This window comes from Bos indicus, chromosome 5 (assembly GCF_029378745.1).
Source record: "Bos indicus isolate NIAB-ARS_2022 breed Sahiwal x Tharparkar chromosome 5, NIAB-ARS_B.indTharparkar_mat_pri_1.0, whole genome shotgun sequence".
In the NCBI taxonomy this organism is placed as follows: Eukaryota; Metazoa; Chordata; class Mammalia; order Artiodactyla; family Bovidae; genus Bos; species Bos indicus.
The window spans coordinates 113,450,774-113,968,147 of NC_091764.1; the positions used below are offsets into that span (position 1 = coordinate 113,450,774).

The following is a 517,374-nucleotide window of genomic DNA, read 5'->3' on the forward strand; positions in this document are numbered from 1 at the left end:
AACCCACTCCAGTGTTCTTGCCTGGAGAACGGAGGAGCCTGGTGGGGACGGCGGGGCCTGGTGGGCTGCCGTCTATGGGGTCGCACAGAGTCGGACACGACTGAAGCGACTTAGCAGCAGCAGCCGATTAACAAACCATGTTGTGATAGTTTCAGGTGAGCAGAGAAGGGACTCAGCCATAGAAACACATGTATGCATTCCGCCCCACCCCCAAACCCTGCTCCCCTCCAGGCTGCCATGTAACATTGAGCAGAGTTCCACGTGCTAGACAGTAGCTCCTTTCTAAGGGGAAGTTTTCCACTGCTGGCCCTAGGCACCAAAGGTGCTGCCTTCGAGACAGGACTTTTATTTCACTCCTGGGAGAAAGACGGTATTCAGTGATTTGTTTACTCATTTTTCCTTCACTCGTGATCATTCCAGGTGCTCTTATTCAGTCACTCAGATCAGATCAGATCAGATCAGTGGCTCAGTCGTGTCCAACTCTTTGCGACCCCATGAATCGCAGTACGCCAGGCCTCCCTGTCTATCACCAACTCCCAGAGTTCACTCATACTCACGTCCATCGAGTCAGTGATGCCATCCAGCCGTCTCATCCTCTGTCGTCCCCTTCTCCTCCCACCCCCAATCCCTCCCAGCATCAGAGTCTTTTCCAATGAGTCAACTCTTCGCATGAGGTGGCCAAAGTACTGGAGTTTCAGCTTCAGCATCATTCCTTCCAAAGAAATCCCAGGGCTGATCTCCTTCAGAATGGACTGGTTGGATCTCCTTGCAGTCCAAGGGACTCTCAAGAGTCTTCTCCAACACCACAGTTCAAAAGCATCAATTCTTCGGCGCTCAGCTTTCTTCACAGTCCAACTCTCACATCCATACATGACCACTGGAAAAACCATAGCCTTGACTAGACGAACCTTTGTTGGCAAAGTAATGTCTCTGCTTTTGAATATGCTATCTAGGTTGGTCATAACTTTCCTTCCAAGGAGTAAGCGTCTTTTAATTTCATGGCTGCAGTCACCATCTGCAGTGATTTTGGAGCCAGAAAAAGAAAGTCTGACACTGTTTCCACTGTTTCCCCATCTATTTCCCATGAAGTGGTGGGACCGGATGCCATGATCTTCGTTTTCTGAATGTTGAGCTTTAAGCCAACTTTTTCACTCTCCACTTTCACTTTCATCAAGAGGCTTTTGAGTTCCTCTTCACTTTCTGCCATAAGGGTGGTGTCATCTGCATATCTGAGGTTATTGGTATCTCTCCCGGCAATCTTGATTCCAGCTTGTGTTTCTTCCAGTCCAGCGTTTCTCATGATGTACTCTGCATATAAGTTAAATAAACAGGGTGACAATATACAGCCTTGATGAACTCCTTTTCCTATTTGGAACCAGTCTGTTGTTCCATGTCCAGTTCTAACTGTTGCTTCCTGACCTGCATACAGATTTCTCAAGAGGCAGATCAGGTAGTCTGGTATTCCCATCTCTCTCAGAATTTTCCACAGTTTATTGTGATCCACACAGTCAAAGGCTTTGGCATAGTCAATAAAGCAGAAATAGATGTTTTTCTGGAACTCTCTTGCTTTTTCCATGATCCAGCGGATGTTGGCAATTTGATCTCTGGTTCCTCTGCTTTTTCGAAAACCAGCTTGAACATCAGGAAGTTTACAGTTCACATATTGCTGAAGCCTGGCTTGGAGAATTTTGAGCATTACTTTACTAGCGTGTGAGATGAGTGCAATTGTGCGGTAGTTTGAGCATTCTTTGGCATTGCCTTTCTTTGGGATTGGAATGAAAACTGACCTTTTCGAGTCCTGTGGCCACTGCTGAGTTTTCCAAATTTGCTGGCATATTGAGTGCAGCACTTTCACAGCATCATCTTTCAGGATTTGGAATAGCTCAACTGGAATTCCATCACCTCCACTAGCTTTGTTCGTAGTGATGCTTTCTAAGGCCCTCTTGACACATTCCAGGATGTTTGGCTCTAGGTCAGTGATCACACCATCGTGATTATCTGGGTCGTGAAGTTCTTTTTTGTACAGTTCTTCTGTGTATTCTTGCCATCTCTTCTTAATATCTTCTGCTTCTGTTAGGTCCATACCATTTCTGTCCTTTATCGAGCTCATCTTTGCATGAAATGTTCCTTTGGTATCTCTGATTTTCTTGAAGAGATCCCTAGTCTTTCCCATTCTGTTGTTGTCCTCTATTTCTTTGCACTCAGTCGTGTCCAATTCTTTGAGACCCCATGGACTGCAGCACGCCAGGCCTCTCTGTCCATCACTAACTCCCAGAGTTTACTCAAACTCATGTTTGTTGTGTGATGCCATCCAATCATCTCATTCTCTGTCGACCCCTTTTCCTCCCTCCTTCAATCTTTCCCAGCATCAGGGTCTTTTCAAATGAGTCAGTTCTTCACATCAGATGGCCAAAGAATTGGAGTTTCAGCTTCAGCATCAGTCCTTCCAATGAATATTCAGGACTGTTCAGTCGCTAAATCATTTTTAATTCTTTGCGACCCCATAGACGGCAGCATGCCAGGCTTGCCTGTCCTTCACAGTCTCTTGGAGCTTGCTCAAACTCATGTCCATTGAGTTGGTAATGCCATCCAACCATCTCATCCTCTGCTGCCTCCTTCTCCTCTTGCCCTCAATCTTTCCCAGCATCAGGGTCTTTTCCTATGAGGCAGCTCTTCACATCAGGTGGCCAAAGTATTGGAGCTTCAGCTTCAGCTTTAGTCTTTCCAATGAATATTCATGGTTGATTTCCTTTAGAATTGACAGGTTTGATCTCCTTGCTGTCCAAGGGACTCTCAAGAGTCTCCTCCAACGCCACAGTTCGAAAGCATTGATTCTTCGGCACGCAGCCTTTTTTATGGTTCCAACTCTAACATCCACATGTGACTACCAGAAAAACCATAACTTTGACCATATGGACCTTTCCTGACAAGTGATGTCTCTGCTTTTTAATATGCTAAATTTGTCTCCTCCAGCTCAGTTGACTCATTCCTTGCAGCTGCTCAGAACAAAATCTTGGGTCATTCTTGGCTCCTTTTCTCTGCACCTCACAGCCAATTTCTGGTTCTGTTCTTAAAATGCATCCAGAAGCTGACCATTTCTCACCACTTCCACCCCCCAATCAGGAGAAGACGCTGGCATCTCTCATTGGGTCTACTGTAATAGACTTCTCACAGGCTCCCTGTGTCCACACTGATCTCCAGGGCTACTGGCTATTCTCATACAGCAATCAGAGTCTTCCTTTTGAAAGAGAAATCCGAGCAGGCCACTTCTCTGGTCAAAACCCACTGGTAGTCCCCCTCTCACTCAAGAGAACATTGCAAATGCTTTACATGACCTTTGAGGCTCTGTGTGTTCTGGCCCTTGACAGATTCCCCAGCCTCATCTTATGCCTTTCTCTCTTTAACACCTGCTCCCGGAGGCTTCCCTGGTGGCTCAACTAGTAAAAAATCCACAATTTTTTGCACATTCTGCAATGTGGAAGACCTGGGTTCTATCCTTGGGTTGGGAAGATCCCCTGGAGAAGGGAAAGGCTACCCACTCCTGTATAGTCTAGTCAAGGCTATGGTTTTTCCAGTGGTCAGGTATGGATGTGAAAGTTGGACTTTGAAGAAAGCTGAGTGCCAAAGAATTGATGCTTTTGAACTGTGGTGTTGGAGAAGACTCTTGAGAGTCCCTTGGACTGCAAGGAGATCCAACAAGTCCATCCTAAAGGAGATCACTCCTGGGTGTTCATTGGAAGGATTGATGCTGAAGCTGAAAACTTCAATACTTTGGCCACCTCATGCAAAGAGTTGACTCATTGGAAAAGACCCTGATGTTGGGAAGGGTTGAAGGCAGGAGGAGAAGAGGATGACAGAGGATGAGATGGCTGGATGGCATCACCAACTCAATGGACATGAATTTGGGTGAACTCTGGGAGTTGGTGATGGACAGGGAGGCCTGGCATGCTGCGATTCATGGGGTCGCAAAGAGTTGGACTGAGTGACTTTCGCTTCATTCACCAGGACCTTTGCCCCTGTGGTTCTGGCTGAAACGCACTTCCAAATAGTCACTTGGCTTGTTTCCTCACTTTATTCATGTATCTGCATCAATGTCGCTTGAGCAGAGGAGGCTTTCTGAATGACGTCGTCTAAAATATCGAGCGTGGGACTTCCCTGGTGGTCCAGTGATGAAGACTGGGCTCCCAAAGCAGCGGGCCTGGGTTTGATCTCTAGTCAGGGAACTAGAGCCTGCATGCCGAGACTAAAGACTCTGCGTGCCTCAATGAAGATCCTGTGTTCTGCAACAGAGACCAGACACAAATAAGTAGAAAATAATAATAAAATAAGGTAGCAAGCCCTGGGATTTCCCTGGTGGTCCAGTGGTTAAGACCCCAATGCAGGGGTCCTGGCTTCCATCCCTGCTTGGTTAACTAAGATCCCACATGCTGTTCAGCTCAGAAAGAAAAAGAAAAAAAATATATATATATATAGCAAGCCCTCCTATAATTCCTCTCTCCTCTTTTCTGCTCAGTTTTCTCAAAAGCACTTCACATTGCTTACAAATGTACAGCATCTGAGATTTTGCAAACTAATAAACTGTTTCTATTCATTACGGTTTAGCAAAAGTCTTTTCATGGATGCTGCAGGAGACATGGAACTCCTGGGTAACGGACAAAGGCCATTATTATTACTCATGGAAAAAGCAGTCGCTGATCCTTTATTTTTGTGTCATTTTCCCCCATGTCCCCCAAGCCCTGCAAAGGACCCATTGTGTTTGTCTGTCTACCTTGTGCTTGGCATTATGGGAGAGGAGCACAGAAGTTAATACTGCTTTTATAGTGAGTGATAAGCATGCTTGTTCTTTTTCCAGGAGGAGATGTTACCTCATCCCTCAACATTGCTTGTTATAAACACAGCCCTGAGAAATGGCCTGGGTAGGCAGCTTTCAGGGCCTTGCTCTCTTGGCTTGCCCAGCAAGAACTTGCAGGGACTCAAAGCCCATGGCAGATTGCTTCTCCTAACAGTTATATAGTTACCGGCTCATTGTCTCTCCAACTAAAGTATAAAATACAGAGGACAAGGATTTTGTCCATTTGTACATCCAGCACTTTAGAGAGTGCTTGGTGGGGACTTCCAGTGGCTAAGACTCTATGTTCCCAGTGCAGGGGGCCCAAGCTGGATCCCTGGTCAGGGAGCCAGATCCCACATGCTGAAACTAAGGATCCTGCACTCCTCAGTGAAGACTGAAAATCCTGTGTGCAGCCAAGATCAATAAATAAATATTTTTAAAAGGAAAGCCTTTCTTATTCATATAATAAAAATACTTTTTAAAATAAATAACTAAGAAGTACCTACAACTACAGAGTAGTTGCTCAATAAATATTTGTCAAATGAGGCCCTTAGAGAGTCAAGGAAAGGCTTTGGACCCTGCTCATCATGTTCCAGGGAGGGCTGAGCTGAGACCCATTCAGTCCCACCTGTGCGGAGTGCCTGCCTGGGCTGGGCCTGGTGCTGGGCTGACCCGGGCACAGAGGTGTCCTTCCTGTCTCTGGAGTTTTCAGGGTGGACAGGCAGATAACCGCAATGAAAGGCAGCATAGGGGCTGAGAGTCACCCTGGCAAGCAGCTGGAGCCCCGATCAAGGTGCGTGAAAGCCCCCCTGGGAGAGCCCCCCCGGGGAGAGCCCCATTACACTTTGCTGACTGTTGGCTGAGGCATCAAAGCAAGTTGATGCTTGTCCCCCAGGTAGCGCCATAGAAAATGGTGTGTAAGATCCATCCTGTGATGAAGGGTAAAGATTGGCAGGAAACCCAGATCCAGGCCTGGAAGTTCTTGTATTAATATCATCAGAACCCAGAACTGGAATGGCCATCAGAGACCCTCTGGGCCAGTGTGTTTTGAACTGACTTTTGTGGAACCCTAGGAAGATGCTGCCTCGGTGTGGGTGGGGCACTGTGAGGGGCAGGGGGAAGCTGAGTGGGTGGGATCGGGCAGCCTCTTCCCACATTTAACAGAAGCAGCTCTGGCTTTATCTCTATTGCATGCTGAGCTTCCCACCAACTTTTGTGTGGGACTTCCCTTGTGACTCAGTGGTAAAGAATCTGCCTGCCAATGTAGCCAACAAGGGTTTGATCCCTGATCCGAGAAGATCCCAGAACTAAGCCCGTGTCCCACAACTGCTGAAGTCCGTGTCTTGGAGCCCATGCTCCACAACAAGAAAAGCCATCCCAATAAGAAGTTTGTGCACCGCAACTAGAGAGCAAGCTGGTGCAGCTACCAAGACCCAGCACTGCCAAAAATAAATGGATAAATTAAAATTATAAAAACCTTTTGTGTGAATAAAGAATCACATGACTGAAACAATATCCAAGGCCCATAGATCACTTTAAAAAAAAAACAGATTTATTAATGCGTCATCGACACATAATAAGCTACACATATTTAAAGTGCATGATTTAATAAGTTTTGACATAAAGATACACCCAGGAAGGCACCATCCCAATCATTTTATAATGAGCATATCCATTACCTCCAAAGTTTCTCTGTGCCCCTTTGTCATCCTCCAGCACCTCCTCTCTGCCCTCCCACTCTGAGATGAACAGCACTTTGGCAGCTTTGCTCATCAGAGTCCAACATTGGAAATGCCCCAAACATCCTTCCGCGGTGAACAGATAAACAAGCTGTGGGGCGCTGATACAGGCAGCAGCATCAGCGGACTGAGCATTGTGCTGAGCAACAGAAGTCAGACACAAAAGAGCGTGGACTGTGAGATCCCATTTATGTGAAGTGCAAGTCCAGGAAAAACTGATCTTTGGTGACATAAATCAGATCACTGAGTGCCTGTGGGAAGGTGGTGTTGACTGTCAAGAGGCAGGAGGGAACTGTCTGGGATGATGAAAACACCCTAGACATGATCTGGGTGCTGATTGCAAAAGTGTATACACAGGTAAAAATTCATCACTATATTTTACCGGCTTCAGTTGGGCTTCCCTGGTGGCTCAGATGGTAAAGAATCTGTGCAATGCAGGAGACCTGGGTTCGATCCCTGGGCCTGGAAGATCCCCTGGAGAAGGAAATGGTAACCCACTCCAGTATTCTTGTCTGGAGAATCCCATGTAAAGAATCCCATGTACAGAGGTTGCCTGGTGGGCTACAGTCCATTGGGTTGTAGAGTCAGACACGACTGAGCAACTAACACTTTCATACCTTATATCTTAATAAAACCCCTCTGGAGAACTTCCTTGGTGGTACAGTGGATAAAAATCTGCCAGCCAGTGCAGGGGATATGGGTTTGACCCCTGGTTCAGGAAGATTCCACATGCTGGGAGTAATTAAGCCTGTGTGCTGCAAGTACTGAAGCCTGTGTGCCTAGAGCCTGTGCTCTGCAACAAGAGATGCCACCGCAATGAGAAGCCTGCACGGCAAGGAAGAGTAGCTCCTGCTTGCTGCAACAAAGACCAAGCAGAACCAAAATAATAAACATTAAAAATTAATTTTAAAAGTCTTTGTAAAGATGTGAAAGTCGCTCAGTCGTGTCCGACTCTTTGCGACCCCATGGACTATCCAGATAAAAACGAAGATCATGGCATCCGGTCCCACCACTTCATGGGAAATAGATGGGGAAACAGTGGAAACAGTGTCAGACTTTATTTTTCTGGGCTCCAAAATCACTGCAGATGGTAACTGCAGCCATGAACTTAAAAGACGCTTACTCCTTGGAAAGAAAGTTATGACCAACCTAGATAGCATATTCAAAAGCAGAGACATTGTTTTGCCAATAAAGGTTCGTCTAGTCAAGGCTATGGTTTTTCCTGTGGTCATATATGGATGTGAGAGTTGGACTGTGAAGAAGGCTGAGCACCGAGAATTGATGCTTTTGAACTGTGGTGTTGGAGAAGACTCTTGAGAGTCCCTTGGACTGCAAGGAGATCCAACCAGTCCATTCTGAAGGAGATCAGCCCTGGGATTTCTTTGGAAGGACTGATGTTGAAGCTGAAACTCCAGTACTTTGGCCACCTCATGCGAAGAGTTGACTCATTGGAAAAGACTCTGATGCTGGGAGGGATTGGGGGCGGGAGGAGAAGGGGATGACAGAGGATGAGACGGCTGGATGGCATCACTGACTCGATGGACGTGAGTATGAGTGAACTCTGGGAGTTGGTGATGGACAGGGAGGCCTGGCGTGCTGCGATTCATGGGGTCGCAAAGAGTTGGACACGACTGAGCGACTGATCTGATCTGGACTATCCAGTCCATGGAATTCTCCAGACCAGAATACTGGAGTGGGAGCCTCTCCCTTCTCCAGGGGATCTTCCCAACCCAGGGATCAAACCCAGGTCTCTCGCATTGTGGGCAGATTCTTTACCAGCTGAGCCACAAGGGAAGCCCAAGAATGCTGGAATGGGTAGCTCATCCCTTCTACAGCAGATCTTCCCGACCCAGGATTCGAAGTGGGGTCTCCTGTATTGCAGGCAGATTCTTTACCACCTGAGCTATCAGGGAAGTCTGAAAAGATGTCAACATCATTAAAAATAAAATCCCTCTGGAAACTCAAACTCACTCCCCTTGGATATAGGGGAGAGGACAGTTGCAGGACTCCCAGGTGGTCTCAGAGCTGGCAGACTGTGTGTGGAATGGGGTGGGGGACCCAGAGACCCAAAGCCACCTTACCCATGGCCATTCCCACCTGCCTGTCCTCAGTTTCTGGGAGTGGACTCCCCAGGGAGACAGCTCCTCGGAGCCTCTTCCCCGCCCTGTGGGCTTCCGGGGCTGCTCTCTCCTCCTGAGACAGTAACCACTGCTGTTCATGGAACGCTCACCGGGCACATGAAACTCTGCACACACTCTGTCTATAGCACAGGCGGGAGGACCCAGGCATGGGCACGGGACCCCCTCCCACCCCTGGCCCCTCTGGCTTTGTCACTGAGAAGGAGAGGGTAAGCCGCTGCACCTCTCTGGGCCGAAGCTGTGTCATCCCCCAAATGGGCTTTAACACCCACCCAGATGGAGGAGCAAATGAAGTGATGTGGGGGCAAGGCCTTGGCATGGCCAGGGGGGGTTCGGTGCCTGAAAGCCATGACCACCTCAGGCTGCACCCCAGCCCGGGGGCTCTGGGGCTGGTGAGGAAGAACCCAGCCCCTGCGAGGGAGCCTGCAGCCCAGGCTAGGGCTCTGACCCTGGCATTGAGACTTTCTTGCCATGTGACCTTGGAGGACCAATAAATGAGTTAATATAAACAAAGCACTGAAGCAGTGCCTGGCATACGATAAATGCTACATTGGACCAGTGTGTCCAGACTCTCAGTCTTGGTTCTTCCCTCTTTAGCACATGACCCTCATTGGCTCTATTTGCTATTGCTTTGGTGTTCCGCCCCCATGCCAGGGACCCCAATCTCTCCGTACCCTCAGACGACAAGCCTCCCAACCGTCCTAGTTATGATGGTCGGGGCCGCTTCCTCTTGGGGCCCAGCAGCCTGCTGGGTGACTCCTGTCTGTCCCAAATTTATCCTGCCCTGCCTGTCATCTCTGCACCACGCGCACAGTGCAGGGGATCCAGAAGAGAAGGCTGGTTGCCAGGGCAACGGAGGATAAAGCCCTTGCTCTGCCAGGCTGCTGATTGGCTGAGGCGGGTCCCACCTCCTGCTATCCTGAGGGTGGGGGACAGAGGGAAGGGTCTCTGATGGGCGGGGAGAGGTACAGGCTGCCCAGCCCAGGACCGCCCCCCAGCCCAGGCAGAGCCCCTGGGCCTGAGAAACTGTCTCCCGTGGGGGGCGTTGGCCTCGCCCCTTTCTCTGCTTCCCACACCCAGGGCGGCTGCAGACGGCAGCATCTCTGGGGACAGCAGCTACGACTGAGTCCACGGGCTGACACTGAGCTGCTTGGGCTGAGGCGGCGCGCTCAGCCCAGAGCCCCCGCCCGGAACAGGCTTCTGCAGGGCTTGAGGTGGGTCTGCGGGCGCGGGGGTTGGGCTGCCAGGTGGAGAGGTGCCAGCGTCTTGAGAGGCAGGGAAAGGAGGTCTGCAACCCTTGCACTGTCCTGGATGGGACTTTCGCTGGAATGGGGGCTAGAAAATTCCTTATAGGTCATCTGGTAACCCCCATCCCTACCTCGTCATTGTGCACGGACATGCTGAAGTTCAGAGAGAGTGAGGAGTGACCCAAGGTCACACAGAAGGCCAGTGGAGGTTTTGCTTCAGCTGAGCCAGTCCTCTGAGATGCCAGGAAAAGGTCTGGGGTCCTCGGTTGCCCCAGAATGCCTGGGATTTTCTTTACAGGGCTGGAAAGGGTGGGAGGCCCAGACCACTGCTCCACGGGCCCACAGCACTGCGGCTGAAACGGCTCCTGCTCTGTCCAAGTCCCCCATCCTCTTGTTTAAGCTCAAAGGAGCCTGGGGTCCTGGGTGGGCCAGGGGAGGGGTCATGAACCTCTCGGCCTCGGTCAGGCTAGTTTGGAGCAGCCTTCCTGCTCGTGGGTCCCCTTCTCCACCTCCCCCAAACCCAGGCCACACCAGCAATTCAGAATCCTCTCTTTGGCTCTCCAGAAAGGCAGATGGTTAGGAGGACAGGCTCTAGCTCCGACTCTGGGCCGTTAGCACACTCTTCCTTTTATTCCCCGGTGGAGAGAATAGGGCACCTCGAGCCACTGCGGTTCGGAGCAGCCAGTGGGGACCCTGGAGGGCACGGGAAGGCTTCCAGGTGGACGCAGGACTGGGGAGCAGCACCCTTCCCTCCCCTGGGGTCACAGCCCTTCTCGGAGACCCACCTGGCAGTGGAGGGACAAGAGGGCTGGGGTCTGGAGCCCGAGGTCTGAGAACCTGGGGCTTCTCCTCAGCCAGCCCTGGAGGTCATTCTTCCCTCCCTAGAAGACAAGGTGGGCCTTCACTCATTTCATTCAGTTCAGGTGTCTTTCCCCATCAAACCTCAGGACATCGCTGGGGGACTGGAGTCCGACTCCGTGACTCGGGGCAAGTTAGCGAGCTTCTCCAGGTCTCAGTTTCTTCATCTATAAAATGTGGACAATGATACTTAGCCCAGAGACCTGCTGTAAGATCCGTGACTCCATTTTGACCGTGGCCTCCCTGCCCGGCAGGCAGAGGTGGGGCTCCTCACCCTACCCCTTTCTCACACCTCAGGAGCCATCCGAAGGTGGATGAAATGGGTCCTGATTTGTCCCATGTCTGGAGAAGATAGTCTGTGGTGTGGCTTTTGAAGTATGTATAGGAGTTTGCCAGATGAACATGAACACAAAGGACATTCCGGGAAAATGAAAGCACATGCAGAGATGGAGACTGCATAACATGCAGGCACACGCAGGTGACTGACAAGTGGTTCCCTCTGGTGGCGTGGCGTGCAGATGAGGCTGGCATGGTTGGCAGAGAGCAGGGGTGGGCCACTCTAAGGAGCTGGATACATGGAACACTTGTGAATCACCTTAAACCTGCCAGCTTCCATTTCCTGCTCCCCCTCTGGTGCCCTGGAAATAACATCAGCTAGTATTCATCGCCTGGAAAATCCCATGGATGGAGGAGCCTGGTGGGCTGCAGTCCATGGGGTTGCTGAGGGTTGGACACGACTGAGTGACTTCACTTTCACTTTTCACTTTCCTGCACTGGAGAAGGAACTGGCAACCCACTCCAATGTTCTTGCCTGGAGAATCTCAGGGACGGGGAAGCCTGGTGGGCTGCCGTCTATGGGGTCACACAGAGTCGGACACGACTGAAGTGACTTAGCAGCAGCAGCAGCAGTGTTCATCGAGTGCTGATTCTGCACCAGGCAGCATGATGCTAAAGGAACTTTAGGCACTGTCTTGTTAAACATTCACAGAGACCTTAAGAAGTGGGTCCTACTTCTATGCCCATTTTACAGATAAGAAAACTGAGGCTCAGAGAATAGGAACAAAGTACTATGTAGCACTCAGTAAGCATCAGGCACTGGTTCTTAGCACTTTATATAAATTATCTCTTTTAACAGTCACAACAGCCCTATAATTTCCCATTTTTATGGACATGGAAATCAAGGCCCGTCTTTGGGGGCTGCTGCCTGTGTCCACACTCTTATAATTATGACATGGGGCATGGGCCTGAATTCGGGAGCCTGTGCAGACCTTGTTGATATCAACCAGGTCCCCTGGGGATGGGTGGCTGTTCACCACACTTTTATCAGGCGACACCTGGCCAGGATGTGCGGGTGGCTGGGGACCCACTCATCTGTGAGGGGCCTGGCAAGTGGCAGCCTCTGCAGACGTCAGAGCCGGGAGAGGGGGCTCGGAGGACCGCCCGAGTCGTCCTTTAGTGAGAGCTCTGAGAGGTCAGTCACCTCACCCCGTCCCCTCAAGTCTCTGGTTGCTGTCCCCCCTTCTACCCGGGACAATGCTGAGGCCCGGAGTGGTTAGGCAACCCCGGCTGGCCTGGGGCCACACGTTCTACTGAGGGACTGAGGCATAGTGGGCCCTCCGCTATAGGCTTCCTTGTAGACGGGTGAGTAGGAGCTGGGTGGGCCCCTGGGTGTGCCTGCTCAGGGGCCGGGGTGCTGAGTCACTGCCCTCCACTCTCCGGGTGTTGGTCTGCCCACCTGCGAGGTGATGCTCTGGCCGCCTGGCTCAGTGAGGACCGCGGGTGCCCTCTCTGGGAGGGAAGGTGGGTGGGTCGGTGGGTGGGAGGATGGACAAGCCGCCCCTCTGCTGGTTCTCACCGACCGTGTCTCAGCAGCCAAGGCCGCCGCGATGCCGCACTTCCTGGACTGGTTCGTGCCTGTTTACCTGTTCATCTCTGTGCTCATCCTGGTGGGCTTCGGTGCCTGCATCTACTACTTCGAGCCCGGCTTGCAGGAGGCGCACAAGTGGCGCATGCAGCGCCCCCTGGTGGACCGCGACTTCCGCAAGACGCTGATGGTCCGAGACAACCTGGCTTTCGGGGGCCCCGAGGTCTGAGCTGTCCTGTGCTGGTGGCTGTGGGGGATGCCCTCTCCCTCGCCATCCAGCCTGGAGACCCTGGGGCAGAGGGAGGCCACCCCTGGTCCTCCGGGCGATCGTTCTGCAGCCTGGCTCCTCCCAGGAGGAGGTGCTCCGGGAGGACCCCAGCTGTGCAGGGATGGGGCACCTGGAGTGCCTTGAGATGTCGCTGCTGCTGATGGCCCTGGGCTTGCTCTCCAAGTCAAGCCGGCTCACCCCATGCCTGCCCTCCCCAGCTCCGGGGACACCATCCTGCTCCTCCCAGTGCCTTTGTGCTGCCCGGTGCTCCTGGCCCTCCACCCAGAGCCAGGCACTCTGCCTGTCATGAGCCTCCAGGTCTCCCATGTCCCTTCTGGATCCTGGGTGATATTCAGCTCCCCACTCCAGCTGATGGTCTCGACCCTGCAGCTCCACGGGCCAGGCTTCAAGGCTGCTGCAAGGAAAGGGCCCGCTTTGGAGGGAAGTCAGCTTAGGCCAGCCCAGCTCTACAACTCTGGACCCAAACTTAGCGTGGATGAGTGTGTGTGATGGGGTGTGCCAGGGGCAAGACCACAGAGGAAGGAGGTGTGTGTATGTGTGTGTGTGTGTGATGGAGAGAAAGTTTGGGAGGAGTGAGCAGCCTTGGAGACGGCAGGGTGGTGGGGAGAAGCATGTATGTGTGAGAGGGATGGGGGCCCCAGGCAGGGTGGGAAGTGGGGGATGGAGTGAGTTCCGTGGGCATTATGGGGGCCACCAGCAGCAGTTCCCGCCCCCTCCCTTGGCTGGACTCCCCCCTTTCTCTCCTTTCCCAAGACTGAGGCTGCCGGCAGGCGCCCTGCCTTCTCTCCTGGTCCTGTGCCGTTCCCCCCAAGCCCACCCTGGAACCCCCTCCTACGTGGAGCATCACCCTTTCTTTTTGGACATCTATTGGCCACCTGCCTCACTCCCCTCCTCTGGGGCTTCCACCTTAATTTATTGCAATAATAAAGACTCCATGACTATCTCAGCAGGACTGTCTCATTTCCTAAAAGTAGGGTCATGTCTATCATCTCACCGGGTCCTCATAAAAAACATAATAGTCAGGGACTTCCCTGGTGGTGCAGTGGATAAGAATCCTCCTGCCAATGCGGAGGACACGGGTTCAATCCCTGGTCCCGGAAGATCCCACATGCCATGGAGCAACTAAGCCCATGCACCACAAAGTCTGAGCCCACACTCTAGAGCCTGTGAGCCACAAATACTGAGCCTGAATGCTGCAACTACTGACACGTGCGTGCCCAGAGCCTGTGCCCTGAAACAAGAGAAGCCATCACAGTGAGGAGCCCAAGAACCACAACAAAGAGTAGCCCCCAGTCGCGGCAACTAGAGAAAGCTCGTGCCCAGCAATGAAGACCCGGTGCAACCAGAAACAAACACAAACAAAAAAACCCACGATCGTTCAGTATCCCCCATTTGGGGGATGGGAACTGAATCGCCAAAAGGAAAGAGCAGTTTCTCAGCGGGTGCACCGTTGGCTTTTTGGATGAGATCAGTCTTAGCTGTGGGAGGTTGTCCCACAGCTAGGGTGGGTGGTGAGCACCTCTGGGCTCCATGCACTAGAAACCAGTGGCCCTGTGCTCTCTCCTGACCTGGGACAACCGAAAATGCCGACTGGAATCCCTGGGGGTAGAGAGCCAGTGAGGATACAAACTCAGGCACAGAGATGCAAAACAGCACGGCCTGGCACCAAATAGAACGTCTTTTCTTTCTCCCAGTTCTTTCCTGTGGAGGTTATCCAGACTGGTCTGGGGGCTAGGCCCACGCAGTGTTCAGAGACCCGAGTTGCTCCTCTCTTGCTGAAGGGATGTTGTTGGTTGGTGCCCCCCACCCCCAGGGGGGTCTTCTGCATCCTGAGGAGCAGGGTGGACGGAGGGTGGAAGGCTTGAGGGACACTGTGGCTGGCTGGACCCTCGCTTCCCTTGACACCTCACTAGCCAATACTTAGTCACATGGGTACTCCTAGCTGCAAGGGAGGCTGGAAAGAGCTATATGTCCATTAAAAAAGCCACTCCTTTGGAATTTTGGTTCGACATGTACACACTGCTATGTTTAAAATGGATAACCAACAAGGTCCTACTGAACAGCACATGAAGCTCTGCTCAATGCTATGTGGCAGCCTGGATGGCAGGGGAGTTTGGGGGAAGAATGGATTCATGTATTAATATATGTATGGCTGAGTCCCTTCGCTGTCTACCTGAAACTATCAGAGCACTGTTAACTGGCTAAACTCCAATATAAACTAAAAAGATAAAATAAATCCTCCCTCTTTGAAAGGGGGAGAGCACATGGAGGCAGATGGCATTCCATCTTTTCTTTTAAATTTTTGGCTACACCCCACAGGATCAGGGATCCTGCAACCAGGGATCTTAGTTCCCTAACCAGGGATTGAACCCATGCCCCCCGCATTGGAAGGCAGAATCTTAACCACTGAACCATCAGGGAATCCCTGCCATTCTGTTTTCATAGGGATTTGCCAAGGGCACAGGGCAAGGGGCTGAGATTTGGACCGGATCTCCTCACCCCAGGCCCAGGCTTGCTCTTGAACAAGCCCCATCTTAGGAGTCAGCCAGGACAAAAGCTATCTTCTCTCAGCTTGAGGAGTGGGGCTACCCTCCTCCCTGGAGCAAACCCGGGAATTGCAGGGGCTGTCTTGCAGAACCAGGTTAGAGCTAAGCAAGAGAGGCACCAGTGCTGGGTACCTCTCTTGTCTCAACCCGGCCCGGCTCTGTTATTTCTGAGTCTCTCCGCCCTGACCTCCGTCTGACCCAGCAGAGCGTTCTGTAGCTTTCAGAGATTCTCCCACACTACCGCCCAAGACTCTTGCAGCCACAAGGCACCAAACTGAAAATAGCTGCAATAAGAGGGTTTGCTCCTGGACTCAGGCTTGGCTGGAACCCGGGGCTCAAGGATGTCACCAGAGCTCCATTGAGCCATCCTTCTCTCCCCCCGTCTTGCTCAGCCCTGCGGGCTTCATCCAGGTGGATTTTTCTTCTCCACGAGGTGCTAAGTTGCCCAGACAGTCCCAGGAGCACACATCGTGTTCAAGCAAAAAGTTCCCATCAGCCCCCAGGCTCTTGAGCTCAGCAGATGGGTGCGCTGATCACCAGGCAGCTCTGGCTCTAGCCACAGGGGACAGGGCTGGAGTGGCTCTGCTGATCTCGTGGTCTGAGGGGGTAGGTTGCAGCTGTTACCTAAGGGAAAGGGAGGGGAGGGGAGAGGAAAGGGAAGGGTTGTTGGGTGAAAACCAAGAGGGACTGAGACTGCTGCTTTACGGAGGCAGATACAAGGGTGGAGAGAAGTGAACCAGGGTGACCCAGGGGGTTGCCAGCGCCTGGGTTTGAGACTGGGAGTCTGGGATGGGCAGGATGGACAGAAACCCTCAGAGTTTGGTGGGTATGTGAGTCGGGGCTCTCTGTATGGACTTTCAGGGCATGCAGGGCATGGCGGAGGTAGGTGAGCAGGTGAGTGGGTTCTGTAGGGACCCACTGGAGGGCAGGGCCCTTCCAGTGTCTTCCATCACCCAACACCAGAATGCGGGGGAACCAACACCACCCACACCACCCACTCGGTAGCCAGTTCCATACGCCTCAGTGTCTCGGGCAGCGCCAGCCCCAATGAGTTTTGGGCTTTCTTCCCCTCGAGCGGGCAGGACGGGGCGGGTAATGAACTTCTTACTTTACAAGGCTGAGTGGGTAGAGGTGTGAGGCGTGGGGGAGGGGGCTGGGAGGCCAGAACTAGGAGCTGGGTGCTGCCCCTGTTTATCAGGAAAGTGGAAAGTGCCCTAGCAGAAGCCACGTGCATGAGTTAGGACCAATGATTGCCAGGGACAGAAAAATCCCAACTCACTAACTGACTTGGGTAAGAAGGGGAAAGTTATCACAAAGACAGTGGGGTGGTCCAGCCCTGTAGGACAGGATAGTGGCAGGGACTCAGGACAGTTAGACCAGGCATTCCCTCCTAGGACTCTCTTTCAAATCTCTCTCTTTTTTTTTTTTGGCTACATCACGTGGGATCCTAGTTCCCCAACCAAGAATCGAACTCATGCCCCCTGCAGTGGAAGTATGGAGTCTTAATCGCTGGGCCACCAGGGAAGTCCCCTCAAACCATTTTTTATTCCTGTTTCTGTATACCCATTTCACTAACCACCCCTGCTGCCCCCATCATGGAAAATGCAGTAGCCAACTGCTGGCAAATTTTATGTCTTACAGCTCCAGGCACTGGAGAGTTACCCATCCCTCGCTCTGGCTGCAGGGCTTCCCAGGTGGCGCTAGTGGTAAAGAACCCTCCTACCAAAGCAGGAGACACAAGAGATGCAGGTTCGATCCCTGGGTCAGGAAGATCCCCTGGCGAAGGAAATGGCAACCCACTCCAGTATGCTTGCCTGGAGAATCCCATGGACAGAGGAGCCTGGCGGGCTACAACGACTTTGCACGCACGCACATACTCTCTGGCTGCAAGCACAGATATCCCAGGGGAAGGATTCATGGCTCATCCTAGGTCAGACGCCCATTTTAAACTCACCACTCGAGGCTGGGGCAGGATCCTCCGTAAGGTCCAGCTTGGATCAAAGTCCTCTGGACCAGCCCACGTGATCTGGGCTCAGGTCCTCTCAGCACCCGCCTCTGACTCCTGCTGTCGGGTCTCTTGGGATGTTACGGAAGGAAGTCAGGGCTCAGAAGGAATGACGAAGATCTCTCCCTCACCCCCAGTCCAGACTCATCAGACAGTCCCTCTTGGACTATTAGGCTTAACTGGCCGAGTCAGGGAAGGCCTCAGACTAGATCTGGCCTGCAGCCAAGTTTGAACAAATGCAAATTAATTGGCAACCTTTTTAAGTCAGGAGATTTCGCATGAAAGTCTTTTTCTGACTCCTCTTTTTTTTTTTTTTTTTAAGCTGCATCACACTGCTTGCAGGATATTAGTTCCCTGACCAGGGATCGACCCCATGCCTCCTACGTGGGTGGAAGCATGGAGTCCCAACCACTGCACTGCCTGGAAAATCCCCTGATTCCTCTTTCAAAATAAAAATTCTGGCCATACTGGATCTAAAGTGTGAAGATGTTCAAAGTTACGAGCTTCACAGCCTCAGCGGGGTTGGGCGGGTAGTGAAATGGGTGTACAGAAACAGGGGGAGGTTGACTGTGACCCTACCCGAGGCCTGAGCAGTGGCCGGTCTTCTTCACAGTAAGGCTGGCTGTATCCAGGAGTCTTGGCAGAATCTACCATCCCAGGTTGCCAAGGAGACTGAGGCTGAGAGGGTAGGGGATTTACCCAAGCCTTCTGCTCTTAAGCCTGGATCCTTTCCCAGTGCTCTCTCCAGGCCTTATCATATTAATGTTTATTTATTTAGTCTTTTTTTTTTTTATTGGAGGACAATTGCTTTACAATGTGTTGGTTTTTGCCATACATCAATGAGAATCAGCCATAATTATGTGTGTGTGTATATATATCCCCTCCCTCTTTTTGTTGTCATTCAGTCATTAAGTTATGTCCAACTCTTTGTGACCCCATGAACTGCAACACACTAGGCTTCCCCGTCCTTCACTATCTCCCGAAGTGTGCTCAAATTCATGTCCATTGAGTCGATGATGCCATCCAAGCATCTCATCCTCTGCCGCCCCCTTCTCCCCTTGCTCTCAATCTTTCCCAGCATCAGGGTCTTTGCCAATGAGTCGGCTCTTTGCATCAGGTGGCCAAAGTATTGGCGCTTCGGCTTCAGTCCTCCCGATGATCATTCCACCCCTCTAGGTCATCACAGAGCGCCAGGCTGGGCTCCGCGTGCCAGACAGCAGCCTCCTGCCGGTTACTGATTTCGCACGTGGCAGTGCGCACGTCAATGCCACTTTCTCAATTTGTCCCACCCTCTCCTTCCCCTGCTGCGCCCATCAGTCCCCCCTCTACATCTGCATCTCCGTTTCTTCTCTGTAAGTAGCTTCATCAGTACTATTTTTCTAGATTCCATGTATATGCAAATGTTTATTTATATGTGCTCTTCCCATAAAGACCTAAGAAGTTTCAGAGGAAGGAGCCACGTACACGGTGGTGAGAAAGAAGGAAATATTCTGACTCTGACTCCTGCTATATTATTGCTGCTTGTCTCTGAGCTTCCTGGCAGCCAGAGGGAAAGGGGAAATACAAAGAGCTCATTTTATTCCCATTAGGTGATAGACGGGAGAGGTCGACCCTTAATGAAAGACAAGTTATCTGGCTCTAAATACTAAAAAGAAATGTCTCAAATGGGATGTTAAGAGCAAAACAGTAGACGGCGCCTTCAGCATCAATTTTAGGAGGTTGACCCAGATGGCAGAGGTGACAGAAACGGGACAGTGTCCATGGAGGCAGATTTTTCCACCTGCCAGGGCTTACCAGGGAGCAACTTGATGTCAGGGGCCGATAATAGCAAATCCTATAAAGCTGTTCATTTAAATTGTGTTTTTAGGGGGACTTCCCTGGTGGTCCAGGGGTTAAGAGTCCACCTGCCAATACGGGGGACACAGGCCCAATCCTTGGTCCCGGAAGATCCCACATACCAAGAGACAAATTAGCCTGAAAGCCACAACTACTGAGCCGGTGCTCTAGAGCCTGTGCTCTGCAACAAGAGAAACCGCTGCAGTGAGAAGCCTGGGCCCCGCAACGAAGAGCAGCCCCCGCTCACCGCGACTAGAGAAAACCCATGCACAGCATCAGAGACCCAGTGTGGCCAAAAAGAAAATAAATACAAATCAGTTGCAATTTGGGGGGCACGTTTCCTGTTCTCAGACACATGACTGAATTCACCAAGCATTTCTGTGTACCAGGCCCAGAGATTTCATAGATGATTAAAGCTCAGAGAAATGCCCCCTGCCAGTGCCTGGCATTGTGCTCAGCTCATGTCAGGTTCTTGTCGCACCCTGGTTGTTTGTATATCGCTTTTGCTTTGCCTGCCTTACTGGGTTGTGGCAAATGTCAAAGGAGATAGTTAGCAAGAAAGCAGTGTATGAATGGTATGCAGAACATAGTTCTTCTCCTGAACCCTGCAGAGGCATGTCACATACCTGCTCCATGCTAGCACCAGGACTGGCACCAAGAATTCAAAGACAAAGAAGACATAATCTCCCAATCAAAGGAACTTCCAGACTGAAGGGGCAGATGGATATGCAAATAAATAACAACACTGTAATTGTAGCAAGAGAAGGATGTGTGAGAAACTGAAAATAGAATGGAATCCCAGGGAAGGGGTTTATCAAGGAGGATATGACTGCATGTGGGTTTTGAAGGCTGAATAAGAGTTTTCCCTGTAAAGAGAAGAGGAGCGGGCAAGTGCAAAGCCGTGGAGGTTAGGGAGGACCCAGTCCTTTTTGAGGATTGTGAGGGGTGTCACGTGGTCCCAGCACAGACTACCAGTGCGTAAGTGGTGGGAGAGGAGCCTGAACAAGCCAAAAGTTGTGTTTCAAGTAAGGCTTAGGTCCAGGGAGAGAACCTGATCACTCTCTAGTTGCCACCTCCTCCAGGAAGCCTTCCCTGACCCCACCAGCAGCTTTCCCCTTTTTGGCCCCAATCTTGTGCTGTGATTTTGTGCGCATGTCTGTGGAGAGCCGGCATGGGGCATGCTTGTTGGGTGAATGGCACCTGTCTGTCTTGCCAGAGACAGCCCAGCTGCTGAGAGACAAAGATTTAGAGAGGCTTGGAGGCTTCTTGAAGGTCAGGTTATTATGCAGGTTTTAAAAGTACTTTGGGAGGTTTTGAAGAGCCCCGGGAGCTCTCCTTTCCCACCATCTGGTTGCTGTCGGGATACGGTGGGTGTGACTGGGCTGGGCCCAGGACAGGAGGCGGGAATGTGCAGGGTCCCTGCGTAGGCTTGGCTGCAATGTTCGGACTCTGGCCCCGGAGGATGGCATAGGCTGCTCATTGTTCTACCCCCTCGCTCTCCACTCGGACTGAGCAAGCCGGCCTTGGGAAGGCTTGAGGGATCAGCTTTGGGAGGAGGGTGGCAGCTACCCCCACCCCACAACAGACCATCACACGGTCAGCCAGCATCCTTACCGAGAACGCTGGGAACGCAAAGCCCCTTCTCCTACACCCCATCAAGTGAGGGATGCAGGGCTCAGAATTTGGAGCCCTGGGGACGGGTGTCCAGCTACTCTTTCATTGGGTAAAGCCTGGCAAGTCCACTACCCTCTCTGTATCTGCAGCTGTAAACAGCTGGAATTGATGCAGAGGCCCCTGGAAACCACAAGGGTAAATAAAAGAAGAAATCAGAATTACGAGGAATTATTTCCTTTTTTTTTTTTTTCGGAGAAGGCAATGGCAACCCACTCCAGTACTCTTGCCTTGAAAATCCCATGGACGGAGGAGCCTGGTAGGCTGCAGTCCATGGGGTCGCTAAGAGTTGAACACGACTGAGCGACTTCTCCTTCACTTTTCACTTTCATGTCTTGGAGAAGGAAATGGCAACCCACTCCAGTGTTCTTGCCTGGAGAATCCCAGGGACGGGGGAGCCTGGTGGGCTGCTGTCTATGGGGTTGCACAGAGTCAGACAGGACTGAAGCCACTTAGCGGCAGCAGCAGCAGCAGCAGCAGCATTTCCTTTTTTAAAGAGTTTTTTTTTTTTTTTTGATGTAAACTGTTTTGTGAAGTCTTTACTTTGTTACAATATTGTTTCTGTTTTATGTTTTGGTTTTTGGCCACAGGGCACATGGGATCTTAGCTCCTTAGTTGTGCATTAAACCCACACCCACTGCATGGCTAGGTCTTAATCATTAGGCCACCAGGCAAGTCCCCAAGACAGTAATTTCAGTGGCGAAGGACTGAATTCATTGTATGATGGTCAATGCGTTGGCACTTCTCACTGCATCCTCACAGCTGTGCATGTGGGCCAGTTCTGTTCAGCTCTTGCACATGGTAGGGTTAATCTCTTTGCTTCCTTGTAATGGCTGGGACCATTCGACTAGTTCTTGCCCGTGAGTTGTGATCGGAAAAGTCCAGGCCGATGCATTTCATAGCTAGTGCGTGCCTCACCACCGTCTCCTGCCTTCTGCCTCAATGACCAGCCCAGCTCCAGAAGGTGGCTGCTCCATCAGCCTGGGTCCCCGAGATGACATGGAACAGAGCCAAACCCCAGTGGACACGAGGCATGAATCAGAAACAAGCATTCCGTATTACAAGCCACTGAGATTTTGGAATTGTTTGTGACTACGACAGAATTTAACCCATCTTGACTGATACAGTTTCCAATTCACAGGTGAAGAAACAGGAGCCCACAGAGATGGACTTGTTCAAAATTGCACAGCTGTAACACCCAGGTTGGAGACTCTAGAGCTCGTGTCACTTGTCTGGGAGGCTACCACGAGGATCTTTTGCTTGGGTGGAGGTCTGTCCTTTGAGGCCACTTTCAGACCTGTCAATCTTTCTTTGGCCGCAAAGAAACTCGGGTACAGACACAAGAGGGGGTGGTCATTGCCACTTTGGGCCACTAGAGGGCAGCTGAACCCAAGCTTGCAATTACAGGGCAGGCAGTTTTCTCTGGCTCCCCCAGAATGGAAGAGAGAGCTGGGGAAGATGGGCAGTAGGAATAGGAAGATGAACAGGACTCATACCTTGTTTTCAAGGCCCTAACATTCTGGCATGGAGCAAGATGGAGGAGTTCTAGACCTTCAAGAGGCCACATGAAGGCATCTGGTCCCTATTTAAAAAGGCAACTTGAGGCCCAGATGGGCAAGAGATCTGATAGAAGCTGCACACCGAGTCTCTGGCTGAACAGAGAGAAGCTAAGGCCCCTGACTCCAGCTCAGGGTTTCTGCGTCTCAGAGATAATGCGATCCAGTGGGGTGGGTGGTAAAATCTCCCCCTCAACACAACCTATCCAGAAAGAGCTGTGCCAGCCCCTCCCCCAGCCTCCTCTGTTCTTCCAGGAACTAGGCTGGTCCTCAGGCCTCAAAGGCAGGGGAGAAAGGAAGAGAACTTCAGGCAGATCCCCTCCCCCACCCAACTTTCCAGCAGGTTGCCCTGGCAACCCCAGCACAGCCAAGTTTGAAAACCTAAAGATGGAGGGGGAGAGAATGGATAAGAAGAGGGACAGTTCCTAGGTCCACATATCCGCCATTCATTGAATCATTTTTTTTCCTTTCATTCATTCATCCTACAGAAACTTAAGAGACTAGTCCTTGCCAGGCCCTGGGGGAAGACTCAGAGAAGAATAAAATCCAGGTCCTTCAGAACTGTGCTGTCCAATGTGATGACCATAAATTAAAATGAAATAAACATTCAGTTCCGGGTCACTGTAGCCCCATGGTAAGTGCTCACTAGCCGCGTGTGGGCAGCAGCCATCACATTGGACAGCACAGATATAGAATGCTCCCATTATCGCAGAAAGTTCTATTGGCCAGTGCGGCCCCAGAAGCTCGCTGGCTAAGGAGAGCAACATGTGGGAAAATGGACCAGACCATACAGCATGGTGTGGGCCGCCATGACCTCATCAGGAGAAAGCAGGGGATGAGGCGAAGAGCGAAGGAGATGCCGGAAGAATGCTGAGTCTAGTTCCTGGCTCGGGTCAGTGCTCAGTGTCCGCCGTCACCACACTACAGTTCCTGTAAGGATTGTTTACATTATCTCTCTGAACAGGCTGCATGCTCCTCCCCAGCCCTGAGGTAGTGCCAGCACATAGTAAGTGTTCAGTAAACGGTAGCTATCATTCGCACCATAATTATTAAGACAATTCCTATGACTCATTGGAAAAGACCCTGATGCCGGGAAAGACTGAAGGCAGGAGGAGAACGGGACGACAGAGGGTGAGATGGTTGGGTGGAATCACCGACTTGATGGACAGGAGTTTGAGTAAGCTCTGGGAGTTGGTGATGGACAGGGAGGCCTGGCCTGCTGCAGTCCATGGGGTCGCAAAGAATCAGACATGACTGAGCGACGGAACTGAACTGATTCCTATGAAACAGACAGAAGAGGACACCCAGCCCAGCCCAAGGGCCAGGGTCTGCAGACAGCCCGCAATGCCAGTGCCGGGCTGGGAGGCCTTGTGGGTTTCCTCAACCCCATGGGAGGGTCATCTTCGCAGGCTCAGGGGCTCAGTACAGGGTCTGGCTGGAGTGAGCACAGGCTCGGGGGACAGTTGTTGAAGCAGACAGCCCCTGCTTTAGTCTCTAGCTTGCTCCATGAAAGACTTCAGGTGGGTGGGCAAGACGGTCTGAGGGTCAGAGAGCTGAACAGGGCGCGCGGCGATGCAGAGGGCAGGCGCAAGGGAGGTCAGCTCCGGGACACCAGAGTACGGCTGTGTTTGGAGTCTCCCTGTTCTTACTGCAGACATCTCTCCGAGGGTCAGAGTCTGGGGGAGACAGAGGAGATTTGGGGAGGGTAGACAGCAGGGCACCACCCCCCAGGTGCCCTTGAGTCCAGGGCGGCCCAGCTTGGCCGTTACAAGCCTCCCATGGCCCTTTGGGATTCCAGAGGCTCAGAGCAGCCATTCACTGACGCCCACTGCCGAGAAGCCAGCCCCTCCCTACCCTGGAGCCCAGCCCAGCTGGGGACATCGCTGGGACAGGTCAGGAGAGGGCCGGGCCCTGGGCCTAAGACCACAAGCCTGGATGCTGAGCGAAAGCCCATGAGGGGACCAGGGGGATGAGGCCCCTGAACCGGTCACCACCTGAGCTGGCCAGAATCTGGGTGTGGAGGCGGTGAGGGCCCTGCCCTGGAGTCCGCTTCCCGGACCGAGAACCTTCAGACCTTTCTTGTTCTCTGATCAAGGCGGGTGAGTCTTTGTGGCTGGGGGGCGGACAGGACCAAGTGATTGATGGGGCGTGGGGGAGGCTCAGTGAGGGGAAGGGATCTGGGGACGTTAGAACAGATTCAGAAATTCTGTCCTCCGGCCAGCTGTGTGTGTGCGTGTGTGTACACCGAGGGTAGATGTTTGTGGTTAAGTGCAGGGTAAGCGCACCTGTGCCCGGGTGCGTGTCGTTGTAAGGGCCCACAGGCAGGGCTGCGGGGACACGCCAAGTGGGGAGTTGATAAAGGCCGGGACAGCCTTGGGGACAAACATGCGACTGGAGGGGGATGAGGGGCTGGGGTGCCGCCATGAGGGGTGATGAAGACCCTTTGGTGTCCTGCCTGGTCCCTGCTCCAGACTTTAGGGCTTTAGCCACAGAGTCACACTCCCCCGTGAACCCTGCTACCAGCCCTGCACCCACCCCACCAGCATCACATCCCTGCCTGCTGTGTTGAAAGCAACAGAAACAACTTTGTTCCAGGAGGGCTCCATGGAGCCCAGCGTGTGCACCAGCTGGCCGTCTGGGCGCTGGGGAGCTCCCCTCGGGGGATGGCTCACCCATGCAGACCACCAGCCAGATTCCTAGACGCCCCCGCCTACCCCTGCCCTGACTCCCCGTGGCCAGGTGGTCCCTTTGCTTCTTCCTCTGTGCTGCTCAGCCTTCTCCAGCCCCACCCCAGCCCACAGAGTGGCGGCTCTCCTTGCCGCACAGCTTGCAGGATCTCAGTTCCCCCTGATCGGATTGAACTGGGGCCACAGCCGTGAAAGCACCATGTCCTAACCATCAGACATAAGGGGACTCCCTCTTTGCCTCCCCCTCTGTTCCCCTGGTCTCTCTGCCACACAGCTGCAGAGTGACCACCTGCAAGATCCCACCAGGTCCCCTCCCAGGGCCTGAGCATCATGGTGCCTGGCCTGAGTCCCAGCACACCTGCAGCCTGGTCTCCCCTCTCCCCCAGACACAGCCTGGAAGCCCCACAGAGGGTTTTCACAAAGACACCACGTCTCCTCGCCCTTGGGCCCTCCGTATGAATTCCCCCAGCCCCAGGTCAGCCTCCTTGAACCCCAAAGGCTGAGTTAACGCTTCCACCACAGGGCTCACCTCTGATGTAGCTCGACCTGCTTTGCTGCCCTACGACTCTGGGGACCACAGGTCCCCAGGGGCGGGGACAGAGGTGAGTTCACTGAACGAGTCCCCTGTGAACACTCGTTACTTCTGCACTTCCCAAGCCTCCCCTTGTCCAGGGCCTTCTTCAGCTCCAATTCCACTTCGGCTCCCACTTAGGCTCTAGCAGCAGGCAGCCCAGGGCTCTTCCCTGGTTCTGGGAGGAGCCCCAGATCTTACCCTGTTCCCAAGCCAAAGGGGTCGTCTCTCAGCCTCCTACCTGGATGCTGGCATTCCTATTTTGGGGGCTGTGGGTGGGAACCCAGAGTCCTCTGGCCCCTTATGGAAGAGGCAGACAGGCCTCCAAAAACCACTGTCTTCCTCTGGGGTCCTCAGACATATATATGTGAACTCCACGGAGTTGTCCACAGAGACAGGGGCCCAGGTAAAGAGAGAGGTTTCATCCATCATGCCAGGCAGCCTGCTTATTGGGTGCCACCTTCACCTGGCGTCCAGGTAGGTGTGTGTGTGTGTGACGTGTGCAGGCATGCAGTGGTGGGAGCTAGGAAGGGATGCGTGTAGCCCACTGAGGACCTGACCGCCCCCTCCAAACAAGGCCCCTTCAGAGGAGGGCTAGTGGCTCGTCAGGTTGGGGAGGGCCGGCACCTCCAGGCTCCATTGCCTCACCCCTGCTTGGTCTCTTTACTCTGTTGATCAGGGGAAGGTGGATGACCTGGATGGACCACGACTTTGAGATGCAGCCACATGGGGCCCCCGGCCCCAGAAACTCTTCCCGCAGCCACCCGCTGGGCCGCCCGACCTGCCCCTCGAAGCTCCCTGGTGGGGTGTCGCCTCTCATCCCTGTTCTCAGGAAGACCTTCCATCTGGATGCTTTCTCCCCAAGCCACATCCCACAGGCTTCCAGCCGGCCAGGCCTTGGAGCGAGGGCCTGGAGTGTGTCCTCCCAAGAAACTGGCAAGAGCCTGGCATCCAGGAAGTTCAGTTCCATCTCCTTAACAGTCCATCCGCACAGCCAAGCACGGCCCCTGGGCCCCCTGCCTTCTCACTGGGAAGAGCTGTCCAGCCCAGGCAGGGAGGCGGCCACCCACGGAGGAGGGAGGCTGCCCACAGTTGGCTTGTCATCGGTGACCCTAGTGCCAGGGGACAGGGTCCACTCCGAGGGCCCAGGGAACCCAGGTCTGGCCAAATCCAGCAGGATGCCCACAGCTGAGAAGCCCCTGGTGAGCTCGTACCTGACCCTACCGTTCCAGTCCCGCTTGGCTCCAAGTCCACCAGGTTCTGCGGGGCCGGGCTCAGTGGGTCCAAGGCACCCCGTCCCAGTGACTGCACACGTGCCTGCCAGAGCTTCTCCAGGAAGAGGCAAGCCCCGGTCCAGGGGTATCCCGAGACCACGGCTGCATCTCCAAAGGGCCTCCCCTACCACGGGGCCCGCGATGGCCATGGACTTGGCTGCTCTGGATACGAGGCCACGCACAGCCAGCCGTTTATCCACAAGGACTACCAACAAACCCGGCTTGACTGTCAACTTGGCTACACCAAATCCATCCAGACTGGACACAGGCATTGAGTCCCTTGATCTGGATACCAATCTGGGCTCTGCCGTGGACGTGGCTATAGTAGGCACAAACAAGCCTGGCAGGGGCATGGACTCAGTAACCCCAGACCCGGACAGGGTGGGCAAAGCCATAGCTACAGAGGGCAGGGCCAAACCAGAATTCACCACAGCGGGTGCAGTCCTGGAACGGGCAGCCCCAGATCCAGTCAAGCTGGGCACAGCCAGGCCGGACACAGTCATGCTGGTGAACACAGCCAAGCTGGGCGTGACTACGAATTCTCCAGCTCTGGACACAAGCAGGTTGGTCACAGCCATGGGTCCAGCTGTGCCAGTCACCCCAGACCCGGCTGCTGGTGAGAGCACACTGGACAGTGTCATTAACCTGACGACCTCAGATGTTGCCACCCAGCCATCAATGCTGAGCCAAAGCACAGACGCAGCCCTGGGCCACCCTGCAGCAGATGCTGCTACGGACTGGGCCACAGAGCTGGACCGGGCCAGAGAAACCAAAGGTAAATGCAAAGAGCTGGGCTGGCGAGGCACTGGACTGCTGAGGGTGGGCGGGCAGGGGTGCAAGAGCCTGGAGATAGATTATGCGTGGCTAGATCTGGAAAGGGAGGGAAGGTTTTTTTTTAAGGTGAGAATGCCATTTACTTTAATATCTATGCATTTGGTTTATTTATCTGGCTGTGCGGGGTCTTACTTGTGGCACATGCAACATGTGGGATCTTACTTCCTTGACCAGGGAGCCAACCCGCGTCCCCTGCATAGGAAGGTGGATTCTGAACCACTGGACCACCAGGGAAGTCCTGGGAGGGAAGATTTTAACTCTTAGTTGCAGCATGTGGGATCTAGTTCCTTGACAAGGGACCAAACCCAGAACCCTTGCATTGGGAGCTTGGAGTCTTAGCCACTGGGGGGAAGCCCTGATAGCTGTTGCTTAAAAGGTGTCTTACCTGGAATTCTTCCTTGGTTCCCTAGCCCCAGCACTGTAGTCCTAAAGGGTGACTTGGAGATTTGTATGTCAGAAGTCGGACACGAACTATAAACAGGTCAACACAAGGGCCAGAAGTTCATTTGGTCTTTGGAGGCTGTGACTTGCCTAAATCACATAGCTGACACGTCTAAAGTGGCAGTAGTGGTAGAGAACCCGCCTTCAGTGCAGGAGATGTATAGTAAGAGACTCGGGTTTGATCCCTGGGATGGGAAGATCCCCTGGAGAAGGGCATGGCAACCCACTCCATGGGCAGGGGAGCCTGGAGAATCCCATGGGCAGAGGAGCCTGGTGGGCTATAGTCCATAGATGTCTCAAAGAGACAGACTGAAGCGACTTAGCATGCATTCATGCAAGGTAACAGGGACCCAGCAATTGGAATTCTTCTGGCAGTCTCATTCCCAACCTTTCAAAGGCTCAGAGACTCTGGGTCTGGCAGATGCTCAGAAAGCATCTGGTCCTGTGGCTTACCTGGGGTTCGGGGCTGTCAGCCCCCTTCCCACTGCAGTCTGCACACTCAGTCTGTGGGAGCCCACTCAGGCTCTCGTCTTCCCTCCTCCAGGACCCCAGCTCTCTCTCCATCTTCAGCCCAGCCCTCTCTTCCAAAATGCAGGTGTGGACCGCCAGCGGCCTGCCGGACCCCTCCGCCCAGACAGCTCCCAGGCAGGTCCAGAGGCAGCCCTTTTCCTCCTGACTTCTGCCTTCCCTGATATCACTCCCATAGCTGCAGGTCCCACCCCACTAGAGACCCAGGCATCCTCCTCTTTCTTTTCCTTCATCCCAGTCAGTCTGATTCCAACTCTGTGACCCAACCTCCTCAGTCCTAGGCTCTGTGTCCCTTTCTCTCCATCCCTCTGCCCCTGCAAGGCCACTCTCCCCCTTCAACTAGCATGAGATGAGGGACTCATCTCATGGGAGCACTTTCTGTTTAACAGCTGTTGGTGACTCACCATTATCTTCTTTTAAAGTCCAGCTCCTTAGCTCGACTCCCAAGGCTGTGGACTTCTCCAGCCTCTTAGCTCTGTATCCGTCTGGAATTTTCCTTGCTTCCTTGCACGCAGGAGCTCTGTTGTCCGCAGCACCAGGCAGCTCTCACTTCTGGTCTCCTCACCACAGCCCTCCTCTCTCCATGGAACGATTTCCCTTCTTCCCGCCCACCTACATTTGCCTTTCCATCTTGGCCCGCACCCCCTCCAAGAAATCCTACAAAACCCCTCTTCTCAGGGTGCCCACCTCCCTGCACCCACAGTTTCCCTGTGCACACCCTACTCCCTGTGTTAGGACAGTCCAGCTTTCTGCCTTACCCCACCAGACCCAGAGCTCTTTGAGGGTAGAAACCACGGTCCTTATTCCTATGTCCACCTGGCCTAGCAATATGCTATCCATTCATGTGGATTAAATGCAAGAAAGATTTTTTTTTTTTTCTGACCCGTAAATTGAGGCCCAGGAAAGAAAGTTCCTGACCAGTTCAAGGTCATAGGGCTGGTCATCCCAGAGCCAGGCCTGGAACCCGGGCTCCTGAATCAGGCAGGGTTCTACCGGCACCCACGCCTGGGCAGAACCCCACGGAATCAGCCCAACATCCCAAACACCGCGTGACTCACGCTCGCGCACCGCATCCCGCAGCTGTCACCGGTCCCCCACGCCCCCGCCCCACCCCAGCCTTAAGAGAGTTAGAGGCCGGGAGCTGAATCCGGGCGGAGGTATGGGATCGGGGCGCCGCCCCCAGCCCGGCATCTCGAGCCTGCGAGGCCCAGCGCCCCCGCTCAGCCGGCGCTGGGTGCCCGCGCTCCCGCGTGCGGGCGGGCGGGCGGAGAGCCGGTGCGGGCGCCGACGCCGTGGGAGGGGGAGGGGCCCTCGGCGGGGCGGGCGGCGCGCGGGTCACGTGGTGCGGGTGGCAGCGGCAGCAGCGGCGGCGGCGGCGGCATCGGTGCGCGCGGGCAGGGGCAGCGCGGCGCCGAGCCACGGAGTCGAAGTCTCGGGCGGGCGCGGCGGCGCGGGGCGCTGGGGCGGCGCGGCCGGGCCGCGGGCCGGGCGGGTGGGCGGAGAGCGCCGAAGGGCGAGGCCCGGCTGCAGGGGCTGCTCGGCCCAGGAGGAGCCCGCGTCCCGCTCAGCCTTGCAGCCCCGCGCCCTTGAGCATCTTCCCGGAGGAAACCGAGACAAAGGAGGATTCATGTCCAAAGGTAAGGAGGCCGGCCGGGCCATCGGCGTGCGCCGGGAGGCGGAGGCTGCGGCCCCTACCAGCCCAGCTGGAGATGCTACCGGGGGAGGGTTGATGCGCGGAGGAGCCCACGCACGGTGACATATGTGCACGGTGGCACACTCCCCAAGATGTCCAAGCCCGGAGAAATGCACAGACGGGAAGGCGGAGAGACACGGAGACTCCCGAACACGCAAGCGGGCACCGCGATGCGCGCTGGAGCACACTGAGACGTGCACACACATGCACACCACGCACAGGTATCGGTACCACCTACAGCCGGGCTCAGAGACCTGTGCGCTGACACATAGACCCCTTCCCCCACACACAGGGGCGGGCGGGCGCACGCTGAGACAGGCACCAGCTGGTGGTCTCCAAGGGAACTCGTTGGCCTCCAGAGGACTGGGATGGAGGAAGGGGTATATATCTCAGGGCCCTTTGCTTCTGTGAATGGGAAAGTACTAAGGTATCTTTTGTGATTTCTCCGCTGAGAGCCAGGGGCTGGAGTTGGGGTGGACTGAAATTGCCTCTGCGGGTGGGGGTGGAGTCTTAAAGACTGCTGGGGTCTGGGGGTTGGGAATGATCTCCGGATCCGGAAGGAAGAGCCTCCCCATCCCCTGGATCCTCGCGAAGCCAGGAAGGCAGGTGCTATTCTGCTATTCTGGAAAGGTCCCCTCCCTTTGCGGCCACCTTCCCAGCAGAGGGGTGGGGTCCCTGGGCCGGACAAAGACAAAGCCCGTTCATTTCCCTGTAAAAGAAAGCACCAGGGCTCTTGCTTGGCAGGGAAGTGGGGGCGGGGCGGGGGGTAGCCGTTTCTGTGGGGACTAAGCCAAAGCTGAGCTGGGGATGGACAGGGTCTCTCCCAGGGGCACGGTTGGGGCAGGTGGCTCCCAGCAGGAGGTGCTGCAGGCAGGGCCCCGAGAAAGCTGGGCGCTCAGAGGGAGCCCCAGGAACCACATAGGCAGGATGGCATATTTGAGTTACATCCCGCTGTGAGCCCATCCGGAGCTCTTCCCCACCCCTGGGGAGCTCCTCCTCCAATCCCTGTTGTGTGGGGAGGTCTCATAACAGAGTCTGTCTCCGAGCCTGGGGCCCACCCAAGAGCCATTTGCTGGGTGGGAGGTCAGCTGCTCCACCAGGGGAGCAGCATCCGGAGGAGGAGAAAGGTGATGGCTCTGAGTAACATCAGCCTTGCAGTGAGGCTTGCATCCGTTCATTCATTCCTGAGTGAGGCTTGCGTTCATTCATGCATTGCTGAGTGCCGTGTTATACTGGGTACATTGGGGCACAGAAATCCATAAGACATGGCTCCTGCCCTGAAAAAGGGTGGCAACTGGCATATGTCCAGTGCCAGGTTTATGCCCACACTTTTGTGTAAGCATCAAAGCAACCCAGCGAGGTCGGGACTGTCCCTGTCTTCCTGAGGAGAACACTGAGGCTCCCGGAGGCCATCCGCCTGGGAGTCAAGGATGGGCCAGCTGCCCGTCTGGAGCTGGCATGGCCTGACCTGGAGGGGCTGCAGGGGCAGAGGAGGGAGCTACAGAATTTAACTTTGGAGCTGCCTACGCCCTGTGCTCTGGAGGTCTCCTCAGCAGACAGTATGAGGCAAGGACCTTGTCTGGGGTCTAGCAGTGTCCTTGGCGTTTAGTCTAGGGTTTGGCTGGAGTCAGCTCTCACTGGAGGGCCTATAGAATGGCCCGGATCGGATGGAGTGAGTGAGTGAATGAATGTAATGAGTACAGAGGTACTCAGGGGGCTGAGGCAGCACAGAAGGGAGGCATCCACGTGAGATGGGAAGGCGGAGGCTTTCCTGTATAGTGAAGGAAGGTCGACAGGGGCTGGAGTGGACAAAGGGTCTTCCAGCAAAGGCTGTGACACCGTGACCGGCCGCAGGTTTGCAATACTTGTGGCTGATGGGTGGTCGTCGTTAGCACGTGACTGGCATGTAGTGGCCATGTGGTTGGGAGGGGCATCTTGCCAGCAGGAGCTCTGTGGGTGCTGACAGGTGCTCGATGGAGGAATAAAAGTGGACTCTGCTTCCAGTCTGTTGGAGCCCCTAGAAGTTGCCCGGGAATCTGGTCAGCTGGCCTCTTCTCGAAACCAAGTTGTGCTGGGGAGTGGTCTTTGAGGCTGCTGCGGTTGATAGGCCAGGGCTGAGAAGGCCAGGGTGAGGATGCAGACTTTATAAAAATCCTTATAAAAACTCCCATAAATAAATACCAGACTCATTTTCCAGGTCTGTAGAGTAAGACCCTGCCCCTCCAAAACACACACGTGCACACAGATGGCTCCATCTCACAACAGTGGCTGTGGCGACCCAGTGGGCTGGCCGTGGAGGGACCCGGGGGATGGAGAGGACCGGCCTGGCAAGCAGCTGGATAGGGAAACCAGGGCATTGGCCCCAGTGCAGGTGTGCTGAGTCGGGCCCGGGAACCACGTGCAGAGTGGAGGCGCAGGCCAGGCTGCTGATAGTCAGCTGCTTCAGGCCCGAGCCAATCTGGGTGCCTTCTGGAGCCGCCTGGCTGGCAACAACTTCCTGGGAAGCAGGAGGGAACCACGCCAGGCCCTGGGGAGGTCCCGAGACTCCGTCAGATTTGGCTGTGCCCGCGGATGACAAGGAAAGAACGGTTTCCGGTGGAGAGACATGCCAGGACCAGGGAGAGGACCAGGTGGTGGGGGAACAAGAACAGACTCCTGGCTGGCTTTGAGGGTGGGGGAGGGAGGTGCTCCTGTGCCCTCTCTCTTTCCCATCTGCTGCTCCATCACTTCTCCCTGTGAGCCAGAGACCCTGCAGGGTGGTAACCAGGAGCCATAGGATTCTAGAATGGCCAGGCCGGAAGGGGGCCTCCAGAGAGCATGGAGTCCAGTGACTGCACTGGGTGATTAGTATCTTGGGCACCTCCCTTTAACAAGTGCTTTCTCATGCACCACTTCATTCCCCCTCCTGGCTGGGAACTGAGAAGGGGCAGGACCAAGAGGGTTTGCAGCAATGAGGCAGAGTGGGGGTGCATCTCACATGCGGGGCTCCCCACAGCCTTCGTCACTATCCTGAGAAGTTTACAGAAGAGGAAGCAGGTGCATGGGGGCAGGCGGTTCACCTGAGGCCACAGAGAAGGCAAGTCACAGAGGCAGGCCCTTCCCACGTCACCACACACACCGGTCTTATCGGGCGGGAAGTGGAGATGCCATGTCCCGAAACCCACCTTGGAGGGACAGTGCCCTGATGGGGGAACACAGATTTCTCATGTGTATGAACATGCCCATGATGCGCCAGACCCAGAAGGGTGTTTGCCTTTCTCCACTGGGGAAGGGCTGTGACCTCAGGCTCTCCTTTCTCCTGTTACCCACTACGCCAAGAACACAGCGTGTCATGTCATCTTAGGCCCATGACTGCCCCTACTTGGGCCTCATCCTGTCCTCATTGGTCAGCAGGGGAGACTTACTCCTCCTCAGATTTAAAACTAAGGCTTGGAGAGGACTTCCCTAGTGGTCCTGTGGTTAAGACTCCATACATCCACTGCAGGTGGCATGGGTTTGATGCCTGGTCAGGGAACTAAGGTCCTGAATGCTGTGCAGTGCAGCCAAACAAAAAATTTGAAAGCAATAAATGACTTAAAAAATAAGGCGTGGAGGCTGTCTGGGGAGCCTCAGGGCACAGAGACCCCTACTTTGCACCAGTGCTCATGGAATAGAGGGGACACAGACTGGGAGACACGATTGATGCTCACTCTGCTGAGTTGAGATAGCCCCATGTGCTTCTTTCTTTCTTTCTTTTTTTTTGCTTCTTTCTTTAAAAAGATTGTTTGGTTGCATCAGGTCTTAGTTGTGGCACGCTGGATCTGTCATTGTAGCTCACGGGCTGTTTGCAGTGTACGGGCTTAATCGTTCCTCAGCAGGTGGGATCTTAGTTCCCCTACCAGGTATTGAACCCGCACACTCTGCATTGCAAGGCAGATTCTTAACCACTGGACCACCAGGGAAGTCCCAGACCCATGGGTTTCTAAAAGACAAAGCAACTAGGGCAGGAACAGGCAGTCAATAGACATTAGGTCCAGAATCCTAAAAGGTCTTTGCTTTGCCCTTTATTTGGGTGAGGCAGGACTCAGGTTGGAATAACCCCAGACATCTCTTAGGTCAGTGGCTGTCAACTGTTGGTAGTGCCAGCCAACATCTGGCACGGTCTGAAAATGCTTTTGATCATTAAATTGGGAGCTACTACTGGCATAAGGAAATGACAACCCAGTCCAGTATTCTTGCCTGAAAAATCCCATGGACAGAAGAGCCTGGTGGGCTACAGTCCAAAGGGTCGCAAAGAGTCAGACACGACTGAGTGACTAAGCACTCACAGGCATTTAGTAGAGGCCAAGGATGTTACTAAATGGACTACAATGCCCAGGACAGCTCCCTGCTCTAATTATCTGACCTAGCATGTCAATAGTGCCAAGGCGAAGAAACCCCTGGGTTAGAGACACAGATGTGGTGCTTTGGAGCAGCGAGGTGCATTTGAAAGTACCCCAGCAACGGGAGGGTCTGGGTACTGGTCCAGATTTTCCATCTGACTTGTTCTATGTTCTCAGGCGAGCCCTTACCACTGCCTCCCACTCCACATCTATGAGATGGGAGACCTGTACTGGAGGACATCCACGGTCCCGTCCAGGCCTAATTCTGTATGATTGTGTATCCAGAGACTAATACTGTGGTGTCCATGTGACCTCAGCCTGCCCCTCCCACCTTGGCTTTGCAGGGCTCCCGGAGACCAGGACGGACGCAGCCATGTCAGAGCTGGTGCCCGAGCCCAGGCCTAAGCCGGCAGTGCCCATGAAGCCCATCGGCATCAATCCCAACCTGCTGGGCTACATCGGCATCGACACCATCATTGAGCAGATGCGCAAGAAGACCATGAAGACCGGTTTCGACTTCAACATCATGGTGGTCGGTATGGAAGCTGTGGGCTCCCTGGAGACCCTGGTGGCAGGCAGCACCCTTTAGAATCCCACTTCTTTCTTTAGGATGGCCTCAGCCCTGGCTTCTTTAGGATGAGCTCTTTCTCAGAGGAAAGATCTCAGCGTGCTGATCACAAAGGCCTGACTCCTTTCTTCCCACACGGCTGGCTGATCTGAGGGTGGGAGATGTGAATGGATGATGGTCAGCCTGGCCCCGGCACCCCCTCTCTGTACAGACAGCCTTGTAGCTGTGCTCAAGGCCTGGGAGCACCACCCTTGTTCTTCCCCACCTTCAAGAGTTGGGGGGGATCAGAGGAAGGGTGGTCTTCTTTCTGATCTTTGGTAGTGCTTTCAAGCTTGAAGAGAATTTTCAGGACATTGGTCACTAAGTAGGGTCACTGGACCACAGAATATAAGAGCAGGGAGGGACCTTTGCCTTTGATCGCAGTGACATATTTTCTCAGTTGCTGAAACTGGGATCTGGGAATCATCCTTCTTCCTCCTGCTTTATCCCCCAATCCAGTCGGTCATTAAATACTGTCAATTTTACCTCACAAATATCTCTTCCAGTCTGTCTACCCTCTCCCTCTCCACTGCCAGCACCCTGCACCTACCCTGGGTTACCACGTCTACCTGACTCAGAGCTGCTCATACATCTGGGCCAGAGTGTAAATCATCTGGAACATCTTGCTCTAAAAAACATTGGCTAAACTAGACAGCATGCATGATGACATTGCTTCTTTTTCTCCTGGTTCTCCGTCTTCTTCAATCCATTGTCTCCCAGTGACTGAATAATTTTTCTACCCTGCAAAACTCATCATCACCCATCCTACTTAATAATCTTTCTTAAGTTTAAGGGTTTGAATTCCTAGCGTGGTCTGGTAGTACTTCTCCACTCATCTCTTACCACTTCCCATGTAGCATCTCTGTTGTTATTCAGTTGCCAAGCCATGTCTTACTCTTTGCAACCCCATGGACTGCAGCACACCAGGTTCCCCTGTCCTTCACTGTCTCCCAGAGTTTGCTCAAATTCATGTCCATTGAGTCAGTTATGCTATCTAACCATCTCATCCTCTACCACTCCCTTCTTTTTTGCCTTCTTTCCCAGCATCGGGGTCTTTTCCAATGAGTCGGCTCTTTGCATCAGGTGGCCAAAGTATTGGAGTTTCAGCTTCAGCATCAGTCCTTCCAGTAAATATTCAAGGTTGATTTCCTTTGGGTTTGTTTGGTTTGATCTCCTTGCAGTCCAAGAGACTCTCAGGAGTCTTCCCCAGAAGCACAATTCAAAAGCATCGATTCTTCACTTAGCTTTCTTTATTATCCTCTGATTCTTGTGCATGTTTGAGAAACACTCTGCTCAGACCAGTGGTTTTCACCTATCTTTTAGTTATGGAGCTCTTCCTTGGAATGAAATCTTCTTCAGAAGCGCAGTGTCAGTATGCAAAGTGATTCCATCTTTAAGTGTGATTAAAGACTAAAAACTTAGGTCAAGCAAAAATGAAATGGAAAACCAGTATGCAAGTGCAGAGGTTGCCCCTTTCCCAGCGCTCCCAGGGCTCTGGAAGGAGAGAATGTGCAACTCGACTGACGTTTCCCCAGGTCCTTCACCAGCAAGTGGGAAAGCATTCCCATCCACTCACTCTCCCTGCTCAGCCTCTAGCCTCTCCAGTGAGTGGTCAGTGAAGGACTTGGATCACAGCTCTAGAATTCTGTAAGCTCAAGGGAGAGATGCTAGGCTTGGGAGCTGGGCCTGGGGTCTCCCTGCCTTCTCATCCTCTCCCTGTCTTGCTGCAGGTCAGAGTGGACTGGGCAAGTCAACATTGGTCAACACCCTCTTCAAGTCCCAAGTGAGCCGCAAGGCCTCCAGCTGGAACCGGGAGGAGAAGATTCCCAAGACAGTGGAGATCAAAGCTATTGGGCACGGTAAGGACCCAGCAGGGACCATGACGGGCGTTTTTCCAAGGGCCTCTGCCAGAAAGGGGGAAGAATGGGGCCTCTGGGGGGTGAGACAAATGACAGACAGCCTGAAGACAGAATAGAATTAAGCCCTTGAGCAAGACGGAGCCAACTCTTTTGACTGTAAGTCAGAAAAGGGGGTGTGGGAATTAGAAATGATGGAGGACTTGAGTGGGATGATAAAGCCTGGTGGATTTTTTTCTTTTCATTAAAAAAAAATACTTATTACTTTTTATTTGGCTTCACCAGGTCTTAGTTACAGCACGAGGGATCTTTAGTGAGGCACGAGAACTCTTCACAGCGTGCAAAGAGTTCACGTCTGCAATCCTAGTTCCCTGACCAAGAGTTGAACCTGGGCCTCCCTGCATTGGGAGCATGGAGTCTTAGCCACTGGCCCACCAGAGAAGTCCCAAGACTGGGTAGATTTAGACAGACAGAGGGGTAAAGAAGGCATTCCGGGTGCAGGGAACAGCATGAACAAAGGTGTTGAAGTGTTGAGGACCCTGAACTTGATTTTTCCAGTCATTGGTCCTGTAGAAGTAAGGAGCCCAGGTCTCCCCCAGCTGGTAGGCAGTGGGACACCTGGCGTCAGCTGGAGGAGTGACCCCCGGGTGCCTTCTCTGTTCACTCCCCAGTGATCGAGGAAGGTGGTGTCAAGATGAAGCTGACTGTCATTGACACCCCGGGCTTTGGAGACCAGATCAACAATGAAAACTGGTATGTCTGCCTGTGTGTGAGACCTCCATCCTAAAGACTGCAAGGCAGACACTGAATGTGGAGCAGATTCACTCAAACTGAGAACCATCTGTGCCCTCCATGCTGAGGGCTTAAGTGGCAAGACTTGCTGAAGAGGGGAGGGGGTTGTTAGGAAGCAAGCAGAGAGGACCAAATGGGGCCCAGGTGTGAGGATAGAGGGGGACAGAGCAGAGGGAATGTCAGCCGAGGCATTGCCTGGAGATGGGAGTGGGTCAGGAGCTGGAGCAATGGAGCAGGGGGAGCTGGGGTGCAAACCCAGGCGGACCTGGAGGTTGTGGCAGAGAGCTTGGCCTGAGGGCCAGGTGTTGGCCACCTAGACAAAGAGAGGGTGGGAGGAAAACATGGGGGAGGGCAGTTTCCATGAGGAGAGAGCCTCTGGGGATCCAGCGTCCAGCCAAAAGTGGGGAAGTACACTGCCCGGGTGAGGATGGAAGTGTCGGCCTTGAACAGAATGCACAGTGCCTGCCTCATGGTATGGCCAAAAAAAAAAGAAAGAGCACAGTGTAAGAGTTCTGAGTTGGGTCGTATTCACTCTCTTACTGAGGGCTCCCCAGGTGGCTCAGTGGTAAACAATCTGCCTGCCAATGCAGGAGACACAAGAGATGCAGGTTCATTCCTTGGGTCGGGAAGATCCCCTAGAGAAGAAAATGGCAGCCCACTCCAGTATTCTTGCCTGGAGAACCCCATGGACAGAGGAGCCTGGCGGGCTGCAGTCCCTGGAGTCACAAAGAGTCGGCACAACTTAGCAACTGAGCACGCACGCACACACTGAGAACTGTAGTCTGAGTCAGCCGCCCAGAAGGCGTGGAGGACCTGCTCTGAGAAGGTGGGCGGAGGCCAGTATGCGTGTGCTTTTTGACTGGGGATACGTGCAGCCAGGCATACATCTCAGCAGAAGGCTACTGCCAGTCAAGAGGAACAGAGATCTCTGTTAATGATTTTAGTGCTTGTCTAAGTCGGGGAAGGTGTAAGAATTTGGGTCCAAAATTTTTTTCCTGAAATACAACTATTGAAGGGCCTGTTTCCCCAAAGCACAGAGAGCCTTATCTTGTTCTTTGTCCCGAATTCCTTCCAGGATATATTGTAGGTCAGTGACTACGGTGGCTAATGACTTAATCCATGTAAAACCAGATGGCAAGTGACACTCCTTGCTTTACAGAAGGTTCTGGGCAGAAGTTTGCTCCCAGACAGGGGTGAAGACAGCTATGCCTCTGTGAGGGAGCCTGGGCTGCCCCAGACAGACAGGGCCTCTCAACAACATACCTTGGAATTGGCTGTGTTGATCTCAAAAAGTGGCTGGTCACTTCTTCTCTGGCTGTCCACACACTCCTAGAGAAGGAAAGGTCACTATCACAGCAACAGCATGATAAGGATGAATTATTGCGCTGGGATGATTATATGCTTGTGCTTACCCTGTGGATTATTATAGTGCCAGGGTTGAGAGCTTTCTCTGTGCCATTTCTCTGTTCAGACCAATGTTGTTGTTTAGTCCTCAGTCGTGTCCGACTCTTTGCAACCCCTTGGACTTGCAATAGCCCGTCAAATTCCTCTGTCCATGGGGTTTCCCAGGCAAGAATACTCGAACGGGTGGCCATTTCCTTCTCCAGGGGATCTTCCTGACCCAGGGATCGAACCTGCATCTCTTGCATTGCAGGTGGACTCTTTACCGCTGAGCCACCAGGGAAGCCCCGTTCAGTATTATACCTCTGTTCTAATTCTTACATGACTCCCTCCAGGCACCTGTTGTTACTCTCTTTTCACTTATGAGAAAAGAGCTTCAGAGAAGGGCAGAGACTTCCCCAGAGTGGCCCAGCTAGTAAGTGATGGATGTGGGGAAAGTGCACTGCTGTCAGGAGTAGGGTGGGTTTCTGCAGGTTCCCATAGGTCAATCAGGGGGCTTGGACCCCAGAGGAGTTCTGCCCTTGCTAACAGGGAAAGCCACCCATGGGGGCCGAGGGAGAATAGTCAACAGGTCACCGAGAGCCCTCGGGAGGCAGGGATTGAGATGGAGATGAGAGCCTGCCTCCTGACCCTGGTGAGAGGAGCTCCCGGGTCGTGTCCTTCTGAGACCTCCATCTGCTTTCTTCCCCCTCCTCCAGCTGGGAGCCCATTGAGAAGTACATCAACGAGCAGTACGAGAAGTTCCTGAAGGAGGAGGTGAACATCGCCAGGAAGAAACGCATCCCTGACACTCGTGTCCACTGCTGCCTCTACTTCATCTCCCCGACCGGACACTCGTATGTGCCAGGCCTGCCCCTGTCCCCCAGCCTGCCTCCTTTGCATCATTTGGTCCCAACCTATAGTGAATGAGTGATATCTAGACTCAGCTGGGGAGATCAGGTGGGCCCCCACATAGTCATGGCCCTGGGAGTCCCTCAGAGATCCTTGACAGGAGAGAGAAGCTCACCATCAGCCCTTATGCTGTCCATCGGTGTGTTAGCACCATAGCATCACTGTGCCAGCAGACAGAAGTTGGTTGCTGTGGACAAAGGGCTCCTCGTTTGTTCAATAGATACCTGCTATGCAGAGGCCTGGGGTCAGGGGCAGCAAGAAGGATGAGATGGGAAGGGCCCAGGCTACTGGATTGGGGCTGGTGTTCAGGTGGAGGTAGGGAGGGGTGACCCAGCTGTAGGCATTTGGAGGGTAGCCAGCCCAGCAAGAGGAGCCAGGTGTCCAGCGATGAAGGCTGACAACCATCGGGCATGCCGGGAACTCTGGTTGTGAGTATCAGGCAAGGCTGAACGATAGGGAGTGCGCTGGAGAATGGAGCCATCCAAATAGACAAGCAGGCCACCTTCCTGCTGGGGAGGTCTCCTAACTGTCACTGAGCCCAGCGGCTAGGCAAGAATTTCATTCTTGAGACGATGGCACAGTGCGGCAGGCCCCAGGTTTTGGAGGAGCCAGACGTTCAGCAGGTTTTCAACGGTGCAGCTCAGGAACTCGGCAGGGAAGTTCGCGTTTATCCCTCCCTAGAGCCTGGACCCAAGGTCAGAGCAGGCCAGCAGGCAACCTGACTTAAATGAGTCTGGTGGACTTCAAACTACAGCCAGATTGGGGCCCCAGAGTCCAGAGGCCCTCGGGTAGGGGAGGGGTCAGGCCCCAGCTGGACCCCTGCAGGACTACTGTAGGGGACCGGGGGGAGGCCTGTCCAAAAGTGCTGTCCCGTAGGCAGAATAGACACACATATGACCATGACACAAGGACGCATGGGTGGGGACAACAGTCCATGGCTGTTCCCAGGAGAAAGAGATCTCAGGTCAGAAAAGGTGTCATGAAGGAGTGGTTTGAGTGGGGCTTAAAGAAAGCCAGGATATGCCCCAGAGCCCAGGGAGAGAGAAAGGGAGTTGGTGGGCCACATGTGGGTAGAGAGTTGAGTTCTGTTCTGCAGACAGGTGATGGTGGCTGCCTCAGCCAATTCCCAGCCCAGTCCTCCTGTCCCAAGGGTGCCCCTGGAGTGGTGGCAGTGGCTGAGTGGGGGAGGGCATGGTGGCTCTGACACCCCACCTCCTTTGGGCCCCAGCTTGCGACCTCTTGACCTGGAGTTCATGAAACACCTCAGCAAAGTTGTGAACATCATCCCCGTCATTGCTAAGGCTGACACCATGACCCTGGAGGAGAAGTCTGAATTCAAGCAAAGGGTGAGAAGGCCCCTCCTCCTTTTCCTGTCCCCATGCTTGCCTCTCCCGTCTGGTCCAAGCCCTCTTCTATCCTTTATTACTATATCCACCTCCTACCCCACTTCCCACCTGGCTCCTTCTCAACTGTTAGAGAGGCAAGGCTGGTGGAGAAGAGAAGTTAGCGCGGCTCCAGCCTTCTCGCCCTCCAAATATCTGCAAATACCACTAAATGCATAAATCACCTCCAACGTGAGAAACCACTTCGCACTGTTAGGTTGCTTGAAGGACAAGACTAATTAATCAACCACCCACTGGTCTTTATCGTTATTTTCCATAAGCTCTGTCCTGTGCTGGACACACAGGGGACTGGGTTGGGGAAATGCCGGAGAAGTATAAAGATGGTTGCTGCCTTTGAGAAACTTCATCAAGGAGATTACGGAAAAGCACTGGGTGACTTCCTGGAGGAGGAGACTTAAGCTGAGCTTTGAAAGAGGACAAACAGGGAGAGGCTGGGGGTGGCGAGCTGGACCTCTCCTCCCTGCCAAGAGGAGAGAAACAAGTATGGCATGAGCACTGCCCACATGGCATCTGTTCTCAGTGGTCCTGCTTGTCTGGATCCTGATCTTACACCCTGAGAGGAATAGACCGCACCCCCGGATTCTTCCTTGTGGCAGGCTGGGGTGGGCAGTGGTAACTGTGGGGCTGGGGCTCCCATTCATTCAGGATCCTCCTGCTGCCCAGCGCCTCAGAGTTCAAAGATGACTGCCATTTACCCCTCCGGCTTCAGTATGCACACATTTGCACAAGCATGCACATGCACAGACAGCCCTCTCTCTATCCTGACACTTGGCCACCATGCTTCTCCCCACCTCTAGGTTCGAAAGGAGCTTGAAGTGAATGGCATTGAATTCTACCCCCAGAAGGAATTTGATGAGGATTTGGAGGACAAGACAGAGAATGACAAAATCCGGGTAGGTGCCTAGAAGTCTGTTCATCACATAGATGCCCACATTGGTCCCCCTGGGATATGTATCATGTCCCACTTCTGTTTTTCCTCCTGCTTTCCCCTTTCCACACTCCCTGCCCCACCTTGCCTGACCCAGACAATGGGAGAGGATGAGGACTGGGGGCCCTGACTGTGACTGTAAAGCCAAATTCTCCTGTCCATTCCCAGAGCCAACAAAAGCCTCTGGTTCCCCCACCAGGACAACCAAAACCAAAGTATGGGGTGATGGAAGGATACAGGCAGAAAAAGCTTCAGGCAGAGCTCCTCCTCAGTTTCTCCTTCCTTAAAATTCAGAGATCAGGCTAGATGAGTGGCTTATTGGCTCTTTTGCTCCCCTAGAAGGACCCTTTAAAAAAGCTAAGTGTCAGGCAGACTCCAGGATGTTGTTGTTCAGCCGCTCAGGTGTGTCCAACTCTTTGCGATCCCGTGGACCGCAGCACGCCAGACTTCCCTGTCCTTCACCATCTCCCGGAAGAATTTGCTCAAATTCACGCATTGAGTCGATGATGCCATCCAACCGTCTCATCCTCTGCTGCCCGCTTCTCCTCCTGCCTTCAATCTTTCCCAGCATCAGGGTCTTTTCAACCCTAACTCCTGAGCAGCCCCTGAAGTGTTTCCTGGGAATCTTAAGGCTTCATGAAACCTGGCTGGGAAACCCTTGACATTTATGATTTCCGAGATCCCTCTCAATTCTGAACTTCCACTGTTCTGTGATTTCTCATCAGAATCCTGGGTTCTAGTCTGAGCTTTCCCACTAATCGCTGTAACCTGGGACAAATCCCTTGCTTTGGCCTTGAGTCTCCTTCTCCATCAAGTGTGGTAACCTAGGAGAAGCCCCTCACCTGATGTAGTTGAGACAGGTAGTTCATTGAAAAAATCAGTTGAAGAAATCATTTTAAAAATGAAGATACAAATCTTAAATGTTTTAAAATAGATGTTTTACTGAATTATTAAATTATCAAAAACACATCATGTTCATTAAACATTCTTTTTATATAGAGACAAGGCCTCTTCTTTGGAGATAAGCCTACTCTTTTTTTTAATTCAGTGCTTTTTTAAAAAAATAATAATACATTTTTTACTACTTCTAGTCTTAGTTGTGGCATGCAGGCTTTTCATTGTAGCTTGCTGGCTTCTCTTTAGTTGGGGCCAGAGCACATGGGTTCTGTAATTTGCAGCATGCAGGCTCTCTAGTTGAGGAGCTTGGGCCTTGTGGCATGTGGGATCTGAGTTCCCTGACCAGGGATCAAACTCACGTCCCTTGCATTGGAAGGCAGATTCTTAACCATTGGACCACCAGGGAAGTCCTGCTAAATCCATTCTTAATGCAAAAGGAACTCACCTTTATCAAGTCTTTCTGAAACATTCCATTTTCAGAGAAACAGATCTCCACACTGATATGTCTGTCCTCAGCTTATATAGTAGTTAATTTATCCAAATGCAATAACAGTACACACCAGGCAGATCAACTTGGGAACAGACACCTGCTGGAGCAGAGGAGCCTGGGTACATCAGAAAGTGGCCTTTGAACTCTGGCAGGGCAGCAGGTATGGGCCTCTGCCAGTGCGGGAGACCATGTAAAACTTATTACTTTGGTTGTCCATTGGGTGGGTGTTGTCTAAGAGGTCTGTCTTTCTTGACTAGCTCACAGAGTTGTTCCAAATCAAACCAAACCCTGTTAAAAGTACAAACCCTGCTAAAGAGTACAAAGCATTCTCCAGTTGTGGGAAAGCTGATTTACTGAAGTTAACCAGCCAGGCAGGGGAGCAATCAGGTCTGGGACCCTGGGACTTCAGACTCCCAGTCCAGTGCTCTTTTTAAGAGACAAGAGCCTGGCCTCTGCCATCAGTGGGATCACTGAATGAGCTTCAGAAATGTGCAGTTCAAGGTTAGAGGCCCAGGACCGTATGCTGTCCGACCCTTGGAGGCGCAAAGAGTAGAAGGATGACATGCGCGTGTGTCTCCTCTGTCAGCAGGAGAGCATGCCTTTCGCTGTGGTGGGAAGTGACAAGGAGTACCAAGTGAATGGCAAGCGGGTCCTCGGCAGAAAGACTCCCTGGGGCATCATTGAAGGTAATTCAATGCATCTTCTTGAAGAACTGGTTGCCAGTCAATTATGGTTATTAATTAAGCATCTGTAGGTCAAGGCACAGTCCTAGGATGCAAGATATAAAATGAATGCCAGCCAGAGCCAGCCAGACCCTGCCGTAAGGGGCTTACAGTCTAATTGAGAAGCTGAGACTCCTGAGCAGGAAGCAATAAAAGATGGATTTAGCACCTGACCGGGAGGCACTAGCTCGAGGGTCAAAGGAGTTCAGAACATGGAGAGATTAATAAGGATCAGAAAAACCAGAGAAAGGTTTTCACATGAAAGGAGGCATGATCTGAAAAGCTGCTGAAGGGTTGTTCAGATGTTGCCATTTTTATTTTATTAGGAATGATGTGACCTTGAGAAGGTCACAGTGATTCTGAGAGCTCTCAGAGAATCACTTCGGTGATGAATTCATCATGATACCCTCTGAAGGGGGCAGGGTAGGGATGGAAGCCCTGTTCTCAGATCATCCTCGCTGAGGCACTTGGGTCTCAGGTTAAGTGTCCTGCCGAAGATCACATGACTTATTAGTGGTGAAACCTGGATTTTAGACCTGGATATTTTGAGTTCAAAATCAAGTTTATCCCATTATATCATGTTGTCTCTTATTTTTCTATCTTTTGTTGGGATTTTTTTAAAATAGCATTTTCTCATCAATTGCATTGAATGAAATTATAAGAATATCTGTCCTACCCATAGATTATGAGGAAGAGGGCTCATGACTTAATTCTCTTTGGCTTCCATCGTCTTTGTCAAGTGATTTGCAAATAGTAGGCACTTGATCTATGTTGAATTAGATTTATCAAGCCATCATGACCTTTTTAAGATGGCTCGATTATTCTCTCTGTGTGTTTACTGTCTTCCAATCAGATTATAAGCTCCTTAAACATGGAAATTGTGTCTTCGGCCTTAGGCAAGTTTCTTAGACTCCGTGTGTATTAGTTTCTTTTCCTATAAAATGGGGAATATAATACTACCTATGAGCTATTATTCCACAGAGTCTAGAATAGTTTTGTGCCCTTGTCGCTGCTTCATGAATCCTTGTTCAATGAGTAAAATCCAGTGCAGTCGAGTGCCAGGATGAGCACGCCTCTGGAAGGTGACAAATGCCCGGCCCATGGCTCAGTCCATGACCTGAACAGAAATTCACCTGCTGGTATCTGCGTCAGTGAAGTGACCACCTGTTTTTGTTGTCTGTTTGTTCACAGTGGAAAACCTCAACCACTGTGAGTTTGCCCTGCTTCGAGACTTTGTCATCAGGTAAGATGCACCCCTCCCATCCGATGGCAGGTTTAATTATTTGGGGTCCAGAGGCCACTTGTTCAGATCCACTTCCTCGGTCCCCACATCCCTCTGACAGAGCTTCTGCCGCAGTCCCAGCTCCCATCTTGAAGGACAAGGGGCTCAAGAGGTGTCATTGGCTCTCTGGTCCCAGTCACTGGGTCCAGACCCTGGAAGCGATGTGTTGACCTCAGACGTGGGTCCTCTCTCCCTCATCCTGGCCCTAATCACATCCCTCTTTCTCTTGCCCTTCAGGACCCACCTCCAGGACCTCAAGGAAGTAACACACAACATCCACTACGAGACCTACAGGGCCAAGCGTCTTAATGACAATGGAGGCCTCCCCCCGGTGAGCGTGGACACAGAGGAAAGCCACGACAGTAACCCATGACGACCCTTTCTCTGTATCATCACACATACCCACTTCCCCACACACACACATCCTCAGACCACCACCCACCACCTTCTTCCTTTCTACTCTGTCCCACAGGCCTGTCTGGTAATTGTGGAGCATCTTGTCTACAGTGTGTGTGTGTGTTGTGTGTGTACGAGAGATAGAGAGTGTGTATGTGTGTGTGCGCGCATGTGTGTGTATGTGTGTGCGCCTGTGCAGGGCTGAGGTATTTATACTGCCTCCCTGGAAAGTTCCTAGTAAGCTTGGTTCCTCCATGGCTGTCCATTATCTGTCTCCTTTCCTTGTGTCCCAGAACAAGGCCGTGTGCCTCACTCAAGAGGTCTGGGGGAGGCTTCATTTAAAAATGATGGGAGCAGGTGAGCCTCAGGTAATGCTTTCTTATCTCTGAACCCACCTGTGAGCAGGGACTGCAGAGATTCTCCAAAGACGGTCTGTGGAGCTCGACCTGGGATGGTGGGGTGGGGGGAGTTGAGGACTTAACCCTCCCTGTAAGCTCGGGGTGGTCTGTGGTGAGGCTAGGACTTTTTGGGAAAAGAAAGATCAGGGGAGAGCAGAGAAGTCGGCCAGTGCTGGGCTCCTGCAGAATTAGTGCCTACAAGTGGAGGAGAGCTCCACCCTTCGGTCTGTGTGGCATTCACTGTCCAGAAGCTACCACCTGTCTCTGTTGCAGACTGCTGCTTTCCACATGTCCCACCCCCAGCCCCCCGCCTCACTCTCCTCTGCTCCCCTCTTCTCTCTTTCTTCCCTTTCCCTCCTTCCTTTGTCCTGCCCGCTCTGACTTCTTTCATTTCCTTTCATTTCCTTTTAGCCTAATCCACTTGAGCTGCACTTCTATATTTAGGATTTATGTCCAGGTTTCTTCCCAAAGTGACTTTAGGCCACTTAACATCCCCAGTAAAATCACAGGACAGTACAAAAGGGGATTACAAGGGAAATCAGATCTGTAGAGAAGCATGGGAAACAGTTTCTGCAGTTGAGCGATGAAAACGGCCCTGAGCTTGTGGGCAGCCTTGCAAAGGACGGGACACAGCGAGTTATGTGGTTCCCAGTGTCTGGTTAAAGAAACACATGTGCTGGTCAAGTGAGACAACCTTTGTTTTAGGTGTCAGGTCCTAGCAGAACTGAGTCTAAAGAAGTATCAAGAACAATATACAGTGTTTGTCTTTCTTGGTCGTTTGGCTTCAGAGACAGTTTTGAACCTCATCTCCCTCCTGTCCATCAGGATTCTTCCTCCTTAAAGCTGGCTTCTCTTTCTCCTCCTTCTTGTATATACTTGACCTCCCTTTCCTTCTCTTCTATTCTTTTTCTCGTGTTGAAGCTACTTGCATTTTTGTCTGTCTTTCTCAGCTTTCTGCACTTCCTCTTCCTCACCCCTGTAGATATGCCCAGTGACACTCACAAGCCTACATGTAGCCTTTTCTTGCCTTCCCCTTCAGACCTATATTTATTAATGCATATATTTTCCATGTTGTTTGACACACAAGTTACTCTTTCTCCTTTAGTCTGTAAGGTGGCTGAAATTTCAAGCTGGGGAAACAATTTAGCCTCAGGCAAGGGGAAAAATTGATACAGTTTACAGTAACCTCTTACAACCTCCTGTTTCATCTCCTGGTCCAACCCGAGGTGTTTTACTAGTCCTCTACAAATCCCAGCATTTATAGGCCCTTATCACTCAGGTGCTAGGAAAACATATAGACTTAAGACCAAGATTCAGCAGACCAGGAGAAAGAGGTGGGTGATCAGATTGCTAGTGGCCCCCAACTCATGGTCTCCAATCTTTCCTGGAAGCTCATTACCATTCCAATCCCCATCTTCTCTCACCCACACAGTTATCCCAGGTTAGGCACGAGTCAGAGCAGAACAGCGCAGGGTTAGAGTCCAGAGGTTGCTACATTTCAACAGAAGAGGGACCCCTGGCTTATATGAAGACGTGGGACTAGACACCTTGGCCTCACAGGGGAGGTCTGGGGTGGGAGTTGGGGGGCCCTGGCGAGGCTGAGGAAGAGAATAGGAGAATGATGCCTGGGTCTCCTCAACCATGGTCTCAGCCTCCCTGGAGAACCTGTTCTGTATGTCTGCTGCCAGCTGCCGGTCTCCACACCCTCAACCGTTCTCAACCCCCTGCAGGGAGAAGGCCTCCTGGGCACTGTCCTTCCACCCGTGCCGGCCACCCCCTGCCCCACTGCAGAATGAAGGCCATTCCGAGTGCCGCTCCTCCCTCCATCCCGCTCAGCTCTTCTTGCTGCAGGGCCACGTGCTCTTTAGCGCTGTGTTTCGGGCCCACCACCACAGCCCCCTCAGCCCTCAGCAGATGGGGGGGGGCCAGCTGCCTCTTTAGGACAGTTGCTGCTTCCATTTATCCACACCACCCCTCTCCTCCCAGTGGAATGGAGTTCCCGCCAGCACTGCCCCCCTCTATCGTCTGTGTCAGCCGATCCTATCCCATTCATAGGGTGAAAGAACTCACCAAGAGCTTCTTCTACCCTTGCAAACCCATATCAGCTACTTGTAACCATCTCCAAGGGATATGGCGTTGCTCCCTGTCCATTCATCTGCATGAGCGCTCTTGACTTCCTTAAAGGGTCAAGAAAGCAACTTTTCTGCTTGTCGGATTTGTTGATGTCAGCTGTGTGAGCCCCAACGTGGGACAAGGGTGTCTCCTTCATTGCTTAAAGCTTATTTGTAAGGATGGGTCACTCCAGATGTGGGGGAGCAAGGGCTAGGATCACTTTTTTAAAAAAATCACCACTGGTGACTGGCCCACAGTGTAGCCCCACACCCTCCCTACCCCATATAACAGCCATTTAGGAATGGTGGTTTTCCTGAAGAGACATTCCTGGAGTTGACTTCCTTATCCTTAGATTTTAAATAAGAACTGAACACACACACCAAATTCTAGAAGCTCACGAGATGTTGAACTCTAGGAAGAAAAAAACACCCTTCTGTCCACTTAGCAATAAGAGGGAATCTCTTCCCACCTACCCTGGCTAGTCCTACACCCCACCCCTCCCCCACTCCATTAATGTGAGTAATGAATTAGCCTGGCCACAGTTGGTCACTGTAGGCTAGTGGAAAATCCCCAGTGGAGGGCAAAGCCCTCCCATCAGATGCATGAATGTTTGCGAATGTTGGCTGCCACTGCCCACCCCTGCACCGTGTCTTTATGGACTACCCCTTGCCCACTGCCCGACCACTTCCACCTGGACACAACTTGCTCAAAGGCTGGTGACTTGTGGGCCATTCATCTACAACCAAGTCCTGATGGAGCAAGAGGCCCAAGCCTAGGGGATGCAAGAACGACCCATTTCTTAAATGTTACCAGCCAATCTTTTGGTGACATTACGGTTAATTTTCCCAATTGAAAGTAAGCCAACAGACACTCAAACTGGTTGTGTAAATGTTGCTAGACTTTATGTGTTGTACAACTAAACATTGCTGTTTGAACAATAACTGTCTGAACTGTGTTTTATTTGTGCTCCTCAATCCTTGGCCAAGTTAGCTATTACATCATCTCACTTGTGGAGGGTGAGACAGGACTATGTCGGTAAGAAGCAGACATAGAAATTAGAGATGGAAAAATTTTGTTCATCTTCAGTTGGCAAGAAGTTGGTCGCCAGGCATTATTCCCTGGAGTTTTGTATCCAAAATAAGTTATAGATCTTTCACACGACCTTGAGGGATGTGGTACTCTATGTAGCCTGTCTCCTCCAATGGAAACAATGCTTATTTTCATTCAGTTAATTTCCGAGCTTTCCCTCCTCCTTTTTCCAAAGGCATAAAACCAAAACTGTGAGAGGAGTGGATCCATCTTGCTAGAAACCTATTTCGCACTGAAGACTTTTTAAGAGTTAAGAATTTAAAGCACTAGCTTTTCTCTTATCTTTTTTGAACTTAAGTCAGTCTTTCCTGTCTATGAGGTTTACACTGTCTTCTATAGCCAGCAAATAACACAACTCTACCTGCACATCATTTCTCTGAATTTGAATGTGACAACCATATGCAATTGTGTTTGGGTCCTCAACGTTCTGTATGATGATCTCAAGGTATAAATGAATGGTGGGGGTCAAGACTAGAGGAAGTGAGGTCAGTGGGCCCTTGGGGTCATTCAAATTAAATGATGAAGGCCAGAAATGGAGCCACAAGGAGAAGGAAGAAAGAGAAGATTTGAGAGACAGTTGGGCTTCCCTGGTGGCTCAGAAGGTAAAACATCTGCCTGCAATGCAGGAGACCTGGGTTCGATCCCTGGGTCAGGAAGATGCCCTGGAGAAGTAAATGGCAACCCACTCCACTACTCTTGCCTGGAAAATCCCATGGACAGAGAAGCCTGGTAGACTACAGTCCATGGGATCGCAAAGAGTCAGACACGAACGAGAGACTTCACTTTCTTTCTTTTCTTAGCAAACATAAAATATTACAGCTGAAAGAAACCTAAGAGTTCTTCTAGTTCTTTCTTCAAACAGATAAGGAAACAAGTCTAGGAAGCATGATCATCTTGCCCAAAGTTATACACTTAGTTAACAATGGGGGACAGGACCTAGAGAGCAATGTGTGATGTTTGTTCCACTGCTTCACACCATTCCTGTGGTAGTCATACTTAAAAATATATGTATACACATATATTGGAGAAGGAAATGGCAACCCACTCCAGTACTCTTGCCTGGAAAATCCCATGGACAGAGAAGCATGGTAGACTACAGTCCATGGGATCACAAAGAGTCGGACAGGACTGAGCGACTTCACTTCACTTATACACATATATATTTCTGAAATCAGGATACATCTTACAACAGATGTCAGTGGATTTAGCAGCTTTTCCCCCTTAGAGTTACACTTTAAAATGGTGCATTTTATAACTTGTTTAGTTGCTAAGTTGTATCTGACTCATCATGACCCCATGGACTGTAGCCCACCAGGCTCCTCTGTCCAGGAGATTTCCCAGGCAAGAGTACTCAAGTGGGTTGCCATTTCCTTCTCCAGGGGATCTTCCTGACCCAGCGATCAAACCAGTGTCTCCTGCTTGGTAGGCAGTCTTTACCTTTGAACCACCTGGGAAGCCCCTATTTTATAACTGACAACATCTTAAATTTGATGAAATACATGGTAGGTAATCCAGATGTTAACATCCTTTTGTTGGAAGACCTCTGGTGCTATTGGTGAAGTTCAAGGAAATAACAAACACACAACATTTTAGTCTTAAAAGCAACTCTGATAAAACGTATCACCTGATCCTCACAATCACCCTTTGGAGGAGGCAGGGCAGGTATGATGGGAGACACAGAGACAAAAGGCTCTCTCCATCTTGGAGCTGGAACGGACTCACTCCGGGCCGAAATCCCCCCTTGGATTTCCTCACCCAGCTCTTGCACCATTTCCTGGACGTTGCCTCATAAAAAATCGGCTCTGATTTCAGTCTTTCTCTGGGGGAAGAGAGTTCTGCTCTTCCTCAGAAGTGAGGAATCATTTCGAACTCTTTCTCCAAAGGGCAACAGTTTTCTGACCTGGGTCAGGAAGGGCGTATGAAAATCCCGCTTTTAATTTTGATTCCTGACAGGACAATTCAAGTCCATACTCGTGGGCAGCTGGGCAGCTAGGCAGGGGCGACAGAGCAGCGGCCAAGACTGCGTCTGGCTATGGCGATCACCGCCTCATCCCTTACTCCTCGGCGCTCTGGGGGCGGAGCCAACCCCCTGGACCCGCCTGCTTTCCCCTCAGGGCTGTCTCAACCTTGACTCTGCCGGGTCCTCTGACCGAGGCCCCCCACGTGACCAGCTGCCTCATTCACTCACTCCGGGTCCTTGCGCCATAATCTCTGCCCTCCCCTTCAGAACCGCACCCAACAGCTTGGCGCAGGCCCCGCCCCTTCCCATCTGCGGGGCGGCAGGAGGGGGCCTGGGCAGGATGGCAGTGAACCAGAGCCACACCGAGAGCCGTCGTGGGGCCCTCATCCCCTCTGGCGAAAGGTGCCTGGAAGGAAGCCTGTGGAGCTGTCGGAGGGAGGAGAGGCCAGGAGAATTGGCGGCGCACAAACTCTCAGCCAATCAGAGACTTTCCCGCCTTTTTTGAGCTCACGGCAAGCGTAGCTCTTCCCCGACCGTTAGGGCCGGCGCTGCCTCGCGGGTGTTCTGGATGTGAATGTGGTGGAGGCGGGAATAGGAGTGTGACGGGCACGTGCGCAGAGAGTGAGCCGTGTGCTGCCTCAGAAAAAAGTTGAAGTGCAGTGGCAGGAAAGGGAAGTCACACCGACCCTCGGGGTGGCATGCGGTGCCGTTAGGAGTGTGCTACCTTTGTAGAGTGAGGGCAACAAGGTCCCAGGCTTCTGGGAGGTAGAAAAGGCACGAGTGTGGCTCTTTCTAGAAAGATCCTGAACTGTCCAGGGCCTCTCTTCCCCCTCAGAACTTCAAAAAGCTCTCTCTCTTCTTCGCCCCCAACCAAGGAGATGGCTGGTCTTAACTTTTTTTGTAAAGATGGGGACCAAAAGAAGACACGTCTGGGAAGAGTGATGTTCTCTCACCTCCCATGGCGGCCCTGGGGTTTGCACCCATGGCTTTGTGGTGCTAGCAGTGCCTGCCGCTCACCCGTTTCCTCCAGCCTCTGTCAGGTTCGGCTCAGAGTTGCCCATTTTTACTTCCCTACCCAATACCTCGGCCCCTGCTTCACTCCCCTCCTCCATCCCCTGCCCAGGCTGTTAAGAGTCCTGTTCGAACTCCCCAGCAGTTCTTGAATATGCTCCTCTCTCTGCTCAGATTTGCCCTCATTTTCCTTTGCTCTCACCTAGCTGTGAGACTCTGAAGCCCAATGCAGTGCTCAGGTGAGGCAAAACACACCCAGATTGCTTTGAATGCATCTCTCAGGAAGATCCTTTAAGTACATCAGTACATCATGCTGATGTCCAGATCTGTTTTTTCTGTGCTTCCTTCTCCAGAATATTTTCTTGACAGATTTATACGCTCTGTCAAGGCTGTATGTCCTCCCTTGGTCCTAGAGGACTCTGCTCTTTTGTTCAGTTTTCCCAGTAGTGAGATGATTGCCCACCTTGCTGACGCCCTGCATGCTGGCCTGGAGAACTGAGACCTGTGTGCCTGTGGCTCTGTGCCTGGAAGCCACTTCTAATCTGGTGTTTGGGTGTCTTCTCAGCTGGGCTACAGGTTTGTCTCTCTGCTTTTCTGTTTGTGCCCTGGAGGCAAGGAATGAAGTGTGGTCTTAAAAAAATTATAGCAAATATTGATTTTATGTGAATTATCTTTGTGGAGTCCTTTCTGTGCTCTCCAATGGTTGGCCTTATTAGGGCACTGTTCTAAGGGCTTTACGTTTATAACTGCTCTATCTGCAATGAGGATCAGTACTATTTTCCTCATTTCACAGGTGGAAAAAGTGAAACAAAAAGTAATTTGCTTAAAATCATATGGTCAGGCATGTGGGACAGCTCTGAATTTTGGTAGTGTGTATTCATGTTTCTACGCTGGCTGCCCCTCGAAGAGGAGGAGGACTATGTCTCTTTTTTCTCCTCTGCAAGCAAAGCTCTGTCAGGACTCTACCTTTTGGGATAGAAACTGCTTTAGAGAAATAGCTTGAGAGGAAGAAGATTGGTTATATTTTGACTTCTCCTGACTATTCACAATACTCAGTTAAGAAATTCATCACAGCTTGGCTGTGTTGTGTGGAGATTTTTTCTGATCCCAGCTGAAAAGTCATAAATGTATGAGCCAGACTGTACTGGTAAAATGGACTGCAAGGAGATCCAACCAGTCCATCCTAATGGAGATCAGTTCTGGGCGTTCAGGACTGATGCTAAAGCTGAAACTCTAGTACTTTGGCCAACTCATGCGAAGAGTTGACTCATTGGAAAAGACTCTGATGCTGGGAGGGATTGGGGACAGAGGATGAGATGGCTGGATGGCATCAACGACTCGATGGATGTGAGTTTGAGTGAACTCCAGGAGTTTGTGATGGACAGGGAGGCCTGGCGTGCTGCAATTCATGGGGTCGCAAAGAGTCCGACATGACTGAATGACTGAACTGTACTGGTAAAAAGGAAGATACTGACTGAGTTTTGTTTTTTAAAAAAATTCATATTCTAAAATGTGCAGGTAATGCCATGTAGAAAAATTGGGAAACATTTAATTACTCCAAATTCTTACATTAAGTGCTTTTTATATTTTGATATGTATTCTTTTGCACGTCCCCCTGTAGAAATACACACACCTTCCCCTATCAGACTGCTTTGTAATTTTCCTCATTTCCCGATGTATTGAGAATGCTTTGCAGTATTGACATCTATTAATACATCATTATTTTCGATGTCTGGTACTCCCATATGCAGACATTTTTGCTCAAGCCACTATCTGGGATAAGTCTGGTTTTAATTTGTCATTGCTATAAACATTGCCACAGTGAATTTCTTAAAGATTTATTTTTGTTCACCTATCAAAATGTTTCTTTCAGACATATTCCTGAAAGTAAAATTGTGGGGTGAGAAGACATAAACTTTAAGAAAAATATTTATTTGTTATTTATTTAAATATTTATTTGCATTTATTTGGCTGTGCTGAGTCTTGATTTTGGCACACAAACCTTTGTTGTGGCCTGTGGGATCTTTAGTTCTGGTGTGCAGGATCTAGCTCCTGGACCAGGAATTGAACCCAGGCCTCCTGCATTGGGAGCTCGAAGTCTTAACTGCTGGATCACCAGGGAAGTCCCCAGAGGACATAGATTTAAAAAAAATTTTTATATATTTATAATATAAAAATAAAAATCCTAGTAAAAATATTTTAAAATATTACACATATTTTATATTTAACATATTTATAAATGGAAATATATTTATTGCAAAATCCCCCTACAGTTTCAGTTGCAGTTCAGTCACTCAGTTGTATCTGACTCTTTGCAATCCCATGAACCACAGCACGCCAGGCCTCCCTGTCCATCACCAACTCCCGGAGTTCACCCAGACCCATGTCCATTGAGTCGATGATGCCATCCAACCATCTCATCCTCTGTCATCCCCTTCTCCTCCTGCCCTCAATCTTTCCCAGCATCAGGGTCTTTTCAAATGAGTCAGCTCTTCGCATGAGGTGGCCAAAGTATTGGAGTTTCAGCTTCAGCATCAGTCCTTCCAATGAATATTCAGGACTGATCTCCTTTAGGATGGATTGGTTAGATCTCCTTGCAGTCCAAGGGACTCTCAACAGTCTTCTCCAACACCACAGTTGAAAAGCATCAATTCTTCGGTGCTCAGCTTTCTTTACAGTCCAATTTTCACATCCATACATGACCACTGGAAAAATCCCCCTACAGAATTGTATCAATTTACATTCTTTTTAATACTTTGTGTCCAATTTCACCTTGCCAACACTAAATGTTAACCTTTGATAGCTCTGCCAGCCTGATAGGAAAGGAAAGGAAAGTGAAGTCGCTCAGTCGTGTCCGACTCTTTGCGACTCCATGGACTGTAGCTTACCAGGCTCCTCCATCCATCGAATTTTCCAAGCAAGAGTACTGGAGTGGGTTTCCATTTCCTTCTCCACAAGATCTTCCTGACTCAGGGATCGAACCCAGGTCTCCCGAGTTGCAGGCAGACACTTTACCATCCGAGCCACCAGGGAAGCTAGTCTGATAATGGAATCCAAATAATGAAATCTTTTTTTAAAGTTTTATTTCTAATGAAATTATTTTTGTCTTACAGTTATCGACTATATATGTATTTGGTGAATTTTCTTGGTTCATAAATATCCTCCACTTTTTGGCTAATTTGTTCATCGTTTTTGTGTGGTAAAAACACATAACAAAATTTAATATCTTAGCCATTAAAAAATAAAAATTGTATATAATGTATATAACAATAATGTAATGTACACAGTGAAATGATTATTGCAGTCAAGTTAGTTAACATTTCATTTCCTCAAATAATTATATTTTTATTTTAGTGTGATGAAAGTACTTCAAATCTACTCTCTTAGCATATTTCCAGTGTTCAATACAGTATTATTAAATATAGTCTTCACGCCTGCATATTAGATCTCTAGACTTATTCATCTTCAGTTCATTTGAGTTCCTCAGTCGTTTCCGACTCTTTGCAGCCCCATGGACTGCAACACACCAGCCTTCCCTGACCATCAGCAATTCCCAGAGCTTGCTCAAACTCATGTCCATCGAGTTGGTGATGCCATCCAATCATCTCATCCTCTGTTGACCCCTTGTCATGCTGCCTTCAATCTTTCCCAGCATCAGGGTCTTTTCCAGTGAGTCAGTTCTTTGCATCAGGTGGCCAAATTATTGGAGCTTCAGCTTCAGCATCAGTCCTTCCAATGAATATGCAGGACTGATTTCCTTTAAGATTGACTAGTTTGATCTCCTTGCAGTCCAAGGGACTCTCAAGAGTCTTCTCCAACACCACAGTTCAAAAGCATCAATTCTTCTGCATTCAGCTTTCTTTATGGTCCAAGTCTCACATCCATACATGACTACTGGAAAAACCATAGCTTTGAATAGATGGACCTTTGTTGGCAAAGTAATGTCTCTGCTTTTCAATATGCTGTCTAGATTGGTCATAGCTTTTCTTCCAAGGAGCAAGCGTCTTTTAATTTCATGGCTGCAGTCACCATCTGCAGTGATTTTGGAGACCAAGAAAATAAAGTCTGTCACTGTTTCCATTGTTTCCCCATCTATTTGCCATGAAGTGATGGGACCGGATACCATGATCTTTGTTTTTTGAATGTTGAGTTTCAAGCCATCTTTTTCACTCTCCTCTTTCACTTTCATCAAGAGGCTGTTCAGTTCCTCTTCACTTTCTGCCATAAGGGTGTTGTCATCTGCATGTCTGAGGTTATTGATATTTTTCCCAGCAGTCTTGATTCCAGCTTGTGCTTCATCTAGCCCGGCATTTTGCATGATGTATTCTGCATATAAGTTAAATAAGTGGAGTGACAATGTACAGCCTTGACATACTCCTTTCCCAATTTGGAACCAGTCCGTTATTCCATGTCCGGTTCTAACTATTGCTTCTTGGCCTGCATACAGATTTCTCAAGAGGCAGGTCAGGTGGTCTGGTATTCCCATCTCTTTCAGAATTTTCCACAGTTTGTTGTGATCCACACAATCAAGGTTTTGGCATAGTCAATAAAGCAGAAGTAGATGGTTTTCTGGAACTCTCTTGCTTTTTCCATGATCCAGCAGATGTTGGCAATTTGATTTCTGGTTCCTCTGCCTTTTCTAAACCCAGCTTGAACATCTGGAAGTTCTTGGTTCAGGTACTGTTGAAGCTTCGCTTGGAGAATTTTGAGCATTACTTTGCTAGTGTGTGAGATGAGTGCAATTGTGCGGTAGTTTGAGCATTCTTTGGCATTGCCTTTCTTTGGGATTGGAATGAAAACTGACCTTTTCCAGTCCTGTGGCCACTGCTGAGTTTTCCAAACTTGCTGGCATATTGAGTGCAGCACTTTCACAGCATCATCTTTTAGGATTTGAAATAGCTGACCTGGAATTCCATCACCTCCACTAGCTTGTTCGTAGTGATGCTTCTTAAGGCCCATTGGATTTTGCACTCCAGGATGTCTGGCTCTACGTGACTGATCACACCATCGTGGTTATCTGGGTCATTCAGATCTTTTTTGTATAGTTCTCATGCGTATTCTTGCCACCTCCTCTTAATATCTTCTGCTTCTGTTAAGCCCATACCATTTCTGTCCTTTATTGTGCCCATTTTTGCATGAAATGTTCCCTTGGTTTCTTTGATTTTCTTGAAGAAATCTCTAGTCTTTCCCAGTCTATTGGTTTCATCTGTTTCTTTGCATTAATCACTTAGGAAAGTGTTCTTACTTCTCCTTGCTATTGTTTGGAACTCTGCATTCAGATGGGTGTATCTTTCCTTTTCTCCTTTACCTTTCTCTTCTCTTCTTTTCTCAGCTATTTGTAAGGCCCCCTCAGACAACCATTTTGCCTTTTTGCATTTCTTCTTCTTGGGGATAGTTTTGGTCACCGCCTCCTATACAATGTTACGAACTTCCATCCATAGTTCTTCAGGCACTCTATCAAGATTTAGTCCCTTGAATCTATTTGTCACTTCCACCATATAATCATAAGGGATTTGATTTAGGTCATACCTGAATGGTCTAGTAGTTTTCCCTACTTTCTTCAATTTACTCATCTTACATAACTTTAAATTTGTATCCTTGCCTAACATTTCCCCACTTCCCTCATCCCCTCAATCCCCAATAACTACTGTTATACTCTTTGCTTCTATGAATTTGATTTTGTTTTAGATTCCACATGTAGGTGAAATCATATAATTGTCTTTGTCTCTGCTATTGCACTTAGCATAATGCCCTCAAGGTTCACCCATGTTGTGGCATGTGACAATATTCCTTCCTTTTTAAGCCTGAATAATATTCCATTGTACGTATATACCACATTTTGTTTCTCCATTCACTGATAGACTTTTAGATTGCTTCCTCCTCTTGGCTATTATGAATATGAGTGCACAAATATCTTTTTGAGATCTTGTTTTCAGTTCTTTTTGATATATACCCAGAAGTGGGATTGCTGGATCATGGAGTAATTCTATTTTTAATTTTTGAGGCAACTCCATACTGTTCCATAGTGCCTGAACCACTTTACAGTCCCACCAAGAGTGCACAGAATCTTCAACCTGTCAATATTCTAGGCCACAAACACCTAGGATATCTTTTTCAATAGTAGTCATCCTAACAGGTGTGAGGTGAATCTCATTTGTGGTTTTGATTTGCATTTCTCTGATGATTAATAATGTTGAGCATCTTCTCATATTTTTTGCTATTTATATATTATTTTGGAGAAATGTCTATTTAAATCCTCTGTCCATTAAAAAAATTTTTTTTTCTTTTAAACTTTTTTATTTTGTATTGAGGTATAACTGATTAACAATGTGATAGTTTCAGGTGAACAGCAAAAAGACTCAGTCATGCATATACATGTATCCATTCTCCCCCAAACTCCCCTCCCATCCAGGCTACCACCTAACACTGAGCAGAGTTCCATGTACTATACAGTAGGTCCTTGTTGGTTATCCCTTTGTCCATTTTTAAATTACATTTGTTGTTGTTGAGTTGTAGGAGTTCTTTATATATCCTAGATGGGCTGTGTGTGTGTGTGTGTGTGTGTGTGTGTGTGAGCCAGTCTTTGTCACTCAGTCAGGCAGTGTAAAACTGTCTTAATTTTTACTTCCTGGTTGGGCAGAGCCTCATTGTCAACCAGAGGTAACAGTTCTAGAGCCTTCTCAGGTTTCTTCTGAGCATGAACCCAGCCCTGATATGTGAAAGCACCCAGTCTGTGATGCTTTCTAGATTCCCATGAACATGTCAGAGGTTTTCAAAGCCTTTATTCCTCAAAGCATCTCATTCTCCAGTCTTTTCTTCCTGTTTTTTAAGTTTTTTATTGTTTGCCCCCCCAAAATCATCTTTTGCCCCACTTAACTGCTCTCACACATTTTGAAATGTTGTTTAACAAATGTGCCCTGGGTAGCTGCCTTAATCCTGAGAGAATTCTGAGCTAGTCCTCCAGGGAACTGGACAGGTCAAAACAGAAAACCATAGTAAGGTCTGTTCTCCTCCCCTCACCCCAGTACTTTGTACTTATACTGAGAATGTGGGTTGTTGTTTTCAGAGCTGTGCCAAGCTAGGGAGTGGAGGAGTACTGGGGTAAGTTAAAGTGCACAAAGCTCTTATTGACGCTCTTATTTTTTTTCTTGATTAAACATTCCCCTAGTTGCTATAAGCTTTTGATTAGATTCTAGAGTTCTAGACTGGCTTTTAGAGTTCCCTATTCCACTATTGTTGCTGACATCCATTTTTTCATAGTCTCTTAAGAAGCGCTTTTTAGCCATATACTATCACCCTAATTCCAGTTCTTATTACCTCATGTCAGGACTATGTTAGTTCTTAAATGGATCCCTCTGACATATCACCATTTCCTTGATCATGTGACCTACCTGCTGAGACAGCGGCAGGTCACAGTTCTGCCTTGCCTGTTGAATGATGTGAATCAGATCAAATTTCAACTTTTCTATAAAATCATTCCTAATTACTTCTACCAAGAGCTGATCTCTACCTGCCATGATATTTTGTTCCACTTATGTGATGCATATCATGTTTTTCTTGCATTATTACTTATATTTATGTTTTCATTCATTCATTCTTTCAATAAATATTAATAGCATATGTATATGTATGTATGTATGTGTGTGTGTATATATATATATATATATATATAAAACTAAGAAAGGGAAAAAAGACCCAGGAGGATTCTGTAAGCGTAGGATGGGTCCAGGTTTTTTGGGTTAGGAGTGAAGGGAGAACATGGCAGACATGTCAGAGGATCCTGTAGCACACTTCATATGTCTCACCTTCTTTACCAGAGTCCAAGAAACAGTTTCATTAACACCATGCTTTATATAATATGCACAAGAAGTATAAGAATTAGTGGACTTTAAGAATAGAATTAGGTTTGCTAAGAAAGAAAAAAAAAAGAACCCAGTGATAAAGAGGAAGACGAGTAAGTGTGAGTTGTCAGAGAATAAGATCATTTCAATTCCTTTCTATTTTAATAAAATAGCAGCAGCACCAGTAGCAGCCAATAACCTCCCTCCAGGCTAGAAACTGCCCCGAGAGCTTTGTCTGTGTCTTTTTGCATGACTCCTGAGCTGTGTGCTGTCCGCCCTTTCTTGTCTGCAGTGTCTTGAAGCAGTGTGAGGATGTGGACCTCTGCTTCCTACAGAAACCCGTGGAATCCTATCTCTTTAATGGCACAAAGAAAGGAACGTTGTTTCTCACTTCATACCGGGTAATTTCTCTCTCTTTAATCTAATTTATTTCTCGTTTTTTTTCACTGTGCTGGGTCTTCACTGCTATGTCCGGGCTTTTTCTAGTTGTGGTGAGTGGGGGTTACTCTGTAGGTGCAGTGCTCGGGCTTCTCATTGCAGTGGCTTCTCTTGTTCAGGAGCGCAGGCTCTAGGGCATTCAGGCTCAGGAGTTGTGGCACACAGGCTTAGTTGCCCTGTGGCATGTGGAATCTTCTTGGACTAGGAATCGAACCCATGTCCCCTGCGTTGGCAGGCAGATTCCTAACCATTGAACCACCAGGAAAGTCCCATACCAGGTAATTTCTGCTTCTCCTTTGATCTAATTAACTTGACATTTATCTCCCTTAAAAGGGAGAGAGGTTAAACCTTGACTTTCAAAATGTTTTGAACCATTTCCACTTGGAGATTTTCCTTGTTGAAGAGTGATGGAAGAAAATCGGTGATGTTTCTCAATCAGGCCAGGATGCCAAAGCAGCCTTGACTTTAGAATTGTTCTTCTATGTCTCAACCCATGGACGAATTGCATTCCTTTCCCAAAGTTTCTTTCCTTTCTTAGGTGGTCTTCGTGACTTCACACTTAGTCAATGACCCCATGCTTTCTTTTATGATGCCGTTTGGCCTGATGAGTGACTGCACCATTGAACAACCAATTTTTGCCCCCAACTACATTAAAGGAACCATTCAGGCAGCTCCAGGTGGTAAGTGTCCCCCTCAGAAATGTATTTTTTCTCAAAAGCTTACAGAAAGTTTAAGAGTCAGACTTCAGTGGGTGGTGCCTCTCTCCATGTTTTCGGCAGTGCTTCTGTTACCAGCGTGCCAGCCTCTTAGTGAGTGTCTGCCATTTCTCCCTCCAGGTGGCTGGGAAGGACAAGCTGTTTTTAAGTTATCCTTCAGGAAAGGAGGTGCCATCGAATTTGCCCAACTGATGGTAAAAGCTGCCTCTGCTGGTGAGTGATGCTGATAAAGATATCAGGCGCTTTGGGGTTTGGGGACCTGTTTAATTGGAATAGGACGGTTAACTAGAGAAGGCTTCTGGCCTCTGTGGTCAGGACGTTGATATTTGCCCATATTGTTGTTGTTTAGTCGCTAAGCTGTGTCCGACTTTTTTCAGCCTCATGTACGGTGTAGCCTGCCAGGCTCCTCTATCCATGGGATTTCCCAGGCAAGAATACTAAAGCAGGTTGCCATTTCCTTCTCCAGATTTCACATGTATTCAGTGGGTATTTCCTGAGCCTACTGACTATGTACCAAGTACCCTACTACATGCTAGGAACATAAGATTTAGTCCTTCCTTAAACTGAAGGAGTTCACAATCTAGTGGGAATTTACAGTCAGACACCCGAATGATTTTACCTGATAGTCTCTTGTCCATTTAAGTGGCTGTATCATTGAGTACTCTTGTTTTTGGTAGAGTTACCATGGCTCTTATTCCTCTGGTGTACCTTCTTGTCTTCTCTCTGGCTATAGCTTTGCTCTTCTTGGGTTTAATTCTCATTTGTCATGGGACTAAAGCATGGGAAGAGATCATGTCAGGTCCTGCAGCACTGATCTAACAGGTGTACCAGAGAACTCTTTCAAACTTAGAATACAAGTAATCTTTTAATTCAATGTAGCTTCACTTTATATCCCTCACTCTCTCAGTTTTTGTATTCCAGTCCAACTGGACTTCTTTGCACCTTGCTCTCCCATCTCTGAGCCTTCAGGCTATTTGCTCTGTCTGGAATGCTCTTCCTCTTTCTCCCTTGCTTTCCACCACCAACTCCAATCTAGTTAAGATGCACATGGTCTAGTGGAAATAGACATATGCAAGAATAATACATTATCCTATCTTATGGTGGGGCTTCCCTAGTGGCTCAGAGGTAAAGAATCCGCTTGCAATGCAGGAAATACAGACGTGGATTTTATCCCAGGGCTGGGAAGATCCCCTGGAGAAGGAAATGGCAACCCACTCCAGTCTCTTGCCTTGGAAATCCCATGGACTGAGGAACTTGGAGGGCTACAGTCCATGGGGTCACAAAGAGTAGGACAGAACTGAGCACATCCCACCCAGTTAAGATAATGCTAGCTATTGGAACAGATAAACCCCAAATTATCAGTGACTTAAGATAATGGTGGAGAAGGAAATGACAACCCATTCCAGTATTCTTGCCTGGGAAATCCTATGGACAGAGGAGCCTGGCTGGCTACAGTCCACGGGGTGGCAAAAAATCAGACATAACTAAGCGACTAAACAAACAACAACAAGGTAATGGATGTTACTGCTTATATAAAGGCCAGTTGAGAACTTCTCTGACAGTTCAGTGGTTAAAATTTCCCCTTTCATCGCAGACAGTGTGAGTTCTATCCCTAGTCCGGAGCTCAGACCCCACATGCCTCAGGGCCAAAAAAGCAAAGCATAAAACAGAAGCAGTATTACAACAAATTCAATAAAGACTTTAAAAATGGCTCACATCAAAATAAATCTTAAAAGAGGCCAATCAGCAGGGGTTAAAGGCACCTCTATTCCACACAGCCCTTCAGGGACCCAGGGTAGTAGAGTCTCATCATTAACACATAGCTTCCACAGCCTCTTTGGGTGGTCAGCAGAGTGAGGAAGAGAGTAAAGATCTCACTTTGGATGTTTTCATGGGCCAGGCATGGAAGCTGTGTACATTGTTTCTGGTCATATGCCATAGGGCAGAAATTAGTGTGGCAGGTTGACAATGGCTCTGAAAATATAATCCTCAGAATCTTTGAATGTTACTTCGTAAAAAAAAAAAGTCTTTTCAGATATAATTAAGGATCTTGAGATGAGAGAAGTACTCTAGATTACTCAAATACCATCAAATACTAAATACCGTTAAAGAAGTGTCCTTATAAAAGAGATGCAGAGGAGACCAACAGAAGCTTTCTTTGGTAATGTCGTTGTTGTTGTTCAGTCGGTAAGTCATGTCCAACTCTTTGTGACCCCATGGACTGCAGCATGCCAAGCTTCCCTGTCCTTCACTATCTCCCAGAGTTTGTTCAAACTCATGTCCACTGAGTCAGTGATGCCATCCAAGCATGTCATCCTCTGTCATCCCCTTCTCCTCCTGCCCTCAACATTTCCCAGCATCAGGGTCATTTCCAATGAGTCGTCTCTTCACATCAGGTGGCCAAAGTATTGGAGTGTCAGCTTCAGTATCCGTCCTTCCAATGCATATTCAGGGTTGATTTCCTTTAGGATTGACGGGTTTGATCTCCTTGCTGTCCAAAGGACTCTCAGGAGTCTTCTCCAGCACCACAGTTCAAAAGCATCAATTCTTCAAGGGTGCTCAGCCTTCTTCATGGCCCAACTCTCACATCCATACATGACGACTGGAAAAACCATAGCTTTGACTATATGGACCTTTGTTGGCAAAGTGACGTCTCTGCTTTTTAATATGCTAGCTAGGTTGGCCATAAGCTTTCTTCCAAGGAGCAAATGTCTTAATCTCATGGCTGCAGTCACCACCTGCAGGGTACTTCCACTATGTTGGCCTTTAATGGAGTTATCTTGACAACTTGATAGAATCCTCACTTGAAATTTTTTCTGAATCCCTATTATGGTGGGTATTATGCTAGGCCTTCAATAAGCACAGGAAAATATACACAATCACTGTCTTCAGGAAGTATACAGTTGAGGACAAGGACAGAATATATTTTAAATCTTGTATTTTGGGAGCATTGCCAGACACTCGTGTAACATGTTGGTTAAAACTCTGTTAATTATTTGGTTGATAGTTGCTGTATATCTGTCTTAAAAGAATTAAAGAGCCCTTATTTTGCCAAATTTGTCTTCCCAGCTGCCAGAGGAATTCCACTTGGAAGTGTAAATTACTGGTTCGACACTTCAGGACTGTACATAATTACTGTCCCAGGGGCTGCAGTGTGCTCCTCACAGACACCTTGTCCAGGTAAGGTGTGGCAGGGAGGTTCTTCCTGGGAGGTGGAAAGGTGTGCCCAGGGCTCACAGACCTAATTGCGGATAGCTTGCCTCCAACTCTGCTGCAGGAGAAGCAGCAGAGTTTTGGGGATTGGAAAATAGTTGAGTCCATGATTTCATTTCCAGATTCAAACCCGGTGGCAAGTCAGTAAGTGACCGGCTTTCCATTTCAGACTTTGTTGTTGTTCAGTCACTCAGTTGTGTCCTACTCTTTGCAACCCCATGGACTGCAGCACGCCAGGCTTCCCTGTCCATCACCATCTCCCAGAGCTTGCTCAAGCTCATGTCCATCAAGTCAGTGATGCAATGCAACCATCTCGTTCTCTGTTGTCCTCTTCTCCTTCTGCCTTCAATTTTCCCAGCATCAGAGTATTTTCTAATGAGTTGGCTCTTCACATCAGGTGGCCAAAGTATTAGAGTTTCAGCTTCAGCAGCAGTCCTTCCAATGAATATTCAAGATTGATTTTCTTTAGTATTGACTGGTTTCCTTGCAGTCCTAGGGACTCTCAAGAGTCTTCTCCAACACCACAGTTCAAAAGCATCAATTTCAGGCTTACTTTGATGTACAAATATGGAGGATATTGGGCAACTGTCATCAGTAGGAAGTCACTTCTGCTTACAACCTGAGCAGAAATGTGTGCTCTTGCGTACCTCCCCCTTCTTCTCTCATACAAGCACAGCCGACATGCTTGTGCCACACCCTTCATCCTCACTGAAGACTCCAATCCTGGGCTTTGTGACCTGTACCCTCTCCTGTAGCAGTTGTGTCTGTCCACAGATGCTGAGCCATGCTCCCCAGAGATGTAGATCAGTACTCTCAAATGTGCTTCACAGTCTGTGGGTGGACCGTGAAAGGTCTCCTAACAGGCTGTCAACAGACCGCCAGATACAGGCCATTTCTTGGGTTTTCCTTAAAGCATGACATGCATGTCCATCAGCATTTAGTTTGTATACAGCTGATGGGTAGTTATTTCTGGCCTTTACAGTTACCTTAATCTTTAAGTGTTAATCAACTGACATTCAAAATTTTGAAGTATTGCTAAGGTTTTATAAAAATGTTTTTAAATTGAAATTTGTATAACATACAATTAATCATTTTAAAACGTGCAATTCAATGGTATTTAGTGTATCACAATGCTGTGCAGCCATCAGCTCTCTCCAGTTTCAAAACTCTTCCAAGACTTCGCTGGCAGTCCAGTGGTTGATCTGCCCTTTCACTTAGGGGGTGCAGGTTTGATCCGTGGTCGAGGAACTAAGATCCTGCATGCTGTGCTGCACAGTCAAAAAGCAAACAAACAAACAAAATGGAAAACTTTTCCATTACTCCATAAGAATACCCATACCCACGAAGTGGTCATCCCTCGTTGTCCCCTCTCCTTTGCCTCTTGGTTTCCTCTAATCTGCTTTTTGTCTTTTTGGATTTGCCTGTTCCGTATATATCACATAAAAGAAGCCAAGCAACATGTGGCTTTGTGTTCGGCTTATCTCACTTAACATGATGTTTTCAAGGCTCGTCCAAGATGTAGTATGTATCAATATTTCACTTTTTGTGTCTGACTAATGCTCCACTGTATATATTATAGTTTGTTCATTCATTCGTGCATTGATGCACATTTGGCTTGTTTCTACCTTATGATTATTATGAATAATAGCTGTTATAATCATTTGTATATAGGTTTCTCTGTAGACATAAGTTTTCATTTCTCTTGAGTACATACTTAGGTTTGGAAGTATTGGGTGATATGGTAAGTCAATGTTTAACTTTTTTGAGAAACCACCAAACTCTTTTTCCACAGCAACTGCACTGTTTTTTTACTCTCACCAGCAATGTACAAGTTCCTGTTTCTCCATATCATTGTCAATGCTTGTTATTTTCCTTTCTTTTTGCTAGTTGTTTATATTAAAGTCATCCTAGTGAGGTGAGGTGATATCTCATTATAATTTTAATTTGCATTTTCTTAATGACCAATGGTATTGAGTATCTTTTCATGCGCTTGTTGACCATTTGTGTATCTTCTTTGGAGGTGTATCTATTCAAGTCCTTTGCCCATTTTAAAATATTATTTATTCATTCATTTTTGGCCACACTATGTGTTTGTTGCTGCTCTTGGGCAGCAAGCAGGGGCTACTTTTTTTTGCATTGTGCTTCCTTGCAGGCTTCTCATTGCAGTGGCTTCTCTTGTTGCAGAGCACGGGCCCTAGAGAGTCTGGGCTTCAGTAGTTGTGGTGCACAGGCCTAGTTGCTCTGCAGCATGTGGGACCTTCCAGGACCAGAGATTGAACCCATGTCATCTGCATTGGCAGGTGGATTCTTAACTGCTAGACCACCAGGGAAGCCCAAGTGTGGTGTTTAATTTCCAGAAATTTGTGAATTTTCCAGTTTTACTTCTGTTGTTGATTTATAAATTAATCCCTTTGTGATGAGAGAAGCTACTTTGTATGACATCTATCTTTTAAAATCTATCCAGACTTAATTTGTTACCTAATATATGGTCTATTCTGAAAAATATCACGTGTGTCCTTGAGAGTGGTCCCAGGTGGCACTAGTGGTAAAGAATCGCCTGCCAATGCAGGAGACATAAGAGATGTAGGTTCGATCCTTGGGTCGGGAAGATCCCCTGGAGAAGGGAAAATTCTACGGGCAGAGGAGCCTGGTGGGCTATAGTCCATGGGGTCACAAAGAGTTGGACACGGCTGATCAACTGAGCATTTGAGAGTAATGTGTATTCTGTTGTTGGGTAGAGTGTCCTATGTTTGCTAGATCCAGTGGTCTTTTTCAGATCCTCTACTTTCTTATTTATCTTCTCTCTGGTTGTTCTATCCATCAGTGTGAGTGAGGGATATTGAAGTCTTCAACTATTACTGTAAAATTGCTTCTTCCTTCAGTTCTGTCAGTTTTTGCTTCATATATGTGATGGTCTGTTATCAGCTGTGCAAATGTTTATAATTGTTATATTCTTTTGCTGTACTGAACATTTTATTAATATGTAATTTTCTTCTTTATCTCTTAATGATGTAAAGTCTATTTTGTTGTAAAGTCTATTTTGTCTGATATTAGCATAGTTACTTTTGCTCTCTTTTGGTTACTATTTACATGGAATATCTTTTTTCATCCTTTACTTTTATTTATGTCTTTGTATCTAGAACAAGTCTCTTAAACACATAGCATGTAGTTGAATCATGAATTTTCATTCATTCTGCCAAGCTCTGTCTTTTGATTGGGGAATTTAATCCATTTGCATTTAAAGTAATTACTGATGATGGGAGCCTTACTTCTACTGTTTTACTATTTGGTTTTTATATGCCTTATAGCTTTTTTGTCCCTCATTTTCTGCATCACTGTCTTCTTTTGTGTTTAGCTGATTTTTTGATAGTGAAAAGTTTGAATTCCTTTCTCATTTCCTTTTGTTTATATTTTATAGCTTTTTTTTTTTGCGTTTGACTACTATGGGGGTTACATTTAACTTTAATCCTAAAGTTATAACACTGATTTGAATTTTACAATCTTAACTTCAATAACATACACATATTTTGTACCTTTACAAGCCCTCCATCTCACTCCTTTTAGTTGATATCACAAAATTTTATCTCTATACACTATGTTCCCAAACACACAATTTATTATTTCCTTTAAATGCATTAGTCTCTTATGTAGAAAACAAAAATGAAATTACAAACCTTTGTTATAATAATATTGACTTTTATAATTGCTCAGTGATTTACCTTTATTGAGATATTTATTTTTTCATATGGCTTCACATTATTATCTAGTGTCCTTTCATTTGACTCCCTTAAGCATTTCTTGCAGGACAAGTCTAGTTGTAATTAACTCCCTCAGGTTTTGTTTATCTGGAAACATCTTACTTTCTCTATCTGAAAGGAGTTTGGCCAGATATAGGATTCTTGTTGGATAGTTTATTTCTGGCCTCCAACATTCCTGAAGAGAAATCTGCTAATCTTCTTTTTTTTTTTTTTACAACAATGCAAATTTATTTTCTCACAATTTCTAGAGGATAAAAGTCCAAGATCAAGTTGTTGGTACAGTTAGTTTCTTCTGAGGCTCTGCTAATCTTCTTATTGAGGATCTCTTGTATGTGATTATTCACTTTTCTCTTGCTGCTGTCCCTTGGACTACAAGGAGATCCAACCAGTCCATCCTAAATGAGATCAGTCCTGGGTGTTCATTGGAAGGACTGATGCTGAAGCTGAAACTCCAATACTTTGGCCACCTGATGGGAAGAACTGAGTCATTGGAAAAGACCCTGATGCTGGGAAAGATTGAGGGCAGGAGGAGAAGGGGACGACAGAGGATGAGATGGTTGGATGGCATCACCAACTCAATGGACATGAGTTTGGGTGAACTCCTGGAGTTGGTGATGGACGGGGAGGCTTGGCATGCTGCGGTTCATGGGGTTGCAGAGAGTTGGACACAAACGAGCAACTGAACTGAACTGAACTTGCTGCTGTCAAGAGTCTCTATTTTGTAAGTTTGACTATAATGTGTTGGTGTTGAGTTTGTTGAGCTTCTTGGATGTTTATATTCATGTGTTTCATCAGGTTTGAGAAGTTTTCAGTCATTATTTCTTCACATACTTTCTCTACATCTTTCTCTCTTTCTTCTTTTTCTGAAACTTCTACAATGTATATGTTGGTCTCCTTGGTAGTGTCCCACTGGTCCCTTGGGCTCTGTTCACTTTCCTTCAATCTTTTTCTTTCTATTCCTCTCTATCTACGGCTTTTATTGTTCTGTATTCAGGTTTACTGGTTCTTTCTTTTGCCTATTCAAATATGAATTTGAATCCCTCTAGTGAATTTTTCATTTCAGTTATTGCGCTTTTCAGCTCCAGAACTTTGTTTGTTTTGGTTTCCTGTTATGTTTTCTATCTCTCTACTGCTGTTTCTATTTTGTTCGTATATCACTTTTCTTGACTTTATATACATTTTTCCTTTTGTTCTTTGAGCATCTTAATGATGATTCTTTTAATTTTTTTCTAGATAGCATAAATATTAATTATGGATTATAGAAAAATAACTTGACAGTTATCCATTCACGTTGACATAGTTAAATCATTTTGGGAATGTAGCCAAGGAAATAAATAAAACCCATGTTTATTATAAAATTAATTGGAAAGTCAGAAGCAACATAACTCTCTGACAATCAGGTAGCACTTCTCATAAATAGCATTTATCCATATGATAAAATATTGTCCAGATTTTAATCTGTGAAATACATTAATGATATAAAGAACTTTCTTGGCAGTCCAGTGGTTAGGACTTGGCATTTTCATTGCTGAGGGCCAGGTTCAATCCCTGGTTGGGAAACTAAGATCCCACAAACCATGCAGAGCAGCCAGGAAAAAAAGAAAAAATAATATAAAGAACATTCTCACAATATCAAGTAAAAAGAGCCAGATTTTTAAAAATTGTATGATTGTAATAATCATGACTGTATAAAAAATATTAACAGAGATCCTACCTATAAATATACCAAAATAATAAGTTTTTGTCTTTGATGATGGAATTATAGATGACTTTTAAAAATTTATCTCTTCTCTATTTCCCAAATACATATTCCTCATTGAGCATTTTTTTTATGATCAAAACAAACTTTACTGAGTTAAGTATGTATCTGTGTACAACTGTTAGTATGTAGAGATTTAACTATAGGTTATTTTCATGTTAATTTGAATTCCTCCACAACAGGAAATGTTAAAGCATCCAACTGGTGATGGCTGAAGGATAAGGCTTTTGCATTGTTCTGTCTGAATTCTCTTCCTGTGTCAGTCTGCTTCAGTATTTTTTTTATCTTCCATCTCCTTCTTACTCATTCTTTGTCTGCTCTAAAAAATGAGTAACTGATTTTTTTTTTCCTTCTCAGCATATCCAATTGTGATCTATGGACCCCCACCACCAGGATATACAGCCCAACCAGGGGAATATGGAACTCCACCAGAAGGATATGGAGCCCAACCAGGGGGATATGGAGCCCCACCTATGGGATATGGAGCCCCGCCTGTGGGATATGGAGCCCCGCCTGGGGGATATGGAGTCCCACCTGGGGGATATGGAGCCCCACCTGGGGGATATGGAGTCCCACCTGGGGGATATGGTGCCCCACCTGGGGGATATGGAGTCCCACCTGCAGGATATGGAGCCCCACCAGCTGGAAATGAAGCCCTACCCCCTGCATATGAAGCTCCATCTGCTGGAAATACAGCTGCCTCTCACAGATCTGTGACAGCTCAGCAGGAGACTTCTCTTCCCACTACCTCATCTTCTTAGGTCCATTTACCACCTTCTCAGAGTTAAACCTTGAAGACTCACCAAGCAAAGGGCACCCTAAAACTGAAGTCACAGTAAGAAGGAAGACTCAGGTAGGTGGCTGAAGCCCCATCCCAGGTAGTTGTTATACTCCTTGGAAGGGCAACCTTAGAGGGAAGATGATGCTTTACTTCCATGCCTAGATTTTAGAGGCCAAGTCAGTTCTTGATAGGGCTTCCCTGGTGGCTCAGTTGGTAAAGAATCTGCCTGCAATGCAAGAGATGCAGGTTTGATCCCTGGGTCAGGAAGATCCCCTGGGAGAAGGAAATGGCAACCCACTCCAGTATTCTTGTCTGGGAAATCCCATGGACAGAGGAGCCCGGCAGGCTACAGTCCATGGGGTTGCAAAGAGTCAGACACAACTTAGTGACTAATCCACCACCACCACCACCACCAATTCTTGATTAGATGGGCTAAAGGAGAAGTACGTTCATACAGCTAATTCTCCAACAATTTGGTTGACATTGGCTGCATTTTTTTAAATTACATTTTTTTAAACATGCCTTGAGTCAGTTTGGAAAAACTGTTCTGCATTTTCCCCTCTCCAATTCAAGAAACATCTATTATGCTAAGTTTGCTAGGAACTAAGATATATGTTAAAAATATCAAGTTGAGGGATTTTCCTAGAAATCCAGTAGTTAAGACTTCATGCTTCCAATGCAAAGGGCATGGGTTTGATCCCTGGTTGGGAAACTAAGATCCCACATGCCATGTGGCATGGCCAAAATTTTTTTAAAAATCAAGTTGAACACTTATTTTTCATAGCATTATTATATTAGTGAAAGGATATAACAACTTAAATTTTCAGTAGTAAGAGAAAATTTCACAAATTATACAATGAAATGTTGTATAGCCATTGAAAATGATATCTAAAAGTAGGGGAGGCCTTCTTTAAGAAGATCAAAAACAATGAAGCAATAGAGGAAAACAGTGATAAATTTGACTATATCAAAATTTAAAACTTCTGTATGACCAAAGTTAGAAGATAGGCAATAGACTGCTGCTGCTGCTAAGTTGCTTCAGTCGTGTCCGACTCTGTGCGATCCCATAGACGGCAGCCCACCAGGCTCCCCCGTCCCTGGGATTCTCCAGGCAAGAACACTGGAGTGGGTTGCCATTTCCTTCTCCAATGCAGGAAAGTGAAAAGTGAAAGTGAAGTCACTCAATCGTGTTCAACTCTTAGCGACCCCATGGGCTGCAGCCCACCAGGCTCCTCCATCCATGGGATTTTCCAGGCAAGAGTACTGGAGTGGGGTGCCATTGCCTTCTCCGACTAGACTAGGAGGAACTAACTGCCAACATATATATTAAACAAAAAAATTGTAGTCAAAATATAAGAAGAACTTTACAAATCAAAAGAAAATATGGACAAAAGAAGTGAATTCTCAATTAACTGAGGCAATAGCCTCAAGAAACATTTGAGGACTTCCTTGGTGGCACAGTGGATAGGAGTCCACCTTCGAATGCAGGGGACATGGGTTCAGTCCCTGGTTTGGGAAGATTCCACACGCCAAGGAGCATGAAAAGATGTTGAACTTGACTTGTGTTAGATAAATGAAACCTGAAATGAAAAACAATTTTTATCTCTAAAGATTCAGAAGCATTAAAAAGATTGAGACAGTCAATGAGGTGACTTCCACCTTGGGCCTTTTTCCATGCTCCTTGTTACAAACTGCTTGTGAGTGGCATCCATCTAAGTGAGAAACTGGTGTAGGCTGCCATGGAAATCACTGCACAAAGGTAGCCCCAGCTGGCAAGGGATGGTCTGGGTTTCTGGACTCTGTATTTTTCTAGTAAAGGAACTCAGCTCTTACAGATCTAAAACCACGGCCTATGGACCAATAATATTCAGGTATGTGGCCATAGAGTTCTTTCAGCATGAGTTGGAATTTCTCAACCCTGTTCAAAGTTGTACTGCAATGAGAACTATAGTAACTGGTCTCACTGGGCCATTCCATTTCTTTTTAAGATATTTATTTATTTGGCTGTACTGAGTCTTAGTTTTGGCATGTGGAATATAATTCCCTGACCAGGGCTTGAACCTGGGGCCTCTGCGTTGAGAGTGTGGAGTCTCAGCCACTGGAGCACCAGGGAAGCTTCCCCAAGTACCTTTTAAAAGTTAAAATATTTCTATCTTGATTTAGCAGCTTCACTCAATATCCATCCCAAAGAAAGGGAAAGATATACCCATTTGAATGCAGAGTTCCAAAGAATAGCAAGGAGAGATAAGAAAGCCTTCCTCAGTGATCAATGCAAAGAAATAGAGGAAAACAATGGAATGGGAAAGACTAGAGATCTCTTCAATAAAATTAGAGATACCAAGGGAATTCTGAAAGAGGTGGGAATACCAGACCATCTGACCTGCCTCCTGAGAAATCTGTATGCAGGTCAAGAAGCAACAGTTAGAATAGGACATAGATCAACAGATTGGTTCCAAATCAGGAAAGGAGTACATCAAGGCTGTATATTGTCACCTTGCTTATTTAATTTATATGCAGAGTACATCACAAGAAATGCCATGCTGGATGAAGCACAAGCTGAAATCAAGACTGCTGGGAGAAATATCAATAACCTCAGACATGCAGATGACAACACCCTTATGGAAGAAAGTGAAGAAGAACTAAAGAGCCTCTTGATGAAAGTGAAAGAGGAGAATGAAGAAGTTGGCTTAAAGCTCAACATTCAGAAAACTAAGATCATGGCACCCGGTCCCATCACTTCATGGCAAATAGATGGGGAAACAATGGAAACAGTGACAGACTTTATTTTTCTTGGTCTCCAAAATCACTGCAGATGGTGACTGCAGCCATGAAATTAAAAGACGCTTACTCCTTGAAAGAAAAGTTAGGACCAACCTAGACAGCATATTAAAAAGCAGAGACATCACTTTGCCAACAAAGGTCCATCTAGCCAAAGCTCTGGTTTTTCCAGTAGTCATGTATGGATGTGAGAGTTGAACTATAAAGAAAGCTGAGTGCCAAAGAATTGATGCTTTTGGACTGTGGTGTTGGTGAAGACTCTTGAGAGTCCCTTGGACCAAAAGGAGATCAAACTATTCAATCCTAAAGGAAATCAACCCTGAATACTCATTGGAAGCACTGATGCTGAAGCTGAAACTCCAATACTTTGGCCACCTAATGCGAAGAGCTGACTCCTTGGAAAAAACCCTGATGCTGGGAAAGATTGATGGTGGGAGGAGAAGGGGACGACAGAGGATGAGATGATTGGATGGCATCACTGACTTGATGGACATGAGTTTGAGTAAGCTCTGGGAGTTGGTGATGGACAGGGAAGCCCGGTGTGCTGCAGTCCATGGGGTCACAAAGAGTCAGACACGACTGAACAACTGAACTGAAGAAATACTTGCACATGTGCACAAAGTTGTATGTGGGAAGATTTCATTACATTCAGTGTTTCTAATGGCACCAAATTAAAAATATCCTATATGTCTGTTAATAGTAAATATTAAATAAACTATAGTATGTCCATGCTATGGCATGGACCAGTGGTTTCACTGCAGGGGGCATGGGTTTGATCCCTGGTCAGGGACATAAGCTCCTGCATGCCACTTGGCCAAAAAAATAAATAAATAATTTCTTGAACTGAATAAAAATGAAAATACAACATACCAAATTAAAGACCTACAAGACCTTTTAGAACTAACACCCAAAAAAGATGTCCTTTTCATTATAGGGGACTGGAATGCAAAAGTAGGAAGTCAAGAAACACCTGGAGTAACAGGCAAATTTGGCCTTGGAATACGGAATGAAGCAGGGCAAAGACTAATAGAGTTTTGCCAAGAAAATGCACTGGTCATAACAAACACCCTCTTCCAACAACACAAGAGAAGACTCAATACATGGACATCACCAGATGGTCAACACTGAAATCAGATTGATTTTATTCTTTGCAGCCAAAGATGGAGAAGCTCTATAAAGTCAGCAAAAACAAGACCAGGAGCTGACTGTGGCTCAGACCATGAACTCCTTATTGCCAAATTCAGACTTAAATTGAAGAAAGTAGGGAAAACCACTAGACCATTCAGGTATGACCTAAATCAAATCCCTTATGATTATACAGTGGAAGTGAGAAATAGATTTAAGGGCCTAGATCTGATAGATAGAGTGCCTGATGAACTATGGAATGAGGTTTGTGACATTGTACAGGAGACAGGGATCAAGACCATTCCCATAGAAAAGAAATGCAAAAAAGCAAAATGGCTGTCAAGTGAAAAGCAAAGGAGAAAAGGAAAGATATAAGCATCTGAATGCAGAGTTCCAAAGAATAGCAAGGAGAGATAAGAAAGACTTCCTCAGCGATCAATGCAAAGAAATAGAGGAAAACAACAGAATGCAAAAGACTAGGGATCTCTTCAAGAAAATCAGAGATACCAAAGGAATATTTCATGCAAAGATGAGCTCGATAAAGGACAGAAATGGTATGGACCTAACAGAAGCAGAAGATATTAAGAAGAGATGGCAAGAATACACAGAAGAACTGTACAAAAAAGATCTTCACGATCCAGATAATCACAATGGTGTGATCATTGACCTAGAGCCAGACATCCTGGAATGTGAAGTCAAGTGGGCCTTAGAAAGCATCACTACGAACAAAGCTAGTGGAGGTGATGGAATTCCAGTTGAGCTATTCCAAATCCTGAAAGATGATGCTGTGAAAGTGCTGCACTCAATATGCCAGCAAATTTGGAAAACTCAGCAGTGGCCACAGGACTGGAAAAGGTCAGTTTTCATTCCAATCCCAAAGAAAGGCAATGCCAAAGAATGCTCAAACTACCGCACAATTGCACTCATCTCACATGCTAGTAAAGTAATGCTCAAAATTCTCCAAGCCAGACTTCAGCAATATGTGAACCGTGAACTTCCTGATGTTCAAGCTGGTTTTAGAAAAAGCAGAGGAACCAGAGATCAAATTGCCAACATCCGCTGGATCATAGAAAAAGCAAGAGAGTTCCAGAAAAACGTCTATTTCTGCTTTATTGACTATGCCAAAGCCTTTGACTGTGTGGATCACAATAAACTGTGGAAAATTCTTCAAGAGATGGGAATACCAGACCACCTGATCTGCCTCTTGAGAAATCTGTATGCAGATCAGGAAGCAACACTTAGAACTGGACATGGAACAACAGACTGGTTCCAAATAAGAAAAGGAGTTCGTCAAGGCTGTATATTATCACCCTGTTTATTTAACTTATATTCAGAGTACATCATGAGAAATGCTGGGCTGGAAGAAGCACAAGCTGGAATCAAGATTGCCGGGAGAAATATCAATAACCTCAGATATGCAGATGACACCACCCTTATGGCAGAAAGTGAAGAGGAACTCAAAAGCCTCTTGATGAAAGTAAAAGTGGAGAGTGAAAAAGTTGGCTTAAAGCTCAATATTCAGAAAACGAAGATCATGGCATCTGGTCCCACCACTTCATGATGGGGAAACAGTGGAAACAGTGTCAGACTTTGTTTTTCTGGGCTCCAAAAATCACTACAGATGGTGACTGCAGCCATGAAATTTAAAAACGCTTACTCCTTGGAAGGAAAGTTATGACCAACCTAGATAGCATATTCAAAAGCAGAGACATTACTTTGCCAACAAAGATTCGTCTAGTCAAGGCTATGGTTTTTCCAGTGGTCACGTATGGATGTGAGAGTTGGACTGTGAAGAAGGCTGAGCACCGAAGAATTGATGCTTTTGAACTGTGGTGTTGGAGAAGACTCTTGAGAGTCCCTTGGACTGCAGGGAGATCCAACCAGTCCATTCTGAAGGAGATCAGCCCTGGGATTTCTTTGGAAGGAATGATGCTAAAGCTGAAACTCCAGTATTTTGGCCACCTCATGGGAAGAGTTGACTCACTGGAAAAGACTCTGATGCTGGGAGGGATTGGGGGCAGGAGGAGAAGGGGATGACAGAGGATGAGATGGCTGGATGGCATCACTGACTCGATGGACATGAGTGAGTGAACTCCGGGAGTTGGTGATGGACAGGGAGGCCTGGCGTGCTGCGATTCATGGGGTCGCAAAGAGTGGGACATGACTGAGCAACTGATCTGATCTGAAATTAAAAATTTATATGGGGAAAGTAATAACTTTTAAAAAATAAAAAATATATAGAGAGCAGCTGGCTGCTGCTCTTCCTCTTTAAGTTACCAGCATTGAGTCATGTACGAGTCTAGGAAACTGGAATGTCAGTAGCACAAGGGAATGTCAATCGAACTGCCAGTATGCCCAGACTGGCACATTATGCTCCTTCGTATTGAAGGCCCTGCACGATCTGGCCCTTCCAGTGACCTCTCCAGCCCAGTGATCCAGCAGAGCATGACCTTTGCCTCTTCCTTCCTCTCTGCATGTTCTACTCATCTTTCAAAAGAGCCCAGATGAGCTTTTTCTGAACTCCCCTTCTAGCATAATTGGGCTTCCTTGGTGGCTCCACGGTAAAGAATCCGCCTGCAGTGCAGGAGATACAAGAGACACAAGTTCAATCCATGGGTTGGGAATATCCCCTGGAGTAGGAAATGGTAGCCCACACCAATGTTCTGCCTGGGAAATCCCATGAACAGAGGAGCCTGGATGACTAGAGTCCATAGGGTCACAAAGAGTCGGGCACAACTGAGCGCATGCGTGCGTGCGTTTGCATGTGCATACACACACACACGCCCTCCAGGATAATTGCACTTCTGCTGAACTTGTAGTGTAACCCTGGAGTGTTTCTTGTGAAATACCATGCCAATCTTACTGGGATCGTTTGTGTGCTCATCTCCTCCATAACCTGTGAGCCCCTTGAACGCAGAGCCTGTATCTCATTGCAGGGGCCCCTAGCAGAAGGCACAGCACAGAGTGGGTGAATAAACCTTCCTAGAGCGAATAAAGACATGAATAAATTGTGTTTCTTGGTTTACAATATACACATACAACACATTCATACCTCCCTGACTTCTGGTCATCAACTGAAGATTATAATTTGCAGAATCAGTTTTGCTTGGCAGACAGAGGATTAGAAATTAAAATTTCAGGGACTTCCCTGGTGGTCCAATGCAGTGACTAAGACTCCAGGCACCCAACGCAGATGGCCCAGTTTCCATCCCTGGTTGGAGAACCAGATCCCACGTGCCGCAAATGAGTTCTCATGTCCCAACTAACAATCCTACATGACACAATGAAGATCAAAGATCTTGCATGCCTCAACTAAGACCTGGTGCAGCCAAATCAATACATATTTTCTAAAAAGAAATTAAAATTTCAGACTTTGTAACAAGTGTTGGTGAGGATGTGAAGAAAAGGGAACCTTCATAAACTATTCGTGGGGATATAAATTGGTGTAGCCACTGTATAAAACTGTATGGAGTGTCCTCAAAATACTAAAAGTCGAACTACTGTATGATCCAGCAATTTCACTCCCGGAATTTCATTAATCTGAAGAAAACGAAAACACTATTTCATAAAGATATATATATATGCCCGTGTTCATAGTAGCATTATTTACAATAGCCAAGATATGGAAGCAACCTAAGTGTCAATCAACAGATGAATGAATAAAAAGGATGTGATACACACACACACACACGCACGCACGCACGATGGACTACTACCCAACGTAATAAAGAATGAAATGTTGCCATTTGCAACAACATGAATGGACCTAGAGGATATTATACTAAGTGAATTAGGTCGGACAAAGACAAATACTGTATGATATCATTCATATGTGGAATCTAAAAGATAAAACAAAAATATAAAACAAAGTAGTGAATATAACGAAAAAAGAAACAGACTCACAGATATAGTGAACAGGCTAGTGGTTATCATTGGGGAGAGGGAAGGGGAGGGGGCAAGATAAGGGTAGGGTTCATACTATGTATAAAATAAGTTACAAGGGTATACTGTGCAGCACAGAGAATTTAGCCAATATTTTATCATAACTATAAATGGAGTGTAGTCTTCTTTTTTTCTTGGCTGTGCCGCATGTCTTGTGGGATCTTAATTCCCCGAGAAGGGATTGAACCAGGGCCCCGGCCTTGAAAGTGCCAAGTTCTAACTACGGGACAACCAGGGAATTCCCAAATGGAGTATAATCTTTAAAAATTGTGAATCACTATGTTGTACCCTGAGACATATAATATTGTAAATTAACTATACCCCAATTGCTATGCTATGCTAAGTCACTTCAGTCGTGTCCGACTCTGTGCGACCCCATGGACAGCAGCCCACCAGGCTTCCCCGTCCCTGGGATTCTCCAGGCAAGAACACTGGAGTGGGTTGCCATTTCCTTCTCCAATGTGTGTGAAAAGTGAAAGTGAAGTCACTCAGTCGTGTCTGACTCTTAGCGACCCCATGGCCAGCAGCCTACCAGGCTCCTCCGTCCATGGGATTTTCCAAGCAAGAGTACTGGAGTGGGGTGCCATTGCCTTCTCCAATTAGAAATTAGTAAATAAATTGACAAAAAAATTATTTTTTCAGATTTTGGAGAAAGCTGTTCCCTCTCTGGTCGACTGAGCTAAACAGTCCTGAAGGCATGATGCGTTTCCCTCCTTCCTATCTCACAGCCATAGTTTGTATGCTCCCTCTGGCCTAAACCACCACTGGTGAGGTGGTCCTATAGAACTCATCTGGTGTTTGAAGATGATGTAATGAGGTGCCAGGCACATGCTAAAGCACTTCAGAACTGTATCTCACCGTAACAATCCAGTGAGGTGTTACTGTCTTCATGTTACTGCTAAGCACAATGAAGTTTGGAGACCCTAGGAAACCAAAGAATCCCAACTGTTGAGCAGTGGAGGAAGGATATGGGACCTTAACCTCTGACTTGGGAACTGCTCTTTGAGCATCTCCTTTTCATCCCACAGGTGCCCAGTGGTAGGAGGTGTTCGTGTGCACGCAGTGGTCTGATCTTCTCCACACACCTGTGAGGTCCTGGTGAGCTGAGTCCCTTTCCCTGCTGCAGACTTGATCAGAGGGCTTAGAAAATCGAGTGTGTCAGAGGTGGTTTAGCAGGTCAAAGGAGGGCTCAGATTTCTCACGGGACCAGAAGCCTGGTTCTAGATCTGTGGCTGCCATGTAACTGAGAGCTGAGAGTCTGGGGTCAGCTGCCCGAGTCAGCTCAAGTAGCCCAGGAAAAAGAGAATCCCGTGATCTTTGGCTATTCATGGCCTCATGCCCTCCTGCCCTCATCACAGCCTCAGAGTTGAAGGCTCTGATGCATTAATTGCCTCTGTGATGGCCCTGAGTAACGGGTACTTATAACAGATGGAAGGTGAAGAGTTTGAGAGGCAGTGATTATATCAGTTGGCCAAAATGGTTATTACCTATCTCTCCATGCCTAGCATCCCGACAGGCACTTCACATGCATAATCCAGTGAGGTGGGTGCTTGGACTCCAATCTCATAAATGAAGAAACTGCGGTTGAGGGAGAAGCAAATTGCCAAAGGCATACAGCCGGCTAATAGCTGACAGGGCAGGATCTGAACTTGGATTTCCCTTTTCATTCACACGCTCGTTTGTTTGTTTGTTTGTTTTTCACACGCTCGTTTGTTGAATGCTTTTTGTGTGCCATTTCTGTGAGCTTTGGTGGTGGTGGTTTAGTCACTATGTCGTGTCTGACTCTTGCGACCCCATGGACTATAGCCCGCCAGGCTCCTCTGTCCATGGGATTTCCCAGACAAGAATACTGGAGTGGGTGGCCATTTCCTTCTTCAGGGGATCTTCCCAACCCAGGGATCTAACCCAAGTCTCCTATGTTGCAGGCAGATTCTTTACCACTGAGCCAACAGGGAAGCCCTCTGTGTGCTTTGTGTTCAACAAAATGAACGAAAATTCCTTCTCTTATGGAGCTAACATTCTAGTAATACTAAAACACTGTCTATATGTATATATACTATATATATTATATATTATATAATGTGATAATATAACTAGGCATATCATATTCAAACTGCAGAAAAAGCAAAGACAGAGAACTTATTGAGAACTGTGAAAAATATAGATCAAAGTAAGGGAGATTGGGAACCCTGGGGGTTGGCAGAGGGAGCAGATAGTATCTTTTTGAGAAGGTGACATTTCAGTAATGATCTGAAGGGTGAAGGAGATGAGGGAGGTGGCCATGCAGATATCTGGGGAAGAGTGCCCTAGGCAGAGGGAACAGCTATAAAGGCAGCTTAATTCCAGGTGCCTTCCCTTATACCTAGTGCCTCAAAACATAGATGAAGGTGAGAAGACGACTCCTGTTCTCAAGGAAGGAAGATGCTTGAAAACAGACTGCAAGCCAACTAGAGAGAGAGAGATGTGAAGTGGCACATAAAACAGCTTGGGGATGGAGACTGACTCTCTTTAGAAAACAGGCCTTCTTCCTGCCTCTGACCTGAGCAGAAAAAAGAAATCGCTGGAACCAAAGAGCTAGGGTCACCCTGCTTAGACACCCTCGATTAAAGCCTGCTTGCTGTTGCATACCTTGGCTGTGGCCCTGGCTCTCTCCGTTTCTGAGGGCATCTCTAACACGCATCTCCTGGTGCTGGTCCCTTGGGGCCTCCCAGGAGGGCAGCTTGGATGTACCCAGGCTCTCAGCTTCAGGGTGGGCACCGCACTTGTCTGGTTCCCAGAGAGTTGGGTCTTAGTGCTGAGGTCTCTGAATCCTCTTGATGGAGCACTTGTCCAAGTCAGGGAAGCCTATTCTCTGACTCTCCTTGGAGAGGAGGGCCAGAGTAAATTGACGTGAGAGCTTGTGGGGTGACCACTTGTTTGTCGTACTGCCACCTACTGTATTGCCGTGGGCTTCCTAAGGATCAGTTCAGGTTAAGTATGCACTGAGGCTGCTTTCTGCCAGTCCTGTGCTCTAAGGAATCTGACACGGCCTGATCTGGAGGACTGCACAGACTGCTCCAGAGATAGATAATTTCATTACATTTCCCAAGTGTCCACCTTATCCTGGACTCCACCCCCCCTAAAATGTAAGAGGGAAGCAGGTAGGTACTGCACCCTCTGTGTGGTCCCCCTGGGGAGATTGTCTAGACCTGCCCCTGTTGGCTTGCTCTGCTGGTCTCATTTTCCCTGGTCCTCACCTTATCATACCTCAGTATAGGAACTATTTTAGAAATATTTCTGCTCAAGCTTGGGTTTCTCCATTAGACCTAATTCTGGCATAGTCTCCTGGCTTTAACCTGGTGACCAGTAAGAGAGACACTTCTAATTCCAGACGAAAGTGCAGTTGATAGAGGGTCTGCACAGGGTTTGGAGGAGGAGTTCTGCCAGCTTGAGCTGGCTCTGTAGGCTTCCTGAGGAAGGGGATGCCTGCGTTGTTTTGTTTCTTAAAAATATTTATTTATTTCGATGCACTGAGTCTTAGTTGCTGCGTCCAAGATCTTCTAGTTGCAGCACACTAACTCTTAGTTGCAGCATGTGGGGTCTAGTTCCCTGACCAGAGATTGAACCCCGGCCCCTTGCTTTGGGAGCTCGGACTCTTAGCCACTGAACTCCCAGGGAAGCCTCCCCTGTGTTGTTTTGATGCCCCAACCAGGAAGGCCTTTATGGTCCAGTCTTAGTAAGGAAGCTAGTCCATGTACATGGATAGGAAAAATCAATGTTGTCAAGATGCCAGTTCTTCCTAAGTTGGTCTATTGATTCAACATAATCCTAATCAAAATTCTAGCAAGCTATCTTGTAGATATCAACCAACTGATCCTAGATTTTATATGAAGAAGCAAAAGACCAGTAATAGCCAACCCAATATCAAAGAACGGCAACAAAGTTGGAAAACTGTCTCTATCCAACTCCAAGACTTTATATAAAGCTACAATAATCAAGACAGTATGGTGTTGGTGAAAGAACAGACAAACATCAGTGAAACACAATAGAGAGCCTAGAAACAGACCACACAAATGTAATCAACTTATCTTTGAAAAAGAAAGACAATTCAGTGGGCAAAGGATAGTCTTTTCAACAAATGGCACTGGAAAAACTGGATATGCACATGTACAAAAAATCTAGACACAGATATTTTACAAAAATTAACTCACTGTGCATCAAAGACCTAATGTAAATGCTAAATTATAAAACTCCTGAAGATAACATAAGAGAACAACTAATGACCTTGGCTTTGTGATGAGTTTTTAGAAACAACACCAAAAATCACTATCCATGAAAGAAAAAATTGTTAAGTTGGACTTTATTAAAATTAAAAAATTCTGCTCTGTAATGGACACTGTTAAGAAAATGAAAAAAGCCACAGACTTGGAGAAAATATTTGCAAAAGACATCTGGTAAAGGACTAATACCCAAAATATATAAAGAATTCCTACAACTGAACAATAAAAAAAATGACCCAATTAAAAATGGGCAGAAGGAACTTTCCTGGTGGTCCAGTGGTTAAGAATCCACCTGCCAATGGAGAAGACACAGGTTAGATCCCTAGTCTGGGAAGATTCCACCTGCCACGGAATCTTGCGGAATCTTCCAAGTGCCATGCACCACAACTGCTGAAGCCCTACCACTCTAGAGCCTGTGCTCCGCAACAAGAGAGCAGCCCCCACTTGACACAACTAGAAAAAACCCATGCACAGCAACGAAGACCCAGCACAGCCCGAAAGAAAATGGGTACAAGATCTGAACAGCTATTTCACCAAAGAAGATATACGGATGGCAAATAAGCATATCAAAAGATGCTCAGTATCATATGTCATTCAGTTCAGTTCAGTCACTCAGTCGTGTCCAACTCTTTGCAACCCCATGAATCGCAGCATACCAGGCCTCCCTGTCCATCACCAACTCCCGGAGTCTACCCAAATTCATGTCCATTGAGTCGGTGATGCCATCCAGCCATCTCATCCTCTGTCGTCCCCTTCTCCTCCTGCCCCCAATCCCTCCCAGCATCAGAGTCTTTTCCAATGAGTCAACTCTTCACATGGGGTGGCCAAAGTATTGGAGTTTCAACTTTAGCATTAGTCCTTCCAATGAACACCCAGGACTGATCTCCTTTAGGATGGACTGGTTGGATCTCCTTGCAGTCCAAGGGACTCTCAAGAGTCTTCTCCAACACCACAGTTCAAAAGCATCAATTCTTTGGTGCTCAGCTTTCTTCACAGTCCAACTCTCACATCCATACATGACCACTGGAAAAACCATAGCCTTGACTAGACGGACCTTTGTTGGCAAAGTAATGTCTCTGCTTTTGAATATGCTATCTAGGTTGGTCATAACTTTCCTTCCAAGGAGTAAGTGTCTTTTAATTTCATGGCTGCAATCGCCATCTGCAGTGATTTTGGAGCCTAAAAAAATAAAGTCTGACACTGCTTCCACTGTTTCCCTATCTACTTCCCATGAAGTGATGGGACCGGGTGCCATGATCATAGTTTTCTGAATGTTGAGCTTTAAGCCAACCTTTTCACTCTCCTCTTTCACTTTCATCAAGAGGCTCTTTAGCTCCTCTTCACTTTCTGTCATAAGGGTGGTGTCATCTGCATATCTGAGGTTATTGATGTTTTTCCTGGCAATCTTGATTCCAGCTTGTGCCTGTTCCAGCCCAGTGTTTCTCATGATGTATTCTGCATATAAGTTAAATAAGCAGGATGACAATATACAGCCTTGACGTACTCCTTTTCCTATTTGGAACAGGCTGTTGTTCCATGTCCAGTTCTAACTGTTGCTTCCTGACCTGCATATAGGTTTCCCATTAGGGAACTGCAAATTAAAACAATGAGTTACAACTACACATCTATTAGAATGGCTAAAATTCAAAACACTGTCCATACTAAATGCTGGCAAGGATGTGAAGCATCCATTCATTTGCTGGTAGAAATATAAAATGCCATGCTGCTGCTAAGTCGCTTCAGTTGTGTCCAACTCTGTGCGACCCCACCATAGACGGCAGCCCACCAGGCTCCCCTGTCCCTGGGATTCTCCAGGCAAGAGTACTGGAGTGGGGTGCCATTGCCTTCTCACATAGCCACTTGGAATACAGTTTGGTAGTTTCTTATAAAACTAAACATACTTGGGACTTCCCTGGCAGTCCAGTGGTTAAGACTCCATGCTTCTACGCAGGGGGGTTGGGCTCAATCCCTGGTCGGGGAACTAAGATCTTGCATGCCACATGACTTGGCGGAAAAAAAAAAAAACCTTAAAAACAAACAAAAAACAACTAATCATACTTTTACCACATAATCCAGCAATTGAGCTCCTTGGTATCTATCCAAATGAGTTGAAAAACTATATCCTCACAAAACTCAACATAAATGTTTAGAGTAGCTTTATTCATAATTGCCAAGATACAGAGGCAACCAGATGGCTGTTGTTCAGTATTCGAGTGGATAAACAGTGGTACATCCATACAATGGAATCTTTTCAGCTATAAAAGAAAATGAGTTATCAAGTCATGAAAGCATACCTTGAAGCAAATTGCCAAGTGAGAGGAGCTAAAAGGCTACATACTGTATAATTCCAATTCTCTCTTTTTTTTTTCAAACAAACAAAAAATCCAACAGCATTGACTTTTATTCATTCATGTTGTCACCTGAAATGATATCTATTGCATTTAAATGCTCATTAATGTAAATGGCTGAGCAAATCCATTTTAATGGATATCCAATCCATTAAAAAAAATTCAATATCCGCATAGTTGCAGTCACTTCAATTCTCTACATTCTGGAAAAGGAAAAATTATGAAGACTGCCAAAATTATGGAGACAAAAAAATGGGTGGTTTGGGGGCTGAGATGGGGTAGGGAGGGATGAGTAAATGGAGCACAGAGGAGTTTAGGGCAGTGAAACTTTCATGCAGGACTGTAAAGGTGGCTACAGGTCAAGACCTACAGAATGTACAACACAAAAGGTGAATTCTAATGTAAATTATGGACTTTATTTTTACTTATTTTTAAAAATTTGTCCACACCATGCAGCTTTTGGGATCTTAGTTCCCCAGTCAGGTATTGAACTCTGGTCACATCAGTGAAAGCACCTGATGACTGAACCACCAGGGAATTCCCTTAAGGCCTTTAGCTAGTTGTATACATCAGTGTCATCATCAGTTACAACAAATGCACTGCACTAATGCAATATGCCAACAGTGAAGATACTGGAGGAGACCTGAGGGAGGAGAGGGTGTATGGAGACTCTCTTCCCGATTTTCAGTAAGCCTAAAATTGCTCTTTTGAAAAAGGGGATGGGGGGAGACAGGAGAACTGGGAAACCCATTACCAGCGAGAGCCTGTCACTTCCCAAGGCTTCCCACAGAGCTCTTCTGGGCTTAGTGGCAAAACCACAATGTGGAAACGTCAGGCCTAGATAATGACTTATTCAGGTGCCCTTCTAAAGTGCTTTACGTGAATGATCTCATTTTATCCTCTAGCACAACCCTATGAAGTAGGAACTATTAACAGCCGTGCTTCATAGAAGAGGAAGTGGAAGCACAGAGAAATTAAGTAACTTGTTTAAGATTGCTGTAAGTGGAGCCAAGATTTAGATCTAGAAACTAGAATATATAACTAAATCACCATATGCAATTTTTTTCTCATTCTATAAACTAGACGGTCCATTTTAGTGAGGGAAATCATCCTAGTTTATTATATTGCACATCCTGATTCAGTACTAATAACCTCTGTTCCAACCTGGGCAGTATAGGATCTCTTTCAGCTGGGAGGTCAGTCTTTGCAGGACCCCTTCCATATACAGCCTCTCCAGGGACTATGAGGAAATAGTTTCTGAAAATGGGCTGAGTTTCTTTAAACAGGAATCCAGTTTTATTGTTTTTATCAGGGGAGTCTAGAAATGTTAAACTGGTGCTAGAGGCAGTGTTATGAAATAGGTAATTTTCAACCACTCCCTAACATGTCTGTCTTTACTTAGCACCAGTGTCTCCTGCCCACTGCCACTCAGTCATGGGGGTCTGGCCAGTCCCTCTTTCTTCATCTTCACTACAATCACCCCTGTCCCTGTCTTCCTGTCTCTCACCTGGGTCTTTGAATGGCCAGTTCCAGGCTCCCAGGGTACCTGTGAAGGTCCAGCCAGGAATCAGAAACCACACCAGTTACTTGAAGAGAGATCATTCTGCTGGTCCACTGACACTCTCTATTGAATTTTTCATTTCATTCATTGTATTCTTCATGTCCAAAATTTCTATTGATTCTTTTTAGAAACGATTTCTATCTCTATTAAACTTCTCATTTTATTCATGTGTTGTTCTCTTGATCTTGCTGAATTGCTTTTCTGTTTCCTTGTCACTCATTGAACTTCCTTACAACAGCTATTGTGAATTCTCCATCAGGTAAACTGCAGATCTCCATGTCTTTGAGTTGTTATTGTTGTTGTTCAGTCACTCAATCATGTCTAGCTCTTTGCCACCCCATTGCCTGCATCATGCCAGGCTTCCTTGTCCTTCATTATCTTCCAGAGTTTGCTCAAACTCATGCCCATTGAATCAGTGATGCCATCTCATCCTTTGTCATCCCCTTCTCCTCCTGCTCTCAGTCTTCCCCAGAATCAGGATCTTTTCCACTGAAAAGATTTTTGCATCAGCTTTTTGTATCAGGTGACCAAAGTATTGGAGCTTCAGCTTCAGCATCATTCCTTCCAATGAATATTCAGAGTTGAATTCCTTTAGGACTGACTGGTTTGATCTTCTTGGTGTCCAAGGGACTCTCAAGAGTCTTCACCAACACCACAGTTTGAAAGCATCAGTTCTTCGGGGCTCAGTCTTCTTTATGGTCCAAGTCTCCCATCCATCCATGACTACTGGAAAAATCATAGCTTTGACTATACAGACCTTTGTGGCAAAGTGATGTCTCAGCTTTTTAATACAGTGTCTAGGTTTGTCATAGTTATTGTTCCAAGGAGCAAGTACCTTTTAATTTTGTGGCTGCAATCACTATCCACAGTGGTTTTGGAGCCTAAGGGAATAAAATCTGTCACTGTTTCCACTCTTCCCCCAGCTATTTGCCATGAAGTGATGGGACTGGATGCCATGATCCTAGTTTTTTGAATGCTGAGTTTTAAGCCAACTCTTTCACATTCCTCTTTCACTCTCAGCAAGAGGCTCTTTAGTTCCTCTTCAGTTCAGTTCAGTTCAGTCCAGTCGCTCAGTTGTGCCTGACTCTAGCGATCTCATGGACTGCAGCACGCCAGGCCTCCCTGTCCATCACCAACTCCCAGAGTTCACCCAAATTCATGTCCATTGAATTGGTGATGCCATCCAACCATCTCATCCTCTGTGGGCCCCTTCTCCCACCTTTAATCTTTCCCAGCCTCTTCACTTGCCACCAGTAGAGTGTTATCATCTGCATATCTGAGGTTATTGATATTTCTCCCAGCAATCTTGATTCCAGCTTGTGCTTCATCCGGTCTGGCATTTCACATGATGTACTCTGCATATAAGTTAAATAAGCAGTGTGACAATATACAACCTTGATGTACTCCTCGCAGTTTGGAACCAGTCTGCTGTTTCATGTTCAGTTCTAACTATTGCTTCTTGTATTGTTACAGGTTTCTCAGGAGGCAGGACGGGTGTTCTGGTATTCCTATCTCTAAGAATTTTTCACAGTTTGTTGTGAAGCAGAAGTAGATGTTCTTTTTGAATTTACTTTTTCTATGATCCAATGGATGTTGGCAATTTGATCTCTGGTCCCTCTGCCTTTTCTAAATCCAGCTTGTACATTTAGAAGTTCTCAGTTCATGTACTGTTGGAGCCTCGCTTGAAGGAGGTTTGAGCTGCCTTGAAGGAAGTCAGTTCCTAGAAGACAGTTGTGATCCTTTGGTCGTGTCGTGTTTCCTTGGTTTTCATGTTCCTTGAAGTCTCGAGTGGTTTTCTTCACACTTGCAGTAGCAGTCACCCCTCCAGATTTTTTACCAGCTGACTTTGGGAGAGAAATCCCTTTGGTCAGTGCTGCTAGAATCTGCGGCTTTCCCAGATCTCTATGGATACACCGCCACCATACTTGTTGCTCCCCCTTGTGGCAGAATTCTTAAGCTTGTTTGCCTTCCCTTGATCCTGAGATACACCAGGCCAGGAGCTGACAGCCTTCGCTTTGTTTGCCCAAGTTGAGTTAAAGCTCAAGTTTATGGTCTCTCCCTGGCCTGCAGACTCAGGCTGGCTTTCTACATGCACTCAAAAGCCATCTGCCAAAGGTCACACTCACCACCATCAGGAGTGTGCACAGAGAGCTGGCCACAGGGTAGCGGTGTGAGTGGGTGAGGTGCACGGAGCTCGGGGTGCTGGTGGGGGTGGGGGCACATTGAGGGGTCGGCGGCCTATGAGCCAGGTGGGGGGACCTGCAGGCAAGGAGTCCCCAGCAGCTCACGGCAGGCTCCGTGGATCTGCACGGCAGGTAGTGGGATCTGCATCCTTTAATGCCCTCCATGAGTCCTATCGGCCCCTCTCCCAGCCTTTTCCCACTCCTGCATCAGGCAGCCATGACCCTGGCCTCTGGGCGGAGTGAGAGAAGTGTGCCTCTTTGGCACAGCCAGGAAGTCAGGTGCGCGCTCGCACACTTCCCCTGTGGGAGAAATCAAGGGCCCAGAACGTCTCCCTGGGCGGAGCTGTGCTGCCTTCGGGGAGGGGTGATTGCTAAGTCTTCCTCTTTTCCTCTCCATTGTGTCCAAACCTCTATTTCCTTTCTGCAGCAGTGTGCTGAACTTCTCCACTGGAAACCTAGACTTCCACAAAGGCTCTCCCGTCTGTGGGTGATTGTCTAAGACAGCGTTCATTCTCCAGGGTCTCCCAGGCTGTGGCTGAGAGGGACTGGGGCCAGTTCAGTGGCCACTTTCTACAGTCAGGACGGGAGTCTATGCCTATTACCTGATGCATGGGTGGGTAAGGCTTCTGGGTCCCTACGGTTTTACACTCCTACCAGCAGCATATGAAGGTTCCAGTTTCTCCACATCCTTGCCAACACTTATTACTATCTGACTCTTTCTAGTCATCCTTTTGGGGTGAAGTGGTATCTCACTGTTGTTTTCCTTTACATTTAGTGAGTATTGGCTGTTTGCATATCTTCCTTGGACAAATGTCTATTCAGATCCTTTGCCCAGTTTGAAATTAGGTTGCCTTTTTATTGAGTTACAATTTCTTAACATATTTTAAATACAAGTCCCTTATTAGATACATGAATAGCAGGTATTTTCTCCCATTGTGTAGGTTGTCTTTCACTGATTTTAACATGGGCAAATTATGGCTATTAATTTCCCTCCGGTTATTACTTTGACTCCACATGCTTTAGTATGCTCTGTTTTAGTATTTTTGGTGTTTCATATTCATTCTCATTCGTCTCAAATTATATTCCCTTGTTTGTGATGAGTCACTTCTATCTGACTTTCAAAGTTTTCCCTTTATCTTCTGGTTATGACATGTGGTATGGTCTGTCGCTCAGTCATGTCTGACTCTTTGTAACCCTTTGGACTGTAGCTCTCCAGGCTCCTTTGTCCATGGGATTTTTTCCCAGGCAAGAATACTGGAGTGGGTTGCCATTCGCTCTTCAAGGGGATCTTCCCCACCCAGGGATTGAACCTGGGTCTCCTGCATTGCAGGTAAATTCTTTACTGCTGAGCCACCAGGCAAGACTTTGTCTTCTGAGTTTGATTATGACGTGTTGACACATGGATCTCTGACTTTATCCTACTGGTTGTTTGTTGAGCTCCTTGAGTGTAATTAGTATTTGTCACCAAATATGCAACCTTTTCATCCATTGTTTCTACATCTTTTCATCCTCTCTCCTCATGTCTGTGCTGCATGGTATCTCACAGGTCTCTGAGCCTATTAATTTTTCTTCATCTTCCTTTCTATCCCTTGGATAGGTTAGTTTCTATGGACCTATCTTCAAGTTTGTTGACTTTTTTCCTGTGTGGTTATGTCTGCTGAGCCCCTCTAGTGAAATTTTTATCTCAGTTATTATACATTTCAACTCTAGAATTTCTATTTGGTTCCCTTCTGTAAGTTCTGTCTCTTTACTGGTATTCTCTATTTGGTGAGACACTATTCTTTCCTCTAGTTCTTTGGACATGGTTTCCTTTAGTTCTTTGAACATACTTTAAATAGCCGACTTAAAATCTGGTACTGTTGTGGTTGTTCAGTTGCTTGCCAGCCCATGGACTGCAGCATGCCAGGCTTGCCTGTCCGTCACTATATCCCAGAGTTTATCAAACTTATGTCCATTGAGTCGATGATGCCATCCAACCATCTCATCCTCTGCCACTCTCTTCTCCTGCCCTCAATCTTTCCCAGCATCAAGGTCTTTTCCAGCGAGTCAGTTCTTTGCATAAGGTGGCCAAAGTATTGGAACTTCAGCTTCAGCATCAATCCTTCCAATGAATATTCAGGGTTGATCTCCTTTCAGATTGACTGGTTTGATCTCCTTGAAGTCCAAAGAGTCTTCTCTAGCACCACAGTTCGAAAGCATCATTTCTTCAGGGTTCAACTTTATGGTCCAACTCTCACATCTACCCATGACTACTGGAAAAACCATAGCTTTGACTATATGTACCTTTGTCAGCAGTGATCTCTCTGCTTTTTAATATGCTGTCTAGCCCCAAGACAATATCTGGTACTAGGGTAAATTAAAAGCTCTACAGAGCTTACTGTTCTTACCAACACTCTACTGTCTGTCTTGACTGAGCACTCTCTGGGTTACTGGAAGCCTTTGGTTAATTTCTAGAGTTTAAAGCTAATTCTGATTATATACGGCAGACTTTTCATTGCTTTTATAAGAATGACAAACTTTCAGTGGTTCTTACTGGACCACTTTTTTGACCCTTTGCTTGGATTTTGATCCAAATAAACTATAGAAAAATACTTTGGAGACAACCGGTGGGAGTTCCCTGGGGGCCTAGTGGTTAGGATTCCAGGCTACAAATGCCATAGCCTGGGTTCAATCTCTGGTCAGAGAACTGTGATCCTGCAAGCTGCACAGTGTGGCCAAAAACAAAACAGCAAAAAACCCCTAAAAAACATTTGGTAAAAACTGAACACAGATTAGATAGCATATTGAAAAGCAGAGACATTACTTTGCCAACAAAGGTTCGTCTAGTCAAGGCTATGGTTTTTCCAGCAGTCATGTATGGATGTGAGAGTTGGACTGTGAAGAAGGCTGAGCACTGAAGAATTGATGCTTTTGAACTGTGGTGTTGGAGAAGACTCTTAAGAGTCCCTTGGACTGCAAGGAGATCCAACCAGTCCATTCTGAAGGAGATCAGCCCTGGGTGTTCTTTGGAAGGAATGATGCTGAAGCTGAAACTCCAGTACTTTGGCCACCTCATGTGAAGAGTTGACTCATTGGAAAAGACTCTGATGCTGGGAGGGATTGGGGGCGGGAGGAAAAGGGGACGACAGAGGATGAGATGGCTGGATGGCATCACCGACTCAATGGACATGAGTCTGAGTGAACTCCGGGAGTTGGTGATGGACAGGGAGGCCTGGCGTGCTGCGATTCATGGGGTCGCAGAGTCGGACACGACTGAGCAACTACACTGAACTGAACTGAACACAGACTGGTAATCAGATTAAAATTTTTATTAAGGATATATATTCTTTTCAAGGCCCTATGATCAGTTAGAGCTACACAGTGGTGTTTAGAGTTTTCTTTGATTTGCTCTCAATACTCCGGCTCACATGCAAAAAAGTATGTGTGGGATGAGAGATATAAAACAATGGCATGGGGTTGATGGCTGTTGGATCTGGGTGATGGGTACATGAAGGTTTAATTACCAGTTTTTATTTTTAAAAATTTCCATAATAAAATGTTTTTTTTAAAAAAACAGAAGGGGTACTCTTGGGTCCAAACAAGGCTGAACTTGGGAAAAATAACTGAGTTCCAAACTGGCCTTTGGTGAAAGGCAGTAAAACAATGTCGTAGAAGACAGGCACGCCGTGTGTTAAGAGAATAAAGGCTAAAGCTGCAGTACCGATCAGGTACCTCAGGATAAAGTTATACAGCAAGTAAAAACTATCTCTGGGTCTGGAAGGGCACAGTAATCAACTGGTCACATCCAGGCTGATCCCTGGCCCCAAGTCCCAAGTCTGTTGTTCTCAACCACTAATAAATACCACATCCCAGGGTGGTGGAAAAGATTTCTTTCCTGGGACTGGCGAAAGAAGTGTTCCTGCCCAGACCGTTCCATTTGGCTCGAGCAGCACTATGACCAAGACCTGGAGCTGGAGCTGACAGACCTCAGAGGGCAGAGGCCTGGGCTAAGTAGGCGTGGGTCCTCCTGAGTGACCCACAGCCTTAAGACATCAACTGGGAAAAGGGAGCTTCCTCTGATGACCCTGGACTCCAGAGATCTTAAATTACCCTATAAAATGCACATTTGAGAGTTCTTTCCACCACACTCTAACATAAGGACCTTAGAACCCTGAGGAAGGGAACATGGGAGAGCCCCCAGAAGAGTTCCTACAGCGGGGACCACGAAAGCCTGGGGCCCGGGTGCTCCAATGTGTGCTCCAAAGCACAAGGAGAACCTACCTCACCTGCTCTGCTGCCCCTTTCCAAAGGGGAACAAGAGCCACCGTGGAAGACAGACGCCCTGAGGCCTTAGCTAAAGAGAGGGCTTGGGAACGAGGAACCGGAGTCAAGAACCAGCCATTCTTTGGATACCCCTTTCCCTAGGAGGAGGAGCAGGAAATATACTTCAGGTCACAGAGAGCCCCTGGACCTTCCTTTGGACACAGCTGAGGGGGCTGAAAGTGCTCTCACCCAGGTAGGAGAGGAGAAGCTCAGCAGGGAGCTGGGAGCACTGATGGGCAGAGGATAAGCTGTGTGGCCCCTGTGGGGGAAAGGCAGAGCTCACTGCCCTCAGCTGCTCCAACCAGGGGCGCCGTTGACTGAGGGCCTGTCAGAAAGGGGGAGGGCACCTGAAAGACAGCCCAGACAATGACACAGCATCCCTCAGCAGACCAGGGCCTTTCCCTGTGCAGCCGAGGGGCCGCTGGGCGTGGTCATGGCAGGCAGACCCTGTAACATGTGGACGGGGTAGGGGAGAGGGCCTGGGACATCACTAGCCAGCCGCTCTGTGTTGTCACCACCACGATGCTGGGCGGAGCAGGGATGGCCTGGGCGGGGAGGCAAGCCTGGCATGGTCAGAAGTGCGATCTGCCAGTCGTTGTGGAGTGAGGGGCCGGACGATGCCACATGTCTTCCCTGTGAGGCGAAATCTGAAACCGGCACCTCGTGTCATGCTCCCCAGAGTCCCTACCACCCATGGCCCCAGGCCCATGTTGCAACTGCTTGACAAAAGAACAGCTTTATTGGTGACCCGAAGGAGCCAAGGTCACTCCCAGGCCGTGTCAGCCTGCAAGGCCTTCTCCGGGCAGGAAAGTTAATCGCATAATTCATGGGGGTTCCTGACAAGAGATCAGAGCTCTACTCCTAATTATAAGAAAAATTCCCAAAATTCCTGATTTCAGAATCAACAAACAGAAGGTCCAAGGCTCGTGTCCTGACAGATATGCGTGTCCCTGCCTGTCCCCACAGGGGAAGCTGACCGAGCTGTTCAACAGTATCTGTGGGGCTGTGCAGACACGGTAGAGGCCCACAGAGCCACAGGAAGTCTCCCTGGGACAAGTTTCCTGGAGAGTTCATGCTCCGGCAGGGAGCGGGACCTGTCCCTCAGCTTGCACCCCGAGTCTGATGAGGTCGGATCGCCAACCGGGCCTGGAGAGCAGAGAACCCCACCGCACTGGCCCTCAGCACACGGACCCTCTGTGGTCCAGGCTCAGTGGTGCCGCCACAGCCTGTCACTGGCCCCAGCCCCTCACTGCTGGGGTATCTCCAGCTTCTTGATGGGGTACAGGTACCACATCACCACCCCTGAAGGGTTGATGATCACGGTGAAGTTGGTTTTATCCTGGAGGCCACTGATGATGTCACCCGTGTAGACGTCCTGGGCCTGCAGGGGGAGGACAGCACCAATGCCACCCTAAGGATGGCTGCACAGACCCCACCCCACCCCGCAGAGGATGTAAACGCCTGGACTTTGGCCTGTCTGTGTGGAGCCTCCAGTATGCCCTACAGAAATGGGAGCGTGAACCCCGCAGTCACGTCCCCTCTGGCCAAGCCAAGCGGTGCCCAAGCACAGGTGGGGGTGAGAACCTGAGAAACGTGCCACCAAGACCGGATAAGGGAACCCACGGCCTTGGGGGCTGGCAGGACTCGGTTACACACAGCAGTTCATCTGTGTAGCCTGAAAGCACCAGAGCAGAGAACCGCACCAGCCGGAGGACCCACGGCTTAGGGGGACGGGTGTGTGAGTGAGGACCCAGCAGCGCCCCCAGGAAAGCCCAAAGTCCTGAGACAGCAGAGCACTCACCTCATACACCACGGAGCTGCTGAAGTTCAGGCGGGCGAGGGACGAATGGTAGTGATAAGGCATGTCCATCCTGCGGCTGAAGAAGACGATGGCGCTGGCCTCACTGTCCAGGGGCCGCAAGTACACTTCAATGTGGGATTTCTCCTGGGCACAGAAGATGGCTAACTGGTTTGGGCCCCTGTTCAGCAGGCCCCGAAGCCCCCTTCCCAACCCTCCCTTGAGCTCTGGGTCCTGCCAGCCCACAGAAGCTTAGAGGAGGAAAAACAGCCTCCAGCTCCAACTCCTCTAACTCCACCTTCCTTCCTCCTTTCTCTTTCTTCCCTCTTCCTTCCTTCTTTCCTTTCCTTCCCTGACTCAACAGATGCTCCTGGACACTTCCTCTGTGCCAGGCCCCCTGTTTGGACGCAACAAATGCTGCCTGAGGTCCTAAGGTCAGAGAGCTCACAGGCTAACAGGAGGGACACCTGTGGACAGCCCCTGGCTCTAGACCGGAGGGCCCAGTCCAGTGGGAATGATGAGCTCTGCCCCGAGGAGCCAGGAGCAGGAAGCCCCGTCCTCCAGAAGGTCTCTGGGCTGGGCTCCGTCAGCCCCTCTGCAGGATCAGACGCCTCCTCTGGGCATCACTGGCTCAACGGGTGCCTTCTAGAGTGGTGGAGATTCCTTTTCACTAGGGGGCAAAGGTTCTGTGCAGAGAGCACAAGCTTTGAGGCGACGCTGCTGGCCGCAAGTCCTGTTGTGCCACTCACCAACTGTGTGGCCTTGGGACAAAGGCGCCGAGGTGCTTCAAGTTTAAGTTTCCTCGTTTGTAAAACCAGGAAGGAGCACTGCCTTCTGAGAAAATGTATCTAGAATGCCTAGCACACAGCAGGTGCTCAAAAACTAGTAAACGATGCTACCAGTACTTAGTTACAGTCCTTGGTTCAAGCAAGTTCTACACTCTAAGGCAAGCCCCAGTTCTCTGCCAGACATCACAGACTTGCGCAGACATCTTGTATTAATACTTCCAAACCAGGGGGCCACGCTGTTCCCACGTGCATTTGTGGTGATGTCTCCCTTCCCCCAGTCCCATGAGCTGTCCTGCTCTGGCCCTGCTATTAGCCGGGTAAGTAGGGGACAGTCAGGGCAGCTGCCAGTAGAGCCTCCGACTGAATGCAACCAGGAGGGACTGAGTGGATTTCAGACCCCGATCCCAACCCCTTAACCTCCGGCTTGCAGCCGTGTTTTCAGGGAAGCCAGTCTCAGCTTCCCCCCTTCCCTGCCCCCATACCCCAGTACCTTGAGAATCCTGCGTCCCTGGATGCCTAAGGGATCCTGGTTGATTTTGATCATGAGTGGATTCTGCAGGATGTCCATGTTCTGGGCGGAGATGGTACGCAGGTCTGTGGACATGAACAGGGGAGCTGCCAGCACCGTCCACAGGGCCATCTGGGCTCGGGCTTGCTCGAAGCTGAGGCCAAAGTTCCCGATGAGCAACTGGAGACAGGAGAGAGGAGCGCTCAGCTCTGGCCTCTACAGGGCGGTGGGCATGGGGACCAACCCTAAACTTGTAGCAAGACAAGATAGAGATGGGGAGGACGGCCAGGTATGGGCCCTAGTTCTGCCAATACTGTTCCCTGGCACTGTGGCTTTGGGGTGGGTCAAATCACTTTTCAGAGCCTCAGTGCTTTTTTTTTCCACCAAGAGTGTAGGGGTGATAATATGCTCTGACCATGTCACAGGATGTTGAAAGGATCCAACAAATCCTACTGCCGAAGGCATTTATAAACTGGAACATGGAAGGAATACAGCCAGGGTGGTAGGAAGTCAGACCTGAACAGTGTCTGCTCCTGCCACTAGCTGCCCACCTGCCCTAAAGAGAGTTGCACCAATGGGCACTCCTGTCGCCAGGGCAACCAGTACACTGACCGGACACACATGATGACTGCCAACTCAACACCGTTGTGTACTTAACGAGACCAATTTAGTTACACACTGCATATGTGCCAAATGGTACCAAGCATTTAAAGGATCATCCTTTTGGGGACTCCCCTGGTAGTCAGTGGTTAAGACTCCAAGCTTCCACTGCAGGGGGCACGGGTTCGATCCCTGGGCGGAGAACTAAGATTCTGCATGCCATGCGGCGGGACCAAAAAATGAAAGTACTTGGCCTTGGGCCTAGCACTTAGTAGGTCAGTGAAGGTCAGCTCCTCCCTAACCCCTGGGGAGTTGAGTCCTGTTTACAATAACAGATATGCACTGGCCTAGAAAAATTAAAGGGTCATCCTTTTAACCAAACTCAAAACAACCTTATTACAGGAGCTACTATTTCAATTTTCCAAATGACAAAGCTGAGGCACAGGAAAAATGAAGTCAAGTGCCCAAGGTAAGTGGCAGAGCTGGAGCTCGAACTCTATAGAGCAGGTCCATTTCTCACCCTTTCCACCTGGCCAAGTATTTGTAATTATTATAACTGTCACTGGGGGTAAATACTTGGTGACCAAGTGAAGAGACAGCTATAAAACTGTAGGAGAAACTGCAAGGCAATTTAAGTGGTCAGGGCTGTGAGTGAGGTAGGTATGAGGGGCCAGTTCTGCCTGTGGAGGGAACAGCACAGAGCGCTGAGAGGGGGCTCAGAGGCAGACCTGGCGAAGACAGTCTAGGGAGGGAATGACAGGAGAGAGGGGCTCATGGTGCGCTCCACCCTACAGAGGGGTGATGACCAGAGTCACTCCAGACCAAGTTCTCAAGCTTGAGGAAACATCAGAACCGTCTGGGAAGACTGTTAACAATGGGCATTCCCAGACCCTCCCTGAATATTCTCATCTAAGAGGTGGGGGTGGGGCCCTGGGAAAAGAACGGTACGCAAGCTCCCACAGCACATCCCACATGGTGGATGACACGCTTCAGAGGTGCTGAGCTGGAGCCTGGCAAAGAGCACCCAGGAAGACAGCACAGGGCCGTGGGCCTCGGGCCAGCCCCCTCCATGCTGGTACCATGTCTGGGTCGTTCCAGTGCCCTGGGCCGGCTATCGGCTGCAGCACATCCTGGTGGGTCACAAACCAGTCCAAGACGGACAGCACGCTCCTCCAGGAGTCCTGGATGTCATCGAAGTTGCGCCAGAGGTTGCAGATGTCTGCCAGCAGGGTGTAGTTCACCTGGATTTGGGGGCAGGCAGAGTCCCAGATCAGCGTCACACTGCGGCCCAGAGGCCTGTCCAGGGGCTGTGGAGCCTCGGCAGGGGACACAGAGGGTGGGAAGGGGTAAGAGATCACGCTTTGAGCGTGCTCAGGATGAGGAAGGGCCTCGGAGGGTGCGCCCCTCCTCTGGGGCTGCCCAGGCATCCCCTCCAGGTGTGCTGCTGGCCGGAAACTGACCCTTCCCTCTCATGCCAGTGGGGACCAAGCCCAGGGTACAGAAACCTGGGCTGGGGTACCCATAGCCTTCCTCCCACATGCCCACCCCTGTGTTCTCTCAGGGAGACTGCCACCCTCCACCAGGGTTCTCCCTCCAGTCTGCACATCTGATTCCACCCTTTCTAGCATCCCACATGCTGAAGGGCCCCGGCAAGGTGCCCACGAGGCCTTTTGGAGGCTAGACCCCACCTGCCTTGGCTTCACCAGTCTTCTGGCCCTCCAAGCCCATTCAGTACCACCCAGGATTCTGAGTGCTTGCAGGGGAGCCGTGTCAGCACCTGACACACGGCTCCCACACCCTTCAGCCCACCTGACAAGTGTCTCCTCTAAGACTCTGGGCTGGGTCAGGCCCCTCAGGTACTTACGACCCTCCTACAAATCAGCATGTGAGCAACTAAGATGACAGAAGCTCTGGCTTCACAGAAGGCGAAAAGGCCTGGGTACGGGTGGGCACTGCCAGATGGGTGCAGAAAATGGCTCACCTTTGGGGGGAGGCCCCCTTCGTAGGCTGGCCAACTGCAGGAGAAGGCAATGGGGCGGCCTGTGGCATTCAGGGCAGCGGCCATCTTGGGGTACCCTGGAGAAGTCCAACCACATTTTAGGATGAAGAGACCCAAGGTGATCTCGGGCCTCAGCTTAAACCTCCCCCCACACATGAGGAGACTAATGCTCAAAAGAGCAGGCACCTCCCCTGTACCCAGAGCTGCATACACACCCTGGGCGGAGCAAGGCACCAGAGCTCTGGGAGCCAAGATACCCCTAGGCCCTGGGGGAGAGGAATTGGGAAACACTACCCCCTAGGGGCCATACAGCCAGCCAATGGGGGGCCTTCCACGGCCACCCCTCCCTGTCTACCTAATGGCTCCCAGCCAGCTGCGGGACCCACCCTCAGCCCGCTCCTGGGGGGTTGAGTAGCAGCCATCCAGCTTCAGCATGTCCACCTTCCACTCGGCGAAGGTTTGCGCGTCCTGCACCACTTTGTCTAGCGTCGTGCCCGGGTAACCCATGCAGGTGAAGTTGCCCAAGTCCTCGTAGATGCCCAGCTTCAGGCCCAGGGAGTGAGCCTGGGGCAGGGAGGGGTTGAGAACACAGTGGATAGCTCAGGGAACCAGTCACAGGCACAGCTGACCAGGCCCCACTACAACCTTCAGAGGCTCCCGGAAGCCTGGAGGGAAGGGTCCCAGCTTTCTGGCCTGGCTTTGCCTCTGCCACCATGACCCTTCCCCTCCCTCCCACCTTGTGTGGACTGTCTCGGCCTCTAGGCGTTTCCTCCTGCCATCCTCTCTGCCTTGAATGCCCTCTCTGGGATCAGCCTCCTCCAGAGAACCTTCCTAAAATCCCAGGCTGAATAAGAGGTCCTTCATTGCTCTTGCTCACGACCGTGGCTCACAACTACCTGTTCACGTATCTATTTCCTCCACCAAACTGTTTGTTCTCAGGCAGGGACTATAGAAATGAGCCCTAAGTAGGATGGAGTGGAAAGAGTGGTCTGGCCCTCAGGGTGGGGGGCTCACATAGTCAGCCAGGAAGGCAATGCCGTGGGGGAAGCGCTTGCGATCCGGCACCAGGTTGCCCTTGGCATCACGTCCACCAATCCAGCAGTCATCGATGTTAAGGTATACGTAGCCCAGGTCCCGCCATCCATCCTGTGCCAGCCGGTCAGCCATCTCCATGAAGAGCTGCTCACTGGTGAGGGGCAGGGGAGAGGGCTGCTCAGTGGCCCAGCGTGGGCCTCGCCCTAACCCCACCCCACTTCCTCAGAGTGTTTCAAACTTCTTAGATACTCTGAGTGCGGATCCAGCCTGTAAGTACCATGGCCTTTGCTGTCAAGCTGGAGACTAAGCCAGGCGACCAAGGGTTATGTCCTGAGCCATAAGCAGGGTGGAGCGAATGGGGTGATTTGCCTTCCAGGCCAAGAAGCAGGACTGGGCCAGTGGGAAGCACGTGGGGTCAGGCCTGACCCTTAACCGTGATCTCCTTTCCCTTATCTCAGGGGCTGGGTCCCCTACAGGCCTGAGGTTACCACAGATGCCTCCCTCATGAGCCTGAATGTCAGATGTCTCAAAAGTTACCTCCGGTTGCTTCCTCTCTGGGATGGGGGGGCGGCCCTAACCCTGCCCTCTTTTCGAGCTGACCCCCACCCCCGCCTGCCCCCACTCTTGTCCGGTGGTGCAGACCCGACTCACCTGATGCAGTTCTTCGGGTCCTCACTGCAGTCGATGTTGCAGCGGAAGCGTTCCCAGGCCAGCCAGCCCATGGGTGGCTTCCGCAGGAGCCCGTTCTCCAGGACTAGCACCTGGGACGCCAAGGCCAGCAAGAGCACTGTGGGGGGCGGACTGTGAGTGGCTCCCACCGCCCCAGCCCTCTCCCCAGCCATCCGCATGCCGCCCAGCCCCGAGCATTAGGGGAACCAGACTCTCCAGCTTAAGGTGGAATGGGCTCTTCCTGCAACTGCTGGCTCCCACCAGGCTGTGAGTGGGTGGACAGTCCCAGGCATAGGGCGGTGTCTGAGGCCTGGATTCCCCCCTGCTGTCGCCACAGCAGTGCTGGGATCACCAAAATCTAACAGCTGGAGTCACAGCCTTTCTACACCCTGACCAGCTCGCCCTACTCCATTCACACAGAACTTGACAGGACACTGTAGCCAGGCCCCAGGTCTCCTGAGCCCCATCCAGGGCTCGGTGTTCTCTGTAGGCACCCAAGAGGCTTTGGAAGGGCTTAAGAGGTCAGCTGGTGGGAACAGCACCATAGGGCCTTAATTTGCTTATCTGTAAAATGGAATTTCTATACTGACATATATGGCTGTTATCAGCACACCTTGATGTTACAGAAGATAGGGCCTCTGGCTGTGAGGTAGAGGGGGTGAGCAAAGAAGAGAGGTCTCTTTGGAGGGGAACTGATTCTTGCCTGGGAAGGATCTCCTCCTTTTCTGGCCCACCTCCAAGAATAAGAGAGGAACATGTCTCCCCATATGCCCACATCAGAGAAGGAGGCCCAGAAATCACAGGACTGGAACTTCCTCCAGGCATCACCCGCCCCCCTCTCCCCCGCCCCCGCAAGTGGTCACTTACCCCTCCCAAAGCCACACACACCCCACCCGGTCCGTGTGGGTACCTGTCTTCAGCAACATTGCTCTAGACTCAGCGGTCTCAGGACCTGACCAGATCTGCTCTGCTTTTACCAGCCTCTGTATGTCGGGATTTGGAAGCTAAGAAACGTTAGAAAAGCACTGGAAAAAAGAAAGAAAGAAAGAAAAGCACTAGGGTCCCCACTGTTTGGCTAGCCCTGCCGCCCTTGGCTGTGGATCCCACACTGGGAGCCCAAGCCGCCCTCACAGCCCCTAGTCTCTCCCCCCAGCCATCACTTCCCCGAGCCTGGGTTCTTCCGTCGGAAATACTCAACAAGGTATCGTGGACGTTAGACCTCACCTCCTCTGCCCTGCTGGGAACCCCGAGTGGTCAAGGGCGACCCTCTGCCAGGCTAGGGTCAGAAAGAGGCAGCTACAGACTACAGGACGCCCAGGAAGATCGGAGGTGGCGGGCCGGGGGCCGGGCCTCCGCTCCCACCGGGGCTGGGTTGCCGCCCCGCCCCCAAAGGCCGCAGGCCCAGCGCCCCAGCCCTGGGAGCCCACCCACAGTCGCCCATCCTCGGCAGCTCACCGACTCTTCCGCTGCGATCTGAGCCGCCGCCTGGTTCTGTCTCCCGAGTAGACTACCGCCGCAGTCACCTGATTCGTCTACCGCGTTCCAGTGGGGCGGGGCCTGACGGACGCAAACCTTCCCGGCGGAACCTATCAGAATCCCCCTAGCAACGTCCCGCCCCTCCCTACACGGGCCCAGAAAGCCCTCGGAACCTCCCAAAGCCCCTCCTCCTTCGAGCTCCGGCTCTGCGCGCTCCCGAGGCAGGCACGCGCCCACCGCACAAGCTCCTCATCTTCGCCGAGCTAGTCCTTTCGCTTCTGCCCGGTCCCTTAAGGCGAGGATTCAGTTCAGTCGCTCAGTCGTGTCCGACTTTTTGAGACCCCATGGACTGCAGCATGCCAGGCCTCCCTGTCCATCACCAACTCCCGGAGCTTACTCAAACTCATGTCCATTGAGTCGGTGATGCCATCCAACCATCTCATCCTCTGTCGTCCCCTTCTCCCGCCTTCAATCTTTCCCAGCCTCAGGGTCTTTTCCAAGGAGTCAGTTCTTCGCATCAGGTGGCCAAAGTTTTGGAGTTTCAGCTTCAGCATCAGTCCTTCCAATGAATATTCAGGACTGATTTCCTTTAGGAAGGACTGGATCTCCTTGCAGTCCAAGGGACTCCCAAGAGTCTTCTGGATAGGGCACTGTAGATGCTCATTTAATAGCTGTGGCATGGATACTTGCTGAGGGCTTTTTTAAAGAAAAATGAGAGTATGCCCTGGAGTATGGCCCATAGTAAACCACTCAGAAACTGTAGTGGAAGATGAATAGGCGCTACGAACCACTTTTTAAAGCCAGGAGACTCTCCTACCTTGCCTGACACTTGGGCCACCTGTTATGCTTATCCAGACACTCTGCATTCTTTCTGTTTTCATTCATCACATTCCTACTGAGCAACGACTAGATACCAAACACTTTATTTTTGGCAACCTTCACTTGAATGGTCAAAGGCATCTCAAACAGAACTTGCTCCAAACACCGCCACTTTCATATCTCAGGTTAATGGCAACTTTCCTTCCAGATGCTCAGGCCAAAACATTAGAGTTCTCCTTGGCTCCTCTTCCCCTCACTCCCTACGTCCAGTCTCTGTGCAGACCTAGTACTCTCCACCTTCAAACCCCATGCTGAGGAATTTCCCTGCGGTCCAGTGGTTAAGACTCCCTACTTCTACCGCAGGGGGCGCTGGTTCCATACTTGGCTGGGGAAGGAAGATCGTGCATGCCCACGCAGTGCGTCCAAAAAAATAATCAAGCAAACAAACCCGAATTTGGCCATTTCTACTCTCCCAGCACCCATCACATCTTGCCTGGATTACTCCAGCATCCTCCTCACTGGTCTGCTTCCACTCATATTTTTTTCTTCCTAGCAGCCAGAGAAATCCTTTAAAACATAGCTCAAGACCTCACTCGAAGGCTTCCCTGGTGACTCAGTGGTAAAGAATCTCCCTGCCAATGCAGGAGACACGGGTTTGATCCGTGGTCCAGGAAGATTGGACATTACCAGGCGCCACAACTATTGAGCCTGTGCTCTGGAGCCTGGGAACTGAACTACTGAGCCCATAGGCCGCAACTACTGAAGCCTTTTCTCACCCTAGAGCCAGTGCTCAGCCACGAGAAGCCACGGCAATGAGAAGCCTGCACACTCCAACTAGAGAGCAGCCCCCGCTCCCTGCAACTAGAGAAAAGCCCCAGCAGCAATGAAGATAGAGCACAATAAATAATTACTAAAGAAAAACAAAAAACAACAACAACAAAAACCTCATTCAAGACCTGGGGATGGCCGTTCGTTTCAGTCTGGAGTAGCAACCCTCACAGATTTACAAAGCCCCACCCCACACATTCTAACCCCATATCCTGCTGCTCCTGCCACTCCCCAACACACACACACACACACATACACGGGTCTCCTTGCAGTTCCTCAAACACAGCAGGTCTCAGAGCCATTGCACTAGCTGTTCCTTCTGCCTGGAATGCTCTCCCTCCAGATTCTGGCATGAATGGCTCCCTGGTTTCCTTCAATTATTTCTTAAATGTCACATTCTAGGTGAGGCCTACTGTGACCATTCTGTTTAAAATCGCAACCTTCCTACCGCACCCCCGCCCCATTCCCAGGCCCCTTAACCCGTGCTGTATATTTTCCACAGAACTTATTGCCTCCTATCTCATTTATTATGGTGTCTATTAGTAACTGAATAAAAGTTAGTGGGGGAGACAGATAATAAACAGGAAATAAAACCATGAATGTAAGGAACTTTTTTTTTAGAAGTGGTTAGTGTTATCATGCAAATACAAACCAGGGATGTGATAGACCGGCAGGCAGGCTGCTTTCTCAGGGCTGGGGAGGGGACGGGAACTGAGGCCTAAATAATGTGAAGGACCTTGGAGGAGTTAAGAGCCTTGGGGTAGGGTTGGGAAGGAGGAGCGTTCTTGCAGGAACTGCCAGGGCCAGAACTCTTCGAGGTGACAACCAGCAAGTTCATGGGCAGATGTTCTGAGCTCACCAGGCTCCGGGGGCTGTCAGGAAAGCCTCCCCCATCTTCGGTTGTGCCCTCCTGTGTCTTTCACCGCAGGCCTAGCTGTCCACTGACCCCAGGCAGAGCCTGGGCGCTGAAGATGGGTTCCAGGCTGGCAGGAGTGAAGGGAGCAGAAATGAATAATCCCCTCCACTCCGGAAGCGAGATCCAGCCGACTCCAGGGGGCCGGGTTGGGTGACTGGGAAGCTGGGCTGGGCCTCGCGGACTGGATAGGAGCCCGCCCAGAGGAGGCGTCTGGGCCGAGCCCGTCCCAGACTTGGCTCTGTGCGAGAAGTGGGGCCGGGCGGGGAGAGGGGGGCTGGAGAGGGGAAAAGAGGTCTGGAAGTTCTTGGGAGGTGGCCTGGGTCTGAGGCCCCCGGATGGCCCGAGGTGGGACTCCGGGTTCGAGGCCGGCCACCGCCGACCAGCACTGGGCCTCACGCCGGGCACGGCCGGCCAGGCCTCAGTTTCCCCCGGCGTAGATCGCGGGGCCTAGTGAGTAGTGGGCGGGGAGGGGTGAGGGCGGTAATTCGAGCCGCCCAGGCGGGGTCTCTCGGCTCCCGCGGCCACGTTTAGCGGCCCGGACAGACGGTGGCGTGGGGTCCGGAGTCGAAATGGCCCCGGGCCACCCCGCGGGCCGCGCTCCTGGGCTTCGGGGGCGTGGAGGTGAGAGCGGGCCTGGCGGGCTCGGGAGGAGGCGGCCCCGGGAGGAGGCGGCCCCGGGAAGGCGTGGCCCGCGGGGACGTGGCGGGGCCGCTCCCCGCGCGATGGGGAAACCGAGGCGGCAGCCGCGCCCCGAGTCTGCGGTGCTGGCCGCGGAGCTCCCGGTGAGGCCACCCCGTTTCTGGGCGACAGCGGGTCAGATACCCCCACCCCCCCCCCCGCGGTGGCCATGGCCAGTGGGTCCCACGCCCCAGCCCGCCGCTCCTCTAACAAAAGAATCTAGAAAAATGCAGTGCAGCGGATTCCCGCCGGGGTTGAAATGCGGGCCTCGTTAACCCGGGAAGCGGGTGGGGAGGAGACGTCCTTCCCTGGGGAGCGGAGACAGTTAGGTCGGCGGATCTCCTCTCCGCGCCCCAGTGCTGGACGGCCGGGAGGTGAGGCCACTGCTCAAGGAACCAACCATCTGTGTTATTCTCTTCCTTCTCCTCCAACCACCATCGGAGACCGGCCCAGCCCCCATCTCAGGACCCTGCTTGCTTCTCTCCATAGCCCTTATCAAGACGGGTCTTCACGTTATTTAACTGATTTTAAAAGACACTAATTATTATTTATTTTTGTCCTTTTTTTTTTTTTTTTTACAGTGTGCCTCCCCCTCGGAAATGTAGGCTCCAGGAAGGAGGGGCTTTATTTTGTCCACGATTGTATTCAGTTATTTTAACAAATACTTTCTGAGGACCTCCCCAAGCCCTGCAAAGGGCTGGATATTGGGGAGGTTCTACCGGAACCAAGTCCAGTTGGTTGGTTCTAGACATTCTGGGGCTGGGGACAGCGCTATAAACACAAAGGAGATCATTGTGGGATGAAGGCTGCTGTTGGGTCACTTTAGATCAGACCACCTTCCTGATCAGGACCACCTTACATATAGTGATCAGGGCAGGCCTCTCAAATTAAAGACCACAGATAAACTATGTGGCAAGTACTAAAAGGGAAAAGCAACAAGCTATGTGGGCACTTAACTCTGACCTAGCCTTAGAGGGCAGGGCGCTGAGGTCCAAAGAGTGATGATCAGGATAATGGGACTCAGATCCTTAAATTGCTCGTAATTGCAGGGCCTGGGTGGACCTCTGTGTGTATGTGTATTTTGGGCAGGGCAGTAGATTATCAGGGGTCAGGGAAGGCTTCCTGGAGGAGGTGGTGGTTTCATTTGACCTGAGGCTGAATAGGAGGCTGAGTAGGAGTAAGTCCAGTCCTTTAGGATGGATTGACTATATTTGAGAATTCTTTTGCAGGTGTCCTGGAAACCACGTGGTCAAAGGGCTGAGCCGTGTGGCCAGACAAGAGAGACCCCCACCCCTGCCCAGGGAGCTCTGCGGGTAAGTGGGTCACTGCCAGGACTTGCCCCCCAAAGAGATGAGGGAATCAGGAGACCAAGCTCTGCTTCTCACTGGCCACGTGATCCTGGGAAGCTCACCTTCACTGTTCTGGTCTCAGTTTTCTGTGAGTCAGGAGAACAGTTGGATTATATGCCACTTGCGTGGGCTTCCCTGGTGGCTCAGATGGTAAAGAATCTGCCCGCAACATGGGAGACCTGGGTTCGATCCCTGGGTTGGGAAGATCCCCTGGAGAAGGAAATAGCAAGCCACTCCAGTATTCTTGCCTGGAGAATCCCATGGACGGAGGAGCCTGGCAGGCTACAGTCCATGGAGTCACAAAGAGTTGGACACAATCGAAGTGACTTAGCACACATGTATGGGGCACCAACACTCGGTAGTTGAGGTTGATCCTACTCCACCATGCCCTGTGTTTGTACTTGTTTCCTGAGAAGGTCCCTATCTGAACCCACACTGATCGAGGAATGAGGCAGGCCTGCCCCACCCCAGCCCTATCGGGCCCTGCCGGCAGCTAAAGGACTACTGTGCCATCAAATGGAGAGGCCAGCAGGGACCCACGGAGCCCACGGAAACCCCGGATGTTTAGCTTCAGGGTTGGAGCTAAGGGGCCCTCAGATTAGGGGGTGATGTAAGCACAGTGGCTTTTATGAGTTTGGGGTCCATTTCAGCCCAGCTGATGCCTTTTCCTTTGGGTTTTAAAAAGCTGTTCACAGCCCTGCCATACTTCCTGGTCTGACACAAATTACATTTTCCTTTTCTCTGAGTCCTCTGATAACCAGATTTTTTTTTTTTTTTTTTTTTGCATGATCCTCACAACCCTTTGAGAACAAAGGCAGGGAGACTAGCCCATTTCACAGATGGAGACACTGAGAACCTCAGGGCACAGAAAGTAAGAAGAGGCCACCGGGCTGGGGCCCAGGCCTCCTCCAGAGCCAGGACTCTTTTTCCCACGGGGTGCAAGCACCGCCTCCCTCTCTGATCGCTGTTCGCCTCTGTCATCTCACAGTTTTCATGGGAGCCATGAAGCTGAACGAGAGGAGTGTGGCCCACTACGCACTGAGCGACTCCCCGGCAGACCACACAGGCTTCCTGCGCACGTGGGGAGGCGCAGGGACGCCACCCACCCCCAGTGGCGCTGGCCGAAGGTGCTGGTTTGTCCTCAAGGGCAACCTGCTGTTCTCCTTTGAGAGTCGAGAGGGCCGGGCGCCTCTGAGCCTCGTGGTGCTAGAGGGCTGCACGGTGGAGCTGGCGGAGGCTCCCGTGCCTGAAGAGTTTGCCTTCGCCATCCGCTTCGACGCTCCTGGGGTGCGCCCACACCTGCTCGCGGCAGATGGGCCGGCGGCCCAGGAGGCTTGGGTGAAGGCGCTGTCTCGGGCAAGCTTTGGGTACATGCGCCTGGTGGTGCGCGAGCTGGAGAGCCAGTTGCGTGAAGCCCGCCACAGCCTGGACCTGCACCGCCGCTCATCCTGGAAGGCCGTTTCCAGCCGCTGCAAGCCCCAGGCTCCTGACCGCTGGTCCTCTGGCCTGGAGAACGGCAACTCCCTCTCTAGAGATTGCAGCCCAATGGGCTTGGTGGAAGAAGGGGGCAGCCGGCCAGCAGGGCGGGGCTTGGCCGAGTGGGAGCTGCAGGGCCCTGCCAGCCTCCTCCTAGGCAGGGGGCAGAGCCCCGTGTCCCCTGAGACCTCCTGCTTTTCTACCCTGCATGAGTGGTACGGCCGGGAGATTATGGAGCTGAGGCGGGCCTGGCTGCAGAGGGCCCAGGAGAACCAGCCAGAATGCAAGGACCAGGACAGACCCTGAGCCTGGGCCCTTCGGGTTCAGCCCTTGTCCTGCTGGTCAGGATGCCAGGGCCAGTGCTTTTTCAGGAGTTTAAGGTTTTATAGGTTCTTTTTTTTTTTTTTAAACTGGTTTCTGAAGTTGCTTTTGAGGTGAGCATTCTGCTTTCTGCTTTTTAGGTTTTTCCCCCAGGTTCCAAGTCCACCTTCATGCCTAGAGGGAACTGCAAAATCATTAACTTTCAACCCATTTATTTCCTGAGGCCCAGAGAGGAGAGGTGGCTTGCTCAGCAGTCACAAGGCAAGACTCAGGTCTGCTGACTCTGCGCTGGACTGCCCCTCTCTCAGGGGATATTAATATTAATGAAGTGGGTAATATCACATGACCACAGGTCACTCCACCTTCACCTATACGATTCTACAGTTTCCAACATGGGGAATCTTGTGTAAATACCCGAAGTTGCCTGCAGTGTTGGCTTGAGGGATTGACACTGTCAGAAAAAGTGGACTTACTGTGTCACAGGGGTTTCTGGGGCTTGGCTCCTCCTGAGTGGTGAGAAGATTGAACATGGGACCCCTATCCTGCAGTGAAGACAGGGCTCTTTGGTGAGACAGGGCCTTTAGTAAAGAGGGATTTATCCTGATCAGAAAGTGTTAGGGCCCCTCTTCTTTCTCTGACTGCCCTGTCAACAGATGGTGCTGGTCACTGCCCCAGGAGGGGCCAGTAGCTTTTCTGTTAGCAGAAACTCTGTCCTCAACTCCCTGGGAAAGTCAGTGACTTTGAATTTCAGTCCTGGGCATTTTAGGAGCTTGGACATAGGATTCCTGGCACCCTGTGATAAACTCTTCTCTCTTGACTGGGCCCCTAAAGGTATTCCCGATCCAGAAACCCCTAGGAACTCCTTCAGTCTTTCTTATTACCCAGAGTGTATCTGCCAAGATCCTCTGGTTTCTACTGTCACCAGCATGGTGCCAAGCATTTTTTTTACCAGTTGTTCTGAGAGGCAAAGTGACTGGGTGGACAGGGCCAGAGGCCAATCAGCCTGGCATCCTGATTCTGGTGGCAGCGGCTGGATGGAAGATTCAGAGCCTGGTCCAGTATACACAATCTCTCCCTTAGCCTCTTTCCCTCACTGGGGTCTTATGAGGCCTGACGAGGGGCCAACTAGGCCTAGAGTCTTCAGCTTAAGAGCCTTTTTCAGTCCAGGAGGCTGCAATGCTGCCCAGGGTCCAGGACCTGCTCCGGGGAAGCTGGGTTTGTTTCCTAAGAAGAGGGGCTACCTTTCTAGCCCTGTATGGGAGCCCCACAGCCTGTGTCTCTTGTTTTATACGCAGATATTATAGGGTTTTTGGTTATATTTATTGTTACAGTGCTTTTTATACGATTAAAACACCATGTTTATTACTCGTATTGGTTCCTTTTTAGCAGTTTGTGTGAAAGCCCCCATTCCCCCCCTTTTCAGATATATATTCCCCCTTTTCAGATATATTTTACATTTGGTTGTACATAACATATACCGTGGCATGAAATAAATTTCCAAAATCATTTCAGTAGCACAAGTAATAAATTTGAATTGTATTTTTAAAGTGTTTAAAAAATAGTTTGAAGTTCAATTAAAGTGGTCTTTCATTTCAGTAACTCCCTGCTCGGCCAAGCCCTGGCTGCCCTGGGTGCGGGAACAATACCAGAAATCTGCAAGTTTCACAAGAACAACCCCAGTCAGATGGTCCCACCCTCCAAGCCTGGAATGAGGCGTGTACCCGGGCCTTGGCGTCATCCTCGTGACGTCACCATGTGCCGCAGCAGGAACTAGGTACACTGCGCAAGTCTGTGAGCCGGACCTCTCGTTTGATCCCTACAGACTCGCGAGGCTTGGGCGGCGTTCTTCCTGAGGGTGTCACTGGGGCCGGGCAGTGGGGTCCTGGGGCCCGGACTAGGGGCGGAGCTGGGAGATGGCGTCTGGAGCGGCTCGGTGGCTGGCGTTGGTACGCGTCGGATCTGGGGCTTCCCGGAGCTGGCTGAGCCTGAGGAAAGGTGGTGATGTCTCCGCCGGACGGAGCTGCTCAGGTCAGAGTCTGGTACCGACGAGGTCGGTCATCGTTACTCGCAGCGGCGCCATTTTGCCCAAACCGGTGAAAGTGAGTGTCTGCCTGGAGGCGGGGCGAAGGGGCCGAGGCCAATCATTGTGGGGAGTGTGTGTGCAGGTTGACGCTGATTGACAGGAGCAAAGGCCAGTCGAACGACTGCCTTAGACCGGAAGCCGGATCAAGGACAAAGTTTTGCGCTGATGCATTGCTAGTTTTGACAAATGGGAGGAAGTGGCCGGTTGAGTTAAGTGGTCGTTGTTGAGCCGGGTACAGGGAGACAGAAGATGGGGGTCAAGAGCGGAGAAAGATGGCACTTTGCACTAGTTCATCCAGAGGAGCGCAATGCCCTGGCTCTTTGGAGCCAAAGGACTCGGCTTTATGCATACAGTATAGACAAGTCTTGTTACGTCTCTACTTCGTAGTTGATGGGATGAAAAACGAATTTGTAAATAAACGGTTCGTGGGACAGACTTTATCTTTTTGTGAGTTTGGACCTAGTATTTAATTCATGTGACTAGGTGTGCAGGAAATTATTACAATCTGTTTTTACAAATGAAAAATGAGGGGCCAGAGTAGGGAAGCCAGTGTGCAAAGCTAACAGCTGAGTTAGGTTCTGGAATTCAGACTTCCTGTTGGTACAGCCCCCACCAGATCCTGTTTTCCCATTACTGAGTGTTACTACATGCCCTCAGTACCCTTGGAGTTTTTTCAGTAAAATAAGAACAACCCCTTATACCGGGATTTTTTTTTTTTTTTAATTCCAGGGCTGTGTGAGAGTTACAAAACAAAAACAAATTCTTTTAAAGCTATTTTGGCCGTCGCAAGCTTACACAAAGTGAGTTCAAACCCGTCTCACAGCAAGAAACAGGGTCCAGCTGTTAGGGAAAAGCTGCCTTTAAAGAGGCACGATTGAAAAACATTTTTTTGCGGGCGAACCCCTGTAGGGAAATAATGAGAGGAAATGTTGAGATTTTATTGGAACTTCTCAAGTCTATTTAAATAGTCTTTTACTATAAAAAACATACTCAGTTTTCAAAATACACCTGTTTCTAAAATGTAATATAGTGAAGTCACATTTGTCAGGCACCAGGGAACCAGTTAGATAACTGTACAGAATCTCTCTTCAGTGTACATGTTCATAATTTTGTAATCCGTTTGCATGTATTTAGTGACTTACTAGGGAGAAGGCAATGGCACCCCACTCCAGTACTGTTGCCCGGAAAATCCCATGGATGGAGGAGCCTGGTGGGCTGCAGTCCATGGGGTCGCTAAGAGTCGGACACGACTGAGCGACTTCACTTTCAGTTGTCACTTTCATGCATTGGAGAAGGAAATGGCAACCCACTCCAGTGTTCTTGCCTGGAGAATCCCATGGACGGAGAAGCCTGGTGGGCTGCAGTCCATGGGGTCGCACAGAGTTGGACATGACTGAAGCGACTTAATAGTAGTAGTAGTAGTAGTAGTAGTAGTAGTAGTAGTAGTAGTGACTTACTCAAGCAGAACTGAACTATTATTTCCGTAGTCCACCTCCTAGTACTTTACCTGTTTAAAAGCATCTACAAGTAATTAATAGCTAGTGCCTTAATTTTTAGATGTCTGTAAGACTGCCTTGTATTTTTCTTTCTGGTGTACAGTTTGATGGCCATAGAATCACTTTATCTCTTCTTCTAATCATTTTTCTTGCTCCGAATTTTTGCAAGGACTTTAAAATCAAGTTGCTTAATGATGAATCTGAGATCCACAGGAGGGAATGCCCCTGAGAGGGACAGGCCTTCTGTGGTCTTGCTAGAGTGGGCACTGGAGCTCACAGCCACCACTCTGACCCTCTGCAGATGTCCTTCGGCCTTCTCCGCGTGTTCTCCATTGTGATCCCCTTTCTCTATGTTGGGACGCTCATTAGCAAGAACTTTGCTGCTCTACTTGAGGAACATGACATTTTTGTTCCAGAGGACGACGATGATGACGACTAACAGGTAAGATTTGCTTCTCCCCCACACATGGACCAGGAGCCGGAAGTAGGGTGGAGCATCGGAACTGTGATGTGGTTTGGAGACAAGCAGGAGCACAGACTTTTAATGAATTGACACACTTGCTGGCTAATATCTTTTAGGTCACCTTTTCTCTGTTGGATGAAGGAAACTATCTTACTGACTTACAAATTCACTGAGGTCTCTTCCAGCCAGGTTGAATCCCAACCACCCTTTTCTATTTGCCCTTTGAAAGTGTCTGATTTCTTTGTGACCCTGATGAACTGTAGCCCTCGAGGTTCCTCTGTCCATGGAATTCTCCAGGCAAGAATACTGAAGTGGGTAGCCATTCCCTTCTCCACGGGATCTTCCCTTCTGACCCAGGGATTGAACGCTGGTCTCCTGCATTGCAGGCAGATTCTTTGCAGTTTGAGCCACTAGGGAAGCCCATTTGGCCTTTATGTACCCTCAATTCTCTCAACCCACAAACTTTGTAGGTAATTTAATATGCCTTACACACCCATCACAGCTTCATTTCACCAGCTCCACAATGAAATTTAGAAACTACAGGCCCTTATCAGTGAGCTCCGGCTACCAGCAGTCTGTACATAGGCACTGCAGCCTGGCTCATACACTGCTCACAGACCTTTCCCCAGGGCCAGTTCCATTCAGCTTTCTTGTGTTGACTTCCGGTGCCCTAGTATGTGCTGACTGGCTGTATTACTGTTGTAAATAAGAACCCTCCTGACTCTCTGGTCTGGTTTTTAAGTCTTGCCATGATCTGGTTACACCTATTATTCCAGCCTTATCTCCCATATTATCTTCCACATACCTACCCCCAGTTATTCACTATTTCTTGAATTCTGCACTCTTAGCCACTCCCAGGCAGTAGTAGCCCATTATTCATCCCGACTGAAAGGCTATTTCCCACTGTGCTGTTTATACCAGTTCTTTATTATCTTTGATGAAGATATCTTTCCTCATCCCTCCACTTGAAAGTGACTGCTCTGCCCTCTTACTGACCAGTACCTCTTGTGGTATTCAGTATTATACGCTTAAGATATACCCTAAACTCTACTCGACTACATTTTGCTGCAGGAAACAAGTTTTTTGTTTTTTAAATATCTTTGGGGCCCCAGTGCCCGGTCTGGTGAATGTAAATATATGAATGAGTAACTGAGTGTACTCAAAGCTGCCTTTCTCCTGGCGTGTTTGGTAGAACCTCTGTGGAATTCTCTTTCAGTCTATGGTTAGAGGTCTGTTCTGTCAGCCAGCTCATTGCCGCTTTCCTTTTTTGCAGGGCCTGGAGGAAGGACAGAAAGGAGAAAGCCCTAACTTAAGAAATGGTGATGCTCGCAGCCTCTCCTCCTTTCCCATCCGTAGATGGGCCCGGGGACAGCCCTCAGCCTCCCAACCCCCGTGAAGACCCCTGCATGGTCTGTGACCACGGCCCAAATCCCCAGGCTCTGGGAGGTTCCCGGAGATGTGCTGTTCACTGAGCATAATCAGATCATGAAAAAACATAATAAACATCAGCTCTGTGTGACTGAATGATGGCTGGAGTCTCTGGAGTTGGCTGTAGCTGCAGTTTATTGTCCCTGCCGTCCTATCTCTACCTGCTGAACAAATAGGTCTTTGACTTACAACCCAGAGTCTTCAGGCCCCTGTCGATCAACAAAGGAATTTGGGGAACCTGGGACAAATTTTCATTATTTACAAAAGCCTAACAGCTGCACAGGCTACCTAAAGGCTGAAACTTTTGTGCTGAGTAACACTGGCTAGTTAGCACATACAATCAGAAGCAGCTTTGAGTGTTAAAATAAGTCCTTGAGAAATACCACTTTTTAGCAAAAGGTGGGTTCCTTAGCTGAAAAAATAATAAAGGGGTTGTTGGTACTGAAAAATTTGGGACTCCTCAGGGTTATTGTACCTACAGATACTGAAGCCCCTTCTCCAGCATTTAGACTGTCCAGGGATGGAAGAGACCGCCACCATCCAGAGCAAACAGTTCTTTCAGATCAGATCAGATCAGTCGCTCGGTGTGTTCGACTCTTTGCGACCCCATGAATCGCAATTCTTTAAGTGGGTCTCTTTAAGTGGGAATATTTCTGTTCTGTGTGTGCGCTGAACAGCTGTGTCTCTAGCAGAACGCCTGAGAAGGAAGTTAACTCCATTCTAAGGACCAGCACTGTTGTGAGTAGAGGGCTAGGCTGCTGAGCAGACATTTTCTTGAGAACCCAGAGAAAAATAGCCCAGCTTGTCAGCTCCACCTCTCAGCCTCTTAGTGCTGCTCTAACCTTTTCCAATAGTAAGAGCTGGTTAATTTTGGACAATCTGTGCCATTAAACCAAGCTATCCACTCCTGGTGGCTGTAGAAACAGCGAAGTTAACGAAGCCATCCAGCACCATACCCAGAATGACAGTTTCTGAGCAGATGGCCTCTTCCTTCTGTTTACCGACATGCAAGACTCGGAGAAAAGAGAATCTAATTTACTGGAAATACCACACTTCAGGAAAAGGGAAAGAACAGGTGGTGTGTACACCGGACCCAACTTGTTCAGACAAAACGTGAGAGACTGCAGAAGTACAGCTTCCCACTGGGGAACCAATGGAATATCATGAAATGACCGACATATATTGAGTTTATTTTTGCTTTAAAATATTTAAATATCAACATGCACCTTTTCCACTGAGTGATTTCACGGGTCGTGCCCAACATAGAACTTGGAGAGGAAATCCTTTGGCCTCGGTGCTTCTGTTTCATGGAAAAACCGCATAACATGTGTCCGCTGCTTCCACACTTTAATTGTTTCTTCCAGTTCCATCTTTCCCTGTACAAGTGAGGGGACAGGTCTCAGTCAAGAGTGGCTGGGTGGAAGGAGCACAACACTGAAGGCCAGGGTTAGATCATCTCTAGCACCGACTTTTTGAGTGACCTTGGGCAAGTAATATGCCCTACCCAGACCATAGTTTCTGCATCTGGAAAACGATAATAATCTCTGAGGCTTGTCAAATATATATATTTTAACCCTCTAGCTGACTGGTTCCAAGGGGATAACTTTTGGTCACCAGGCCTGTGCCCCATGACTGCCTACCCTGACTGGCTTAATATGTACCATTCTTTCCACATTACTTACTGGCCCATGCTGAAGTTGCCACTGATTCTAGTGAGACAGACCACAGGGACAGAGTCAAGCCCAGGATCTGACTCCACTTACTCAGCCAACTGGCCTCTTCTGGCTGTAAACTGGCAACGTGGTGAAGTGGTAACCTCCATGGATGAGGTTCAAGAAGAATTCAAACTTCCCTCTTTTTTTAGTTTTAAAATGCAAGCCAGTGAATTTTCCCTTGAATAATCTTATAATCTATTTACCCAGGTGAGAACCTCCAATCAACTGTTCCTTTGAAACACTAGGTAACAGTTGCTGACCCAGTTGTTGCTTTTAAACTTGGTGATAAAATATTCATCTGGAAAGCTCTGGACAAGTTGACTCCTCTTTTAAATCAGTCAGGGAGCGTCAGTTACCTTAATTACCAGAAGATCAACCACCCTGGGGTCTGTGATGTGCGCATTCTTCTTAAACATTTCCCGGACTTTATCCCGTCCCTGTTTCACAGAGATGTCTAGCTGGAATAAATGCACTAGAGAGAAAACATGATTCAGGGTAGAGATGGTTAAAATGTGTTTTTTAAAAATTGAGTCAGTGTCACTCACTGAAAACATAGGTTGCCCATTCACTCCATTCACCAAATATTAGGCTGACCCTAAGCAAGGTACTTGAAGACGTGAAGAAGCCTGAGATATAGTACTATCTCAAGAACTTATGTTTTGTTTGGGGAAACAAGCCCACTATATTTGAAGAGGCAGCATAGCACGGCTCAAGAATACGAATAAGCTGGGTTCAAATCCCAGCTTTGTTGTCTATCAGCTATATGATTCTGTATACATTAACTTCTCTATGCCTGAGGGTATTTATTTGCTGGTGAAATGAGGAGAGCAGCACATATTAACTCCAGAGCAGCTGTGAGGATTCTGAGAGAATGAAAGATGCTTAGGCCAGTGCCTGACATGGAATAAGCTCTCAATAAATGTCAGCATTATTATTACACAGAACAACTGGCAAGAAATGCAGGGCTGACATTAACATACAACCATATGGTGTAGGTTTGTGTACCATGGAAACAAGAGCCAAGGGAGACTGCTGCGTGTGCAGGTAGGGAAAGGTGTCGATCCAGCAGGCAGTTACTGCCATATTAGGTTCACCAGGGGGAAGCAGAGGGAAGTGCAAGATGTAACAGCTCCTGCTTTCTAGGTCTTAAATCCACCAGTGCAAATACTGCAAAAATCACAATATTCAGTAATCCCTGATTAAGTGCTAAAACAGTGGGACAGACTCAGTGACCTGAGAGTCCGACAAAGCATGTATGTCTTTGAAAATTAGGTTTTAGTCATTTTATTCTCATTTTCTGGCAGTTGGCCTTCAGTGGATTTGCTGATGACAAGGACATGAACGGAGCCTTGTATGGTAGGTAGATGGGATGAGGGGAGAAGGGCACGTGGGGCTAAGCGGACAGCATAACCAGGCTCACAGGCTAGCATGAGCACTGTGGTTGAGACCAGTGGGCTCACTGGTGAGAATACCCGCAGTATGGCCACTCCTGTGACGGGTCCACTCTAGTCTATGGAGCTACCACAGCCAGCTCTGAAAACCATGAGGGCCACCTCGTGACTGAATTAACCAACAACAAAGTGCGAATCTTTAATTATACAGGTGGCTTAGTGACAGCAATAGAAAAATAAAGCTTCTGCCGAGGCAAAGACCATGCCAGGCTGCCTCAACCAAAGAATAAGCAATAGCAGAATCTAACAGGAGAAACTGCATCCCAGCTTTACAGGACAGTGTTAACAGAGGATAGAAGATCACAAGAGAAAGAACTCAGTCTCCAGTGGAGTTCTGTAGCAGCCTGCCATGATGAGCCAATTATACACGGCTCTTCCCAAATGTGCCGTCAATGACTTCACTGAGAGCCTAAAATCAACCGTGCAGGGAGTACTCATGGCACTGAAAATGCCAGGGGCTTTCCTGGTGGTCCAGTGATTAAGAATCCGCCTGCCAATGAAGGGGACACAGGTTCGATGCCTGCTTCGGGAAGATCCACACACTGGAGCAATTAAGCCCCTGCACCACAACTATTGAGCCCACGCGCCTACAGCCCATGCTTCTGGGATAAGAGAAGCCCGCGCACCACAACAGAGTAGCCTCAGCTCTCTCACGGCAACCAGAGAAAGACTGTGAGCAGCCATGAAGACCCAGCATAGCCAAAAACACACCACAGTATCACATTAGGAATTTTAGAAAAGGGCCAACAAAGAGACAGGAAGACAGAGACACAAATGAATGCAAACTAACGTGGGTCCTGAACGTCGGAATCTTACCACTAGAGCACTGTGGGGACTTGCCTGACGTTGGACAACTGATCCCTGGCAAACACAGGCCAAGAGTCCAGGTTGCTGGTTCTTTAATTTACAATGTCCTGTTCTTTCCACTCCAGTACTCTTGCCTAGAAAATCCCGTAGACAGAGGAGCCTGGTAGGCTGCAGTCCATGGGGTCACAAGGAGTCGGACACGACTGAGCGACTTCACTTTCACTTTTCACTTTCGTGCATTGGAGAAGGAAATGGCAACCCACTCCAGTGTTCCTGCCTGGAGAATCCCAGGGATGGGGGAGCCTGGTGGGCTGCTGTCTATGGGGTCGCACAGAGTCAGACACGACTAAAGTGACTTAGCAGCAGCAAGGAAAGGAGTATGAGGAATCTTCCCCTGCTATCGGTGCTTACCTTTCCTACATTTTCATACTAGAATTCAGTTCAAAATAGGAGAGAAAACCAAGGTGCCTCTATGCACACGAGGGGAGCTGGTGTCCACCCAACTCCCATTCCCCAAGGTCTCCAGAACCACACACCAACGCACTGGGTGTGAGTCTTCTCAGGAAAATGTTCACAAACGCAAAGTTTTGCTTACAGTGTTGTTCAAGGACCCCGCAGTGCCCATCCTCTCAGGTTAAGAATCCTTGTTTCTAAAGAGACAAATTCCATAGCTTTGACCCAGCTGTCGTCCTCCTATTGCACCCCCTGAACACACCCCTTTGCCACTGAGAAAGGCTGTGGGAAGGTAAACAGGAACAGCTAAGCAACAGTCTGCTGAATTGTTCTTTGGTCTAAATCCGTGGTCATCAAACCTGTGATGACTCTGCCCGCCAGAACATCTGGCAACGTCTGGAGGCATTTTTGACGGTCACAGCGAGGGGGAAGAGCGCTGATGGCGCCACTGGGTGGAGGCCAGGCATGTTGCTAAGCATCTGACAAGGCACAGGGCGGTCTCCACAACAAGGAACCACCCAGCACAGATGCTGCTGCTGAGAAGCCCTGGTGTAAACCAATTCCAACTGCTCCTTCTCAACTCACAGATTCCTGGCTTACTCTTTGAGTCCTAAATGTTTTAATTTCAATTTTAAAAACATCTGTGAGGCTCAAAAGGAAGATATGAAAGTGCCCTTCTGGATGAAGGTGACTTCCACGGTGCGCGTCTTCCTCAAGTTACTGTTAAGGCTTTTCTGAGTCAGGAAGGCTCGACACATTAGGAAGGATGACAATGGGACAGTTCTCAGTCATTTGCTCCACTTCATTTGGGAGCATTTATACCAAGTGCCAGGAGACCCTTAGATGGGAAGGTAGCATGGTGTGATGAAAAAGAGCATGGGATCGGGGGTCAAGTGAGCTGGGTAAGGTCTCCACACCATCATGAACTATGACCTTGGCTGGGGTACAAGCACCTCAGTCTGTTTCCTCATCTAAAACATAGGAGCGAAAACAACCTCTGACCTCACTCCTTTACAGGAATGTGGCAAAAATCAAGTGACAACATCTTACCCACAGGAAAGTACTGATACAGTGTTAAGTGTTGAAAATTTCAGCACTTATTTCCCATACCTCTATTATGTTTGGGGTTTTAATGATCTGGTTATATGCCTACTTTCCTGACTAGACCATAAGACTCTTGAAGGCAGGGTTGTGTTTTAATCACTTTTCTATCTCTCTAGGTATCTAGTACTGACCCTGTAGTACAAGAAGTATCCAATAACATAGAAATTAAATGAATAGTTTCTATACAAAGTCCCCTGTTACACTGTAACCAGCAAGCAGCATGTATTATTTTTTTCAAAGGAGGGAATCTGGGGTGGTTTTGTTCTGTGCTTCCATGCAGAGGCAAGCACCCAGGCAAACGGCGGTCTGTTCCAAGTGCGCAGCATAACCGGGCCCTGTGAGATTCAGGGCAGACTACAGCAGGAGCTGAGCTGAGCATCACAGCTGACAATCGGGGTCTGCCGGTGTGATGTGAGACAAGCTTATGTGCCTCAGTTTTCTCATCTGTAAGCCAGGGAGACACCTGGAACCCACACTACAGCGAGGCCTTTGGCATAGTGCCGCGCCATGTGTTTGAAAATGTCGTGTTCGAATCTTTGCGACCCCAGACTGTAGCCCACCAGGATCCTCTGTCCATGGAATTCCCCGAGCAAAAATACTGGAGTGAGCTGCCATTTCCTCCTCTAGGGTATCTTTCCAACCCAGGGACTGAACCCAGGTTTCCTGCATCTCCTTCCATTGGCAGGCGGATTCTTTACCACTGAGCCACCCAGGAAGCCCCAGTGAATGTTGCTCAGGCCAGTGTGTACACTGGTGTCATGATATCCATCACTGGGGATTTCAGCTGAGGATCCAAACTAAGGATTGGGAATAAGTAAAAGTATAATATTGATAATAACTAACATAATAATTATTATGCAATTGTGCAGTCTCAAAAATGACAAAATGATCTTGGTTCGTTTCTAAGGCAAACCATTCAGTATCACAGCAATCCAAGTCTATGCCCCAACCACTAATGCCAAAGAAGCTGAAACTGAACGGTTCTATGAAGACCTACAAGACCTTCTAGAACTAACACCAAAAAAAGATTTCCTTTTCATCACAAGGACTGGAATGCAAAAGGAGGAAATCAAGAGATACCTGGAGTAACAGGCAAGTTTGGCCTTGGAGTACAAAATGGAGCAGGGCAAAGGCTAACAGAGTTTTGCCAAGAGAATGCACTGGCCATAGCAAACACCCTCTTCCAACAACACAAGAGACGACTCTACACATGAACATGACCATATGGTCAATACTGAAATCAGACCGATTCTATTCTTTGCAGCCAAAGACGGAGAAGCTCTACATAGCAAAACAAGACTGGGAGCTTACTGTGGCTTACATCATGAACTTCTTATTGCAAAATTCAGATTTAAACTGAAGAAAGTGGGGAAACCACTAGACCATTCAGGTATGACCTAAATCAAATCCCTTATGATTATACAGTGGAAGTGACAAATAGATTCAAGGGATTAGATCTGATAGACAGAGTGCCTGAAGAACTATGGATGGAGGTTCCTAACACTGTACAGGAGGCGGTATCAAAACCATCCCCAAGAAGAAGAAATGCAAAACGGCAAACCGGTTTTCTGAAGAGACCTTACAAATAGCTGAGAAAAGAGAAGCGAAACGCAAAAGAAGAAAAGGAAAGATATATCCATCTGAACGCACAGTTCCAAAGAATAGCAAGAAGTAAGAAAGCGTTCCTAAGTGATCAATGCAAAGAAATAGAGGAAAACAATAGAATGGGAAAGACTAGAGAGCTCTTCAAGAAAATTAGAGATACCAGGGGAACATTTCATGCAAAGATGAGCATAATAAAGGACAGAAATGGTAGGGACCTAACAGAAGCAGAAGATATTAAGAAGAGATGGCAAGAATACACAGAAGAACTGTACAAAAAAGATCTTCACAACCCAGAAAACCACAGTGGTGTGACCACTAACCTAGAGCCAGACATCCTGGAGTGTGAAGTCGAGTGAGCCTTAGGAAGCATCACTACGTACAAAGCTAGTGGAGGTGATGGAATTCCAATTGAGCTATTTCAAATCCTAAAAGATGCTGTGTCACATAATACAGCCACCTAGATAAAACCAACTGAATAGACTTACTTTTGTTAAGTTTTATACTTTTTGAGAATCTATATAAAATTGACACAGTATTTTGAACTTTTATATTCCATAGCAACTGAAGACATGAAGAACAACATGTAATGCTGCTGTATTTTTATTACTAATTGCACAATTCTGTGTCTAATGATGAAAGTTGAATTGTGTTAGAGAAATTGGCTATCCATTGGCCTCTAGAGAAACACAGTGTAGTTCTCCACGTATTTATGGATTCCTTTATCCCATGTCACATTTACTTTGGTCTTACATGTATTTAAATGTCTGAAGTGCCTTAGACTCTTGCCATATTTTCAAAATAAAATTTCATTAAGCTCTAAAAAAAAAAAAAAAAAAAGATGATGCTGTGAAAGTGCTGCACTCAATATGCCAGCAAATTTGGAAAACTCAGCAGTGGCCACAGGACTGGAAAAGGCCAGTTTTCATTCCAATCCCAAAGAAAGGCAATGCCAAAGAATGTTCAAATTACTGCACAATTGTACTCATCTCACATGCTAGCAAACTAATGCTCAAAATTCTCCAAGTGAGGCTTCAACAGTACATGAACTGAAAATTTCCAGGTATTCAAGCTGGATTTAGAAAAGTCAAAGGAACCAGACAGAGATCAAATTGCCAACATCTGTTTGATCATAGAAAAAGCAAGAGAATTTCAGAAAACCATCTCCTTCTGCTTCACTGACTGTGCCAAAGCCTTTGACTGTGCGGATCACAACAAACTGGAAAATTCTTAAAGAGACGGGAATACCAGACCACCTGACCTGTCTCCTGAGAAATCTGTATGCAGGTCAAGAAGCAACAGTTAGAACTGGACATGGAATAACGGACTGGTTCCAAATTGAGAAAGGAGTACATCAAGGCTGTATATTGCTTGCTTATTTAACCTATATGCAGACTATATCATGAGAAATGCCCGGCTGGATGAAGCACAAGCTGGAATCAAGACTGCAGGAAAAATATCAATAACCTCAGATATGCAGATGACACTACTCTTATGGCAGAAATTGAAGAACTTAACAGCCTCTTGATAAAAGTGAAAGAGGAGAGTGAAAAAGTTGGCTTAAAACTCAACATTCAGAAAACTAAGATCATAGCATCTGGTCCCATCACTTCATGGCAAATAGATGGGGAAACAATGGAAACAGTGACAGACTTTATTTTTGGGGGCTCCAAAATCACTACAGATGGTGACTGCAGCCATGAAATTAAGATGCTTGCTCCTTGGAAGGAAAGCTATGATCAACCTAGACAGCATATTAAAAAGCAGAGACATTACTTTGCCAACAAAGATCCATCTGGTCAAAGCTCTGGTTTTTATAGTAGTCATACATGGATGTGAGAGTTGGGACTATAAAGAAAGCTGAGCGCCGAAGAATTGATGCTTTTGAACTGTGGTGTTGGAGAAGACTCTTTAAAGTCCCTTGGACTGCAAAGAGATCCAACCAGTCTATCTTAAAGGAAATCAGTCCTGAATATTCACTGGACTGATGCTGAAGCTGAAACTCCAGTACTTTGGCCACGTGATGCGAAGAACTGACTCACGAGAAAAGACCCTGATGCTGGGAAAGATGAAGGCAGGAGGAGAAGGGAACGACAGAGGATGAGATGGTTGGATGGCATCACTGACTCAATGGACATGAGTTTGAGTAGGCTCCGGGAGTTGGTGATGGACAGGGAAGCCTGGCGTGCTGCAGTCCATGGGGTTGCAAAGAGTCCGACACCACTGAGCGACTGAACTGAACATAATAATTACAATGATGAATGTTAGATATGAATGAATGTTAGTTATTATCAATACTTTCACTTATTCCCAATCTTTAGTTTGGATCCTCAGCTGAAATCTTGTGATGGATATCATGACACCGGTTTACACAAGCCTGAGCAAACAACAAGCCACAGATCACTGACCCTCCCCACAAAGGTGCTGCCCCGCCTTGAGCCCCCCCTACATGGAATCTCCCCTGCTCTACAGGCTCCTATAATCCCCTGGTTTCTCCTCCTCTTCTCAGGACCCTCCTGACTCTGGGCTTATCTTCTCAAACAGTATTTGAGGGACAGTCTTGGAGGGTGTTGGTTCTGAATTAACTGAATACTGGGTTCCAGCCTCAGTTCAGCCACTGATGTTTTACCCTTTGCAAAGTATTCTTCCTGTCATCTGGGTCTTGTTCCCCACCTCCTGTCCTCCCTGCAACAAGAAAACATTCTTGGGCACCCATGAAGTGTTCTGCCAGGCAAACCTATTTTACCTGCATTTGAATACACACACCACCTCACATACTAGTGACTGCCACTGCCCTAAACTTATCCATCTGTTCTCTGGAGGTCTGTGAATTTGTAGTCCCTGAACCCCGGATCACTCAGGTTTCTCCCTTCCTTGTATCCTATGGGTTTCACGTTTAAATTCTGATCCTTGATAACCTCTTAAAAAGTCAACCTGAGGGCAGGGACACTGTGGAGCAGACACAGCTCTCATACAGTAAAGAGCTGGGTTCTGCATAGAAAGTAAGCCCTATAAATAATAGTAACAGTAACAAGACAAGAGGAGCAGCCAGCATTTAGTGAGTGTCTAAATGTCAGACCCTACGCCAAGCACTTTAGATTCATAAACTTATTTAATAGAGCAACTCTCTGAAGAAGGTACTCTTATCATTCTACAGATGAGGAAACTGAGGCACAGCGAAGTGAAATAGCTTGCTCATGGTAACACAGCTAGTAAGGGCCAGGGTTTGGAGGCAAGTCCACGTAACTACATTCTACTGCTTCTCACACACAGGCAAGGAAGTGGCAGCCCTGAGAGCTATGGTGCTCAGGTCACTTAACACGTCTCTTCTCAGACCACCGGTGGTGGCCTCCATTAAAACACACTTCTCCAGGGGGTCTTTCCAACCCAGGGATCGAACCCTGGTCTCCAGCATTGTAGGCAGATTCTTTACTGATAGAGCTAGCAGGGAAGCCCTAAAACACACTAAGTCAGATTAGACAATTACAGAATATCGACAGTGCCTGACATTTGTACTGCCCTTGACAGTTTGCCCAACTTTTCTTTGGTCAGGGACACTGGGCAGCAGCACTGATGGCGATGCCAAGACAAAATCTCTCTGAACCCAGGGAACTTATGTCATAGTCCTTCAGGAGGACAGACTGGTTCTCTGACATCTAAGTGAAGACAGGGGTTCTGCTGGGGGCAGGGAAAGGAGCTCCTAAGGAATATTAGGGGCCTGTGGAGCTGGGTAAAAAGACCTGGGAGACTGCAGAAGGCCACCTAAACAGGAGGGACTGGAAAAGGCACCACCATCTTTCTGGATGACCTTGGGAAACTCACTTCCCTTCTCCGGTACTGTTTCTTTGTGGTGGATGTGGGAACCAGGTGATCGCTGAAACCCCACAACCCCTTTGTTTATATCACCTAATGCTGCTGCTGCTAAGTCGCTTCAGTCGTGTCCGACTCTGTGCGACCCCACAGACGGCAGCCCACCAGGCTCCCCCGTCCCTGGGATTCTCCAGGCAAGAACACTGGAGTGGGTTGCCATTTCCTTCTCCAATGCAGGCAGTAAAAAGTGAAAGTGAAGTCGCTCAGTTGTGTCCAACTCTTAGCGACCCCATGGACTGCAGACCACCAGGCTCCTCCATCCATGGGATTTTCCAGGCCAAGAGTACTGGAGTGGGGTGCTATTGCCTTCTCTGCATTGTATCATTAAAAACTAGCGTTTCTGACGAATGAGATAAAAGGAGAAAATGGCTTGATGTAATTAGGTTAAAAATTAAATATAAAATTACAAATACATTATAACATTAAATGTGTTTTAAAAAATAAACACAGAAAAAAGACTGAAAATATACCAAAATATTAATATCACTTTTCTGTGAGACTAGGTGAGTTTAATTTTATTTTTCTATTTTATCTACTAGTTTTATAGTCAGAGAGAATGAAGAGGTTTCCCTCCCTGTCTTTTTAATACCTAATGGGAATCTGTACACACATTCAGGAACTCGAGTTGGGTTCCAGATCCACCACCAGAGGCGGGCCCTCAGGCTCTCGGCCCACAGATCACTTCGACTCTAAGTGCCTCGACTGCTTCATCTACAAAACGAAGTGTGTCACTCACAGTCCCTGCTCTCCCTCCCAAGGGTTCAGGAAGACTTAGGGGGCCCAACAGTGAGAGCGCCTAGAAGCGCGGTTCCGACGCACAGCACGGCTGGTCTGACCCCCGCGCCGCCGCCAGGTCAGGTCCACCAAGGCTCGTGTGACCCTACTCGCCTGAAGCGCTCGGAATCACCTCTGCTCAAGTTGGTGACCTCAGCTCGGCCCGGCAGAAACGGGAGGCCGGGACGGCTGCGACCTTGGGCGGCTGCCTCCCGGGCCCCGCGTGAGCCGCAGCCTCTCACCAGTGTTCGGCACCTCCCGATACCAGGCGCGGTAGAGTTCGCGCACCCTCCGCTTGGCCTCGTTCATGTCCCGACTGAAAATGGGCTTCACCGAGGTGCTGGCCGCAACGGCAGCCTGGCGGAGTCCGCTCGCCGCCATCTTGCTGAGACAATCACTTCCCAGCTCCACCCCGTTTCGACCTGTAAGTCCGGCCGAGGTACGAATCCTTTTTATCATTGGCTAGAACTTAAAGTCCCGCCCCCAAATGCCACTGGTGGGCGGGAGAACGGCTACAGAGTTCTCTGATTGGCGGAGAAACCCCTCTCTCTGGGTGGAGACAGGCAGGTGTAGGCTGCGCATGCTCACCTGCGGTATCGTACGGTCTACCGTTGGGCGTCCTAACTGTTGCCCGACCGCGCTGACAGGGGGCGCTCGGGCCCAGGCTGGCGGCAGTGCCCGAGCCTGCTGACGGGCGTCCAGTGCATCACGCCCGCGAGCCGCCCCGGGCGCTGGTGTGGTAACGTACATCGGCGCGCACTTCGTGGAGCTTCTATATCAGCTCGCCACGCCCGGGTCACGGGCCCTCCTGAGGTGGATAATGGCGCCAGGGCTGCTGTGTCGTCGGCCTGGCCCCTCTGCAGATTTTCTGCAACTGTTTTTCCCCACCTTTAAGCCAACTCTTTCGCAGCTCGGTATAGATGTGCACGCGCTCTCCTGGCCTTGGGCTTCTCTGTGCTTCTCCACAGCCCAGGGAGGTAGCTTAATCATCTGTTCCCATTTTAGACGGGGACGTTTTCATCCCAAACTCTGGATGAAACTCTGTGAAAAACAGCCCAGAATTTTGAGCTGGAAGGAAACTTAGGTCGTCCATTCTGGGTACCTCTCTTTTCCCTGGTATTTTTCTTTTATTTATTTAGTTAGTTAGTTTAAGCCACACCTGCGTGGCATGTGGGGTCTCAGTTCCCCCACCAAGGATTGAACCCATGGCCCCTATAGTGGAAGCTTAGAGTCTTAACCACTGGACTGCTGGGGAAGCCCCTTTCCTGACATTTGTCTACTGAGGCTATCTCTGAACATCAGAGAGGGAGCCTAGAAGAGTAAAAGGAAAAATAACAGCTAACAACATGTCAGGCGGTGGGTAGATATTGTTAATCTTCCTTCAACTCCTAGATCAGGTAGGTTCTGTTAGCACCCCCATGATAGAGGTGAGGAAGCTGAGATGGTGCAGGCTAGGTCACTTGCCATTTTAGGTTCTGCCCCAGACTGACTGCTGTCTGGAGTCTATCTGTCTCATCTGAAAATGCAGTTGACAAACACCTTATGAGTGTTAGGGAAGGAGAAGAAGTCAGGGCTGAACTTAGCTTTGAGACCTCAGCCAGCATAGGGGATGGACCTGCATCTAGCCTAGTCTTTCCCATTTTAAAGGATAAAAAACTGGATTTCTCCCCTTGTGCTATTTTTTTAGTGTACATTTAAATGAGTCGTGCGTTTAAAGAAAGCATGTAATGTGTAAGTTATAAGGGATAACAGAATGGGAACTTTTGAACTTCAGTACCCGCCTCAAGAAGTTGTAGTACAGTTAAGATTTATGTAAAGTGTTCAGTTCAGTCACTCAGTCACGTCCAACTCTTTGCAACCCCATGGACTGCAGCAGGCCAGGCCTCCCTGTCCATCACCAACTCCCAGAGCTTGCATTTAAAGTGTACGGTGCTCCTATTAACCACTGTTTTACATTCTTCAGGCACATTAACTAGTTGAAGCTTCCTGACACACCTGTGAGATAAATGCTGTTATACCCATTTTATAGATTAGAAAATTAAAACACAGTGGCCAAGTTACTTGACAATATTGGATTGAGACCCAGGTAGCTGACCTGGTTCATGCTCCTGCCTCCTCTAGGAGTAACCACTATCATGAACATAGTGTTTAATATTCTTATCCATTGAAAGAAAGTAAGGTCTGGACTTCCGTGGTGGCCCAGTGGTTAAGAATCTGCTTGCTGAATGGATTTGATCCCCGGTCCAGGAAGAGTCCACCTGCCTCCAGGCATCTGGGGCTTCCCTTGTGGCTCAGCTGGTAAAGAATCCACCTGCAATGCAGGAGACTTGGGTTCGATCCCTGGGTTTGGAAGATGCCCTGGAGAAGAGAACAGCTACCTACTCCAGTATTCTGGCCTGGAGAATTCCATGGACTGTATAGTCCATGAGGTCGCAAAGAGTTGGACACGACTGAGCGACTTTCACTTTTCTTTCTAGGCATCTAAGCTGCTGTGCCTTAGCACCTGGGAGCCACAATTGCTGAAGCCTGCACGGCTAGAGCCTGTGCTCTGCTGCAAGAGAAGCCGGTGCTATGAGAAGCCCATGTACCACAACGGGAGGAAAGCTCACATGCAGCAATGAAGACCCAACGTAGTCAGAAATAAATAAAGTCTGTGCGGAAAAAAAAAGTCTCTAAAACAGCTCACAACTAGAGGGAGAATATTTGCAAATCCTCTATTCCATAAGGGACTTCTATCTAAGGTCTATAAAAGACTTACAACTCAATTTTTTAAAAAGCCCTGTTTGAAAATAAGCAAAGGTGACACCACCAAATGCTAATGAGAATGCGGAGCTGCAGGGACTCGCGTTGTCGGTGAGGATACAGCCGGTGTAGAAAACAGCTTGGCAGTTTCTTACGAAACTAGCATACTCTGGACTTGCCAGTGGTCAGGGGTTAAGACTTCAGTCTTTCACTTCACGGGGCTCAGATTTGATCCCTGGTTGGAAAACATTAAGATCCCACATGCCACGAGGCACGGCCAAAACACAAAAACTAGCATACTCTTACCATATAAGCCAGTAATCACACACCTTGGTATTTACCCAAATGAGTTGAAAAATTATGTCCACACAAAAACCTGCACGTGGATATTTATAACAGCTTTATTTATAGTTGTCAAAATTTGGAAGCCACCAAGAAGTCCTCCAGGAGGTGAATGAATAAATAAGCTGTGATACATTCAGACAGTGGAATATTCTGGAGCAGTAGAAAGAAATGAGCCATGAAAAGATGTGGATATTTATGGATATTTATAAACTTTAATGGATATTACTAAGTGAAAGAAGTCAATCTGAAAAGGCTACCTTTATGATTCCAGCTACATGACACACTGGAAAAAGGCAAAACTATGGCGGCAAAAGATCATTCGTTGTCAGGGACTAGGGTGGAGGGAGAGAGGAATAAGTGCAGCACAGAGAGATTTTAGGGCAGTGAGCCCATTGTCAATGATACTGTGATGGTGAATACATGTCATTATATATTTGTCCAAATCCACAGATTGAACCCTAATGTAAACTATGGACTTTGAATGGCAATGATGCATCAATATAGCTTCTTCCATTTTAACAAATTGTACCACTCTGATGGGGGATGTTGATAGTGAGGGAAGCTGGAGAGTGGGCATGGCAAGGGGTATGTGGAAACTGTACTCCACTCAGTTTTTCTATGAACCTAAAACTGCTCTTTAAAAAGTCTTTTTGTTTTTTTAATGGGCAAAAGCTTTGAGTAGTTGTTTCTCCCAAGAAGTTATACAAATGAGCAGTAATACATGAAAAGACATTCAACATTATTAGTCATATATAACTGCATATTAAAAAAGCAGAGACATTACTTTTCCAACAAAGGTCCGTCTAGTCAAGGCTATGCTTTTTCCAGTGGTCATGTATGAGTGTGAGAGTTGGACTGTGAAGAAAACTGAGCACTGGAGAATTGATGCTTTTGAACTGTGGTGTTGGAGAAGACTCTTGAGAGTCCCTTGGACTGCAAGGAGATCCAATCAGTCCATCCTAAAGGAAATCAGTCCTGAATATTCACTGGAAGGACTGATACTGAAGCTGAAACTCCAATACTTTGGCCACCTGATGCAAAGAGCTGGCTCATTTGAAAAGAGCATGATATGCTGGGAAAGAGTGATGGCAGGAGGAGAAAGAGACAACAGAGGATGAGATGGTTGGATGGCATCACCGACTCAATGGGCATGAGTTTGAGTAGACTCCGGGAGTTGGTGATGACAGGGAGGCCTGGTGTGCTGCAGTCCATGAGATCTAAGAGTTGGACATGACTGAGTGACTGAACTGAACTGACTGAAATGCAAATCAAAACTATAAAAAGATACCATTTCTCACCCACTAGAATACATTATTTTGGTGGGGGATATTGATATAAGTTAAGGAATAACTGCTTTTCTGTGCCCCCTCTTGCCGCTGTCGGTGGTGCCCAGTGAATGTTAAATTGGGTTGAATTGAAGATTTCAGCATGTAAGAGACTTGTGCTGTTGGCAGTGGAGTGAGAACTAGATCCCAGAACTTTTCACCTGGACCTGATGTTTTTCTTCTACTCCATCCCTCCTCTCACCCTCCTCTCACCTCCTCTCACCTTTTGGCCTTGATTTGAAGCTCGTCTAAGATGGCTGTGTCCTTCTTCCTGAGACCACCTTACAATCAGAGATTCAAGCAGAGGGTCTTTTGGTTTCCAGTGGTATATGAGGTCATGGGGTCCCAAGATGGAAGCAAAAACAAAGGGGAGGTATCAGGAACTGATTCATGAGGGCTGAGATACACAGCCACATATTGCTGTATACCCTTTTCTGTCTGGCCTCTATTATTTTTCTGGCCTCTATAGGGACAGGGAAGCAGCTTTTATAATTTTCCCTGTGTTATATTTAGGGACTTCCCAGGTGGTGCTAGTAAAGAACCCACCTGGTAATGCAGGAGGCGTGAGAGACACAGGTTTGATCTCTGGGTCGGGAAGATCCCCTGGAGAAGGGCGTGGCAACCGACTTCAGTATTCTTGCCTGGAGAATTCCGTGGACAGAGGAGCCTAGTGGGCTATAGTCCATGGGGTCGAAAAGAGTTGAATGCCACTGAGCACGCATGCCTATAAGTAGTTGAATGTATTTTGTCCCCTTTTATATTTGTTTATTGTGGGAGGGTAAATCCAACATGAGCCACTCCCTCATGGTTGAAACTTTTAAGTCCTCAAAAAGTGTAAGTGTAAAGGGAAGCCACTATTTTACCAGCTTTATTTTTATTTCCACAATAGCTGTTTATTTTCCCCAATAGACAAGTCACTTTCTAGGGGTGCCACATTTTCTTTTCTTTTTGAGGATTTTAATAATGTTTAAAGTTTCTTGTGATTTTTCTCTATTCACTCTTTTCCTAGTCATTAGGGGTTTTTTTTGTTTGTTTATTTCTTTGTATAGTGTTGTGCCTCTCTTTTCTAGTGTTCGTTTTCTTAAACTATTTGGCAAGTTCTGCTCAAATGTTCAGGTCTGTCTTTGAGAGTCTCTGATGGATTCTTCTTGAATTTTTTTATTTACTGAGAAGTATCATTATTCTCTGTGGAGCCAGGATAAGACATTGCTAGGCAGGGTATACTTTGTGGTTAGTTTGGGGCACTGGGGCCCCTGTTCCCACTGGTGGTACCAACCATCCAGCACTTCTCTGGCCAAGGAGTCTCACAGTCACTGTTCTTACCTGGTGCTTGATACATCTATCTTGTCTGCTTGCCTGGGTAGAAAGAGAGGAAGTTGGTCATCTTTTTGCTTCACATGAATCCCCAAACCAATCATCCTGATAAATTTCCTCCCGCTCCCCAAATCTGTCACTTTGATGGACAGAGACACCCAGGGACCCTTCACCTCTCACAGTGATGTCCTCCTTCCTGTATTTTGTCCTTTGGTTTCCTCTGTCGACTTCATCCTGCCTGACTTCCATTTTTGAGAGATTCCTTATGGCTTCTGATTCAACAGGGTATTATTCTTTGCTTTCTGGAACTCTTATGAATTTATTTAAAGACTTGCTTTATTTTACCTCTGTTGTTTGAGGCAGGAGACAGGAGCAGTGTACACAGGGGGCAGTCTGACGTCTTGGACTTGGTGGCTCCTGAGAACCTTTCTGTTGTCCTAATGCCGAAAGCTGACTTGGCTCACCATAGAATTCTTGAGTCACAATCATTTTCCTTCAAAACTTTATAGAACAGTATCCCACTTAGTTCTTCTTGTGATAATTCTGATGTTCTGATTTCTGACTCTTATTCTTTTTAGGTAACCTGTGGTTTTTTCCCCCCATCGTAACGTTTTCTTGTTCTTTATATTAAAAAATCTTACCAGGATATGTATACATATGGAAACTTTTGTGTTACTTTTGCCTCATTAAGTTAACTTAAAATTATGTGATTTAAGAGTTAAGGCTTCCTTCGCTTCAAGGAAAAATTAATTAATTGTCAAAATCAATTAACAATACATGAGTCTACCTCCAATCTTTATTCTGTTCCATCTATCTTGACATCAGAAATCCTATACTGTATTGGTTATTGTCCAACTTTGTTTTTTAAAAATTCTAGGTTCTTGGTGCTTCCATATGAACTTTAGGAATAGCATATCCATTTCAACAACCAAGAAAGTTTGCTGAAATTTTTATTGCGATTACACTGAATCTATAGATCAATTTGAGGGTGGAATTCACATTTAAATAATTTTGACTCTTTTGATTCATGACCATGGTATATTGCTTCACTTGCTTAGGTCTTTAATTTCTTCTAACAGTGTTTTGTAGTTTTTAGTGTACAGATCTTCCACATATATTTTGTCAGAGTATTTTGCATTTTTGACACCATAATACACTTAAAAATTTTCTATTTCCAATTGTTCGTTGCTATTATATAGAAATATAATTGATTTTTAATACATTTTTAGAGCAATTTTAGGGTCACAGCAAATGCAGTTGACTTTTATATATTGATCATATATCCTTCACTTTGCTAAACTCTAGTAGCTTTTTGGATGACCCCAGAAGATTTTATATATGATCATGTTGTCTGCAAAATAAAGGTGGCGTTACTTCTTCCTTTCCCATGTAGTCACCTTTACTTCTCTCTTTTGTTTTATGTTATTTATTTGACCGCCCCGGCTCTCAGTCGCTGCGCACAGGGTCGTTAGTTGTGTCATGTGAACTCTTGGTTGCGGCATCTGGGATCTAGTTCCTTGTTCAGGGATTGAACTTGGGCACCTGCATTGGGAGCTTGGAGTCTTAGCTCATGGACCACCAGGGAAGTCCCTATTTTTTATTTTTAATCTTTGTAGTTCATTGAAAGAAGTGATCATTATTTAACGACTGAATCTGTCAAATTTGAAAAACATTAGTGTAATCAATAAGTAAACTTATGATATAGATACAAGTGAAAAGTTTTGTCTCATTTGCAGTTTGCAGCATAAATGGAGAAAGTGTTATAACTTATAAAACTAACACCAATAGTTCTGTAAATTATATATGTAAAGGGCTGAATCACTGCAATCATGAAGTTCTGTGTTTGTTTTGTTTTGTTTTGTTGGCCTCTCCATGGGGCATGTGAGATCTTAGTTCCTTGACCAGGGACTGACCTCTCACCTCTGCATTGGAAATGGGAAGTCATGACAACTAGACTGCCTGGGAAGTACCCCCCATATATATTTTTTTTAATTGTGGTTCTGACTCTAGAAATTTACTACTCAAAGTATACAGTTTGACTTCAGAAAAAAGATCAACAAATGATAATAAATCAGGTTTTCGAATGTTAGGTTGATTTCTGGACTAGACTAGGCATGGGAAGGGAAGTCACAGTTTTGTGAACTGTGAACTTCCAGATGTTCAAGCTGCATTTAGAAGAGGCTGAGTAACCAGAGATCAAATTACCAATGCGGATGGCATCACCTACTCAATGCACATGAGTTTGAATAAACTCCGGGAGCTGGTGATGGACAGGGAAGCCTGGCGTGCTGCAGTCCATGAGGTCGCAAGGAGTTGGACATGACTGAGCAACTGAACTGAACTGAACGTGAGGCATGGGAAGGGAAGTCTGGTGTGATGCTTCTTATTTGACATCATCGCCCCATTCAGGAGTGTGGTAGGTTTACTGATGGGGTAAAGGAAAATAACTTCTCTTTCTTGACTTAGTTTACGGTCCAAAACCTCCAGTACCATGTTGTGTAGAAGCAAAGAGGGCTGATATCCTTGCCTTTTTCCTGAATTTAAGGAAAAAACGTTTGGTATTTTACCATCAGGTATATTGGGAGCTCTGTTTTTCATATATGTCCTTTGTCAAGTTAAGGATGTTCCAACTAGTCCTAGTTTGCTGGGAGATTTTTTTGTTTCAGGAAGAGATGTTGACTTCGTCAAATGTTTTTTATGCATTTGTTGACATGTAGGATCCTCTCATGGAGAAGGCAATGGCACCCCACTCCAGTGTTCTTGCCTGGAGAATCCCAGGGACGGGGGAGCCTGGTGGGCTGCCGTCTATGGGGTCGCACAGAGTCGGACACGACTGAAGCGACTTAGTAGTAGCAGTAGTATCCTCCCAGACCAGGAATCCAACCTGTGTCTCCTGCATTGGCAGGTGGATTCTTTACCACTGAGCCACCAGGTAAGCTCCACCTTTATCATTCTTGATATTGATCATTTGCATTTTATTTTTTCCCCTGATCTGTTCTATCTAGAGAATTGTACATTCTGTTGATCTTCTGATTTTACTGATTTTAGTTGAGGCATGTGGGATCTAGTCCCCCGATCAGGGATTGAACCTGGGTCCCCTGCACTGCAAGTGCAGTGTCTTAGCCACTGGACCACCAGGGGAGTCCCTCTTTTTCTGTTTTCTGTTTCATTTCGTTTCACTCTGATCTTTTAAAATTTCTTGTGCTTACTTTGGTTTTTATTTGCTCTTCCATTTCTACTTTCTTAAAGTAGAAACAGGTCATTGATTTGAGACATTTCTTATTTTCTTTTGTAATTATTTATTGAAATACAGTTGATTCACAGTGTTGCGTTGGTTTCCGGTGCACAGCACAGTGACTCAGTTATACACACACATACACACACACATCTTTTTATATCCTTTCCCATTATCGTTTTCTATGGGATAGTGAACACAGTTCCCTGTGCTCTACAGTAGGACCTTGTTGATCTGTTATATGTATAGCAGTTTATATCTCCTAATCCTGAACTCCTAATTTATCCCTCACTCACTCTCTTTCGCCTTTAATAACTGTAAGTTGTTTTCTACAGACATTTATTATTTTCGAATATGGGTATTTAGTGCTGTAAATTTCCCTCTATGTACTGCTTTAGCTGCATCCCACAAATTTTGATATATTTAAAAAATATTTATTTATTTGGCTGTGTTGGGGCCTAATCGCAGCATGTGGGATCCTTGCGGTTGCACAGTCCCTCCAGTTGTGGCACATGGACTTTGTTGCTCCTCAGTATTCAGGATCTTAGCTCCGTGACCAGGAATTGAACCCACGTCCCCTGCACTGCATGGCAGACTTCCAACTACTGGACCATTAAGGAAGTCCCTGATATATATATATTTTAATTTTTTCTTTTCTTTTTGTTTAACATTCTTTCTTTTTTATCTTTTTATTTTATAAACGTACATGAATTTTTTTTTTTTTCTTTAAGGCTGCACTGCAAAGCTTCCAAGGATCGAACTTGGGCCCTTAACAGTGAAAGTGCAGAGTTCTAACCACTGGACAGCCAGGGAATTATCTATTTCACACACACACGCACACATATACATGTGTATTTATTTGTTTTTGTCTGCACTGGTTTTCAGTGCTTTGCTTGACTTTCTCTAGTTGCCATGAGTGAGGGCTACTCTTCACTGAGGTGCAGGGGCTTCTCCTGTTGCAGAGTACGGGCTCTCGGCGAGAGGGGTTCTATAGTTGCAGCATGAAGGCTTAGTAACTGCAACTGGAGGACTTAGTTGCTCCATGGCATATGGAATCTTCTCAGACCAGCGACTGAACCCATGTCCCCTGCATTGGCAGGCAGATCCTTATCCACTGCACCACCAGGGAAGTCTTATTGTTATTATTTTTACATTTATTTGGCTGCACTGGGTCTTAGCTGTGGCATGTGGGATCTAGTTCTCTGGCCAGGAATAGAAAATCTGCACTGGGAGCGTGGACCACTGGGTCTTAACCACTGGACCACCATGGAAGTCCCCACACATGTATTCTTTAAAGTGTGTTGTTTAGTTTCCAAATATTTGGGGACTTTTCAGGCATCTTTCTGTTACTGATTTATAATTTAATTCTATGTGGTCCAAGAACATGCTTGCAATTACTTAAAACTTTTAAGTGATAGAGGCTTGTTTTGTGGTTGAGAATATGGTGTTCCATGGTAAATATTTCATATATATGTGGAACTAAGGTATTCTTCTGTTTTAACCATTGTGGTTTTGTAATTACTATTTAGTTACAGCTGTAGTAACTTGGGGAGGGTGTAAAAGCTATTGTCTTGACTCTGAAGGTTTTGTTTGATCTCTCCAAGCTCCTCAAGGGCAGTCTCCATCTTGGTTCCCTTTCTGTGTGCTCAGTTGCTCAGTCGTGTCTGACTCTTTGCGACCTCATAGACTGTTGCCTGCCAGGCTCCTCTGTCCATGGGATTCTCCAGGCAAGAATACTGGAGTGGGTTGCCATTTCCTTCTCCAGGGGATCTTCCCGACCCAGGGGTCGAACCTGCATCTCCTATGTCTCCTGTATTGGCAGGCGGATTCTTTAGCACTGAGCCACCTGGGACCCTCACCGTATTCCTGAACCAAACTGAAAGCTCAGCAGACATTGGTTGAATAAATGGATGACACTTAGAAATGGTCCGGTTGTGTTCTGGCTCTTTACTTAAAAAACAAGATTATTGAGTCATGTGAGTGAGTCTTATGCACCTCTGTGTCCCTGCAGGACTTTGCGTGGAGCTTGGCACATCGTGGGTGCTCAAGCAGTATTGATGGCACTGAATGGACACGAAGAGATACCTATGAAGGTGCCGCCTCTGACTGATGGGGATTTACATCCACCCTGAGGCAGTGACAAGCTACTCTGGTCAAGGTTGGAGAGGTTGTCCTGTCACAAAGCCCCCAAAGACATGATGTCACACACAGACACTGCTTGTGAAAGGGAGGGGCTGGGCTGTGTGCTGGGCTCCCAGGCTTAGCTGTGCTCCAGTGCCCTTCTCAGTGTGTCCTGGAGCCTGAGGGGAGGTGAATAGGCTGCCTGCACACTGATACGGTCAAAGGATACTCTGCAGATCGCTAACATCCTCAAGGTTGGTAGATCTGGTAAGCAGTTTCAAAAGGCCGCCCTCGGTAAACCACCGAAGCAGGTGGTAATTGTCTTGACGACTCCTAGTCTAATTTTTCTACCTCCCTTCCTATGTGGTGTTCTCTCTTCCCTCCTCTTCTTCTCTCACTCAGGACTCATTTTCTCTCCTCCAAACCTTCGTTCAGAAAAAAAGCCTGATATCTTGCTTTTTGAAAGCTTACCGAAAGCTTACTGTTGAATATGTTGCTAGCAGTATTCTCAGAGAAGGTAGTTCAGTAGGAAGGGAGGTCTGGTAGTGCCCCAGAGAGAGATGAAATGAGCTGAGGCCCCAAAAAGGCCCCCTGGGTTTGGGGACTAGGAACTTATTGATGACTTTGGTGAGAGAGGTCTCAGAGGTTGATGGGAACAGAAAGAGTCTGTGAGTTGTGGAGTGAGGGAGCGGTAGGGAGGAGCAGAGACATGCACGGCAGAGTCTCTCAAGGAGATGGTGCAAAGGGAAGGGGACAATTAGGATGGCACCTGGAGAAAGGATGTGGGCTGAAGGGACAAGAACTGGGTGATATGATTATATACAGAGGGGAGGAGAAGGAAAGACAAGTGAGAGAGGGGGCCCCCAAACACCAGGTTGTGAGAAGAACAGAGGGATGGAGTACAGGAGGGGGTGAGCCCCAGACAAGGGGGCATGGTCTCCTCCCCTGAAGAGGAAATGACCTGCGAGAAGCAGAGAATGGACGAGTCTAGTGGCAGAAAATCTGGGAACACCCGTCTAATAGAGCCTGTGGGCCCGGCTGAGAGTGAGGAAGGCGGACAAGGGGCTGTAGGTTGAGAGAGAGACTCCCTAACAGTTCCTGTGGAGAATGGGGGACTCAAGGGGAGCAGAGGCTCCTCAGGCCACGCTGAGGTCCACCTCACCCTGGAGACCTTGACTTACCCTGGTGTCAGTTCATATGCAATTCAACGCTGAAGGTGGGATTCTAGACAGGGTGTTCGAAAGGCTAGGGAATCTCCCCCTGTCCTCCCAAGATTATTCCAAATCTGCTGCATAACATTTAAAATACTTTAACCTGGTGGTTGTTTTTAATCATTTTTATTTACTGTTATAATTAGCTGCCTACCCCCTGGGGTCATTTTACATCAGATGTTCAGTAGAGCTGTACCTTTTCCCTTAATCCTCTCCCAACCCGCCCTCCCCATCCTGACCACTACTTTTCCAGTGGGAGGTCTAAGGTCTTGGGAGAAGTTCCTGAGCATTTTCCAAGCTCCGAGTACTAACCCACTCCATTGTCCTGAGTTTAGCCTCAAGCTGCCACCAGCGGGCTCTCCCTTGGATGAACCCTGCTGGCGGGGGTCCTGCCATCCCCCCAGCTGCCTCTGGCCCATTGCAGTCCCTGCCAGCCACAGAGTAAAGGAATACCAGGCCTCTGGGGTGACGTGATGCACTGACTGATACCCATCTTCTTTCCTTAGACTGAAAATGGTGTTTGGTCTGTGCAGCCAGAGAGAGAGGTAAAGTTTACATGGGCCCTGTTATCATACCCTCGTCAACCAGGAAAGGGGACCCCCTCACTGGGTCCCATGAGGAAGGGGTTTTGTATGGCCCTTTTCCTGACTGTTTCAGTGTCTCTGGGATTCAGGGTCAGAGTGGAGAGCCTGGTACAAACAAGTGGGACATGCCTCTGTGTGTGTGCGCGTGCGCATGTGTGTGTATAGACAGGGTGCCAGCGTCCTGACAGTGCCAAGACGCTGTGTTCGAGGGGGTTCTCAGGTGGCCTAATGGTTAGGATTCAGCACTTTCACTGTGGAAGCTCGATCTCTGGTAGGGGAACATCCCACGTGCTATTCAGAATGGCCAGGAAAAGCTGTTTGTCCCAAGGGAGGTGTTCTAGAAGAGCAAGATGGACAATGGGATATTATTTCTAATCCAGGCTGGAGTCAGTCCAGAGGAGGGAGGGAGGGCTTTGGGGGGCTGTGGGCCAAAGAGCTAATACAACCCTTGAACGAACAGCTATGAATGCTGAGCCAAGGCTAAGCCCCTGCCTTCAGGCTGGAGAGGCAAGATGGACCTGTGCAAACAAGAAGGAAAGGAGAAGGGAGGGAGTCAGAGGGGCTGTGTGGGCTCCAGGGTCCAAGTCTGGCTTTCTGAATAAGCAGAGGCACAGAGTCATGATGGCCAGTCAGCAGGGAGCCTGGGCTGAGCCCTGTTACAGCTGCAGATTTATTCACCCACAAGTGTTGATTGGACGCATCCTGGTGGAACAGGTGCTAGGGCTTTGACGGGGGAGGAAACCGTGAGGGCACGAGACCGCAGCCACACACTCTGATCTGCTTTCCTTCCAGGCTCTATAGTCTCCTCTACACAATACAGATCTTCATTCTTACAGGTGAGGGCCTGGGTGCTGGGGTGGTCGGGGGACTGATGGCAGGACCCAGGGAATGGGTGCTCGTCTCCAAGCCACTTCAATCTCCAGCTACTCCCCAAGACTCCCAGAGGCCCCCTCCTGAGATCACCATATGCCTGGCTCCCCAGGGCTGGTCACACTGCTCAGAACCAAGGCTGGCCTTCTTTCTCCCTTTCCTTCCTCTGTATCTCCATGGAGAAGTGGGATTTGAACCTGTGTCTGACTCTAAAACCCATGCATCCTCCCAAAAAACTCTCAAACTACCCCCTCAAAACACAAAGAACCAAGTCATACCCTATAGCAGTGGCATCCTCCCCAAAATCTCTCAAACTACCCCCTCAAAACACGAAGAATCAAGTCATACCCTGTAGCAGTGATCTTCAAATATTTACTTATGCCTTTTGAATAACACCACTTCCCTGGTGGCTCAGATGATAAAAAGCACCTGCCTACAATGCAGGAGACCAGGGTTCGATCCCTGGGTTGGGAAGGTCCCCTAAAGTAGGAAATGGCAACCGACCCCAGTACTCTTGCCTGGAGAATCCCATTGATGGAGGAGCCTGGTAGGCTACTGTCCATGGGGGTTGCAAAGAGTCAGACACGACCGAGTGTCTTCACTTTCTTTTCTTTCACTTTTGAACAGCTGTCCCCTCACATATTTGTAAGTTAATGTGTAATGTCTTTCATCACATGTGGAAATAGTTTAAAAATATACCATTATTGCCATATTGTATGTACTGACTTTAAAAATAATTGTTACTTTTTAAATGTTTTAACTCGTCTTTCCTCATCTATCTGCAGGCGTGGTGTACTACTATTTTCAGGGGTCTTTGGGGAAAACAGCCCCTGCCCATGAGCTCGCTGTGGAGTCATCACAGGTGGGGACCTCTGTCAGGAGCTAAGGGGACTGCCTCATGTAGCACAAAGAGCGGTCACACTGCTTGATCAGAAATGGTCGACCAACTGTGCATGTGTGTGTGTGAGGACTCTGGAGAAATTCCCTGTGTTCTCGGCAATGTGTCAAACAAAGCCCCCCTCTACCACCCCCATGCCCGCCCCACCACGGGCAGGCTGTACGGTCACCTCAGGGCTCTGAGGCCATAAGCTCATGTCAGGGCTCCGTGGCAGGAACCTAGACAGACCAACAGGAACAGATGACCCCTACTGTGTGAGTAGTCTTGGAATATGGTTCCACATTCGTACGTGAAGGGGGTGGTGGTGAGCAGGACACCTGCCTGGGTCACACCCTCGTGGACATTGCAGGTCCAGGGACCTGTGACTGAAGCCCCCTCCCAGCCCTCCCTCAGGAAAACACACATGGAAGCTGGATGGCCACTGAGGGCCGCGTGCCAGATCAGGCGTGCCCATTGGTGAAACCTCGCAGCCCCCAGCAGCATTTTGTGCGTGTGTGTTGGAGTGTAGCCAGGAAACGAGACGGTTTCGGGTGAACGGTGAAGGGAAACTTCGTTTTGTATTGGGGTGTAGCCAATTAACACGTTGTGACAGTTTCAGGTGAGCAGTGAAGGGGCTCGGCCATACATGCACCCGTATCCATTCTCCCCGCCTCCCACCAGCAGCTCCCACTTTGTAGAGGAGGAAACTTAGGCTCCCAGAGGGACAGTGACTGGACCCAGGCTGCCCAAGGTGACACGTTAGAGTCACATGCCTGGTCTCTGGAGGCCCCCTGCTCTCCCTCTGGCGCTACTGGGAAGAGAGGAGTATCACGGGGACAAGCAGCTTCTCTGTGACCCAGCAGCATGGAGACATGTGGGCTACGTAGTTAGGGAGTGACTGTCAGAGGTTGGAGAGCCCCTAAGAGGCCCAGGTGGGCAGGTGCCTTAGGGCTTCCCTGATAGCTCAATGGGCAAAGAATTCACCTGTGGTGCAGAAGACCCCGGTTTGATTCCTGGGTCAGGAAGCTACCCTGGAGAAGGGATAGGCTACCCACTCCAGTATTCTTGGTCTTCCCTTTTGGCTCAGCTGGTAAGGAATCCACCCACAATGTGGGAGACGTCTGTTCGATCCCTTGGTTGGGAAGACCCCCTGGAGAAGGGAAGGGCTACCCACTCCAGTATTCTGGCCTGGAGAATTCCATGGACTGTATAAGTTTGCAAAGAGTTAGAAACGATTGAGCAAATTTCACTTTCAGAGACAGAATCCTATGTTGCTTCCTTCGTATTTTTTTTTTTAATTAACCAAACTTTAATTTAAAAAAAACTTTATTGTCATCAAAGACATGTGTATACATAGTTTGATGAGTCAAAGGTTTAAGACCTGGAAAAAGTCTGCTGTTTGTCACAATCCTCTTCACCCACAATTCCCGCAGCCCAGGGTGGAAATATTTCTAGCTTCCAACTTGCTAGCTGAAGCCGTTGATTTTGCCTCCACTGTTCTAAATAAAAAGCTTATCTTGCTTTGTCTTGATTGTTCACATCTAAACATGATCTAATGAATTATTACAACGAAAGGTGAGGATTTAGCTCTCATAACAACTGAACACTTAATACCACCTCCAACACACGTTTCACCTCTCTCTAGTCTTCCTCGTGATTATATCCTAGGTTTTGGCATTCTAAATGTTTTGAGTAATGACATCTTTAGTTCTTAAAAGTTTTTAAGTATCATTTTTGCTTTTATTGCTGACTTTTATATCATTTTGGCTTTTAAATTCCTCTCTGACACAGTGGGCTCTTTTTAATTCATTTCTTAAAAATTAAGGAGCTATTTAAATAGACTGAAATGCATTCTTTTGACCGTACGGATCTCTGAGTTTTGACACACATATACAACTGTGAAATTGCCACTACAGCCAAAACACAGAACAGCTCCAGTCAGTTCAGAAAATTCCCCCATACTCACTAATACTCAGCCCTTCCCCCGCTCCCAGCCCCTGGTATCCGGTGAATGGTTTTCTGGCCCCATAGTTTTGCCTTTGCAAGATGGTCATATCAATGGAAACATCCCAATACCTAGTCTTTATTTATCTGCCACGCAGCAGCTTGCGGGATCTCAGTTCCCCGAGCAGGCATCCAGCGCGGGCCCCCTGCAGTGGAAGCACAGAGTCCTGACCACTGGACCACAGGGCAGTGCCCAGGATGTGGTTTTGAGTCTCTCGCTGAGCACAGGGCACCTGGCTGTGTGTCGCGGTAGTGTGTTCCTTCTCATCGCCGAGCAGCTGTCCCGTGCACGGATGTACCGCGGTCTATCCGCCGACCGGATGAGAAGCATTTGGATTGTTTCTGGTTTTGGCAGTTTCGGATACGAGCACTGTTAATGTTCATGCACAAGTTTTGTGCGAACATAGGTTTTCCTTTTCCCTAGGTAAACACCTCACAGTGGGGTGGTGGGGTCACGTGCTAATGTGTCCTTAGTTTTCTAGGAAACTGTGAAACTTTCCAAAGTGCTGGTATCCACTTTGCATTCTCACCAGCAGAGAACGAGAGGATCCGTTTGATCCACATCACTTCCAGCATTTTCCTTTTTAAAGTCATTCTAGTGGGCTTGTGGCGTCATTTTGTTTAGCTCAAAAAGTATGCAAGCAGTATTCCTGAGTCATGTAGTATACGATCATCAGCCTTTGTCTATAATGTTGCTTTCTTCCTGTTTTTTAAACTTGAGTTTTCTCTGTACCTATAATCTAAAATGTCTATTAAGAACAATTAATCTCCTTGCTATACACTTAACACAAGTTAGGCGGTTTATCAATATGATCATTTCCCTGGGGACATATTTCATGGAGCCCTCCACCCTTTTCCCTCCTGGACGGACGTCCTTGAGGTCGGAGGCTCAGCTCTCCTGGGAACTCCCTCCACCGTCATCCTTCGGGGTACTCGTTCGCGTGTGGAGCCCGTGTTATCTCTTGTTTTGAGGGCAGCACAACCTGCAGTTGTGCTGAGGGGTAGTCCTGAGATACTCCCGATGGGTAGTCCCAGATACGACCTGTCCGCAAAGGTCTTACTGCTTATTTAACTCAGTGTGACTAGGTACAGGATTTTAGACTAGAAATAATTTTCTCACAGATTTTAAAGATCTTCATTTTCTTCTTGCTTCAAAGGTTGGTGGTGAAAAGTCTGATGAAACTTAATAGACTTCTTTCTTCATATCTCTAGGAGTTTTTCAGTTCTTCTTTTCATCCTAGGTATTTCAATATTTAGTAATGACATCATCTGGGGTGGGTCTCCTTCATCCATTTTCCTGGACACTGGCGATTCCTTCTCTTCCACAAACTCGGTCCTGCATCCTTGGAAAAATTCTCAATAACACATGAATGATATTTATTTGGGATCTTTCCTGCCACCCCAGTTTGTTGATTCTGTTCCTTCTTTCAGAAAGATCTATGATTTAGCTGTTGGACCTCCTGATCTCTCTATTCTGGGAGAAACTCTTTTTCAATTTTATCTTCTACACTCTGATTGGGCTTTTAATTCCCATGATCATATTTCTGTTTTTGAAGAATTAGAAGTTGTAGGGACTTCCTGGTGGTCCAGTGGTTAAGAATCCACCTTCCAATTCAGGGGATGCCGGTTCGATCCCTGGTCAGGGAACTAAGATCGCACATCCATGGGGCAACGAAGCCCATGGCCAGCAATTAGAGAGGACCCTGTGCACTGAGCTAGAGAGGAAAAAAAAGCCCAAGTGCCGAAATGAAGAGTCCATGCACCACAACAGACCCAATTCAGCCAAAATTAAATTAAAAAAAAAAAGAATTAGCGATTATTGTTGGAATATTTTTATCTCAGCACCGGTCCTCGTTTGTGAATGCAGCGTTTTGTGTCTAAAGACATCAATCATTCGTTAGTGTGAAGCTTCCTTAACCCCCCATAGTCTTCATGTCGGCAGCGTGCACTGACAGTGGCCCCGTGCATGACTGAGCCCTTGACGTGTCACCTCAGCCTTCTCTCTTTCTCCTGGTCATACAGCCCATCGGGGAGACCTTAAGGCCAGTGTGGGGGCCGATGGATAAGTGCTACCCTGTGACCGCTCAGGTGGGTAAGGGCTAGGGACTCCTCCTCCCCTGGAGTGGGGTGGCTGCCCTGGGCCTCCTTGGTGGGCACACACAGAAAGAGGATGGGCCAGGCAGGGAAGGACCCCCGGGCACTCTCAGCTGTATGTGACGGCCCCTGTTTCCCTCTGTAGAGACGCAGAGTCAGGAGTGGGAAGAAGCACGACTCTGAGGTAAGTGAGGCCTGGCCAGGAAGGGCCGGGGGCTGGGGGCTGTCCCCTGTCAGGGCTCCCTGAGACAGGAACCCTGTCCAGCGCAAGGTCAGGGCCCCAGGGATACCACGGGGGCTCCTTTAGGACACTTACAACCCGACCACACCTCGAGCTGAAAAGGGAGGGGCTTCCCTGGAAAAGCAAAGAACTACACACTGCAAGTGTGCACAGAAGCAGGGGAAACACACTGCAAGTGTGCACAGCAGGAGGGGAGGGGAGGGCATCAGAGGGCCTTTCTGCCCATACACCGCCCTCTTGCCCCTCCTTGCAGGCCATGACCCCCCAGGCAATGGGAGGACCAAACGATGCTGCCCCCAAGGAGGAGAGTGCTGTCTTGTCTAGGGAGGAGGGGCAGGTGGGGCCCCCGGGGGAGGAACCAGCCAGCCTCATTCCTGGTGCGAAGGGGATGACTGAGAAGGAAGAGGTAGCAAGGACCCCAGGATGGCAGGTAAGGAAGCCTGGGGTTCAGCTGGAACACCGTCCCCGTGTGGGTCCTCCTGGGAAGCCCCTAGGCTCTGCAGGGTGGAGTGCAGAGGCCAGGCCCATGCCACCATGGCAACGGTGCAGGGAGGCCGGGGCACCCCAAGACCACTGAGTCAAACTGCCATCCCGGTGGAAGAACAGCTCTGTGTGGAGCTGAGAGGTGCAGACACAGTCTGAGCGGTGAGTGGATCTGAACCCTGGCCTCCCCCGACTTCTCGTGGAGTGAGGCCCGTTTCCCCAGCTGCACAACGTAGAACCCGCCTCATCCCACCCCGTGCCCCTTCTCCCTTCCTAGGAGAACAACAAGGTCCGAAAGGAGATGGCCGTGTACGTTTCTGGTAAGACAGCAGACCCCAGCCTGTGCAGCGGACTGCCCTGCTCCCTTATCCCAGGGACCCTGCAGAGGTCACAAATAGCTGAGCTCCTCCCTGACCCTCCTGGCCCAGGGAGGGGGCAGGGATGAAGCCCAGGTAGCCCGATGCCCAGTCTTTCCTGAACGAGTCCCTGGGTCCTTCTTCCTTCTTGGTTTGGCAGGACTTGAGGCCACTCCCCTTGGCCTGGTGGAAGGTTTCCGCCCTTTTAGCAATGCTGACCTGTTCTCCTGGCAACAGAGGGTATCCTAGCGCTGGGCAAGGTTCCTTCCAGCAAGGTATCCACAGGGTGTGTCTGATTGTGCTTTTTAGAGGCTTCCGAGGAGGACGTCATGGAGGAAAGGCCCGGGGGCTGGGTCCCCCATCTCTTGAGGAAGCTCTGGCTGGGATGGTTCCCCGCCTCTGACATCCCCAAGGCTCAGAGCCACGAGTGACACCGCGTCCAATAAACCCACAGTTGTTGCTTCTGCAGGCCCCGTTTCCTCCTTTCAGGGCCCTCAAGTTTCTACAAACTCAGTGTGGCTTCGTCCACCGCCCCTGTCCCAACAAGCTGCAGGAACACCACCTCCTGCCATTAAGCGCTAGACGTGGGTATGCTGGAGACTCAAGGGGCCCTGGCTGGTTTTCTGAGTCAGTGCCAAGGGACAGACAGGGCTCCCTGAATGTCGAGAGCTGACTGTGGTGAAGGCACTACTGGCCTGATCAGGGGCTGGTGCTTCTGACCTGTCTGGGTGTCCCAGCTGTTAACCTCAATGTGCTGAGGAGTCTGCCTAAGACTCAGGTGAGCAGATAGTTGTTAGAGCCCTTGGATGGTGTCTGTGTGAGCTCAGTCCAGACCAGACTGGGGGCTGGAGGTGGAGGATGGGGGTCCCTGCCCTTGGCCAGGGCTCCAGGCTGAGAAGGTCACAGCCTCAGAGTCGGCGCAGGAAGACAGGACTCGGCCGCCATCAGAGGCAAACCTCCTGCTGGCTGAAGGGGAAACAGAAGCCCAAGGTCACATAGTGTCATAGCACAGCAAGGACGAGAGCCAGGGTGTCCTGCTCTGAGCTCTGCAGGGCTTCCTTCTGCTCTGCCATCCCACTGTCACAGGATCCAAAGTTAACCCTGCCCCAGGGCCCGCCCGCGGTCCACAGGGGCTCATTTCCGGCCCCTGCCTAGGCTCCTGAGAGCCTGGCCTCACCTGGCCACTCAGAGGATGGAGCTCCAGGTTGGAGCCAAGCTCTAGCGTGGCTGTGAGTGGCAACTCCTACTGGGCAGGGGCTGGGGGATGAGTGTTCTTAAGGGGCAGGGAAACGGGGACCATCCTATAAAGAGGCCCAGGGAGGTGGCTCCCTCCTGGGAAGAGCTCTTGCCTCAAGAGCTCTGAGCGCTGGGGGCTCACCGGGTATATCGCTTCCCAGTCCCGCCCCCATCTTCTGGAGCTGCAGACTTGAGATGCTGGCTGAGGCCTGTGGAGCCAGGTGGCTGTGGCTAGGCCTGAAATATGGGTTCTGAGCTGATGGGCCCCCTTATCCCATGGGGGCCTGAAATCTCTTCCCAGCCTATGTGAGCTCCTCCAAGCAGTTGCCAGGACCTGTTTATATAGGTTTGGTCCTACGCCCAGTAAGGGAGGTTGGGTCTCCCAGGGTGTCTGGGTGTAAGCCTCATTACACCCATCTCACAGTACGCCCCCGTACACTCTGAGCCTCAGTACACCCATCTGTTAAACGGGGTCAAATGCCAGGTAAGGATGAATCAGGCCGGGGGGTGGGGGCTGGTTTTGGGGAGACTGCTGAGGCCATATAACTGCCAGGGGCTGGTCAGGGGTCCCAGGTGGACTCAAGTCACGATGGAACCACCAGACCCCGGTTTATTGACCATCAGGCCTACGGCTGAGGAGCAGGTTGGGGGCTGGATGCCTGCCTCTAGCGGGGCACCGCACAGAGCTGGTAGGGGGCTGGGGTCACCAGGGCCACAAAGATACCGTGGTCGCTGGGGCGAGGCTGCCCGGCAGGCACCGAGAAGCTGAAATGCTGCAAGAGGCTGGTGAAGAAGAGGAAGAGCTCCATGCGGGCCAGGGGCTCCCCGAGGCACGCGCGGCGGCCTGTGGGTGGGCACGGGGGCTCTGTGAGCCTGGGTCTCCCCCTCCAAGACCCCCTCAGGGTGGGGAAGCAAACCGGGCACCCCCCCACCCACAAGGTACCTGCAGAGAAGGGTATGAAGGCCTCCTGCTTGACGAAGCGGCCCTGGGCATCCAGGAAGTGCTCCGGGTGGAAGCGGAAGGGCTTCTCCCAGACGGTCTCGTCCTTCAGCACTGACGACAGGTTGGTGATGAGTGTCGTCCCCTGGTGGCAAATGTCTGGCATGGGTGAGGTCTCGATTGGTGGGGGGGTGCCCAGACCCCTGCCACCAAACATACATGGGCACACACACTGCCTGGCACACACCCGGACTCTTCAAGTAACCCTCAGCCCAAGACGCTTCTCAGCACCGTCCCTGTGCCCATGGCAGGGTGCCCTTACTTCTCCTCAGTGCCCGGGCTCCTCCAACACTGTGACACGTTCTAGTTTGTCTTCCCTGCCCGACCAGGGGCTCTTGAGTGGACAGAGCCAGCCCTGCTCTGCCCTCCTGTCCGCGCCCACCCAGGCTGGGACACTCAGTACCTGTGGCCATGAGGACGGGGTGGCTTGGATTCCAGTCCTGGCCACACCTGGCGACACTCACTGCGGTACCAGGTGGCAGGTGGTGCGGAGCCGGGGTTGGGAGAGCCGCAGGCCTACCTTGGGGATGTGGAAGCCCTGCACCTCGATGTCACGGGATGTCATGTGGGGCAATCCCAGGGGGACGATGTCCGCAAAGCGTTGCACCTCATGGACCACGGCCACGGTGAAGGGCATGAGGGCCTGATCCCCCATCTCTGGTCGCCTCACCTGCCCTATCACCTCATCGATTTCCTGCTGGACCCGTCCTGCAAAACAAGTGTCCTCGTGGTGGTCAGACCCAAGGGCTGGGCTCCCGCCTCCTCCTGATGCCCGGGCAGCACTGCGTCCACTCGGAGGAGGCTTTGTGATATCTGAGCTGGGGCTCAGCCCCTGCACAGAGCTGCCGCTGGTGGCCAAACCAACCGAGCTCAGAGGCCTCGGGCTGTCCTCCTCCCACCACCCACCCCGGGCTAGACTCACGCTGCACGTCAGGGTGCAGGATCATGAGGAGGAGGGCCCAGGCCAGTGTGGTCGAGGTGGTGACCATCCCGGCGGAGAACAGGTCGGCCACCACCAGGCGCAGGTTCTCATCATTGAAGCTGCTCTCGGGGTTCCCCTTGGCCTGGGTCACACCGGGAAGGTAAGCTCAGGGACAGAGGTGAAGTCCCACATGGCCTCGCACCCTGCTCCAGTCAGCCCAGGTGTCTGATCCCTGGGTGATACAGAGGCCTGAGTTTGCCTCCTGGGCCCTCAACACACATCCCTGTCCCGATCACCTTACCTCCTTCACCTCATCCAGGAAGGCAGTCCCGATCACCTTACCTCCTTCACCTCATCCAGGAAGGCATCCGTCAGGTGTCGGGGTGGCTGGGTCGGGTCCCGGGTCATCTTCTGCTCAGCGATCAGCTCATCAACCAGGGTCATGAAGGCCTTCTGTCCCGGGACGACCTTGGCGGCCAGCCCTGGGATGCTCAGGAGCACTGGCACAGCTTCCACCACCTGTGCGGGTCACCGCCATGGGGCCCTGGGAACCTGGGACCTCCTGGTGCTCAGGTGCTTACCAGTCAGGTCCCAGCCTCCTCCAGGGTCTCCACCATTGACCTTGTTCCTCTCTAAGTTCAGACCCTGCCCCTCTCTCCTGGCCCTAGGCCCAGAAAGATAAACCAAAATGTACATATCATGGGTACCGGTCCCTTCCAGTGAAAGCGTACTCCCACCCCTAAGTGTGCTGACCCCGCCCGGCCTTTCCCATCTGGGCTGTCTGCCATCTCTCCCAACGTCCAAGTCTTTTCCTTGCAGGTGCCTTTCCGGGAAAGCCCTTTCCTGCGCTGGCCCTCTACACAAGTCCTCCTCCAGGGGGGGCCCGATGGAGGACCAAGGCCTCCTCCTCCTCCCGCACCTGGCGCATTATTTTCATCTCTTCCTTCAGCCCATCTTCCATCACGTCCAACAGCTTGACGATGCGAGGATCATTGTACTCGAAGCGGCACCCGAAGGTCAGGGAGGCGATCACGTTGCTCACTGCTTTATTCAGGAGGTCCATGGGGCTAAAGGGATGTCCTGGAAGGGGACGGTGCAAGGTAGGGCGTCGCCTCCATCTCTTTCCCAGACCTTTCCAAACCTCCCAGACCTCCGTGTCCCTCAGCCCCAGCACTCACTCACTCACCGGCCTGGTCGGCGAAGGCGGCACAGAGGCACGAGGCCTCCTCGGTCACCCACTGCTCCAGTGACTTCTTCCCCAGGCCGAAGTTGCGCAGGGTGGATAGGGAGAAACGCCGCTGCTCACGCCAGGCGTTGCCATAACGCGCCAGGATCACTCCTAGGGGCGGGGTGGGCTCGTAGGTGTGGCTAGGGTATGGCCCCGCCCCTCCCGGAGATCTGTTCACAGCCCCGCCTCCTTGGGGGAAAAGTCTCCGCCCTGCCCCGCCCACACAGGCCTCGCCCTCCTGTCCTAAATGCCTCCCACTTTCACACCCCCTTCAGTCTGGAGACTGCTCCCGTTCTCTGTGGGCCCGCACTGCTCCCGAGGCTCCCCTATAGGCGCCCGTCTTGGCTCCACTTTGTATTTTACTCACTGAGACCCTGTTTGCCACGTGGGGAAGGTCCTGGCCCGCCCCTGCCCTGCCCACCCCGACATTGTCCTCTTTCCTGCCCACACCGACGTCCCCTTCGGGATTGCAACGGTCTTAGTAAGGCCCCCGCCTTCTGCCTCATCCAATTTTTCCTCCCCAAATGCTTGGCACAGTCTCCTTTCTCCACCTGCCGCCCCCTCAAATTCGTTGGCTCTTTCCTGCACCGAAAATCCACGACCCTGCCTCCGCCTGCAGGGATGTGGCCTGCCCTCTCCACTTGCCTTCGGCGCGCGGCCCGAAACCCAAGTGCTTGTAGAGTGCCTGAGGTGGACGGTCGGCAGTGTCCTGACTGCGGTACACCAGCGCCTCGCGCACAGCCGCCAGCCCGTTGAGCACGACTACCGGTGTCCAGACCTGCTGCAGGCTGAACACGTTCCCGAAACGGCGCCGCAACTGCAGGCCAAAGGTCGAGGGTGTTTGGCAAGCCCAGGCCCCGCCAGGCTGTGGGCCCAGCCTCCTGGCATTAGCCTCTGGGCACCTCTGGGCCCCCTCCAGCAGCAAGCAACTGCAAGGACTTTATCTAGTCTTGTGAGCCCAGGGGTTACATCCACTGGTTTTGAGGCTCTCCAGTTGGATGAGACCATCATACTCACAGACCCAGCTATGGCTATGCAAGTGTCACTAAACAGTCAGCAGGGCAAGTTAGCATCCTATTTTACAGGTGGAGAAACTGAGGTTCATAGAGGGCAGCAGGGAGGCCCAAGGCCTCGTGGAGGCCAAAGATTTGAAGCAGATCACTGTGCCTCTCTCAACCACAACTCTCCTGATTTAAAAGGGCTCATAACCAGACATCTCCCCCATTCTCAAGACCTTTCCTCCTAACGTGACTCAGGCTCACACAATTTAAGAGCTGGCCGGCTGAATCCCCAGCCTGTTACCATGCTGTAAACCCCCCACCTGCTGGCCTTTGTCCTCTCTGACCTCTGTTTAGAAAATCCAAACTCTTCTTGGGCCCTGAACAGACGCCTTCCCTTAGGAAGCCTCTCGGATCCGCCTCCTCTTCTTGGCCCAGTTCCTCTTCCGGCCTGTGGCTTCACCCAGCGCCCACTGTCCGCTGCCTGGTCGGGCCCTAGGACCACCGCTGCGCACTCCCCACCCCTCCGTCCTCACCTGGTTAAAGCTGGGACGTGGGTCCTCGAAGTCCACCTGCAGCAGATTGCCCAGCACCGGCAGCGGCGTGGGGCCTGGTGGGTAGCGTGGGGCCCAACGTGAGCGCCGGTGCATCAGGTCCAGCAAGAGCAAGAAGATGAGCAGGGCCACGGCCAGGGGCCCCAGCGTGTCCCCAGACAGCAGCCCCATGGCTGCCTCTGCGAGCGCTGGGTTCCTCACCACGCCGGCACCCAGGACCAGGCCAGCAGGGCACTTTCACTCCACCTCCTGGGCTCCACCAGTCCGGGGCCTCTGTATAAAGGGAGCGGAGGACCGGCCTTTGGCCTCTGCCCTGAGCTGTCTTGTCGGGGAGATTGTGTTGCCTGAGAGTACAGAGAGGGGTCAAGGAGAGTGAGGCGCACGGGCGGCCACTGTCCCTCACGTGTGCTCTCCACGTGCTTCCGGAGGGTGGCTGGAGAGCACAAGAAGTCCCCCTCCCGCGGCCTGACTCCCCAGCTTGGCAGATTCGAGGACTAATCCAGGGTCTTGGGAATGGGTTCTGCTGCCACCTGTCGCCTGTCAGCCTCTAATGCGGCCACAGCCCCGTTCCCAGACCATGTCCCTGTCCTGCTGCTGAGGGGCCTTCGCCTCCCAAGCACGTTACTGCTCCTTGCCCCGTGCTGGCGGGAGGACCGCCTGCCCAGAGGGACCACAGATAGAGTTCTCGGTGCCCCTCACTTCCCACTGGTGCACTCAACACACGCTCAGAATCACCCACTCATAAACCACATTTACACACATTCGCATCCTGACTAGCCCACTCACGTGCATATCTACACACCCACACAACCACATCCACGAGTCCCGGGCTACCACTTTCCCCTCGGAGACCAGCCCCAAGGGCTCCAGTTCTCAGGGGCTGCCTGGACTCTGCCGACCTCCCTGGCCCTGGAGGCTGCTCTGGGCGCTGCCGGCACCTGCACCTGGCTGGCTGCTGCCTCAGTTTCCACCTGCTGTGGCTGAGGGAAGTTTGAATCTGGGGCTAGGGAGGCAGCAGGGTTGTTTTCTAAAACCCATGCATCCTCCCAAAACACATCCTCGCAGACTACCCCCTCAGAACACAGATAACCGAGTCGTAGCCTGCAGCAGTGGTCTTCTCATATTTGCTTATATCTTCTGAACAGCTGTCCCCTCACTCATTGTAAGCTAATGTCTAATGTGCATCACACATCAAAATACTTACAAATATGCCATTTCTGCCATATTGTAAACACCGACACTTAAAAATAATTGTTACTTTTTAAATGTTTTAACTCGTCTTTCCTCATCTACCTGCAGGCGTGGTGTACTACTATTTTCAGGGGTCTTTGGGGAAAACAGCCCCTGCCCATGAGCTTGCTGTGGAGTCATCACAGGTGGGGACCTGTGTCAGGGGCTAAGGGGACTGCTTCATGTAGCACAAAGAGCGGTCACACTGCTGGACTAGAAATGGTTGACCAACTGTGCATGTGTGTGTGTGAGGACTCTGGAGAAATTCCCTGTGTTCTCGGCAACGTGTCAAACAAAGCCGCCCTCTACACCCCCATGCCCGCCCCACCACGGGCTGGCTGTACGGTCACCTCAGGGCTCTGAGGCCATAAGCTCATCTCAAGGCTCCGTGGCAGGAACCTAGATGGGTGGACAGGAACAGATGACCCCTACTGTGTGAGTAGTCTTGGAATATGGTTCCACATTCGTATGTGAAGGGGGTGGTGGTGAGCAGGACACCTGCCTGGGTCCTGGTGGACATTGCAGGTCCAGGGACCTGTGACTGAAGCCCCCTCCCAGCCCTCTGTCAGGAAAACACACATGGAAGCTGGATGGCCACTGAGGGCCGTGTGCCAGATTAGGGGTGCCCATCTGGTGAAACCTCACAGCCCCCAGCAGCATTTTGTGTGTTTGTGTTGGAGTATAGCCAGGAAATGTGACAGATTCGGGTGAAAGGTGAAAGGAAACTTCGTTTTGTATTGGGGTGTAGCCAATTAACACGTTGTGACAGTTTCAGGTGAGCAGAGAATGGGCTCGGCCATACATGCATGCACCTGTATCCATTCTCCCAGCCTCCCACCAGCAGCTCCCACTTTGCAGAGGGACAGTGACTGGACCCAGGCAGCCCAAGGTGACACGTTAGAGTCACATGCCTGGTCTCTGGAGGCCCTCTGCTCTCCCTCTGGCGCTACTGGGAAGACAGGAGTTTCATGGGGACAAGCTTCTCTGTGACCCAGCAGCACGGAGATGTGTGGGCTACGTAGTCAGGGAGTGACTGTCAGAGGTTGGAGAGCCCCTAAGAAGGCCCAGGTGGGCAGGTGCCTTAGGGCTTCCCTGATAGCTCAATGGGCAAAGAATTCGCCTGCAGTGCAGAAGAATCCCGTTCGGTTCCTGGGTCAGGAAGATCCGCTGGAGAAGGGATAGCTACCCACTCCAGGATTCTTGGCCTTCCCTTTTGGCTCAGCTGGTAAGGAATCCACCTGCAATGTGGGAGACCTAGGTCGATCCCTGGGTTGGGAAGATCCCCTGGAGAAGGGAAGGGCTACCCACTCCAGTATTCTGGCCTGGAGAATTCGACGCATTGTGTAACTTTGCAAAGAGTTGGACACTACTGAGCAAATTTCACTTTCGGAGACAGAATCCTATGTTGCTTCCTTCGTGTTTTTTTTTTTTTTAATTAACCAAATTTTCATTTAAAAAAAATTTATTGTCATCAAAGACATGTGTATACATAGTTTGATGAGTCAAAGGTTTAAGACCTGGAAAAAGTCTGCTGTCTGTCACAATCCTCTTCACCCACAATTCCCGCAGCCCAGGGTGGAAATATTTCTAGCTTCCAACTTGCTAGCTGAAGCCGTTGATTTTGCCTCCACTGTTCTAAATAAAAAGCTTATCTTGCTTTGTCTTGATTGTTCACATCTAAACATGATCTAATGAATTATTACAACGAAAGGTGAGGATTTAGCTCTCATAACAACTGAACACTTAATACCACCTCCAACACACATTTCACCTCTCTCTAGTCTTCCTCGTGATTATATCCTAGGTTTTGGCATTCTAAATGTTTTGAGTAATGACATCTTTAGTTCTTAAAAGTTTTTAAGTTTCATTTTTGCTTTTTTTGCTGACTTTTATATCATTTTGGCTTTTAAATCCCTCTCCCATACAGTGGGCTCTTTTTAATTCATTTTTTTTTAATTAAGGAACTATTTAAATAGAGTGGAATCCATTCTTTTTAGCTACAGCTCTGTGAATTTTGACAGATGTATACAACTGTGAAATTGCCACTACAGCCAAGACACAGAATAGCTCCAGTCAGTTCAGAAAATTCCCCCATACTCACTAATACTCAACCCTTCCCCCGCTCCCAGCCCCTGGCATCCGGTGAATGGTTTTCTGGCCCCATAGTTTTGCCTTTGCAAGATGGTCATATCAGTGGAAACATCCCAGTACCTAGTCTTTATTTATCTGCCACGCAGCAGGCTTGCGGGATCTCAGTTCCCCGAGCAGGCATCCAGTGCGGGCCCCCTGCAGTGGAAGCACAGAGTCCTGACCACTGGACCACAGGGCAGTGCCCAGGATGTGGTTTTGAGTCTCTCGCTGAGCACAGGGCACCTGGCTGTGTGTCGCGGTAGTGTGTTCCTTCTCATCGCCGAGCAGCTGTCCCGTGCACGGATGTACCGCGGTCTATCCGCCGACCGGATGAGAAGCATTTGGATTGTTTCTGGTTTTGGCAGTTTCGGATACGAGCACTGTTAATGTTCATGCACAAGTTTTGTGCGAACATAGGTTTTCCTTTCCCTAGGTAAACACCTCGCGGGGGTGGTGGGGTCACGTGCTAATGTGTCCTTAGTTTTCTAGGAAACTGTGAAACTTTCCAAAGTGCTGGTATCCACTTTGCATTCTCACCAGCAGAGAACGAGAGGTTCCGTTTGATCCACATCACTTCCAGCATTTTCCTTTTTAAAGTCATTCTAGTGGGCTTGTGGCGTCATTTTGTTTAGCTCAATATTGAGGGTTTACATTTTAAAACTATGTAAACAGTATTCCTGAGTCATGTAGTATATGATCATCAGTCTTTGTGTATAATTTTGCTTTTTTTCCTCTTTTTTAAACTTTAGTTTTCTTTGTACCTATAATTAATCCATCTAAACTGTCTATTAAAAAGAATTAATCTCCTTTCTATACACTTAAGCAAGTTAGGTGGTTTATCAATATGATCATTTCCCTGGGGACATATGTCATGGGGCCCTCCACCCTTTTCCCTCCTGGATGGACGTCCTTGAGGTCGGAGGCTCAGCTCTCCTGGGAACTCCCTTCACCTTCATGCTGGTGAGTACGTCACTTTTTTCACGTGTGGGTGCCCACGTTATTTTATTTTGGAGGGAGCACAACCTCCAGTTGCTTCCTGAGGGGTAGTCCTGAGATATTATTCCTGTCTGAAAAGGTCTTACTGCTTATTTAACTCAGTGTGACTAGGTACAGAATTTTAGACTAGAAATAATTTTCTCACAGATTTTAAAGATCCTCATTTTCTTCTTGCTTCAAAGATTGGTGGTGAAAAGTCTGATGAAACTTAATAGACTTCTTTCTTCATGTCTCTGGGAGTTTTTCGGTTCTTCTTTTCATCCTAGGTGTTTCAATATTTACTGATGACATCATCTGGGGTGGGTCTCCTTCATTCACTTTCCTGGACACTTGGCGATTCCTTCTCTCTACAAACTCAGGTCCTGCATCTTTGGGAAAATTCTCAATAATGCATGAATGGTATTTATTTGGGATCTTTCCCTGCCACCCCAGTTTGTTGATTCTGTTCCTTCTTTCAGAAAGATCTATGATTTATCTGTTGGAGCTCCTGATCTATTCTGGGAAAACTCTTTTTCAATTTTATCTTCTACACTCTGATTGGATTTTTAATTCCCATGATCATATTTCTGTTTTTGAAGAATTAGAAGTTGTAGGGATTTCCTGGTGGTCCAGAGGTTAAAAATCCACCTTCTAATTCAGGGGATGCCGGTTCGATTCCTGGTCAGGGAAGTAAGATCCCACACGCCATGGAACAACTAAGCCCATGGAGAGCAACTACAGAGAAGCGTGTGCACTGAGATAGAGAGAAAAAAATAAAAAGCTCAAGCTCCGAAATGAAGAGTCCACGCACAACACACCCAATGTAATCAAAATGCAATTAAAAACAAAAGAATTAGCGATTATTGTTGGAACATTTTTATCTCAGCACCGGTCCTCGTTTGTGAATGCAGCGTTTTGTGTCTAAAGACATCAATCATTCGTTAGTGTGAAGCTTCCTTAACCCCCCGTAGTCTTCATGTCGGCAGCGTGCACTGACTGGACCAGGCATGACTGAGCCCTTGACGTGTCACCTCAGCCGTCTCTCTTTCTCCTGGTCATACAGCCCATCGGGGAGACCTTAAGGCCAGTGTGGGGGCCGATGGATAAGTGCTACCCCGTGACCGCTCAGGTGGGTAAGGGCTGGGGACTCCTCCTCCCCTGGAGTGGGGTGGCTGCCCTGGGCCTCCTTGGTGGGCACACACAGAAAGAGGATGGGCCAGGCAGGGAAGGACCCCCGGGCACTCTCAGCTGTATGTGACGGCCCCTGTTTCCCTCTGTAGAGACGCAGAGTCAGGAGTGGGAAGAAGCACGACTCTGAGGTAAGTGAGGCATGGCCAGGAAGGGCCGGGGGCTGGGGGCTGTCACCTGTCAGGGCTCCCTGAGACAGGAAGCCTGTCCAGCGCAAGGTCAGGGCCCCAGGGATACCACGGGGGCTCCTTTAGGACACTTACAACCCGACCACACCTCGAGCTGAAAAGGGAGGGGCTTCCCTGGAAAAGCAAAGAACTACACACTGCAAGTGTGCACAGAAGCAGGGGAAACACACTGCAAGTGTGCACAGCAGGAGGGGAGGGGAGGGCATCAGAGGGCCTTTCTGCCCATACCCTGCCCTCTTGCCCCTCCTTGCAGGCCATGACTCCCCAGGCAATGGGAGCACCAAACGATGCTGCCCCCAAGGAGGAGAGTGCTGTCTTGTCTAGGGAGGAGGGGCAGGTGGGGCCCCCGGGGGAGGAACCAGCCAGCCTCATTCCTGGTGCGAAGGGGGTGACTGAGAAGGAAGAGGTAGCAAGGACCCCAGGATGGCAGGTAAGGAAGCCTGGGGTTCAGCTGGAACACCGTCCCCGTGTGGGTCCTCCTGGGAAGCCCCTAGGCTCTGCAGGGTGGAGTGCAGAGGCCAGGCCCTTGCCACTGTGGCAACGGTGGGGTAAGGCTGGGGCACCCCAAGACCACTGAGTCAAAATGCCATCCTGGTGGAAGAACAGCTCTGTGTGGAGCTGAGAGGTGCAGAGCGGCAAGTGGATCTGAACCCTGGCCTCCCCCGACTTCTCGTGGAGTGAGGCCCATTTCCCCAGCTGCACAACGTAGAACCCGCCTCATCCCACCCCGTGCCCCTTCTCCCTTCCTAGGAGAACAACAAGGTCTGAAAGGAGATGGCCGTGTACGTTTCTGGTAAGACAGCAGACCCCAGCCTGTGCAGCGGACTGCCCTGCTCCCTTATCCCAGGGACCCTGCAGAGGTCACAGATAGCTGAGCTCCTCCCTGACCCTCCTGGCCCAGGGAGGGGGCAGGGATGAAGCCCAGGTAGCCCGATACCCAGTCTTTCCTGAACGAGCCCCTGGGTCCTTCTTCCTTCTTGGTTTGGCAGGACTTGAGGCCACTCCCCTTGGCCTGGTGGAAGGTTTCCGCCCTTTTAGCAATGCTGACCTGTTCTCCTGGCAACAGAGGGTATCCTAGCGCTGGGCAAGGTTCCTTCCAGCAAGGTATCCACAGGGTGTGTCTGATTGTGCTTTTTAGAGGCTTCCGAGGAGGACATCATGGAGGAAAGGCCCGGGGGCTGGGTCCCCCATCTCTTGAGGAAGCTCTGGCTGGGATGGTTCCCCGCCTCTGACATCCCCAAGGCTCAGAGCCACGAGTGACACCGCGTCCAATAAATCCACAGTTGTTGCTTCTGCAGGCCCCGTTTCCTCCTTTCAGGGCCCTCAAGTTTCTACAAACTCAGTGTGGCTTCGTCCACCGCCCCTGTCCCAACAAGCTGCAGGAACACCACCTCCTGCCATTAAGTGCTAGACGTGGGTATGCTGGAGACTCAAGGGGCCCTGGCTGGTTTTCTGAGTCAGTGCCAAGGGACAGACAGGGCTCCCTGAATGTCGAGAGCTGACTGTGGTGAAGGCACTACTGGCCTGATCAGGGGCTGGTGCTTCTGACCTGTCTGGGTGTCCCAGCTCTTAACCTCAATGTGCTGAGGAGTCTGCCTAAGACTCAGGTGAGCAGATAGTCATTAGAGGCCTTGGGTGGTGTCTGTGTGAGCTCAGTCCAGACCAGACTGGGGGCTGGAGGTGGAGGATGGGGATCCCTGCCCTTGGCCGGGGCTCCAGGGTAAAAAGATCACAGCATCAGAGTCGGCGCAGGAAGACAGGACTCGGCCGCCATCAGAGGCAAACCTCCTGCTGGCTGAAGGGGAAACAGAAGCCCAAGGTCACATAGTGTCATAGCACAGCAAGGACGAGAGCCAGGGTGTCCTGCTCTGAGCTCTGCAGGGCTTCCTTCTGCTCTGCCATCCCACTGTCACAGGATCCAAAGTTAACCCTGCCCCAGGGCCCGCCCGCGGTCCACAGGGGCTCATTTCCGACCCCTGCCTAGGCTCCTGAGAGCCCGGCCTCACCTGGCCACTCAGAGGATGGAGCCACGGGTTGGAGCCAAGCTCTAGTGCGGCCGTGAGTGGCAGCTCCTACTGGGCATGGGCTGGGGGGTGAGTGACCGTAAGGGGCAGGGAAAGGGGGACCATCCTATAAAGAGGCCCAGGGAGGTGGCTCCCTCCTGGGAAGAGCTCTTGCCTCAAGAGCTCTGAGCGCTGGGGGCTCACCGGGTATATCGCTTCCCAGTCCCGCCCCCATCTTCTGGAGCTGCAGACTTGAGATGCTGGCTGAGGCCTGTGGAGCCAGGTGGCTGTGGCTAGGCCTGAAATACGGGTTCTGAGCTGATGGGCCCCCTTATCCCATGGGGGCCTGAAATCTCTTCCCAGCCTATGTGAGCTCCTCCAAGCAGTTGCCAGGACCTGTTTATATAGGTTTGGTCCTACGCCCAGTAAGGGAGGTTGGGTCTCCCAGGGTGTCTGGGTGTAAGCCTCATTACACCCATCTCACAGTACGCCCCCGTATACTCTGAGCCTCAGTACACCCATCTGTTAAATGGGGTCAAATGCCAGGTAAGGATGAATCAGGCCGGGGGGTGGGGGCTGGTTTTGGGGAGACTGCTAAGGCCACTTGACTGCCAGGGGCTGGTCAGGGGTCCCAGGTAGGACTCAAGTCACAATGGAGCCACCAGACACTGGTTTATTGACCATCAGGCCTACGGCTGAGGAGCGGCTGGGGGCTGGATGCCTGCCTCTAGCGGGGCACCGCACAGAGCTGGTAGGGGGCTGGGGTCACCAGGAAGGCAAAGACACCGTGCTCGCTGGGGCGGGGCTGCCCGGCAGGCACCGAGAAGCTGAAATGCTGCAAGAGGCTGGTGAAGAAGAGGAAGAGCTCCATGCGGGCCAGGGGCTCCCCGAGGCACGCGCGGCGGCCTGTGGGTGGGCACGGGGGCTCTGTGAGCCTGGGTCTCCCCCTCCAAGACCCCCTCAGGGTGGGGAAGCAAACCGGGCACCCCCCCACCCACAAGGTACCTGCAGAGAAGGGTATGAAGGCCTCCTGCTTGACGAAGCGGCCCTGGGCATCCAGGAAGTGCTCCGGGTGGAAGCGGAAGGGCTTCTCCCAGACGGTCTCGTCCTTCAGCACTGACGACAGGTTGGTGATGAGTGTCGTCCCCTGGTGGCAAATGTCTGGCATGGGTGAGGTCTCGATTGGTGGGGGGGTGCCCAGACCCCTGCCACCAAACATACATGGGCACACACACTGCCTGGCACACACCCGGACTCTTCAAGTAACCCTCAGCCCAAGACGCTTCTCAGCACCGTCCCTGTGCCCATGGCAGGGTGCCCTTACTTCTCCTCAGTGCCCGGGCTCCTCCAACACTGTGACACGTTCTAGTTTGTCTTCCCTGCCCGACCAGGGGCTCTTGAGTGGACAGAGCCAGCCCTGCTCTGCCCTCCTGTCCGCGCCCACCCAGGCTGGGACACTCAGTACCTGTGGCCATGAGGACGGGGTGGCTTGGATTCCAGTCCTGGCCACACCTGGCGACACTCACTGCGGTACCAGGTGGCAGGTGGTGCGGAGCCGGGGTTGGGAGAGCCGCAGGCCTACCTTGGGGATGTGGAAGCCCTGCACCTCGATGTCACGGGATGTCATGTGGGGCAATCCCAGGGGGACGATGTCCGCAAAGCGTTGCACCTCATGGACCACGGCCACGGTGAAGGGCATGAGGGCCTGATCCCCCATCTCTGGTCGCCTCACCTGCCCTATCACCTCATCGATTTCCTGCTGGACCCGTCCTGCAAAACAAGTGTCCTCGTGGTGGTCAGACCCAAGGGCTGGGCTCCCGCCTCCTCCTGATGCCCGGGCAGCACTGCGTCCACTCGGAGGAGGCGCTGTGACATCTGAGCTGGGGCTCAGCCCCTGCACAGAGCTGCCGCTGGTGGCCAAACCAACCGAGCTCAGAGGCCTCGGGCTGTCCTCCTCCCACCACCCACCCCGGGCTAGACTCACGCTGCACGTCAGGGTGCAGGATCATGAGGAGGAGGGCCCAGGCCAGTGTGGTCGAGGTGGTGACCATCCCGGCGGAGAACAGGTCGGCCACCACCAGGCGCAGGTTCTCATCATTGAAGCTGCTCTCGGGGTTCCCCTTGGCCTGGGTCACACCGGGAAGGTAAGCTCAGGGACAGAGGTGAATTCCCACATGGCCTCGCACCCTGCTCCAGTCAGCCCAGGAGTCTGATCCCTGGGTGATACAGAGGCCTGAGTTTGCCTCCTGGGCCCTCAACACACATCCCTGTCCCGATCACCTTACCTCCTTCACCTCATCCAGGAAGGCAGTCCCGATCACCTTACCTCCTTCACCTCATCCAGGAAGGCATCCGTCAGGTGTCGGGGTGGCTGGGTCGGGTCCCGGGTCATCTTCTGCTCAGCGATCAGCTCATCAATCAGGGCCATGAAGGCCTTCTGCGCCGGGACGACCTTGGCGGCCAGCCCTGGGATGCGCAGGAGCACTGGCACAGCTTCCACCACCTGTGCGGGTCACCGCCATGGGGCCCTGGGAACCTGGGACCTCCTGGTGCCCAGGCGCTCACCAGTCAGGTCCCAGCTTCCTCCAGTGTCCCCATCATCAACCTTGTCCTCCCTAAGTTCAGACCTGCCTCTCTCTTGGCCCTGGGCCCAGAAAGATAAACCTAAAATGTACATCTCATGGTGACCGGTCCCTTGCAGTGAAGTACTCCCACCCGGAAGCGCACTGACCCCCGCCCAGCCTTTCCGATCTAGGTTGTCTGCCATCTCCCCACTTCCAAGCCTTTTCCTTGCAGGTACCTTTCCCGGAAAGCCCTTCCTCCTTCGGGAGGGGGGAGGGGTCGTTGGAGGACCGAGGCCGCCTCTACGGAGCTCTTTCCTCACCTTGCGCACTAAGTTAAACTCTTCCTTCAGCCCATCCTCCGTCAAGTCCAACAGCTTGATGATGCGAGGATCGTTGTACTCGAAGCGGCACCTGAAGGTCAGGGAGGCGATCACGTTGCTCACTGCTTTATTCAGGAGGTCCATGGGGCTAAAGGGACGTCCTGGAAGGGGACGGTGCAAAGTAGGGCGTCGCCTCCATCTCTTCTCTCCTAGGCCTCTCCAAACCTCCCAGACCTCCCTGTCCCTCAGCCCCAGCACTCACTCACTCACCGGCCTGGTCGGCGAAGGCGGCACAGAGGCACGAGGCCTCCTCGGTCACCCACTGCTCCAGTGACTTCTTCCCCAGGCCGAAGTTGCGCAGGGTGGTCAGGGAGAAGCGCCGCTGCTCGCGCCAGGCGTCCCCATATCGCGCCAGGATCACTCCTGGGGAAGTGGCGGGCACGTGGGCGTGGCTGAGGTCTGGCCCCGCCCCTCCCGGGGATCTGCTCACAGCCCCGCCCCCATGGGGGAAGTTCTCGGCGCTGCCCGCCCACACTGGCCTCGCCCTTCCGTCCTAAATGCCGCCCACTTTCACACCCCCTTCAGTCTGGAGACTGCCCCCATTCTCTGTCGGCCCACACTGCTCCCCGAGTCTCCCCTGCTAGGCGCCCGTCTTGGCTCCACTTTTTATTTTGCCCACGGAGACCCCGTTTGCCACGTGGGGAAAGTCCTGGCCCACACCTGCCCACCCCGACTTTGTCCTCTTTCCTGCCCACACCGACGTCCCCTTCGCGTTCGCAGTGGCCCTGGGCCGCCCTCTCTTAGTAAGGCCCCGCCCTCTGCCTCATCTAATTTCTCCTCCCCCAACGTTCGGCACAGTCTCCTTTCTCCACCTGCCCCGCCCTCAAATTCTTTGGCTCTTTCCTGCACCGAAAATCTGCGACCCTGCCCTCTCCGCTTGCCTTCGGCGCGCGGCCCGTAACCCAGGTGCTCGTAGACGGCCGGAGGTGGACGGTCGGCAGTGTCCTGGCTGTGGTACACCAGTGCCTCGCGCACAGCCGCCAGCCCGTTGAGCACGACTACCGGCGTCCAGACCTGCTGCAGGCTGAACACGTTCCCGAAGCGGCGCCGCAGCTGCAGGCCAAAGGTCGAGGGTGTTTGGCAAGCCCAGGCCCCGCCAGGCTGTGGGCCCAGCCTCCTGGCATTAGCCTCAGGGCACCTCTGGGTCCCCTCCAGCAGCAAGCAACTGCAAGGACTTTATCTAGTCTTGTGAGCCCGGGGGTTACGTCCACTGGTTTTGAGGCTCTCCAGTTGGATGAGACCATCGTACTCACAGACCCAGCTATGGCTGTACAAGTGTCACAAAATGGTCAGCAGGGCAAGTTAGCATCCTATTTTACAGGTGAAGAAACTGAGGTTCATAGAGGGCAGCAGGGAGGCCCAAGGCCTCATGGAGGCAAAAGATTTGAAGCAGATCACTGTGCCTCTCTCAACCTCGACTTGCCTGGTTTAAAAGGACTCATAACCAGACATCTCCCCCATTCTCAAAACCTTTCCTCCCAACGTGACCCTCAGGGACTCAGGTTCACATAATATAAGAGCTGGCCAGCTGAATCCTCAGTCTGTTTCCATGTTGTAAAAACCCCACCCCCTGGCCTTATCCTCTCTGACCTCTGTTTGGAAACTCCAATCTGTTCTCGGGCCCTTAACAGACGCCCTCCCTCAGGAAGCCTCTCGGATCCGCCTCCTCTTCTTGGCCCAGTTCCTCTTCCGGCCTGTGGCTTCACCCAGCGCCCACTGTCCGCTGCCTGGTCGGGCCCTAGGACCACCGCTGCGCACTCCCCACCCCTCCGTCCTCACCTGGTTAAAGCTGGGACGTGGGTCCTCGAAGTCCACCTGCAGCAGATTGCCCAGCACCGGCAGCGGCGTGGGGCCTGGTGGGTAGCGTGGGGCCCAACGTGAGCGCCGGTGCATCAGGTCCAGCAAGAGCAAGAAGATGAGCAGGGCCACGGCCAGGGGCCCCAGCGTGTCCCCAGACAGCAGCCCCATGGCTGCCTCTGCGAGCGCTGGGTTCCTCACCACGCCGGCACCCAGGACCAGGCCAGCAGGGGACTCTCACTCCACCTCCGGGGCTCCACCAGTCCGGGGCCTCTGTATAAAGGGAGCGGAGGACCGGCCTTTGGCCTCTGCCCTGAGCTGTCTTGTCGGGGAGATTGTGTTGCCTGAGAGTACAGAGAGGGGTCAAGGAGAGTGAGGCGCACGGGCGGCCACTGTCCCTCACGTGTGCTCTCCACGTGCTTCTGGAGGGTGGCTGGAGAGCACAAGAAGTCCCCCTCCCGCGGCCTGACTCCCCAGCTCGGCAGATTCCAGGAAGAATCTGGGATCTTGGGAATGGGTTCTGCTGCCACCTGTCGCCTGTCAGCCTCTAATGCGGCCACAGCCCCGTTCCCAGACCATGTCCCTGTCCTGCTGCTGAGGGGCCTTCGCCTCCCAAGCACGTTACTGCTCCTTGCCCCGTGCTGGCGGGAGGACCGCCTGCCCAGAGGGACCACAGATAGAGTTCTCGGTGCCCCTCACTTCCCACTGGTGCACTCAACACACGCTCGGAATCAGCCACTCATAAACCACATTTACACACATTCACATCCTGACTAGCCCACTCACGTGCATATCTACACACCCACACAACCGCATCCACGAGTCCCGGGCTGCCACTTTCCCCTCGGAGACCAGCCCCAAGGGCTCCAGTTCTCAGGGGCTGCCTGGACTCCGCCGACCTCCCTGGCCCTGGAGGCTGCTCTGGGCGCTGCCGGCACCTGCACCTGGCTGGCTGCTGCCTCAGTTTCCACCTGCTGTGGCTGAGGGAAGTCTGAATCTGGGGCTAGGGAGGCAGCAGGGTTGTTTTCAGAGTTCCCTAGTCACCCTCACCAGCCAGTTTGGTGGCCCAGAGGCCCTTTCCTAAGTTTGTTACAAATTGGTCCTTGGACTTTCCAGCTCTTGTGGCCTCAAGGTGATGAATCTCCTCACGTAGGTGTCCATTTCCTGACTTGGAAAGATGTAAGGTGGGCACTTTACTTTGTTGACTGCCAGTAAGCTCAAGGTATTAGGGTGGGTTAGCATAGGCTGTGACTGTCCTTAGAGAAGTGGGCCTGCTTCCTCATCGATTTGTCCTTTACTCCTGGAACCTGCTCAAACTCACGTCCATCAAGTCGGTGATGCCATCCAATCATCTCATCCTCTGTTGTCCCCTTCTCCTGCCTTCAGTCTTTCCCAGCATCAGGGTCTTTTCAAGTGAGTCAGTTCTTCCCATCAGGTGGCCAAAGTATGGGAGCTTCAGCTTTAGCATCAGTCCTTCCAATGAACAGTCAGGGTTGATCTCCTTTATAATTGACTGGTTTGATCTCCTTTCAGTCCAAGGGACTCGCAAGAGTTTTCTCCAACATTACAGTTCAAAAGCATCAATTTATTTGGCTCTCAGCCTTCTTCGTAGTCCAACTCTCACATCCGTGCATGACTACTGGAAAAACCATAGCTTTGACTAGACGGACCTTTGTCAGCAAAGGAACGTCTCTGCTTTTTAATATGCTGTATAGTTTGGTCATAGCTTTTCTTCCAAGGGGCAAGCATCTTTTAATTTCATGGCTGCAAAATCATCATCTGCAGTGATTTTAGAGCCCAAGAAAATAAAGTCTCTCACTGTTTCCACTGTTTCCCCATCTATTTGCCATGAAGTGACGGGACTGGATGCCATGATCTTAGCTTTTTGCATGTTGAGTTTTAAGCCAGCTTTTTCACTCTCCTCTTTCACTTTCATCAAGAGGCTCTTCAGTTCCTCTTTGCTTTTGTCCTTGAACATCAGCTGTTAAAACTTCAGAAGACAAGGGAATGGAAACCAGATGGGGAGGTAGTTTCTTGACCCTCTCACAGGCCTGCCGAGGACCTCAAGGAATGGATTCCTGGGCCTCCCTCCTCTCCATGGGTCCAGTCCACTCTGGCTCCAGCCCCATACCCTCCGACCCTGACTCTCTGGTTCCTTCCAGTCCTCCATCAGAGGTGCAAATGCAAACCTTGGTACCACCATGCACAAGTATGTGTCACCTCCAGACCGGAATTACGGCTACCAGGCACTCCCTCTTGGTCAGCCTTTTGCCTCTTCCAGGCAAGGGGTTGGTCACATTATGCCAGGGTTCTGCTAGCCTTAGAACCCTCCAACAACTCAAGGGGTAAGATTTGAGGTTGAGAAGCTGATGGGAACTCAGAGGCCCAAACCCATTCAAATGTAAAGGCATGGGAACTCAGAAGGTGGGGAAGGGGGCATTTCCAGGGCAGGCCTGGTCAAGGCCCCTGCCCCCCACCCATCCCCGGAGTATGTGAGGCAACCTTTCTTTCTGAACACAGCTGGAGTCGTTCAGGGTCCTGGAGGCTCTCCCCTAGCTTACTGAGAGCCTGGAGGAGGCGCTCTGCCCTCCTGTACCCCCTCTTACCCTGTTCCCTCCCTCGCACCCCACCCCCAACAGTGAGAGGACCGGTTCTTCCCAGGTTGCCTTCAATGGGACAGAGTGCTTGTGGTCTCCAGGTGGGGGTCATCAACATTTGCAATCCCTGCTTGGCTTGTGCAAGCAGCTCCTTCCCTTCCAAATTCCCACATCCCCACTCTCCTGCCAGGCCCGGGGCCAGTGGGTGGGGCTGGTTGGGGCTCAACTGGCCCTCTTCAGCTTATCCAGCCTTTCCTGCGTCTTGCCTTGGCCAAAGCTGGGGGGAGGGATGGCGAGGGTGGGCCCCTGCTTCAAAGTGCTCACAACCAAGAGGAGGCGGGGAGCCAGGTGACACCCCAGGCCAGTAGTTGGAGGGATGGCTTTGAGGGCTGTGGGGTCATTTCCCCAGGCTGGAGTAGACTTTCTGGGAAAACCTCCTGGAGGTCTTCGGGTGGCTTGGGACCGCAAACAGGTAACCTGACTGCGGGATTAAGGCACCGCTGCAAAGCAGCAGGACGGTGGCAGCTCCAGGTGGGGCTTTTGCTCTGGCAGAGGACTGGATTGTGGGAAACTCGGGTTCTTGGGCCTCAAGGAGGCAGGGAGACCAGCTCTGAGGCCACTGAAAAGCCCAAGAGGGGAAGACCTGGGGGGAGCCCTGGGGACTTCTCAGAGCCAGCCGGTGGTCTCCCATCGGCCTCAGTCAAATGTTTCTGTCCATTGGCAGCAATCTCCCACCCTGGACGGGCAGAGTCCGGTGGCACTGGCGGGGCTGGCAGGATGGTCGTCACAGCTTGTCACAGCGGCCCCGTTACACTGCCATCTACCCTTTGTGTCATGCCCTCTGCAGTCACTCTACTGGGCGTATGAAGGGCAGTGACAGGTAGCTTGTAATTCAGGCAGTGCCCTCCAAACACCGGGGATGGGGGCTCTAGTCCAGAACAGGGTGGCCTTGGGGAAGGCCTCAATCGTGAGGCCAACGCCCTGTTTCAATCCTTGTGCAATCATAGCCTTGGATTACCCTGCACTCACACACCAGGCACTGCTGTTCACGCCCCATGCTCCTCACCCTATGTAAGATCGGCAGCTTTATGGTTTCCAAGGCATGGAGTCTCAGGGGTCACAGCAGTGGGTCAAAGTCACAGAGCATCATTAGGGTCAATCTCAAAACTCAGGCTCTGGACCACTGCTCTACAGCGGAAATACACTTCTATGAGGCCCGAGGGCCAGCATTTAAGTTCCTGCAGGCTTACTATTTTAGAAACATGCTCAGGCGGCCCTTGCTGGCTTCTGCTTTGGTGAAGCAGCGGGTGTTTGAGAGATGGGCACCCCTCCCCCACCCCGCCCCGCACACCTCGGGGTCGCAGGTGTTGGCCCCGGCAGGGAAGGCGCCTCCGACCCCGAGACCGGGTCTGAGTCCCGAGTCCGGGAAGACGTCAGCAAGATGGCTGGCGAGCAGCGCCCGGGGCCCGAGCCCCCAGGCACCGAGTCCCGGCCCTGGGCCCCCAAGGCTACACGGAGCAAGCTCCCTGGAAAGCAGGTGGGCAGCTGCAGTGCCCAGCGAGGGCGCGGGGAAAGTTGGTGGCATTTCGCTCGCCCCCTGCCCTGCCCCCGGGGCAGACACCCCCCCCCCCTCAGTTTCCGCTGCTGCCTGGGGGGCAGGAGGAGTGGAAGCCGGCTCTGGCCGGTGTGGGGGTTCCCGTGGGCCCAGAGGTCTCACCTGACTCCGGTACTGCCCACTGGGGTCCAGGCTGCAACCGCGCTTGCAAGTCTGGCTGGCGGACAACGGGGGCGCGGGGCCGGGAGCCGCGGGGTGCAGGCAGATTCCTCCCGTGGTTTTCTGGGAACTGGGCTGGGCAAGACGGGAAAGTTCTGGAGCTTGCCCGCACAATGTGAACTTGCCTCAGGCTTCCCTGGTGGCTCAGAGGTTAAAGCATTCTGCCTGGAATGCGGGCGACCTGGGTTTGATCCCTGGCTCAGGAAGATCCCCTGGAGAAGGAAATCGCAACCCACTCCAGTACTCTTGCCTGGAGAATCCCATGGAGGGAGGAGCCTGGCAGGCTACAGTCCATGGGGTCGCAGAGTAGGACACGACTGAGCGATTAAACTTGTAAGTTAAGGCGGTCACCTAAACCTTGTGCTTTTGAACCGCGGTTTAAAAACTTAACTCTTACAAAATACACCAACACTGCACACCTATCATAGAATGATCAAAATCCAGAACGCTGACACCACCCAACGCCGACAAGGGTGAGCTCTCATTCCCTGCGGGTGGGTGGGAATGCAGACTGGGGCAGCCACTTTGGAAGACAGTCTGGCAGTTGATTATTAAAAAAAAAAAAACCCTGCACACTTGTGTTTATAGCAGTTTTATTCATAATTGCTGAAGAGTGGAACAACTGTCTTCCAGTAGGTGAATGGATAAACTGGGGTGCATCCCGGCAACAGAATATTCAAGAGAAGAGAAACTGAGCCTCTTAAAGCTGAGAGTGAAAAAGCTTAAAACTCAACATCCAGAACACTAAGCTCATGACATCTGGTCCCATCACTTCATGGTAAATAGATGGGGAAAAGAAACGGACACAGCGACACTTTATTTTCTTGGGCTCCAAAATCACTGCGGATGTGACTGCAGCCATGAAAGTAAAAGATGCTTGCTTCTTGGAAGAAAAGCTATTGCAAACCTGGACAGTGTATTCAAGCAGAGACATCACTTTGCCAACAAAGGTCCATATAATCGAAGCTATGGTTTTCCAAGTAGTCATGTATGGATGTGAGAGTTGGACCATAAAGAGGGCTGAGTGCCGAAAAACTGATGCTTTTTTAAACTGTGGTGCTGGAGAACAGTGTCTCTTGGACAGCAAGGGACCAGTCAGTCCTAAAGGAAATCAACCCTGAATATTCATTGGAAGGACTGATGGCTGAAGTTGAAGCTCCAATACTTTGGCCACTTGATGTGAAAAGCCAACTCATTGGAAAAGACTCTGATGCTGGGAAAGATTGAGAGGAGAAGGGGATGACAGAGGATGAGATAGTTTGATGGTATCACTGACTCAATGGACATGAATTTAAGCAAACTCCGGGAGACTGTGAGGGACAGGGAAGCCTGGGGTGCTATAGTCCATGGCATCACAGAGTCGGACCCTGAGCAACTGAACAACAAAAAAAAGAAATGAGCTATCATGCCATGAAAAGACATGGAGGAACCTTAAATGCCTATTACCAAATGAAAGAAACCAATGTAAAAAGGCTACACACTGTGTAACTCCAACCCTATGACATTCTGGAAAACACAAAAACTATGGACCCAGTAAAAGATCCGTGGTTGCCAGGGTAAGAGGAGGGAGGGATAAAGAGAGGCAGCACAGAGAATTCTTACAGCATGAAGCTGCTCTGTATACTGCCGGTATGTACATGTCATTATGGGCCTCCCTGGTGGCTCAGAGGTAAACAATCTGCCTGCCAATGCAGGAGATGTGGGTTTGAACCCTGGGGTCGAAAGATCCCCTGGAGAAGGAAATGGCAGCCCACTCCAGTATTCTTGTCTGAGAAATCCCATGGACAGGGGAGCCTGGCGGACTATAGTCCATGGGGTCGCAGAGCTGGACAGGACTTAATGATTAAACAACAGCAAACCCATGTCATTGTACGTTTGTCCAAACTCAGAGCGCACACCACCAAGATGAACCCCAACGTAAACTATGGGCTGTGGGTGACCATGTGTTGATGCAAGTTCACCAAAGACAAGGCACTGCCCTGGTGGGGAGCGCTGACACTGGGGGAGGCTGTGCGTGTGTGGGGGCAGAAGATGCATGGTGAATCTCCGTACCTTCTGCGCAACACTGTGATGAACCTAACACTGCTCTAGAAATAAAGTCTGTCCAAAAAACAGAGAACTCAAAAGAGTGGCAGGAGCTGAAATGCCCATGAACAGTTGAGGCTTCTTACAGAAGCCGGAAAGCTAGAGTTGGGAGTGAGGCGTGGAATAGGGCCACTCCCCAGTGAATGGTCATTTCAGGAGCCAGTTTGAGGAACCATCACCAGTGTTTTACTCAAAGTATCATCAGCCCAGTCAAAAGAATTTAAAAAAGGCAAAATGAAGAACCAACCATCTGCTGTCAGGAAAGTATTTTCCTGAAGATATGTTCAAGGTTTGTGGTTTAAGCCCAACACCTGCAATCTCCCAATCTCATCTGAACTGTGTTAATGCCAAGACCAGACAGGATGCCAAGGAAATAAAGAACCATAATTCCTATGCAGGTTCCGTGGCCCACACAGCATACCCACCCACACCTCCATCCTGGTGGAGCAAAATGAGAATTGGACCACACTGCTGGATGGAGCCATTGTAACAAAATTAATCTGCCATTTCTGCAGCCTCAAACTGATAAGCACACCAGAACTCATTTATAATTGCTTATTTCTACTTCACAGCATTCCTTCCAGTGTTTCTGTTCTTTAAAACAAAGTCCATTAACATTGCATTATTTTTTAATAAGCTTTAAAATTCACATTGATTGGAATTTTGTCCTCCTCTCAAGTAATCTGGCCATCTTCACACACGGCTGAGTTCGACCCACCAGGCTGAGCGGCTAGAACTGTCCTTGGTTGGGATCATTCCAGGGTCTGCTGCAAGGGCCCTGGGCCTGCGGGAGGCCTAGGTGGCTGGGCCAGTCTGATGGCAGCCACCTCCGCAGCAGAATCAGAGCCAGCCTGACGGCTGGAATGGGAGGAGAAAGAGACACGTTTGCTTCAAACAAAAAAGGAAACAAGGTTAAAATGAAGTTTATTATTTTTTTGATTTTTTTTGTTTTGTTTTTTAAATAAAACTGTTTGTGAAACAGCTATTTTATCCCCACGGCAGAGTGACCCCTGAAAGATGCACTAACCCCTTCTTAAGGCCTTAACAAGATTTTTTTTTTGTACTTTTTTCTTTTTTTAAAACTCAGATATTTAAAAATTATACAATTTACAAAACAAAACAAAACAACACAACATAGAGAATCATGTAGCGGGGGGCTGCTCAACTGGCAGGCTCCCTTATCCTTTATAAAAGTGAAAGCAAAGAAGAAAGGGTGGAGTGGGTGCTCCTGGTCAGCTTACCCCCCCCCACCCATGAGCACATGACACCGTCCTTCCCTGTGTCCACTCCTACGGCCTAGGTTTGTCCATCCGCCCTGGGGGTCAGGGCACAACAGCTGCCTGGAATGTGCCCAGGGGTAGCCATCCCTTGATCCTGCCGGCCAAGCCGCTTTGGTGGGACCCTCGGGGCTCTCACCGGCCAAGGACCCAGGACACAGTTGTGACCGTGGGGCCTCCGCCTTGGGGCATCCGCCAATGTCCCCTCCCCCGAAAAAAAAAAAAAAATTTTTTAATAATAAATAAATAGTGTTTCTGGAAATGAAAAAGATTTATTTTTGTGTTTAAACATCATTCTCCCATTCTTGAAAACACGGACCATCCCCCACTTCCCTCCCCCTTGACCTTCCCACTTTTGAGACAAATTACTGACAAAGACATGGTTTGGTGTGGTTCGTCTGTTCCTCTGACCCTGGGTCTAGAGTCTCTGAATTGTGTGAGCTGGGCCAAGGATCTAAGCCACCCCTGTCCTTGTGAGATCAGAGTTTGTTCAGTTCAATTTCACATTTAAATTTCACGTTATTGGAACAAATTTGGAGTTCTTTAACTAGATAATTTTAAAATAGAATCAAAAGGGATAGCGCACCTTTCATTTAAACAAAGTCTTTCCAGACTAAAAATAGATTTATATATATATATTTTTATCCCTCCCTTTTAATTCCCCCCACCCTTTCCCATCATCCCACCCCTCCCCCCTCCCCCCACACGGTCACTATGGAGATTGTGTCCATGGAAACAGCCATTCCAACGTCTTGGGTCTTTCTTTCCTGTGGTGTCACCGGTTTGAGAGTGATGTAAGAACTTAGGAAGGAAGTGCTGGCGCGGGCAGGCACGCGGGGTGGGGCGGGGTGGGGTGTGGCTGCACAGGAGGACCGTTTCCATTCCATCACGAGTATCCACCACCTTCTCATCTCCACAGTCTCACCTGCAAGACAAGCAGACACTGGGTGCTGGGAACCTCTTCATGGTGCTGCAGCCCACAGCCCCTGCTCTGTGGTGGCGCGACTCTGCAGGGACTGGCAGCCGGGACCGGAGACACCCAGGGCCCGTGGTAGAGCCGGCTGTGTGGCTCTGGGCCTGAAACAGGGTAAAGGCAGCAATGACCTGGCCAGCTGCACCGGGTATGGACTCGGAGTGCCCCTCCCCAGTGTGTGGAGGGAGCCGAGACCAGGAGAGACTCCCCTGACCCCCGAGGTGGGGCTGCCTGCAGTGGGGCAGCTCTTGGGGTGACCCTTGCTCAGGATGCTGCCCCCTGGGGCCTATAGCAGGACTCAGCACGTGGGCCTGGGAACCTGTCCTCACAGAGGTGGCTGAGCACCCAGCTGATGTGGAAAAACCGGCTCAGGACCACAGAACCATGCCCCGGTCCCCTCCAGCCGCAGGCGGCGCTCTCACAGCTAACAGAGAACACTCCCGGGAGCTCCAAGGGGAGGGCGGCTCTCAGGTCACCCTCTGGGGCTCCCCAGGCCCTGCCACTGGCGTCTGTCTCTCCTTCTGGCCCGGGCCCCAGGTTTAGGAAGACTCTCCTGGTGGCCACCGAGGGTACGCGGGCTTGTACCAAGGGCCTCCTCAGGATACTTCATGGGTCCTTACGTGTGCAAGGATCTCAGAGACACAGCAATTTCCGGGAATTCAGTCCAGAAAAATTAGGCCAAGAGCCACGTGTGGTGACACCCCGGTGTGTGTGTGTGTGTGTGTGTGTGTGCGCGGGGGCTCACCTGGCTTCTTCCTCAAACCCTTTCCAGTTCCCTCCACCAACCAATAGACCTCAGGAAAACCCAGGCATCACCAGTCCCTTTTCTGCTTCTGTAAAACTTACTAATACACAAACTAGTTAAGGCTAGCCTGTGTATACAAGCTAAGAACAGACATTCCCGCCAGCCCTTGCCAGAAAGAGATTCCTAGCTGCTTGGCAGAAAACATGAATAACAGTAAGGGGCTTGCAGGGCAGCAGGACAGCATCGCCGCCCTCAGGCAAAAGCAGACCCTGGGCCTCCAGCTGCTGGGGCCAGGAGCTGAGCCACCCTGCCATGGGCCACAGAGTGGCTTCCCCCGCACCCAGGGGGTCACCCCAGCACCCCCTCCCCCAGCACGGACTCTCTCCACTCTGGTTTCCTGATGCTAAGGCTGCCAGGAAAGGGGGAGAAGAAGCAGCCTTCTCTGGTGTCGCCCCAGGAACCAAAGGCCCTCTATCAAGGCGATGCCAGGGCAGGGCTGCCAGGGGGCCTCAAACAAGGACCAAAGGGGTCAAATCTTGCCGGGGATGTGGGCCATGGGCGGGAACAGAGGACAAGTGCCCGCACATCCTGCAAAGCTCAGCTCATGGACCGAGGGCCAGGAGCAGGGTCTGCCCTCTCCCCAGCACTTGGCAGTCTCCAGCCTGCACCCTCTAGAATGCAGGTGGTCTCGGCACCAGGGTCTGCCTGGCCGGAGGGCTCCGCAGGCCGCTGGCCTGGGCTCCTTCCCTTGGTGCCACTGGGGGGCCTGGGCATATCCGTCCATATCCGCTGCCAGTGCCCGGCCTTCCGGCGTTCCCCGCAGGGACCTCCCCAGGGTCTGATACCTGACTGACCCTGAATATAATGGAGCCTTAACTTCTCCATTATTCCGAAAACTATTCCTTTAGTAGGAAGAATGGGAAGAAAACTCTTGAAACATCTAGTAGGGGCCAGGCACTATGCCAGGAGCCCTACAGACACTTCTTCACTGGAACACTGCGAGGCCTGACACCGCCCCCCCCCCCCCTCCCCGCCACCCCCATCATCTTGGAGACAAAGCCCTGAGGGAGGGGACCTGTGCAGCCCAAAGCCCTGGGCTGGTTAGACTTGGGACTGGGGCTCACGGTCAGCAAAGCTCTTCTGACTGGGCCCCTGGGACTCTGCCTCGGAGCCTCCATTGCTCAGGTCTGTCCAAAGGCGTCGGAGGTGGCTGAGGAGACAGCACCAGGGCAGAGCCGTGGCCCGTGAGTGAGCGGGCGGCCCTCTGTGCTGAGGCCGCTCTCTTCTCTGTAGTAAGGCACCGGTGTGTTCGGCTGTTGGCGAACAATCGGGCCTTCATCCCAGGCCAAAGCATTCCCATCAGCCTCTTCCTGCTGCCCTTCAGCTTCACCTCGGCCGCCTGGACCTGGGGGGGACCTCCATCTGGCTGAGGCTGCCCTCGCCTTTGTAAGCTGAGACCTGAGCCTGATGGGGAGCACGTGAGGAGCCTGCACCCGCCCGACGCCATCAGGTCAGCGCCCTCCTCCCTGGGCCGCCCCATGAGGACAGGAACTACCCTGCACGCCCTCCTCCCCCCAAATCCTGGGCCAGTGCATGAAGAGGCCAAGACAGCCGCCCCGTCCTTGTGGGAGGACAATCTAGTGGAGATGCAGACGGTTTGTGAACATACCAGCGACTCGAAACCGTGGTGACGCCAGGGAGGTGGCAGAGTGGGGACAAGGGGACTGGGAAGGCTGCTCTGAGGACGTGCCCTGAAGCTGAGACCCAAAGCGGAGACAAGGCACAGCACCACGGCCCAGGGAGCCGAGTGTGGGCACAGGACCCCTGAGGGAGGCGGCCAGGCGCTGAGGAGTCAGAGGAGGTGACCCCAGGGCCCTCGGAGGTGAGCTGAGGAGCTGCACTTGGCCCTACAGGTGGCGGGAACCTCAAGTCGAGGAGAGACAGGAGCTGGTGCAGAGCGGCAGTGCGTGTGGGGCCGCGGGGTGGGCGGGAAGGAGGACCCGGGACATGACCCTGGGCACTAACCTTGCACCCAGGACAAGGCAGAGCTGGACGGAGGTCACGGCTTCCCGCCACTGGGTGGGCCGGGTGGGAATGGGGCCTCCATGTCTACAGCCAATGAGAACGAGGGACGGGCGAGGAGCCTCGTCCACTAGCTACCTCGAGCCGGGGAGAGGGCGGAAGTGGCTGGCCAAAGCTCCCGCACCTGCAGACCCGGGAGGGGGCCGCCCACTGACCTTTCCTCCTGGGCACAGCTGGCCTGGCCAGATACCTCACGTGGCAGTGCGAGATGAGAACTCGCATCTCCATGCCCTCAGCCCTGGCGTTTTCTGCCAGACACGGCTGCGCCGGGCACGGTGGAGACATTTCTTAACTGCATCCTCACAAGGCCGGCCACCGTTAGTCCTCTTTTCACAGAAGGAGGAACTGAAGCACAGAGATGCTAAGTGGGCTGACGCTGTCACACAGCACTCTCCACACCACAGGAATAATCACTGCCCCTTCCCCACCTTGTGATGGTGGACCTGCGCCCCCAGCACAGACCCCAAGGTGAATGCTCCCTGAAGGGAGGGGCTGCGTCCGCCCCTCACGCTGGGGCTTCCCACCACCTGCAGAGGGCGGGCGAACCCAGGAGAAGGGCCCTGCCTTGACAAGCACTTCAGGGGCACGAGACGGCGCTCTGTCCCTCCCTTCCCTCCAAGAGGGAAAGGTCTGACCTCAACAGACTTGAAACAACCCCAAACGGAGGGACAGGCCACTCGATCACTCAGCGCCTCGTTTCTTTGGTATAAACATGACAGCAACACCCACCCTGTGAGGATGAACCATGAGGCTTGTCGTCCTGTGAGAGCGGAGGGCTCTGGCAGCTGGCAGAGCCCAAGAATGGGCAGAGAGGAAGGCGAGGATGAACAAAATTAAAATTTCCAAGAGGAAACTGGGCCCAGACTTCCTATTTTTCTCAAACACAGCCTGGGATTCCAGGACAAGAACAAAAGGCCCCAAGTAACTCATGGTTCTTCCCCAACCGGCTCTTCCCAGACACTTCCGGGAACACTCCCCATGGCCTCCGTTCCAAGCGGCTCTAAACACCAGGGCTGGGAAGGTGGCAGAGCCGCTCAGAAACAGTGACACCATCAAGCCCAGGGACACGCGGAAGGGCCAACAGAAATGGGCCTGGAAATCCCCCAGACTGCTGCTGGCCTGAGGGTCACTGGACCCTGCAGGTTCTAGACTCGGAGAGCTCCTCGTGGTGGCCAGCTTTCTGCACCCACCCCCGTGCCCTCCATTCCCACCCCTACCCGTGGAAGAGCAGGAGAGAAAAGAGAGAGTGCGGAGTCCTCACTGGACACCTTCATGAGAGCACTGTAACCCCCACGGGCTCATCACCCAGCCGAGGGCCTTCTCTGGAGGCTGGTACTGGGACCCACCTAAGAAACAAGTGACTTGCCAGATGAAAATTGCCACGTCCCGGGATGAATTTTAGGCTGACTCCCACCCCTTGTAACACAGATGCTCAGTCGTGTCTGACTTTTTGCGACCCCATGGACTGTAGCCCTCTAGGCTCCTCTGTCCATGGGATTTTTCAGGTAAGAATACTGGAGTTGGGTAGCCATGCCCTCCTCCAGGGGATCTTCCTGACCCAGGGAACAAACCCAGGTCTCCTGTCTCCTGCACTGCACTGCAGGTGGATTCTTTACCTGCTGAGGCCCCGGGGAAGATTCGTAACAAGGGGGAGGGAACATTCCAGAGACTCAGGCACACAGTGCTGCCCCAGAGAGCCAGGCCTTGCACACCAGTGTGTGGGTCGCAGACGCCTGGAGTAAACACAGATGCTCTCACCTGAAGAGAAATAATCCCTTAATGAACATTTCTGAGACAACTGGCTGCCTGCCCCATCCTGTAGAAGCAAGTGCTCCAGGTTAGTTACATTTTGCTTCTTCTTCTCATAATCTGTTTTGCTTTTCCCTCAGTGACTCAGTACGGACGGGGAGGATGTGGAAGGCCGGGTGGAGGTGGGCACTGCGGGCCCATTGCTTCAAGAGACCCAAGTCATATAATCCTGCTCTCACAGGCACACGCTACCAGCCCCGACCACGAACCCACAGACACACTCATGGAAAGCACAACTCAATCTCCTGAGAATTTTAAAAGTAAAATTAAATGTGCTAAAGTCTGCTGAATCTTTGAGGGGATTTTCCTTCCCTTTGCACTTATATGAAAGGAATCTTTCATAGCACCGGGAGGCAGGGGAAGATTTCACATAACAAAACTTGGGGAATTTTTGTTTTTCAAAGGAGAACTCACTCAAAGGTTTAGAGCTGTGGTGGTGGTGTAGTCGTTAAGTCGTGACTCTTTGCGACCCCATGGACTGTAGCCCACCAGGCTCCTCCGTCCACGGGATTTCCTAGGCAAGAATACTGGAGTGGGTTGCCATTTCCTTCTCCAGGGGATGTTCCCGACCCAGGGATGGAACCTGCATTTCATACACTGCAGGCAGATTCTTTCTGTCTGAGCCACCAGGGAAGCCCAAGCTTTAGAGACATCAAGCAAACTAAAAAAGAAAAGATCTCTGGTGAGAAGCCTTTCTGAGACGGGGAAAGAGCGAGGGCTGCAGGCAAAAGCAGCCCCACCTTAGAGGCTCCATCCCGGAAGCCAGCTGCCCCCAGGAGCCCCACCCAAGGCCTGCCTTCAGGAACAGCCCCCTGATCCCTAGTGGACGATGGAACCATTTTAAAGCCCCACATTATCTTTCTACACGTATTCTGGGGGGCTAAGCAACAAACAGAGAAGTGCTTTATCCACCGGGTGTTGGCCTCATGCAATTAGATACCCAGGTGCCGCCTGGCCAGGGCGAGCAGGAGGCAGAGGCCACGACACCCCATCGCAGTCCGCAGGGGCGGTGGCCCCGACTCACCTGTGCTTGCTGTACTTTCCATTCCCACGAGCACACTGCCCCCCTCACCCCCGCTCCGACTGCTCTGTGCTGAGGCTGCCTTTCGCTGTCTTGTTCTGCAAGGGGGGGACAGGGCATGGGAGGGGAGGCTGACGCCGGCAAAGCCAAGGAGACGAGACAGGAGGGACAGAGAACGAGCGTGCGGGTCAGGGCGGGCGGAGGTGAGGCAAGGAATGCACATGGAAAAGGAAAGAAAAAGCAGAGAGTCAGTACTGCACGACATACAGGAGATACTCAAGACAGGGTTTGCTGACGCAAAATGTGACCCTTCAAAAAGGGAAGTTTAAAAAAAAGTACAAATGAAGTAAAAAATAAAGAGAAAATTCTAAGATCCAAGGATCCATCTTGGGAAATAATTTTTAAAGAAAAGCATCAGTAAGCATCCTTGAGAAGCAATTTGAGGGCAGACTGTCAAGATGACCTCTTTCTAGTACCTTCTGGCCCCACTGAGTGGAGACTGAAGACTGTGAGCACGAGTGGCCACCAGGGGTCAGTGTGACCTCAGCCGGAGGAGAGCCGCCGCTGCAGGAGCGCCAGGTGGAGGCCTCCACAGCCCAGCCCTTCCTGGGGGTCCCTTCTCCACACCCTCCCCTCCCCACACCCGTGAGTGGTGTTTTGGAAATAGGCCATTCACACACTCCGCCCGCATCTTCCTTCCCTTCCTAAATTTGAGAGGCGACCAAAAGACCAACTCTTGAACCAAATGCAGACACCATGGGCTGCACCTGTGGAAGCAGAACCTGGCGGGGATGGCGTTTCCCCGAGAGCCGGGCGTCAGCTCTCTCTAATCGGGGAAGACGCCTCTGCTCTGCATCCAGGCCTACAGCCAACCTCACCCCACGCCAGTCTGTGGTCTGGGGTTCCACTAAACTAAGGCGGAAACCAGGAGTTACGTGCATTTCTCTGAACAGACAAACACCTTCTCCCCAGCTCCGCCACCACATGGTGCTGACCCCACATCACAGGGCTCCCTCCTGTTTGCCCCTCCACCCACTAAGCCCTGGCCTGAGACTGAATATCAGGTCTCCAGGTCTTTCAGGAGGAGCCCCCGACCCCCTAGTCCTGCAGGGAGCACCGGCTCTGCAGGCTGACTCACCTTGTGCTTGGGGCACCTCACCGAGAAGTTCTCCTCGTGGAGCAAACAATCTGCAAGACAGAGGGGACAGTCAGGAGGAGCCTGGCGTGGGGCACAGCCTGAGGGGCGTGGGGTGGGGGTCACACATGGAGGTAGAGGACCGCGCACTGTGATTTTTAATAGCAGAACATGAGAGACACTCCCAAATAGCCTATGGCACCTCACCATGGTGGACTATCAGTCGGTTAGACAAGGTTTCAGAATAGGTAACAGCATGGGGAAACGCGATGCACACTGCTCGGATACACGCGTGTGCAAGTACAATCCCGTTTGTCACAACGTCTCTACGCATAAAGGACAAAGGAGATCTACCAAAATATGACAGTATCTGAAATCTTACTCTTTGGATAGTAAGATTATCAGATCAGATCAGATCAGTCGTCAGTCGTGTCCGACTCTTTGCGACCCCATGAATCGCAGCACGCCAGGCCTCCCTGTCCATCACCAACTCCCAGAGATCACTCAGACTCACGTCCATCGAGTCAGTGATGCCATCCAGCCATCTCATCCTCTGTCGTCCCCTTCTCCTCTTGCCCCCAATCCCTCCCAGCATCAGAGTCTTTTCCAATGAGTCCGCTCTTCGCATGAGGTGGCCAAAGTACTGGAGTTTCAGCTTTAGCATCATTCCTTCCAAAGAAATCCCAGGGCTGATCTCCTTTAGAATGGACTGGTTGGATCTCCCTGCAGTCCAAGGGACTCTCAAGAGTCTTCTCCAACACCACAGTTCAAAAGCATCAATTCTTCGGTGCTCAGCCTTCTTCACAGTCCAACTCTCACATTCATACATGACCACAGGAAAAACCATAGCCTTGACTAGACGAACCTTTGTTGGCAAAGTAGACACTAATTTTATTTTTTCTGTATTCCCATGATCATATCCTGTTGTTTTAACAATCTCCAGTAAATGTTCTTTTTAGAATTTCTTATCCTAGGCTAAGCCCACTCCACAGGCCCACGCCAAGGCTTCCTTGTGAAAACACTGAATCCGCAGGCCTCTTTTCTCCTGTCAAGTCACAGGTCAGAGGCAGAAAGGAGGCCAGGCCCAGCCCTGCTGCCGCCCTCTCCCCCGAACCATGGAGATGCTGGAGAAGCTCCTCAAGCCACGCTAAAGGCTGCAGGGGAAAGTGAAACCCCACGAGGGGCTGTGAATCCTCAGCCCCAGAGCCAGAGGTGGTGGCAGGATGTTAATACTGGTCACACGTTCTCAGAGAGCTCCCAGACACCATGGCAGGGGGCGGCATGGTACTTAGCCTTGTTAAATTTACAATTTAACTCAGCTTTAAAGCGAGGTCCAGATGAGTGGCCTGTGTAGCCACAGATTTCAAGTGAAATAATAATAAGCAAGGGGATACGCAAATGGAAACTTCTGAGACTCTCTACATTTTATACAAACCAACAGAGACCCTCTCACAATCTGGCTGAGCCACCTCCCCTCTGGAGTCCCAGGATCCTCGGACTGGGTTGATTTAGTCCTCTCAGCCCCAGGCAAGCCTGAGGGCTCGGGCAACAGCAAGTGCTGCTCATCTGTGCCTCACCTCACACCCTCAAGCAAACAGCACAGCAGTAAATGAAATGAGCTAATTTACAACCCACAAGTACACAGTGTGACCCAGGCTCCTGCCGCTCCAGTTAGCCGGAGAGCTCCCGGACAGCAGGGGTGGACAGCTGGAGCCTGAAGGAGGCGCCTTCGCCTCACCTGGGCAGTGGCCACAGCATGCCAGCAGAGATGGCACAGACCATGCGGGGCGAGGCCACCCTCCCACCCCAGGGGTTTACAGAAATGAGGAGGGGGTGCGTGAGTTGGAAAAGATACCATCAGGAAGGCAGAGGTCTGAGATGGCCCTCACACAGCCATGAAACAGTGACCAGCAGCGATGAACCATTAGTAAAATGTGCTTCTAGTTAGGAAACATGTTCCCTCGAAGTTAAAAAGCAGAAAAGAAATAAAACAATAGAAGTGAACGCTAAAGGCAATTTGGAACTAGTCCCTGGTACTTCTGGAAACGGAGTGTCCTTAACCAATCTACGAAACCTTCTCACAAGGCCTCCCACGCGGGCAAAGGCGCTCCTCATTCTGGTGAGGTCACAGGCCCGCAGGACATGCACTTCCCCCTCCTGGCAGGACGAGAAGCACAGCTGAAGAGCGCAGACACCTGCAGGGGCCGGGGAGCCTCTTCTAGACCGCCTCCCGCCAGCCTCCCCAGGGGAGAGTGAGGAGGGGCGGGAGGCTCGCAGCAGGCACGGCGGCTCGCTGGCTTCCGTGAGCCCCTGGCCTACCCAGTGCAGAGGGCCCGGTCAGCACTTTCCCACGGTGAAGTCAGAGCACCACACAGGCCAGCAGAGACTCACCAGGCTGCCGAGTCGGCAGGGTGGCTTCCAGACACAGACGCCAACAAGCGCTCCGCTTTGAGAGTCCTCTCTAGGCGTAGGGGTGGAGGACTCTGCTGAGCTTCTCGCCACAAGCTATGTGGAGCCTCAGATACCCACACGCACCCACATACGCTCCAGCTAGGGTGGTGAGCCCAGGGAGGGATAAAACAGAAGGCCATCTCGTGTCCTTGGGGTCTACTGAACCCCAGCAGCCTCCAGCTCAGCTACGGTCTCTCAGGGCTACACCGAGTGCTCACACTGGCAAAACCAGGCTGGGACTGGGGGGTCCGCCAGCCTCACCCCGCCTCACTGAGCAGCCTCACACCAAGCAGCAGTCTCCTGGGGCCGGAGGAAGTGGGAAGAGGGCAGAGGAAGGCCTTGAACTGGCTTCTGTGACGCAGACAGCTCCTTTCCAGGGAGTGGCCAGACCACCAGTCATTTTACAGAGCCCATCAGGGACTCTAAACCCCCTGCCAAGATCAAAGTCGGCAGAGAGAGCAGCTTTAAAATGCTGCAGGAAGGGGGGCCGCAGGTGAAATTCCCAGCTGTGTTTCCTCTTGAAGCCCCTTTAGGCAAGACCGCTAACGCACAGTGGGATTACTGCCGAGCCACCGCAGGCCTTCTGTCTCTGGCCTCTGTGTCGTGGCTCGCTGCAGTAAATACGTTTCATCTTTTTCTGTTTTAACTGGTGCTCATGCTCTTATTACTGCCTCTTCCTCTGGGAGATAAATCTCGTGTCTGTGACGTAACGAGCAGCACAAAAGAGTGAACCACGACGTCACGAGTGTGTGACCGCGGTTAGCTGGAGCCACAGATCCTCAGGTTTCCATGGAGACGTGCCCAGAAGTAAAAGTTTTCCTTTCACTACCAACGGCTCTCTAAGGTTTGGGCAGCTGGCAAGAAGGCAGAGATGAAAATGCTAAACTGTTCCTTAGTCTACACAGAGACGGGGGACTTGACTAGAGGACTTATTTTTATTATAATTAGAAAGAAAAGAAATCAATGAAGGCTTTTCCAGACACAAAAACTCACCACTTACAGAATTCCTGGGAGGACTGTGAATAAATCCAGGCATCAGTCCGCAGAGTGACACAGGCTCTGAGTCACTATGACTCAGGTCATCAGAGAGACCAACACGTGCCCCAGACATGGTCACCCTGCGAGGCTGCTGCTCTGGGGCCAGTCCCATGTTGAGGAGCAGTATGTGCAGCGGCTGGGGCAGCAAAGCCAGAGGGCCAGGGCCCCGACCCAGACGGCCCCCCTCTGCCTGGACACTCGGCCACCAACTTCTGCCAAACAGAGATGTTACCAGTTTACCTGGCAGGCCACACCAGACAGGCTCAAAGAGAGCGACGAGGAAGTCATTGACTTCCTAACCCTCAGCTGGCGAGGGAGCTCCCATCAGAGGGAGGAGAGCCCAGGGCCCTTCCCAAAGAACCCCCACCGCCCGTCTTGACCAAGGCGGCTGGGCCTGTGCTGCCAGCCACCAAGGGAAGTAAGACAAAATAAAACCTCAGTCTCTCCCTTCCACTAGCTATCTTCCAAGTGCTCACACATGGCTTGTGGCTGCTGCATTGGACAGTACAGGTCTAGAACATTCCCCCACCGCAGCAAGTTTATCGCGCAGCACTGCTCAATCCCTGGAGGCGCTGCCTGGAGGCAGGTGCCCGAGTGCACCGGGAGCATGCCTGCAGGGGTGAGGCGGCCCACCTGGTGCTCCTGCGCAGAGCCCTGTGCAGGGGACCTCCGGTCACTGGCCACTAACGGGAGAGGTAATTCCTGCTGCCTCTCCCCCATAAAACTTACAAACCACTGCCCAAAACCCGAGACTTAAAAATCTTCATTTAAAGACCACGAAGCTTAAACTGGAAAAAGAAACAAAACATTCTGACAGAACCCTGACTGCATCATGAAAATGAGCAAAGGCAGTGGTTGGCCCCGAGAGAGAAGGGTTTAGCCGCTGTTCTACAGAACACCCTAGACCATGGTCCAGGTGAATTACAGCTCAGATTCAACCTGGAAACATGCAGAGGAGGACAGGACGGAAGGGACGGACTGGAACCCAAACTCCCTGAGCTGACATTTCAAGGCTGTCTTCTCATGCCCACTTTCCCCTCTGGCCACACGGGGTCCTGGCCACCGGCTGCCCTTCAGCGTGTGCAAACACACTTTCACCAGAATCTAACTTCAGCATAAAGTTAGAGCATTATCTTTCTTGTTTTTTGGCTGTGCCATGTGGCTCGTGGGGTCTTAGCTCCCAACCAAGGACTGAACCTGGGCGCCCGGCAGTAAAAACCCAGACTCCTAACTCCTGGACTGCCAGGGAATTCCCTTTCTTATTCTTTTCAGCTGCAGCCCCTACAGAAACCTGGAAAGGAGAGAAAAGGGAGGGGGAAAGGAGGGACGATGAGAGGCAGGGGGGCGCGCTTCAGCAAGTATAGGTGAGCGGGGTGAAGGGTGGTCGAGAGGAACTTGGACTCCTTGCCTGCCAGATCCGACTCCAAGTGCTCTGCGCTCTGCATGGCTGTTACCTGCTCAGCCCCCAGGCTCCGTCAGCACTCTCATCTGTCTGCCCCTTTTCTCTTCCTCCATCCTGACTGCCGGCATTATGAGCAACCTGCCAGGTGAAGGTGTCAGACCCATCTAACACTCAAAAAGTAATTGGTGAAGACAATCAACAAAGAGCTATGAGTCAGGAGAAAGAAAGAGGATTCTCCCAGGCACTGAAGCTCTGAGTCAGACTCGAGTCTCCTGCACTGCTCACCGGATGGCACTTCTCAGACAGAAGGGATCCTTCTTCCAACACCTGTCACAGTGCAAAACACCACTCTGATTACCTCAGAGAACTGGAAAAATGTCTGACAAAATCCAACACCAGTTCATGATAAAAACACACATCAAACTAGGAGCAGAAGGGAACCTCCTCAGCCATATCAAGAACGTCTCTGAAAATCCCACCGCTATCATCATAAGGGGTCAGAAACAAGGCAAGCGTACCAGTTCTTGTCACTTCTACCCAATGTCATGTGGAAGATCCAGCCAGAGGACTAAGGCATCTATCTATCTGACCCGAAAAAAAGTAAAACGACCTATTTGCAGGTGACGTATCTTGTCTATAGAAATCCACTAAACCACTATTAGAACTAATCAATGAGTTGAGCAGAGTTCCAAGATCCATGATCAATACATATACCTCAATCAATTATACTTCTATACACTCACAGTGAACAACCTGAAAACTGACTTAAAAAAACAATTCTATTTATAATTGTACTAAAAATAATAAAAATACTTAGGAATAAATTTAACAAAGAAAGTGCAAAACGTCTACTCTGAAAATTATAAAACAGTATTGAAAGAAATTAAAAACTGAAATAAATGGAAAGACAGATACCTCATGATCATGGATTGGAGGATACATTATTACCAAGATGGCAGCACTCCCTAATTGATTTTCAGAATCAGTGTAATCACTATCCAAGTTTCAATGGCTGTTTCCTCTCTCACCCACAGGAATGGACAAGCTGATCCTAAAATTCATCACTGAACAGCAAAAGATCCAGAACAGCCAAAACAATCTTGAAAGAAAGGAACAAACTTGGAGGACTGACACTTTTCACTTTCAAAGTCTACTACAGCCACCATAGCCAAGACGTGAGGTGCTGGGGAGTCCAGAGAGAAGCCTATGCATCTACAGGCAACTGGTTTTCGACAAAGGTGACAAGGTCAGTGAATGAGCAAAGAGTAGCCTTTCCCACAAATGGTGCTGGGACAACTGGGATCCATGTGGAAAGGAAGGAATGAACTGGATACCATATACAAAAATAGCCAGAACGGATCAAAGACTCGAGTAAGGGCTAAAACGAAAACATAGATATAAGTCTTTGTGATTTTGGATTATGCAATGGTTCTCAAATGTAAGAAAAGCAACAAACAGCATAAGCAGGAAAAGAAAAATAGACTGGATTTGCTTAGCGTCATTAGCCACCAGGGATGTGCAAAGCCAAATCCCAAAATGAGATGCCACTTCATGCCCACGGGGATGGCCACGGTGAAAAAGAAGATAAAACAGGTGCTGGTGACGACGGAGGAACCGGAACCCTCACACACTGCTGGAGGGATGTAAAATGACTCAGCCACCTTGAAGAATGGTCTGATCAGTCCTCAGGTGGGTAAACAGAGTTACCACGTGACCCAAGCATTCCACCCCTAGGTGTATGCCCAAGAGAAACGGAAACACTAGGTATACACAAAGACTCGTCTGTGAAAGTTCACAGCACCACTGCTCACAGTAACACAACAGCGGAGAACCTAAATGCGCATCAATGGAGTGATGGAATATGGTGTAGCCTTACAATCAAATACTGTTTGAAAATAAAATGAAGTACTGACACATGCTGCCATGTGGATAAATCTGAGAATCATGAAGCGGAGTCACACAGAAGCCCGTCACGAAGACCACATACTGTGTGATTCCACGCACATGAAATGTCCACAACAGACAAGTCCACGGAGACAGAAAGTAGACTCGTGGTTGCCGGTGGGCAGAAGGTAAGAGAGACCGCCAGTGGGCAGGAGTTTAAGAGGTGAGGAAAATGCTCTAAAATTCACTGCGATTTGTGCCTGCACCACTATGTGAATGCGATGGTAAAAATCACTGAACTGTACACTTAAATAGTTGAATCTGTTACGAATTACAAAACCTATATATAAAAAAAAATCACCCCATTTAATTCATTTTTAGTACCTTCTCTGCGTTCCTTCAGCATTTACAAATAGAACAGGGTTAGATGAGACAAAACAAACAATAAAGAAGACAGAGAGTCACAGTGCATGTCCTACCCTTCAGATGTTCTGAACAAGGGTCCGTGGTCCCACCTTACCTGCATCAATGGCACACGGGTAATGGTATCGGAAGGAGCAGCCTTTGTTGTAGCAGCCCAAGGTGGCGCCTGCCTCCTGGCAGTGGGAACATTTCTGCAAGGGAGGAAGAAGTCAGGCGTGTCAGCATCCCAGACACCCTCTTTTCCAGGCCTGCCCCAGACCCCGTCGGTCAGACCTCAGCGCGTGTCTCTGCGGTTACTGGAGTCTGGCGGCAGGACGGGCTGTCAATTTCTAACCGCCACTCGCTGACCACATCGTGGACGCCATCCAGCAGCAGCGTTTCAGGCCAGGCCTCCCGAACGTCCACAAATAAATCAAACAGAATGCACAGGCCCCCAGCCCTGCCTCTGGTGTTCCTGCTGCCCGCCCGCCCATGAGTCTGCCTGCCCTCCCCTCCATCCTCACCGCTTCGGTGAGCTGCTTACAGATCCTGCCTGTCTATTTCTGCTGTGGAAGTCTGGGGTAGGAGGAGAGGGTGAGATAGTAGAGTTATATATAAGTCTTTTAGAATTAAAAGTGGAATTTGGTTTCTAGTTCCTATTTTTGTAAGAAGAATTTATTTTTATTCTGCTTATCCCAAATGCCCAATACAAGTATATTTCTCTTTTCAGAAAATGCGGGCTCCTGTGTGCACACGGTATTTTTATACCCAAATCCTATTTTAAAGGCACTAGGAAACCTGCCATGAATTTCTGGCTGAGACATGATCCTATAATTGAGACGTTCCTCCTCCTATGTTCAGGTTTTCATGAAGTGGGGCACACCTCTAGCGTGTGATGCAGCTGCCCGTGCGTGCTCGTTCTGTGTCAACAAGAATCACATTTGTGAAATGAGCCCCACTGGCCCCACTGAGCAAAGGCGCAGACTCTTCTGGTGGCTGAGGCCACATAGATGAGGCTACCTGAACAGGTGGACGCTTGTTCTTGATTCTAGGAAAAATAAAAGTGCTCCATAAGCAGTTACACTTGTGGAAAATGGCCCCCCCGCCCCAACACACACCGCACCCCTCCAGGGACAAAGGGGACCAGAGGGCACCCTTCCATCTTTGCTCTGTTGCCTGGGATGGCAGCCCGTCAGGGTCCACGTGGCTCACAGGCCTGCAGCAGTCGGGAACGCCTCACAGAGCGGGGCTCGTGAAGCCCGCCTGGACAGAGCCATGGGGTGGACGCCCCTAACCCACAGCGGCAGCAATAGGGTGACAGTGAGCTGGATCGAGCGCCCTGATGCTGATGCCGACGGAGAACTACACGGATGCAGCCACAGCGCGGCCCAAGTCGCCCTGCACCGTGCGGCGGCCATCGCTGGATGTGCCCCGTCTGGTCGTAGCCAGCCTGTGACAGCCCCGATCTCAGACGAGGTGCCTAGAGCCTCAGAAGGGGAGAAACCCTCGCCCAGTCAGAGCCAGTCCTGGCTGACCACACCTGGCCTCCTCCAGAGGCAACCGGGGCAGGAACAGGGTGCTGAGAGAGCCCTGGAAGAGCGACATCCTTCCGGGTGCTGACAACCACGTGCCCTCACTCCCTTGCCAAGAAATAAGACTTCCTGGCCCAGGGTAAACCAAGGGCGGTTGGCAGCGTCTCAGGCAGCCCTTGTCAGTGCCACAGGGTCCCTTCAGAACAGAGGTCTCAATCATCAGCCGGAGAGAAGGAACGTGGCTAACTCCTCCATGGCCACCCACAGGCCTTTCTGCCACACCCCTTCTCCTAAAGGAGCCCTGAGGAGTCAGCCACCCAGGGGGCTCACGCTCCGGGCCCTCCCTGCCCTGGTGGCCATTGAGGAATGGGTGTGTCAAACATTTCTGGCAGTAAAGTCTGAAGAGAACAATTTCTGAGCAAGTTTAGGCCTCTACCCAGGGACAGGAAGCAGGACAGTCAGTCGCCGTCTCACTCGGCCTCTGTGAGGAGGGGATGGTGAGATCTGTCACAACCATCTCGTTACCACAAGGAAACAGCCCGGGAGACAGAGCCCAGCGTGCTGAGCACCATAGCACAACAGAGCGGGCGGGGTCTGGATTTCTGGGACATAATTGAGCACAGGACCACCTTGTGTCCAGACCTGTTGAGGAGGAGGACACTTTTCTTAAAACACACACACACACACACACACACACACACACACACACACACTCTTTAGTTTAACTCTGTAACTTGCAGTCCAAATATCCTGACAAGCAGGAAGGGACCCAGTACTCGAGGTCTGGCTGTATTTGGCTACAGGTGTGGACTCTGGAATCCAAGTCATTCCTTAGTTAAGTGACTCCACTGCTGCCCATCTTTGTGCTGTTCTTGGTCAAAGTCTTAACCTTCGTCTCTTCAGTCTGCAGACGTGGACCTGCTGGTATGATCTCCCTCACAGAGATGTTGGGAAGGTTGAATGTGTTAATCCAGGCTTTTAACAGTGGCTGGATCAAAAGTGCTCAGCAAACCTGACCCAAGACACCCATGCGCCAGACATAGGCCGACAATGAGCCACCAGCGGAGGAGCCTTGTCATCCCCTTGGGTCTGAACACTGTCCATTTCCTTCCCACCTCAACACATGCCCCAGTGTCCCTGGCAGGGCTTCACAAAACTTCTTGCCCAGACAGAACCAGCCCACAGGCCCCATTTTTCTCATTTAAAAAAAAAAAAAGCAAACTCCCTCACCAGGAAATGACACCAGTAAAATGATGCTTCTTCTAATTAAAAAACAAAACAAACAAACAAACAAAAACATGCAATTAATTTACTGTATTACTTCCAGAGGAGAAAGATCCTGCAGGGCCTATTCGGGCCTTAGAGAAAGGACCTTATAGCATTTAGTTCAGGGCTTCTTAAAGTGTGGTCCCTGGACCAGCAGCGTTGGCATCACCTGGAAACGTGTTAAAAATGCAGATTTTGGGATTCTGGGCAGACTGTAGAGCAGGTAGCACCGGGAACCTGTCTCCACGCCCAGACAGTTACTGCACTGGTGGAATCTATCTGGCCTAACAGCTCCAGAGCCCTGGAGTCTGCTGAAGGCCTGCGACTCCCAGGGAGGCATGGACGGAAAATGGCAGTGGGTTCTGCCCACCTCCCGCTCCCAGCCAAGGGCAGGCAGCCTAACTTTATAGCTTTGTAAGTTAAGGAACCACAAAAAGAACACACTAAACCCAAAGCTAGCAGAAGGAAGAGGATAATAAGGATTGAAACAAAGATGAAAGAAACAGAGAAGAACAGACTATGAACAGAGAAAGACCAAACTGAGGATGTCACTACTGATTCTACAGAAATAAAAGGATTAAAGAGAGTACTGTGAGCAACTGTGCACCGGTAAGCTGGATAATACATGAAATGGACAAATTTCCAGAAACACAAAATCTACCAAGGCTAAATCACAAAACTCCCGAAAAAGAAACGCCCTGGACCTGATGATGGCTTCACTGGTAAATTTCACCCAGTGTTTAAGAAAGAACTAATACCTGTCCTTGTGAAACTTCTCCCAAAAACTAAAGGGAAGGGGATATTTTCAAAATCATTCTAATGAGGCCAGCACTAGCAGATACCAAAGCCAGAAAAAGACAAACACACACACAGAGTCACACAAACCCTACAGACGAATATCCTTTATAAACACGGATGCAAAAATCCTCAACAGAACACTAGCAAACAGAATTTAACAGCACATGGAAAGATTATATATCCTGACCAAGTGGGGCTCATTCCTGGACTGCAAGGATGGTCCGACAGACAGAAATGGATCAGTGTACACGCTACATGCCGTCTATGGGGTCGCACAGAGTTGGACATGACTGAAGTGACTTAGCAGCAGCAGCAGTATGATAAAAACACTCAACAAACTAGGAATAAAAGGATACAAAAGAAACATATGAAAAACCTACAAGGAACATCATATTCAATGGTGAACGACCAGTAGTGTTTCTTCTAAGATGAGGAGCAAAACAAGGACACTGGCTTTCACCACTTCTAATCAACATAGTAAGTTCTAGCCAGAACAATTAAGAAGGAGAAGGAAATAAAAGGGGTTCAAACTGGAAAGAAAAAGGTAAAATTATCTGCTTGAAGATATGAATATTATGTTTATAGAAAACTCTGGAGTTCACACACACACATAAACCCCTAGAACTAATAAATGAAATCAGCAGGATACTAAGTTAACACAGAAAAATCAGTTGCCTTTCTATACATGAACAATCTGAAAAGGAAATAACAAAAACAGTTTGATTCTTGATAGCATCAAAATAATAAAATACTTAAGTATTAACTATGAAAGTGAAAGACTTGTGCAATGAAAACTACAAAACATTGCCAAAAGGAATTAAAGAAGATACGAATGGAAACACAGCCTATGCTCATGGATTAGAAAATTCAGTATTATTAAAATATCTATAGAGTGACCCACAGAGTCAACACAATCAAAATTCCAACAAAGTTTTTTGCAAAAGTCAAAAAAGCTATCCTAAAATTCATGTGGAATCTTTTTTGTTGTTGCTGGGCCTCATATCTTGCAGGATCTTAGTTCTCTGACTAGGCATCGAACCTAGGCCCTCAGCACTGAAAGCATGGAGTCCTAACCACTGGACTGCCAGGAAATTCCCATGTAGAATCTTAAGGAAACCTGAATAGTCAAGACAATCTTGAAAGAAAAAGAACAAAACTGGAGGACTCATGCTTCTAACTTCAAAGCTACAGTAATCAACAGCATGGCACTGGCATTAAAAACAGAGATATTGCCCAACAGAAGAGAATAGAGAGCACAGAAATAAACCCTTCCATATATGATCAAACAATTTTTGACAAGGGTGCCAAGATCATCCAATGGGGAAAGGACAGTCTTTGCAACAAATGGTGCAAGGAAACCTGAATATTCACATGCCAAAGAATGAAGCTGGACCTTTTCCTAACAGCATATAAGGGATTAATATCCAGAATCTATAGAGAACTCCTAAAACTCCACCAAGTAATAACAACAAAACCCCCAAGCAAAGCAAAAAACCCCAACCTATTTCAACAATGGGCCAAGGACTTGAGAAGATACTTCTCCAAACAAGGTAGACAAATGGCCAAAAAACAGGAAAAAATGCTCAACATCACTCATCAGTAACGAAGTGCAAATCAAAACCAAAACGAGATACCACGTCACACTCATAACTACGATCAAACAGGAAACAACAGTGTCGGCAAGGCTGTGGAGAAACTGGAGCACGTGGGCACCGCCGGTGGGCATGTGAAATAGCACAAACACTGGGAGACTTACAGCAGATCCTCAGGAAATTAAACACAGCATCACCATGTGGTCCAGGAGTCCACTTTGGAGTGTATATCTCACCAAAATGAAAGCAAAGTCTAAAAAGTATCTGCACACCCTTGTTTGTAGAGCATTATTCACAACACCTAAATGTGGAAGTAACTCAAGTGTCCACTGATGAATGAACGGACAGTGAGTACAGTATACACATACAATGGGATATTATTTGGTCATAAAAAGGAAGGACATTCTGACACATGCTGCACCTTGCGCACATTGTGCCAAGCGAAGTAAGTCAGTCAGAAAAAATCAAGTAACACATGACTCAACTTATATGAGGTATTTAGAATAATCGTACTATACTGGTGGTTGCCACGGTCTAGAAGGAGGAGAAACTGTGGAGTCTTGTCTAATGGATACAGAGATTCAATTCTATAAGCTGAAAAGAGCTATGGGAATGTATGGTGGTGACCAGTGTGAAGGTATTTAACATGACTGAACTATGTACTTAAAAACAGTTAAACCAGGACTCCCTCGGCCATCCAGTGGTTAAGATTCTGTACTCCCAATGCAAGGGGTGTGGGTTCAATACCTGGTCGGGGAACTAAGAGATCTTGCACGATGTGTGGCACAGCCAAAAACAACAACAAAAAGTGGCTAAACCTACAGCTAACATCAGACTCAGTGATGAACAGCTGAAAACATTTCCTCTAAGATCAGGAACAAGACAACGACCCCCACTCTCTCCACTTTTATTTTAGTTTTGGAAGTCCTAGCCACAGCAATCAGAGAAGAAAAGGAATTCAGGTTGGAAAAGCAGTAAAACTGTCACTGTTTGCAGATGACAAACTAAACATAGAAAATTCTACAGATACTAATGGAAAATTACTAGAGCTCAGCAGTGAATTCAGTAAAGTTGCAGGATACAAAACAAAATTAAGACACAGAAATTTGTTGCATTGCTACAAATACACACTGACAACAAAAGATCAGAAAGAGAAATTAAGAAAATAATCCCACTTATCATCACATCAAAAGGAATAAAATCAGGAATTCCCTGGTGGTACAGTGGTTAGGACTCCATGCTTCCAATGCAGGGGGCATGGGTTTGATCCCTGGTCAGGGAAGATACCACATGCCTCGGGGCAACTAAGCCCAGCATCACAACTACTGAACCTGCACGTAGAGTCTGTAAGCACAACTACTGAAGGCAACTGCAGCGGGGCACAGCCACGAAAAAAAGAGTGAAATCAGAACATTATCTAACTATACACAAAAATAAACTCAAAGTAGATTAAAGACCTAAATGCAAGACTGGATACTATAACTCCTAGAGGAAAACATGGGCAGAACACTCTGTGACATAAATTGCAGCAATATCTTTTTGGATTCGCCTCCAAGAGTAACAGAAATAAACAAATGGGATCAAATTAAACTTAAAAGCTTTTGCACAGCAAAGGAGACCATAAACAAAATGAGAAGAGAACCTACAGAAGAGGAGAAAATATTTGAAAACGATGCAACTGACAAGGGATTAATTTCCAAAATATACAAACAGCTCATGCAGTTCAATATCAAAAAAATAAACCACCCAATCAAAAAATGGACAGAAGATCTAAATAGTCATTTCTCTAAAGAAGACATACAGACAGCCAATAGGCACATGAAAAAATGCTCAACATCGCTAATTACTAGAGACATGCAAATCAAAACTGCAATGAGGTACTAACTCACTCTGGCCAGAATAGCCATCATAAAAAAAAACAAAAAAAACACTGCAAATAGTAAGTGTTAGAGAGGATGTGGAGAAAAAGGAATCATCTGGTGGGAATATAAACGTATAGCACAGGGAATGATGCTTAATATTTTGTAACAATGTGTAAGGGGAAAAAATGTAAGAACATATATATAATGTACACACACACACACACACACACACAATATATAACTGAATCATTGTGCTGGACACCTGAAACTAACATGATATTGTAAATCAACTATACTTCAATAAAAAATAACAAAAATGGTTAGGATGGTAAATTTTATGTTGTCTATTTCACCACAAAACAACAAAAATTCAAATTCTCAAGCCCCGTGTCAAGCCTCCAGGCAATTCTGATGCTCCAATACAGTTTGAGAATCACTGGTCCAATTTCAACTCCCAAACTTTTTAGATGAGGGAAAACAAAGATGCTATGACTGGCTGAGGTAGAGTTCCAGGTTTCCTGGGTGCCAGTGAGTGCTTTTTCCATTATGCTTCTGCCCCTCGCAGACTCACGCAGACATGGGCCACAAGAGGTGGACCGGACGCCCACAGATGTCCGGCCTCATCCTCAGAAGCTCTGCCTCATGGCCACGGACCCTGCAGATGTGGTTCAGTCAAGGACCTCAGATGGGGAGTGTTTGGTGGATTATCCAGGTGGCCCCAATCTAATCACGTGGGTCCATAGATGGAAAGAACCTCTCCCAGAAGAATCAGCATCACAGGCGCCAGGGAGATGGCGGTGACGAGAGCAGGACCAGAGAGATGCAGCGCTGCTGGTTTTAACAGTGGAGGAAGGGGCCGTGAGCCAAGACGCGGCCGGCCTTCAGAAACTGGAAAAGACGAGAAAAACTCTGGAGCCTCCAGAAAGGAGCGCAACCCTGCCAACAGCTTCACACGAACCTAGTGAGAGCGTGTGGGACTCGTCACCTACGGAGCTGCAAGATAACACGTGTGTTCACCACTGCGGTTGTGGCAGTACACTGCAGGAGTGACGGAAACCAGTGAGGGGCTCTCCTGAGAAACTCACAGCAAGACAAGTGACTGCTGATTTTCCTCTTACGTTCCTCGATGGAACAAAGTTTCACTCACGTTTTCTTAGGCAAATTCTGGCGTCAGATCAGTGACACTGGAACTATAAGGGGCCCGGGTCTGTCTTCAATGACTTTTTTTTTTCCTGGTTCAAGAAACAGACTAGAAGCAAGATGACCTGCTGCGGATCACATAACTAGAAGTACCAGACTCAGAACTGAAGATTCTCTTCTTCTGAACTCCAAGTTCAACCACTCTTTACACCACACAGTCTGCCTTCTAGTCCCCTTCATTTACTCAACTACCTAGCATTTGAAAAGTGCTTCCTACATGCCAGGTGCTGAAGACAGAAGCTAAAAAATTTCTCTAACAGCTTCTATGTCTGATCACCCTTTCTATCCTAAAATCAATACCCAAGCCAATACTGCTTCCAACTGGATTTCTATTCTTCACTTTTTACCTGAAGAAGTTAGGATACCACTCTCCCATAGTGCAGATAGTGTGATAACATCAGTGCACAGCTGAATGTCCCTGTTTCTGCTGCCACCGTTGTTACAAGTTGGATAATATTCATTCCAGGAGAGTTAAGTCCACACAGTACCACTCCCCACGCAGGGCAGACACGCAGCGGGACTTTTCAGTCATGGTTGCTATTAATAACTCAAAGTACTTTTTCAAACAAGCCATGGTCCAATTATTTCAACAGTGAACCTTTCATTTATTTAGCGGGTAGAATAAAGGTTATTTTTTAAGCAATTCTGCATTTTGTGATACTGTAAATCTTGGGAAATAAACTATAAAATATGTCCTTAGCTTTAGGACATGTTAAGCAAGAGCAAGTGGCCAAACACCCTCCCTAACCCTTTCGCCAGCCCTTGTCACTGCCCAGAGGCAGGGCTCATTGACTGGAGGTGGCAAAATGCAGGGGCAGAATCTCAGAGGGAGAATTTTACATGCCTCTTCACTCACAGAAACGTCTTTCCTGTGAGATGTAGCAGTGACCTGAATAACTGCTTTGTTTTAATGAGCATCTCTGAGCAGCCTCTGTGCACCAAAGCATTTGGGTCAGGGTCTTATTAGTGCTGACGACAATCAGTTCTATTAGAGCTTCAAAGATCACATAGGTTGTCAGGGTCTTATTAGTGCTGACGACAATCGGCTCTACTAGAGCTTCAAAGATCACATAGGTTGCCACTACTGTGCCCAAATGGCTTCTACCCAGCACTGCACATACTTCTGCTCGTGCTTACAGCATTAACCTCTTCATATCCGCCCACCTCCCAGAAACTGCGAGACTCATTCTTGTATCCCCAGGGCCTGGCACACTGCAGGAACCGTGAATGCGGCCGGACGGAATGAACACGACGCCTGACACACTTGAGCATGGAGAAGACCAACGGGGCTACTCTTCAACGTGAACTAAAAAGCTGCTGCTGGTAGAGCTGGGGACATGTGGAACATGGTACATGTTAATTTCTGGCCACCAGTGAGAGCTTCCTTTCCTCTTAATTCCACCTTCTGTATCTAGGACAGACGTCTCTGCCCCCAGCGGTCAACTCCAGCCACGTGGCAGGACAGAGTCCACCTGCAAGGAGCTGCCCTCTGTGTTTTGGGTTCTTGCTTCTTCGGAGTTAGATAATCTCTTTATGTTCCCCGAAAGCCCATGAGACGAGCTGGGAAGTTCTGCGGCCACTCACCATTCTCACAGACATGGATGGAGGGCGCGGCACCAGCACCTGGAGCTCACCCCATGGCCCAGAGCGCCATCAAGGCTTCTGCCCGCCTCCGAGGGGAGAGACACTGGGTCTTTCCATGTGCACTTACTCCATGCTACGAAGAGGTGTATATTACAAAGTAGCATCTATGTCTCATGCGTGTTCCAGCAAAACCATTACATCCTGAAAAAATTATGGCAATACTAGTTTAAATGCCATCGTTCATGTCAGCAGCGTGCACTGGCTAAACAGCTAACTGTGTGCACTAAGACGAGAGCTTCAGGTCCGTCTGGCTTTTTAGAATAAACACAGATGGTCTGATGAAAACACTACCCACGTGTGAAGCAGCACAGGGGCCAAAGGTGTAAAAAGCCAAAAAAAGTTACCACCTCAATTTCATCATCTGCAAAGTGGGGATAACAACACCGCTGACCCTTGAACAAGTCAGGTTTGAACTGCTGGCGATTATATGTGGATGGTTTCGACAGTAAACACTACAGAACTACACGGGCCACGGCTGGTTGAATCTGCAGAAGTGAAGACACCAAGGATGTGGAGAACTGACCATCAGCTACACTGAGGTTAACCCCTGTGCTCCTCAAGGGTCTACTTGTCTTCCTTTTCATAAAGTTGTTCAAAGTAACTGTGAGAGTGTTTCATAAACTAGAAAGAGTTTATATAATTGTTAGGGCTTATAAAAACAAGTCGTCTCTAACGTGTCATGTTTTTGGTAGTTACATCAAAAATAGACATAACACAAACCAAGTAGATCCTATTAAATTAAGACAAATTAAGTTTAAAAACTGCTTTTTGGAACGAATTTTTTCCTTTAGAATACTGCCTGAAACATGCAGACCCTGGGTGGTCCTGAGTGTCTGCTGTCAGTCTTTCTGTAACTTGATTTGCTGTGTGTCTGTTTCCATAGTATTTCACCTCTGAGCGTGTGTATGAGCAGCTGTTGGCCAAATCTCTGAACACTGCATCTCTTAGCTACTGTTAGCTATTGGTGGAGGGTTAGTTGCTAAGTCGTGTCTGACTCTGTGTGATCCCATGGAGTTACCTACCAGGATCCTCTGTCCAGGGGATTTTCCAGGCAAAAATGCTGGAGTGGGTTGCCACGCCCTGCTCCAGGGGATCTTCCCGACCCAGGAATAGAACCCAGGTCTCCTGCATTGGCAGGCAGATTCTTTACCACCAGCAGGGACTCTCACTATCAGCTATTATTTTCATTTCATTTCTCTTTCTACTTCTATCCTTGAACAATACAGATTCTTGGGAATTTTAATGTTTTGTGAAGCACTTCTGCACTGGAAGGGAAGGTGTAAATAAACAAGGAATAAGGCAATCAAGTACAAATTAAACAGTAGCAGGAGGCCAGTGTCATAGCCGAGCACAAGCTCAGTGAGGCAAGGGCCCCTCAGGCTGGCCCGCTGCCTGTGCCAGTGTCACCGGCTAGCCCCCTGCCACGGTTCTCCAAGACTGTCCCCGCCCTTGCTATGCAACTCCCTCACTCACGTTAGAATAATCTCATTCCCGCCACTGCTTCTGGACCCCTCACTAGGATGGGCTGAGGCCCAGCGGGCAGTCCTGCTCCTCCTCAGGACGCACCTGGGCTGGCGGTTCACCCCCCACCCCCAGGACAGAGTCCTCTGCCTCGCCTGGAAACCAGGAGTGAAAACACACACGCACAACTCTCTCTAACCCGACTGTGATCCTTCAGATAGAAAAATCTGGACTGAAACTATTCATTCAGATTCCCATTCCCCTCCCATACAAATCCAAGTCAAAATGAATGGTTCTGCTGCTGCAAATAATAGTTTCTGAAAAATATGAGTTTCTCTGAGAAAGCTTTTTAAACCACATTATAAACCTATAAAACATGTGGCTGAACGGGGGTTGGAGGTGGGGTGACTGGCCTCAGAAGTGGAGCCCAACACAGACAGTGTGGCCACGGTCAAAAGCAAAGTGCGGCTGTTGAGGCAGCGTCTCCCAGGACCGCCTGGCCCCTGTTCCCTGGGTTCCCTTCCTGCTGTCTCTGCACTTGCAGATGGGTTTACCCCGAAGTTACGATGCTTTGGATCATGGCACGAGGTGTGAGATTTAAGGACTGTTTTTCTGTCCTTTCTTATTTTTTTGCACTTCATCTGCTGAACAGAAGAGGCCAGAATTTACCCTCAACCTTGAGCACATGAAAAATATTACAGTGCACACGCTTTTCTATGACGGATTTGTTCACTTTATCATTCAGCAAGCAAATAATGAAAACATTAGGGTGCAGCTGGGGAAGGATGTCTTTTCTCTAGAAGATTCTATCACACACCTATCTTTTCTCATGCTTGCTGTTTCACAAGTCCGAATCTCATGTGTCAGGTGTGTAGAAGTAAGGCACACCTGTTGTACTTCCATCAGATGCAAAGGTCAGTAACCACTGGCTGACAATAAAAACCCAGGCTGGTGCTTCTTTACAGAATCATGAAGTACAAGTCACTCTACTAAAAATGAAGAAAGGATTCTGACTTCCTAATGAGCTGCTCTTGGGACTTTTAATTTGCCTTATTAACATGTCAATTCTGCATCTACAGCGTAAAACTGCAAAGCCGAGAAACTGGAAACACGGGTTAGAAGAAAATTAGTAAGAACCCAATTAGTTTAGTCTTTACTGGCTCAAATGTTCTCTATTCCTTATCTTTCCCTCTAATATTCCAATTGCTCTACAGGTTGAAAGAGACTCTCAAGGTGCCTTTGATTATCAGTGGCCTTTGCTTTGATATTCTTCTTAAATGGTATGAGCTTCAGAAATATAATCATTTTTCCTTTCTATTCTTTCAACAAATTTTACCTGCCTGCGTGCCAGGGAAGGGGGCTGAACAGAATATCAAAAGCCTGCCCTCAGGGGGACTTACAGAAGGGCTTGCAGGTAAGACTCCAAAATTGTAATGTGTCAAGATATAAATAGTACTTTAGAGCTTAGAATTGGGGTCCCTGACTTAGTGAGGCAGGTCAGGAAAGCACTCAGATGTCAGGGCAGAAGGAACAAGCTGCCTTGTAGGAACAAGCACTTTCGTGTGTGGAGGGCTGACACAGTGGAGCAGGTTCTGAAGGGGTGGAGAGCTGATGAGCAGAAAGGTGGGATCAAAGATGGCCCACTGTTGAGTTAGGGGTGTCATGGAAGAGTCTGGGGATGGGGGATGGGGGTGGAAATGCATTCAAGAGGCTGCATTTGGAGATTTTGAGATAAAACCAATAGGATTTGGTGATAAGTGACAGCCATGGAGGTCTGAGACAGGGGTCTGAGATGTGTCTCGTGGGTCCTAGGTGTGTGTGGAGAAGTCGGGGGACTCTCCCTGGGCAGGCATGGTGGAAGGGGAGCCCTTCCAGCATCTGTGCAGCTAGATTCTAAGGAGGGGAGGACGCAAGGGGCCTTTGAAAAAGTCCATTTAAGAAGAGAATGCTTTGGACTTTGGAATGATGAGGAAAGGGTTTAATTCCACATGACATTTTCTGGGTAACTGAAGGTAAAACTAGAAACCTTTCTGGAACACATGGGTCTACATTATTTTGAATTAAACTGATTATTCTCTATTGCCCCAGTGACGATTTTATTATTAGGGACAGTCTTGTAAGGTATAAGGTAGAGACTAGGCTTTTTTTTTTTAATCAAAGTGACTCCCAGATATAACTTAAACCTTGCTTTTATAAATAAATCCCTGCTAGTAAGCTTTTTTCCTGATCATTTTCTTATTTATCCTAAAGTGGAAGGAAGAAAAAAAAAACCCAGTTAAAGACATGTTCTGGTTCGTTGCTGACATTTCCTGGATTTGCCTGCCTTACATTCAGCTGGCTCTTTCTCTCCATTCTTGCCTCAAATACAGGCAGCCTAAAGAGAGACAAGACACAAAAAGAGAAAAATGGAGAGACAGCGGGCGAGGAGAGGAAGCTCCGAGCTCCTTCCTGGGCCGAGCTGTGCAGGGAAGCCGCATGGTGGTGGGCTGGCAGGCAGCGAAGGACTCCGCAGGAGAGGAGACCAGGGCCGCCGGCCACCCCCATCCTCCGCAAGACCAGCCTGGGGCCAGGTAATTAGTTTAAGCCTCAATTCCCCACCCCACCCCCAACAGTAAACTGGGAACAATACCCAGATGGGGAAAAAAGGAGGAGGATGGAGAATCTTTCAAGAAAATTAACAAGAAAAACAAACCAGGAGTCTCCCCAATCAACCCAGAACATGGTTGACAATGAAGGGAAAAAAAAAAAAAGAGTTATCTGTTTAAATGACGTGGAGGGGATTTCTAAGACACTGTATAAAAACAGAAGGGAAAAAGAAGGCCCAGCAGCGTTCCTGGGACAGCCCCGAACAGGAGAGCCCTGTGGGCCGGCCGGGAAGGCTGGGCACTCGGCAGTGCAGACGCGGGAGGAGGAAGCCTGTGAAGCACGCGCTGCCAGCGCCTGCACCCGCACTGCTGCCGTGTTCGTGCACTGGTTTTGAACATTTATCTTTTCATTACAATAGCATTTTTTAAAAACCGGCCAGGCACATTCTTTTTCTTAACCACTTTTTTTTCCTCCATCAATAATGTTCTCTAAACATGTACTAGTATTAGTACAGGTCCGAGTAATTATTTCTACCAAGGTGCCCACAAAGTTGAAAGTTTTAATTACCACATGTGGTATGAACTTCAAATGTGGCTGTGGTGGGCACAGTACTGGCTGTTCACTGTGGGTTTTAAATGCTCTATAATTTCCTGTCTAACTCTAATTCTCTTGTGTTTATAGTCTCCAAGTTCAGCAATAACACATTTACAGAGGCAAAGTCAAAGCGATACAAAGCAGGTTTCCTAAGAAAATACATCCACTCACCACGATTTAAGTTAAAACCAGTCTTCATCCCCACCCCCTTCTAGAATATTAAAGTATATAAAAGGCTGGGTTCAACCATTTTTCTCCTGCTCTTGAATTGTATATTGTTACGTTAACATGTATTCTTCATAACTCCACTTAAGAGAAAGTCAATACTGGCCTCACTAATGAAGTTTCTTTGGTTTAACCAGACTTTGGTTTTTTCCTGAAACATAGTTGCATTTTTTCTACCCACAGGTACATATACTCCATTAAAATAATTCTAATCAGAGGCTTTCTTTGATACCTGGAGAAGAAAGCTGTAACTCTGTAGAGAACATTATATAGTTTGTCTAAGGGGAGTCTCCACATGGTAGGAAGAAAAGGGATGTGTGCCCTTTAAGAAGTTAGAAAGGAGGTTTGAGGCAGTAATTAGCACGTTTGCTCTGAACAGCAGCTGAGAACCTGAGAAAGGCCAGCCCAGCGGGAGGAGGAGCACTTGGCAGCCCAGTGAGAAGAAAGACGGGCTTTTCTCTAAGTGCACAGATAAATGCTTATACACAGAGTTTAAAAGAAGACTACATACTAGCTTATTTTTTACCCCTTGCTCAAAGAGTGGATTGGCTCGCAAGGAGAAATGACTGCTTTCTGAATCTAAAAAGACATCTTTTAAAAGAAATTACCTGTTAGGAAAATGACTCCCACTCCTTTCCAAGGCTCCTCCAACCCAGGAGTTGGGTCTATGCATCTAGAGAGGTGCTTGTGTTTAACTGTTTTATCATTTCAGTGCAGGAAAGATGGCTTCCTTTAACAACATCTCAAACCTGCCCAGCTTATCCTGGAACTTCTATCTTCGAAGACCTTCCAGACTCTGGGAGATCTTTCCCCTTATTCATGGCCTCTCTCCCTACTTGCATTTGTTTTATCCCTTCTTGACCAGATCTGCCTCTACCTCATCCATCCCCGACTCCCCAACGGAACAACGGAGTTCTTTCTGCAAGTCCAGATCTTGCCAGGCAAGGCCACCCTATTCCTGGAAGCAGCAGGTTCTTCAAGCAGAGGGCAGCTTGAACAGGCACAGAGGGCAGAGGCACTTGTACACAGGGACACAGTGCCAGCAGAAAGGAATTTTAAAAAATGGGGTCGTCTTGGCATATTTAAGCACATTAAGCCGGTACAATCATGCACAGGGTCACTGGTCTCCACATCCAAGAGCCAGATCCCACCAACCCTGTGAGTGAGCTGCACGGGGCCACTTAGTGAGACAGGGCCTGTTCTTCCCAGAAACCTCACACTGGAAGGGAAAACTTGGTCCACACCTAGCACGGAAACTTCGCGACTGAGTTAGCCGAGCAGCTGACGACCGAGCTTTAGTCAACTAGCTGAACGCTGAGTTTTCAGGGTCGATTCCAGTCTGCCGCCTGCCCTGGCATCACCACCACCCAGAAAGACTGAACGTGCAGCAGCCCCGTGTTTCTTCCACCCAAGGAAGTCCAACAGCTATTGGCTCAATCCACCTTCATGGATGTGGACACTTTTCTTCTGCAAGAGCAGGAAGATACTCAGCAAGAAGCCACTGGTCACTTCAGCAGATGGAAGAAATGGGAACTTGGAAATTATATGGCCAAGGTCACAATTAGTTAAATTCAACAACTACCTTCGCCACCACCATTTTGCCATTTTTTAATGTCAAGTGACTGCTGGACATATTTTATCCCTACAACAATCTGACAAGGTAGCTCAGTTTCTACCTCCACTTCATAGGTTAAGAAATTAGGCTTGGCAATGGGAATTTGCAGTATGGCTCAGGAAACTCTGTGTCAACCTAGTGGGGTGGGATGGGGAGGGAGACGGGAGGGAGGTTCAAAAGGGAAGGGATATATGTATACCTATGGCTGATTCATGTTGAGGTTTGACAGAAAAAACAAAATTCTGTAAAGCAATTATCCTTCAATTAAAAAATAAATAAATTTTAAAAAATGAAATGATGGGGGGAAAAGACTAGAAGAATAATTAGGCTGGGATAGGCTAAAGTGACTTGTGTTCTGTTATAATTTTCCAAGAACTCAATCCTTATCAATATTTGGATGAAGGAAAAAATGAGATCTACAAAATTCTGTAACCATTAATGCTCCCCAACAATCTCTTTCCGTGTTTTCAGAGGCATCAGTGGGGTAAATCCGAGAGCCTCTTCCATTCTCCACTGGTCCCTGTTCTCGGGGCAGCCTGTGAAGTGATGTGATGAACAGGGATGCAATGAAACGTGGTTCCACCACATATATGGGTTTTCTTCCATGAGTGAGATTACAAAAGACAACAGAAAATGGGGCTACGCAATTCCCAAGTCAAAGTAAGGAGCTAAAGGCAACAACTGGTATTCAATGCCTGTGTGTATGTGTGTCTCTCTCTCTCAGTGTGCGTTTCTGGATCATTTCCTGGGCTTCGGAGAGTTAAATGGGAAGGTTGTGAATGGAGTGTCTTCCAGAACTGAGCGATGAGATCTTGTTGGCATATTCACCTTAAAAGGAACTCTCTTTTTTCCAAAGTGGGGGTGGGGTAGGAGGAATTCCCCTGCTGGAGAGGCAGCGCGCGGAGGGGAGGGGCTTTCCTGAGGAAGAGGTCTGCAGCGCCGCAGGGCCTTGCCTGCCAGGAGGCAGCAGCAGCTCACAGGGACGCCACCTACTACCACACGGTGGCTTTGCGTACCGTTCCTCAGGGCTGCCTTTACAAGGCATTAATATGTTTTGATTCCTTCCAGAGAGAACTCTATCAAGAAACAAGCAAAGAGAACCATCTGGCAATTATCCTATTCCTTACCTTAATCAGTTTAAAGCAATTTTTGAATGAAAAAATGAAGTCACTCTCAAGTAAACCAAGGACCTACATCTGACACCCGTCTGAACCAAGATTTAAACTTCTTAGACTACTTTCCAAGTCTGGAACCACCTGGCATCTCCATGGAGCCAGTCACAGGGAATATGCCTGACAGTTGTTAAATGAACATACATTTTCCTAAAACTCTTCCACTAGCTGCTTAGTGAAACAGAGAAGAAATTAAATGCCTTCAAAGTTGATGTCACAGGAGAAAAGGTAACCCTCCTACACTGTCTGAAGGAATGTAAACTGGGGCTGCCACTTTGGAGAACAGGATGGAGGTTCCTTAAAAAACTAAAAACAGAGCGACCACATAATTCAGCAATCCCATCCCTGGGCACATACTCAGAGAAGACCGTAACTCGGAAAGATACACGCACCCCAATGTTGACAGCAGTGCGATTTATAACAGCCAAGACACAGAGACAACCAAAGTGTCTACAACAAGACGCCACACACACACACACACACACAGAGACAACCAAAGTGTCCATCAACAGATGAATGGATGGGAAAGACGACACACACACACACACACACAGTGAAATATGACTCAGCCACAAAAAGAACAAAGTAATGCCATTTGCGGCGACACTGATGGACCCAGAGACTGTCGTACTGACTGAAGGAAGTCAGAGAAAGATAAGTACCGTGTGATATCGCTTCTAAGTACAATCTAAAAAAGGGTACAAGTAGACTTCTCTACAAAACAGAAACAGAATTACAGACGTAGGAAAGCAAACTCATGGTTACCAGGGGTGAGCCAGGGAGACACACCAGAGACGGCGTTCGACATACACGCACTGCTATACATAAAACAGATACTAATGAGGACCTCCTGTGGTGGCAGAGGGAATTCTGTTCAGTGTTCCGTAATGACCTATATGGGAAAAGACTCTAAAAAAGTGACTACATATATACACACGTATATGTGTAACGGAGTCACGTGGCTGTACACCTGAAATGAACACAATGTCGTAAATCAACTATATCCCAAAAGAGAGAAAGGCTGGCGTCACTGCAGTCTCCCCTCAGAATGCACCAGCACTTCAGACTCGAAGTCTGTTACTTTGCTGACCCTGGCTCAGGCATCTGCTTCTGCGGCAGCTCCTTACTTCCGTTCCCACGAGGCGCATTGCTTGACAGCAGTGTGCTGTGGATATATTCACATCTAGTGTCAGCTGTAAGCATACACAGACTACCTGGCTTCCTGGGAATTTTCTCTTCAGGCTGACTTCTACCCAATAAGCTTAATGACAGGAACACGTCTTTACTAAAATGACATGGGGGGACACCTCCTAGGACTGACATCAGCCCACAGTACTTGTTTTGTCTAAAAACCACAACTCAAAAGCCTCTAGGAATAGTCTGGAACCCACCAAGGAAGCTACCTGATCTCCAGTGAAGTTAATTTCACCCCAACAGTCCTCTGTCATCTTCCTATTTATAGATGAGAAAACCATCTAAGAGCCCTCCTGATGCCTCACTCAGGTGGCGCTCCTGAAGAAAGGGCTTTCACACATCTGACATTTCCAGGTAACCAAAGTTATTCAGACTGGGAAAAAGATGCACAGAAAAAGGCACCACCCTGAGGAGAAACTTTAAAGTTCTAAATTAAAGATCATCAGGCATAAAGCTTTAAAGCAGGAAACAGCCATACCACCAATACAAGAAATAAAATTAAAAAGAATAAATTAAAAAAATTTAAATATCCAATGTCATGAGACTGCAGTGAAACACACACTCACATGGATGAGCGTAGTTTGGTATGATCCTCTTCAGTTAGACCACAAGATAATGCCTGTCAAAAACCATAAAATGGCCACTTTTTGATTCAGTAGTGGACATCTTAAAAATTTCCCCTAAACAAAACTCTATGAATAGAAATGTATACTCATCTGTTTGCAATAACAGAGGAGCCTGGCACGCTGCAGCCCATGGGGTCACAAAGAGACAGAGAGGACTGAGCGACTGAAGAATACAGACAGGAAACTAACCGGAACCTCCATGTCCAACAAGAACACCTGCAGAAATTACAGTGCATTAAAACAACAAACAGTAACACTGCTATTATTTACCTTTATGTAGATAAGTAGCGCCTTTATAAACGGTATTTCATATGTGCACAACGGGGGAGTAAGGCTGGGAACTTCGACCCCAGGGACCCTGCCAGGTGCCTCCTCCAGGCCCCGAGGCCAGTCTGCCCGGTTCTCTCTCCGGCTGCCCTCCTCCATGTCTCCTGTGAGTGCAGCTGCCTCAGACCCTCAAAAGGCAAGTGTCCGTCCACGGACACAACCTCGGAGCCCAGCGGACCATCTGGTAAAGTGCATGCACTCTGTCTAGTCTCAATTCAATACACAGAAGGCTTAAGCTACATCCTGGAACTCTGAGAATATGGGTGCCTCCGTGCACCACAGGGCCTTTTTCAGACCCACCTATCAACCAGCCCTTCCTCACCGTAACTATATGCAATTCGGTATTCCACTGTGCTGTCCATAATGTCAGTATCTTGGAAAAAATTATTCAAAAACCCAAACCAGCAAATTTCCCCTTCTGCCCCACCCCATCCCTCCACAATCATATTTTAGGCAATGATTACAATGATAAGCTTAATTTCTTTCTTTGACACCTTTTCAGGGTTCGCTACATGAGATTTTTAAAAAATGACACAGATCTCATGATTTCCTATTTCCCCTCCACTTTCTTGCAACTTAGATTTAAAAGTTTTCTAGTTTTCCTATTAACTCAAAAAGCTAAATACAATCAACAAGTCTTCATTAAAGAGGCCTGGAGTGCTGACTCCTGTGAACTGCTCTCGTATGAGCATCTTCGGTCTGCTACGCATCAGCCACAAAACGGGACATGGCCCTTCTCTTTCTCAGCCTCTCTGTGGTTGCTGCCCTGCTCACACTCACACGCCCACTGACCTCACTGGCTCTTACCTGCCAGGCTGGTCAGTTTCTAGATGCTATGAACTTTAAATTCTAAAACGTTGTTAGCATATGCCCACTCCTCTGATTCCTTCACCACCCCTTCTTCAGCCCTTACCATCTCCTGTATAAATTAAAGCCACAGCCTCTCACACCTGGTCAGCTTGCTCATCTCTCCCCACGTCCTTCCTGAATCTCTTTCATACACACACACCTGATCATATGATACACGCTTAGAAACTGTCAGTGGTTTTGCGTTGCCCATAAATTAAAGGCTATGACAGAGGCCTCTGCCATCCATACACAAGACACATATTGACTATTTTTGGTGGGAGACAGAGTGTGGCTGTCCCGAATCATTCCATGAATTATTTTGCGTCTCTGTTTATAGGGCTGACCCGTCAAAAATGCTTATTCAAAGAACCTTATTACTAGGTAGACTCTTTACTGTGGCCTTAGGTAATCACTATCAACACTGACCAACCCACAAGAATATTAATGCTTTTACTGAGTGTGCAGGCAGATTTTATTCTCTTCCTTCTGCTCCTCTCCTTTGAGGAGTCTAACTCCGGAGGGTGTTCATGTGGGCTAAAGCTATTTCATGAGACAGTAATTAATACTTCACCTTACATACCAGAATCCCTGCTCCCCTCAAACGAGAGCCTCCCACAAGAGTAATAAAAATGAGGAGAAACTGTTTGTTTTATGTGCGGGGCCACTTTGCTATCCAGGAGGATATGTTCTGGACACTGCCGGGACGAACCACCAATTGTGCTAGTATGAAACGATACAAACCAGCACTGAGTGAGTTCACAAAGGGATACATCTCCGCCAAAACAACACGCGAGAATGGCGCTCGAGGGCAGACGCCAGCCCACGGCACAGGCCGAGCCCTTCTCCAGGCGCTCTCCAAAGAGCACCTTGTTTCACGCTCAAACTGATTTACGGCAGGTGCCGTCTGCTTCCATACTTCACAGGTGAGGAAAGTCAAGTACAGAGGTCAGTGGCTTGAGCAAGTGACCAGCTAGGAAATTCCCCAGAAGCAACGTGATTCCAGGGCTGACCTAGCCCCCTCCACACAGCCCTCAACACACACGCGCATGCACGGTGGCTGAGCCACACAGCGAAGGCAGGAAGGGGAGGAGGGTCTTTGGGGGCAACCAGTAAGCTGACTGGATTTTCCCTTCTCAGACTTCTTTCCAATACATGGGAAGATGGGAAGAAACTGGCCTGCACCTGTGACCTTCAGGGTCCTGTGAAACTGGCCTTGGCGTAGGGAGGGCAGGGCTGGGGGGCGCGGACGCCGCACCTCCGTCGTGCAGGAGTTGTGTGGGGCGCCGCACTGCTTTCTGCAGGAAGCACGCAGGCCTCCCTGAGGCCAGGAGCCCCTGCACATGCTTCTGTTCGCACCCCAGCCCTGGGGCCGGGCCGAGACCCCCTCACCTGCGAGGGACAGAGGTCCTCAGCTCACCCTAACGTCAGATTCTTGGCTTTCTAACAAGGACTCGGACACCTGCTGAACTGAAATGAATACTTAACTTTTATGTGCTATTTGATCCTGTGAGCTCTTTAACATTAACAATATACCTAGTTTAACCTCTCAGGGATGAATTATTCGGCCTAATATACAGTGACCTGTCAGTATTCTTATTTACGGTCCTTTAGCATTTTCAAAGAATAGTCTGAGCCTTATAAGTTTTATTTAAAAATCAGGGGTAAAACTTCTCTCATCGTCCCTCCACCCCTAAAAGAAATAAAGAAACAGACCGTAGGAAAACTCTTCCAATGTGTAAGGTAATATAAGCAATAAGATTAAAAACTTCCAAGTTTCACAGGAGAGTCCCTAGAATTCAGAAAAGCCAAATTCTGAAAGAAAATTAACCCTTTCTCTGGAGGTTTGGTCTCAAGGCCATCATGTAGGAATAGAAAAAAAGATACCTATCACACGGATAAAATGTTAAGAAGAATAGGAAATAAGATAATTACACAACCTTCCGCTGCGTGATAACACGGCAACAGAGAGATGAACAAACCTTGGTGCCTTAATGTTACCACGGACAGGCTGTGCCAGCTGTGGTGACTGGGGGCTGGGGGTGGTGGTGTGTGAGGAAGACAGAAGAGGAGGAGGAGGACAGAGAGTAATGCAGGGACGAGGGGGATGGAGAGGAGCGTGCGGGGCAGGGCAGGGGCAACGGCAGGCACAGTCATAGGGGAGGCGGGAGGCTGGAGCCAAGGGCAGAGGCCAGGAGTCAAAGGACGGCTCAGGAGGACCCGCGCTGGCGGCCGTGCCCTCGCGAGGCTGCTAGCTTACAGAGCACACAGACGGGATTCAGGGAGAATGTCTTTATTTTAGGGATAACAGGAGAAACTAACCAACCCGTTTTTGACATTTTAACATGCAGTCAGTCACATGTTCAACGTAATCAATGCATTAGTACTTTTACACTTGTCAAATTATGTTTTTTGTCACAGTTTAAAGTAAATTAAGGGGGATGTTAGCCTGTTAGATGTAAGAGGGCAATTGTTACTGCCCCTTATTTAGTTACAGACACTCAGAAATGTAAAGAGAGCGAAAGCCCTTTGTACAGGAATGTTCTAGCTTTCAGCTATTTTCAGGTTAGTGTAACTGAGGCTTACAGGGAGAGGAACAAGTGTGTTTTGAAGACTTTGTATTATTTTGCGAAAATATCACACTTGTCAAAACACCTGATAAATACCTGGGCCAAAATGGGTCTTTAGTCAAACACACGTGGCCTCATCTCACATGGCGGGACTGAGGACACGCCGAGCAGACCGGAGCTGAAGGCGCCACTGAACCTGAGGGGAAACTGGGCCCAAAGTGACCCGACAGACTGAAACAGCGTCCATCAGACTAAAAAAAGGAAGTCAAGTCAGTGTCGCTTTAATTTGTTCTCAAGCACATTATGGAGCATAAAAGCTAGACAAATAAAACTGAAAAGGATCTCGCAGTCATAGTGGAACATCAGTTCCAAGAGCCAAGAAGCATAACTTTTTAAAACAGTTTAAAAACCAACGCATCACTCGGGGCAGCACTTCCCAGGCGTGTGTCACTAAAGCCCAGCCAGCCTGTGTTCTGATGTGACGGACTGGTCTTCTCTCTTCCAACCTAACACTTCCCAGGTGTGTGTCACTAAAGCCCAGCCAGCCTGCATTCTGACGTGATGGACTGTGTCTTCTCTCTTCCTACCTCACTGGGAGGCTCGTGAGAATAACACAGATGTGCAGTGTATTGAAAACCTAAATTCCATATACCAAGCTAGCATTCTGTTCTACAAGAGGGATGGAAAATATAGAATGGGGTCAAGGGAAGAGAAATGTAATATTCTTAAAGGGCACTGGTAGAGTGAGTGAGTACAATACAAGAAGATAAAGCGGCAGTATGAGATTTATTTAAGAGACTGGTCAAGAAAGCAACATAACCTTCAACATGTCAATTACATCTCAATTTTAAAAAACAAAAGTAGGCCAACTGTTATGAAACCTGTTACTAAAGGAGACAGCGGAACCTGCAGTCCTGATGGCGCCACCGTGGAACCTCAAGGTCCAAGTTGGGGTCTCTACTGTAAAGAGAAGTGTAGGGTCAAAAAAACCTGTTTTTGTGCCTTTTACCTTTAAGTGAAACATCCCAACTGAGACAATTAAGGCTGCAATTAATATTTTAAAAATAAAAGCTACTTTCAATGTTCTCTACCTAATGTGCTACGTGTCATTTAAACCATATGAGGGATGGGTTAAAGAAAGAGACTGCTTTCTTACATGCAGTGTATTTGTTTCAATTATAATGTTCCAGATTTTATTTTGGGATCAAAGCTGACAAGTAGAAGACTAAACTGTTCCTTTCCGAAGACAGGATTCCTGACTAGGAGTTCCTCACTCCTGAAGATGGAGGGGCTGTGATTTAGGGTGTAATTAGTACTTTCTTAAGTAGGAAAGGGTACTCTCGACCTTCTATGAATTAGGCTTGAATTGAGACAGAGGATCTAGTGATCTGCTGAGAAGGATTTAGCCTGCTGATTTAGGATTCAGGCCATCACTGGACAGGAACACACACCAAAAACTAACAACAAACCAGCCCACCAAATACTGTAAGCTTCAGAGGAAAGCTGGCCATCAACTGGGCAAGATGATGATTAAGAGGTCACGAAAAGCAAAGGAGAAAACGAAAGATATAAGCATTTGAATGCAGAGTTCCAAAGAATAGCAAGAAGAAATAAGAAAGCCTTCTTCAGCGATCAATGCAAAGAAATAGAGGAAAACAATAGAATGGGAAAGACAAGAGATCTCTTCAAGAAAATTAGAGATACCAAGGGAACATTTCATGCAAAGATGGGCTCAATAAAGGATAGAAATGGTATGAACCTAACAGAAGCAGAAGATATTAAGAAGAGATGGCAAGAATACACAGAAGAACTGTACAAAAAAGATCTTCATGACCAAGAAAATCACGATTCACACAGTCAAAGGCTTTGGCATAGTCAATAAAGCAGAAATAGATGTTTTTCTGGAACTCTCTTGCTTTTTCCATGATCCAGTGGATGTTGGCAATTTGATCTCTGGTTCCTCTGCCTTTTCTAAAACCAGCTTGAACATCAGGAAGTTCACGGTTCACATATTGCTGAAGCCTGGCTTGGAGAATTTTGAGCATTAAGAGACAGGAATACCAGACCACCTGACCTGCCTCTTGAGAAATTTGTATGTAGGTCAGGAAGCAACAGTTAGAACTGGACATGGAACAACAGACTGGTTCCAAATAGGAAAAGGAGTACGTCAAGGCTGTATATTGTCACCCTGCTTATTTAACTTCTATGCAGAGTACATCATGAGAAACGCTGGACTGGAAGAAACACAAGCTGGAATCAAGACTGCCGGGAGAAATATCAATAACCTCAGATATGCAGATGACACCACCCTTATGGCAGAAAGTGGAGGAACTAAAAAGCCTCTTGATGAAAGTGAAAGAGGAGAGTGAAAAAGTTGGCTTAAAGCTCAACATTCAGAAAACGAAGATCATGGCATCTGGTCCCATCACTTCATGGGAAATAGATGGGGAAACAGTGGAAACAGCATCAGACTTTATTTTTTGTGGGCTCCAAAATCACTGCAGATGGTGACTGCAGCCATGAAATTAAAAGATGCTTACTCCTTGGAAGGAAAGTTAGGACCAACCTAGATAGCATATTCAAAAGCAGAGACATTACTCTGCCAACAAAGGTCTGGCTAGTCAAGGCTATGGTTTTTCCTGTGGTCACGTATGGATGTGAGTGTTGGACTGTGAAGAAGGCTGAGTGCCGAAGAATTGATGCTTTTGAACTGTGGTGTTGGAGAAGACTCTTGAGAGTCCCTTGGACTGCAAGGAGATCCAACCAGTCCATTCTGAAGGAGATCAGCCCTGGGATTTCTTTGGAAGGAATGATGCTAAAGCTGAAACTCCAGTACTTTGGCCACCTCATGCGAAGAGTGGACTCATTGGAAAAGACTCTGATGCTGGGAAGGATTAGGGGCAGGAGGAGAAGGGGACAACAGAGGATGAGATGGCTGGATGGCATCACTGACTCAATGGACGTGAGTCTGGGTGAACTCCGGGAGTTGGTGATGACAGGGAGGCCTGGCGTGCTGCGATTCATGGGGTTGCAAAGAGTTGGACATGACTGAGCAACTGAACTGAACTGAACTGAGCTCTCAGAACCAACTAAAGAATTTTGTACTGACTTGGCCAAAAAATTTGTTACAAGAAAACCCATAAGAACTTTCTGGCAACCCAATACTTTAGGGTCTTAAACGTTATGTCCCTTCAGGACTGTCACAAATGCCACTGTGGGGGAGTTCCCTGGTGTCCCAGTGGTTAGGATTCTGGGCTTTCACTGCCAGGACCCACATTCAACCCCTGGTCAGGGAACTGAGATCCTGTAAGCCAAGCAGTGTGATCAGAAAAAAAAAAAAAAGCTGCGTGTCTAAGAAGCAAATCTACTTCAAACTTGGGGTTTAGGAATGACACTGATGGTGGAGAGGGGAAAGGGGAGGAAAAATTCCTGCAAGGAAGTAAGGGGATAGGGAAAAGGTCTAAGAGGGGAAGGCAAGATCCTTGTGAGGCAGAATTAGAATGTTCTCATCTAAAATATATGTAAATTTCACACTGATTACATCCTTGACTATAGTTTACGAGTACTTCCTTTTTCTCAGACACTGTTATAAATTCTGGGGATAATGCAGTGATTAAACAGAGCTTTGTGGGGAAGATGTAGTGGGGAGGGAGAGGACAGTATAAAGTGTCCAAGAATACTATGATCTTGGCTGATAAAACACTTACTAAGTATGACTGGAAGTCATCAGTACCTGTGTCAAGTATGTTTTAAATATAAATCAACACAAAAATCTCTCATCTGACTATACATCACAGACTAAACAAACATGTACACATCTGTTTCCTTTCCACACACACAAAAAAAGGAATAAACTTATCAATGGAATAGACAAATTAATGAGGACATGAAGAAAGGGCAGGGAAACAACGCACAGGAGATGTCCAAATTCTAAAAACCAGAACCAGAACAGACAGAACAAGCGCTTCAGCTGACGGAAAGCAAACAGAAAACGCGTGCAGGAGGGGAGCCGCTGAAAGCCAGTTGCCTCGCGGCCTGAGCCTGGGAACTGCAACGCTCAGAAAGTGGGGGTGGGAGACAGGGCTGGAAACCAGAGCATTCACTCCAAGTTTTTATGAGGAGCTAGGTCCCTGGCACCCGACTCCAGGACTCTTGCCTGGAAAATCCCATGGACGGCAGAGCCTGGTCGGCTGCAGTCCATGGGGTCGCTAAGAGTTGGACACGACAGAGCGACTTCCCTTTCACTTTTCACTTTCATGCATTGGAGGAGGAAATGGCAACCCACTCCAGTGTTCTTGCCTGGAGAATCCCAGACGGGGAAGCCTGGTGGGCTGCCATCTATGGGGTCGCCCAGAGTTGGACACGACTGAAGTAACTTAGCAGCAGCAGCAGCAGGTCCCTTACTTACCCCAATTTAACCAGGTAACTGTCCCCTCAGAGAAACAGTCAGAGAAGAAAAAAGTTGTTGAAAATATCAGAAATGACGATAAATAAAGGTTGATCAGATGAAGAAAGCATGGAGAAATCAGAACAAAAGGAGCTAGAACACAGAACGAGAAAGAAAAGATGAAGCCAGAAGGTTAAGCCAGGAGGTACATTCCTAATTAATAAGAATTTCAGCAGAAGGAGAGAATAGAGAAAACATAAATTATCAAAGAAATAACACCTGACAATCTTCCTGATCTAACAGCTATGAGTTACAGATGGCAAGATCTCATAGCAGCCACCCAGTACATGAAAAGGCCAACAAAGGCCTATCGTTTGAGATTTCAGAACTCTAGGGAAATGAGAAGATCCTCAGACTTTCAGAGGAGAAAGACTCAATGCAAAATTAAGGCCTGAAAATGAGAGCAGTTCCAGTCAACTGTAACACCTCCTCTAGGAACTAGAGAACAGGTCAGGAACCATGACTCTAAGACAGTGAGAGACAACTAGATTCTATACCCAAGCAACGTTCTGTTAAACAAGAAGATGGAAAAAAGACATCTGGATTCACGCAATCTCAACATACTGCCTCCCAGGCATCCTTTTTCTCATGAAAATGCTAAAGCATGATGCACACCATTAAATGTGGCCCAGATCAAGTAAGGTGAAGACATGGGTAAGAAAACAGCATTCAACAGAGGAAAGAAGTAGATGATGACGACGATAAAGAATGCCCCAGAAAAACAGACCTGAAGAACAAAAACCCCCTTGGAAAGTCTGCATCCGAAACGTGTGGTCCAAGAAAATAAAAAGCAAATAAAAACACAAATGAGTAATTCTAGGGAAGTAAAAAGTTTTAAAAGAAAGAAGTTATAACCACAGTATTAATTTCATCGATATTACAGAGACAGATGTTGAAAAATGAAAGAAAAGATCCACAGATAACTCAAACAGCAGTAAAAGCTTATTTTGCTCAGAAACAGAGGAATCTGGCAGAGGTCAGGTTTGAGAAGGGGCGTGAAACACTGACGTTTGTTTTAATGAGCCGGAGGAGACTAATATGACCCTGCATAACCTGTGAACACAAATTACTGATGAAAATAAAAGCTAAACAAATGTCTAAATTACTTCATTTTCTGTCCATCATTTAGGCCTAGGGGCTTTATTATTATTGATGTACTTACTGTATAAGTTACAGGTATACAACACAGTGACTCAGTTTTTAAAGGTTACACTCCATTCAGAGTTATTACAAAGCACTAGCTGTATTCCCTGTGCTGTCCATTAGTCTTGGGGCTTTACTGTGGAGGAATTACCGTGCAACGTGCAATTTGTAAGAATAAGAAGTACGGCTGAAACAAATGAAGGTGGAAGAAAAAGAACCCAAAGGAAGTAACCGAGAGCCGCGGCGGGGGGATTTCTCGTACTCACCATCTCTCTGGCTATTTCCAGCGCTTCCTGCAGGCCATAGAGCCGGCCACAGACCAGGTAGATTCCATTGGCCCAGAGAATACAACCCTCGTGGACCCAAAATTCATTGCTGTCGAGAGGTAGTTCAGGGATTTGTAACTCCAACTCGGGGCCACCTTCTGAAGTGGTGGGCACGGAGGGCTTTGAGTCCAAAACAGTCTTTTCGCTGCTGCCCTCGGTGGTGGCTTTTTTACAAGGGAGCCCCCTGGACAGGGACCGGGGGCCTCCGGCACAGTCTTCCGAGCGGTGTCGCCGCTTAAACCTGGGGTGCGCGGCCAGGCTCCTCTGCTCCTTCTGCTGCTGCTGCTCTTCCTCCTCCTCAGTGTCCGTCTTGGAGCCGTTCGAAGCGCTTTTGTGCCGGACCTTCACCTTGCTCTGCGTTTCCGCGGCCCTCTTGGGAGGTGGATTCTTGGGGAGAGTGGCTGCATAATCTTGGGGGTAAAAGGGTCCAAAGAGGTCGCCCATGTTCCGGTAACTGGCCCACTTGCCGCACAGACAGCAAACCAGGTGCCCCATCACAGAAGACTCTGTCACCACGGGGCCCTGCAGCACGAAGGACGAGGCTGGGAGAACCTTGCTCTCGGTGCTGCTGGGCGGAGGCGTCAGGGACCGCTGGCCCTTCCGCCCCCTCACCAATTTGGTCTGCTCCTCCTCCTCGGCGTTGATGATTGTACACACGGCTCCAAGTTCACACTTATTTACTACGTGGATATAAGGGAAAAAAGACTTGTTCTTGGCATCGGTTTTATCCAGGGGCTGGGTGGCGTACTTCAGCTTGATCTCCGGTTCTTGGGGTTCTACGATGGGAACGGCCTGTTTGGTTTTCCGCTTCCTGGGCTGCGCCCCAGGCTTCCTTCGCTCCCTCCGCTGCCTCTGCTTTTTTGGCTTTGGCTCTCCATCAGCAGAACCCTCTGGTATCTGAGGGGGTTGAGGGGGTGGCGGCGGGGGCTGCTGTTGTTTCTTCTGCTTATTTACACTACCAATGGGTCTCCCTTTCTTCTTTCCTGAGGGGAAGTAACCCTTCGGGGGGAAGCCCTCCTGTTTGGGGGAAATCGTCACGGCATCGCTCTCTTTCTCTTCAGCCTTGGGGTTTGCCTCGGGAGCCAACGTGCCCACTGGAGGTACATTCTTTGAGTCAGGAAAGATTAAAGGTGCTGTCCCGCCCAGGGACCCGTCTGGTCTCCCTTGGTTACTCCCAGGCTTCTGTGAGGTTGTGGATGCCATGGCACCAGGGGGCTCCTTCCCAGCGGCGACCGTGTCAGGGTGCGTCTCCGTCTTCACCTTGTCGTCCCCACCACCGCGCCACTCCTCCGAAGACCGGGCCAGAGGCTTTTCTCCGCTCAGCTCCTGGCCTGCGGGACAGGCCAGCTCAGCTATCACCTCGCCTTTTCTCTTCTCCAGCTCAGTGTCTGGAACGGCACCGCTCCCACCTTCCGGAGGGCCGCTTTTCAAAGACAGGATGTCGTCAAGAGTAACTGTGTCTCCCCCAGCCTCTGCGCTGTTCGAGGACGCGCTCCTCCTAATGTTTGGGGATGTGATCTTCTGGACGATAGCTTCCAGTTTCAACCCCCGGCCTTTCCTTGGGGGCAGGATTTTGGTCTTAGCAGGACTTGTAAGGGTGACCGCAGGGCAGTTCCTACTATCTGGACTTGGAAGGTCCTTGGAGGACTCCCTCTTAGGGATGGACTTGATCTCCTGACTGTGAGAAAGATGGGCATAGGAATTGTACGCTTTGTCAGTGCCTTCTTTTGACGGGTGAAGGAGGCGCCCTTTATCTTCAGTGTTACTGTTCTTCACATCCTGTGACTGTCTCTTACTGGGAATGGGAGAGATAAAAGAACGGACACGCCTCCTCATGATTAAGGGGTTTTGAGAAGAATGATCCTCTTGACCTGGAAGTCTCAGCATAACATTACTCGGTTTGGATGACTGCGTAGACTCTGCGAGCCCGTGTCCGTCGGTCTCATGGGGTGGTCCGTACCTTTTCTGATTGGACATTCCTGGGGGGCCGCTGCTTTTGGCTGGAGAAGTCTGCCGAGAGAGATCCCAACAAGATTCTTGCTGTAACTTCTGGGAGCCGTGCTTCAGTTCAATGCCTTTGTTAGAAAGACCATCACTAGACATGAGGCAGCGCCCACCGTCCTGACCGCTGGGGTCATGGTACGTCCCCATCGGTGGGCCATACATCATGCCATCTTTGTCATTCTTCAGGGGGCTCCGGACTCGGTCGAGAAACTGCTGCTGACGTGGACTCTTGCGGGGTCCCTCCTGCCTGTGCTGAGCCGCAGCGATCACTCCCTGAGCAGAACTGCCACCCCAGTCCTTATATTCCTCTTGCTGCTGTTGGTACATCTGTCTCTTGTAATGGAGCTGGGAATTCAAACCTGCACTGGGGTCCCCATAAGCATGAGCACGCGTGTTTGTGTGATAAGCAGAGGCCAGGCTTTCTGAATTGGGAGAAAAGGGAGCGTGCAAAGAACTCCTGTTGGCCCTCTCGGAGAAGGTCATGTGTGGGCTCATGTGATGAGGGTCGCCCCCTGGGCCTCTGCTCCTCCCAGGGGACATCTTCAACTTTTCTGAAAAGTCATGATACTGAGAAGGGGACCGACCCCTCATGCCCTCCCGACTGCCAACTCTGCCGGGGACTCGCCGCATTGGTGTGGGTCTGCTGTCCTGCGGGCCGTAGTCTGAGATGGAATCATGGGTCGCCGCTCCGGGGCTGGCATTGCCTCGGTAAGACTCGTGCTTGATGCTAGCAGGGTGGCAGTGGTCTCCCGATTTCTTGTTGTTGAAACTAGCTTGGGACTTGGACTGTTCAAAGTCTTCCTCTTTTATCTGCCCACTCTGGGATTTCAGCTTTGTTTCCATGGACACCAGCCCACCTGGAAGAATGACTGACTGACTTAAACTGGGATTGAGACGCTCATTCCTCCCAAGTCTGGTGTCGGCGCCCATGTGTCCTAGCGAGTGAGCCCCCGGGTCTCTGACAATCTGTCTTAGTGGAGAAATGTCACAGATGACTGATCTTCTCTCAGAGAGGGAACCCCCGGGCTCATGGGCTGACGATGGAGGCTCTATTTCAAACTTTCTGGGAATTGGGTAGTCGGCCAAATTGATCTGTTTCATCTCAGGAGCTGTGCCACTTGACTTTCTTTCCCAGGGGCCCCAGTGGGGGTTTTCTAACAGGGACCCAATGCTTTTGTTCAGAAGGCCCCTGCTAGCTAACTCATTGGTCTGACTCACTAAGACATTAGGCCTTGTGGCTCCTTCGAGGCTGCCAGCCATGGCCTGGTGCTCCTGAGAACTCCGGGAGTACCTCCTGTCGGGGTGGTGGTGGTAACCCTGAAGCACCTCCTGCAGGAGGCTGGGGAACTTCTCATTTCTACCCTTTCGCTCCCCGTGGCTGGTGAAGTCCCCTTTATCTTGTCCTGTAGGATACTGAGCAAAGCTGCTAATGTTTCTCGGCACAGCTGACCCAAAACTGTCTTTGTAACTATAGCGCAGGCTTCCAGGAGATTTGCTGGGCTCAGTCCTGCCTGTGAAACCAGAGCCCCCTGCAGGGTGCCCAGTCTGGCCATTCCCTTCCCCATTGTGGTTGGAGTTACTGTCTCCACTCTTGTTTCCTTTACTGCCTCCTCCCGGAGGCTCTGGCTGTGGAAGTGATGCGTGGCTGGCTTCCTTTGCCCCCCCGGTGCTGGGTGGCCTCTGTGTGGCTGCAGGATCCTCTTCCTGGGAGCCTTTGTCCTGCCCACCAGGCTTTTCCACCCGGCCTGCCATAGCTTCCCGGGAGACAATCACCCCGACTGTCTTCTCGTTGACTTTTGGGTTGCCCTCAGATGACAGTGGTGTGTCCTTGGCACCCGGCGAGGCGGTCTCTTCTCGGACTGCAGGACTGGTGCTGAGTCGGGGGGCTTCGTTCTGAGCACCCTGTGCTGGTGAGGAGCCTGCCTTTTCCGAGGCCCCGCCCTTGTAGGTGGTGTCCGAGCTTGTGCTCTGGCCACTCAGCTGCCTCACCCTCTCGCCTTGATCCTCAGAACTGCTGGAGCAGCCTCCATCCAGCGACTCTGCCATCGGGGACTTCAGTTGTTCTTCAGCCTGTGAAGAGCCTTCCGAGTTTGGGCAGCTGTCTGTTTTCTTGGATGACGAGGAAGGCCTCTTGGAGGTCTTCTTCTGAGGGGTCAGGGCGTCGGAAAGTAGCATGTGCTGAACCGTATTAGGAAGGTTGGCCACCTGCGTACTCAGGGCACTCAAACTACTCAAGCCGGGATCGGTCAGCCGCTTTTCAGGCACCCCTTCCAGCCCGAACCCTTTGAAGCCCGCAGTGTGAGAGTTGGGACTGGGCATCATCGACGGGGTTGGGCTGAGCTGAGGCATTAACTGCAGGATTCTGTTTCTGGAGCCCATTGGCACATTGCCTTGCCCACACTGGAGGTTCTCCCCGCTCTGTGTGAGAGGAGACGGGGTAGAGCTACAGCTTGGAGACTGAACCACGGAGGCAGCTGGGGAAGGGTTAGAGATGGGGCTGAAGTTCTGGTGAAACTGCATGGGGGACCTCACGGGAACCTCGGGCTGGCTGTACTGCCCGACCTGGCTTTGCAGGGGCAGCTTGGTGGCAGCGTTGGAATACTGCATCACGTGCTGAGGGGGGTGCTGCTGCTGCTGCTGCTGCTGCTGTTGTTGCTGCTGCTGCTGCTGCTGCCCCTGCTGGGTCCCTGGTGGAATCTTGGCCTGTTCGAAATTCTTCATAGATTGAGGCTGATAGCTGTAATTGGATTGTGTTCCATAAGCCTGTGCGTTGGAGCCCACGTTATGCCCTTCGTACTGTGATCCGGCGTTCACACTGTAACTGCCGTCATAGCTCTGCCCAGACTGGCTGAAACGCTGCGGTGATGGGAAGGAGGAGGAGGCGGCGGTGGCAGAAGACTGGTAGTGCTGGCCGAACTGCCCCACTCTCAGCTGGTAGCCGGCGGCCGAGGCCGGCAGAGTTGAGGGCCGCTGCATGGGCTGCAGGTGCGAGGCGCCAGACGCCGGCTGGCTGGCGGCCTGCGGCAGGGGCTGATGGGACTGGTAGAGCTGCTGCCGCAGCTGCTGCACTTGCTGCTGCTGCTGCTGCTGCTGGCTGGAAGGCTGCTGCTGGTACTGAGCGCTCCCCGGAGAGAACGGCCCCGTGTAATCCTGCGAGTAATGAGACACACCGCCAAGGGCAGAGTGCTGTGCTTGAAACTGGCCCACGTGACCCTCACTGCCATACTGATTGCCAAAGCTGCTCCCCTGGGGGGGTCCGTAGCTCTGCACCGGCCCGGAAGGCCTTCGCGGAGGAGGCTGCGGGGTTCCTGTGGCCACGGGGTCCTTGTTGCCTGCCATGTAGTAAAAGTCTCCAGCCTCCTTCCTGAAGCCCTGGTAGCCCTGATGGCCGGAGGTCTCGCTGGCCATCGCGGCCGCCGCCGCCGCCGCTGCTCGTCGTCCACCACCGCCGCCGCCGCCGCTGCCGCTGCTGCCACCACCAGCACCCCCAAAATTCTGGAACATCTGGGCCTGGCGAGGGCTGAACTCCTCTATCCGGGATGAGCCGTGCACCTCCTGGGGGTAGCTCTGCTGGTTCCCGTGGTAACTGCTTTGCTCCCGGAAGGACTGCATACTGCTCAGCAGCGCAGCAGCAGGCCAGCAGCCCTCCTAGAACCAGAAGGAGAAAAGAGAAGCATTAGACACACATCTCCCCAGGACAAACAAAGCCAAGTTTAGAGACGGAGAGGACACGGAAATTCAGATGCCCAGGTGAAGTTAATTATATCTCCTTTATTTCTTATCTGGGCTTCCCTTATGGCCTGAGACTGAACCACGGAGGCAGCTGGGGAAGGGTTAGAGATGCAACTGGTAAAGAATCTGCCTGCAATGTGGGAGACCTGGGTTCGATCCCTGGGTTGGGAAGATCCCCTGGAGAAGGGAAAGGCTACCCACTCCAGTATTCTGGCCTGGAGAATTCCATGGACCGTATAGTTCATGGGGTTGCAAAGAGTCTGACACGACTGAGCGACTTTCACTTTCCTATTTCTTATCCTATCCGTTTCTAAAGACGCAAATACACAGAGAAATGGCCATAAGTGCCAGGCCAAAGTCTGTGGTAGTAGGAAAAGAAAACACTCTGGGTAAACACAAACTACAGTACACTTCACTACAGTAAAGACTTCACTCTTAAACAAAGGAGCCCCATTCAACTGGGTTAAAATATGGGGCTATATTATTATTGTCAATAAAATATCCAGCTATTTTAGAATATGTCTTCCAGTTATGGTGGGGGAGAGGTGAGAAAAAAACACATTCATTTAGTTTGTTCCATATATTATTAGACTGATCACTGAACATCACGTGAGAGCCTCACATAATGACGAGGCAGTCACTCCCCTGGCCTATTCCCTCCCCAACTTAAAACAGAAGTCAGCTTCGTACATCCTAATGCATGATCTTGAAGGTTTACTATAACTACCAACAACCTGTGATGCTGGGTGACCCCAGGACACTCAACTCTTATCACCGCATGGGTGCCTTACTGCTTCAGCCAGACATAAAATCTTAGGGGGTTAACCTCTTCTTGACACTTAAATATGTCCAAGACCCGCCCCCCCACCCCACCCCGTGCCCCCATCCTCAATTCCCATGCAAATGGACTAAGCAGCATCAGCCAAAGTTTCAGTGATGATTCTTCTAGATTTTTCCGGAGGTGTGCAAGAAGTTTTAGCATCTCTGACCTCCATGTGGTTTCTGACTCGCTAATATAGTGTTCACAAAGTTACTACGGCCATTCCTATGAAGGAGGGGATTCAAATAAGTCACACAGGAGGGCAGCAAAAAGATACAGAGGAAAATTAGACTCCACCGAGCTTAGGACCTAGACTCTTCCCAAAGTCATCTGACTCGGTCAACACTGCCTTGCCTTAGTCAATGTAATTTTCATGTAATGTAATAGTCCTCTTACACAATTAATCAAGAGCTCATTTTATTTTGCTTTTCACCTGGGCCTGTCTCCTTCTCAGAGTCAGAGATGAAGAAGACAAGGCCAAACTGCTCCAAAGGATTTTAAAATCAATTATTCAAAACAGAAATTACAAAACACACATGGGTAGGTTAAGACAAAGTTTTCCTACCTTTTAAATTCCCTCTCAGGGGAGCTGAAAAAGGAGTTGCCAGCAGGAAAGGCCGTGGTGCTTTTTAAAGGTTAAGTAGATTCCTCATGTCCAAGCCCTGCGGTAGCTCCCCATCGCATCCCAAGTGGAGCTGGCCTGGGAGGGCTGCCGCCACCTCATAACCTCTCTGACCTCCTCCTCTGCCACTCTCTGCTCTAGTTCTGTTGTCGTCTCCTTGCTTCTGGGACAGGCCACCAGCCTTTCCACATGGAAACTTACTAGCTCTTCCTCCAGGCACCGGCTGGCCCCTTTACGTCCTCCCCAGCCTCTGGACAAACGTTCCCTACTGGTTCGGCCTTCCCCTGGCCAGCCTATTAAAGAACAGCTCCCTCCACACGCTCACCTGGGCCTGCCTAATTCCCATGCTAGTTTCTTAGCATGTTCATTCCCAACAAGCACAGACACACAGCCCCCACCCCAACAGAACGCAAACTTCCAAGGGCAGAGACGTGGCGCCTTGCTGTGGTCCTCCTGTCATGAAAACAGTAAGGAGCACATGGCAGGCGTTCTGTAAGCCTTAGAGAACCAGGCTACAGCTTCCGTACAGTGGCGGCAGAGTGCCACTGATTATGAGAGGAGGGCAGAAAGGGAAGGTAGAATATGATGGATCTGAAAGCTAGATGACGCTTAAGACTCTGCCTATAAAATTCTCCAGTTCCAGGGGGAAAAAACCCAACTCAAGTCCACATGAGGGCTGTGAGGAGAATGCAGAAAGCAAACAGGGATCAGAGCTGAAGACGGTCAGGTAACTCCAAACTCTGAAAAGCTTGAGCCACTTCTTCCTGAAATATCTTAAGTCTAAACAGCTAGACAAGAGTCTACTACTTGGATATTAAGTTTGATGATATGATCACATGACCCAAAGTCACCCTTAAACGTTCAAGTACAAATAATCTCAGCATCTAAAGGAAACTGCTTCTCAACCTCCTAGACTGCTATTCTCTGTGCTGCAGGATCTGCTGGGCACCAGGTAACTCCTACTGGAGAGTCTGCTGCAGTGCCTGACACTGTACCAGCACTTTACAAGCACCAACTCATCGAATCCTCACAAAACCAGTATCCTCATCTTCCAGGAGAGGAAACTGAAGCCCAGAGTTCACAAGTCTGGCCGAGCAGTCTGCCCTTCAGGCCACGTTCTCAGCACCTCAAACCAGAGGACGGAAGACGTGGTCAGTGACAACTGTACTGGTCCAGTCACAGGTCGGCCTGGAAAGGGGGGCCTCCACCTTCTCTGTTTCCCTCTCATAGGAAATAAGCCACCTGGGTAGAAGTTAAGATAATCAGGACCGCTTCTGTCCACACAGGTTATCTTTCCTGTTTGTGGTGTTCTTCTACCCTGGCTCTCAGAGCCAAAGGCCTTCTCTACATAATAAAAGGCAGCTGAAAGGCTGTGGACAGAGGAGCTGGCCAGCTACAGTCCATGGGGTCACAAAAGAGACAACGTCTGTCTGAGTATGCATGGCTTAAACAGAACAAAGAGACTAAATCTGGCAGTTTAATGGAAAGCTTCCTTGAGAGATAATCTCTCCATAAATAAACACCTTACAGGTAGTTTAATTAATCATTCTGCAAATAAAATCAGGCTTCTGAAAACTGAATATATAAACAATGTTGCCACTTGCTCCAAATTTTTCCTAAATAAGCACTGCTAGGAAGCAAAGAACCCTTAGCATCAGCACTCCCCACCCCTGGCTGCCAGGCTCCTTGGAAAATCCCATCTTCAGAGAGGGAGACAGGTGTGGGTGCGGTTCCTTCAGAGGTCTGCTCTTGGCCTTACTTGGAGGTCTCCTGTCCTGTATAACGATGTCATCCTCCCTACTATTATAATTGTGGTTTTTGGACTAGATGAGGGTGAAAAAAATCACTCCCCAGTGTACTAGCAATTGAAAATGTAAACCCAGAATATTTTAGTTTCAGCACTGGCATACAAATAAGCTACTAATTGCCAGTGATAAATGCAGAGACGCAAGAGATACGGGTTCAACCCCTGGGTGGGGAAGATCCCCTGGAGAAGGAAATGGCAACCCACTCCAGTACTCTTGCCTGGAGAATCCCATGGACAGAGGAGCCTGGCGGGCTACAGTCCATGGCATTGCAAAGAGTTGGACACAACTGAAGTGACTTAGCAGGCAGTGGGCAGGCAGGCAAGCTGCTAACACATTGATCCAATACTGTCCCACCATTTAAAAGAAGCAAAGCTGTCAGTGTAATCAGTTTTACGGCATCGTGATTAACAGTGATAAACATCTGAATCTCCTCGTTTGAATGAGTATACATGTGGTAAAGAAAATGAGATACTTTAAAAGGAAACAAGCCACACAACTGAAAAGTTTACTAACGCTACCTCCCCCCCCAGTTCTCCCCTTTCCTGGTTTTCTCCCATTTTCCTAACCTCCTGAATGGTTTCAGGAGGGCTATGGAGGCGCACTGGTGAGGTCCCGAATTAAGCCTTTTTTGTTTCAGGGGCCATGACCCAGAGTCCACGTGAGACCTCAGGACAAGCACTGCTTCCCGCCTGTGCCCACACTCCCCACCCTGCGCCTGCGCCAGCGACCTTGCTATCTAGTAGAAAACCGACACTAATCTCTGTCTTCCTTCCTGTGTCCAACACTGTCCCATTCCCCAAACCATTCTCTTCTCCACAGTTTTCCAAACTCTCTTCAGATAGTTTCCTTGAGGGATCTTTTCAAGTACCTGCTTCCTCTTTTATTTCGGGTTAACCCTTGATTTTCTGCTCATATCATTCCTTGCCTTGAAAAAAATGTTTTAACCCCAAGATGTTAACAACACATAAGGCTCTTGTCTGGTGGATTATTCTGCTTTCTCTCCAACCTTACTCCTCACCCACCTCCATCCTACTCTCTGTTCTGGGAGGGTCACCCACAGGGACTCAGGAGGCTCGACCATCCCTCTGGCTTCTGGTCCAGTTGTCTGGGAAGAGGCAGGAAGGGGTGAGAGGAGGAATTTACCATCCTGGTGCCCCCACTACAGTGGCTGAGATGCCTCCTCTCCAGCCTCCAGAACAGCTTCCTCTTCCTGCCTTCCAGGTGCAGGGGTAGCAAGCCTACTGGTGCCAGCCCAGGAGACGCCGCTTTCTCCACTGGTGTCCCCAGTCCCTGCTCACCCTTGGTAAACAGTCCCAGTCTGCACTGTGGACAACTCAGCAGCACTGTGAACACCCTCTTTCTAAGCTCGCTGCAGATCAGAAGCTGGAAGCTACCTTTCCAGAACCCTTTTCCAGCATAATCCAGACTGGAGTTTACAAAGAGAAGCACAAGAAAGATTTAAAGGCAGAAGAAAACGCAAGGTTTTACACTCCCAGAGGTGGTTGCAGTAGACACGGATTCATGGCAGCTTCCCCATGAGCTCCTGAGAACCACTCACTGGGAGGCTTCAGTTTGAATGGCCAGGAGAGGCTTCCCTGACCATCCCAGTCGTGGTTCTCCCAACAGCCGGGCAGATCCTAGTTCCTCTATCACAACTCTTCATATCTGGAACAGAAGCTTCCGGATGCCTGAAGGAAACAAACGCTCCTGAAATGATTCCGTTTCTGTGTGCCATCTGTTTCCTACCAGGACTCCGACTAGTACTGCTCCTCTCTCAATCCTAGGATTTCAGAGTAACAGTTTTATTTGGGGAGTGAGAGACTTCTATTTCATGCAGTATACCACAAGGTCTAAAAGTTCTCCCATAACAAAACACCTAGAAACGTCAGACACAATGCACAGCCAAGCTGTAAGGAAGAAAGAAATGCCCAGGATTCTAAACTCGTTGGAACCCTGACCACGAGGGATGGGTTGGGTCAGGTCTACAGGCCTTATTAATTGCCATGAACATGGTAATGCTTTTAATGATCACACAGAGACAGCAGACAAGGCCTCCAGCCCTCTTTTGGTGGTGGTGCTGGTGAAACAGAACAGTCCCTTTTGCACATACAGACTCGAGACAGTGCCACTTGTGGCTGGATTAATCTCTATAAAGATGACAAGATACATTTTTAGGCAGTCACCAACTCATTCTCAATGACAAAAATGTTCTTTCCTCAACTGACCCAACTTCCTATTCCCAAGGAGAACCACGAACATCTCTTAGATACTCTAAGGAAGATGCCCTAGAGTGACCCCAAACTCATTTTTTGCTTGAACTCTCTGTCATTAAGGTGTTATCTAATCCTGCAACTTCTCGGCCACCTGTGTTTGCCCTTTACCTCTCCAGCCTTGTCACTGCCGTTTTCGTCTTTCTTGGACTAGAATAACATCTCTCTTCCCCAGGACCAATCTCTTGGAACAGCTTTTCTTCACCAGCTGTTTGGGTAGCACTGTCTCTCCACATGCCTGTGGCCCTCCGGCATCTTCTCCTCCCAGTTTCTGCTCCTCTCTGCCCTTTCAAACAGACCTGCTCAGATCCCTCTGTGCCGTCGCCCTGCCCTCACCTTGAGGCCATCTCTGAAACATCCCTAGGTCCATAGTTCCTTCCTGCTAAGTCAGGTCACATGGTTCCCAGAAAGAGTGCTGGAAATGTGACCTTTTCCACAAGTCTTCCTTAAAGCAGATCATCTGTTGGCTTTTCTCTGTTAATAAAACAAACAGTGATGTGCATTTGCCTTTGTGCTTAGTCGCTCAGTCGTGTCCGACTCTGTGCGACCCTATGGACTGTAGCCCACCGGGCTTCTCTGTCTGTGGCGATTTTCCAGGCAAGAATGTTGCCTGGAGTGGGCTGCCATGCCCCCTCCAGGGATCTTCCCAACCCAGGGATCAAACCCAGGTCTCCTGCATCACAGGCAGATTCTGTACCATTTGAGCCACCAGGGAAGCCCTTTCACCATTTGGGAAGGATTTGCCTTTAACCACTATCTAAGGTATATGCTATTGATGATAATATCTACCATTTATTCTGTGTGTGAGGTGCTGATAGCTTTACATGTATTTCAACTTATGGGAAAAAAAATATATATAAATTATGTTATTTGCCAAAAGTCCCTCTTCTAGGGTAAACTGAAGCTGATAACCTATAGCTCAGGTTCTTTTGGTTCCAAAACCCACTTTCCCTTCTCTCACTGTACCATAAACTGAGCAGGGAGAACTTGTTCTAGGTTTTATAAGTTTCTAATACTTTGGGACTTCCCTGGCGGTCCAGTGGTTAAAACTCCGCACTTCCACTGCAGAAGGTATGTGTCTGCTCCCTGGTCAAGGAACTTAAGACTCCTCACGCCATACAGCATGGCCAAAAACAAAAATCCTAACAGACAATAACTATAGCGATTGCCTATTTTCTTCATGTCTAACACAAGTCACACACTGCACGAGGCACTTTATATAAATATTAATGTATTTAATCCTCACCATGCTCTAAACAAGTATTAGTGCTCCTTTTTGTAAAGTGAGGCTCAGAGAAGTTAGAACAAGCAAAACATTCATAGTAAACGTCCAGGTGGGATATGGAATCCCCACCCCAACGCAGTCTGTACTTCTGGCAGAAGCCTTCCGAGAAACAGCAGCAAGACTGGCACAGATTGGGAAGCATTTGATAAAGGAATCTGACATTTCCTAGAATTGAGTTTACTGTCTGTACCTGGATAGTTCTATGCTATTTGCTCTATGTATGTGCAAACATGGGATCTTAAGTAGATCAGGCAAAAAGATTTGCTTGAAGATTTGACTTGGTATTTCAAATTCTATGTTCTATTTGCCGATGAACAGAGCTTAGATCTTTCTCAGTGGCTTACAGGTGTCTCAGGACAATCAGGCCTTAAGAATAAGATAATGTGCTGATGGTGCTGGCTTGTCCCCTGGTTTGGGAGCCTAGAAAACAGCTTAAGGAACCAACTCAATCAAAATGTGCAAGTCAGTAGTCTAGAGGAAAAAACACTCACTAGAATGTCACAGGAGGTCCGTGACATTGTACAGGAGACAGGGATCAAGACCATCCCCATGGAAAAGAAATGCATAAAAGCAAAATGGCTGTCTGGGGAGGCCTTACAAATAGCTGTGAAAAGAAGAGAAGTGAAAAGCAAAGGACAAAAGGAAAGATATAAGCATCTGAATGCAGAGTTCCAAAGAATAGCAAGAAGACATAAGAAAGCCTTCCTCAGCGATCAATGCAAAGAAACAGAGGAAAACAACAGAATGGAAAAGACTAGAGATCTCTTCAAGAAAATTAGAGATACCAAGGGAACATTTCATGCAAAGATGAGCTCGATAAAGGACAGAAATGGTATGGACCTAACAGAAGCAGAACATATCAAGCAGAGGTGGCAAGAATACACAGAAGAACTGTACAAAAAAGATCTTCACGACCAAGATAATCACGATTGTGCTCACTCACCTAGAGCCAGACATCCTGGAATGTGAAGTCAAGTGGGCCTTAGAAAGCATCACTATGAACAAAGCTAGTGGAGATGAAGGAATTTCAGTTGAGCTATTTCAATTCCTGAAAGATGATGCTGTGAAAGTGCTGTACTCAATATGCAAGCAAATTTGGAAAACTCACCAGTGGCCATAGGCCTGGAAGAGGTCAGTTTTCATTCCGATCCCAAAGAAAGGCAACGCCAAAGAATGCTCAAACTACTGCACAACTGCACTCATCTCACACGCTAGTAAAGTAATGCTCAAAATTCTCCAAGCCAGGCTTCAGCAATATGTGAATCGTGAACTTCCAGAGGTTCAAGCTGGTTTTCGAAAAGGCAGAGGAACCAGAGATCAAATTGCCAACATCCACTGGATCACGGAAAAAGCAAGAGAGTTTCAGAAAAACATTTATTTCAGCTTTAATGACTATGCCAAAGCCTTTGACTGTGTGGATCACAATAAACTGTGGAAAATTCTGAAAGAGATGGGAATACCAGACCACCTGATTTGCCTCTTGAGAAACCTATATGCAGGTCAGGAAGCAACAGTGAGAACTGGACATGGAACAACAGACTGGTTCCAAATAGGAAAAGGAGTACGTCAAGGCTGTATATTGTCACCCTGCTCATTTAACTTCTATGCAGAGTACATCATGAGAAACATGAAGAAACACAAGCTGGAATCAAGACTGCCGGGAGAAATATCAATAACCTCAGATATGCAGATGACACCACCCTTATGGCAGAAAGTGAAGAGGAACTAAAAAGCCTCTTGATGAAAATGAAAGTGGAGAGTGAAAAAGTTGGCTTAAAGCTCACATTCAGAAAACGAAGATCATGGCATCCCGTCCCATCACTTCATGGGAAATAGATGGGGAAACAGTGGAAACAGTGTCAGACTTTCTTTTTCTGGGCTCCAAAATCACTGCAGATGGTGACTGCAGCCATGAAATTAAAAGACGCTTACTCTTTGGAAGGAAAGTTATGACCAACCTAGGTAGCATGTTCAAAAGCAGAGACATTACTTTGCCAACAAAGGTCCGGCTAGTCAAGGCTATGGTTTTTCCTGTGGTCACGTATGGATGTGAGAGTTGGACTGTGAAGAAGGCTGAGTGCCAAAGAATTGATGCTTTTGAACTGTGGTGTTGGAGAAGACTCTTGAGAGTCCCTTGGACTGCAGGGAGATCCAACCAGTCCATTCTGAAGGAGATTAGCCCTGGGATTTCTTTGGAAGGAATGATGCTAAAGCTGAAACTCCAGTACTTTGGCCACCTCATGCGAAGAGTTGACTCACTGGAAAAGAAAGACTCTGATGCTGGGAGGGATTGGGGGCAGGAGGAAAAGGGGACGCCAGAGGATGAGATGGCTGGATGGCATCACTGACTCGATGGACATGAGTCTGAGTGAACTCCGGGAGTTGGTGATGGACAGGGAGGCCTGGCGTGCTGCGATTCATGGGGTCGCAAAGAGTCGGACACGACTGAGTGACTGAACTGAACTGAACTGAGAATGTCACAGATCTAAAAAGTCTTCTCTAAGGGTGAAAACCTGGATTATATTAGCCATGCAAGCTACAAAAAACATCCACCTTCACCTGTGATCAAATACATGCTGGCAAAAAGTGGGGACACAAAACTACAGCTTTAAATTTTCAAAAGAAGAAATGATATGATACCTGATGAGGTTGGGGTGAAGCTGGTACAAATAATAACAAAAGCAGCATGAATTATTACAACCATTTGAAAAACCATTTGGTAATAAAAATATTAATATCTTTCAACCCAGTAATTCTATTCACTAGATTTTTATCCTAAAGAAATCTCTAAACAACCAAGTAAAAACCAAGGTACCAACATATTCACTCTAGTGATATCTACAAGCAGTAAAGACAGGCAAGAATCTAATTTTCTATCATCTGAAAATGATTAAATATATTATGGTATTTTCACTCAATGAAATGGTACATACTCATTGAAAACAACTGTGAAGATTCTAGCACCATGGGAAATGCTTATTTTATATACTAAGATGGAGGAAAATAACCTGTGCTATGGTCGCACCTATCTAGAAATCATTTGGTCCAGGGCCAATCAGCACGGAAAAATGAAAACCCTTCCATTATTCAAGGTGGCAGGATTGTGGATGCGTTTTTATCCTTTTCATTTCTATTGACATTAATTCTTGTGTAGAAAATAACCACTTTAAAATTTCATTAACCTTATTTTAAAAATACACCTCTCACACTATCTCAAAAATATCTTATCCAGGGGCAGGTGGGGGAGAGAGGCACTTGCAGAAATCCTGACTTCAGAAAACCCGGCACTAACACTGCACAGGCACTGAGGTGCCCAAGTCAGTGTGCACACACCAAACACCATCTCTGAGCTGCTTCTCAGAATTAGGCATAAAAACAACTGAATTCCACCCCAGAGTGGGCAGTCCTATTTTTAGACATAATCTCAAATAGCAAAGGGACTGCAGCATCCTAGCAGTGCTCGTTTCTGTAACAGCGTGGAGACGCCACACACCTGCTCCCGGGCAGGCCAAAGGGGTCCCAGCACCATCCACGAGACAGCTGCCTATCCATACCTGCAGTATCAGCTTAGATGACCCCCTCTGTGGGCAGGATGGCCAAAGCTGCTGGGAAAAGGGCAGGGCCACGGGCGTCTCTGGGGCCCGCGGAGCACAGGCTCCCTGTGGGTTTTTCCTAAGTTAAGCCTGAGGGGTTCTGAGATGTTATTAATTTTTTCCCCTCACTTAAAGGCTGTATGAGTACATAATTTCTAAACCTTCACAGACAAAAAGGGTCACAGAAAGCAATCCCTGTCACCACTTGTAGGCAAAAACAGCTCCATTTTATAATAGCAACAACAACAAATACCAAAGGACTAATTAAGTAGAAGAAGGCAAAAGCTACATGTATAGATAAACTACTGAAGGACCCCAAAGAAGAGCTCAAAAACAAACCACCCACCAGAGAGACACACAAATGTATCCACACGCAAAGACTCAGTATCACACACAGGTCAAGTCCCTACAGACTAGCTTATAAAACTAGTTAGTAACATGCCAGTCAGAATCTCAGTAGGGTCTCAGAATACAACTTATTCTGAAATAATTTCAAATGGTACAGAAAAGTGCAAGAATAGTACAGGGCTTACATAGCCCATTCAACAAGATTCCCCAACTGATAATATCACTTCATTGTTAATTTAATATTTTATATCATTCGCTCCATTACCTACACATACTCATTACCTATACAGTCAGCCCTCTGTTATCTATGGGGTCTGTATCTGTGGATTCAACCAACCACAGATCAAATGTATTAGGGGAGAAATTACGGAAAGTTATAAAAAGCACAACTTGAATCTGCCACATGGTTAGCAATTACTTATACAGTACTCACATTAGGTTTATAACTATTTCTGTAGCATTTACATTGTGTGAGATATTGTAAGTAATCTAGAGATGATGTGTGGAAAGATTTATACGCAACTACTATGCCATTTTATATAAGGAACCCGAGCACCCACAGTTTGGTGTCTGAGGGGGCCTTGGAACCATTCCCCTACAGATACTGAGCAAGACGATACACACCCTGTATAAACACCCATTAGCTTCTTCCTGATCTCTTTGAGAGCAGCCTGAAGACTGACGCCCAATCTCCCCCAACCCGTCCAGTGTACATTTCCAAAAACAGGAACATTCATCTACATAACCAGCATGAAACCCTCCACACCAGGAAATTAATATTCCTTTACCACTAAGCCTCCTGAGAAGATCCCCCGGAGAAGGAAACAGCAACCCACTCCGGTATTCTTGCCTAGAAAATCCCATGGACAGAGGAACCTGGTGGGCTACAGTCCATGGAGTCACAAGAGTCAGACATGACTGAGCGACTGAACAGCAGTGTTGCTGTGCCACCAGCCCAGAGCAGAGCCTGTTCCACTTTTGCGAACTGCCCCAGCAATATTTCCTTTCCCGTCTGGCCCAGGACCCCATCCAGGGGCACAAGCTGCCACGCCTCACCAGCGTCTCGCCAATGTGAAATGGCCCCCAGTGTTCTCCTGACTCTCGTGTCCCCGACAGAGCATGGTCCTCTCGTTCTGCAGGATGCATGTCCAGCCACATCCCCACTTTCTTGGCAACGATACCAGAGATGTGGTGCTGTGCTCTGCTCAGGGCACCACATCAGGGAGGGACGGCAAGTGCACACTCCACTGGCGATGCCAATCACATTCACCCAGTCAAGCTCATCCCTGCCAGGCTTCCCCACAGCAAACTTACCACTTTACCTTGGAAATCAATCAAGTATCTTGTGCCAATAGCTTGTTCTTTGTCAAACCTCCACTTATTGATGACTCCCCTGTCAGCCAAGCACCACTCTGATGGGTTGTTGTTGTTTAGCTGCTCAATCATGTTTGACTCTGTGACCCCATGAAATGTAACCCTGCCAGGCTCCACTGTCCACGGAATTCCCTAGGCAAGAATCCTGGAGTGGGTTGCCATTTCCTTTGCCAGGGGATCTTCCCAACCTAGGGATCGAACCTGCATGTTCTGCACAGACAGGAGGATTCTTCACCACTGAGCCATCTATGATGGATGCCAAATGGTGATTCTCTGTCCATCATTATCTGGCAGAATTTCCCCTCCTAACCCACATATCCACTCACCTACTTGATTCTCAAACTATCCAGCTGTGGCCAGTGGAGGCCTCTTCAAAGTGGCCCCTGTACCCTTTGGACATGTTCCCTCTCTTGAGCACGCCCTTGCTTCCTGGCACAGGTGTTTCAGGCTCATACTGCCACCCCCAGGAACAAGCCATATCTCCAAGGACACGATTCATTTTAGAGAAGAGTAACGTATAGAAACAAAGATCTGGACGCTAGGATTGTTCACTGCTGCTGGGGTGTCACTGCCTCCAGCTGAATACCATGTATGAACACCCACACCTGTAACTATCTCCATACCCACAGCTGTATATATGTTTACGAACCATGGGTTCATCTTGAGACCTCCAATTCCAACCCAACACCCTCTAGGATCTCTCCAACCTTTTCTCTCCATGTTTGCAATTTCCTCTTCAAACAGTTAAGGCACCTGGCTCCCATCAGCCTCAATATATACTTACATACTTGCTTACTCAATTTGCTTATCTTGCTCTTTAGTTCAGTAAAACTCATCTCCCAAGCTCTGCAGCCTCATCCTTCACGTCTCACCATCAGCTCCTCAACCAGAAGACTCTCCACTGCCTCTGTGAGGCTCTGATAAATGAATTATAAAGTTCGATTAAAGGAAATACATGAAGCTAGTCAAGAAAATTTGGGAAACTATGGAAAGTCAGAAGATACTTGCTCTACCATGGATTGTAATTTTTTCTAAATTATAAACAAAATAAACTAAAGGGTATTGGGATAACATGCTACCTTTCTGGTGTTTTTCAGGGAGAAAAATAATTGTGTTAGACCCATCTCATGATATCCATAAAAATAAACTTCAGGTGAACTAAAAAGCTAAACATCACACACACACACAGAGGCAGGGCAGTTCTAAAAGAAAACGTTAATAATTCAAGGGAAACAAGCAGACATTCAGTATTGAGTTTATAAATGCCATTCCTCACTAACTGGAACCCAGGCTAGAAAAATGTCTGATTCTCCAAGGCGCAGACAAGCACAAGGCATAAACCTATAATACCTGAACCATGCCAGAAAGCCAGGATACACTTTCAGCTGACTGCAGATACGTCAAGACGAGACTGAGGGGGTTCTCTTCATTTGGTGGGATCAAGCTTTTATTCCTTTTACTGGATTAGATGAATTAGCAATGGAAAACTTCCAAACTAGTTCTGTAGCTCTGTATGTATGGACATGGATACAATTTAGAAACAATATACACAAAGACAGTGAAGAGAGTCCGACACGACTTGGCGACTGAACAAATGCACGGAAAAGGCCTGGGGTTTGGAATACGGGTCTGAGAGGAGGGAGGGGGACACTCAGAAGGGTCCGGGGCGACACCGTTAGGCCTGGGTGATGGGCACACAAGTGCCTCTAGCCTCTGCGCTTTTCTGTGTCTGGCGTATTTTGTAAATAAACAGAATCCCTGGTTTCCCACTTAACCAGTTTGAGGAAACATCACCAGTTCATGGCATGCAATTTAAGATCCTTCAGCTTCTGACACGAACAGAATTTCTAGCTCCACATCTCATGACCTCATTTTGCACTTCCTACTCCAGTGGGCTTCCCTTGTGGCTCAGCTGGTAAAGAATCCACCTGCAATGTGGGAGACCTGGGTTCAATCCCTGAGTTGGGAAGATCCCCTGGAGAAGGGAACAGCTACCCACTCCAGTATTCTGGCCTGGAGAATCCCATGGACGAATTCATGGGGTTGCAAAGAGTCGGACACAACTGGGCGGCTTTCACTTTCAGTCCAGTGGACAGTGAACTTCTCTCCATTCCCCAAAGGTGCGTTGACCTCCAGGTCTTTGTCCAAGCTGTTACCTGTCCGGAAGGCTAGTTCTCTGCCCACTTTCACCATCCGATTAATTCAGATGCTTCTATGACGACCTGGTCAAACATCCTTTCTTCGAAGCCTCCTTCCAGTGAGTCAAGCACTCCAGTCTCTCTCCCCACAGCTCCTGGGAGCATGAAGTGGTGGAAGGGGCATGCCTGGACCTTGAACTCAGACACAGATAGATTCTGAACTGCGTTTTGCAGCTTAATGCTAGTGAGCTCTTGAGCAAAACTGCTCACTTCTTAAGCCCTGGTTTCCTCCACAGAAATGCCCTTGGCGTTTGCCTGTGGTGAGGTGAAACATACAGAGCGCTATTCCACTAAGACGACTTCTGATACTGGAAGCAAAGCAAGTCCCTCCCCTCTTGTCTTTTATTACTGACACATTTCAAAATAGCAAGTGGGGAAAATGGCTGGAAAGGATACATAGCAACATTAGGGGAGGAATGACTTTTTAATTGTTTTTATTTTTAGTAAGACTATAGTCATGTGTTATGCGAGAAGGAAATGGTAACCCACTCCAGTATTCTTTCCTGGAGAACCCCATGGACAGAGGAGTCTGGTGGGCTATGGTCCACAGGGTTGCAAAGAGTTGAACACGACTGAAGCGATTTAGCACGCACACATGTGTTCCTTACACAGAAGTACGGTTGTAAAACGCATAAGGTAATCGAAAGCCCCTAGCAGAGCGGCCTGGCAAACACCAGCTAACCATCACTGAGGACTGCTGCTCTGAGGGTGAGGCAGGCTGCGAGGCCTGGAGTGCGGATGCAGGCTAACCACCTGAAAACAGGAGTAAGGAGGCCCCTCCCTCCAGGGGCCCATGTCTAACACGGGGAACTTTACACACATGCACAGTCAACCTTCAGTACACATTCTGAGCAAATATCACATTCCAGGCACCGATTCTAGGTTCTGGAGATACAGCTATAACAAACAAGTCTCGAAAGTCCCGACCTACCACGAAACCAGCACATAAAGACCGAACAATTACAAATAGACTTGGGTTGGCCAGGAACTAAGCAATGCTTAGGGAAAACTACGGAGAAGGCAATGGCACCCCACTCCAGCACTCTTGCCTGGAAAATCCCATTGATGGAGGAGCCTGGTGGGCTGCAGTCCATGGGGTCGCTAAGAGTCGGATAGGACTGAGCGACTTCACTTTCACTTTTCACTTTCATGCACTGGAGAAGGAAATGGCACCCTATTCCAGTACTCTTGCCTGGAAAATCCCATGGATGGAGGAGCCTGGTGGGCTGCAGTCCATGGGGTCGCTAAGAGTCGGACACGACTGAGCGACTTCACTTTCACTTTCATGCATTGGAGAAGGAAATGGCAACCCACTCCAGTGTTCTTGCCTGGAGAATCCCAGGGACAGGGGAGCCTCGTGGGCTGCCATCTACGGGGTCGCACAGAGTTAGACACGACTGAAATGACTTAGCAGCAGCAGCAGGGAAAACTAAGGGAGGCTAACGGGACAGAGAAGCGTAGAGGGTAAGGGTGGGACTTGAAAAGGATGGTTTACACAGGACGACAACCCTCCTTAAGGAGGTGACAAGCGACTGGAAGGAGGGGTGGGGATGGGCTCTACAGAGGCCTGTGGAGAGGTGGGCAGAGAGGCCAGGCAGGGATGGGCTTTCCCGAGAGGATCAGCAAAGTGGCTGATGTGGCAGAGGCCAAGTGCAGGGAGGACAGAGGGGGTGCAGCCAGAGAACGGGACCCTGAGCACACAGGCCCTGCTCTCGAGGGGTCCACAGACCCGCGGCACGGCCGTCTGGGTTCTTTTTGGGGATGCAGAGTCTCGGGTCTTGGGGAGCGACTGAACCAGAAGCCGCGTGTTAACATGCTCACCAGTCAGTCACACACACCTGACAGTTTGAGTACAGATGAAGGGCCTTTTAAGCCATGTAAGAACATCGGATTTTATGAGGCGGCTTTGGAGGGTTTGAGCTAGAGAACAACACCCTCTGGTTTCAATTCTCAAATGGCCAACTCGGCTCTGGCTGTTTTGCGGAAAACAGGCTTTGGGAGGGGCGAGGGCAGAAGCAGGGAGTTAGTGAAGAAGCTATTTTGGTCGCCTGGGTAAGGGGTGTTGGCTGCAGAGACGAATGTGCTGTTGATGGAGGTGGTGATATGTGGTCAAAGAAAGGACACGTTTTGAAGTCAGAGCCAATGGGAATTGCTAATGGATCAGAAGTGGATGTGAGGGACTTGACAACGATGACAAGCTGCAGCAGCCATGTGACAGTCACCGCTCCGTGTCCTCTACAGGTAAAAATCTACTCAGGCTCCACAGCAGTCCCAGGAAAAGGTACAGCGGAAAACCCTGCTTTATTAAAATGAAGACAGTCGGGCAGAGGGAGGTTCAGTGACTGCCCAAGGCCCGTCAGACGGCAGCACCAGGCCCACGGAGTTTGCACTCAGCACTGTCCCGTACGGAGCGGCTGGGACCACGGCACCATCTGTGGAGCGGGGCGAGGCAGGGAGGGGAGGGGCTGAAGGAACCGAGGGTGCTTTTCTGGACACATTAACTCTGAGATTTCTGGTGACGTCCACGTGCAGACGTCAGGTAGACAGCTGGCGTGTCTGGACCTCAGGGGAAGGTGGGGATGGAGATACATATGGGAAAGTCATCAGCATAGAGATAGGACTTGAAGCCAGAAGAGTGGATGAGATCACCCAGAGCAGTTTTTCAAACTGGAGGTTGTGAAATCAATTTAGTGGGTCATGAACAGCATTAAAAAAACAAATGAAATAGAACGGAATGGAAAATAACACAGACGACGGCTCAGAGTAAGACGAAGCATGAGAACTTTATTGGGAAGCTTTTGTTTCAGGCTTGAGTTTAGCTGCAGAAGGAATGCAGTGAGCATGTACCAGGCTGGCGTGTAGTTTGGTCAAACAACGGTGAAAAGCCACTGGTCTAGGGACCGAGAGTAGGACTGGTCCCTGAACCCCACCAACATCTGGAGGCTGGGAAAGAGGAAAGGAGCCGACAAGGGACAGTGAAGGGAAGACACGGCTAGAGGAAGAAAGGCCATGCGGGTCCCCAGAGCTGCAGGGGGGGGGGCGGGGCGTGCTTGTGGGAGCCCACACGGGTGTACACTGATTATGGGATGGAGAGGTACGTGGGCGGTCAGGGGAGGGGGACCTGTTTGAGGCCTCACAGCTGAGGGCAGAATGAAAGGCGGAGAGAGATGACACTAGGCTTTTCAGACCTTGATTTGTGGGGACAACAGGGTATCCAGTCATAATTTCCATAAATAGCAAATACTCGGCTGTTCAGCCGGTTTTTTTTAAAGCATTTACTATGTACTGGGCCCTTTACCAGGCCTGGAAGCACAGGGATGACTAAAACTCTGCTGTCTTTTTTAAAAAGCTTACACTCTGGAAAAGGAGAACACTGCGGTACAGTGAGGTCAGGGCCACGGGGCAGAGCGTGAACAGGTTTGACGAAGGCACCAGTCACTCTGCTGGCCAGCTGAGGCCCACCACTCCACCCGGACCGACTGTCAATCCTGCTCTCCTACCTCTTGACTCATGCTTTGCCCCTCCCAAACACTTCCCAAATCAGAGTCACTCTTCAAGGCTTGGATCACACCAGCACTTCCTGTCCACACGCCACATCAGTGCCCAGTCCCTGCCTGGTCCGCACTTCCCTGCCTCAGGGAGCACCTCATTTCCCCAACGAGGATCACACAACGGTTGGAAGCGGGTAATAAACCTTTTCAACATCTGCCTAGCACTTGAACAGCCAAGCAAAAACTTGCTTCCCCACTACAAGCCGACTCATGTTATTATTCAGCATTATTACTGAAGCAGAGCTGATCACACACTTTGGCCACCTGATGTGAAGAGCTGACTCACTGGAAAAGACCCTGATGCTGGGAAAGACTGAAGGCGGGAGGAGAAGGGGACGACAGAGGATGAGATGGCTGGAGCGCCGACTCGATGGACATGAGCTTGAGCAAACTCCAGGAGTTGATGTCCAAGTGATGGACAGGCAGACCTGGCGTGCTGCAGTCCATGGGGTCACAAAGAGTCAGACACGATGGAGTGACTGAACTGAACTGAGAGCTGATCATGTCACCCCTGACTCTCAAACCTTTGCTGGCTCCTAATTATTAGCACAACACACAGTCAGCTAAGTCCTGTCTTCTAGAAACACTACACAGCCCTGCCCTTCCCTGCCTCCCAAACTCCCTAATGCTCCAACAGACACAAGCAAAACAAATATGAAAAAGATGTACCGAGCTGAAATTAGAAAGAAAACATTCCTCAAACTGTTGACAACAGCTGTCTTTGGAGTAAGACTGCAAGGGACCTTCTGGGAACTGATTTAATGAACATGTGAACTTTGAAACAAAAGTTAAAAAGCAAAGAAATTTACTGACTGCAGCTGGTAACTTATGGAGTGTTTACCCTAGGTACTAGACAATGTATTACAGTCTCACTTCATTTTAACAAGTCTGTGATATAGGTAATAGCCATTCTGCAGAGGGAGAGACGGAAGCACAGAAAGTTGGAAGTAACTCACACAAGGTTACACAGCTCGTCTGTGAAGAAGAAATGCTGGGATGTGAACCCAGGTCTAATTAAGAATGTGGCCTTAACCTCTCCTGTCCTTAGTCCTGCTCTGGGCATCACCCAGCACCCCTCATGCACCGTGCAGTCCTTCCCTTGTTCCAGCTGGCTCTTCTGCCTGAATAAGTGAGCTGTGCTGACAAGCCACTGGCCTTTAAGGTCCAGGGCAAATCCTGCCTTTCCCCGGACTCCTCCCCTCCCTAGAGGTGCTTACCAACACTGCTCAGTGATGTCCGACTCTTTGTGACCCCATGGACTGTAGCCCGCCAGGCTCCTCTGTCCACGGGATTTCCCAGGCAAGAATAGTGGAGTGGGTTGCCACTTCCTACTCCAGGGGTTCTTCTCCACCCAGGGATTGAACCAGCACCTCTTGTGCCTCCTGCATTGGCAGCTGAATTCTTTACCACTGAGCCACGTGGGAAGCCCTCACCAACATTCCCTGAGAGTAATTAAACCCTCTACTTCCCCAATAGAGGAAACATGCGAGCATTCAAATCCTGGGTGAATTAGGTTGACAATGTAATCTCTTTCTGACAGAAGCAAAGAAAACAGAGACCAAAAGTTCTCATCTGTGAGGGAAGTTAATCTTAAGAAGGGAGTTTCTGTGAGCCCTCCCTCACCCCTTCCCCCACTTTCAGCCTCAGCTTCCTGCACTTATTAAAGGAGCTGAGCATTTTAGATCGCCACTTCTGACGAATAAAAACCACTTACTATTTAAAAATGTAAACAGTGTAAATCAAAAGGTTTTCTTTTTAAACATCTCTTTAAAATTGGTTACCTTTTCCCAAAGGCTCTGACCTTTGAAAGAAAGTACTTTTTAAGTTCAGCACAAAGTGTGAAAATATTAAGATACTTTACATACACATAAACTTGGAGAGACGTGACCCCGTGAATCAGACATGCCTAAAAATGCAGAAAGCTCTTTTAACACATCTGACCACATCTGAATTTATGAGCAGAAGTAAGGCCAAACAAACAACACACAGTAAAACAAAAGCACTGCCCCAGCAATCTTAGAAAGGAAATACAGGATGGAATGAACAGATTCTAACGTGTCCTTGGCCTTCCTGGGCAGAGCGATGAGAAACGCAGTCAACCGAGCATTAAGACTTGATTTTACTGGAGGTACCAAGACCATAGGTCAGCCTGTCAAACGAAGCAGAGGCAGAGCCTGAGCGCTAAGGGTACAGTCCACTCCCGATAAAAGCCAATGGGCCTTTTCACAGTTTATGGGATCCTCTGCGTATGGCTGGGGAGGTAGGCATGGGAGGAATACTGCCTGGATTGGATGACTGCTTCCTGTGAAAGAGCACAGGTGTCAGGAGAAGCTGGGGTGAGCCAAGTGTCGACAACTTGGACCACTGCCTCAGACTCACAGCTGGAAAACACTGAGGAACAACGCGTTAGTTCTCGGTAAATGCATCTATAAGCCAAGTGTCCTAAAGATCACTGCGTTTTCCACTTAAAAACAGAGAAACGAAAAATAAAACAAAAAGCCCACAAAAGTCCCACACCTATAAATAGCTAAACGATTGTTCTGAACATGCCAGCAAACTTCTAAACTCGAACTCCAGACTAAAGAGAGTCACCTCTAAGCCTCCAAGAGCCTCAAGAATCAGCAAATTAATTTGGGGTTGGAGAACTTTAAAGAAACAAAAAGCAGATCATTTCGGCAGTATAGATATCTCAGAGAGCAGCTTTAGCTCTGCACTATTTTATGTTCTCGTTTCCAAAAGGAAGCAGGGGGAGGGTGCCAAGTGCACAGCGACAGTCACGACAGACAGAAGCAGCCACTCCCAGCAGCTGTGTGCTGGCTTTCTCCAGAGGTGCGCAAGGCAATGGCCATGAAACCCTCCCTGACGACCCCCACCCCACGAGCACAGCGTCCTCTCTCCCCTACGGGAGACTGCAGCACCAAGCATCACTCTCCCCTAACCAGAGGCAAGCCAGATGTCTTGAAGAAACCAAGAAAAACATGTTTAAAAAACCTTCTGGAAATAGAATTTTATTTTAGCAAGCAAGATGAGCAAAAATACAACTTTATTTTTGCAAGGTACAATTGCTTTCCCCATTAAACCTGTTTTCAATGGATTCTCCTGGGTGATGCATTGGAAAAAAATACTACATTCAGAATCAGGAAACCTATATTTAAATGCTGGTTTTGCCACTTGTTCTGTGACTTGGGCAACTTCCTTAACTTCAAAGTCCCACTTTCCTCATTTGCAGAAACGGAGTTACCTACCTTACTGCCTCACAGGAATGTGCAATAAAAAATATGTAAGCCGCTAAGCACCATAGAAATTCAAGCGATCATTATCAGTATTACCATCATCTCTTTCCCAGATAAAAGTCTGAACGAACAACAAAATAGGCAAAAGACAAACAATGAGGAAAAACAATGGGAGAAGTTACTTATCAATCAAACAAAATACAACCAAACAAACCCTAAAAAACAAAACAACTAATGACTGATGGAAAACCAATCGATGATGGTTAATTTCTGTGTCATTCTCTCCTGCAATGCGGGAGACCTGGGTGCAGTCCCTGGGCTGGAAAGATCCCCTGGAGAAGGGAGAGGCTACCCACTCCAGTATTCTGGCCTGGAGAATTCCATGGAGTTCATGGGGTTGCACAGAGTCAGACCCGTCTGAGCGACTTTCACTCCGCTTCACTTTACTTCTGTAATTAAGAAAGCTCCCATACTCTGGGGTCTATAGTCCATTCATAAAAATCGCATCACAGTTAATCAGTGCTCCTAATTCACAATCAAAAGGCCAATGGAGCGAATTCCTACTCTACAGGCAGGAGCCACCAGCCACAAGAAAAATCCCTTCCCTCCCCACCAAGAGGGGGACCCACTTGGAGGCAGTCAGTCTTTGACAGTAGTGGAGTGTCTCTTTCTTCCCTGACCACTGGCATGGAGTTAGCAAATACCAATCTCAGTTCTTCTGAAATAAGCCCAAAGAGAACAGGTGGCTAATAAACAGGCATCACCACTTGCAATTCCAAGTTTTAAAAATAAAAGTCAAAACAACAGAAACATTTTCTGAAAAATCAGCAATTTCCAAATTTTCTAGATGGTTATGCTGCTGCTGTTGCTAAGTCGCTTCAGTCGTGTCCGACTCTGTGCGACCCCATAGACGGCAGCCCACCAGGCTCCCCCGTCCCTGGGATTCTCCAGGCAAGAACACTGGAGTGGGTTGCCATTTCCTTCTCCAAAGCATGAAAGTGAAAAAGTAAAAGTGAAGTTGCTCAGTCCTGCCCGACTCTTAGCAACCCCATGGACTGCAGCCCACCAGGATCCTCCGTCCCTGGGATTTTCCGGCAAGAGTACTGGAGTGGGGTGCCATTGCCTTCTCCACTAGATGGTTATAACAGTAACTAAACTTTATCTGGTGATTACTATGAGTTAGGCAATATTCTAAAAGCTTGAGTTATTAACATATTTAATCAGAGCAACCACAGGTAAGCACATTCATGTCTTCATTTTTTAGACAAGAAAACAGAGGCACAGAACTTGCTTACAGTCACACTGCTAATAAGTGGCAGAGCTGGGATTCAAAAATCAGGTAACTGGCTTTGGAGACCATCTCCAGATGCTGATTGCTGGAGAATCCTCCAGCCAACAATGCCTGGTTTTCCTGATCAGCTGTGCTACCCTGTACTTGGTGTCACACTGAGTATGTAACCGAGACTACAGCATAGTGTCTCGCACCTTGTGGTCACTTGTGTCAAAGTGAACATTAGAATAACATGAGCCCATGAAAATAGGGTTTCCTTTTCTGCGTTCAAAAATGATGGATTCAACAATTTGGGGGAAAAAACTGGATGAAATACACGTACATCTTTTAAAAAGTAACAAAAAGCTACCAGGATAGTGAGGCATTACCTAGTTAATATCCTAGAAGGAATGGAAACCCAAAGATGTGACAGAGACTCGAGGGCACCTGCTGATCTGCCAGATGTGGCCAAGAGGCCCAAGGGGCATGTCTGCCCTTCCAGGCCCCGCAGAGGAGACGCTCAGTAACCTCGGCCTGGCCCCGAACCAGGGGACTGAGCAAACCAGAAGTAAACCAGTCTTCTCATGGACTCAGCATCCAATCAACTGGATAAAATCTCAAACTCTCAACCTGGATTAAAATAATCCTGGATTGCTAGTGCACTCAGGCACCTGAAAAAAAGTAAACAAAAATCTTCCCTGGAAAAAGACATCCAAGGCCTCTAATTATTTCTATAAATAATGTTTCAAATACTACATCCAGCGCACACACACATGAATAGAGAAAACACCATGAGTGAAAACCATCGGAAAAGACACAGGCAGGTAACAGAACCGAGAAAAGGAGATCATTAAAACAACTACTTTACTCTGTTTAGGAAATAAAAGCCAAGCTTGAAGAATTTAGCAGGGAACAGGAATCCATAAAAAGCAACACAGCAAATTGGAAAGGTCCCAAACGTCTCAGTTTTTGTTGTATTTTTTCAAACTTATCCATTGAGTGCTTATTTCAGTTAAACACAGATTAGACAGAAAGAACTGGTTAGATTGGAATACAGGTCAAAAGAAACCACCCAGAATGAAAAATGGAAAGAGCAAAAAATACAGGAGAAAGGAAGAGTGCTCAAAAGGAAACCCTGAGAAGGTCTAGCGTATCCACATAAGTGCAGCTGCAGAATGAGAAGAGAATGGGGCCAGAGCAGTGCGTGAAGAGCTCCGCTGGGAACCCTCTGGGACAGAGGAGAGGAGTCAGGCCACAGACTCAAGAAGCCTGCTGAATACAAAATCAACGATCTTTATTATCCTGGAAGGTCTTCTAAAAATAATACGGCCTGTGCTATAAGGTTAGTGCCACAGCTAACTGAGCATCCACTGCAGTCCTACAAGGGGCCAGACGTGGACAAGAGAAAGACATAAGGCTCCTAGCCTGTGAAGAACTCAAGTCAAGCCCTTAGAATCACAATCATCTAACACTCTCTCCACATCTGCATTACTGAAAATAAAGCGGGTGGGATGGGAAGAAAAGGAAAAGGCAGAAAAAAATGCTAGAGAGAAGCATTTAAAAAGAAAATGGGTTAAGCTTAAAAGCAATAAACTAAAAGGTGCTTGCAGGAGTGAAAGTAAGGACATGCCAACGAGCCAAGGCCCAGGCCTAGACGCTGCTTCTGTTCCGTTCACCACGCTAACAAGGAATCCTCACAAGCTAAACTCAAGTCCTTGGCATGAGAAAGTCAAAGAATCATTTCTTTATACCTCCTCCTCAATCTAAGTAAATTTTTTTTTAATGTTAAATCTAAACAGACAATTCTTACTGAGAAGACCCTGATGTTAGGAAAGATTGAACGCAGGAGAAGGGGACCACAGAGGATGAGATGGCTGGATGGCATCACCGACTCAATGGACATGAATTTGAGTGAACTCCGGGAGTTGGTGATGGACAGGGAGGCCTGGCGTGCTGTGGTTCATGGGGTCGCAAAGAGTCAGACACGACTGAGCGACTGAACTGGACTGAACTTGGCTCTATTAGTGGTGACATTGTAATTATAATGACCATCTTCTCCTCTATTACTTTTGAGACAACGTGGAGAAGCTGGCTCTGGAGGATCAGGCAAAGGAAGGAGTGTTCCACCAGGAGCTAGCTGAGTGAAGAGGAGAAACAAGCAAAAACGTAATACATGGAATCCTCAAGTTATAGGAAAATCAGATTTATGAAAAGCCGAAGGTCTCTGCCTTCTAGAAAGCTCTAAGTGCGCAGGGAACTCCCTCATCCAGCAAGAGGGGTCAGGGAGGGAAACAGCCTGCATTGTTGTCGTTCCCACAAGCTCCCATGGCACGTTCATCCCCACACAGGAAATCCAGTGGAAGAGGCACTGGCTGAAAGGTTAACACAGAAATCCTGCTCCCGAGTTGCAAAGCTGACATGCAAAGAAGCAGGTGATACAGTGACCAATGTGTTGATGAAATAAAACAAACCCTTCCTGAAGCCTAGCGCTACTGAAGTTTCAGGACAGGCTGTCCATCACTCGGTAGCACTCCTGTGTTTCTGTGTTGGAATATGACCTTCAGACTAAAACATAGAGACATGATTCAATACATAACTGTAAATGTCTGTCTCGGGAATAAAGTGGCTTAGAATAAATATCTTATGTATGCTAGGTCTGCCTCTCAAAGCATGGTCTCTCTAGATCTCATGAGTCTTGTGAGCTGTACAGACTTCCAAGAGATCAAGAAAGGATACAATGACTAAAATAAGTATACCGACATCAAACAAACTTCAAAATCCTTCAAAACTTCTTCTATTTCTGGGATGCAAGTACTGTTCAAATCTGCATACAGGCTTATTCATATCTAAACCAAAGTGTCTCAGGAATTCCCTGGTGGTTCAGTGGTGAGGACTCAGCGCTTTCATTGCCAGGGCACGGATTCAAACTCTGGTCAGGAGGACTAAAGCAACGTGTCCAAACTTGTTCAGATGATACTGGAAAAAAAGCATCCCATAATTCCCAGACAATGTAAATCACATATCTAATATCTGATAAGAGTAAACATATAAAGAACTCTTGCAACTCAACAATATAAAGACAACAACTCAATAAAAAAATCAGCAAAGGACTTGAATAGACATTTTTCCAAAGATACGAAAATGGCATACTACAGGACATGAAAAGACGCATAACGTGATTCAGTTCAGTGGCTCAGTCGTGTCCGACTCTTTGCGACCCCATGAATCGCAGCACACCAGGCCTCCCTGTCCATCACCAACTCCCGGAGTTCACTCAGACTCACATCCATCCAGTTGGTGATGCCATCCAGCCATCTAATCCTCTGTCGTCCCCTTCTCCTCCTGCCCCCAATCCCTCCCAGCATCAGAGTCTTTTCCAATGAGTCAACTCTTCACATCAGGTGGCCAAAGTACTGGAGTTTCAGCTTTAGCATCATTCCTTTCAAAGAAATCCCAGGGCTGATCTCCTTCAGAATGGACTGGTTGGATCTCCTTGCAGTCCAAGGGACTCGCAAGAGTCTTCTCCAACACCACAGTTCAAAAGCATCAATTCTTTGGCGCTCAGCTTTCTTCACAGTCCAACTCTCACATCCATACATGACCACTGGAAAAACTACAGCCTTGACTAGATGGACCTTTGTTGGCAAAGTAATGTCTCTGCTTTTGAACATGCTACCTAGGTTGGTCATAACTTTCCTTCCAAGGAGTAAGCATCTTTTAATTTCATGGCTGCAGTCACCATCTGCAGTGATTTTGGAGCCCCCAAAAATAAAGTCTGACACTGTTTCCACATCTATTTTCCATGAAGTGGGACCAGATGCCATGATCTTCGTTTTCTGAATGTGAGCTTTAAGCCAACTTTTTCACTCTCCTCTTTCACTTTTATCAAGAGACTTTTTAGTTCCTCTTCACTTTCTGCCATAAGGGTGGTGTCATCTGCATATCTGAGGTTATTGATATTTCTCCCGGCAGTCTTGATTCCAGCTTGTGCTTCTTCCAGCCCAGCCTTTCTCATGATGTACTCTGCATAGAAGTTAAATAAGCAGGGTGACAATATACAGCCTTGACATACTCCTTTTCCTATTTGGAACCAGTCTGTTATGCCATGTCCAGTTCTAACTGTTGCTTCCTGACCTGCATATAGGTTTCTCAAGAGGCAGGTCAAGTGGTCTGGTATTCCCATTTCTTCAGAATTTTCCACAGTTTATTGTGATCCACACAGTCAAAGGCTTTGGCATAGTCAATAAAGCTGAAATAGATGTTTTTTCTGAAACTCTCTTGCTTTTTCCGTGATCCAGCAAATATTGGCAATTTGATCTCTGGTTCCTCTGCCTTTTCGAAAACCAGCTTGAACCTCTGGAAGTTCACGGTTCACATATTGCTGAAGCCTGGCTTGGAGAATTTTGAGCATTACTTTACTAGCGTGTGAGATGAGTGCAGTTGTGCAGTAGTTTGAGCATTCTTTGGCGTTGCCTTTCTTTGGGATCGGAATGAAAACTGACCTCTTCCAGGCCTATGGCCACTGGTGAGTTTTCCAAATTTGCTTGCATATTGAGTACAGCACTTTCACAGCATCATCTTTCAGGAATTGAAATAGCTCAACTGGAATTCCTTCATCTCCACTAGCTTTGTTCATAGTGATGCTTTCTAAGGCCCACTTGACTTCACATTCCAGGATGTCTGGCTCTAGGTGAGTGAGCACACCATCATGATTATCTTGGTCATGAAGATCTGTTTTCTACAGTTCTTCTGTGTATTCTTGCCACCTCTTCTTGATATGTTCTGCTTCTGTTAGGTCCATACCATTTCTGTCCTTTATTGAGCCCATCTTTGCATGAAATGTTCCCTTGGTATCTCTAATTTTCTTGAAGAGATCTCTAGTCTTTCCCATTCTGTTGTTTTCCTCTATTTCTTTGCATTGATCGCTGAGGAAGGCTTTCTTATCTCTTCTTGCTATTCTTTGGAACTCTGCATTCAGATGCCTGTATTTTTCCTTTTCTCCTTTGCTTTTCACTTCTCTTTTCACAGCTATTTGTAAGGCCTCCTCAGACAGCCATTTTGCTTTTTTGCATTTCTTTTCCATGGGGATGGTCTTGATTCCTGTCTCCTATACAATGTCACGAACTTCCGTCCATAGTTCATCAGGCACTCTGTCTATCAGAAATGAGACACCACCTCATATCCACTTGGATGGCTATAATCAAGAAAAGGAAAATTACCAGTGTTGAGCAGGATGGAGAGAAACTGGAATCCTCATATATTGCTGGTGGGAACGGTATAGCCACTCTGGAAAACAAGCAGTTCCGCAAAAAATTATACACAGAATTACTATACGACCCAGAAATTCCACTCCTGTATACACCCACAAGAACTAAGAACAGACATACACACAGACACCTGTATGCCAATGTTCACTGCTGCTGCTGCTACGTCGCTTCAGTCGTAGCTGACTCTGTGCGACCCCACAGACGGCAGCCCACCAGGCTCCCCCATCCCCGGGATTATCCAGGCAAGAACACTGGAGTGGGTTGCCATTTCCTTCTCCAATGCATGAAAGTGAAAAGTGAAAGTGAAGTCGCTCAGTCTTGTCCGACTCTTAGCGACCCCATGAACTGCAGCCTACCAGGCTCCTCCATTCATGGGATTTTCCAGGCAAGAGTGCTGGAGTGGGTGCCATTGCCTTCTCTGAGTTGGAACACTAAGAGCTAACGTTTCACCATCAATGTTCTAAAATAGCTTTGAGATGCCCTCTGTGATGCTCATTTAATGGGACAAGACAATGGATGTCCTGACCCTAAGACTGCCTCCTGTTGTGTGATACCAACCTTTCTGTCCACCTGTCAGGACCACAATCTTGCTAAGACTGCTGGTTCTTACTGCTATCACTTCTCTAGAACCAACAACCATTTTCTAGCACCTTCCCTTCTCTGTGGCCAATTTTTTTACAATGTATAATCACTGATCTGCCTGTTTGCTTCCTCACTACACTACTGAACACCTTGAGGATAAGTGCTAAGACTCATCCCAGAGCCCTGAAAAACAACTGCTGATGCTCACCTGGTCATTTCTGGCTTTCTGTTGTACGCAATGTACGAGACCTGCTACACTTCATTCTTTACCTACCTCCATCCTGATTTCTTTTCCAAAAGGTTCCTAACCACCAAAACAATCTTTGGATAAGGACAAGACTTCCCTGTGCCCAAACCAAATACAGTTGGTTCTCTGTATCCACGAGTTCAGCCAACCATATGAGGGGAAAAAAGATTCCAGAAAGTTTCAAAAAGTAAATACTTAAGAAGTCTTCAGGAGATGAACCACCTGCAAACAGAAACCTCAGAATATTTTGTAGAACAGTACTAAGAACCACCTTCATTTGCAAAAAAAAAGACAGTTTTGCTACTGAGTGCTAAAAAGACATGAGCCATCAAGCCATGAAAAGACAAAGAAGAAATGTAAATACATATTACTAAGTGAAAGAAGCCAATCTGAAAAGACTATGTACTGTATGAATCCAACTATATCATGCTGTGAAAGTCAAAATTACAGAGACAATGAAAAGCCCATGGCTGCCAGGGATGACGGGGAGGGAGGGAGGAACAGGTGGAGCACAGAGGAGTTTCAGGGCAGTGAGACTACTCTGTAGGACCCTGTAATGATGGCTACAGTCATAGATTTCTCCCAAGCCACAGAAGAGACAATATAACACTAAGAGTAAAGTATAGTGTAAACTACGGACTTTGGTGAAAATGTGTCAAGGTACGTTCATCAATTGTAATAAAGGACCCACTGTGGTGGGAGACGTTAATAAACGGGGTAGGCTACACATGTGTGGGAGCAGAGGGTATATAGGAAATATTTGTATCTTCCTCTCAATTTTGCTGTGAATCTAAAACTGCTCTAAAAAAATAAAGCCTATTTTTTTTAAGTACTGGATATGCACTAAGCTATAAACAACAGCTATATCCAAAGAGCAGGATTATACACCTATGTACTGTTTGAATTTTATACCAAGAGCATGCACTAATTTTATAATAAAAACATACATTTCAAGAAAAAGAAAAAAAGTTGTTTCAACTAAAACACTATGCTAACATTCCTGACATTTTTCTTTAATATATATAATTATTTCCATGTACAACTATTTCAACAAAAGTAACTATTTTCATATGACTATTTTAACTCTAGAAGAAAAATACTGTTAAGAGTAGTACGGCTTTTTTTTTTTTCAAATTTTTAGTTTAGCAGATTCTAATCTTATTCTTAAAATACTATAAAGTGTATCTCAATAAAATGTTAATAAGCTGAATCAAGTCAACAAGAGAACAATGCACTGGCTTACAGAACCAAGTCTTTGCTCATCTCTAGATGGAAAGACAGAATTTCCCATTGTCCTGTTCTCAAATGATTTAATGTAGAATGAACTAAAGCAGAGGGAAAACATTAGTCTCTCCTCCCCAGAACTGGTATCACCTATGAATTTGCTAATGAAATCAGATACACGACTTCTACACAGTCAATGTTGTGACTTTACATTAGCGGAGACACCCCTTGAGCTGTATTATTACAGGCTTCCGAGAAGAGATTTCCTGATGAATTACTCACTGAGGAAAGATTCTTGAGCAGATACAGAAGGACTGGTATCAAATATTAAGAATACGGCAAAAAATAGGGAAGTACAGATAATGCTTGGTCTGTTGAGAAAAGATTCAATAAACATATAATCAACTACTATAATTAAAAGTCAATTTCAATTCTCTTTAACATTTTCAAGGTTTACATCTTAAACATAAGCAAAAAGCATCAACAAAAGAAATCTTTTCTATATAAAAAAATTTCTAATGAAATCTTAAAACCTAATATTTTGGTTTTGAAAACAAGCTGCTGATTTTTTTTTTTAATCCAGAGAACAGTAGACTGGGCTGGCATCCTTTGAAAGCTGAGCAAGATAAGTTCAAGCAAGTAATAAACGCATGGAACTCATTAATTCAGAAAGGGATCATGAACAGTAGGCCAAAGGGGAAAAAGAAACTGAAGCTCCTATGGCACATTCCTTTGAAAGCTGGCAGGAAAACTCTACTTCTTTTATTAATTCACACAGAAACTATTTGCTGAGCACTGCCTACTTGCCAAGCACATTCTAGATGCTGGGGATATGCTGGGGAACAGAAAGGCCCTGCCCTCACACAGATGATGTTCTAACAAGCTGGCCCCAAAATGGCACTTCTGGACCCCACTCCATTTTTTTCTAAATCCAAACCCGAACTCTTCCCTGCAAAGGTATCACAAGGCAGGGAGTTCTGTGGTGTATCTACCCAAGCCACTAGCACTCCCTCTGACCTCACCTGCTGTTTTCCTTGTCAGAGTAGAGGAACAGCAGGCCGTCACTGTTTAACATACCCTGAGACCCTCATCAACTCATTGCTGAGAATATTTTATCAGGCTATATTAACTCATTTCTTTAACTGATATTGTCTCTGAATTTTTCCTCCATTCTTCAACTATTTTAGTTACTCTTAGAGAAACTTTGCAAGTTTTTTTTTAAACAACAAATTCAAATTTAACATTATTTTAATACCTACTATGTGAAGGGGACATAAAGAAATAAAGATTAACAAAGTAAGGTGGCCATCTAAGAATACAATACTGTGGTGAAATAGACACATTCCATATTAACTGTAACACATGACATACATCCCTATAACACATGGACAGACACAGAGGAGAAAGAGAGGCCAGTCCAGGGAGAGGCTCAGAGGCACTCACTCCCATGCACTGACAGGCAGTGTGCCAGCTGCGGGGGCTATAACATAAAAACAGAACACAGCCCTGACCACAAGGACCTTAGAGCCTCATGCAGTAGTATCTGAAAATATTTTGCAGTTTTTCCAGCAAAAATCTTACAGGTACCCAAGATAAGGAGAGATGATGAGAGCTGCTTGAGCTGTGGAGCTGGGAAGATGATACACTTCTTCCACTACAGCCAGGCCACCTGGGTACCCAGGTCCGAGGGGATAAGAGTATCCCCCACCTTACCTGTGTTCACACAACACTGAGAACCCTGCCACCCACCTCACACAGGGAATGCATGTAAGCAGTGGTTAAGTCAAGTCTGAGAGCTCTGGGGTAATTTACAAGCCACTGGTCTAATAAACGGGAACAGCAGAAGCGTATGGGGACACAGGCAAGAGAAGCTGAGTCTAAATCACTGGAATCCAAATCTAGACAAACAACTGTCAAGGTCCGACCAGTTTCTCTAAAATCCCAAGAGGCAGCAAGCTCATCTTAACTGCTTTCTACTTTCCCCCTGCAGACCTTGTTTCCTCAGCCAGCTCTATGTGCCTATCACAGCAGTCTCTTCAAAGCTTCCCCTGTTCAAGCTTCCCGCTCTCCACCTTGCTCCTGCCCGCCAGCAGAGACCTTCACAGAGCTCACCGGAAAGCACTCTTGCCCGCTGCCCCCAGGCCCATGTGTATCCCACCCACACAACTTGCTTTTCCCCAGAAGAGGATATTCCTACAATTCAAAGCCAATCGCCTGGACCACACAGGGCCCTGAGATCTCCTGGAAGGTCCTCAACCCAGTGATCTTCTGCATCTTCAACTCAGCCCGGTGCTGGCTCCTTCCCACATCCGTTTACACGTGCTTAAGTTTTTCTTATGTCTAAAAAAACTCTTCGCTTAACCCCAGGTTCTCCCTATAGTTACTTTTTATTTTCCTCGGTGGCCAAATTTTACAAAGGCTTGACTCCAAACTTACTGTCTCCACTTCTTCACCCCACTTTCTCATCAATACACAACCACCTGGCTTTAGTCATCCCCTCTCCTTTCAAATGACATATTTCAGTAAGCTTAGCTACCGCCTCTGAGGCTCTTTCTTCATGCCAGGCTGTCTGGGTTTTCCTTCTCACCTGCTGGTTGCATCCTCTCTGCTCCTCTTTAAATGCTGCCCTGCTGCCTTAAATGTTCACATTCCTCAGAGTTCTGTCCTGACCCTTTGTGCACTTGTCATTATTAGCAGCAACAATGTAGCTGGGGCACAAGGTTGGAGGGGCGGGGCAGGCAGGAGTGTCAACTACAAGCCCCGCGAGGGGCTGAGTTCTGTGAAGTCCGTGTTACTGGTGGCAGACGCCCATCACTCAGGCAGGAAAGAGGAAGGACACTTTCCTACATACGGACATTCCCTGTTCACCCTGAGAACAGCCTCATCCACTCCCAGGCTGGAGCAGACACGCTCACCTCCACATCTCACCCTACAGCCCAGTCCCTTCCCCTAATGTCTGTTGTGTGCCTCAAACACCTGATGCGGTCCTTACAAGTATTCCCAATTTAAGTTCAAAATTAAACTGATCACTTTCCACCACACCCTAATCTGCTCATTCCCCACTGTTTTCTATCTCGGTGACTGGCACCGCCACGACCTGGCTTCCGAGCTAGAAGTCTGGACTCTCCTTGCTCCTCTCTCTCCCTCACAAATCTACCCCTCGTCGGCCTGTTCTCATCCCGTATCACCAGCATCATTACCTTCACTGAGTCAATACATAGGGCCTCGTTGTTTATTTAGTCACCAAGTCGTGTCTGACTCTCTCCCTCTTGCTCTCAATCTTTCCCAGCAGTGGGGCCTACTATGTGCCAAATCAACCCACTCCAGTATTCTCGCCTGGGAAATCCCATGGACAGAGGAGCCTGGTGCACTACAGTCCATGAAGACGCAAGAGTCGGACACGACTGAGTGACTTCACCACCACCACCACCTCTGTGGGCCAAACGCTGCTGCTGACATTGAGTGTACAATGGTGAACAAGCCAGGCTCCATCCTGGAGGAAGGGACGGGCAAACAAATAAAAGGATGAAATAACTTCAGGTGGTGATAAAAGTTACAAACAAAATAGAGCGGGTTGATGTGATGGAGCACTACTTCAGACAGTAAGGGCTGGAGAAAACGCACAGAGAAAGAAATATTTAAATGGAACCCGGGGACTTCCCTGGTGATTCACTGGTTAAGACTCCCAATGCAGGGGGTATAGGTTCCACCCCTGGTTGGGGACCTAAGATCTTGTATGTGGCTTGGTGTGGCCAAAAAACTAAGATAAACTGAACCTGAATGGCAAACTGAAACAAGTCTCACACAGGTTTGGGAAGCAGGATGCCCCAGGCAGAGGGAAGGCTGAGTGAACAGCTCCTAAGGTAGAAATGAGCCTGAGGTGTTCAAGAAACAGAGGGAAAGCCAAAGAGGCTGGAACTGAAGGGAGCAAGGAGGAGGCCAGGTCAGATGGGCTCAGAGCCCCTTGTCGGTCACCATGAAAGCAATGGAAGGCTACTGAAGGGCTGCAGGAAGACAACTGACAAGACCCAATGTGAATTTTTAAAGGTCATTTTAGCTGAAAAGCAGAAAAAATTATTTGGGAGGGCCAAAAATATTGGGGGCTGAAAATCCAGTCAGGAAACTAGTAGTACAGTAGCCTGGATAAGAGGAGATGGTGTGGGTGGCAGGGGGACAAATTCAGAATGTGTTTTGGACATAAAATGAACAGAATTTGCTGGGAGATTAAATATTGAGAGTGAAAGGGAAAAAGAAACCTAGGACAACTCTTAGGTTGTTTTTAAGTATAACCTACAGCAAAATTACAGACAGTGTATCACTCAGTAAGATTTGATGATTGCTTATCAAGGTGCAGAACATTTCCATCACTCCAGAAAGTTCTCTCATGTCCCCTTCCCAGTGAACCCCCATCTACCCAAGAGGTAACCACTGATGTAATTTTTGGTATCACAGACTTTTGCCTGTTTTAGAATCTCTTACAAATGAGATCATCCATCATGTGCTTTTTTGTGTCTGTATGAAATTCTTCCTTGTTACACATGTCAGTAGTTTCTTTTGGTTGCTGAGTGGTCTTCCACTGTAAGAATATACCATTCTGTTTACCCATTCTCCCAATGACGGACAACTGGACTGTTTTCAATTTTCAGCTATCATGAACAAAACTCCTACGAATATTCTCGTACAAGGCTTATCTGTGGCCGTAGGTTTTCACTTCTGTTGGGTAAATACCTACAAATGGAACTGCTGGGTCACAGGGCAGACTTATTTAAGCTTTTAAGAAACTTTCAAAACAGTTTTCCAGCCGGGTGGCATCATTTTAAAGTCACGTCAGCAGTACAGGGAGTTCTGGCTGCCTGACTCCTAGGTGTTTTGCTTGAATAACTCCACCTGCAACACAACCAAACTCACACTCTTTTAGCTCTTCCAACATTTCTCTTCTTTTTAAGACTTTGTGAAGCTCCAATGAAGCTCTGATACTTTGGCCACATGACAGAAGAGTCAACTCACTGGAAAAGACCCTGATGACAGGATAGATTGAAGGCAAAAAGGGAAGAGCACAGTAGAGGATGAGATGGTTGGATGGCATCACCGACTCAACAGATACAAATCTGAGCACACTCTGGGAAATAGTGGGGGACGGGGAAGCCTGGCATGCTGCAGTCCATGGGGTCGCAAAGAGTCAGACACGACTTAGTGACTGAACGACAGCAGATGCACTCTAAGGACACTTTCCTCCTTACCCTACCCCTTTACTGCTATGTGCTTTCATTCCACAAATGTCCTGAAGGATGAGAAGAGGCTGGGCTGGCCAGTGTTCTGAGCAGAGGACAGAGCGTATAAAGAAGTCCCTGAGACGAGAAAGAGTTTGGGGCCTTCTGGGACAGAGAGAAAGTCAATGTTGCTCAAAGATGGCAAGCAAAAGCAGCAGACAAGCAACCAGGGAGGTGGGCAAGGGCCAGGGTATTCAGAGCCTTGTGAGAAATGAGAAGTCTGGATTTTCTATTTAGTGCTATGAGAAACCACTGAATGATTTAAAGTGGAGGAAAGACAGGTGACTCTGGCTGCTCTGGGCAAGGCGGAGTAGTCAGATGGGCAGAAGTCAGGGGGCCATTTTAAGAGGCAATCACAATGTTCCAGGTAAGAGATGATGGTGGCTCAGAGACTGTAGCAAGAGAGTGGACAGATTCAAATCATATTACGGCAACCGCACTGACAGTAATGTGATAGATTAGATGTGGAGGGTGGCGAGAGAAAAGGAGGAATGGGATCTGAGAAGGTGGTTAGATGTTAAAACCACGTACGCAGGAGGGAACAAATGGAGGAGAGTTTAAGGAGTATGTGTTAGTTTTGGACTTACAAAGCTCAAGCTACTGATGAGCTATCCAAATTGCAGCATCAAGTAGGAGGAGTTGGAGGAGCTAGGAGTCTGGCTGAGATATTAACATGATGGTCATCAACTTATGGGCAATCATCAAAGCCTAGTGATATCTGAGAGCACCTGGAGAGCGAGTGCAATGAACCAAGAGGATCCAGAGAATGCCAACAGATAAGCAAAAGTGGAGGAACAAACCACGGAGGTGGAAGAGACTGTTGAGAGAACGACAAGTGTCAGGACAAAAAAGCCAATGGCCCTCCTTTGAGAAGCCTCGTATGACCATTTGAGTCAGAATAATATGTCTTGGTTCAGTTCCATGTATTTCCCCATTAGAGCACTTCCAATAGCCCTGTTTTAACTGCCCTTCTCTACTGAGCAGATGGCTTCCCTGGTGGCTCAGTGGTAAAGAATCTGGCTGCCAAAGCAGGAGACTCCGGTTTGATCTCTGGGTCGGGAAGATCCTCTGGGGTAGGAAATGGCTACCCACTCACTCCAGTATTCTTGCAGGGGAAAGTCCATAGACAGAGGTGGGCTACAGTCCATGGGGTTGCAAAGAGTCTGACACAACTGAGCATGAGCACTGAGCAGATCTTTGAGGATGTAAAATCAACAGGATTGGCAGGAATCAGTCAGTAAGTTCAGTCACTCAGTGGTGTCAACTCTTTGCAACCCCATGGACTGCAGCCCGCCAGGCTTCCCCATCCATCACCAACTCCTGGAGCTTACTCACACTCATGTCCATTGAGTTGGTGATGCCATCCAACCATCTCATCCTCTGTCATCCCCTTCTCCACCTGCCTTCAATCTTTCCCAGCATCAGGGCCTTTTCCAATGAGTCAGTTCTTTGAATCAGGTGGCCAATGTATTGGAATTTCAGCTTCAGCATCAGTCCTTCCAATGAATAGTCAGGGTTGATTTCCTTCAGCATGGACTGGTTGGATCTCCTTGCAGTCCAAGGGGCTCTCAAGAGTCTTCTCCAACACCACAGTTCAAAAGCATCAATTCTTTGGTACTCAGCTTTCTTTATTATAATCCAAAGTAATGTCTCTGCTTTTTAATATGCTGTCTAGGTTGGTCATACCTTTTCTTCCAAGGAACAAGAGTCTTTTGATTTCATGGCTGCAGTCACCATCTGCAGTGATTCTGGAGCCCCAAAAATAAAGTCTGTCACTGTTTCCATTGTTTCCCCATCTATTTGGCATGAAGCAATGGGACCGGATGCCATGATCTTAGTTTTCTGAATGTTGAGTTTTAAGCCAACTTTTTCACTCTCATCTTTCACTTTCATCAAGAGGATCATCATCTTCACTTTCTGCCATAAGGGTGGTATCATCGGCATATCTGAGGTTATTGATATTTCTCCCGGCAATCCTGATTCCAGCTTGGGCTTCCTCCAGCCCAGCATTTCTCATGATGTACTCTGCATATAAGTTAAATAATCAGGGTGACAATATATAGCCTTGACATACTCCTTTCCCGATTTGGAACCAGTCTGTTGTTTCATGTCCAGTTCTAACTGTTGCTTCTTGACCTGAATACAAGGTTTCTCAGGAGGCAGCTCAGGTGGTCTGGAATCAGCTCTGCTCTAAAGGAAATCAATTCTGAATATTCACTGGAAGGACTGATCCTGAAGCTCCAATACTTTGGCCACCTGATGCAAAGAGCCAACTCACTAGAAAAGACCCTGATGCTGAGAAAGACTGAAGGAAGGAGGAGAAAGGGACGACAGAAGATGAGATGGTTGGATGGCATCACCGACTCAATGGACTTGAGTTTGAGCGAGCTCTGGGAGATGGTGAAGGACAGGGAAGCCTGGCGTGTGGCAGTCCATGGGGTCACAGTTGGACATGACTGAACGACTGAACAACAAGCTCCGCTCCAGTCAGTGTCTTGGCACACAGCACGGTGTGGAATGCTTCAGTGGGCAACTACCATTCGCCTATAGCTGGTGCACTCCACTATATACTTTTCCTATTTTATTTCCTTTTCCCATCGGCCCTGAGGAAGATGTATCTCCATTTTACAGACAAGGAAACTGTAGCTCAAGCAAAGTGCCCACGCTCACTCATGCTAATAAGTGATGGAGCCAGATTGAGGCCACGCGCGCGTGTGTGTGTGTGTGTGTAAGCAAAAAAAGAGCAGCACAATTCTCTTTGTCCACACTCTGCTTCCCAGGTTGATGTGTGTCTTTTCCCTGACTTCTTAAGACTGGAACTACACAGGCTTTCCCCTAAATGAGTACATTACCAACCCAAGGCGGCCTTTCTTTTTCTACTCAGGAGCGAATGTTAACGACCAACCCTCTGTTCAGAGCATGGGCTACAGTGGAAAGAACACCAGCCTTGCTGGCAAAGAACAGGGTCCTAGCCTTGACTGTCAATGTAAAGCTACATTAACTATGGGCAGGTCACCACCTCCCTGGCCCCTTCCCTGAGCTGTAAAAAGGTTGTAAAGTGCTAGACGAGACGATTTCTTTCATCTCTCTAGATAACTACCAGAGAGCACAGAGAGGGTGGGTGCAGGTATCTGGGTGCCACTGGCTGGCTGGCAAAAGTGCGGAGGGCGGAGCCTCCCGGCCGTGGACAACAAAGCCTCTGACTGCGCTGTCTCCTCTCCCGCCAGTCCCCACTCTCGGATACCCCTGTTTCCTCCACCCCGCTATCCCACCCAAGGTCACTTGAGATCTTCTCTTTGAAGCAATATCTAGCAGAGTGTCCTGCATACAGATATCACTAATTTTTGCTAGCTTCAGTTGAACTTTTAACCAAGTACAATGACTGTTAACACCGCAATCCAACTTCTCAACAGAGAAACATAAACATAACTAAATGCTGTTTCTAATAATACCCAGCACTCATCAATGTAACAACACATCTCGGCGGTTTTGCTTTTTTCTTTTGCCGGGCTGGGGGCACCGTGCACGGCTTTTGCAGGATCTTCATTTGAACCCACACCCCCTGCAGTAGAGAGCAAAGCCCTAGCCGCTGGACCACCAGGGGAATTCCCTCCACATTTCTGGGTTTTACCAGAACAATTTCAATAAAGCACACACATTTCCCTTTCTTGCCCTTTATAAAGTACCACTAATAATCCCTCTCAAGTTCTCTTGACCCAAGTCCCCATTTACAAAGCAGAGATACAAACAGAGGGACGACTTCAACCCACCACTTCTATTCTTTGGATTAACTCCTCAGGATGTTCAGGACTAAAGCAAATCACCTACTTTGTTTAATGCCACTTTCACCCGTCCCACAGACCCAGTCTGACTGCCCTACTGGCAGACCATTCTCCTGAAGAGGGCACATCTTTATGACTACTCTGAGCAGCTTCCCTTGAGTCACTATCACATTGTCTTTTTATTCTCTTCATCACTATGGTCACTGCCAGACACACTTACTTACTGTCAACAGTCCGTCTCCAGAGCAGGCTCCTTCTCTATCTTGCCCACCACTGCACCTTCCATGTTTTAGAACAGTGCTTACAAATGCTTGTCAATGAAAATTAGAACATAGAGAACCTTAATGCATGTTTAGGGATGTGTTGGTCAAACACACAGAAAACAATCTTCCAATCAGGCTGATACTCAACTGTTGCAATAACTTCCACCCTTTCCCACAGAACAGCTTACATATGCAGACTGCAGTAAGGATATTTTCCCCTGTAGCTAATGTTTTCTCTTTCTTAACTTTCCCACAATGAAGCATCAGATAACAAGCCACAGATACACCAATAAGTCACTTTATGGTTCATCTTCCTGCTGGGCCATGCACATTACCTACAAAGTAAATACAACTCTAATGCAGAAAGTACTGATCATGTTTGTCAACATGAGAATCTCCCCACTCATACTGCATGTACCATAGGTATTAAGACGACCTTCAAACCTAATAATAAAAAAAAAAACCTATTCAATCTAAATGCAATGTGACCAAATTATGCTTTATGAAAGGCTTGATTTCATTATATTTCAAATGTATGACTTTTATGTGTACAGTTCTGCTCCGATATAAATAGCATTATGCTGTTTCCCTTTATTTTGTTACTTTTACCTCCACAAAATGGAAATGAAGGCACACAGTCAAAAGCCCCAGACAGATCTAACAATCACCAAGGTGTCTTGAACACAAGCCCCCATGAGGAAGAGAGCTGAAGGCATACTGGGGCAGGGCTGTCTTTTATAAATGTACATTGTGAATCCCATCTGGCCAAAATGAGAGCAGGCACCAGATAATGATTCCTGTACATTGTAAACCAGTAACACAGACAGGAAGGGAGACAGCCTCTTATATACTGTGTCACTCTTTGAGCTGACAGAAGTTTTCAGCTCAAGACAGAATGGCAGAACTGGGTATGAAAGAGAAACTTTTTTGATTAAATCTCAGGTGCACCGGCAAAACTGGTCAGGTATGAGGAAAGTGAGATTTTAGGAAACTCGCAGGGATCACTAAATCACAAGGCACAGCCTTCCTGAGTCCAGGTTTCAAATCATTGTAACTTTTAAATTAAAAAAAAAAAAAGGAAAAGATGAAGAAGGGAAACACAGCAGTAAATTTGGATTCCAAAGCCAATCCACTAGCTGATTTGTTTCTTGAGCTGGCAGTGAGCTATAACGGACCTAACAAAGGCTTTGGAGTCAGGGGGACAGTCACAACCAAACCCTGACCCTCATCAGCTCCTTGACCTCTCAGGAAAAGAAGAGGTGATATATCTCTCAGGTCTGCTGGGTGGATTTTGAAAGATAAGTTTAAAAGCCTTGGACAGAACATACTGGGGTATTTCTGGTTTTGTTTTTCAAAACAAATGCTCTAGCATCCTTTCTCTCCTTAGAAAGAGAAGGTTGAACTTAGAAGTCCAACTCTAATTTCTTGATCTACATTCCACTACACTTTATGAAGGTTAAAAAAAAAAAAAAAGGTTACAAAATCTAAAATCCTTATCTCCTGACATCTTACCGCCTTGGCAACCCTCTCTCACAAATGTATACACAAATAAACATTTCCTCCTTAAGTTTTATAACTTTTCCCTCTTAAGTTACAACAAAAATGTAAATTTATGTGAGTAGGTAACTGTTTACAATTTAAGTAACTGCAAGGTTTTTAAAAGCCCACACAAAGCAAGGTCATAATTCAAATACCAACATAAATTGTTTATTTTGGAAAACTCCAAATAGTCAATCTGCACAGCCATATAAAAGCATCTACCTATGGGACAGGCCTGATGTCAACACACAAGGAAAAGTCTACCAATCCGTCTCCAAGGTGAGCATTATGAGCATACCTCCCAAAGCTGTGACCCTTTTTGAAATGTGTGCACAGGAAGAATTAAAAAGTGGTCTAAGAAAGACATGTCACACATTAGGCACATGTTCTTCAAGAATCCCAATACTGGAAATTTAAGACAAACAAGACCAACCTCTGAGGTTGGTCCAGAAGGCCTAGCCAGTCAAAGGCATGGCCTAAGGCCCTCACACACCATAAAATCAGTGAAATTAATTGGGGTTCTTCAGCATCTGAGAGGAAGCATACAGCTACCATTAAGGAATAAACTGGGGATGCAAATAATTAGTGCACCCTGAGGTGATAGTTAATTCCACTAGCATGCCACTTCACAGGAGATGTTATAGAATTCCACTTTATTCCTTCTCTGAGAATACTAAAGCTGGAAATTTAGAAAGTTAGCCAAATATCCCTGGAAGGAACTTTAAATAAGATCCCTTCATAATACTCTGCATAGAAAGATCTTGGATCTCCTTGAAGCTAACCAACACACAGAGAATCAAATACACATTATCCACAACTCCAAGTAGTCAGATGATGACTGAAAAACCTTTTCCCTGATAACTCCTTCTTGCAAAGACAGAAAAAAATACAAGGCGCATTCAGCCCAGGCTAGAATATACTTTCTGTGAAGCACAGAACAGCATCTAGAATTTAAGGAAAAACTGCACCCTGACCAAGTCGTTCACTCTGTCGGAATACAGGCTGAAAACTAACAGATGAGACAGGCTTTTACAAGCCAAGTAAGGAACAGTCTGCATGCATCTCCCAGGAAGTCACCTACCACTAAACCAAAACCACAAGACAGGAGGGACTACCTAAAAGCCCTGTAACGTTTGACCTAGAAGGGAGCCTTTATTGAACCAGACAAAATTGAAGCGTTGGGGAGGTAGGTAACTTGGCCAGGGTTATAGTTTACTTGGTGGCAAAGCTGGAAGTAGATTCCTGGGTTTTCGTTCAGGGCAGTTTCCCAGTTCAGCCAGCTGCCACTCCCTTTAAGATCCTCATTGAGGGTCTTAACTGAGGATCCTCCCTTTAACTCCTCACTGAGGCTGTTAACCGAAAGGTCTGATTATCATTCAAAGATCTGCCTGTTAGATAACAGCTCGAAAATTCCATCCATTTTACAGAAGTTATCAGAGACATCTAATCTTCGCGAGGGGGGGGGGGGGGGGGCGGTATCCTAATTTTGATCTGTCCCCTAAGGGCAAACTAAAGGGATGCAGACAGGGCTAGTATCCACAACCACAAATACAGACAATAACCCCACCCACAGGCCCAGGAAGGCGGCCGCTCCTCTGCGCCGCCTCCCCACACCCCCGCCCCGCACCCCTCAACTCGCTAAATTCCACTCCCATCCCGGCGCACGGGAGACATTCCACCTCCATCCTCTGCCAGAGCGGGCTGGGCCGGACCGGCCGCTCTCCTTCCACCACCACTCCCCACCGTCCCCAAAAAGATCAGAAGCCTAGAGCGCCAGGCACACCCCCCCCAAAAAAAAAACACAAGCCGTCCGCTCGCACACTGGGGACCACCGGCTGCAACACCCACAGCCCTGCTCACCGCGGCGGGGGAGAAAAACCCCACGCAGGAAGGGTATCCCGCGCTCGGCCCTCCGCCCCCGGGGGGGCCTGGGACCTTGAGCCCGGCCAGCCGGTACCTGCCTCCGCCCCCAACAGGCGAGAAGCAGCCGCGTCCACATGGCTTCAGGTGTTCACATGGCAAGAAGCGGGCCCTCTGCCCTCCCCGCGGCGGGGGCGCGCGACGGCTCCCCAGCTACGCTCCCGCCCGCGGGAGCCCGGCCAGCCCCTCCCCAAGCCCGGCCCTCCGCCTGCCCGCCTGCCTCGCCCCCAGCAAAGCGGCGAGAGCTGCGGGATATACCCAGGGCTGCCAGGGGGCACCCCCCAACCCGGGACGGGCGGCGCTGACCCCGTCGACCCCCTGGGCGCCGCCCGCTCACATCCGCCGCCGGTGCACCCGAGGGCGCAACGAGCAGGTACCGTTCTCTAGGCAACCTCAGGCCAGGACCGGTGCCCAAGCCCGGTCAGACCGAGACCCCCACCCCCCACCCCCGCCTCAGCGCCCTGATGATGCCAGGCCGGGCCCTTTCCCCTCAGCGCCCCGAGGCCAAGGCAGGCCGCTCCTCTTTGCACTCCCGGGTCCGGTCGGGCCGGCCCCTGAGCACCCCGAGTCCTGGCCTCGGAGTCCGGGGGGCTCGGCGCACTCTCAGGTCGGGCCGGGCAAGGACCTCTGTCTGCCCCCAGCCCCGGAGGCCAAGACACCCGGCCTGGCCCTCCCCGCAAGCCCCTCAGCCCCTGACCCCGGCCCCTCCCCCTCAGGCGCAGGCGGCGGTTACCTGCGGGAGCCCCCCGCCCGGTCCCTCGGCCTCAGCCAGGGGCGGGAGGGGAAGGAGCGGCGGCGGCGGACGGCGCCGCGCGGGGTGGGGGTGGGGGAAGCCTCCGCTGCCTCCAGCTCGGGCGCCCGGGGCCGGCGGCGGGGCGGGCCGGGGGGCCGCGGCCCCTCGACGCTCGCTCCGGCCCGCGCGCTCGCGCGCGCTCGCTCGCTCCCCGGTCGGGCGCGCCTCAGGGCGGGCTCCCCCGGCGGAGGCCGCGGCCGCCTCGCAGGGGCCGAAAGCCGCTCGGCTCGGGGTTTTTTCTCTCCATTCTCCCAACACACAGGAAATAACAGAGCGTCAGGTGACGCCGGACGGCCAATCGCGGGGCTCGGAGCCGCGGCGCGCGCGGGCGGGCGGGAGTGGGGCGCGCGGCGGGGGCGGGGCGCGCGGCGGGGGCGGGGCGCCGGGGGCGGGGCCGGCGGGCGCGCGCGTGCCCACCCGCGTGCGGCCGCGCCGAGGCCTGCGCGCGCCTGGCCGGAGACCTCCCCGCGCCCCTCCGACGCCCGCCCGGCGGCCGGGGTCGCGCTGAGGCGGCGGCTGGTCCCCCTTGGCAGCTGCGGGGTGCGGCGCGCGTGTCTCGCCGCTCACCCAGTGCCATCTTGGCCCGCAGATCCCGGCCGTCCTGGGAGTGGCCGCGATCCAACTTTCTGGGGAGTTGGTGGCCCGGAATCTCTCCTTGCGATTTCTGGAGTTCCCTCGGAGCCGCCAAAACCAGGATCGCGCCTCTGGCCCCTAGTGGGGAGCCCCACCCGCGCGGGGCCAGGGGCCCTGCTCTCTCACCCTGTAACCTGGCTTAGGGGGGCCGGCTCCTGCCCGCCCTAGCGCCCTGCGGGCCCGCAGGCCTACTTCCCTAACCGCCCTCCACCCCTTGGCGCCGCGTGTCCTTGGATGAATGACTTGGGCCCTCTTGGGACTCAGTTTCCTCCGCAATAAAAGCAAGGATGAGGAGGCCCACCAACCTCGCCTGTAAAATAGATGCTCACCAAATGCCAGTTGCCTTTGCCTGAGGCAGCCTAAAAAAAAAAAAAAAAAGCTGCCACGCCTGACTGGCTGGACCCAGGGTCCAGAATTAATTTGGAGATGAGGTGGAGGATTTGTGGCGCCAAGGCCTCGGGCCGTTCCCAGCCTTCTTTTGCAAATCTCATGTACGTTTTATGGAGCAAAGGAATGGTTGACTTTTTTTTTTTTTTTTAAGAAAATTTCAGTTGGTAAAACAACAGGAGATGTTTCTGCTGTGTGACCCACTGTGATCACCAGTGAGATGACCAGTGAGGGTCGGTTGTGTTTGGAGTGCTTGTGACCCCCTCTCTCGCTCACGCAGAAACCTGGTCAAATTCTCTCCCCACTCTAGGCCTGTTTCTGGTTGGTACAGTGGGAAGGAGGAGCATGTGGACTAGATGTCCCTAACGTTGACTAAAAGTGCTAATTCTAAATTAGGCCCCCATCTGCCCTAGATGTTAAGGGAGTATATGTGGCTTCCTTTCCTGGAGCAACCTGACTTGAAAGTAAACTGGAATTGGAAGAAGTGGGCAGCACGTGGAGGCTGATAGGAAGCAGGTGTGGCCTGGGGTGCAGTTTCAGTGTATTTGAGGTCCACAGCTCCCCAGGGCCTGGCTGTGCTCTTTCACCTCTCACCCCACCTAGACAGAGGCATTAGCTTTGTCTTGCCCTGGGCCACCAGAAGAGGATTCTGGCTGTGGCAACACCTGCTGCCAGCAAAAGGATCCAAAGCAGGGCCTGAGTTGCTGCTGGCACCCCAGGAGGATGTGGCTGGGAGGGCCGTGATTTCTCCTGGCTTCTGTCCAATCATACAAAGTGGGGGCTGGCTCCAATGTGGGTCAGAGCTATTCTTGGACACTTGGTCCCCCAGCACCTCCTGCATGCCAGGTGGGGTGCCGGTCTCTTCCGGGGTAGAGATTAACAGGCCGCCAAGCCCTGCCCTCTGGCTGTTCCCATTGTTCTGTGAGTTTCATTTTCAAATTCTTTGGCACCAAGACTTAAAAGACCAGTGCTGGCTTTTGTTTGAGTCAGAGCTACAGAGGCAAAGAAGGAACTCTTAGCACAGACCCATGTTTTCTGGACAAACACAGAAAGATGTGAGAGAGCTCCCATTTGGTCTTGGGAGCTCCCTCAATTTCTTGAGGGAATTCGTGAAGAAAAGGGAAGCCCATTTCCTAAGTCTCCTGCCCTCATCCTTCTCCCCTTCCTGCCCCTTCTTCCTCCGCCCCTTTGGGTCTCAGACTGGGGGACCAGAACATGAAAGGGATGGCGACAAGCCATGCAAAGCCTCATTCAGAAGGGAAGGAATGCAGACAGGTAACTGAAGTCCAAGCTTTTGTTTGTTCCTGCCTCCTGTCCTGAGACTGACCCTACAGCCCCCTCCCCCGCCACTGTGGACCCTGCTGGAACAGGGCTAGCTAACCTCTGACCTGGAAACTTCCCCAGTCCTCAGGCCGGGCCAGCCTGGACATCTTCCCCTTAGTAGCCTATCACTTTTCCTTCCAGTATCATCTGGAAAGAGAACATGTGTGGGCATTATGACCAACAGACAGGCTTGGGCTGTGTGGCCTTGGACTACTCACTTCACCTCTCTGAACCTTGATAAAATGGGGATAATGTGACCTCACTCATAAGGTATTATGGGAATCTAAAGAGATGCATAAAGAATTCAGTACAGTACCAGGCACACATTAGCAATAACAACAGTTCTATGATGTGGACAGACAAGCAGACAGGTTCAGAGAGCCAGCCAGTATGGTCAAGACCCCATAGTAGCCGGAGCACAATTAACTGGGGGTGTCTTTGATCACATTAGCATCTTCCATTGTTCTCTCACTGTCTCATCTGTGAGAATCCGGTTTTTCCTACCACACTTGAAGAACAGTAGATTGGTTGGGGTTTTTTTTTTTCTTTTTCTCCCTCTCTCTCGTCTAACCCAGTCCCCTCGAAAAATACTTATTGAACTGAATCAGTGGTTTCAATTCCAGAAGCAAAATTAATCCTTTCCCTCCTCCTCCAGCTCCGAGATGGCTTTTGGAAACCCCGTGTCACTCCCTTTATTACAAACTCCTCTGCCCTCCTCCAGGCGCCTGAGCCACTCCGGGATTACAAATGGAGCCTTCTGCCTCTAGGTCAGTGATTCCGCTACCATCTGTCAGCACGGATTGATTGAGGAGACTGGCCCTGCCCGGCGTATCAGTGACTTGTGCGAAGTGAGCCGGGTGCGGCGCCTTCAGCGGCAGGCGGATGTCCTTCCTCTGGCTCCCTGGCTCGCTCTCGAGAGCACACGTACCGCCCGCCCGCACCTTTATCCTTCAGTGGGCCCCAGCTCTCCTTCCTCTTGGGAGGGGCCTCCTGCCAACTGGAGAGGAAGGCGGAGGCCTCCTGGAACTCCTGCTCGCAGGCCTCCAGGAGAGGACTTACCAAAAAAAACCTCCGCTTACCGGAAGTGGGGGAACCCCCCCCCCCACCGGCATCCTGCGGAGCCTGTCCCCAGCCAGGCACTTTCCCCACGCAGAGCGCAAACAGGAGGGGTGGCCAGAACCTCTGTGGGCACGCCTTCCTTCCACACAGAGCACCTGCTCTGTGTGTGAGGCTGCGGGCCCTGATGGAGGGAACGCAGACCTCAGACAGGTCTTTCCCAGGCAAGGGCAGGGCATGCAGGGAGGCCCAGGGGGTGGGGACAGTTCCAGATAGATAGTTGGGGGATCCCAAAACGGAGCCGCCTGTGGACAGCAGTTCCCAGAACTGTGTGCAGCGCAGGGCCATGGGAACCAGAGATGGGGGTGCAGAGGTGGGCAGGGGTGGGATCTACAGGGCCTTGTATCTGGGACACTTGGTTTCATGGGGTCTCCCAGTGACCTCTGACCCGGAGATCTGCCCCTCAATCCTGCCCTCGCCCTCATTCCCCCAGGGCCTAAGTGGTGGCCTCCTCCTTGGCCCTCGCTGGTTGCACTGGGCTGTCTGTGCTCACATGCATTCTCTTCCACAGGACTGTGAGCCCCCTCTGCTTCCCTGGGGTCTCCGGCATTCCAAGGCAGGGCCAGGCACCATCACCATAACAACGATCCCATTAGAAATGGATCCCCAGCCCAGAAGAATCCAGGCTCACTGGGAACAGGCACTGTGGGTTTGCAGCGACACGATGAGGTTGGTACTATTCCCATCTCCACTTTACAGATGGAACCATTGAGACACAGAGGGCTCTACGGCTCGTCCCAAGTCACACCGCTCAGAAGAGGCCAAGCCGGGATTGGAACCCAGGTCTTTAGAAGTTGCACTCTTAACCACCAGGTTTCCCAGCACTCGGTAAACACAGGAAAGATGGACAGACACAGACAGTTGGTGGGCCCCAAAGCGTGCAGGCAGACGGGGAAAGAGATGGGAGGGGACACAGCAGGGTGGGCACCAGCCTTTCCCCAAAGTAACACTGTAAATCCCTGGAGCCTGGGCAGTTTGCAGGTGTTGGACCCTCAGACCCACACCTGAAAGACCAAGGCCTGCCCACCAAGCGGCAGGAGCTGGGCATCAGTGTACTCAGAACACCGGAGGAGACACAGCTAAGCAGCGGCAGGCCCCTATCACAGGACAGATCACCCTTCAGCCCACTCCCCACTCCTGCCACCCGTGGCTTGAGTCTTCCTGGGAAGTCCCTGGCATGGTGGCCCAGCACAGGGCACTGAGCTGGGGGCCTAGCCTGGTGTTACTGACGTGTGTCCTTCAGCAAATTATCTGATGGCCCTGAGTCTCATTTCTTCAAATCAGAACGGGTGGGAAGAAGGGCCGAGTGGTCTGCCTGCCTCAGGTCCCTTACGGCAACCTCAGTCACTCCTCCCACCCCCAAACCTTATGAGGCAGGGATTGCCATCCTCACAGTGCAGAGCAGGAAATGGGACACACAGAGAGGTTAAGAAACTTGCCCGAGGTCACACAGCTAGCAAGCCGAAGAGCTAGTCTGAACTCAGCCTTCTGGCAAAGTGTTAAACTGAAGATGAAACAACTTAACAATAGTCTAAGTGACAAAGGCATGTTCTAAGCGCTTCACCTGCGTTAACTTGCTTAATCCTCACCAAAGCTCCATGAGGTGGATACTATTATTACCTCATTCCGAAGATAAGGAAACTGAGTCACAAGGCAGAGACGAAATCTGAACCCAGGCGGGTCTGGCTGCAGAGCCCCTGCATGGCTTTATCACAGGCGAACAATAGGGAGGTTCCTTTCCATCGGGATTATTTCTGCTTGAAAGCTCAAGACTTTTAGCCCCGTCCCTGTTGGGCTCCACGGGAAGGCAGTGCTGCATGCTGAGGCATGCTGGGAAAAGACTTTGTTCCGTCCTGTTCTGTTGACACGCTCTTCACTTTAAGCCTGAAACCCCAGCTTCCTGCGAAGATTTCAAACCGTGGAGAAAATCTTCAGCCATGATAACAGCCACGGCTTCCCGCGCCTCCCGTGTTCCCCGTGCCTGGGGCTCCGTGTATGTGTCCTCACCCTTGACCCGTCACAACACCCAAGTAGCCCCCCGCTTCACAGCTGAAGACACTGAAGCCCAGAATTGCTAACAAAATGCCCTCCCCCTCCCCCCCGGCCAAAGCACACAGCTGCCAAGTTGCGGCTCCGCGTCATTCTCGAGAATCCCGGATCTTTGGATCGCATTGGCCGCACCCCGCCGTGCAGGGCACGGAGGTGGCCCTGGTGTGCTGGGCTTCGATGGAGATGCTGCTGTTGCTCTTCAACCACACAGTGTCACAACTCCCGGGCCACAGGGAAAGCACGGGGACACAGGTGTGGGAAGCGTGGACATTAGCATCCGCTCCACTCCACCTCCCTCCCTCCAGGGACTCAGGCGTGGCTGCCCCAAGGTGAGAGCCTTCTGGAAGCAGTCCCGCCCTATGAGGCTCCACATCACTGTCTGCGTCTCCCCAGGAGCTCACAGGATAACTCCAAGGCACATGTGTGATGCCGGGGAAATAGAAAGCAGCCAAGTCAGTGGATTCTCCAACTCCCAGCTGGTCCTCTGGATGGCAGCCTCTCTTACCGGCCCACCCCTCCCTGCCGCAAACTCATTACATTTCCAGAAGCCAGCTTTGACCCTATCCTCCCCCAAACCTCGGGCTCAGAGGTTGTCGGTGGGTCCCAAGGAGATTTCAGAATTCAAGTAAATTCTCAAAGCCCTTGTCTGGCCCCTGCCACCTCTCCAGCCTTCTCTCACGTGTCCCATCCTGCTTCTTTGCCAAACCAAACGAGTCGTGTCCCCACCGTATGCCTGTCTGCCTATCCAAAGCAGGAAGCCCTTCCCTCTTCCCTACAGACTGAAAGCATACCCTCTTTCAAGTCTCACGCAAATGCTACCACCTCCATGAAGCCTTACCTTAACACTCATCATAAATTCATTCAACAAACAGTATTTGAGCCCTCACCATACATGAAGTCTTGAGCTCAAAGGTCTCTATTGTCATGGATCCCCCTGGGATAGTCCATGTATAGTCCCCTGGGATCATTAGAGCAAAAACCATCACATAATGAATCATTTAGTAATAGCCACGAAAGAGACACAGAAGATGCAGGTTTGATCCTAGGTCAGGAAGATCCCCTGGAGGAGGAAATGGTAACCCACTCCAGTATTCTTGCCTGGAGAATCCCATGGACAGAGGAGCCTGGTGGGCTGCAGTCCATGGGGTCGCAAAGAATCTGACATGACTGAACGGCTAAGCACGCACGCACGCACAATACACATCGATAAGAAAGCGGGCAGGCGCACAGAGGGTATGTAATAAGAGCCGGGTCTTGGGGGATCCAGGACATTTGAGCTGAGACCTGCAGGACAGATAGGAAGTTGCCAAGCAATGAGGTTGGAGGAGAGAGCTCCAGGCAGTGGGCACAGCACGGGCAAAAGCCCTCAGGCAGGAGGGAGCGAGCAGATTTCCAGGAAGGGAAAGGAGGCCAGTGCAATTCAAATGAAATGAGTAAGCTGGAGGTGCAGCTGGAGCAAAACAGTGCAAACCACGAAAGACTTGGGGACTTTATCCCAAAGGCAAAACGAGGAACTGCGGAAGGTTTCCTAGCAGAAAAAAGAGTCAATGTTCATTTATAAACAATCCCGCTAATTGCTCCATGGCTGAGTGTCTTCTGAAAAGCCCATGCTTTGCATCCAGCCACCCCTGACCCTTGGCTGTCTGGTCATTTAGGGGTGGAGTTTTCAATCCCTTCCTCCCGGACTGAGCTCTCAAGGGTAGAGCTGACCTCCAGTTCTCCAGCATCACCCCCGTGTGTGGAGCTGCTCCAAAACCGTTTGTGGAATGAGCTAACGGACATGACACTTAGCAGCTTTTCCCCTGGAAGGGGCCAGGCTGCCTGGGGGGCCTTCCACATTCTCTGGAAATCACAAAATTCAAGGGTTTCAGTGAGGTCACTCCTCAGGGAGCCCTTGCAAGTACAGTCGGCATCGCACTGAAGCGCACGTCCAGGGCCAGCACCCAGCAATGACACCACACAGGCGTCTGCCTGTGACCGTGTCCCGAACGACCAGAAATAGAACCGAAAGAGGTGCTGTCGAGCTTACAAAGCACATTTCACACGCACAGCCTCACACAGGGTCAACCCTCATGGGTGGATTCGGTTCCTGGCCTGTTTTACAGATGGGGAAACTGAGGCCCAGTCAGGGGAGGGTCTCTGAAAAGTCATCTCAAAGCCAAGACTGAAACCTGACAACCATTCAGGCTACGTATGGTCCCCATGAGGTTAAGAGAGCGTTCCGGAAACTTCTTTTGAAAAATGCTTTAAAGTGACATATTTCATCAGGATGTCTGTCACGCCAGCAGTGGGAGCCAACACACCAATTCTCGCAGGCCGTTCCCCCTGCATGTCAGATCTGTTGCACGCTCAGCCCCAGGCCCTGGAGGCTTAGCCCAGGGCGTGGGAGGGGCCTGAGTGATGGAGCCTCAGCTCCCTGGGCTGGGTGCTGGCACAAAGCAGGTGCCTGGGAGACTCTGAGAGTTCCCCAGGGCAACCCAGGCGGATTGGAGGACTAACAACAGAGAACATTCCTACAGCTCTCCTGTGTGCCAGGAGCCACGCTCAAGAGTTACCTGCATCAGCTCAGGTCTTCCTTACAACAAGCCTTAAGAGGTGAGTACCAGTTACCTCCACTTCTGTTGTTTAGGGCTTCCCTGGTGGCTCAGAGTCGGACACGACTGAGTGATTCACACTTTCTTTCACTTATGTTGTTTAGTCGCTCAGTCATGTCCAACTGTTTGTGAACGAACTGTGGACCATAGCCCACCAGGCTCTTCTGTCTGTGGGATTTTCCAGGCAAGAATACCGGCGTGGCTTGCCATTCCCTTCTCCAGGGGATCTTCCCAACTCAGGGATCGAACTCATGTCTCCAGCATTAGCAGGAGGATTCTTTACCACTGAGCCCACCAGGGAAACCCAATTATCCCCACTTACAGATGTGGAAACTGAGGCTCAGAGCAATAACTAATTAGTCTTCTGTCCCACAGCCAGCGATTGGCAGAGCTGGGATTTGAGCCCTTTAAGAAACCCCACGCCCTGGCTAAGTAAAAGAAGGCAGAGACATCCCTGGCAGAGGAAAGGACAACTATGCGTCCTCCAGGACTGGGACCACGTGGGGCATCCATCCCTCACACACCTGATGACCATTACTTTTTCCTTTCTTTTCTGTTTTTTGCTTTTTCTTTTTTATTTGATGATCATTATTTGGGGCTTCTCTGGTGACTTGAGGACTTCCCTGGTGGCTCAGATGGTAAAGCGTCTGCCTATGACACAGGAGACCCGGGTTCGATCCCTGGGTCAGGAAGATCCTCTGGAGAAGGAAATGGCAACCCACTCTAGTACTCTCGCCTGGAGAATCCCATGGACGGAGGAGCATGCTAGGCTACAGTCCATGGGGTTGCAAAGAGTTGGACACGACTGACCTACTTCACTTTCTTTCTTCCTGGTGGCTCAGTGGTAAAGAATCAGCCTTCCAATGAAGGAGATACATGTTCAATCCCTGGGTCTGAAAGACCCCCAGGAGAAGGAAATGGCAACCCACTCCAGTACTTTTGCTTGGGAAATCCCAAGGACATAGGAGCCTGGTGGGTTAGAGTCCATGGGGTCGCAAAAGAGTCGGACATGACTAAGCGGCTAAACCACAACATTCTTGCTCCAGTGGCTCGCTGGCGTAGTAACTACCTCATTGCAGGCTTTGTGTCTCCCCAGCCTCCTTCTTCTCCCACCTCTACCCCATGGTCTCTGGGCTCCCTTTACCTGTCCTGCTACCTGTGAGCTCCCAGCATTAGAATCTATCCCATCTCCTTTATGGTAGTTAGGTGGGGTGTACAACAGGCTTCCCAGGTCATTCAAGTGGTAAAGAACCTGCCTGCAAGTGCAGGAGACATGAGATTTGGGCTTGATCCCTGGCTCGGGAAGATCCCCTGGAGGAGGGCATGGCAGTCCACTCCAGTGTTCTTGCCTGGAGAATCCTATGGACAGAGGAGCCTGGCAGGCTACAGTCCATAGGGTCACAAAGAGTCGGACATGACTGAAGAGACTCAGCACGCACGCATGAGGTATACAAAAGAAAGGGAGGGCAGAGAGCGACGCTGCCTTGAGAAGCTTCCTAAGCTCTGGAGCTTCAGCTTTTTCATCTGAGAAATGGGGACATTAACATCGCCCACCACAGAGGGCTGCATCCACGCAAGTGCTTACTCTGCGACCTCGCACCTAAGCACTGGTTCTCTGTTTCTGACTTCAGGTGCCCTGAGGTGGGATCACTCATCCTGTGAGCAGGCAGGCTCACGTTCAGGCAGCATTGGTCACCCAGCACAACACAGTGGGACAAGGAGTGAGCAGTCTGTTCGACCCCAAAGTTCGAGAGAAGGGAGGCAGATGAACCATTTGGGTCTTCGAAGCAGCTCAGCGTCACCCTGCTGGGTGTGGCTGGACGTGGCTCCCAAGTCCTGTACCCGCCCACTCCCAGGACCGTCCCCAAACGAGTGGTGCACATTAAGTGGTGTGGGGGCAGCCCCGTGCCCTCCTGGGCGCCCCTGTCTCACTGGACCTGATCAGCCCCCTCCTCCAGCCCAGGTGAGGGACGCTGGTGGGGCAGGAGGAGCAGTGCGAAGGCTGGATGCCCACGTTGTTCAACTGTGGGCTGACTGCAGAATGAAAGGGAGGAAAGCATCCTTTCTGGAAAAATCAGTGGACAGAGGACACCCCCCTAAGTCACAACCTTCATGGAAGCCAGCCAAGAAAACCAAAGAGACCAGAGAAATGGGCGGCCGTTACAGCAGCTGAGAGGTGAACGAGCCCAAGCCCCCATCAGACAGACAGGAAGACTGAGACCTAGGGTGGGGCCACAACTGACTTGGGTCCAAGGCTCTGCCCTGTCTAAAGGGGTGTCTGTTCCCACATGGCCCATTCACAGTGGTGGGTGGGCCCTTGTGTTCCTCGTGCCGCACACTCCAGCCTTCCAAACCTTCTGGTCTGGCTCACAGTACCAAGGGTGCCAGCTTAGCCTTGCCCAGAAAACAGCAAGTCTCTGGGGCTTTTCCCTGTGTGCTTCTGGCTTCTGGGATCCCCTGCCCACCCCACCCCCACCCTCACATGTTAGTCAGTTACTATATTCAATAAGATACTACATAGTTATACAATAAGAACAGAGCCTGCCTGACTCACAGTAAGAGCTCATGTATGTGTGTGTGTGTGTGTGTGTGTGTGTGCGTGCTAAGTCGCTTCAGTTGTGTCCGACTCTGCGATCCCATGGACTGTAGCCTGCCAGGCTCCTCTGTCCATGGAATTCTCCAGGCAAGAATACTGGAGTGGGTTGCCATGCCCTCCTCCAGGGGATCTTCCCCACCCAGGGATCGAACCCGCGTCTCTTACATCTCCTGCATTGGCAGGCAAGTTCCTTACCACTAGCGCCACCTGGGAAACCCAAAAGCTCATAAATATTAGCCATTATTACCAGGCATGATTATCTTCCCCACTTTACAGCTAGGAAAACCAAGGTTCAGAAGGATTCAGTGACTGGCCCATAGACATGAGATGCTACACTCTCTTGGGCTGACTTTTTTTTGAGCTAACAGTTCTTGGGTGGCTTTTGGGGAGCCAGGCTCTGGGCTGACTCCTCTGTGAGAGTTATCTCCCCTAATCTTCACCACAGCCCTATGGCCAGGAAATCGAGGCTCAGAGAGGGCAGGTGATTTGCCTGGGGCAACCAGCTGGTAAATGGCAGAGCCCAGGTTGAAGCAGGCAGCCTGGCTCATTTTGTGAACTGGAGAGAATAATGGCCCTGGCCTCTTGCAGGAAGTTCCAGTCACGTCAGGGTCCCAGGCTAGAGAAGCTGCTCCAGGAACCCTCGCTCAAGTTGGAGACCAGGCGGCTACCCTGATTCCCCGACAATGTTGGCCCCGGTTCAGGGAGGGGACTGCACTGGCTCTGGGCGCCAGAGATGTCCTGAGACTGCAAATCAGGAGACCCAGGCTGGTCCTTAAACTCCCAGGCAGTCCGAGAATCCCAAGAGTACAAGGCCACCCTGCGAGGCTGACTTGGGAGGAGCTAGAATGGGCCAGCTTTGTGGGCAGCCTGCCCGCTCCCATCAAGTCAGTCTCTCCCGCCTCCAGAAATGGCTCCCGCTGTCGCTCCCCCTTCCCCTTCCTGGGCTTCAGCCACTTGAGGTGACTGGCCTTTCACACCTGCAGCTCTGCTGTTGCTCTTCCTTCCAGTGATACACCTTCCTCTGCCTTAGCCTGGCAAACTCCTACTCATTCTCCAAGACCTTCAAATGGCACCTCCTCTCTGAAGCCCATCTAGAGTGACCTGTCAGAATTCACAAGGGGAACTTTTTGTTGTGCCTCTAGGTTGCCGGCCCAGCCAGCTCCCTCACAGCGACAGCTGCCATTCGCTGAGCATCTGCTGTGTACAGGCACGGCGCCTGTAGTCTCCTTAACCCCATAACAAGCCTGCAGGAAGAGCTTACTACTGGTAAGTCACTGCATCTCTGAGAGATTAAATAACTTGCCTAAAATCATATAGCTAGAGAATGGCCAGGGAGAACTGTAACTCAGGTCTGCCTGCAAACTCCTGGGGTCCATCAAATGCGGGCATACAAAGGAGAGGGGCTTGGTGTGCATCTCCCCTCTCTGTAGGCCGGGGGGTGGGCACACAGCTCCAAGGGGGCAGGCTCTGTGAGCCTAGACTGGGTGAAATGAGCTGACTGGCCAGTTGGAACCTTGCCTGGTGCTCCCAGCACCTTTTGGCAGAAGGCTCTGGAGCCCAAGCCTGGAACGGACCCAGCACCTCAGCCTTGAGGAGAGTCTATCAACTGTTCTTTCCTTTTCCATCTGGCAAAGGAGCCTCCATAGGGCACCAGAGCCCTGCAAGGGAAGCCCAGGTGGGCAGCTGCCCCTCACACACAGCTCCTGGCTCCCCCACACAGGTTGCCTGTGGGCCTAGGACCTGAAGACAACTCTGGGGGAGATGAGCAAGCCCACCACCAATTTTCAAAGGGGACATTAGCCACAAGAGGCTCTCCAGTTCGGGGCAGATGTCCTGGCCACAGGCGTAGCCGTGGCTTGTCCCCACAGGTCAGGCTCCATGGGGAAAAAATCCCCTTCTGGCGGGTTTGTCCAAAGGAAGTGAGCCCGTGACCACTTCCGGGGTGCAAGGCGGGGCAAGTGTTCCATCTTGGTGGCCCACCTTCCTGGGATATAGGCAAGTCTGGACCTGCGCCCACCCCACCCCCCGCCCCTAGTTTCCTGGCACAAACCTCCTCTGTGCTCAGCTGTGGGCAGGTGCTGGGAACACTGAGGATGTCTTAAAATTCCTGTCACCCAGGACCTGACAGTGACTATGCTTCTCACAACACTGTGTATGTATGTGTGTGTGTGTGTGTGTGTGTGTGTGTGTGGAGGCGAGGATGGGCAGGCCCCCAGGTCATTCACACTGAAGGCAGCGAAGACTTCCTGGAGGAGGCTAACTGAGTTCAGAAGGACTTGACCAGGTGAGAAAGGCGGTGAGGAAGCAGCTCCTGAGGACGGAGACCCAGAATGAGGCCCACAGCCTGAGGCCTAGTGTGTGACAGGCCAGACCCAGAGGCTCACAGCCTTCCCCTCGACCCTCCATGTGAGGTGGGCTCCCACCTCGACTGCTCAGCTGGGGTCCTCCCATCCCTACTGGGGCCTGAGCTCTATGGCCCAGCCCTCTCTGTGTCCTCTGACCTGCTGTGTGCTTGCTTCTCCCTCTGCCTGAGCCCTGTTGGCAGCCACAGCTAAAGGGCTATGGCTGCCCTCAGCCGGGGTCAGGCTCATGCACTCTGCCCTCATGGCTCCATCAGAGGAGACAGGGGGTGCTGGGACGCTCTGCCATCACCCACCTAGCCACAGAACCCATGGCCTGCCTCCTGCAGCAGGGGCAGGCCCATCTCTGGCCTCTAGAAACCCCATCTGAGCCCCAGCCCCAGGCTGTCTGTCTCTGGTTACCTCGGGGAAGCAGCTTGGGTGGACGTAGCCTTCTGAGACCTCAGGCCGCCCCAGTCAAGCGCATGACAGGACGGCGACCCTGGCCTGGGGAGACAGCCAAGACGGGCAATGGCTGGGGGTCAGGAAAACCCCTGCCAGGGGCCTCCCGCAGAGTGAGGAGGGGGCTGGTGGGCCAGGGAGGAGGGGGAATCAGCTCCTCCCCGCCATGCTAGCCTGTCTGTCTCCAGCACTTCACTGTAAAAATAAATGGAAGAAGCACACGCCAGACAGGAAAAAAAAAAAGAGGAAAAAAAAGAAAAGCCCCAAACCACCCCACACGGGGCTCCCTTGGCGGGTTTGGGCCAAGGCCTTGGCCTGGGTTACTCACTGCCGCTTCCCCCGGGGAAGCTGCTGGAGCCAAATTTGCATTTACCACAAACAGAGACAACACAATGTCATAATCCTTCTCCTGTCATTCTCCCCTCTCTTCCTCCTCCCACCTCAGACACACACACACACACACACACGCACACGCACACGCTAACACAAAATGACGGCTCCCTCGACAGCCTGAATGAGCAAAGCCCTCGATCGGCCTCTTAATTGTTGGTGTTTCTCTCCGGCCCGGCGCTCAGTGCCCCTCGCCCAACTTGGAGGGGACCACCCACTGCCCCCTCCTTTGTCCCGAATCACCGCTGACAAATGGCCTGCTGGAGGGGAAGAATAAGCCTTGGAAATAACGGTGGTGCTGGTGGGGTTGGGTGGGGGGAGCAGCCAGCCCCCACCCCCTGCCGCCTCTGCACCCTCGAGGCTGGGGTCCCGGCCCTAGGATGCTGGGCCGACTGGAGGGGACCGGAGGCGGTGGGCAGCGAGAGTGACTCGGCCCCTGGGACTCTGACCCGGAGCCCTGGCCTTCACGCCCCTGCCCTGCCTCTGCTGCCCTGGGCTCCCAGAGCAGCGCCCCCGGCCCGCCTCTCTCGCCCCTCCTCTCCCGGCCACCCTCCAGGCCCTGCTCTGAACATCCCCCGCGCTCCCCTCCCGCTATCGCTCTTTATGGCAGTTTCAAAGCTGCAGCCGCCACTCGAGCAGCTGCGGCCTTTGATGGGGGACAAGGCAGTGAAGGCCGCCCGGGAGGCCCCTGCCCGCCCTGCCCTGGCCCGCCCCGCCCCGCCCCCGCCTGCCCCCCCCCCCCGCCTGCCCCCCCCCGGCCCCCACCCCCCCGGGAGCCTGGGCCAGGCAGCGCGGCGCGGCGGAGCGCCCAGCGGGCACGCCTCACACGCCAGAGCAAACTTTCGTGACCGGAGGGAGAGACACGGCACACACGCCGCCTTTACCTTTGCAGCAGCATCCTTCCGGCCACTTGCTCCAGACCTCTCCAACAGCTCCCCCGGCCCGGCGAGAGGCCGGGAGGAAAACAACTCCGATGCGAGGCTGGGGAGGAAGGGGGCGGGTTGGGGGGGAGGAGGAAAGGGAAACAAGGAGCAGAAAAAGGAAAGGGGGCAGTTTCTCTCGTCTATCAGCCTCCTCGCGGCGCCTCCTGCCCGAGCCGGCAAGTGAAGTCACAGGGCCGGGGCGGTGACATCAGCTGAGCCTCTGACATCACGGCCCCTGCCCGATCTCACCTCTGCAGGGTGGAGATGGAGGAGCAGCGGGGAGGAGGGATGGATGGAGGAGGGAGGGGAGCACCGATCCCTCTCCATCGCCCTCAAATGCGGAGAGCGTGCCAGCGTGGGGGGGGGGGGGGAGGGGCAGGCAGCTCATCTCTGAAGAATTATGTTTTATCTCTATAGATAGGGGAGATTATGTGTCTATTTATAATTGGCCCTTGAGGGAATGGCTTAAAAGGGGCAAACGCCCTTCAAGGCGAGAAGCACAGCTCACCCCACCGTTCTTGGTGCCCAGCAGGTAAAGGCCAGCGTATCATGAGCAGGTAAAGGTCAGCGGTCATGAGCACCTACTATGCGCGGGAACTCGCACTCAGCCTCTTGGGTGGCGATGGCAAAGACCTGGTGTGGCTCCAGGAGGGGAGGGCCTCCCTGAGGCAGCGCAGCAGGAAAATGAGCTGGGATTTGAGGTCAGGGGCACAGAGGGTGAGAAAGGTCCGGTTCACAGCCAGCACAGGGGCCCAGAGCTTGAGGAGGGGACAGCCAGGCAGCCCTGGGGCTTCCGGAAGCCTTTCCCCAGCTGCTGAAACGAGGCATTGAGTTTGATCACTCAGCCTAGGCTGCCTGTTCCCTCCACCCTCCCAGGAACGATGGGCTTCCCAGGGGCAGGCAGAGTGCCCCAGATCGCATCTCCAGGGGTGGCAGCAGCAGGCGGCCTGCCCTCGGTGTGTGGCCAGCGGCACCAGTTCAGTGGGCTGAGCACCCACTGCCACGTGCAGTCCTGCAGCAGGCGTTCACGCCCCCTCCTACTCCGTGGCTATGCCTAAGAGGGAGACACCAAAGCCCTATATCAAGACGGGGAAACTGAGGCCCAAGGCACGGTGGACAAAACAAAGACCCAGGCATTTAGTGCCTAGGCGCCAGACCATGGCCAGATTCTTGGCCCTGCAACGCCCTCTGCCCGAGCCGCCGCCTCCATGGCTGTGCAGACCATCCAGATGCCCACTTCCTTTAAGGAAACTCACCTGAGCCTCTGCCCTCAGGTGAGTGGCCGCACAATCCGCTCTGCTGTGTTCCCTTCAGCTCAAGACCCCAGCCCCACGGTCCCCCAAGGCAGCATCCTCCTCCTGGCACCACGGGGCGTCTGGGCTGCTGACCACTGGCTGCCCCGACTCAGCTCACAGCTTTGTCCGAGCTCCAGGGCCTGGCATTGGCTGAGGACCTACGAAGTGCCAGGCTCCAGTTATCTCACTTCATCCCTCCCATGTCCCAGATGTCAGGGGTAGAGGCCAGGAGGCCGGGCTGCTCCCACTGTCTGGAAAGTCATTCCCTTTCTCCCAGGCTTTCCTTGAAGCCCAGAGTGAATGGCTCCACCTGGGTTCTCAGGACTCCAGCCATGCTTTGCACTGGTCCTTTCCCCACCTGGTGGCTCAGCTGGTAAAGAATCTGCCCGCAATGAGGGAGACCTGGGTTCGATCCCTGGGTTGGGAAGATCCCCTGGAGAAGGGCAAGGCTACCCACTCCAGTATTCTGGCCTGGAGAATTCCATGTACTGTACAGTCCATGAGATGGCAAAGAGTCGGATATAACTGAGCGACTTTCACTTTCACTTTCCCCCCCGGCCAGGGCCTGACATGGTGCAGAATCTACACCAGGCACTCGGTGAATTGGCCCTATTCACAGAAAATGTGCACACAAGCGCAAACCCCAGTGAGCAGACCCAGAAGAAACAACTCCATTCAGTCCCCTAAACAAACCATGTTCCCTCTCACCTCCAGGCCTTGGCACCTGTGGTTCCTCTGCTTGGAACATCTCACCCCACCCTCCCCCAGTCCCTGGCCACAGGAGGGTCTCCACTGAGACATCGCTTCCTCTAGAAGCATTTCCTGAATTCCAAGTCCAAGTGAGATGTGACTTTCCATGTTTATCCCCCGTTGTAGCCCTTACTCTGTCCTGGGAGGCAGCAGGAAGTGATGAAAAGGGGTGGGGCTTCAAGGCAGCGGGCCAGGGTTCAAATCCCGGCTCCCCAGCTCCCTCACTGCGTGACCCTAGACAAGCACTTGACTCCTCTAAGTCTGTTTCCTCCTTTGTGAAGTGGGGCCAAGAACAGAAGCACAGTGCAGACCCTCAACAGACCCAGCAAAACCGTTCCTCCCTGTTCACCTGCCTGCCTCGCCAGCCAGGCTGCTACACCAGCCAAGGAGATGCTCTGTTTGGTTCTCTAACCCCTGGCGTGGTGCCTGCTCACAGTGGGCACTCAAGAAGTATGCACTGAGGAAACCAGGCAAGGTTGGTTGACACAATGGCTTTTCATTTTAATTCAGTTCAGCAGTGCCTGGTTTTAAATCTTGGTTCTACCACTTCCTTCCTGTGTGATCATGGGCAAGTTACTTAACTTCTCGGAGTCTCATATGTTCCACCTGTAAAATGGGTATAAGACTAGACCCTACCTTATAAGGTTGTTGAGATGACATGAGAGAAGGGATGCAAAATGCTTATTAGCCCAGGGTAAACTCGTAGCAGAAGCCAGATCTGTGTCGGCTACCATCGTTATTACTGGGCTCTAACACAACCTCCCAGTAATAATAATGGGAAAAAGCAGAAGCAGTGACAGATACCATTTTCCTGGGCTCCAAAATCACTGTGGACGGTGACTGCAGCCATGAAACTAAAAGGATGTTTGCTCCTTGGAAGGAAAGCTATGACAAACCTAGACGGTGTATTAAAAAGCAAAGATATCACTTTGCTGACAAAGGTCTGTCTAGTCAAAGCTATGGTTTTTCCAGTATTCGTGGACAGATGTTAGAGTTGGACCATAAACAAGGCTGAGCACCAAAGAACTGATGCTTTTGAGTTGTGGTGCTCGAGCAGACTCTTGGTCTTTCACTCCCTGGACTGAAAGGAGATCAAACCAGTCAATCCTAAAGGAAATCAACCCTGAATATTCATTGGAAGGACTGATTCTAAAGTTCGAATACTTTGGCCACCTGATACGAAGAACCAACCCATTGGAAAAGACCCTGTTGCTGGGAAGGACTGAGGGCAGAAGGAGAAGGGGGCGACAGAGGATGAGAAGGTTAGATAGCATCACTGACTCAATGGACATGAATTTAAGCAAACTCTGGGAGATAGTGAAGGACAGAGGAGCCTAGTGTGCTGCAGTCCATGGGGTTGCAAAGAGTCGGACATGACTAAACAGCAACAACACAACCTCAAAGAGCCTCACCTTCCCACTCTTGAAGGAATGTAACTAACACTCCTTACTTGGCTGAGTTTCTGAGTGGGTAACTGCAGACAAGGAGGATGAATGAGCCGAGCACAGAGTGGGCGCTTAGTAAATACGGAATAAATACAGGTTCCCTTCCATTTCCTCAAACTAGACACACACATGGACAGTTATTCAGTAACTTTTCACAAACATGAGTGAGGTGGGATCACAAGTCAGGAGCAACAGATGCAGAGACAAGGCTTAGGAGGGAAGGCAACTAGGAGAGGAACCAGGAAAGGCTTCATGGAGGAGGTGTGTGATCTGGGTCAGGAAGGTGCAGGGAAAGCAGGGAGGTGGGAGTGAATGTATGGACAGAAGAGTTGGGGCACCCACCCCTGCAAAAACAAAGGATTTCAAAGCAGCATCTCAGAGGGTAGGGGAGATGTTTCCATTGTCTCTCTTTGTGAACTTGGGGTTTGGTAGCACAATGGCTGAGCTGGAGGGCTCCATGGGCACGGAGCCTCTGTGCTGGGAATGTTGTCATGGATACAGGCCAACAACACAGACAGCAGAATAACTGAGCTGGGGCAGGGGGGACGTGCTGGAATCATCTGCCCCAATCATTCTTTAGATGTAGAAACTGAGGCCCAGAGAGAGGAAAGGACTTGATCAAGGTCACACAGCAGGTCAGCGGCAGAGCTGAGACCTATGCTCAGTCTCCTAATGGCTAGGTCAGAACTCTTTTACTGACAACGGCAATGACAAGTTCATGGTACTTGTGTAGCGCTTATTGTATGCACCTGTGTCTTAGTTTCTTAGGAAGATGAAGTCATTTGAGCCCCACAACTACCCTTGAGTCAGGGACTACCACTACTTCCATTTTGCAGATGAGCAAACTGAGGCCCAGGGAACTCAACTGAGTTGCCTGAAGTCACACTGCTAATAGAGAGCAGAGCCAGGATTCAACCCCAGGCTACAAAGCTGCAGAGTCTGGGTGCTTAACCAGTACACTCAGCTCTTCTCAGCATGCATCCATCCCATCATGCATGCGTGCACCCATCCATCCAGTCAAGCATGCCTGCCTTCATTCAAGCAGCATTTACTCTAGTGCCTACTGTTCCAGGCACTCAGGAATTGGCAGTGAATGAAAGCCAACCCCACAGAGCCCTGCCCGCCCCTCTGTGACCCCTGCCGCCTTCTACTGAGCCCAGCCATTTCAGCTCGCTAAAAACCGTCTGTCTACCTGTAAAGCCTGGTCTCAAATGTAGCTGCTCAAGACCACAGACTGCTGTACTGCTGGGAAACCACAAACCAGCCCCCCTTCAAAAGCCATTCTGTCACTTGCTTAGGAAAGGGCGAGTGAAGACGATTGATCCAGTATATACTTCTGGATAGAATGATGAGTTGCATGGAGGACCAAGGCCTCACTGGCAAAAGAAAAAAAATTCTTCAAATCAGATTTAGAAATAGTACACAGGGCTTGAAGTGACAGAGCGAAAAAGTGCAACGGTTGTGTTTTGCCACTACAAGAGCTTTCAACAAGTCCAGAGCCCTTGGCAGGGAGGAAGCAGGTCAGTCACATGCCCTGGACAGTCTATCAGGTAGCTGAGTACTCTTCCGGGGCTCCCAGAAGACCCAGACCTCCTCCTGCTTATAGTAGAACGCCTGCTTGGTTCCAGGCCACGACACTGTTCTGCCCTGAAAGGCTGGCATGACTGTCCCACTTCCCAGAGGACGAAACAGAAAAAGGAAGACTTTCCCAAAGTCAACACAGGCCTGGCTCTCCAAAGACTGCGGTCCCCCTCAACACTGCCACTTGAGTGCAGCCTTGGGCAGGCCTTGTGGCTTCTCTGATCCTCCAGTTTCTTCTTCCTTAAAGTGAAGACACTGAGACACAAGAGCAGAAAGCTCCCTGCCAGCCCTGGCATTTGGTGCTTTCATCTGATGAGGCTGCAAGATTGGGGCCAAGGACAGGAAGAAGGGCCAGGCAGATGTTTCCCCAACCCACATCACCTCCAACACCTTCATCCCACCTCCACTAGGACCCTGAGTCAGCTTGTAAACAGTACCAGAACAAGGGATCTTAAAACAGAGATCCAGTTCAGGGAAATGAGGTGTTTTATGCCCATCCTACAGATGGGACTACAGATTCAAATCTGTAAGAGAAGTACTCTCTCCCTGCCACTGCCTTCCCTCAACACGCTGAGAGGCTCTGAACCTCCTGTGCCGTTTGGCCATGTGAGAGGAACTGAGTGGCTACTGAACTCAGGTTATTAATAGAATTAAGTTGCTGACTTAATTGAGTTGCTGCTGTGTCTGACTCTTTGTGACCCTATGGACTGTAGCCCACCAATCTCCTCTATCCATGGGATTCTCCAGGTAAGGAGTGGGTTGCCGTTTCCTTCTGCAGGGGATCTTCCCAACCGAAGGATCAAACCCATGTCTCCTGCATCGACAGGCGGGTTCTTTACCACTAATGCCACCTGGGAAACACATGCATGCATGCATTACTAATAATCCCCAATATCTGCATAATCTCCACCTTTTGGCTGTGCCAATGCTCACAGACTCAGTTTCCTCTTCCACAAAGCGGGAACCCTCGTCATTATTCTTCCCCGAGATGGCAGGACAGGAATCACGCGTCCCATTTTGCAGATGAAGGAACTGAGGCTCAGAGAAGTGGCATTCAGTGCACTGAAGCCACAACTCGAACACAGGTCTGTGATGCTTAATGTAGGAGGCGAAAGGCGAGAAAAGATCTGGGGTGGGCTGAGATTGTGAACCGAGCACACTTTTATCTGCTGGCAGTCTGCCGATGGTCACAAATGCGGGGTGATTGGCCCGCCCGGGGGCCATCAGGGGCCTGCAGCCTGCCCCGGGCACAGCTGCCACCCTGGCAGACCCCCAAAGAGCCCCCCGAAGAATCTCTGCGCTCTCAAGCTTTTTTTCCCATTCCAAACATGCCAGAGCCCCACGGACCCCGGAGGCTGCTACTTAGCGCCAGATTAATCACACCGAATTCTCCATCCAGATATTGCGTGCAGGCCGAATTCCCACCGCTAATCGCCGTAATATTCTCCTCGGCGTGTGCAGGCGGCCGGGGCGATGTTCCAGGAATATTAATTCTCCACCGCTGGCTCACTCCCGCCACACGCATGCGCCCCCTGCACCGCCGGCTGATGTTCAGGGATCAGGGGGCTGGGCAGGGGGACAGGAGACCAGCAGGAGGCAGAGCCCAGGTGGGAAGCCCTTCCTGGGGCCAGGGCCCCCCTGGGTGGGAAGCACTGGCCCCAAGGCCTGGCTGACAGTTTAACCTGAGCCAGTGCAGGGCTAGAGGTGGCTCATGCCTGCGGCGGGGGTTGCCCCACTTACCCTGTCTCTCCTTCCAGTTTTGCCCCAGAGCCCCCCGTCCCTGGATCTGCAGTAGTCTCAGGGCTCCTGAGAAGTCACATGGTACGAGTCCTCTGATGTCCTCTCAACACAGCAGAGCTTTGAGGAAATGGGCAGCCAGGGACCAGCTAATCCCAGCCAAAAAAAAAGCACACACACAAAAAGGAGTGAAAATCTTTCATCTGCTCAAAATATAAAAATGTGGGCGGCAGAGGGGACTCGGGTGAAAGAAGTTAGGCTCTACTGTGGGCTGGTCCAGCCTGGAGGGGACAGGCCTCTGCTGCTGGCAACACGGACCCTTGCCTAGCACATGTAGGGGACCCCCTCTCCACACAGAGTGATCCTTAGCAGAGGAGCCCGAGAAAGGCTGGTGGGGACAGCGTCTAGCTTCTGGAGGGTCTCTAAGGAGAGCAAGCCCACTGGTTCTGGTTGAAGCATATGGGCATATGGACAAGACACTGACCTGTCCTCAGGGAGTGCCCGGCAATCCAAGAAAAACAACAGTCCTCCTGAGCACAGGCCCTGGGAGCACACCTCCTGCCCACCCCGACCCTGGGACCCCCAGAACAGCACTGGGAAGAGCCACATACTCAGGGGCTTCACAAAACACCCTTCTGACCTTTGTTGTTCAGTCGCTAAGTTGTGTCCGACTCTTTGCCACCCCATGGACTGCAACACGCCAGGCTTCCCTGTCCTTCACCATCTCCCAGAGATTGCTCAAACTCATGCCTGTTGAGTCAGTCATGTCATGCCTCTGATCTTATCCTGGTTCAAACTCAGTACCACCAGGGGAAGCAGTTTCACACGCAGTTCACCGATAAGGAGCCTGATGCGTGGCCAGGTGAAGTCAACAGCCCAGCCAGAGCGGTCCCCAGGCCGACAGAATCCAGAGCCAGTGCCCTCTCCTCTCCAAAGCACAGCCTCACCCCACACCCCAGGGCTCCTCTTCTCAGAAATGACTTTTAAGGTTCTTCCTGCTCCCACATCCTGACCAACAAACAAAAGCATTTATTGAGCACCTCCTGTGTGCCAGGCCCAAGGATCCAGAAATGCACGAGATTGTATTGTTCAAGGAGCTCACCGTCAGGTGGGAGGAGAGAAAAGTAAACCAGTGGCCACGCTCCAGCCCGAGCTCCACGGGAATGGGGCCTTCCCCTGTGGGCTTGGGGGTTAGGGCGGCCTTCCCGGGGGAGGAGGAGGAGGAGGAGGAGGAGACAATCCTAGAGGAGAAAGTGGGGGCGGGGGAGGGATCCCTACACTGGTGTTTCTGGACCAGAGCGGACCGACCGAGAAGGCTGAGAGTGATTTCTGCGAGTGGTTCAGTGAAGGCAGCCTCCGTGCGTGGGATCAGATAAGAGCAGGAAGGACGTGGCTGCCGGTCGGATGGTGTGCTGGGCTGGGCAGGGCAGGGTCCTAGGCCCAGTTTGGGTCCAGGTGAGCTGAGCCAGCCCCTGGCCAGGCAAGGGCAGGGCCCTGGGCTACAGAGGGCTGAGGAAGGGGCCTCTTGACCCCAGGTCTCCTGACTCCTGGTCCAGGGATCTGACTGGGAGGTGGGCCTCTAAGAACACCCCCAAAGATGAGTCCAGCCTAACAGAGTGAGCAAAAGGGGGTGGTGTGAGGGTTTGGGGCTCAACCCAATTCCTTTCTGGCACTAAGAGATTAATAAGAGAATGAAGGTTTAAACCACAGAGGTGGGAATTCCCTGGTGAATTCCAGAGGTTGGGACTCTGCGCCTTCACTGCTAAGGGCCTGGGTTCAATCCCTGGTCGGGGAGCTAGGATCCCACAGATCGTGAAGGGCAGCCAAAACAAAACCCACAGAGGTGAGGGATGGAGTTCAAGCCCCCAGCCTCTCCCACAGCAGCCAGCTCCTGTCCAGCCCAAGGGACACTAGTTGCCCCCCATCCCCCGTGGACCTGAGGGGCCTGCCCGGGCAGGGGCCCAGTGCCTCTCACGCTGCCTCTGGTATCAGCCTCATGCGCGAAAGAGAACCAAGGGGACTCTCGCTGGTTTCTCGATGCGGACACGCCACTGGGAGAAAAACCGCAGGTGGAAATAAACACGCGTGGGCCTCACACGTGCCATGCGCTCTGCCCGTGATCACAGGGTGGCATCCAAAGAGGGGGCTCACCCAGGTCCCGCTGGCAGCAGGAGGGAGCGTTTCATGGCTCTTACGTTTGGGCCTGGGTGTTCAGTGTCCTGTCCCTCAGGCCCCACTGTTCCCAATCAGAACAGGCGCACAGAGGCCAGGATGAAGCAAAAGGACAGCTTCTCACTCTGCTCCTGCCCTCACCGTTGCCAAGCACCAGTCCTGTGCCTTGGACTCACTTTTGAGAAATGCAAGGCAGGACGGGGACTTAGCTGAGACCCAGCAGATACTCTGAGAGACTTGGCGGGGGGAAGCCAGGGCCCAGCCCTGCCCCCAAGTAACATCCCAGCCTGTTAACTATAACCGAGGTGTGCCACAGGACCCCAGGAGGGTAGACAGAAAGTTACCCTTGGAAAATCCCTGAAGGCTTCCTGGAGAAGGGGGCATTTCACAGCAACCTAGAGGGCAAGGAAGCCTGTGTGAGCTGCAAAGCTCCAAACACATAAGACACGGGGCCTTGTAACTTCAAGGGAGACTGGGTCCAGTTTTAGTTATCAGCCCTGACCTCCCTCCCAACCCCATTCCAGGCCAGCCCCTTCCCATTCTCCGTACCCCTATCTTCCGCCTCCAGGTACCTTATGACTGTGGCTAGTCTCTGTGAAAGTAAAGTCCAGCTGAATGACTAATGTGACCATGGAGGCACAGACACGTACTTGGTGTGCCCTTGGGCTCCGGTCCCACACACCATCTCCCCTGTGGCACTGCCCACCAGGAGTGGCAGGGCCTGGGTGTCAGGTGCTGGGCCCTTGCAGGCAAGACAGATGGACTAGCGAGTCAGGCTCTGAGCTGTCTGTCCCTAGACCCAGCCCTGGAGCAAGGCAGAGGACAGGGCACGAAGGCTGGATGAGCCAGGAGCCCAGTCAGTCCCCCACATGAGGCCTCTTGGTCAGGTCCGGGCTCCTGGAGGAGGCTGACAAGTACCATTCCTGAGCCCCAACCCCCAAGAGAGCCAACAGCGTCAAGCATTGGCCCTAGCTCCTCCAACCAGGGGAAGACCGGGGTCTGGGCTCAGCCTCCCCACTCCTGACTGAGACAGCAAACCACCTCTCGGCTCCAAGGCTTAGTCTGTCCATCTGGAACATGGACTGGCCACACCTATCTTGCAAGTTTATTGTGAAGACTCTGATGAGTGAGTAACAAACAGGAGAGGTAAAATGCTGGCTCCTTCCTCAGGGCTGGGCATTTAAAGAGACCCAGGCAAATAAAAACAGGGCCTCTCCTGGTTAGGGGAATTCACACTGGCCTCCTTTATGGCTCATAACAGCCCAGAAAGGGAGAAACTACTCTTCTAATTGGACAGGTGGGAAACTCAGGGCAGGCAGGTGAGGGGCTCGCCCAAGGTCACAGAGCGCCAAGTTCCCAGGTGTTCCGTGCCTGACTCTCTTAAGTGGGCGCTTTCAGGCAAAGGGGTGGCAGAGAGGCCAGGGGCACCAAAAACCAGCCCACTAAACTCCAGCTAAGAGGCTTAGTTGGCCCCAAACCCTGAACCCTAGCTCAGGAAGAAGACCCCCACTGCCAGCCTCCCCAAGCCTGCAGCCCTCCTGGGCTCTGGCCTTGTGGGTGGGTGGGGGCTTGCCTTGAAAGCCAGGAGCTTTTCAGCCCTAGGATGGAAGCCAGGAAGGGGCTGGGAAGTGGGGAACAACCCCGCAGGATGAGCCTCCCGATGGGGAACCACCCCCTGCCAGCACCCTGCCCGCTGAGCCTGCAGTGCGGTGCATTAAGGGAGCTCAAGGCGCAGGCAGGCACCTGCCAATCTCAGCCCACGGCCCCCGCCCCGGCCCCCCTCTCCCGGAGGACAGATAATTCTCTCGCTCTCCCAGCCTGACAAAATAACTAATGCTAACTCAATAAAGTCCCCCTTGAAGGTTTTTAATTACCAGACTGTGCTGAAGACTAAAGACTCCGGAGCGGGAGGGAGGCCAGGGGGAGGAGGCCGATGGAGGTCGGAGGGGCGGAGGCAGGAAGCAACTCCCCTTCCAGCTCGGGGAAGAGGGCAGGGCCAGGCCCGCTGCTGTCCAGGGTGCTGGGCTGGGCAGTCACAAGGATTTTTAGGAGTCATATTCTCAACAGCGGCCACTGATGGAGACAAGGCTAGTTACCTACCAGGGACTTGATGGAGATCATTTGCTCTAAGCTCACAGCTGACCGCAAGGTAGCGTCTCATGTCCCCACTGTACAGATAAGGACAAGGAGGCTCAGGGGGGAGAGACGGGGGTGGGGGGCGGGCAGCGGTGTGCTGTGGTCACACAGCCAAGCCAGGATCGTCCAGCTATACTCAGAGACGGGCAGAGTGCCTGGCTGCTGGCAGAAGGAAACTCAACCCAGGGATTCGGTTGGAGGGCACAGGAATAACCCTCAGGGAAGGTCAAATGATGTGCCGTGGCTTCTATGCAATAAGATGGGCTGGGCCGAGGACCCAGACAGCAGAGCCAGGAGCTGGCTGGCTACAGGCTCTGCCCGAGGGGACCCAAGCCAAACCTAAAGATGGGGGCAGAACATGACGTCATGGGGCAAAGGGGGGCGGGGCTCAGACACTCCCATGATGAACCCCCATGGCCACCCAGGGAGATGATGAAGGAAGGGGAAGGCACCTCAGGAGAAGGGGTGGTACGTGAGCCATGCCCTCCACCCTTGGCCTGAGCACTTCCTCTCTGAAAGACAGTAACACCTGACTGGACCTGCATGGCTGCCTCTGTTCCAGAACACCCCCAAGCCCCTCCCTGCCCTGCCCTGAAGGCACCCACCCACCCACTCCTCTCTCCTAAGCCAGGGGCTTTCCTTTCCACTTGCCTGAGCCTGTTTCCACCTCACAGTTCCCTCCCTTGGCACGGTCTGCCCTGATATCTTTACCCCCAGGTCACAGCCCAAAGGATCCCTCCTTGGATAAGCCTTCCTTGGGACTCCCTACCTTGGCCTTCTCGCTCACAGGCCCCCCAGAAGCTGCCGGCAGAAATGCCGCGCAGCCTCCAAGGGTCCCGACCCCACACCCATCGCCTCCCCTAGGCAGCCTTCCCAGGTCCCAGGGCAGTGACCAGCTCCCCACTCGGTACAGGGTGCTTGGGCATCAGTGAGGTGGAGGGGCTGAAGCCGTCATGCTGGGTTCAAATTCTGCCTTAGCAGCTTATGAGGCATATGAACTTCTCTGAACCTCAGTTTCCTCCTCTATAAAATGAGGGTTAAGCCCCTTATTTGTAGAGGACTTAGTGCCTGGTGAGTGCGTGGTGTTGCTTAGAATTAACATCACCGTCAGCCCATCCTCCTGCAGCCAGGTCTCTCCTAACTGGACGCTGCACCCTTTGGCCTCGGCACAGGCCCTGGACACGTGTGTTTCAGAGGCACCGGTTCGACGTCTGCCCCTGGGAGACAGGCCACGGAGGTCCCACAGGCTCCTTTTCCCAGATGAGAACGTGGAGGCTGCGGGAGGCTTGCTGCTACGCCGTGGACCCACTGCCCGCCTCTGCTCTTTTCGCTGCTGCTTCTGAGAATTTGCTCTTCCCAGCTCTTCGGAGGCACCAACTTGGGGGGCGGTGCCGAGAGCCAGCGCAGCTGTGCCTGGCTCCAGAGGGCTGCGAGCGGGCAGCTGGAGGCCCCAACGCCCAGCCCTGCCTTGAGCCTCCTGGCTGGGATCACAGCCCTGCGGCGTTCGAGCTGCTGCCCACCAGCCGGCCCCCTGGCATCGGGCCCGGGATGCCAGCCAGCCGGGAGAGGAGGCAGCTTGGCTGGCAGCCAGCTCACGGTGCCTGAGCTGTCAGCCAGGAGGCAGGCTCGGCAGGGCCGAGACCCCCCACCTCTGAATGGGGCCCCTGGCCAGGCTACAGGACAGGGCCAATCTTCTCATCGCCACAGCTACAAGGGGGCCCTGCGGGCACCTGCTCCATGCTGGGCTCAGGGACGTAATGTTGCCAGGTGGGGACCCAGGAGGACTCGCTCCCATGTACTCAGCTCAGCTTTTCACTACCGTGGAAGGAGCACGTGGAGCCGAGGGAATTTTCAAGTCAAATAATAATAAAAACAGCAACCACCACAGCTGACATTTAGCAGCACTTACTCCGTGCCAGGTGTTCTATGTGTGACTGCACTGATTCCTCCCAGAGGGAGATGCTATTATTATCCCCTCTCTACAGACGTGGCAGCTGAGCTCAGAGAGGTGTAGCAACTCACCCGGAACCACACAGCAAGCTTGGGAGCACTCAGAATCTGAAGGCAGCCTTTATAACCTGTGCCACAACCTCTCCACCGCACTGGCTCAGGCAGAGCTAAGTGTCCACACTGGACAGTCCAGCTGGGTGGCCTTTGGCAAGGAAGCCACCCATCTGCAAAACGGGTATCCTCAGGAAAGACTGCACTGTAGAGCTGACTGGGGGCTGAAGACAGAATCGGGCTTGGCCGAGGACATGTTCCCTAAATACGGCTGGGGGGTTGGTCACATTCATGGAGTGGCTGAGTAAATAAGAGTGAGCCCCAGGATAAGGAGCCTGTCTCATCAGTCTCTGCCAGCCTGCCTCCTTCCCCACCCTCCACAGCTTCCTGGGCACCCCCTATGGGCATGACTGAGCTAGAAGGAGTCGATGCTGGGGAGGGGCAGTTCCTGGGGCCAACCATGAAAGCCCAGCAAGCCAAAACTTTGAGGACTGGCCCCAGAAGCTCCTCTTTGTACCTGCCTCTCCCCACCCCAGAAGGTAAACTCGGGAAAAACTGGCCAGAGAATAAAGGGCCACTGGATTGAAACAGATGTGTGCAGACACTCCTCTCGTGTGGTCTCTCTGCCCAGATTCTCTGTCCTCTCAGCAGCTGGGGACTATCAGGCAGGGCCCTCCATTCCTAGATCAGGGTCTCACAGGAAGGGCGCTGAGCAGTCATTGGTGAGCATGTGCCAGGCTCAGGGCTGCCCACTGAGGGGGTACAGGCTACTACTCAGCCCAGCTGCTCACATCTGTACAAAGTGCTGGGGCTTGTTCTTTTTTTAGCATCTCTCTTCTCGCTCAATTCAAAACAAGCCCAATGGAGAGACCATATTGCTATCGTCCCCATTTCCCACTTGCCCAGAGAGGGACACTGCCCTACCCAAGGCCACACAGCTGACCAGGCTGCAAACCTGGGACACCTGTTACTAGATGCCCTAACCCAGGGAGGGCCAAGCCCTGCGGTGGAGAGCCACTGTTTTGCTCCCAGAACAACTCCTTTGGGAGGTTGAGGGGAGCAGAGGAAGGACTGAGAAGGAGGACCCTCCGGATGGGCAGGGAGCACCATGAGGGAGGACCCTCTGGATGGTCAGGGAGCATTGTGAGGGATGACCCTCCAGATAGGCAGGGAGCACTGTGAGGGACGACCCTCTGTATGGGCAGGGAGCACTGTGAGGGAGGATCCTCAGGATAGGCAGGGAGCACTGTGAGGAACAACCCTCCAGATGGGCAGGGAGCACTGTGAGGGAGGATCCTCCAGATAGGCAGGGAGCACTGTGAGGGATGGCCCTCTGTATGGGCAGGGAGCACTGTGAGGGAGGACCCTCCAGATAGGCAGGGAGCACTCTAAGGGATGACACTCTGGATGCAAAGGGGTCTTCTGGAGACAGGGTAGGTAAGGACCCAGCTGACAGTGGCTGGGGATGTCCAGTGGGCACCCCAAGGCAGGAGTCAGCCCCAGTGTCACTGACTAAGGCCTCAAGGGAAACCACACAGTACCAGGAGCACTCCTGGTGACTCTACAGTTGGAGAGCTGGTGAGAAACGGTGGAAGTCCCTGTGGCATCACAGAAGCCCAACCTGTGCCCTCCTGCCAGACACCCGGGCAGCAGAAGGCACCCTGATCCGGGTGGGGGTGGGGGAGGCAGAGGAGGTTTGGGCTCCAGCTCAGCTGTGCGACTGTGTGAGTCTGGGCACCTCTCAGAGCCTGGGCTCCTCCCCCATGCACTGGTGGGGCAAGACGGATGACCCCCTTGCCGCCCTAGGACGCACCAGGCACGCAGTAGGCCTACTGGCCCGCTGGCACAATTACAGTCTTTGCTCTGATTCCTTCAGCTCGACAGTTGCCTGTCACGGACACACCTGCCAGGAGGACAGATTTAACCACAGAAAGTAGAGCAGGGACAGGCCAAAGCCTGGGGGCCAGCAGGTGGGTGTCCCTCCCCACCAGCACACATCGCCCTTCTCAGGCCAGCCTGGGACCGGCCAGCCTAGCACCTGGACTCGTCCCTGTGTCAGCCAGCCCAGAGGAGACCTCGACTGGCGTGTTCCTAGCCTCAGTGGCTGTGGACCAGGGCATGGGGTGGCGAAGAACCCAGGAGCAGGGGGTGGAATTGCAGACGCCAAGATTTCTACCCCACTCCCTGCCCACTATGGAAGGGGAGGAAAATGGAGGTTCTATGAGGCCACCAGGCAATTCTGGATATGGGCCCTGGGGACTCAGCCTTTAGAAGGCATGGGAGAGACAGGAAGGGGTGGTGGGCAGAGGGCAAGGGTCCCCAGGGCCACCAGCTGGGGGGTCCCAGGGAACATCTACTAGGCAGGAGGTGATGGAGGGTCCTTCCTAAACTCTCCCCTCCCCTCCCTTCAGCCCCCGCTGGGTGGTCACAGCCTCCCACCTGCACCTTCTTCGCTCTCTGCACTGCCCACCCCTACCTTCCTTGTCTTACTCCCCCACCACCAAATCCCTCCCTCCCAGTCCATTCTCTTCCCTCCCCCAATCCTGCCAGTGGGCTTCCAAAGTCCCAGACCCCAGTTTCCCCCGAGGACAAAAAAGGTTGCAGCCCCCCCCCGAACTGGGCAGCTTTGGCCTCGAGACCTCATGAATAAAGGATGCTGGCAGTGGCCGGTCACTCACTCAGGAGCAGGTAGGACTAGGGCAGGAGGCGGAGGGCAGGGGCGGGTGGGGGGGGTGGTCACTCCTCCACAGTGGCCACAACCCCCACTTGTCAGGGCTGCTTCTCCCTGTCCTCAGCCAGCAAGGTGCTAACCCATCTAACATCTCTCCCCACAGGCAGCCCCCTCCCCAAAACTAACCTCCCGTGGGGGTGACCTAGCCAGGCATGTAATGTCAGGAATGGAAAGCAATTAGTGGGCACCTGGAGGAGGAGGGGTGGGAAAGAGAGAACAGCAGAGGAGAGGAAGTGGAGGGGAAGGGGGAGGAGGGAGAAGGGAGGAAGAGGAGGAGAGAGAGGGGAGGAGGAAGTAAGGGAGGAGGGCGGAGGGGAGAAGAGAGAGGGGAGGAGGGAGGAGGGGAGAAGAGAGAAAGGGGGAGGCGGAAGGGAGGGGAGAAGGGGGAAGGGAGGGGGAAGGAGGAAGGGAGTGGAAGGGGGAGGGGAGGGGGAAGGAGGAAGGGAGGGGAAGGGGGAGGGGAGGAGAGAATGGAGGGGAAGTAGGGGGAGGGGACGGGGAAAGGGGGAGAGGAGGGGTAGGGGGGAGGGGGGAATGCAGGGGAAGGAGGGGGAGGGGCGGGGAAGGGAGGGGGAGGGGCATCTGAAATCCCGCAACATCAAAGCCTTCCCCGCCGCAGAGCTCAGTCACGTGCGCGGCCTCGTTCCTTCGCTGGGAGAAGCCGCTGGGCCCGGGGCTGCTGAAGGAATTTTAAAATGAGGCAGGCTGCTTGGAACATTGAGGGGGGGGCGGATGGGGGGGTGCAAGCTGAGAGCTTTGTCTGGAGGCAGGTTTTGAAACCTTTCTCTCCGAGGAGAGTGGCAGGGCGGATGGGGGCCTGTGGTCAGCCGCCGGGCAGGTGGCCAAGAGTCAGGACCACCCAGCGATGCCGAGGGGCCTGGCTGGTGGGAGGCTTGTGGCCGGGCCAGCCCAGTGATCCAGAGACGCCGGAAATCTGGACTTTTTACGTGAATGCTTCCTCTTTTTAATACTGGAGGTGGGGGGGAGGGAGAAAGAGAGAAGACCACATGGGCCAAAGAGAGCCTCTGCTCACCTGGTCCAGGACTCTAGAATGCTGGCCTCCAAACCCCGTTTATCACAGGGAGGACATGAGAGGGCAGATGCCTGCTCAAGGGCAGGCAGCCAGGCCCACCTGAGGGTCCCAGAGGGCTCCCCAAGGGCCCGGCATGACTGTGGCCGATGGGCAGGGGATGGGGTCATAACCCCGCCGCATTCAGCTGGGGGCCAGGGCACCCACCCCTTGTCTCACTGAGGCCTCTCCACCGCTGCGAGGCCTGCTCCCCATGCCCACTTCTCACATTCTGTCCTGACCTATCTGGTGACGTCCTGCAACTCCCTGAAGGCCCCAGGCTCAGCTGCGTTCTTATGAATTCACTCAGCTGTTTGCTGTGCTGTCCACTCCCCCCACAAATAGGGCCCGACCTGGGACTCTGGTTGGGACAGAAAGGCTGAGCCTCCGAGGAGGAGGCAGCAGCTTACCCAGCAGAGAAGTGAGCAGGGTCAGCCGGCGGGGGTGGGAGGTGCTCCCCAAAGGAAGGCCCAGGGCAGGGGACAGAGAATTCCAGGCAGAAGGTGTGCGTTGAGCATTGGTGTGTGTGTGTGTGTGTGTGTGTGTGTGTGTGTGAGTGGGTTGGTGTGTGTGTGTATGTGTGTAAGCGGGTTGGGGTATGTGTGTGTGTGTGTGTGTGTGTGTAAGCGGGTTGGTGTGTGTGTGTGTGTGTCTGTCTGTCTGTAACCAGCCACCAGTAGCCAGAGGGGAGGCAGGGTGGGAGGTGGATAGGCAGTCTGGGAAACCAGTCGCAGAGCTCAGAGGTCTCTCCTGGGGACACTGGGAGCCCCTAAGTTGTCTAAGCATCAGGGGGGCAGCTGAGACCTTCGCTCTGGGGTCTCAGGATGCCTCTCTGAAGTCCTCTGTCCCTCCCTGCATTCCCTGTACAAGGATTCACTGCACACTGATGCTGGGCCAAGGCCCCAGGGCAGGCAGATGGGTGCCGGCCCTCAGGTGGTGGGGGAGGCCGATGTGAACACCACAGGGTGAGAGGGGCCAGGACTGGGTGGGCCTGATCCCTTGGGAGTACCCCCTGCTGGGGGAAGGCCGAGGGAACAGCAGGGGCCCGGCCGCAGGGAGAAGCAAACTGAGGCTTTTCTGAGTAAGAAAAGTGGATCAGCAGACCCAGGTGTGGGCAGGAGCCCGGCCGAAGGGCATGGAGCTTCCTGACTTTATCCCAAGGGCGATGGGGGAAGCGAGGGCGGGAGCAAGATGACTGATGCCCATGGGGCTGCATGCCCGAGCCTTGGCTCTGGGAAGGCCATCCCTGGGTGGGTGGGAGGACTCCTATTCTATCTGCAGAACCCGGGCGGATGGGCAGCTGTTCCTGCGGAAGACTTCATTTCCAGCCAAGAAGGAACATCCAGGGCAGGGAGCCCTTTGGCTGGACAGACACACACAGGCCGGTGTGAGCAAGACTCAGACAGCCCCCTTCTCCCGCAACCCTCCCCAGACAGCTAGATGAGCTCCGGCAAGGCCCTCAACCTGAGCCCCCTGGAGAGGAGCTACTGGGGAACTCGACCTCGCAGGGTACTGACCCCTGAACCCTAACCCCGAAGCCAGCATCAGAGGAGCAGCTAAGGGGACAGTGGGGAAGGGGCCAGGCTTGGGAGAGGTGGAGAGTACCCCTCACTGAGCAGGCTTCCCTGAATCCACTTGCAACGCAGGAGACCAGAGTTCGATCCCTCAGTCAGGAAGATTTCCTGGAGGAGGGCATGGCAACCCACTCCAGTATTCTTGCCTGGAGAATCCCATGGACAGAGGAGCTTGGCAGGCTACAGTCCATGGGGTCACGAAGAGTCGGACACGACTGAGCGACTACCATTTTTTCCTCAATGAGCAGGAGCCTGATGCCATCAATAACAACACTATGAGGTGTTATGAGCCTTGCTCTCCAAATGAGGAAACTGCAGAGTTAGGACTGGACTGAGGCTGGCAGAGATCACAGTCAGGGTCTCCGAAAGGGACACGGACAGGGCAGATGGGTCCCAGCAGAGGGGCTGCTCTGGGACAAAGCCTAGGATCTCTGGGGAGAGTGTCCAGAGACGGGGCAGCTTTCTCCTCAATCCTGGACTGTCCACGGGCAGCGGAAGTAGGGGCAGAGAAGGTGGAGGGGAAACCACCCAGGCGGCTTGCCTTCACTCATACTTCCGTTCATCCACTATGTACCCAAGAGACCAATCTCTATCCTCAAAGAGCTCCCACCCCAATCTGCCAGCCACCAACGACCCCCCACCTTTTACAGATGAAGAAACCAAGGCGAGCAGAAGATACTTTACCAAGGTCACCAGCCAATGAGAGGCAGAGCCCAGTGCTGGCCCTCTGTTCCCTGCTGCTGCTACTGCTAAGTCGCGTCAGTCGTGTCTGACTCTGTGCGACCCCACAGACAGGTAGCCCACCAGGCTCCCCCGTCCCCGGGATTCTCCAGGCAAGAACACTGGAGTGGGTTGCCATTTCCTTCTCCAATGCATGAAAGTGAAACGTGAAAGTGAAGTCGCTCAGTCGTGTCCAACTCCTAGTGACCCCATGGACTGCAGCCTACCAGGCTCCTCCATCCATGGGATTTGTCAGGCAAGAGTACTGGAGTGGGGTGCCATTGCCTTCTCCAAAGGATGCTGTAATTCTACACAAAGTTCTAAAATAATACCTCAGATTAGAGGAGCATCTTAGTAACATAAAAAATTTTAAAAAATGGCTTGAGGGTCGCAATATTGATTTTAAAATTGTTTCCTGCACCAATTATCAATGAGGCATATTTGTTCCCTAGTCCTTCGTTAATGGGATTCTTGGATGTCTCGTGTTGGAGGTGGGGGCAGGAAGAAGGAGAGGAAAAAGGGAGAAAAGAAGCTGGCACTGTTGGTGACCCTGTCCTAGACAGGCTCTCTGGGGACACGTCCCCAGCATCGTCATCGTGCAGAGCACAGAGCCCCCTCCTGCCTGGCAACTCTGGAATGACTTCTTCACTGGTTGCCCCCCCCACTGGCCCGGGTTGGGGCCCCACCCAGCTGAACCCCAGCCTCCAGCCCTGCACACAGTAGGAGGTTCTGAAACACTGCAGTGCATTGTTCATGGAAACCACCATGTGCCAGGTCCCATCACACATTCTCTCTCTGTCCCCCAGACAGCTAGATGAGCTCCAGCAAGTCCCTCAACCTGAGCCCCTTGGAGAGAAGCTACTGGGGAACTTGACCTCGCAGGGCACTGACCCCTGACCCCTAACCCCAGAGCCAGCATCAGAGGAGCAGCCCATCCTAGGAGGTGGTGGGTAGGCAGTGTACAATTCATCCCATTGTACAGAGGAGGAAACGGAGGCCAGAGAGGTCCAGCCCCTCCCCTCGGTCATGGAGAAATGGTGACTTACTGGGCAGAGACCCAAGCACTCCGCATTTGTACTCACGTCACTTTCACCACAACCCCTTAGGCAGCCGTGACAGTGGCCCCGTTTTCCGGGCGAGGACCTGGATGCACAGAGGATTAAGGTAACTTGCCTGATACGCGGGAGGGACACTGGTTTCAGTCCCAGGCTGCCTGGCCCCTGTCCACACCACGAACTGCCTTCTCCCCATTCCCAGCCTCCTGGCGAGGAAGGAAGTGGGGGGTTTCAAACCCTGGCTAGTCTGTGCCCTTTCCAGATGTTCACAGAGGGGACCCTCAGGGATGGTGGGGTAGGGGGGTGGCCGGTGGATGGGAGTCTGGATGGCACAGCTTGGAACTGGCTCAGGCCAAAGGGAGGAGGAGGAAGAGGAGGGGAAGGGGGGCACATGGGGGAAAGAAGGGGGGTGGGGGAGAAAAGAGAAGCAAAAGGGGAAGGGAGGAGAGGAAGAAGACAAAGCGGGGCGGTGGGAAGGAAGGGAGAAGGTGAAGGGGGGCACTTTCAAGAGCCACATTCCAGCCTGCTGGGACCAAGGCCCCAGCCCTCTCTGTGCCAGGGAAAGTCTGCCCCATCCCCTGGCTGCAACATCAAAGCTGGGTCCCCAGCCAGCCCCGAGGTAGCGTCCTTTGAGGTTTGGCAGAGACGGGGCCATATTTCAGGCTGATACAAAGCAGGCTGCACCCACCCCCTCCTGCCCGAGATCCCCATCTGGGTTGTCTACTTAATACCCCATTACGGGAGAAAATCTAGAGTCAGCTCCCGCCGGCCTCAGCTGCCCCGCCCCTCCCTCCCTCGGAAAAGATCAAAGCTGCGCTAGATTCCCGCCCAGAAATTCCGTAACCGGGAACACAGGCTTGGGGAGACGCAGGTAGAGCCCAACGCAGGGGGTGACTCAGGAAGTGGGGAGGTAGACACAGGTGGAACCTGGCTTCCAGGTGGGCGCTGGGGTGGCTGGCTCAGGAGCTTGGCAGGGAGAGAGTGCCCTGGACTTGGGAGGGCGTAGCGTCACATCTCACCCTGGGTTCCGGGGTCTCCTTGGCCAGCACCACCCCACACTGCTCCACCCAGCCCCTCCATCGCACCATCCCCTTGGCTGACAAAGCCTGTTACCTTTATGGCCATGATGCCCTCTGAGATCTTCCCTGGTCCCACTGCAAAGCCCTGGGGACAAGTGACAGCTACAGGTCAATCTGTACCTACTGTAACCAGCACAGCACGGCCTGGGCCGGCCTCGGGCCAGGCCTGTGCCAGGTGGGCACTCGGACGAACACTTCGATCTCAGAGCCACACTATGAGGCAGCACCTCCTTTCATAGCTGGGAAAACTGAGGCACGGGACTTGGGTGACTGGCCCAGGCTCATCAGGTGACCAGGAGGGCAAGCTGCAGGTCTGGACTGCCCAGAGTCCACTCCTCTGTATCGAGGCACATGATTTCTCTTGGCCACCACACCCTCACTCCCGGGTGATCTTGATGGGACGCAAACAGTGTCGGGTTCCCACGACAGGGGAGCTGACAGCCACGTCCTATACAGTGGGGGCGGGCACCGGACCCTCTTCCAGGCTGAGTCCCTGCAGTCACCAGCTTACCCGATCCTAGCTCTACCAGCTGCCCCATGCCCTAGGCTTTGTCTCCGTGGCTGGTGCCTTTTCCAAACCAAGGAAGTAAGTTCAGAGAGGTTCAGAGACCTATGGAAGATGCACAGCTCCTGGGGCACTCTGGGCCACAATAAACCCTCTCTCCGGTCACCCCGTGGGAGGGAGGGCGGGACTGCTGGGGCACACCATCTGGGTCATGAAGCGCAGCTGCAGTCATGTCAGCCTGTCTGTTCCAGCGCTGTCTGCTGGGCCCGAAGGCTGGGGGTGAGATTTAGTTAATGAGTTGGGCCAGTTCCCTAACTCATGCTAGGTGGTAGCTGACTCCTTCCTCTTGATGAGGACTGCACCCCTCCTCCTGTATCTCCCTCCTCTCGTCTAGTTTTGGGGCACCCCACCCCCTCATCCCATGCACTCTTCCTGCTCTTCCTATGTCCCCCTCCAAGACACGCTCCACACTGGCCACCCCATCAGCCTCTCAAACTGCATCAAACTAGGCCCCTCTCAGCCCCCAAGGGAGACCCGACTCCTTGCCTTGGAGGGACACCCGATCTGCCCTTCAGTCCCTGCCATCATTTCCACAGTAGCTGTTTAACCGTCCTCTATGGCATGAATGGATGGATGAAGTCCTGTTCCCTTGGCACAGGTTGTTCCAGAACTGGGGGATCTGTCCCCCCCACCCCATCCATCCTTCCAGATCCTGGCCTCCCCATTCTCTGCTCTCCATCCCTTTGGTCTGACAATGACCCTTGGCCAGGTGTCAATGGTGTGTCGTCACGTCCCCATGGCTGGGGGCAGGGGTGTCTCTGAGGACCACATGGTGTCCGCCCTTCCTTTACCTGCCCGTGTCCCTCCCTGCACCGGGCCAGCCCTCAGAGGAGCTCAAAGAGCCTCTCGGGAGGGATGTGCGAGGCACAGGCCACCCCACGCTCACCCCATCAGCAATCAACCACAGAGACAACGGTGCCCCCGGGGGACCCCTGGCCCCTCACGGTCCGCCAGGAGGCCGGCCCTGGCGGGTCTCCACATCCACCTCCCTGCTTCACTGGCGGTGGAAACAGCAAGCACAGGGCGAACCAAGCCATTTTCCAGACTGAGTGGGGCTCAGCAAGCCGATCCGGACACGGAACACACCTCTGGCCTCTGTGAGGGAGCACGGCAGACTCAGTGAGCGAGAGTGGCTGCTGCGACCCTCACAGCCATCCCCCACCTCGAGCAGAGCGCGCGGTGGGCCAGGAGACGCGGTGCATTCGGCCGCCAGTTCCCCGGCTCAGCAGAAAGCCTCCATTTTGCAGGGAGAAATTAATGAAAGGGAGAAGCCTGGGAAATTACAAGTTGCCACCTGCAATTTCTCCTTCCAAGGAAAGTGGCGGGATGGCTGATTGAAGCAGCAGCCGCCCTGCCAGGCTGGGCCAGCAGCTGAGGACCTGCTCTGCCTGCAAGGAGGCAGGTGGGGAGCAATGTGGCGGGGCTGGGGGGACTGCTAGGGGACCTCCAGGGCTTATACATCCCCCACCCCCACCCCGGGAACCTCTGGAGCGGGGAAGCCTCCAGTTGATACAAACTTCCTGGCCCCTTTTATCAACAGGCAGTCTGTGGGCCTCCATGTGACCCATGAATTAAGAGGACCGCATCACCACCCGGTGCCTCCCCTGATGGCTCAGCAACTAAAGAATCCGCCTGCAAATCAGGAGACACGGGACACCCAGGTTCGATCCTTGGGTCAGGAAGATCCCCTGGAGGAGGAAATGGCAACTCACTCCTGTATTCTTGCCTCGAAAATCCCATGGACAGAGGAGCCTGGCGGGCTACAGTCCATGGGTTGCAAAGAGTCGGACACAACTGAGCAACTAACACTTTTTAACACATCACCACCCCAACCCCCACCTTGCTGGGTTCTTGTAGACCAGTGGGTGGTCTTGGGCTCCACCTGTGCTGTGCTGTGGAGCTGAGCTGGGTGCCTCCACCCAGTGAGTCCACAATGCCCTGGGATGCAGCCATTGTAGCCATTTCACAGATGGGGAAACGGAGGCTCAGGGAGCAACACTTGACGGAGGCCGAGGATGAGAGAGAGTCAGGGCTGGGTGCCAACCCAAGCCATTAGATGACAACAGTGGGACGCTGCTGACAGCAGAGGGCAGCTCCTAGGAGGAGCCAAGGGAGGACAGCTGGACAGGGCACCCACTACAGCAGCCACGACTTGCACCTGGCCAGGGGCACGGAACTGTGAAACCACAGTTGTCCTCTCTCCCTGCTTGGTCACCACTCTGAGCTTCTCCTTTCATAATCAAGCCTAGCTCCCTGATCCTGGCCTGCTTTCTGTATTCAGGGCTGGCGCGTGCGTGCTCAGTCGCTTCAGTCATGTCCGACTCTTTGCAACCCTATGGACTGTAGCCCACCTGGTTGCTTTGTCCCTGGAATTTTTTCAGGCAAGAATACTGGAGTGAGTTGCCACACCCTCCTCCAGGGGATCTTCCCAACCCAGGGATCAAACCTGAGTTTTCTGCATCTCCTGTACTGCAGGCAAATTCTTTACTCACTGAGCCACCTGGGAAGCATTCAGGGCTAGGGCAGTAGACAGCTCAGAAGAGTGACTTCAGAGCCACTGCTCTGAGTCTCACTGCCCCACCTAATCTGACAGGAGTCAGACCATTTCTCCCTTCCAGTAGCCCACAGAGCTCCCTTAGATCTCAGCCTTCATCAGGATATCAATTCAGACTAAGGTGTGAATGACTGATACCAGCTTTGTCTCTCCTCCTGTAGGGTTTATGTATTCAGAAGGACTAAACTCGGCTTCCTGTGAAGAGGGTGGTTCACAGTGGTGAAGGGCCCCCCTGGGATGAGAATCTGGAAGCTCCAGTCCTGGCACCAAGCATCGAACACAACAGAATGTAACCACCCCAGAGGAGTTCCAGGCCTCTGGTGCCAGCTCATCCTCTTTGGCTGTGCATCTCAGGGTCAGGCCCATGACCTCTCTGAGCCTCAATCTCCTCTCACGGCCCCCTCCCCAGGCAAGTCCCTCAGCCTCCCTGGGCTCCAGCTCTGAGAGCCTAGAGGCAGCCTGCCGTGATATCCTTCCGAAAGCAAACTTTGAAGCACCGCTATCTCCCAGCTGCACGGCCCTGGCCGTATATTATTATAATGGCCTTGGCCAATAGGGGCGCAGGCTATTAGAATGAGTTAAGACCAGATTAATCTGCTTAAAAAAATATGCCTGGTTTTTACGCTGTGCATTCCCTCCTAACAACTCAGGCTCCTTCCAGGCCATTATCTCGTTTTATCGTTAATTCAATTCCATAAACATGTATTAAGTGTCTATTATGTGCAAAGCCCTGGTCTGGTAGCTGGGGTGGGGTGAGGGGGCTATGGAGCAGACAGCCCCAGTCCCTGAGGTGTCTACAGTCAGGCAGGGGACCCACCTGACCCTCAGATCTCATCACTGGGACACGAAGCGAGTGAGCCGTAGCTCAAAGGAGAGCAATGCTCACCAACCGGGAGGACCTGGGGAACACTTCCTGGAGGAGGGGGCCCCTGAAAACTGGGACTGGAGACAGTAACACGACAGAGGGTCTACTATGTGCCAGCTCTTGTCCTCAGCACTTCACACACAAAAACTCAATCCTACCAACAACCCAAGGGGTAGACACTAATGTCACCCCCATTTCACAGATGAAGAAACTGAGGCTCAGGGAGGTGATTTATCCAGAGGTATCAAAGCTGGTAAGGGCAAAGCTATGAAATCTAACCACAGAGCCTGGGCTTCGACCTCTCTGTAGGATCCTCAATGCCCAGAAGGGTGTCTGGGGTGGAGGGCAGGCACGCAGTACCTGGGAATGAATGGAGGAGGAACACAGAGCCACAGGCCAGAACTGGGTTTGGTTCTTCGCAGCAAGGCCTTGAAGGATGGTCGGATTTGAGTGAGCAGAGATGAGGTGGGGCCCCAGGAGGACTCCCCTGGGCAGGGCCGCTGGGGAAGAAGCAGGACAGTAGAGCCAAGCAGGCTTAGGTCCAAACGCGGGCTTCAGCTCACTGGCTGGGTGATCACACTGTTCCTTAATCTCTCGGAGCTTCGGTTTCCATCTCAGTGAAAACGGGACAGGAACAGCTGCCTTGCTGGGCAGAGATGAGGATGAAATGGGCTGAGACTGCCCACTGTGAGCCCAGCGTGGACGCTAGTGCCTGCTGCCTGGTGCAGAGGACTGACAGGGCACGCTGGAGAGGCCAGCTGGCCCAGCCCACGGGCTTGGGAGCCCATGCCAGGAGCTTGGACCACAGGCCTCAGAAGGATGGCTCAAGGCTGGGTGTGGGGGAGCAGGCGGCACACACCCATGATGTAAATCAGAAGCCAGATAAAGAGGGACCCAGCAAATGCCGTGCGACACTCACAGGGTTCCTTCTCCTGTTCTCCCCCAGGAAGTATAGATGGCAAACAACCCCTAGGCTCCTACCTGCCCTGTCCGCCTGGACGGAACAGTGGAGACTGGATGAGATGCAACAAAGGACTGTGGAGCCTAGAAGCTGCCAGAAACCAGAGCCCACAGTGGCCACGTGCCAGGACCACAGCAACAGACCACATGCCAGGAGCTCCAATTCATCACCCAGCCCTCTGCAAGCATCCATATCCTGGGCCTCCCTGCCCGGCCGGCCCCCTTCCCCAGACTCCTTCCTTATCATCCCCTTTCTCCCTGCCCCCAGCAGCCCCCAGGCTCCTGAGCCACCCCTATTCAGGAATTTCCCCCTCTCCTACCCCTCCTGCACACCCCTAACCCACCCCTCCCCAGCTCCCAGTAGCAGCAGTGCCTTATTTGACTGGAAAAAAGTGTGCTCTTCCTTCCACACTCACCTTAGACATTTTTTCCCTCTGTAAAACTATCTGTGTGACCCCACCCTTGGCCCACAAACACTGGAGGAGGGGGCTCCTCTACATTCTTAGAGCCCTTCACGCTCCCCTTAGTGGAAGCAGAGCAGCAAGTGACAAGGAATGCAGGTTTGGGTTCAAGTTCAACTTTTCATGAATCGGTGGCAAGTTTTGTCACCTCTCTGAACCTTGTTGGAGAAGGAAATGGCAACCCACTCCAGTACTCTTGCCTGGAGAATCCCATGGATTGAGGAGCCTGGTAGGCTACAGTCCATGGGGTTTCAAAGAGTCAGACACGACTGAGCGACTTCACTTTCACTTTGAGCCTTGTTATCCTCGTCTGTAAAATGGGGTAACACTGGAACCTCACAGTGTGGTCGGTAAAGATGAAATGAGAAAAACATGGAAATTCCTTGGAATAGTGCCTGACTTTTGTCAACATCTTCCCCATCAGGATGCTCTGAGGCTGCGGTCCACAGGGCTGACTCCTCACTGATCTTAACCTCCATCCCTCCCAGTCCTGTCTCCCCAGTGCCCGGCACAGGATCTGATGCCCAGCCGCTGCTGCATCAAAGGGCTGCTGCAAACAACTCTCCCTGGAGGAGCCAGGAAGGCTTTATAGAAAGAGTAGTACCTATGGAGGTTTTGAAGGATGCATAGGAGTTCGCCAAGAAGAGCACAGACAAGGAAGAAACTCCAGACAGGGCAAATTGTTTCAGTTGGATCCCATAAGGCCTCAAATGCCACAATGAGGAGTGTGGCAATGGGAAATTAATTTCTTAATGAGAGCAATGGCAGTCGTCTGACATTCATTCATCAAACATTTGCTGAGGGCCTACTACGTACCAGGCACTAGGGATACATGGGGAAAACAAGACGAATGCGGTCCTGGGGCCACAAAGCTGACATTCCAGTGGGGGAAGACAAGACAGTAACAGAGATTCTCATAAATAATTCATTGATTCCAGCTGTCGGGAGAGTTCAGCTGGAGAGCTGAGTGGTGCTGAGAGACCACTGACAGCAACAAGAATCCAGCCTGGCGTGGGTGGGAGCTCCGAGGAGGTGGGGTTTCAGCCAGACCGTAACAGCCGGGCGATAGCAGAGACGGGAGGGGACAGGGCGCGAAGAGAAGCGCTCTAGGCAGAGTGAGTAGCATGGAAAAGGCCGTGGGGCGGGAAGGGGCGTGGCCTGAGTAGCTGGAAAGTGACACGGGGGCACCAGGTGGCGATGGGGTCCGCAGGGGCAGGGCCTGGGGGCTGAGGTGACCAGTTTGGAGTTTATCCCTCAGGCCATGAGCAGCCAGGCTGGGAGCCTGAGAATATGGAAGACTGCCAAGTCCTGGTCACCCTGCAAATTCCCGCACAGGGAGCAATGAATCAGACCCGGCAAAGGTAGATTTGTGGTTGAAGAAGACCACACGGCGAGCCCAGAACCCCCCACGGCCCGGCCCACATGCCCGCCCTCTCCTCCCCAGCAGAGTGGCTGCAGGCAGATTGATGAGGTGGGGACCCGATCCGTCTTGAGTTTAGCTCAGCTTCTGGCTGCGTCCTGGGTGACAGAGGCTCATCAATACTGGAGAAAATACAGCCTGGAGGGTGGACAATTAGGAGCTGCCTGGCTGACCCATGGCTGGCCAGAGCAGTGTCCTCAGACCGTTCCCCTTGGGAAGGCAGACACGTGAGCAAGAGAAGTGGCAGGGGGGGAGGGCGGGGTGGTCCCCAGAACCCACAGCTGGCGCCAAGCTGGAGGCCCCACAAGCCAGTAACTGGACCTGTGCTCAGGGAGGCAGAAGGGGGCTGTCTGAATGCCTCATGTCCTGGCACCAAGATCAGCCCTGAGACCCTCAAACTCCCTCAGTGCAGGGTTGGGGGGAGGCTCTGGGTGCTCTTCTGTAAGAATGGGTGCTCCGGCTCTCATACCCCCTCACTGGAGGGGCACACGTGAGGCCCCTGGACTCTCTGCGCCTGTTCCCTCATCAGAGAAATGGGAACATTTCTGCTTCAGAGGGTAGTTGCAAGGCTCAAACCAGATTCTGGAGTGACTGCCTTTCAAAAGGCTACCAGGATCGGGCCCTCCTGCTGCGGCTGGGAGCCCAGAGGAGCTGCTCTTGGTGGCCCCCCAAGGTCACACGACCACGTTCTGGGCAGGAGGAGGTACAGGAAAGAACGTGGATGGGTCAACCCAGACCCAAGTCCAGCTGAGAAACCTTCGGGGGGCTTTCTCAGCTGGACTGGGCTTCTCAAGCTTCACTTGCTCCCTGAAACGAACAAAAACACCTTCAGCCCAGGGCTGTGGGGTCAGATAAGAGTAAGAATGTGTAATCCTAGACAGCGTATTAAAAAGCAGAGACATCATTTTGCTGACAAAAGCCCGTATAGTCAAAGCTATGGTCTTTCCAGTAGTGATGTACGGATGTGAGAGTTGGAGCATAAAGAAGGCTGAGCACCAAAGAACTGATGTTTTTGAACCGTGGTGTGGAAGACTCTTGAGAGTCCCTTGGACAGCAAGGAGATCAAACCAGTCAATCCTAAAGGAAATCAACCCTGAATGTTCACTGGAGGGACTGACGCTGAAGCTGAAGCTCCAATACTTTGGCCACCTGATGTGAAGAGCCGACTCACTGGAAAAGACCCTGATGCTGGGAAAGACTGAGGGCAGGAGGAGAAGGGGGTGACAGAGGCTGAGATGGTTGGATGGCATCATCAACTCAATGAATATGAATCTGAGCAAACTCTGGGAGCTAGTGAAGGACAAGGAAGCCTGGAGTGCTGCAGTCCCTGGGGGTCACAAGGAGTCGGACGTGACTTAGAGACGAACAACAAGTATAATCCCAGGCCCCTTACAGGTGCACAGAACCCACCACCTGTCCTCCTGACTCTTTTCCCTGTTTCTCTTATAACCCCTTGGCCACAGTCCAGTAGGTTCAAGACAGTATCAGCTTCCTGGGAACATGGGTCATCCAGAAACTAGGACTCAAAAGGGTCTCCTCTTTGAAGAGAGCACTGAGACTCTAAAGGTTTGCATTTTAGAAAAGGAGCTTGGACAGGGCGGTGAGCTGCTGTGCATGTGTGTGCTGTGCGCGCTAAGACCTTTCAGTCGTGTCCGACTCTGCGCGACCCTATGAAGTGTAGCCCACCAGGGTCAGGGCAATAGTTATGCCAAAGGAATGAATCATTAATGGCAAAATTTCTGCCAGCTGGCACAGACATGGGAGGAAGACACTGAAGGCTGGGAATAGATCTTCCCAGGACTTTGAAATCATCTTGTAGAGATGGGCAGTATTCATGGGGTATGTACTATGTGGCTGGCAGTATACCGGGCACAGGGGCCATAGAGAAAGTGGAGAATCTCAGAGCCTAGGAGGTGCCCATCATGAATGAATGAATGAGCAAGTGACTGGGGATTAAAGCATCAGGGACTCTACCACCAGCTGTTTCTAGCTGATCAGTAGGCTGTCTGCCTGGCCCCGGGATAGAACACGCAGCCATGGCCCTGCCTGGTCTGGCCAAACTCTGCTGGGAATGGGATTCAAATGGACACAGCAGAAGAGCTGGATCCCTTGGTTGGATCTGACCTTATTAATGGGGGTCTGACAGAATCAGGCCAGGTGGGGGCCCCAGGCCATAGGGACATCCTTGAAGGGAGCTGTGAAGGTGGGCACAGGGGACAAGGGCGTGTGTGTGTGTTAGCCACTCAGCTGTGTCTGACTCTTTGCCACCCCATGGACTGTAGCCCGCCAGGCTCTTCTGTCCATGGGATTCTCCAGGCAAGAATAGTGCAGTGGGTTGCCATTCCCTCTCCAGGGGATCTCCCTGAGACAGGGATCGAACCTGGGTCTCCCACACTGTGGTAGATTCTTTACTATCTGAGCCACCAAGGAAGACTTCAATTCTGGAAGGTCCCTGCCCTGGCAAAACAAGGGTCAAGATCAAATCCCAAGAGGTCAGCCCGCCTTCACAGCCACCACCATCCTCATTATTGTCCTCTGGGCACCCTGTGGGGAGAGACAGCCGTGGCTGCGCTGGTTCAACCACGATGGCTGTGCCTCCCATTCCTATTCTGAGCCTTGGGCTCCTCATCTGAAACACGAGGTGGTCACCCTGGCCATGAAAAGCCAGAAAGCTGGAGACCCCCGGAAGCTGGTGGAGGGTCTCCTCCCACTCCCCACATCTGAGCCACAGGTGAAGGCAGGGGGTGCCCAGCTCCTGGCTGCCACCCTCCCCATGCCTGTGCCGCACAAGCCCATGCCCAAGCCTCCGAGCACACGTCCACAGCTCAGGGGTGGGTGTCAGGGATGGGCCATCATTCCCTGTCCAGAAATGTTCAGGAAAACCAAGTTCTTGCAAACTTCCCAGCTCAGGCTCCCCTGCCTGGCTCACACCACCACCAGTACACAGGCCTCCCTGCCTCTTCTCTGGGCCTAAGCTTGCCCACCTGGCAGTGCAGATGATAATGCCCACTTGCGGGTGGTGTCCAGCACATTTGTGGTGCCTGGCACTCGGTAGGCCTGTGATGAGTGGAGGTGGCATCTGGGATGTGGGTGGATGCCCGGGTGCTAGGCTGGACTTCGGCCCCCACGCTGCAGACCCCCTGTGCCCGATTGTATGCAGTCAACCAGGGGAGTTTACCAAAGGCTTGCTGGAGGTGGCCTGCACCCACCCAATCCAACAGGGCACCCTCTCCCCAAGTCAGAGAGGAGCCCACAGCTGCACGCACAGAGCCCCGTCCAGCAGGCTCTCTCCTGTTCACCGTCTAGGCCACATTCAGACTGCTCCTGCCTCCTGGAAGGCCCCTCCTCATATCTAACTCCACTGGGCAAAACCCTGCTGCTCTTCATGACTTATGCCCACCACCATCACCTCCTCCAGGGTTTCCTTGATCGTCAGCCAGAATTCTTCCTGCTTCCTCCCAGCACCCCCAGGGCTCTGAGAGGACCCTGGCTCTAACCCTGGACAACTCCTGAGGTTCACAGTGGTGTAGACAGGATGCTGCCCTGTGAACACAGCAAGCTTCAGGGCCTTCCCATGTGCTGTTCCCTCTTCCCCAAATGCTCAAGATTGAGGCATGGAAGTCTCCTTTGTGATTTTTCTTTTTTTTTCACCTCTTAGCTAAAACATCACCCTCCCAGGCCAGGGCAGGGGCTCTGTCTGTTGTGTTCAAAGCTGAACCCTTTGCAACTAGAACGGAGTCTGCAACAAGGTAGATACAGGGCCGCAGGGACGCTCCATTCCTGCAGGGTCCTGGGCTCCTGCTGGATCTGACCCTGCCAAGGGCCCCGAAGCACCTGGTGGTGGTGGTGGTTTAATTGCTAAGTCGTGTCTGACTCTTTGCAACCCCATGGATTGTAGCTCGCCAGGCTCCTCTGTCCATGGGATTTCCCAGGCTAGGATATTGGGAGTGGATTGCTGTTTCCTCCTCCGGGTGGGGGAGGTGGGGGCGTGTCTTCCTGATCCAGGAATCAAACCCGCCTCTCCTGCACTGCAGGTGGATTCTTTACCCCTGAGCCACCTGGGAAGCCCCAGGGCCCCACAGGGTCACCACAATACAGGGTGAGGGGGAGACACCTCCACGAACCCAAGGACCTAAAGACAGACTTGGAGGCGACGCGGTGCGCATGTGAAACCGGCCAGAACAATCTCTCCTGAATGTGTGCTCTGGGGCAGACGCCTAATGCGAATCGTTTCTGTCATCAGGACATGGAGGGGCTTGACACGGACCAGCTGCTGCTGCCGGGGACAGGCTGCTGGAGCGCCGAGGGGCTCTCAGTAAAATTGATGACCGCTGTCAGAAAGTGATTTCCCCACGGCGCGACGCAAGCCCTCGGAGGAGCTCAAATCCCAGGCAGCGATGCCTCTCTGGGCGGGCGGGCAGCCAGGCGCCTGCACCTGGCCCAGCTGTTCCCCAGGCCGGGCTGGCCCTCAACTCCCCGGCAGGAAGAGGAGCCAGCAGCGTCCACACCCAGGAGGCCCACACCCAGGGAGCCCTGCCTGCCCCCAGCTAAGAGTGGGAGCTCCTGCTCGTATCACTTATTCATTTCTGTATATCCAGGCACAGCGCAAATACCCAGTGAATGTATGCAAAATTAACAAACAAATAAATGACAATTCTAGACAGCTCACACCACACCACCCCAGCGTCTAGAGAAGAAATGTGCCAAATGGACAATGAGAACAGAGGGCGTGCGAGTCTGGCCACCCAGAGTCTGCCCAGCCACGCACCCACCCAGGGACGGAGGGAGAGACTGCTCGGCGGGAAAACGGCACAAGGAGACCCCCATCACGGTCCCACCTGGGCCCACCCTCCTCATCCCCCCGACAGAGAGCAGAAGCGGGCAGGCAGAGAAGGGAAGGGTGTCCAGGCAGAGGGAACCCACACCAGCAAAAATATGAAGATGAGAGATCATGTAAAGGAAAGGGCTCAGACTTCATCCTTTATCCGAGTACCAGGGGGCCCTGCCGGGCAGGGTCTGGGATGGGAGTGACCAAGTCCCCTCTGCATGACACAAAGGTCCCTGAGCAGAAACAGGACAGAGGCTGCCAAATGACACGCAGGCTTCTGGGGTCAGAGTGGTGATGAGGGGACGCCCGGTGGAGGTTCCCAAATGTTGACCCTGTGACATCCAGAAGTACATGAGTGTGTGGGGGTCTCACCTCAGCTGAAACCCCCGGACTCATGGGGGCTTTATTTCACCCATCCCAGCCAGGGACACTGCAGCCCCTCTGTAAACACAGACGGGCCCAGTGATGACCCTGTCAGTGCCAGGGCGATCAGAGGAGCCTGGCAGAGTGAGGGCGTCAGGGGCTCCCCACCTGCACCCCGGCACAGCCAAACCACCTCTGCTCCCACCTCGGTGCCTGTCATGGCCATTGCCCCCTGCCTGGAAAGCTGTCTCTTCCTGTCCGGTCAGCTCTTTCCTCAAGACACCCAGATAGATGTTCCCTTCTCTAGGAAGCCTCTCTTGACCCCAGGGCTATGTGCTGGCCTCTTCTGGCCCTTGGTGCTGACTGCACCCCTGCACTGACCCCCTCGGTGGGGTCACTTTGCATCTGTACACCTCGGGGCCCAGGGCCAAGCCCCTGAAGGGCAAGGCCACATCTGGCCACCAAAGGTGCCCATGGACCTGTCCAACCCTGACAACAAGTACGGGGTTCCGAAACTATGAGCAGAGAGGAAATGAGGTTTGAGGAGAGGGAGAGGTGACAAGCACAGGGACCCCCTTGGCCGGGGATCCTCACTGGCGGCCGGGAGCCCCCGGAGCAGCCAAGCAGAATTGCCTCCCTCCAAACACACAAAGCCGCGGCGCCAAGGCCAGAACACAACCCGTGAAAACCTGGGTCCTGGCGAGACATCAGCACCCCAGCCCATCTCTGCTGTCCCCTCCTCCCTAAATACCCGGGGCAGTGGCTTTTCCCTCCCACTGCTCCTGGGGCCCCGGAAAACACTCACATCCACTGTGCTAACAACACAGGCTCCATGGCCTGGTACTAACTGCCCTCATTGGTCAGATGAGGAAACCGAGGCCCAAAGACCTGTCCTGGTCCTTTGCCCATGGGAAGAGCAACTCTTGGTACAGGGGCTCCCAAAGGGACTGGGACCAACCATGAATATTTCCACCTCACACCCAGCCCTCTTGGGCCCATCTTTTCTTTCCAAAACCAGGATCTGATCATATCAGGACCCCCCCCTCAAGTGACATCGTGGCTCTGGGACCACACCCAAACTCCTGGTCTTCCAACCCCTCTGGGGCTGGCACGTGAACTTTCTGGTGTCATCTCCATCGCTTTACTCGTTACAGCCGAACATCTTCCTTCCCCCAAATGCTGGGTGTGCTTCCCTACCTCTGAGCCTCTGTGCCCACCTGCTTCCCTCCCTGGAGTGTTGCCCCCCATCCCGCCTCCACTGCCAAGAGGACTCTGACCCGGCCTTAAGGTATCAAAGACCCCCACGCCCTCGACAATCTTCCCAGACCCCCAAGTCCCAGGGAGCCCTGGTGACACTGTCTGCTTGCCCCCTCAGCCCACTGAGCTGAGCGCGCTTCACGCCTGGCCCGACCTGACTCACCCATCTCTGCCTAACCACCCCAGCCCTCACTCTGCACACCTTCGGCATTTGCTGAGTGAACACATTTTCTCATTTGGCCACAGAGAGCACGCCCAGCTAGAGCGCCGGCAGTTCAGCCCAGAGCCCTCGTGTGGAAATCGCCACAACGAAGTTGGTAGTATTTCACCTCGCCCGGAAGTTTACTGCAACTTCTCAAGTCTCACCAGAATGTGCGTGTGTGTGTGCCCGTGTGCGCATGTGTGTGTCTGTCTGTGTGTGTTAGGGGGCAGTGCTGGGTGACAGAGCCTTGATATAAACTGAGAGGACAGAAAATTTCCTCTTCCTCCAAACGTGTCTGGCCCATCGAGCTCACCCAGGCCCTTCCCCTCCCTGACTCCTGGTCACCTCATTGGCCCTTCATCACTCTGCGAGGTGGGTGGGCAGGGAAATGATGCCCCCATTTCATGGAGGTGGAAACTGAGGCTCGGGGAGGCCACGAGACTCATGGGGAATGTGTGAAGCCACGCTGTTGGAATGAAAGGCTCTGCTGTCTCCTCCCTGTCGGGCCCAGGCTGGAAAGGGGGTGCTGGATGCACCAGTGGAGCACTAGGCAAGGGGTTTCTGTGGGCCTTTCCCACCACCTGGAGGTGCAGGGGGAACCAAATGGGCACAGGGCGACCCATCCCTCCCAGACCTGAAGAGAAAAACGGCGGCAAGCCAGCCAGGGCCCAGTTAAGTGTCTGGCTCCAAAGACACCCAGAAGCCAAGAGGAGTCAGATCCCACTAGAGCCCGGGCATAGCGGTGCCCGCCCATCCCCTGGCAGCCCCGTTGGCCACGTTCCCAGAGCCCCACGGGGCAGGCAGGCCCAGGCAGCCTGGGCCCCACACTGGAAGCCCCTTCCAGCCCCAGCACAGGGCATGTGCCAGGGGAGGTTTGGGCCCTGACCTCCCCCACACCCCCCCACCAGCCCCAGCCCGCTTACCTGCCAGAGGCCCGGGCCATGGCCACAGGCCCTGCTGGGGCATCCCAGGCCCCACCCTGCTTACCAGGCCTGATTTGCATATGCTAATTAGCTGCACATCCCTTGCTCCCCTTGCCAGCTTGTTTGGGGAACGGCTGGATCCGGCTATACCTGTACCGTGCTGATGTCACGCTGAGCTATTTCCAGCCTGGTTGCCATGGAAACCACAAGGCCTCAGCTCCAGTTAGGAGTTCAATATATAATTTACTTACTCCCCCATCCCCCAGCCCCACCCCAAAGAGACTGGGGCGTACGCGGAACGATCGGCTAAAATATACAATAACACCCTCCACCTCCCTTGGCCTGTGAGGGGAGAAAAGAAGGGAAGGAGGAGGGGCAGTGTGGTACCATGGAATGGTAAATCCATTCGGGAAGAAGGGGGATGGCAGGGAAGAGAGAAGAGCTTGCCTCATTAAGAGGAAAAACAGAGGCTGGCATTTGGGGACGATTTTGGAGTGGGCTTGGCCTGGCAGATAGAGCCTCTGCCCAGTGGCCCCTGGCACTGCCAGGCCCGGCCTTCGTCAGGGGCCTCGGGTGAGGAATGACTCCCGGCTGAGCCACAGGCCTGCAGGTGACCAGCCTCACTCTGAGAACCCAAGGCTTTGGGGGGCACTGCTGTCTCGGGTGTTGCCAGGGGATGTTGCCAGGGGTGTTGCCAGGGGTGTTGCCTGCTGTTCAGGAGCTGTCCTGAGAAAGGGGCATCAGCCACCTCCAGGCCTGAATGTACAGGATAACCTGGAGCTATTGTGTGGCCAGCTGGGGCCATGAAATCAGCCAGGGGTGGCACTTACCCAACAAGATACAGGCCCCTGCCATTACCCTGGCCTGAGGTCCAGTCAGCTCTGTTCTGCAGGCATTCACTGACATCAGCTCCATGCCATGCCCTGTGAGGAACACTGCGGGCATGGGAAGGCTGGGACACAGTCCCACAAGCAGGGAGCCCCCAGACTGGGTGGAGGATGGATCACAGCACCAACAAGGTCCACACTGAGTGACATGAGCACAGGGCTATGGGGACAGCCAGTTGGTGTGTGATCTTTGGGGACTAAGTCGGGGAAGGCTTCCTGGAGGAGGTGCTGCCCTAAGCTGAGACTTAAAGGCTCAGGACTTGTCTAGTGGGGAGGGCATTCCAGGCAGCAAGCACAGCAGATAGGAAGACCATCACGGATGGTCCTTTGGCCCTGACCTTGTGTCCCACAGACAGGAAGACCTGAGAGCTAGGTCTACCTACCAGTGCTCCAAGCTCAAGTTACTCCAGCCCACTCCTGCCTGGGCAGACATGGAAGGCTAATGGGGGCCTCACTGTGTGTGTGTAGAGGACAGGGGCCCAATGCCAGGTCTCTTTCTCTCTCCTTTGCACTTTGGGTCTGGCCATATTAGGGCCCAGAGGAGCTCTGAGCAAGTCACTTCCCTTTCTGACCTTCAATCCCTTCCCTATAAAATGAGGAAACTTCCATGCACCCCAATGTTTATAGCAGCATCATTCCCAACAGCCAAGATAAGGATGCAACCTAAGTGACTGTCTACAGATGAGTAGATAAAGAAGATGTGGTGTGTGTATGTGCGTATGTGTGTGTGTGTATATATTATAATATATAATGGAATATTACTCAGCCATAAAAAAGAATGAAAATTTGCCATATGCAACAACACGGATGAACTTGGAGGGTACTGTGCTTAGTGAAGTAAGTTAGAGAAAGACAGATGCTGTACGGTATCACTTATATGTGGAATCTAAAAGATAAATTAGTGAATGTAACATTAAAGAGACAGGCTCACATACACACAAAACGGGGACATACTTTGAGCCCAGAGAATGGACTGAGACAGCAGGGGGTCAATAAGCAGAGTTCTAATTTTCCGCCAGCGTCAGAACATTAAAACCGTTGCATCTAGTTCTCATGAGTATCAGGATTCCCATTTTCTGGATGAAGAAACTGAGGCAGAGATGGACACCTGAACAGAGCATCAGGGCTGGGCTCTGAGCCCCTCCTCACACCTAGCAGAAGCAGACAAGGGAGTTGGCAGAGAAGTCCTGGTTTCCTGATGCCCAGAACAGGGCTGCAGTGCAGCTGAGCAACGGGGCTCCCCACGCAGAGCCTTTCCCAGGAAGCTTGCCTCTCCCCCCTACACCAGCCCTCCCAGGAATTTCCCTCCTGCTCATCTTGCCCCACAGGGACCCTGAGATCCTGCCCTACCGCAGGGTGCTGCCCTCTGTGGATTGCTATGCCCCCTCTGCCCTCCCTCACTGCTGCCTTGATTCAAGAATAAGACAAGGGAGCAGAGTGAGTCCCCAGTTTGTCCAGATCAAGCCCCTCAACTTCTCCACCCTCCCCTCTTCCACCCTCACCCTCAGCCACTCTGCTCCAGCCACACTGGCCCTCTGGCCGCCCCTCTCACTCACTAACCGTGTTCTGGCCCCTGGGCCTTTGCATGCTCTGTCCCACCCCTTTGAAATGTCCTTTTTCCCAGAATGCTGCGGCATAGAGCAGTGAGAGCACAGATGATGGAGCCAGAAAGCCTACAGTTGATGCTGGCCTTGCCACTCAGCAGCTGCTGACCTTGGACACCATCTGCAAAATGGGCACAATGACCCCCCCGGCCTTGTTGGGCAGGCTGGATGAGTTACCACGTGCAGAGCAGGGCCTTGGTCAGGCACGGTCAGCTACTGCTACTGCTCACCTCAGGGCCACTGTGCTGGTTCCCAACCTCCTTCCGGTCTCTTCCTTCCTCCCCAGCCCCAAGTGACCTCTCCCCACCTCAGGCCCTACTCCCACCTCCCCATCGGGTTTCCTTTGCTCTCAAGGCCATCTCAGTTCCCAGCACCATCTGTCTGTCAGGTCAATATCCATCACCCGGCAGACCACCTCGGGAAGACAGGACTGCCAGCTGTGTGTCTGCTGTGTCTCCAGGCCGGGTGTGCAACAGGTGCTCGGCATGTGTCAGGGGATGAAGGAGAGGATGGACACGCCTGGACATAAAGCGGGAGGGGCACGTGACCCACGGGCCTCACCCGGGCCCCAGAGCCACTTCTAACGGGAATCCTGAGTCCCCCAACCTCACGGCGCGATCTGCTCTTTTGGGGGGGCAGACTCCAGACGGTGAGCGCCTGGCTGGCAGAGCACCCTCTCATGGGGGCTCATGAGGCACCACTGTCAGGGCCCAGGACCAGCCACGCTCACAGCTGTGTTTGTTCACGTACACGGCCGTTCCCACTCCCCCACCACCCCAGGAAAGTACACACGGCCTCCCAGGAAACTGCAAAAAATGAGTTAATATAACGTGATGGCTGAGAATTTAAATACACAGGAGTCAGGCAACGCAGACTTACAGTTCCCCGAGCAACTGTAAAAACCGCACAAGCAATTCAGGAGCGAGGCCCAGAATGGATTTAAGGCCTTCTGGTTCACAGGCAGACCGGGGGCTGCTGCGCCCTGACCTGAAGGTGACGGACGGAGGCTTCGGACAGATGGTCCTTCAGGGCACAAAGGGGCACCGGGCGCCAGGGACACGCAGCTCAGGCCCACATGGCTCATCGGACATAGCCCCCTGGGGGATACACAGGAGGAATCAGCAGGGTCTGAGAGGAAGACCGCATGGCCCTGTGAGCTGGGCTCCCCGTCTCCCCCAGCTCTGATGCACCGCAGCTTCGAAGGCCAGAGCACCCTAAGGACTCAGGTCCCACATGTAGTCTGACACCCTCGTGCTCTCCGTTTGCAGAGGCAGGTCCCGCAGGGCAGCTCCCCTGGCCTCCTGTCCCCTCTTCAGCAAAACAGATCCCTGTCCATAACACTGGTTCAAAGAAACAGGCTTTGGGGCCCTGCCGCGTTTACAGCCCCGCCTCCCCACCCCCACTTCAGAACCTTGAGCCCAGGGCCGGCTCAGAGTGCCTGCTTCCTCGTGTGAACGAGGCCACTCACACCTGCCTCCTAGGACACGTGGATGAATTCACACACGTAAAACATTCACAATGCCCAGCACGTAGCAAGTGCTCGATAAATACAAGCAATTATTATTGCTATCATTATCGTTTCGCCTTCCAATTCAAAAAGGATCTGAGAGTGCGCTGCAGCTAGAGAAAGCCCGCACGTCGCAACGAAGACTCCGCGCAGCCAAAAAAAAATGTTTTTTAATTTAAAAAAAGAATCTGAGGAATTACAAAACACAGAGAATGGCACCTAAGTGAGGGAAATGGAGTAACGAACTCAGGCATCCACTTAGCAAAGGCTGACTGAGGGCGGCCACTGCGGAAAGCAGTGCGGAGCTTCCCCAGAAAACGAAGCGCAGGACTACCATAAGACCCGGCAACCCTACTCCTGGGCAGGTGCCCGGGCAAGCTGTAATCCCACAGGACATCCGCACCCGTGTTCACGACAGCACCACTGCTGCTGTTCAGTCGCTCAGTCGTGTCCGACTCTCTGCGACCCCATGGACGGCAGCTCGCCAGCCTCCCTGTCCTTCACCACCTCCAGAGCTTGCTCAAACTCCCGTCCATCGAGTCGGTGATGCCATCCAGCCATCTCATCCTCTGCCGTCCCCTTCCCCCCCTGCCCTCAATCTTTCCCAGCTGCACTGTTCACAACAGCCAAAACATGGGGACAACCTGGATGTCCAGTGATGGATGAATGGGCAGAGGAGAGGCAGGCACCACGGAGCATTACTCAGCCATAAAAAGGACGAAATAACGCTACCTGCAGCAATGTGGGTGCGACCAAGGGTCATCACACTAAGAAAGGAGGAGGAAGGCAAACACGTGTGATATCACTTACATGGAATCCAAAATATGCATAAATGAACCTATCTACAAAACAGAGACGCACAGAGACAGAGAACAGAGTTGTGGTTGCCAGGCGGGAGGGCCTGTGGAAGGGAAGGGCTGGGAGTTTGCGATTAGCAGATGCAAACTGTTGTCTGTGGGATGGATCAACAACACCCTACTATACAGCATGGGGAACTATATTCAATATCCTGTGATAAACCAAAATGGAAAAGGATATTAAAAAAAAGAAAGCATGTATGTGCATAACTGAGTCACTTTGCTGTTGGCACAGATGGGCACAGCACTGTAAATCAACTATCTGGTGTGCACGCTCAGTCATGTCCGGCTCTGCGACCCCCTGGACTATAGCCCGCCAGGCTCCTCTGTCCACATGATTCTCCAGGCAAGAATACTGGAGTGGGTTGCCCTTTCCCACACCAGGGGATCTTCCCGACCAAGGGATTGAACCCGTACCTCTTGCATTGCAGGAGGATTCTTTATCACTGGGCCACCTCATCAACTGTACTCCAATGAAAAAATATTGTGATTGAGGGCTTTGTGTGTGTCGGGCTGCATTCTGGGCACTGGGGCAGCTGTGAACTCTCAGATACACATGACGACCCTGGGGGAAGTGAGTCCCAACACACAACATGTGTCCTCTCGAGACTGGCTGCAGACCTGGCTGGCCGGGGCAGTGGGGGTGGTGGGGGGGGCAGCGGTCGTCACCCACAGAGGGAGGGAGAGGAGGTGTCAGAGCGACAGCAAGCCCTTTGCTTGATCCTGACATCAAACGTCCAGGGAGTGTCCAGGGTCTCCCTGGGGAGGAGGTAGGGAGGGACTTCCCACGGAAGACAGAGCCTAACCTGGGCCTGGAAATGCCGGGCAGAGGTAAAGACAGACACTCATTCCTTCCCTGGAGAAGTGCTGGTTCAGCACAGAGCGCGTGAGCAGCAGAAAGTTTCCTAATACGGCACCGTTGGGTGAATAAATGAATGAGGGAGTGAATAAACGAATGGGGGAATGAATGAATGAATGGGCGACAGAGTGAATGTGTTCTGGCAACGGCATTCTGAGTCTAGATTCGGATCACTCATCTGGCTGTTTTCAGAGGCTGAACTCTCCACTGGATGAGCCAACCAAGGACATTTGAGTTCCAGGACCCCAGTCCAGGAGCCTCATGGGAGGCTGGGGTGGCAGGAGAGGAGGGGCCAGCAAATGGGGGCCCCTCGGACCACAGCAGCTGGGTTCTGAGGATGCTCGGTCAGTCAGGGGTGATCTCTTGGAGGAGGTGACGGCTGAGCTGAAACCCGCACAAATCTGGAGTCAGAGCCTTCCCCCGGGGAGCCTGTGAGCGCAAAGGCCTGGAGGCAAGAACAAGCCCAACATGATGGAGGGACAGGAGAGGCAGGTGAGGTGAGCGAGGAGCAAGGTGCGCTGGGGGGTGAGACCAGACCAGGTCTCCTACTCCAGCCAACCGGTGCAGCCGTGTTTTCTTCATGGAGGCAGAAACACAGTGGGCACCATGGTTCAGAGCACAGAAACCTGGAACCAGGGCCTGGGTTTAAATCCAGCTCTGAGCCTCAGTTTCCTCATCTGTAAAATGGGGATGACAACTCTAGCAACGTCAGGAGGCTGATATGAGGATGAAATGAGTTGAGGTGCTTCTGAGCAGACAGCTGCAGGAAGTGCTCTCATTATTATTATTACGGGAAGGGGCAGGGACCAAGGAAAATGAGGAGGACATGGGAGGGAGGACAAATTAGCAACAGTAACAAGTAAACACTAATTAATTTCACCAGGCCTGATAAGGAGCTGAGAGAAATAGAAGTCAGGAGACAAAGTGTAGTGATAACAGAAAACAATCTACAACTGAGAAAATCACCATTTGTTCTGAATCACATGGTTTGCTAATGCCCTTTCACAGCCATTGGCTGGAGTGATCTCCCGGCCACTGGGAGAGGACTATTATCCCCATTTTCCAGGTGAGAACACCAAGGCCTAGAGAGGCCCAAAGGCTGGTTCAAGGTCCCCAGCATGTTCATGGATGAGGTGAGAACAGATTCCCAGCCTGGTCCTCTGTGTCCCAGGCTCTGCAAGGGCTGGGTTCAGGAACAACTGCTGAGTGAACGAATGAATGAATGCGAAGTGAACACGAGTCAGATCTACACTGGCAGCCCCTGCTCCAGGCACTTCCACCAGCTTCCAGGCCCCGCGGCCGAGCCTTCCTGACCAGCGTTCTCCTCCTCCCTGCCGGGCACATGGACATGAAGCCAATAGGTGTCCACTGCCCGCATTACTGGGCTCCCTTGGCTGCTGTAGGTACAGGACCGGGCAAAGGGATGTTCCCCACCCCTGGGGCCCAGGAGAGCAGCAGTCACTCCCGGGCTGGCCTCATGAGGGAAAACCTCCAGGAAAAAGGCCCCCAGGGTGTCCCCTCCTGCCTCTGGCCCCTTGTCAGACTCCATTCTCTCACTTCAAGCAGAGCCCCTGGGGCCAGCCCATCTGATGGCCCCAGCAACACCACTATTTCCTGCTGACCCTGGGCATCACCAAGAGACAGGGCCTGGCACCAATCCTAAACATTCGTGGCAAGTCACGCTGGTTGGGATGGGTGTGAAGGGGGTGCCAAAGTAGGGGGTGGAGGGCTGAAGGTTTCATTCAATTCTGCTGCTGTCTGAGCAGTGTCACAGGCCGGGGCATTGTGCCAGGAGTCTTGCGGGGTGGGGCAGGACACCACGATCCTGCCCTCAAGGAGCTCACACTCCAGATGGGAGGCAAAGCTGGGCACTGGTGACCTCAGCAAGGGGCTTGCACTGGAGAAGAGGGCCTCGAAGCTAGGAGAAAGAACGCTCACCTGCCAGGGCTTTGAGGAGAAGCTGTGGCAGAACCGAGATGACCCTGAACAGGGAAGAGGGCGATCCTGGCAGGAGGGACAGCAGGACCCAGGCCGAGGTCTGATGGCTTGTGGTGGGAAGTAGAGGCCGTTGGGTGCGGGGTGCCACATTCAGAGTCCCAGTCCTTTTTTCTAAAATTAATTTATTTGGCTGTGCGGGGTCTTAGTTTCGGCACACGGGGTCTTCGATCTTCGTTGTGGCATGTGGGATCTAGTTCCCTGACCAGGGATCGCCCCCGGGTCCCCTGCTTTGGGACCGTGTAGTCTTAGCCGCTGGACCACCAGGGAAGCCCCAGAGTCCCAAGGTTGCCACTTACCGCACGGGAGGCGGGGGGTGGGGCTTGTGAGCCTGAGTCTCTCAGATTGAAAGTGGCAATCTCCCTCGCAGGGATGCTGGGGGGTGGGGGGTGGCAGTCAGAGGCACAGAAGGGCCAGCGGCTACTGCAACTGTCAGCCTTGAGATTAACCCACTTGGTGCCCAGCTGGTGATGTCACAGGACATCAGTCATGGTGCATCACCCAGCCTCCCTTGAGGGCCAACGTGAGGGTTTCCCCAGTTGCCAGGGGTATTTCGTTGCTGGGGCTTCACAGCTGTGTCCCCCCACCCCCAAGGCATGCCCTCTCCCCGGGGGCACTGCAACCAGGGATCTGTCACGGCAGCTCTGCAGGACCCCCAGTTCTGGAGCACGCATGGGGTCCGGAGGCCTCTGCTGTGACTGCCTCGAAGCCCAGCTGCACTCCGTGCCCCCAACTAGCGCTGTCCTGAGAGCGCACCTGGCACACCTCCCACACAGATGCCCCCACGTCTTTCTGGTGACGCCAAACTGTGGCATGACCCTCCCCCCTCCCCGGGGCCCAAGGCAGCACATCCAGCAGATGTGAACCACGACAGCTCTGCCACCGCTGGTTCTGCAGCCTCGCCTCGGACACACCTTAACACGTGCATTGGACACGCTGCTCTCAGTTGGGTGGGCACTGGTGCCCTGCTGGCCAGTGCCAGGAGAGGGGATGTCACTGCACCCCAGCACAGTCTGGTGATTCAGGGGATCAGGCAGATGGCGGCAACCCCAGCTGGGCTGCCCCAGGTCCACCCTTCACCCCCCTGGGCCTCAGTTTCCCCATCTGTAAAAGCACCACTGTGGTCAGGACTAAGCAAGTTGGCAGAGAGCTGCCGCATTCACTCTCTCAGGTGGCCTTCCCAGACCTCATTGGCCTCGCTCACCTTCTACACAGGAGCCCAGAGAAGGCACGTGACCTGCCCAACGTCACACGGCCAGGTGCTGTAGCTCTGGGCGCAGCTGGCCCTGCTCTGTCCACTAGTGGCCACTCAGCCATTCAGTCTGTCCTTCAATGAACACTTACCAAGCATCTTTTCTGGAGAGGAAAGGCCTTGTCTTTCTCCACAGCCTGGAATGAATCCCCATGGCCTCAGATCAGGAAAGGGACGGAAATGAACATATTAAACGACTGCTCTTTGCCAGCTGCACGAGGCAAGAGGCACTGTCTCAACTTAGAGGCAAGGGGTGGGGGCACAGATGGTAGCAGAGCCAAGCTGGGGTTCACCCTGCATTTGCCTCCAAGGCCGGCACTGCAGCAGTGGGGCACGGCGAGTGAGAACACTGGATGCAGCCTCTCTTGACACTGCCTTCAGGCACGGAGACATCCTGTGCTGAAGGACGAGAAGTCGGGGGTGGTGGGCATCCGCCATGGCCCTTAGAAGACTCTGCTCGAGGGAGGGAGCCTCTGACCTTGGCCATGAGCTCACTCTTCCTCCATGTGTCAGTAAGACGGAAGCCAAAGGTAGGGACACAGCAACATTCAAAGGGTGAGTGGGAGTCCTGGGAAATGAGGGAGTGAGGAGGGCTCATTCACTTCCTGGGTGGGACCCTCAGGACCGGGGCGTGGAGGGGTGGTACCTCACACACATTCCCACACTGAGTCCTCACACCCAGCCTTTGACGGGGGCAGTGAGCCCATTTTATAGATGGGGAAACAGGTATCTTCCTAACCCAAGAGAACATGTAGAGAAGTGGTGAAGCTGGGCTGAGAACCCTGAGCTTCTAGACTTAGGGCTATAAGGACTCTCTGGATTCAGACTCTAATAAAAGCACATGTGTGACATCTGATTTGATCACTCCCCAGCCTAAACTACCCCCTTGGGGGTCCTGCCTCATAAGGTGCCACATCGCTGCCCCCAGATCTTCTATTTTAAGGTTCCCAACTTGTTCTTGTTGTTGTTAATTATTGATTTAGCTGAACCAGATCCTAGTTGCAGCAGAGGGGGTCTTCCATCTTCACTGAGCCATGTGGGATCTTTAGTTGCGGCCTGCAAACTTCTGGTTGTGGCATGTGCGATCTTGTTCCCTGACCAGGGATGGAACCTGGGCCCCCTGCATCAGGGACCCAGAGTCTTAGGCACTGGGCCGCCTGGGAAATCCCCTCTTCTCCCAGATTTTCTTGTTCCAACTACACATGCCTTTCACTCCCTCGGCCGTACGGCACTCCCTACCACAGGGCCTCTGCACAGGATTTCCCTCAGCATGATACCCTGGTCCGAGCTTCCACCCATTAAATTGCTATCTCCTCCATGATAACTCCGGGCCCCCTCCTTCAGGAAGCTTCCCTGATCTCCCTGTCTCTGAAGCCCTGTTTCTACAGTTGTGTTATTTTTCTATCTGTGAGCATCCAGTTTGCCATTACTGTTGCTGGGTCAGGCTCTACCCTCTCTTAGCTGAACTAACGCTCCTCTCCAGCCACCCTCCTGGGACCAGCCTGGAGAGGCTGCCAGCTGCTCCCTCGGCAGGAAGGCCTCACCTCTGCCTGCCCTGCCCACCTGTTCCCTCCGGCCCAGCACAGAGCTCAGTTCTCCAGGACCTGATTCTTAGCAAATGACCAAGGTATCCTGGGAAGGCAGGTGTCCTGGAGCCTTGGCCTCCCTGAGGGGTGTCTCGGAGGCTTCCCCAAGGCAGGACAGGGTGGGGACCTTCAGGATCCATGCACCTGATGGCCCCGAGGCCCAGTGCTCAGCAAGGGTGTGGGGGGGGGAGGCAACTCGGCCCCGAGACCCCAGAAGCACTCAACCCCCAAGGCGCAGGCCCTTTCTCAAGCACAGCGTCCACTCCACAACCCACCCTGGTCACCTGTACAGCCCCCTTTCCCACCCCCAGGCTTCTGGTCACAAGCCCAATCCTTAGCTTCAGACTGCCCAGGATCAGACCTGGGCAGTCCCTGGCTGTGTGTCCCTGGGCAAGTCATTTAACCTCTGGGCCTGTTTCCTCAGGTGTGAAATGAGAAGAGGGACCAGACTACCTTACCTGGCTGTGGGTCGGGGTCAAGAGGATGACATATGTGAAATGCTTAATGTGGGCCCAGCTCATGGCAAGGGTCCGACACACCTTCAGGAGCATCACCATTCATTCTTGCTGAATTCATTCACTGTGGCCTGTTCCCGAGCCGGGAGCAAGTGCCTGAAGGGCACACCGGTGGGAGGGGAACACGAGCGCAGGCTGGGGGATGAGGACCCACGAGTTTCCCCGTGGTCTTCGCCAGCCCTCACCTCCCTGCCCACCATTCGTGAGGCCTGAGATGCCCGGTAGCCCGGGCCAGGCTGGGGCCCAGTCCATCCACACCTGCATCCCACCAGCCTCCGCCAACTCTGGGCTCATGCCACATCCCCACTTGGGCACCCTCACCTCCCTCCATCTCTCTCTGAGCCAGGGCAGAAGCCCGGCAGAGTCTCCCAGGGGGGCGAGAGGCGATGCCTCTGATAAACCCGTTCTCCTCCAGAGCCACTGCCTCCCCAGGCAGGCGGTAGCGACAGCAGCCGTCACGCCGCCGCGCAGCAGCGATAAGAAGGGAGCAGAGCGGTGGGAATTCCCCCTTCCCTGCAGTGAGGCCAGAAACCAGCCCTTCATCCCAGCTCTCAGGCTGCTCACATCTGTCCGGCGGCGGGGCTAGGCGCCTGCGGAGTCTGGGTCACACCTGCTCGGACCGGGACCACGCAGGTCCCAGGGCCCCAGGCGCCCCTCTCCAGGAGGAAAAGGCTATGGCCACTGAAGGCAGAGTAAGGAGAAGGGTGGGGGAAGGCGCTGGGCCAGGATGTGGGCTGGATGCAGTGGAAGCAGGGATCCAGGGACAGTTGGGGGTTGCGGGGAGACAGGGTCAGGACAGAAAGTGGGACCAGGATGGTCACAGCTGGAAAGCCACCCAGGAGGACACTGCAGGGATGCAGGAGGGCAGAGATGGGGCCTGGCTGCTGATGAGGGCAGAGAAAACTAGGAAGCAGCCAGGCGGTGGCCATGGGGGAGGTCAGTATCCACCACACGCACACTCAGCTGCCTGCCCCCCCATTCCGCAATCCAAGCAAGGGTAGCCTCAAGCTACTTGGAAACAGCTCCAGGGGTGCTTTTTCTCTATGAGTGGGCTTACATATACACTATAAATGTTTAATATGGGACTTAGTAATTTTCCTTTAAAGTTAGGAAAAATTGTTATGCCCAAATTCTTAAGGAAAAATTTTTTTTGAGTTTACAATTCAACATTTTAAACGCATTCAATCAAAAGCCATAGTGAAGAGATAGGTTGCTAGATGTAAGAGAAAGGGTAGGCTCAGGAGCCGCGAGGCTCAATTACAGGTCCTGGCCCAGAGCATCAGGAGACCCACTCACCGTTCAGTGGAGGCCCCAAGCTGCCTGCCCCCGCTCTGCTGTGCAAGGGTTCAAGCCTTGGACAGGGTCCCAGGCCCCAGTGCAGCCCCTCCTCATCCAGTGCTCATGTGGATTCTAACCCACGCTGAGCTGACAGATCCCGGTCTGGGGCCTCTCGGGGGGCCCCCAAGTAGACCTGAGGCTGCAGAGGCCTGCAGGGTACCACACCCCCATGCTGTGGGCCTCAGTGTTCCCATCTGTAACACAGGACCATGATCCTTCCTTCCAAGGTGGTCAGAACAGTTCAATGACAGGTGAACTTGCCCAGCAGAGGGCACGGACTGAGTCCTTTCCCCAGGAAGTACTGACACCTTTAGCCTGTTTCAGAGGGTGCTCACATCCCTCCACACTCTCTCTCTTCTACCTCAGGGCCTTTGCACATGCTGTTCATCCTACCAGGAAGACTCTTCCCTGTGTTGCTCTCTCCTCTGGTTGTTCTGGGCCCAGCTGCTACCTCTCCCGGGAAGCCCTCCCTGGCTCCCCAGATGGGGTCCAGGTCCCATGAGTCTTTCCCACTGCAATGCAAACTCCATGAAGACAGCATGGTGGCTGGCTTGCCCACCGCTGTGTGTTCTCATCAGTGTTCACTGGATGAATGAATGAAACATAATGACAATCATCCAGATCTTCAGTGACAACACGGGGCCATCGGGGTGACGGGGCTTGTCCTGAGGGCTGTGGATGCCTGTAGAGGTCTCTGACTCAGTATTGAGGGGTCTGAGAAAAATTCCTGGAGGTGACTCATCAGCTGGAACTCTTGAAACTTCAAGCTGCCAGGAGCACCCACTTTACAGATGGGGAAACTGAGGGCAAGATTCAGGGGGCTGCCACTGACTGTCTGAGGCTCCGACTGTCCCCCAACCCTGGGTGGCCCATCCCACTCCCCGGGGACCACTCCAGAGCCCACCCGGGGCCACTGCCTCTTCTCCAGGTCATGCCGGTGGCAGGGCCACTCGTGGCTCGGGTGGCGCAGGGCGCGTCTGCACGGCTGAGTTGGGCAGCTGGCAGCAGCGTGGCTCCGAACCAGCTGTTTGGATGACAAACTGCGTTCAAGCTTCATTAGGGTAATCACGGGCTCCCCTCCTGGCAGCGCCGCGGAGCGCGACTGTCAACCTGAACTAATCAAACCCGGCCCCAGGACACCCGCCCGCCTGGCTGACAAGCCGCTAAGCCGCTGAGCCACCTCGCACGCTGCACATCTCCCGCCCAGCTCCCAGCGGAGGCTGGTCCAGCCGGGCCCTGGGGCAGGCCAGCCTCACAGAAACCTACCCCATGCTCCCCAAGATCTCGAGACCCTCAGAGGCCCCAGCAGGGTGGGACGACTGTGACCATCACGCCCAGGTTTTTACAGCCAGGGAAACCATGCTCGTGAAGGGAAGGCCACACAGCTATGCAACCAGGCTCACACCCAGGCCCCCATCACCTACTGCCTTCCATACCTGGGCACCCTCACGTTTTCCTTCCCTGCCAGGCCCAGCAGGCCAAGCTGGAGCTCAGAGTTTGGGGGGAGAGGGGGCCACGTGGCCTTGGCAAGCCCCTCGATGGACGTGGGCCTTGAGCCTTACACCCCAGCAGGGACATCAGGGGCTCTGGTGACGCAGGTGTGGAAAGCATCCTGCCAGGCACTGCGGCCAGCACTGGAGCAGACACTGCTGTCTGGGCAGGACCTGTCCTGTAGCCTGCAGCACCGCCCTGCTCAGCTGCGCTGCCCTCGGCATTGCCGACCAAAGCCAGCCTCTCTGTCCCCGTCTCAGAATCAGAGCTTGGCTGGAAGGCGCAGGCTTGGTGCCTTCCTCTGACAGCTGGGGAAACTGAGGCCCAGAGAGGTAGGAACAGACACGACGGAATGCAGTGCAAAGAGGACGGGCTTCAGAGGCAGATGGACGTTCATTCATCTATTCACCCATTCAACAAACCCTCGCCAAGAGGCTGCAGTACGGCAGGCACTCCGTATTTGCTGAACGAACAGATGACGAGAAGGCTGGGTGAGTGAGTCAATGAACAGCACCAGGGACGCAGCCGTGAACCACAAACACCATCCCTGCCTCCTGGAGCTGACAGTCTAGCTGGGGGAAGCAGATGCTTAACTGACAATTAATTACAAGTGACACGGGCAGCGAAGAAAAAGCAAGAACTAGCCTCATGACGTCTAGCAGGAGGACCCAGCCTGGTCGGGGGGAACCCAGGCAGGCAAGCTGGAGGAGGTGATGCTCCTGGTGGGATGCTGGAAGGAAGCTGAGGGCGGACAGAAGGAAGGAACAGCACGTGCTAAGGCCCTGAGGTAGGAAGGAGCAGAGGGGCTTTTGAGGATGAAAGGCCCATCCATTAGGCTAGGAGGGCAGGGATGGGAATGGCAGCAGACACGAGCAAGGTGTTGGGGAGGATTTCGGTCTTTCTCTCAAGGGTGATGGGAACCACTGAGGGTGGTGAGCAGGGGTGACTCTCCGGGGGCCGTGGGCAGTCAGTGGGAGGGTTCAAATCCCAGTTCTCCTAACCTTCTGCTAGATCAACGGCCGGATGACTCGCCCAGATGTCACGCTGAGCTTGAGAGGCAGACACGGCAGGGACACACTGTGATCTGCTTACGCGATGAGCAGAGAGGGACAAAGCCAGCCTCCACCGTTTACGCCAGGCGGGTGATGACTGACGGGCACGAGAGAGCTTCCCGGGGGGGTTCTGGGAACGTTCCAGGTCTGAACCTGGGTGGGGGTTCAAGGCTACACGTGTACATGCAAATCCATCCCTCTGTACACCTAGGATCTGTACGCTTTCCTGTATGAACTCACATCTCCAAAAACAAAGTAAAGAACAAACCCCTGCCGCTCTGTCTCTCTCAGTCTGTTTCTGCATCGACGAAACAGGGGTAGTGACTGGACCTGCCTGGCTGTGCACAGGGTTTCGGGGGACAGTGCATATCCCCACCGTTCACAAGCCTGGCTGGCAGCCGCACACCCAGAACGCAGCACATGCCCAGGCAGAAACGCGTCTGGCTTCCCCCACACCTCTGCCCTCTGAGGGCCTCAGTTTCCCCATCTGCAAGGGCCCAGTGTCTCCCTCTGTTTCAGGGCTGCAGAGAAAAAGGGGGTAAAAATCCTCCTACCCAGGCTGCTGGGAGCCCCTCTGCTCCTGGCCACAAGCTTGAGAACAATTGAGGGGGTGGCCTGCATGGTCCTCAGTCATCTCTCCCAGCTCTGCGCACAGTAGGTACTCAGCCAGCGACCTAGTGCCCAAGGCCACACAGGGGTCAGCAGCAGGACCGAGGCCAAGCCCAGGCTTCCAGGGCCCCACCCTCACAGGCACACAGTAGGCCCTTTCTGAGCACCTACTATGAGCCAGGCCCAGCCCAGGGCCTCCCCTCCAGCAGGAGGGCCAGCCCAGCATGGTGGCTCCTCCAGGGCCCACTGGGATTCAGGGCAACGGGCACAGGTGCCGCGGGAGCCCTGACTGAGGGTGGGGAGCTGGAGCTTAGGACACCCTCCTGTGGGAATAGGCTCTGTGAGACCCTAAACAGAGCTGATTCAATGTAACGTCACCCTTGACACTGGAGGGGTGTCCAGAGGTAGGGAGAGGCCTGCTTCCCTGTCTGGGGCCTGAAAAGCCCCTTGACCCTCCAAGGCCCTTAGGCAGCCTTAGGAAATCAGACGGTACCATTGCCAACTTTCCTGCGGGCTCAGCGATCCTCAGGGCCCTTTAGGTATCGTTTTCTCACGAGTCTGTCAACAACTGGGGATCGGTCATGTGGTTCAGGATCACCTTCAGCTCCATTTCTCAGAGATGGAAACTGAGGCCTGAAGAGGTGTGGTATTCCAGGACCATCCCAGATGACAAGGCTCCCGGGGCTCAGCCCACCAGGCACTGCCTAAACTCTCAGAGGGGGAAGCCAGTGTGGTTTGTGCCATCTTCCCCGCTACCTGGGGGCCACTCACTCACGGCCCGGTCATGCCTGACTTTTCGCTTGGTCAGGCAGTCAGTCAACAAACACCAACAGAGCACCCACTGTTCTGTTACCCAAGAGCTCTGTCTGTTACTCACTCAGCAAGTGCCAAGAATATCCACAGTAGTAAGGTCAACGCACCGGGTACCTGTCCTATGACAGGCGCTGCACTATTACCTGATCTAAGCAGCCTCATGAGGGAGGCACTGTCATGCCCATTTTACAGACGAACACACAGAGGCTCACGTGCAGTGACTGCCTGAGGCTGGTCTCGCAGCCTCTAAGGAGAGCAGGGTCCAGCCACAGGCTTGCAGGCGCTTCATTCCTGTCTGTCGAGTGGGCGTCAGTCCTTCACTGGTATTATCTCACAGGACTCTGTGCCCATCCCATGCACAGCCCCAGGCCCGTATCCGAACGTGGCTTCGGCCTCTGTCTGCACTCCTGGGATCTGGGCTCCAGGGGGCCACTGTGGACCATCCCTGCCCCAGGGACCCTCAGCTTAGCCCCAGTGAAGACCCCCCAGCTCTGGGCTGGCTCCCCTGTGCAGTAAGGGAGACACACAGAAAAGCAGACACACGAGAAGCAGTCCCACCTGGAGCACTCTCCCCCTACACCTCCCATGGCTGGCCACGTCTCTGCCCTCAGGTCTTGGATAAAAGCCCCCCTGACCACTCTGTCTCCATTAGTGCCCGCCTCACCCCCATCTCCCCCACTCCCAACACCCTCCTGCCAGCATCCCTCAGCTCTCCTACACAGCTCTGCCCACAATCCGGCACCAGACAAATTTTAGCTTGTTTACTAGGTGACAGGGCTTCCCTCATAGCTCAGTGGGTAAAGAATCCGCCTGCAATGCAGGAGACCCCGGTTTGATTCCTGGGTTGGGAAGATCCACTGGAGAAGGGATAGGCTACCCACTCCAGTATTCTCGGGCTTCCCTTGTGGCTCAGCTGGTAAAGAATGCACCTGCAATGCGGGAGACCTGGGTTCGATCCCTGGGTTGGGAAGATCCCCTGGAGAAGGGAAAGGCTCCCACTCCAGTATTCTGGCCTGGAGAATCCCATGTCCATGGGGTTGCACACAGTCAGACACGACTGAGCGACTTTCACTTTCAGGAGGTGACAGTGTTTCCTGCCATATTGTGAGGGCTGGGACCTGGTCAGTACAATTCACAAGTGCCTCACTCCTCATACCTCACCCCTCCACCCCCAGCACAGTATCTTGTGCACAGTAGGGCCTCAATATCCTTATTACGTGAATAAATTCACTGAATAAATGTTGTAGAGGGAAAAGCCCAGGGGCTGTGAGAACACAGCAGGGGCACGTGAGTGGGGGCAGGGGGACAGGGAAGTGTTCCAGGCAGAAGGCCCGGCAGAGTCAAGAGCTGGATGGCAAGAAAGCCCTGGGCTCTCGGGATCTCTAAGTGCAGCTGTGAGCGTGAGAGGAACACAGTGTGAAACGGAGCGGCCAGCAGGACCCCGGAGACGGTGAGCAGAGGCTCTCGACAGGGCTCCAGCTCTGGGGCAGGAGGCTCCCAGCACCCGGATCACCCCCTAGCCCTGCCTGGGCCAGCCTGACACCCCAGCCCACTGGCAGCAGCACAGCCCTGGGTGCCCACCTATAGGTCAGGGAGCCAGCCCACCACCCATGCAGGCTGCAGCCTGTGACCTCAGCCCCAGGACCTCAGTCTCCGCCAGTAGAGCAAACCGGTTGGCTCCAAGGGACAGAACAGCTTGGGTGAGCTTCTCCCTGCAGAGAGTGGCGCGGCCATGGACGGCAGGCTATGTCACTTACGTGCTCTGGCCAGGACCTATGGGGGCGGGTGGGCAGCTGGTGGCAGCAGCAAGGACTGGCTGTGTTCAGGGAAGCACATGGATCTCGCATCCCATTCCAGCACCAGCTGGCACACCCTGCCACAGCTGGGGTGGTCAGGGGGGAAAAACTATCGTCCATGTCCTCCCCTTCTCCAGGCCCAGGCCAGGCCTTGGCTCCCATCTCCCCTTCCCTTGGACAACTGCAGCTTTAGCTGTCCAGAGACCCCTTCACCTAGATGGTCTCCAGCCTGGGCCAGCTCCAGGTGTCTGTCTCTGCAAACCTCCAGCCCTCGCCCCAGGCATTCAGCCCAGAGCCTGGTGCCCTCGCCTGGCCTCCTCTCTCCCACCTCCCTAAACAACCACAGGGACTCTCTCAGCTCCAGCCCCACTGCCACCTCCCTTCTTCTCCCATCTCTGCCTCCAGCCCTGCTCCTGAGACCCTCTACAGATTTCCCATCCCAGGGACAATAAAGCCCAAACCCCTTCCTTTCTTTCCCTTCAAAGGCCAAAATCAGATCTACCACAGGGCCTTTGCACCTGACTCTGTCCAGGATGCTCTTCCACCTGATCTCCCCACGGCTGGCCCTCCTCATCCTTCAGGTCTCAGCTCAAACATCTCTTCTAAGAGAGGCCTCCCCCAGAGCAGACTAGCCAGTGGTACCCACACTGCAATCACCATCATTTGACTCTTCCACACTCTCACGTACTTGTCTCCCGGCTCACTGCCTGTCTCCCATCAGCCTGGGAGCCGCCTGGCTCTATGGCTGTGACTGAATGGTCACCTCCCGTGTCCTCTGAGCCTGGCATATAGTAGGCACTGCATACTGATCTGCTCAATGAACGAGTCCATGAACTGCCAGTCTCCACAGTACAGCTGGACCTAACCACATCAGGGGCTCCTGGGATGCTGTGGATGCTGTGGCCTCGTGTTCAAGGCCCCTGTGATCTAGCCTCTGCCTACTTCCCCAGCCTTGGCTCTGGGGCGCCTCCTCTCACCCTGGTTCCTAGACTCACACTGTGCCAGGAAACCCTCGCTGCCCCTTCTCTGCCAGCAGTCTCACTTATTCTCTCCACAGCACCTTCTCTGACCTGCCCGAACCCATGTCTCCTGCTCCTGCCCGTCTCTCCCACAGTCCTCCACACCTTCAGTCTACACCCCTCCTCAACCTGGCATTCACAGCCTGGCATCATTTCCATCCCTCAGCTCCCTTCCTGTCATTTGTGCTTACAAACCCTGGTGCCACAGGCAGTACTTGGTCTCTCCCACATCCTGCATTTTCACATCTCCATGTCTTTGACCCCTGCTGTTCCCTCTGTTTGAGTTTTCTTCTCTGCTGCACAAACTCCTATTCATCCTTCAAGATCCAACTCAAAATGTCACCTCTTTTGTAAAATCCTGCCTGGTTTTTCCCATCCATCAGGACTCTTTTGGTTGTAAGAGAAAAAAATCAACTCAAGAGCTTGAGCAAAAAAGGGGGACATGTCTCTTTATATAACTGAAAACCGCAGGCATAGTTTCAGGCATAGCAGGATCCAGAGACCCAAATGAAGGAATATATACTTCCACCTCCACTCTCGCCCTCCACATGATGACCTCACTGGCGATTCCCCAGCACATGAGGACCTCACTGGCAATTCCCCAGCCTAGGCATGGTCCCAGAAGAGGACAGCCAGCAGTCTCATATGTACAACCCTCTGGGCTTGGCAACCACAGCCAAGCCAGCCTTCCCCACAGGCTGGAAGTCAAAGTTCCAAGAAAGCCTCTGATAGGCTCTGATGGGCCACGGGTCCATTTCTCAACCAGTCGTCGTGACCAGGGGTGGGCTGGGGTATTTGGGCTTGGGCGGAGGAAGGCTGTGGGTCCCAGGACCTCTGGGGCCCCGGTCTCGCTCTGGACACACCTCCCCTCAGCCTCCACGCATCCCCGTGTCGCACTGTGGCTTCTACCAGCCAGGGCCCTGGACGTCCACAGCCTCTCAGGACCAGGAATCCCATCTCCCTCACAGCCAACTCCCTGGGGTCTACTCTGTTGCAGCCCCCGAAGGCGGCCTGAGAAACTCTGTGCCGGACTGAATGGAGGTCAGCTGCATGGAGGAGTCTACATGTGCTAGGCGTGTAATAAGGGGTTAACCGTCACCCCGGCAGGCCGAGCAGATCTGCATTTTCACGGAGGCCTCAGGGGGACACAAAGCTTCAATGGCAAGGCAGAAAAGGGGGTGCCCACGGTGTATGTGTGTGGGGGGAAGCCCCTCAGAGCCCAGTCCCAGCAGCCCAGCCTGTGGGGGCCACTTGGCCAATTCCGAAGAGCTCACGAAAGGGCTGCGAGTGGAAGGGCTGGGAAAATAATTACCGAGGAGGCCCAGGAGGGAGGCGGGGAGGCTGGCGAGAGGCTTAATGAAACTGCTAACGCGTTAGTGATTCCTGCCTGCTTGGGAAGGCGGAGGCAGACAGCCATGTTGCCAGCTCCCGCGACTGAGTCTGCCAGGCGGGACGGGCTGGGCATGGCGAGGCGGCAACAATAGGCACCCTTCATCACCAGCCTTCCACACGTGACTCTCACGGGGCGATCTCATCGCGCTCAAGTTGGAGGACGGTCTATTCCAACACATCTCAGGTTACATGGGGCTAGAGTCCACGCGGATGCATTACAAAACAGAATGGCTAAAATTCTGATTAGACACAGCATCGCAGACCTCTAAGGACCGGGATGAGCAGGGTGTCTGCTCCCATTTTTCCGGACAGGAAACAAGGACCCCGGGAGGCCATCCACCGCTGGGGACAGCAGGGTTACTCCAAGAAAAGTACCCTGCCCTTTGAGCCCCTCCCAGAGCAGCCCCTTTCCCCAGCCACACACATCTTTTCAACCTCAAAAGAGCTCTGGAAGGCAGGCAGGTGCCACGACCCCCTTTACAGATGAGTCCAAAGAGTCTCACCCCAAGTCACCGTGCAAGATCAAGGGGGCCGGAGCAGCACCCTGGGCTGGGACTCCTGGGCCAGCCCTCCATCCTCCACCCTAGGTGGGTGCTCACTGAGCAATGCAAGCTGTGGTTTTCAGTTTACAACATCTCATTTCCGCTCCAGATGAGAAAACAAAGGCACAGAGAGGTTAAGTGATGAGCCCGAGGACACACAGCTGCATGGCCACAGAGCAAAGACTCAGGGCTGGGCTTTTTGACTCCAGAACCACGTGCTTTTTGTTCAAATGTGCCGTCATACCCAGTGGGTACTTGGTACCCCCTGGGGGGCTGACAGAGAGAGGCAGAGAAGCCCACACTCCACCTAGCCAGGCTTCTCTGAGGAGCGTTTACAGAAGCTGGGGCGGCTGCCTAAGGCAGCAGTGAGCACGCAGCCCTGCTCGCTGTGCTCCACTCTGCGTCAGGTGTGTGCCCAGCATGTGGCACTGACTCATTCCCGTGGCACCAATGAGGAAACTGAGGCTTGGAGCGGTGGAGCCCCGTGCCTTACAGAGTGACCCCCAGCTAGCAAGTGGCACAGCTAGCACCATGCAACAACCCCACAGGAGCAGCCCTGACCCATGTACTGCCTAACCCCGGCCTCAAGCGGGCACTCAGACGGACAGGCGCCCATGGAACCCACCCCCAGGTACAGACTGGAGGCCAGTGATATCAGGTACTGAGATGGGCCCACCCTCCACCCCCTCCCCCAGATGCACAGGAAAGGCTGGGCGACAGGAGTGGGTGTGAGGAGACGGTCTCGGTCGCTGCTTCTGCTCCGGTGCAGCTAGGGGACCCAGCAGGCCAAGATCTTGGCAACTAGCTGGATGCCCACATCAGAGTCCTCGTGCAGATGAGGTCTTCAAGGAGAGACTGCACCATCTCCACCTTACAGGTGTCGCCCTGGGGCCGTCCGGATATCCCAGGTTTGGGGAGACTCCCTTCTAGGGGTTCTAGCAACTCACCCTCTCCTGGGTTTTCCCAGGGAGGCCCTCCAGAGAACGAAGCCACTTCTGAACCCCTCTGTGGGTACAAGACCACAGTGCAGGAGGTGTGTCCTGAATGAATGAATGAATGAATGAACGATGCAACAAGCCCACGCCCACTGACCTGCGGCTGCAGTCCCTTCCCTCAGCAGCCTCCACCCAGTGCAGAGGCTCTGTTTCTGCAAAGGGATGCCCCCCTCACAAGACCAACCCCCGGCCCCCCACCGTTGCCAGGCAAGGAAACTGAGGCTCGGAGAGCCCAGGGCCTCACAGGAGGTGGGAGCATGAGGATTCAGACCCAGAAGCCTGCACTTCAGTCTGCACCTCAGCCCCGGGCTCTGACCGGTCCTCATCTCTAAAGACAAATCCACTTACGCGCCCTTGGCTGGCCCCACCCACCCCAGGGGGGCAAGACCTTGCCCATCCCGGCGATGAGAACACTTGGGTGCAGAGCAGTGGAGGGCCTAACCCTATGCCACGTGGTCACAAAGAAGCAAAGGATCCCTCTGATCCTCCCATCCTCACCCTCCAATCCACACCCCAAAGCTGCCTCCTTCCCCATCATCATCATCATTGCTGTGAAGAAAGAGAAGGGTAGGAGGGGTGGGGAGAGGGAGGAGGTTAGGCAGGAAGCCCCCCCTCTCCGCCCCGCCCCCAGCGGGCTGCTTTCTGGTCAGAGGAAAGGCCTCTAATGAAGGCCCCACAGATGCCGCTGAGCTGGCGGTGTCAGCCTGGGAGCCCCGCAGAGCTGCAGGGCGCGCATCTCTGCTCCCAATTAGCACACAGGTCCTCCATCAAAGCATGCTCCTACTGCCAGGAGCAGAGGCCAGAGGGACGGCCCTTCGAACAGTAGGAGGAGGCCAAGGCTCTCTGGCAGGCGCTGGCCCCTGCACCTTGCCTTTCTGGGGGGGGCGGGGGGTGTGCAGTGCAGGCCCCCCCACCACCACCAGCCCCCTCACTCACTCACACCCTCTCCAATCAGCCAGCTCAGGGCAGACGCCGTCACCCCGGGGGACGCGCTAATGAAGATGGTCGACATTAATCTCTTCCCTCTCGCGACAGGTCAATTTATAGTTCCATGGGGAGCCCTGGCACTCGGCCAGACGGCCTGACATAACTCTCCCTGTTCCCTGGGAGGATGGTGGGGGTGGGCCTGATGGGGTGGAAGTGGGCTGGGATAGGATAGGGAGGCTCCTGCACCTGAGTGCCTACCACCCTTGCCCCAACGGATCCCGGTGGGACTCTGGATGCTCCTGAATGTGAAGCCTAAAGGTCAAGGCCTGCAGGTATCTGGGTGCAAATGTGGTCCTCAGCACCTCCATCTGGGGCACCCGGCTCCCACCAGGAGACCCCAAGGAGGCAGGAGGAGTGTGATTCCCCACTCCTGATGGACCGCCATGGGGTTACGAGACCCCTCCAAGGAGGTTCTGGTTTATCTCCTTCTGATGCACTTCCCGCTGTTCATTCCTCAGAGATCACCAAGCTGGCCAGAGCTCCCAGTCTGGTGGGAAGCACCTTGGCACCTGCTGAGGGCCATATGGAGGGAGAGTTGCCCAGGGGTAGAAGTACGGAGGGCACCCACCAGAGAGAGGTGGGGGTCCTGGAAGGACCAGAGGCACGAGAGGACACAGGTGGGCCCTGAGGATGAGTGGGAAGTTCAACAGGCCAGAAGACACAAGGAAGGGGCTTTGGAGGGATGAGACCATGACAGTCTCGGGGCAGACCGGGCGCTCAAGGTCTCTGCGACCAGGGCACATCCGGTTCGCAGAGGGGAGGCTGCAGAGGAAGGCAGGGCTGACCACAGAGAAGCCCAGCCTCGAGCGAAGGCTCAGGAGTTTGGCCTAGTTTAGGTCTGTGGATGGCTGAAGAGTTCAGAAGCTCAGAGCCGCTTTTAGAAAGACAGTTTTGGCTATGGTGTCCCAGAACAATGGTTGGGGCTGGGGAAGACAGGTGGGAATGTCCAGGATGGAGGATAAAAGGAGGGAGAGATGCTTGTGGGGTAGAACCAAAGGAACCCTGTGGTTGATGAGATGGACAGACAGGTAGACGTCCAGGAGGTCACACAGGTCTGGGGGTCTCCAGTTTGGGTGCTGATGGAGGCGATGTCTTTGGTTTGGGGTATCATAAGGAACTGGGCCTGATGCTAAACTTGAATCTGGGAGGTCCCAGAAGGCTCCCAAACCCAAGCCTGGGCTTAGCAGAAGCCAGGACCCAAATGTTCTCCCCGGGGGGCCAAATTCAGAGCAGGGCTGGGCCCCTCCTCCCAGACCCAATTCATTTCCGTGGCAAAGGTGAAGCCAGGATACCCTCTGCCTTTCCAAACACTCTAGGAGGAAGCAGGGGCCTGGCAAAGGCAGAATGTGAAGCCAGGCAGTCAGTTCCACAACGCTGGACAGAGCCCTCCTGCAAGAAGCACAGATGGGCCAAGCTGCCCTCAGCTTCCCCAGAGCCAGAGCCCAGGGCTGGCTCTGCACTCAATAGGTCTCCATGAGTCCCTGCGGAAGGACTCCCCTTTCTTTCAGGCCCTGGCCTATCCCCACCCCATCAGGGCTACCCTCTAGGTCTCATCCAAACCCCTCAGTAATCTTGGGAGTGCCCCCATTTTTTCAGGCTAGAGACCCAGGCCCAGAGAGCTAAGGGACTTGCTCAAAGCTTCTCCACTTCTTGGTGCTGGGGTCAAGATGGAACCAGGGTCTACATGGCCCCAAAGCACACATTCTTCAAGAAAGAGTGGAAAAAAGAGCATGGCTGAAATAAAGAACCTGAGGGCCTACAGTAGCTGCATTATGGTGGCGGGACAATAGATGATTTTTTTCCCCCTTCTTTTCTACAATGAAATATTCATACCGTCTCCGTGGGTGTGCGTGCCCTAGTGGGGAGAGCTCCAGCTTTGGCGTCAAGCAGCCTAGGGGTCAAATCCTGGCTGGCTGGGGACCCTGAGCCAGCTATTTGCTCTCTCCCAGCCTCTGCTTTCTCATCTGTACAATGGGGACAAAAAAAATCCCACTTCAGATGAGCCGGTCACGCCCGGCGCACAGTAGGCACGCAGTAAGTGCCAGCCTTGGAGCACCACACCCCCGCGTTCTCGCCACCTGCCCGGCCTCCAGAGGGAACTTGAGACGCCCCCACGTGCCAGACGCTGGCGCTGGGCGGGCATCGGGGTCCCCCGCCCCGGGGCGGACGCCCACCCACCCTCCTGCCTCACCCCGCCGCGCCCGCGCTGCCCCCTTACCCTGGCGGCCGGAGGGCCGGCATCGGTCCCGCAGGAGAGCCCGGGCAGCGGGGCCGGGCTCCGGAGCGCGGGGCGCGAGCGCGGGCAGGGCGCGCGGGGGCGCGGGCCGCGCGCTCCGGGCCGTGCGCCCCGCGGCCGCCGCGTCCTCGCCTCCAGCGCGGGCCCCGCGCGCCCCGGCCGGCCCGGGGGCAGGCCCTGCGCAGCGCCGCGCCGGGTGGGGGCGGGCCTCGCGGGCCCTGGAGAGGCGCCCGGGCGGCGCGGGTTCCCGGCGGGCGCGGGCGGCGCCGCTGCGGTGGCCCCGCTGCTGAGTGGTGGGACGCGATTTACTGGCTGCAATTCCCGGCGCCCCTCGATGGCACTTAAGAGAGACCGGGAGGGAGCCGGGGAGAGCGGGCGGAGGGCGGGCGGGCGGAGGAGGGGCGGCGGGAGCCGTGCGCGCCGGCGGGGGAGGGGCGCAGGCGGGGGCGGGCGGGCGGGAGGTGGGGAGAGGCCCGGATGGAGGCGGCGGGCGGCCGCGGCGCGCCGGGCTGGGGTTGGGGGGGGGGCCCTGCCTCCAGCCCCCGCCCACCCGCGCCCGGTTCCCCCCAAGCGCCGGCGCCGCGAGTGGGGGGTTACACTCCACCGGTCCACTTCACCCCGACCTCCCCTTTCACTGATCCCCCACCCTCCAAGCGGCCCACCCCGCCCAGCCTCCACCCCCCCTCCACAGCCCCCCCAACTTCTAAGCGGCCTGCTCCACCTCCACGCCCCCACCGCCGCATCACCATCAGCATCACCGCTGGAGATCAGAAACTCTTGGCCCGTGGGCCCAAGCCAGCTAAAGCCATGCTTGCTTTGACCTCATCGTATTTTTTTTAATTTTTAATTCAAATAAATTCCCATCATTTTTTAAAAAATCGGTCATTTTCACAGAAAAATCTACATGTCCGGCTTAGTTTGGAAAAAGAGGAGGCTCAATCGGAAGCCTCTCCCCGAGGATGGCCGCTTGGCGGCAAGCTGGCTGGGGTACCGGCCCGCAGCTCACTCCCGGTCCCTCCCAGGCCCACCTGCCTGGCCCTGAAGGCCTGTGCCTTCTCACTGTGGCACCTCGCCTTTCACACACCCTCACTCCCGTGCCTCTGCAGTCCCTCTCCATAAGGAAGCCCACCCCCATCCCTGCAGACCCCTCTTGTGGGAAGCCACCTGGACCTGCACGCACACACCCAGTGGCCACCCAGGGCCCCTACCCCCGCAGCCCCTGGGAGGCGGTGGCGCCTGCCCTGCTGGGCCTGATTCCTTGCTGGCTGGCACTGGGGCCTCTGCGGCTGCGCTCTCACCACAGGGCTGCTGCGCTCTGGCTGGATCCTCCCTCCCGTCCTGGCTATGGGCCTGGCCCACAGTAGGCACTCAGTGAGTGTTGGCTGAGCAGCAGGCAAAGACAAACAGCCGGGCCCGGGATTCCGAGGCCGCGTGGGCCATGGCGGGCACAGGGCACGGGTCCCTGCAGCTGATGTTCATTTTAAAAGCCCCAAATGTTCACTCAGAGCGGCTCTTGCCAACCAAGGAAACGAATGATTTCCACGCTTCATTTTTCTCCACCTTAATCCCACTGCCAAGGCTTTGGGGCCTCTGCTGCTGCCGCTGTCCCCAGGCTGGCATCAGATCCTCCCTGAAGGTGCTGTCCGCTTTGGGAGTGCCCAGGAGCTCAGGGGGGACCCAAGTGTGTCTCCCAGGCCCTTGTGAGGTCATGGCAGGCTTCAGGGCCACAGATCTGAGGGCAACTGCTGGCCAGTGCCCCGGGGGTGGGGGTGGAATAGAGGAGCCCAGAGAGCCTTCCTGGGCTGGAACCGCTGTGATGACTCCCCTGGGCAAGTGTCTCAGGTACCCCTTCATCCTACTGCTTCCTGAGCAGAAGACAGGGGGTACCAGGCAAGAGCTACCCTGCTCCAGCCACCGGATACACCACAGATTTTTCTAAAAAGCTGTCACAGATCCAGCCAGATACTAAGATCCCATTATATAGAGAAGAAACACGTTCAGAGAAGGTGACCTTGCTAAGGTCACCAGCTGTAGGGCACTGAGCCAGGAGCCTTTGTGGCCTCCAGAGTCCCCCTGTCCATGGTGAGGTGAGACCTCCCCCCCGCCACCAAGGCTTCATCTAAAGCAAAATCTAGGAGGTGGGACTGGTCTGTAATGGAGGAGATGCTGCTCAACAGCCAGCAGCTATGAACAAGCCAGAAACACCTTCCTGGGCCTCAGTATGCCTATCTGCAACATGAAGGGACAGCCCAGCTTCTGTGGGCTTTGGGGCGCAGAAACAAGACGGCAGGTAAGGAAGAGGGAGAGCCAGGAGGTTTAAGGCCTTAGGTGAGCTGGTCTGAGTTTGCATCCTGACTTCTCAACCTCCCCACTGTGATTCACCCACTCAGGGCCTCAGTCTCTTTCTCTGCACAAAGTGTAGGAGCAGATCATAAGACAATCAACTGACTTAAGAGACTGTAATGCGACTGACATGGGACAATGCATGTAGAACCACTCAGCACAGCTTGGCAATCATACGGTTTGAGACTTGTGACCTCAACTGGGAAGGCAGAATGGTTAAAAGCATGAGCCCTGGAGGGTTCACATCCTGGCTCCACTGTACCAGCTGTGTGACCTTAAGCAAGTTACGCAGACTTCCCGGGCCTCAGTTTCCTTGTCTATAAAATAGGGACATGAATGACAGTTCCCACACTATCTGGTTGTGCTGGCGATTAAATTAGATAACTCGGTTTGATGTTTAGACCAGTGCCTGGCACCAGGAACACTCAGCTCACTGCTCTCAAGATTAATAAAGACAGCCAGTCCCAAGCTCAGAGATCCAGGGAGCCTCAAGACTGCCTAGCCTACAGGCTTTGGTGAAAGTGAAAGTGTCAGTTGCTCCATCGTGTTTGCCTTTTTGTGACCCCGTGGACTGTAGCCCACCAGGCTCCTCTGTCTGTAGAATTCTCCAGGCGAGAATACTGGAGTGGGTAGCCATTCCCTTCTCCAGGGGATCTTCCTGACCCAGGCATCAAACTGGGGTCCCTGCTTTGCAGGCAGACCCTTTACTGTCTTGAGTCACCAGGGAAGCCCACGGGCCTTGGTAACAGTGACCAGTGACTGGTGGAGGGCGGACTGAGTCCCTCAAGGTCCGGGATTGTCCTGGAGGCCCCAGAGAGAGGCCCACCTGGAGAGAGGGGTGAGGGAAGCTCGCAGGGGCCTTCTCTCCCCCCTGATTCAGTACTTCCTGGTTCTCCCATCTCACTGTCTCTGTAGTAATGGTCGGTATTTTACATCGTCGTGATTCACTTGTGGACGGTCTGTCTTTGCCCTGCCTTCTCGTAAACTGTGTGAGGGTGGGAATTTCGGTCTGTCTTAATCCTTGGTGTATGTGCTCTGGGTCAGAGGCGAGCACATAGTAGGTGCTCAACAAACATCGGCCACTGGAAAAGAATGATCAGATGACAACACTTAGCAAGAAGGGTGGGATGGCGGAGCTTGCTTCCCAGAAGACAGCCCAGCCTGGCTGCTGTCCCTTGTTAGCTCAGTTCCCCCCAACACACACACCGTGGGGGGTCAGGAGGCCAGAGTCCTCCCCAGGAAGCGTGTCCCTGTCCCTGCAGTGCAACTGAGCCTCTGGGGTGAGGGAGGGACCCAGGCAATTTTCTGGCTCACAGCTCATTTCAGAGCTGCCTGCTGACACACAAAGGCCTGCAGGCTCATGAAGGCCCGGTTCCAGCAGATGTAGCCTGGGACTCCCGCCCCAGAGCCCCGCGGGGCTTCTCCACCCCCGCCCCCGGGGGACTGGAGGGGTTCCCCTGCTGAGTCCCAGGATGTCCTCTGGGGGCTGGGCTACGGCCCCCTCCCCAGCCACAGTCCCCTCACGTGTGCACGGCACTCCCCCATGACAGTTTACAAAGTGCGTTCACAGACATTATCACATCGGCTCCTAAACGCCCCCTAAAAACCACAATAAATCTCTCGCTCTGGCTCCCGAGCCGAGCCCACCGGCTGCCGCGTAGCAGAGGGGCCTCAGGGCACAGAGCCTGCCAAGGCGGACGCCAGAGGGGGCAGAGGGGGTTCCACGTGGGCGGGTGGCAGGTGGTGGGTGGCGGACCCAGCTGGGGCGCTGCGGGAGCGGGCGGGGAGGAAGCCTGAGGGCCAACCCTCCAAAGAAGGGAGAAAAAAAAAAAAAACAAACCGGCTTGTCTGGGAGAGCAGCCAGAAGGGCTGGAGGGGAGAGGTCTGGGAACCAGACTGAGGGGCGGGGCAAAGGTTAGGAAGGGGTGGGGAGGGTTCCTTAGCATTTAGGACCGGCATCCTGGCCAGGCATCAGGGGCCTGGGGATGGTCCGCTGGCTCTTGGCTTTCCACCTGCTTCCCTCCACCCCCCAGACAAGAGCCCTGACCAGTCAGTTCCCCTGTGTGCTGCCTGAATGCCTTCACTGCCTTTTTGCAATCCTAACCCTCCTGATGCTGGAAAAGATTGAAGGCAGGAGAAGGGGACGACAGAGGATGAGATGGTTGGATGGCATTACCGACTCAGTGGTCATGGGTTTGGGTGGACTCCGGGAGTTGGTAATGGACAGGGAGGCCTGGCGTGCTGCAGTTCATGGGGGTCACAGACAGTCGGACACGACTGAGCGACTGAACTGAACCCTCCTGAAGAACAGCTCAGAACTCCCCACCTGTGGCCCCCTCCCCAGCTTCCAGAGCCTGCATTCAGGTTCCTCAGCTGTGCCAGGGACCCTCTCCTTGAATTGGCAGGCCCCTGTCCCTCTCTGTACCCCGTCAAACAGTGACATGAGGCTGGGGGCTGCTGGCGGGCAAACACCCAAGCCTGGAGGGTTGTGGGAGGGAGGTGAGACCCCCACAGGACAGGCCCAGCCAGCACTGCTCCTGTGTTTTGAGCCCAGCACCCACCCGGCCTCGGGCAGCCATGAGAAGAGAGCTCCCTGATGTCTGAACAGAATCAGCCAGCAGCCGTGGCTGGGTTTGTGTGTGTGTGTGTGTGTGTGTTTTTACCATTTTCCTTGATTCTCCAACTTGGAGGAGCTCAGCTTACAAACTGTGGAAAGTTCAGGAAAGTTTAAATAAGCAGGGCGAGGGAGGGCCTGGCCCGAGGGGGCTGCGGCTGTCCTGGCAGGCGTCCCTCCCGCAGACAGGCCTGTGTCTTCCCCCCACCGCCGCCTGCCCAGCGGGCGGGTGCCCAGGCCGGCCACGGGCTCAGCCTCAGGGCCGCAGAGACGGCTGAGCTGTCGTGGCGGAGACTGTCGCTGGGGGACAGGTGGTGGCTTCTCTGCAGTCACCTCTGAAAGGCCCAGCATTTTTTTCCTTTTCCTCACCTGCTAGGCCTGGGCCCCGGTGGGTGGAGGTATCACAGCACCTGTGAAGTGTTCACCCTGCGGTGTCTCAAGAGGGTCAAGGCAGTGGATGTGAGGGAGCTGGAGGTGGAAGGTGACACCAGGGTCTCCCCCGCCCCCGGGACTGGGAGTATGGAGCTCACAGAAGCCCAGGGCTTGTCTGCCTGGCCTGCTCTCTCAACTCCTTTTCCCAGTGAGGGATTTGTATCAAGAAGTATAAAGAACTCTTAACAACTCAGCAATAAAAGGACTGGGGTTCCAGGGTTGTCCAGTGGTTAGGACTCAGGATTTTTCACTGCTGGGGCCCAAGTTCAGTCCCTGGTCAGGGAACTAAAATCCTGCAACCACGTGGTGCAGCCAGACAAGCAAACAATAAAAGGACAAATAACCCAATTTTAAAACCAGCAAAGACTATAAACAGACATTGTCTAAAGAAGATGTGTACATGGCCATTGGTCATTAGTCAAAACCACAATGAGATACCATTTCTCACCCACTGAGATGGCTGTAATCAAAAGACAGGCAACAAGGAGTGTTGCTGAGGATGTAGAGAAATTGGGGCCCTCATACACTGCTGGTAAGAATGTAAGATGGTGTAGCCACTGTGGAAAACAGCCTAGCCACGTGTTGAAAAGTTAAAGAGTTACTACATAGGAACCTCCCTGGTGGCCCAGTGGGTAAGACTCTGTTCTTCCACTCCAGGGGTGCAGGTTCCAGCCCTGGTCCAGGAAATAAGATTCCACATGCTGTGCCACGTGCAGCCGAGAAGTGAAAAAGAAGACGAAATTACTATGTAACCCAACAGCTCTACCTCTAAGAAATGAGAACGTGCACCCACAGAACCATTTATGCAGAATGTTTGTAGCAGCGTTATTCATGTTGCTGTTGCTGTTTAGTCGCTCAGTCCTGTCCCACTCTCTGCGACCCCGTGGACCGCAGCCCACCAGGCTCCTCTGTCCGTGGGATTTCCCAGGCAAGCATACTGGAGTGGGTTGCCACTTCCTTCTCCAGGGGATTTTACTGTCCCAGGGATTGAACCCATGTCTCCTGCATTGGCAGGAGGATTCTTTGCCACTAAACCACCTGGGAAGCATTATTCATAATAGCCTCTAAATGGAAACAATTCAAATCTCAACAACTGATGAATGGATGAAGGTGGAAATGTGGTCTAGCTATTCAAGGGAATATTATTTGGCCATAAAAAGGAATGACACTAATTCATGCTGCAACATGAATACATCTTTAAAAAAAAAAAAAATTTATGTTAAGTGAAAAGAACCAGATACATAAGGTCATGTGCTGTCTGCCTCCATTTGTGTGAAATGTCCCAAACTGGCAAATCCACAGAGACAGAAAGTAGATTAGTGGTTACCAGGCACTGGGAGCAGGGGAAATGGAGAGTGACTGCTCATGGGTACAGAGTTTCTTTGGGGGTTGATGGAGTTGTTCTGGAATCAGATAGTGGTCATGGCTGCCCAATTCTATAAATATGCTAAAAACTACTGAACTGTATGCTTCAAAAGGGTCAATTTTATGGTCTGAGTTATATCTCAATAAAGCTTTTTAAAAAAATGATAATTATCTCAATAAAGCTTTTTTTTTTTAATTATAAAATGTCCCACACCTCAGTCTACCCCACACTCCTCCCCGCAGGACCTGGCTCCATCACCTGCCCAGGCTCGGCCCTAGCCCCTCCCAAGCTTCCAACCTGGGGCAAGGGTAGGGTACCAGTAGTGAATGCCTTGATGTGGGCACAGGACCCCGCTTCATCCAAGCCCACTGGCGTCTGGCTCAGGCCCTCTGCTCTAGCTATTCCTTCTTCCCGAAGCACTCTTCCCCTCACCTCTTCCTGTTCATCCTCTGGATCTCAGCTCAGATGTCTGGTCCTTAGAGAGGCCTTGTGCACGCGTGCCTGCTAAGTCACTTCAGTCGTGTCTGATTGTTTGCAACACTATGGACCGTAGCCTGCCAGGCTCCTCTGTCCAAATATTCAGGCAAGAATATTTGAGTAGGTTTCCATGTTCTCCTCCAGGGAATCTTTCCCAACCCAGAGATCGAACCCCCACCTCTTGGCTCCCCTGAACTAGCACACAGGTTCTTTACCACTGGACTTCTCTAGGCCAGAATATTGGAGTGGGTAGCCTTTCCCTTCTCCAGGGGATCTTCCCAGCTCAGGGATCCAACCCAGGTTTCCCCCATTGTGGGTGGATGAGCCCACAATGCCAGCTGAGCCACAAGAGAAGCCCAAGATCACCGGAGTGGGTAGCCTATCTCTTCTCCAGCGGATCTTCCCAACCCAGGAATTGAAGACTCCTGCACTGCAGGTGGATTCTTTACCAAGTGAGATATTAGAGGCCTTACCTGTTCCTAGACCCTATGACTGAGTCTCTCTCCTCTCATACAGTTCCCAACCTTCAGTGCATGCCTGGTGCCTGCCTGGAGTAGGCACACAATAAACCTTAGCCAAATGAGTGAAGCAGGAACAAGAAGTTCAGTCTGAGGTTGGGAAGCATTGGCTGCAGCAAGGGGAGCAGGCAGCTGAGGAGGGCCTGTGCTGGGTGGGCTTTTCTCGGGCCAAAGGGGAACCATGAGGAGGAGGAGGAGGGTGGCCTTTCTAGACTCAGGTTCTAGAAAGATAGATCCCTTTGACTCTTCTGTAGGTGAATAGCCCAGCAGCACAAGACTGGAGGCATAAGGCCACGAGGAGGCCATGGCCTTAGTCCAGGCCTGAAGAGGCAGGGCCCAGGCTGGGGTGGTAGGTACAGAGGAAGGATACACAGGGAAAGAATTTGGGAGCCAATCTCAAAGTGACTTGGCGATGGCACCAGTGGTGAGGGTGGGGGTCCCGGGTGGCCCCAGGTACTAGAGGTCCAGAGGGTCAGGTGAGGATAGGGACTTTTCCAGGGAGAGGGCAGTGCCGTGGGAACCTGTCCGGTGTGACGTGGTCGGAAACGGTGGGACCCCAACAAGCAGCACCCCCCACCATTTACCAGCTCTATACAGTTACCCCATCCCCTGACCCCTCATTCTCCTGCGTCAGGGCTCAGCGTCCCTGCTGATCAAGGTCACAGCCTCCTCCCTGGCCTCCCTGACTCAAACCACTCACCTTTTCTCATTGGTCCTCCACGGGGCCTCCAGCACAGCGTGGGTCACTCTCCAGCTCAGAAACCTCCCATGCCCCCCCGACTGCCCTCTGAACAAAGGCCAGATGCTGCCCCAGGGCCTATGAGACCCTCCGTGGTGGGCCCACCTGGCTATCTCATCTCCACTCACCTCCACACACCCATCCCAGTCTGCATCCCCATGCCTCCACCCCAAGTGCCCTCTCCCCCTCTGTGCCTGGGTATAAAGACCACCTCCTTGGGACGTCCCCCAGCCCCACCCCAAGACCCCAGCCCTGAGTCTTGGTAGCATGGAAACCTCAATTCTGCTCATCTTTCCTGGAACCCAAACCAGGAGGCATGACCTGACCAAAGCTTTTTAGTGACGGCGACTTAGTACGAAATGACTTAGAAATGCTCACTGGTTAGATGACGTGTGGTCACAAACGTATTGAGTGACCCCAAGTTGGATGGAAGTAAGAGTGTTCTCTGGTCTCATTCTGCCCCATGGAGCATTTGCTTCAGGCCTGGATGTGAAGATGTCAATCCACCAGAGCAGAGAGCGGTCGGCTGGGTTCATAGACGCAGCCCCGGTGTGTGGGACCGTGCCTGGGTAGCTGGGGTGCTTGAGGTGGGGCTGGATGGGTGAGAGAAAGGAGGGAGGGTGGCCCGGGAGGGCAAGTGGCTGGATAAGTGGATGGCCAGGAAGGATACTGGAGAGGGTTCGTACTGGCCATGGACCAGCTCAAGCCCAGCCCGCAGTCCAGAGTACAGAGAAGGTGCCTCTTCCTAGGGCTGGGCTGGGATCTGTGTAGCCCCCATGTGCACAGAAAATCCCAGCTTTCTAATGCACCGGGGGCTGCCAAGCTAGAGACCCCTCTTGGTCATGGGCACTTGATCCTTTAGGGCTCAGCCAGCCCACCCTTCACGGCATCTCTGGCCTCCCTTCTGAGCCTCTAGGCCCAGCCAGCCTTTCCAGCGATTTGACCAGAACTCTCCGGAGCCATCCTTGACACCTCTGCTTGCTCATGCGCGCTCTCTCCTCTCGCTCTCCCACATCCAATCCATCAGCGAATCCTGTTAGATTATTTTCAACAGCCTCCTATCCGTCTCCCTGGTGCTGCCCTCGCCCCTCCCCCAGTCTGATCTCCACTCAGCAGCCAGAGGGATCCTTTTAAATGGTGAGTCCAGGAGGCCTCACCATCTGGCCCCCATTTCCTCTCTGAGCTCATCTGCTACCAGCTCCCCACCCCTCCACCCGCCCCACTCCCTCCAGCCACGCGGGCCTCCTTGCTATCCCTCGGCCGTGCCAGGCACGCTCCCGGCTCCGGCCCTTTGCCCTGGCTGATCCCTCTGGCTGGAACACTCTCCCCTAGAGAGCCATCTGACTCACCTCCTCACCTCCTTGCCAGCTTTGCTCAAATGTCACTTTCTCAATTAGACCTTCCTTGGACGCCTCATTTATACATGAAAAAGACATCCACCCCTGGTTTCCCTTTCCTGTTTTCTTTTTCTTTTTAGTGCTTATCACTCTGGGCCACAATATATTTCACTCCTTTTTTTTTTCCTGAGAAATGTTTTAGTCTATTTATTTATAGACTGTTGCTGCAAGTGGGCTTTCTCTAGTTGCGGCAAGCAGCGGCTACGCCGCAGTTGCGGTGCACAGGCTTCTGGTCGCAGCAGCTTCTTTTGTTGCAGAGCACGGGCTGCAGGACACGCAGGCTTCAGTAGTTGTGGCTTTTGGGCTCTAGAGCACAGGCTCCTTAGTTAGGGCACACGGGCTTAGCTGCCCCGTGGCATCTGGGATCTTCCGGGACCAGGAATTGAACCAGTGTCCCGGGCATTGACAGGCGGAGTCTTAACCCCTGGACTACCAGGGAAGTCCTGTTTTACTTCTTTATTATGTTTTCGGTCTATATTGCTCCATTTGAAAGTGATCTCCATGAGGGCAGGGGTCTTGCCCACTGCCTCGTGCCCAGCACTGAGCAGGGAGTCTGCAGGGCATGAATAAGGGACTCAGCAGTGAGCAGGGGACTTCCCTGGTGGTTGAGTGGCTAAGGACTCCACACTGCCAATGCAGAGGGGCGCGGGTTCGGTTCCTGGTCTGGAAACTGGATCTCACATGCCGCAACTAGGGGTCCTTCATGCCGCACCAAAGATGGGGGATCCTGCGCGCTGCAACTAAGACCCACTGCAGCCAATTAAAACAAACAAACAAACAAAAACATATTTTGTAAATGTGTAGAATGAAAGAACGAATGAGTGAGCCTCTGCAGGGTCCAGGCTTGCTTCTGCCTGAACTGGCCTGCCCTAGGCTCGACCCATGCAGGTCCTTCCAGCCTCAGCCCTGCCTTTGTCCCCTGGCCACTGGCAGCTCTAGCCCACGTGCAGCCACTTTGAGGAGTCCCAAAGCCCCTCAGAGCGCTGGTGGTAAAGAAGTCGTCTGCCAAAGCAGGAGACTTAAGACACTTTGGTTCGATCCCTGAGTCGGGAAGATCCTCTGAAGGAGGGTATGGCAACCCACTCCAGTATTCTTGCCTGGAGAATCCCCAAGGACAGAGGCACCTGGGGTCCACGGTTTTGCAGAGTTGGACAGAACTGAAGCAACTTAGCACACAAAGCCCCTCCCCTGCCTGAGGGCTGCCCACATTCTCCAAGGCTCCTGCAAGGTGGGTGCCTCTATGGGTGGCTCCCAGATCTGAGTTCCACGGAAGATGATTCAGGGCTGGCCCAGCCCTCACTTGGTTCTGAACCATTTATGGTTTATAAAGCACCTTCCCTAGTGTCAGTAATGCCTAACACGGCCCCCGGCATCACTGACACCCCAGTGAGCCCAGCAGCGGGGACTCCTCTGAACACCACCCCCAGCCACCACTTTACACGGTCCTGCTCTTCCCCTTTGGGATTTCCCAGGTAAAGAATTCACTTGCCAATGCAGAAGACACAGGAGATGTGGATTCGATTTCTGGGTCAGGAAGATCCCCTGAGGAAGGGAATGGCAACCCACTCCAGTATTCTTGCCTGGAGAATCCCATGGACAGAAGAGCCTGGTGGGCTACAGTCTATGGGGTTGCAAAGAATCGGACACAACTGAGCAAGTGAGCACGCACACACACTTGTCCTCTTTAATCCTGCACGTTCATTGTCCTTCTTGAGCCTCAGTCCAGCCTGGCTGAGTAGACAGAGTGGATGCAGTTGTGGGGTCACTGAACAAACGGGGAAGTTGGAGCTCAGAGAGGTCATGTGAGCTTCCCAGGGCCCCCAGCAAGGTCCCAGGCTTCCCTGGTGCTGGGCTGAGACGGAGGTCAAGTATGTGTGTGTGCACATGTGTGCTAACCCATGTGGTGTGTCATAGGGCACAGGACTCACGAGCAGACAGATCATCACGGGTCCCCAAATCCTCACTCCCTCACCCCGGTGACCGGGAAGGAGTGACCTTATGACGGGGAAGGGCACCCAGGAGGGAGAGAAGGGGGCATATGGATTATTCAGCAAAGGGCATAGCAGGGCAACGGAGGAGAAAATGGCAACCCACTGCAGTATTCTTGCCTGGAAAGTTCCAAGGACAGAGGGGTCTGCAGGCCACAGTCCATGGGGTCTCAAAGAGCCAGAGGCGACTGAGCACAGACGCACACAGCAGGACAGTCTTACCCAACCCACACCCAGATTCAGATGTGAGAGCCAACTCAACGGCCCACTCTCCGCGTTTCAGACCTACGCTCTCTAAGCCTCAATTATATTATCTGCCAAATGGGTCTAACAATTCCCACGTTGATGGGTAGTCAGGATTAAAAAGGTGATGCAGGCATTCAACACATGGTAATGATTTAGGTTACTGGTAGTTTTATTAGAGCTCACATTTGCACAGGAGCACAGGCTGCCCATTTGTTCTAGAAGGAGTCTCCAAGAGCCCCCACCTTCTGCCTTGCCACAAGCAGGACACCAGACACAAGGCCCTGCCCTCAAGAGACTCGCAAATACTAATAATGACGTGCATGAACGTGAATGTCCCAGCCGGCGGACTTTTGGAGGTGGTGTGGTTTGCTGCCTTATTAGCACAACCTCATTTAATCCCCTAGAGAACCCTGTGAGTTAGGGGCAGCTACTGTAATCCTACGGAGCAAGAAACACCTAGGGGGCGAGGGGCAGAGCCAGGACATGAGTTGAGGACCTTACCACCATGCTCGGGTAGGAGGCAAACCTGCATGACCCCCTGGGTCACTCCCTGGATGCTCACATCAATGTGCACTTAGAGCTGTGGGAACACGCTGGGGGGTGGAGGTGGGGGGTAGGGGGCGGGGAAGGAGGGGGTTGAGGGGGCGTGGCTCAGGAAGAGATGGACAGGGAACGCCAATGAGCAAGAACTTAAAGGCACAGAGACTTCAACACGAGGAGGAGGAAAAGGCAGGCCGGGCATAGAGGCCAGCCTGGGCCCAGCCCCAGAGTGGAGGCAAGGCAGCCCAGCCCAGGCCTCCTTCCTCTGCTGGCTCCACCCTCCCTGCTGATGTGGCTTGCAAAGGCAGGGCTCACAACCTCTGGCCTCTGCCCATGCCATTCCCTGCACCACGCTTCTCCCTTCCAAGTTCAGTGGGGGACAGGGCAGGATTTGAAAAGCGGCAGCTGAATCCGAGGCTGCACTGTCCTGCTTCACAGAAGAGGATTGAGATTAAGCCTAGAGAGACCCAGGGGAGGGAGGCGCCTGCCAGGAAGAACATAGTGAGCAGGGGGAACAGACGTGCAAAGACATGGGGGCAGAGTCAGGACCCAGATCCGTCCTCCTGCGCAGCCCGAGCCCGTCCCACCCCGGGGCTGAGAGACCAGCGCTTCTTCCACAGCCATCCCCTTCCCCTAGGGGACACAGGATGCAAAGAGCACTCACACCCCAGGGGTAGAACCCAGCTCTGAGGCTTCTGAGCCAAGCTTCTGCTTCTCCCAAACCTTGGTTTTCTCTCAAGCAACATGAGATCTCAGGCCGGCCCACCTCAAGAATTATTTGAGCCAAGGTCAGGACAGTTTGTAGCACAGAGGAGGTGCTCTATACATGCCGACTGGCTGGAGCACCGAGATGGAGCCCATTGGAGTGAGAGTTGCCCCGCTGTCTGGCTCCTGGCACTGAGCCATTTCCTAACCAGGGGGCCAGGAAGCTCTGGAGGGCAGGGAGGCTCGGGACTTGGCCTGGGTGGGACGCGGTGAGGTTATTACACAGGTGAAACGTGAGCTCTGCCTCCTGGAGGCCCGAGTCTGGTGGCAAGAGGCCGGCACCTGCTCACAAAGCTGTGCTTTTCAAAAAGTCATTGTTGGGGGGAATCCCTGGAGGTCCATTGGTTAAGACTCAGCTTTCACTGCAGGGGCCCAGGTTCAATCCTTGGTTGGGGAACTAAGATTCCCACAAGCTGTGCTGTGGAGCCAAAACAAGGCATTGTGGGGCCTCCCCATTACTCAAGGTAACCCATGGCCCCACTGACAGATGCAACCAGTAGGCAGATGTCTGGGGACCCCAGCCTGAGCCACCCACCAGCTCCCCATGTCTGGGAGGCGGTAGGGTCTAGAGGGCTGCTCCCCAGAGTCAGGGCTGTTGGAGGAGCCCCTTTCCCACTTTACGCTCCAAGCTTGGCTGTTATAGGGAAGCTTGGGAGCCCCAGGAGCGGGGTAGTGGCACTTAGGGGGCACCTTCTGTTGGCTCTTTGACAAGGAATGCCTCTTACAGCTAGGAATTAGTATTCTCATTTCACAGATAAGGAAACTGAGGCTCGGAAAGGTCAAACAAACTTGGACTGCTCAATCTAACAGCTCCTTTTGACTTTAATCTCCCCTCCCTCCACTTGCAGAAGTTGTTGAAACTCCTGCAAAGATTCCATCTTGGGCACGTCTGGAAGAAAGTTCTTCGTGTAGGCTGTAATTAGCTCCCTGAAACTCCCCCAGCACCACCTCTCAGCTGTACAGGGAGCCAGGCCCTCATGAACCCAAAGCAGCGTTCAGAGAATGAATGCAGCTGGACATCCCCAATTAACCAGTGTGCCTCCCTTGGGTAACTTGCTTCTCCAAGCCTCAGTTTCCTGAGCTGTAAAATGGGGATGGACTTCCCAGGTCGCTCAGTGGTGAAGAATCCGCCTGCCAATGCAGAAGATGCAAGAGATGTTGGTTCGATCCCTGGGATGGGAAGATACCCTGGAGAAGGAAACGGCAACCCATTCCAGTATTCTTTCCTGGGAAATCCCATGGACAGAGGAGCCTGGTGGGCTACAGTCAATAGGATCAAAAGAATCAGACATGACTTAGTGACTAAACAACAGCAACCTCTGTGAGAGGGATGGTTGGGAGGCTCCAGGGAGTCAATAATCCTGGAACATTCTGGGAGCTTCCAGAGTCTTCAGAGAAGCGTCAGCCAAGGGGAGAGGCTCAGAGGGTTTCCCAAGGCCTGAGGCACCTTCCCCAAAAGAGGAAGTGGCCTTGAGCAGGGCAGCCCCACCAGGGGGGTGTGGGACTCAGGCTTGGAGCCTGGCATGAGTAGGCTCTCACCTGTGTGGCCTGGATCCCCCAGACCTGGCCCGCCCACAGGATGTGACTCAGTCTTGGAAAGGGACAGCAGGGTGAAGGGCCAGGTGGGTCTGGATTCAAGTCCTCTGTCTGCCATTCACTAGCTCTGTGGTCGTGTGACTGTCAGTCACCTCCCTGCTCTGAACCTTGGCTTCTCCAGCTTCCTAGACCTGTCTCAGGACTGTGAGCCAAGGGTGAGGCCAAAGCTGGGTGGCCCCTCAGCTGCAGAACCGGGTACTGCTGTCCCCCTTGGGGAGAGCCGGCCTGCCCCCTCATCATCTTCCCTGCCTGGGAGCAACTGGACAAACACACCTGGGAGCCAGGGCTCCATGTCTTTGCACATTCTGTTCCCCCTGCTCATCATGCTCTTCCAGGCATTCTCCTCTCTACTCCAGATCCTTCCTTCCAGGCTTAAGTCACCGTCTCTGTGAGGCTGGACATGTGGCAGAAAAGGCACAGAGTCCACTGATGGGAAAGCTGAGCTGAAGGAAGGGGAAGTGATGCGTCCAGGATCATACCGTTGGAGGGGGAGAGCCAAGGTTCCAGCCCAGGCTCCGCTGCTCCTCCTAACACCCCTCAAGGCAGCACTGAAGACTTTCCCCAGTCCACCCCCACCAGCCACGCTGCCCACACACACGGCCACCTTGGAGCCTTTCCCCACCTGGTAACCCCAACCTGGAAAACCTGCCCTTCTCTCTTATCCACCTAGGCCTACTGACTTTTAATCAGCGGTCACCTGCCCAGCAGGCCCATCTTTAGCCTTTGGAGCACGCTGCCCACGTATCCACCTGGCCCTCCTCCCTGCCCAGATCCTCTTCATGTTCCAGGTTGACCCTCCTTCGGGAAGTTCCCTCCAACCAGCTGGACCAGTTCCCCCTCTGAGCTCGTTCCCGGACGCCATCCCCTTCCACCTGTGATTTCGTGCTTGGTGCTCTGCCTGCAGACTAGGGCTCTGTGAGTGGGCCAGGAGGTCTTGTTCATGTGCATCACACAACACCAAGCACAGCACTCGGTACAGACCAGGCATTCAGTATTTGCTGTCCCGGCATGGAATCCACCCATCTGGCTTTTCATTCAACAGATGTTTAACAAAATCAGGGAAAGGGCAGTGAGAAGATGGGGCAGGGGGCTCTGCCCTGTACAGGTCACGTCCTAGTGACAGATACACACATGTGTGACATCAGGGCAAGTGAGAACAGAGAAGCAACAGAGTGGGGAAAGGACAAGAGAGTGGGCAGAGGATGGGGGAGGGTCGTCAGGGAGATTCTCTCTGAGAAGGGGACATTGGATCAGATCTCTGAAGGAAGAGAGGGTGTGGTGTTAAGAACCAAAAGTAGATACTGGGGAGAAGGAACAGCAAGTGCAGAGGTCCTAAGGTGGGAATACACGTGGAAGAACAGCAAGGAGATCAGTAGTCATGTACAGATGTGAAAGCTGGACCAACAAGAAGGCTGAGTCCCGAAGGATTGATGCTTTCAAACTGTGGTGCTGGAGAAGACTCTTGAGAGTCCCCTGGACTGCAAGGAGATCAAACCAGTCCATCCTAAAGGAAATCAGTCCTGAATATTCGTTGGAAGGACTGATGCTGAAGCTGAAACTCCAATACTTTGGCCACCTCATGTGAAGAGCTGACTCATTGGAAAAGACCCTGATGCTGGGAAAGATTGAAGGTGGGAGAAAGGGGACGACAGAGGATGAGATGGCTGGATAGCATCACCGACTCAATGGACATGATTTTGAGCAAACTCCAGGAGATGGTGAAGGACAGGGAAGCCTGGCGTTCTGCATCCATGGGGTCGCAAAGAGTCAGACACGACTGAGCGACTGACAACAACAGTGAGCGTGATGAGGGGTGGCAGGAGCTGAGGTCAGCAAGGGACCAAGCAGGGGCCCCGGGGCAGGACTCTGCTTTGACCCTCAGTGAGCTGGGAGCCAGTGCTGGGTTCTGGGCAGAGGAGGGCAGGGTCTAAGTTCTAACAGGATCACTCCGGCTGCTTCATGGGGAATGGATTCCGGGGACGGAGGGGGAAGCAGGAGAGCCACGCGGAGGCTGCTGCCCTCACGTGGGTGGGCAGTGCAGGTGGAAAAGGGGTCGAACTGCTGGGATATTTTGAAAATACAACCAATGGTATTTGCTGATGGTGAATGAGAGTGGGGGTGGGGCGGAGAGAGCTCGAGATTATGAAAAAGAGCAGCATGAAAGACAATCCCAAGGTTTTTGGCCTGGGGAAGTGAGTAGAAAATGAGGGTGTCATTACCTGAGATGGGGAAGGTGGTGGGCATGAATTTCAAGAGCTCGGTTTGTGACCTGCTGAGTGAAGCTGAACCCTGGCCATCCACATGGAGATGTAGCGGGAAAAGGCGTCGGCCAGACGGGCCTGGAGTTGGGGAGAGAAGTCAGGCTGGGTGTGGGGAGCTGCTGTAGGAGTCCCTACGTCTTACACACAGTGAGGGCCTCAAGAGGGACCTGAGACTGGCCACAGCCCAGCTCCTGGCCTGTAGGAGAGGCGGACAAGGACCCCAGGGCACACGGGGCCCCCCAGCGTTCATCGGATGACAAGGCTGGAGGGTGAGCTGGGATCTCTTGGCCAAGGTGGTACACCTTGAGAGTCTCGGCAGGGGGAGGTGGGACAGGCATCCTGAGAAGGCAGGTGTTCTGGCTTTCGGGATGAGGTGGAAAACAGGAGGAGGAAGGCCCAGTGGAGCCAGCGGGGTGGGGGTTCAGTGAATGGTGCAGGAGCCCAACCCCTGGGGCTTAACTTAACCCCTGAAGCTTCCGTCTTTGCCTCTAAAACTGGAATGATAACCCTGCATGGGTTGGTGTGAGGATCAAATGAATTCATCCAGACAAAGTACACAGAATAAAGTGATGGAAGGGGCTGGAAAACGTGACCTACCCTTTAGTACTGAGTCCAGAGAAGACAGCGTGCTTCAGCTGAGAGGACAGCAAACAAGGGAAGGGAACAGCACAGGAGGCCCAAGTGTGAGGGACCTGTGGCCCAGAGAAGGGAGGAACTTTGTTCCCTTTGGGCAGTGGGGAGCCTTGGAGAATTCTGTGCCGAGAGGGGAGCGGGGCTGTATTCAGTCCTTGATTGTCCTCTACCTGTGCTCAGCCTGACACACCCCTCCCCATCCCAGGCCCCAGTCCTAGCCAGCACCCTGCCTGCTGGGCTCAGGGTACAACTCCTGTGAGAGCGAAGGCTTGGTGAGCACGTGCTACGTTGGTTCTTTCAGCTGCCCCAGGCATGAGGTCTGTCCTGCTATTATGGTGGTTTGACAGACGAGGAAACCAAGGCACAGAGAACATCACACAGATCAAGGTCATCACGCAGGTCGTGGCCGGCAGAGTGGACTCGACTCCAGAATCTCCCCCAGCCTCTCCCAGCTCTGAGAAGCGGCCGGGCATCATGGGCAGCGTCCAGCATCACGCTCCTTCCAGCAGGCAAGGTGGGGTCCTCATGCCCGCTCCCAGGGCTGCAAGGTCAAGGGCCCCACAGCTTGTCCACGGAGGAGCTGAGACTCCCGCCCTGGTCCGTGAGACCCACGTGCCCACTCTAGGGGCCTGGCAGGCACAGCTCCCGGAAGCCTGAGCTTCCTCTAACCAGAGCCTGCATTCGGGCGAGCTGCCTCAGTCAGGAGCTATTTCTGAGGTCCCTCGCTCCCCCTCGGGGGGGTGGGGAGGACGGTGGGCTCCCCCTGCCAGGCTGCTCTGGGGCTCATGTCACAGCCCCCTTTACTGTCTCTTCCCCTGCTTTATCCTTTCAAAGTGGTTCTTCATCCCGCGAACCGACCTAGCCCACCAGGTCCCAGCCCTTCCCTGCAGAGAGGAGGCTGAAAAGCAGGCTTAACTGCATCCACTTAACAGTTTCACAGCCAGAAAAACCAGCAGAGGGAAATACAATGTTTGCAGACCGGGTCAGGTCCAAGGTCACTCCATAAAAATGGATTCCTGGAAAAACATAAACCAGCAATTTACCCAGTGAATTTTATTGGCTTCCAAAAAAATAAAAAAGCTATCCCATTTGAATAACGAAGAGAGAGAAAACGTCTCCAGTTCCTCCTTTATTAGTGAATAAGGACACACAAAAACTCAACAGAGATGGAACGTGCGTTCCCAGGCAGTTTCAGGTCTGGTTTATTAGCCACTTTCATTCCATAAAAACCAGCATTTCTATTCAAATAGGATGATGTCCAAAAGGTCTGTTCGCTTTTGAAAAAAAAAAATGTATTGAATACAGGTTAAGTCTTAGTTCTATTTTTTGTTTTTTAAACAAAGCTCAGATCCTCCTGACTTTGCGCCTGTTACTACAGCCGGAGGGAAACTGATTACAGAATCCATCTGATATGTCGGATTTCTTTGTGGCATCCACTTCATCGCTCAGCAGCCAGCCATGATGTCATAAGCCCATCAGATTTCCGGTAGGGGGGAAACGCTGGGGAATTGGAAAGAATGGATGTTTCTTACCGTCAGGAAGGGGAGGGAAGGGGCTGGGTGTGTGTTTGGGAGGCGGTGGGGGGTGCACGGGGGACATGGGGACTGGAGGCAGCCTCAGTGTTTGTGATATTAAATGTCAGGCAGAAACCTGAAAAATCCAGCCACCCAGATGTTTTCGAAATATCCAGATGTCTGGCACCAAGCAGACCGCGTTCCCCTCCAGCCCCCTCCCGTCCCAAGAGGCGTTCGACATTTTGGCTCTGACCTCAGGTCTCCAGCAAGTGCCCACCCTCGGGTTTGGAATTTTTTTTCTAAATCTTTACACATGGATGACAGGCGTAACTAGGTCCAGATTTCTAAAAGCTGTTGAAGCAGTGATTTGAAAAGTTCAGTCCCTGGAATTAGCTTCCACGGAATACACTCTGCAAGCCAAAAAGGAGGGAAAAAAATCCCTCAGCCAACACACACACACAAACATATGTGACTCTGAAGCCATAGGAGTTAAAAACCCCAAACAAAACCGAGGAGTCTGAGAACCAAGGACTTTTGCCTGACACTGAGAAGCAACGAGCCCTCCCCCAGGAGCTCGCTTCTCCCAAATCAGAAAAACACCAAACAGCTTTGTTCTTCCTGACAAAAGCCCCTCGCTTCCAAGGAACAGACAGTTGCCAACAAAAGCACAGGGTAGAACTAATTTACACTCAGACTCGGGGCTTCAAGGAGTCATAAAGTGCAGAAATGGAAATGGCTTTGCCGAGGACTCTGCCTCCCCGCCACTGGCAATGGGGACCCCAGCGCCTGGGGGAGCCCTGCAGGCCACAGATGGAGCAGAGTCCCAGCTTCCAGTGGCCTGGCCACACGCCCACTGAGGCCACCTTCAAGGCTTGTGGCTAATTGCTCCTGAAAAAGAGCCAAGAACTGCAGGCCCCTGGGGTCCCAGCTCTGCGAGTTCACAGGGAGCCAGGAGAGGCAGCTGGGGAGGGGGACCCTCTCCAATTAGAACTGAGAGCCTGGATATCGAGGAACGGGGTGGTGAGGGCTGGGGGTTGGGGGGCGTCTGGCAGAAGGCAGGAGGAGTTGAGTGGGGGTTCAGGGCTGGAGGTGGGGGGCTCAGTGGCATCCTCTCCTAGGGCAACCCCTGAGCTTTTCAGATGCAGAAATCGAAGGCCAGGAGCAGCTGAGTGGCCCGCCCAAGGTCACCAAGCTCATTAAAGGGACAGCTAGTACTGGGGGAACGGAAAACACAGGCCTGGCACTGCATGGCTCTTCCCTGAACGTTATCTAACTTAATCCTCGCAACGCCCTGTGAGGGAAGGATTATCATTAACCTCAGTTTCCAGAGGAGCCAATGGAGGCACAGAGAGGTTAAGTAATTTGCCCAGGGTCACACAGCCCACTCATTAGCAGAACTTGGCAGTGAACCAGTGACTCCAAATCCAGTGCTCTTCCTGCTGGGTGGGGGAGGCAGTGAAGGGTTAATGGGGAACAGTGATCTGATTTAAATACATCTTTAAGATGCTGGTGATCCCCATAGAACAGAAGGGATTAAATCACTGCAAATTAATTTTTTAAAGTGACTCCAGTCAGGAGAGCTGGGGGGGTGGGTGGGGAGCCCGTTTTCATTCCATCCCTGCCGGAGCCTCAGTAAAACATGCAGACACTGTCTAGCTGTGCGTGGAGGCCACTCAGTCCCCTGAAGTGGGGAGGGTGGGGGTGGGGGTGCTAAAAGCTTTGTCAGGCATCTGTGAGAGCGGTAATCTCCACGGGAAAGCTGCCAGGCGCACAGGTCTGACGGAGCCCGGGAGGGAGAAATTCACTGAGGACAGAAACTATTAAAAATAAAAGTAAGAGTTGGCCCTCTCAGCCTGATTCCTCCTTTCCAGCCCGGAGTTTAACTGAACCGCAGATAACCTGGGTTGCTATCTGTGGCCCAGAGGCCTGACTCTGGGTCCTGTCTGTCCAAGATGTGAGGGAGGAGGGCAGGTAATGTGTCCCTGTAACCCGGCCTTCCGGGGAACCCTGCTGACCCCCGCCTTCTCCAGAGTGGGATTTGAAGGAAACCAAGCCTCCCAGAGCTGGGACACAAAAATGAGGCTTAGGCTGGTCTGAGCTCAGAGAAAAAGACACTCACCTGTCCCCAGGCCTCCCCCCCGCCCCACCCCAGAGTCCCTTCGCTTCCCGAGGGCCAGCCTTGGCACTTCAGCGGGCCATCCGTGCCAGGCCTCTCCCTGCCCTCTTCTTCACTGAGCCTGCTGGTTTCTTTCCATTTGTTTCTGTGGACAGCAAATGGGGTGTGGAGCCCAGGACCCAGGCCAGGGAAGGGGAAAGAAAAATTTCTGCCATCTGGGTGCCTGATCTGGCTAAGCAGCTCCTGTTTTTCTGGGAAAATTCTACTCATTCTTTATTCGATTTGCCTACAAACACCCTGAGACTCAGGTCCTGCCCTCCTGGCACTAACAACCGATGGGAGGAGTCAAACATTAACCCAGTAATGCCATAAAAATGTCCCTGGAGGGAGGGGTTCCCAGGCTATGAGAGTGGATCATAGGGGAAGTGTCGAGTCAGGGGAGATCAAGGAAGGCTTCTTGGAGGAGGTGACTGATGATGAGGCATTAACCCTTTGACTCACTGTCACCTCTGCAGAGGAGCCTTTCCTGATGGCCACTCTAGATTGCCTCCTGTCCCCATTCCTTTCCTGATTCTTGTTCACCATCTGTTTCCCTGCACTAGTCTGGAAGTCCCCAAGAGGTCAGAGGTCTGTCCTGTTCGCCACTGAGTTGCCTGTGCTTGGGACATAGTAGATGTTTAATGACTAGTTGTTGATCAAAAAAAAAAAAAGTAAACAACATGTGCAAAGGACCTGTGGTAGGCGGAATCACAGAGACTAGGAGGGTGTAGGAGTCAGAATGGCAGGGGGAAAGGCACAGAGAGTAGTGGGAGATGAGACAGAGCTACCCCTAAGAACAACCCTGGACCGACCGGCACCTCCTCCAGCCTCTGGGCCCCCTTCTACTCTTCCCTGGTGGCAGAGACTGAGGTTGGGTGTCTTCCTTCTCCTCTAGAGGAGTGTCACATGGATACCCTGCCCCACTTGATCTGCGCCAGACAGCGCTCCCCTGGGGTCAAGGCAGGTGAGCAATCACATCACCTGCCCAATACTCTGCCTCTCACCACTGCCTTCCTTCCTCCATTCATTCCCTTGCCTGAACCTATGGGGTCACCCGGAGCCCCCAAGAGGCAGTGGGAGGCAGATCCAGGGCCTCCCTACACCCCACCCCCAGGTTTCCTCTGCACCCCAGCACCAGCAGCCAGGCACCCTTTCTCCTCCCTGAGGCAGAAGTGGAAGGAGAGAAGGAGCAGGGCTCCGGGCTTGGACCAGACGGGTTTGTGTCCCCTCAGCGGATAACTAGCGCCTGTCTGGACACCAGGATGGTCTCTGCCCCTCAGATTCCTCCTAGGTGATATGCAGATGCCCCAAGCTCCAGGGGAGACAGAGCAAGTGTGCCCTAGAGGTTCGAAATCAATTTCTGGTTTTCCTCTAGGGCTCAGTTCGGTCACTCCTGACGCAGGGGTCCAGGGTTCCCCCGAGGGTGCCTCCGGCCAGGGGAAGCAGCTGAGACCCACGGCGGTGATGGAGGTGGAGCGGGGGTGGGGCGGGGGGTCCCCAAACGCGCGGACCCTCCCTCCGCGCCACCGGCGCCACACGCTCTGGCGAACTTTCTGCGTCTGCCACCCGCCCGCGTCTACACCTGCTCGTGCTTCCGCGGCGCGTGTCCACACGGCCTCACCTGCCCCCGGGTCGCTGGCTCAGTCATAGCCCGAGTCTCCAGTCTCACTCGCCACGAGTTAGGAGGACCGTCAACCCCAGTCCTAGGGATCAGTCTCTACGACCTCAGGATTTCGGGGTGCGGGGCGCCTCAGCCGGCTCCCCTGCGCTCGTCTACACCGCTTCAGCAGTCCCCCCAGGTCACTGGATACGTCTCAGCTCAGGGGGCCGCGTCCACCCCGCCTCGGAGACACCGCAGCTCTTGGGGCCGCGTCCACACTGCTCAAGGCGCACCAGACCCTCCAGAGAGCGGACCGGCACGCAGACCCCCGCGAAAGACAGCAGCTCAGCGTAGGAGGTGCGCCCGGATCTCCTCCTGGTGCCCTCCACGCCCAGACCAGCCGGCCGGGGGCGGCTTACCTTGCCCGCGCCCTCACGCTCCTGTCCAGGCGATACCGTCTCTTTCATACATTGTGCAATATTGTCGACGGTGAAAGAACATGTTATAAATCCTCTCCCGGTCACTTGGCAGTTCCCCACCCTCCCGCCTTTCTTCTTTTTTTCGGCGTTTAAGACAATACTCGGCCCCAGCAGCCGTCCGCTGGCCAGGGGACTCCGGGGCAGGCGCTGCTGGCCGCGGCGGGGCGGGCCTTGGGCGGGGTCTGGGCGGGGCCTGAGGGGGTGGGGCGGGGCACCCGGGCTCTGGCCACACTCCCCGGGGAAGCCTCTATCGGCGACTAGAGCTCCTGTTCCGGCTTCTGATTGGTCTGCCGGCCCGGCGATGCTGACGCCTGATTGGTTAAGGCGAAGAAGAGTAGAGAATTACAGGATCCATTCTTTGACTTTTTTTCCCCTGTAGCCGCCACTACTCTTTTGGGTCTTCCTGAGATCTGTAGCCTTTTCCTCACTGCTTCTGTACACTCTGTCGTTAACACTTAACTACCTCGAAGGTAATGCTCTTCTTTGTCCTTTTCTACCAAATAGGCCACTTGACGCGACGAACTGACTCACTGGAAAAGATCTTGCTGCTGGGAAAGATTGAAGGCAGGAGGAGAAGGGGACGACAGAGCATGAGGTGGTTGGATGGCATCACCGACTCGATGGACATGAGTTTGAGCAAGCTCCGGGAGTTGGCGATGGACAGGGAGGCCTGGCATGCTGCAGTCCATGGGGTCGCAAAGAGTCGGACTCGACTGAGCGACTGAACTGACCAAATCGGTAGCACCTTGAAGTCAGGACACCGGCTTTGTGATGCTCCCACTGTATCCCCAGGACCTGGTACTCGGGAGGTGCTCAAAACGTGTTTGTTGATTGAATTCATGGGAAATGTACATATAGGTTTCTAGAGCTATTTTTAAGGCTGGGAACATCCCTAGAAGAGGGTATTAATATTCTTCTAGAGTGGGAGGTAGAGCAGCATGGCGCAGTGGAAGCATGCTTGGGCCCATAACCCAGAGGTCGATGGATCGAAACCATCCTCTGCTAGCCCCTAGCTCGGGCTTCCCTTGTAGCTCAGTTGGTAAAGAATCTGCCTGCAAGGCAGGAGATCAGGGTTCGATCCCTGGTTCAAGAAGATCCCCTGGAGAAAAAAATGACAATGCTTTCCAGTATTCTTTCTTGGAGGATCCCACGGACAGAGGAACTTGGCAGACTACAGTCCATGGGGTTGCAAGAGTGGGACATGACTTAGCAACTAAACCACCAGAATGGGGAGACTGAGGCGCTGAGAAACGCTGTCACTTGGGATGTGCTTACATCTGTGGACTTCAGATCCCTATGCAGTGAACCCCTGTGAAGTGTCCAGGCCTCAGTTTCCCATCTGTCAAAAGAGAGTGTTGGGTTAGAGCCGAAGATGAGTTAGAAGATGAATTGTTTCTGTGAACAGATTATACAGTGCTGCTGTGCTTGGCAGTATGAATGAGACAGCCCTGCCTTCATGTTAAAATCCTGGTTACCTGCTGTCCCCTCTCCCTCCCTGACCACCCCTCCCCTCTAATCACAGGGGAAGTAAAAAGCACTCTGCTCAAACCAGGGGTACCTTGCAGGTACCTTGCCCACTTCTGAGGGTTTGGGGCCATGTAGGAGGATTTTCTTGGGGAGGGGTGCACAGGGGTTCTCATAAAGCAAACTGACTTGAGCATGCATGCTGTTCTGGGAGGAGGGAATTCTTGGGAACACCCTGTTTCCCAAGAGAGTCATTTTGATTTCGGGGTGGTCTCTGATATGGGGTGGGGAGAGGGCTTCCTCTGACAATGGAGGATGTAGGAGCTGCTCCTTGAGTTGGGTGTGCTAGAGTTAGAATTACCACGCGTGTGTGCTCAGTCGTGTCTGACTCTGTGACCCCACTGACTGTAGCCCACTAGGCTCCACTGTCCATGGGATTTCTCAGGCAAGAATACTGGAGTGGGTTGCCATTCCCTCCTCCAGGGGATCTTCCCGACCCAGGGATTGAACCCGCATCTCCTGTGTCTCCTGCATTGACAGGCAGATTCTTTACCACTGAGCCACCAGGGTGGGGGAGGGTTAATCGACCTGATAAAGGCTGAGACCCTCAGCAGCCAGGTTCAGGTTTGCAGAGGAGCCAGCTTGGCGGCACAGAGAGTTCTCCCTGAGTCTCTGTCTTCATATGGCTTTCTTGTACAGATGCCAGCCATTGGATTCAGGGCCTACTCTGATCCAGCATGACCTTATCTTAACGTCATCACATCCGCAAAGAACCTATTTCCAAATCAGGTTACAGTCACAGGTACTGGCGGTTAGGGTTTCAAACCTATTTTTTGAGGGGACACAATTCAACCTGCAAGGCCCAGTGAGGAAGGACCATTCTGGTCAGACGGGAACAGCAAGAGTAGGGACTCTGAGGCTGCCCAGGGTAGATTACCTTCCTAGCTACCCACTGCTCTTTTGGGGCTTATCTCTGGCTCATCTCAGTTCCTGATGTCTGGCAGCTGCCTAAACACAGCCAGGAGGGAACTGATCCCCTAAATATCAAGCCTTTCCTTCCAGCAGACCCTGCTCAGCCTAGGACCCTGAGGAGAGCCCAGCCTGCCTCCCCTTCTCCTGCCTGCTTGGTTCCCACCCCCATCCCCACCCGCATCCCACATGCAAGACGGACAAGGACAATAAAAGCTGTTTCCCAAGCAGGTGGTGATTAATCGCCAAGTTAATTAAAGAGGCAGTAATTACTCTTGGATTTCAGAGGAAGGAGTGATATCTTAGACAGGGGTGGGTGGTCAGCCTTCAGGTCTCCCTGAAGTGGTGGGGCTGGAAGATAGAATGTGAAAAGGCAGGAAGGAGAAACAAACAAATAAAACATTTTTAAAAACAAGTAACATTTAAAAGCTTCAGTCATAGCTGTATAGTTTTACTTGACAGAATCAAGTGGTGGGCTTTAGATTAAGCCTGTCTCAGTACTTTTCCATCTTTGAAATATTTCATTAACAACAACCCCCCAAAAAGGCAAGGGGAGGTTAAATATTTCCAAACTTCAGTTTGGGATTTATAAATGGCCTCACATACCCATGACCTCACTTCACACAATGGAGAGGACCTTAAAATTATGTGTAAATCGAACTCGGTCTGCCCACCCTGTGCATCTTAACGCCAGTGATGCTCTGTCTTCATTTCTGATTGATTTTTCCCTGGCAGAGGTGCAGAGTCCTTTGCTTTAAGTGTCAGGCGGTCTCTGTCAAGTAGTTAATGACCTATAGAGCACTTAAAACGTACTGGAGGAGATGCTGTTTGGAGGCACCCTGTGGCGTACCCTCTCCTATTGTCAGTAATCACCCCTCATTTATTTGCTCTTATTGGCTTGGAATTTGCTATCAAGTTTCCCCAAAGTGGAGCCCACCAGGAAAGGTCCCATTCCGCAGGGACCCAGATGAGTGCTGGGTTGGCATCCAGGGGCAGCAGGCGAGGAGGAGAAGAGTCAGTTTCTTGTGAGTCCTTCATCATGGGTGCCCTGGTCACCATCTTAGCACACCTTCTCGGATTGCTTCATTCCTCCTGCCGCTGTGGCCACCCCAGCCTTCCCCGTTTCTCCCCATCATCTGTCTTCAGCCTCAACCTGTCTCCTGACCCTTTGTGGCGGCTGCCTTTGGAACACCTCGCCCCTGGTGGCCACCTGGATTTCTCCCCGCATTGCTGCTCTACTCTTGTTCTGCCTGCGATGCAGGAGACCTGGGTTCGATCCCTGGGTCAGGAAGATCCCCTGAAGAAGGAAACGGCAACCCACTCCAGTACTCTTGCTTGGAGAATTCCATGGACAGAGGAGCCTGGCGGGCTACAGTCCATGGGGTCGCCCAGAGTCAGACACGACTGAGCGACTCACAGTTGCACTGTCACTGGTTCTGTTCACTGACACCAGCCTCTGTCCACTGGATGAGCGTATGGACATCAATCAACCAGTAGGTCACCAGGTCTCACTGACCCCCTCACCCCGCCACAGAGTGGCTCTCAAGTCTGGTTCCCTGTCCCAATCTGTATCTCCTTGGTCTCAGTCACAACCCCAAAGCTTTTACCCATCTCAGCAGCCTCCAAATGGAACAGGCCACCCTCCCCAAAGGCACTCAGTCGAACAAAGTCACCTAAAGAACAGTGTGGGGGATTTTGCCCTCCTGTTCCCCAATCTCTGTGGGCTCCTCAGGCTTCAGCCTGATACCCAAGGCCCTTCACAACCTGGGCCTGGCATCGTTTCTCCAGGCTCCTCTCAACGCTTCACCCTTCCTGCTATCTCACTCCTTCCGTCTTCAGACTTTGCTCATGATATTCTCTGCCTGGAGCACCCTCATCCTTCAAGGGCACCTCTTCCAGGAAGCCTTCCTTAGTTTGCTCAGAATCTCATAGCTCTTCCCGTAATGTGTTTTCCCTGGAGTTCCGCTGTCTGCCTGCCTTGTCACTTATTCAGGGACATTTACTGAGTGTCCACCAGGAGAAGAGTTGTTGGGAGCACCAGTTCTGTTATCAGACAGGCCCAAATTCAAATCTGGCTTTGCCCCTTGCCAGCTGTGTGACCTCGGATATTCACTGACCCTCTATGAGCCTCAGTTTCCTCCTCTGCCATGCCCTAGAGCTGGGGCCTGTCCTTGGGCAACTGGAGGATGATACCACCCTGGCAAGGTCAGTGCTGGGAGTGAGAGGAGAAGCTCAGGCTGGGGTGAGCAGAGAGGCTGTGGCTGCAGCAACCTCCAGGATCAAAGCCGTGAGGAGTCATCACAGGTAACACAGAGCAGGCGTGAGCACCTGACTGGGGGCTTGGGAGGCTGAACCGGCTCTTCCGGGAGGAAAAGGGCATCTGACTCCTACAGTTGCCATAACCAATTGCCCAAAATTTGGTGGCTCAAAGCAGTGTATACTTCTCCTCTTATACTCCTGGAATCCAGAAATCCAAAATCGTCTTCAGTAGGCTGAAACCAAGGCGTCCACAGGGCCATGCCCCTTTCAGAGGCTTTGAAGAGAATCTATTTTATTGCCCTTTCCAGCTTCTAGGGCTGCATTCCTTGGCTCACAGTGCCTACATCCATCTTTGAAGCCAAGAAGGTAACATCGCTAAATCTCTGTCTCTCCCTCCATCATCACATTGCCTTCCGCCTTCTGTCTGTAAGCTCCTTCTGCATCTCTCTTATAAAGACACTGGTGAGTGTAATAATCCAGGATAATCTCACCATTTGAAAATCCTTAATCACAAGCGCAAAGTCTTTGCTATGTTAGTATTCACGGATTCCAGGGATTCAGAAGTGGACATTTTAGGGGGACCCATTATTCAGCCTGCCATCCAAGGCAACTGAGCAAAGAGGTTGCGATCACAGGCTCTGAAGCTACTTCTGGGCGCTTGAACTCAGCGGCACCATGTGCCAGCTGTCTGGCTTTGGGCAAGTTGCTACAGCTCTCTGATGCTCAGTTTCCTCGTCTATAAAGTGGGAACAGTGCCTGAAAGAAAAGTGAAAGTGTTTGCCGCTCATTCGTGTCCAACTCTTTGTGACTCCATGGACTGCAGCCCTCCAGGCTCCTCTGTCCATGGGATTCTCCAAGCAAGAAGACTGGAGTGGGTTGCCATTCCCTTCTCCAGGGGATCTTCCCAGCCCAGGGATTGAACCTGGGTCTCCCACATTGCAGGCAGATTCTTTACCTTCTGAGCAACCAGGGAAGCCCAGTGCTTAGCTCCAGGCAAGAATTCAGTAGGTGTTTAAGGAACATCTATTGGGTTGAGGGAACTGCATGTGCCAGGGCCTGGAGGTTAAGAGAGACCCCAGAGGACTTCCCTGGTGGTCCAGTGGCTAAAACTCCATGCCCCCAATGCAGGGGGGCCCAGGTTCAATCCCTGATCAGGGAACAAGATCCCACACGCTGCAGCTAAAGATCCTGCATACCGCAACGAAGATCAAAGACCTGCATGCCGCGACTAAGACCTGATGCAGCCAAATAAACAAATAAATACTTTAAAGAAGAGAGAGAGAAAGACCCCAGAAGGACCCTACTACAGAAAGATGGGAAGACGAGCAGGAAAGTAGAGAAGGCAGGGCAGGCTGGGGCAGAGGGGAGGGTGGAGCCGGACCAGGTCCCAGGGAGGAGTGCATGAGCGTGTGTGCCTGCAGGGCAGTTTTAGGATGGAGCATCATAAAGCTCTCTTTAGTCTCCCACTCTGGGCTCGAACCCAGGGAGAAGGCAACAGCATCCTGAAGCACTGAGTCGTCAGGTATGAGCGCTGGCCGAGGGGCCAGACCAACCTGGGGTCAACTCCTCAGCCCCTGCAAGCTTCCTCACCTGATCCAGGGAGGCTGGGAAGGCCCACAGTACAGGCTGAGGTGGGGGAGCTCGGGGCTTGCTTTGCATCACCACAGTTACCAGTTTTATTTTTGGACCTGATCACTTGTCTCCAGAGTCTCCTTCCCCTGGGGACTCAACTGCACAGACTTGTCCTAACAGACCCGGGGAGCCAGAAGCAATCTTGCCCCGCCCCCCCCACCCCCCCCACACCACCCCCCACACACAAAGCAACCCCCTCCCATAGGAAGCAGGAGACTGTGGGGCTGCTGGAGCAAGTGGGGGACATTTGAGGCTGGATCCTGACTTGTTCCCAGGAAGCCAGAGTAGGGGGTCTTGAAAGGCCTGAGCCCCCAGAGCCTTTCTTACCCACCCAGACACTAAGAGGGTGGCTGTGAACCAACCCAGACACTAGTGTTCCCACCCTTCTCTCCCCACTGGGCTCAGTCCCTGCCCACTGCTTGGAAGGTCCTGGGCCCCACATGGTCAGAGCTGTCTGGCCTAGACTAGAGGCAACGGAGGAAAGGCATCGCTGAGCCGGCCGAGGCATCCCCTGGCGGTGATAGAGGCTTCTGGGATGAATTATCAGAACCACCCTACCAAGGCTCATGGCCCCTGCCGTGCGCTCCACAGGCCCGCATCAGCATCATTGATTGATTAGAGCTTCTGACAGCCTCCACGGCTGGGAGGTGGGGTGAGAGGCCACTGCTGGCCCATCTGATGTGTCCAGGCTTTGCCTCCAGCAGCCCAGCTCAGAGCTTGCCTCTTCCCATCAGACAAAAGGGGGCTGCCTTTCCAACAGTTGCACTTTCATCGCCCTGCCCTTCCTGGGTGTGGAGGCAGCTACCTGTCTTTCCCAGTTTTCACGTATGTAACATGGGTCACGAACTAATTACAGGTGCTGGAAATTGGAGGGAAAAAAATCATTCTCCCTTTTCCAGCAAGAACCAGCGCTAGGGCTTCCCTGGTGGCTCAGTGCATAAGAATCCACCTGCCCACGTGGGAGGCAGTTTCCGTCCCTGGTCTGGGAAGTTCCTACATGCTGCGGGGCAACTAACCCTGTGCTCCACAGGTCAGAAGCCACAAACTACGGAAGCCTACTGCTCCAGAGGCCACGCTCCCCAACAGGAGAATGAGAAGCTCGTGCACCACATCTGGAGAGCTGCCCCTGCTCCCTGCAACTAGAGACAAGCCTGCAGTGAAGACCCAGCACGGCCAAAAAAAATAAACAATTTTTTTTTTTTAAGAAGAGCCAGCTCTAAATCACCAGCAGAGGAAAATTTGCATTTATTCTTTAAACAAATTGCTCTTAGGCTCTTGAGTCAGACAGAAAGAGACAAGTAAAGTGAAAGTCGCTTAGTCGGGTCCGACTCTTTGCAACCCCATGGACTGTCCATGGAATTCTCTAGGCCAGAATACTGGAGTGGGTGGCCTTTCCCTTCTCCAGGGAATCTTCCCAACCCAGGGATTGAGCCCAGCAAGGGGTTTGCCATATTCAGGAAGCTCAAGCCTCCTGGGGATGTGTGTGAACCGATTCAATGCAAGGAGGTCAGAGCAGTCAGAGAGATGAAGAAACTGCTTGGTGGGGGAGGGAGTGTTCCGGAAGGCTTCCTGGAAGAGGTGGCATTTGAGCAGGAACTCCAGCTCAGGATCAGAGGTGGGGAGTTTGGCACTAGGGGTAGCAGCAGCTGTGATTGAAGCATGGAAAGGACTTGGGGTGACTTTGGGCCAGTGGGAGCTGGTCAGAAAGGAGGCTGATGGACTCTATGAGGACAGAACTGTCTCTTATTCCAGCCCCAGGACAGGGCCTGGCACATAGTCAGAGCTGGACAAATGTTGAAGGAATGAAGGAGTCATAAGAGCTGAGGGGTCAAGCCCCCCACCTGTGGACAGCGGAAGGCACTATGAGCTTTTTCCAGGTTGTAAGGCAGGGCTCCAACTTCATCCTTTCTCATGTGGATGTCCATTTCTCCCAGGACTGTTAATTGAAAAAGCTGTTCTTCCCATTGAATTATCTTAGCCTGTTTATTGAAATGAATTGACCATAAATGTTAAGTACTGCAGGGTTTTTGAGAGGGGAGGGACATGGTCAGATCTGTGTTATAGGAAGATCAGTTTGACGGCAGAGACCGGGATGGGCTGGAAAGAGGAGGGGTGGAGACTCTACAGGTGGGCTTGAGGGAGGGAGAGAGGGGGAACTGGGGAGAAAAGCAGTTCCCAGATCATCTGGGGTGGGGTGGGGGGACCTTGGTGGGGAGCCAGGTACAGAGATCTGCTGGAATGTAGCATACACGAGGGAATCAGGATGGGGGTGAGGGGATGATGGAGGAAAAAGCCTGGGCTCCTTATTCTCTCGAGATCCACAAAGTGCTAAAATTAAACCCTCTCCAGATATAGCCACTGTGAGTGAGTTTTCAGGTAACGAGAGGATTGGAAGTGAAAAACAATGCCAATTACAGCAGCATTACCCCAGATTATAAGGCTTCCAAGAAGTGGCTCATACCTCCAGGCAGGCTGTGCCTGGAAATTTCCAGGGGAGGTTTGGGATCCAAGCATGCAGGCCACCTGAAAACCACATTGGGTACCGGCTGCTGGACAGGCCTGGCCTCTCCCCATACTGACCTGCCTTCATTTCCCCAAGGAAATAGAGCACGGAGGAACAGAAGGACCCCCATATTCCCACAGTTCTGAGCAATATTCTTAAGAAAATTTGTCCCTTCATGGGCACCCCCTGCCCAGCCCTGGGGGCACAGAGTCCCTCACTGACTCTTTTCTGCTTCCCCCGCTGCCCACTCCCCTGCACAGAGCTGGAGCCAGCCCAGCACTGCCCTTCTGCATTAAGTGACCTTTAGCCAGGCAGCTGCTCTGAATCCTAGCTTCTGCTTCTGTAAAATAGGGAGACAAGCCCCCTCCCTTTGTGGCGTGTTTTCAGGATTAAACGAGATATTGTAGATAAAGAGCCTGAGCCGTAGAAGTCAGGACAACCTCCACGCATGGCAATTTGGCAGTGTCTGTTAAAACAGTTAATGTCCACGCCCTGGGCCCCAGCAATTTCTTCCCAACATTTCCCGTGGAGAAAGTTTTGCAGATATGTCTGAGGGTGTTTCCTGTGATACCTCCTGTGAGACTGGAAAATCATAAACAACTGGAAAGGGCATTAATCGGGGCCTGATTGAATTAGGATCCATCAGTCCTGCAGACCCCCTCGCTGTAATTAAAGAGGCTGGCAGTTCCTACGTGCCGTCACGTAGGACAGATCCCTGCCACGTGGGGCTGCACAAACAAAGCAGGAGCAAACAACACCTACAGCTGATTCCGTTTCAGGTTCTCGGAACCACACACAAGTACTATATATTTTATGTTCGTGTATATGCATTTGTGCATATGGCTGCCATAAACGCACCCTGGAAGAAGAGAATATGACCAAATGACCCAGTGGTTACTTCCAGGGAGGGGACTGGGTTGGAGGTTTGGGAGGTGGCAAGAACAACAAAGAGAATTTCACTTTGCTGGAGTGTAAGTGTTTCACTGTAGTACATGCCTGTGTCCGCTGCAGAGATACACTCATACAAAACACCCTCCGGCACCAAGTGCAGACAATCGTGATGGCTAGCCTGACCCACACTAACCTTGGGCTTCCCAGGTGGCTCAGTGCTAAAAGAATCCACCTACCAATGCAGGAGCCACCAGAGATTCAGGTTCGATTCCGGGTTGGGAAGACCCCCCCTGGAGGAGGAAATGGCAACCCATTCCAGTATTCTCGCCTGGAAATATCCCTTGGACAGAGGAGGAGCTTGGTGGACTACATACAGTCCATGGGTCGCAAAAGAGCCATACAGGACTGAGCACATAACCAAAGAGGGCTGACCCATGTGCCATCAAGGCTCAGAGGCCACAATTCTGAATGTAGGTCAAGGGAGGCACCCTGGGAAGGAAGGCGTCTCAGTGCCTCCCGCCAATGTCCCCAGCTCTCAGAGTCTGGGTTCTGACTGGGGAAGCCCCTCAGGCGGGCAAATGATATCCCCTGGCGGGCCGGAGTGAGTATGCTGTCAGCCTAGCTGGACCAAGGCCACAGCCCACCCCTCCCTGCTGAGCGGTCTGCCAAGAAAACTAGTGAACGACATAAAAATCCATCCTGGAAATCCCAGAGGCATCCTTGGAACGGAGTGTGGCCTTTAAATTAGAATGTAAGGGGGCGGGGGGAAAGGCAGATTTGCCTGTAGCTCGATTTCATGTGAGTGAGGGCTGGTGGCTAAAAGCCAACAGCTGTGCCTGGTCGCGGCCCCTACACCAGGGTCCCGCCCCCCACACCGAGGTCCCGCCCCCTACACCAGGGTCCCGCCCCCCACACCGAGGTCCCGCCCCCCACACCGAGGTCCCGCCCCCCACACCGAGGTCCCGCCCCCTACACCAGGGTCCCGCCCCACACACCGAGGTCCCGCCCCCTACACCAGGGTCCCGCCCCCCACACCAAGGTCCTGCAGCTTGCTGTGAAGGAGACCCCAGCCCCACCAAGGCTTCCAGTGTAACCAGCACGGGTTCCCATGGAAACTCTGCTTTGCAGAATCCTTTGGAAATCGTTCCCCAGGAGGGGAAAGCACTTCTCACACCCACTTTGTGTTCCTGGGCTTGGTTTCCAGGAATGCTTGTCTTTAAGTGCTGCAAGGAACAGGAGCCGAAGGAGGGCTGGAGGCTGAAAGCGGCCCAAAGGAGCTGAATGGACCATTTCTAAGCCACTACCCTGGAGACGCCATGGAGGCTGAGGGTGTGGGCCATACTGAGAGGTTTCAGATGCCCAGAGGTGCCAAAGGGTGGCGGGGCTGTGACCTAGAGTTGGCAGGAAACCCTGGGTCGGAGCTGGGTGGGTCAGGCAGAGAAAGGGCCAGCAGCTGAGGCCCTGGCACACATCCGCTCGCCTCTGTGCGGTGGCTCAGGGCACCGTCCGGGCAGCAGGAGGCAGTGCCCGCGGCCGCCGTCAGGGGCTGCCCCGGGCTGCTTCTACCAGCTCTAGGCCCTGGGGTCCACCCTCAGGATGGCTGCCATCCACCCTTCTGCTGTAAGGCTCCCTTTCAGGTGGGCTCACTGTGGCTCCTCAGCGCCTCCCGTCGGGCATCTTCCTTGCTGATTAAGAGCCTCTCTCCCTCTCTGGCCCCCCTCAAGACCTCTCCTGGGCCCGGCACACACACACGTCTCCGTTTGCCTTGTCCCACCATCTCAAGGCCCCTCCTGGTCCTGGAACAACACACACACACACACATGTCTGTTTGCCTTGTCCCCCCTTCTCAAGGCCCCTCCTGGGCCCGACACACACACACACACACACACACACACACATCTCCGTTTGCCTTGTCCCCCCTTCTCAAGGCCCCTCCTGGGCCCGACACACACACACACACACACACACACACACACACACACACACCTCTCTCTGTTTGCCTTGTCCCCGCATCTCAAGGTCCCTCCTGGGCCCGCCATGCGCGCGCGCACGACACACACACACGCACACATCTCCGTTTGCCTTGCCCCCCCTCAAGGCCCCTCCTGGGCCCAGCGCACACACACACACACACACACACACACACACACACACACACACACACACACCTCTCTGTTTGCCTTGTCCTCCCATCTCAAGGCCCCTCCTGGGCCCGCCGCGCACACACACACACACGCACACGCACATGCACACCTCTCTATTTGCCTTGTTCCCCCATCTCAAGGCCCCTCCTGGGCCCAGCACATACACACACACACACGCACACCTCTCTGTTTGCCTTGTTCCCCCATCTCAAGGCCCCTCCTGGGCCCAGTGCACACACACACACACACACACACACACACACACACACAAACGTCTCCGTTTGCCTTGTCCCCCCGCTTCTCAAGGCCCCTCCTGGGCCCAGCGCGTGCACACACACACACACACACACACACACACATCTCTGTTTGCCTTGTCCCCACTCCCAGGTCCTCCCTGTAGGGGAACCAAAGAGGGGGTCTCCACCCCCAGGGAGGCCCACCCCTCATTTAACGGCCCCCTCCCCTGCACTGCGCAGTGGCAGCCGGTTTTTCCTGAAGGCTGAGAGAAGGAAACACACACCCGCTGTGCCTCCTCAGAGCAGGGAGTTCCCCATCTGTCTGCTCCAAGCGGCGCCCGACGTCCTGATTGTCACTGAAGCCGGGGCTCAGGTGGAAGTGGCTGCTTGGAGCTGGAGCTGGGGTTCAAGAGAGGCGAAGGCAGCTCCTCCCTCCTCTTCTCCACGCACTCAGCGTCCACTCAAGCCTGCCCTCCAGGAGCTCAGTTCCAGGCTCCTCTGCCCCTCCTCCCCACCACAGCCACCTGCACCCCCCGCCCTGCAGTCATCTGCTGCCCCTTACCCCTGCCCGGCCTGTCTCCGCAGTCCTGGCTCAGTCCTGGGGGCTGGAGGATGGGGGGCTTGGTCTTCCTGGCCCCAAGTAGGGGGTCCCAGAACATTCTCTTCTGAGCATGACCCTTCCCCCTCCCTGCCTCTCTCCTCACTCACTGAAGACCCCAGCGAGCACCCAGCTCGGCCACCACTGACATCTGTGTCCACAAGAAGGATGATGGGGGACTGCCCTGGTGGTCCAGTGGCTAAGACTCTGATCTCTCAATGCTGGGGCCCTGGGTTTGATCCCTGGTTGGGGAACTAGATCCCACATGCCGCAACTAAGGCCCTGTGAGCCAAATAAATAAAAATTAATATTAAAAAAAGGTGACACGTCGGTCCCTGAGGGCCTCACAGGCCGCCTGGAAGAGCTGGCATTTTGCTCCAGGTGAGGTGGGGACCGTGGAAGGTTTTGAGCCCAAGGAAGGTCAAGGTCCCATGTACCTCTCACCAGGATCCTTCACCTGCCTCATGGACAGGGGACTGCGGGGCCTAGGCCAGGGCAGGGGGTCGCTGTCCCTCCTGGCTCCCTGCATTATCCCCGGGGCCTGGCCAGGCGGCCTCCTCCTGCTCTCACTGGCTTCGGCTTTTCCCAGAGTGGCTCCGCGGCCCCGTGGGCAGTGTTCTGCCTCACCCCGACCCCAGCTCCGGGCTCTGCGTCGGGCCGTGGGAGTCAGGAGACTGGAGGGCAGCTTTGCTCAAGGCAGTTTTCCTCCTTAAACAGTTTGTTAAACCGCCTTCTGGGGGCCAGGGGCCTCTGCGTCCCCCACCCCCACCCCAGCCCCATAATCCAGTTCAGAGCTCTCATTGCTGTGCTCGGAGGCTGGGCCTGGAACCGAGCTGGGAGGATGTGGACTGTCCTGTGAGCCCGGCGGGGCCTGTGAGCCCAGGGTGGGTCCTGTGAGCCCAGGGGGTCCCATGAGCCCGGGGGGGTCCTGTGAACCTAGGGGGTTCCTGTGAGCCCGGCGGGGCCTGTGAACCCAGCGGGCCATGAGCCTGAGGGGGTTCCATGAGCCCGAGGGGGTCCTGTGAACCCAGGGGGGGTCCTGTGAGCCCAGGGGGTCCCATGAGCCCGGCAGGGTGGGGGGAGTCCTGTGAGCCCAGCGGGGCCCGTGAACCCAGCAGGCCCTGTGAGCCGGGGGGGGGGTGTCCTGTGAGTCCAGGAGGGGGGGTCCCGTGAGCCTGGGGGGAGTCCCATGAGCCTGGGGGCAGGGTTTCTGTGACCCCAGGGAGGCCCCATGAGTCTGGGGGGGTGGTCCTGTGAACCCAGGGGAGTCCTATGAGCCCAGGAGGGGGGGGTCCTGTGAGCCCAGGGGGTTCCTGTGAGCCCAGGAGGGGGGTCCTGTGAGCCCAGGAGGGGGTCCTGTGAGCCTGGCTGGGGGGCTCCCATGAGCCTGGGGGCAGGATTCCTGTGAGCCCAGGGAGGCCCCATGAGTCTGGGGGGAGGGTCCCATATGTCTGAGGGGGGTCCTGTGAACCCAGGGGGGTCCTATGAGCCCAGGAGCAGGGTCCCGTGAGCCCAGGGAGGGTCCTGTGAGCCCAGGCAGGGTCCTGTAAGCCCAGGGGGGTCCTGTGAGCCTGGGGAGGCGGTATGAGCCTGGGGAGAGGGTCCCGTGAGTCCAGGGCGGGTCCTGTGAGTCCAGGGGTGGGGGGCCCCTGCTGCCCTAGCAGAGGGACTGGGGCTTCTTCTGGACGTCGGTCTACGGCCCTGGGCCCGCTCCCCCAGCCCTTCTATCCCTGCAGGGCCTGGGCTGGGGTGGGTACTGACCTGCTGAGCAGACGCTGTTGCCCATAACCACCCTCGCAGGCAGGCTGGGGTCTGGGCGCCCAGGCCCCTGAGGGACCTCTGGGGCAGCCCTGGGTGTGGGGAAGGAGTACGGGCAAGCAGGGGAGGTGAGGAGGGGAGCGGGGGAGCAGGGGAGGAGGGTGCAGAGCCTGGCGGCCCGGTGCTCCCAGCCTCAGCCCTGGTCGGCCCACGAGACGGGGTGCCACGGGCGCAGCTGAAGGTGAAACAACGGGTCACAGGAACATGCTCGGGCAGCAGAAAGGGCTCAGGATCAGACACTGAGGAGCCGCGGGCCTGAGCTTCTGCCTCACTAAGGGCCCCTCTGTGCTCCCCAGGGACAGCCCCAGGAACCAAGCCATGCAGCTAGGCAGGGATGGACAGGGGTGGCCTCGGGCAGCTGGGCAAGCAGGGAAGGGACTGGTCTGCCCCGATCCCCAGGGGGCAGGGCTGGAGCCTAAGGCAGATGAAGAGGAGGAGGAGGGTGGGGTGGGGACAGGCCAGGTAGAGGGGGCTCCGGGGAACCGGGCTGCAGGGTGGACTGAGGCACCGCTGAGGCCCTGGGGGTGGGGAGCTTTGAGGAGGGGGGCATTGGGAGGCAGCAGTTGGCATGCTGAGTGTCGGGGGCAGACTGAAGGGTAAACAACCTTGGGGTCCCCGCCCCGTGGGGGGAGGCAGACCCTGAAGTCAGTGCTGAGGAGGCAGAGAGCGTCAGTCTGTCCGGCCCCTGTCTTGCCAGCACCCTCCTCCCTATCCCCTGATGCCCAGATCTCCCTCCTCACTTGCATGTGCCCTGACCCTCCCAGCCTCAGGCCCCCAGACCGATGATCACCTCCTGGGCCTCCAGCTTGGTCTCCCAGCCCAGCCTCCACATGGTTCATTCTCACTCACACCCTGTACCTCCTGCGCCGGCCCCCGGTTCCACTTTGCACAGCTGCTTTGTCTTTGGCCTAACTGGGGGTGGGGGCCTTTTGTATAGTTGCTCTTTTATTCATCTACTCTGCGATGCGTGTGCACACAGTACTGGGTCCCTGCTGGAACCTCCTGGTGGTTCAGGCTGGTACAAGAGAGCCTGAGTGTCCCTAGAGGGTGAGGAGGGCCCCAGGGATGGGAGGTGTCCAAGAGGGCCCTTGGAGATGGAGGGAGTGCCCACCTGCAGACGGAACAGCTTGGGCAGAAGCCTGGAGACGTGGCACACTTGAGGGGCATGACTGGGCTGCGGAACGGGCGTGGGGGCCAGCCTCTTAAATGTGGGAGTGAGGTGATGGGGTACCCAGCAGCCTCACTTCTAATACAGATCAAGTTCCCTGGAGGGAGAGGCTGCCCCAGGGCCTCTGATCCAGGGCAAGATCTGTGGGCAGGCAGAGCTCATCCTAGAGATTTTCATAGACCAGGTTAAATTCACCATCACCCTCAAATTTATGCTGTTTCTCCTGGAAAGGAAAAAAGAAAGAAATGAACAGTAGGGAGGGGAAAGATAAATTTGCACTAATTTAGTTTTGGGCAAAGGAGACAAATAGGTGGCTTTCTAAGTAGCTTTGACCGGGAGCCCTGTTCTTGTCCCCAAGCCCACCTCACCAGCCTCCTCTCCTGTCCTCCCACCCCATGCCTGCTCTCTGCTCTCCAGCCCCACAGGCCCCTTCTTTCCTGCCTTAGGCCTCCCCAGATGCTCTTCTCTCCTCTTGGGGTGCTCCCAGGACCCTATCTGTTCCCCGATGACCTCCTCCTCACTCTACAGAGCTCAGCTTAGCACACCAAGAGCCCCCTCCTCAACTCTGGGCTAGTCCCTCCCCAGAGCCCACCATTCACAGATGTTTCTATGTGTCTGTAAGAATCCATGACTGTTCCTGCAGACCCGGGGATGCTGGGGAACTGGGACAGGGTCTAGTTGTCCTGGTCAGGACCTCAGGGCCTGGCATACAGTGGTCACTCCCTGGGATGGCCCAGACAACCTTGGGGGTCCCAGGGTGGGGAAGCCTTGCCTCCAGTCACAGCCTAGTTCAGAGATGACCGTAGAAAGAGCTTTGAGAATAGGAGATTCAACAGAGTCGGCCTATGCTAGGGGGCCCAAGCACCTGCCCCCCACTTCCTGATGGTTCTTCCAAGGTGCCCAGCCACGGTCCTTGAGCCCCTTGCACTTGATGGTGTCCAGAGCTCTGGTATAGATGCTACTTAACTTGGAACTCATTTGAATTCATGGGCAGTTGGTTTTGCAGGAAAGTGTCACGCATCCACTTGACAGATGAGCAGACTGAGGTTTAAGAGAGACTCATGATCAAGGGATGTGCCTTAGCCCCCTTCATAAAATAAAGCCCTGTCCAGGCCTGCCCCTGCTGCCGCCAGCACAATCCCCAGCCACCTTCAGCCTGGGGGCAGCGAGAAGCCTCACACCCCTGCCTGACTGACCGGTGTAGATGCTCTACCGTGCCCAGTGGTGGTTACGCTTGCTCCCTTGCACGGCGCCTACTGGGTCGCAGTACCATCTGCAATCCTCATGGCAAGTCTAGGAGGTGAATGTTCTCAGGGTCCTCAGCTTACAGATGTGGGCACAGAGCTTAGCCGCTTGGCCAGGGCGGCAGAGCTGGAAAGGGGTGGTGCCGGGGTGGTGGGTAAACCCACCAAGCCTCCTAAGCACCAGGTCAGCCGCCTCGGGGAGGGCTCTGCTTCAGCAGTGGGTGGCTCACCCCCACCCCCGGCACATGGCAGGCACTTCCCAGATGAGGGGCAGGACACACGGAAGGAGTGGAGGAGCCAGGCCCGCTGCCCCGGCCCTGCGTACCTGGGAGAGCAGGCCCTGGGAGGTGGGCGGGCTGCCGGCTTCACTCTGGATGCAGTCGTAGACCTCGGTCTCTCGGCGCTGTAGGTCCTGCAGGAGACCGTGAGGTCAGGGGATGCCCGTGGTGCCCAGTCTCACTCCTCTCGGTCACACGGCCGCGCCTTTGCACCCACCGTTCCCTCTTGGGGCCATCTCACCCCTCCCCCGTTTGCACAGTGCCACTCCTCTGGGTGCCCCCTGCCACCCCCTCCCACCACCTCAAGCCTCTCGTAGAGCCTGTGCTCAGCCCGGCGGGCTCTCCAGGCCTCCAGCTCGCTGGCAAGAGGAAGGGCCCTGGCCCACACTCACTGTCCCTGCCTGTCCTCAGGGCCTCAGGCACCTGGCAGCCAGCAGTCCCCGACGTGACTCCTATGGCCAAGGCTTCAATAGGAGCTCTGCGAACATCCCCCCTCACTCCCTGGACCAAAGCCCATCCCTCCACCCCTCTAGGTCTCCCTTGACCCCTCCCACCAGCCTGTGCTCACAAAGGACCTAGGCTCACACTGGAATCACACTCCTCTCCTGCAGAGGGGCTTGGTCTGTCTCTAGGTCACCATGGCTGCGGTTGGGACCCTTGGAGAACAACCCTGAGTGAGCTGTGGTGACAGGGCTCCTCGCTCACCTGGGTGTGTGTCTTAGGGCCACACTGACTCTTGGTCCAGCTATGAACAGCCTGACCAGAGGCCTCAGGGTGGTATTAATAAAAAGAAATGATTTCTTGTTTGAAATCAGACAAGATTAGGCTCAACTCTCGGCTCTGACATCTGCCAGCCACAGGCAACCGGGAGCCTTCCTGTGCCTCAGTTTCCTCATCTGTAAAATGGGGATAACTGTGTCCATCTTGCAGGCTCAGTGGATGACTATATGAGATACTGTGCACGAAGGGCCCAGCACAGGGTCTAGTGAGTCACATGTGCTTAATAACGATTGAGTGATCATCAAGGGGGGCTTGGTGCCTCCCTGCTCTCTCTGCAGTCACAGCCTAGACCCTCCCTCAAACCCTGATGGGCACCAGGGTGGATGCTGCTCCTTGGGAACTGTTGGAGCAGAGCCACCAACAGCCTAAGCAAGAGGCAGGAACCTTTCCTTCCCACGTGTACATGTCATATGGATGCCGGCTGGTTGCCAAGGAGGTGGTTTCCCTGGCAACAGGCAAGCAGGGGTTGCTGAGGAAGGCTGGAGAGACAGGTGGTACTCTGAGGCAAGAGAAGGGAGGGGAGGTAAAGAGGGGTGGGAGGAGGCTCCGAAGCAGCGGGGCATGAAAACCTGTGTAATAAACCATTTGGCACTTGGGAGACCCTCACTTCAAGGGCATCACACACAGGGATGCTGCCCTAGGGACCTCCGAGTCAGAAAGAGGGAGGGTCTTGGAAGAGGGGCTTCCGACCTGCCGGTGGGAGCAGGGAGGCCCCGGGGAGGATCCCCAATTCCATTGAAAGGCATCTTCTGAGACCTGCTCTGGCCTGTTGGGCTCTCACACCTGCCCAAAGCACCAGCCACCGCCAGCAAGCCTGATACACGGGGTGTGGGTCTCCCCAATGGCCCTGGCCCCCACCCTCCATCCACCCAGTCCTGGATCTCCAAAGATCTGACAGCCGCCCTCCCACCAACCTGGATGTTCCTAGTCACAGAGAGAAGCAAGAAAAAGGGCCTCTTTGCCGACATGCTGGCAGAGGACCAGATCTCGGGGCCCCCAGAGGGTCCCCTTCTCCCTCAGTGCCCATGGGCCGCCCACCACATATCAGCCCAGAGATGCCCGGAGCTGTCTGAGGTCTCACAGCTCCTCCTGCCCTCTGTGCTGTGTGCTCCCACGGGCCTGGGCACACTGCTAAGTGATTTCCAAGCCAGAGAAGAGCATCCTGACCCGGGGGCCCCGCAGGCCTCTGACACACCCTGGCGGTGGTCAGGCTGTGGGCAGGAGCAGCTGCAGGGCTGAGGACAGGACGGCTGCAGAAGCTGCTGCCAATTAGCAGCTGCTGAGTGAAGCCTTTGACAAGCCCTGACCTGCTGGGCTGCATCTGCATGCCGGCTGTGACCTGCATCACTAGGCTGTGAAATGCAGGCAACCTTGTCAACAGGATACCTTCTTGGCCTTCCGGGGAGGGGGTGATGGGGGCCGCCTCCCTCCGCCGGGAGAAGGCCAGGCCTCTGAACCGGCTGCCAGGCTGGGCTGGGCTGCTGCTGTGCTGTCAGGGCTGGCCTGGGCAGCGCTGGGGTGTGCCACGCTGCTGTGCTGTGCTTTGGGCTGAGGCTGGGCCGGGCTGGGCCACTCGTCTGGGATCCAGGCCCCCCGAGCCCTTTGCCTCCTGCCGCCCTGTATGGACAGTGGTGCTGAGCTGAGTGGTCATCAGCCCTGGCAGAGGGGTGAAGTCAGCGCCGAGGCCTTTGTCCGGGTGGGCTGAGGTCAGAAGTCAGCGGCCCTGGGCCAAGACCTAATCTGAGGGTCCTGGACATTGATTCCCCTAGTAATACCCACATCTGTCACCAAGGAAACACAAGAACTGTGTCTCATGGACACCTGAAATTTGCCTGATGCCCTCTGGGGGCTTCCCTTGTGGCTCAGCTGGTAAAGAATCTGCCTGCAATGCAGGAGACCTGTGTTTGATCCCTGGGTTGGGAAAACCCCTTGAAAAAGGGAAAGACTACCCACTCTGGTATTCTGGCCCAGAGAATTCCATGGACTGTAAAGTCCATGGGGTTGCAAAGAGTCGGACACGACTGAGCAACTTTCACTCACTTCACTCTGGGGGCAGATCCAGGAGCCCTGTTCAGCAAGAAGCGATACTTAGGAGGGACGGAGCACTTCTGCTCTAGGTCAGGATCCTGGCATGTCTGAAGCGAACACTAACAGGAGTCCAGGAAGGCAGGGCTGGGCTAGGCCTCCAGTGAAGGCCTCATGTGCCAGCTAAGGAGCTGGCAGTGGGGAGTCACTGGAGGTTTCTGGGTGGGAAGCGATGGCATCAGGGGTGTGCTGGAAAGGCTCCTCTTCCTGCCAGGAGGAGCAGGAGGGCTGGAGGCTGAGCACGAGAATGAGGGCGCTGGACCAGGCGGAAGCTGGAGCAGAGCTGAGGGGAGGCATCCATGGCGCCCCACGTTTGCCATGGAGTGCCCACTCTGCCCAGCACGGAGCCTCCAGGGAACCCCAGGCACCCGGGAGCTAAGAGCAGGCTTCCACTCAGCTGACTGCTGAGCGCCTGCTACATGCGGGGCCCTGGGGTCCCAGACAGACCACAGTCAGAAAGCAAACAGTGGTCGTAAGGGCCACGGAGAGACCTGGAGAAGGAAGGGAAGGAGGCTGGGTTACAGCAGGGGCAGGTGGGGGTGTTGAGGTGGGGGATGAGGAGGTCAGAAAGGCCTCCCTGCAAAGGTGCCCCCTGTGCAGGGAGATGGGAGCGAGGGAGGGGCCCCACGACAGCTCCAGACAGAACCCCGGAGAGGGGGGGCGCACACACAGCCACCACCAAGGCCCCACCACAAGATGGAGAAATCCACCTCACTAGACGGTCGTGAGTGTGATCCGCAGACCTCCAGCTCCAGGGATCATCAGCACTGACCCAGGGCCCGGCTGCTGGGCTCTGAGACCCAGCATTCGTGTGCACAGAGGCCACACCCCCGTGGGCTGCCCCAGCCAATGGCTGAGCCCGGCAGGGATGCCATCCCTGCCTCTCCCGCCCTGGGAGACCCCTGAGCCCCTCTGACCAGGCTCCCAGGGGCCTTGCTGAAGCGTCCATAGACTGTGCGCAGGTCAGCACATCCTCTCTGCCTTCCTTTGCCCTTTTCTTTACCCAGAACCAGATCTTCATCAGCTCTCCCAGTCGTTTCCATTTGCTCTCACAGGTGGTCCCCCGAATACCACTATCACACACTTACTCCTGCCCTGGTGTCTGCTTCTCAGAGGACTGAGGCTCACCAAGGGCTCAGAGCAGAGAGGGATGGGACCTATGTTTGGAGGGCGTGACTCCGCTGCTGCTGATCAGAGCACAGACGGTGGGGCTAGGGTAATAACGGGCCAGCTGATCAGAAACCAACTGCAGGAGGACTTCCCTGGTGGTCCAGTGGTTAAGACTCCACGTTCCCAACGCAGGGGCCCGGGTTCAGTCCCTGGTCAGGGCACTAGATGCCACAGCTAAGACCTGACACAGCCAAATACGAGAGAGAGAGAGAGAAAGGAAGGAAGAAAGAAGGAGAACCCAAATGGAGGGCTCCAGGCAAGAAATGGCGGTGGTACCCACCAGCATCAGCCTTGGAGGGTGAGAAGATTCAGATTCCGGGTATGGCTGGAGTTAAGTTGTGCTGATAGACCTGACAGGAGCGGTGATGCAAGGAGACAAGGAAAGGACAGCTTCAGAATGTTTAGCCTGAGCAACAGGAAGGTGGAGCGATCACTCCCTGCATCAGGAGGACTGCGGGAAGAGGCGGTTCCATGGGTGAAGAACCGGAGACTGGTCTGAGAGAGAAGCTGATGAGGGGTCCAAACAGAGCTGGGTTCCGGCGTTCAGAGGTGGTGTCTGGGCTGAACATAGAAATGAGGGAGCTGTCAGAGTGTCAGATCAGATCAGATCAGATCAGTCGCTCAGTCGTGTCCGACTCTTTGCGACCCCATGAATCGCAGCACGCCAGGCCTCCCTGTCCACCACCAACTCCCGGAGTTCACTCAGACTCACGTCCATCGAGTCAGTGATGCCATCCAGCCATCTCATCCTCTGTCGTCCCCTTCTCCTCCTGCCCCCAATCCCTCCCAGCATCAGAGTCTTTTCCAGTGAGTCAACTCTTTGCATGAGGTGGCCAAAGTACTGGAGTTTCAGCTTCAGCATCATTCCTTCCAAAGAAATCCCAGGGCTGATCTCCTTCAGAATGGACTGGTTGGATCTCCTTGCAGTCCAAGGGACTCTCAAGAGTCTTCTCCAACACCACAGTTCAAAAGCATCAATTCTTTGGCACTCAGCCTTCTTCATAGTCCAACTCTCACATCCATACATGACCACGGGAAAAACCATAGCCTTGACTAGACGAACCTTTTTTGGCAAAGTAATGTCTCTGCTTTTGAACATGCTACCTAGGTTGGTCATAACTTTCCTTCCAAGGAGTAAGCGTCTTTTAATTTCATGGCTGCAGTCACCATCTGCAGTGATTTGGAGCCCAGAAAAATAAAGTCTGACACTGTTTCCACTGTTTCCCCATCTATTTCCCATGAAGTGGTGGGACCGGATGCCATGTCAGAGTGTAGACGGTCTCAAAAGGTTGAGGCTGCATGAAATCACCCAGGGAGGGGAGAGAAGCTCAAAGAGAAAGGGTTCCAGGCCTGGATTCCAACATTTAGAGGTCAGGATTCCTCTGGTTTCTAAGAAGGAACCAGTGAAGGAGGCTGAGGATGTATGGCCGTGAGTCAGAGAGACATCACGGGAGGGTGGAATGTTCTGGAAGCAAGTAGAGAAAGTGTGTCCAGGAGGAGGGAGCGCTTGCTGGCCTCAGACACTGCAGCTCACCAAGGAAGAGGAGGACCCAGCGGACCACTGGGTTTAATATCGTGGAGGCCAACAGCGACCTTGAGAAGGAAGGCTTTGGTGGGCAGAGAGAACAGGTGGGCAGAAAGCCTAAGTGGGTCAGAAAGGAGAGAGAGAGAGAAACTGAAGGCAGAATTTTGACAGACCTGTTAATAGGAGTCATGGAAAAAGAGCAGGGTCACTGGAGGGGCTGTGGGCTCAAAACGAGAAACTGAAGATGGAAGGAATCATAACATGTTTGCAAACTATACATGGAAAACAGTACATCAGCCCTATGTCAGATTATGGAACCAAGACTCAGAAAGTTTAAGTCGCAGAACTCATGAGCAAAAAAACTAAGCTTTGCACCCCAGTCTCTCTGGCTCAATCCAAATTCATGCTCCTTAATCGGTCAATTTTCACAGACAAACACACACACACACGCGAATTGGAGTAGGATAGCCTTTTTTTTTGTCACAATATATCATGAGCATTTTCCCACATGAATAAAAAGCAAAAATTGACATAATTAGAAGGAGAAATATACAATCTACAATCATATGGGCAAATTTTAACTTGATTCACTTAACATCTAATAGACAAAAAGCCAATAAAGATATGGCATACTTTAACAACACAATCAACGAGCTTGACCTCTCTGTCACACAGAACACTCACTCACTCAGCCATGCACAATGCAAGTTCTTTTCAAATGCATTTGAAATGTAAGCTGACCTAAAGCAGATCTCTAAAGACCTCAAAGGATTGAAGTCATACAGAAGGTATTCTCTGATCACAACAGAATTAGTAAGAAATAAAAAACAACGAAACTAGAAAATAATTAAATATTTGAAAATCAAGCAAAACATTTCTAAAATAACTCATGGGGTAAGAAGGAAATCTCAGTGGGAAATTTAAACTGAACAATAACGAAAATATGGCATATGAAAATTTGTGGGATGCAGCTAAAGCCACTTTTAAAGGAAAGTTCATAGCTTTAAGTGCATGAATTAGAAAATCAGTGATCAAAATATCCAAAGAAAATAGAGGAGAGGGACTTCCCTGGTGATCCAGTGGCTAAGACTCTGGGCTCCCAATCCTGGGGGTTGAGTTCAATCCCTGGTCAGGGAATAGATCCTGCCTGCTGCAACTGAGAGTTGGAGTGCCACAACTAAGGATCCTGCACGTCAAAACCAAGACCCAGATAAATAAATACAACACAAGGGAGAAGGCAAGTGGAGAGGGGAAGTACACAAAGGCCTCTTCCCGTGCACTGCCACCACTCCTATTCACCATCACTGTCTGAGGCAGCGCGGTAAGACATACATAAGAAATACAAGGTCTGAAGTTTAAAAAGAAAGAAATGAAACGTCTATCATTCATAGATGACATGGCTGGAGCCACAGAAAAAAAAAAAAAAGGAATTTACAGAGAAAGGATTAGAATTAATTAGTGAGTTCAGCCCTGGGTGTTCTTTGGAAGGAATGATGCTAAAGCCGAAACTCCAGTACTTCAGCCACCTCATGCAAAGAGTTGACTCATTGAAAAAGACTCTGATGCTGGGAGGGATTGGGGGCAGGAGGAGAAGGGGATGACAGAGGATGAGATGGCTGGATGGCATCACTGACTCGATGGACGTGAGTCTGAGTGAACTCTGGGAGTTGGTGATGGACAGGGAGGCCTGGCGTGCTGCGACTCATGGGGTCGCAAATAGTCGTACACAACTGAGCGACTGAACTGAACTGAACTGAAACTGAAGTGAGTTCAGCTAGGTTACTCTTTATATAGTCAACATACAAAAATAAATCATATAAAAAATAATCAATCATATCTCAACTTACCAGCAATAGACAATTGGAAAATAGAATGGGCACAACACACATACCCTAAAGCCGCGTTATGAGTGTTAATAAGATGACAGGTGTACCACAGCTCCAGGCATGTAGTAAGTACTCAACTAACGACCCTGACGTCATCATCACGCTTGTTCATGTCATTCTTACCTGCCCAGATCCAACCCTAGCTACTAGGGACAGTTCTCAAGGGCTGGCAGAGTCTGTGGCCTCTCTTCCCAGCTCCTTTCCAACCTTAAAGCCTCTTGAACCACCCAGCAACCTGGCAGGGCCATCGGACCTCTTCCCCACACTTCAGCAAAGTTAGCCTGAGTCTCAAAGAAGTCTAAACACAGGCAAGAAAGATGCTCCATGCAAAAGTGAGTCTCTTCCATTAAAAATAACCGTGGAGAAGGATATTTATTCATGTGAAAAGATGTTCATGAGATATTGTAACATGAACAAAAATAGCAGTACTACTCCAATTTTCTTAAAAAAAAAGTGTGTGTGTGAGTGTGTGTATGGGTCTCTCAGTATGTGTTTACAGAAAAGACTGCAAGGTATAGAAGTCAATGTTACTAGTATTTATCCTGGAAGAAGATAGGTTTAGGAGGATGGTTATTTTCTTCTATTTGATATATATAGAAAGATCGTTGTGTGTGTGTGTGTGTGTGTGTGTGTGTGTATGGAGAGAGAGAAATGTTTTTATTTAACAGCTGACATCAGAATTCCTCCTAGGGAAAATACCATGATAAGCTGCTGGGAGAAAAGAGACTGTGGGGAAGTCTGGGGCCATGTAGGAAGCAGTGGCTGTTGGAAATTCCCTGGAGTGGGAGTGGGGGCACAGGCCCTGGGAGAGCTGGCAGTGTTGTGTCCCCTTTGGGGTCATCGGTGCTGCCCTGAAGGAACCCTGTCTTCGCCTCGTCCCCATCTACCTCATCCTTGATAATCAGGGTCATATTCTGAATACCCTCTGTGTGGGGATTTTTGGACATTGAGGAAAGACCCGTGCTTCATGTTCGGGTCAGGGTGGTGGGGACAGGAACAGCTGGAGCTCGTACAGGCAGAGTCCCAGAACATGCCCTGGGGGACCCTGCAGGACCCCCGGCATGGCTGTGCACCTCCCAGGTGTGGAGCCAAGACCCACACCTGGTGGACCTGAAGGTCCCGTAGAGTTGAGACCGCAGCTGACATTGGGTAGCCTTTATTCTTCACTTTCTCAACAATGAGCATATGTTCCTCATTCAGCTAAAATAGATGCAACTGAAAAGGAATGTCTGTCGGCATCCCAGCCCCTGGGCAGACTGGCCACGTGTTAACCAGGTGGGCAGGCCGGCTATGCCTCTGCTTGGCTGTAAGGACATAAAACAATGTGCGTGCATGTGTGTGTGCGTGGTGGGGAGGGAGATAGTGAAGAATTGAAACTCTGTGTTCTATTTAGGGTGTGGGACACTGCCTGACTTTTTCCTCTTTTTGTGGTTCTTGTTGCTCCAATGTTGTTTGTGCAATAAAAACAGGAAGGAGTTGGTGAGCTGGTCACTGTCATTTGGTCAGACGGAGGAAATTTCTTCATTCCTCACCACTGTGCCCTGGCCACCCCCTTGTTCCAGAAGTGAAAGGGCGTGCCAAGGAGGGCACCCCAGCGGCACCTCCCATCTACGTGTCTGCCAGGGGCCAGGGCCACAAACCTGTAACCCTGGTTCACCTTCACAGAAATCCCACAGGGCAGGAATACTGGTCCCCAGTTCACAGATGAGGAAGTGGAGGCTCGGACTTCGCAGAGAAGTCACACAACTGGAACTCTGACCGAGCCAGGGAACCAGTCCCCAAGTCAGGCCTCAGGGGGTGGAGGACTCACCGTGTAGACGGATTCCGATGGAGGCTGCCCTGGGCTGCTGGTGGCACTGGGGCCCGGGCACTTCTTGGCAGCGTGCTTCCACAGAGCCCAAATCTGTCTCTGGGGGAAAGGAATCAGGGTCGTCAGGCCAGACACCAGCAGCTCCCCTTCTCCCCAGACCCCACCAGACCCCACAGAGGAAAGGATGGTAGATACCCATGAGGCCACTCGGAAATTGATCACTCAGCACCTTCCACCCACCTTCTCCTGAGAAGCATGGCAAATACCCGTAATGCGTGCATGCATGCTAAGTCACTTCGGTCATGTCTGACTCTTTGTGACCCTATGGACGGCAGCCCCCCAGGCTCCTCTGTCCATGGGATTTTCCAGGAAAGAATACTGGAGTGGCTTGCCATGCTCTCCTCCAGGGGATCTTCCAGACCCAGGGATCAAACCTCCATCTCTTACGTCTCTTGCATTGGCAGGCATTCTTTTTATTTTTTTTTAACCACTAGTGTCAACTGGGAAACCCAAACACCTTCAAGACCTACATCAAATCATTCACCTGCCCGGGGATACTGGAAACGATAAAGATTCCGTCGAGGCACCCCGCCCACCACACAGGGCCTGGTTCTGGGGAGGTGGGTGCTGCAGGGCACAGGGCCAGCGGGGAGAAAGGGTCCCCGGCTACAGGGCCGATTACTGAGGAGGGCTGCTGAGTGAGCACCAGCCAGACCAGGTGTCCAGTCCTCTCTGTCCCTCAGGGGTTCTGCCTTTGCCCCCACTCTGGACATCAGTTTCTTCAGCAATCACCCTCCTTTGATAGAATGTTGCAGAGACTCAGGGAACCGATGAGGAAGTAAGTGCTTGCCATGTGTGTGTCACTTAGGTGGCCCTTGGCCATTAACACACACTCGCCAGGCACCTCTAGTGAACCAGGCAGTGTGGACACGGGGGCCCCATCCCTGCCCTCTGGAGCTTAGGACTCAGTGGAGAGATGGACAATGAACCAGCAGTTTTCCCAAGTATGGTTCCTGCACTGACCGACAGAGACAGAGCCTCTGGCTCACAAGAGGAAACAAGTGTCTCGCCTGGCAGAAAGGGCTGTTAAAAACCTGAAGGCTGGGGCTTCCCTGATGGTCCAGGAGTTGAGAATCCACCTGCCAATGCAGGGGACGCAGGAAGATCCCACGTGCTGTGCATGCCGTTGAACCTAGAGCCTGCTCTCGCAGCTAGAGAAAGCCCAGATGCAGCAACGAAACCCCAGTGCAGCCCAAGATTTTTTTTTTTTAAGTCCTCTTAGTTTGGAAGAGAGGAAGGAGAGGAAGAGGCAGCAGCAGGTGCTGGGGCCTGAAGGTCTCGAGAAATGAAAAGATGGTCAGCGTGGTCAGAGACGCAAACCTGCCTGGGATGGATCAGGGCGGCTGTGCCGGGCTGCAAGCAGAGGGTGGATGGTGGAAAAGGTCTGAAGGCTGCAAGCAGGACACGCCAGGATCAGAAGGCGGTTTCAGAAAGCTTGTGCTGGGTGCTGCAAGAAACTCTAGTAGCCGAGCATGCGGGGGCGGTGGGGTGGGTGGGGGCCTTCCGGGAGGCGGGGGCTCTGGGAGCCGGAGGCCGTGCAGAGGCAGAAGGAGGCTGTCCACACGCCCCCCTCTCATCGCAGGCACCGTGCTGCCAACAGTGGAGTAACAACAGCCTCATCTCGGGGCAGGAGCTAATTAAAAACCCTGGCCGCCTGCCAGTCCCCAGCCCATTTACTTGGGATTAGCTCTCGAGAGCTACTTAACTCTCCGGCAGAAGCCAGCGCCATCCCCAGTCACAGCATAATAATGGGTCAGGGCTAGGACGGAGCCTCACTGGGTGCCAGGTGGGGCTCTAAATGCGCGACCTGCCTGACCTCCTGCGCCCCTCCACAAACCTGCAAGATCAGTCTTCACACGCATCCCTGTTCCACACAGGAGGCTCTGAAGGCTCAGAGAGGGCTGGCAACTTGCCCAAGGCCATAGAGCCAGAAGCGGCAGGGGCAGGATTTGAACCCAGGTCTGTGTGATTGACCAAGATGCTGCCCTGACAATACCTGGGGTTTTGGCTCTTCTGGGATGTGTAGGTCTCCCAAACAGACAGAGGCAGACATTCAGGCAGCACTTTATAGTTTACAAAGAATTCTAGGACTTATTCTTGCTAAATCTCTAAGTAAGTCATGTCCAACTCCTTGCAATCTCATCGACTGCAGCGTGCCAAGCTTCTCTGTCCTTCTCTGTCTCCTGGAGTTTGCTCAGATTCATGTCCATTGAGTCAGTGATGCTGTCTAACCATCTCTTTTTGTTACTTTAATTCTCATAATTGCCTGAGGAAGTGGGCATGGAGTTCCTGCTTTCCAGAGGGGGAGACTGAAGTTTGTTCAGCTAGTCGGTGACTGCTTGGATCAAACCCAGGTGCCCTGTTCTCAAATTGAGTGCCCCTCCTCTGTACCACCTGCTTCACTGCCAGAGCTGGTGGGTGTGGGTTCATGGGCAGGGGCTCTCCTGGACTCCTTGGTGACAAGACCCAGGTAGGCCTGGCCTTGTGGTGCTCCACTGAGGCTGGGGGTGGAGGGGGGAGGCCACTGGGAAGGTAAGAGGCACTGTGGGGTCATGAGAAGGAGTCCAGGTCTGCCAGGGGCTGGGACGGACTTCTCAGAGCTTGCTTGTCTGTCCGGAGACAGGAGTGGAGCGTGAGAAAGAATACAGGTCCTGGAAACAGTGCATTGTGTTGCGGTGGAAGTGACGCTCCCTGGAGCCAGCCTTGCCCCATTCGGGTGCTCCGTTCCAGACCATCAGCATGTACCCTTCTGACTGTGATTTTCAAATGAATACACCGTTCAGCTGCTCAGGAAGTCCGTAAAGCCTCTGTTTCCCGCTCTGTAAGGTGGGAGCAATACTGTCACCTTGCCCCCTCGCAGCCTAGCCACCTCAGACTCATCTTTCCGGTCTCAGTGTTCACTAGTCCATCATTCCTTTCACGAACACTGTGTGGCAGGCTCCCCCAGACACCAAGCCTGGGGCTTCTTTCTGGGGCTTACACTCTGGTGGGGGGAGAGGCGGTGACACAGAAACAAGGCTGTGGGGGGCAGAGTGAGAAGAAGCAAGCAGAACAGGGAGACCTGTATTCTGGGCGAGGGGTGATGGAGGCGTGGGCTGGGGGTTGCAGCTAGATCGTGGACAGACTGCTGGCAGGACGGGCCCACGGATCAGTCGTGGGGGTGGCAGGGAGACAGGCACAGCACCAGGGCTTCCGGTCTGAACATCTGGAGCGTGCTGCTACTTGCTGGGATGATGCTGGCTGCTGGGGACCAAGGAGCGCTGTTCCCGACAAGGTGGGTGCAGATGCCCATGGGCACTTGGATGGAGAAGACATGATCTGGAGCGCAGGGAGGGCTTGGGGCAGCCACACTGGGTGGGGTTGTAATCCCTGGAGCGTAGCAGTCATGGAAGAGTATAGACAGATGAGGGGAGCTCTGAGGAAGGGGCCTGGGATGTGCTGATATACAGAGGCCACAGAAATGTGGGTGACCCAGCGCAGGGTTCCCCTGGGGATTCCAGAACCAAGGACGGAGTGTGCCATGGAGGAGGGACACCTGCTGTATCCGATGCCCCGCAAGGATGAGGACAGACCAACGTCGGAGGCTGCCTGCTCCAGGAAGCCCACCTTGATCTCACGCTGAGTGGGAGCCCTCGAACTCGCTTTCAGGACAGGACTCATCTACCTCTTCTGAGTCAGTAGCTCCCAGCTTTGATGCGTTTATCAGATGTGCTCCTGGGGTCCTCTGTCCCTTTTCCTCCTCGGCCTCCGAGGTGGGCCAGCCGGCCTGTCTCTGGCTGGGGACCCCACTGCGTACTTTGTTCCTGTGGTCAGCTCAGGGTTCAAACCATGCGGGCCATCCAGTTCTGGAGCAGCGTCTACAGGGTCCACATCCGGATTTGGATGCAGCTCCAGGGAACTCTGGGAAATTCTTCGGCGGCACAAACCCCGCGGCAGCTCCCAGCCTTCCGAGCCCCCTCCCCTTCAAGGCTGGGCTCTCACCCCAGCGCCCCCACCCTCAAGTGCACGGACGACAGCAGGAGGTGCCCTGCACTGTGCTCCCACGGGGGCCAGGCACCTGCTGGCGTCTGGCCAATGTGGTCTCGCCCACCTTTTCACATGGAGGAGGGGATCTGTCCTTAACCCCATTTCTGGAGGAGAAAACTGAGGCTCGGAGAGGGTGGAAACTTGACAAGAGGGCAGGGGCTGCCTCTGTCTTGCCTTCCACCAGGTCTGGCACTTAGGCCAGAGCCTGGCACACACTAAACACTCAGCAGCTATTCCTGGAAGGAGGGGAGGGAAGGCGGAAGGGCGCGGGGAAGGAGGTAGGGGTCTCTGAGGCAGTGTGGCAGGGGGAGGGGCTGGGATAGAAGTCAAGCTGAGGCTTCTGAGGTCCACCCTCTCCTGTCGTCCCCTCTTTAGTGACCTCCTACTCTGCACCACAGCCTCCCTCGCTTCGCTGGACACCGAGATCCAATCATTAAAATCCTTTTTTTTTTTTTTTTGCAGAGCAAGGGCTGAAGTAGGTCAAGTTCTTGCCTGGACACAGCTCGGCCCTCATCCCGCCTGTGGAAGACACCTGTGTGCTCACACAGCTATGCCCGGGCTGGGGGTCCGCAAGTTGGGGTGAGTCCCTTGGCACCCCTGCCTCAGATTACTGTGTCCAACACCTAGCCTGCCGCCCGGGGGCTGCTCTGAAGACTCAGAGCCTTCCCACCTGTCCCTATCCTTGGAAGAGCCGCAGTGGGGAAGAAACACATTGTGGGCCGGTCCTCTGAACCTCACTGTTCAGAGCTGTAAAGTGGGAAGAAGTGACGGAGGTCAACTGACCGGAGCATGCAGGGGAGGGTGCCCAGCACCCAGCGGCCCTGAGGAAACGTTCCTTCCTTCCTCCTGGGTTGCCGGGGATCCAGAGAATATGGGTTTCCCTGGTGGTGCTAGTGGAAAAGGAACCTGCCTGCCAATGCAGGAGACATAAGAGACGCTGGTTTGATCTCTGGGTCAAATCTGGTCGGAAAGATCCCCTGGAGGAGGGCATGGCAACCCACTCCAGTATTCTTGCCTGGAGAATCCCCATGGACAGAGGAGCCTGGTGGGCCACAGTCCATAGGATCACACAGAGTTGAACATGGGAAATGCCTTAGCACGCACGCACAGAAGATATGAGATAAGGTTTTGGAAACTTAGAGAGCTAGAAATGGTACAAATGCAGGCCTGCAGCTTCCATCAGACACTCTAAGGAACCTGAGACCCCGGAAAAGACTCAAGAGTCCTGACCTCCCACAACAAGATCAAAAAGGATCTGGTGGCCGTGGGGGTGGGGGTGGGGTGAGGCAGGGGTCCCGGGGGTAAATGGCCCCAAGAAGCACCTATTCCAGGCACCCTTCTTGGGAGGGGCTGTCCCTAAGCCACGGTGAGTAGGGTGGGGGCAGGGTTGCCATGGGTCCTCATCCCCTACCTTCTTCCAGAGAAGCAGGGCCGTGGCCAGAATGCTCAAGACGGCCAGGATGCCGACGAAGCAGAAGAGCAGGAGCTTCTGGGGGCTCTGGGGGGGCTCCTGGTACCCTGTGTCTGGGTGAGGGCAGAGAGGTCAGTTGTCTGGAGAGGTACACCCCACCCCCAGCCCTCCTTACAACTCTCCCTGACTAGGACACCCGGACCCCCCCTCTGCTGAGGTCCTCCACCACCCCACACTAGCCTTGGCCGAGCCCCTTCCTGTGTTCACTGCCTTGATTTTTGGCAGGGGCAAGGACCGCATCCTTCGCTCCTTAGGTGCCCCTGCCTCAAGGCACTGGCTCCCCTGAAAGGCACTTCCGGGGCCTGAGCGAGCCACGTCACCTCCTGGGGTCTCCTCCTTCCCACCCGTGATGTAGTGCTCACACGGGCAGGAGAGGCGAGGTGAAGCAGGGGTTGGGCGGAGTCTGTACCAGGCCTGGCAGGTGCTGCCCTGCGCCAGGGGTAGGCAAGGGCACAGTCCAGCCGTTTCCCTTGAGCCACCCATCCCTTCGTCCACCTCTTTCTCCCTCCATCCCTCCATCCATGTGGCGGACCAAAAAATGGCAGAGCGCCAACCACATGGCAGGCACATGTGTGTCTGCAGTTCAACCAGAACATCCTGCCACCAGGCACCAGCCCTTGCATTCAGGATCCCTCTCTTCCCAAGAAAAGCCTCTGACAGGCGGGGTGTTGCCATGAAGAGCAAGTCCAAGGTCACATCCTGGCAAACCGCAGGACTGGGGGGCCAAGCCCAGGTCCATGGCCTTCTGAAACCCTGGCATGACCAGTGGGAATGGCAGAGCTGGGTCAGAGGGTCATGACTTTGGTGATGGGCTGTTCTTAACTTCTGGGAGTCATTACTCACTCCTCTGAGAATGTGATGAAAACTAGGAATCTGACCCCAGAAAGATGTCCATGAGACGCATGCATGCTCACAGGTCTCCACAAACACACACAGGCCCCCGGGCTCTGTTCCACACTCACACGACCCATGGTGCGAAAGGGACCCCAAGGACAAGGGCCTGCCAGAGGTGGCCAGAGCCAATCCATACCCCAGACTCTGCCCTTTCCACACGAAGGTGGGCATCTCGGCACACCTGTGTGGCTAGGGGCTTCTGGAGGCAGCTCAGCTCTGTTGTGCCAAAGCTGAGCGGGGAGGCAAACATTCCCCACTTCCGTTCCTGTGCCTGCAAAGCCTGCTGGACCCTGTGCCCAGAGAAGAGCCACAGAGGAAGCTCACCTCTGACCAGGATGAACGTGCCCTCGCCGATCATCCTGGAGTCCTGCCAGTGCACAGAGCAGTAGTAGGTCCCGGTGGCAGACGAGTTAGGCAGCTTGAGGAAGATGGGACAGGCAGTGGTGTGGGTCTGGTTCTCACTGCCTGGACCAGGTTGGCAGCTGATCTTCTTCTCGGAGCTGGTCTGGCCCTGGAGGTCCACGTGGAAGTAGCTGACTCTGAAGTCCTTGAACTTGGGGGTGTAGGGGTAGGTGATGCTGCAGCTGAAGGAGACGGCCCTGTTGGCCAGAGAGACCAGGATGGGGAGGCCGGTATGGGTCACAGACCGCTCTTCTGCCGGGGAAGGAAAGGGACAGAGTGATAGCTTCAGTCCCCGTGTCCCCATGAGGACCGGGGCTCACGCTCGCCACGTACTGCATGGATGCAGGTGGTGTGCCGAGTGCTTTTCACACATGACTCTACGCTTCCCAACACACTCAAAGCCGAGTGTGTAAGGGCTCCGTTTTGCAGGAAGAGTCTGGGCTCAGGGGGTCCAGCTGCTAACTCTCAGTTTCTCAGCAGGTGTGGAGGGTAGCTGCAACCCCTCCCCGGGGGCTGGAAGACGCCAGACCCCACACTCCCAACTACCCTCCTTCCCGAAGGTCAAGAAGCCACGTTGGATAAAAAGCACAGGCCTGAGATGACCCAAAGCTGGAGAAGGAGGAGAAGCAAAGAGGAAGGAGGCAAGAAACCAAGTGAAGAAATGCTTCCTGGCAGGAAGAAGCCCTTCTGGGCATAGGCACGCTCTCCCCAGCCTGGAGGAGGCACCAGTGAGGAGAGACAAAGCTTTCCCTGAATCCGAGCTTGGAGAAGAACTTGTACAGTGTTTATAAAATATAGCAAGTGAAAGCAAAAGTTGCTCAGTGGTGTCCGACTCTTTGCGACCCCATGCACTATACAGTCCATGGAATTCTCTAGGCCAGAATACTGGAGTGGGTAGCAAGCCGCACCCCTAAAAGCAGTTCTCGGACAATGCAGAGGAGTTCCATGGGCTGCCCCATGGCCATGACCGTGACTGAGGCAGTGCTGGGGGAGCTGTCTTCTCCTGGCCCCCACCTAACACCCCTTTCATCAGAAAAGTAAAGTGAAAGTGAAGCCGCTCATTCGTGTCCGACTCTTTGACTGTAGCCCACCAGGCTCCTCTGTCCATGGGATTTTCCAGGCAAGACGACTGGAGTGGGGTGCCATTTCCTTCTCCAGGGCCTTTCATCAGAGGCACCTAGGAAAACAGTCTGAAAGCTCTCCTGAGGCAGGAGTCTGCCTGGCTGGGCGCCCCACCCTCCTGCAGGCTCTGAGGTGCCCATCAGATTCTGGGCTGGGTCAGCAGTGGCCACCTCCCCACACCCGGACTTCAGCTGCCCAAGCCCCCCAGCTGCAGTGTGCCCTGTCCCCCCGCCCACCCCGCACCTTCCTTCTCCCGCAGCCGACCAGCAGACAGTTCTAAATTGAGGTCGGCAGCGAGCCACCGAGAACATGCTGGCCGGGCTGTTAATCGGGAGAAGATCATTCGTTGGAGCCACTTGGAGCGAGCAGCAGGATTTATTTGGTTGTGGAAGTGAGGCGTGGGTCCCCCACCCGCCTGTAGGGGGTGCGGGGCTGGAGAGAGGCCAGGCCGGTTTCTTCTGGGGGCTCCAGCTCAGCCCTGGGCCGGGTCCCCAGGGGAGTGAGGTCAGGCTCCCTGGGGGACCCCAGGACAGGGACAATGGCCCTCCACACCTGATAATTCCTCCAAGCTCAGGCCACACTGATATTTGGAGCTCCAGGGAACAAGCTAGACACCCTCTCCCCTGAAGGACTCAGGCTAGTCCCAGGGGATCGACTGGCACATCTGGATGTCACAGTGGGTCGGCTTTGTCACACGTGATGCTCATGCATGGAGACCCCGCTAAGCCGGTCCCAGGGGCTCCCCCTCGGGAGAGAGGGAGAGGAGAGGACGTTACACTGCACATTATATCTCTGGGCTGGTGGTGGTGACTGTTTAACTATAACAATATTTTAATTTTGTCATAAAGCAAGGAGCCTTGAGTCAGGGCTGAGGTTTAAGGCACAGCAGGGACAGGGTGTGGGTACAGAGACTGGAGGAGGGGGTGGTCAGTGATCCCCCAGGGTCCCAGCTGGGCCGGGAAGGACAGGAGGTGAGATGAACAGTACTCACCACCCCCAGCGAGCCCACCCCGTGTCCTTCCTGCACACACAGGCCACCGCCCAGCTCTGCAGCCCCCTCTGCAGTCCCCTCTGCCCAGACCACCACCTCCTCACCCGGCCAACGCCTCCCTAGTCCCCAGATCTCAGCTCAGGAACCACTTGCAACATTTACGCATCTCCTCCTGTTTGGTTCTCGCAATGAAGCTTCAGGGCAGCCCGGCGAGTACAGTGATAGCCTGGTGTTTCCTCATGGGGGTCGGGAGGTTGGAACCCGACCAAAAGTGAAGTGAAAAGTGATAATCGCTCAGTGGTGTCCGACTCTTTGCTATGCTGTGGACTGTGGCCCCCCAGGCTTCTCTGTCCATGGGATTCTCCAGGCAAGAATACTCGAGTGGGTAGCCATTCCCTTCTCCAGGGGATCTCCCCGACCCAGGGATCGAACCCAGGTCTCTCCCATTGCAGGCAGATTCTTTACCATCTGAACCACCAGGGAAGCCCGGAACCCAACCAAAGCCACCAGGAAAGTGGCCGCACTGAGGCCTCTCCCCCTCCCCCAGCACCTCCTCCTGTCCAGGATCCAAGCGGCCACGCCAGGCCCGGGGAGGCTGGCCGTGCTGTTGGGGCCACCTTCCTGTTTGTCCCAGCAGGAAGACATCCATCCAAGTGTCTTAAAAATGATCCCCATTTGAGGCATGCTTCTAGAAAATGATGAAATCTGCTAGTGCAATTAAGCCCGTCTTTACAATTCTGGGGAAATCCATAAAAATAGATGACCATTGTTCTGTATTCTTCTGGGGTTTGTTATTTTAAGGTCAGAGGGATAGGACCATGGAAGGGGATGGCTTTGGCTCAGGTCTACCGCAGAAAGAACCTCAGATCTGGGGTGGATCTGTCTCCAAAAATGTGGAAGGACGAGGCCGTCTCTGTGGACCAGTGAGGGCGGCCGGTTGGGAGATGGCGGGCCAAGAACAGGGAGGAGGAGGGCCCGCTGTTGGAGGAAGGCAACTGGGTTCTGACCCGACGATGGTACTAACTGCCTCCAGTGTCCCTTCTTGTTACTGGGATGTCAGCACCCCGGAGCCTGGACCATAGCAGCCCAGCTTCCCCCACTTCTCCTGGACCTGTGCCTCCAAGCAGCCCCTCTGGGGTCCAGGCTGCTCCAGCTGGCAGCCACCTGAAGCATTCCACAGCTCAGGCTCAGAGCCACAGTCAGGTTCAGAGTGATTTCCGAGTCCACGACGGCTTTTCAGCTACCATCTGTTTACACCTCCAACAAACATTTAGGAGTACCTAAGGAAATGGCAACCGACTCCAGTACTCTTGCCTGGAAAATCCCACAGACGGAGGAGCCTGGCAGGCTACAGTCCATGGGGTCGCAGAGTTGGACACGACTGAGCGACTTCAGTTTCTTTCTTCCTTTCACTTAGGGTGTTCCCTGGTGGTCCAGTGGTTAAGACTGTGCTTCCAATGCAGGGGGGCCTGGGTTTGATCCCTGGTCAGGAAACTAGAGCCCATGTGCCACAATTAGGAGTTTGCATGCCGCAACTAAAGATCCTGCCTGTGTCATGAATCTCGAAGATCCCACATGCCGCAACTGAGACTCAGAGCAGCCAAATAAATGAATTAATATTAAAAAATAAAAAGAGTACCTTAAGGCCTGGAGGAGCTCCCTGCCCTCGCAACGCTCCCAGTCTAACAGGGCAGCAGATGGAGCCAGGGGAGGGAACCAATAATTGAGACTGGGGAGGACAGGAAGGGGTAGTGATATCCTAGAGTGTGGGAGCAGGAACACACACATACAGTCAGGCCAGAACTGGCCCGAAGACAGAGGGGAAAGAAAGCGTGTATAAAATGTCCTCTGCCTGGGTGTGACCCAGGCCCCACTTCAACTAAACATCATGGCAGTCCTATGAGGCAGCTGAGCCAATCCCATTTTGCAGACGAAAAGAAAACAGAGGGTCTTAGAAGTCCAAAGCCCCATAGTTCCTAAGCAGTAGCATTGGGATTTGAACCCAGGTTTGTGTGACCGTGCTAAGGCAGAAAAGCCAGCTGCCGGGTTAGGAGGTGAGGTCAGACCCAGCCAAGTGTGCCGAGTGCTGGGCTGTGAGTGCTATCAGAAGATAGAGAGGGGGGTTGCTGGCAGGAGGCCTACATTTTCACAGCTGGAGGCTAACAAGGGGCTGCAAGGCTCCAAGGTTACATGGAAACCATGGGCCAGAGAGCACGGGTGAAGCGGGGCTTGAACAGAGCTGCCAGGGCACCCAGCCTGCCCTGCGGGGGCCTGCTTCTCACCCTAGATGCAGTGCACGGGGCGGGGGTGGGGGTGGGGTGGTTCCTGGGGACCGTCACTGAGCTTGAGGCATGACACTGAGTGCTGCAGGGATGACATACCGGCTGGTGTCTCTTCTTTCTCAAGCCTGGTGTCAGCTGCTTCCCGCTTTGCCTTTAATTCAGCAAAGGGAGTGTGTCTCCCAGCAAAGTGGGCCGGGGCCACGTGAGCCAGCCTGGGGGTTCCCTTAGATTGACAGGCGGCCAAGAGGAGCAAAGGGCCGAGAGAGGAGGACGGAAGTGGACCCTGGATTCCTGAGGCCGTGGCAGGAGAGAGAGCTGCAAGAGTTCAACTGGGGGCCCCTGAGTGGCCACAGAAGTGCCCAAGGGCATCCATTCCACACCCCTGCAAGTGCCCAGAGACAGGGCCCCATGTCTGCAGCACCTGATGGGCAGGGCTTCTCTGTTTCTTCCTGCTCCTCCAGGCTCCTGCCTCCAGCTGGCGGACCCTGGAGCGGGGGTGGGGGAGGTTGGAGAGGGGGTTTGAGGAGAGAGAGAGAGCCAGGAGGGCCCTCACCCCTTACTCTCACCGCAGATGGCGCCAGGGATGAGTTCAGTGGGAACCGGCTCTGAATCTTGGCTGGGACTCGAAGAACTAGGACTCATTTGCGGCTGTAAATGACCGCAGCGCTCCGACTCACTCAGCACGGCTGGCGCAGCTCCAGGACCATCTCCGCACACCAAGAGGTCTGGGCTGCAGGAGCATCCCAGCGTGGATTTGGGATTATTCTGTGCATCCCCAGTGCAGCCCAGGCTGGGACAGGCACCAGGAGAGAAGCGCTTCAAGGAGTCTGGCGTTGTTTTCTGCAGGGGGGACAGCTTGGTGACAGAAGGGAAGAGGGGCTGGAGGCGACTGCTCTTTCCAGAGCAGATCTGAAAGGTGGGAGCAGGAGATGCAGGGAGAATTTGGAGGTCGGGTCCAGGGGGAGTTTTTCTGGATGGGAGAATTGTGAGCCTGTGTCAGTGGGGCTGGTGCAGGGCCAGAGGAGGGGCAGCCCTGCTGGGTGAGGTCCATGGCGAGTGGGGGCCGGCTGGGAGCAGGGTCAGCCAGGGAGGGACTGGGAAGCAGTTGCAGTGGGGTGTCTGGGAGGGCCCTGATCCCCAGGGCCACCACCCCAGTCCAGCCCTGCTGGAGAGCTGGGCTGCTTATGACAAATCCCCGAGTCCTCCTCTCCCCACGCCCACACAACTGCAAGGACAGAAGCTTGTACTGGGCAGCACAAGCTACCCCCTCAAAGCCCTCCCGCTCCTGCTTTGCGGGAGATGGTGTTTTCAGGGATGGTACCTCCACCATCGGATTTCCCTGGTGGCTCAGTGGTAAAGAACCCACCTGTCTGTACAGGAGATGTGGGTTCGATCCCTGGGTCAGGAAGATCCCCTGGAGAAGGGCATAGCAACCCACTCCAGTATTCTTGGGAAATCCCATAGAGAAAGGAGCCTGGGCTACAGTCCCTGGGGTCACAAAGTGTCGGACAGGACTTAGTGACTAAACAGCAACAACCACCTCCTCCTCCCTCGCTTACTGGCAGCTCCAAGGACTGCTAGAAAGCCAGGGGCCTGGCCAGAAATGAGGGGGCAGGAGGTGTTTGGGAGAAGACCAGTTTCTGGAGGCAGCCAGCCTCGGTTCAGATCCTGGCTCTGCCATTAGAAGCTGTGGAAGCTTGGGACTTCCCCTGCTGATCCAGTGGCTAAGATTCCATGCTCCCCTTGCAAGGGGACCAAGTTCGATCCCTGGTCAGGGAACTAGAGCCTGCGCATCACAACTAAAAGATTCCACACACCACAACAAAGATCAAAGATCTCGCGCGCCACAACTAAGACCCAGCGCAGCCAGATAAATATTTTTTTAAAAAGCTGTGCAAACTTGGGCAAGTGCCTTTACCTCTCTGAACCTCAGTGTCTTCCCTGAAACAAGGGGAGAAGAACAAGGCCAACCTCCCAGGGTTGTCATGCGATGAAATGGGTCCAAGAACACAGCACGCCTGCCACAGAGCCAGGCTGCCTCTCCCCAGTGACAGCAGGCAGGGAAGCCAGACCAGTCCTCAGTCCTCGCTGGGAACCTGGAAGGGCAAATGCCAGCCTGACTCTTCTGCCCATGTAAGTGACAGGCCCTCAGCACGGGGCATCACAGCACGGGGTGGTCTCTGGGCATGACGGGATCCCCCCAGGGCCCCGTGCCCCCTGCCCCAAGCCTCTCTGACACCTCAGGCCCTGTGCTGGGCTGGACATGGGGGTAGGCGACACCCCAGAGCGTGGATCCTGGGCGTGGCCTTCGAGGCTGCCCGTGGGCTGAGCAGTGTGTGCTCAAAAGCCCTCCCCGCCAGGAGCCTCCTGCTGCTCTTCCCCCATCCTGCCCGCGTGTCTGCCACCCTGGTTGGGAAAGACTTTATCTACCACCCGCTGGCGCCTGATTCCTTCCTTTTCCGGTTCTTCTTTTGAATCTGTGGGCGCTTGAACTGTGGGTTTGAGAGCCCGTTGGCAGTTGGCGCCTCACTCCCACCTCTGGCCCAGGGACTCCAAGCTGAGTCCTCTGGGGGTGTGGCGGGGGGGGGGGGGGGCAGATCTGCAATCAAGGAACTTGACCAGGGGTGGGAGGGGTGCCCACCCCATCAGACCTCGTGCTCCCAGCACAACATCCTCCTCTGACAGCTCCAGCATCCAGCCTTCTCTCCTCCCCTGCCTGGCCAGCCTGGCACTACCCCCGAGGGAGCCACCTGCCATCCTGCTCCTGCCCTGCCTGACCCTGCCTGAACGCCCCCACCACCCAACCAACCAGAGGAGGCCCAGGAAGGAGTCTGAAATCAATTTACAGGGTCAAGACACACAATTAAAAAAAAGAAATAGAACAGAGAGCATCTCATTTGTAGTGAGGTCGCTGTTTATGACCTTCTGGCTTGTTACATTCGCACAACTGGGTTCAGACAGGGTCACACTATAACCATGTATCCCTTAACTTGGGGCCACTGTTAAGGAATTTTTTTTTTTTTAAGTTCCCTAGCCTGGAGGATCCAGCCCATTCCTCCAGGCCCCGTGCAGCCCAACTCAACTGCCCTCGGTTCTCACTTGCTGGCTCCCCAAGGCTCTCGAGCCTTTGCCCACACTGTTCCCGTTGCCCAGCACGTCCTCCTGTGCCCTTCTCCTCCACAGACTGTGCAGTCAGCCTCTAGGTGGGCAGGACTCGCACAGCCCCTCCCCGAGCTGCTCCTGTGCGCACACGCTCTGTTTATACAGCACAGACCCTCAGGCTTCGCAGTCAAGCCTGTGATGATAAGAACTAACCTCCACTGGGGTGTTCCCTTTCACAGATGAGAAAACTGAGGCTCAGAGAATGGAGAGGTTTGTCCAGTCCGCAAAGTACGTAATACTGGTGGAAAGGGTTAGTCACTCAGTCATGTCCAACTCTTTGCAAACCCCATGGACTGTAGCCCTCCAGGCTCCTCTGTCCATGGGATTCTCCAGGCAGAATACTGGAGTGGGTAGCCATTTCCTTCTCCAGGGGATCTTCCTCCCGACCCAGGGATCGAATCTGGGTCTCCTGCATGGCAGGCAGATTCTTTACCGTCTGAGCCACCAGAGGAGCCTGGTGGTGGAGGTGGGATTTTAAGCTAAGTCTCTTGGAGCCAATAAATCTACCCTGTTTATTTTTGTCTTTCTTTTTAACTGGTCTCACTGCAACATGTGAGATCTTAGTTCCCCAACCAAGGATGGAACCTGTCCCCCACTGCAGTGAAAGCGCAGAGTCTTAGCCACTGGACCGCCACGGAAGTCCCTAATCCCCCAACTCTCTCTCTCTTATTTTAATTTAATGAATCTATTTATTTATTTTTGGCTGTGCTGGGTCTTCGTTGCTGCTCGGGCTTTTCCCTAGTTGCAGTGAGTAGGGGCTACTCTTCGTCGCAGCCTGCAGGGTTCTCACAGCAGTGGTGCCTCTTGTTGCAGAGCACGGGCTGTAGGGCACCTGGGCTTCTGTGGCACCTGGGCTCAGCAGTTGCAGCTCCTGGGCTCTAGAGCACAGGTTCAATAGTTGTGGTGCTCAGGCTCAGCTGCTCCTTGGCTTGTGGGATCTGCCCGGACCAGGGATCAGACCCATGTCTCCTGCACTGGCTGTGCTCAGTCGCTCAGTCGTGTCCGACTCTTTGCGACCCCATGGTCTGTAGCCCACCAGGCTCCTCTGTCCATGGGATTCTCCAGACAAGACTAAGGAATTGCGTTGCCATGCCCTCCTCCAGGCCGATTCTTTACCACTGAGTCACCAGCAAAGCCCCTTAACCACTACTCTAGGCAACCATTTAAAAAATCTCAAAGCAAGCAAAAAAGAAGACACTTGTCACGTGAAAGACCTGCCCTCTTTTAAAGGGAAATAAAAATTCAGAGGCTCTTCCCCTGAATTTGGGTCATCTAACAGGCAGACCATTCTAAAGGAAAACAGTCCTGGGTGTTCATTGGAAGGACTGATGCTAAAGCTGAAACTCCAGTACTTTGGCCACCTCATGCAAAGAGTTGACTCATTGGAAAAGACTCTGATGCTGGGAGGGATTAGGGGCAGGAGGAGAAGGGGACGACAGAGGATGAGATGGCTGGATGGCATCACCGACTCAATGGACATGAGTTTGAGTGAACTCCGAGAGTTGGTGATGGACAGGGAGGCCTGGTGTGCTGTGATTCATGGGGTCACAAAGAGTCGGACACTTCTGAGCGACTGCAGGAGACCCGGGTTCAATCCCCGGGTCAGGAAGATCCCCCTGGAGAAGGAAATGGAAACCAGCGGGCCCCATGAGCCCTGCATAGCTGGTCCTGTGGCAAGGCCAGCCAGAGCCCGCCGGGCCCCCCCTCATTGCAGTATTGACATCCCCTCACCCCCAGGATCTGACACGCTCCCCAGCATCACTCCTGCTCCAGCTGCCCTGGCCCACTCTCTGTGCCTCTCCCCCACCAACCCTGAGCCAGGCCCTGGCCTCAGCTTCCCCCTCTGCCCGGAATGCCATCCTTTGTAGGGCACTGAGCCAAGGCTCTGTAGCCCAGAGGTGGTGATCAAAGGTATCCATTCCAACTTAGGTCAATTTTAAATGAAAACACTTTGATTCTCCGGCTACAGAAGAAAGCCGTTCCCACGGTCTTTATTTTAGGCAGGAGTTCTGCCCTCCAATTTAGTTCTGGCATCTCTCAGAGCCGGGCCTCTTTTTCAAGGCCCTTCTGAAGGGCTGCAGGTGTGGGACTGCTGGTTTCATCACGGGGCTCTGGCCATTCGCCCGAGCACGAATCCCAGGACGCCACCGAAAAACAGGTGAGTCCTTCGGGGCACGCGCATCAAACACCGCGGTGCGCGGACCGAGCGGCTGATTAGGGAGAAGCGCGCAGCCGGCGCTGGAAGGCAGTCTTTGAACAGAGCGTGTGTATCCTGGAGCTTTTTAGCGCTCATGCCCCCGGAACACTGCCATCAGACTGGCTGTCACATCTTTCAACACCTCCGAATGACAAAGATGCTCACGGATGTGGCTTGCCTGGGGGTAGGGGGAGGGCGTTTCCACGTTTGCTTGCATCCTGTTCTCAGGCCTCCAGACTCTGGCCCCTGGGTGCACAGCAGCTACGTGGGGACACAAACCAAGGGCAGACCGTCAAGTGTTTAGTCCAGAAATGTCTAAGCTTCACTGGTGTTAATTGGTATTTTTACAGCAGTCACTTCCCTTCTGGCTTGTTTTGAAAGGCAAGTTGCTCCAACTTGGGGGCTCGTTTGAGAGTGTGGACGGGGGGAACATGGGACTGTTTCTCCCTTTACAACCTGTTCTATCTTCAGAGAAGGCTGTCAGGACGGGGTTAAGGTGTGGTAGAGCCTTGTCTCTGAAAGGAGAGAAATGGAGTGAGGGGAGAGACCCCACCAGGACACCCCCTTCAGCAAGGAGTCTGTGGCCCCTCGAAGTCCCACTTGCGCTGGGAAGGGGGCTGCCTGACGAAACTGAAAGTGGTGAGATAAAGGGAAGTCTCAGGGGTGACCGAAACCCAGTGGATGGGCTGGCTGAGTGGGCAGGGGCTTCTTGGAGAGGCCAACCCTGGGAGCAGCACTTTGTTTTTTAAATTAGAACTCTTCAGGGCACCCCCCTTCCATTATAAAAGCGTGCAACACACTCCCTGTGCACATTTTAGAAGCCACAGTGAGGGATCAAGGAGGCCATGGAGCTTGTGTGCAGTCCTCCCCCCACTGGTATCACAGCTGTGAGTGTTTTGATCTTTCTTTCCCACCTCTTTACTGAGCTGAACTTTGAAGGAAGAGCAGGAGCCAGGTTTAAAGTGGAGAGTCCAAGCGAGGGGGTTTAAGTACAAGGAAGCTTCTACAAGCCCTGAGCCAGGACAGGGAGTTGGGGGGCTCCAGAGCCCTAGTGGAGTTGAAAGAAAGGGTTCCGGTAGGGGCCAGGAGGAGATGGAGGGTTGAATGTTGACCTAGAAACCTGGGGAACCTCTGCGGGCTTCGAAATTGGGAAGTGACCTGATCACAGTTCCTGTTAGGGAGAGAACAGAGGGAAATACTAGAGAGCTCCAGAAAGCCTTCCTTAGCAGCCTGAAACCCTAGCATTCGTGGTTTTGTTCTGTGGGGTTCAGTACCCGCCCCCAACCAGCTCCAGCCTCCTTTTAATATATAAATGCTTCTGGCTGACAACTCACTAACTCCTTCCCGGGGACGCCTGTGCCAGATCACCTTTATCCCGATTTCTTTTAAGTCTCCACCTCCCCAAAGCTCCTACCCACTCCAGGAACAAAATCACTCAGTGCGCTCCTTCCTCCTCTCCCTCCCCTTCCGCATCCGCCCATCTGCCAGCCAGGTCCTTCCCTCCCGCCCCTCCCTCACCGCCCCTCCCACCCATCCCCGCCCCTCCCACCCCATCTCCGCCCCGCCCTCCACCCCACCCTTCCCAACCCCCAACCCCTGATGCTTCCCACGCTGGAGGTGTCAAGACCCTGAGACTAAGCTGTGGCTCCTTTTCAGCCTTGACCCTGACCTTGCAGACCCCTCCTCTCCAGCCTTCCCCTGCCCTCTTCCTTACACAGCCGACCCCCAGAGGTTGAATACCTGTTCCTGGGTCGCCCCTACCCTCACCCGCCGCAGGTGAGCTCAGTCCTGTCCCACACTTCTGAGCTCCTGCACATTCAGAACCAGGGGTGAACACCGTGGGGAGCAAGGCGGGGTCTGTCAGGGCAGGAAGAGTGGACCCGAAAGGACACCGCAGAGAGAGCACCAGAGTTCAACCTTGAGCAACAGGTTGGAGTCACCAGGTGGGCAAATGTGAGGACACCTTTCAGGCCAAGGGACCAGAGGGAGCGAAAGCTCAGCGGCAGGCAGTCGTCTGCGTGGCTCGGAAGTGGGGTGTGGGCAGGGGCGGGAGGAAAGGCTAGCCCAGGGGCAGGGGCCAGGGCAGATCCAGATGCTCTGCAGTGAACCAGCTGCTGGCAGAGAGGCTGAGCTGTGCTCCAAGGGACCAGGGGCTGTCTCCTGGGCCCCCAGCTCCTTAGGACAGCTCTGAGAAGGGGAGGCTCTGATTTAAAGGGTGTGCCTGTTTTAAATCTTTGGGAGAAGGTAAGGGACAGGGAGGCCTGGCGTGCTGCAGTCCACGGGGTCGCAAAGAGTCGGACACTGAGCGACTGAACAACAAATGTTCTAAATCTGGTGTGTGTGGCCAGGTATGAACTTGCCTTCAGACACACCTCCTTGGACCCTATGACCAACGCTAGAGCAGGTGTCTCCCCTGACAGTCTGAGGACGGGCTGCTCGATGGGAGGGCACGCCTGCCCTTGGGCTTGGGCTGCACCCACTTGGTGCCTCCCTCCTGCCCACCACCCCACAACCTCCCCATCAGCAGGAAGCAGTGATGAGCCCAGAGCCTCCAAGGGGCCCCCGCCCTGCCTCTGCTATATCTCAGCCGCAGCCCACGCAGTCCTGGGACAGGGTCGGGGGGTGGGTGGGAGCACATACCTGCCAGGCCCCCAACCTTCTCCAGACAGCCTGTCCCCATGGTCGAGGCCCACAGACCTTCCCTGAGGGGTCCCAGGTGCCAGCCCTGGGGTCATCAGTGTCCCAGATGTGCCTTCCTATTGCCCCGGGCAAGAGGCCTGCTTAGGAGGGAAGCTGGGGCTCAGAGCGGGCAGGGAAGCTGGAGGGGGTCAGATCCTGTCTCGGGGTTCTCGGGCACCCACTCCCTCGGTCACAAGTCAGGAGGGTTTTGTCATTCCTCTCCTGGTGGCATCACATGTCCACCCTGCTCAGCGCTCCTCAGGGGGTTGTCTGACTGGGAGCTGAATTCTTCCTGTTACTGTGAGTATTTCCTGGGCATCCTCTGGGTGCCAGGCTCCGTGCTGGGAGCCAAGGATTCGAAGCCAAGTAAGTCCACATGTGTCCTGCCCTCGTGAAGCTCGCAGTTCACACAGGGAGGAGGAAAGTGTAGAAAGAAGCAGTCTTAATGGGAACATACCCGCTGGAGGCACCGAACACATGCGTGCCTGGAGACCACACGTGAGCGTTCCGAGATGGGAACACCTGGAACGTCAATCATAACTAAATAGATTGCAGTATGTTCATTCAGTGGGACGCTCCACAGCAGGGGTTCACAAACGTGTTCTGTAAAGGGCCAGGGAATAAATATTTTCCACTTTGTGAGCCATATGGTCTCTATCGCAGCTACTCTACTCTGCTGTTGTGGGGGCAAAAGCAGCCATAAATGAGCCATGAATGGATAGGCATGGCTGTGTTCCAATAAAACTTTATTTATGGACATGGAAATGGGAATACAGTCATCACTCACTCTCCATGGAGGACTGGTTCCTGCACCCGTTACAGACACCAAAATCCACAGATGCTCAAGACACAGGGTATCTTGAGAGTGATGGGGGTACAGGGGGTTTGTTATTCAGTTGCTCAGTCGTGTCTGACTCTTTTGCAACCACATGGACTGTAGGCCACCAGGCTCCTCTGTCCATGGAATTTTCCAGGCAAGAATATTGGAGTGAGTTACCGTCTCCTTCTCCAAGGGATATTCCTGACCAGGGATTGAACCCAAATCTCCTGCATTGGCAGGTGGGTTCTTTACCACTGAGCCATCAGGGAAGCCTGTACAGTGCCCTTTGGGGCACTGGAATGTTCTCTTTCTTGACCTGGATGGTAGACACATAGGGCTATGTTTATTTAATATGTATCACACTTTTCTGTGTCTGTATTATATTTTATGCAGCTCCCCTGGGGCTCAGTGGTAAAGAATCTGCCTGCATGTAATACAGGAGACTCGAATTTGATCCGTGGGTCGGAAAGCTCCTGTGGAGTAGGAAATGGCAACCCACTCCAGTATTGCCTGGGAAATCCCATGGGCAGAGGAGCCTGGCAGGCTATAGTCCATGGGGTCACAAAGAGTAGGACAGGACTTAGCAACTAAACGACAACCACGAAAGTTATATTTCATGATATAATGACATAGGATTCATAAAATGGCTTAAGATTCCCATATACAGCTGACCCTTGAACAACATGGTGGTTAGCGGCACTGAACCGTGCACAGTTGAAAATCCAAGTGTAACTTTACAGGCGGCCCTCCGTATCCAAGGTTCCACATCCTCAGAGTGAACCAACAGTGCAGCTGTTGTATTTACTACTGAAAAACACCTGTGTATGACTGTACCTGAGCAGTTCAAACGCATGCTGCCCAAAGGTTAGCTGCACTTTAAATCATCTGTAGATCACTCATAGTACCTAATACAGGAATCCCCTTGGTGGTCCACTGGCCAAGACTCTGTGCTCCCAATGCAGGGGGCCCGGGTTGATTCCCAGTCAGGGGACTAGATCTCACACACGCAATTAAGAGTTGCACATGCCACATGCTACAACTAAGACTCGGTGCAGCCAAAATTTAAAAAAAAGACTAATACTATGTAAGTACTATGTGAGTAGTTGTAAATACAATGTAAAAGCTATTTAAATACTTGCCATGAGAACTGCAAATTCAAGTTTTGCTTTTTGGAACTTTCTGGAAATTTTTTTTCCCCTGAATATTTTCGATCTGGTGTTGGTTAAATCCGCAGATGCAGAACTGGCAGATACAGAGGGCTTAAGTATAAAATTATACTTTATTGTATAATTTCATATTCACACTGTGAAATATGTATTCTTCTCATGATGTTTTTCTGACCATTAGAAAAATACATTCATAACTCCATACAAAAAGGCAGTGGGTTGGACTTACCAACCCCAGTGGCCAGGGTTTGGGACCCCTGCTCTTTACCAACCAAAATAAACAAACCAGCCACACTGTCAACCGGATATAGCTTAAAAAACATAATGTTTGGACTTGCCTGGCGGTCCAGTGGTTAAGAATCTGCTTGCCATTGCAGAGGACACAGCTTCAATCCCTGGCCTGGGGTGATCCCACACACGGAGAGGCAACTCAGTCCGTGTGCCACAGCTACTGAGCCCTCGCGCTCTAGAGCCTATTTTCCGCAACAAGAGAAGCCTGTGGACCACAACTAAAGAGGGCCTGTGCCTCTTGCCACAGCGGAGAAAGCCTGCACACAGCAGCAGGGCCAGTGCAGCCAAAAGTGAACAAATAAATACATTTTAAGATGTTGAGTGAAAGAAGTAGGTCGCAGAGAACACCCACAACATCATTCTGACTATACAAAGTTCAAAAACAAAGCCAGGCTAATCTGTATCGTTTAGGGACACAAACCAAAGGATAAAAGTACAAAAAAAATGCCAGGAAGCAATTGCCCTAAACTCAGGATGGTGGTTCCTCTGCGTGGGGGAGAGGCGGTGTCTTGGGAGGCGTCCAGGGGCTTTGGGGCCCTCGAGTGTTTGCTCTCTTGACCTGGACGGTCGACACGCCACACTTGGCTTCGTAATATTTATGGTGCTTCTCTGCGTATGTATTCTAGTTCGCGATTTTAAAAGAGAAAGCACTGACAGGGCCCCATTGGAACGGCATCTGCACTCCTGCCTGACAGGCGTTTATGATCCACGCGGACCCACATCCCAGTGGGAATCGTATCCCGCAGCTCTACTAAGAGACCCTCCTCCGCAGCGAGTCTGAACCTCTCGCCATGCCCTCCCCCCGGGCTCTGCCTTCTGGCCTCCCAGCCTTTATTCCTGCTGTGCCTGCCACCCACCCACCTGCTCCGTCGCCTCCCCGCCGCCCCCTCCAGCACCCCCTCTGCCCCACCTCCAACAGGGAGGTCTTCTCCTCCGCCTGCCTCGGAAGCTCTTTATTGGGATTAGACGAAGATCAAAAGCAGAGGCCAGTCCTGACAGAGGCCTGGAGCTGCGGGGAGGGAGGCAGCAGGCTCCCGAACAGCTTTTGGGCAACAAAGGAAGCGGCGACACCTGAGTCCCGAGCTAACGGGGGAGGGGAGGCGAACTTGCATCAGGACTCTGGCCCTGGGGTCCTGTTTCTGCGGGTGAGTCTCACGGTTTCCGCCAAGCTGGGAGTAGGGGCTGTGGCTTATTTACCCTCAGTTCCCCCCAGTGTCTGGAACTGGTCCTCTTTAATGAATAGTTGAGAAATAAACACAGCCAGGGAGAGACTGGAGACTGATGTTTGTTGAGAACACCAAGGCTCAGAAAGGTTAAGGAACTTCCCTGAGGTCACACAGCAGTCAATAGAAGAAGGCCAGATTTGAAGAAGCTCTGTCTGGCTTCAAAGCCCTTGGTAGTGACTTGAAGCCTGGTGGAAGCAGGGCTAGAGCAGGTGTGTAGCTGCTCTCAGGAAAGCTGAGCCTCAGACTCAGATGATTCTCCTCTAAAAGGTGCCCTTCAGACCAGAGGTAGCCACTAGACCCTTTGAGAAAAGTAGAATTTGCAGAGAGATCAGAGGAGAGCAGGGGAGGAAGGTTGGGAGCAAGAACGGTCCTGAGTTGCCATCCCAGGGTGTTGCTAGAGACCCCTGGAAAGGTCAGAGTGACCCCAAGGAGCCCGGGGGCTCCCCAAGATGTAGAGCCAGCCAACTTAATCTTGCATCTTGATTGGCTCTGCTAGGCAGACAGGTGGCTGACATTCTCTGAGCTCCCGTCACGTGCACCTTCAGGTATTACTATTGCAGCCGCTTGACAGGTGAGGCCATCGAGCAACATTAAGAACCTGCCCAAGGGGACTTCCCTGGTGCTCCGGTGACTAAAGGGCTTCCCAGGTGGCTCCGTAGTTAAGAATTTGCCCGCCAATGCAGGAGACAACGGAGAAGGCAATGGCAACCCACTCCAGTACTCTTGCCTGGAAAATCCCATGGACAGAGGAGCCTGGTAGGCTGCAGTCTACGGGGTCTCAAAGAGTTGGACACGACTGAGCGACTTCACTTTCACTTCTCACTTTCATGCATTGGAAAAGGACATGGCAACCCACTCCAGTGTTCTTGCCTGGAGAATCCCAGGGACGGGGGAGCCTGGTGGGCTGCGGTCTATGGGGTCACACAGAGTTGGACACAACTAAAGCAACTTAACAGCAGTAGCAGCAGCAGCAGGAGACAAGGGTTCAATCCCTGGTCCAGGAAGATCCCATGGAGAAGGAAATGGCAACCTACTCCAGTATGCTGGCCTGGAGAATTGCATGGACAGAGGAACCTGGTGGGCTACAGTCCATGGGGTCGCAGAAAGAGTAGGACATGACTTAGTGACTAAACAACAACAACCAGGGGCTAAGACTCCTCACTCCCAATACAGAGAGCCTGGGTTCGATCCTTGGTCAGGGAGCTAGATCCCACATGCCATAACTAGAGTTCTCATGTCACAGCTGAAGATCTCGCGTGACACAACAAAGACCCCTTGTAGCCAAATAAGTAAAGAAATATACATATTGAAAAAAAAAAGAAAGAACCTACCCAGGGGCCCAGGTCCAAAGCAGAGCTCAGATCCAGACTCTACACCCTGGCCTGCACACAACCCTACATCAGGTGGTCCAGGGAAACAGTGTATTGAGCCCAAGCTTCAACGACGACAGTCCCCAAGGTCCCCCATGGACACTCCTGAGGCTGCAGGCTGGGTCGTGGTGCTGATGGTTGATGGAGCTGGCTACACTAGGCAGGTGGGTGAGGTCAGGGGAGGTTTGGGGGATGTGAGAGAAACTGGATTCCCTCCATCAGATTCTCAAAGCTCGGAGATAAGAGGGTGGGGAGGGGCATGGCACAGACTAGAGACAGAAGCCAGGACCCGCAGGGGAAGGACCAGGAGTACCGGGTGCTGTCTGCTGCTACAAGAGACCACAAGGTGCTTCCACCTCTTGCGAAAGAGCAGAGTTTCTCTTGGGTACAATGTCTGTTGCAATCCTAGGGGGCCGGGGGCGGGGAATATGTTGTTTGTGGTCAAGACAGTTACAAACAGCACTTTTCACAGCAGCACCCCAAAAGTCTCTTCTACTCAGTTACTGGGGTGTGCGGGGGTCCCTTTTGGGGAGGAGGGACCACACAAAGAGAAATGAGGGGAACTGGGGGGGAAATTAAAACGAATGAGTTTCAACACGTTGTCACCAAGAAGCTGCATTTTCTCAGCCTTCTTTGCATTGGGGCGGGGGGTTTGGTGACGGGGTTGGGGGTGTGAGGTGCACAGACGAAAGGAGATGACCTCACAGGGGCTGGGCTGTCAGGCCTGCGGTAGGACTGGGTACACCCAGTTGAGTCTTGCCTTCCCAAAGGGGTAGATTTTTTGTGAAGGATGTTCTTTACAAAGAAAGGCAAGAGGACCCCTGGAGCCCACTTCCAAGGGTCAGTTCAGAGCTGAACCTGGCCTCTACTTGCCCTCTAGGCTGTGGGCCAGCTATCTGGCTGTGCTGGGCCTCAATTTCTCCGTGCTTACATGGTGCCAATGGGAACAGCACCCCAAGGGTGCCTTGAAGGGGCCTGAGTACAAGCGTGAAGCCCAGCTTATGTGCACAGAGAGGCTAATTTATGATAATAAGAGTAGATGTCCAACCTCCCTGGTGGTTCAGTGGCTAAGACTCTGCTCTTCCAATGCAGGGGGCCCGGGTTAATTCCCTGGTCAGGGAACTAGATCCCACATGCCGCAACTAACAATTCACATGTTGCAACTAGAGATCTCGCATGTCGCAACTAAAACCCAGCACAGCCAAATAAATACATTTTTTAAAAATATATGGACAAATATAGCTGTTATTGCTTATGGTATGAATGAAAGGCAGAGGATGGAGCAGAAGGGTGGGAGCAGCTCCTGGAAGGCTCATAAAAATCAAGGTGAATGAGAAGGGAAGCATCCAGCCTGCACCCAGCCTGCCCAGCGGGGTGGGCGGATGCTGGGGCTACAGGAGGGTGGGCACTGCCCAGGTGAGACAGCCTCAGAGACCCCAGAGCCAGGCTGGGCAGCCCTGGTGGGGGACACTCCTGGGAGTTCCCTGGCCTGGATGAACTGGCCCCTGGGCCACCCATCCTAGGGCCAGGCTTGGATCCATCCACCCAACTTCCCAGGCACCTTGCCCTATGACCAACGGTGGCCTCCCTCCCTCCGCCCCACCCCTCCCAACGTGGGGGCTGCAACACCAATGGGCAGGTTCAAGGCGTGGGTTCCGCAGTCAGATACCTTGGGGGTGAGCTGCCCCTTCCCAGAGATCCCACACCCCACCGGATGGCCCCCCTCCCCGGCCCGCAGCAACGCCCACCCACCTCGCTGAGGGGCCAGGGGGTCAGGAGGAGCCGGGAGAGAGGCTGTTTCAGCAGCGAGACTGGGGGCGCGGCCCCGCCTCTTCAAAAGCCACCTCGGCAAGGCATTAGCTAAACATCTCCCGGTCCCCGAAGGCTTTCCCTGTGAAGTCTGCAATGTTCAAACGCAACCAGCAAATCCCCGGAGACGGGTCCGGGGAATTAGCCGCGCGGCGGATGAAAGCGGCTGTGATGTACGCGAGGCAGAGAGCGCGGGAGGAGGGGAGGACCGCGTACCTGCGCCTGCCAGCGGCAGGGTCCAGGGGAACAGGATCAAGCCCAGCAGCCTGGGGGCCGGGAGGGGGCCCGGCCAGGCCCTCCGTCGCGGAGGCCAGCTCTCCATCGGGGCCTTCTTCCTCTTTAGGTCGCGGGCGGGGACAGCCTGCTGGTAGCCACGGTTGCCCTTGGCGTCCTTAACAGGCTCCTCCCCGGCCAGCCTTCTGCTTCCTCCAGGTCTCAGTTGGCCGCCTTGTCCTCTCAGTGACCCCGGACTTTCCTGGTGGGAACAGTTTCAGGCCAGGGCGCCGCCAGGCGAGGATGTGGGGCTCCCACCCGTCCAGGATGTACAGATGTGAGTTGGAGCGCCAAGAACTGATGCTTTTGAACTGTGGTGCTGGAGAAGACTCTTGAGCGTCCCTTGGACTGCAAGGAGATCCAACCGGTCCATCTTTAAGGAAATCAACCCTGAATATTCATTGGAAGGACTGATGCTGAAGTTCCACCTGATGCGAAGAGATAACGCATTGGAAAAGACCCTGATGCTGGGAAACATTGAGGGCAAGAGGAGAAGGGGGTGACAGAGGATGAGATGGTTGGATGATATCACTGACTCAATGGACATGAGTTTGAGCAGACTCTGGGAGATAGTGAAGGACAGGGAAGCCTGGCGTGCTGCAGTCCATGCAGTCGCAAAGAGCTGGACACGACTCAGCACTGAACAACAACACGACATGCAGAAGAACAGAGAGGGGCTAGGCCTCCCGTTCACGCCCTACCCTCACCCCTGAGGCGGCGGCTTCTCCCCTTCTCAGCCCCTTTTCTGCTGGATAAATTAGCCCAAAGGAGGGCAGGTCTAGCTGCTCAGGCCCGAAACTCTAAAAAAAACAGCATACCAACCCCATTCGCACAAACTGCCCCTCAGAAATAGCCCAGAAGCCCCTTGGATCAAGGTGCTCCTTAAAGAGGATGGTTTGGGATGGGGGAGTGGAAGGGGCTAGGGGGATGAGGGAGGGGCAGGCATTTGGGGGGTGGGGGGTGGACAAAAGCCCCAAGTTTCCAGCCTTTCCCAGAGACCAAAAAGCCTGCTGTCTTTCCTTAGCCCAACAACAGCCGCCATGGGGGTCCCCCTGAGAAGCCCAGCAGACACCTCCCCTCCAACCCACCTCAGATGTCTTCCCTGCTGCAGCTCCCCTAAACTCGAGCCACCCCTCCGCCACCAGGAGGCCCAGGAATCACTTCCCCATCAGGAGTGAACCCCAGTCCCTGTCCTCCCCTCCACAGGCCCCCAACACAGGTCAGTGACTACCTGCCTCTTGGGTCCCTCTCCCCAGCAGACTGGGAGCTGGTGCAGGCCTGGCATTCTGGAGCCCCACACCGGGCAGAGCCGGGTGGCATGGGGGACAGATGCATGCCTGCCTGTCCAGAGGAGCAGAGGGCAGGGGTCTGGGGTGGAGGTGAGCAGCCAGCTGGCCCGCACAAGCTGAGCACGCCCCCTTTTTCCCCCATCACTGTTGATGCTCCTCAGTTGCTGGTCGTGTCTGACTCTTTTGCAACCCCATAGGCTGCAGCCCGCCGGGCTCCTCCATCCGTGCAATTCTCCAGGCAAGAATACTGGAGTGAGTGGCCATGCCCCACTCCAGGGGATCTTCCCAACCCCAGGGATCAAACTTGAGTCTCCTGCAAATCAACTGCATTACAGGTGGATTCCTTACCACTGAGCCACCGAGGAAGCCCCTAGTACCCCATCAACCCTCAAGATCAAGGCTTTTATCCCAATCTGACAAACTCTGCCCCCAAGAGGCAAAGCGATGTGCCCATGATAGGGGCAGCCCGGCTGGGTGAAGCCAAAGCCTCTCTCCCCACCCCTAACTGACCTCCAGGGATGGCAGCACTGGGTCCAGTTTCTGCCCTTGGTCTAAATTCTTTCCCCTCAGCCGCTGAGCACACGAACAGTGAAAACCAGAACGCTGTTTCCTACCAACTCCAGGAGCACCAGGAGGACACAGGCAGCAGGGCCCGCCCGCCAGGTGAGGAAGACGGATGAACAGCAGACACTTCCTGTGGGCTGGGGGGCGGCAGGACCCCAGTGGTATTGACTGTGGATCCATCACCGTGATACATGATCGCAGATGTCGCGGTGAGACACAGATAATCGGCTTCACGCTGTCTCCGAGCTCCTGGGGGGAGCAGGTTGTCTAAGCACCTCGATGCCATGGTGATAGACGTCATGTTAATGCCTCCACGTACGGAGGGAGCGTTATAAAGGCATCGGTCTGCGCCTCCAGGCGTCTCTTTATGACTTGGCATCGGGAGGCGGCCGAGTGCCAGGCTGCCTTGGAGCAGGGACCCCTGCCTGTCCCCTCTGGGGCTGCTCTGCCCACCCCCCACCCCTGCGACCACCAACACAGAGCCTGAGGCCCCCTAATGGTGCCGCCTGAGCCCTGGGTCTGCAAGCCCCGGGGTCCTGGGAACTTTGCCGCCTCCGGGCCCGAGTCTAGCCTGCAGCCTTTTGCCTTCCTGGGGGCCTCCCATTTGTCTTTTTTTACCTCTGCCTCCCCTGAGCCTAGCACAGGGCCGGCACCTGGTCTGTGCTCAATAAATCCTGGTGCACGAATGAAGGATGAATGAGCCTAAATGCCTCCCTCCGAGGCTGGCTGTGGAGGTGGGTGCCTCAGGGCATCAGGCTGGACTCCGGGGCGGAGCTGGAGGAGGCGGGCACCCTCCCCAGGCAGACGTGACCTGAAAGGAAGTGGCCAGAAGTCCAGGGTCATTGTTGAGTTTCCTAGATAGTCTGAGGCCACCCAGCGCCTGGGGAGAGGCAGGCGCAGACCTTGGGTGGGGAGCCAGGGGCCCAGGCCCTGCCATCTGGGCCTCAGTGATGGTGATGAAAGAGAAGTCGCAGCACATTCAGGAACCACAGTTTCCTCGAGACTCCGCCTCCTCTCCTTGAAGCAGCTGCTGGGCAGTGAACTTGCTGGACTTGGGGCCACAGGCTTCTCCTCTCCCCTGCCTTTGGGGGGAGCTGCGATCAGTGGGTGAAAGGAAGAGCAGACCATGTAAGGCCCCACTGGCATCTCCAGGGCAGCCTTTGGGCCAGGCCTCCACAGCTGAGTCTGCAGGCAAGGGCCCCGGGGCCCGCTCATTTCAGCTCCTGCTGTCGCCCAGTCGTCTGTCCACCCTTCTATCCATCCGTCATCTCTTCGCATTTTGCTGTGCACCTGTTCCTCCCTAGGCATTGGCCTCCACAGGAGGATGCAGAAGTGAAAGACCCCAGTTTCGAGGAGCCCACATCTCAGGTGGGAGAGCAGCCGTCTGCACAATTACACAATCGCATGGCAGTTCAGAGCTGTTACTCAACCAACGCCAGACACATCATATGAGACAGTTTTAATCTACACATGTATTTAATGCTCACTGCAGTTCCATGAGGTGGGTTTTATAATCAGGTTTCCCAGGTGGTGCTAGTGGTAGAGAACCCACCTGCCAACACAGGGGACTGGAGATGCAGGCTTAATCCCTGAGTTGGGAAGATCCCCTGGAGGAGGGACTGGCAATCCACTCCGTTATTCTTGCCTGGAGAATCCCATGGACAGAGGAGCCTGGCTGGCTACAGTCTGTGGGATTGCAAAAAGTCAGACACGACTGAGCAACTAACACTCACACAGGTTTTATAGTCACTCCCATTTTACAGATAAGGACAATGAGGCACAAGAAAGTTAAAATTTGCCCAAGGTCACACAGCTAAGAAATGCATCTAGGGGAAGTGACTCAGGATGACTCCAGCCTCTGCTCCAGCCTGCCTCAAAAGCAGAGTGTGTACAGAGCAAAGAGGGAGGAAGGGGAAGAAGTGAATTACTCGGGGTGGAGGGAGGAAGGGGTGACCAGGAGGACTTCATGGAGGAGGTGGCAGCTGTGAAGGAGGACATGGGGAAGCACACCAGTCCCTGAAGTCCTAAAGTGCCTTGTCCACACAAAGACTAAAGCTTTCCCAATGAGATCACTGTCGTTGGCCTCCATACACTTATTAAGTACCTACTGTGTGCCAGGCAGTGGGGGTACACATAAGTCATAGTTTTGCCCTCAAGGTGTTCCCCATTTAGGGAGGAACACAGAACACCCAGAAAGGATTTCCAGCTGCCCCAAGTGAGCGAGCAAGGTGAGGCTCCAGAGCTGCGTTTGGCCCTGATGCTCAGGATCTGCTCTGTCTCCTCTCCAGGCTGCACTGTGGGCCTCGGGGGGACGGGAAGCGGAAGGGGACCACTCTCCTCTCCTACCTGGAGGAAGTCATTTCCTTCCTCCCTGTAGACCTCAGCACCAGGAGGAGCCTGCCAGGGCCCCCTGAGAAGCGGCCTGATAGTCGGGATGGAGAATGTCACCTTCCTCTGGGCTTCATGACCCCACTGCCCAGGGCACCAGGGGCAGATGGATCGGCTCCTTGTTTCCTTCCATCCTCTGCCTCAGGTACCCTGCACACTGGAGAGAGAGAGAGAGTGGTGTGCGGAGTGGCCTCCCTCCCCTCCTAGCAACACTGGGGTTTGCCCTGGGGGCCCCTTTCTGCACCACGTAGCAGCCGGCAGATGGGTGGCACTGACTCCTTTCTCTGAGAGTGGCCCTGACCACCCAGCCCAGGGGAGAGAGCAGGCTGCAACTCAGTTGAACGAGACCCATCCAATCGTGAACTGTGCCGGTCCACTGTGGACCAGCCTCCTTTTTTGGGGGGATGAGCTCGCTGTTACTGGAGGTGTGCAAACCATCCGCCCAGTTCAGTTCAGTTCCGCCGCTCAGTCGTGTCCGACTCTTTGCGACCCCATGAATCACAGCACGCCAGGCCTCCCTGTCCATCACCAACTCAGACTCACGTCCATCAAGTCAGTGATGCCATCCAGCCATCTCATCCTCTGGTGTCCCCTTCTCCTCCTGCCCCCAATCCCTCCCAGCATCAGAGTCTTTTTCAGTGAGTCACCTCTTTGCATGAGGTGGCCAAAGTACTGGAGTTTCAGCTTTAGCATCATTCCTTCCAAAGAAATCCCAGGGCTGATCTCCTTCAGAATGGACTGGTTGGATCTCCTTGCAGTCCAAGGGACTCTCAAGAGTCTTCTCCAACACCACAGTTCAAAAGCATCAATTCTTCGGCGCTCAGCTTTCTTCACAGTCCAACTCTCACATCCATACATGACCACTGGAAAAACCATAGCCTTGACTAGACAGACCTTTGTTGGCAAAGTAATGTCTCTGCTTTTCAATATGCTGTCTAGGTTGGTCATAACTTTCCTTCCAAGGAGTAAGCGTCTTTTAATTTCATGGCTGCAGTCACCATCTGCACTGATTTTGGAGCCCAAAAAAATAAAGTCTGATACTGTTTCCACTGTTTCCCCATCTATTTCCCATGAAGTGATGGCACCAGATTCCATGATCTTCGTTTTCTGAATGTTGAGCTTTAAGCCAACTTTTTCACTCTTCACTTTCACTTTCATCAAGAGGCTCTTTAGTTCTTCTTCACTTTCTGCCATAAGGGTGGTGTCATCTGCATATCTGAGGTTATTGATATTTCTTCCGGCAATCTTGATTCCAGCTTATGCTTCTTCCAGCCCAGCGTTTCTCATGGTGTACTCTGCATATAAGTTAAATAAGCAGGGTGACAATATACAGCCTTGACGAACTCCTTTTCCTATTTGGAACCAGTGTGTTATTCCATGTCCAGTTTGAACTGTTGCTTCCTGACCTGCATATAGGCTCCGCTGAAATATACCTGCCTGGCCTGGAAGGCCGACCTGGCCCATCTCCAGAGTATCTTCTCAGCTCAAGCTGCCCTAAATTTGGCCTGTTTATGAAGTATTTGCTTCATGCAGCCACAATTCTAAAGGCTCTTTATGTATTGAATACTTCAGTCCCCACAGAAACCTCATGTGTGTAGGTGTTATTATTGCCCTTACTTTACAGACAAGGAAACTGCAGTTCAGAGACTGCAAGTCACTTCCCTAAGGCCACACAGCTAGGAAGTAGTAGAACAAGGACTCCTTGTTCCCTGGCTTTGCTTTTAATCACTATGAAAAGGGAAGTGAAGGTATTAGCCCCTCAGTCATGTCCTACTCTTTTCGACCCTATGGACTGTAGCCTACCAGGCTCCTCTATCTATGGAGTTCTCCAGGCAAGAATACTGGAATGGGTAGCCATTCCCTTCTCCAGGGGAATCTTGCTCACCCAGGGATCTAACCTGGGTCTCTTGCATTGCAGGCAGATTCTTTGTCATCTGAGCTACAAGGGAAGCTTTTTAACCACTATGCTGTCCTGCAGTTCACTTGATTCTATGGGGGGAGGCTAGCATTACAAACTTCATTTAGTGATGCAGCAAAATAGAATAAGTGGCCTGCCTGGGGTCACAGAAGAGACAGAGTCCAGGGTTTTCCTGTTGGATATATACCCAGAGTTAGATAAGACTTTTCCCCTGGTGGCTCAGATGGTAAAGCGTCTGTCTACAATGTGAGAGACCTGGGTTCGATCCCTGGGTTGGGAAGATTCCCTGGAGAGGGAAATGGCAACCCACTCCAGTACTCTTGCCTTGAAAATCCCATGGACAGAGGAGCTTGGTGCCGGCTACTATCCATGGGGTCGCAAAGAGTGGACACGACTGAGTGACTTCACTTTCACTTCCTTGCTAACACCGTTGGGAGAGGCAGCAAGGAGCCAGTGCCCCCTCCCGTGCCCCTGCCAGACTAAAAGTAATCCTGAGGATCTGAAGAACAAAGGTAGCATCGTTTTTCAACCTTTATTGCATGTTCACCATGTGCCATGGCCTTGTTAGGTTTAGACTCTTGGTACAACTGTGTCCCTGGGAGAGACAAACACCCACCCGGAGGCTGATCACTGGAGGTCCTCGGATGGAGGGAGGTGGGGTGTGCAGAGCTTGAAGGTCTTATCCTAAGGCTTCCACCCGCTTCCCCTCCAGCTTGGAGGGCGGCCCCTGGGTTGTCCTGTGCCCATGGCGCCACCTGGTGGCACACGTGGCTCTCTCCCACCTGGGATGCCTGCGTCTCCAAGTCGCTTCTTCCCTCTCCAGGGGTCTTGGGCTGCCCAGAGGCTGCCGGTCAGCATGGGGCAGACCAGAGCTTGAGAGGCCACATGATAAAGTGGTGGGGGGAGGGGGGAGGACAGGGCAGGCAGGACCAGGAATGTGCTGGGGGCCCGGGGGAACAGAAGGCAGGGCGTGAGGCCGTTGGACCCCAACCTGCCTGCCTCTCTGATGCTTTTCCGCAGCACCCACGAGAACCTCCTTCAGAGCCCACCCTGCTCCGTCCTGACAGCTGGTTTGGCTGAGAACACCTTAGAAACTCCTCTTGGGGCAGCTTCACAGGAGCCAGCTCTCGGGCTCCAGGCAAACCAGTCTGTGGCTTTGCAGTGACAACCAGGGACTTTCCAGGCAGGACTCCCCATAGAGAGCTCAGCCAGTTAGGGAGCAATTAGCCTCCCCTGAGGCTGAGTCATGCACTGTCACCCCTCACCGCTCAGGGTTCTTTAGGACTGAGGACCTCAGTCCCCTGGGGCCAGGGCGTGCAGTGAGGGTGGTGGGGGGGGAGGGAGCGGTGAGGGGGTGGCAGCCACTAATTGCAAAGATTTCTGGCTCCACCCTGGGGATCCAGCTCCATGAGGCTTTGGGAGACCAGAAGACCTGTGTAGTAACAGATGCTGGTTCTCACACTTGAGAGATTGCCCATAGTTCTTCCCAAGGCAGATTCCCAAGGGTCTGTGGGCAGTGATGGGCGGCTCTCGAGGGAGCCAGCTCTGAAAGGAGGCTCTGGCCAGGAGGAGCCCTTCTAAGAGACTGGGTCTTCCCTCCTCCCTTCCCTCTCCCTCCTCCTCCCTCTTAGAAGGCGAGCAACACTCCCCCCCCCCGCCCCCCCCCGCTTCATTTGCATCCCAGGCCAGTGGGCGAAGTTGCCTCACCTACAATATGCAGGTGAAATACCCACCTTGCACGGATCTGATGAAGAATAGTCATAGTAACAAAGGTGAGAGCGCTTTGCAAAGAATGAGGTGTTGGTTGAAAGCAGCTGCTTTGCCTTAAACCTTTGAGCCTCTTTCAAGGAGGTCTCCTTACTGGGGCTGGGCCAGGGGCTCGGGTGGGTGGTTCGGGGAGGTTCTGCAGAGAACAACAAGGGTCTGCGCCAGGAGAGAGGCATGTGCAGCCCCCAAGGGTGTGCAGTTGTGGATGGGGAAGTCTGCGTGGGGGATGGGTATGAGGGGGCAGCAGGGTGACATACAGGAACGGGAGGAGGGCCTTCCAGGTGCCCATGGCCCCTGGTAGGTTCCAGAAGCAGGGTTCTGGGGGCTGGGCAGCGGCGGGGGATTCTCCCGGGGTCTCTCTCACCGCTGACCTCTCCGGAAAGCTCTGCTTTCCATTCTCCTATCTGTCCGTCGAATTGCATCTTGGCCTGCTCCCTCAAACCCTCATGCCTGGGACCTGGGTCGAGGCCAGAAGGCCTTCAATCCACAGATGGTAAAAATCCCAGGCTGGCGCCTCTAATTCCTGTGGAAATCCTTCGGATGACCCACAAGGGACTTTGGTTCACTCATTCATTCACTCAGTGAATGTCTCCAGAGCCTTGCTCTGGGTCAGGACCTGTCCTGGGCACCTTCCAACTAGGACAGAGCTTCACGCACATATATCTAAGTCACAACCCGGTGGGAACCCCATGTGAAAGGGACGCAAGCCCAGATCAGGCTGAGCCCGCCATGGAAACCACGGCCACAGCGTTCTGAGTCTTGGTAAGGAACTCCCAGGAGTAGAAGAGAGAGGGCGGGCAGGACGGGCTGAGATGTCAGCTCCAGGCTATGGAGCTGAGACAGGAGGAGGGGCCCATGGGAGCCGGACTGAGACAGCCCTCCTCTTCCCCCATCTTCTGATGAAGCCGCCTTCTCTCCAGGGTCAACAGTCAGATGAATAAAACCGTTTATGTTTCTATTAAAAAATTACTGGTGTTGCAACCAGTATCGATTTCTACTGTGTTCATTTCACAGGTACAGATTTTCAGCCGCACTCCGAGTTAAGCAGCTTGCTGGCTGTTCCTGGAAGCCTGGCATCATTTGTGATACGGTTTCTGAGTGGAAATACTTTCTCCGGAAGACAGCTCATTTGGAAGTAAAGAGACTTCCTGCGTTCCCTGGAGTGAAAATCCCGTTCTGTACAAAATGCCTGCCACGCTGTGGCTTTTAGGACCAGAAATCTGCAAAGGATGTGCTGATTGACAAGAACCACAGCCTGCCCTGAGTCCAGATAGGAGAAGGAAGGGAGAAAGTCAGCTGAGTCCAGACCTTCAGATGCTGTGGTCTTTCTACCAGGTCCCACAGAAGAGCAGCAGCCTGAGGGCCTGAGGATTTCACGCTGCCAGAAACCTCCTCCCGGGGAAACCCCCCACCACCCCCGCGGAGCCTGGAGGAAAGTGTTTTCAGGCTCCTTGCATCTGGCTTGGGTGAAAGTATTCCTAAGCAGCAGCCCAGCCTGGCGGAGTGCCCAGGCCTGAGTCACAGCATCTCCGCGCCCTGCTGGTCATTCCTTTTCCTTTCTCCGCTCCCTAAATCTATCTGCTGATCTTTGTTGTCACCACCTTCTGGAAGATGAGCCGTGCACAGGCCGTGGACATCCCTGAGCCGCCCATGGGACCAGGGCTGGGCTCCAGGCTGGATGCAGCTGACCTCAGGGCAGGCAGGAAACCCAGGGCCTGGAGCAGGCAAGGGGCCCCTCTGACACCACTCTGTGCCCACCCCCTGCCCCAGCGTCGACCTGCCTGCCTGTGTCTGGCCAGTGTCTGGGGTTGGGGGGAGGGTGCGGGAAGGGTGGCCCCAGGAGAGAATGGAACTCGTCTTTGCCAGATGCTGGGCCTGCATCCATCTTCTTAGCCACCATCCCAGGCAGGTATCCCCATCTTGCAGGTGAGGAAGCAGGTTCAGAGAGAAGTCACTTTTCTAAGGCCACACAGCTGGCAAGGGCAGAGCTGGGGTTTGAATCTGGTTCTGCCCACTCGCACGGGCTGCCTCTTAACAGCCTCTGGGGTGTCTGCGCTCCCTGGCTAGGTGGTGAGCTCTCTGTGGCCGCGACTCCTCCCAGGTCCTCACCTGCCCCGCCTGCAGCAGCCGTCCCTTCCAGGGGCAGAACACCTCTGTCTCTGCAGGTGCTCAGAACAAGCACAGGTATCTCTTGAATGAATGGATGGGAAACTGGGAGAGGAGGCCTGTATGAGGCCCTTTTATGAATGCAGAGGTAAAAGGGGCCCCCAAGGAGTTCTGATTACATTTTTGTTGTTGTTTAGTCGCTCAGTTGTGTCCGACTCTTTGCAACACCATGGAATGTAGCCCGCCAGGCTCCTCCGGCCAATGGATTCCCCAGGCAAGGATACTGGAGTGGGCTGCCATTTCCTCCTCCAGGAGATCTTCCCGATCCAGGGATTGAACCTGTGTCACCTGCATTGGCAAGCAAGTTCCTTACCACTGAGCCACCAGGGAAGCCTTAATCAAATTAACAGTAGATACATATGACTTTGGTTACAAACTTTTAGCAAGTGGATGTCAGAATCGGAAAACGTGGAATTTGGCCCTTCATAGGAAAGAAGTGGCTAACATGTAGAATTATAAAGTATTAGGAAGTTGGCCTCAGAACCCAGTTCCTCCTTCAACTCAGTTCCTCAGATGTTTAAACTGCGCTCCCCGGGGACGAGGCCTTGGGCTTGGTGCTGAGGTCATGGGAAAATAAGACCCCTCCCAGATGACTCCCTTCCCCTTGAGGGGATCCCTGATGCCTGCATCACAGGCTCCCTGGGACATGCTGCCGAAGCAGAGGGGGAGGGGAGGGAACTAACAGATGGTCCTGGGGTCCAGGCAGCTGAAGCAACAGCTGTGCTTGGGGTCAGAGCAGGGGTAGGGGCAGGAGGCCTTGGCTGTTTGGGGAACTTGATGGGGGAGGAGGAAGTGAGGGGGATGGGCTCAGAGGCTTTCTAGGGTCTGCCAGTGACCTGGGGCTCCCGCCACCTCTCCCTAGAGCCCTTGTGGCTTTGCCTGTCCTCTTCCTGCCTCCCCCGCCCCCCTGCCACCCCCCACCCCCCTACCTCGCCCACTTGTGTTCCACCCATAACAGGAGGCTCTCAGCCCCCGCCCTGGGTGAACAGTCCTTTCTTAGGAGTTTCCACCTCCAGGAACTTCTTCCATTTCCTTCCCACAGGTGAGGATGGGGGTGTGGTCCCCAGCCTCCCGCCAGGCCAAGACATCCCTGGTCCAGCTCATTCCCCCGCCCAGCTTCCAGCTCCTCCACTTGCACCTCCCTGGTGTCCAGCTGGGGTCTGTGCAGGGCTGAGGCTAGTGGGAGCATGGCCCTGCCCGCATCCTGGACAGGTGCTGCCCAAGAGCCTCTCAGCTCCTTTTGGGTCCTTCGTTGCCCCACTCAGCTGGTCCACCCTCTGCTGTGCCCCTCTATGTCCTTGGAAGCCACCCTCACGTGGATCCTCTTTTGAGGTGACTCGTGATGGTGACTATCGTCTGCCTCAATTCAGTTCAGTCACTCGGTCGTGTCCAACTCTGTGACCCCATGGACTGCAGCACGCCAGGCCTCCCTGTCCATCACCAACATCCAGAGGTTGCTCAGACTCATGTCCATTGTGTCGGTGATGCCATCCAACCATCTCATCCTCTGTCATCCCCTTCTCCTCCTGCCCTCAATCTTTCCCAGCTTCAGGGTCTTTTCAAATGAGTCAGTTCTTCGCATCAGGTGGCCAAAGTATCGGAACTTCAGCTTCAGCATCAGTCCTTCCAGTGACTATTCAGGACTGATTTCCTTTAGGATGGACTGGTTGGATCTCGTCTGCCTCCCACGTGGCAAAAGCCTGGCTTTCCCTGAAGAGGCCCATCCGAGGAGCTTGTAGGGGAGGCACTGGTTCAGAAGCCCCCCTTCTCTGTCCCCTCTGACATTCTGATTCCCAATCCCTCGCCTAATTAGCTCAGGTTGCCCACAGGTCATTTTGATTTTGAAAAAGGTTTTCTCAGGCTCTGCGATCCACTCTCTGTGGGGAAGCTCAGAGTGTAGGCAAAGATAACTTGCCATTTAGCGTGGACCATGGGGGGAGCGGCAACCATCTTTGTGGGACATCAACCAGGAAAAGAGGGAGGGATGGGGCAAGAACTGGCTTCCATGAGGATTCTGGAGGCCCTCGGGTGCTTCACACAGGTGATCTTATAGCCCCCCAGGAGCGACACGCTGCCCCTAATGATATAGAAAGAGCCGAGCTGGGAAGCCCAGGTAGCCAGGATCCAGAACGAGGCAGCGGTAGGACCAAGCCCAACCCTTTTCTGTAAATTGCCTGCTTTCAGAGGAAGCTGGGGGCTGAGGTTTACAGTTTTGACCAGATTTTCTTTGGAAAAAAAATCTCCACAATTGCAAAACCAATATGAGGTGTGACAGTGAATAGTAACTTCCCCTTCCAGTGAGAACAGAACTCACAAGTTACAAATCCTAAAAGGCTGACAAAGCCATAAACATCCAGCAACTCAGGAACATAACCGGAAATTCTGTATTAACCGCCCGACCACCTCTATACACTACTCCCTGTGATTTTGTACGCTGATCACCTCTTTGTCTGACAAGGATTTTGGAATGCCACACGCTATACAGAGAATGCATGGCATCCGGTGCCATCAGTTCATGGCAAATGGATGGGGAAACAATGGAAACAGTGACAGACTTTATTTTCTTGGGCTCCAAAATCACTGCAGATGGTAACTGCACCCATGAAATTAAAAATAATACTTACTCCTTGGAAGAAAAGCTATGGCCAACCTAGATGGCATATTAAAAACCAGAGACATTACTTTGCCAACAAAGGTTCATCTAGTCAAAGCTATAATTTTTCCAGTAGTCATGTATGGATGTGAGAGTTGGACTATAAAGAAAGCTGAGCGCAGAAGAATTGATGCTTTTGAACTGTGGTGTTGGAGAAGACTCTTGAGAGTCCCTTGGACTGCAAGGAGATCCAACCAGTCCGTCCTAAAGGAAATCAGTCCTGACTATTCATTGGAAGGACTGATGCTGAAGCTGAAGCTCCGATACTTTGGCCACCTGATGCAAAGAACTGACTCATTGGAAAAGACTCTGATGCTGGGAAACATTGAAGGCCGGAGGAGAAGGGGACGACAGAGGATGAGATGGTTGGATGGCATCACTGACTCAATGGACATGAGTTTGAGTAAACTCTGGGAGCTGGTGATGGACAGGGAGGCCTGGCGTGCTGCAGTCCATGGGGTCACAGAGAGTTGGGCATGACTGAGTGACTGAACTGAACTGATACAGAGAATGTAAATTTGGATCAATTCCTTTGCAGATGAGCAGGAGGAATTCAGGGCCTGTGGTTTCCTTCCACAGAGACCAACCTGCTTCTTGGATGGAAAACCCTCAATACCCAGTGTAGCCTCGATGGCCTCTCTGCAGGGACATATTTTGAGTTTTGTGTTATGTTTATGTATTTTGATTTGTTGTTTTGGCTGCACAGCATGTGGGATCTCAGTTCCCTGACCAGGGATCGAACCCGTGCCGCCTGCTGTGGAGGCGCAAAGTCTTAGCCACTGGACCACCAGGGAAGTCCCTGTCTTGTGTTTACCGATATCAAGAAGGTGAGAAAGTGAAAGTGTGAGTCGCTCAGTCGTGTCTGACTCTTCACAACCCCATGGAAGGTAGCCTGCCAGGCTCCTCTGTCCATGGGATTCTCCAGGTAAGAATACTGGAGTGGGTAGCCATTCCCTTCTCCAGGGAATCTTCCTGACCCAAGGATCAAACCTGGGTCTCCTGCATTGCAGGCAGATTCTTTACCATCTGAGCCACCAGGGAAGCCCATCAATGTCAACATTTCATGGCAAAGCATTAAGAAATTCAAATATTATTTCAGCGTTTTCACTGGATGTCCTGTTTTTCCTTCATCGGTGGGAGAATTCCTGGAAGTCATCCAGACCCTCAGCAGCCCAGGAACCGGCCTCCATGTGGAGGTAGCTGGGAGCCACATAAGCTATGGCCACTCCACCACCACCCTCCTGGGAGAGAGGCGGGGAGGCCGTCAGAGTGGCAAGAGGCTCAACTAACTGAGGTTAAAATGCCTGCAGAAACCTATGATCACATAAACACAATACCGTGACAGACTGTAGTCCAGCGGCTGAAACAAAGAATGTATTTTTACTGAAGGGCACTGACTGAGCAGGTACATCCCGGCAGGCGAAGCCAAGGCACTCCTTGGCTGTTCCAGAGGAAGCGACCCAGAGAGGATGCAGCAGCCAAACTCCTGCTGAGGTCTGCAAGGCCCGGCTCTGCCACATCCTACCTGCAGGAACCTGGGCCAGTCACCAGGGTCCTGAGCCTCCGCCTTCTCCTCCTCAAGGCCGATGAGAAGAGCAGCCACAAGGAGAGTGAGTGCTGTGACGTGAGAGGCTGTGGATTAACGTGGGGCTGCTGTCTTCTGTCCAGGGACCCTGCCATTTAGGGGTCTGCAGGGGGCCCCGGCTTCCCTGGTGGCTCAGACAGTAGTAAAAAAAAAATCCACCTGCAATGCAGGAGACCCAGGTTTGATCCCTGGGTCGGGAAGATCCTCTGGAGAAGGGAATGGGTACCCATTCCAGTATTCTTGCCTGGGGAACTCCATGGACAGAAGAGCCTGGCAGGCTACAGTCCATAGGGTCAGAAAGAGTCAGACACAACTGAGCGACGAAGGCTTTCACTTTCAGGCTTGATGGATGACGGAAGGCTCCTCCTCCAACTGTCAAGAACTCCAGCCCACACTTTGCCTGCAACTCGATCGTGCAGGCCCCGGCTCCCCTTCATCCTGGCATCAAACGTCTGTTTGATCAGTTTTTCATCCATTTTCTGAAAGCGCGGTGATTTGGGGCTGTCTTGAATCTTGCAGGACTATTCGTGTTGCACCCTGGCAAGATACTGACGAAGCCCCCGAAGCTGAGGTTGGATGGCTGGCCTGCTCCCTGGGGCCCCTTCATGCCCTGAAGGCCCTCTACCACAGCCCCCACAACCCCTGGCTCTCTGCCCTTTAACAGAGCCCCCATGAGGGACAGACAGTGAGCCGAATGCTTGCGGGAGAGGGTCAGAGAGGCGGTGAGCTGTCCTCCCTGGGTAGGGATGCTCTATCCACCCCTGCCCCAGGTTGGACAGGAGGGACAGGGTGGGAGCAGAGGGGGTGACGTAGTACAGACTAAGGTGGCATCTCTGTGCTGGCCCCTCTGCTCAGCCTTCCTGATGGTAAGGAAAAAGACTGATTCAGTGCTGGCTAAGTGTTCTGCATCTCACATCTTTAGTAATAAGCTTTCTGATTTGACAGCGAATCCCAGTTTTACGAAAGCATTTTCTCAACCATTTTTTTTCCCTTGTGCACAGAACCCTGTGAGGTAGCAGCTCCCCAAGTTTTCAGAGAAGGGAGCCGGGGATTGGAGAAGCTGTGCCACGTTCATGAGTTACTGTCAAGAATGCTCACAGGTCAGAAAGGCCAGAGGCACCCAGCTGGGAACCTGCGCAGGTGTCAGGGCAGGGAGCCAGGGAGATGGGAATGGGCCTTGGACCAGGGCTCAGGATGGAAGCCGTGCCATCCCAAGGGTGAGGAGGCCGGAAAGAGCAGGGCAGAAACAAGGACCTGTGAGAGTGAAATCAGAACTCAGAAAGTGTAACAATCAAAGATCTATAAAGAGGGCTTCCCTGGTGGTCCAGTGGTGAAGAATCTACCCTGCAATGCAGGGGATGGCAGTTCGATTCCTGGTCGGGGGCGATCCCACCTGCCTCGAAGCAACTAAGCCCATGTACCACAACTACCGAGCCCACAAGCCGCAACTAGAGAAAGCCCGTGTGCAGCAACAAAGACCCACCACTGACACAAAAATAAATAAATCTTTAAAAAAAAATCTATAAAGAGAAAGGTCATCACCCCCACTCTCCCACCCCCAGTCCCTCTCCCCCAAAGGTGTCTACACCTTTATTCCACCTGCACCCTTCCTCACTCTTCTGACCTGCGAACGTATAAAGCAACAGAGCCACATGCCGCCAGGAAGCTGGACTTGCTGGTTTTTACTGCAGTGAGGCCACCCTCACCCTTTCTGCTTGAATGCATCTTGGTTCGGGCTGGCGGGCAGGCCAGGGAGGGGCAGGTCCAGCCAGCACCTGGCTAGTCACCTGTCAGAAGGGAGGACCAGGCAAGGCTGCAGCAGAGCAAGGGTCTGCTCTGCCCAGGGTGGGGGGTTGGGTGAGGGGGTTGGGGTCGGGTACTGGCTCTGGGGAAGGAAGCAGAGGGCAGGGAGCTGAAAGAAGTCAGCTGGGGGTGGGGACAGCCCTGCCTAGCTAGAAGACCTGGTGGGGGACAGAAGTCCCCACAGGGAAATCAAGGCTGTTCCTGGTGGGAGAGGGGCGGAGGATGCTAGACCGGCAAAAACTGGCAAGAACCACGACCAACAAAAAAGGCTATGTTTTTGTCAAGCTCTTTTCTAATCCATACTCCCCTCCCTCCCACCGCAGACACCACTGTGGGAATTGCTGGGAGAATGAAAGAAGGAAAAGCAATGGAGTTTATTCGGAATGGGGACTTTGTGATTTTTCTGTTGCTAAGTAGCAACTCTAGGGATACCTCCCCCAACCCCGCCTGCCAGGCAGAGGAGCTGGGGAGATGGAGGGACATCCCAGCCCGAGATCTGAGGGTGATGGTCAAGGACCTCAAAGGCTACAGGGCCATCAGCGAGCACCAGGCTCCAGCTTGCTTCTGCCCTCCCTGAGAAAGTCTTACTGAATGCAGTGGGTTGAACTGTGTCCCCCAAAATATACGTTCAAGGACTAACCCCCTGTGAATGAAACTTTGTTTGGAGATAGGGTCTTTGCAGATATAATTAGTTCCTTTCATCTTGAGACGAAATCATCTTGGATTTAAGGTTGGCCCTAAATCCACTGGCTGGTGTCCTTGTAAGAAGGGGACGGGACACACAGAGATGCAGGAAGGAAGGCTGCCTGGAGGTGGAGGCAGAGCCTGGGGTGATGTAATTAAAAGCCGTGGGATGCTGGGGGCCCCCAGACGTTGGGAGAGGAAAGGAAGGATTCTGCGCCAGAACCTCCAGCAGGATCTTGACTCCCCTGGCTACTCACCACATCTCAGCAAGGTGCCTGTTGATTACCAGCTCCTCTCCCTCTCTGATAAAAAGCTCAAATGTGATGGGATTGGATTTCTGTTTTGTTGTTCTATCTCTCCATCTTGTCCAACTCTTTGCGACCCCATGGACTGCAGCACACCAGGCTCCTCTGTCCTCCACTATCTCCTGAATTTGCTCAAACTCATGTCCATTGAGTCAGTGATGCCATCCAACCATCTCGCCTATGTCGTCCCCTTCTCCTCCTGCCTTAAATCTTTCCCAGAGTCAGGGTCTTTTCTAACGAGTCAGCTCTTCACATCAGGTGGCCAAAGTATTGGATCATCCCTAAATGTGGGCATATCACAACTTTCCCCTTCTTTTTTTTTCCTTCCTTCTACATTTTTTCCTTTTAGTTAAATTTATTTTAAATTGGAGGATAACTGCTTTACAATGTGTGTTGTGTTTTCTGCTATACATCAACATGGATCAGCCATGGGTGTACATATGTTCTCTCCCTCTTGAACCTCCCTGTCACCTCCCACCCCGTTCCACCCACTAGGTTTTCACGGAGCACAGGGTTTGCCCTCCCTACATCATGCAGCAAATCCCACTGGCTATCTCTTTTACTTATGCTAATGTGTATGCTTAGTACTACTCTTTCATTTGCCACCATCTCCTTCCCCCGCTGTGTCCGAAAGTCTGTTCTCTGTGTCTGCATCTCCACTGCTGCCCTGAAAACACGTTCATCAGTACCATCTGCCTAGATTCCTTCCCTTCTTTTATTTGGAAACAATGAGTTTTGGGTTTTTTTTTTAACTTTTAAAAAGATTTATTTTTAAACTTATTTTAAAATGTATGTACAGTTAAATCCACTCTTTTGGCTATATAAGTCTCTGGGTTTTGACAAGTGTATAGAGTTGTGTAACCACTTCCACAGTCATTATAAGGAACATTCCATATAACAAAAAAAAAGGTTCCCGGATGGTGCAGTGGTAAAGAACCCACCTGCCAGCGCAGGAGACTCAGGAGACATGGGTTCAATCTCTGGGTTGGGAAGACCCCCTGAAGAAGGAAATGGCAACCCACTTCAGTATTCTTGCCTGGAGAATCCCATGGACAGAGGAGCCTGGAGGGCTACAGTCCAGGGGGTCTCAAGGAGTCCCCAGACGCTTTAAGTAAAAACTGATAGATCTACAAAGAGAAATATACAAGTTGACAATTATAGTTGCAGCTTTCAACATTCTTCTTTTAATAACTGGTAGAACAAGGGGCACCCCACGCCAGTCCTCTTGCCTGGAAAATCCCATGGGCGGAGGAGCCTGGTGGGCTGCAGTCCATGTGGTTGCCAAGAGTCGGACACGACTGAGCGACTTCACTTTCACTTTTCACTTTCATGCATTGGAGAAGGAAATGGCAACCCACTCCAGTGTTCTTGCCTGGAGAATCCCAGGGATGGGGGAGCCTGGTGGGCTGCCATCTATGGGGTCGCACAGAGTCGGACACGACTGAAGTGACTTAGCAGAACAAGTGGACAAAAATCAGTAAGTACTTAGAAGATTGGAACAACATTATCAACCATCCTGACCTACCTGACATTTATAAAATACTTTGCCCAATGATAGCAAAATACGCATCCTTCTCAAGTTCACACAGAACATTTACCAAGATAGACAATATTCTGGGCCATTAAACAAGTCTCAGTGCATTTAAAGGGATTCAGGTCACACAAAGTACGCTCTCTTATCACAAAGAAATTAAATTAGAAATTGATAATAGGAAGATCTCTGAAAATGCCCATGTGTTTGGAAACTAACACACTTCTAAATAACACATAGGTCAAAAAAGAAGTCAAAACAGAAATTTGAAAGTATTCTGAACTGACTGAAAAAATAAAACACAACATGTCAAGTTTTGTGGGATTATTAGCTTTAGGTGTCTTGTGGATGCTCTTTATCAAGTTGAAAAAATCCTCCTCTAGTCCCATTCTACTGAGAGTTTGGGGTTATTTTAAAATCATGAGTGGATGTTCAGTTCAGTTCAGTTCAGTCACTCAGTCGTGTCCGACTCTTTGCAACCCCATGAACCGCAGCACACCAGGCCTCCCTGTCCATCACCAACTCCCAGAGTTCACTCAGACTCACGTCCATCGAGTCAGTGATGCCATCCAGCCATCTCATCCTCTGGCGTCCCCTTCTCCTCCTGCCCCCAATCCCTCCCAGCATCAGAGTCTTTTCCAATGAGTCACCTCTTCGCATGAGGTGGCCAAAGTACTGGAGTTTCAGCTTCAGCATCATTCCTTCCAAAGAAATCCCAGGGCTGATCTCCTTCAGAATGGACTGGTTGGATCTCCTTGCAGTCCAAGGGACTCTCAAGAGTCTTCTCCAACACCACAGTTCAAAAGCATCAATTCTTTGGCGCTCAGCCTTCTTCACAGTCCAACTCTCACACCCATACATGACCACAGGAAAAATCATAGCCTTGACTAGACAGACCTTTGTTGGCAAAGTATGTCTCTGCTTTTCAATATGCTATCTAGGTTGGTCATAACTTTTCTTCCAAGGAGTAAGGGTCTTTTAATTTCATGGCTGCAGTCACCATCTGCAGTGATTTTGGAACCCAAAAAATAAAGTGGATGTTGGATTATGTCAAATGCTTTTTCTTCATTATTTGGTTATGTTCGTAAAATTTTTCTTCACAGGTCTGTTGATATGGAGGGTTACATTAATTGATTTTTTAGTATTGAGGCGGCCTTGCACACATAGAATGCGTTCCACTTGATTGTGGTATATAATTCTTTTTAATATTTGTTATAAATTTGATTGGTTAACGTTTTGATGAGGATTTCTCTGTGTTTGTGAAATATATTGGTCTGTAGTTTTCTTCATGCTGTCTTGGTTTTTATATTAGGACAGTGCATGCATGCATGCCAAGTCACTTCAGTCATGTCCAACTCTCTGTGGCCCCATGGACCATAGCCCTCCAGGCTCCTCTGTCCATGGGATTCTCCAGGTGAGAATAGTGGAGTGGGTTGCCATGCCCTCCTCCAGGGGATCTTCCCGACCCAGGGATCAAACCTGCATCTCTCATGTCTCCAGCATTGGCAGGCAGGTTCTTTACCACTGGCACCACCTGGGAAGCTCGTATTAGGGCAATACTGACCTCATAAAATTATCTGAGAAGTATTCTCTTCTCTACTATTTTCAGGAAGCAATTGCATCATAATATTGGTGTTAATTTTCCATTAACTGCTTGGTAGAATTTTTTGTTGAACCCACCTGGACCTAAAGGTATTTTTAGTGAGAGATTTAAAATTATGAAGTGAATTTCTTTAATGGTTCTAGGACTTTTCAGATTATGTATTTCACCTCGGTTGAGTTTTGGTAGTCTGGTTTTCAAGAAGTTGGTCCGTTTCATTTAAATGATTGATTCATGAGCGTAAAGTTGTTCATCGTATCCCTCTGTCGTCCTTTTAATGGCTGTCGGGTCGGTGGTGATGTCCTTGTGTCATCCCTGATAATGGTGATTTGTGTATTCTCCCTTGTCACATCCTCAGTTTTTCCAGAGGCTAATTTTTTTCCCCCCAAAGAACCAGTTTGAGTTTCATTGATTTTCTGTATTGTTTTCCTCTTTTCAATTCCACTGATTTCTACTCTTTATCATTTCCTTCATGCTGCTTGCTTTGGGTTTCTTTTGTTCATCTTTTTTCTAGTTTCTTGAGGTAGGCATTTAGGTCATTGATTTGAGACATTCCTTTTTTTCGAATGTAAGCACTTCATGCTATATATTTCCCTCTCCACTTTACCTGCATCCCACAAACTTTCAATACATGTTCATTTTCAGTTTTATGTAGAGGGTTATTTTTAAAAATATTTATTATTTGTTTACTTGGCTGTGCTAGGTCTTAATTGAGGCATGTGGGAGTTAGTTCCTCCACCAGGGATCAAACCTGGGCCCTCTGCATTGGGAGAGCAGAGTCTTAGCCACTGGGCCAGGGAGGTCCCCTAGAGGGTTATTTTTTTTACGTGGCATTAAGATGTTTGGAGGAGACAAAGACAGCTGTCTACCAAAAGGCATGCTCCTCCCCTCGACAGCACAGACGTGTTGCCAGGAAGTGGCTGCCCAACCAGAGACTGTGTTCCCAAGTTGTCCTTGTCTCTAGGGAGACAGTATGAACAGTTCTGCCCAATGGAGTGTGAGAAGTACTGTGTGTCACTGCCGAGCCAATGCAGTTGAGAAGTAAACACTCTTCACCCTCTCCCTTTCCAAAACAGAGGCAGGTAATGATGAGGAAGCCTTAGAAGGTAGTGGAGCCAAAGATAGAAAGGGCATGGTCCCTGAGTCACTGTGTGGAGGAAAGCCTCCCGCCAATCATGAACACTCACACTGGTTTGTTACATGGATGAGACATGTGTCTTTTTGTGTTAAATTTACCATTAATAGTTTGGGCTTTCCAGGTGGCTCAGTGGTAAAGAATCCATCTACTAATGCAGGAGACACAGGAGATGTGCATTCAATCCCCGGGTCAGGAAGATCCCCTGGAGAAGGAAATGGCAACCCAGTCCAGTACTCTTGCCTGGAAAATCCCAGGGACAGAGGAGCCTGGCGGGCTGCAGTCCGTGGGGTCACAAAGCACTGGACACGACTGAGCACACACACAACTCATTAATAGTTTGGGACTTATTTGTTAACAACAGCTAACATTTCCCTGCTGTTAACCTCAACGTTCAGCAGTGGAACTTGAAAGACGCCTTCTAACAACCCATTGAGGACATGGCATCCATAAATGTACCTGAAGTTATTGATTTCATCCAGGATCAATTCTTGGGTATGGAAGGTCTTCAGTTTATTGCCTTGTTGTATCTGTTATACAGAGAACACACACCAAAAAAAGTGGAATATTTTGGACATGAGACCTGAAATCCCAGCTCAAAAACATTTGGGAGCAATTCAGAGAACCACATAGCCCCAGAGCCATCATCTCTGACAGTACCGGCCCAGACCTCTGCTTTCCCCCGACTAATGTCTGCTGAAGACAAGTGTCTGGAGAAATGAGACCCCTGCACCGTCTCACCAGCCAGCTCCTGCCTCCCCATGAGAGTCACACAGATGCCTGAGGAAGAGCCGGTGCTCTTAGACACAGACCCTGGTCTCCCGTCTCTGTGTTTCATTTTTGTGTATCAGAGAGGACATGGTTCCGAAAAAAACATGGCCCCAAATTGCCTGTCGACATGTTTCCAATGAAAATAAACAACTGCTCTAATCTCAGATCTGTTTGGTGTCTCACTGGCCTCCTCTTTTTTTCTTTTAAGCAAAACATACTTATACTTAAAATAGAGACACTTCCCTGGCGGTCAAATGGTTAGGACTCCCTGTGCTTCCTCTGCAAAGAGCATGGGTTCTAATCCCAGGGAACTAAGATCCTGCATGCTGCACGAGGTGGCCAGAAAACAGGAAAAAAAAAAATTAAAAGTTAGAAAAATAAAATAGAAAGTGAGTGGCTACATTTTTTAAAGCTAAATGTCTTCCCCACCAGGCCAAATGAGGGTGCCTCCCCCCCTTCTTTCTTCCTCTGCACTTCCTCTCATATTAAAGCTAGTGCATTTGAGCTCTATTAACTCCTATCCTGGTTTATAAGCTCTGATTTAGAGAACCAAATTACCTACCCGTAGCACTCAAGAAGGCACCTGTCTGTCAGATAGCTGGCATTTGATTCTTCCGGCCGCCCCCGCCCCATTTATTCATTCCTGGCAGGGAGAGAGCCGGAGCAGAGGAGCAATTTCATCAGCCCCTGAAATTCACAGGGCTGAGAGCCTCTTCTCCCCAGACCATGCTGCTGCCATAAATAGACATCACGTGGCTTCCTTTTATGATAAGGTCAGAGGAAACGAGTGTACAGGGAGAAGCCGTTGGGAGAGTCGAAGCTCTGAGTTCCAGGGATAAAACCTGAACAGGGCTCGTCTTCTTGCCTGGGGGCCAGATCAGTGAGGCTGGGAGCCGTGGGTCACCTCCCCAGACAGCGACACCTCTGGCCGCCTGAGCTCCCCTGACTCCCAGCAGCCATCTCTGCGCTCAGCATCCTTACCCCTCAGTGAGCAGGGCACACACTCCCCGCCCCACCTGCCCCTCCAGGCTCTGCAGGTTTCCCCCCGGCTCATTTTCTGATAGAGCTGTCAGTTTTTATTGCTGATGGGAGAAATCATTTTCTCTCTTAGCGGAATGTTAATTGGCCTTTCCCAGTTCTTTCCTACAGTGAGTACATTCAGTCCCCTAGTTTTTTTTCCAGTCCCTCAAAGGAAAAGTACCTTACAGAGAAGCATTCCAGAAGGACAAGGAAGGAGGTTCTCGCATGACGGCTAATTGATCACTGCTAAATCAGAGGTTAAGAAAAAAAGCTAAAGAGGAGGGCCAGGAGCTGGGGTGGCCAGGCATTTCAGCAGTTGCAAGGGAGTTTTACTACCTGCATGCTCACAGCTCCAGTGCCTTCCACTCTAGAGGGCTCAGTACTCACTAAGGAGACCTGGGAAGCCAGCTGGGGCGGCTTGAAACATCAATCGAGCATCTTCAAGGTGCCAGGTGCCCAGATAGGCCCCAGAGACGACTAAGATGCCGTCGCAGGAGACAAACCGATAAAACTGGGGACATCAGTTTCCACGTGACCAGAGCCATGGCCAGGGTACTTCGGGATGCACAGAGCCTCAACTTCTGGAGAAAACCACGCTGCAGCTCAGCCATACAGGTCAACTAGGGGTCAGGGGCAGGGGCACCCCAGCTGGAGGAGGCAGTCTGTGCAGCTTCTCCCGGCCTGGAACAGGATGGTGCGTGGGAGGAGGGTAATGTCATGTGGAGGTTAGGCTTACAGCAGGGCTTGGGTGCCCAAGTAGGTTTCCCCCCATATAATTTCAAGCCCTTAAAAAACTAGTTTTATGGGGTACTTCCCCGGTGGTCCAGTGGCTGAGCCTCCATGCTTCCAATGCAGTAGACCTGGGTTCAATCCCTGGTCAGGAAACTGGATCCTGCGGGTCACAACTAAGACCCAGCTCAGTCAAATAAAGAAAATTGTTTGAAAATCTCTTACTGAGACTTAATTTATACTCCATAGATTCACTGCTTAAAGCGCACAATTCAATGGTTTTCGTTTTTTTGTATATTTAAAGAGTAATGTTTGTGTATATTTACAGTCATACACCCATTGCCATAATCTAATTTTAGAACATTTTCTTCACCACCAAAAGAAACCTTCTAAGTGGGGGTTTTGATAGGGGCCTGGACAAATTAGCCTCACATCTATTTGGCAGCAGGGCAGAAAGGGGTTTGGAGGGGCAAGCCCGGCCCCTCCCTCCTCAAGCCCAGAAGGTAAGCAAGGGGCATCGTAGGGGCTGAGCACAAGGCTCAAGATTTGCGGCAACAGCAGGTGAAATATATTCCACCTCTTGGATTCTTCTTCCTTGACAGGAAAAGAACTAGGTTTGTGAACACTCGGGCCATTTTTTACTGGCTGGCTATTTAGTGGCACTGATACAAATCAGTGGTTTTGATGACTGTGGCCCATTTACAAAGAAAAATGGACAGAGCCATACGTATCACAGCAAAACCCAGCATTCTGCGGTGTCTGCAAAATGCGAGTAGCTCAGCACTGCTCGTGTGTTTCATGCACCGAAAACCACAGCTGGTCCGTAAGCCAGAAAAGGCGGGGGCTCCGTCCTGGAAGTCTCTGGAGGGTGACCGAAGCGTGGCCACGTGAGCCAGGGTCGTGAGCAGGCCTTCCTCTGTATAGCGCAGATGGACCGTTCACACCCAGAGTCCTTAGCCAGGCAAGGACCAGAGAGAATGGATGCGCCTCGGCAGTGACTTTGGGGGCAGGATGGTCAGATCTGAGCATGATGCTATGGTAATTATTTTAGGTTTATTTGTTTTTAATTGCAAGTAAGAAACAAAAGCAAAAAAAAATTAAATCAGCTTTCACAATAAAGGAAACTCAGTTCTAACAAAATCTTGACGGGAGAAATGTGAAAGAACTCTTCGTACAAAAACATAGAAATGCATTATAAAGTATGCATGCTTAGTCGCTTCAGTCGTGTCCGACTCTTTAAGACCCTATGGACCATGGCCTGCCAGGCTCCTCTGTCCATGGGATTCTCCAGGCAAGAATACTGGAGTGGGTTGCCATTTCCTTCTCCAGTGATAAAGTACAACCACATAAATAAACCTTGTGAGGCTGAGTTGTGCGTGCATGCTCAGTTATAACCGACTGCTTGTGATTTCATGGACTATAGCCCACCAGGCTCCTCTGTCCATGGGATTCTCCAGGCAAGAACACCAGAGTGGGATGCCATTTCCTTCTCCAGGGGGATCTTCCGGACCCAGGGATCGAACCCACGTCTCCTGAGCCTCCTGCATTGGTAAGTGGATTCTTTATCACTGAGCCATCTGGGGCGCCCATAGGCTGAGTTAGCAAGCAAGCAAGGGATATCCCCAGGGACAGAAGGAAGATGGAAAAACCAGAGTGGTGATCATGTGATTTGACCCCACAGCTGCCTCAGGGAGGGACGCAATCAGAGCCAGTAACCCAGGGACCCTGGCTTTGGCCTTCAGATTGATATGAGATTTGGAGATGGGAGGTAAGATCTTCCGTTAACAGGATGTGGAGGGTTGGAACTCTGACTCCTTGCAAAGCCAGGCTCCACTGAAGGCTGATCTCTTAGTGAAGGGGCGATGAACTAAGAAAACCTGATCTCCTTGTTAACAAGGAGATAAGAAGCTTGCTATTACTGCACAGGCAAGACCAGTGGGGGGGCTTCAAACATGATCCTCTGAAAAATCGAAACCTCACAGATGTGCTGTGAGTGGATTTGACATCCAGATTTGTATCGTCTGCATGGTCTCAGATTCTCATGCCAGAAGAAAAAATTGGTCCCAGGCTGCTGATAACCCTGGACCATCTGGCAAAGCAGATGCAGAATGACTTTAGGGACTTCCCTGGCTATCCAGTGGTTAAGACCCTTAGCTTCCAACGCAGGGGTCGTGGACTCAGTCCCTGGTTGAGGAACTGAGATCCCATGTGCCGAGTGGTGAGATTAAAAAAAAAATATTGACTGTAGAGGAGCGCTCTTACAACTCAGACAGCAGGAAGTTCTCACGGGAAAAACAAGCTCCTCCGAAGATGAGCTCACAATAGTGAGTCCCGGGACACGCGTACCCCATTTTATTGCACTTTGCTTTATTGTGCTTCACAGACACTGTGTTTTCTACAGGTTGAAGGTTTGTGGCAACCCTGTATCGAGCGAATCTTTCAGCACCATTTCTCCAACAGCATTTGCTCACTTCATGTCTCAGTGTCACATGTTGGTAATTCTCACGTTTCAAACCCTTTCATTACGTTCATACTTGTTAGGACGATCTGATGTTACTACTATGACTTGCTGAAGGCTCGGATGATGGTTAGCATTTTTTAGCAAAGAAGTATTTTTAAATTAAGGTATGTGCCTTGCTTATATAGACATATTGCTGTTGCACACTTCATAGACTATGCTACTGTTGTGCTTGAATGCTCAGTCCTGTTTGACTCTGTGGACCCCATGGACTGCAGCCCAGCAGGCTCCTCTGCCTCTGGGATTTTCCAGGCCAGAATACTGGAGTGGGTTGCCATTTCCTTCTCCTGGGGATTTTCCTGGCCCAGGGATTGATTGAACCCACATCTCCTGTGTCTCCTGCATTAGTAGGTGGATTCTTTACCACTGAGACTATAGTATAAACATAACTTTTATATGCGCTGGGAAACCAAAGAATGCACGTGACTCATTTATTTTGGTATTTGCTTTATTGTGGCAGTCTGGAAGCAAACCCACAACATCTCCAAGGCATACCTGTATTTATGAAGAAAGAGTCATGCTGAATACAGCAGATGCCACAATTAGGAGGATAGGGCCGTAAGACTCTGAGACAGCAGGGCAGCAGGGCCAAGAGAGACTATGTGATAAGAATGCTTATAATGATTCAAAGCCAAAATGAAAGATTCACACTCTCAAGAAAATAACAATACTTTATGAAAACAAGAATAGGCAGATTTGAACAACATTTATAGGTGAAATGATATGCTAACTGAAATGGGCCTCAGAATAATTTCAGAGTAGGGACTTCCCTCGTGGTCCTGTGGCTAAGACTCCATGCTCCCAACGCAGGGGGACCAGGTTTGATCACTAGGGAACTAGATCCCACATGCCGCAAGCAAGACCCAGAGCAGACAAATAAATAATTATAAATATTTTTAAAAATCTCAGAGTAGACAGCTGTGGGAAGGCGTGTGTATAAAACAAGACTAGTTACAGGTTGATACTTGTGGAAGGTGAATAAAAATAAGTACATAGGGATTTCTTATTCTATTGTCTCTAATTTTATGTTTGAAATGTCCATAATAAAAATTAAAAACAAATGACATTAAAAGCTCCAAACAGAACTTCTAGAAATGAATAATGTAAATAATGAAATTTAAAGCTCAAAACCAGTTTAATGGCAGATTGGACAGAGATGAAGAGAGAATGGATGAACTGGAAGATATTCTTAAAATATCCAGAATGCAAAGTAGAGGGGAAAATGTAGAAAACCCTTCAAGAGAGATTAAGAGACACAGAGGACAGACAACCACTTTAGAGTGCAATTTGGCGTTATCTGGTGATGCCATGACCTAACAGCTTTACTTCTAGTTTTGCTTCTCATACATGAAAATATGAGCACTAGAACTACATGTAAGAATTTCATAGCAGTATTGTGTATGATAGAGAAAAGGCAGAAATAAGCTAAATATCCCTTAGTGGCAGAGAAGATAAATAGGTGACATCTTAGTCATATAAAGCAGTAGAAATAAGTGAACCGCAATTTTGTGTGTCTCCATTAATACACAGAGTGCAATATACATACACCACATCTTCTTTATCCATTCACCTGTCGATGAACATTTAGGTTGCTTCTGTCTTGGCTATTATAAATAGTGCTGCTATGAACGTTGGGGCGTGTGTGTATCTTTTCAAATTATAGATTTTCCAGATGTGTGCCCAGGAGTGGGATTGCTGAATTATATGGCAACTCTATTTTGAGATAAAACTGTTTTTTAATTCATATATTTTAAACTTTAAATTCATGGATCACCCAATATAAGGGTCAAAGAAGGTATCCTAAGGGAAATCAGAAAATACTGAGAACTGAAAGATAATTAGATCAGTTTGTACTAAAGTAGAAGAATCCCACAGCAGGATTACATAGAGGGAGAGTCAGAGCTGCCAACGTACACATTAGAAAAAAAGAGACTTTTTTAAACTCCAATTGAGTGAGTTCAGTGTCCAACTCCAGAAGGAAGAAAGAGAATAGAATAAAGCAAAAAAAAAAAAAAATAGAAGGAAGGAAATTAGGAAATAACAAAGATAAGAACAGAAATTAAGGGAAAAATAAGATCAATAAAACCACAGCTGGATCTTTGAGAAGACTGATAAAACAAGCAGATCTCTGGCACGAGTGGCTGGGAATATAAAGGAGAAGGGATGGGCATGTTAGGAATGAACAAGAAGAGGACATAGCTAGAATAGAGATTCACCCATAATGAGGGCTCACATCTACAAGTCAGTCTCTATACCTTAATCTATAAAGGAATATTTATTTACAGTTCAGATTGACCTACAAATCCTCTCTACAGAACCTTCTGCCTGGGTATAGTAACAGCGACGTACTGGCATTTACACAGAATCTGCTAGGAGCCCCTGCGACTTCCATGGGCTCTCTCACCTCCATCCATTTGGTTACGCTGTTTCCTCAGCTCAAAATACCCTTTCTCTCTTACACATCTTGGAAGGTTCTGCTAAAATGCCACTCCTCTGGCTGTTCTTATCTACCCATTATCCACTCTACCCTTCTCCCTTACCAACAGAACCATAATTTTGCTCAGGATAATAAAATGCCCCATTTAAAATAACCACAACTACAGTACTTCAGTCCCAGATTCCTCTGCATCCCAGGGTGGCATGTGATGGTCAATGAGATGTAAGTAGGAGTTTGCTGGGTATGGGGCTTTCCTGGTAGCTCAGCAGGTAAAGAATCCACCTACAATGCAGGAGACCCTGGTTCAATTCCTGGGTTGGGAAGATCCCCTGGAGAAGGGATAGGCTACCCACTCCAGTATTCTTGGGCTTCCCTGATGGCTCTGACAGTAAAGAATCCACCTGCAATGTGGGAGACCTGGGTTTGATCCCTGGGTTGGGAAATCCCCTGGAGAAAGGAAAGGCTACCCACTCCAGTATTCTTGCCTGGAGAATTCCATGGACAGAGGAACCTGGCAGGCTACAGTCTATGGGGTCGTAAAGAGTCAGACACAACTGAGCGACTTTTGCTTTTTGCTGGGTATATTTTTTTAAGGTTTAAAAAATCCATCCACCCATCCATTCATCCACCACCCATCCTTTCACTCATTCACCCATCCATCCACTTGTCCACCTGTCTACCACCCACACACCTATCCATCCATCCAACCATCCATTTCTGACAGTCTGTGAAGTGCCAGACTTAATATTTAGGTATTTGATACAGAAAATGAGCGATGTTTGCCCCCTGCCTTTAAGCAAATACACTACTTGGGAAGACAGATAAGGAGACAGTTTCAACATCTTTGTGGTAAGTGCTATGCTAGAGGTAAGAGAGAAATAAAATCCTAACATATTAATATTTTTCCTTCTCTTATTCAACCAGGGCTACCTGTTTGCCTCAGGGAGGATTGTGATTTTCATAGTAGAAATATAACAAGAGGAAAAAAAGACTTTTACCTTTGAGTGTTAAGATCAATTCTGAGTGTACATGAGATAATAGTCTTGAAACTGAACTTGGTTCAGGGAAGAAAGGGATTTTCTAAATTTCATGGGCTTCCCTTTAAGAAATTATGACCAAATCTGGTGGACTTGGATCCATAATAGGGTCAGAGGATATGACTTAGGGAAGTTTCCATCAGGTAGGAAGAAGCAAGAGATCAGAAGCTTGATCAGACCCTCCTCCAGGTCAAAACAGCAGTGGGAAGGCCCGAGGGGAGTGTGACTGCTGGGTGGTACTGTAGGAGGACCCTGTGGCCAGACTCTGGGCTGGAGCCCGAGAACCAGGCGGATGGCCGCTCATCAGGTCCAGGACAGGCAGCCTGGTACCACCTCAACCACGTGTCTTAGAGGCAGGAATTGGAATCGGGATCCTGTCTGGGAAGGCGTGGGGAGAAGGGGCCCTGAGAGGAAACCTGAACCTTAATGTACTTGAACTCTTGCCTTGATGTGTCTGACTTAACTCAGAAGGAGTTTTTGAAGCCTGGAGAGACTGAGCTAGCTTTGATTAGCAAGTCCATGGTGTTTAAATTTTCTTTTTTTCTCTTTTTCTGCCCTTAGCAGGAGTGGCGACTTGGGAGCAAGACAGAATCAATTATAGACCATTTTCCAGTTGCACTTCTGTGTGCCTTTGCTTACCGCATACAGATTTTATCCAGTGATAGAGGCATGCATGGGGTGCTGAGGAGCCAGAGGGCTGAGGGGAGGGTGTCGGTGGGCGGGGCACTGGCTTCCATCAGGGTGGTCACACAGGGCGCGGGCTCAGAAGGGCCCTGTCCTTAGGGTTTCATGCTCTGTGATTGTGGGGTACGCTTAATAATTTTCCCTCTGAATCTGTGTTTGTAAGTGAAGTCTAATGGGGCAATAGACAGCTGGGGGCTTGGGGTCATGCCTCCCTCTGCCTCCTGGGGCCAGCGACTAGACAGTTCTCAGTCACCTGCTCCCCAGCCTCACCCTCCGCCCAGGCCAGGGACTGGGTGGTGAGGGTGGGGGATGGCAGGGAGATCAGCGTGTCCCTGGAGCCTTCAGCTCCCAGCAGGAGCCTCAGAGCAGGCAGCTCTCCTCACTCAGGGCTGGCTGTGCCGCGGCGTGTTTAGCAGGTGGCTTGTTGGGGGCCCACCCCTCATCCAGGCACCAGGTGCGTCCACGGAAGGTGCGTTTCCTTGGGGGTTGCGCCTCCACCATGAGCTCGGGTAGCAGGCCCGTAGGAAGGGGAGACTACTCCCTCCCCAGTCAGGGTCAGTAACTGTGAGAACGGGACCCTGGCGACCTCTGAACCTTGCCTCTAGTGTCCTCCTGCCTGATGGAGCATGACACTAAGTTGCAAATAAAAGCATCATGACAGGCCTCAGAAGAAAGGAAAAGGCGCTGTGTTGTTAATATCTTTAATGGTGCAATTTCTTACTTTTCTAACAAGAGGCTTGATTTTTTTTTTTTTTTTTTTTTTGGCCACACCTGACCAGGGATTGACCTGTACCCACCTCTGCCGTGGAATCTCGGAGTCTTAACCCACTGGACCGGCAGGGAGGTCCAAGAGGCCTGCATTTTCATTGCCCACTGGGTCCCACAAATCCTGCAGCTGGCTCTGGCCTCATGGAAGCTTTGCCTGGAGGAAGTCTGCTGGGTCTGAGGCTTTCTGCTGAGCCGGCCCACCCGGTAGCAGGCCTCCTTGGCAGTCAAAACTCAAATGGCATCACCCCGCCTGGTAGGCCACCCCAACCACACAACCAAAGCGGGGCTATGGTTTCAGGAACATCAGGGTCGAATTCTGGCCCCACCAGCAGCATCTCCAAGGACCTTTCTGTCAAATATTTCTGAATCTCCAGGAGCATCTAATTTTTTTTCAAGTACAATTCTCTCACTCGCTCATGATTTCTGCCTTATTCCTTCTCTCACTCCTGGGATGGCTGCCTTTGGAGCTTCCTGCAGCCCTCAAAGCCTGCCCCCGACTGAGTGCCTTGATTCCAGTCCCCACTGACAGATGAGTGATGAATAGCTCAGACATCTGCTGTGCCTGCCATGAGCCAGGACCCCTCTAGCAATGGACTCACTGAGTCCTCTTATCAGCCCGACCAAGTATGCACTTCACACTGCCTCTCTCTATATGAGGGAACAGTCACAGAGGAAGCAGATCCAGTAAGGGATGGAGTTAGGATTTGAACTCAGGCAGAAATAATGATGGGTAAAGAATCCTCCTGCAATGCAGGAGGCCTGGGTCCGATCCCCTAGAGGAGGGCATGGCAACCCACTCCAGTATTCTTGCCTGGAGAATTCTGTGGACAGAGGAGCTTGGCGTGCTACCATCCACGGGGTCACAAAGAGTGAGACATGACTGAGCGACTAACACGCATGTCAGAAACGATGATAATTTAATGATAAAAGAAGTCACACCTGGGATGGCATGCTGGAAACGCAAATGCAGTAGCTGAACATGCGTTTAAACTGCCAGAAAGGAATTTTACCAGCAAAATGGACACACTGTCCATTAACCTGATAGGGACAAGGCATCCGGTTTGGCACTTCGGCGAGGTTGGCCATCCCTCTCGTGATGGAAAAGGGCAGAAGGGACGGTTGGAATGAGGAACGTGGGGTGTCAGATGGCTGGTGGTACAAATACATCTGAAAGCCCACATCAAACCCCTCACCAAACATTTCTGATTCTCCAGGGGCATCTCCTTTCTTTTCTGCCTCAGAGCCCTGGGATTCAGGTTGCAGCAGAACTCGGGGGAGAGGCCGTGTCTCCACCATATGACACGCCTGTGCCCCAACTCTAGTCTAAGAAGGCCAGTCACAGAAAGTCATAATGCTCCATCTGGTTGGTTTAGCAGCCAGGGTTAGATTTAAAGTTTTAATCAAAATGTTCTGTACTTGGCCATAACTGATTTATTTGAAGGTCACCTTAATTTCTTTCAGCCCATGGGGGCTCAACTCAATTTTCAAGGTTGATTAACTCTTCCCTCCCTCTCGGTGACGACACCCCCACAGAGCCCTCTCCTTCCTCATCTGGCCCCGGGGTCCTCTTGGTTTCTCCTCCAGTGATACCTGGAGCCTTTGGTGTTTCCGTCCCCCTGTGGGTTTTGATTGTCACAGCCCTTTCCAGGAACAGATAAAGATCCGCACCACCCAGGATTGGCAGTGTCCCCAGCCTGAAGCTGGCTGGGAGTCTGTCCTGGTTTCACCATCTTAAGGCAAAAGTGGGCTTGGAGCCGCAGACACTGCCCGCTCTGGAGGACTGGCCACCATTCTCCAATGGAGTGGAGGTGACACTTGGAACATAACTCTCTACAAATTCAGAGCCATGACTTTTTGGATACAGTAGTTTCTGGGGAAGTGCCCGCATCTCGTTCAGGCACACTTTTACCTAGATATTTGCCAAAGAATCCCGGAACTAAAATTCAGTCATTTGCCAATGAAAACCTAACTTTTAAAAGAGTATTTAACTCTGTGCTGCCTGTATGTGTATGCATATACATGATTTTACGCATGCATGCATGTATAGTTAAGCCTCTTTAGGCCTCTGTTGCATGCATGCTAATTCGCTTCAGTTGCATACAACTCCATGAGACCCTATAGACTGAGCCCACCAGGCTCCTCTGTCCATGGGATTCTCCAGGCAAGAAGACTGGAGTGGGTTGTGAGCCCTTCTCCAGGGGACCCTGCCAACCCAGGGGCTAAACCTGTGTCTTTTATGTCTACCTGCATTGGCAGGTGGGTTCTTTACCACTAGTGCCAGCTGGGAAGTCCTAGTCCTCAGTCAATGGTGAAAAAGACCAACCAAATGAGAAAAACAAGGCTATTTGTTCCGAACTTGCTATAGCGAAGGAGAGGGCCAGTGTCACCTGCATTTTGGCAAAGACTCAAAGGCAGACTGGAAAGTTTTAAAGTGGAAAAAAGGGAAGGTCACAGGTGTGCCCTGATTGGAGGCTGTTGGCCTGGGGAACCTGTAGGCAGGCTGACTACAAGCGGATGTCCTAGGTGATTGGTTAAGCATACAGAGTTGGCTTCCTCTGATGGGTCCTAAGTTGGAAGAGAGGACAAGGAGTAAGAAAGCTGCTGGTTAGTAATCTAAATCTGGTCATTTGGGGTCAATTGCTCTAGAATTTGCTGTTTGGCTTCTTGGATTGTCACAGGGATAGGAATCTGACTTCCAGAAAGTCTGATTTACAGCAGACTGGCTTCCTGGGCTGTTTATTGCAGGGAGGGGGGCGGTTTCCCAGGCAGGTGGAGGCAGGCTGTGGGTGAAATCTCTATTTTTATATGTGGTGTGGCCATTGTCTTTATATATTCAGTCTCTCGTAATAATATAAAATGAAATCAAATGTGTGCATGCTCAGTTGTGTCTGACTCTTTGCAACCCCATGGACTGTAGCCCACCAGGCTCCTCTGTCCATGTGATTTCCCACGCAAGAATACTAGAGTGGGTTGCCATTTCCTACTTCAGGGGATCTTCCTGACCCAGGGATCGAACTTTTATCTCTTACGTCTCCTGCACGGGCAGACAGGTTCTTTACTACTGAGCCACCTGGTTTGTCTCTCATGAGATATATTCAGTCTCTCATGATGATACTTTAAGAATTGGTCAGATAAGTCCATCCCTTCTCTCTGAAGGGTAGACCAGTCCATTCAGCAAGTTTAAAAGGTGACCTTATTAACGAGCAGTGATTCATCTGATTGATTCTGTGAGATCTCAAACAACTTCAATGAACAAATCTGCAAGAATCACACAGGACCAAAATGCAGCTGCCCCACACACAGAACCAAGCTCGTGTCTGGTGATAGCGTGGAAATCATCCATGACCTAGATTGAGAGAGAAAACCAAGACGTCTTCTCAGAAAACTGCAGGCAGCGCCTTCGTCCTACCTTCCCTGACCCAGCTCCGCCAGTCTCACCAGGCAGTGCTACTGCATGGATTCCGAGGGAGGAGAGAAAATTCAGGCAAGGAGAAAGGTAGCTTGGTAAGGCAGTTCACAAACATGCCTGCTTTCTTCTTGAATTATTAGGACAAATAACTCCGCTTGGCAAGACCATCCTCCCTGTGCAGTGGCGATGAAAGCAAGTTCAGAAGACTTGTCCTCGGTGTCCCGTCGGTCCTGCTGGTGGGAACAGAGGTGATGCCCCTGATTCTCTGGGGTCCAGCCCAGTTCAGTGGCCCTTCTCACATCAGGAGCACTCAGAGCTTTTCCTTGTGAAATTAATTCCCGATCATTTCTAGCTGTGCTTTCTAACCCCAGCACTTTCAAGGCTCTTACTTCCCCATGCACCAGGTTTCAAACAAAGGCAAGGAAGCGGACCAAGGATGTAAAGCAGGGAGGCAATGAATCTACAGCCAGGTGCTATGGATGTGGTATTGGATGACCTGAACTCTGCTCCTGAGAAAACAATGATTTGGGCAAACCATTTAATTTCTTTTGTTTCAGATTTCTTATTGGCACAATAGCATGCTATTTTATTCCAGACAGCTGGGTGCTGAGCATGCCAGACAGGCTCCCCACCCCATGGATCTTGCATCTACACAGAGGAAGAAGACAAGGGGGTCAGAAACTCACACACTTGGAAAGCCCCTGCAGATGAGCTGTCATCCTTGGCTTCCCTTTCCCTCACCCCACTTCTGGTCTGAAGACATCCTCTCATCTCTGTCATCAGACTCTGTCCCTCCAAGTCCATCACGCAGGGGCCCCTGGGCATCCCTGGCGTCTTTATCAGCCTCCTGCCTCTGCCCCTGAGGGTCAGTTCTCACCATGCCAGCGAGGGAAACCCTTTTAAACATAAACCCATAGTATTCTGCTCAAAACTTTCCCATGACTTTCCACCTCTCCTGGAGTAAAAGCCAGCCTTCTCAACCTGACCTACAAGGCCATACCACACCCGGTCCTTGCCTCGCAGACCCGTACTCCTTCCTTCAGCCACTGTGATCCGGCTCCCAGCGACCCTGCACCAAGACGTGGCAGCTTTGTGCCTGTTTGGCCAGCACGGTTATTAATGGTGTCACTTGCACTCTCAGAGGCCCCGGTTTGCATGGTGAGTTAGATGGCCGCTCTGGCCACTCACTTGCCATCCTGCTTTCTCTCCTCTGCCTGGCCCCCTCCCTCCCTGGAGAGCCGCTGCCGTCAGGCACCATGCCATCTACACAGCACGCTCGGGGTGTGCTCTGTACTCTGACCCCGGGACCCCCTCCTCCCCTGCCCTCCTCCTGGCTCTGCTTTTCCTCCCTAGACTTCTCATCACACCAGTTATTTTTCTCATTTGTTTATTGTGTCTCCGTGCCTGCCCCCTTGTGCAGGCTCTGCGAGGGCAAGATTTTATTTTTTTTTTTCCTTTTTTCAGTTTCTATTTTATTTTTTTGTCTCACCACGTAGCGTGTGGGATCTTAGTTACCCACTCAGGGATTGAACCCATGGCCCCCTGCATTGGCAGCCCGGAGTCTTAACCACTGGACTGCCTGGGAAGTCCCGAGGGCAGGGATTTTTAATGTCTTGTTCACTGCTGTTTTCCCCAGTGCCTAAAACAGTGCTTAGCACACAGAGGTGCCTGAGTGACTGGATGAGGGAGGGGGTGCTACTCTGGATCTGGTGGTCAGAGGAGGCTTCTCAGGGGTTGGCTCTGAGGTTAAGGTCTGTATTGGTTTCCTCTGGCAGCTGTAACAAAGTACTACAAACTTAGTGACTTGAAACAACACAGATGTGGGACTTCCCTGATGGTCCAGTGGCTAAGACTCTGAGCTCCCAGTGCAGAGGGCCTGGGTTCAATCCCTGGTCAGGGAACTAGATCGCATATGCTACAAGTAAGAGTTCATATGCAGCAACTAAAGACCTTGCATGCCACAACTAAGACAGTGCAGTCAAATAAGTACATATAAATTTAAAAAAATAACACAGATATATTATCTGATGGTTCTGGGGGTTAGAAGTCCACGCTGCATCTCACTGCGCTGAAATCAAGGTGTTGGCAGATATGCACTCTTTTCTGGAGGCTCCAGGAGAGAATAAGCATCCTTGCCTTTTCCAGCTTCTAGAGGTCACTCATATTTCTTGGCTCTTGGCACCTGCTTCCATCTTCAAACTCTGCGACGGTCAGTCAAGACTTTCTCAAATGCCACCTCTCAGTTCTGAACCCTCTGCCTGTCTTACCCCTGTTTTCGTTGTTTAGTTGCTCAGTCGTGTCCAGCTCTTTCCGGTCCCGTGGGCTGCAGCACACCAGGCTTCATGTTCTTCACTATCGCCCGGAGTTTGCTTAAACTTAAGTCCACTGAGTCAGTGATGCCATCCAACCATCTCATCCACTGTTGCCCCCTTCTCCTCCTGCCTTCTGTCTTTTCCAGCATCAGGGTCTTTTCCAATGAGTTGGCTCTCATATCGGGTGGCCAAAACATTGGAGCTTCAGCTTCAGCATCAGTTCTTTCAATGAATATTCAAAGTTGAATTCCTTTAGGATTGACTGGTTTGATCTCCTTGCTCTCCAGGGGATTCTCAAGAGTTTTCGCCAACACCGCCATTCAAAGGCATCAATTCTTTAGTGCTCAGCTTTCTTTATGGTCCAACTCTCACATTCATCCACAATTACTGGAAAAACCGTAGCTTTGACTACATGGACCTTTGTAGGAAAGTAATGTCTCTGCTTTTTAATATGCTACCTAGGTTTGTCATTGCTTTTCTTCTCAAGGAGCAAGCATCTTTTAAATTTCATGGCTGTAATCACCATCCACATTTAAGGATCCTTACTATTACACTGGGCCCACCCAGATAATCCAGGATGATGTCATGAAATCAGTTGATTAGCAAACATAATTCCATCTGCAACCTTGATTCCCCTTTGCAGGAAACTCACTATATTCACAGGTTCCTGGGACTGGGACGTTGATATCTTTGAAGGAGGGGTATTATTCTGCCCTAATAGATAGGGTGGTCAGGAAAGTCTTCTCAGAAGAGTTGGCATCGAAGGCAAGGTCTGAAGGGCAAGGAGAAGCTCATCATGTGAAGAGCCAGAAGAGCTTTCTAGGCAGGAGAAGCATGTGCAAAGACCCTGAGGCAGAGAAGAGCTTGGCATTATCAAGAAGCAGAATGTTACCCAGAGAGACTACAGTATATTGAGCAAGGGGAGAGTGGTCCCCAGTGAGGCTGGGGAGGGAGGCAGGAGTCAGATACTAGTGGAGATGCCGTGGTTTTGTCTCCCAGTCTAGGTCACGTATGATTCCATGCTGTTGGTTCTGTGTGTGAGACAGCTGCATTTTCACAGTATGTGATTCTTGCTGATTTGCTCTACGAAGTTGAGATCTGACAGTATAAAGCAGATAACTGCTATCCGTTGATAAGGCCATCTTTTAACCTTGATCAACTGACTGATACACCCTCCAAAGAGAAGAAAAGAAATTTATTCTCTCACAGTCTTGGACACTAGAAATCTGAAATCAAGGTATCCATAGAACACACTCCCTCTGAAGGGTCTAGAGGAGAATACTTCCTTGTTTCTTCTAGCTTCTGCTAGTTCCCGGCTGTTATCAACTGAATACCTGTCTCTCCAAATCCAAATGTTGAAACCCTAATCTCCAATGTGATGGTACTAGGACTTGAGTCCTTTGGGAGGTAATCAGGTTTAGATGAGGTCATGAGGGTGGAGCCCCCATCCTGGGATTAATGCCCTTATAAGAAGAAAGACAAGATCTTTCTGTCTCTTTTTCTCTCTACCATGTAAGAACACAGGAAGAAGGCAGCCATCTAAGCCCCCCAGTCTGTGCTATTTTTAAAATTAATTTATTTAATTTTTGGTTGCATGGGGTCTTTGTTGCTGCACCTGGGCTTTCTTTAGTTGCAGGGCTAGTCTCTGGTTGCAATGCATGGGGTTTCTCACTGTGGTGGCTTCTTTTGTTGAGAACAGGCTCTAGGCACTTGGGCTTCAGCAGTTGCAGCACGTGGGGTCTGTAGTTGTGGTGTTCGAGTTCAGTTGCTCTCTGGCACATGGGATCTTCCCCGACCAGGGATTGAACCCATGTTGCCCACGTTGGCAGGCAGATTCTTATCTACTGTGCTGCCAGGGAAGTCCAATCTGTGATATTTTATTTTATTGTATCAGCTGGGACTAAGACACCAGCGGTCCTCGGCGTTCTTCGGCTTGTAGCAGCATCACTCCAGTCTCTGCCGCCATCCTCCCATGCCCATCTTCCCTTTGTGTCCAAGCTTTTCTCGTCTTATAAGGACATCAGCCATTGGATTCTGGCCCACCCTAAGGTAGTGGGGCTCCACCTTAAACTGGATTACATCTGCAAAGACCCTGTTTCCAAATAAGGTCGCATTCACAGGTTCCAGGCAGACATGATGAGGGACACCGTCCAACCCAGGACACCTTCAGTCCCCCTGTTATTAAGACTCTCCAGGCCACCCCAGTTTCCTCTCCTTGAGCCACCCTGCTTGGAGCTACTTTCTCAGCCAGACTTTCCTGTCTGTGGGTCTGTATACAAGTTACCTCTCTTCCCCATCCTCTCTCACCCTTTCCCCAGATCTTGACTGCAGCCACAGCTATTTATTTTCTTTTATCAATGTCTTTCTACAATGCAGTTGCTTAGCAGACTGAATGCCATTTTAATCCTCCAGACACCTGCTTTCAGGTTCATTTCTCACTGCAAAGTGCTTATCTTAGAAAATCTTGGAAGAATCTGAGTTTGGTCTTTATATCAACTAATTAGTATACACAGGCTCACTCTCCTAAATGGTTACAGCTACCCTGAACTGGTGGCTGACTTCAGGCCACAGTACAGAGGAGGTTTGTGCCGAACAGGCTCAGGGAGAGGAGCTGAATGATACTGGAGGCAGAATACTGTTCTCCATCATCCCCCAGTGGACACTCACTGCTGTGTCCTATTAGTCAGATGACCTCAGAGCCCAAGGAGGTCACTGACCATCCTCTGTTTGGGAAAGGATGAAACTGGGGTCCCAGACAGAGGTTTACAGGACTTCCTCAAAGCCACAAGTATGTGACAGATAGAAGGCTCTGGAGTGAAATTGATGAGTGGTTAAAAAAAATTTTTTTTTAATTTATTTGTTTATTTGGCTGTGCTGGGTCTTTGTTGCTAGGCAGGCTTTTCTCTAGTCGTGGTGCACAGGCTAGGGGGCACACGGGCTTCCGCAGCTGCGGCTCCCAGGCTCTAGAGCAGAGCTGTGCTCAACAGTTGTGGTGCACAGGCTTAGTTGCTCTGCGGCATGTGGGATATTCCCAGATCAGGAGTCGAACCCACCAAGTCTCCTGTATTGGCAGGAAGATTCTTTACCACTGAGCCACCAGGGAAACCGGATGAGTAGTTATACACTTTGTTCCTAAAGCTAGAGTCTAACTTAACAGGGAAATTAGATTTTATTTTCTTGGGCTCCCCAAATCCCTGCAGATGGTGACTGCAGCCACAAAATTAAAAGACACTTGTTCTTTGGAAGAAAAGCTATGACAAACCTAGACAGCATATTAAAAACCAGAGGCATTACTTTGCAGACAAAGGTCCATCTAGTCAAAGCTATGGTTTTTCCAGTAGTCATGTATGGATATGAGAGTTGGACCATAAAGAAGGCTGACTGCCAAAGAACTGATGCCTTCGAATTGTGGTGCTGGAGAAGACTCTTGAGAGTCCCTTGGACTGCGAGGAGATCCAACAAGTCATCCTAAAGGAAATCAACCCTGAATATTCATTGGAAGAACTGATGCTGAAGCTGAAGCTCCAATATTTTGGCCACCTGATACGAAGAGCCAACTCATTGGAAAAGACCATGATGCTGGGAAAGACTGAGGGACAGAGGACAAGGGGGTGACAGAGGATGAGATGGTTGAGTCCACCCCTGACTCAATGGACATGAGTTTGAGCAAACTCCAGGAGATAGTGAAGGACAGGGAAACCTGGCGTGCTGCAGTCCATGGGGTCACGAAGAGTTGGACACAACTTTGGCAACTGAACTACAACGACAAATAAAGGCATTACCATAAGATCAACAATAAATCAAAGAGGTCTCCTGCTAGTCAATGTCGTGCTGGAGGCGTTAGGCAAAGCAGTGAGAGAAGATAAACCACTTTGAGGTGTAAGAGGACTTCCCTGCTGGTCCCGTGGTTAAGAATCCACCTGCCAATTCAGGGCACATGGGTTCAGCTGCTGGGCTGGGCTGGGCAGATTCCACACACTGAGGAGCAGCTAAGCCCATGCACCACAGCTGCTGAGCCTGTGATTCAGAGCCATCAGGTATAAGAATAGGGGAGAAAAAGAGCAAACGTATCCTTCATAGGTGATATGACTGTGCACCTAGAAAGCCCTAAAAGTATTTTATATTTGTCTTCATTGTTATCACTTCTGGAGTTATTCATTTCTTGATATAAATCCAAAGTTTTACCTGGTATCATATACTTCCTGCCTGAAAAACTTCCCTTAATGTTTCTAATAGCACAAGAATTGATTCTTGGCTTTTGTTTTTCTAAAAACATCTGTATTTTTGCCTTAATTTTTGAAAGATATTTTCACTGGGTATAGCCTTTTGAGTTGACAGTATTTTTTCTTTCAGCTCTTTAAAGATACAATTCTTATCTCTGTTCCTCTGAGTGTAATGTATTTTTTTCCTCTGGCTGCCTTCAAGATTTTTCACTTTATCTTTGGTTTTCAGCAGTTTTAATATAACATGGCTAGTTTGGGGAGGTGGGGGGAGAAGGTTCTGGAGTCACACCTCCACTTCTCTGCCCAATCTCCCACCTGTCAGCACCCACGTTCTGGAAGGACTTGCCACCATCTGCTTGTGTAAGACAGTTACACATGGTGTGTGTAATAGCCAAGGGTCCCCCTCCAGCTAGCTCAGGTCCTAGGGAATGCGCCAGGTACACTGTGATACCCAGGGCCACAGCCAAAGGACTGTGGATATTATTGCCTCTGGCGTGGGTGGTGGAAACCCAGAGGAAGAACCTACCAGATGTTTAAACCATGTCGCTTTTGTTGTTGTTCAGTAGCTGAGTCCTGTCTGACTCTGCGACCCCCATGAACTGTAGCACAGCCAGGCTCCTCTGTCCTCCACGATCTCCCAGAGTTTGCTCAAATTCATGTCCATTGAGTAGGTGATGCTATCTAACCATCTCATCCTCTGCGAGGCCCCCACATCATGTTGCACCCACTTTTCAAACACTCTGCAGGATCTGTCTCAGCAGCTAACGCTGGTCCGTTCCCAGCTTTCGGGTCTTCTCTACTTGCAAATGAACCGCGCTATAAATCCCCGCACAGGAAAAGGCAGGATTTTCTCAGCAGGAGGATGCGGAACGCTTGGAGACCTATATAATAAGCCGCTATCGGCAACAAGCACTTTCTCTCCCTGTTCATTATTGCTGCGGTTTAAGAGGAACAGGGAGGTCCCGCTCTCGCCCGGTTCCAAAGAGAAGCTCTGAGACTGCCCCGGAGGCGGGGGGGCCGCTCTGGCACCAGCAGAGACAATGGAACACATTTTGAAATGTCTTTTCCCCCGTGCGCTGCCAAACAAAAGCCTCGGAACCCTTCTGGGAATTCACTGTACGAGGGAAGAAAACGAGGCCGGGCGGTCGGAGCCACGTGCGCCTCCCTCGGCTCAGCTCCCGCCGCCCGAGGTCTCCGAGGCCGCGCCTGTTCCCAGCGGCTGCGTAGTTGGGGACGCGCTCGCTAAACGCAGTCGCTCTCTGCAAAGGCTCACGCCCCCTTCGGTTTTGAAGGCGTCTCTGTTTCTTCCCATTGATTGAACCGCCCGCTGCAGAGGCCGACCCCGACAGCTAAGCCCCGGAAAGCCGTCTTCCCTTTTCTTCCCTCCCCTTTGGACAGACCCGTACCGGGGGCGCACAGCAGAGGACCTGCCTGAGCGATGGGTCGCTACCCGCTCTCCAGCATAACATTCCCAAGGGAATACCAATTTCCCATGCTTTAAAAATTCTCCTTGGAAAAAAACAAATTGTAGTCACGCAGGAGTCCAGCCAGCAGGAACTTCAGAGATGAAGAGCTTGAAGGTACAAGCTCTGAACGCATCGCTAAACCCGCAGAGTCCCTCTGATCCCCGCTGGGTCAGGAAGGCTCGCTGCGCCTGGTGCTGCTGACAGTGGTGTGGGACGGTTTGGCCGATTTGGCCCACTTGAGGGGAAAGGCCAGTCTGAGTCAGGGAAAGTTATGCATTAGACCAAGTGTAATCAAATGTACGCCTTTTAAATGATCTATTTACAATCTTCATTTATAATTCTTCATGCATCCTGTAAAGAAAGGTCTTATGAAGGGGAATTTGGGGCAGGCCCCTATCCGCCATATTTGCATGTTTGACTCTTGCTATAAATACAGTTGAGGACTTCCCTGGTGATCCAGGGGCTAAGACTCCACACTTCCAAAGCAGGGAGCCTGGATTCGATCCCTGGTCAGGGAACTAGATCCCATATGCTGCAACTGAGGCCTGGCACAGCCAAATAAAATTAAATAAATAAATGTTTAGAAAAACAAACACAGTTGAGGACCAAAGTAAATCATTTATCTTCTGTCACTACCCAGGAGGAATGAAGGTGCAGTATTTATCACCGAGACACTCAAGTAAAGAAAAATTTTCTTTCATTAACTAAACTTATAAAACAGTATAATAAACCAATAATATTGAAATAAAAATATAATAAAATATCTGTGAAAACCAAGACCAACTGATCAATTTTTTTAAAAAAATCAATACTTGGCTATTTAGAAGCCAATATATATATCTTTACCCGGAATATAAAGTTCCTAACACCAGAAAAATCTTTTAACCATGACCTTTGACCAACTCTTACTAAATGTGCTTTGCAGCTAGGACTTTCTAAGAATGTTTAGAACTCAACCTCACTTGTGTTATTCAGAGTTCTTCAGAAAAGTTTGCTGAGTCAAAAATTAATTCTGAATTAAGACCAAGACTCTTACCAAGACTAAACTTGAGTTCCCCCCTCAAGTTACAAGATATTTATTAAATGTCTTTAAGGGAAAATCATTAAGTCCACTGAATTATTCATCACAAACTATATGGGGCATATGTTTGTTTTTTAAATTTAAAACATATTCACACACAAACATTTTCCAGAACACTTATGCCTAATAATTGCGTAATTATATTAAATGTGGGCTCAACTGTATAAAATTGTTACCTTCAAAAGACATTTTGGATAAAGATTATGGAATAAGTCATCCCTGAATACCTGTCTCTATGGTGTGTTTCTGGTCCCTTTTATTTTCTAATTGGGAAGTTCTTTGGTCAATGCCCACGTTACAGACCAAAGAACTGGAGCACTGAGGTCACACACTGAGCCCGTGATAGAATTAATCCTGAGCTCGTGAGCTGTTCTCTCCCACCAAGAAGCCACAGTCCTCGAGGGCTCCATATCCACCCGCTTGTCTGTCTGTAGGACAGCAGATGCTAGATAAGCATGTGAGGTCAGTCACTTCATTTGTGTTCGACCCTTTGTGACCCTGTGGATTGTAGCCCGCCAGGCTCCTCTGTCCATGGGGAGTCTCCAGGCAAGAATACTGGAGTGGGTTGCCATGCCTTCCTCCAGGGGATCTTCCCAACCCAGGGATTGAACTCAGGTCTCCCACATCGCAGACAGACTCTTTATCGTCTGAGCCACCAGGGAAGTCCAAGGATACTGGAGTCAGTAGGCCATCCCTTCTCCAAGGGAACTTCCCGGCTGAGGAATTAAACCGGGATCTCCTGCGTTGCAGCCGGATTCTTCACCAGCTGAGCTACCCGGGAGTAACTAACTAAATGCAAACTTTTTAAAAACTCTGATTTAATGTTTAAAAATGGCAACCCCCTCCAGTATTCTTGCCTGGGAAATCCCATGAAGAGAGGAGCCTGGTGGGCTACAATCCATGGGGTCAAAATGAGTCAGCCACGATTGAGCAATTGAGCACAATAATATCTCATGGAACTACTATTTATGAAATACAGTTTGGAAAATCATGTTTTCATATAAATCCAATGAGTTTTAAGAGTATGAAAAAATTTTCCTTTTCCTCCAAAGTTTAAAAAATCAAATCAAGAATACAATGGGCATGGGACTTCCCAGGTGGTCCAGTGGTTAAGAATCTGCCTTGGGATGCAGGGGATGTGGGTTCCGTCCCTGGTCAGGGAACTAGGATGCCGCATGCTATGGAGCAACCAAGCCTGCGCACTGCAGCTACCAAAGCCTGCGCACTCTGGAGCCGTTGTGCTACAACTAGAGAGTCGTGGGCCATAAGGAAAGATCCTGCTGATGCAACGAAGACCCAACAGTTCAGTTCAGTTCAGTCACTCTGCTGCTGCTGCTAAGTCGCTTCAGTCGTGTCCGACTCTGTGAGACCCCATAGACGGCAGCCCACCAGGCTCGTCTGTCCCTGGGATTCTCCAGGCAAGAACACTGGAGTGGGTTGCCATTTCCTTCTCCAGTGCGTGAAAGTGAAAAGTGAAAGTGAAGTCGCTTAGTCGTGTCCGACTCCTAGCGACCCCATGGACTGCAGCCTACCAGGCTCCTCCGTCCATGGGATTTTCCAGGCAAGAGTACTGGAGTGGGGTGCCATTGCCTTCTCCGGTTCAGTCACTCAGTCGTGTCCAATTCTTTGTGACTCCATGGACTTCAGGACAGCAGGCCTCCCTGTCCATCACCAACTCCCGGAGCTTCCTCAAACTCATGTCCATCCAGTTGGTGATGCCATCCAACCATCTCATCCTCTGTCATCCCCTTCTCGTCCCACCTTCAATCTTTTCCAGCATCAGAATCTCTTCCAATGAGTTAGTTCTTCACATCAGGTGGCGAAAGTATTGGAGTTTCAGCTTCAGCATCAGTCCTTCCAATGACTATTCAGGACTGATTTCATTTAGGATTGACTGGTTTGATCTTTCAGTTCAAAGGACTCTCAAGAGTCTTCTCCAACACCACAGTTCAAAAGTATCAATTCTTCAGTGCTCAGCTTTCTTTATAGTCCCAACTTTCACATGCAAAATGCTCAAACTCCTGCACAATTGCACTCATCTCACACGTTAGTAAAGTAATGCTCAAAATTCTCCAAGCCAAGCTTCAGCAATACGTGAACCATGAACTTCCAGATGTTCAAGCTGGTTTTAGAAAAGGCAAAGGAACCAGAGATCAAATTGCCAACATCTGCTGGATCATCAAAAAAGCGAGAGAGTTTCAGAAAAACATCTATTTCTGTTTTATTGACTATGCCAAAGCCTTTGATCACAATCTAGTGTGGAAAATTCTGAAGGAGATGGGAATACCAGACCACCTGACCTGCCTCTTGAGAAACCTGTATGCAGGTCAGGAAGCAACAGTTAGAACTGGACATGGAACAGCAGACTGGTTCCAAATAGGAAAAGGAGTACATCAAGGCTGTATATTGTCACCCTGCTTATTTAACTTCTATGCAGAGTACATCATGAGAAATGCTGGGCTGGAGGAAGCACAAGCTGGACTCAAGATTGCCAGAAGAAATATCAATAACCTCAGATATGCAGATGACATCACCCTTATGGGAGAAAGTGAAGAAGAACTAAAGAGCCTCTTGATGAAAGTGAAAGAGGAGAGTGAAAAAGTTGGCTTAAAGCTCAACATTCAGAAAACTAAGATCATGGCATCCGGTGCCATCACTTCATGGGAAATAGATGGGGAAACAGTGGAAACAGTGAGAGACTTTCTCTTCTGGGGCTCCAAAATCACTGCAGATGGTGACTGCAGCCATGAAATTAAAAGACGCTTACTCCTTGGAAGGAAAGTTATGACCAACCTAGACAGCATATTCAAAAGAAGACGCATTACTTTGCCAACAAAGGTCCGTCTAGTCAAGGCTATGGTTTTTCCAGTGGTCATGTATGGATGTGAGAGTTGGACTATAAGGAAAGCTGAGCGCTGAAGAATTGATGCTTTTGAACTGTGGTGTTGGAGAAGACTCTTGAGAGTCCCAAGGAGATCCAACCAGTCCATCCTAAAGGAGATCAGTCCTGGGTGTTCTTTGGAAGGAATGATGCTAAAGCTGAAACTCCAATACTTTGGCCACCTCATGCGAAGAGCTGATTCATTTGAAAAGACCCTGATGCTGGGAAAGATTGAGGGCAGGAGGAGAAGGGGATGACAGAGGATGAGATGGTTGGATGGCATCACCAACTCAATGGTCATGGGTTTGGGTGGACTCCGGGAGTTGGTGATGGACAGGGAGGCCTGGAGTGCTGTGGTTCATGGGATCGCAAAGAGTCGGACACGACTGAGCAACTGAACTGAACTTTCAGATTCATACATGACTACTGGAAAAGAAAACCACAGCTTTGACTAGGTGGACTTTTGTCGGCAAAGTAATGTCTCTGGTTTTTAATATGCTGTCTAGGTTGGTCATAGCTTTTCTTCCAAGGAGCCAAGAGTCTTAATTTCATGACTGCAGTCACCATCTGCAGTGGTTTTGGAGCCCAAGAAAATAAAGTCTGTCACTGTTTCCACTGTTTCCCCATCTATTTGCCGTAAAGCAATAGGACTTGATGTCATGAATGATCTTTGTTTTTTGAATGTTGAGTTTTAAGCCAGCTTTTTCACTCTCATCTTCCATTTTCGTCAAGAGGCTCTTCATGACCCCTACCCCTGTCAAACAACACAGCCCCGCCCATCAACAGAAAATTGGATTAAAGATTTATTGAGCATGGCCCCGCCCATTAGAACAACATCCAGTTTCCCCCGAAGTCAGTCTCTCCCATCAGGAAGCTTCCACAAGCCTCTTATCCTGATCTGTCCGAGGACAGACAGAATGAAAATCACAATCACAGAAAACTAATCAAACTGATCACATGGACCACAGCCTTGTCTAACTCAGTGAAACTATGAGCCGTGCCATGTAGAGTCACCCAAGATGATATAAATAAATACAGATGATAAAATAAAGTCCTTCTTTATGTGTGTGTATATATATATAAAGAATACAGTGGACATAGTCTAGAAGAAAATCTTACAGGCTGAAGTTACAATGCATGCGTGCTAAGTTGCTTTAGTTGTGTCTGACTCTTTTTTGACCCTATGGACTGTAGCCCACCAGGGTCCTCTGTCCATGGGATTTTCCAGGCAATACTGGAGTGGGTTGCCATGTCCTCCTCCAGGGGATCTTCCCAATCCAGGGATCAAATGCAAGTCTCCTGCATTGGCAGGTGGGTTCTTTACCACTAGCACCATCTGGGAAGCCCCTGAAGTCAGGAGGTCCTGGCAAAATATTCGATTTCATGTCTCCAAGTCTTGATCTCTTGCTCCCTAAGGTTCAAGGTTCAGCTCACACCAAGATCTGTGACCTGACCTTACACCTCATACCATGGTCCTCCTCCGCAGCTACAAGGCTGCTCCACATGGGCTCAACCCGTTTTTGCTAAATGAATCAATGACCCTAAAAATACAAATGATGTGGCGGTGTTGGGAAGAAATAGGAACAGGCATCTCTGTTTAAAGCACAAGCATGAAAGAGGACATTTATTGGGCTATTAACTTAATCTGGCTTTCCTGCCTTTTACCTATGCAGTAATATATGTTGTAATTTCCATTTGGGGCTGACTGCAGAGTTTGCTAGGAGCCGAGGAGAGAGGAATAGTGGGAGGTGAAAAACCCATACGGCTATCTGTGTGCTTCTACTGACACCAAAGGTTTATCATGAAACTGACACTCCCAGCGCAGTCTCACTTCAGATCTGCTCTTTTCAGATCTGCTCTTTTTGTGCAAGAAAGGCTCATGAGGACCTGTCAGTAATGGGAAAATGAGATATACCAACTACTGACTGAGTCTTAAATGCAAGTTTTTCCTCTCTTTGTCTGACCCGTGCCTAATTTTGCAGGTATGTATTAGCAGTCAATTGCTGGTAGCCTCATCCTGCTTAAGTGCCCCTTCTAGGATGCCCTGGCCAGCCTTGTTTTGTTTTTCTTTTTTCCTTTTTTCTTCTTTTTTCAGTGATGATTGTAGTTTTAGAAGGAAAGGTTGATGATCCAAAATAGATGGTCCTGGTCCCCTACTGCAGTCCCTATGGAGGGCTTGTGGCTCTACTTGTAGCAAAATTAATTCCTTTTTTCCTGTATAGCTTTTGAAAAGGCAAGATGGGGATTTTGTGGCTGTTGATGTGCGTGTGTGTGCTGTGTGCTTAGAGTCTTTGCAACCTTATGGACTATATAGGCCACCAGGCTCCTCTGTCCAGGAGATTTTCCAGGCAAGAATGCTGGAATGGGTTGCCATTTCCTACTCCAGGTGTTCTTCCAGACCCAGGGATCGAACCCACATCTCTTTTGTCTCCTGCAATGGGAGGCAGATTCTTCACCACTGCGCCATCTGGGAAGCCCCAGGTGGCTGCTGGTACGTCTTTCTAATACATACCTGCAAAATTAGACATGTGCTGCAGTTTGACACATGGTAACAAGATTTTAGAGACTTCCCTGATGGCCCAGTGGTTAGGACTCAGAGCTTCCACTGCTGGGGGCATGAGTTCAACCCCTGATCAGGGAACTAAGATCCCACAAGCTATGCAGTGCAGAAAAAAAAAAAAAATAATAATAAGATTTTACACTTTAGAGAGTAAAATTCATCCCGTCCTACTACATAGTAAGCCAGAGCCCTTCACCAAACATGACAAGCTGCTGTCGAATTTCTTCAAACACCAGGAACCACGTGGAACCTGGCCACGCCTTCAGCTTGCAGGATACCTTCATATCAGTGTCCTCGACCCCTTTTCCCTCTCCTTAAAAATTAGCCTCCATTTTTACCTCTGAGGAATGCTAGTTAGTTCATGGTCCAGGGGTCACACAGGCAATCACCCTCAGGGCCCCAGAGGCTTTGGTGAGGAACCAGACTTCATTCTGAGTGACGGGGAAGCTGGTGAGAGATTAAGAGGTGAGGCATAGCCTGGCCTCACTTACATTTTAAAAGAATCATTCATTTGCTCTGGAGACTATTTCCCTGGTGCAAGGGCAAGAGAATGGCTTGGGTCAGAATGGGCAGTGGTGGGTGGAGGAAGAGCTGGACCGACTCTGGATTAATTCTGAAGATAAAGTCAGTGGGATTTGCTGATGAACTAGAACAACTTTTGCCCAATTTTTAGGTCCCTGCTACTGCCTTATCTACTGTGCCAGGTAGATAAGGTTCTGCCTCATATGCAGTACTCAAGTCAAGACCCATTTTCCTGCCCAAATGTTAAGTGGTCAGGGCAACCCCATTGGCTGCACCGACCTCCTGCCCTAATCTGGCAGCACTGAGCTAACTGTACGAACAAACCTGAGCCCCCAATTCCACTGCAAGTGTTCATGCGCATTTGATGTGTGTGTGCTGCAGCCTTATGTAAGAGCCTAGATAGGAACTTCCTCGGTGGTCCAGTGGTTTAAGATGCCTGCTTCCAGTGCGGGGGCTGCGAGTTCAATCCCTGGCTGGAGAACTAAGGTCCCACATGCTGCATGGCACAGCCAGATTTTCTAAAAATAAAATAAAAGCCTAGATGGATGGCCACAACGGAAATGCCCATTCATAGATAAATTATGGCACACCCAGACTCTGAAAACTGACACAATTGTTAAAAAGAAGGAGGTAGAAATATACGGGCTGATGGGAAAGATGTCTGCCACATAAGCATTGTCAGTAAATGAATAAAATGCATGAAAATATGTATGCTTTCTATTTTTATTTAAAAAGCATGATCTAGAAGGCAATGGCAACCCACTCCAGTATCCTTGCCTGGAAAAGTTCACAGACAGAGGAGCCTGGCAGGCTGCAGTCCATGGGGTTACATGACTGAGCATGCGTGTATGAGGGTGGAGGGAGATGGGTTGGTAGCAATAAACTGGTAAAACTAAAAGAATAAAATAAAAAGCATGTGCATGAGCCTAGAACAGAGAGCTGGGAGGATGCATACCACTGTGATCAGTAACTCCCCAGGTGTGGGAGGGCCGAGGGGGAAAAGGACCATATATACTCACTGCTGGTTGCTTTTTTTTTTTTTTTTTTTTAACAATTATTGTGTTCTTTTTATAGTAAAAAATGAGATCTTTTTCCCCCACAGGTCCTGTCCAGCTCTTGCAGGAGCTGGAGAAACATCTCTGCCCCTCCCCACACCCTCCACCTCTTGTTATCTCTCCCAATGCTTTGCTCCTCTAGTCCTGCCAGGCAATGCCCTGCCAGGCTGCTTCTGGCTCCCAGCTTTTGGCTTCATGCCCTGGACTCCATTAAAGCCTCTTTTCCATCTGGCAATGCCCACAGTCTGCCATCTGGAGACGGCCCTCACCCCCAGATCCTACCCCACCAGGCTAACCTGACCACCCACTACTCCCGGGCCCCCTTCTCTAACCTGGCCCCCATGCCCGTGTCCCAGAAGGTCTAAGACACTGATACACTTTGAAGTGCTTCTCTGCTGGGAAACTTCCAAGGTTTCCATTGCCTGTGAAATAAATTCAAGCGCTCTGGCGGGGCAATAAAGGCCCTTTGCAAAACTTGGCACAATGTCCCTGCCCACTTGGGGCCATTCTGATTGCCGTTACCCAAGCTCAAGCCACACCACGCTGCTCAGGGTTCCAAACATGCCACACCCTGTCGGCCCTGTGTACACCTTTCCTCAAGGAGCCTGGATCGCTCCGCACTGGTCCTTATCCTCCACCCCCAATTACTGATCCCAGGCAAACAAACATATAACTGTCAAGGCCTGTGTAAAAGTCCCCTCCTCCTGGAAGCATTCTTACTCCTTACTCCTGCAGGAATAGTTACCCTCTGCCTGCTCTGTATTCTGTCGCATTTTGTACATTATGAGATCAGTCATAGCTCAGGAATAAAAAAAAAAACAACATAGCCTGTGGGTCGAATCTGGCCTGCCACTGATTTTTGTGGGCCTGCAAACCAAGTGTGTCTTTTACATTGTAAATGGTGAACAAAAATCAAAAGGAGAACATTTCATGACATATGAAAATTATATGAAATTTAAATTTCAGTCCATGAGTAAATTTGATTGGAACAAAGCCACACTTCTCTACTTGGTGAATGAGTGTCCATGGCTGCTTTTCATGCTACAGTGATAGAACTGAGTAGACTCTATGACCGCAAAGCCTAAAATATTTACTAGCTGGCTAATTTTTTGTGCTCTCACCTCATGGTGTGTGGGATCTTAAGTTCCGTGACCAGGGACTGAAACCGCCTGCCCCAGCAGTGGAAGCACGGAGTCCAAGCCACTGCGCCACCAAGGGAGGCCCCACCTGGCTTCTTATAGAAACATTTGCCAGCCCCCGGACTGCTCTGCTTATGTATTTATATGTCAGTTTTCAACAAGACATTAAACTCATAAAAACAAGAATATGCTGTACTTTCCTGTCTATCAAAAAGATAGCCGTTAATACTGTATCCAGCATGTAGCAGAATTTCAGTATTTAGTGAGCAAACGCCTAGCTGTGCTCTCAAAAATGAGAATACACCAGGCTCCTGACCCATGGAGGAAATGTTGCCGTAAGACAAAGATCAATGCCAGGTGTCACTGGGATCAGTGGTTAACATTATTTTCATGAAGTGGAGAGAAAATAAAACATGTCACCATCTCGATTCCATTCACAATTTCTACTGATTAAGGACAAAAACAAAGACATAAAACAACAAAAGAAAAGTTGCCTTTCAAGAAAAATTCCCAGGCTCCGTTCATTCCACTGATCTTATTATCCTAACGCAGGCCCTTTTAGGAGGGACTGTAATTATCTAAGACTCTGCTTCAGATACACAGGGCCTCTCCATTTCCTCTCTCGTCACATCCAAAAAGCGGATTAGTTTCTGAAGTTCCTCACAATTTTGTCCTACCCCAACCCATCCAACCCCAGATAGGAATTCTCTCCCCACAGGCAAATTGGGCTCTATTCTCCCCAAACACCCATCTCCTTCCAAGGCCACCGATCAAACTCTAAACATCCTTGAAGACCTACCTCAAGACCACTCCTCCTTCCTGGAAGAATCTGACTCCTCTAGGGTTCCAGGACGTGTGTTAAAAACAAAGCAATTACCCGGTTAACATCAAAATATCCACAGACAATAAATGCTGGAGAGGCTGTGGAGAGAAGGGAACTCTCCTACACTGCTGGTGGGAAGAGAAATTAGCACAGCCCCTATGGAGGACAGTACGGAGCTTCTAAAAACAGAGCTATCATGTGACCCTGCAACCCCACTCCTGGGCATACATCCAGAGAAAGACATGTTCTGAAAGGATACATGCACCCCAATCTTCATTGCAGCACTGTTTACGATAGCCAAGACATGGAAGCTACCTTAATGTCCATCGACAGAGGAATGGATAAAGAAGGTGTGTGTGTGTGTGTGTGCGCGCGCGCGTGTGTGTGTGCGCGCGTGCATGCGCACAATGAAATATTATTCAGCCATTAAAAAGAATGAAATAATGTTATTTGCAGCACATGAATGGACCTGGAGAATGTCACACTGAGTGAAGTAAGTCAGACAGAGAAGGAGAAATATAGTAGGAAATCCCTTAAAAGTGGAATATAAAAGGAAATGATACAAATGAGCTTACAAAACAAAAAGAGACTCACAAACTTAGAGAACAATTTTACGGTTCTTGGGAAGAAGGATGGGGGGCAGAGGTAGCGGGGGAGTTTGGGATGGACGTGTACATACTGCTACATTTAAAATGGATGACAACGAGGACCTGCTGTATACAGAGGGAACTCTGCTCAGTGTTATGTGGCAGCCTGGATGGGAGGAGAGTTTGGGGAGAAATGGATACATGTGTGTGTGTGGCTGAGTCCCTTTGCTGTCCACCTGAAACCATCACAAACTATCACAGTTTGCTAATTGGCTATACCTCAATACAAAATAAAAAGTAAACAAAACAAAACAATTACTTGTCCTAGAACTCTTCGCACTTAATAGAGTCTGGAAAATCAGTGGCCAGAATGGAATTGCATATATTGCATATAGTATTATACACACTGTGTCATATTACATATAATATACTGTATATTCTCTGCGACAGAAAACTTCATGTCACTGTATTTGTGTATCCCACATGGCTCAAGACCCTCAGAAATGCTTGAAGGTTTTTTGAGTTGGGGGTATCAAAAGAGGAGTAGCCGAGATTAAACACGAAGCCCAAAACTGTAATACATGGAAAACTAAATTCTTTTTTTTTTTTAAGTAAATGCTATAATGGAAAACAACATACGAGGCTAGTGACAAGTCAGTGGGATCAGCCTGAGGTTCAGGGAATAGGTACACGCCCTCAATTCAGAACGTTCTCTTTCACCAAAAGAAAGTGTCACAGAAGTCTCCAGGCCAGGACAGAAATGCACCCCACCTGAGAAGGGGTTCTAGAAGGAGGGAGAATGGGGTTTGGAGGGCACGATGAGGACGAGACACTGTTCTTGTGTGGGGGGGGTGTCTTTCTCAGAAGCAAACTCGCTCCTGGAAACCATCCAAAGGGTGGGAGGCGGCCGGGGCTGGGTGGCAAGAGAATCAAATTGAGTCGAACCTCACTCAGTGGAAAGCAGTTTTCCCACCTGCCTGTCCTGGCCTGCAGGATTGGTTGAAATACTTGTTTCCCCAGTTGCACTACGAGGGGATTGAATGAAGTTTTTCTGGAGCCCATCTGAGGGCCTCTGAGCATCTGTGCCACTTTCAACCTAAGACTTTCCACAGTCTGAACTGCGGCCTCACCCGAGGCGAGAATACCGAGACCAGGAACAGGAGCCAAGGGGAAGCACTGTGGTAAAATCAGCGGGTGATCGTCAATGCACACGGTGTCAGCCACCACAGGGATCAGAGACAGGATCCAGTCTGAGTGCTCCAGAGCACTGTGATGGTGAGATGAATGAGACGAGGAGCCCGGCATCTCATGGATCCTCAGTCCCTGTTGAAAGAGAGAAGCCGGAAGGGCTGGGTGGAGCACCCCACATCTCCACCCTGGGGCGCTAGGGAGGCGGCAACCCGATGGGCAGAGTGAGGAAGGCTCAGAGATAGCAGGAGGCACCCAGGCCAAACCTGACCTCCCTTGTGAAGCTGTCCAGGGCCTGCCCTGCTATGCTGGAGGCCAAACTAACTACCACCCTGACCTCCTGCAAACTCTGTTCCATCTAGTAAACATTAATTTAGGGAGCCCAGCACTCCCAGCAAGAAAGCAGCCTACGTTTATTGGGAGGAACCACTGTATCGTCATAGCGACCACGGGTTATGCCACCAGTTCCTTTCAGCTGAAAGCCTCTTGTCTTAGGTTAGATGCCCTGGGGAACAGAGCTGGAGTCTTACTGGTGCATTCAGACAGCTATTTGGACAGCCTCTCAGGAACTGGACTTTGAGCAAATCACTCAGGCTGGGCAGAAGTTGAACTCTGATGCAGCTGGGAGTCATTGTTGTGTTAGCCCGCCAGGCTCCTCTGTCCATGGAATTCTCCAGGCAAGAATACTGGAGTGGGTCGCCATGCCCTTCTCCAGAGGATCTTCGCAACCCAGGGATGGAACCCAGGTCTCCCTCATTGCAGGCAGATTCTTTACCATTTGAGCTACCCAGGAACCCCTGCTGGGAGCCTCACCTAATTCCACAGGGAGCTCGAGAGCTGGGATGGACTTTCAGAGCGGTCCTGAATCAAGTTAGGGGGCCAGCCTCTTGTACCCCCAGCACGGACTGGATGTTAGCAGAGAACTACCCAGAGAGGTCATATCCTTGGGCATGGCAGGTCCCTTCAGTAAAGGGCAAGTCTCAGGGAAGAACTCATCCGTGAGCTTTCACAGCTGATGGCTGGAGGAACCTCGGAGGCTTCAGGCTGTGGAGGATGCCAGGTTGGGCACCAAGCATCCCCTCCACTTCTTAAGGGCAGCCTGTTTCGTTCTCTGTTCTCTGCATGTCAGATTTTTCTCTTCCTGCTCCTTAGGTTACAAGGATAGATAATGGTCACACCATTGCTCCTAATTTTTAAAAAATGTGTTCCATTCTGAAGACAAGCCTAGACTAAGGCTGGAATCTCAAATCCAATTTCAGATTTGTGGGTCAGAGACCTTGGCTCAACTTGGGTCAGTGTGCCCACCCAGTAATTAGCTATGGTCTCAGGTTAGATTCCAAGATACCAACAAGGCTGCCCAGGACCCACCCTGGTGACTATGTGCATGGGAGGTGGATAGATCTCCCCAACGGAGAACTCTTGTGAATTAGGCATCCATCCAGAGGTAACCAGAGCAATGAGTAGGAGCTTCTAGACTGAAGTAACAACATATGCCAAGGCATGGGAGAGTGGAGAGTACGCCATTGCCGAGAGTTCATGCATTTATTCATTTGACAAACATTTACTGAGCACCTGCTATGTACCAGATGTAATTACAGGCTAGAAGTACAACTGCAAAGAAACTGGGGAACTGACAACAGAAATGTAAGCAGCCTTCCCCAGAGCACTTCCCAGCAGTGCTGAATGTAGAGCCTACTAGAATACTTCCCCGAGATGTTCTGGTGAGATGTTGATGTATAAAGTAGCAGAGGCCGAGTTGACCTTTATCGTGGTCATTGAGCAAAAAGAAAGAAAACCCCACTTCTTCTGTTATATGGTAGCAGTTGAGGCATGCCAGTCTTGTGTTGCTCTGGTTGCTTAATAAACCATGAAGAGCCTACGTCATTTGACTGTGGAGACCATGGTGGGCAGGATGCAGGATTCGGGGCACGGGCGTGCCCTGAACTTGGCTGGGGGATGCCAAAACATTAGAACTCGGAGACCACTGCTTCATTTTACAGCGAGAAAATGTGTCCCACACCTGACTTGGAGGAGCTAGATGCAGCTGGACTCCCTGTTGTGTGCTCCTTCCATGCCCCACGGAAGATTTGAGTCCTGGGCTCACCTGTGACTCTGGCAATTGACCAGGGCAGTTGACAATGGATATCTGTCAGCCCTCCTCCCACCCGTCCCTCTCCCCAAGCTCTGCCCTGCAGCTTGAGGATAGTGATATCATTGAATGCTGACCCTGTGCCATACATAGAGAGACAGGGAAAACCACTAGACCACTCAGGTATGACCTAAATCAAATCCCTTAGGACTATACAGTGGAAGTGAGAAATAGATTTAAGGGCCTAGATCTGATAGAGTGCCTGATGAACTATGGGCGGAGGTTCGTGACTTTGTACAGGAGACAGGGATCAAGACAATCCCCATGGAAAAGAAATGCAAAAAAGCAAAATGGCTGTCTGGGGAGGCCTTACAAATAGCTGTGAAAAGAAGAGAAGCGAAAAGCAAAGGAGAAAAGGAAAGATATAAGCATCTGAATGCAGAGTTCCAAAGAATAGCAAGGAGAGATAAGAAAGCCTTCCTCAACGATCAATGCAAAGAAACAGAGGAAAACAACAAAATGGGAAGGACTAGAGATCTCTTCAAGAAAATTAGAGATACCAAGGGAACATTTCATGCAAAGATAGGCTCGATAAAGGACAGAAATGGTATGGACCTAACAGAAGCAGAAGATATTAAGAAGAGGTGGCAAGAATACACAGAAGAACTGTACAAAAAAGATCTTCACGACCAAGATAATCACGATGGTGTGATCACTCACCTAGAGCCAGACATCCTGGAATGTGAAGTCACGCCAAGGCCTTACTCCTTGGAAGGAAAGTTATGACCAACCTAGATAGCATATTAAAAAGCAGAGACATTACTTTGCCAACAAAGGTCCGGCTAGTCAAGGCTATGGTTTTTCCATTGGTCATGTATGGATGTGAAAGTTGGACTGTGAAGAAAGCTGAGCGCCAAAGAATTGATGCTTTTGAACTGTGGTGTTGGAGAAGACTCTTGAGAATCCCTTGGACTGCAAGGAGATCCATCACTATGAACAAAGCTAGTGGAGGTGATGGAATTCCAGTTGAGCTATTTCAAATCCTGAAAGATGATTCTGTTGAAAGTGCTGCACTCAATATGCCAGCAAATTTGGAAAACTCAGCAGTGGCCACAGGACTGGAAAAGGTCAGTTTTCATTCCAATCCCAAAGAAAGGCAATGCCAAAGAATGCTCAAACTACCACACAATTGCACTCATCTCACATGCTAGTAAAGTAATGCTCAAAATTCTCCAAGCCAGGCTTCAGCAATACGTGAACCATGAACTTCCTGATGTTCAAGCTAGTTTTCGAAAAGGCAGAGGAACCAGAGATCAAATTGCCAACATCTGATGGATCATGGAAAAAGCAAGAGAGTTCCAGAAAAACATCTATTTCTGCTTTATTGACTATGCCAAAGCCTTTGACTGTGTGGATCACAATAAACTGTGGAAAATTCTGAAAGAGATGGGAATACCAGACCACCTGACCTGCCTCTTGAGAAATCTATATGTAGGTCAGGAAGCAACAGTTAGAACTGGACATGGAACAGCAGACTGGTTCCAAATAGGAAAAAGAGTACATCAAGGCTATATATTGTCACCCTGTTTATTTAACTTATATGCAGAGTACATCATGAGAAACGCTGGGCTGGAAGAAGCACAAGCTGGAATCAAGATTGCCAGGAGAAATATCAATAATCTCAGATATGCAGATGATACCACCCTTATGGCAGAAAGTGAAGAGGAACTAAAAAGCCTCTTGATGAAAGTGAAAGAGGAGAGTGAAAAAGTTGGCTTAAAACTCAACATTCAGAAAATGAAGATCATGGCATTTGGTCCCATCACGTCATGGGAAATAGATGGGAAACAGTGTCAGACTTTATTTTTGGGGGCTTCAAAATCACTGCAGATGGTGATTGCAGCCATGAAATTAAAAGACACTTACTCCTTGGAAGGAAAGTTATGACCAATCTAGATAGCATATTCAAAAGCAGAGACATTACTTTGCCAACAAAGGTCCATCTAGTCAAGGCTATGGTTTTTCCAGTGGTCATGTATGGATGTGAGAGTTGGACTGTGAAGAAAGCTGAGTGCCGAAGCATTGATGCTTTTGAACTGTGGTGTTGGAGAAGACTCTTGAGAGTTCCTTGGACTGCAAGGAGATCCAACCAGTCCATTCTGAAGGAGATCAGTCCTGGGTGTTCTTTGGAAGGACTGATGCTGAAGCTGAAACTCCAATACTCTGGCCACCTCATGCAAAGAGTTGACTCATTGAAAAAGACTCTGATGCTGGGAGGGATTGGGGGCAGGAAGAGGGGTTGACAGAGGATGAGATGGCTGGATGGCATCACTGACTCAATGGGCGTGAGTCTAAGTGAACTCCGGGAGTTGGTGATGGACAGGGGCCCTGGCGTGCCGCAATTCATGGGGTCGCAAAGAATCGGACACAACTGAGCAACTGAACTGAACTGAACTTCTCTGTCTTATCTAGTCTACCCTAGGAAGCAGGTGTTAGAGATTTGCTGGCTTGCTTATCTTCTTTTCCCCTACTTCTTGATAAGACAATGGGATTTAATCAAAGATAACCCATACTATCTGAATTTGTATAACAAGAACTTATTCTTCTTGTGATTAAAAAGGTAGAGCAGTTATCCACATGCAAGACCGTATATGAGCCTAAGCTGTAACGACATTTTGAAGAAGCAAGGACAACCTAGAATGCAGTTTCCTTAACTGTAACCTTTGAAAAAAAAGAGAAGCCCAAAGTGAGAGGATCTCTGACTGTCAGGATTGTATTTCCTGGGCAACAGCAAAGATCTGTAGGTAATGCAGTCCTAGGCAACTCAAGCGTCTCTGGGTAATGCCTGGGTGGCAGCAAGGGTCTCTGGGTAATGCCCGGGTGACAGCAAAGGTCTCTGGGTAATGCCCGGGTGACAGCAAGGGTCTCTGGGTAATGCCCGGGCAGCAGCAAGGGTCTCTGGGTAATTCCCCGGTGGCAGCAAGGGTGTCTGGGTCATTTAGTCCTGGAAAATGCAAGGGTCTCTGTGGCAAGTGTTTCTGGGTAACAGCAAGTGTCTATAGGTAATGCAGTCTGTCGCTGATACTGCAATGACACAGTGCCCTGAATGGCTTTGTTTAACCACCCAGAATGTGTTTCTGGTGCATTTGGCTACACCCCCTCTTCCCTGTGGAAGGACTCTATTTGGATCAGCCCCTGGCCTATTTCACACTTGTTCATGGTGAGGGTGGGTAATGGGAAGACTTCTGGAGACTCACACCACATGGACTTCACAGCAGAGGCCCGCTTGGCTACCATCCTATCCCAAAATATCTGTGACTGGGCTCCAAAACAAGAGACACCAGAGTCTTGTGTATAATTTTTGGTTATTAATTTACTTTTAAAACTTCTGTAATTCTCATTCCACCATTCCTTATGAAATTTTTTGTTTACTTACTGGTTGCGCTGGGCCTCGACTGTTGCATATGGGCCTTCTCTAGTTGCGGCGAGAGGGGCTCCTCTCTAGTTGTGTTTCGCTGGCTTCTCTTGCTGCAGAGCACGGTCTGGGGCATGAGGGCTCAGCAGTTGTGCTTGTGGGCTTAGTTGCCACACAGTATGCGGAATCTTCCAGGGATCAGGGCAGGCAGATTCTTAACCACTGGACCGTCGGGGAAGTCCCTCAAGCTCCTTAAGTTAATCGCATCTGCAAGCTCTCTTTTGCCATGTAAAGTAACACAACCACAGGCTCCAGATATTAGGACGCAAACATCTTTGGGAGGTTCTTTCCCTACTACAATGTACTTTATAGATTTTCTTTTCTTGAACTCCTTGTAAAGTGTATTACACTGCCATTCGCTCGTGTCTTGCTGCTTTTGCTCACCATTACCTTTGTAACATTCGTCCCTGGTAATATCTGTAGCATTCATTCATTTTTTGTCATTGCTATATTGTAGTCCCTCAAATTCATACACCACAATTTATTTATTCATCTTCGCTGATGGCCATTTAGATCATTCAGCTTTTGAATTTCACAAGCAACACTATTTGTACACATGTATCTTGATGGTCAGAATCCTTAGAGTCGTCCTGATTCCGCCTCTTCCGTCTCCTCCCCACTCTCAACCACCCCCAGCCTGCCTGTACTACCTCCCCGTCTAATCCCTCCTGTCATCACCGACTGAGGGCCTCCTGACACGGCTCTCTGCTCTGGCTCCCAGCACAGGGTCTGGGGAAAACCACCTGTCCACAAAATGTTTCTTGGATGAATCTGAAAACAGAAGTGTTGGGGGCAGATGAACCTTGAGACCCCCTCAGTTAGACATTCTGGGATAAAGAAAGCAGCTTCCCTCTCACCTGAGGCAACAGGAAGACCCTGGTGGTGACGTGACGGTGCAGTTGGACCACTCATTCAGCCACCAAGATCTTCTTGCAGCTAATGGTCAGGAGCCTCCACAAGACCCTCCACGTATGGTTTGCAGACCTCCCCAGCAAACAAAGGGTTAAGGTAGACTCCAGCCTGGCAAGTGGTCGCACACTTTGACTATCACTCCAGAAGGGTGGGTGCGGAAGGAGAGTTAGCTTTACTGAGTCAAGGTCTATTGGTCTGAAGGTGAGCTCTATTTTATGACTTCTTAATTAATTAATTTTACAGTAGGTCCTTGTTGCTTATTTTAAATAAGCAGGGACCCGCCTGGTGGATCCGTGGCTGAGAATCTGGCTTCCCATGCAGGGGACACGGGTCCAATCCTTGGATGGGGAACTAAGATTCCACGGGGCAGCTAAGCCCATGTGCCACAACTGGAGAGAACCCCCCAAATGCTGCAACTAGAGAAAGCCCACATGCCACAACAAAGACTCAAAATAATAATAATAATTAATTAATGTAGCAACATGTCTGTTTTGTGACTTTAAGATCTAAATGAAATGAAGTGAAACCCCCCTAAAATAATAATAATAAATAAATAGAGCAACATGTCTATTTTGTGACTTTAAGGTCTAAATGAAATGAAGTGAAAATCCCCAATAACAATAAAGAAATACAGCAATGTGTCTATTTTTTCATTTAGACTTTCAAGGTCTAAATGAATTGAAGTGAAAACCCAAAGTCCCTGGGCCAAAAGACCTAAAAGGAAAGCTGTGGGTCTTTCTCAGAAGGAACTGGCTATTTAGTCCCTCCAAGAAGGGGTTTTGTTTGTGGAGGAGAAGCAGAGAGGCGAGCCATTTCCTTCCATCTCATCAGTCACCTGCGGGCTCTGAAGAAACAGGTCAGGCCTGGCCGCCGGGCAGAAGTGGGAGGGGAGGCAGAACAGCTGTCCCGGCAGAGGGTGCTGAGGCCACTGTGCTTCAGGCCAGCAGGACGGGGCTGGCTCGCAGCCAGCTCAGGCTGAGGACATCAGGGCACAGGCAGCTCTTGTGACTGCGGGGGGTGAAGTGCCAGAGTGCATGGCCAGCCTCGGGGCTGGGTCAGCTGCCCTTGGCCACCTCGCTCACCCTGAGGCTGCTTGTCCAGGGCTGGGCACCCCACTGGGACCCGGCACTCCTGTCCATCAAGCCCCCCTCGCTAAGACCCCAGCACACCAGCCCCCCAGGCCGACCAGCCTGGGCTTCGGCCGGTCACTGTTTCAATTGGCTCTGATACACACCCTGTCCCCTAAGTCACCATCTAAGTCCTGAATCCAGGCCCCAACGAAAGAGGATCTGCTCTCTCGAAGCCTCCAGAGCGTGTGTCCACTCAATCCTGCCCTCCCTGTCTGCAGGGGTTGGTGGGGAGGTGGGGGAGAGGGCAGGGGTCTGTCCTGAGGCTGAGCCCATGCAGGTCACCCTCGGTCAGGGCCCTCGCTACTGGGCTTGCATTTGTGTACAGCGGGGACATCTCTAACGGTGTGAAACTAAACTGACCCTCAGGGGACTGAAAATAAGATATGAGCAACATCCCCCAGAGACTGACCCATAAAACTGGACACCAGAGGCCCCCGAACATCCTGGAGCAGTCCCATGGGCACTGCATCTAAGGAGCTAAAAAGAAAATTACAGTTCTTCAGGGGCCCTTGTTTCCTGAGGTATGCACCATTCCTTATTCTTTCCTGTATTAAATCGTTCAACAAACAAATCTTCAGGCTCTTTTCATGTGCCATAGCCGCTCTAGTAACCTATTACCGTGTAACCGTCTGCCCCAAGACTTAGTGACAAAGGCTTTTCTGGGGATGACTCAAAACTAGAAGTGAAATAAGACTGACTGATTCAACTACATTAAAAACAAAACAAAACAAAAAAACCTCTGTGTGGGAATGAATACACTCATAAGTCAAATGAAAGATATTTGGGGAAAACATACGCAACTCATGTCACAGAGAAAGAATTAATCTCTCTAATAGCTGAGTTCTAAGAAATCAGGGAAAAAAAACAGAGAAAGGACATTTAAAAACACAGATGGCCCTGAGGTTCATAAAAAAAAGTCAAGCCCACTTAAACCAAGAGAGAAATTCTAATTATAAGCGCCCTGCGATACCATTTCTCTTCTAGCAGATTGACACAAATTCAAAAGCTGGAAACTGGCCTCCTCTGTCAAGGCCACAGGGGAGCAGGCAGGCTTGTGCAGCATGGGACAGTCTGGCAATGCGGAAATCTAGCAACATCATGGGAAAAGTGGGAAAGATTTGTCCACATGTACATTAAAAAACAAAAAACTGAGGACTACTAAGAAATTAACAGAAGTTTCCTGAATTGAGTGGTAAGAGTGGGTTGGCCAAGGATGGGGTAAAAACACGATGCCCCGCTGCATACCTTCTTGCGTGTCCTTCTTTGAACAGGAGTGCCTTATCGCTTCAAACAACTTAAATATGCATAACTTAATGAGACATAAAATGCACAATGTCAAATCGTATAGGACATAGCTAAAATCATCTTTAGAAGTGTAAAGCTTTAGGGGATTCCCTAGTGGTCCAGTGGTTAAGACGCCATGCTTCCACTTTAGGGGGCACGGGTTTGATCCCTGGTCAGGAACTAAGATTCCGTATGCCTTGAGATGCAACTCCCCACACCCACAACCCCCACCCACCCCCACCCCCCGCCAAAAAAAAAAAAAAACGCTTAAAGCTTTAAATTCGGTAAATAGGATACAAGGAAAAATTTTTTTTTAAGTTAAAACAAGCTGGAACAGAGCAAAACAGGCTTGTTAATAACGGCTGACAACATTTCACAGTGCAACATACTTGCTATTCCCTCATGTATTTAATCATATCTAAATTATAAATCAAGGGTTCTTGTCAGGTTTTTGGTTTTTTAGTGGAACTCTTAAGTTTGGGTATAATTTTAATTCACAGAAAAAGCTGTAGAGATAGTACAGAATTTCTTCTATGTCCTTCACCTAGCTCCCTATGACGTAAACACCTCCAATAACCATGATACAAAGGCAGAAATTAACATTAGGATGTTACTATGAACTAAACCCTAGATTTTAGATTTTTCCAGTTTTTCCAAGAATGTCCCTTCCTGTTGCAGGATCCGATCCAGGATACCACACTACATTTAGTGTCAGAGATTGCCTTTATTTCATAAACTTAACCAAGGGAAATTTCCCCTTGCTGATGGACTAGGAACTCCTGGGAACATTTCTGCCTCTCACTTATTAATACGTTCCTACCTCTCTGGATGTGGACAGCATTCTAACCTGAGGAATGTAACCAAGGGAGTAAGGACGCAAGACCTTAAGAATTACTCCCTGACTCCCCAACTCTGGGCTGTTGCTTTTGTGAGTCTAGAGGGACAGGCTGGGAGGAAATGTTCTTTGTAATTCTCAGCCAATTCAATTGGCAGAAGTTGATTGAGGTTCTAGTGTGTGCAGGGGCTCTGGTAGATGCTAAAGGGGCAAACAGAGTTGAGTAAGACCTTTTCCTAATTTTAGAAGCTGACATCTAGGGAGTGGACCCAGTTGAATACAACACCATACGGGGGTGAGAGGTGGTGTACCGGCAACAAAAACAAGAGATGAGGAGGTACGCGTCTCACCTGCAAGGGCTGAAGAGGGCTTCCTGGAGCAGGTGACTTTCGAACCATGCTTTGAAAGAAGGGTAGGGTTTCAATGGCAAGGCAAAAGGGAAGCGTATTCTGGACCAAAGAAATGGGGTAAACAAAGGCACAGCAGTGAGAAAATGTGGGCACAGAGAACCCACAGCCTGGGGTTCCTGAAGCTGGATGTGTGCCCCAAAAGGCAGGGAGACAGGCGACTTCCCTGGTGGTCCAGTGGCTAAGACTCTGGACTCCCAAGGAACTCAAGGGGCCTGAGTTCAATCCCTGGTCAGGGAATTAGATCCCACGTGCCGCAACTAAGAGTCTGTGCCGGGGTCCAGCCCCGGTGGATCCAGGGAATTCGAAGCGGGGACGGCGTCGGCGAGGATCAGGAAACAATTGCTTAACTAAACGTTAATTAAGGATATAAAGAGTAATAGAATGAGGATAGCTCAGTGAGGAAATTCAGTGGAGAAAAGAGGCTGAATAATTCAGCCAGAAGGTAAGAGAAAGAACGACACGGTGAGACCAAGTTTCGGTGAACAAGGCCCGCACTTTATTTTCCAAAGTAGTTTTTATACCTTAAGTTATGCATAGAGGATAATGGGGGAAGGGGTAGAGTCATGCAGCAAGCCAGGCTTTCTTCCTGCAAACTTATCATATGCAAAAGCTTAGGTGATTTGCATCATCTTCTGGCCCGGAGGCCTGTTAACATTTTAAGACCCTTTCTTCAGAAAACTTATTTTTCTCTAAAGGTGATAAGCCAAGCGCCACCCTCGAAAAGCATTAGATAAAGTTGCATTCCTACAGAGCAAAGGTGTGGTGGGCTATAACAAGAAAAAGAATTAACTCAAGGGTCCCAGGTTACAAACATTAAAGCTACTATTTACACCAATTATATTAATCAATACACTGCCAGGGACACAGCAGGTAAGGGATATGGAAACTTAGCAGCAAACATTGGCCCAAAAAGTGAAAATCCTTCACCAATACCATTTCTAATCAATCTTTTAACTGCTCAAAGGAATCTGTGTTTAGACAGTTTAGAACATCTCATGCCTCTCACAGTTGGGAGGCTCTGAGCAATCACATGTGGCTGGAAAAACCTATTCAGGCAGGCTAGAGGATTTCCAAAGGAGTTTGTAGGTTGAAACACTGTCACACCCAGGAATTATTAACTGGAGCTCTAAGCTAACTCTTTTTTCAGAGAGAGGTAGTGGGGGACAGCCCCCCGTAAAGTCAGAGGTGTAGGTGAAAGCACAAAGCAGAAAGTAGGCAGACTCTGGTTTTGGGGGTAGATTGCTCGAGAATTTCCAGGGAGACTCCTGAGGCTTGATCCCGCCTTTGCGTATGCCAAGCCTCCTTCCTCATGACCTTTGCCAGGGGCGGAGCTCGCTCCCCGCAAGTCTGCAAGCCACAACGCAAAGATCCTGCATGCCAGGACTTTCCTGCTGGTCCAGTGGTTAAGAATCCGCCCTGCAATGCAGGGGACACCAGTTCGATCCCTGGTCCGGGAAGATCCCACGTGTCTCTGGGCAACAACTGAGCCTGTGTGCCACAACTGGTGAGCCTGTGCTCTGGTCCCCAGGAACTGCAACTACTGAGCCCACGTTCTGCAGCTACTAAAGCCCATGAAGTTGGAGCCTGTGCTCCCCAGAAAGAGAAGCAATGCAGTGAGAAGCCTCCACATCACAACTAGAGAGCGGTCCTCACTCTTTGCAACTACAGCAAGCCCATGCCCAGCAACGAAGACCCAGCACAGTCAAAAAAACAAAAAAAAAGATCCTGCATGCCACAATTAAGACCCAGCACAGTCAAATAAGTAAACGTTAAAAAGAAGGGAAGACGGGCCGCAGAGACAGTCTCTAGTGTTAGGCGGGAGATCCACCTCCCTCCAGCAGGCAGTGATGCCAAAGGTCAGAGCTGCGGCCATGCAGCAGGGGGAGCTGGTGGCGGCAGGACGTGTGAGTTGGAGCAGGGGGCCTAGCCGAAGGGAGTCCTTGTCTTCTTGGGGTGATGGGCACCCAGCCCAGGGGGTCACTGGAATGGGAGGGGTCAGAGGCAGGCAGTGAAAGGGTGCCGTGGATCCCGGTCTAGATGTGAATGTGAGGATGAGGAAGCGGATGTGGTGGGGTGACTGAGGGGAGCCTGACGGACAGAGTTGAGGCAGCAGATAAGGTCTGTGCAGGAAGGGCCGACTGGACTGAGGAGTGCAGAGAGGTGCATGGATGCTCAGTCACTTCAGTCACATCTGACTCTTCAGGATCCTATGTACTGCAGTCCACCATGTTCCTCTGTCAATGGGATTCTCCAGGCAAGAATACTGGAGTGGGTTGCCATGCCCTCCTCCAGGGGATCTTCCCGACCCAGGGATCGAACTTGCATCTGCCTGTGTCCTCTGTATTGTGGGCCAATTCTTTACCCACTGAGCCACGTGGACTAAGAGAATTTGAGGTCAATGTGCTAGCTAGAGAAGTCCCCACTCAGAGGCCAGGCTGGAGCCTGGTGCCAGGTATAAATGTGGCATCATCCATGACAAAGAGGTGGCACCCAGGGCAGTGGAGGAAGGAGCCTCTTCACAGGGGCCATGTCCCTCCCTGTGGCTTCTATACCTCAGGGTCTGTGACCCCTGCTTAACTTGTCCAGGAGGCCACAGCATTTCTGGAACTCATGGACACCACCATGCATGTACCCACTGAGAGATGGTCTTGTCAACCCCAGCTCCCAGCTGACCCTCACCACTTAGTAAGGTCCAACCTCCTTAGCTCCACGCTCGGCCCCATCCTCACCTTCATGCACTGTCCAGCCACCAACACCCTTCCCTGCACTGTGACACCCTGCCAGCTCATCCCCCACCAGCCCTGTCTTCAGAGCCTGGGTCTCTGATCTCCTCCCCTTGACACACACCCACACCCCAGGAAGAATTCACTGTACAGCTCTCACTTTAGCCCTCAGCCACCTAGATTCTGGGCTCCAGTTAGGGGCTCTGCTGGGCCATGACACCTCAGGGCCCTAGGCTTTCCAACTAGCAAATGGTGCTAAACAAAGAGGAAGTATTTCCCCTTATTTGTCCTAGACCTGTCACTTTCAAGAGGCTCAAAGGATGCACTTTTGCACCTTTATTATAGGATTTGGTACCCCAAATATCCCCTTCATGATTTGGAGTTCTTGATCCTCTCCAAGCTCAATGTCATTGTCTATAATCCTCCCTCACCTGGGGGTTCCTCCATGTTCCCAATTTACACATTCATTGGTTCACTGGTACAACCAATATCAAGGCTGGCTCGTGCCAGACACCTTGAAGACCCCAGGACACCGTGAGAACACAATGGAGGCAGTTAGCCCTCCAGTGGGGGTCCATGAGGACCCAGGGGGTGCCCCGATCGCTGGGGCAGCTTCCTGGGCCTTCTCCAGCTCCTGCTCCCGCGCAGGTGTAAGGATGGCCACGGGGATTGCGCAAGGGTCTGGTCCCATCTGTCCAGATCTGTTACCTGCGACACGGCCCCGGGTGCAGCCCAAGATTTTGGAGGTCGTTTGGCCAGAGCCCGCGGGCTCCCCCACCGTTCTGCTCACAGCTGAGCGCTCAGCCCCACTGTGGGCACGTGGGGGCTTCCCATTGCAAGCACGATCGGGGATCAGGTCTCGGCAGGAATCCAGCCAGCCCGCCGGAAGTTCTGCACGTGGGAGCGGGGGCGGGGCCGACCATTGGTGGGCGTGGCCGAGGGCGGAGGGAAACGGCCGCTGGTGGGCGGGGCCGGGCCGGGCCGGGACTGTCCTTTGGTGGGCGGGGCCGAGGGCGGGGTGGGGCAGGCCTTTGGTGGGCGGGGACGAAGGCGGGGCGGGAGAATGGACCTGGTGGGCGGGGGCGGGGCAGAGCGGACAGGCCGTTTATGGGCGGGGCCGAGGCGGGTTTGGGGCGGGGACGACAGCTGGTGGGCGGGGCGGGCCACGACCATTGGTGGGCGGGGCGGGGCGGGGCGGGGCGGGGCGGGGCCGGCTCCCTAGGAGCCAGAGCCAGAACGCAGGTGTCTGTCGCACGCGGGGAGACTTAGCTGGAGTGACGGCCTCCGTGCGACCTAGGGACGCGAACGATGGGTGAGGCTCCGCAGTCCCGGGCTCCCTAGACCGGAGTGGGATGGGCGAGGCCACCCACCTGCTTGGGACCGCGGAAGCGGGGTGGGCATGCCGCCCTCCCGGCGGTAGCACGTCCTTGTCTGCAGCCTGCAGAGCAGGCCCAGTCCCACCCGCGCGAGGGTGGGGCCCCGAGAATGGGTCGCACGTGGTCTCTCAGGATTCCGGGAGCCCCAAGTTAGAGAAGCAAATTCGCGGGGGCTCTGGGGGCACGCGTGTCTCAGGCCTGGCCAGGAGCGCCTGCGGGTGCAAAGGTCAGCCCTATAGGAGGCAGCCGGACCTGAGCGGGCCGGTGCCCCGGGGGTCAGGGCAAGGGGCCTGGGGTCGCGCCGCCCGCGCTGAATCCAAGCTCCACCTGATTGCCCCTGTGTGACCTAGGGCATGGACTGCACTTCCTGTGCCTCAGCTTCTGGGTTTGGGAAGGGAGGGCGAGAGTGTTCCAACTTACTGTGAAGATGTGGGGAGATGGGCCACCCCATCGCGCCCTCCGCGAAGGCTTAGAAAACCTTGGCCATTGCTTATTACTCTGTTTACTCCAGTTTTACAGTAAAGAAAACTGGGTCAAGAGGTTTTAGTAACTTACTCCAGGTCGCACAGCCATAAGTTACAGAGCCCAGGCCTAGCTAACCCCCACCCCCAACTTATTCTACAAAATTCTACTGTGAAGCCCTCCCAAGGTTTTTCCTCACCCAGTGGACCCAGCTTACCTCTCCGTCCTCCAGGTAGCCACACACTCACATCAGGCTCTTTATTTCAGGTCTCATCTCAGAGCTGAAGCTCGCTGTTCCCTGGGGCCACATTGCAGCCAAAGCCTGGGGCTCCCATCAAGCCACCCCTGTTCTCTGCCTTCACGGGTGGCTGGACAATGCCAACTCCTTTGACAGACTCATCCCTCTTCTCCCAAAAGGTGGGCCTGGGGGCTGAAGGGAAGCCATGGGGTAAGGCAGCGGGTCTGTAGGAGAATCAGGAGTGGGGGAGATGGCTGACCTGGATGCCCCCTCCCACCCTCTCCCTCTGTCTCAGACTTTAATTATGTTGCCATGGACTTCGGGGGTCATGGGCTCTCATCCCACTACAGCCCAGGTTTCCCGTATCACTATCAAAACTTTGTGAGTGAGGTCCGGAGAGTCGCGGCAGGTGAGCAAGAGACAGAGCCTGTGTGTTTGTCTGTGGGGGTCGGGGGTGGGGTGGTATAGGGAATTGGGGAGGTGCTCTGTGAATGGGGTGTGATGGCCAGGAAGCAACGCTGGCCTGAGAGTGCCTTGGGGTCTGGCCCTAATTCTGCCAGCAACTCATGGGTGACTTTGGGCAAGCTGGAGAAAGCTCGCTTCTTCCCATGAGTTCCAACCCCTCAGTGCCCCTGGGGGCCCTTTCAGGGTGTTTCCTGAGTGGAGCATCCCAGGGCACAGGGACTGCGGGGCCGAGGGCAGGTGGGGGAGGCTGGGCCCACCCCGACCTGGCTCCATGTCTTTTCAGCCCTGAAATGGAACCGGTTTTCCCTCCTGGGCCACAGTTTTGGTGAGTGCGCTGGTCTCAAGCTGTGGGGCTGAGAGGGAGAGGACTAGTACACAGGTTCCCTGCACCCCTGGGAACTGCAAGAAGATATAAAGGAGTTCGTTAGACACTGACCCGTGGGCACCATGCCCAGTGGCCTCAGGCAACCCCCTAAGGGACAGGTGGCCCCATGGATGGCCGTTGTCTCCTGATTTGAGAAGGGAAACAGAGTCAGGTCCGATGTAGGGGCCGCGTGGCCCCAGAGAGGGAGCCTCAAGTTTGATGGTGAATGCAGAGCCCCACCTGCTGGTGGGAGACAGGAGCTGGGGGGCCTGGCTGGTGGTAGGTCCACCTCTGGGAAGGAGTCTTGGTAGGACTTGGAGAGCTGGGGGATATCCGCCAAATACTCTTTTGTCCCCCCAGGTGGTGCTGTGGGTGGAATGGTGAGTAGATGGCTTTGCAGTGACCACCTCTGGCCCCTCCTCCCGGTGGGATGAGGAGAGTAGGAGCAGGAAGGGGTAAAGAGTAGGAGCAGGCAGTGCATTAGTGGCTTGTGCCAGCTTCCTTTGGAAGGACCCATGATGATCACTATTGTGAGGACATTCCTGATGGAGTTAAGTGTTTCCACTGCCCATCCCCTCTGTCACAGAGAACCCTGGAGAATCCAGCCATCACCGGGGTCAATGCTGGGTGTGGACTGTGGGGAGGAGGGGAGAGAAAGGTGCCCTGAAAGGATAAGAGATTCCTGGTGGCCTAGTGGTCAGTACCCTGTCCCCACCCGAACGCCAGTGTCCCCAGGGGACAGTCTGAGTCCTTCTCCTTCCTCTCCTCTTCATGCTTCCTTTCTTCGGTGTCGCATCATAGTTTTCCTGTATCTTCCCCGAGATGGTGGATAAACTCATCTTGCTGGAGTCCTTACCATTTGTCCTGGACACAAACGTAAGGACGGGGCTTGTGCACATGGTGTCACTGGGGTACCCGGGTCCCAGATAGTGTCCTCAGCCCTGCCCGCCTTAGCAGATACCAGGGAAGCAGGAGGAGGTGGCAGACGCTGGACAAGAGGGCTCAGGGTTCCCCACCCCCACCGCCCCTGAGGGCAGGGTTGTGCTACGTATTCCCTCGGACTGGGCAGGGAACAGGGTCACGGGCCTGTGTCATCCTTGGAGGCCCTGCTTGTGGCCTGGAGTCTGCAGAAGGCCAGGCAGGGATGGGAGAGGGGAGGAGCAGTGGGCTGAGGAGGCCCTAGGGGTGCACAGTTGGGCAGGCCCACCTGCACCCAAGTGCCCTCACAGTGTACACGCACCACACAACTGCACACAGGAGGCCTGAGTAGGGACTGGTGGGCAAAGCGTTGACCCCTCTCACCAGCACCACCAGTGACGACCACCAGGGCTGTCTCTATATCTGAGTCCTGGCTCTGCCATTTTCCCTGCTGTGTGACTCCGGGCAGGTCAGTTTGCCTCTCTGGGCCTCAGTTTCCTCACCTGTACAATGAGGAGGTTGGACTAGGGCAGGGGTCTGAAGCCTCTGGGACCTAATGCCAGATGATCTGAGGTGGAGCTGCTGTAATAATAATAGACATAAAGTACACAGTAAGTGTAAAGCGTTTGACTCATTCTGACACCGTCTCCCTCCCCCACCCTGGTCCAAGGAAAAATTGTCTTCCACGAAACTGGTCCCTGGTACCAGGAAGATTGGGGTCCCCTGGACTAGATGATGTGGACGCACCCTCCAGCTCTGACGGGAGTCTTCCTGTTCCCAGGGCTTAGCCTCACACAGCTCCTTTATCAGTTTCAGTTTTCTTGTCCATAAGATGTCCACAGATTCTGTAAGGGCAGGAACCACAGCTGTCTCTTTACCACCACACACCCAGTACTGGCACACAGTAAGCACTCAATAAGTGCATTGCGTGAGTGGAGAGCTCGTGGGTTACAGTAGGATCTCCGAGACTGTGGTAACCACCACTCTGGAGTCCTTGTTGGTTTCACCCACTGAGCTGACAAACACCCTGCCCCAGGGGGCTTCCTTGGGAGTTTCTGGTGACTCTTTGCTCCTGCCGGGGTGGATGGAGGTGTCACTTCCCATTGCTGCTCCAGGCAGTAGGCCTTGGACGAGGCCAGGCCGTGCTGAGAGTGAGCTGGGCTGGAAATGGGTGCACTGGAGTTAGGTTGTACCCCCTCCGCAAGTTCCTCTCCACCATGTAGTGTGAGAGTGTCAATTAGAACAGATGAACTTGCCGTTCAGTTGGACCCTAATAGTGCACCTTTGCAAAGCACTTGGCAGTTAACAGAGCTCTCCCTTCCCCTCCGTCTTCAGCCTGACCCCTCCAGCTTTCCCGGGCTGCAGGCTGGGCTGGGTGGCTGTGACCGAGGTGGACAACTTGCTTCAGGTCACAGGGCTAACTGGCAGGGGCTGATCCTGCGCCCTGCCTCTCTCGGGTTCAGAGTATTCTCGGGCTAAGAGGGTGTGCCGCTGAGTGGAGGGTGCGGCTGGGCGAGGAACTGGGTCCCCGCCCGCCCAGCAGAACCCATGGGCCTTTAGGAGATGGACAACTTGCTGACCTACAAGCGGAGGGCCATAGAGCACGTGCTGCAGGTGGAGGCCTCCAGGAAGCCCGAGCAGGTGGTCAGCCCGGAAGAGATGCTGCAGAGGTGAGTGGCAGGTGGGACCGGTGGGAGTCAGAGATCTGGGGAAGTTATGGACCACCGAGGGGGGAAGTCTCTGGGGCCTGGAGGAAGCTCCATCTCCTAGTCCCAAATCTGCAGCACACCTGTTTCTCTGTGTGCTCACTGGCGCTCCTTAGCCACCCTGGCTGGGACTTTGTCTGCCCTCATTCACCCCACCCTGTAGCTGTGCCCTTTGCCCCACCCCTCCACAAGCTCTCTGCCACGCCCAGTACCCCCCCACACACAGACACACGCACACTCACAGCACTGAGGCAAACATCCCCACTGGTGCAGGCGCGTGTCCTTGGCGGGTGGCCTTCCCGCACCTTCCTCTCCTTCCACCTGGGCCCCCGCCCCCGCCCCAGGCACCCAGTGTCCCCTCTTCCCCAGGTTACTGAAAAAGAACAGCCACGCAGGTGAGGAGTGCGGGAAGCATCTCCTGCAGAGAGGAACCACACAGGTGGCCACGGGTAAGGGGCTCGCTGTCCAAGGCCTTTGCTTATGGGCACTGTCCTTTCTGAGGAATGGCAGTGGCTAAACTTTACTGCTGCTTGCTCTGGACCAGGCGTGATCCTAAGCACTTTGCAAAAGTACCTCCTTTAATGCTCCTACTGACTTATGCGTGCTAAGTTGCTTCAGTCGTGTCTGACTCTGCGACCCCGTGGACTGTAGCCCGCCAGGCTCCTCTGTCTCCAGGCAAGAATACTGGAGTGGGTTGCCATGCCCACTGCCCTATGCTCGTCCCATTTAAAGCAGGAGAAATGGAGGCTCAGATGGGCCAAGCAGCTTATGCTAGGTCAGACGGCTGCTGCACATTCCAGAAAGTCACATCCTATGGGAAACTTGGTCAGGGGTTTGGGGGCTCATTGTCGAGGCACAACGCTGCCCTGGTCTGCCAACCCTGTGTGCTGGGCGCCCAGTGTCCGAGGCAAGGCTTAGAGGACCCCCACGGGGCAGGGGACTTTGAAGATGTTTTTCAGAATGGAGAAGTTGAGTTGGTGGCACCTTGGTTTCAGGGCAGCATCAGGCCTGTGTTTTCTGCATGTTATTTCCCAATATATTCAATCAGGAAACCTTCACCCAGAGTCTGCTCTGTGCCCAGCCCCGAGGGTGGCGAGCCAGAGACGACACCTGGCTGGAACAACCCCAGGGGGCCCCATCCACAAGTGCCCTCGCTGGCAATGACTCCCTGAGGAGCTCAGAGAGCGTGGGCAAGCTCTTCCTGCTGTCAGACTCCTAGACCTTCCCAGGTGACTTCAGTTTATGAAGAACTAAATGAGGCTAGAGTCCAAAGTCCAAGTGTCCTCGGGTGGGGCGGGGCCGGGGTGGGGTGCCTCAAGGAGTTGTGGAATTACCCCAGCTGCTGGAGGTGGGGCCTTGGGAAGTGATAGGGACCTTGAATGGAGACAGCAGGGCAGCCCCCAGTGGTCATCATGTGGGGACTTGGGTGGCCAGAATTTCTAGCTGCTCAAGAGAAGCCAAAGGTCTGCTGCGCTGTAATTTTTTTTTTCTTTTTGGCCACTTGGTGAGGTATGTGGGGTCTTAGCTCGCCAACCAGGAATAGAACCTGGGCCCCCTGCAGTGGAAGTGCGGTGCCTTAACCACCAGACCACCAGGGAAGTGCCTGCTGTGCTGTAGTTTTTCTCAGAAGTTGCCAACCCACCATTAGGTCAAGGGGAATATCCCTGAGTGGTTTGGCAACCTGTTCTTGTCTTAGTCGCCATATCTGCCCCTCCCTGCAAATCCATAATGGAGAAGGGAGGTGGAGTGCAGAGGCCTATGGGCTCCGGCTCCCCTGATGGCAGACTGGAGGGGCCCCGAGGCAGAAGTGGGCTAATCTGGAATAAGACAGGGTGCCTGGCGGGTGCCTGACAGAGGCTGGGGAAGCCGATTAGGGCAGCCCGGGGTCATGTGAGACGGTGAGCGGACGCTGAGCCAGGTGTCACGGGGTGAGAGCAGAGGAGAGAGGCGTCCTGGGCAGTGAGCAGGCGGCTGGATGGCTGTGTCGGGACAAGCCCCTCTGTGCTACTGGGGCCCTTTGAGGCCCGGGGTTAACCCCAAAGCAGACCAAGCAGCCTCCCAGACCCAATCAGACAGGGTGACCCCGGGGAACTGATGTTCCAGGCTCCTCCTGAGTCCCGACCCCCTGACAGCCCCCCACTGCATTCTGGAGCAGGCCACACCCCCATCATCCAACCCAACCCCCCAGGATGTGTGTTTCTTTCCTAGGGCTGCCAATACAAAGCCACACACACGGGGCAGCCTACACAGCAGACATTTATTCTCACAGTGTGAGGCCAGAAGTCAAGATCAGAGTGTTGGCAGGGCTGTGACAGGCCGTCCGAGCCTCTCTTCTGGCTTCTGGTGGCCTCAGGCATTCCTTGGCCCATGTGTGGCGCCGTCTTTCTCCCCAAGTCTTCCCAGAGTCTGAGATGAGAGCGCTCTAGAAAAAAATAAAAAAACATCGAGTAAGGGAGGCCAGAGTTGGGGCCGAGCTTGTCCTTTGCTCTCTTCAATAGAAGGGCCTGGGTTTACCTCGTGGAGAAGGTGACCTCTGAACCCTTCAGGGATGCAGGGAAACCTCCAGGAAAGGCTTGAGGCAGGAGCTTGATTGGGCTTCTGGGAAAAGCAGGAGGCAGCAAGCAGGGCGAGGAGGGAGGTCAGCTCCGATTTTATCTGCCTCTTATCCGTGTTCCTGTCACAGCCCTGGCCCAGGCTGTCTAGAAACAAGCTCAGTTGTTGGCGTGAGGTGGGGAGAGTCCTGATCCGGGTGGTTTTCGTGACCACGGACAGTCCCATGTCAGCACCCGGCCGCTGCAGCTCTGACTCGGTCACGAGCTGGGCTGCCCTGGGGCTGCAAGCCTGATTTGTTTTGACTTGTGCACTTGAAACACAAAAATTGACCTGAGGGGAATTTTGAATAGATGGCTTGTATTTAGAATAGAAAGACTGTGTGAAAATGGAGAGTTCCACTTTCTTTTTGTTCGTTTGTTTGGCTGTGCCAGTCTCGGTTGTGGCCTGTGAACTCTTAGCTGTGGAGTGTGGGATGTAGTTTCCCAACCGAGGATCAAACCTGGGCCCCCCGGGGTTGGAAGCACAGAGTGTTAGCCGCTGGACCATCAGGGAGGTTTTCTTTTGAAAAACGCAAAGAGCTGGCGACACCTTCCCCACAGGCAACAGCAGGTGGACGGAGACCCCTCCATGTGCCGGTGGGTGCAGCGCCCGCTCTGCCCAGCTCCTGTGGGTGTTTGAGTCCATGAGCTTGGCAGGTCCCAGCAGAGAAAGGGAGTGGTGTGCCACCTTCCCAACACCTCCCGCAAGCTCTCCAAATGCAGAGATTTCTATGGGCTTTACCCAATAGGCACGCTGCTGCTGCTGCTAAGTTGCTTCAGTCGTGTCCGACTCTGTGCGACCCCATAGATGGCAGCCCACCAGGCTCCCCTGTCCCTGGGATTCTCCCAGCAAGAACACTGGAGTAGGTTGCCATTTCCTTCTCCAATGCATGCAGGCATGTTAAGTCGCTTCAGTTGTGTCCAACTCTGTGTGACCCCAGGGACAGCAGCCCACCAGGCTCTTCTGTCCGTGGAATTCTCTAGACAAGAATACTGGAGTGGGTTGCCGTTTCCTTCTCCCAATTCAGCCTCTAGTCCCTCTCTTTTCCCCAAAGGACCAGGGTGGAGCTGAAAGTTCCAAGCTCCTAATCATGGCTCGATCTTCCTGGTGACCAGCCTCCATCCTAAAGCCATCCAAGAACCACCCAGGATCACCCCATTTGAACAAAAGACATTCCTACTGCCCAGGAAATCCCAAGGAATTTAGGAGTTCTGTGTCAGAGACCAACTGTTAGGACAAAAGATGCCCCTAGCATTTCCACCGCTTTAGGAAGGGACAGTTTTTAGGAGCTCTGGCCAGGAGCCAAAGAGCAGGACTCAAAAATATGTTGTATTATATCACCATGGCACAGTCTCGAACTATCGGCTGTTGCAAGAAAGGGGGGAGTCTAGGGTTCTCATAACATCCCCTGCCTTCAAAACTATTTTCTTATAAAATGTACATTTCATGCAACTTTCCGGGGATTTCTAAACCCTTGGAGGAGGCGTCCCTCACAAGTCAGGGGCTGGGCCAGCCTGAGGGGTCCCAGCCGCCAGGCCGACCTCAACCTCAACCCTCCCTGGTTCCTTCCCAGTAAAACAGATGCTGGCGTCTGCCTTTGTGTGGTTGTTGAGGGAATTAAATGAGGTGAATTGGCCCAAAGCCCTGCTCATGGCTGCTGGCACGTGGTGACTGTGGGATTGGAATCTAACTGAGAAAACACCACACACCAGTCTCTTTCATGACCAGGAGCACCAGGGCCACTTGCTTTTGGACCTGGTGCTTGGACTTCTTATTTAAGTGACATCTGCTGTGGCCCACCAGTCTGAGAAACACCGTTCCTGCCCTCACAAAGGTCACTGTCACAGGAGAGGCAAGCAGAAAAGCAGACAGGTGCGGGAGTGTCCAGGCGGGGTGGGTGTCAGCTGGAGGCGAGGCTTGGAAGAGACGGAGGACGGCCTCAGGGCGGGGCAGGGCCTCAGGGCAGAGAAAACAGCACTGTGGGGTCCTCAGTACCTTGGGGGTCACCCCACCCCCAAGATAAACCCCCCCTTTTAAGTCTTTTCACATCCTCTGAGCAGCAGAAGCTCAGGCTTGGAGGAGGGAGGAGAGCAGTGAGCCTGGAGGCCAGGAGACCCAGGGGTCAGCTCTAGTCCTGCACACACAGCGGAGCCAGTCATCTGTGCAGGGAGGTCGTGGCCGGAGACGAAGGCGGCCCAGAGGCCTTGGCCGTGGTTGCATCAGACAGCAGTGATCTAGTAGCGCAGTGACCAGAGAGTCTTCCAATTACATGCTCCTTCTAAGTATTTTGAGTCACGAATGCCTAAGAACCCCTACCAACAATTAGCTATGGGACTGCCTTGGTGGGCCAGTGGTTAAGAATCCGCCTGCCCATCAGGAGACATGGGTTCCATCCCTGATCCTGGTAGACTCCACTTGGCGAGGGGCAGCTGAGCCCGTGTGCCCGTGCTCCCCATCAAGAGAAGCCACGGCAGTGAGAAGCCCACACCACAGCGGGAGCAGCCCCCGCAACCAGAGAAAGTCAAGTGCAGCAACGAAGACCCAGCGCAGGCAAAAAGACTTTTAAAAAATCAGCTGTGGACAAAAAAGAGACCAAATCTCCATGTCCTCGTGGAAGCTGTGACCTAGTAGAGGAAAGAAGCACAGAGGGTAGATGACAGAAGGCATTAGAAATTTCTGGGGAGAATGGAGAGAAAGAAGTCATCTGTGCAGGGAGGTCGGGTGTGGAGGAAGGTCCCGGAGGCCTGGCTGGGAGCGTGGTGTTTGTGCAAAGGCGCGTGCGAAGGAGGGAACAGGCTTGCTTCTCTCAGGCAGCACGTCTGTGGGGTGACCCATGTCACGCATTCTCTCCCCTACTCAGGTCCTACACTACTCAGATCAGGCTGCCTCCAGGCTCTGAGATTCTGTACCCTCCCTGACACCCTGCAGCTCTTTCTTTTTTTTTTTTAAGTATGAATGCAGGGAAAACTGTTGGTTTTATTGGTATTAGAGGGTAGTTTTAATATAAGCTTGTTAGATATTCAGTCACTTATCTTGCCGAACAACATGCCAAGATGAACCTTGAAGCATTTATACAAATGAAAATGTTTTCATTTTTAGAGTCCTCAATTAACTCTAAAGACTCAGTATACAAATGCAAAAACTTGAACTTATCAATGAGCCATCAAAATGTTGCCCTACTAATAACTGAGCAGTAAAAAAAAAAAAAAAAAAAAAAATTCTGATTTTAAAATTAAATAGTTCCAGGTGAAACCATGTAATTTCCCACATCTATTATCTTTGTATTCTGCACAGAGTTCCAAGGCAAAGATTGCTTCTAGCTTTATGCCCTACCAGAGAGGATGACCCGTGTGGCCGGATCATCACGGCCTCTTAGCCTTCTTTCCTGAGAGATCCTTCACTTCTTTAGGAGGGGGCATAGGAATTGGTTTCCATGGAATTGGGTTATAAAAGGCTGGTTCTGGATAAGAATCCCCACTGTAAAAAATGGGTTCTTTTTCTGAACGCATCCCTCGTGCTTTTCTTCAGCAATTGTCTTTCTCTTTTCGGGTTCTTCCACTTCTTTCTTTCCAGCTGTTGATTTAATTCCTACTGGTCTTGGAGAGTCTCCTAGGCCAGGGACATGGGCACTGGTGACGGAATAGCTGGCAGTGTTCGGCTACATGAGCTGATGGCGGCTGCCATCCTGACTCCTGCAGCCCTTTCTTGAGGGGACACTGCCCAGGAGGGAATTGCTGGGTCATATGTCGCTGTGCTGTGCTGTGCTTAGTTGCTCAGTCGTGTCAGACTCTGCGACCCCGTGGACTGTAGCCCATCAGGCTCCTCCATCCATGGGATTCTCCAGGCAAGAATAATGGAGTGGGTTGCCATTTCCTTCTCTGGGGACTCTTCCCCACCCAGGGATCGAACCCGGGCCTTCCGCACTGCAGACAGATTCTTTGCCGTCTGAGCCACACGGGATAGGTGGCCCCCGTAGGGACCGTGGCAGAGAACCTAGGTGGAGCTGGGACCACCCAGGCCTCCCCGGACACACAACCTTTCTTTTTTGGCTCAATTTCTCTCCAACAAGTGATGATGTTCTTCTTAGCTTTTTGGTACTTCCTGGAACATAAAGATCCCAGTGAACATTTCAGGGCTCCCAGAGATGAGATTGTGATGCCAGGTGGGTAGTTGTTCCCACCACCACCATCACTCTGTGCTCCCTCCAGGATGGCCCGGAGGCACCTGCCTGGGCCACTCCAGTCCATGGCAGGGTAGCTATGGGCAAGCTCTGCTCTGAGGAAGCCCGAGAGGATGCTCAGGGTGGTCCCTGCGGGCCCAGACTGAAGCGATGAGCCCTGGCTGCAAGGACCCAGGGTCCCTGGAGAACCGAGCTGTGTCTCCACCCCCCTCCACTTGCAACTGGCGGTGCTGAGTCCACGTCTCTCTGCTTCCTTCCAGGTGTGTGGCTGAACAGAGATCGGAGGATCACTTGGGTGAGTGCTGCTGTCTTCTCGACCTTTCACAGTGCCTGTCAACCTCTTTCCTTTTTTATGGTAATAAGAGATATATATGTATAGCATGATAAATAACCATTTTCAAACCATTTGTGGCATTAAATGCATTCACGATGTTGTGCAGTTGTTACCACCCCAAAATTGTTCATCATCCCCAATGAAACCTCCGCACCCGCTAAACACCACCTCCCCCGTCCTCCTCTTTCAGCCCCTGGAAACTGCCAGACTGTTTTCTGTCTCCCAGTTGACTCCTCCAGGCGCCTCATATAAGTGGGATCACACAATGTGTGACTTTTTGTGTCCGGCTTCTTTCACGTAGATAAATGTTTTCAAGGTTCCCTCGTGTTATAGCATGTGTTGGAATTCCATTCCTTTTGTGTCTGAGTAACATGGACATGGGCCTCCCTGGTGGCTCAGCAGTAAAGAATCCCCTGCCAATGTGGGAGACACGGATTCGATCCCTGGGTCGGGAAGATCCCCTGGAGAAGGGAATGGCATTTTTGCCCGGGAAATCCTGTGGGCAGAGGAGTTTGGTGGGCTACAGTCCATGGGATTGAAAAAAGTCACCACCACTCAGCAGCTAAACAACAACAAATATGGATATACCAGTCATCCGTGAAGGCGAGGCCTGCTGTCAGCCACATCGTGGGCAGATGTGCAGTTCCATCTCTTTTCTTATGAGTGTCTGTGTAGAAAGACACTCTATACAGACAAATACAGACATTCTACAAAGACAGACTTTTGTTCTAGGGCTTTTTTTCCCCATTGTTTAGGTGTTTACATGTTTAGTCACAAAGTTGTGTCTGCTGCTTTGGGACCCCATGGACTGTAGCCCACCTCTGTGCATGGGATATTGCCAAATGGTTACAAATGCTTAGATGGATTTGGAATGACTGGAAGGGCAATAGGAGTTCTAGGGCAAGCCAGCCGACAGCTGGGGGAGGGTGTGGTCAGAAGTCCCTTAGAGAAGGTGGGCCATGCCCGGCCCCAGGAGCGGGGTGGAGAAGAGAAGAATGCTCAGGTAATTGTGACCACACAGGTGAGGCCTTGGAGTCAGTTCTGGGCATCTGAGGGGCGTTCCTGCTGGAGGGTTTGAAGACTGAAAGAGACGAGAGAGGGACTGGTTAACAAAAGGCCTTAGAGGACTTCCCTGGCAGTGCAGTGGTTATGAATCTGCACTTGAGGGCTCAGGTTTGATGCCTCGCTGGGGAAGTTTTGCATGCTGCAGGGTGTGGCCAAAAAACAAGCCAACTAAAGGCCTCAGAAACTCGCAGGCAGCCTGGAGGCAGCCTGGTGTGTGACAGGAGTACTCTAGAAACTCAGTCGTCTCTGCCACAGAGAGGCTCTGTGACCTTGGGCAAGGCACTTACCCTCCCTGAGCCTCAGCTGTCTTGTGTGCGGAAAGAAAATGCATTCGTTCATTTAGTCATTCATGCAGCCAGTTGGTGAGCCGCCAGGAGGTGCCAGCCCCTGTGCATGCCTTCCTGGGGTAGCTGTGAAGACTAGCTAAGGTCACGTGCTGAGTGACCAGGCACCGTGCCGTCGCTTCTGGCGCTCACAGATGAGGCTCTTTCTGCGACCGTGTAAGAGGGTTAAATGCTCTCCACTGTGAGACGCTAGCATTAGAGGAGGGACATTCTGGCCCCATGGAGCCTGCTGAGAGCTGTCACCCAGGCCCAGGCGTGGACACGAGGCCTGAACCAGGGCATCAGCCAAGGGGATGGGAATGTTCGAGTTTTGGTTTTGATCCAGCTGGAATTTGTTCTCAAGCAAAGAGGGGTTGTTTGTTTGTTCAGTTGCTCAGTTGAGTCCAACTCTTCGTGATCTCATGGACTGTAGCCTGCCGGGCTCCTCTGTCCATGGGATTTCCCAGGCAAGAATACTGGAGTGGGTTGCTCTTTCCTCCTCCAGAGGATCTTCCCAACCCAGGGATTGAACCCAGGTCTCCTGCATTGGCAGGTGGGCTCTTTACTGCTGAGACACTAGGGAAGCCCGTGGAGGGGTAGGGATCCATTTTCATTTCTTCCCCAGAGGAACACCAGTGGGTCCACCGCCAGTTATCCAGGGCCGTCCCCAGCACAGGGCTCACTCTCTGTGGCTTGTCTTCTGGGTGCCCATCCTTGGCGGGGGAGGTGGAGCTTACGGCTCGATCCTAATCAGCAGGATCCTGGAGGCCCTGATGGAGAAGTCTTCCTCCAGGGAGTCTCCTGGCTGGCCCCCCTGGGGCTGAGTCAGGCTGCTGTCCCAGCTGTCCGCTTCCCAGAGCAGTTTGGGTTTTTTTTTTTTTTTTTCAGTTTCTGCAGTAGTACTACTCTTGCCAGTTTATTATTTTTTAGACTATTTATTTACTTGTTTATTTATTTGGCTGCGTCAGTTCTTAGTTGCAGCACAAGGAGTCCTCACTGTGTCTTGTGGGCTCAGCCGTTGGGGTGCGTGGGCTGAGTTGCTCTGCTTAGAGTCTTAGTTCCCCCACCCAGGGTCGAACCTGCATCACCCGCATTGCGAGGCGGATTCATAACCGCTGGACCACAGGGAAGTCAGTTTGTTTTTGAGGGTGTTTGGAAATGCCCTTCCAGCCTCGGGGACTGTGCCCACAGCTGTTCTGCAGGGGGAGCCGTGTGGTCATCACAGGGCCCAAGGGAGAGGGCCACCCACAGATGGGAAGACTCCCCTTGGGGCAGAAACTAAATCACCAAAGAGACAAATTCTAGGATGGGCCTGTCCCTGCTTTTTATGTCCCATCAATCTCTTTGTCCGCATCAAGTCACACGTTCTGATTCCTGTTTCTTTCTAACATGTTTTGATACCAGAACTAGTCCACTCTCCTTGTTCTTTCACACATGTTCTTGCTTTTTCTTGCATATTCTCACTTTTGAATGAAGTTTAGAATCATTGACTTCTGTTAAAAATTATATTGGGATGAATTTGTAGAATACTTTGGGAATTTAATTATGAAAGTTATGAATGAGGCTCTCCCAGCTTATAATAAAGGCACCACCTCAGTTCACTGGGGGGCGGGCAGTGGGTTATCTAGATGGAAAAGTATGACCCCAGGTCCCTGCCTCACACAATATACAAAAAATTAATTCACCATGGATCGTAGATCAAATATGAAGGGTGAAACAGTAATGTTCTAGAAGAAAAATTAGGGAATGGTTTCATGACCTTGAGGTAGACAAATATGTTTTAAGTAGACTAATACACACACACACACCATGAATCAATGAAAATGTTGATAGATACAGCTTTATTAAAATTTAGAATTTTTATTCATCAAAATAGAATAGTAAAAAAAAAAAAAAAAGAGGGATTTCCCCGGTGGCTAAGACTTTGTTCTCTCAATGCAGGGGCCCTGGGTTCGATACCTGGTGAGGGAACCAGATCCCACATGCTGCAACTAAGACCCAGTGCAGTCAAATAAATAAATACGAATAAATATTTTTTTAAAAAACAGAATATTAATGAAAAAGGGGACTTCCCTTGTGGTCCAGTGGCTAAGACTCTGCGCCCCCAATGCAGAGGGCCCAGGTTCGATCCCTGGTCAGGGAACTAGAGCCCATGTGCCACAATTAAGACATGACAGAGCCAAATAAGTAAATAAATACACAGGTTTGCTGAGGGACTCATGTCTGGAATATGTAAGGAACTTCTCCAAATCGATAAGATTAGAGGCTGACAACCTCATTTTTAAAAACTGGCGAAAGATCTGAACAGGCCCTTTCTGAAAGAGGCCATCCAGATGGCCGGTGAGCACATGAACGGTGCTGGACGCCATCAGTTATTAGGGCAACGCAAATCAAAGCCCCAGCGAGAGACCTCCACACCCGCTCCAGAGCAGCTAAAACCGAAGTCGTGACAGTAAATACCAAGTCTCGGTGGGGATGTGGAGAATCCAGAACTGTCCCACACTGTGGGAGGAAGTGTAAGTTGATGCAGCCATTTTGGAAAACTGGCAGTAACTACCGAAGGAAAATATATGCAAATTCTCTGCCCAGCAATCTCAATCCTAGATATACAGCCGGCAGCACTGCGTGTGTGTGCTCCAGAAGACACGGCAGCTTGATTCATAATAGCCCCAAAGTGGAGATCACCCAAATGTCTATCAACAACAGAATGCATAAACTGCCACACATTCATACAGGAATGTGAAAAACACACATGCAGACCAAAAGAAGCCCGAACTCAAAAAGAACACTATGACTCCTCCTATATGAAGTTCGAACAGCGGCAAAATTGATCTAGGGAGCTAGAGGTCAGAGCAGGTGGTGTCCTTGGAGAAGACCCCCAGAGGGAGCCGGCTGGTTGCTGAGCAGTTCCAGCCTCCATCTGGGTCATGGTTACATCCTTACGTGACACATGTATCCGTGTGTCAGAGGCCGTGATGAGGTAACACTCAGATCTGTGCACTTCATTATAAGTTATACTTGAATTTATTGTTGTTGTTGAGTTGCTAAGTCGTCTGACTCTTTTGCAGCCCCATGGACTATAGCCCATCAGGCTCCTCCGTCCATGGGATTTTTCAGGCAAGAATACTGGAGTGGGCTGCAATTTCTTTCTCCGGGTGATCTTCCCATACCAGGGATCAAACCCATTGAATCTCCTGCATTGGCAGGTGGGTTCTTTACTGCAGAGCCACCTGGGAAACTCACACTTGACTTACAGAAGAAAAGGAGAGATCAGGGAATGAAAGCAGACTGGGAAAAGACGGTCAGAGAGGGATGGAGAGGAAAAGGAAAAAAGACGGAGGAGATAAGATGCGGCCAGCAGCTGTCCTCAAAGGCTTTTTGGAGCCTTCATATGGTTGCCTTTGAGGAAAGCGCTCCACAAACCCAGATCTGTGTTCTGTTTTCACATCTGGAGACGTGCATGGAGGTGATATCCGTCAGCCTCTGCCTCAGAGACCTGCCTGTAATTCTGTTGAGGGCCTGCCTGGGCCATCAAGCCACAGGGTCCCAGTCCTGCTGGGAGAAGCAAAATTAAAGCAAGGCTGAGAGACTGAGCACCAAAGAATTGATGCTTTTGAGTTGTGGTGTTGGAGAAGACTCTTGAGAGTCCCTTGGACTGCAAGGAGATCCAACCAGTCCATCCTAAAGGAGATCAGTCCTGAATATTCATTGGAAGGACTGATGCTGAAGCTGAAGCTCCAATATTTTGGCCACCTGATGCAAAGAACTGACTCACTGGAAAAGACCCTGATGCTGGAAAAGATTGAAGGCAGGAGGAGAAGGGGATGTCAGAGGATGAGATGCTTGGATGGCATCACTGACTCAATGGACATGAGTTTGAGTAAACTCCGGGAGTTGGTGATGGACAGAGAAGTCTGGCGTGCTGCAGTCCATGGGGTCATAAAGTGTCAGACATGACTGAGTGACTGAACCGACTGAAATAAAAGACTAGGGGTGGGGGGCAGTCCATGCTGAGCTGAGTCTGGCGCCATCTCCTGTCTCACCGGTTGTTGTTTAGTCGCTAAGTCGTGTCCAACTCTTTTGTGACCCCATGGACTATCTATAGCCCGCTAGGCTCCTCCGTCCATGGGATTTTCCAGGCATGGATACTGGAGTGGGTTGCCATTTCCTTCCCCAGGGGATCTTTCCAACCCAGGGATGGAACCCACCTCTCCTGCCTTGGCAGATGGATTCTTCACCGTTGAGCCACCTGGGAAGCCGGTCAGCTGCTGACTGAGACACAGTTGCTTTGCCTTTCGGATCCTCTGGGGAGGGGATAACATGTGGCATGTCTGGATCCTCAGTAAATCTTCACCCAGCAGGCCTTGTGGTTGACAGGGGGACCTCTGTTTCTCTGAGGAGAAGGAGATAGCTGGGAGGGGTCAGAGCAGAACAAAGATGAGTTTTCTTGGCTGTGTGTGCGTGCAGCTTCCTCTAGATGCTGTAGGGGAACTGGACATTAACAGTCAGTCCATGTGGGGGCGCTCTTGAATTAACCCACTCGGCACACACTCACTGAACCCCGTGCCTGTCACACATGTGCCGAGAGCTGTGGACACAGGAAATCCTGAGTGCCCTCCCTCAGAGGGCTCTCGGCCCAGAGCAGCGCAGTCCAATAGAAGTATGATGTGAGCTCATGTTAAAGTCTCACCGTCTTGTGGCCATACAAAAAGAGTGAAAAGAAACAGGTGAAGTCAACTTTCATAATACCTTCTAACTCAGTGTATCCAAGGTGTTGTCACTTCATCATGGAATCAACATAAAAAAATAGTCGAGATATTTGACATTATTTTTTCACACTAAGTCTTTAAAATCCAGTGAGACAGCATGTCTCAGGCTGGACAAGCCCCATGCCAAGCCCTCAGCAGCCACGTATGGTTCCCGTGTCACGCCTCCGTCCTAAAACCTTGGCCCGAAGCACCCGGGTCACTTCTCTGCATGTAGTTGCATGGCCTCACCTGGCAGAGGGGGGCCTGGACATGTCGTCTGCCTAGGCAGCCACGAGCCCAGGAGGAGGGAGAACGATTACGGGGACTAAAGTCTCCAGTCTGAGGGAGGTGAAGCCTCTCTTGAGGTGGTGATGTGGCTAGGCAGTGGGCTTGGTCCTGGTTGGGTGCCCGAGGTGGGTGTCTACTGCTCCCAAGAGAGCTGGGTTTCCACTCACAGCAGCGCCTGGGGCCTCGTGGCGAGAATTCACTGGGGTTTTTTGTCTCTGCAGGCAGAGCACTGCCTCGATTTCGTCAGCAGGGAGCTGTTTATGCACTACATCAAAAATCTGCAGGCCCGCGTCCTGCTCGTCAAGTAAGTTGGAACCAAGCTCCCCAGACAGACCCGAGTTTCAGGAATGCCCAGGTCTCCTGGTATGAGACCACTCTGCCATCTTTCCTGGGCAGTGCCCCGCCCCGCCCCCACCCCCGCCCCGTAGCTGGTGCGTGGAAGGCAGGCGAGGGGAGGGGCACGGGGGAGGGCACTGGGGGTGGGCAGGGACAGCACCACACCTTTCCACAGGTATCTGTGTCTGGGGGGCGGGGCACACTCAGGTGTGGCAGAGGGACCAGCAGTCAGTACCGCCTGGCCCCATCCTCCCAAACCCTCCAGCCACACCGGGCCCCGCGCACCCCCAGGCCGGCCCTGTGCCTCCATCTGCTGTCCCCTCTCCGCCATCCTCAGAGGCCATCCGCCACCTTCGGGACCCACAGCCCGTTGAACATCCTTCGCGGGGGCTCAGGTGCCACCCCTGCTCCACTGCATTCAGCCTGGACCTGGGACCTGGCAGGAACTGTGACTTCCGGGGACTCGTCTGCCGAGCACAGGGGTTCAGAAGGCAGGGACTCATGGGGGGCAAATCCCAACCCCAGGGAGGGACGCTGCGCACCCTCTGGGACATCTAGACTTTATGCTGAGGGCCTGGAGGAGCTAGAAACTAGAACCCTGCCAGGCTGCTGTGCGACTGTAGAACAGTGCAGCCACTTTGGGAAGGTCTGGCAGTTTTTCAAGCCTTGAAATCACCATGTGACCCAGCATCTGCCCACACCACAGCCAGTGCTGGTGGCTCACAGCGGTGTCCTTCAGAACAGAATGAACCGAGCGTGGGAGGCAACTCCGATGTCCCTCAGCTCACCGCCAAGCAAATAGGCTCCAACCACATGATGGACTGATGCCGCAACGAGATGGAATGACGCACTGACACTACAACAGGCAGGAACCTTGAAAACATTAGACTTGCTGAAAGAAGCCAGTCAGGAGAGCCTGCGTACTGTGTGATTCCATTCACTTGCAAGTCCACATCCATCATGTGCTCAGTCGCGTCCAACTCTGTGACCCCGTGGACTGTAGCCCTCCAGGCTCCTCTGTCCATGGGATCTCCCAGGCAAGAATACTGGAGTGGGCTGCCATTTCCTCCTCCAGGGGATCTTCCCCACCCAGGAACTGGACCTCCTGCATTGCAGGACCCCCTGTGGCTCAGTTGAGGTGATAAATAGGATCTAAAATCGACTGTAGGGATGGTTGCTCACCTCTGAATGTACCAAAATCCATGGAAGTGTACATTTTAAATGGGTGGAATTAATAAAGCTGTTAAAAAAAAGAGAAAGCATGCACTCAGAAGCCCGTTCAGATCCTGGCTCCACCATTCAGTGGCTAACCCTGGGAAGATCCTGAGATTAACCTTGTGCAGGTCCCGCTGAGCTGCGAGGGCCAGTGGGGACTAAATGACAGCCCTGAACTAAACCTGGGCTCGAAGGGCCCGGCGGCGGTGGGAAGGTTAGAGGAATGCTTGGGCTTGGGCCAATCTCAGAGCCCAGGGCAGAGACAGAGCATGCAGGGAGCGGTCCCAGGTGAACCTTCCTTCTCATCTTCCAGAGCAACCGAAGGATATTATGCCTTGAGAAGAGAGGACGATGCCGACAAGGAGACCGTAATGTTCGTGGTCAGCTCACTTAAGTCTGTCCTGAAAGAGGTGGGTGCCCAGGGCTCAGGGCAGCTGGGGTCGGCAGGGGCTGCCAGGCTGCCCTGGGCTCCACCTGTCCATCTCTTTTCTTGCACTGGGACCCCTGCTCTGGCCCCAGGTCTAACAGGTAACCCCAGGAGCAACCAGGCCTCATGTTGCTACTATGGTCCCTGGAATCACATATAAATCAGCACAGAAAGCAGGCTTTTCATTGGCAGAATCCCCTGGTTTTATTGTCCTCCTGTATTCCTGGGCCATGCCCAACTGAGTGGTTCTACAATTTCCTAGGGTCTCAAATGGGAACAGATGACCAGTCCCACCAGTGGGTGCCAGACTCCAAGCTGGAGGGCTGGGACGTGTGCTATGACTTTGATGTTTGCCTGGGCTCCTGGGAGCACCTGGCGTTTCAGGAGCATCATCCAGTAGACAGCTGACCCTAGGGCCTGAGCAGATGGCCGGGCGTCATCACAAAGGCGAAGCCCCTGTGTGGCTAGCCGGGCAATGTTCAATGTCTTTCTTCCTGCCCTGTGGGCCTTTCTTCTGGGCCAGTTGGAGAGGCTGCTTGTTCCTTCTTCAAGTGAATATTATCTGATGACCAGACCCAGGAGCAGCCCCTGGACTGTGGCCCCCTCCCTAGCCGAGCTCTACAACCTCAGCTCAGAATGGCCTAGAACCCAAGGGCTGGGCACTTCCCTCCCAGGAAGGCACTTCCCACTGGCTCCGAGCCAGGCCTGACTGTCCCCTCCCCTGACTGACTAGGGCCTGCAGAGCTGTGGACACGCGGAACTGCTGGGAGGCGGCCTTCCACTGGGTCACCTCATCCCATGTCCCCTTCCCTCCCCAGAGGTTCCAGTACTTTGAAGTCCCAGGTAATCACTACATCCACATGAACCAACCCCAGCAGGTGGCTCGTGTCATCAGCTCCTTTTTACAGAACAAGGAGGGGACCCCAGCCTCCCTGTAGCCCTGGGCCTGGAGCTACAGCCGCCTGCTTCAGCACCGGGCTCCCAGCTTCTGAGCCCAGGCCAGCGTGCTGGGGACAGGGCCCCTGGTCCCGAAGACCAGCACGGCCAGAAGCGAGTGCTATGGCAGAGCTGGGGGTGGGGCCGCGGAGGGGTCTAAGATTCTGACTTTAACATCTGTGACTTCCGGGGGGAGGGATGGTGTCTGTTTTGTGACTGCGCAGAGGGCATGTGTGAGGCCTGAGATAGGCCCAGCTGGCTTTTGTAGTGCTTTCTTGCCACCCAGCTGCATGAAAAATAAAACGTTCTTGTATTCTGCTTGTGAGGCCGTCTCACTGCCCACAGGGGCTTCTCCATCAGGAGGAAGGGGCGAACACAGGGGACAGTCAGCCCTGAGAGGAGAGTCTGGAGCCAGGCAGGGACAGGACCCAGGACAGGGAAGGAGCCAGCTCTGGGCCAGGGGCTTCCAGAGGCCAAGTCCTCGCTCCGGGCCCTAGGACAGCTGAAGCACACGGGAACCGACGGGTGACTCTGTCCTTCACCCACCCCGTGGGCTCAGGTCTCTGGGGTTTCACACAGCGGCCCCTCGGCCTGGGCACAGCCGTTGAGACAGGTGTTCCAGGACCCCGGGTCCTCACTGGCCACACTGCCTCCTGGTCACCACCCTGCTCCTCGGGCCCCGTGGGGACGGGAGAGGCTCAGTAGGGTCGGAACTTCCGCTGGGCCCGCATCAGCTCAATTCTCTGCTTGTCCTCCTCGAACTTCTTGCGCAGCTGCGCAATATCTGGGGCGAGAGGTCAGGAAGGGAAACAGGACCGGGGTGAGACGGCAGGCCGGGCGGGAGCTATGCCCCGCAGCCCACACTGGAGAGGACAGCAGCTCCTCCCCTCAGCCCCCACTCCCCTGGTGGGCGCTCAGCACAGCCTCCCCCATTGCCTCTGTGCTGGGCAACGGTGCAGATGCTGCCAGGAAATGGAACTGGGCCGCAACCCAGTCAGAGGATGCAGGCTGAAGTGGAGAAGATGGCATGCCTGAGGTTTCAGACAGAAACTTTACCAGCTCAATGGGGCTTCCCTGGTGGCCCAAGGATTAAGAATCTGCCTTGCAATGCTGGGGACTCAGATCCCACACGTAGCAGGGCCACTAAGCCCTCATGCCACAACTACCGGAGCCCAGGCACCTCAACTAGAGAGGCCCACCCACCACGGTTAAGAGCCTGCTCACTGCATTTAAGACCCAACAAAACCAAATAAAAAAGAACACCACCTCTGTTATCCCCTCCACCTCCAACACACACCCCGAGGTGAAGGAAGAAGGCTTTGGGGGTGCTGGGAGACCCCTAGGACCCCTCTCCCAGCCTAAAAGACCAGGAAGCTCCGCGCAGCCGGGGCTAGCAGAGCGGCCACAAGACCACGGCCCAGGCACGCAGGCAGTGGGGTGAAGGACAGGGCCCTGGGGCGCCTTACGCTCCATCTTGGTCTCGCGGTGCTGCCAGGCGTAGAAGTTGAGCAGCTCCTTGCGGGCGCGCTTCCGCCTCTCCCGCTCCAGCACCCGCAGGCTGGCCGCCTCCGTCCTCGGGAGCACCGGTCGGCGGCCCCGGCGGGTCACCTTCACCCAGCCCTCCTCGTCGGGGACGCCTTCCTCCTCCTTGGCCTTGGCCTCCTCCTGCAGGGAACAGGGCCCGTGACGGGCGGGCGCCTGGGACCCACCCTGTGGCCCCAGGAGCCCCTCGCCACCTCCTCTCCACTCTCCTGGCACCACGCTGCCACCTCGGCTGCTCCCTCCGCGCCCAGCACCGCGTGCCTCACGCTGCTCCCCTCCAGCCCTGACCGCCCGGCCAGCCAGAGACCATTTCTCACGAGAGGACCGTTTCCGGCTGGATGTTACCAGCAGGGAGGCCCAGCCAGCCGCCGCCCGTGCAGAAGCCCCACCTCCGCTATCTTCCGGTCGTATGTCTCCATGAAGGCGTCCACCTCGACCCTCAGGGCCTCGGGGTCCGGCACCGAGTCCGTGTAATCTCGGATCCACTCTGAGGGAGAAGGGGGCGAGGGAGACGGGGATTCCTAGGCCCGCCCCTTAGGGCCCCCCCAGGACCTGGCAGCGGGCCGGGATCTCCCCGCCCAGGCCGCCGGGATGCTGATGCGTGGGCCCGGGTTCGCGCCTGAGGATGAGTCCGGGGGCGGCGAGCGGGGGGCCCTCACCCCTGCCCACCCTGAGGGCCAGGTGACACGGGCAGACGCGGCCCCCAAAGCTGCCCTCCCCGCCCGGGGCCCACGGTACTGACTGAGGACGCCGCTCCTCACAGGGTGACTCTCAGTGGAGACCAGCAGGGGGCCCTTCAGGGCCAAGGCGGCTGACACGCTGCCTGGCTTCTGGAACAGCACGTAGGCCACCTGGAAACCCTGGAGGAGGTGAGAGGTCAGCAGCCGGAGCCTTCCCCAGGGGGACTCACCCCAGGGCCCCCCACCCGCCCTCAGCCCGACTGTCGCGGAACCAGGAGGAGAAGGGCTGTTCTAACCCAGGCGTGGGGTGCCCACACTCCTAGCTACGCAACTTCTGCTAAGAGTGACCTGATCCCACGTCTTCACCGGGGAGCAGTGGACCCTGGGGGCCCCTGTTTCACTTGTGGGAGGGACTCAGGGGAGGGCGTGCTCTCCCGGGGCCAGGAGTGGATGGACACATGGGGCGGGGGGGCGCCCGCAAAGTCCCCTCAACAGGAGGAGGTGTGGGCACCAGACACAGAGAACGGAGACCAGGGCCACCGAGCCTAAGGAAGAATCGACTTCCGCGGGGGGAAGCCAGCGGCGGGGGTGCTCGGGGAGGCCCCTCGGGCGGGGAGCAGAGATGTCTCTGAGCTTCCCCACTCCCAGGATGATGGAAAGAGCCCGACAGGGAGGCTCTAGGACGTGGCAAATCCGGGTGGAGGCCGCTCAGCTGACAGGACTCCTAGACCACACAGGTCAGGACGGGCCTGACCACAGGGAACACCTTAATTGCTGCGGCCACCCCCGACGCACGTTCCCCTCACACACCGGGGACACCGCTCGGCCCCGCCCACACCCTCACTGGCGCGGCCCGGTCCTGCAGGCTTACAGGAACTGGTTTGGGGTGAAAGAACTTCGACGGGGGCTCCTTTGGGCTCTCAGCAAGCTCCGGCTTCTCCTGTAACTCCACTGACTGGATGGGCCCGCACGGGGAGAGGAGGCGCAACAGGCACTCCTGCCAGGGCGGAGAGAAGCGCAGGGTGAGCCGCCGGCCACACCAGAGGCCCGGAGTCCAGCCTGCAGGGCGCGCACAGAGAGCCTGGGCACGCCACCCAGCTCCTCAACACCGAGGTCACAACCCCAGCCCCCCACGGCCCAAGGGGGCCACCTTTTTTGACTTTGTGTTCAAAGCTGTGGGTAAAAAGGGACTCCAGAAGGAGGATACAGAGGGGAGACGGAATTCAAGTATAATTTTTTGGCTTTATGACCTGACCCTGCTGGAAGCATGTGCCCAGGGTATGCTCTGTCTGTTCCGGAAAGGGACTGCTCCCTTTGAAAGGCCATCTGGCTGAAAGATCTCTCTTCCCCTGTCAATGTCTCTGAAGGATCTCCAAAGGAGAAGTGGGTTCTCAACTTTTCTTTTTCCCACTATTACAAGAATGCATATGTGCTAAGTCACTTCAGTTGTGTCTGACTCTTTGCGACCCCATGTTCTGTAGCCCTCCAGGCTCCTCTGTCCATGGGATTCTCCAGGCAAGAATACTGGAGTGGGTTGCCATGCCCTCCTCCAGGGGATCTTCCTGACCGAGGGATTGAACCCAAGTCTCTCAGAATAGGTGGGGAAATTTTACTACCTGAATCAGCCATTTAGAAAGAATTAAATCTCCCCTATTGGAATCAGGTTGGTGGTTATCCTTGGCAGGGGAAGGGGTGCAGCGGGATTTCTGGGGTGTGGGTGATGCTCTGTTTTTCAGTCTGGGCACTGATGACACAGATTTGCTCAATCTGTGAAGTGTAGTGAGTGCTAGGCTTCTCTATTCATACACTAGTCTTCAGGACACATTAAAAACGACATCCTCCCCTCTCACTGTTTTTCTCCTTAACTGCAGAGGAATCTTTTAAAAATTAATATTTCTTTTCTAAAAAAAAAAAAAATCATCAAAAATCCAGCCATTCCTTTAGTTTCTCTTCTGTAAATTAAAGAAATGCTAAATTTAGTAACTTTTATGAAGAAAAAAAATAACAGACATATCTGCATAGTAGTGCGTGCGTGCTAAGTCACTTTAGTCATGTTCAACTTTTTGCAACCCTATGGACTGTTGCCCACCAGGCTCCTCTGTCCATGGAATTCTCCAGGCTAGGATACTAGAATGGGTTGCCATGCCCTCTTCTAGGGGATCTTCCTGGAGGGACTGAACCTCTGTCTCCTGCATTGGCAGATGGGTTTTTTAACACTAGCGCCACCTGGGAAAACTCTGAATAGTAGACTCAGAGGTAATTTTATCTTCTCCTACTTTCTTATTTTTTTTACTATGGATGCGTATCAATTAAAAAAAAAAAGAATGTTTACGTTGTCAGACTTCACACAAGTAGTTAGCACAACCTTCACAATACTCAAGAAAAAATGTGAGAACAAGTGTCTGTCCTGGAGGAGGGCATGACAACCCACTCCAGTGTTCTTGCCTGGAGAATTCCATGGACAGAGGAGCCTGGCAGGCTACTGTCCACGGGGCTGCAAAGAGCAGGACACGACTGAACGACTAACACTTTCAGTCTCAAGTGTCTCTGTCTTCGGGTGGAATTATGCTTGGCAGACATAGTTATGCAGCAACTGCTTTAGGCAACAGAACACTTCGGCTGTACTGTAATACTATCTGCAATGGACACATATCAATTTTATAATCGGCGGAAAAAACACGTAACTCAAACAATTCTGGGTAACATATAAAAAGTTATGGGCTCCCTAAAGAATTATATTTAAAAAAGGACACCTTTAAAAAGCCAACTTCCTGTCACAAGAGATGCAGACTTCCAGACACCAGGGCTTCAGTTAGCTGCTTCCCTCTCATCACTGAGGACTGGGGGAGGTGAGGGGCCCGCAGGAGCCCCTGCCCCAGGCTCAGGTTCCCTCCCAGACACCCGTTTACCTCTGTGCAGTACGGGGGCACGTTGAGGACAAAAAGGGTCCGCTTCGGAGGCCAGGGAGACTTGGTACCTTCTCGAACTTTGTGCTCTCTCACATAGAGGTAATGAGAGGATTGCTGCTTTTCAGAGAATTTGATCGGAATGGCTGGAAGGAACATGGGGACGGGGAGGGACGACACACGAGTCAGGTTCAGGCTGTCCCTTTTTAGTCCTGTGTGCCTGTCGGTCCGCCCATCCACCCATCCATCCTTCACTGAACCCTTCTCCTAGGCAAGGCCTGTGCAAGATGCTTGGGCAGGCTACGCGGCTGGACGAACACCATCTGCCCAGGAGGGGCTCCAGTCGGTAGTAGAGAGAATGTAAATGAGATGCGAAAGGAGAGAGGTTCAAATTCTGCTGCTCTGGGGGTAAACCCCAAATCCTTACCACGGTTCCCCGTGTAGCCTCTCTTCACCCCATCTTCCCCTCTCCACACCACATGCCTCCTCTCTGTTCCTCCAATCAGCCAGGGCTTCACCCATGCTGCTCTGAAACATCAGCCCTCATCCTTCCACCCATTCTTCAGGTCCTCACTTCCTTGGGAGAGCCTTGCATGCCAGGTTAGAGCTACCTGCTTTGTGCCTTAACATCTCTCTCGGTCTCTAAGCCCCCTGCTGTGTGATGATTTGGATAATCGCTGGCATTCCCATAAACTTTAATCCTGTCACAAGAGATGCAAACTTCCAGACACCACCTCTCCGGACACAGAGAGCATGGAGACGATCCAGCTGCAAGCCCTGCACTCAGGAAGCTCACGTGGTAAAGTGGGAGGACAGAACAAGTCAGCATGTAACAAGCTGGTATCAAATAGGAAGGAAGTACACAGAGTGAAGCAGAGCAGGCTGATGGGTGGCAGAGGCCTTTTGGGACCACCTCTTTGAGGAACTAACATTAAAGCCTCCACCAGGGGCTTCCCCGGAGGCTCAGTGGTAAAGAATACACCTGCCAATACAGGAGACACAGGTTGGATCCCGGATCCGGGAAGATCCCACATGCCACAGAGCAACTAAGCCTGTGAACCACAGCTACTGAGTCTGTGCTCTAGAGCCCGGGAGCAGCAACTGCTGAAGCCTGCATGCCTACCTAGATAGAGCCAATGCTCCACAAAAGAAACCACTGCAATGAGAAGCACACTGCAACCAGAGAGCAGCCCCACTCCTGGCAACTAGAGAAAAGCCCGAGCACCAACCAAGACCCAGCACAGCCAAAAATAAATAAAATTCCAAACAGGAAGGAAACACACAGAGTGAAGTAGTGCAGGGTAATGGGTGACAGAGGCCTTCAGACAGGCATCTATCAGGACGACCTCTTTGAGGAAGTAACATTAAAGCTTCGACCAGAATGACACGAAGCCCTGTAACACAGCAGAGCTGTCTGAGGAACTCAGAGGAAAAAGACACAGTAAGTACAAAAACTCTGTGGGTGTAAAGAGCTTGTTGTCTCGGAGAAACAGACAGAGCTATAGGTTAGCTAGAGCCAGGACAGAAGTGATGTGATGTCTGGATTTTGTTTTACGTGCTAACTTTAATCACTGAAGAGAGTTCGTCGGGGATGGGCGTGTGAGGCAAGATCTGAGTTATTCTGGCAGCTGAGTGAAAAACAGAAGGCAGGGGAACCAGTGAGGAGGACACATAATAACAGGCGAGGTGAGCGCTGAGCGGGCTGGACCAGAAATTGCAAAGAGGGGCTGATAAGTGGATGCGTGTATCTCAGGGGAGAGAATGTAGACAGACACAAGTTCGCCCTGGAAAAGTGTAGACGGAGGTGCATTCATCAAGGAAAGCGTTGGCCAAACTAGGTCCGTCCCGAGCCAAGTAAAGCCAGACGAGAACAGGCGCCGCGTGAGCTAAGGGGGCCCGGGGCTTCAGAACCTTCTGGGGCTCACGTCCAAGCGTGTGACGGCTCCTCGGGGTCCTGAGCCACTGCCGAGCCCCCGGGCTCTTCGTGGAGAAGTATGGCCGCTCCCCGGCCTCGCGCCCCGCATTCCCTCACCTGAGTAGCCGGGCAGGGTTGGAACCCCCGAATCAGATTCCCGCACCGCACGCTTCCTTCTGCGCGCCACCATCTTGCCGACCGGAAGCTGCGGGGGATGCTGGGAGTTGTAGTTAGTCGCTGGTGGCCGTTTCCGTGATGACGGCACCTCCTGGGGCCCCGCCCTCTCGGTTCCAGGCCCGCCTCTTGCGACCCCTACTCCCCACCTGCCCCCTCCCTCGGTCCTCCCAGGGCCCAACCTTCAGTTCAGTCCAGTTCAGTCGCTCAGTCGTGTCCGACAGTTTGCGACCCCATGGACTGCAGCACGCCAGGCCTCCCTGTCCATCGCCAATTCTTGGAATAAGGAATTACCTTAAAGTAAATAATTATATTATGTACATGTAAAACAATACATGAATATGTAAACATTATTTTATATGTAAATATTTATTATGTAAATACATATATTAAAAAGTTACCACAGTATACTACTGTTGATATTTTATCAGTGTTGATATTTCTAAGTGCAGAAACATTCCTTCTCTAGATATCCCTCAGTCCTTTCCCATTTATAAAATAATTGTTTTAAATACTTCCTTTACATTCACTGAGAACATCGTTATTATTTTTGCTAATCACTAGGCCACCAGAGAACTCCCAACAGCCATTATTTCTTCGACTTTTACTTTTCTCCTTCTGGGACTCATGTCACAGATTTTAGACTTTTTGTTACAGTACCAAAGTCCTTCACTATTTTTAAGTCTGTTTTTCCTTATTGTTCAGATTGGGTAGTTTCTATTGTTTCACCTTCAAGTTCACGGATTCTTCTCCATTGCTTTTTTGGGGGGGCGGGAGGGGGAGAATGGTACTTGTACTTTTCAACTTTATTTGGCTCCACTGTGTGGCTTGTAGGATCTTAGTTCCCTAACCAGAAATCAAGCCCACAGCTCCGGCAGTGAGTGCAAAGTCCTAACCACTGGACCTCCAGGGAATTTGGTGTATTTTTCAACTTGAAAAGGTTTTTCTCTACCTTTGAAACCAACTTAAAATGGTTTTCCATTTCTTTATTCTTCAATTGTTTGAAGTTCAAATATTCCATCAATTGTTTCATGTTAATTGCTCATTGACACATTTTTAATGGTTGCTTTTAAATCCTTATCAGTAACTAACATCTCTGTCATCATGGAGTTAACATCCATTGCCTTTTCTCCTTCAGGGTGAAATTTTCCTGATCTTTAGTATGACTGACTATTGACTGAAACATGGGCATTATTAAAGCTCTGTATCTTATTTAAATGTTACAGCACACCTCCTCTAATGGGCATGGAAAGAAACTGCTTCATTACTACCAGGTTATGGGTGGCAGTGAGCGCCATCATCCTAGACCCTCTGCTAATACCCTGGTTGGGAGGAGCTGTGGGGGGTGCCCATTTCTCCTCCTGTGGCCTTCACTGACATCAACTTAAAAGTCCCAGCTCCCTGTTTGGCCTTCTCTGACTCCATCCCTGCAGATTTGGGGGTGCCCCCAGTACAGCCTAGTGAAGGAGGATGCATATCTAGGACTCAACTTGGCATTTACTAGTGAAGGTGAGGCTGCAGTTTTTCCTGTGGTGTTTCACTAGTTTTTTCAGTCTTGTTAAGCTATCCCTTTTCAGGTCCTCACTTGGGTTTTTGGTTGGTTGTTGGTCTGCTTATTCAGCACCCAGCTTGGCATATATGAAGCAAAAAGGAAACCCAGGGAACTCAATGCCAGTCATTCATTGGGTCCCCAGCCAGTCTCTTTTCTTTCCACCTTCCCGTCTTATGTTTTATGTAAAATATACAAGGTTGTATTTAGTGGAAAGGATAGGAATAAAATACTTGCATTCCATCCTCCCATAAATGAATGTAAAATGGTGCAGCCACTGTGGAAATCAAAATGGTTGAGTCTTCAAAAAATTAAAAATAGAACTGCCACATGACCCAGCAATTCCTCTTCTGGGTATATACCCAAAGAGCTGAAAACAGAGTCGTTGAAGAGATTTTGTACATTCACGTTCATAGAATTATTCACACTCGCTAAAACATGGAAACCCAAGTGTCCAACAGATGGATAAGCAAAATACGGTATAGACACACAGCAGAGTATTATTTAGCCTTAAAAAGAAATGACACATGCTACAACATGGATGAACCTTGAGGACATTATGCTAAGTGAAAGTCAATTCAGTTCAGTTGCTCAGTCGTGTCTGACTCTTTGCAACCCCATGAATTGCAGCACGCTAGGCTTCCCTGTCCATCACCAGCTCCCAGAGCTTGCTCAAACTCATGTCCATCGAGTTGGTGATGCCATCCAACCATCTCATCCTCTGTCATCCCCTTCTCCTCCTGCCTTCAATCTTTCCCAGCATCCAGGTCTTTTCCAATTTCGCATCAGGAGGCCAAAGTATTGGAGTTTCAGCTTCAGCATCAATCCTTCCAATGAATATTCAGGACTGATTTCCTTTAGGATGGACTGGTTGGATCTCCTTGCAGTCCAAGGGACTCTCAAGAGTCTTCTTCAACACCACAGTTCAAAAGCATCAATTCTTCAGTGCTCAGCTTTCTTTATAGTTCAAGTCTCACATCTATACATGACTACTGGAGAAACCATAGCTTTGACTAGATGGAACTTTGTTGGCAAAGTAATGTCTCTGCTTTTTAATATGCTGTCTGGGTTTGTCATAGCTTTTCTTCCAAGGAGCAAGTGTCCTTTAAATTTCATAGCTGCAATCCAATCACCATCTGCAGTGACTTTGGAGCCCAAGAAAATAGTCAGAGAAAGACAAATATTGTATGAGTCCACCTATGCAAGTAGTTAAAATCATGAAGACAAAAAGCAGACTAGTAGTTGCCAGAGGCTTGGAGGGTGGAAGGAGAATGAGCTGGTGTTTAATGGAGAGTTTCAGCTCCGTAAGATGAAAAAGCTCTG

General features: G+C 51.5%; 14 protein-coding genes and 3 long non-coding RNA genes across 45 annotated transcripts; 7 read left to right on the forward strand and 10 right to left on the reverse strand.

Annotated features, from left to right (window-relative positions):
• Positions 1 to 4,053: 4,053 nt before the first annotated feature.
• LOC139183013 (uncharacterized) lies at positions 4,054 to 6,879 on the reverse strand. Its single transcript, XR_011566491.1, has 2 exons — positions 6,511 to 6,879; positions 4,054 to 4,280 (listed from the first exon to the last, which is right to left on the reverse strand). It is a non-coding gene; the product is annotated as an uncharacterized lncRNA (long non-coding RNA).
• Positions 6,880 to 9,636: 2,757 nt separating this feature from the next.
• On the forward strand, positions 9,637 to 13,912 carry SMIM45 (small integral membrane protein 45). Of its 5 annotated transcripts, XM_070790505.1 has the most exons (3): positions 9,637 to 9,922; positions 11,111 to 11,291; positions 12,686 to 13,912. In XM_070790505.1, exons 2-3 carry the CDS (start codon positions 11,252 to 11,254, stop codon positions 12,904 to 12,906), a joined length of 261 nt encoding a protein of 86 aa, XP_070646606.1. In that variant the 5' UTR covers positions 9,637 to 9,922; positions 11,111 to 11,251; the 3' UTR covers positions 12,907 to 13,912. The 5 variants fall into 5 exon arrangements, with proteins under 5 accessions (XP_070646606.1, XP_070646608.1, XP_070646610.1 ...); XM_070790507.1 differs by lacking the exon at positions 11,111 to 11,291 and having other exon boundaries at positions 9,638 to 9,922; XM_070790509.1 differs by lacking the exons at positions 9,637 to 9,922; positions 11,111 to 11,291 and adding an exon at positions 11,304 to 12,284.
• A 9,564-nt stretch (positions 13,913 to 23,476) lies between these two features.
• SEPTIN3 (septin 3) lies at positions 23,477 to 50,085 on the forward strand. 5 transcript variants are annotated; one of them, XM_070790511.1, is made up of 12 exons: positions 23,477 to 23,586; positions 26,518 to 27,887; positions 35,314 to 35,505; positions 37,307 to 37,435; positions 38,104 to 38,185; positions 40,324 to 40,461; positions 41,745 to 41,862; positions 42,717 to 42,812; positions 44,821 to 44,920; positions 46,148 to 46,199; positions 46,476 to 46,569; positions 48,763 to 50,085. In XM_070790511.1, the coding sequence occupies exons 2-12, from the start codon at positions 26,528 to 26,530 to the stop codon at positions 48,826 to 48,828; spliced, it is 2,427 nt and encodes an 808-aa protein (XP_070646612.1). In that variant the 5' UTR covers positions 23,477 to 23,586; positions 26,518 to 26,527; the 3' UTR covers positions 48,829 to 50,085. The 5 variants fall into 5 exon arrangements, with proteins under 5 accessions (XP_070646612.1, XP_070646613.1, XP_019817460.1 ...); XM_070790512.1 differs by having other exon boundaries at positions 44,824 to 44,920; XM_019961901.2 differs by lacking the exons at positions 23,477 to 23,586; positions 26,518 to 27,887 and adding an exon at positions 30,394 to 30,552.
• A 2,347-nt stretch (positions 50,086 to 52,432) lies between these two features.
• WBP2NL (WBP2 N-terminal like) lies at positions 52,433 to 82,912 on the forward strand. The gene is made up of 8 exons (XM_019960166.2): positions 52,433 to 52,595; positions 61,338 to 61,446; positions 62,022 to 62,163; positions 62,320 to 62,412; positions 65,269 to 65,379; positions 71,287 to 71,782; positions 80,584 to 80,653; positions 81,922 to 82,912. Exons 1-6 carry the CDS (start codon positions 52,534 to 52,536, stop codon positions 71,688 to 71,690), a joined length of 921 nt encoding a protein of 306 aa, XP_019815725.2. The 5' UTR covers positions 52,433 to 52,533; the 3' UTR covers positions 71,691 to 71,782; positions 80,584 to 80,653; positions 81,922 to 82,912.
• Positions 82,913 to 94,928: 12,016 nt separating this feature from the next.
• NAGA (alpha-N-acetylgalactosaminidase) lies at positions 94,929 to 104,908 on the reverse strand. Of its 3 annotated transcripts, none has more exons than XM_019961904.2 (10): positions 103,061 to 104,908; positions 102,516 to 102,588; positions 101,588 to 101,723; positions 100,916 to 101,087; positions 100,288 to 100,465; positions 99,884 to 99,978; positions 98,982 to 99,143; positions 97,285 to 97,482; positions 96,010 to 96,153; positions 94,929 to 95,589 (listed from the first exon to the last, which is right to left on the reverse strand). In XM_019961904.2, the coding sequence occupies exons 2-10, from the start codon at positions 102,529 to 102,531 to the stop codon at positions 95,455 to 95,457; spliced, it is 1,236 nt and encodes a 411-aa protein (XP_019817463.1). In that variant the 5' UTR covers positions 102,532 to 102,588; positions 103,061 to 104,908; the 3' UTR covers positions 94,929 to 95,454. The 3 variants fall into 3 exon arrangements, with proteins under 3 accessions (XP_019817463.1, XP_019817462.1, XP_019817464.1); XM_019961903.2 differs by having other exon boundaries at positions 102,516 to 102,630; positions 103,061 to 104,907; XM_019961905.2 differs by lacking the exon at positions 103,061 to 104,908 and having other exon boundaries at positions 101,588 to 101,697; positions 102,516 to 102,630.
• Positions 104,909 to 105,918: 1,010 nt separating this feature from the next.
• PHETA2 (PH domain containing endocytic trafficking adaptor 2) lies at positions 105,919 to 115,034 on the forward strand. 5 transcript variants are annotated; one of them, XM_019961912.2, is made up of 5 exons: positions 105,919 to 106,094; positions 107,552 to 107,635; positions 108,660 to 111,496; positions 113,349 to 113,489; positions 114,784 to 115,034. In XM_019961912.2, the coding sequence occupies exon 3, from the start codon at positions 108,665 to 108,667 to the stop codon at positions 109,451 to 109,453; it is 789 nt and encodes a 262-aa protein (XP_019817471.2). In that variant the 5' UTR covers positions 105,919 to 106,094; positions 107,552 to 107,635; positions 108,660 to 108,664; the 3' UTR covers positions 109,454 to 111,496; positions 113,349 to 113,489; positions 114,784 to 115,034. The 5 variants fall into 5 exon arrangements, with proteins under 5 accessions (XP_019817471.2, XP_070646619.1, XP_070646618.1 ...); XM_070790518.1 differs by lacking the exon at positions 105,919 to 106,094 and adding an exon at positions 106,116 to 106,265; XM_070790517.1 differs by lacking the exon at positions 105,919 to 106,094 and adding an exon at positions 106,306 to 106,426.
• Positions 111,347 to 115,034, forward strand: SMDT1 (single-pass membrane protein with aspartate rich tail 1). The gene is made up of 3 exons (XM_019961913.2): positions 111,347 to 111,567; positions 113,349 to 113,489; positions 114,784 to 115,034. The coding sequence occupies exons 1-2, from the start codon at positions 111,382 to 111,384 to the stop codon at positions 113,484 to 113,486; spliced, it is 324 nt and encodes a 107-aa protein (XP_019817472.2). The 5' UTR covers positions 111,347 to 111,381; the 3' UTR covers positions 113,487 to 113,489; positions 114,784 to 115,034.
• Positions 115,035 to 116,107: 1,073 nt separating this feature from the next.
• On the reverse strand, positions 116,108 to 127,138 carry NDUFA6 (NADH:ubiquinone oxidoreductase subunit A6). The gene is made up of 3 exons (XM_019961914.2): positions 126,957 to 127,138; positions 117,010 to 117,125; positions 116,108 to 116,314 (listed from the first exon to the last, which is right to left on the reverse strand). Exons 1-3 carry the CDS (start codon positions 127,093 to 127,095, stop codon positions 116,183 to 116,185), a joined length of 387 nt encoding a protein of 128 aa, XP_019817473.1. The 5' UTR covers positions 127,096 to 127,138; the 3' UTR covers positions 116,108 to 116,182.
• A 204-nt stretch (positions 127,139 to 127,342) lies between these two features.
• Positions 127,343 to 146,980, forward strand: LOC109559880 (uncharacterized). Of its 3 annotated transcripts, none has more exons than XM_070790521.1 (10): positions 127,344 to 127,448; positions 129,192 to 134,856; positions 137,687 to 138,050; positions 139,514 to 139,552; positions 140,384 to 140,427; positions 141,247 to 141,323; positions 145,365 to 145,430; positions 145,582 to 145,620; positions 145,931 to 146,107; positions 146,438 to 146,980. In XM_070790521.1, exons 4-10 carry the CDS (start codon positions 139,521 to 139,523, stop codon positions 146,603 to 146,605), a joined length of 603 nt encoding a protein of 200 aa, XP_070646622.1. In that variant the 5' UTR covers positions 127,344 to 127,448; positions 129,192 to 134,856; positions 137,687 to 138,050; positions 139,514 to 139,520; the 3' UTR covers positions 146,606 to 146,980. The 3 variants fall into 3 exon arrangements, with proteins under 3 accessions (XP_070646623.1, XP_070646622.1, XP_019817478.2); XM_019961919.2 differs by having other exon boundaries at positions 127,347 to 127,448; positions 129,192 to 138,050; positions 146,438 to 146,480; positions 146,826 to 146,980; XM_070790522.1 differs by having other exon boundaries at positions 127,343 to 127,448; positions 129,192 to 138,063.
• Positions 146,981 to 148,295: 1,315 nt separating this feature from the next.
• On the reverse strand, positions 148,296 to 152,791 carry LOC109559879 (cytochrome P450 2D14). Its single transcript, XM_019961917.2, has 9 exons — positions 152,437 to 152,791; positions 151,548 to 151,719; positions 150,861 to 151,013; positions 150,594 to 150,754; positions 150,017 to 150,193; positions 149,675 to 149,816; positions 149,273 to 149,460; positions 148,696 to 148,837; positions 148,296 to 148,596 (listed from the first exon to the last, which is right to left on the reverse strand). Exons 1-9 carry the CDS (start codon positions 152,623 to 152,625, stop codon positions 148,418 to 148,420), a joined length of 1,503 nt encoding a protein of 500 aa, XP_019817476.2. The 5' UTR covers positions 152,626 to 152,791; the 3' UTR covers positions 148,296 to 148,417.
• Positions 152,792 to 157,649: 4,858 nt separating this feature from the next.
• On the reverse strand, positions 157,650 to 165,260 carry LOC109559878 (cytochrome P450 2D14). Of its 2 annotated transcripts, none has more exons than XM_070790515.1 (9): positions 164,892 to 165,260; positions 163,994 to 164,165; positions 163,323 to 163,475; positions 163,053 to 163,213; positions 162,495 to 162,671; positions 162,153 to 162,294; positions 161,751 to 161,938; positions 161,174 to 161,315; positions 157,650 to 159,960 (listed from the first exon to the last, which is right to left on the reverse strand). In XM_070790515.1, exons 1-9 carry the CDS (start codon positions 165,078 to 165,080, stop codon positions 159,818 to 159,820), a joined length of 1,467 nt encoding a protein of 488 aa, XP_070646616.1. In that variant the 5' UTR covers positions 165,081 to 165,260; the 3' UTR covers positions 157,650 to 159,817. The 2 variants fall into 2 exon arrangements, with proteins under 2 accessions (XP_070646616.1, XP_070646615.1); XM_070790514.1 differs by lacking the exon at positions 157,650 to 159,960 and adding an exon at positions 160,826 to 161,074 and having other exon boundaries at positions 164,892 to 165,253.
• Positions 165,261 to 172,272: 7,012 nt separating this feature from the next.
• On the reverse strand, positions 172,273 to 341,606 carry TCF20 (transcription factor 20). 9 transcript variants are annotated; one of them, XM_070790523.1, is made up of 6 exons: positions 341,475 to 341,606; positions 216,551 to 222,262; positions 187,703 to 187,796; positions 180,411 to 180,460; positions 179,276 to 179,403; positions 172,273 to 173,567 (listed from the first exon to the last, which is right to left on the reverse strand). In XM_070790523.1, the coding sequence occupies exons 2-5, from the start codon at positions 222,224 to 222,226 to the stop codon at positions 179,320 to 179,322; spliced, it is 5,904 nt and encodes a 1,967-aa protein (XP_070646624.1). In that variant the 5' UTR covers positions 222,227 to 222,262; positions 341,475 to 341,606; the 3' UTR covers positions 172,273 to 173,567; positions 179,276 to 179,319. The 9 variants fall into 9 exon arrangements, 7 of the variants coding, with proteins under 7 accessions (XP_070646624.1, XP_019817480.2, XP_019817479.2 ...); XM_019961921.2 differs by lacking the exon at positions 341,475 to 341,606 and adding an exon at positions 265,546 to 265,861 and having other exon boundaries at positions 179,276 to 179,370; XM_019961920.2 differs by lacking the exon at positions 341,475 to 341,606 and adding an exon at positions 265,546 to 265,861.
• An 18,917-nt stretch (positions 341,607 to 360,523) lies between these two features.
• LOC109558851 (uncharacterized) lies at positions 360,524 to 365,310 on the reverse strand. Its single transcript, XR_002180659.2, has 2 exons — positions 365,096 to 365,310; positions 360,524 to 360,907 (listed from the first exon to the last, which is right to left on the reverse strand). It is a non-coding gene; the product is annotated as an uncharacterized lncRNA (long non-coding RNA).
• A 15,286-nt stretch (positions 365,311 to 380,596) lies between these two features.
• Positions 380,597 to 418,021, reverse strand: NFAM1 (NFAT activating protein with ITAM motif 1). 2 transcript variants are annotated; one of them, XM_070790527.1, is made up of 7 exons: positions 417,800 to 418,021; positions 408,388 to 408,483; positions 398,391 to 398,720; positions 397,113 to 397,225; positions 391,616 to 391,714; positions 382,407 to 382,493; positions 380,597 to 381,060 (listed from the first exon to the last, which is right to left on the reverse strand). In XM_070790527.1, exons 1-7 carry the CDS (start codon positions 417,903 to 417,905, stop codon positions 381,001 to 381,003), a joined length of 891 nt encoding a protein of 296 aa, XP_070646628.1. In that variant the 5' UTR covers positions 417,906 to 418,021; the 3' UTR covers positions 380,597 to 381,000. The 2 variants fall into 2 exon arrangements, with proteins under 2 accessions (XP_070646628.1, XP_019817482.2); XM_019961923.2 differs by lacking the exon at positions 408,388 to 408,483.
• Positions 418,022 to 439,580: 21,559 nt separating this feature from the next.
• LOC139183014 (uncharacterized) lies at positions 439,581 to 440,748 on the reverse strand. Its single transcript, XR_011566492.1, has 2 exons — positions 440,578 to 440,748; positions 439,581 to 439,774 (listed from the first exon to the last, which is right to left on the reverse strand). It is a non-coding gene; the product is annotated as an uncharacterized lncRNA (long non-coding RNA).
• Positions 440,749 to 486,526: 45,778 nt separating this feature from the next.
• Positions 486,527 to 507,603, forward strand: SERHL2 (serine hydrolase like 2). 3 transcript variants are annotated; one of them, XM_019961924.2, is made up of 12 exons: positions 486,527 to 486,624; positions 487,418 to 487,567; positions 487,684 to 487,797; positions 488,137 to 488,178; positions 488,578 to 488,597; positions 489,019 to 489,093; positions 490,696 to 490,805; positions 491,211 to 491,290; positions 497,874 to 497,908; positions 504,593 to 504,675; positions 506,236 to 506,332; positions 507,168 to 507,603. In XM_019961924.2, exons 1-12 carry the CDS (start codon positions 486,621 to 486,623, stop codon positions 507,285 to 507,287), a joined length of 930 nt encoding a protein of 309 aa, XP_019817483.2. In that variant the 5' UTR covers positions 486,527 to 486,620; the 3' UTR covers positions 507,288 to 507,603. The 3 variants fall into 3 exon arrangements, with proteins under 3 accessions (XP_019817483.2, XP_019817484.2, XP_070646629.1); XM_019961925.2 differs by lacking the exon at positions 489,019 to 489,093; XM_070790528.1 differs by lacking the exon at positions 487,684 to 487,797.
• RRP7A (ribosomal RNA processing 7 homolog A) lies at positions 506,529 to 514,557 on the reverse strand. The gene is made up of 7 exons (XM_070790530.1): positions 514,446 to 514,557; positions 512,417 to 512,559; positions 510,379 to 510,504; positions 509,570 to 509,687; positions 509,217 to 509,314; positions 508,752 to 508,950; positions 506,529 to 508,069 (listed from the first exon to the last, which is right to left on the reverse strand). Exons 1-7 carry the CDS (start codon positions 514,516 to 514,518, stop codon positions 507,984 to 507,986), a joined length of 843 nt encoding a protein of 280 aa, XP_070646631.1. The 5' UTR covers positions 514,519 to 514,557; the 3' UTR covers positions 506,529 to 507,983.
• Between the last annotated feature and the right edge of the window lie 2,817 nt (positions 514,558 to 517,374).

Excerpts from the sequence above, each read along its gene's own strand:
- PHETA2 (XM_019961912.2), top strand. The coding sequence starts at position 108,665 with ATGGGAGCCATGAAGCTGAACGAGAGGAGTGTGGCCCACTACGCACTG.
- SMIM45 (XM_070790505.1), top strand. The coding sequence starts at position 11,252 with ATGCAGAGATGGAGACTGCATAACATGCAGGCACACGCAG. Across the intron at positions 11,292-12,685 it reads TAACATGCAGGCACACGCAG|CCAAGGCCGCCGCGATGCCG; the intron begins GTGACTGACAAG and ends GTGTCTCAGCAG.
- NDUFA6 (XM_019961914.2), bottom strand. The coding sequence starts at position 127,095 with ATGGCGGCGAGCGGACTCCGCCAGGCTGCCGTTGCGGCCAGCACCTCG. Across the intron at positions 117,126-126,956 it reads TCGGGAGGTGCCGAACACTG|TGCATTTATTCCAGCTAGAC; the intron begins GTGAGAGGCTGC and ends TTTTCTCTCTAG. Across the intron at positions 116,315-117,009 it reads TTGATCTTCTGGTAATTAAG|GGAAAGATGGAACTGGAAGA; the intron begins GTAACTGACGCT and ends TCACTTGTACAG.
- NFAM1 (XM_070790527.1), bottom strand. The coding sequence starts at position 417,905 with ATGGAGAGCTGGCCTCCGCGACGGAGGGCCTGGCCGGGCCCCCTCCCG. Across the intron at positions 398,721-408,387 it reads CCCCCAGGCAAGCCACATCC|AAGAGCGGTCTGTGACCCAT; the intron begins GTGAGCATCTTT and ends CTTCCCCGGCAG. Across the intron at positions 391,715-397,112 it reads CCCTGCTTCTCTGGAAGAAG|AGACAGATTTGGGCTCTGTG; the intron begins GTAGGGGATGAG and ends CCTTTCCCCCAG.
- RRP7A (XM_070790530.1), bottom strand. The coding sequence starts at position 514,518 with ATGGTGGCGCGCAGAAGGAAGCGTGCGGTGCGGGAATCTGATTCGGGG. Across the intron at positions 508,951-509,216 it reads ACGACCGGAAGATAGCGGAG|GAGGAGGCCAAGGCCAAGGA; the intron begins GTGGGGCTTCTG and ends TGTTCCCTGCAG. Across the intron at positions 508,070-508,751 it reads CCGCGAGACCAAGATGGAGC|ATATTGCGCAGCTGCGCAAG; the intron begins GTAAGGCGCCCC and ends CTCTCGCCCCAG.
- LOC109559880 (XM_070790522.1), top strand. The coding sequence starts at position 139,521 with ATGGTGTTTGGTCTGTGCAGCCAGAGAGAGAG. Across the intron at positions 140,428-141,246 it reads ACAGATCTTCATTCTTACAG|GCGTGGTGTACTACTATTTT; the intron begins GTGAGGGCCTGG and ends ATCTATCTGCAG. Across the intron at positions 141,324-145,364 it reads TCGCTGTGGAGTCATCACAG|CCCATCGGGGAGACCTTAAG; the intron begins GTGGGGACCTCT and ends CTGGTCATACAG.
- SMDT1 (XM_019961913.2), top strand. The coding sequence starts at position 111,382 with ATGGCGTCTGGAGCGGCTCGGTGGCTGGCGTTGGTACGCGTCGGATCT. Across the intron at positions 111,568-113,348 it reads TTTTGCCCAAACCGGTGAAA|ATGTCCTTCGGCCTTCTCCG; the intron begins GTGAGTGTCTGC and ends GACCCTCTGCAG.
- LOC109559879 (XM_019961917.2), bottom strand. The coding sequence starts at position 152,625 with ATGGGGCTGCTGTCTGGGGACACGCTGGGGCCCCTGGCCGTGGCCCTG. Across the intron at positions 151,720-152,436 it reads CACGTCCCAGCTTTAACCAG|TTGCGGCGCCGTTTCGGGAA; the intron begins GTGAGGACGGAG and ends TTTGGCCTGCAG. Across the intron at positions 148,597-148,695 it reads CTTCATACCCTTCTCTGCAG|GCCGCCGCGCGTGCCTCGGG; the intron begins GTACCTTGTGGG and ends GCCCACCCACAG.
- TCF20 (XM_070790523.1), bottom strand. The coding sequence starts at position 222,226 with ATGCAGTCCTTCCGGGAGCAAAGCAGTTACCACGGGAACCAGCAGAGC. Across the intron at positions 187,797-216,550 it reads TGGAAATAGCCAGAGAGATG|AAATGTTCCCACTGCCAGGA; the intron begins GTGAGTACGAGA and ends CCTCCCTTGCAG. Across the intron at positions 179,404-180,410 it reads TGAGGTGCCCCAAGCACAAG|CCTCCCCTCCCATGCCCTGT; the intron begins GTGAGTCAGCCT and ends TGCCGGCGTCAG.
- SEPTIN3 (XM_070790511.1), top strand. The coding sequence starts at position 26,528 with ATGACCTGGATGGACCACGACTTTGAGATGCAGCCACATGGGGCCCCC. Across the intron at positions 40,462-41,744 it reads ATCTCCCCGACCGGACACTC|CTTGCGACCTCTTGACCTGG; the intron begins GTATGTGCCAGG and ends TTTGGGCCCCAG. Across the intron at positions 46,200-46,475 it reads CTTCGAGACTTTGTCATCAG|GACCCACCTCCAGGACCTCA; the intron begins GTAAGATGCACC and ends CTTGCCCTTCAG.
- NAGA (XM_019961904.2), bottom strand. Across the intron at positions 99,979-100,287 it reads CCCCCAGGAGCGGGCTGAGG|GGTACCCCAAGATGGCCGCT; the intron begins GTGGGTCCCGCA and ends GGACTTCTCCAG. Across the intron at positions 99,144-99,883 it reads AAGGGGGCCTCCCCCCAAAG|GTGAACTACACCCTGCTGGC; the intron begins GTGAGCCATTTT and ends CCCCAAATCCAG.
- LOC109559878 (XM_070790514.1), bottom strand. The coding sequence starts at position 165,080 with ATGGGGCTGCTGTCTGGGGACACGCTGGGGCCCCTGGCCGTGGCCCTG. Across the intron at positions 162,672-163,052 it reads AGTTTAACTTAGTGCGCAAG|GTGGTGGAAGCTGTGCCAGT; the intron begins GTGAGGAAAGAG and ends TGACCCGCACAG. Across the intron at positions 162,295-162,494 it reads TCCTGGATGAGGTGAAGGAG|GCCAAGGGGAACCCCGAGAG; the intron begins GTAAGGTGATCG and ends GGTGTGACCCAG.
- WBP2NL (XM_019960166.2), top strand. The coding sequence starts at position 52,534 with ATGGCAGTGAACCAGAGCCACACCGAGAGCCGTCGTGGGGCCCTCATC. Across the intron at positions 61,447-62,021 it reads TGTTTCTCACTTCATACCGG|GTGGTCTTCGTGACTTCACA; the intron begins GTAATTTCTCTC and ends TTCCTTTCTTAG. Across the intron at positions 62,413-65,268 it reads GGTAAAAGCTGCCTCTGCTG|CTGCCAGAGGAATTCCACTT; the intron begins GTGAGTGATGCT and ends TTGTCTTCCCAG.
- SERHL2 (XM_019961924.2), top strand. Across the intron at positions 487,798-488,136 it reads GGTCCGGAGAGTCGCGGCAG|CCCTGAAATGGAACCGGTTT; the intron begins GTGAGCAAGAGA and ends ATGTCTTTTCAG. Across the intron at positions 497,909-504,592 it reads GAGATCGGAGGATCACTTGG|GCAGAGCACTGCCTCGATTT; the intron begins GTGAGTGCTGCT and ends TTGTCTCTGCAG.